Here is a 547065-nt window from a genome sequence, read left to right as displayed (position 1 = left end):
TTTCTTTCTTTTTTTCTTTCTTTCGTTTAAGCTAGAAGTGGTTTGTAAAACTCATGTAGAAATGCAAGTGCTCCGAGAGGCTGGCTAGATGAAGCAAAAGTTAAGATCACACATAAGTCTTTTAGAGGACAGCAGTTTGGTTCCCAGTACCATCATGGTGGCTCACAATCACTTGTAACTGTGGTTCTGGGACCCATCACCCTTTTCTAGCCCTTATGGGCACCAGAAATGCACATGATACACAAATATAAACACGCACTCACACATACACATAAAATACCAAAAAAATACATCTTTTAATAACAGTTTGAAATCTACGTAACTTCTAAAGCTTTAACACATATTAGAAAACCATGGCTATGTAGACTATACTGACTGGACTGGTGTTATGGTGGAGATAGAGGTCACTATGGAAGAATAGACAGTACAGAAATTACCAGCACATTCATGGCTAATGAATTTTAAACAAAGATTCAATGATTGTCAAGTGGACAAAAACATTTTTCCAAGTGGGAATATAAGAATTTAAAATTAATCTGTAATAAAATGAATAATCTGCATACATAATTATGCAATAAACTTTATACCTCATGTAAAAGTTAACTTGAAATGGAACGTAGGTTTAAAGTGCAACTCCCAATCTACTATCTACAGAAGATGACATGAGTAAAGTCATGTGGCTTGAATTGTACATGCTTAATTAGCTATTCAGTCTGTGCTGGTTAGTTTCTTGTCGTCTGACATAGTCTAGGATCATCTGGGAAGAGGAAACCTCTACTGAGAAAATGTCTTCATTAGAGTAGCTGTCTGTGGGTGTTTTCTTGAGTAGTGATTGATGAGAGAAAGCCCAGCTTAAGCTGGGAAGTTCATCCTGGGAAGGTGGTCCTGGGAGGTTTAAGTTGTTGCTAAAGCATGAGTTTGAAGCCTCAGAATTCATATGAAGCCAAACAAAGAAGCACCTACTTCTTCTACTGAGAGTTGGGGTGGGGGTGGCCATGGGGGTATAAGACAGACACAAAGTGCCAAGATCCACTGGAGTGGAGAGATGGCTCAGTGGTTAAAAGAGCTTCCTGCTTTTCCAGAGGACCTAAGTTTGACTCCTAGCCTTGTACAACCACTCTGGAAATCAATCTGGCGCTTTCTCAGACAACTAGGAATAGCGCTTCCTCAAGATCCAGCCATACCGCTCCTGGGCATATATCCAAAAGAGGCTCAAGTACACAAAAAGGACATTTGCTCAACCATGTTTGTAGCAGCTTTATTTGTAATAGCCAGAATCTGGAAACAGCTCAGATGCCCCTCAACTGAAGAATGGATGCAGAAACTGTGGTACATCTATACAATGGAGTATTACTCAGCAATGAAAAATAAGGAAATCATGAAATTTGCAGGTAAATGGTGGGACCTGGAAAGTATCATCCTGAGTGAGTTGTCCCAGAAGCAAAAAGACACACATGGTATATACTCACTCATATAGACATACAACATAGGACAAACCCACTAAAATCTGTACATCTAAAGAAACAAAGCAAGAGAGAGGACCCTAATTAAAACGGTCAATCCCCATCCTGAAAGGCAAAGAGGATGGACATCAGAAGAAGAAGAAAACAGGAAACAACCTAGGAACCTACCACAGAGGGCCTCTGAAAGCCTCTGCCCTACAGACTATCAAAGCAGATGCTGAGCCTGATGGTCAACTGCTGGGCAGAGTGAATGGAATTTTATGTAAGAAGTGGGAAATAGTAAGAGCTGGAGAGGACAGGGTCTCCACAAGGAGAGCAACAGAACAAGAAAATTTGAACACAGGGAACTTCCCAGAGACTCATACTCCAACCAAGGACTATTCATGGAGATAACCTAGAACCCCTGCACAGATGTAGCCCATGGCAGTTCAGTGTCCAAGTGGGTTACATAGTAATGGGAAGAGGGACTGCCTCTGACATAATCTGATTGGCCTGCTCTTTGATCACCTCCCCCTGAGGGGGGAGCAGCCTTACCAGGCCACAGTAGATGACAATGCAGCCACTTTTGATGTGAACTGATAGACTAAGATCAGAAAGGAGAGGAGAACCTCCCCTATCAGTGGACTTGGGGAGTGGCATGCATGCAGAAAGGGGAGGGAGGGTGGGATCGGGAGGGGAGGAGGGAGGGGCTTATGGGGGGATACAAAATGGATAAAGTGTAATTAATAAAATAAAAAAAATTTCAGGAAAAAAAAAGAAAGCCAGCTGAATGCAATCCTGCAGAATGACACAGCAAGCAGGGTTCCTGTGTGGCTTCTGCTTCCGTTCCTGCCTCCAGGTTGCTGCCTTGAGTTCCCTTCATGACTCCCCTTTCACAGTGGACTGTCAGCTGTGAGGTGAAATAATTCCTTTCATTCTCAAGTTGCTTTTGGCCATGGTGTTTATCAAAGCGAAAGAAGGTAAAGTAGAGCATCATAAAAATTGTAGCTCATAAAATAAGAATTGATAAAGATGACATCAAAATTAAGATCTGTTCAAAATATTTCATTAAGGATAGAGGGACAACAGCTACAGCTTGGCAGAAATTATTTTCACATTACTTATTTAATAAAGACTATATAAAAACTCCCTAAATCAATAAAAATAACAAACATCTCAATTCAAATAGGCAGGGGATTTAGGCAGACATTTAAGCATTAGCAACTGGCTTACTTGGTGGCCAATAAGAATACGGAAAATTCTTGGGAACATTAGTCATCAGTAAAATGCAAATTAAAGCTATAATGAGACACAACTACACACTTACAAATGGTTTAAAAATTTTGCTGTGCTCACAGGGGTGTAAAGCAGCTGGAGCTCACACATGGCTGGCCGGAAGAGAACTCACATAGAAAACAATTTAATGTGTACTTTGGAGACAAGTCCCTCTCATGTGTTTGACTCCCAGTCATCAGCTGGAGGTGATGTTTTCTGAGGCTGTGGAATCTGCAGGCTCAGGAAGCATGGCTGGCTGGTGAAGGGGGATCGCTGACAGGAGAGCCTTTGAGGGATACCACCCAGCCCTGATTTTGGTCCTGTTCTCTTTCTCCTATCTCTCCACACGCGAACAAGCCATGTCATATGCTACTGCCATGCCTTGTGCTGCTCACACCATCTCGTCTCCTTGACTACGATGAACTGTTGTAGGCCTCCCGAAGTTGGAGGCCAAAACAAGCCTCTTATCCGTTAAATTAGTTCTGTATTTTATTACAGCAACAAGAAAGGTGATCATTGGAGATACTTTTAATGCTGTATGATTCAGTCACTGCACTAAAAGTATCTACCCAAGTTAAATGAGAGTGTGTGTTCAGATGAACACACTCATGGATGTTCAGAGCAGTTTTGTAAGTAAGAGCTTTAAACTAGAGCTAATACAAATGTCCATCAAAAAAAATAATGTCATATATTCATAATAGTTAGAACAACATGGAGCAGTCTCATGGTGATAACGCTCCACTAGAGAAGTCAGTTAATCAAATGAGTGCTCCCACTCTGATTTTAGAAAGTACAAAAACTACAGGATACCACAGAAGCAAAATCTCAGGGATTATGAGTGTGTTCCTTGTTTTATTTTAGTTTCTTTGAGAATGGGTTTCTCTGGGTACCCTTGGCTGTCTTGGAATCTCTTTGTTGACCAGGCTGGCCCCAAACTCAAAGAGATCTGCCTGCCTCTGCCTCCCTGAGTGCTGGGATCACAGGTGTGCCTCACTGTACTTGGTGTGTTCATTATCTTGATTGTGACCCTATAAATTTATGAAATAAAAACAATGTAAGTGTATGTGTTGAAAGATCAAGATTGTATTTCATGCTTTAAACAACATTGTTTATTGTGTAACAACTAAATGTCAATGAAGCTCCTAAAACTTTCATCACTCCTAAAGCAGCATCGTGTGTACTTATTCAGTGATTCTTCTTTCAATGATTCTGCAGTTTTTCTGCCCCATTCTCTAAGGTTGAGTAACCTCAGTCTTCTTGGAGGAGGTAAGCATGAGCAAATGGCATGATACACAGACATTAAAATGTCATCATGGACTCATCATTTTATACTCATTGGGATTTTTTTCCTTTAAGAATTAATTAATTAATATTTTACTCATTTTTACATCCTGGTTGTACCCCATTCCGTCTCTCCTCCCAGGCCTGTCCTCCCTCTTTCCCCCTTGCCTCTTCCTCAGTTAAGGGGAGCTCTCTTTCTCACCTACCCCAGCTCATCAAGTTGCATCAGGACTGAGAATGTCCTTTTTCCCTGTGACCTGGTAAGGCAGGCCAGAAGACTCTACCCAGCAGAATAGGGCCTCACTGTACCTCAAGCTTTCCTGAAGCTCACTAAGAAGTTCAGGCTAGTATGAAATTGAGATTGAGTAAAATCTACTCTATTCTTGTCCTACTCTCAGATCTCACAGACAAATCATGTGTGGATCCAGAGATTCACAGCTAGACAGAAGGTCAGCCTCAGGGTGGGTCAGATCTCAAGTCTACTAAAAATTGGTGCTGGGATAGGTTCAGTTCCTTTGGTGATTTGGAACAGTGTGTGAATATTTATGAAAATGAAAAATATGTGATACTGGAGGAGTAAGAGGGCAGGGAGTTTATTGTGCTACTCACTGGGATTTTAAAAAGAAAACTCTACCTTGGAAAAGCAACGCTTTCTCTCTCATAGACTAGAAATGAGCCATGAGAGAGGCAGCCTTGAAATTGTACTGGCTCTTATTATTAAGATCAGCTTGATAGCACAATGTTAGTTTCTCATGACAATATTCCATATGATAAAAGCGGCATTGGAATCTACAAGGGTGAGAAGCAGAAATGGTAAGGACACTAGGAACTAGAGACAGAATTAGACTGCACATATATCCAGGGATACACACTCACTTCTTATGTATTACGCTGATTGGGAAAATGCTAAGGTTCTTCCAGCCTGCTGACACCTTCAGATACAGCAAACCCTTCTGTTACATGTACAGCCAGAACTTGGAAGCCCATATTTCTTTAAGGTACTTATTATTTTTCTGGGCTTCATTCATTCATTTCATGAATTTTTTATGTTTTGATTTGAATTCACCCTGGATCGTTCCCTTCTCCTTCTGTAGGGCTCTGTTCCCAGAGTGAAAGGGTAGAGGCTTACTAATGTTCTATTCAGTTGTTTTACTTTCTTTGAAATGTTCCTCCTGTTCCCTCTTCAGCCTGTAGAAGGTCCACACACGCACACATGCTCCCTGTTTTAGGAAACTCTGGCTGCCTAAAGACTTCTGCAAAGCTAGTGTTTATGCCCGGGTCTGAGCTGACGGAAGCTCCAAGGCTACAGACGTATGTGTTTGTCCCACCATACTTGTGCTTCTGCCTTTCAAAATAGATTGCAGGTGGTGAAATCTATTTTTTTTTCCCTTAGGAAGACAGGAGCAATGTCTATTAGTCTCAGATAGGGGACCTGCACAGACTAAAGAAACAATTTTAAATAAATCTTGCTTGGTGAGCCAGTGAGATTATCGGAGTGCCTTGATGGAGTATAGGTCACTTAGGCAGCCGAAGGTGGCTGAAAAGTACAGGGTGGCAGCCGTAAAAGCTGCATGATTGTGCCCTGCATGACTGACACAGCTCTACCAAAGAGTTTACTGTCAAAATAGTAGTCATTTACTGCTTATGAAACCTGAGGGAGGTGGACTCTTGAGTATTGTAACTTTTTGTGAGTTTCATTAGACTTTGCCCTCCCTTTTACATTGTTGCAAAAAGTAGTAATGCAAATATCAAATGTCCCAATACTCCCTTTTGTGTGTGTGTGTGTGTGTTTAGACATACCACAGTTTTTCTTTAAATTTGGATCCATAAAATAACCTTCTTAAATACACTTACATTGCCAATTACGCTAAGCACACATAGAAACCACTATGGACCTATATCAACTGAAGTGACCATAATACAAACACAATCACAAATAACTCACCTGCCTCATGTTGATGTCTGGGACACAGTGATTATAATTTGTCTTCTGTCAAAATTATATCCTGCAGAAATTTGTTTCCAATAATTATGTCTTAGCAGCAAAGAAATACAACATTGAATATTTTCAATTGGCTTAGCTTCTAAGTGCTTTACATATTTTCTATATTTAAGCATCACAGTAGTAACAGGAAACTTAAATTATTGCTTCCTATTGCTACACTGCAGATGTGAAAACCAAGGACAAGTTGAGGTGCATAAACTTGCCTAACGACATAGAGCTTGCCAGGTGAAGAATGGAAAATTTAGCATCAGTCAGCTTAATGGAAGTGCTGCTGTTGTCTAGGACTATGCTGAATTTCTTCTGAGGTTGAGTGGAATGAAGGAGGCTGAGGCTTCTAAGAGTTTTTGCTGCCACTTTGACACTTGTTTATCTTTATTTTGGACTTTGCATTTTCTCAAAGAATATTCTACTATATGATTAATAGCACACTTTCAATGTAAATTCAAAGAATACATAAATACTGTTTTTGTCTGTTCTGAATATGGCAAAAAATGTGTTTTAGGAAAATACAACTTCTTGAGGAAGTCTGGTAAGGTAATCTTACTTACATAAAAATATATGCAAAAGTGCTGAAAGTAGCCACGCAAAGAATATAGGCTGAATGAAGGGAAAACCATGTTAATTTCCTTCACAATACTTACATTTTCAGCAGCCAAAGCCATCTGTGCTTCAAGAGCCTCTTTGTTAACTTCTTTGAGCTAGTATTGGAGGGGTAAAATGTCACCTCCTTTCAACTTGTGAATTCTGGTATTGAGAAGAACATGACATAATACTCATTTGGCTATCCCAGTCAATGGCCTATCCCAGACAAGCACCCACCACTCACTTAGGTCTAGGAATGTAACTATAAATAAATGAGAACATGCAGTGATACTGTGTTTGCGATTTGTAACTTATCTTCTATTTCCTGGGAATTGAAAAGACAATGTCCATCTGGGAACTGCACTGCTCAGATTGCTTTAGGAGGCAAACCATGAGACACCTAGTTACAAGCTCCTCTGTGAAAGACAGATTAAACAATTCCATGTATATAATACTAATCAATCTGCCTTTTATTGTGTTCTATAGAAACAAAGAATCATAAAGACCTATGGCTAGTCAGCTTTTCAGACATTTTCCAATGATCAGTGCGGAACAGGAATGTTACCAATCACATCTCTGCAGTGATGGGTCAAAAGCATCACTGGAAATGCTAATTTTGAGCTAATCTTTACATACTATACATATTTGTTGGCTTTGGTGCTACTCTCTAAAGATGCAAGCCTGTGTGTTGCGTCTTCTTACTGTGACATATTCATACCAGACACAGAAGTAAACTTTTCCTTGTTTTCCTTGTTTTAATCTACTCTTCTACCTACTGCACTTCAGGCAACGGAGTGAATGAACCAAGAATAAATATTTGTATCAGGAAATAATCTTCTTTGAATACTTAAAATGTAATTTTAATTACAAATGTGAAGAGTGTAATGACAAGAACAAACTTTTCAGTTGCCCCTTCCAAGACTCAGAACAAATTGTTGAGAGAAAACAAGTCAAAGCAGAAAAATTGTGTCCTGACTCATCATAAGAAACTGTTGAAAAAAAAAAAAAACTGTTGACACAGCAACAGAAGGTTTAACAGAACAGGATAGAATTGATTTTTCTTATTTGATTTCAATTGTTTGTTTTGTTTATGATCTAATTAGAGTATATATATGATCTATCTATATATCATAGACTGATAGATATATGATAAAAGGAATTTGATGAAAACTAAATAAATAATGAGAAAAACATTCTTTATCCCAACCATTCATTGCAGAAAATGCTGCAACAGACTTGTCAGTGATGTTCTCTGCAGGTTTTGCATCACAGAGTGTGTACTCCTACAGCACTTCAGTACTATTTTCTCAGAGGGAATTCCCAGTGAACTCTAGAAATCTAATTATCAAGATCATTTCTTCATCTGCTGAAGTGAGTATCGGAAATGTGTAAAACTGGAGCCTCTGTCTTTTTGATTTTTGGATTTTCCTTTTCTGGTGTTTATTGATTATTATTATTATTGAGACAAGCTATCATGTAGCTCAGGCTGGTCTGGCCTCTGATTTGCTATGTAACCAATTTCTTACTTTTCTGCCTTCATCTTCCACATGCTAGATTACAAGCATGCATCATCAGTCCAGGGTGCTACTTTGTGTTATAATAGTGAGCATAAATCTACTGCCAAGCCTCTTGGACACAATGTGAGACTTGTGAATTGTGTCCATTCCATACACTAATCTCTCCTTGCATACATATGATGACTCATATAATTCGGTCCAATTTTTGTCCAATGCGGAATAGGAGCATATTAAATTATATTTATTCTTGGAGGCCGTGCCCTTGGGAACTTTAATGTATTTCACATGAAAATGGAGCTTGAGTATTTTGCATATTTAACTCTACAAGGCTAACCTGAGCTGAGGCATTCATTTTTACACGTAGAAACCTACCATAAGAATACTGGAGAACCACACTCTTTACTCACGACACAGTGTTTATCAAACCGCATTTCGGTAGCATTGTTGCTCTGACTCTCTCTCTCTCTCTCTCTCTCTCTCTCTCTCTCTCTCTCTCTGTCAGTTTCTGTTTTCTAATTCTAGACCTATTAGTGTATTCAAGTTAATGCTCTGGGAAGTTAATTGCCATATCTAATCTATTCATGAGCCACTTCTTGCATATTTAAGGCCCTAAAGTCCTCTTGTGCCTTTAAGATTAAACTCTCAGAAGCCAATCTATCTGTGTCAATTTCTCTGTTTTAACTGCATTTCTCCCTTATCATATGCATACGAATAAGCCAGGAGATTTAAGGATAAATGAGTCACTAAGACTCACTCATATGGCAAGAATATGACATGTGCTATAATATAACCATTGTATATTTCATAAATTTTCTTTCTATGTTTCTTTTTCAACAAGAGACTTAGGCACTTGCTATCAATGAATTCCTCCATCCGTTCATAGAACACCATGTGTATTCATGTGTATTCATTGTTCCCTCAAGCACATATAAAATTCTGTCATGTGTCAAGCAATGATGTGAGGACTGAATAAAGTAAAATAGCACTGAACTTGGTATGTCAGAAGCAGTTACTGAGGTAGGTTGTTGGAGAATTCTAACTCTTCAAGACAGTTTGGCTCAGAGTAGAGAAGCCCTCTGGTATTGCTGTCATAGCATGAAGCAATCATAGTGCTTTTTATGTATTATTATCTTTGTGTTCTCATAAAATGTGAGGACTGAATAAAGTAAAATGAAACAAGTGAATACATATAATCCATTGTTGTCGCTAAGGCTCTAATCAAACAGAAGAAAGAAAAGAAAACGTCTTCCATATTCTTCCGTTTCAATTTTTTCCTGTTACTAACATGACTTTGGTGGAAGTATGGCACCTAAAGTAAATCAAATTAATTGCCACTCCTATACAGAGTTCAACTTTCAGGATATTATAAAATTGCTATAACATTTGGCTCTCAGGTTTTCATAGTGTTTTAAAAAAATAAAAAAATAAATGCTTAAACTAAAAAAGAGTAATTGAAAGTGGAATTTTTATCTGTATCATTCAGTGTTGAGCTGCAGTTAGGTAGTAAGTACATATGTATTCGAGCAGGCTATTTAGGGCACGTAACAGCAATGCAAGGTCATAACACAGGAGATGAACCTCATCTTACAGGAAATGACAAATGCTTAAAAGAGCACAGAGTCAAAAGGTAGAAAAGCTGAATTTGAATAGGGACTTGTTTCTGTGAGGGCTACCAGTCTCCCCTACCAGTTCACCAGTGTGTCATTACCGTAGGTGCTTGCCCTTGCTGCTCTACAAGTAATTAAACAGAAAAACCCTCTTTCTTCCCTGCCAACAGACTGGAAATGCCGGTTTCACTGTCCGAGACTATTTACCCTGCTATATTAGTTTCTCCTTGCTTTTTTTTTTTATTTGGTCTTAAAATGCTACATATTTTGCAACTGAGAATGATGGTACTAACATATGGTTTCAATTGATTGATTCTAATATATCAGTCTGAACAAAGAAGAAAAACAAAAACTTAAACAACTTCTTTACTTTCATAAATGTCTTTTAATAAAAAAATCTACGATGTGAAAGGTCTGTTATTAAGTCAAGACAAATTTATATTTGTTTATTCTTTCGTTCTCTGTTGATTATGCCTAAAAGTCGGAAACTGTCAAACGCAGCTTTCATTCAGCTGCTTTTATGAGTTCTGAAGTTTGAGGTGTTTTTTGAGGCATTATTTACAGAACTCAGACTACAGCTTACACTGTCTCGCTTTGGCCTTATGATGTCTCAGGAGCTGTCAGCTTGATTTAGTTCTTCATACCAGAAAGACCGTAAGGATTTAATACACTTCTCCTTTTTTCACTGAAAGATTCTTATGTCTGTGAAGTCTTGCCTATAAAATCATTCGGCTTGGGAGTGAAGGACTTTCAGTTAGATTGTGGTTATCCTCACCAAAACCAGTGTGGTAAAACATGGTGTGGTATGTCAGAAGCAGTTACTGAGGTAGGTTGTTGGAGAATTCTAACTCTTCAAGACAGTTTGGCTCAGAGTAGAGAAGCCCTCTGGTATTGCTGTCATAGCATGAAGCAATCATAGTGCTTTTTATGTATTATTATCTTTGTGTTCTCATAATAGATATTTTGAGTTAGATACTCTCAGTAGCATTTCAACATACAGGTGTAGAATTCTTATTTTAAGGAAGCTTTGGTTTACCTTAGCCCAGACAGTTAATGTCAACATAGACCATTCATACACATAACACATAACAGTGTCTTCTTCATTTTGAGATTGGCTTCTATGACATAAAATCTTTTCTTTTGTGTGTGTGTATGTGTGTGTGTGTTTGTTTGGTTTTTTAGCTGTCACTCTCAACGGCATGTTTATAGTCATTTCTCTCTTTGTTGGCTAGCACTTTAAATACTGAGAAAAATTGTTATTAACAAAGTGAATTTTCTTTTGACCTATTTTCTTAGAGATTATCTTGTTCTCACATTCTTTAGTTTCATGAATGCTGAGTTCATCATGTCACATTCGATCATGATGAGCTATTACTTCTATTCCAGTGAAGATTAGAAAATCCTGAACTGTGCATTTTTCCACTTTCTTGTGTACAAGTCTGAAAACAAAGAAGTTCAAGATAATAGAGCTGCAAGACAGAAGACTTTGGAATACTGATGAACCACTGGAGGGAAGCAAGAAGGAAAACACAGACCTTCTTTAGACTGAGCCATAAACAGTATCAAATTTGTCAGTGTCAAGACAATGAGGTATCAGGGTTTATTGTTACTATTACATGTCTTAAATTACTGAAAAATTATTAGAGTAGATTAATGGCATATGATGAGCACCACTATGACATTTTCATACATGTGTATATTTTAATGTGGCCATTGACAAACTATTTCTGTAAACACAGGAGTCTTCCCAGAGACTCATACTCTAACCAAGTACCAGGCATGGAGATAACCTAGAACCTCTACGCAGATGTAGCCCATGGCAGTTTAGTGTCCAAGCGGGTTACATAGTAATGGGAAGAGGGACTGCCTCTGACATAATCTGATTGGCCTGCTCTTTGATCACCTCCCCCTGAGGGGGGAACAGCCTTACCAGGCCACAGAAGTTGACAATGCAGCCACTCCTGATGTGATTTGATAGACTAAGATCAGAAGGAAGGAGAGGAGGATCTCCCATATCAGTGGACTTGGGGAGGGGAATGTGTGAAGAAGGGGGAGGGAGGGTGAGACCAGGAGGGGAGGAGAGAGGGGTTTAGGGGGGATACAAAGTGAATAAAGTGTAATTAATAAAATAAATAAATAAATTTATTAAAAAAGTCAAATAGTAAATATTTTAGACTTTCAAAGAGTCAAGAGATAAAACTAAGAATATTATGGGTACTTATAACAACAGATGAAATCAAATTAGTGATGAAATTAAATATGTAGTAAGTAATAATATGCAATGATATAAAACTTACTATGTAATTACATACCCTTTATAATATAGAATCACTAAAGAGAAATATGAAATTGACAGATAATACTATATAATTTTAGTTTAAAAGTAGAGTTCACAGTTAACAGAATCATTTGCAGAGTTTCTTCTGTCAATGCTTGCCTGGTTCCACTTTAAAAAACAAAACTTTTTATTGATTCTTTGTGAGTTTCACATCATGTACCATAGCCCTGCTTATCTCCCCAGCCCCTCCTTTTGCCCTTCAGAACTCCCTTTCCCCACATAAAACAACAATAATAACAAAGCAAGGCATAAAAACATCTCATTGTGCCAGCTACAGAATGTCATAGTGTGTCCCGCAGTATGTCCCTCTGTCTGGACATCTTCACTTGCCAATGTTCATTGCAGTGAGTCATTGGTCTGGTTAGAGATCTCTGGTTTCTGTGACACCATTAATACTGGATCCTCACAACGCTCCTACTGGTTATCCTGTTGTTGCCCTGCATCATGGAGATCCCTCAAGTTTGGTCCAGCCCTCCCACACTCTTACCCTTGGGGCTGGCTTACGTGCTCCCCCTCCACCAGGGTCAACACTACCGTGGTGCTGAGGTGAGGTGCAGGGCCAGCTCACTCTCTCAAGTGCTGCATCTGGAAATGAGCAGGACCAGCTCACCCATTCTCATGAGTGGCCAACTGCCCCTGGTATTACAGGTAGTGAAAGGGGAGAGGGGGGCATCGCTTCGGCACACATGCCACCTCAAAGCAGATGAGTGGTAGGACAAGCTCTCCTGCATGCTCACTCTAAGGGCTGGCTCACCTGTGCCCCCGCCGCCTGGGGTCATCTTCATTTGCTGTCCAGGTGAGGGTGAAGGGCCAAGTGTTGCAGTTGCTGAGGGGCAGGTCTAGGTCTCCCAAGCTCATGCTCTTGTGGGCAGTTTTCCAGACTGCTGGAGATAGCAAGGGGTTGGGAGGGGCATCAACTCTATGCTCATCTCACCCCACGGCTGATGAGTAGTGGGCCAGCTCACCATCCCACTGCCACCAGGGCCAGCTAGCTCCACAATGCTTCCTGAGTGCTGCCTTTGGTGAGAAATGGGGCCTGCTCTCTAGAGCACCACATCCAGTGAGGGGCAGGGCCAGATATGCACAGCCCCTGGATATCTGTGTGATTTCCCCTGCAGCTGTCCAGGTCAGGGACATCCCCACATTTTCTAGTGGTAATATGAGTCTCCAGTTCCTTCTTTCTTCATAATGTTTAAGCTTCTCCACTTCTCTTTCTGTCCCATCTGACTATCACATACTCACGCATTGTGACTGATCCTACTGCAGTCTGGCTAAGCTGCCTGGTGGCTAATTGATGTCTATGACCCATCTATTCCTTGCGGTGGAGGGCAGCTCCTAGGGTAGTATGGCCCTTCCCCAGGTCTCTGTCCTCTTCTTCCAGCTCTGTGCTGCCTGGATTGAATTTGATTTTATTTTTATGAGTCCTAGGCACAAGACAGCTTTGGTCGCCAAAGCCAGGCCTCAAGCCAGGTTGAACATAGGACTGCCATCTGCTCTGTCCCTGATTTATACAAGGAAACCACCACTATCAAGGTGTCTCTTTGCTCATTGTCCGGGCTTTTGCCTGGTTCAATTTTGATGTTATGTATGAAAACATTGCATCATTGACAGTGTCTATTCACGTAGATTTTTTTTTTTTGCCAAATGTTGCTATTAATTCATGTTCACATAATTTTATGGTACATGTCAACTGCTAAGGAATTTTAGGATTCAATTAGATTAATCTCTTTTAACTTAAATTTAAAAAAACTACAATTCTCTCTCTCTGAATTTGTGGAATGGGTTCCTTCCTTCTACTGTACTGCTGTATTGGTCTCAAGATTTAACTCAGGTTGTCAGGTGTGGAGGCAAGTGTCTTTATTCACTGGACCATCTGGTTAGCTCTCCAAGAATTATGCCTAAATCACTGTTCTTTAATAAAGCATTATATTTCAGATTAGTTACTTTAGATTTGGATATTAGGTAGAATTTCTTAGTGTAGTTAAGTAGATTTTGAAATATGAACATCGTTTTATACATTTTTAATTTAATTTTATTTTATTAATTACACTTTATTCAGTTTGTATCCCCCCATAAGCCCCTCCCTCCTCCCCTCCCAGTCCCACCTTCCCTCCCCCTTCTTCACACATGCCTTTCCCCATGTCCACTGATAGGGGAGGTCCTCCTCTCCTTCCTTCTGATCTTAGTCTATCAGATCACATCAGGAGTGGCTGCATTGTCATCTTCTGTGGCCTGTCAAGGCTGCTCCCCCATCAGGGGGAGGTGATCAAAGAGCAGGCCAACTTTTTATGCATTTATGGTGCAGGTGAACAGAATGTTTGAAAGAATGAATTAAGTTTTGTGTGTGAATGAAGATCTGATACTTTTTTTTTTAATTTCTGATGGCACAAAAATGTATGAAACAGTTTAATGCTATTGTGATTTACATGTTGTCATTGGAAAGCCTTAATTTCACTGTAAATATTTCAAGTGTACATTGCCTTTATAATTTTAGTTGACTGTGTTAATATTAATTACAAATTTTGTGTTAAGTGTCAATTCTCAAAGTTCTTTGGTTTTTGTTGTTATGGAACAGGGATAATTATTTTCATTAAAAAAAAATCCCAGAATAGGCTATGTGCTCCAAAAAACAGAAAAAATAAATTCTTCAAATAGTTTACTGCCATGTGGCAGTACCAGTTAGGATAATTAAGCGAAGTTCACAAATTCAATTTGTTAACATTATAAAATCGGCAATGATTATGTCTTCAGAAATAAACTCTCCTGATTCTGTTGGGACAATACCACATTTTCATCATAAAGAGTCTACAAAGTATCTGTTGATGAATAATGCAATAAACAATGACAGGCTAGAAAGGAAATCTTACGTCGTGGAATCAACACTGTGCATTTGTTCAACTCAATCTTTTTTCTGATCCATGCAGTGTATATTGAGCTGTTGAAACTCAACTCTGAAGTTTCCTGACACAGACACTCAAAAACTCGTCTCCAGTCACTTCAGACCCTTCACCAAAGACATATAATCAGCACTAGTGACCTTTCTGATTTGTGGCTCACCAGGAACTTAGGGAAATACTTAAGTGATTAGCTGTAAATTGGTCATTGATATTGTTCTCTTCAGGGATTTGAGAAATGTGGGGGACAGTCACGCCTTCAGTACATAATTAACTCATCATTAACAATTTCTGCTTGTTTAGCCAACTAAAAAGAGAACCACTTTGAAATTTACTTTATTTTAATTTTTTTTATTATTATCATCATTCAGTTTGTTTCTTGGCTGTGATCCCCTCCCTCATCTCCTCTGAATCCTACTCTCCATCTCTCTTCTCCCCCATGCCCCACCCCTAGTCCACTGATAAGTGAGGTCTCCTTCACCTTTTATTTGACCCTAACCTATCATCAGGACTGGTTGTATCTTCTTTTTCTGTGGCCTGGTAAGGCTGCACCCCCAACACACATGGGAAGGTGATCAGAGAGCCTGTCACTGAGTTTACCCCAGAGAAAGCCCCTGCTCCCCTTATTAGGAAACCACTTGGAGACTGAATCTATGGGCTACATCTGAGCCCGGGTTTTAGGTCCTCTCCATGCATTTACTTTAATGATAGCTTGATCTCATTTTTTAGTATTTTTGTGAAGAAATTCGAACAAAATATCCAGTTTTAAGCTTAATTTTTGAATGGCTGTTTTCCACTGAGTTGGGAATATTGCCATTCATAGTTAACTGCATAATCTCATTACAATTTGTATTCTACAGCTACAGTGTCACAATATGGTGAACACAATATGTTGCTACACAATTTAATACCAATGTACTTTATATTCTAGTTGTACCTTAAAACAAAAATCCAAGATATACTTTTATTTTCTTGTTATATTGGTTAAAACAATGGTAGTAAAGCGTCACTAAATGACAAGGTGAGCAATACTTGAAATACTTTAAAAATATGATATTATGTTTATTTTTAAATTTGAGAATTTCATACATGACTGTTATGTAGTGTTACTTGCATATAAGTATGTGTTGAAGTCTGACCACTTAGGATTGGGTAATCTTCCAAGGAGCTCATCCTTGGAGCATGAGCGTGAGTCAAACAAGATGGCTATTTCAGTTTTCATTTTAAAAGGTTTAAAAAAATAATTTTCCAAGTTCTTTCCCAGTAATATATTCCTTGCTTCACTCAAAATTCTAACCATGTGTATTCAGTTTGGAGAGAGAGTTTGTTTCTATAACGTTACCTGTTATTTGAGATTCTCTAAATGGTAGTGAGTTGACATTTATGATGTGGCCTGAATGTTTATATGCTCACAAATTCATATGATTAAACCTAATCACCTGTGTAATATATTACTTTGGGGGGATTTGCTACGCCACCCCCATTGCTCTGAAATATCTATCTGGGTTTTCTACCCCACTTCAGATCTTTTAGTTCCTGAATAAAAGACAGAGATCTTTCAGATTTATAAAAGCTTTGAGGCATAATAACTAGGCAAATATCAACCCCCTAAGCCACACAGCTACACAGACCAAGTTACTTGCCATAATTTTTCTTGCCTGGGCTCCTTCTGTTCCACCAGGCCAGCCATCATGGCCACATGCTCATGGTCCTTACTGTCCCATGGTGATTTCCTTTTCTCCAGCTGCTTCTTCTTTGTATCTCCACCTCATGGTCTCTCTGAGATCCTAAGCCTGGGAACCGAAGCTCTGCCTATGTCTGTTCTTCCCAGCTATAAGCTGTGAGTAACTTTATTTAACCAGTCAGAGAACAAAGTTTACACAACATCACTTGGGGTATCTGAGAATATGCTTGTTTGGGCTGTAACTAGATCTTGGAGCCGAGTATTTAACAACTGAATGCATAGCACCAACCCCCAACATGATGATTCTAGGAAATGATATCTTTGAGAGTTGAGTAGTTAGATTTCAAAAGCAGAGCCCTTACAGATGACTTTTAGTCTCGAACAGAAGACCTGTCTCTTCCACCATTTGAGAACATATATAGATGGTGTCATCTATGATCAGAAAGCAGATCCCACCAAATATCGCATCTTGTTACCTTACTCTTAAAATTTCCAGCTTTTAAGAGATAAATTTACATTGTTTACAAGCTACTTAGTTTATTTTATTTTACTATTGTACCCACAAATGCCAAAATATTAATGTCTGAAATTTTTGAATTTTATAAATTAATATGATAAATAGAAATTTCAGTTTCCATGCCCTTCCCACCTGTTCTTTAACTTTAAAGGACTTTGATCTTGACTAAGGATTAGAAAATTAAAAGAATAAAAGATCAATACAATCAATATGTTATTATAAGTGGTATAGGTATAGAAGCATTTTTTAAAACAGTTGTACCTTAAAAAGCTCAACATTAAATGAAGGAGAGAGAGAAAGGTGCAGACACTTTTTTTGCCTATTAATTATTTACTGCTAGTTGCGTTTTAATATTACACCAGAACACAAACTGTAATGTAAGTTGTTTTCACAGATGATCCTGTGCTCTCTGTCTACAAAACCTACTGAGTCGATCTAGTGTTGCTCAGGGCACATAAGTTTAAGGTTGGCTGTGTGGGGCTGAGTAGGCTCAAGTTTGCAATAGAATAATTTTGTCTTTCTTAGCTGCTATTTAGTTGGCTATAGCTCTTCATCTATGGCTTGGGCCTTGTGATATTTTCCATATCTGCATTGGCAGGTCAACTGGCATTGTCATGATGAAGTCCTTGTTTAGGTGATGATGTTTTTGGGATTTCATGGGTGCAGGTTCCCTATAATATATAGAAGACACTTTCTTCTAGTAAATGTTCTGGTCCTCTGTGTCTTGCAGTCTTTCTGGCCCCGGTTCAAGAATGTTCTCTGAACCTTATGTGTAGGTGTTTTATTGTAGATGCATCAATTGGGTTGGGCACCCCATGACCTGTTGTTCTTTGCATTTTGACTAGATGTTGATTTCTGTAATTATGTCCATATGGTTCAGGAGGAAACTTCTATGATGAGGGGTGAGAAATGCATTTATCTGTGGGTATAAGCATATGTCTTTAGTATGGAATTAGATAGATTATTAGTTTCGGAAGGTGGTTGTAATAGGGTGACATGTAGAATCCATGATCTGACCAGCCATGAATAGTTGACCAGGTTTGTAGTACCAGGCATGAATAACTTGCTATTGAGCAGGCCTTAAGTTCAATCAGACAGCTGTTAACTACTCTTAAGATAGAAATCTTACTATTGTACCAGTTATTGAGCTGATTATTGTTATGATCCATAGATTTACAATTGGAAAAACCTATTGATTCCCTTTCTTCCTAAGTAGCTTGAACAGCATCTTTGGAAACTATGATGAAAGGTAGTCTTCAATTAGAATGCTTCTAGGTCAATTCCAGCTCAATTTTTCCAAATCTCATGTCTAAACTGTGTGTTGTCTTCCAGAATAGAATCTTACTTTGTCTTAATTATTGTCTTAATTATTTTTTCATTGCTGTGATGAAATACCCTGATAAAGCAACTTCAGGAAGAACAGATTTATTGCACCTTATAGTTCTAGAGGGATAGAACAGTTTATCATGACAGGAGAAGACAGGGTAGCAGTGTGGAAGCCATGGTATCAAGAAGAGGCAATATGCTCATCTTAGCACCCACACTATGTAGGCAGTGAACAATAAATTCATGGTGCTGTTTGTCCTTTTTTTCTTCGATCTTAGTCCAGGAGCCATGCTAGGGAACTATGCTGCCCAAGGTGGACAGGTCCCATCTCAACTATTCCAACACAGTTGTGCCCAAAGGCCCATCTCCCAGGTGATTCTGGACTATGTTAATTGCCAATGAACACTAGCTACTACAGCATATATTCATCCAAATAATGAATTGAGGGAAATCTAATGTCTACTAAAAGCTGAATTAAAAATCTAACCGCATCCCTTCAGTGCAAAGCTAATTTTATATCTTCGGCCAATGGATGCAGCACTTTCCTGGCTAGAGCTCTGGGATGACCTCCTTCATGTGTTTTTCACTAGCCACTGAATCTTTCCCAGAGGGAGCAGAAAGTCTGGCTGTGCTTCAGATGACACACAAATGATGTGATGTCTGGTTTCCACTAAAAGTATAAAAACAAAGGATGTAATGCCAGAATAAAAGTATAGGCAATACTGTATGTAAACTTCAGAACATTGTTAAATATCTGAAGAAAGTATTTCTGAGAGCTGCAGGGATCTGTATAACAGTGGACAGATCTACAATGCTTAAACAAGTATGGTGCAGAAATGGGAGACACTGTAAACTTCTTCCATCACAATCCCTTTGCATTTTCTTTTAAATGATCCCAGTTAATGTAAGAAATATACTAGGTACTGAGTTACAAAGTATTTTACTAGTCAGGTATCAGACATTTCTTGAGTTCAGAGTTGTGAAATGAAGTCCAACCAGATTTCTGAATTTGGGAACATACATGCTGTCTCCAGATCCATCACACATTGGAGTGGGGTTCATTCCCATATAAACTCAGGATATCAGTGTCTTTGTGTTGTCCTTTGAAATAAGTTTCAAGAGGATTCTCTATTAAAAAGAATATTTAACTATTTACACTATATGCAAATATTAACACTCTAAGCTAGCCTTTGTAAGACTTTTTGGGGAACCAAAAAGACCTAATTGGTTTTTATGTATAGGGAATATACATTCTAAATGTGGATGTATAGTTCACAGAAAATCTATGGTAATGACATACAGATAAGGCATTGGGTTTCCTGCAGGGACATATGGTGCTTGATAGATTCCAGGTGCTCACCAATAACTTTCTTTCTTTTCTGGCTTAAACACTGGGAATAATTGAAATGATATATTCACTATGGGCAGGCCATAAAGAGTGGAAGGGCTTACTGGTATATACATTTATAATAATTCTTATGTCAAGAGGAAACGAGTATATTAATATTTACTCATTAATACAGGACATATGTTCATACTACCAGCCAACTTCTAGCCTAACAACTTTGCATGTACCATTTCATTTAATCCTCTGACAATTCTTCCAGTTAAGTGTTACCATGAGAACAAGAACTTCTGGAGAAACAGGAAAAAGCCTTGTAGATTGAGGAGAAAGTGTTTTTGTTTGTTTGTTTGTTTGTTTGTTTGTTTGTGGAAAGAAGTAGTCAAAATTGAGTGGGAGATGGAAAAAGCATCTAGGGCAAGTCCTACTCTGAGGGAGTGGGTTTCTAAAATCTGAGGCATCACAGGATATTAAACATCTTAGAAGAAGCAGTTGGAAAAGAGAATGGTATGTGGGTAGAAAGAAACGGTAGTCAAATTTTACTTAAGATTGCTAGCATAACTCTGTTTAAAAATATGGCCCTTAGGAATTTCATAAATATCTTATCCACAGAATATTTTTAACAAGAAAATTCTTTCTTTCAGAAGAAAAAAATAAAATAATAGCTAACATTAATTTCAGGATGTTTGTTAAATGCATACATCATTTCATTTTACCCGTATAAAAACTGTATAAAGGCTGTAATGATCCTCATTTACAGATTGGAAAGCTGATGCATAGAGACTTATGTTTCTCCTCTGTGCTTTCCATTTCTAAGGCAGTATCTGAGCCAAACATTAAAGGAAAAGAAAAAGGTAGTCTGAGTCCTGAGCCTACAATCCTAGCCACATATTGAAGAAAGTGTTAGATTCTAACTCAAAACAAATATTTTAGTTATAGTGAAAAAACTCTGAGAAGGAAATTATAGCAAGATGTGTTCTTTCTAAATTAAAATAGGGCTGAAGCATTTAAAGATTTGTTTTCCCTTAGCTGTGAGGTCTTGCCGACCACTGATAAATGTGTGGTGTCTCTGACACAGTTTGGAAGCTATAAGCTGGAAGCTTTTAGCTGTTGTTCTGTGGTTTTCTGCAGTTGTGATTATCCATGGATAGCATTTTGGGCTTTCTTGTCTTTTAGCTTCTTGGGTCCAGAGCCCATTGAATGTTGAACTCATGGGTTAAGATTTTTATTTCATATAGACTTGACTATGCCTGAATCACCTGAAATCTTTAACAGTTGTGAGACTCTTGGCACTAAAATCTTGCTCTGAAGATATTTTTTTTTTCCTTCATAGTCCAAATGTCTCATTCTCCAATGCCATTTTCCTCTCAAGAAAGAAGTAACATACCCGTCTTTGATGATTTCTTTGATGGTTTATTGGAAGAAACTTGAAGGAATGCTATTCAAAACATTTTAAATGGCATCAAAGAGCTGGGGAGGTACGTAAATGCAATAGACAAATAGAGGGTCTATGAAGAAGGGATGTTCAGGTAACTTGGACAGAAAAGTGTTAAAGCCATTTAAAACATATCTTTGACTGTTGAGTACCCCTGCTTGTATCTTAATGTAAAACACCATTTCCACAGGAGCTCAGGCTCCCGAGGTTTTGGCAACAGACAAATGCAAAATAATTGAGGCAAAGAATAGAGCAGACATGGGCACTGAACTTAGCAGCAACCAGCCACATCTCTGACAGTCTATGCTTTGGGAATAGTGGTTGGAAAGATTAAAGATGTGCATAAAGCTGTTGGTAAAGTGGCGGCTGAAATGTTTTACAAATTAAACACTGATAAATTACTCTATAAGCATTTTCTTCTTCCACGTTGCCATTAAAAAAAAGGTGAAGCATACATATATTAAATGCTGTTTTTCCTAACTAAAATGTACCCTATTTGGAAAGTGGAAGGAAACCAGGGGAAGGAGATGGGTGGGGACAACAGAGAGAGAGAGAGAGAGAGAGAGAGAGAGAGAGAGAGAGGAGAAAGTTAATATGATCAAAATAGATTTTATGCATGTATTAAAATGTACAATTGAACTCAATATTTTTTACAATTGATACACACCAATGAAGAAAATAAAAAAAAATAAAACAAGTTTTTTTTTGTTTTTTTTTTTTAAACATGAAGTTGAAATTGTAAAGGAATCCTGGTAGATATTAGTGCAACTTCTGTAAGACATGAACACCCAGGCTTTTTTATGTCAGAAAATATAATCCTAAGAGAAATAGACTAACTGCCTAGTACAGTTATTGGTAGACTCCTCACTCTCTTTGTGATAGTTCATAATATCCTGGGAAAACTAACTTTGACTCACAGAACATTTTTTTTTCTAGCAGTTTTTACCTATTGGTTTCAGTTTAGTTCAGTTCTTCTGGGCTACCCAAGAAAACCCAGTCCTTTTTCCATATGCATCAAATATATGGAGATGTTATGAGCAAGTTACTTGACCAGACCACTCTCTCTAAGCTGGTTCTACTCAAGTGTAAGATGGGAACCAGTATTCTGTCCTTATGGTGGTTTCCTTCCTATCCAGGTGGAACAAAAGAATCCAACCCCCATAAGATTACTTTAGATTCTTTTATTTTAGATTAAATATCTCCAACTAAAACCTGCGACCCAAAATCTGACCTTGCACTTAACTTTGAAAAACTTTTTTTTTCTTTCCTTCTTTCCTTCTTTCTTTCTTTCTTTCTTTCTTTCTTTCTTCCTTCCTTCCTTCCTTCTCTTTCTCTCTTTCCCTTCCTTCCTTCCTTCCTTCCTTCCTTCCTTCCTTCCTTCCTTCCTTCCTTCCTTCCTTCCTTTCTTCCTTTTTTCTTTTTCTTTTCATATAACACACCATATCCCTCACTTCCTTAGTTTTTATATCTTCTCTCACACCACACCAAAGGTTGTTCTTAAGTAGCCTCAAGTGTTTGTCAGGGCAGACAGAAAACAGTAGCAACAAGTGATACTCTCCAGTGTTACAGTCATTATGTAGGCTTCAGGTACCAGGACCTTTAGCCTAGACAGTGGCAAGAGTAACAGATCTCAGCCTCTACTGAGATCCTTGGTCCTGAAGACTTGACTGCTCCCTGGAACGGTTCTCTGGCTGTTTTCAGGCCATTGCCATTATTTAGTCAGTTCCATTATTCTTTTCATTTGCTTATTTCTCCACTTTCAATTCCTTTCTGGTGCTGGCTGTTTTCTGTTTAGCTACTTCTTCAGCTCTCATGCTGATGCATCATTCCATAATTCATTGGCAACTGCTGGCAGGTCTTAAGTGCCTGCTTCTCTCTGGACTGCATTCAAAAGCTAGGATGCAAGTTGAGGTATCCACTCCCACTGAAGAGCCACTGTACCTAGTGGCCCACTGAGAAAATGGACACTGGCAATGGTTGAAATTACTTAGGTATGAGTATCTGTAGATGGGTGGACAGGATCCGTTGTTGGACTTCTGTTAGGCACATCTATGATACTATGTCACAGATCTCTGTCTTTGTTGCTTCTTTCTTCATGTTAGTAGCTCATCCTACACTATTGAAAGTAGGCATGGAAATGGAACCAAACAGAAGCTCTCATTGGGCCCAATGATACAGTACTACCAGCGAAACCAATGTAGGGGAGTATCTACCAGCCAACTCCTCTGAGAATGTCTCAGTGGTTTTAGAAAGTGTGTTAGCCCAGTCCCAGCTACTTGTTTGAATCCGTCACACCCTTGCCTCTTAGACCCAGGCCCAAAGGTTCACCCCAGAAGAATTGTTCCCTGCTAGTCAGGGTGGAAATGGTTCCCCGAAGCCTATGATTGTGATAAGTTTAATTTAAATTCTTTCAAACAGCCCTGGCTGGGGCAATGTCTTCAGGACCCAGGGCTATCATCTTCAGTCTTTTACATGGTTGTTTCAAGGTACAGTAGACTATTCAAGATGGCTGGTGCTAGCATTAGAGTAATACAGCTGGCTATTAGGCTGCTGGTCCTTCTACAAAAGACAGGAAGAGAATGTGCAACAGCTGCTAATTAGGGAATCAGATTGCCCTATCTTGTTGTCCTTGCTTATTAACAGGAAATTGAACATCAGAAGGAATGTTTTCAGTATGAACTCAGTGAAGAAGTTAGCATGAACACTGATACACTAAAATAGATTTGAGCAGCATTTAATGGTGCTTAATACCTATGCAGCATCCCAGGGAACAGTGAATGTCCTTCGTCTTTCTCAGTGGGATTAAAAGAATACAATTAATATAATTTTGGCAGATGTGGATTAATCAATGTTTACTCAATCTTATTTTATTTGTTTTATGTCCATCTTAACTTAATTAGCACATACAGATAGAAAGAAAGAAAGAAAGAATTCACCTGATAACAATTTAGTAAATTCTCCTGATGAATCAGATTCTAGGCTGGTTTTAGTAATTCCAAAAATAAAGATATTCAATCTTGGTTTGGGGTACAGTGAACTTTATTATGCAAAAAGTAAAAAAAAAATCAGGTTGATCAACTTTCTTACATTCAAGGGAACTGCTAAATTGCAGCAGGGATTCTCTTTATCTCCTGCTCTTGTTGCATTTGTGGTTTCAAGGATCATACTTCCTATAGTCTGTGTGGAGCAGAAGGCTATCACCTTTTGTTGTAGTCAAGATTTTTACCATGTTAACAAATGAACTTGATAAAGTAGTCAGTGAGGGCAATTCCAACTCCAGAATCAAAGGTGTAATGAAATAGTTGGTCTTCAGTATGGCTCAGGATTCCTGTAGAGGATCCTCCAAAACTTGTCTCACCATCTTCTTGGTCCCATATTTGGCTTCTTTCTTTAGGTGGCTGGTCAGATCCATGATGAACACATTGGGTATAAAAATTTAGATAGACCATTCTGGTAAGCTAACCATTAAGCTCTGGAATGACCTTGCCCACAACTTTGGCAGTGCCAGTGCATTCAAAGATTCTGTTCTGGGCAGCCCAATGGTCATCATGACAGTTTCCCAGAGGTGTCCTTCCTGATATTCTGGGTGGGAGTGATGTCATGTAGTGTGGTCATGTGTCTCTTCACAGTGCTGACAACCAGAGATTAAATAACTGGTGGTTCAGGAGGCATTGATGACAGTATTGAGTGAGTTGCCATTCTTCTCATCAGAAATATTGGACATTAAGGGACGACTCATTTGGTTTCACACCATTTCAGTGGCTTCCAGATTTCTCCAGGGTAGTTTAGACACTAGTATATTCCATAGCATACTTGTCATGAGCATCACCTTGTTTGATGTTGGTGAGGTCTCACTCCTGCAAGGTAGTGATGACTTTCCCATTGATGGCATTTGTTTTCCGTTTTCAGTCTTCACTGTGCTGTTGAAGTTGAGGTTGATGGGTGTATCACTGATAGCAACAATATCACTTTAAAAGAATTGAAGGCAACCCTGGTGAACAGAGGTAATACCAAATCTGTTCATTTTGACTGTTTACTTCATCATGTCTTGGGTATGTATTTGGCAGGGCACAGGACATTGAAGACAAGGATTATCTTCTCATTTATCATGTAGCAATAGTTCTGCAATCCAAATATTTCCATCTTGAAATTAGTTTCATTTAGACTCAGGAAGCTCTGCAGGACAAAGTTTATCTCAGAGAAAGCTGTTTAAGACTTGGGAAGTAAACAACTCACAAGTCTCAGGAAGTCTCCTAAGCTTTTTCACAAGGTCTTCCTCTAAGATTATGCAAGTAATATAGACTTCTGGGTAGAGATGAGATTCTCTGAACTCTCTAGCTTCTTGCACCACTCATGTTGTTATGTGCTTTTCAATGAGGCAGCTGCTTTTGAGTTACCTATCTTCTGCATTCCAGCCATCACTCATATTTTATCAGTAACTCCATTAAACTCATTGGTTCACCACATTGGACTTTAATAGAATCATCACTTTGACCTGTTGTTGGTTTACTACCTGTGGTGAATAGGTATTTGTTCATGTATCTCCAGGGAAACTCACTCAATTGTTTGTTCAAAGGTTTTATTAAGCATTTTGCTGTAGCAAAACCAAACATAAATGCAAACAATACATAGCAAAATAAACAAAAAACAAACAAACAAACAAACAAACAAACAAAAACCAGTGTTAGCCTAGCTCAGGTCTGCCATTCATTAACTGATGCCATTTATTTAAATATTTTCTTGGGATGGTATCTATTGAGTACTGAGTATGGAAAAAATAGAAGTATAATAAATACAAGCAAGGGTCAGAGTGGGATCTAATGAGTGAGAAGCTAAACGGATACTGCAAAAAAGGGCATGGAGGAACTGTATTTGTAAGCCTCTAGCTACTGTGATCTAAACTGATGGTGCTATAAATGAATGGACAGTCTAAAGCTTATGGATACAGGATACAGATGTGGTATCAACCAGATATGACTAACACTATTGCACAGTTGAAGGTAGGAAAAACTGTAAACTCACAGAATTTGTTGCATGATTGACTTTTGTAATATATTTGAAGTTTAAGTAATTATTTCAGCAATTCCTTTGACGTTTTAAATTTTCCATGGATTATGAAGATAGTAGGATATATATAACCTTGTGTAGTCATTTACTTTCGTTTAGCTTCTGGCTATTAATGTATTATGTGCTCAATAAGTATATATTGATTGATTTACTTGAATAAATAAATTAATTCAGCCAGGTACATTTTCCTAGAACATAGCCAGAGTTCAATTCTTGTAATAACTTTCCCAGCTATTCCCAGTGAAATAGCCTCTTCCAAGGAAGGATTCCTGTAATCCATTTGCATTTCCTTTATTCTTCTTCTAGTCTGTGGCCATTGCCAGGAAGCTGTGCCCCAAACACATAGTATAAGTGAGAATCTTGCATCACTCCCTGGGAGGAGAGTTTTCAAGTCCTGATGCTGTGCAGAGATGAGCTTCACACTCTGAGAGGTCGTCAGTGCTCTTAACACTGCCTTTGTGTTGGTTTCATATAAATATTTTTACTGGAACAACTTTTGAAAGATGAGGCCCACTTCCAGGACTGTGGAGAGCAGGAGAATTTTGTTCAACACATGCCAATGGTATGCACTTGAGTCAACCTAAGGGCCAGTGTGATTTCAATTCATGTCCTTTTCACTTCTGTCTTGATGCTTTCCCACTGACTCAGTGTCTACCCTTTATCCTTTCTTTAAATGGAAAACAGCTGTGCTAAAGTGAAATCCATGCCCAAATCCCTCACTTTACCCTCTTATCAAGGAAGCAGCTGCTTTTTTCGACACATTAATCCCAGTACAGATGTTTTGCTAATTACCAAAATGTGCAATTTGGCAGCTTATTAGTATAGCAGCCAAAACATAATCACACACTTCAGCACCGTCTGCCACTCAATTACAGTGATTTCCTTTAAGGGCTCTCATGTCATTTACTACTAGAAACTGTGAGGGGATGCCTTTTCCACAAGGTAGGAAAGTTTCTTTAAGAAAGCACAAGCAGTGACTGGTCAGGAGTGAGAGGAGAAGGGGGATGGAGCTATTTGGGTTGCCCAGACCCTGTAGGAAGGGGAATGGAACTCTCTAGGTTGCCTCAGAAAATCAGAGAATGCAAAGGAAGAGAGCAGACTGACCTCAGTGGTGAGAAAGGTAGATGCCCAGAGAGATGAGGTATACCATGTGGCAATGAAATCCAAAGTGGAACCCTGGGGGTCTGAGAGCAGGCAATCAGAAGCAAGCTACCACGTGTAGCCACAGAAGTGACAGAGTATGGATGCCTTCTTAAACGGATTGTTGTGCATTAAGAATCTCTGGAAACAGCGTTCTTAGAAACTTCAGAAAAAGTGGCCTAGAGTAGCACATGGAGAGGTAGTGCTGTAGCCCTACTGTTCTCACATCTCATCAGGAATACAAGTCAGGAACACAGTATCATCCTCTGCAGAAATCATCAGTTTTTCTTCAAAGCCTTCGTAATTATACAGAAGTTAAATTTCCTCCAATCATAAATCTGAGTGAAGACAACCCACCAGAAGAACTCACACAAAACAAAATAAAAACTGGGTCAAAGGGAGAAGAGCTACAGGAGATATCTACACGTTTTCAGATGTGTAAGACACAACAAAGAACAACAACAAAAAGAGGTAGCATTCCACTATGAAACTCCATACAGAGTAAACAAAGAATAAAGATGCTCAGGTTAGCTGACTTGGCAGAAAAAGAGTTTAGAACACTAGTCATTTCTTTTCTTTCTTTCTTTTTTCTGTGTGTGCATGCACATATATCTGTTCACCTGGAGCTGTAGTTATAAACAGGTTATGAGCCACCAAGTGGGCGTTGGGAACTGAACCTAGTTTTCTGCAAGAACAACAAAGTCTCTTAACCACTGAACCATCTATCAAGCCCCTAGATCAAAGAGCAAGAGGAGGACTCAAATAGATAAAGTATTGAGTCCAGAACACAGGAAAAGCTTACAAAGTCAATTCAGGACATAGACAATAACATTGTCAAAAGACAATGAGTGAGACAAAGAGTGAGACAAAGTTGAGAAAACAGATATGCACAAAAAAGTACTAAACAGAAAGTTTGGAAATGAGAGGCTCAGTCTGTTAAACACATAATACAACAAAAATATCAATAGGCCAAGGAAAAAATTTGAATGTTATGGATAATCGATAAGGTTAAGGCAATAACACACACATGCACACATGTGCACATATACACAGAGCAACACACACACACACACACACACACACACACACACACATATATATATATATATATCGATGTCAATGAAAATGACAAAAACCTCAAAGAAAGGTGGGCAACACTGAGGAAACCAATCCTCAGAATTTGTTGTATAGGAGAAGGTGCTGAGATAAAAGCTAATGGCCTAGAGAGGACTATCACTGAGGTTATAGCTGAGAACTTCTGAAACCTGTAGAAGGAAGTTAACATCCAAACACGGGAAACATTTGGAGGCCTGACTAGACAGGACCACAGGAGAAGTTGATTCATGACATAGCACAGACAAGATGTCAAAATTACAAAGCAAAGGAACGGCATTAAAAGCTATTCTGGGAAACCAGAACTAAGGAAAGACTGGAGTGATGTATATCCCATGCCTTTGAGCTGAAAAGTTTTCAATCAATAATGCTATTCCCGGCAAAGTTTTGAAGTTAAAAATAGGATGAGAAATAAGACTATTTAAAGATAAGTGTAAGTTAAGGCAATTCACAACCTAGCCAACAATGTATGGAATTCTTAAAGCAATACACTATGTAGAGGAAGAAGAATGTTCACATGAGAACACAGGGCAGAATACAGTCCAGGAAGGCAACATATGAACAGAATAGAGCAGTAAAAACGCCAATTATGTTGCACATGTCAAACCAGGAGCATCTATGAATACCTGGAAAGGAAAAAAAAAACAACTAAATTAAGCAACTAACAAAAACAACAAACAGTAAAACTTTAAACAATATAAGCAAATACTTCTCAGTTATAAACCTTGAATGCAAATTACCTTAACGTATCAAAAGACACAGGCCAATAGACTGGTTTAAGAAACACAACTCAGGAAACAAACTAGGAACCTGCCACAGAGGCCCTCTGAAAGCCTCTGCCCTGCAGACAATCAAAGCAGATGCTGAGCCTGATGGCCAACTGTTGGGCAGAGTGAATGGAATTTTATGTAAGAAGTGGGAAATAGTAAGAGCTGGAGAGGACAGGGTCTCCACAAGGAGAGCAACAGAACAAGAAAATTTGAACACAGGGAACTTCCCAGAGATTCATACTCCAACCAAGGACTATTCATGGAGATAACCTAGAGCCCCTGCAAAGATGTAGCCCATGGCAGGTCAGTGTCCAAGTGGGTTACATAGTAATGGGAAGAGGGACTGCCTCTGACATAATCTGATTGGCCTGCTCTTTGATCACCTCCCCCTGAGGGGGGAAGCAGCCTTACCAGGCCACAGAAGAGGACAATGCAGCCACTTTTGACAAGAACTGATAGACTAAGATCAGAAAGAAGGAGAGGAGGACCTCCCCTATCAGTGGACTTGGGGAGGGGCATGCATGCAGAAATGGGAGGGAGGGTGGGATAGGAAGGGGAGGAGGGAGAGGCTTATGGGGGGATAAAAATTAATTAAGTGTAATTAATAATAATAATAATAATAATAATAAAAGGAAAAAAAGAAACATAACTCAATTATCTTCCCTTTTCCCAAAGTACTTATAGGTAGGAAAGATATCTATAAACTGAGAGTGAGTCAAAGGTTGGAAAGCAATCTACCAAAATAAATGAAACTTCAAACTAGCTGTCACCTCAATTCTCATATTCAATAAAATAGACTTCAAGCCAAAACTAATCAGAAGAGATAAAAAGGGTCACTTCATGTTGATAAAAGAAATTCATGTAGGTGATATAACTATAGCAAATATTTATGCACCAAATCTTGGGGACTGCAACTGCATAAAACAAACACCAAATTCCATAAAAGACCACATAGGTATGTACTCAATAGTAATGAGACTTCACTAACCCACTCTAACATCTAGCTAGGTCCTCCAAATAAAAAACTCAATAAATAACTCTAAAGCTAAATTATGCCACAGATCTATTGGACCTAACAGATAGCTTTAGAACACTCCACCAGTAGATAAGAAATACACATTCCTCTCAGTAGGGAATATATCTTCTCTATAATTGATCATATTGTAGGTCACAAAGTAAGTAATCATAATTAAAAAAATTGAAATATTACTTGTACCCTGTCAGACCATAGTGATATTCAACTAGCAAACAAGAACAATCTCTAATGATACAAATAATCTACTCAGTGAAATTACAGCTAGAATTTCTCTCTAATTTACAGAGCAAATAGAGATCCAAACTCACTAAGAATTTATTTAGAACCACAAATAGGCTTGACCATAGAAGGGTTACTGCACGACATCTAGTCAAAACACCACAAATACCAAGCAAAAAAAAAAAAACAGAAGTTGTAGCAGAAAAACACTCATCTTCCAAGTCAAAGCACACCAGAACTGTGAGATCTGTCATTAGCGACCCTGAAAGATGGAACAGCATAGGAAGACATCTTTCAAAACCTGAAATTAAATGATTACCAGTAAATATGGCTAAGTTCAAACAACCATCTTTTAAAATTGACTAAGGAATAAGGAATGAAGAATGACCTTTCAAAACAAACAGAGTAAGACAATTCATGGCCATCAAGCCAGCACTGCAGAAGATGCTGAAAGGACCACTGTACACTTTAGTTCATTTCCACTCTCGCATAGGGTAAACAGCATCCATCATGTTTATTCTTTGGCTTTTCTTCAAAGTGTATGGAAAAGAACAATACTTCTTGCTTTGCCATTGTCCCCGATTGAGTCCCTATTACTCTCTTACAGTGTTATCAACTTAACCTAGACAGCTGCTTTTCTCCTACAAGCACCTAAAGTTGTCTCCTGTCTAGCCTCCCACATTCATGTTTATTTTCTTCCCATTAATTTAATTATCTTCCCAAAGCTGGGAGCATATTCTATGCCTTGCTTCATCAGTAGATTTGTTATGTCTTGGAGTGATAGCTGCTTTTTCTCCTCGCTTTCTTAGAAGTTTAAGTTTTTTTTTTTTTTTTTTTGGGAGCTCAGCCACAAAAAGGAGTTCCTGTACTGAACCACATATAGTCATACAACTAATGCCTAAAGCCCAATGCTTGTCATATAATAGGCACTAGACAAATGCTTATTTAACAAATGATTTTTATAAAAAATGTAGTTCCTTTCATTTCATTTACATCAATAAGTCTTTAGAAAGATTTGTCTTTTTTAAATTGTGCATGTGTGTGCGTGTGTGTGTGTGTGTGTGTGTGTGTGTGTGTGTGTATGTGCAAGGTGCCCTCAGAGGCTAGAAGAGGGTATTGGTTCCTAGAAGAAACCAGTTGCAGGTGCCTGTGAGCTACTCAGTGAGCTACTCAGCTACTGGGAACTGCAGGAGCAGTATGTATCCTTACCTACTGAGCTATTATTCTAAAACCCCCTCATTAAAGGCATTCTATAAGTTAGGAATGTCACTGCGGGGGATACCAGGAAATGGAATACAAGAGACATGACTCCCTAGACTTATTTTCTCACCTATGGAATGAATGTATTTGAGGGTGCTGGTTGTATGTCAGTTCATATTACTCATTTTTCTTCTTAACAAAGTCAAACCCAAGAGCTCCTGAGTTGGAGTCTAGGTCTACTTAACATGCTTAACATTTCCCAAACTGAAGGTTGACATTTTGGAAAAAAGATAAACAGCAATTGAAAAGACACTTTGGGTTATAAAGTCAGTTCATGTTATACCAGCTATGTGACCTTAAGTGAATCCTGGAATCCATGGCTCCAGTTTTTCCTTTTTACACGGAGAGTAATGGCCTAGATTGTAAACAAATGGCATTCTTTTGGCTCTTCCCTATTCCTTCCAGGTAAAAAGCAGACACTGCCAATCAGTGGCTGAAAATTTTCCCACCAAATCTAGCCATAAGATTAGAGGTCTCCCGACACAGTGCTATAATAAGCTACATCTATTCTACTGAAGTCTTTTCAGTGTCAAGATATACAAGAGTATACAAGATACTGTACACTAGATATTTTCTGGGGTCTAAGTTTTGCTGTACTTTAACAGAGCCATAGTGGACTTCAGATTGGCTTTGTGTTTCTGGTGTCTGAGTGTAGTGAGGAACCAATGCGCAATCACCAGCCTGTGAACAGTGCATAGCGTTCTATTTCCTTTCCAGCCTAATTCCAATGACTTAGTTGTATAAGTCAACAAGGGCATCTATGTTAAACGCATCTTAGCAGAGTGAAAATCAATGATAATTGGTGGCAGATGTAGATACATGACTCTTGTGTGTCCTTTTTCTTCCCAGTGGAATTCTACAAAGGAAGTGTTAACTGACTTTGGCATCTTTTCTGCCTTCCCGAGGGCCTGGTTAGCAAAGCATTTGAGCACTTGGGAAATCCCTGATTTTGGAAATCAGGCTACATCAGAGAATTCTCTTAATTAAATTTATGTTATTGTATTTTTTTCTGGCATGTTATAAGTGTAAAAGCAAATATTTGCATGGCAAGTTAATCCTCTTTAGGAGGACATTCAAGTGAAAAATTGTATGTTCTCTTTGTAGTGACCCTGTAACATTTTAACACATAGATAGAATCTCCCTCTGTTGGTTCCCTTAGTTCCTTTGACTTTGGAAACAGATGACATGGTATAATTACATACTTCTTGATGGAGAAGACTAGCTTCTAAGTCTTTCAGGAGAAAGAACACATTTGTATCTATTATGAAGCCTAATGCATGTTTAGTCAGTCTTCAATAACTAATGGATTATTAGCTATAGTCCCAGAAAGATAGCTTTTAAGATAAATATCAAGGCAACGGAGATTTTTTATTATTATATAAAGAAGAATAGGCTTAGGACATGTAATTAGAATCATAATATCAAGACATTAGTATGAGGTGGCCCCTTGATTGGTGAAGACAGCCTTTCTATTCTGCCTCTGCATCAGATTTCAGGCAAATTGGCACAGCTCAATTACATTAAAGAGAGGAAAATGGCTGACAAGTGTGTGGATCATCTTGAGGCTACTACAAAGCACATTTTGTTGAATTACAACACAAAGGTTAGTTTCTCAGAGGTAAAGAGGGAAAAAGTACAAAATCAGGGTTCCAATGTAACAGGGTTTTGGACTTGGTTCTCTGGATATGTCCTTCATTCAGCCTTTCCTTGGTGTTAAGCAAATGCAGAGCAAGCTATGGTTTCTTCACTGTGAAGGACACTGATCTCATCATAGAGGCTGCACCCTCATGACTAAATATGAAGGTGAATACCTGCTAAATGCCTTGTTTCAGGATAGGACTATTACAGGGATTTTTGATTCAACATACTGATTGAAGAACGAAAACTCACTTCATGGCAATGAGTGACTTGGAAAGCCTGTTGTACCAGACTATTATTAATGCTCTAAGGACATTTATTCACAGATAGCTTTAGCATTAACATGAGAGCTGTCAATATATGTCTGAGGGCCTGTTGCAGCAGTGTATCTTCCTAGGGCAGAATGGAAGTGAGCAAGTAGAAAATATTGGAGAGAGGTAATGCAGATTTATAAATCTACTCTGCAGCACAACTCACAGTCATCACCTGTACATCTGAAACCATAAATTCCCAAACTGTAATATGATGATCAGGATTACAGTTTTGTATTTAATCACATAAACTTTTTTTTTTTTTTGGATAAGATATATGGGAATGAGTGTTTGGCACCTATCTCCTACTTGGAAACCTTCAGGCATAAAATTAGCTTGTCATCTGGCAAACAAACATAAACAGTTATTTATTTAAATTTACTTAGTACTTAAAATGCAAACCTAAGCCATGACTTGAAGCATAAACTTTGAGATCTGGGCTCTAAAACCTAACAGATCCTTGGCATGCTCTAATAAATCTCTGAAGTGTTTTAATAATTAGAACTTAAAAAATATGTCATGTCTGATGGCAGCTTGAGATATTTCTACTATCTCTCATTTCTATAGAGGGAGAAGGTTCCTTAGGTCACAGAAATAGTTTTTCTGATTCACTAGTGGACATAAGGTTGATGGTATTGTAGACTTGCTCCAAGAGGCAGATTTCAACTTAATAAATGGGGTGGCTTTCTATAAGCTGGAGTTGTTTAAAGATAAATATACTACCTTGGCCCATGGTAAATCTTCCAAAGCAGTTCAAGCGTGAAATATAGAAATAGCCTCCTGGCATGCTATAGACGAGGATAGCAAATCCTACAGACTTTCCTTTTGAGTTGGTTCCCACCCAATTTCCATCAGACACTCTAGGGTTTACTTGGTTCTCACTTGGTGGAACTATTTGAGAAGGAATAAAAGGTATGACCTTTTGAGGTGGTTTGTCACTGGAGGTGGGCTTTGAGGTTTCATAAGCCCATGCCATTTCCAGTTAGTTTTCTCTGCCTCATGATGCTGTCTCAAGATGTGAGCTTTCAACTACTGCCTGCCTGCCTGCTGCATGTTCCCTTCCATGATACTCATGAACTCCAACTATTTGAACCAAATGAGTGTTTTCTTTTTCATGATGCCTTAATCATGGTGTCTTATCATAGCAATAGAAAAGTAATTAAGACAGTCTGGGAGGTTTCCTTCATGAGATCATACATTTCTTCCCCCAGCTCTCATAAACAGGAATACCAGTGACTTAGTCATTCCTTGGTTCACTCATCTCTTTTTAATGCAAAGTTCATTGGTTTTCCAGGTAGAGACATACAAACACCCAGGAAGGAGATACCCTCTCCTCTTACCCAACAACTTGAGATGCTGAGTCCTTCTAGCTGGGCCCAGTTCTAGGCTTTTTAAGTGTATAGAAGAGCAATTGCTAAAAATAAAATAGAACCATGTGTTCTGCTCTACCTCAACAGATGTTTCTCTAACAGAATCATGCTTTGTATCAGACATCCTAATCAAATGATACTTAACAGGATGGTGTTTGGGTTTTATAATCTTAACAAGCACAAAGCAAACTGAGCTGAAGAGAAAAAGAACTGTGTCTAGTTATTCTGAAGCTATTCCATTTACGTTCCTTTCTTAGTAAAATAGTATATTCTTAAAATTTCTGCACTAATTTGCCTTTTAAGCCTACACTAATGGCATAGAATAACATTTAAAAAAATTCACCTACTTTATAGAATATGATTGATTTTATTTCATTTTTTAATGTTTTTAAAAACATTTATTGATTCTTTGTGAGTTTAACATCATGCACTCCAGTCCCACTCATCTCTCCATCCCCTCGTATAAGCCCTCCGTCGAACACAAACACAAATAAGAGAAACAAAACAGAAAACATCTTATCTTGGAAACTGTAGTATGTCACAGTGTGTCCCACAGAACACCTCTCTGTCCACACGTCTTCACTTGCAAATTTCCATTGCAATGAGTCATTGGTCTCTTTCAAGGTCTCTGGTTCTGTGACAGCATCAATATAAGATCCTCACCCGCCTCCTCCTGGTTATTCTGTTATTGCCTCGTGTCCTGAAGATCCTCTAGTTTTGGACTGGCAGGACTGTTCCTTTCACACATCTCAACAGTTCACAGACGATGTAGATTTTGGGGTGTATCAACTCAATGCCTTGGATTTGGGCTTTGATAACAGCTGGTAATCGCGCTGGCTCTCCCTTATCCTCAGCACCAGGGCAAGCTCTCCAACGCTGCTCTATCTAGGCCACCCAATGCCACCAGGGCCAGGAGGCAGGGTCAGCTCTCTCTTGCTCGCACATCATTGGGCTGGCTAGCCTGCTCCCAGGCCTCTAGAGCCGGCTTCGTTATATTGCTCACTCTGTTAAGTGCTGTAGCTGCACGGGGCTGGTCCAGCTCTCCCACTCAGAGCGTCGAGGCTGGCTCACTTGCGTGCCTTCTCCATCATGACCAGTTCAACTCTGCTGCCCAGGTGAGGAGCAGGGACTGCTCACCTGCTTTCATGACTCCAGGGCCAGCTCTCCTGACTGTCCTAAGTGGCAAGGGATGAAAGGGAAGAGGCATCACCACCGCTTCACCTAAGCCCTCCCTCCCTTTTGTCTTCAGGGCTGGCTCACCTGTGCCCCCTCCCCCATGGCCAACTCTCCCAAGTGTTGCAGCTGGAGAGGAGGATGGCAAGCTCTTCAGCTCCAATGACCACTGGGGTCCGCTCTTCTAACTGCTTCAGGTGGTAAAGGACAAAGGGACACAGTTTTTATTTTTAAATTATATTTTATTTAGCATCATCACTATTAATTGTGTGTGTGTGTGTACATTCATGTGCATGCTTGCCATGGCATACATGAAGATGTTAAAAAACAACTTGTAGTCAGTTTTTTTTTTTTCTTTCACTCTGGGTTCCTGGGAACTAGGGACTCAACTCAGGTCCCGGGCTTCTGTGACAAGAACTTTCCCGTGCTGGGCCCTCTCACCAGCCAGGCATATTGAATTTTCAAAGCACATTTATTCCCCAGGAAAACGAGTCTTAGTTATGTTCATGCAATTAACAGACAGTCTCATTGAAATGCTTTTGAGGATAATTTTTTTTTTTTTTTGTAATTGAATATGAACTAAAAGAACATTTTTAAAATGTGTTTTACTTTGGATGGGAATCGTAACAACATTGGCCAAAATATCTGGAACCTGGATCAGGACACTGCCTCTGAAATGGAAAGATGGAACTGAAAAATGATTCAGGCATCAAGAATGGAATCAAATCTGTCTCTGAATTCATCTGAGCTATTCTTGGATGGAAGGATGATGAGAAGTTCAAAGAAACCCTGGTTTCTTTCATTCAACTGACATTGCTTAGAACAGTGCTTCTTAACCTATTACGAGGTCAGAGACTTTTTGAGAATTTGATGGAAACTTCAGATTATTACTCCTGAAAAAACTCGAGCTCAAACAAGAACTTCAGGCAAACTTTAACTTCAGGAGGTTAAAGAGTTAGGTACAGAATGTATACTAAGAGCTTATTCAATAGTTCAGTATTAAACTGGCGTGATTTTGTACATTGACGGTTCCATTATTTCAGTGTCATATTTAATAGCTTGCTAAGTGTGCCTAGAGAATAGCTATTTGCAAATTTGTTTTGCTTAATACCTCAAGCCGCAAATTGAAGTCATTTTGACTGTTTCTGCAGTGCCCCAGTAGTTAGTGAGACCATTTCAATACTTGAGGCCCTCTCCTGCTTTTACTGATTTAGCTGATCTTTGCTGATCCCTGCACTTGTCCAGTCCCCATCTTCCAATGTCATCTGTCTGTGGGTTTCTAGATGTTTCTCTCATTTACACCAATACAAAACAACTACAGTTTTGTTGTTGTTGTTGTTGTTGTATTGTTTTGTTTCTTTTGGCTCAGTGGCTCTTAGATTTCTTCACTAGTCTCAGAGATCACGCTTAAAGTGTTTAACACAATATTCAAGATTTACCACCCAAATCTTCTCTTCCAGTGTTTTGGAAAAATACTTCTCTTTACCAGGTGATTTAATGGTTTCTTTCTGAAATTAAACTCTTTCTTAAGCATCTCTTGATCACTTCTCTACCTGCCCTAGCCTTGTCCTTTTCCTTTGATGAAGAATTTTACCCCTTGTCTTGCTGAACTTCTAACATTGTAATCTACATCTATTTTCAAGCCTTTGTTGAGGTGTAGCTAATTCATTATAAATCAATGCATCTAAATGTAAAACTAAATGATTTCTTAATAAAATTACAGAATTGCACAATCATTTTTCATAATTCAGTTCTGTGCCTATTTTTAACTTAGAAAAAATTACAGTGTGTTGCTGATGTGGTTCAGTGATAGAGCCCTTTTCTCAAACCTCCAGCGCCAGACAGCATGATCAGCATGTAACTTTCATAATCATAACCATTCTAATGCACTAGCTACTTTATTAATTATAAACTAAAGGCTTAAAGATGTTAAGTAATTATCCAAGTCCTGTAACTATTATGAGGCTAAGTAAGCTTTGAAGCATAGATCTCCCTGATTGCAGAGGACACACTTTCAGGCAATACAAAAGAATAATTCTCAAAAAAAAGCCTCTCTCTAAAATCTTAATCTATTACATAAAAATGGGATTAGTTTTATGCAATTCTGTATTCAAAATGTCAGCACATACAAAAGAGGTCAGTAAACATCTGTTTAGTGATTTCATGAGTGCATACTCATGTTTTATGATGGGTTTATTTTAGGATTATTCCACCATTGTTTTCTCCAAACAATCTTAGCTGTGGCATAATTTATGCAACTATCTTATGCAACTATCTTAGCTTTGGGATAATTTATGCAACTATCCCGTTGTCACAGAAAGGAAACGAGTAAAGCCACTAATTTATACCACCTCTGAGAAAGTGATTGTTTCTCCATTATATTTCTGAATCAGTTACATAAGGCAGTGTTCTGTGTATACTCTAAAGATTAATTGGAGTGAAAAATGAGGATAAACAGAGGAGAAAATAAAGATGACAAGCAAGAAGCACATGAGGAAAGATAGAAAACAGGAAAAATTAAGAAGACATGGAAAGAGAAAGAATCACCTATCTTGGAGTCTAGATTAAGCCTCTCTCCAGAAGAAAGAGAAGAACTCCAGAATTCCAACAGGTTAAAAAAAAAACCTGCAAAGGTTGCCCATATTGTGATATTCTTTATGTAAACCTGCATCTGGCTTTTGAATATGGCAGTTTTCTTTTTTTCACTTATTAACCTGGAATTTTCTGAAAATGTCCGAATATCCATGTATATTGAAATATGTATTTTAACCCGCTGAAGGGTGTTCTTAGTTGTCAACTTGATGACTCCTAGAATTAACTAAAAGCCCAGAGGCTGAAAACACCTGTGAGGGATTTTTTTTCCTCTTAATTAAATCATTTTGACTTGGGAAGGCTCATATTTAATCTGGACATTTTGATTTGGGAAGATATACCTTGAATCTAAATTACGTGATGTCAGAAGATTCTTCTTTAATCTGGGTCATACTCTCTACTGGCAGCCAATATAAAAAACTTGGAAAAAGAGCGTTCTCTCTCTTCGCCTGCTTTCCCTCACTCTGCTGGCAAGTCCACTTCATCACTAGCATTAGCACCTACTTCTTCGGTGCTATATGGTTATATGATTCTGGCATATACTAAAGACCAGCTGGGACATCCAACCTCAGGGACTGAACAACTATTACATTCTTGGACTTTTCCATTGGTTGACAGCCATTGTTGAACTAGCTGGACCACAGTCAGCAAGCTACTCTAATAAATCCCTTTTATATATCAATTCAGTCTATCAATTCTGTTTCTGTAGAAAACCATGACTAATACAATCCAACTGTCTGAACTTTCAGTTCTATGTTTCCTTTATCAATAATCTCACCAAAGGCACCTGAGAACGTGCTATGATTTAATTTTTTGTTAATCACAGAGATGTGAGAAGGAAGAACACTGATCCAAACCATCATAGACAAATTAATTAAAAGCAAGCAATTAACTAAATCAAGCTTTTTTAAAAAATTCATGCACACAGGCTGCCTTCCTTAAGGCAGGGCTCAAGAGGTAAGCATTGGACATGGGGAAGGTAAGGGCTCTTACAGTCAGGGAGCATGGGGATTTCCAAATGAGGGATGTGGCAGGCAAATAGGCTGGTTTACAGAAGCAGAACATAAGCAAAACAAGTTGGTCATAACAACCTCCTGAAACAAAGCTATTATGGTGCTCATAACAAGGTGGTCATATAACCTTTTAAAAGAAAGGCGTGGTTGCTGTTTCTTGGAATAGGCAGTATAAGATCATGTGTAGTTAAGGTTACAGGTGGGGCATAGCCCAATCATTGAGAAACAGAGATTTAATCATAAATAAGAATGAACCTAATTTGTTTTTACTATAAGATAGCTTTCAAGCCTAAGATGGAAGCAGGCTAGTTCATTGTTATGGAACAGGAGAAAAAATAAATTACTTAGCAATTCATCAAGCTATATAGCTTTAGAAGACAACAAATTGGTAATGTTTATAAGATACTTTCTGAGCCACTCATACCCATGCTTGTACATGGACTAACCTTCCCAGGGAACATCTCTCTTTTCATTAACCCCATGTTTAAATCCATGTTAAATATTTTTGTAATAAAACTCTGATTCATAGTATCCCATCCTGAGACTGTTTTCTGTGGCATGGGCTTTGTTAGAGTGAAGGTCTCTGAAAGTACTCCTCAGGCTGCTGCAGGCAGTAGTATGGTGCCATTTCTGGACCATGTCCCATTGCCACTGACACAAATAATGCATACTGTCACATTTCTTTCTTACAGGTGTTAAGAAGTACATGTTGAGATCCTGCCACAATAATCCCCTGCTTGCAGGGTCTCTCTGGGGCCACAGCAACAGGCTGTGGTTTGTCACTTGAACTCCATTGTTGACCAAAGGCTCTGCCTGTCTTCCTGAGAAGGCAGCTAGGCTCCAAGACTATCCAGCGAATACCTCTTCCTGCCAATCCCCTGACTAAAGGGAACCCCTGGGGCCACAGCCACCAATAGTGATCTGTGTTTTCTGTCTGAGCTCCATTGTCCAGCCAACAGATCTACCTGCCTTCCCAAGGAGTCCTGCTGGCAGCCGGGACATTCACCAGGGACAACCATATGGCTAAAGGCTGGCATAGGAACACAATAAGAGCCAGGGCAATATGGTGCCACCAAAGCCCATCTTTACTACAGCAAGCTCTGGATATCCCGACCCAGCTGAAGCCCAAGAAGATGACCTTAAATCCAATCTTATAGAGATGATAAAGGCCTTTAAAAAGGAAACAAATAAGACCCTTAAAGAAATACAGGAAAATACAATCAAACAAGATGAATAAAACTGTTCAAGATCTGAAAATAGAAATAGAAGCAATAAAGAAAACACAAACTGAGGAATCCTGGAGATGGAAAAACTAGGGAGGAGAACAGGAACTGCGAACTCAAACATCATCAACAGAATACAAGAGTTAGAAGAGACAATCTCAGGCATAGAATGATACTATAAAAGAAATTGATACGTTGGTCAAAGAAAATGTTAAATCTAAAAAAGTTCCTGACACAAAACATCCAAGAAGTCTGGAGCACGATGAAATCACCAAATCTAAGACTAATAAGAATAGGAGAAGAAGAAGATTCCCCAAGACAGAGAAAATATTTTCAATACAATCATAGAAAAAAACATTTTCCACATCCTAAAAAAGAGGTGCCTATAAACATGCAAGAAGCCTATAGACTACCAAATAGATTGGACCAGAAAAGAAAATTCTCCCACCACCGAATAATAAAACACTAAAACTGCAGAACAGAGAAAGAATATTAAGAGCTACAGGAGAAAAAGGCCAAGTAACATATGAAGGCAAACCTATCAGAATTACACCTGACTTCTTAATAGAGACTCTAAAAACCAGAAGGGCCTGGGCAGATGTCCTGCAGACTCTAAGAGACAATGGGTGGGGGTGGGGGGCTCCAAGATGGCGGCGAGCAGAGCGCACTGTTTTGGAGAGGCAGAAGATATGAATCTCCGGAATTGGTGAGTGGAGAGTCAATCGAAGCTAGAATTTGGACTTTTGGGCTTTCTAAAAGAGAGGGGCCACCACAGAAGCGTGGAGTGCTTGTAGATTTAGATCGGGCGCAGACTTCTCTGGGAAGGAAATAGGACGCTTCCCTTGTCTGGGCCTCCCGCGGGGAAAACCTGCACACAGCACCAGGCAGTTGAGCGCAAAGCTCACATCTGGGGGATCAAGGCAACAGAGAAAGTGAGTGCTCTGGGCCCCTTGCCGCAGCGGTCTGCTGTAACCACCTGTTGAACACCCCCCACCTCCTTGGACACACGTCCCACCCGGGCCCACCCAGGGCGCTCAGGGCCCTCCGGACCGAGGACCGTCCCCTCCCCCATCCCGCTGACTCAATCCCGCGGCAAGACTGCAACAGGAAGTGCAGCAGAGCTCACATCCTAAGAGGCCAAAGCGCAATAACCCCAGAAACCTCCTCACAGGAGGAACGCAGGCCCAATCACAGAGCACCAAACACTGAGCGCTAACCACAGAGACTCAGATCCACAATACAATCCTTCCTGGATCCCAAAGCCACAAAGCTCAGTGTCTGGGACCCAAGATGGGCGGAGGCAGGGAGGCAGGGCTCCAGACCCCACAGCCACAGTGGAGAGCAGTAAGGACCTGCTGAAACGCCTCCACTCAGAGGAGAACACACCCCACCCAGTGCCCTTTCGCTGAGCTCTTGACCCACAGAACACACCCCCCACTACCACCACCACCCAGCTCTGCAGGAGTGCATGTAGCACCGAAACTCCACCCCGCCCACCAGAGCTCATGCCCAATACAGAGCTAGCCACAGAGACTCAGATCCACAGTACAACCCTTCCCAGATCCCAAGTCTGCAAGTGGCAGCACGGACTTCACAGGGCTGCCCAGCCAGTGGTTGTATGGACCATCCAACTCCTCAGTGGCAGAAAACCAGCTGAATAGACACCAAAGACCAGCAGACCTGTAAAATCAATATGCACATGCATTCTTTAACAGCGCTTGTGATCTTTTAGCGCCTGCAACAACTTCAGTGCCTGCAAAGCACCCCTCTCACACACTGAAGAATGAAGTTGCCTCTTCATTCTCCAACACCCTGTCCCTTAGGACACACCCACAAGCACACGCTCAAACACACGCTACCCTGCATTTGCCCTTCTGTGCCTGCGAACTTTCCTTCTACAGGTATAGCTGAATAGCCAATGCACACACACTGAAATCACTAGCCCTCACCCATTTTCCTGAAGAATTCTCCAGATACCAGAGAAAAACCAGTCTGACCTGCAGAATCCAGGAAAAGACAGTGAACACTACCGATAACCAAATGGCCAGAGGTCGGTGAAAGAACACAACCAACACAAATCAAGATCTCATGGCTTTACCAGGAACCTCCAAAATTATTGGACACTCCAACTCAGCAGAAACACAAGAAAATGATTTTAAAGCTATGATTATCCAGTTATTTGAGGCACATAAAGAGGAAACCAACAAATCTCTCAGAGAAAGTCAAAGAGATTCAAACAGTTAAAGAGGATACAAATAAATCCCTTAAAGATTTGACCTCCCAAATAGAAACAAAAAAAATGAAGTGAACGAAGAAGCTCTTAAAGAAACACATGAAAATAGAGCCAAACAGTTGGAAGCAGAAGCAGAGGCACTAAGAGAGGAAACAAACAAACAAACAAAATAGAGACCATATTGGAGATACAGGAATCCACATTCAAACAGATGAAGGAAATGTTGCAAGACATGAAAACAGAATTTGAATCAATAAAGAAAACACAAACCAAGAAAACCCTGGAACTGAAGAACTTAGAGAAAAGAGAAGGAATCACAAAGGTAAGCATCACTAATAGAATACAAGAGGTGGAAGAGAGAATCTCGGGTGCTGAAGATACACTCACAGAAATTGATACTTCTCTTAAAGCAAAAATAAAATCAGAAAAATCCCAAACACAAACCATCCAAGAAATCAAGGATGCCATGAAAAGGCAAAATCTAAGAATAATAGGAAGTGAAGAAGAAGAGGAGTCCAGACTACAAGGTCCAGAAAATATTTTCAAGAAAATTATAGAAGAAAATTTTCCCAACCTAAAGAAAGAGATGTCCACAAACATACAAGAGGCCTACCGAACACCAAATAGACTAGACCAGAGAAGAAACTCCTCATGCCACATCATAGTCAAAACACTTAATCTACAGAACAAAGAAAAGATACTAAAAGCAGCAAGGGGAAAAGGCCAAGTAACATATAAAGGCAAACCTATCAGAATCACACTGGACTTATCAGAAACTATGAAATCCAGAAGAGCCTGGGGAGATATCATGCAGGCCCTAAGGGACCACAGATGCCAATCTAGACTAATATACCCAGCAAAGCTTTCAATCAACATAGATGGAGAAAATAAAATATTCCACGACAAAACTAAAGTTAAGCAATATTTGAACAGCAAACCAGCCCTACAGAAGATACTAGAAGGAAAATTCCAATCCAATGAAAACAAATACACCCAAGAAAACATAGGCTAAAGATAATTTCCAACAAAAATCAAAAGCAAACAAGCAATGATTCATAGTAACATCGCCAACTCCACAATAATAGGAAATAACATTCAATGATCATTATTATCTATCAACATCAATGGACTCAACTCTCCAATAAAAAGACACAGACTAACAGAATTGGTGCAGAAATAGGACCCAACATTCTGCTGCTTCCAAGAAACACACCAACACAACAAAGATAAACATTACCTCAGAGTAAAAGGCTAGAAAACAGTTTTCAAGCAAATGGACCCAAAAAACAAGCAGGAGTGGCTATCCTAATATCTAATAAAATAGATTTTCAACCAAAACTAATCAAAAAAGACGTAGAGGGGCACTACATTTTCATCAAAGGAAAAATTCACCAAGACGACGTCACAATTCTAAACATCTATGCCCCAAATATAAGAGCACCTACATTCATAAATGAAACATTATTAAAGCTTAAACCACACATTGATCCCAATACCCTAATAGTGGGTGACTTCAACACCCCACTCTCACCAAGGGACAGATCAACTAGAAACCAAATAAGGAAATAAAAGCACTTACAAAGTCTCTAAATCAAATGGACCTAATAGACATCTACAGATCTTTTCACCCAAACTCAAAAGAGTATAACTTCTTTTTGGCACCTCATGGAACCTTCTCCAAAATAGACCATATAGTTGGTCACAAAGCAAGCCTCAACAGATAGAAAAAGATTGAGATAACCTCTTGTATTCTATCGGACCACCATAGACTAAAGCTGGACATCAACAACAACGGAAGTAACCAAAAACCTACACGCACATGGAAACTAAACAACTTGCTACTCAATGACAGCTGGGTTAAGGAAGAAATAAAGAAAGAAATTAAAGACTTCCTAGAACCCAATGAAAATGAAGGCACAACATACCCAAATTTATGGGACACATTGAAAGCAGTACTCAGAGGAAAATTTATAGTACTAAGTGCCTTCAAGAAGAAATTTGTAACATTACATACAAGTAACTTAATGGCCCAACTGAAAACCCTAGAAAAAAAAGAAGCAGATACATCCAAGAGGAGCAGAAGGCTGGAAATAATCAAACTCAGGGCTGAAATCAATCAATTAGAAACAAATAAAACTATTCAAAGAATCAATGAAACAAAAAGCTGGTTCTTTGAGAAAATCAACAAGATAGACAAACCCTTAGCCAAGCTAACTAAAAAGCAGAGAGAATCTATCCAAATCAGCAAAATCAGAAATGAAAAGGGGGACATAACTACAGACACTAAAGAAATCCAAACAATCATTAGGTCATACATACTACAAAAGCCTATAGCCCCAAAATTTGAAAATCTAAACGAAATGGACAATTTTCTTGATAGATTCCATCTATCAACATTAAGTCAAGATCAGGTAGAAAGACTGAATAGCCCTATATCCCCCAAGGAAAATGCAGCAGTCATTAACAGTCTCCCCTACAATAAAAGCCCTGGGCCAGATGGTTTCAGCGCAGAATTCTACCAGACCTTCAAAGAAGTGCTAATACCAATTCTCCTCAAACTATTCCACAAAATAGAAACAGAAGGAACATCACCAAACTCATTCTATGAAGCAACAGTCACCTTGATATCCAAACCACACAAAGACCCACCAAAAAAAAAAGAACTTCAGACCTATCTCTCTTATAAATATTTATGCAAAAATACACAATAAAATACTTGCAAACTGAATCCAAGAACACATCAAAGATATCATTCAACATGACCAAGTAGGCTTCATCCCAGGCATGCAAGGGTGGTTCAACATACGGAAATCCATCAATGTAATCCACCACATAAACAAACTGAAGGAGAAAAACCACATGATCATCTCCTTGGATGCCGAAAAAGCATTTGACAAAGTCCAGCACCCATTCATGTGTAAAGTATTGGAGAGAGCAGGGATACAAGGCACATACTTAAACAGAGTAAAGGCAAGATACAGCAAGCCTACAGCCAACATCAAACTCAATGGAGAGAAGCTTAAATCAATCCCACTGAAATCAGGGACAAGACAAGGCTGCCCACTCTCTCCATATTTCTTCAACATAGTACTTGAAGTCCTAGCCAGAACAATAAGACAACTAAAGGAGATCAAGGGGATACTAATTGGAAAGGAAGAGGTCAAAGTGTCACTATTCACAGATGATATGATAGAATACATGAGTGAACCCAAAAATTCAACCAGAGAACTCCTTCAGCTGATAAACACCTTCATCAAAGTGGCTGGATACAAAATCAACTCAAAAAAATCAGAAGCCCTCCTGTACACAAAAGACAAAAGGGCCGAGAAAGAAATTAGGGAAACAACACCCTTCACAATAGCCACTAATAACATTAAAGTACCTTGGGGTGACATTAACCAAACAAGTGAAAGACCTGCTTGAGAAAATCTTCAAGTCTCTGAAGAAAGAAATTGTAGAAGATCTCAGAAGATGGAAAGATCTCCCAGATCTCCTGTGCTCATGGATTAGTAGGATTAACACTGTGAAAATGGCCATCCTGCCAAAAACAATCTACAGATTCAACACAATTCCCATCAAAATACCTACCCAATTATTTTCAGACCTTGAAAAAAAGATTCTCAGCTTCATATGGAAAAACAAAAAACCCAGAATCTCCAAAACAACCCTGTACAACAACAGATCATCTGGAGGTATCTCCATCCCCAATCTCAAGCTGTACTACAGAGCAATAGTAATAAAAACTGCATGGTATTGGCATAGAAACAGAAAGGAGGATCAATGGAACCGAATAGAAGACCCAGAAATAAACTTACATACCTATGAATATTTGATTTTTGACAAAGCAGCCAAAACCATTCAATGGAAAAAAGATAGCATCTTCAACAGATGGTGCTGGTCTAATTGGATGTCTATATGCAGAAAAATGAAAATAGATCCACATTTATCACCCTGCACAAAACTAAAGTCTAAGTGGATCAAAGACCTCAACATAAAATCAGATACTCTAAATAGGTTAGAAGAAAAAGTGGGGAACAGCCTAGAACTCATTGGCACAGGAAACAACTTCCTGAACAGAACTCCAACAGCACAGGTTCTAAGAGCAACAATTAATAAGTGAGACCTCATGAAACTGAAAAGCTTCTGTAAAGCAAAGGACACCATCATCAAAACAAGACGACTGCCTACAGATTGGGAAAGAATCTTCACCAACCCTTTATCTGACAGAGGGCTAATATCCAGTATATATAAAGAACTAAAGAAGTTGAAAAGCAACAATCCAAGTAATCCAATTAAAAAATGGGGAACAGAGCTAAACAGAATTCTCGATAGAGGAATATCGAATAGTAGAGAAACACTTAAAGAAATGCTCAACCTCATTAGCCATCAGGGAAATGCAAATCAAACCACCCTGAGATTTCACCTTACACCCATCAGAATGGCCAAGTTGAAAAACTCAAGTGACAACACGTGCTGGAGAGGTTGTGGAGAAAGGGGAACCCTCCTCCATTGCTGGTGGGAATGTAAACTGGTACAGCCACTTTGGAAGTCAATCTCTTGCTTTCTCAGACAATTAGGAATAGTGCTTCCTCAAGACCCAGCTATACCACTGCTAGGCATATACCCAAAATTTGCTCAAGTACACAACAAGGACATTTGCTCAACTGTGTTTGTAGTGGCTTTATTTGTAATAGCCAGAACCTGGAAACAACCCAGATGTCCATCAACGGAGGAATGGATACAGAAATTGTGGTATCAAAAAAAGAGGAAATCATGAAATTTGCAAGCAAATGGTGGGATCTAGAAAAGATCATTCTGAGTGAAGTATCCCAAAAGGAGAAAGACAGACATGGAATATACTTGCCTATATAGACCTAAAAGATATGATAAACATAATGAAATCTATACACCTAAAGAAGATAATCAAGAAAGCGGACATGGGGTATGATGATCATTCCTCATTTAGAAAGACAAATGGGATATGCATTGAATGTATGACAGGCGTCTACTGCAGAAGGCATCTGAAAGACTCTTCCTAGCAGTGTTCCAAAGTAGATACTAAGACTCATAACCAAACCTTCCGCAGAGTGCAGGGAATCATATGAAAGGAGGGGAGTTTGATGTGGAAAGGATAGGAGCTCCACAGGGACCAAACATATCTGGGCACAGGGTCTTTTCTGAGATGGACACTCAACCAATGACCATGAGTAGATAAAACCTAGAACCGCTGCTCAGATGTGACCCGTGATAGCTCAGTAATCAATTGGTTTCCCATAGTAAGGGGAACAAGGACTATTTCTAACAGGAACTCAATGACTGGCTCTTTGACCTCCCCACCCCACAAGGGAGGAGCAGTGCTGTTAGGCCACAGAGGAGGACTTTGCAGCCAGTCCTGAAAATACCTGACAAAACGGATTCATATGAAAGGGGAGGAGGTCCTCCCCATCAGTGGACTTGGAAAGGAGCAGGGAGGAGGTGAGGTAGGGAGGGTGGGATTGGGGAGGGAATAAAGGAGTGGGATACAGCTGGGATACAGAATTAACAAAATGTAACTAATAAGAAAAATAAAATTAAAAAAAAAGAGACAACAGGTGTCAGTGCAGACTACTATACCCAGGAAAACTTTTAATCACCATAAATGGAGAAAATGAGATATTCCATGATAAAAATCAAAATTAAACAATATTTATGCACAAATCCAGCCCTACAGAAGATACTAGAATGAAAAATTCAACACAAAGAAGTTAATTATACCCAAGAAGTCACAGGAAAACTCTTCACAGAGGCAAAATCAAAAGGTAAACACACACACACAAACACACATACACTACCAACTTTATTAAAAGAATAAAAATTAACAGTCATTGGTTATTAGAATCTCGCAACCTCAATGGATTCAATTCCTCAATAAAAAGACACAGGCTAACAAAACAGATTATAAAGAGGATACATCATTTTGCTGGATACAATAAATACACCTCAGCAACAAAGATAGACATTATTTCAGATTAAAGGGCTGAAAAAAAGATTTTGTAACCAAATGGACCCAAGAAGCAATCTGGTGTAGCCATTTCAAAATCTAACACAATAGACTTTCAAACAAAATTAACCAAAAGAATGAAACTTCATAGTCATCAGAGGAAAAATCCACCAAGATGACATCTCAGTTCTGAACATCTATACCCAAAATGCAAGAACAACTAAAGCTTAAATCACACATCAAACACCACACATTAATAGTGGGAGACTTCAACACCCCACTCTCACCAATGGACAGGTCATCAAGACAGAAACTAAACAAAGTAATAATAAAATCAACTGAAGTGATGAATAGAATGGACCTAACAAATACCTACATTACATTTTGTCCAAACATAAGACAATATAGCTTTTTCTCAGCACTCCCAGAACCTTCCAAACTGATCATATAGTCAGCAATGACAAACCTCAACAGATACAAATAAATTGAAATAAACCCTTATATCTTATCAGGTAACCATAGTTAGAAGCTTCAATAGCAAAGAAAAAACAGAAAGCCTACAAACTTCTGGAAACTGAACAACTGTCTACCAAATGCTCATTGGGTCAGGGAAGAAATAAAGATCAAAATTAAAGACATTCTAGAATTCAAAGAAAATGAAGGTACAACGTACCCAAAATTATGGGACAGAATGAAAGCAATGCTAAGACCAAAATTGATAGCATTTAGTGCCTTCATAAAGAAATTGAAGAGATCTCATACTAGCAACTTAACAGCACACCAAAACACTCTAGAACAAAAGGAAGAAAACACACACAGGAGTAGATGGCAATAAATAATCAAACTCAGGGCTGAAATCAATAAATTAGAAACAAAGATAACAAAACAAAGAATCAAAGAAACCAAGAGCTGGTCCTTTGAGACAATCAACAATATAGAAAACATTTAGTCAAACTAAGTAAGGCCAAAACAATATTTACATTGTCAAAATAAAAAATAAAAAAAGGGGGGCTATAACAGACACTGAGGAAATCCATAGAATCATTAGGTTTAACTTAAAAGGCCTGTACTCCACAAAATTGGAAAATATAAATTAAATAGACAATATTTTTGATAGATTCCACTTACCAAAGTTAAATTAAGATCAGAAGTACACAATTTAAATAGCCCTATTTACCCTAAGAAAATAGAAGTAGGCATTAAAACTCTCTCAACCAAAAAAGACCAGGTTTTAGCACAGACTTCTATAGAGTTTCAAAGAAGAGCTAATACAAATACTCTTCAAACTATTCCACAAAATAGAAACAGAAAGAACATTGCCAAACTCATTCTATGAGGTCAGAGTCACCCTGATTCTTAAATCACATAAAGACTCAACAAAGAAAAAGAATTTTAGACCAGTTTCCCTTGTGAATATTGATGAAAAACTACCCAATAAAATTTTCACAAACAAAATCCAAGAACACATCAAAAACGTCAGCCACCATGATTAAATAGGCTTCATTCCAGGGATACTGGGATGGTTCAATATACAAAAATCCATCAATGTAACCTACCATATAAACAAACTAAAAAACAAAACAAAAGCCACAAAGCATCTCATTGGATGCTTAAAAAGCCTTTGAGAGAATCCAACATCCCTTCATGTTAAAAGTCTTCGAGAGATTAGGGATAAAGGTGCATACCTAAGTTACAGTAAAGGCAATATACAGCAAACCAATAGCCAATATCAAATTAATAGAGGAAAATTTAAAGCAATTCTACTAACATCAGGAACACAACAATGCTCCCTACTCCCCCTCATATCTATTCAATATTGTACTAGAAGTTTTAAATAGAGCAATAAGACAACTAAAGGAGATCAAGAGAATACAAAATGGAAAGGAAGAAGTCAAAGTATTGCTATTCACAGATGATAAGACAGTATACATAACTGACACCAAAAACTCTACCAGAGAACTCTTACAGCAAAGTGGCTGATTACAAAAAACAAAAAACAAACAAACAAACAAACAAAAACCTTCAAAATATCAGTAGCCTTCCTTTATACAAACAAAAATGGCTGAAAAAAAATAAGAGAAAACATCCAACAAAACAGCCATAAGTAATATAAAATATTTTGTTGTAACTCTAACCAAGTAAGTCAAAGATTTGTATGACAAGAACTTCAAGTATGTGAAGAAAGAAGTTGAACAAGCAATCAAAGACGGAAAGGTCTCTCATGTTCATGGGCCAGTAAAAATGGCCATATTACCAAAAGTAATCCACAGATTCAACACAATTCCCATCACAATTCCACACAATTCTTTACATACCTTGAAAGAATAATACTGAACTTCATATGGAAAACAAATAACCCAGAATAGCAAAAACAATCGCGTACAGTAAAAGAACTTCTGGAGGTATCACCATCCCTGATCTCAAGCTGTGCTACAGAGCAATAGTAATAAAAAACATATGGTATCAGCAAAACAAAGCAAAACAAATCCAGACAGGTTGGTCAATGGAATTGAACTGAAGACCCAGAAGTAGGCCCTACATGCCAATGGTATTTTTGACAGAGAAGCAAAAACTATACAATGGAAAAAAGAAAGTATCTTCAATAAATGGTACTAGAATTACTGGATGTCAACAAGTAGAAGAAAGCAAATAGGTCTATATCTATTACCCCACACAAAACTCAAGTTCAAGTGGATCAAAGGCCTTGTAATAAAACCAGATACACTAAATCTAATGGAAGAGAAAGTGGGGAACCTTGAACACTTTAGTACAGGTGACAACTTCCTGAACAGAACACCAACAGCTCAGGTACTAAGATCAGCAACTAATAAACAGGACGTCATGAAACTGATAAACTTCTGTAAGGTACAGAATACTGTCAAAGGACAAAAAGGCAGCCTACAGAAGGGGAAAGATTTTTACCAACCCTACATCCAAAAGAGGGCTAATAGCCAACATATATAACATATATAACTCAAGAAAATAAACACCAGCAAACCAAATAACCCAATTAAAAACGGGGTAGAGAGCTAAATAGATAATTCTCAATAGAGGTATCGGTAATGGCCGAGAAGCACTTGTGTGTGTTGTCTACAATGAAGTTCTTGAAGGATAGCTCTTTTGACTTAGGGATTTTCAGAGTATCAATAAGTGAATTCTTTCATATTCAGATAACTCAGGTATAACATGTTATTTCTTTGCTCACCTAATAGTATATTTTCCATGTTTGAAGAATAAAAATACAAATTCTTCCTCCTCCCTGCCCCCCCAAAAAGAAATGTTCAGCATCCTTAGTCATCAGGGAAATGCAAATCAAAATGACTATGAGATTTCATACACCCATCAGAATGGTCAAAATCTGTAACTCATGTGACAGTACATGTTGGTGAGAATATTGAGCAAGGGGAATACTCCTCTATAGCTAGTGGAGTGCAAACTTGTACAACCACTTTGGAAATGAATTCGATGGTTTATCAGAAAATTGGGAATAGATCTACAACAAGACCCACCTATACTGCTCCTGAGTATACACCCAAAAGATGTTCCTTCATACCATGAGGATACTTGCTCAACTATGTTCATAGAATCATTTATTCAGAATCAACAGAATCTGGAAACAATCTAGATGCCACTCAGGAAAAGAATGGATAAAGAAATTGTGATACATCTAAACAATGGATTACTCAGCTATTAAAAGCAATGCCATCATGATATTTGCAGACAAATGGATGGAACTAGAAAAGATCATCCTGAGTGAGGCAACTCAGACCCAGAAAGACATGCATGGTATGTATTCACTTATAAGTGAATATTAGCCATAAAGCACAAGATAACCATGCTACAATCCACAGACCTAAAGAAGCTAAGTAACAAGAAAGGCCTAAGAAGGGACCCTTGAATCTCATTGAGAAGGAAAACAAGGTGGACATCTGGCATGTATGGATGGAGGGAGTGGGGTTGGGGAGGAGTTGGGGGGAAGTAAGAGGGATCGTGTGTGGTATAGAGGGAGAGAGTTTGAGGATAAAGAACTGGAATCAGTGGTGGGGGGGTGGGAAGCATCTCTGGTATGAAATAGAAAACTTCAGACAAGGAGGCTCCTAGGAATCTATGATGGTGAGCCTGGCTGGAACTCCTAGAAATGGGGTTATCGAGCCTGAATTGGCCATATCCTGTAGATAGAAAAGACCTCCAATGGAGGCACTGGGTCACCAGTTCAGCCACAAAACCTTTTCTTGCCACAATTTCTCTTGCCAACAAGATGTGCAGGGCTAAAGTTGGAGCAGCCAGAGGGAAACCACCCCTGACACTATTAATGATATTCTGGTATACTTCCAGAAAGGGACCTGGGATGGCTGTCATCTGGGAGGCTTCGTCCATCAACTGATAGAAACAGATGCAGAGATCCACAACAGGCAAACGTTAGGAGGAGCTTGGGGAATTCTATGGAGGTGGGAGACAAAGGATTGAAGGGGCCAGAGAGGTCAAAGACACCATAAGAAAACATACAGAATCAACTAACCCTAGCCCAAAGGGGCCCATAGAGAATAAGCCACCAAACGGAGAGCATCTAGGGTGCGGACCTCCTGGGTCTTTGGTGCATATGCAACAGTCATGCATCTTGCTCTTTATGTGGGAATTCTAACAGCAGGAGCAGGAGCTGTATGTGACTCTGTTCTGGCCTTTTGATCCTTTTCCCCTAGCTGGGCTATCTATGGTGGCAGAGCAAGTAACTAGTCCTACTGCAACTTGATGTGCTTGAGCAGGTTGTTATGCGCGGGAGGCCTCCCTTTTTCTGAGTCTTTTCTGAAGAGAGGGAAAGGACAGTAGGAGTGCAGGGGTCGGGTTAGTGGGATAGTGTGGAGGGGGGACAAGGAAGAGAGGAGGGAGGAGAGGCTGTGATCCTGATGTAAAGCAAATAATTAAAAAAAAGAGATATGTGCATATTTTGTAAACACACTTCTCTTGAGCCATCCCTCCTTCCCAAACTCTCTTTTGATTGCCCTGAAATTGCAGGATATTTGAAGTAGCGTGGACCTAGAAATCTCTAAGTCAATGAAACTTTTTTATTGGTAGGGTAGCAGCTTTAAGTCTTTCTTTCTTTCTTTCTTTCTTTCTTTCTTTCTTTCTTTCTTTCTTTCTTCCTTCCTTCCTTCCTTCCTTCCTTCCTTCCTTCCTTTCTTCCTTTGTTTTCTTTTCTTTATTCTTTTGGACAATTGAACTTTCCAAATATGATAAACAGAAAGAAGGGGTAATATACATAAAGTAAAGAAGAGGAAAGAAGTGAATAAACTCATGAAAGAGAAAGAAGAAAGGAACAAAGGACACAGTGATTAAAATAAGAAACTATAGAAAAAAAAAGGGAACAGCAGAGAGCGGGAGAAAAAGAAGGGAGACCAGATGAGAAAATCTAAAGAGTAGAAAAAAAGAGAGTGTAATGTAGAAAAAATTTGGAGGGAACAAAAAGAAAAGCTTAGTTCAATTTCAGCCAAGCCTGTATATACTAAAAGAAAGCTTTAACCACAGGCTTTGAACCACAATGTGAGCTGGAAAGTGTTTTACTGCTGAAAGGTTGCTCTTGCATAGGATCTTCTGAGTCTCAGGCAATGCTTTAGGGCAAACCTGGAAACCCTGTTTCCCATTTCCATAAGGGAAGGATCCTTTTATTATCTGAGCCAGTCATGGAAGGGCTGAGTTAACAAATGCTCAGTGCCAAGTGTATGTGAGTTCTGCATTGCTTGTTTATGTCTTTCTTGATCCTAGAGCAATATGATCTCACTCATTGTGACAGGGATTCTACATTGGGCAGTTAAAAGAAGTCTTCCTTAAGTGAACACACAACTGTGTTGAGGAGCCTGTTGCCTAGATTGGGGAGGCTGCAAAGAGAAAAATTGTTGTATTCTCTTATCTAAAGTTTAAGTCCAGTTTCCAAGATAATTCATGAGTTATGCTAACCTTCTTTGAATTTTGCTTGCACATGAACAATAGGTTTTATCTGTAAAAAAATTGTATTAGTCATTTCCCCCCAACTTTTGCATTCTTCAAGATCACTTACTGTTTTAAATTAATCCCCTTAGATAGTAGTTAAGGTTGTTCATATGATATATTTGGTCTGATCTGCTTACATTTTCCAGGCAATCCTAAAACCATTATGCACAGGAACCTGTTAGTAGGAATTTGTTACCCGATGTATCTGTATTTGCTCTTGTAGATGACAGTCATCAAGGGCTCTGCTCTTTCTTGGCTGCTGTACTACCTAACCTTGCTCCTACTCAATCTTTTTGTCCATTGTCCTAAATGAAGCACAGGCTCTACTATTCTCTGAAGGCTTTGGACTCTTATTCCTGAACTTCTTATTTTCTCAGGCTTCAGTGAATAAATTAGAGAGCCACCCAGGAAGAACTCTATGTCTACAGTGGATATATATGTGTACCCACATGCATGTAAATGTGCAACCAAGCTGCGACAAGGACAACAACAGCAACAAACACACACACAAACACACATCTGTGTCTTGTGATCATGCTAAAAATCATAAATGGAAACTTCATAATTTCATCTTATTTTTAACTATCTTATTTTCTTCTGGGCAAGCGTGTGAGACGTAAATGAAAACCCATTTAATTTAATTAACAGATGTTTTGAGGCACATATTATTTGGCAGGTATTATTGTAAATACTGATGATGAATTAGCGTATGTAAGATATCTAGATTGAGATCTCAGGCTCCCAGAGGGTCAGATTCTAATCAAAGTCACAGGTTGGAATCATAGGAAAATTCACCATGATAGAGGGTTTAGGAGTCACAATCTCATGAGGACTCTTGGGATCAAAACCTGTAGAGGGAAGGGAAAGGAAGCAAACTGCTGAAATTGGAAAACAATGGTTTCAGGCATCCCCTGGGAAGATGTGGAACTAACATAGGTTTTCAGAGTTGTTCTCTGAAATGGAGAGGGCTTTACTGCCTACCTTGATTTAGCAGTGTACATGAGCTCTCTCTGGATGGGAAGGTCCTGTAATCCCTCACCAGGCAAATGGAGGGATGCTGCCTGATAAGAGAAGGGGGATTTGAAAGCACATTACAAATTCTGTCCAACCATAGACTATCTACTATACATCACATAATTCTGATTCAGATGTATTTTTAAAAAAATAAGTCTAAATTTGAAGTTCTTGAGGTCCTTAATATAGTTTTAGTTTGCTTTAGCAATGCACTGCCAAATCTATGTCTTTGGAGAAATATGAACACATCAGAATGCTGATAATTATACAAGGAAGCACAAGTAATATGGGAATGAGATGATTTCAATATCATAGAACTATATATGCATTTGAAAAAAATCAATGAATGTGGGCTGGTAAGATGGTTTACCAGGCAAACATACTTGCCATTAAATCCTGGTGACCTGAGTTCGATTCCAGGAAGCCACCTCCAAAGAGTTCTTCTCTGATGTACACATACACACATAAAATACCCTACCCACTTTATGCTTTAGGTCTCTTTTATAAAGGTGTCATGGATTATTTTCAACATTCTGTGAGAATTTTTGAAACTGGTATCTGTACAGTGTTTCTCACTGCTCCTATCTTTTGGCAGGTAAAGCTGATGATCTGCCGAAGAGACCGAAACTCCCACATGTTCCCAGCTACTGAAAAGTCAGGGTCTCTACCTTGGTTCTGGCTCTCATGACGTGTTGATGTGTTCTTATCATGTTCATCCCCATGCCTCATCTTCCACTCTCCAATAGCCGTCTCTCCTTCCCTGGTTTTCCTTCTCTTTTCTTTGTGTTTTCCTTCTCTAAGGAATGTAGATCCACAGACACATACTCTCTCACACACAAGCACTCCCATGGACGCCGTGCATTGGCTATGCTGCAGTGTGGGCCCCACAAACACTACTGAGGTGAGCTCTTAATCTGGAGGAACTTGAGACCTGCGTCATCAAGGTGAGACCAGAAATTTCGACCTTGAAACAGTCCATATCTTTAAAAAGAACATTTCCACTTAGGGAGCCAAATTCCCAAATGCTGAAGAAATTAGTCCCTCAAATCATATTGTGTTTGAATCATCTGCTGTGATGGGATGAAACCCATGACCTGGCTCCATGCCAGACATAAGAATACCGCTGAAGGATTTTTCTTGTCTTTTGTTAATCACCATCATGTTGATTGTTGGTGCAGATGAGGTAAATTCCCTGAGCAAGCTTGAGGCAATATTTTCCAAAAGAAAGTGATTTTTGTTTTGTGTTTTCTTCTCACCATTGCAAGATGCGCTCACATCCCAGCCCTGGTCTGCCTACAGATGACCATCTGGACCACAGCTGCTGTGTTCAAGTGGAAACTCCAGCAGGAACAGTCCAAGGACTCCTCTGGCTTCTTGTAAATATCAATGTCTGTGTTATAGGTTACTCCAACCCTAGAACTGGAAAGTCAACAACTGTCTTTTTCTTTTATTCCTCTTTCTACAAATGGTTGTTTACACCAGAGACACGGATATCAGGCATATGGCAGTACGAGCAGGCTTAAACTCTGAGCACGGCCAGTTGAGTTTCATCAACTCTGAGAGAAAAGAAGCATCAACATCAGAGTTGTGGAATATGGCCACATCCATAGTCATGTGGCCAGGAAAGCCTCCTACAGCACTGCAGTTTCAATCACGGAAAACAACCAACTCCTTCATTTTCCCTTCTCTTTTCCTGACAAAGCCTGGTGATACTTGGTCTCATATTATTCATAAATAGTATGCCCCTGTTTTTCTGTGTGTTTTCATTTGCAGAGTTCAAATTATGCCTGCGTATGTAGAAAGAGTTTTATATAAAAGTATTTCTATTGAGATACTTACCAGTATAGATATTTACGTGTTTACACTGTGACAGATGCTTTAACAATATCACATGAGATGAATACTCAGGGAGAAAGTCCAGCCTAGACTGAAACTATACTAATGTGTTGAATTGAGATTTTAGGAGCATCATGTAAGTCATGTATAGGCTTTCTTTGGAATCCTCTTTCTCTCTTTTTTTTTTGATGATCCCTGAAGTTCTGCTCTTGGAATTTCATTTTCTGTTAGCTTGTCTTAAACAGAGCCAAACATTTTAAATTTTGATGACCACAATATTATTCGTGAAGAGCTTTTCCTGTAGGCTTTCCAGGGACTCTTGTCATCAGACTGGCTGTGAGTTTTGCTTTGCTTTTGTACTTTATGCTTCTGTTTCAGAACTATTGTCAAAAAAATCTCACAGATGGATATTTGACCTGAGACTGATGGTCCACACAGTGTGCCCAGCAGCTGTCTCCTAAGACTTGAAGCTCCTTATGATGGAAAAGAGGACCTACAGTATTACTTTGGAAATGAAGAAAACAAGACTTAGTAGCCAAATTCCTGGCTTCAAATCATATTGCTGGATATAGAGACCTGAGGTGCTCTTAAGTGTCTAACTTTCTCATCGTGCATTTCCCATTCTTTTTTTCCATTTATTTCTTTTTGTATTAATTACATTTTATTCACTTTGTATCCCAGCTGTAGCCCCCTCCCTCATCAGCTCCCAATTCCCCCTCCCTCCCTCATCTCCTCCCATACTCCTCCCCAAAACCACTGATAGGAGAGGTCCTCCTCCCCTTCCCTCTGACCCTAGTCTATCAGGTCTCATCAGGATTGGCTGCATTGTCTTCCTCTGTGGTAAGGCTGCCCTCCCCTGATCAGGGGGAGGTGATCAAAGAGCCAAACGCTGAGTTCATGTCAGAGAGTCTCTGCTCCCCTTACTATGGACCCCACTTGGATACTGAGCTGCCATGGGTTACAGTTAGGTCTGTGCAGGGGTTCTAAGTTATCTCGATGCATGGTCCTTGGTTGGAGTATCAGTCTCAGAAAAGACCCCTGGGCCCAGAGGTTTTGGTTCTGTTGCTCTACTTGTGGGACTCTTGTCCCCTCCAGGTCTTTCTATCTCCCCCTTCTTTCATAAGATTCCCTGCACTCTGCCCAAAGTATCATTATGAGTCTCAGCATCTGCTTTGATACCCTGCTGGGTAGAGTCTTTTAGAGGCCCTCTGAGGTAGGCTCCTATCCTGTTTCCCGTTTTCTCCCTCTTCTGATGTAAACTTGTACAACTACTTTTGAAATCAATCTGGCACTTTCTCAGACAGTTAGGAATAGAGCCTCCTCAAGATCCAGCTATACCACTCTTAGGCATATATCTAAAATATGCTCAAGTATACAACAAGGACATTTGCATGACCATGTTCATAGCAGCTTTATTCATAATAGCCAGAATCTGGAAACAACCCAAATGTCCTCAGCTGAGGAATGGATACAAAAATTGTGGTACATTTACACAATGGAATATTACTCAGCAATTAAAAACAAGGAAATCATGAAAGTTGCAGGCAAATGGTAGGAACTAGAAAAGATCATCCTGAGTGTGGTATCCTAGAAGCACACACATGGTATATACTCACTTATAAGTGGATATTAGAGATATAATATAGGATAAACATACTAAAATATGTACACCTAAAGAAGCTAAGCAAGAAGGAGGACCCTGGGTAGGATGATCAATCCTCATTCAGAAAGGCTTTTCCCGTTCTTAACTTTCTCTCTGACAGTGTGGTTTACATTAGAATTACCTAGGATGCTCATAGAAAAGGCTAGTCAAAAGCATCCCCCAATGGAATCCTGATTTCAGTGGTATGAGAGGGACCTGGCCATTAGGATTATTTGCATGTGTTCCCAAATTTTAATGTGAGAAACATTGCTCTGTAGTGCTTATTTCTGTAGCCCCTGGTGAGCCATGAAGACCTCAATGAACTAAAAGCAGTATACATATTAGTGATTTTTTTCTTCTCAGCACTTGTTGAAAGCCAGGCTATTAAACTAATGAATCCTTGGAAAAGTCAACTTTCTGTGGCTACAGAAGCTTGGGCATCCAACTCTTTTGTCATTCCAGCAGACTGTTTTCCATTCAAAACTGTGTGCTGCCCCAAGCAAAACAAGAGGAGGAGGTGATCATTTCAACTGTGCAGCTCTTGATACTTATCGTTTTGTTTGTTCTTCTGCGGATAGAATATTTACAAGAGCTACCACACGCTCAATTTCATACACGGCCAGATGTTCAGAGAAAAAGAAATAGCTGGTTTGTCCTTTCTCAAAACTTGTATGACGAAAACATATTTTCCAGTGAGTAGATTCTGATTTTTCCCTCAGTTTGAAGCAATAACACTTTAGACATGATCCATGGCTCTGGCCCATAAGCTGAGTCTGTTAGCTTCTATTGAGTAAGGCCAATTTGCTAAGCACCAGCAGGAAAATGGCAGGCATCTTATGGGGCCAATTCTCTCAACCCACCTATAGTCGAAGCTCATTGTATGAAGGTGGGGTCCCTTCTCTCTCCTGGCTTCCTGGTGAACTATGGCTTTGATATGCTGGAGAAGTTATGGGGCAAATACCTTTTCTTTTTCCTGAATAATAAAACTATGATTCATCAGAAGCTTGAAATAACCAGAATGCCAATCTATTTTGACATAAAGATGTGAATTCTAATTAGGTAAATTATAAAGGCAATTTTAAATATATGACATAACCCCTCTCAGATTATGACCCAGATTTTGATGAGAACTGAAAGTCAGCAATGCTTGGTATCCTTCTGTTTGTCATTCTCAACTAAGATTTTCAGGCCACAATTTGGCAAATAAAATCACCTTGCTCTGCAAATACCATTTGTTGAGAAATTAGTTACACAGTGGACTATAATTATGTTTTCCTAGAAGAGAATTAAAATAAAAACACATACCAAAAATCTGTGGGACATAATGAAAGCAGTTCCAAGAAGAAAGTGTATAGTGCTAAATGCCTCCATCAAAATGCATATAATACAGGGAAGCCACACACATGAAATTACAGTATGACTGCCTACATAACAACAGAATAATTATGAAACCAGTGAGCATGCCAACACAGATGGCATAGTTTTATAAAAGCCCTACACCTAGATGAAGAGCTACAAGCAATCAATGACTACTGAGAGAGAGGGAATCAGAGAGGGCAAGCCTCCTGTGTCAGCCCTTAAAGCACAAATGTATGAGTAAGTCTAAATGTACTCAGCACATGGGACTTATATATTTGTACACATACATATAAATATGTTAGTAACAATATTTAAAGAGGGGTCATGGCTTTGTGGGAGAGTCAAGGGTGGTTGGATATAGAAGGAATTTCATGGATGAAAGAAAGAGGCAGAAAATTATGTAACTATAGAACACATATATGATAATTTTAAAATAAAGAAAAAAATTGAGAAGTCTGGAATTAATAACTTAATGATGTATCTTAAGGCCTTGGGAAAAACAAGAATGAACCAAAGTCCAAAAGGGTAGGCAAGAGGTAATTAAAGTCGGGGCTGAAATTAATGAAATGAAAAAAAAAATTCAAAAATTAAGTAAATGAAAAAGTGATTCTTTGTAAACATTAGCTTACAAATTCTTATCTAAATTAATTAAAAGAAATAGAGATAGGATCTAAGTTAATAAAATTATAATTGGTAAGGAGGACATTACAGATGATACCAATAAAATTCAGAAAAATCATAAGGGCATATTTTAAAAACATTTGTTCTAAACTTGCAAGCCCAATTGATATGGAAAAGTCTCTAGATAACACAAAAATATTTTTAAAAGATTAAATAATTTAAAATGGATTCATTAAACACTAATAATTTTATTCATTTTGTTTTAATTTTTCTTATTTTCTAATTTTATTTAAATTTTTTTTGGCAATTCATTCATTTTATATCCCGATTGAAGCCCCCTCCCTCATATCTTCCTGGTCTCACCCTCCCTTTTTCCTCTACTGCCCCATCTACTTCCCTAGTCCACTAAAGGGTCCCATCTGACCCTAACTTAGCAAGTCTCATCATGACTGCCTGGATCCTCTTCCTCTGTGGCCTGGTAAGGCTGCATCTCCAGGAGAAGAGATTGAAGAGCAGGCAATCAAGTTCATGACAGAGACAATCCTGCTCCCTTTACTTGGAGACCCTTATGGAGACCGAGCTGCCCATTGGCTATATCTGAGCAGGGGGTCTAGGTCCCTTCCATGCATGGTCCTTGGTTGTTGCATCAGTCTCTGTAGGTCCTCCAGGACCCATATTTTTGGCCTTGTTGTTCTCTTTGTGGAACTCCTGTATGCTTCAGGTCCTTCTATCCCACCTTCTTCCATAAGGCTCCTTGCACTCTGCCAAAAGTTTGGCTATGAGTCTCAGCATCTGCTTTGATCCTGTACTGGGTGGAGCCTTTCGGAGGACATCTATGGTAAGCTCCCGTCCTGTTCCCTCTCTTCTACTGCTTCTAGTGTCTATCCTGTTTGCCATTCTGAATGAGATTTAAGCATCCTCCCTAAGGTCCTCCTTGTTGTTTAGCTTCTTTAGGTCTGTAGATGTTGGTATGGTTATCCTATATTATATAGATAATATTTGCTTACAAGCGAATATATACCATGAGTGTCTTTCTGGTTCTGGGTTACCACCCTCAAGATGATCTTTTCTAGTTCCATCCATTTGCCTGCAAAATTCATGATTTCCATGTTTTTAATTGCTGAGTAGTATTCCGTTGTGTAAATGTACTACAATTTCTGTATCCTTTCCTCAGCTGAGGGATATCTAGGTTGTTTCCAGGTTCTGGCTAGTACAAATAAAGCCGCTATGAACATAAGTTGAGCAAATGTCCTTGTTGAATGGTGGAACATCTTTTGTGTATAACAGCAATTATTTTAAAACTGTAATTTAAAACTTGCTCAACAACAACAAAGCCAGGAACAAATGGGTACTCTGCATAATCTGTCAGAACTTCTAGGAACTAATATCAATGTTACATAAATTGTTCCATAAAACAGAAATGGAAGAAGAGCATTTAAACTCTTTCTAATTAGGTTGTATTAACCACACACCCAAACCAGATAAAGATATAAGGACGATAACAAGATTACAGACTGATCCCCCTGATTCTCATTAAGATACTGGCCAACCCAATCCAAATTATATTTAAGATATTATTCATCATGATCAAGTTAGCTTCATTCCAGAGACAGAGGGATGTTTTGGTATATGTAAATCAAGAAATATTATCTAGCACATAAACAGAAAGTACATGGAAATCCCATTAGGTACAGAAAAGGCCTTTGACAAAATCTGACATCTCTTTGTAATAAAAGCCAAGAAGAAAGCTTACCTATAGTGAAGGCCATATACAACCAACATCATGCCAACTAGAAAACAACACAAAGTTTTTTCACTAAGACCAACAACAAGACAAAAATATTCACTATTTTCACCTCTGTTCAATATAGTTCTTGAAGGATATAAACGGGGTACAATAGAAAAGAAAAAGTCAAAGTATATCCATTTGCACATGTTGTGATTTGTTATGTAAGAGACTCTAAAGATTCCACCACAAAACTTTTGTGGCTGATAAATGCTGTCAGCAAAGAGGCAGGATACAAGACTAACATACAAATCAATAGCTTTCACAGAAACCAGTGACAACTACGGACACAGAATTAGTTTTGGCTATTGCTGTGAGAAAAATACAGTTTCTGTTCATATTGTTTTTCTTTGCTGACCTCAGACAGTATTGTGCCATCAGGTGGCTTACTAGTTGTCTATTCAGTACACCACACAAAGGGTTGGCATTCAGCCGGTATGTACGAATGCAATGTAGAAGCCAATTTCCATTCTGATCGGGATGCTACAATCAAGATTCTCCTTCAGCAAAAACACATTGATTCATCCAGCTGCAGGGGAGAAGGGCCAGGCAATGCCCTCACCTGAGGTCCTTATCATTTGACCTTGAGGTTACTGTCACATTTGTCAGTGTGCCTCCTTTAGGAGGAACTTCTAACAGTGACTAAGCAAAAGATATAAAGGCCTAATTTTCTTCCTTCAGTACAACTTTCAGTGGTAAACTCAGCTGGCCACGGGAGCTCTACAGCAGATAAGTGTGACCTTTTTCTTAGTCTTGCTTGCTTACTTTTTATTCCACAGATATCAATCCAGGAACCCTCCCTAATAAACACCCTGAGTGATGACATCCTTCATACAGTAGCTTCCCTGACACAACTTGTAACAGGGCCTGTGCTATTCAGACATTGAGTGTTTTCAGTAGCAGCCTTGGCTGGGTGCTCCTGAGCCCTGGTTTGTATCAGGATGGGATCACATGTGCTGCAGTCTGTGGATAGTTCCTTAAGGAATTTGCGTTGTCATTTCCTTCCCCTTGCTTCCCTTGTTCTTCTGCATATCTTTAGCTGAGAGTTGGACTTCACTTATTGATATTTTTACTTTATTTATCAAAGTTTTGCATCTTGTGCTTACTTCTTAAGGACCTCTTTGACTCATCTGCATATTTTAATTAATTTGGTTAACCTAAGTTCATTTCCAAATGGTCCTTATTATTCTTTCTTTTTTCTACCTTTCATACCTCCCCACATTTGTCTTTTTCCCATTACTTTCTTTCAAGTCCACAGATTTAATATTTCCTATGAATAATCTTATAGTAGGTAAAACACAATATTAAAAGTAAAGCCTGTGTCTCATGAGTTTTTAGACCTAGAAGAATTTCTATTAAGCAGCCCTCAGCAATTAAATCTCATTTATTTATTTATTTATTATTTATCTATCTATTTATTTTTATTTGCATGTTGGTTTAAAAACTAGGTTGATATTTTGCATTTAGCCTGATAAGTTCTTCACATACCTGTAGGTAGTATACTTTCTACCTCTACTCTCTTTCTCCTTCAGTTTTACTTGACCAGGAAACCTTGACAGGGCAGCATGCTAACTTTTGTTTGTGTATATTTCTCTGATGTTCTGTTTCTTTAGCTTGTGACCCCTCTCATTGCCAAGAACATTATTTGGGCCCCTGGAGAAGCATCATGAAATTATAGAAATGAACATTTTAAACAAACAAAACATGTCCTAGGAGAAGGACAGAGAACTTGCCTTGCGATTTTTAAAGAGAATATTTTCAAAAAGCAATAGAATGGGGCAAAATCAATAAATTGGATGAGGTGAAACAGGATTAAAGAATCTGTTCTATCTGAGGACAGTAAAGAAACTACTTACCCTCTCTGGGTTTGTGCCCTGCTTAGATGAAAATAAATAGTAGCTTTTTATATTCAATGTAAAATAGAAAAAATAAAAACATAGATAACATGTGAGAAAGCAATCTGACATACGAAAATCAAGAGTGACAAACTCAAGGCATGCTGTTAGGATTTTCATCCTGAAATTTGGAATTTAAAGTAGTAACCTGAATAACATTGTTGAAGTTAAAGGGAGTAAGACACTTCATTATGAGGTAGTCTTCTCGTAAGAACCTAAAGACGTGATCATCTGCTTAGTAGCCCAGTAAACAGGGTAAACAGGGTACCAGTTGTTCTTCTCTTTTAGGGAGCTCTAACTTTATCAGTCAGGGAAGGCAAGGCAAAGGTTTCAGAAACACAGTTCCAGAATTTTAGTGACCTAACCCCACATAATACCTCTCCGTAATACAAAATCTCGTGGCTGTACAGCTCACTCTCCAGGGCAACTCCTAGAGCAGTGACACAGCAGGGGTCCCTCCGTCTCAGCATGAGATTTTCACCAACTTTACTGGGACAGAAGGAATGCAGGTTATAAGATCCTGTGGCTCTTCTGCAGTCTCAGCAGAACATACACTATCAAATTCCATTATTCATGAGCCACAGTTTGTGAGAATGAGACCCTTCTGTTCCCCTTAACCTACCTTAGAAATGCCTGGAATATTCAGATGGTAAATTGGGAGTAATGGGGGAAAATAATAAGCCTACTATACTAGCATACTTGCAAGCACCTTTGGACCATGGTCCTGCTTTCATGGATGAGAAACTGATGAAAAGGACAGGAAATGCAGTGCTTGTTTTTGACTCTGAGAAAAGAAAGCTCTGGCTTAATGTCCAGGTGCTGAGATGATGAGGCAAGAGGGAAGCCCCAGGAACTCTTGGATTTCCCAAAGTGCAAACAGATACTGTTCATGCACAGTTAGCTCACCAAAGACAGAGCTAAAGCATGGGGTCAACAAGCTAAACCGTGTGTTGAGTGCATAGCACACGTGTGTAGAGCCGAGAGGACATTTTGGGGCACTGCTTCTACCTTATTTGGGGACGAGGCGTCTGCCTGGGCTGAAACTTGCCAAGCAGGCTACAGTTTCTGGCCATTGAACCCCAGCACTCTATTCTGTTATTTTTGTTACCGCTGTTGCTTTATCTGTTTCTTTTCTTTCATTTCATTTCATTTCATTTTTTCTTCTTCAATTTTTTTTGAAACAGATTTTACTAGATGGAACCTTTAACAAGCTAAGCAATGGAGCCGGAACTTTGAGAGAGAGAGAGATTCTATGGCGTCCAGGTTAGTCTTGACTCACAGTTCTCCTCTCTCAGTTTCATAGGTGGTTGAGATCATATGTACGTCCCACTGTTCCTGGCACGGTTTGATTTTTATACTATGCAAAAACTAGAGTAGATAGAGATTCAACACAAATAATGTAGCAAGATGTCACAAGTGCTATTGCTGATATAACACTGATATGGGAGCTCAATACTATATGTGAGAAAAGTTTGTTCATGTAAATTGAAATTATTAAGTTTCTCACATTCTCTGTTTGGAAATAACAGTATCCTGGAACTTAATAGTAGCTCTTTCTCATTCCAGTAAGGAGGCAACTGATCCCTTCCTGCCTGATGGGAGAGTTACACAATGCTTTCATAATCTTGTTAAATAGTGCAGTAGCTCTCAATCTCCATTCCTGTCATTTGCAGATTTGACCCACCTCCCTTGTATTTTTTTCATCCAAGTTTGTAATAACAGTTTTGTTCAATCCGGTGCCATTGACCTACACACTGAACTACTCCAGTATGAAAAAAAGCTTCAAGCCACTAGAGAGTTACTTTGTTTTCAAACCGATTCCAGCCATGGAAGCTCTGAAAGAAGCAAAACTTTTCATTTCTCCAGGGGAACAGCTGCCTTCCAAAAGTCCTTCAGCAAAACTTGCTTCAGACAAGAAAACATTGTAATGGACACAGATCTTTTCTTTCTACAACCTCTTCTCCAAATGCTAATTGACATGCTCCAATGCTAGACATGGTGACAGGTGTCTTCTGGACATTCAGTTTAATCCCCACAGTAGCCTTAGAAATTAGGTTCTCCTGCTTACCTTTATAATAGACTGTGAGATAATAAGATTTTATATACTTTACCCACTAATGTACAGACAATAACTAGATAAACTGAAATGATATCTGGTTTTCATATTTTGCAGATGCAAACAATTTCCTTGGTAACCTGCTGTTGCTGGTCCCTGAATGCAAAAACATAAATTATTATATTGATATAAAATAATTGCTCTTTTTGCTTGATAGTTTTTTTAGTATTATCTCCACATAGTTCACCAGTAAACTATTAGAATGGAAGTTTTTTTTTTAGTAGACCTTTAGTATCACACTTTAGAGAATTTTAATTGCGAGGAATTTTGAGTAGGAGCTAATATTTTAAGAGCCTCACTCTATGTCAGCGTTTCTCAACCTATGGGTTATGATTCATTTGGGAGTCGAATGACCCTTTCCCAGGGATCAAATATCAGATATCCTTCATAATAGCTAGTTACATTACAATTCATAACAGTAGCAAAATTACAGTTATAAAGTATCAACAAAATAATTGTATGGTTGTGTGTCACCACAACATGAAGGACTGTATTAAAGTGTTACAGCATTAGGAAGGTTGCGAGCCACTGCTCTAAGTGAGCTGGTCACCAAGCAAGTTTTGGAACAGAGATTTACTCATTTAGTGTTAACCCTAAATGCATAATTGAAGACAGGAAGTTTGGTAAGGTTTTCCTTTCTAGAAATAGGAGAGTCACTCTTTTCATCTCCTAGGAAAGTTGTCTTTCCTCTATACACTTAATTGATTTTTCCCATTTCTCAAGCAAAAGTTCAAACAGTTGTGCCTTGTTTACATTTTTCTCTTCGTGTTCATTATGCATGCCATCATGAAAATGTACCAAATTGGATTTGCAAGGGGGCTTGTGCTGTGACATTGGCTATCTCCACACTAATACATTTAGCAGGGACAAGAACTGGCTTATATCTGCTTGCTGAACTCACTATAAAAAGAAAAGAGGAGAAAATACAGCTATTTATTTAGATAGAAGTTCCCAATACTCCCTTGCAGGGACTATATATAACCACTTCAGAGTTTTGGGATGTTTTGCATTTAGTCTTATGAGAGATATGTGACTGTGCTTATTTTAGGTGTATTTTCAAAAGCCACTCTTCTATATGATTGAATTTTTCTCATAATTAACACTATGCACCTTAAGACCAACGCTGGGAAATGGTAACAGATGTTAGTAACCAAACGTATTCTCCATACTTTTACATTATGAAAAATGGAACATTGAACAGGTGTCAACTTTTTTTTTTTTTGAAAGATCACTGTCAATTTTAAGAACTTCTGCAGTTGTGCGGATAACAAGGTAAGACTGTTTTGTAGTTTTCCTGTTTTCTGTATTAAACAGTAGACTGTGAATTTCAGATCCTATCCATGTCTGATCACATACATCAGCCTACCTGTCAAAGTAGAGATATCTGGCATTGAGTTTGTGATGTGATAGTTGTGATATTGTTCCTAAATTTAAAGGCATACTAGAGCTCAGTTTGTTAGCTATATCAAATGGGGGAAAGGAAATGTTGTTTTATCTAAACTCAGACATCACTTTTTAACCTGTGCAAGAAATCCTTCCAATAGTAGTTTTTAATTTATTGTTTTTAATTACAAAGGGTTTTGTATAAATAATTTAAACCATATATCAGACATATCAGATTTCTTTTACTCTTTGGCTAAACATGTGCCAGTGTTGCAAAAAGAAAGTTTGTCCCGAAATCTAGAGGACCCTGGTTTGGTTTCTAGAACCCACACTATGGCTGAAAACCACTTGTAACTGTAGTTCTGCGGAATCTGACACCTTCTTGTGACCTCCATTGGTACCCAGTATGAAGCTGACATACAGACAGAGAGACACGCATGCAAAAATATTTACATATAAACTTTTTTTGCACATACAAATAAATAATTCTTTCGTTAAAGAGTAATGTCAAATGCAGTCAACTTTGCTCTTGTGTTAGGGAAGGCATGAACTGTGTGCACACACCGGCTACAGACATTCTCAAGAGAAACATTCATCAGTAGCTTCAAGAGGCTGGAGGCACACGCTTTGCAGGCTGAATGCTGTATCATTTGAATTCACATTTGGTTCTGTCTTGCGAACACATGTCATCATAGCTGTACAGGTCACAGTGTCTCTTAGTGCCGTCTTTTCTTGTGCATTGACTATAGCTAAGTAGTATTTTTAAACAGCACCTTCTTTTATGCCAAATGTCTCACATGACGTTCCTCTACTAGGCTTGCTGCAACAGAATATGATACTAGCTGCTGTGAGCTTCCAGGATAAGGCCCCTGTACCTTGGCTCCAACTTGTCCCAGTTCAGCTTCTTCCAGAACAACACTGTACCAAATTGTAGAGGGTCCATAATCAGCAGAGGATTTTTGTGGCTTGGAAATATACCCCAAATTGCCAATAATGAATATTCCATAAGCAAGAAGGCTTTTTTAGTTCCAAATGGTATAAGAGAAGTACAAACTTTGTCAAAAATACTTATTTTGCTAAATGCTTTTAAACTGAGCAAATGACTTTGGAGATTCTGAAGGAAGAATCTCAGTATAAGTTCCATTTACATCCAAAGTGGGATTGTCCTGTGTGAGCTGACTTCAGAGGAAAAGTCCCCACAATCAGACTCATCTTCCAAAGGAGATTAGGGATTTGTTCATATTTTCCAAGAGCTCATTTTCTAGGTTCAATCAATCTTGCTTGTATTACTGGAATAGTTCTATTTATAAAAGATTGGAAATATTCCTGCCAGTGATTAGGGAATAATTGGGTCACTGTTTGGAAGACAATTGACTTTCTCATGTAGCCAAAGGACACTGCATGTTTTGGGACTTGCTTAAATATTAATACAACTTGATTCCATACACATATGTTTGGAACATCCCAAAAGGCCTTTCACAGATCTAGTTAAGTTATATGGTTCTAAAAGATGAGAAAACAAAGGTTTGAGAACCTAAGAATTGTCTCCAAATGTATACAGTGAGATCAGTTTGATTCTTCTGTTTTCATTTCTTTGGGCCTTCCTTAACATTAATATGTAGTTATTTTCCATCCCTCATCAGTCAGTTATTTAGAGCACACTTTGTGCTAATCACGTTGGTAGAGTCTAGAGATACAGAAATATGTGAGTTCCTGTTTTCAAGGATCTAAATAATGTAAAGGAAGAAAACAACAACAGTAAAGTCAGAATCAGATTTTAAACATTATTATGTTTTAGGCCTGGAGAGATGGCTTAAGAGCTAAGAGCGTTTTTACAGACCTTGCAGAGAAGCTGAATCAGTTCCCAGAATCCGCAGAGAGCAGCTCACAACCACCTGTACCTCTGGAAGACCCAAAATCTCTTCCCGACTTGGAGGACATCCGCAGTCTTGTGCACAACTCTCCCTTCCTCACACATACTTAAAAACAAAAACAAATTTTTAAAAAGTTACTATAGTTGAACCAATGCTTTCCAAACATTCTCTGCACAGCAAAAGTGGAACAAAAGCACAGCGACAACCTACAAAATGAGGGAGAATATTTACAAGTTGGAGAACCTGAAAACAATTTACTATCTGGAGTAGCTATGAAATACTGAAATTCTTTTTTTAATTCTTTATTAATTACACTTTATTCACTTTGTATCCCCTGTAGTTCCCCCCCTGCTCCCCTCCCAAACTTTCCCTTCCTCCCCCTTCTCCCAATATGCCCCTCCCCAAGTCCACTAGTAGGGGAGGTCTTCTTTTCCTTCCTTCTGATCCTAGTCTATTAGGTCTCATCAGGAGTGGCTGCATTGTCTTCCTCTGTGGCCTGGTAAGGCTGCTCCCCACTCAGGGGGAAGTGATTAAAGAGGTGGCCAAATAGTTCATGTCAGAGACAGTCCCTGTTCCTATTACTATGGAACCAACTTGGACACTGAACTGCCATGGGCCACCTCTGTGCAGGGGCAAATGCTGAAATCTTATTAGGAAAACAATGACTTGTTCTGTAAGACAGTAGGCCTGAACACACACACACACACACACACACACACACACTCATATATATATATATATAAAGACACACAAATGGTAAACAAGAATTTTTTTTTAAATTTTTTAAAATTTTTTAACTTTTATTATTCACACCTTATTCACTTTGTATCCCCCATAAACCCTTCCCTCCTCCCCACCTGATCCCACCTTCCCTCCCCCTTCTTCACGAATGCCCCTCCCCAAGTCCACTGATAGGGGAGGCCCCCCTCTCCTTCCTTCTGATCTTAGTTTATCAGATCTCATCAGGAGTGGCTAAACAAGCATGTTCTTTAAAAGTATTCAGCATCACTAATTGCCAGTGAACTTAAAATCTTCCCACAATTAGCTATCAACTCTGACTAATAAGAGTGGATTTTGTTTAAAGAAAAAAGTTATGTTAAAAAAAAAGTTATGCTGTGACAAACTGGAGAAAGGGCTGAAGAGATGGCTCAGCTGTTAAAGGCTAGACTCACTACCAAAAATATAAGAGAATATGGAGAAAAAGAATTCCTGCACATTTGTGGTATGATTATCAACCAGAGCATTCATTTTGGAAAATAATAACAAAGATTCTTGAACATGTGAAGATAGAACTACAGAACAGTCTGGAAATTTAGCTACTGGGAACAGATAAAGAGAAGAGAAAATCAGCATGCTGAAGATAATAATGCCTGTAGTTTCTATGCTTGTTAACAAAGTTTTCACAATAATACTTAGTTGTTCATTTAATTAATTAATTAAAAAAAACCCTATATAAATATCAGCTATAGCAGATCATTAGGCCATATCAAAATAATGAAATTCTGTCATTTGTAAAAGTACAGATGGAAATGAAGCTGATTTTATAAACCAAAATAAGCCAGGCACAGAGAGACAAGTAAGTTCCGCACAATCTACTCCTATGTGAAATCTAAAATTGTTCAACTATTAGTGCTTGGGAAGAGGAGGGGATAGATGAGAACAGCTTGATTAATGGATAAAAACCTAGACTTACAAAGGAGTTCTGATGTGCTATGACATAGTAAGAGAGATAATAATAACTAACTGAACATTTCAGAAAGTTAGAAGAGAAGGATTTAAAAGTATTTTTTCCCCCACACTGAAATCATACGTCTTCATACTCTGGTTTATCATTATGTGACATATACACGTATTGAAACAGAACCTTAACAATATATACAGAATGTGTATTTTCTGTTTCATGTGAAGATCCATCTTTTAAAAGTTTACTTGTTTTCAGCATTTTAAAAAATTATGAGTCTGTGTTAACCATTGCCCACCACAAACAGAAGCTTTTCTGTGTAAAGTGGATAGCGGCACTGATCTAATGGCACAAATTCGAACATTTTAAAAGCAGACTAACCATAGACCTCTTTAGCGTACTGTTAGTAGCAAGTTATGTCCCAGGGCCTGTGAGCTCCCCAGACATACATGATTTCTGCAGGTTTAGACTACATACTTGTTTCTGTAGAACAGGCCTCAGATTCAGTAAGAAGGTAGTTGGTTACCCTGAAAACAATCATGTCACTATTGCGCTAGTGGGATTGCCTCACCTGGCAGGTCAGAACTGCAGCTCTCAGAATCCCCAGTTGGGTAGGACCCCAGTTTCTGCCTTTCTTCCCCCAGCAGCCTGCATAGCACTCCTGTAACACTATGAATGCTAGATGGTTGGATGGAGACTTTTAGCTTATTCCCAGCTAAATTTATTTGTTTACTGCTTCCCAAGTGTGAAATGTTTCAGAAATAGAGTCTCATCATATATTTCTGGTGAGTGACCAGAGCAATGGCGATAGCTGCCATTCCTCTGAGAGCCTATGGGGGTGATAGTCCATACTTGGGACTGGGATTTTTACTTAAAGACCTATGGCTCCTGGGAGTTGTACCACCCGTTCATGAAAGGTATTTCTGTCCAAACTTTTAAAAGATTAATTAAATCTTTTCATTACCTAAAAATTTAACAGGTCTCTATATGGAAGTTTCTAATGTCCTATGTCTTTCATGATTCTGCTTTTTCTTTATTTCCCTCTACTCTTATCTAAACTTTCCCAGCATTCCTAGTACTCTTAGTATTTCTTTCTACCCATTCATATTAAGTGTTTTCTATCCATACCTCTAAGACCTTCCCATTCTCCGTCCACACACCTCTCATGGCCTCTTTCTTGCTCTTTGGATTTTATAGAACCTCCAATTTAAACACGGAACTCTAAACAGTCTAAGTTATGATCCACATATAAAAGAGAACACGAGCTTGTCTTTCTGTGCCTGGGTAACCCCACTCAGAATTTTTTTTTCTAACCCCAGCCATTTTTCCTGCAAATTTTATAATTGCATTTTTCTTTAGTGATGAACAGAATTTCATTGTGTATATGTAACACATTTTTATCACTCCTTCGTTCATTAGGCTACACCATTTTCTAGTTATTGTGAATGAAGCAACAGCAAACATGGATGTGAATGTGTTTCTATTGTAGTTTAGGGAGTCCCTTGGATATACGCCAGGAGTGGTATACATGGGTCATAGGGTAGTTCTGCTTTTACTTTTTTTAGAAATCACACTGATCTCCACAGTAGCTACACTAGTTAACACTCTCCTCAACAGTGAATAAAGAAAGGTACCCTTACCCATATACTCAACAGCATTTTTCTTTCTTCATAAGAGTTATTCTGACAGGGGTGAGATGGAATTTTAAAGTATTCAATTTATGTTTTCTGATATCTAAACATGTTAAATACTTTAAAATGCTCTTGCCTGTTTTAGTTTCCTCCCTTGAGAAATCTCTGCTTTCGATTCATGGAACATTTTTGGATTAGGTTGTTTTCTTTATTTTAGTGTTTGGAGTTCTTTGCATATTCTGAACAGTAATCTTCTGTCAGATGTATATCTGGAAAAGATTTTCCCCCATTCTGTAGGCTGCATCTTCACTTCACTGAAAATTTTCTTTGCTGTGTATAAGCTTTTCAAGTCTGTGTGGTTCTCCTTGTAAGTTTTTGACCTTATTTCCTAAATAAAGTGTGTCCTATTTAAGAAAAGATTTACTTGTGTCTATGTCTTATATAGTATCTTCCTGTTTTTCTCTACTTGCTTCAGTTTTCTATTGTGGTCTTGGTAGCTGGTAGCTGACTTTTGTTGAAGGTGATGGGGAAAAGATCTAGTGTCATTATCTACTTGTGGGTATCCACTATTCCAGGCACCATTTGTTGAAGATGCTGCCTTTGTTCCTATTTGTATAAAACCAGCTAACTGAAGTTGTGTGTGTTTTCATCTGGTCCTGTGTTCTATTTTACTGATCTAAATGACTGTTTCTGTGCCAGTAATATGATATTTTTTGTTATTATGGTTCTATAGTATACTTTCAAATCAGGTATGGTAATACTTCCAACCTTGTTCTTTTTTGTTGAGTGTTGACATATTATATAATATATATGTATATACACAACATATAGATATATATATATATGTTGTGCTTCCGTGTGAGTTTTAAGATTTATTTTTTATTTATATAAAAAAATGATGCTGTTATTTTTGTTAGAATTGTGTTGAATCTGTAGACTGCTTTTGGCATGATGAGCATTTTCACAATATTGTTTCTTTTGATCAAGTCCCTCTATTTCTAAGATCTACTTCAATATTTTTCTTTAGTGCTTTATAGTTTCCATTATATGTCTTTTACATCTTTGAGTAAATTAGTTCTGACATGGGTTTTTGTTTGTTTGTTGTTATCTTATTTGTTTTTTTTTTTTTAATTGTGCTTTGGATCATTTCCCAAATTTATTCTTTGTGTTGGTCACTGATGTGTAGGAATGATACTGACTTCTGTTAAGTTGTACCTTTCACTTTATTTTGAGACATGGTTTCTTGGTGTATCCCTGGCTGTAGACCAGGCTAGTCTCAAACTCAGAGATCTATTTGCCTCTGCGTCCCTGGGATAAAAGACATTCACCACCACCTCTGGACAATGTATCTTTCCACTTTGTTGAAAGTGTTTATCCACTCTAAGATTTTTCTGGTGGAGTTTTTAGAGTCTATCATAACATATAGAATAATGTTATTTGCAAATGACTGTTGAGTCCTTGGCTCTATGCCATTCTCTCTAACCCCTGAGGAACATCACAGAAAAAAAAAATAAAAGGAGTGCTGTAGGATTGGGAGAAGCCCTATGAAACACTGTGAATGTTTCATGGCAGAAGTAAATCCTGAACACGATGTAACTATGGCTTCCTGCACAAAAGTATCAATCATGAAAGTAGGAGTGACACAAGTTGGGAAGAAGAGCAGGTCTGTGGGAATGGAAGGGGGTAAGAGACGGTAACGAGGCAGATGTGTTTAGAATACATTGCATATATGTATGAGATCTTGAAAGATTAAGTAAATAACAGTGGTTGCCAAGTTCAATATACCATGAAAACACAAAATACAGAGCCAATACCTTAGAGAGGACGTAAGCAGGAAGAACTAATATGGAACATAAAGAACATTTGGAGATGATTCTTAAAGGCTGAGCAGAAAGAAACGCATTTTTCTGTTTAAGAAAGAAAAGCATATGTTCAGAATACAATGTGTTTAATCACAGAAAGACATATGGTATATAATAGGGTTGATAGGAGACAAAGCAAATGTGATGACAGCAATCAAATGATCAGTTTATCTGCATTAATCATTTAATTGGCTTGAATTCTATTAATATATCATAGCCAAGTTCTAAAATGTGTAATAAATCTGTGGAAGATACAATACTACGGTGATGTAGAATTACTGAGATATAAGTGCAGGGGTTTTATTAGTAAACAAAAAGATTAGAGATAGGTGAACATATTGGATGTGACTGGAGTAACAGAAGAAAACAAAGAAAGTGTAAGTTAATAGGAGCAGTGGACATGAAGATGAGGAAAACAAAGGGATAGATTTGACAGTTTTCACCGTTTGATATAAAGAGTGAATGAGAAAGAGCTTGGCTATTTACAAGATTAATCTCTCATATTTCTGATAAACTAGAATCTTTTATCAAAATGACGTGTCAAAAATATAAACACATTTGTTGTAGAAATTAGGAGTTGAGTTTGAGAAGCTGCGTGTACTCGGAGTCCAGTACATGTAGGAGTTGTGATGCCAAGAACATTCTTTAGGATATTCTATTTAGGAACAATTTCATCTTCCAAACCAACTAGTAACCTAAAAATACTATTTGATGCAGAAGAGTGTGTCCTAGTTGCTAGAGTAGTGTTTAACCTACTTGGCAAGTATGATTCCTGCCTCCTATTACTGTGAAACTTTATTTCTTGAGGATATTCCTTTTATTGTCCTATTTCCCCTGTCTTTCCCTTAAGAGAATTAGCTTGGGACTAGAGCTTTAAACTTCAGTTTGAGCAACATCTTTTTGATATATATTTTGTGTTCATAATTATGGTCAAATTAAAAAATATCATACCTTTTATCTGTAAAAAAACAATGATTTCTTAAAATGCATATATTCTAAATTGAAGTAATGAATGTGAACAAGCTTTTTTATTCTTTTTAAGATTTTCTTTCTCTCTCTTCTTCTTTCCTTCTTTCTTTCTTTCTTTCCTTCCTTCCTTCCTTCCTTCCTTCCTTCCTTCCTTCCTTCCTTTTCCTTTCTTTTTCTTTCTTTCTTTTAATTTATTCACTTTGTATCCCCTCTTCAGCCCCCTCCCTCATCTCCTTCCAGTCCTACCCATTCTCCCTCTTCTCCCAGTATGTCCTTTCCCTAGCTCCCTGATAGGGGAGGACCTTTTCCCCTTCTATCTGACCCTAGCCAATCAGGTCTCATCAAGGCTGGCTGCATCATCTTCCTCTGTGCTGTTGAAAGGCTGGAACCCCCTCCCTGGGGGAGTGTCAGAAACCTTATGGAAGAAGAGGGAGATAAAAAGATCTGGAGGAGACAGGAACGCCACAAGAAAATCAACAGAGCCAAAATACCTGGGCCCAGAGAGCCTTGCAGAGACCTATACTCCAACCAAGGACCTTGCATAGAGATGGCTTAGGGTTCAGAGGAACCCCATGGACTGCTCAGTTTCCAAGTGGGTTCCCTAGTAAGGGGTACAGGGCTGTGTCTGACATGAGCTCAGTGAACAAGTTTTTATACAAAGCACAGATGTAAGATGCACTGTATTTGGTTAACAATGATGCAAATATGACTGTTGGCTACTTTAACAAAAAAAATGAATTCACAACTTCATCCTTAATAAAAAAAAATTATGATGGGGTTAAAACTGAAAAAAAAAAACAACTTTCTATCCTGTTTGATGAGTCATGTGTCCTTTCAATGAGCAGTTACATTAAGAACCACGTCCCTGGTGGGAGTACAAACTTGTATAACACTGTGGAAATGAATCTGGAGGTTTCTCAGAATGAATAGTTCTACCTTCAGACCTAGCTATACCACTCCTGGCCATATACAGCAAGGCCACTTGCTCAACTATGTTCATAGCTGCTTTATTTGTACTAGCCAGAAACTAAAAACTACCTAGATGTCCCTCAACATAAGAATGGATTTTAAAAAATAGTATATTTATACGATGGAATACTGCTCAACTATTAAAAACAGACATCATGCAATTTGCAGGCAAATGTATGGAGCTAGAAAAGATCATTCTGAGTGAGGTAACCCAGAAAGACACGCATGGTACGTACTCATAAGTGGATATTAATCACAAAGTACAGTATAACCATGCTACAATGCACAGACATAAAGAATCCAAGGAGGGTCCAAGTGAGGATTCTGAAGAGGAAATAAAATAGACATCTGAAGTACATCGAGGGAGAAAACTGAGTAGGAGGGCTGTAGGGAGAGTAATGGGGATGGGAATCAGATATGAGGAGAGCAGGAGTGGGGGCGGGGCTGGAGGTAGGATAGGGAGAGAAAACAGGAGTCAGTGTAGTAGGGGACTGAGGAGGCTCCTGGGAAGCCATGGTTTGAACCTAGCTGAGACTTCTAACAGCTGAGGTTAAGGACCTGATGTAGCCACCTCCTGTAGCCAGGTGGGACTTCAAGTGAAGGGAGAGGGATACCAAGCATAAAATTTTAGACCCAAAATTTATCTTGCCTACAAGAAGTATAGGGATAAAGATGGAGAAGAGATTGAGGGAATGACCAACCAATGACTGGCCCAACTTGAGACCCACTCCATGGGAGAAAGCCAGCCCCTGACACTATTAATGACACTCTGCTAGGCGTACAGGCAGGAGTCTAGCATAACTGTCTTCTGAGAGGCTTCATCTAGCAGCTGATGGAAACAAGTGCTGTTTTCAACAAACAATAGGCTTAGCTCAGGGAATTCTATGGAAGAGTTGGAGGAAGGACAGAGGAAACCAGAGGGATCACAGACACCAACAGAAGACCAGTAGCATCAACTAGCCTGTGCCATGGGGCTTCATAGAGACTGAATCACCTACCAAAGAGCATGGGTTGGATCTAGACCCCCTACACATATGTAGAAGATGGTCAACATGTGGGTCCCTAACAATGGGAGTGGGCTGTCTCTGACTCTGTTGCCTGCTACTGGATCCCTTCTCCCTTGCTGGGCTGCCTTGTCAGGCCCCAGTGGGAGAAGATCTGCTTAGTTCTGCTGTGACTTGAGGTGCCTTAGAAGGGTTGATACCCCTTGGGGGTATCCCCTTATCTGAAAAAAAAAGGAGAGAGGAAAATGGAAGGAGGGAGGTGTGAGGACAGGTACTGGAAGAAGAGTAGGGAGAGTGCTGGAATCAGGCTATAAAGACATTTGATTAATAAATAAATGGAATAATAAAATAAATTAGTAACTAAAAAAATTAAAAAGGAAAGAAACAAGTCCCTGAAACATTATACACATTATATAGACTAAATGTACTATATTTAAGAATATATTTGTATATATGTATCCATATATGCATGCAAAAACAATTAATAAAAAAAGAGTTAATGAATCACACAGAGAGTAGGAAGGGGTATACGTGAATGTTTGGAGGAAGGAGAAAAGGGGGAGATGTTGTAATTATATTATAGTCTCAAAAGAAATAAAACAAACTTTCAGAGCATGAGTAAACAAATCAAAAGGAAAATAACACCTCTTTGCTTAAGTCAAGCTGGTTATGATCGTCAGTACGGGACAGCAAAGTCCTTAATATGGCTTAGTCTGTTCTGACCTGCGCCTTCTCCTCCAAACTCATGCATTCTTTGTTTTCCTCTGTTGTGGGTTCTTCTGGATACACCCTTATCACCCTTTACTTCCTTAGGGCACCATGCCGTCCTATGTTTGTTGGTTCTTGTGTTTAGAATTCACTTTCTTTGGCTTCATTCTCTCCCCAACCTTGCTCTTCTAAATCGACATGTATGTTTGCAGCAGCATGCTTTAGTGTGTTTCGTGTGTCATCACCTCCTCAGGATGACACCTTCTGAAGTTTCAGATGTCCGTAGCATCTACTGTTACTGCATCGTGTGCATGTCTCAAAATTATAATTACACATTATTTGTTATTTGTGTAATTTCCCACTGGGAAATAGTATATTTTCCTGAGCCATGTATATTTTGTGTACTATAGACAGGCTCAAGAATGCTGTCATACAGTGGATTCTCAATATGTGTATCTTATAATTAATAATAGTGTACTCAGCTATATCTAAGATTAATATTGGAAGTGTTATTTATTTGTTTCGTAACATAGGAAAAAAAACTCAATAGTTTCACATATGCAATGCAGCTATATAATTAATAAGCCATAACCTGAGGTTTTTCTGACTTTAAATAAAAATATGAAGAGGTAAAGACTGGCAAAGTTAATTTCTGAATAACTAATTCCATCTATCAATATCCATATGTACATTTTTTCATTTTCTCTATACAAGAGGAAATAAATTTACAAATCAAATTTGAATGCTTGGCAAAATACAGAGATGATCTACTGTGACTGTAAAAATAAAGACTTCCAGTCCGATTTTGAGTGATTCCAGATGTTTAAGCATGGCGTGTTTCTGTGAAAGCTTCTTCAATGTTACCACTGTCGCAAATAATTTGCTGTACTACAGCTTTAGGCTACATTACACATGAAACATACAAAAAAATGACATGGGCTCACAATGGCAAGTATGTCAGTCAAATAAAACCTATGGTTTGAGGAAATGAAAGTTTTTATTGAAATATGAACTTAATGGTAAAATACCATGCCATCTTCTCTTCAAGCCAGCTACAATGCCATGGCTTTGTCATCACTTTTATTATTTTGTGGAATTTAAGTGTATGAATATTTCTGCTCCATAACTATTTTACTTCAAATAACCCAACATCTGTTTGTAGTCTCTTCCCTGACTCGTTAAGGGCTCATACATTTAAGTGGAACAAACTAAGGCAGCGTCATGCTAAGCTGCACAATCCTTAGATTCTTTTGTGTGGGGAGAAGACGCAGAAGGTTCTTTTAATCAGATGGCAGCCTAAGAGTAAACACTAGAGATTCGGTGGTCTTATTGATTGGCAGCGCCTCTTCCAGCTCTCCTGACCCCACTGCCGACTGATGTAAAGCTGCTAGATACTTATTTTGTCTCAAGTTGCCTTGTAATTTTGTTTAAATATTGATTATGATTCTGTAGGCTTTGGGGGAAGTTAGACATCCTATTCTATATTTCTAACAAGCTCCTCAGAGTTCTTAAGGGCTTCTAGTCTGGAGATGCCATTTTGAGCCATAATGAACTGGAGAGTATTAAGACCATAGGACCTCAGAATACAGGGGCAGCACATTTTCACTAAAATAAGAACTGTTGAGCAGACAAAACATCCCTAAAGTTTTAGAGGAGAGGCGAGGTCCTAATCTCTTCATAGTCTATGAAGGTGTTTTATTTTCCTTTTCAAATCTGAATACTACTTATTGGTATCCCTTATTCTATAAATGTTTAAAGCTTTAGATTATCACTGATTCTTCATCCTACTGTTAGGCTCTCCCCTACCTTCAGTCATCTGGTACAGCACATTGCAAACCCACCCCTTTGCCTACCCCTTCTGTCTTTGTATCTTTCTCATCATAAACAATCATTACCAACGTTTATTAGTATGGTATGTTTGAATTTACACTCATTACACAATCTAAAACTTAAATTAACTGCACCAGAGCTGGAAAGAGAACTTGGTAGGTAAGAATGCATGCTTCACAAGCATAGAGACCCAAGTCCCCATAACTAGAACCCATAGAAAGCTGGACATTGCTATAGAGCCACCTGCAGCTGCAGTACTATGTTGAGGCAGAAGATCCATGGGGCTTGCTGGTTGTTAGGCATCTCTGGGTTCAGTGAGAGATTGAGTTTTGTGGTAAGAAGGAGAACGGTGACAGACATTTTCCTCTGGCCTTTATATGTATACAAATGTGTGCATCCCTCAAATGTGTGTGTGTGTGTGTGTGTGTTTGTACCACATACATGTACATCACACTCTCATGCATGTATATACTCACATATAAGCAGACACAAACACAAAAAGAAGGAAAAGAGCCCATTTTTCAGGTACATATTTTATATTTGTATTAGAGAAGAATACAAGTGGATCTTCATGTAGATAATAAGTAGTGAGGTAAAGTCTGTTTAATGCAGATTTTTCTCCTAGAGAAATTCTTTCTATACAATACAAATTGTTTGCTGTTATTTCTACTCTAACCCTAACTGAACTTTAAGCAGACTGACTACTGCTTGCAGATAGCCTTTTGTGAGTATAATGATAGTGTGTACACCTGCCCAGTTATTAAGCTTTTTACACACTGGAGCACATGAGCTTTCTGCTTCTTGCTTACTTCTGATGTCTTTATCACTCAGAAACATTTCAGTTACATTTGCGCTTCCGCATTCCATAGGCAAAACTTGTTCCCCATCACAAGCTTCCTATGTCAGCCTCTCTCTATCTCAGCATCTCAGTACTTTCTCTCCTCCCTCCTCCCCACTCTCCTCTGTCCCTCTGTCACTCTCTCCTCTGTCCCTCCCTCTTTTCCTCTCTCCATCCTCTCTTCCTCTCTCCCTCACCACTCAGTGCTGGGGATCAAACCTAGGGTCTCATACCTGGCAAGCAAATGCTTTACTGCTAAGCTATCCCAGCCCTCTTTCCCAGGCAGGTGTTGAATTTTGATCTTTCCACCTCAGCCTCCGGAGAAAACTAACATTTTAGGCATGCATCACCAAGCACAACTTGGTACTATTTTAACAGTTAAAATAGTGCTGCACATTTAAGGCTGAAATGCCACATTTCATGTTCATGAAGGTTCTCCAGCTGAAGATTAAACATATTATTTCATTTTGTGAATATAAGTACCAGTGCTTACCATGCAAGAAATAATAAAAAAAACAATCATCTATTCTAGTTCTAGATCATCCTGAGTGAGGTATCCCAAATTCAAAAAGACATGCAAGGTATGTACTCACTTATACACAAATTTTAGCCATACAGTACAGGATAATCATACTATGATTCACAGACCCAAAGAAGATAAGTAACAAGGAGGACCCAAGAGAATATACTTAAATCTCACTCAGAAGGAGAAACAGAACACACAGCAGAATCAGTTGAAGGAACAGGGTAGGAGAGAAAAATGAAGGTGGAGATGAGATCTTGGAAGACCAGAAGGGGGTGGGTAGGAGAGTAGAGTGGGGAGGGCAGCAGAGAGCTTGCAGCGAGAAGAGAAACCATGGGCAGGGGCATTTCTGTGACAAGCTGGAGAGCCACAACAGGGGAAACTCCTGGGAGGATACAGCGGTGACTCTAGGTGAGAATCTTAGGAGCCGGGGTTATGAAGACTAAAGAGGCCACCCTCTACCTAGACAGGACTCCTAGTGAACGAAAGGGAACACCAACTCACCCACAAAAACCTCACCCGCAAATTTACTCTGCCTACAAGATGAGCAGGGATACAGAGAGCAGAGATTGAGGGAATGCCCAACCAAAGCCTGGCACAACCTGGCCTCTGAGAAAAAGGTATCAGACGGGTCTGATGCTCTTTGGGTGGATGACACCTAAATGAACATCAGTACAAAGTCCCAATTTATTTCTAATATCAGAGATCAGACCTCTACTCTTGCCTGAGGCGTCTAAAACAAAAAGGGGAACTGTAGAGAGCTGCGGAATGCTATGCCTTAAAGATGGAGCTGGTTTCCGCCTTCCACCTTCCCGATGGTGAGTGCTCTCTGTCACGAACAATTCCACATTTGGCTAAGGCTGAGGATCTGGCTTGCTTCCATGTATGTGGACCTATCTGCATTGCCCACATGGCACGCCTGGGTTGGCTACCCAGAGGCTATTTAAGCTGTGGGCTGGCTTTCCCCAGGGTCAGATGATTGTTCAAGGTTCCTGAATAAACTGCATTGAAAAAAAAATATTTTAGACGCATCAGGCAAGAGTAGAGGTCTGATCTCTGATATTAGAAATAAATTGGGACTTTGTACTGATGTTCATTTAGGTGTCATCCACCCAAAGAGCATCAGACCCATCCGATACCTTTTTCTCAGAGGCAGTACCTGGGGCATCAACCCGCATGCAACCAGACATGCTCTTCTCTGGGTCCAAAGAGGCTGACCCTGAGTGCAGTGCTTAGCCTCGCATCCTAAGCGTAACATTTTAGCTTTTTATGGTATCCAACCATGCTTGGGGAGAATGTCCTGCTTCAATGGCTGTAAAGGCCTGAATGATCATGGCTGCATCACACTGTTGTGAGACTCTAATCTTGCATATATACCACAGGCAAACCAAGGAGACCAACACCAGAAGGCCTGCTAACGCTTGATGCGTCTAAAACAAAAGGGGAACTGTAGAGAGCTGCGGAATGCTATGCCTTAAAGATGGAGCTGGTTTCCGCCTTCCACCTTCCCGATGGTGAGTGCTCTCTGTCACGAACAATTCCACATTTGGCTAAGGCTGAGGATCTGGCTTGCTTCCATGTATGTGGACCTATCTGCATTGCCCACGTGGCACGCCTGGGTTGGCTACCCAGAGGCTATTTAAGCTGTGGGCTGGCTTTCCCCAGGGTCCAAGGATTGTTCAAGGTTCCTGAATAAGCTGCATTGAAAAAAATATATATTTATTATGTATACAATGTTCTGTCTGCACATACACCTGCACACCAGAAGAGGGCACTAGATCTCATTATAGATGGTTGTGAGCCACCATGTGAATGCTAGAAATTGAAATCAGGTTCTCTGGAAGAGCATTCAGTGCACTTAACCTCTGAGCCATCTCTCCAGCCCATGGGGTTACTAGTTTTTAAGATTACTGAGAATAAGCAAATGTTAGGGTAAGAGAAATGTGGTTACAGGTGTTGACCCTTAAATGCTCAAATACTTTGGCAGAAGCAATTGATGATAACGGTGATCTTTCATGATGGATCTAGACTGCCTGCTTAGACTCTGATAATCATGAATGATATGATGTCTCAATAAAGAACAGAGATTGGAAAGAAGGTCAGCCTTTCTTTTTGAATCTATGAATTGAACACATGGGCAGATAAGGCTCCATGGGATGAAGAATGGGGTGAAAAATTGAACTAGAAAGAGGTAAGTTTTTATTTTTTACCAAAAAGAGTGTGCCCTCCATTTCTAAAGTATGAGAACACAGGGTTTTCTAGCAAATGCTTCTCATACCCAAAATTGTATAACACTCTCCTGGACATCACTGATTTGGTGTGGAAACTTGAATTTTCAAGCTTTGAAAAGCAAAATTCTAGGATCCAATATCAACAGAAGAGTCCTATCAAAGGAAGAGGTTCAGGAAATTCAAGAGTTCAAGTGTAAGAATAGGAGTGGGTTGGATTGGAAAGTGAGTTAGAATGGAGAACAGGCATGAGTGTTCTCTATAGGGATGAAGCATTTGTTGGAGGGAGAAGAGAGTATAAGCAGAACAAGAGCTTGATTGTGGTTATGAGATAATAAGCCTCAAAATATTTCACTCAAAAAAGGCTGGCATAGTAAGATGCCTATAATTACAATTCTGTAAGGCTCTTTTTTTTTTCACTCTTATTCTTTTAATCACTTTCTTCCTGTGATATCACATTTAGTAGGAATTTCTTCCTGTGACATTATATTTAATAGGAAGAGAATAAAATACAATCATATTTTCAATGGAATTTTATTGTCTGTACATTTACATTCTCTATCTACACATGTCGATAGTTTTGACTTGATTTAAGGCAGAGCTTTCTTCTCTGCCAACATGTAGGACTGAATTTGATTGGGATGCATCCATTATGGTACCTAGACGCTGGATGTTATATACCCAAAACAATAATAGAATACTGGCTTTTTGTGCTGGCATCCCATATAATAATTTTTATGCACGGTAGATCCCATTATTATCATCATTTCACAGGTGGAAAATTTGGGAGAAATTTGGGGACTCACAGAACAGAAGCAGACAAAGGAGCTGTGAACTGATCTATGTAAGTTAATTCCAGAGCTCATGCACTGCACGTGCTTTAAAGGCCAGAATAACCGCTGAAGGGCAGTGTAAGTGGTGATAGGATAAAGGGAGCAAGCCAGTACAGCATTTACACAAGCTGTTAAGACTACCACATCACACAGAGGAAGAAAAGCATTCAGCAGCATCTATACTTTTATCATTTGCGAAGAAAAGACACCAGAAATGAAGAGAAAAAAGCCCTAGCTTTAGCAAATAGTTTGACTTGTTAGGAAAAAAAAAAAAAGCCAGTGGAAACAGGCCCAAGCAAGCCATTAAAGTTTTCCATTTCTATTGTGAAATCCTCTGGTTCAAGTTATAAATCTTTCTTTCAGAGGTAATAGCACTAGGTTATTGTGAGGGCAAGCTGGAAGGACAAATGATCATTTCTTCTCCAATGGGAAATCTATTAAAATTTACAGTAAAGCAATAGGAGAATTTGATCCAGTTGGTGCCAAATCAAAGTATAAGGAATGTTTTAGTATCAAAGTTTACCTGTACTTTCTCTGGCATAAAGGCCATTGTTAAGATCTATGGTCCTGGTTGTACAAGACAAAGTTCTATTGGTTCTGTAGAAATTCTGACTTCATTTTCCTGAGACCTTGGCAGAAACCAAGCGGTCTTCACAACAGCTGTGAGATCTGCATGAGATACCTCTGTGCACAGTCAAGGTCATTATGAAGGGCCAATGTGAACAAACGCTCTGGTTTAGTTAAAGCGTAGCATACTTGAGAGTTCTGCATTTTGGGCTTTGAAGAGAATGTTTGGACTCTTTAGTCCTAGAACATTTAGCTGAATTTATTGAATCTTGACTACTTAAAACATTGCTGAGTTTCTTTAAATCGTTGCCTCAAAAGAGCTGAATATAAGATTTAGCCTGGCATTGATCTTTAATTGTCTGAATTCATGCTACTATTTAGATTGTACTATCTTTTGAGGAACGTGTGACTTGCTTTTGAATCATATAACTGATTTCCTAGAGCAGAATCTCATAATATACAAATTCATTAGGAATTAATGAGAGGATTCATGGTCATGGATCAAAAAGCATTATGATTCCCCAGTACGGGGAAGAGGGATCTGTCTCTGACATGAACTCAGTGATGGGCTCTTTGACCTCCCCCCATGGGGAAGCAGCAGCTTTACCAGGCCACAGCGGAGGACAATGTAGCCAGTCCTGATGAGACCTGATAAGCTAGGGTCAGATGGAAGGGGAGGAGGACCTTCCTCCCCTATCCTTGGACTTGGAGAGGGGCATAGGAAGAGATGAAGGAGGGAGGGTGGGATTTGGAGGGGAGGAGGGAGAGGGGTACAGCTGGGACTCAAAGTGAATAAACTGTAATTAATATAAAAAATAAAAATTTAGTTAAAAAGTATTATGACAGTATTTTTTTTTTCAGAGCTGAGGATTGAACCCAAGGCCTTGTGCTGGCTAGGCAAGCGCTCTACTGCTGAGCTAAAGCCCCAACCCCTATGACAGTATTTTTTAAAGAAACAAAAACCTAAATTGAGAGATGATTACTTTAGAACACTCATTATATATACTATTGAAAGATATACTTTACATTTCTTCAAATCAGAAGGAGTGAAAAAGAATGAAATAAACAAATGATGTTCAACCTGTCTGACTTAAGTATGACAAGTTTTGGAGGTTTAGGGGCAGTGAGATCACTAATGTTCTATGGAGACTATACATTTGTACACTCTGGGTACTTTGTATAGTGACATTTGACTTTGCCTGGTGACATTAAGTATGTTTATACTGTATGATTCAAGGTTCCTGTTCCTAAACATACAACCTAGAGAGATCAAATATATGTCCAATGTAAGACACACAAAAGACAGCAAATATCTCAGTGAAAACTGGAAAAGGAACTACACACACTAAGCAGTCTACTTAAAAATTCATGGTATGTTTTTACAGTGGAATAATATGGAGCAATAAAATTAATAAACTATAGCTAACCATTATCTGCCTTAAGGAAAATAAAAACAAAATGTTGAGTTATGGCAATCAAGTCACAAGCAAATGCCTACAGTCTATTTTCATTTAAGTAAAATTTAAAAACAATCCAAACTAAACAATGTCATGGCACAGTGGAGTCCTGTGATGCTATGTTTCTCAGCCCAAGTGATAGATCCAAGAAAATTTATTTTATTTTTTCTCTTTACACCTGTATGCATATATTTTCAATTATTTTGAATGCCTATTATACTTTATAATAAGACAAGATCGATATGTGATTAATGTTTATAAACTCATTTAATTTACGACATCACTTCCTTTTTTATATTTATCATTATTTGCAGTGTATTAAACATGTATTTCTCTGGATTCCTTCCTCCCCTGGGTCTTTCTTGTTCTTTAGCTTTGATAGGTGTAGATTTTAGTATGTTTATCCTATATAATATGGCTAATATCCACTTATAAGTGAGTATTTACCGGTTGTATCTCCCCGCTTCTAGGATACCTCACTCAGGATGAACTTTTCTAGTTCCATCCATTTGCTTGAAAATTTAGTGCTTCCTTGTTTTTAATAGCTGAGTAGTATTCCATTGTGTAAATCTACCACAATTTCTGTATCCATTCCTCAGTTGAGCGACATTTAGATAGTTTCCAGTTTCTGGTAATTCTGAATAAAGCTACTATGAACATAGTTGAGCAAATGTCCTTGTTGTATGGTTGAGCATCTTTTGGATATATGCCTATGAGTTGTATAGCTGGGCCTTGAAGTAGCACTATTCCTAGTTTTCTGAGAAATCTCCAGAAAAGCTGTAAAGCAAAGACACGTCAACAGAAAAAGCCGACAACCTACAGACTGGGAAAAGATCATCACTAACTCTACATCTGACAGAGGGCTAATATCCAGAATATATAAAGAAATCAAGAATTTAAATAACAACAAATGAAATAATCCAATTTAAAAATGGAGTACAGAGCTAAACAGAGAATTCTCAGCAGAGGAATACAGAATGGTGGAGAAACACTTAAAGAAAGGGAGGTGGGAAGGGTGGGATTGGGAGGAGATGAGGGAGGGGACCACAGCTGAGATACAAAGTGAATAAACTATAATTAATAAAAAAATAAATATTGCTCAGTGTTCTTAATCGTTAGGAAAATGCAAATCAAAATGACTCTGAGATTCCCTGTCACACCTATCAGAATGGCTAATGTCAAAAACTCAGGTGACAACACATGCTGGAGAGGATGTGGAGAAAGGGGAACCCTCCTCCTTTGCTATTGGGAATGTAAACTTGTAAATCCATTTTGGAGACTGTTAAAATTTTAAATAAACTTTTATAAAACTGGTTTATGTTTCTAACAAACTGTTATCAATATATTTGGTTTCATGGCTGGAAATACGGTTTAGTGATCAGGAAGACTTTTTGCTCTTGCAGAGGACCCAGGCTCAGTCCCTAACACCCACATGGTTAGTAACTCACATGCACCAGTAACTCCAGTTCCAGGGGACTCAACATCTTTTTCTGACCTCCAACAGCATAAGACATGTACGCAGAACACATATACTCATGCAGCCAACACACACACACACACACACACACACACACACACGCACACACTTTTTTTTAAAACTTAAATTGTTGGGCTCTACTTCTAAATTACTTGGACCTTATCACTCAATGGAAAAGTACTTATCGATTATTTCTTATTTTATACTCTGAAGAACATACCTGCCTAAGGCTATCTAAAGCATAGCTATTGTGCTTGAAAAGTCCTCAGTCCTGAGGTAAAGCAATGCTTGCATAGTTTAGCGATTTTGAAAAAAAAAAAATCTGTGCTGTATATTTGTGGTTCATTTGCCAGACTTTTTAAAACAAATAGAAGGATGATATATATATATATATTTTTTTCACCATTGTGAAAGTCTAATGACAGTGCTGTAACCTGTTGTTCAGTGACCTTGGAGCACATAATTTTATCTGAATCCCTGCACATATACGTGTTTGTGTGTGTATATATATATATATATACACTATTGTTTCACAGAACATATTGGAAACAGACAAAACTGCTACTAATCAAAATTACCAGGGTAATCATCATTTCTTTGACAGCAAACACCTGTTTTACAGCAGACAGCTTACTTTTCTGAGCACCTATTAGGGAAGGTAGGGGAAAGCTTACTATTCTCTGCCTACTGTATTGAAAACAGGTAGTCAGATGTCAGGCAAATCTGAAATTAAAACACAGACTTAGTTAGGCGTCTAATTGCAGTCTCCTTATAAAAGCACTGGAAGAATACAGAGCTACTTTAATAAGTGACTTCTTCTGAAGCCTTTCTGGGATAATCATGAAGAATCTTGAAAACATTATACCTCATAAAACAAAAAAGGAATAGCTGTAAGTGCTCAGGCAAGAATTACAATGCTTGTAAATTTATCAATGTCTGCATAAAATGATTCTGGTTTCTCCACTGGTTTCTGGCAACTGGGTAGAAAAGCCTCAGAAGCAGATGGGCCATAGATGCCAGACTGATTCACATGAAAGTGCATTCATATTATGGAAAAGGCAACATGATGTAATTCTTGGCTTGTCATTATAAAGCAGTAATGTGCTTCACTTAATTCCCAATACATATCCAATTATAAGACACTTTCTGTATCAAAAGAGTCTGTGATTGTTTGTAATTATTATTAATTTTACAAAACTTGAGAACTGAGCTCAAATTGCTCAAAATCACCAAGAAAGAAAGAAAAAAAGAATTTACCATTTCTGTGAAACACATATTCAGTGTGTCTTAGAAGAACAGTCTCTCTTTTTGAGAAAAAGATGGAAAAGCATAAAACACATTACTAATGTCCTGACTTGTGTTTTAAACTATTATTACTAAGAAAATTATTACAGTGGTGATGTCCTGAGCCCAAGAAAGGGAGAAAAGGGAGAGAGGGTGTCATGAGACTATTAATGGGAAGGCTCATGGATGCTGTCTTAGGATTTCTATTATTGTGATAAAAACACCATGAAAGATTTATTTCCACCTAGAAATCACAGTTCACCAAGAACTCACAGTCCTTACCCGGAGGCAGGAATAGAAGCAGAGGCCCTGGAGGAATGCTGCTGTCTTCTGGCTTGTTGTTTCTGCTTGCTCTGTTCATTTGTTTTCTGTTCCTTTTGTTTCTTTGTTTGTTTCTTTGTTTCCTTTCTTTCTTTGTTTCTTTCTTCCTTTGTTTCTTTCTTTGTTTCTTTGTTTCTTTCCTTGTTTCTTTCTTTCTTTCTTTCTTTCTTTCTTTCTTTCTTTCTTTCTTTCTTCCTTCCTTCCTTCCTTCCTTCCTTCCTTTCTTTCTTTCTTTCTTTCTTTCTTTCTTTCTTTCTTTCTTTGGTCTTTCTTTCCTTCAACACCTGGGACCACCTGTTTCTGGCTACCAACACACACAAATACCATGGGCCCTCTCACATAATTACAAGTCAAGAAAATGCTCATAGACTCCCCTACTCTGTGATCTTTTGGTGGCATTTTCTCATTCCAGGGTCCCACTTCTCAGATGACTCTCGTTTGTCAAGTAGACAGAAAAACTACCCTGCACAGATGCTCAGTTTCTGGAAGGACTGCCATGGAATCAGGTAGCTTTGCTTTTCCCCCTCCTGTGCATTTGAGAGGAAATCAAAATCAGGTATCTTAATTTGCTTCCTTGATCCTTGACCTTAGGGACAAACCAGTTCACTCATGAATCTCATTTTCTCTCCTGTAACATGGAGAAACTATTCCAGAGGTTAAAAGGGGCATTTCATGAAAAATACAAAAGTGGATGGTATATGGCAGACATTCAATAAATGTTCACAGAAGTTTAATGAAATTTAAAAAAAAATCGTTTTTAACATTCAAGGGTTATAATATTCTCATTATTTCTGCCATCCATTACATAGTCATCAATTTGATGAGAAAACAAGTCCTTTGAAACTCTTGGAAGCAAAAGAAAATGAACGTAGAACAGCAATGTTTATAGTGACTCTCCAAACACTGGCTTCTCTTGTACATACGGGACCTCCAGATGGAGCAGCAGCAGCTTTCTGTTGTTCTACCTTTTGAGACCACCCAGGAGATCCCGCTGGAGCAGTTCGCTGGCTCATTTCTCTGGACTGGGAGACAAGATAAGTCTCTCTCACATTGTTCCTGTTCTTTGTCTTGAATAACCATGTGTTTTTCTATAGAGTTGCTCCAAGGAATGGATCCAAAAAGTGCAGTATGCGCCCTGAAGCTTGTCTGTCCTCAGGGACTTTTATTTTTCCTTTATATTCTGGCTAAGGATTCCTGAACTTTCTTAAAGAGGTAACGATATTTTTTTTAGACTTTTGCTTATAAATAATGACAATGTCTGTTTAAATATTTTTCATTAAATTGACCATTTATAAATAATCATATATATATATATATTAAAGGGAAAGTAACATCATGTATTGATATGCTGTGTATATGTTTAAATCTCTTAGGAGTGAGATTTGGATTTTTCTATTTTTAAAAAAATATTAATTAATTAGTTAATTAATTATTACAATATATTCATGTTGTATCCCAGCTGCAGCCCCCACTTGTCTCCTCCTAGTCCCACTCTCCCTCCCTCTTTTCCCTCTATGCCCCTCTCCTAGTCCACTGATAGGGGAGGACCTCCTCCCTTTCTGTTTGACCCTAGCCTATCAGGTCTTCTTATGGCTGGCTGCATCATCTTCCTCCAGTGACCTATCAAAGTTGTCACCAGGGAGAGGTGATCAAAGAGCCTGCCTCTGAGTTCATGTCAGAGAAAAATTATACTTTTTGATGATAAAAATTCACCTCCATATTTTATCTAACATATTAAAGAATAAATATATCTTGAACAAAAAAATCATATTTAGTGCAATACTGGCCAGTGGCTTTATTGAATGAAGTAAAAGCACAGTGGCAAACATTAGACCACAGTGTTACCTATCACATCAGATATGTGTGGCTTTCTTGGTTTCTAGACAGCTGCACTCAAGTTGCAGATGCACTAAGTTGGCCTTTTGACATACACAGTGTCAGTTGCCTAATCAAGAACATGTTGATAACAGTATTTTTCTTATGGTTGTTGTGAAAAGCAAAATTTTATAGTTATACAAAACAAAACCTTTCATTGCTGTCAGGTGTTATAATAATAAAAATTGGTATTATATTTCTTTTCTATTTATTATTATTATTATTATTATTATTATTATTATTATTTACATTTTTTTACTTGTATCCCTGTTCTAGACCACTTCCTCATTTCTTCCTGGTGGTCTTATCCTCCCTCCCTCTTCCTCCTCTATCCCTCTTCTCTTGTCCACTGACCTTAGCCTATCAGGTCCCATCAGGGCAGCTTGGATCCTCTTCCTCTATGGGCTGGCTAGGTTACCCCACCAGGGAGACATGATTAGGAAGAAGCAACCAAGTTCATGTCAGAGACTGTCTCTGTTCCTCTCACTAGGAAATCCACATAGATACTGAACTATGGGTTACACCTGAGTAGGGGGTCTATGTCCTCTCTATGTATGGTCTTTGGTTGATGCATCAGTCTTTACAGTCCTCCTGGGCCCTGCTTTTTTTTTTTTTTTTTTTTTTTTAATGGCTTTGCTGGTCTTCTTGTGTGGTTCTTGTCCCCTACAGGGCTTTTTATCTCCCCTTTCCTGCAATCTGCCCAAAGTTTGGCTGTGAATTCCTTCAATCTCCTGCTGGTTGGGGTCTTCGTGAAACAAATCTAATATTGCCATTGAGCAAGATAATTTTGGGGAATAGAAATGATGGAGAATAAATGCAAAATTTAAAATATACTTAGATGTAGACAGAGCTAAAATTCCAGTACTTGGGAAGCAGAAGCAAATTTGAGGCCAGCATGAGTCACATAGTGATTTTGAGGTCAAGGTTGGCTAATTAGTGAGGCTAGACAAAAAAAGAATAACAATCCCCCAAATACACGTTGTCTTGTAAAATGAGTACAAAGAATCTCGATGAGGCAGATTAGTACAACGTGAAAGATATCCTGATGTTGCCTATATTCAGTCAGTTTGCATTTAGATCCCTAATGTTTAAAAACATTTCAAGGCATAGGTTCTCTGATCTAGCTTTTAAAGGTGGGCCCGAAATCATCGAAGGATGTTTGCATTTTGTTGTGCACTTCGTTTCAGATAACCCCAGTGACTTTCTTAGAAATTATTCTTGTATCTGTGTATGGCTGTTTGACAACTTCTTTGGGAAATTTTAAGGCTTTAAGAACCTCATGAACCTGATGGGCTAGGGTCAGATGGAAGGCAAGGAGGACCTCCCCTATCAGTAGACTGGGGAAGGGGAGTGGAAGGAGAAGAGGGAGAGAAGGTGGGATTGGGAGAGGTAGAAGGAGGGGGCTACAGATGGGATACAAAGTGAATAAACTGCAATAAATAAAAAATATAAAAACCTGTTTTAATGAAAAAAAAAAAAAAACCTCATGAACTTGAAATGAGGAATCTAGTTTATCTTTTTCTAGAGTTATTGAATTTGCTAATATAATGAAACAAACATTTGACGTAACTTCTTTTCTGGTATGGTTCTTTTAGAGTATGCTGATTCTGAAGTCAAATATTAGTTCCATTGCTGGAATGAATTTACATGTTAATGTGTTTAAGATATCACTTTTATATACTTTGTTTTCCACTGCAAGTGAAAATGAAAACTTCTATACAACTTTAAATGTGTTTTTATTATATAGTTTCCTTCTTCTGGATCCATAACAATTTGGCTCTTAACTGTGATATATTTAATATAATATGTTCAAGATTTCCATGGTTAAGTTACATTGTAGACCCATGGTTTCATAAACTCTACTGTTGAACCTAATTATATAAAGACTATGGCTAGTGGAGTAGAGATCAAAATACTTTTTATACTGCTCTTTAGAAATAGACTGATATCACAGAGCTGAAACATTTCATAAAGCAAAGAAAAGTGTGTGGACATTATTTACTGATGATAAGTTTTTAATACACTTACATAACTCCAGTTAATTTCCATTCATGTTACTTTACTTCTCTATATCTATATTTACTTTTCTGTATTTGTATTTATAGCAGTGGCTCATCTCTAATTTTGCCAAAATTGTTTTTGTGTCACAACCATTGAAACATTACATCAAACTCTTAAGCTTTTAAAATGATATGTTCTTTCACTCTATGTAAAATATACTTTCTTGGATAGCACAGGCTCCATTTTCTTTTGTTTTACTTCCTTATCATATTCATATTTGCTATGAAGAAAACTAAGTAATAGAATCTGACAAACATGAACTACTCTTCTCTGATTTCAAGGATTTGAAAGTAAGGAAAATGATTAATGTACTCATAAGTATGTTACCACCTCCACAATAAATTATGACTCTAATAATAATTTGTGATTTTCTGGAGGGCTTTAATAATGGTTCATATTATCATCAGTTGGTATAACTTTATTAAGGAGGAATTTTACATACATATTTGGAACCACAAAACTGCTCCTGGGTAAACCAATTTTGTTATATTGTTAATTATTTTCTTCTAGGAAATTTATAAAAATATTAAATAACATTTGCTCAAATATTTTTATTGTGATATTATTTACATTAGCAAAACTTGGAAAAAACAAAAATTTGCAATGGTTGATAGATGATTTTGTATGATGCTTTCTTCAATATATATGTACATTTAAAAGACTAAAAATATTTGTCAAATTATTACAATACTTATATCTAAAGTAACATGCATTTACATTTATATAATAAAAATCATACCTTTTAATGTTTATAATCTTGAATATATTCATACAGAGAAGAGTACATAACAAAAAGATACATGTAAGTACAAAGGTAAGAACAGGATTATAGATAATATCATCATTTTTCTTTACCTCTATTTTTCTCCTTTCTTTTCTTTGATTGGTTATTCCCTATGACTTTATTGGGCAATGTTTGCAAAGAAACAAAAATTGCAATAAAAATGAATGTATTGAACTTCTTTATATGAATTGTATTATTAAAATGTTGCCTATTATCTGTATTATAAAAGATAAATCATTAGCAATATAACACCAAAGAGTATCAATTGTATAATTAAAACACTGACTATTGAGATGACACATAAATATTATTTTAATATTTAATAAGTTATAGTCATTGTTTGTGTCAATACATTTGGATAAAAACAAGAAAAAATCAGTCAACTATCCATATATTATGAGCTAGCATTTGATGAGACAAACTATTATTAAACAAATTATTTTAATGACTACATAACATTAAATTAAACTGAATAATACAGTAAATCCCATTAACGAAAAGCAGCTCAGACACTAATCATATTTGCAGTTGATGCATATTTTCCAGGCAAGCTATAATGTTTTCACTTTAAGGACTATTGAAAAATATTTGAAGACTAAATTCCAAACATCTGTAACATGTTTTTTGTCAAACTCTCCTAATTGCCTGTGGTTATTTTGAAATCTTGTTAGACATTCTCAATTTAACAGCAGGGATAGCACAGAATGTTTCCTTGGCAAATGAACCGAAGAAGTAAGTCTCAAAATACGTTTGATATAGTCTCTTTCATTGACTTTGGAAAACTTAATACACCTCTCTATAACATTTTTCTACCATGAAATAAGAGAGAATATGACTTTTTAGGCTTTCTTATTTCCAATACCACTCACTAGAACTTCAAAAATAAAGATCTTGGTTTGGTCCTACCATTGCCAGTGATGAAGTAAATGATTGTCTACTAAGTTTGTAAAAGAGAATCTGGCCTGAAAGGAGACTTCTTCTGGTCTCAAACATGAAAAGTACCCCCAAACCTCAGTGAATCAAGATATGCTATTTTCGTATAGGGTCCAACTTAATCCTGTCAGCCCTGTGATTTCTGGTTTTGCTTGTAGCTTATAAACTTGGAGTTCGCAATATAAACCTGAAGCATCAGGAAACTGGCTTGTGTTATTTCGGGGACTGGATTGAGAAAAAAACAGAAACAACAAAACAGTACATTTTTTCTTCCAAAATACTAACCCTCACCCAAGTTGATTTCTTTTTCAGTTTGGTTTTGTGGTAAAGTTAACAGTATTTTTTTTTTTAAATACCTTAAATAATTGTGCCAGTAAGTGGCTGATTGGCTACAAAGAACAATCATTTAGTATGAGAACTGAGCAATTTTTCTCTACTGAAGAGTTTAGCAAGAATCTTTGTACCTAAAATTATGGTATGAAAGTTATAAGATTTGGTAGAAACCTGCTATCCACATTTATACCACTACATATAACTGTTGCCCAACTACTAAATTATGAAGTAGAAAATAACCAGGAATGGTTTGTTGCAGTTAATAATCAAAGCCAGTTTAAATGATTACATTTTATTTTCAAAAAAAGTATGCAAAGTTTACAAAAAGCAAATGTTAAAGGCACTTTACACGGTGATTTCATCTTGTAAATGTACAGCCAAACAAAGAAACTGAATGATATAATGTAAAATGAGGTAATTTTAATGTTAACAATTTACTACATTTACTTGTTTAGGATTGTTTGAACATGTGTATCTGTACATGCCATCTTGTGGGAGGCAGTTCTCCATGAGAATCATATGGATTGAACTTAGGATATGGGGCTTGGCAACAAGTCATCTTATTGGCTAGACCATTTCTGTGGCCCTAATATTTTATTTTATATTATAAAAATTATACAAAATTATAACTTTTTAATAATTAAAAACTAGTAATTAAATGACCTTTTCACTCAAACATTATTATATTGGTTGTGAATTTTTGCAGCTACAATGTATTTTGTAGACTTGAGTAAGTATGTTATCCAAACTAAGCCATTAGAATAAGGACAGAATAGTAAATTTTTAATTGCAAGTCAAAATGATGATTTTTGCTTCTATAACTTTCTATCAACAGCGCCGCCAGCCGGTGCCCAAATACTTTAGCCTGTGGGGATATTTCTCATAAACCCACCACACTGTGAAGAAACCTCAGGTCAAAAGTACTTGGCAATCCTGACGCAATATACTAATCCTACTGCCGTAGTCATTGTTTATTCTCTCTTGTCCTGGACTCCAATTGCCTCATCTACTACTTTCTTTTTCACTGCTTATTTTTAAACTGCCTTAGTTCTTCCTAGAGCAAAATCTGGATATAAACAAATAGAGCAAAGCATACGGATGCGCAAGACTATGGTGAAAATAGGGCTGTTTAATTTGTCTTTGAGCAGACTCTTTTCACACGGTCTAAGCACACATCTGTCAGGAAATTCACCGCATGCCCTTTTCTCCATTAGCTGCTTAAATTTCCAGTAGAGCATCTTGAGCCATAATCACAACTTCTCAAAAGATGTCTCTGGGCTCCTCTTACCCACCTCAGAACTCTCATTCATCCAATGAGAAGTGGGATCATAGATGGCTATTACTCAGTTTAAGAAGGCGCACTGAGGTGCTAATTGTGTCCATATGCCACTTCCCACAGTCCGATAGGAAAGAAGGCACCAGCATTCCTGTTCATTAACTGAGTTCGCTTTCTTCTTCCAGCCTCTTCCGGTGCCTGGCGTCAATCAACATGCATGCACTAACCTATTCCATCATGTGTGGAGCAGGTGCAGGAAGTAGAGATATTTCAAGCTTTCATAATAGTTGTCTCTGTTCTCCTTTTCCATTTTGAAAAAGTTTTGCTTAAAACCCTGACTGGGAGGCATTCGGTCTCAAATACTTCTGCAATTAAAAAAAAATTCTAAACTTTCTAGATTATGCTTAAAAATAGTAATTATTATTATTTCTTTGGTCTTATTTTTTTTTAACAACCAATTTCCTTAGGGGTTAAGTTTGTTTTTGTCTTTGTTTTTAAATAAGGGTGTATCATTCTAATTAAAGTTGGCTCTAAGAAGAGAGGTGAGTTGAATAGTTTTATTGATTCAACTCTTTGTGACTAGATTGGAAAGAGGTTTAGAAAATTCAGCCGTATTCATAACCTTGAGCAATTTGACAGCAGCCCAGTGAGATAAATGCAGCCTGTGCTATGCTGTTTCTTCATAGAGTAGAAAAATCACTGTCTCAGGATACAGAGCTGCCCAAGATCAGGAAAATTTTGGGTGCACACTATTTTTTTTTTTTTGACGTGAAACTCAAACAAAACTCCCAGTGTGTAAGATTGGCTGAAGGAAGGCCCCATACTTAAATAATATGCAAAAGCAAAGAGCATTTATTATGCAGAATCAGCCAGCATGCAATGATGGAACATCCACACAAAACGGCGGCGACCCCCAGTCAAAGGCCGAGAAGGCATTTTAAAGGGATCTGCGTTTTCAGTCTTTATTGGGATTCCTGGGCTAAGGAGCAGTTATATGAGGCGTAGGTTGATTGGTCAGGGCCAGGAGGCCGGTCATTTCAAGCGATATTCTCCCGCCCTTTCAGCTGTCTTTGGTTGCACTTGTAGCTCAATGGTTCAGGTTTACCCGGGACCTTTCAAGTTTTTTTTTTTTTTTTTTTTTTTTTTGGTGGGGGCGGTGTGTGGCTAGGGGATGTCTGCCAGAGTCTAGAGACAAAGGGAATCTCTTAGGGCATCTCTTAGGGCATCTCATTGTTGTGACCTTATGGACTTTTCAGAGTCATTGTCTCATATCCTCAGGCCAGATTGGAGGAAGGGGCCAGGTGCTTATTGGCTGCCCTTTCTTTGTGGGTTTTTTTTTTTTTTTTTGAGAAGTTTGGTTTCTTTTCTGGGAAAACAAAATTCAGGCTCAGCATGGAGGCTCCGTTAAAATGGAGGCAATCTGGACGTCTCAGGAGGCTTACCCGTGCCACAGGTTGCATTGTCTCATTCTCGGTCTTCTATGAAAATACCAAAACCTTAGGATAAAGGTTGAACTTTTCCTTCTCTGGCGCTAACCACACTTCTTGGAAATGCTAAACCCTGTTGTCTCTGCCTCTTAAACGTCCCCGACACACGCTCCTTCGGCTTGCCACTTTGTAGTAACCAGGCTGCGATTGCCTCTTTACTTTGAACCCCAGTTGGAGTGTTACATGGTCACCTTGCTGTGAGCTTTGTAAGATTTCAACAATGATTTTACCATACGCAAAAAGATCCAATTTCTTATGTTGTGGACATGACTCGCAGTTATCGTTAATGTAACAGTATTTTCTTTTACACTGCATATTTGCAGACTATTATTTACACTGCAGCTACAACATTATACTTGCCATTTTCCAAAAGCATTATTCTGTGTTCAGCTGCTGGGTCCAAGAACTCAAGCCATTCCTAAACTCCATTCTAAAAATTTTTTAGTTCAAATATGCCTCAAGTAAGAAAAGCTCATATTTTCCTCCAACTTGAACTAGTTCCCCCATATACTCCCTTGACTTTTGTCCAGGTTCTGTTTCAATACTCACTGGACTCTGCTTTTCTCCCCTACTAGACCACAAGTTCTGCAGGTTTTGTTCGCAATTGCCATTCTTTATTTGCATTTCACTGCTCTGAAAATTAGTACTTATATAAAAATTGTCAAATTAGTCTACTTGAGGACCTGAGGACTTTGAGTTAAAATTAGTATTGCTTCCATTTTTATTAAAATGATAAATGTTATCTGAAAGGAACAATATGACCAGGTAGGTTTTTTTTTTCCTAATAATGACTAAGTTATTAAAAATAAAAGTATATAGCAATGTTCTGAGAAACTAAAAGACAAATTAAAGGTCTAGTTTGATGCTGATAGCTTTTTAGGTAGTTTAGCAAAAAACAACATAGCCTAAAAAAAAAAATCAAAATAAATGCTGTGGACATAAGAAGGATAAAAGGAACTTTGAAAAAAAAAAAAACATAGGTTTATTTTAGCATAGGTTTATAGTTACCCCTTACATCCTCAGAAATGTCCTCTCTCTCTTTCTTTCTGTCTTCAACAACAGAGTGATTACAACTCAGAGCTTTAGTGGATTTGAACTCAGGAACATCTTTACACTTTAGGCTACTGTGTTTCTGATTTATTTATTCTAATTAGATGGACAAGATATGTATTATGTGTGTGTATATATATATGTATGTGTGTATGTATGTATGCATGTATGTGTATGTATGTATATGTGCATGTGTGAAAACATCATAATGAAACCCACTTCTTTACTTGATAACTTAAAAATAAGAGAGAGAGAGAAAGAGAGAGAGAGAGGCTTAAGTTGACTAAAACGAATCAAGGAGAAATTTCTGTATTACTTAAAATTTTGCCCTCACTTATTTATTTATTTATTTATTTATTTATTTATTTATTTATTTAGAGAAAATAAGTGTACTTAAGTAGAAATACTCCTCAAATAAGATTTCACGGGCACATCCTGCAGCTTCACCTAGGTAGAAGCCAAAGAAGGCAGGTGGGTGAGGAAAGAGGAGAATTTTATATAATTACTTTATTTTAGGGACTAAATTATGATATAAAAGTTACTCTTGAATCTTTAAAACATGAATCTGAGTAGGACATTCTGTGCTGGAGAAAAACAGTAGCAATGTGCCCAGTGTTTATTGACAAATGAACGTCGTGACAGCGCTGATTACCAACAGCACTACTGAGCAAGAATCGGGGAGCAGTGGACCTGGAAGGGCACAGGGGCTGCAGATAAAGCCCACTAGATACTCAAGTTCTTCTACCTGCTCTGTCTTTAATAAGCTCTAGTTACCGTCTTTAAAATTTTCAGGGATCATCTACAGAGAAGAAATCCCTTTGGAATCATGGGAAATCCAGAGGGAACTGATCACAGCTGAGGAGACCTATGACCCCTCTGCATTTTCTCACCTCAAGCCCTGTGAAGAGTGTTGGTTTTCCAGTGCAGGTTTCCTGGGCTCCTTATTACTTAGACTTTTTCATTCAGTCATCTCTTGCGATTTCCACTGAACACATTTTATTAGGTGCAATAGCTGGATCCTGCTGTCTCTTTCTCTAGGTCTGGAGTTAGCTTATGAATGAGGGCAATTCAACCTCCGCAGCATGGCCGGGAGAAAATAAACCTAATGAATTCAGGCTGTAAGGGGAAAAGCTGTACTGGGTCATTCGCATGGGGAACAGAGAAGAAAGGAGACAGTCAGCTGCTACCTGGCAGCAGTCTGGAGCCAGGGTGTCGTCTGGGCTTGGGTTTCCTGCTGGAGTCAAGCAGGCCCTCTGTTACATAAGGCCTTGGTGACTGCTCCAAGGCAAAGCCACTGTCTGCAGCACACACCCAGGTCTGCTCTCAGGAACCCTAATTCATCTCAAAATGCCACTCCTGTTAGCAAGCCTGCTTAAAAAAAATAATAAAAATAAAAATGTCCATGCCCTTGCCTGAGGCATTCTTCTTCAAGAGAAAGTGAGACAGATCTGCTAGGAGATTTAACCGGAGCAAGGACTGCAGTGCTTTAGCAGGTGGACTGCTCAGATAAATCACAAGAGACCATTAATCAGCATTAAAAAAAAAAAAAAAGTTATGTTCACTAAAGGTCAAGGTCCAAAATTCCAGAAAAGCATCATCGACAGTCCTCTTAGGGGAACAATGTGAATGCTACTCAATATGAATTAGCTGAGACCATAAATAAGAGGTATTAATATGACATCGGACTGGAAGTGAGAGGCAAAATATTTAGTAACGGCACGCAGCACAGCTAACCAACCCAAATGAATGTTAGCAATGAGTAAGGCATTTCTCCGCTTAGTGAGTCCTCATGGGCAATCTATCTTGTAATTACGATTTAATGTACTCAGTCTTAACACTTTGTGCCCAGTGGCGTTTGCCAAATATTGACTTCGATTATATCAACTACGTGAATCTTTAAGTAACATTACAACAATTATTTGCATTTTGCAGAAGAAGGCATTACATGGAAGAACATTTTGCTTTGCATAATGGCACAAAGGAAATGTCAAGAGCAACAACTACTCACTTCTCTGCTACCTGACGGTGCTGCCTACACTGTACTCTTTTGGTTGCTAGACAAGACTACTGAAAGTTTAAGCTGGGAGAAACAGACTGTAGTTTAAAATATTTTTTTCTCCTTTGTTTTCGCCCACCTGGTGGCTTTTCCTATTTAATTTACAGCACACAGTTAAGGGCATACAAAAAAGAGAAATCCAAACCCATGTGAGCCAGAACAGTTCCAATCAGGGAGTCTCTTGCAGTCTTTATCCATTTTATATAAGGTTACCCAATGTGAGTGATGTGCTAGTCTTTCAGAGTCTAATCTTAAAGTCTCTTTCACATCTAACTGTGCTGCCCATCACTGATCTCCTTGAAGCTGTGTTTGCACATTTTTATATTTCCTTGCTTGACTGCTTCAAGCTCTTTCCCAGATACAGCCAAGAACAACATGAAGACTTTGAAGCAGGGTTTACAACCTTGTTTTTCTTTTACTAATATAGCACAATGTTCTCATCATCAGCAGGGTTTGGCTATTGACATGGTGACAAGCTGGAATGTTTGCTCAGAGATCCAACAGTAAAAGAAGGCAACAAAACAAAACAAAACAAAACAAAAAAAAGGACAAAGCGTTCAGAACAAGTAGGCTTCTTCCAGAAAAGTCTACAGAAAGGAATTGAATTCCTTCAGTGTTCTAAGAGAGAATTATTTATCACCATAGGACAAGCGTAGGTATTTTTTGAATTATTAGGAAAATGTTGGAGGCATATGTGGTTGACTCTGTCGTTCTTCCCCTTAACCTTTCAATGGTTTCTTCATTGATATCTTTCAGATAGGTAAAGCGTTTTAGTACAACACACATTTGCATTTTGATCCTTTAACTTTTTCATCAGCCAAACACTCACCCCTCCAAAGAAAGAGTTTTGTGAAATAAAATTATTACATCCTCCTCTGTATTCTTACTCAACAGTCTTCAGACTGACTTTTAGCATTGAGCCAACAGGAGATTACATAGTTTGAATGCCTGGGATTGGAATCTGACTTTACTTCCACACATAATTATCTGACTTTCAGCCGCTTACTTACTGATCTCCAGTGACATTAATAGGAAAACTGGTATTAGAATATTTATAATGATAGCGATTTGTTCGAGAAAAATCGAAATGTTTTCTCAAAATTTTAATGAGTACCTGCTATGGTAGCTGTCCCAAGAGGTCTCACATCCACCCCAGAAATTCTTGCTTTTGCAGAATTTTAAATGAAACTTAAATATATTCAACTGTATATTTAAAGGTTCATCAGCGCACAATTGCCCATATTTATAGGCTGTTTTGTGGTGATTCATGTACACAACACAAGATGATGAAATCAGAGTCATAGGTCTTTCCCATTCCATACACACTCAATCTGTATTTATGGCGAGAAGCTTCAAAGGCTCACCTCCGTGAGCAAGTCGCTCACCCACTGTCCTGTGGAACGTTAGGGGATTCTCCTTTTGTACAAATGTGTTTTATTCTATTTTATATTATTTTTGAAAGCATTCTTCATTGTAAGTATAGCAATGTAATTTTCATGGGAGGTAGCAGTAGAGTAACATAATTAATTCTAATTTTAAACAGAAGGAAAAAAATAAAAGTTTTAGGTTACGGGACCCTTCCCCATAGAACAAAAAAAAAATTTTTTTTATTCAATTTTTCTCAGTGAGCCAAGGCTACAAATTGAGTGATGAGCCATGTCAAATTTCTAGTACATTAATGGTCAAGGAAATGGAAAAGAAAGCTCAGTTTTCACAGCCATGGCCTCAAAGGAAGAACACATGTTGCACTATTTTGGATGCAAAAATGACTATTGCTACTTCAATACACTGAGAGTTGAATTCACAGATTTATCTCAAAGAAATAAAAAATTATGAAAGAGTTGAAATTCAAATTTTAAAAGTTTTATATACTCTGTTATGACTTATGTGTCCTTTCTATTGGCAATTAATACCTTAAAAATGAGTCCCTTCAAAATTTATATACAAGTAATGTTATACAGATTGAACAAATTGTATTTATGTATTTGGTAATATGTATGTATAAACATACATACATACATACATATGTATGCATGTAACAATGATTAATGAAAAAAAAGGCCATGAATTTGAAAGAGAGCAAGGAGGGGTATCTGGGAGAACTTGGAGGAAAGAAGGGGAAAGAGGAAAGAATAGAATTATAATATCAAAAATTAAAATAAATAATGTTAAAAAACAGTTCATTTTTCTCAACAGACACACACACACAAAGTCTCAAGAGGGCTTGATGTAAATTTATACTGAATAATTATTTATTTCTCATCTGAAAATCAGATTTAGTTAGGTATTCTATATATTATTTAGAATTTCTAATTTTACAAGGAGTTTCTTTTAGTTGCAACTCTTTCTTCTTTAGGTAAAAGAGATTTTCTCCTTTTCAGTCATACTTCTGCTTTTTAGTTCTGTACACACCTGAAATTTATCCTGTGCCAATAGTCAATCTTTTTAGGTACCTCCAACTATAAAAAGGAAAGAAGAACCATCTCAGACAGTGTTAAGAATGATCAGTTCATCATGTGATGGGATTATAACTAGGGAATACAAATTCACCAAACAATTGTGTTCTTCTGTGATTTAGGTTATTTCTAGAGCTAATACTGATATTTAGTTACACAGGATATTTACTAGCTCATCAATAAGACATCTTATTATTGACATCAATCCTAATTTTGCTAAGAAATTCCTACTTTGCAAATGGACTAAGTTTCACTTTTAACACATCAGCTATAAATATGTAATGATGAGCATTGTTACTATGGTAAAAGTAATAGTAGTAGTTGTCATAATAATAGCACATTAATTGATCATTTATTTAGAATAGCTGTGTTACAATCGTTTTGGGAGAGTTTTCTCTTCCAGTAAAAATGAACGTCAGAGCAAAAATTTAAGAAACTTGCCCAAGTGAGAAACAGCAGATAGATGAGAAAGCCAGTGCCCCTGGATTAAGGGTTGATGACAGTCATTGTATTCCTTGGCTCTATTTATGAACACTATCTTCCCACCGGGACAGTGACTCAAAGCATCTACTTTTCCTTATTGAAGCACAGTTCAGAAGTAACTCACATAACTCGATTAAAAGAGTAATTTTTGAGTTTACTTAGAGGTACTTTTGGTAGATTGTTAGCCTCATTTCTGTTTCTTTGCCTTTTAAGAATAATGATAATAACCATTTAATAAGCTTATTATGTAAAATGCACTGCATTTTATGTGAAGACATGATATTTAGAAGCTGACATATTAGAGATCCAATAGATAATAATTTATACTATTATTATAAATGTTTGCACCAATGCAAAGTGATATTTATGAGACTTATTTTTCCTTTTAGAAATCAAGTGGCTCATATCTGTAATCTCAGTACTCAAGCTTAGGCAAAAAAAGATATCTTAATATTCATATATAAACACAAATGGAAAAACTTCTATTCTCTATTTTATGATCTTCATATGACATTTTACATGCATTCAACACATACTTCTCTGAAAACTGTAAAGTACTAGAAATAGAAAGTTAAGCAGCCCTCAGTGCACTTTAGTTGGAAACATCATGGCATTTTCTTTTATTTGTTTTCTAATAAAAGGGTTATTTATTTTTCCTTAGAGTGTTTTAGGTGATTTTTTATTAAGCAAATTAAAGCAAAAAAAATCTGTTATTTTGTAACCACTGCATGGCTGTTTCTTAGAAAGGAGGAAAACACTTTGAAAGGAGTACTGATTTCATACATTTTGGTATTCAAATGAAGACCATGTGCAATTTTCTGTGGTTTGCCCACTCTTCCCTTTTCTGCAGATCTCTCTGTTTTCTAGTTCCTGCTTCAAGTTCTACTCAGTATATCAGAAGAACATCTTGACTCCTAGTATTTCATAGGCTTGTGTCCAAAGTCATGTAGGATTAAGTATTCATCTTTAGTTTTCTATTTTGAGACAAAGTCTCATTTACATATCCCAGGCTGATCTTTAACTTCTTCATGCGTTTGTCTCAGTTCCTTTGGTGTGGGTTTTACAGGCAAGCACCACCTTGTCCAGGTAGATTGTTGTATGAAGCCCCTACAAATAAAGGTATTTACAGAAATGAAAAGAAAAGAAAACCCAAACAAACCAGAACTCTACACTTACAATAAATTACCAAGCATTCCATTTCCAGGAAATAAAAAGGTCTGTATTATAAGTTGTTTTTATACCCATCTCGCTATTAAAACATTTCAGACATTTGATAAATGCTTACCCAATTAATGGCAGCCATCATTTAAATAACTATTATGTGGCAGCAGCTGACACAGTAGACATTCTAAATTATTATATCCTAGTTTTCATATAACTGTGATTCTCATCTACAATAGTCATGAGCTTTGACCTCAGAATAGTTTCTAGTTGTATTGGTGTAACAATCCTAGAACAGAGCTTCTAGCTAATCTAACCAGTCCTAAATTAAAAAAAAAAATGTTTCCCTATATGATACTAAAAATCTTTTATTTTTTATTTTTATTTTTTTGGAGATGTGGGTTAAGGAGAGAATGACAGGTAGTATTTGCAAAGATGCCTATCTTATCTTCTCTCCTTATCTTTACAATTAAATATTTTTGAGAATCGCATACATGAGTGCTTTATTTACATTTTCATCACTGCCACTCATCCTCCGGCTCCTCCATTATTCCCTTCACTCCCTTTCAAATATATGACCTATTTTTTAGCTATTGTTTATACATACACACACCACATATAGACATACACATATGGATGTAGTGTCTTCAGCAGTAGACTCGTTCCTTTAAGGTCTGGCAGGCAGCCACAGCCAATAAACGGCAACAGCCTCTACTGTTTTGGGAGTCCCTTCTATCTCACTGACTAATGGTTGAAGGGAGGTTTCTTATGAGTTTCATTTGGGTTTTTGTTAGACAGTTTATGACTCTTTCGGGAAGCATTATCAGCTCAAATGGCATAACTTCTTTTAAATATATACACATATATAAATACATACATACATATCTATATGTGTGTATTTTTAAGCAAATACAAAATAATATGTTTTCTGTGGCTTTTTAAAACATCCTTGGTATTATTTTCTCGGTACTGCGTTTCCTCCCTGCTTTCCATTTAAACAATCCCTTTTTCCATTTCTTTCTTTCTTCATAGAACCTGTCTAGAATTCCTTTCCTTGCTCTCCATGTTGACCATTTTAACTGCTTAAACCAGAGTGCTCACCAGAAGTGACACTGTGTTTTCCCCAGTCCATTTGACTCTCTCCTTTTTGCAACATGCACTTTAAAAGTATTATGTCAACATGAAAAACAATCCAGCTACACTCCTCTCTATATTGGAGAAAATATGTGAAGAGGCCCCATAGAAGTAGAAATGCTTAGAAGTATTCAGCTTTGCCAGATCAGGTACCAAAGCCTTAGAGCAGAGAAATCTCCTATGCAATCCCAGGCACCCTCATGTTGATACAACCTCATGACAGACCTCAAGTAAGAAGGTTCACATTGGATGGATTCTCCTAGATTGTTGACAACATAAAATTATCAGATGATAAATTACTATTTCAAGTAATTACATTAAAGGGTGATTTGTTGTGTGGCCATGCTAACAGGAAGAGGGTAGTTCGAAAATAATGTTAACCTAGTTTGGTTCAAATGGTCGAACAGATGAAACATGTATTAGAATATTCCATCCTTCTATTTAAATGACCACTGTGACGGTAGGGAAATAACACTGCCCAATTTGTGAGCTATCCATCAGTTTGTGGAGTTGTGGCAATAAAGAGGCTTAAGAGTTTTGTCCCAAATAACTTGTGGCTTTGGAAGAATAAAATACACTTTCTTCTTAATAGCTTTTCCAGCAACAAAAGGTTTATTTCTACATCATTTTCAGTAAGTGTAAAAAATGTATCAAAGTCACTCTTTATCCAAAGGCAGGCAAAGGTGGGGAGGAAGCTGAGCATGCATGTGTCCACATAAGTCTAATCACTGTCTCTCCTTGTTCATGATCATGCACCTGATCTGTGGAAGGAAGAGGAGAGTGAGGAGAACTTTAAATCTGGAGTATATCAGATCATACTCATGGTGGCTGGCAGACTGTAATTGTCCCACCAGGTTTCTTATTACTAAACATTTAGTGACATAAAAGAAATTAAAATATTAAGTTGGAATTAGGCAACAGCTATGATAGAAAGTAGACAACTCGGACTTGGTAACTTTAAAAGTTCAGCATTCACTGCTCACTATGGTATAATAAAATGTGAGGTCAACACAAGAGTCGAAAAGTGAACATGATAGTTTTACTTCTGGCTGTGAGTTTTGAGAATGAAAGCAAAGTATATATGTTGTTGTTGTTGGAGCTGTCTGCAAGTTGTGCAGGAACTCCAGGTAATAGCTTTGATGAGTTGTCATTTATGCTGGTGAGACCTCCTGGGGATGCAGTTACGTTTGAGTCATCCAAGAAAAGGAGCAAAGGTGAGTTACGGAGTTATGTACTCTTTTAGTGAGTGATAAGACATGAAATTGCAGTGGGTCCATCTGAGAGTACAGCATCTGTGGAAGCCAGGCTCTATTTTTTCCTCATGTGATATGGAATGGTGGGCCTCTGCATTGTGTCAAGAGGTATGCATCAAGACCACGTCATCTGAGATGGGAGCTTCATTGGAGGGAATCCCCTACTGTCTTTTTTTTTTTTTTAATTGTATAATGTGGCATGCTTCTTTATGATGATGGAATCTTCTCCAATTGTCCAATAGAGTAAGTAATAAACCACAGTTGAGAAGGTAGAACATACAAGGCAGGTGTGGTGCAGTTTCGTGTTTTTTGCTGTGGGCAATAGGATAAGAAGCAGATGCTACATCTGCTCAGAAATAACTCACAGGAGGGAGAAATTACAACAGGAGAGAGTAATGCAGATACTCTCTCCCCCATAAGAATCTATGCTGAGTTCATGTCAGAGACAGTCCCTGTTCCCATTACTAGGGAACCCACTTGGACACTGAGCTGCCATGGGCTACATCTTGTGCAGGTGTTCTAGGTTATCTCTATGCATGATCCTTGGTTGGAGTTTCAGTCTCAGAAAAGACCCCTGTGCCCAGAATTTTTTTGGTTCTCTTGCTCTTCTTGTGGAGCTCCTGTCCCCTCCAGGTCTTTCATCTCCCCCTTCTTTCATAAGATTCCCTGCACTCTGCCCAAAGTTTGGCTGTGAAGGGAACAGCCTTACCAGACCACAGAGGAAGAAAATGCCGACAGTTCTAATGAGACCTGATAGGCTAGAGTTAGATGGAAGGGGAGGAGGACCATCCCTATCAGTGGACTAGAAGAGGTGCAAGGGAGGAGAAGGGGGAGTAAGGGAGGGATTGGAAGAGGATAAGAGAGGGGGCTACAGTTGGAATACAAAGTGAATAAATTGCAGTTAATAAAATTTAAAAAAATAATAAAAATAATCCATGCTGGAGCAGACTTTTCATGGGGTAGCACTTGAATCACCAATGTTCCTCTAAATAACCACAGGAAACCAATTGGCCTGTTAAACTAGTCTTGGATGGAAATGTTTTTGCTAGCCCTCATTTTTCTCTGTAGATCAGAGATTTTGTCTTGCCTTCTAATGTTTCTGCTTCTGTCACATCTTGAAACTCAAGTGTCCTGATAATGACCTTTCTTAACTTTACTGTGTCTGAAAAATTAGTGTTTCTGCTTTCTTTTCTATAAGATAGTCACAAGTTATAAATTTTGTACTTGATAAGATTTTGTACTTGAGACATTACCTATAAACTCCTAATTCTACTGAGATGGCCAGAGGAAACTGTATCTTTTTTTCCCCAAATGTTATATTTTTTCCTGACTAAAGTCTGGATTATTTTAATATTTAGTTTTTAGTAGAAACACTGTTAATTTTCATTTTGTGCAAATGTTTTTCAAACAGTTTAATTTGGATATCCTTAAAATGTGTAATTAAAATAACAGTTGTATTATCATTTTTATGCAAAAGTGAGGATATTTTTGGTAAGTGTTCCCAACTTTACTCTATTTGCAATGTAGCCAAATAGATTCTCTTCATCTGTCATGGAAGGGAATATCCTCTAGGCCAGCAGAAATTTTTTTCTGTATTTTGATTACTCCCTCTTTAGAGGACTCTTCAATTAGCTTCATGGGATTTCAAGATCTGTTCATAGATGAATGAAATAACTTCCTGAACCTCCAATGTTTGTTTAAATTGGCACAAAATCCTAAAAAAAAAAAAATCAAAATCAAGGCTTCCTGTGACCATCACCCAGAAACAAAGCTCAGATTCACTGCTGGCCAATTGCCCAAAGCCTTTACTGCTAAATGGAGTGGCAGAGCTGATAGAAACTCAGGAATGAGAACATGGCTTTGTGAAGCAATTGGGTTTTTCTGCTCTTTCCTTTACGTCACCAATAATCCAGTTTAGCTTAAGTGTTCAATAGGCTAACTCTGTAAGACAAAACATCCACATTTAAGATTTGAGTCAAGACAAACAAGTCGGTGATTGTTGTGATATTAAGTGTTGGATGACTTAGTTAACTAGGACTGGTCTTCTAAGAACCCCAGTGTCTCCCTCAAATGAGTGTTTTACAGTTATTGTGAGAATTCAACAAATAACTATGCAAAGAAGACAGTGCAATTTTGAGTGTCTTAGTTTTGCCCTTCTAACTAGTGCCTTAGCTGTTCTCTATAGTATTTGTGAATCAATACTCCTTTTTTGTTCTGAAAATATTTAAAAATTAAGCATAATTCTGTACATATGGCTAGGAGTATATGTTGAAGCATATTCATGTGTTTTCCACAGCTATAATTCATTGGCACAGTCTTTTCTCAGTCTACTGCCCATAATACTAAATGCTTTTTGCAAAATGAAAATCAAACAACACAGATCCTGATTTGTCCCAGGGCAACTCATTACTCTCAGATATGCCATACGAATCTTTGCATGAACTGTGTTTCAGAGCAGACAAAAGCTCACAGCAGATTTGTTCTTTCCTGTGTGCTGGTCTACATCCTTTCATGCATAGCATGTGTGGCAAGTTTCTCCTTGACACTATTTAAAGAAGTAGACTTTCCAGAAAACTGTCTGACCCTACATGAAGACTCATCTACACATCTGTTACATGTGTGTAGGGGGCCTAGGCCATCCTATGTATGTTCTCTCTTTGACAGTTCAGTCTCTGTGAGAGCCTTTGGGCCCATGTTAATTGATTCTATAGGTTTTCTTGGTGTTCTTGACCACTCTGGCTGCTTCAATTCTTCCTCCCCGTCTTCCACAGGATTCTACAAGTTCCACTTAATGTTTGGCTCTAGGTCTGTGTATCTGTTTCCATCAGTTGCTAGGTGAAACCTCTCTCATGACATTCATGCTAAGGTCATGTCTGAAAGTACTGAAAAATATTATTAATAGTGTCAGAGCTGGGTTCCCTCTCATGACATGGGTCTAAAGTTGGGCCAGTGATTGGTTGGCTCTTTCCTCAAATTCTGCTCCATCTTTTACCCCTGTGCATTTTGTTCTGGAGCAAGGCCTGTCTCTGACTACATTGCCTGCCTTTTAATTACTTTCCTTTATGTTGGCTTGCCTAGCCTCAATAAAATATCCTCCTAATCTTACTGCAACTTGACATGCTAAGACGGGTTGGTATCTATGGGAGGCCTTCTCTTTTCTGAGGAAAAGGGGAGGAGGGCCAAATAGGGGGAAAGGTGAAATGAGAAGGAAGGATCTGGGAGGGGAAGTTGCAGTTAGAATATAAGCAAATAAATAGTTTAATTTAAAAAAAAAAGTCTGATCTTGACCTGCAATTGGGCTGATTTTGTATTTAGAATAATAAAAGTGATTTTATTGTCACAATATAAATGTAGTTATAATGGTAAGGTCATGAGCATTGTTGAATGCTTACCATGTCGTGACCCACATATATTTCTAATACATTTAAATATTTACCTTGATAGGTATTGATATTAGATGCACTTCATAGACAATAAGACCAAGGTTAAGAAAAGTTAAGTGACATGACCAAGAGAATCAAATAGAAAGCATCAGACTTTGGATTCATAGTCTATGTGTCTATGTACTGTCCTCTCTTTTTCTTCAAAAATGAGCATAATATCTTATATTCACTTACTGAAGTTATTAAGGCCTTAATATAGTGATATAATTTATAACCTAAAAAGCTATATAAGTGCTGCTTATTTTTTCTGCAATTATAGTACCCCAGCTTTGGAAGCTGTAGTTAGCTACTCTAACATTAAGGAAACGTAGGAAATTTTTGTGACTTATCATTATAGTATTTTAAATGGTTGTGAATGACATATTCATTGATTTCCTATCTGAAGGCAATTCCCAAAATTCTTCATTATACACTGTGCCCATACCTGTTGTTTTAAACAACATCTCAGTCATTTGATTTTACTAATAAAGACTCAGGAGACAGATCCTGGGGTAAAAGCCTGCTAGCTCAGAGAGGCAGAGGAAAGCACCCAGCTGACCTTCCTCCTCAGTGGATAGTCCAAAAGAAAAAAAAGGAAACTTCCTTTCCCAAGCTGTCTCAAAAACCCTCACACTGAATGTCCTTCCTTCTACTTCCTCTGTGTCTCTCTACCTATCCTCCTAACTTCCTCTTACCCTTTTGCCCCCTGTGTTCATTCTCTGTCAACTGGTTGATTGCTCCGCCTCTTGACATTTGGTTGATTTTATTTAAATCAAGCTCAAAACTCTTTGATTAAAGGGGTGTGCTAGGGCTGAGCCATACCGTAACTAGAAACAGGCTTTTCCAGTAAACAACATAATCTCATGGTTCACAGTGTGATCAAATATCCTGCAAAACATTTCTTCTATTGAGATCAAAATGTTAGATACATATTACTACTTTTGCCTATATGTATATACCGTGTCTGTCTGCATGTGAAAAGATTATTGTGTTATTTTTTCTAAGATTTCTACAGTAAATGATTACAAATGTGGTGATTTATAACAATATAATAGTCTCATAGTAAAACTCTGACCTTCTGACTCTTAGAATCTTTCTCCCCTCTTTTGGCAGTGTTCTGTGAACTTTAGGTACAGGAGTATTTTGTAAATGTATCTATTGGGACCATGCTCCACAATTCTGAATTTTGACTGGTTATGGTCAGGGAGTTTACTGTGAGATTGTGTCTACTAGTAATATCAGCAACTGTGTCCAAAAGTTGGTGAGACCAACTGCCCAAAAAACAAAATGATCAAGGATGAAGCCAATGGACATGCCAAATTTGATAGGAAAAAACCCATGACGCCTCAACCTCACAGAAAAAAGGACAAGCAACTGAAGGATTCTGGGAGCAGAAGACATAGTCTTACCCAGGGACAAGCACACCAATTACTTGTCTAGAGCCAAAGGGTCAGCTCTGAAAACATGCATACAAGTAATATTATGTTGACTGAGAAGGTTACATTTGAGAACACATACGTATATCTATCTATATATCTATATCTATCTATATATGAGTTTATATTTGTATGCACGTATATATGTATCCACTGAAACAATTAGTGATAAAAAAGCCATGAATTTCAAGATCAAGGAGAGGAATATGTGAGAGAGTTTGAAGAAATGAAAGTGAACGGAAAAATGTAATTATATTATAATCTCAAAAAATATAGAATATCTTGCATATCTAAACATACTCTTATTATATAATGTGGCAATCACTTTTTGGTATTAACCAAATTAATTAAAATATATAAAAATATTACCATATATGATTTTTTTGCAATTTTATTCATTATGGTCAAAGTTTGGAAGCAAACACTCTAACTTTAGTAAGTGAAAGATAAATGTCACTTGTAAAAGCAATGGAATAGTGCTTAGAATAAATCTGTGACGAGACAGATAAGAAATTCAAATGAATATTACTAAGCAAACAAACCAAATTTGAAAGGGCTAAATGTTGGGGTGTTTGTATTTATTACCAGCACAAGGTGTTGGGTTTACTAATGATAAAACATGTGCTGGGACCATATTCACCCTCCCAGTTACCTTTTATATCTTCCCATGCTCCTTCCACTAACTCCTTCCTCTTCACAAATAGTTCCTTTCCTACTTTCGTACTACATCATAAGTTGTGTATGTGATGTGTATTTGTTTGTGAGTGTGTAATCTTACATGTGTGTAATCCAGTTTCTACCTAGAAGAGATAAAGTGTATTCTTTTATTTTGAGTAGTATTCATTTTATGTCTATTTGACTAGGATTTCAGATTCCCAGAAACTCAAACTGTTATGGATGTATTTTATGGCAAAGTTTTGAAAAGACTGATATTTAACTTGGTATATGAATAAAGCAGCTTGCCCTTCGTGATGTAGGCCTTATCCAATACGCTGAACTTCTGAATAGGAAAAAAGAGCACTCACTCCCCTGAGAAAGAACACTTTTGCTTAAGAGCCTTTGGAGACACTTTTATATTCTTCCTTTGACCCTGAACTGAACCTGACTCTTCTCAGTTTTCCAATTAATTGACTTATTCTTCTCTTCTTGGATTTTCTAATCTCTATAAATGTAGAAAACAATGACTTAAAATAATTCTTTTATCATTCTGTAGCTTTATACCCTATTTGTTCTATTTCTCTGGAGAAGCTTATTATGATATCATGTATATATACAAAAATTATGACATTCTGGAAATCCCAAATCCTAAAGAGGCTGTAAAAGATTAGTATGCTAGGGTCATGGCACAGAGTGAGATGGCGGGCAGAGTGCAGAGAGGCTTGCAGATGGCAAATCTATTCTGTCTGGCACTATACTAGTGGGTAATGTATTCATAGATTTTAAATCACATGATGTATAACACCAAAAACACGATGAGATGGTATGGGCATTAAGTAATAGTGTCTGAAGTCATGCATTCTAACAAATACTGCAAAGCTCTAATGCAGAATATTGGTAGTTGGGAAGATTGTATGTACAGTGGCCAGGGCCTCTCTTAAACTCTATGATACCCACTCAGTTTTGCTTAAAACTTAAAACTGTTAGGAGAAGGAAGAATTTTGGAAACAACATTAGAAGGCAAATTTTGTGAAGAAAATTAGATCTGAACAATTATTTAAATTACATATAGGTAGAGGGAAAGGCACAAAGCAAGGCCAAAGCTTCAAGATCAAAGCCTTAGGAAATGCTTTAGGTATGCGCAGTGGTAAAGCTGAAAGACGAGGTGAGGGGAAAGTGATGGTTTATCATATGTCCATACTAGAGGACAATGTTTTCTCTAATCCAATGTTTTAACACAAGAATACACAAAGATGGATGAATGTTAATCCCTCTGTTTATATATAGCAGTGTGTGAAAGCTTTCAGGAAGTGCACAGAGCCTGCAAGAGCACTGCATAACTAGAGCTGGGCTTGGGACAAATCTTACCTAATAAAAAGCCAGTAGATAAGTCTTGAGTAAAAAAATGTAGGAATGGAAATATGCAAAAAATTCAGATTATAACAAAGAGAAAGTATCCAAAGGCTATAGAGGCAAGAACTCAGGTCTGTTAAAGTGAAGCCCTTGTGCAGAAAACTTCTCAAAACTTTATAGCTCTATAGTCTGTGCATGTAAATTATACTACTTATAATTCAAAGGGACACAGATATCTACAGATATAATTGAAATTTGAATTTCAGGTTCACAATATATGAGCTTAGAGTAAAGCAACAACAATATTTAATAAGATGATTGTTTCTGATTATTGCTTGATGTTTCCAAAATAAATCATGATGTTGATGCTTTCAGAAGTTATGTGAATAGAAAGGCATGTGTGCTTTAATGTTAAAACTTTAGACAAATTTAACATGTCAAGATTCAGGTTTATGAAAACATAAATCATACCATTCATGAGGTACCTATTTGTCTTGCTTCTAAATCTTAAAAATCACATGGGTGAACTGAGAGAATACTAGATTTTGTAGTAAAGACTTACATTCATCAAATGCAGAAACTCAACTGTTAATATATAGCAGTGTGTGAAAGCTTTCAGGAAGTGCACAGAGCCTGCAAGAGCACTACATAACTAGAGCTGGGCTTGGAACAAATCTTACCTAATAAAAAGCCACTCAGACTTCTTCTTCTCCAGTCATCACTGACTACATCAGCAGTAATGGAAGAGTGAGGCAGACAAGTTCTCTGACACACGGACCAAAATATAAACAGAGGGAAGCTGACAAAGATTATAAAATAACCTTCTACCATGAAGGCACAGTCACCCCCTCAACTGTGAATAAGTAAGCTCCAGTTTTGCTGGTTGTCAGATTTTACAGCTTTCAACACCTGCAGCTCCCTGGTAGACCCGAGGCAGGTCTTGGAGGAATGCTTTTTCCTCTGCCTCATTTCCCGAATAAAACTTTATTTCAAGGAAGATGTGGGAAATCTGTTCTGCTCAACAGGTCTTTGAATTAAGCAGATTAATTTATTCTGTGGTCTGGCAGCTAGGCTGTTTTATCCCTGTCCTGAAAATCTCCCCATTCTCTGCATTCCAGGGTGCCCTCCATGCTATACCCACCCCCAAGGTAAAGCAGAATACCCGGCCTACATTCTCTTAAGTTTATTATTACACAATTTCATACATGTATAGAATGTATTCTAATTATTCTTTTCCTGTGTTGTTCCTTCAAAGAACACTTTATTGATGAACTATTTGATGAACTGAGCCTTGTGTGTACTCCTTGTGTTGTAATATCCCTACGGAGTTGGCCACTCCAAGGTCATGATAGGAAGTATTACTATTTTTTAAAATTTAATTTTATTTGTATATTTATTTATTACAATTTATTCACTTTGTATCCCCACTGCAGCCCCCTCCCTCATCTCTGCCCAGTCTCACCCTCTTATTTCCCTATGCCCTTTCCCTAGTCTCCTGACAGGGGAGTACCTCCTCCCCTTCTATCTGACCCTAGTTTATCAGGTCTCATCAAGGCTGGCTGCATCATCTTCCTCTGTGGTCTGGCAAGGCTGCACCCCCAGCAGTAGGTGATCAAAAGAGTCAGTTCATATTAGAGATAGCCCCTGTACCCCTTATTAGTGAATCCATTTGGGAACTGAGCAGCCAATGGGCTTCCTTTGAACAGGAGCTCTAGATCCTTTACATGCATGGTCCTTGGTTGGAGTATGGGTTTCTGCAGGCCCCCCTGGACCCAGGTGTTTTGGCTCTGTGGTTCTCCTTGTGGAGATCCTGACTCCTTCAGGTCTTTCTATCTCCCTCTTCTTCCACAGGGATTCCGGCACTCTGGCCAAAGTTTGGCTATGAGTCTCAGTATCTTTTTGGATACCCTGGTGGGTAGAGTCTTTCAGAGATCCACTGTGGAAGGCTCCTGCCCTGTTTCTTGTCTTCTCCTACTTCCTGTTTAAAAACTCCTCTCTCCTTGTGGAGACCCTGTCCTCTCCAGCTCTTACTATTTCCCAGTTCTTACCTAAAATTCCGTTCACTCTGCCCAACAGTTGCCCATCAGGCTCAGCATCTGCTTTGATAGTCTGAAGGGCAGAGGCTTTCAGAGGCCCTCTGTGGTAGGTTCCTAGGTTGTTTCCTGTTTTCTTCTTCTTCTGATGTCCATCCTCTTTGCCTTTCTGGATGGGGTTTGGACGTTTTAGTTAGGGTCCTCTCTCTTGCTTAGTTTCTTTAGATGCGCAGGTTTTAGTGGGTTTGTCCTATGTTGTATGTCTATATGAGTGAGTATATACCATGTGTGTCTTTTTGCTTCTGAGACAACTCACTCAGGATGATCCTTTCCAGATCCCACCATTTACCTGCAAATTTCATGATTTCCTTATTTTTCATTGCTGAGTAATATTTCATTGTGTAGATGTACCACAATTTCTGCATCCATTCTTCAGTTGAGGGGCATCTGGGTTGTTTCCAGCTTCTGGCTATTACAAATAAAGCTGCTACAAACATGGTTGAGCAAATGTCCTTTTTGTGTACTTGAGCCTCTTTTGGATATATGCCCAGTAGTGGTATGGCTGGATCTTGAGGAAGCGCTATTCCTAGTTGTCTGAGAAAGGAGAGCAACAGAACAAGAAAATTTGAACATAGGGAACTTCCCAGAGACTCATACTCCAACCAAGGACTATTCATGGAGATAACCTAGAACCCCTGCACAGATGTAGCCCAGGGCAGTTCAGAGTCCAATTGGGTTACATAGTAATGTGAAGAGGGACTGCCTCTGACATAATCTGATTGGCCTGCTCTTTGATCACCTCCCTCTGGGGGGGGGGGAGCAGCCTTACCAGGCCACAGTAGAGGAAAATACAGCCACTTTTGATGTGAACTGACAGACTAAGATCAGAAAGGAGAGGAGAACCTCCCCTATTAGTGGACTTGGGGAGTGGCATGCAAGCAGAGGGAGGAGGGAGGGTGGGATTGGGATGGGAGGAGGGAGGGGCTTATGGGGGGATGCAGAATGAATAAAGTGTAATTGATGAAAAATTTAAGAAAAAAGGGAAAAAAGTAGTTTAAGAACCTTAAATGACTTTCAAAATTGGAGGAAAACATGGAGTTAGTCAATGGGCATGGAGCACGTCTCGCCCCTGGGGGCAATGGTCTCCTGAACCTACTCAGACCTCGGACACCACCACTGCTAGTTCTAGAACTGACGCAGGATGTTCCAACGAGGGGTTAAGGCTTCTCATAATATTCCCTATAAGCCCACACCTGTTTGTCTATATCCCCCATTTTTATTCATTATTAGCCAGATAGAGCCAAGTAATTGTGGTAATGATACTTGCTTTTTTGCCCAATGCTGGAATGCTAGTAAAGTTAGGTATGCCCTGGTTACTCGCATGCCTCACTGGGTGCCTATGCCCATTGATGCCCCTCACGCTATGACTCTCTTCAGACAGAAAAGGGATCTTGGAACTACAGCCGCCATTGTTACTACCATCTCATTGACGGCTGTTGGAGCTACCACCAGGGCATTAGCCATGAGTCATACTGGGCAGACTGCTCAAACCCTGAATAATCATTTAGCCAATGTAGCTCATGCCTTAGTTGTACATAAAGGAATTAATGCTCAACTAAAAGGAAGCTTGATGGGGTTCAATCAGAGGATTGACCTCTTGCAGGAGCAAATTGATACCCTATGGCAAATCGCTCAACCTGGCTGTCAATGAAAGTATGCTGGACTTTGTGTCACTAGCATACAACATGAGAATTTTTCCTGTGCTGCAAATCTGTCTAAACAATTGTCGAGCTATATTTTAGGTAATTGGACTGGAGAATTCGATACTACGATGGAGCAGCTGAGAGTGGCCATTGTCACAGTAAATTCTACCGGAGTGGACGCAGGACTAGCCACAGGATTATCAACATGGATTGCTGCAGCCATGAATCATCTGAAGGAATGGGCGGGCATGGGAGTGTTAGCAGGCCTTCTGGTGTTGGTCTCCTTGGTTTGCCTGTGGTATATATGCAAGATTAGAGTCTCACAACAGTGTGATGCAGCCATGATCATTCAGGCCTTTACAGCCATTGAAGCAGGACATTCTCCCCAAGCATGGTTGGATACCATAAAAAGCTAAAATGATACGCTCAGGATGCGAGGCTAAGCACTGCACTCAGGGTCAGCCGCTTTGGACCCAGAGAAGAGCATGTCTGATTGCATGCGGGTTGATGCCCCAGGTCCCGCCTCTGAGAAAAAGGTATCGGACGGTCTGATGCTCTTTGGGTGGATGACACCTAAATGAACATCTGTACAAAGTCCCAATTTATTTCTAATATCAGAGATCAGACCTCTACTCTTGACTGATGCGTCTAAAACAAAAAGGGGGAACTGTAGAGAGCTGCGGAATGCTATGCCTTAAAGATGGAGCTGGTTTCCGCCTTCCACCTTCCCGATGGTGAGTGCTCTCTGTCACGAACAACTCCACTAAGGCTAAGGCCGAGGATCTGGCTTGCTTCCATATATGTGGACCTATCTGCATTGCCCCCGTGGCACGCCTGGGTTGGCTACCCAGAGGCTATTTAAGCTGTGGGCTGGCTTTCCCCGGGGTCCGAGGATTGTTCAATGTTCCTGAATAAACTGCATTGAAAAAAAAAAAAAAAAACTCCTCTCTCAGCCTTTTCTGGTTTCCTGTTTGCCCTTCTGAATGAGGATTAAGCATCTTCCCTAGCTTAATTCTTGAACAGGTTGGTGTTATTCTTGAACAGTATTCACATGCTAATTTATGTTTAATAATCATGTTCAGTATTTCTGAAGGAATAAGCATTAGTTTTAAACAGGTTTTTGAAAATGTTAGTCACATATGGTGATGGCTTGCATGGGTGTCAGATGTGATCAACTTTGTTTTTTATAAACTCCTTTAAAAATTATGCCTCCCCATGTTTTATTAGAGTGAGACAGCTAGTGTGTGCTACTGCAAGGTGGATACAAGGATGTCTTGAGAATAGTTTGTTTTAAAAGGTAAAGAATTTATGTAACTATTACATGCATATGTGATACGATTATCTTGCAAAATGAATTAAGTCTAACCCTACCTACGTACACACGCACACACACACACACACACACACACACACACCACACGTAAATGTTTACATTCACTCAGCTATTAATTAAATTGTTTCTAATAAATGGGAAGCATGCCAGGCATGAACATTGGCAACGCATAGGCTTTCACAGCTAATTTATTTGGGTTATTCTTTCAAGGACCAAAGTTAGCCAAGAGATAGTACCTGAAATGAACAGGAAACCAGAAAAGGTTGAGAGAAGAGTTTATTAATATATATATATATATATGTATATATTTATATATATGTATATATGTGTGTGTACTTAGGTACATTTATACATATATATGCATATATATGTATGTGTATGCACATACACAGACACACATACAACATCACTAAGAGGATATTCTTTGTATGTTCTCAAATCTTAGGTTTACCTACAACTAAAATTTGTTTGAGTCAAGTCCTCAGTCATTTTCTCTGACTCCTGGACACTGAACTGCACTGAAACCCACAATACCTAGTGTCCCAGACACCCTGTGGTGGTTCTGTTTTTCATGATGCTAATTAATGATGCTAATGACTCAGAGCACGTTCGGGAACTAACAGGTATTAGTTTCCCTAAATTCAACATCTACCTCCTTTACTTGGGTCTTTTTGACCCCAGGCAGTAAGCATTTTTGTCATGTCACAAACCTTGGCCACTTCTCAGATGCCCCTCCTATGGGGTTTTGAGGGGGGCAGGAGTTGTACTTTTCCTGTCTTCCTTGTTCTCATGGTTACCAGCATCTGAATGAAATCAGCATCCCTTCTGAATCACATTAAAATGTTTTCATGTGTCAGATCTGGGAAGAGACATTTGAGTATAACATTTAGTACCAGCAACTGTTTTTGAAGAAACAGAACCCATTCTATTGAAAGCCTTTACATCAAAACATATTCCACACTTTTACCAATTCATTCCAAGCCCTTGAGTCACAGAGTGTTTATGGTTTGGAGACAAGTAAAATATAATCAGGAAAATGTCAGTGTTTCCATTACAGCCCTCCTTTTTCACTCTGAAGTAGCATGAGTTTATTAGTATGTCCATAAAAATTAATATTCCACTGAAGCCAAGCTGAGAACTGTAAAGTAAATGTTTACATTCACTCAGCTATTAATTCAGTTGTTTCTAGTAAATGAGAGACATGCCAGGCATGAACATTTGCAACGCATAGGCTTTCACAGCTAATTTATTTGGGTTATTCTTTCAAGGACTAAACTCAGCCGAGAAATAGCACCTGAAATGGACAGGAAACCAGAAAAGGCTGAGAGAGAAGTTTATTAATTACCTGGCAGCTTCTAGCATGAGGTCACCCTGAGAAGTGTAAACTGTTAATAAGGGGAGGGTAGCCAAGGTTGGGATGCTTGCACTAAAGTGTTCATCCCATTCCTGGTTTCTCTCAGCTTCACATCAGATGTGAGTAAGTGGCCAGAGGACAAACACACTGGTGTCTGCTTCCCAGGAAGAGTTCAAGACAGGGACCAAGTAGTGATGGAATGCCAATTTATTATGGCCAAGCCATCATTAGGGCTTCAAACTTTAGGTCAATAGTGGGAGAACTGTCAAAATTACAAAGGATCCAGTGAAGACAAGTGAGAGAAGAATGTGAACATTTAGTTAGAAATAGAAAAGAATGAGGGACTAGAGTGTCTTCTGTTATTGATATCCATGCTTGATCTGCTTATGATGAATCCATGTCCTAAGAAAGGACTCCTTGATTCCTTCTCTAAATTCCTTTCATAGTAAAAAGGATATTGGAATTAAAAGACTTATTTGACCCAAGACCTACCTCATTTCTCACTGTGATATTAAGAGACTTCATTTTCTGAATATTTATTTCTTTATCCCTAAAGTAAACATTTATTAAAATGTTCTAAATAAGTGCTTAATAGTACTGAGCACCAGTTCTCTTATAATGTTAGGGTCAAGTTGACATAAGCTGACAAATGAAACTATGTGGTTACTAACAGCAATAGTGGCTGACATTTATTTGTGCAAGAAATGGTAAAATTTAGAATTAATGCCATATATAACTTGGATAACATATGTGTAGTTCGTTATTGGCTTTGATCTTATAGATGATGAATAAGAATGAGAAAATTCCAATACAAGGAACTGGAGTGATGGCTCGGTAGTAATGAACATACTCCTCCAGAGGACAAAGGTTCAATTTCCAATACCCATATGGCAGCTCACAACTGTCATCTGTAACTCCAGTTCCAGGGGATATAAAACCTGCTCCTGGCCTCTGTGAGCAAAGCACACATACTATGCACATACAAAACACCAATGCACAGAAAATTAAATACATTTAAATAGTTAAAGGTTCTAACACTTTCTGATATTCTAATTCTTCTAAAATTAGCCATAAATTGAACAATCAGGATCTCAAATAACTTAGTATTTTTTTGGTAGATATTTTAAAGCTGATATAAAATCAATATGAAACTGTAAAGAGCCTAGAGCAAACATAAAATTTGAAAAAATAGTAACTTTTCTACAAAGGCTACAGAATCTTCTTTACAAGGGAGAAGCAAAAGTATATTTTCTTTCGTAGAGCATATAAAATTCACTATTCTGAAAGAAAAATCTGTATTATGAAAGAAAATCTGTATCGATTTCATCAAAGCTATTATTTTTACTCTATAAACAACAGTGTGAGAGTAACAAAAATGTAGGGTTCAGGTAAGAAAAATTTCTCATTCAAACATCTAACAAAGGATTTTTGCTAAAAGGCAGATAATAATCTTTGAACTAAACAATACAGTCAATGCATTATATAGCTAACTAGATGGGTTTCTAGAGCAGTTCACATTAATCTATGGCATTGAAATCAGGCCAGTTTTGCCTCAGGTTGAAGATAGGGGGAAAAAAGGAAAGAGAAGGCTTTTATGATGAAAAGAATTTACTATTCCATCAATGTGCACTCGTGATCTGAATGTGTCAGCTTCTTATAATTCACTCATGTGTCTACTAAAATATGGGAATTGTACATAAATTAAATTTTGATAAAGGCAAGTTAAGAAACTAATCAAAATGCTTAATTTTTAAGGATAATATTCTGAGACTGATGCTGTTCTACTTTGCATTCATTGGGATGAGAATTACTATGGTCAGGGGGAAAATTCCCGTTATGTTGTAATTTGATGTAAAAATGTGATCATGAAGTACAACTATTGTATGGCCCAGAATTTCCACTACCTGGTACAAACCAAGGAAAAAGAACTGTGTGACAGAGCACACAGCATGAAGATCATGTTCCAGTTGATTTTATTTTATTTTATTTTTGTCTTTCAGTTTCCATGCTGTAAAAACACAGTGAACACTTTGTATTATAGAAACTTTACCTTACAGTGGAGGCAGCCTGGCAGAGCTGTGGTGGGTAATATTTTCTAGTTTGTATTTAGGAAACTCCACGTAATGGATTCCAGACTGATTTATTTGACCCTTTTCTTAGAGAAGGATTTTTTTTAAATATTAACAATAAACAAGACTTTCCTCTACTCAGAATGGGCATATAATTATATAAGCTTATATTATTATTAGAAGAAGAATAATCTCAGAGAAAGACATGTACAAAAGATCTATTATCTCCCAAGGTCAATATTTCAAAGTTCTCTTTAATAAGAGACATATGGCTGTTCATAGCCTCTGAGTTACTGACCCTACTGTTTGATCCGATAGAGCCCACCTACATTAATTTTTATGCTAATTTTACACTCTTTCTTTAGGTATTTGTAAACTTTTTATTCTTATTATTTAGGTTCATTCAGAAAATAAATGCAGTCTAGATGAGGTAATTACTGTCTGTGTAGGTGATAACATTGTTCTCGGTTTCAATAGAATTTCCATTTGGTTAAAGTAGATGGATTAATTGTAGATTTCATTACATTTGAAGACTTGGCCATCAGGAAGTGTCAGATGAGAGAGAGAGAAAGAGCGAGAATTTCTAAAGGGACCCCTTCAACTGAACTCTATATTCTTTCTGATCATTTTAGCAAAGGGGCAGGTTAGCATCTTAACTAGTTTAAGCACTCTGTGGAAAGAATATCAGTCAGAGACTGGGAACCAATGTTCTAATCCCATTTCTTCCATTAGCTTGTTGAGTAAGCTTGGACAAGTGTATAGGACTGTAGGTAGCTAAGAATAAGAATCACTTAGCAATGAGCCAAGCCAAACACATGGAACAAGCTTTGCCAATCTTAAATCACATATCTGGCACCGACCTTCTGGTAGGGATCTTGCTTTAAAGAGTAAAACAGTTATTCTTCCTTGCAAGAAACAGAACATTTTATGTATCTCTCTTAAACAAACAACCACCCCAAAGCAAAGTATCAGAAATAGAGTGTTTATTCTAATGTTTTGTAAACTGAAATGATTAAACTTGTTCGTCCAATATATTAGACCACAACTAAAAAAAAAAAATCCTAAAATTTCATGCCCTCTGCCCAAAGTTTGGTTATGAATCTCAGACTCTGCGTTGATACCGTTGATACCTCAATCAGCAGAGTCTTTCAGAGGCCTTCTGTTCTAGGCTCCTGTCCTGTTTCCTGTCTTCTCCTGCTTCCAATGTCTATTGCATTTGTCCTTCTGAATGAGGACTGATCATCTTCCCTAGGGTCTTCCTTGTTGTTTAGCTTTTTTAGGAGTATGGATTTTAGTATGTTTATCCTATGTTATACACTTATAAGTGAATATATACCATGAGTGTCTTTCTGCTTCTGGGATACCTCACTCAGGATCATCTTTTCCAGCTTCCACCACTTGCCTGTGCATTTCATGATCTTCTTGTTTTTAATAGCTGAGGAGTATTCCATTGTATAAATGTACCACAATTTCTGTATCCATTCAAGGGGGCGATAGAAAGATCTGGGGAGAACAGGAGCTCCAAAAGGAGATCAACAGAGACAAAAAACAAGCAAACAAACAAACAAACAAAGAACAAAAAACAAAAAACTGAGCCCTGGCAGTCCTGCAGAGATGATAGCCCAACCAAGGACAATGCACGGAGAGGACATAAAACCCAGTCTCAGATGTAGTGCATACTCAGTATCTGAGTAGGGTCCTCAGTAAGTGGAACAGGGGCTTTCTCCAGCACGAATTCAGTGACAGGCTCTCTGATTATCTACCCCTGACAGGGTAGTAGCTTTGCTAGGCCAGAGAGGAAGACAAAGTAAGCAGTCCTGATGAGACCTGATAGGCTAGGGTCAAATAAAAGGGGAAGAAGACCTCCCAAATCAGTGGCTAGGGGCGGAGCACAGGGAGAGAAGAGGGAGGGAGGGTGAGATTGGGTGGAGATGAGGGAGGGGCCACAGCCGGGATATAAATTTAATAAACTGTAATAAATGATAATAATAAAAAAGAAAAACATTGCCAGTTTTTAAAAACTGTAAAAATTCTCAAACTGTGTCTTTTATAATACGTTTGAAGTTTTAAGTTCTTCCATTTTGAAAATATCTAGTTTTATCTGAGATTGGGGTCAATTTTTTTTTCATTTCTTTTGTGACCACAGTTACCATGCTATATTTGCTTAGGTGATCAAATAATCATTTTCTTTAGCTCTTAGATTTTTGCATATCTCCAACCTTATTCCTTTTTAACAAATTAATCTTGAAATTTAAACCACTAGAAGAAAATAAGTGTTAAGAATGTGTGATAGATTGAATGATAAATACTCCCCACAGTGTCAGGCATCTGAGTTCCTGGTTCCCGAATGATTCTGCTGTTTGGGAGGCTTAGGAGGTAAGGCCTTGTTGAAGGTGTTTTGTCACTGGAGGGGTCTTTGAGCATTTAAGGACTCATGTCATTTCACGTTGTTTTTCTCTGCTTCCTGCTTTCAGCTGACAACAAGCCCTCAGCTTTCTGCTCCAGTATACATGCCTCCCCACTGTCATCCTAGATACTTATCCCTTTGGAAGTGAAAACTCTAGTCCTTCTCCCATAAACTGTGTCACTCATGTCATTTTATCAAAGCAACAGAAAAGAAACTAACATAAAATTGTACTGTAAATCTTTGAATATGCATGTTGAATTCCTAATCTAAGATGACTTCCTATCTTTAATCAAAAGATGACTTCTATGAAGACAGGATTGCAGCTGGTGCCATAAGTTAGATTGGGTGATACTAGGGTGAAGTGATATCGTAATCCAGTAGAGTTGGTGGTCTTATGAAAAGGCAAAATTCTGACACAAAAGCACCTGTACAGAGAATGCCATGTGAACATCCACTAGGGGTATGATACTGTAAGACAAGCAACTACCAGGGGACGGAGAGGGACACAGAAGTGACTCAGGTACCATGGAAGCATCATGGCTTTTTGGTACATTGATCTCAGACATCTAAACTCTAGAACTGTGCTATAATAAATTTAGGTAGTTTTAGCTGCATAGTTTATGGTGTCTTTCACTGTCTGTCCAAGTGTTACTACACTCCAATTGGCTGTAGAAAAATTTGCCTTGCTCTGGCTTTTCTCTAGAGCAGCATTGTCAGAATTAGGTAGGCTTATAAATTTTTGATTGGATGGGATGTTCTGTGTTTGTTTCAAATGATGAGCACTAGCTAAATGTAACTAGAGAATATCTAATCTGTGGTTACTGTACTCAAAGAACCAACTTGTAAAATTTTATTTCATTTTATTAATATATATAATATATTAGAAATATAATATTATATATATTATATATATATGTCAAATAACTGTAAGAATCTGATGCCTACAATACACCTTAATCACAATACTTAATACAATACTTAATCACCTCAATGTAGTGTGTGTACTTATAGTTCCTAGTTCTACACAATTAACATTCAGCCTTCAAACATCTGCAGTATAATCCTTGATATACTAAAGCAAAAATTCCATGCCAGAGTATAATAAATCTTGTTGACCAGAATTTTTATTTTATTATTTATAATGTATTCACTTTATGTCCCGATTATAGTCTACCTCCTTTGTCTCCTGATAGTCTCATCCTCTCTCCCTGTTCCCCCCTCCATCTGCCTCCCCTAGACCATAGAAAGGGGAAGCCTCACTTACCACCTGATCCTAGCCTATCAAGTCTAAGACTGCCTGGATTTTCTTCCTCTGTGGCCCGAAAAGGCCACCCCACCAGGCAAAGTAACCAAAGAGCAGGCAACCTAGTCCATGTCAGAGATAACTCCTGCTCCCCTTATGAAGGAACCCACATAAGCCTGAGCTGCCTATGGGCTACATCTGAGCAGGGCATTTAAATCCTCTCCATGCATGGTCTTTGGTTAGTGCATCAGTCTCTGCCCAGATGTTGGCTTTCTTGGTCTTCTTTTGGAGCTCCTGTGCCATCTTTATCCTTCTATATTCCATAAGACTTGTGTTCTGCCCAAAGTTTGGCTGTGAGTCTCAAAATCTGCTTCCATCCCCTGCTGGGTGGAGTCTTTCAGAAGACATCTATGGTAGGCTCCAGTCCTGTTCTCTGTCTTCAACCACTTCTGGTGTCTATTCTATTTGCCCTTCTGAATGAGAATTAAGCATTCTTCATAGGGTCCTCCTTGTATTTAGCTACTTTAGATCTGTGAATTTTAGTATGGTTATCCTGTATTATAAAGCTTATTCCACTTATAAGTAACTGCATACCATACATGTGTTTCTGGTTCATACAATGACCAGAAATTCAACTAAAATGAATGAGACTATCAGAAAACAAAGGATTCTAGATTCTAATCTATTCTTCATTTCCATTTGATAATCACTGTTTCTCTTGAGCCTGCTCTCAAACTTTCACATCATCCTAGTGGTTTAATATGAATCATGACTATGAATTAAAAACTAGGCCATGAGACTAGCCACAGAGAATACTTATTACGTCAATGACCTTAACATGGAATTTAACAAGTACCGGGAATACACATGATTCAAATAGACTGTGGGAAGCATTTCAAACTTTTACTCACATTTTTCTGATTCTCATCTCTCATGATTATAGTTACTTTTGTTTTTCCTTCATTTCTTTGTTTGGAGTAAAGCTTTCCCTAACATTTTAACTTATTGGTATGTTTTTTTTTCTATTATTTGATGCACTTTATCAATTGATTTTTTTGTATTTTGTATTATAGTGTTATGTAAACATCTCAGAGATGTACCTTTCATGAACTGCATTATAATTTCAAACAAAATCAAAGTTTGGATCAATGAGACTTATAGAACCTACCAAAATCTCTCAAGAAAAAAAGTTATTCCCCAATTTTTTGCTACAATTAAAGAAATCTTTGATCTAGTTTTCTTGTATTTTATTTTATGTGTTATAATTCAGTCTTTTATTTGATCATGGGTTTTGAGACTACTCACTATTTTTCTTCAAGATACTAAGACAATTTTGAACTTTCTTAGAGAAGTAACAAAGAACTAATTATAAGGCTCTTTGTTCAAGGTAATTATCTCTGGATAACTAGAATACTGTGTATAAATTAACTATTGACTTTGGGGGTGGTCCTAGTTAGGGTTTCTATTACTGTGATGAAATATCATGACCAAAAGCTTGGAGGTGAAAGAGTTCATTTGGCTTACACTTCCACACCACTCTTCGCCATTGAAGTAAGTCAGGGCATGAACTCAAATTGGGCTGGAACCGAGGGCAGAAGCTGATGCAGAGGCCACGGAGAGACACTGCTTACTAGCTTGCTCCTCATGGCTTTCTCATCCTGCTTTCTTACAGAACCAAGGTTCACTAGTCCTGGGATGGTACCACCCACAGAAGGCTGGGCCTTTCACCATCGATCACTAATTAAGAGCACACACTACAGGCTTGCCTACAGCCCAGTCTTTTGGAGGCAATTCTCAATTGAACTTCACTCCTTTCATATGAATCTAGCCTGTGAAAAACTGACATAAAACTACCCAACACAGGAGCGCTGAAAGATGGATACATTCTGCCAGTATCCCATGATTCAAGAACACAAAGCCTTTCTTGTATAGAATGGAAGATAGATGAAACATACGAATAAGGAAGGTGAAATGACACTATGATGTTTTGCATTAACTACTCCTTAGATATTCTCCAACTTTGCTGATGTTGGAAAAAGTGAGTTATCTAAACCATGAATTAAAATAAAACATTATCCAGGAGAAGGCTAGGGATCTCAAAAAATAATCATGTGGTTCACAAGAAAGACCAATTAACAGGTGCTGTAAACCTTGCATATTTTAATTTAATCCAAAGGGATTAATTTGCATATTATCTTTCTTTAGATCAAGAGATGATATTTAAGATGTATGCCTAAACATATATGCTCACCTAAGTATATATATATTGATATGTCCTCAAATATTAACATAAAATTATGCTCCAAGTGTTACCCTCAGTAATTCTGGAGGTACATCCTTGTCACATATTCAAAGAAGGTATACTTTTTTTTTTTTTTGCAGCGAACTGCAAAAACATAAAGTGGATTCAGTATATTTTGTGCATATGTGTGCACACACCTATCACACACATAAATGTGTGTACCTAATGATTAAAGAGGTGGACAAGAATTTGAGAGGAAGTGGGGATCATGGGAGGCGTTGGAGGGAGAAGAGGGAAGAGGACATGATGTAAATATATAGTCTTTTATAAAATTCCAAATAAATTTACATTAAAAAAAGCAAAAATGAGCCAAGGATTTTGTTGGTTTTTAAAAACCTCACTGGAAATAAGATTTTGCAAGCTGTTGCATTCTTTAAGCCCCTGGAGCCTTCATACTATCCCTGGCATTTCTGGCCTCTGATTTTAGAGCAGGCAATTAAATCAATCTGTATCTCATTTTCTCATGTGACAATAAAATCTCAGGGATTCTCTGCTAATATAGAACAACGGAATATGGAATGAAGTGGCAGCATTTGGATAGGGGCTGAAGAGACATGGGGTAAGATTCTGATCTTACACCATGACCTGTGAACTTGGCGATCTCAGAGTACACACATGATCTCGCTTTTGAAATCTGTGAAATAAAAAAGACTCCATAACCAAGAAGAGAGTGTCATGAAGATGAACAGGAAGAAGGTGCTACTTTCTAGCAACAAAAAGTGATAGTTTTCATTCCACCTAAGAGGAAAAATTACTTGTCTGGATCATTTTTAATGTTTATAAACATTTCAACCTCCAGAATTTACTATAAAAAAATAGCTCTGGGATCTATCTCTAGAGACAATGATTTAGGGAGCATGAAATCCAAGGTTTGATATCTGTGAGATGTTCCCAGTTGATTCCTCTGTTATGAATCCCACTTTGATAACCTTGTTACAGAACACCATGTCTTCAGAGTTTAGGCTGCTGATTTCTTGAAGAGTGAACAGAACTCTCTTCAATTTATAGGATTCTTTATTCCAAGTAACCTAAAGTAATGGTGGCAAATGCTGTTATATGAAAACACAAACAATGATTTTTAACCATTTTAAAATGTCAGTCTCAATTTCGCCATCCTGGTTGTCTGGGAGTTTTCATTCAGTTATTTAAAAAGCAAATGAAATAACAAGGCCATCAAGAGCTCTCAAGACTTTAAAAACCACTAACCACAGCATTCATTTTTATTAAGAGATAGAAAGCCACTCAAAATTGTTTTCTTGAAAATCTAAACTGCAATAAAACAGTGGTATTTGAATGGATAAACCATCTCTTTTTGGCTGAATTCCTATGTCATTTGACAGTTCCAAGTTTCAAAAGGTGTGATTTCAATGGCTCATATTTCTTCACTAAATTATTTCTTGTTTTTCAGTTTCTTTCTTTTTTTTCATTCTAGAAGAATGACTTTCAGAGTTTCTTTTCTGACTTCACAATTATACTGACATAAACAAGAAAATCCCTAGGACTCTGAAGTCATTATATTGACCAAACACATGTAAACTATGTTTGTTTAGCATAATCTAAAGACAATATCATGAAACTCAGAAAATGGTTCAGCTTACTTTTATGACACCTTCATCTCCACCTCTCAGTAATTCACGTTGCCAAGAATTTTCCTAAAATTAGGAGAAATGACCTATGACTACAGGACACAGAAAGGAGTGTCTGGGAATGTTGGGACTGCTTAACATTGTATATGGCAGAATAATGGTATCACTCAGGAAACCACTGCTCAGGAAACCTTGAAGGATTTTTTTTTTTTTTTTTTAGTTAGCACTAGCAGACTAGAATTAGAACATAAAATCTAGGAAAATCTAGGCTACCGATTTTGTTGTCTTCTGATATTTTTGAGCATATCTCCCTAGCCCTCTCTCTTTCTCTCAGTCTCTTTCAAGACAGGGTTTCTCTTTGTAGCCCTGGTTATTCATCAACTTTTTCTGTAGACCAAACTGGCCTTGATCTCAGATCCTGCCTCTGACTTCTGAGTACCGGGATTAAAGGTTTGCACCACCACTACCAAGCCTCACTAGTTCTTTTAAAGTCTCTCACCATTCTTATCACTTATGTTATTTGAATATCCTTTATGACTGAACTCGCAGGTCACTAACACTCATATATGTCATCTACATTTACATAGATATAGAAGTGTTATATACACACATATGTAATATATTCTATATAATGTATAGAATAAATACATTATATATACATATATGAAATGAGAGTTTGTAGAGACTTACCTATATCCACACTTTTAGTTTATATTAGGAAAAAGTCTTAAATGTGTGTAGACTTTGAACTTTGTGTTTATATGTAAAAAAAAAAAAGCTATTGACAGTATGAAGCTCAGCTGACCCTATTCTCTTACTTTCTATAATTTTGTACTTGACATTTCATGTTAGTTTTTCTGCATCTTTGGCAACTTCTTACTTAATCTGATGACACAATGTTGGAATTTCTGCATTTAGTACTTCCCTGTTTTCCCACTGCACTTCACATTCTACTCAAATGGCTTCATTCACTTATATGGGATTAAATCTCAACCAAAGACCAGCGATACCACTGTGATAAAACTCTTCTGAGTTCAGTGGGTGGTGGTGGACTTGTCAGTGTGGGTATGTATATGTGCGTGTGTATCTCAGAGGCAGATGTCAGTTCATTTCTACCTTATTCTTCGAGGCAGGCTCTCTCACTGACTTCGAAGCTCATGATTTGTCTAGGTTATCAACCAATGAGCTCAAGGGATCAGCCTGCCTTTTTCTTCCAGCACCAGGATTATAGTCTAGCCAGGTCACTCCCAACTTTTCACATGAGTGCTGGAAATCTGAATTCAAGTCCTCATTCTTGTGTAGCACAAAATTTAGTGAATCATCTCTGAAAAAAAAAAAGTATCATCTCAGGAACAAGTTCTCAGAACAAAGGAGATGTATTTGCCCTAGAGGAACAGAGGGCAGGGATTAGACACAAGACAGGAGGTAGAGGGGAAGGGAAAAGGGCAAGGGAACAAAGGAGAGGAAGGAGAGAGGTTAAGGAAGAGGGATAAGAACAATTTGTCCTTGAGTGGTTCAAAGGACTGTCTTCTAACAGAGAAGAAACAGATGTAGCACATATGAAAATCATCACATGTTTATGAAAGTAAAATGGGAAACCCCATGTTAGCATGAGGTGTTTAATTTTAACTGGACATGTTAATTAGGTGAGCTAAGCAGTCTTCTAATTGCTGGACTTCAATACTTTGATAGCAGACTTTGATAGTCAGCCTCAGGAGGAGAAATTGAACAAATAAGGGAATATACCTTTGGGGATAGCTTTCGGAATGCAATCTAATGGTTTTTAGCAAGGCAGGGGAAATGGAGGAGAGGGGCTAGGTATGCTGGGGCCATGGGTACCATCCTCCAGCTGACCAGAGTCCCTTCAATCTGTTCAACCCTTTGTAATTCTCATTAGATTATAACATTTATGAGACTGGGAGTTACATTTGTTTCTGTTTTCACCTGAGCAGTAAACTGGTGTGCTTCTTGCTATTATTTATATTTAAATGAACAAGTCTATAGAGTTTAGTTATATCTAAAGTGGAGGATAAGAGCTTTGGTAGTTATTTTTGAAGGCAGCAAGTAATATGACCAACTCAGTTCTTGCTTTTTGAGGAACATGGTTTATTTATCTACACAACGAAGAAATAATCTTTATTTTCTTAGTTTCCTTTTATTTCCAAAAAGCTCAGACCTACTACACCAGTAAAGTTTAGTACAACAATCAGAATTGGAGCCTGAGTATACACTGAATAGATTTATAAATGCAGGGAAATGAGCTTATTTGGACCATGGTGACATGGTCCAAACTTTGCCTCAGCGAAGTTTGTTTCTATTTGAAAGTTAAGAAACAAATTTAGGACTTGGCTCCACTTTGTGCAGAAAAAACTTTATTGAAATAAATTCCATACACATTAATCATAAAGCAATCGGATTTTTATTTGTGTGTCAATGATTGCATCTAAACCCTCAGTTTGAAAGGAGCCTCTGTCCAATATGATAAATCTCATTCTGACAGTGACATGCATCATCTCTCTTGTCTTCTATATAGAAAACCATAAGCACTAAGTTTAGTGGCATCATAAAAACTATAAAATAACCTAAATTTTATTTATCAACTATCTGTGGTTCCAGGGAGGAGAAATCTTTCATGAGGATGTTTTGTTCATTAGAGTCTGCATAGAAAACAGTATGATAGAATTGATACCTTTGGCTTTCTAAGCGAATATTCAAGCAAGTCAACACTGCTTAAAAGAGAACACATTTCTCCAGATTACCACTGTTTATTCTCATGACATTTCCATTATTGCGTATGTTATCATGTGCCTTTCCCAAGTCTCACTTTCCTTTGCTTACAGATCACAAATGTTGGGCTGATAGTTTTATAAAGTGAGCATTACTTCTTGCTTTAAAATTGGTTCAACATTTACAAGACCTTTTTGGAACCTTGCATGAACTCAAATATTTATGATTGCTACAAACCTCAGAAACAAACAAGATCTTATCCTTAATGCATGAGAGATGAATCCTTTTCATTAGCTTCTGGAAACTTACTGGCTCTGCTACCCAAGAAGTTTGGGATCATTTATCCTACAATTATCTGGTAGTTGAGAAAACTAGATACTGGGAAGCTAGCCCTCCCACAGAAAGAACGGAACATTAGCAAGGAATGGCAGATTTCTTATTCTGTGTCCAAGCCACTTAGCTCAGCTATAAGAGTTCAAGTTAAATGCTTGCCATCTTCCCTCTCTCTTTTGCACCTAGATCCATAGCAAGGAAGATAGTGTCAGCATTGAAATTGCTTGACTAATACATTCATGGTAAGCCTTTATGGGCTATATGGAACTTCCTACACTTTGCTGCTTAGTATTTTTCCTTTGAAAAGCTTCTTAACTATTAAGATGAAGGATAAAGAGTATTTTAAAGCCATGTGGTCCAGGTTCAAACCTCAGTTTTCCTACTTTGTAACCAGCAAATATATAACCAGCAAAATATATATATATATATAAGATGGCACTATGTACCTCAGCAGTACAAGATTGAAGAAGGTGATTTTCTATAAATCATGACTTAGTTATACTAAATGTTCACCAAAGTGTTACTACCTTATCACTATGACCCCAGAATGAATATTTCCACATTCAAGATTCAGTGCTGCTCTATAGTAAGGAAAAATGCTCTTTCTTTATCAACTATAGGTATTATTTCTTTTTGTTACTAAAAGAAAGAGATGGCATGGCCTATGCTCAGTTACTTACTCAACTCAGTAATACGTCCATAATCACAAACTAGAAAGTCATAGAGACAGGAGTTAAGTAAGACTTTCTGAGTTATGATTCTATGAATTTATGACTCTAACATTAAACTTGCATACATTCTACAGATTGCATAGTCATACCTCCTTATATCACATATTAAATATTTGTTAAATAAATTAACATTTTTATAAAATAGTTATTAAAACCTGGAAAATTACTGAAACATAAAATCGTTCTCTTTTTAACTATGTCTAGAAAAAGGACCACAGAAAAAGCATGGTGGAACACTTCCATATAGGTTAGGATCACAGGATCTGATCCAAGACCATAGATGTTTATCTATATAACCAGTTAACCCTATGAACTTGCAACATGGTGTGCTGAGGATTTTATGTTTGCCAACTAAATACAAAGTGTAAGGACCAGGGCTGACTATGGGATTCTAGTTTTTGAAACAAAATGATAAAAAATATTGATTGAGAAATAGACAAAACAGTTAAAATGAGTGTATTTAGGGTGGTTGATAAATAAGCTCAAAATTGAAAATCAATGTGAGCTTCTCTGAGCCATGAGTCTAAAGACAGGTATAGCCTGACCTGTAGTATGAAATTGGGTCACTATTAGAGAACAAGGTGATTAATCCAAAACAGAATACCACAGAGGGCAGAACACTTGCAGTGTACACACTCTGAATGATGTATCTACAGGAGAGCACATACATCACACTAGGCAAGAGAAGTCACGAAGCATGGTCAGCACAAAGAAACAGGTGATCCGTGTCACGTTAATTTTTTCCCACAGCAAATTTATTTTATCTGAATATTAAAATTAATATTTACAAAGAGATAATATAGTGTAGTTATCAGCATGGAAAAAAAACCCCACAACTGGCTGAGAACTCTGACTACCACACACCAGCTAGGTCAGGAAGGGCTTCCTGTTCACATTCCTAATGGGCCTAACACTAACTACCTGAGACATGGATAGGAAGGTTGAATTTAATCCCTTATCTTTATAAATTCCTTTAAAGTCCCTGGAACATCATAAGATCATAGTCATAATTGTGGTGGGGATATGAGCAAAGCACATTGGATACTTCAGAGGACTATTTCTTCTGGATAAAATTAAGAAAGTCTTAACTTCTCTGCCTTGATCATGTTATTTACTTACCTCTTTCCATTTCTTTATCAAAAATCCCCCCAGAGGTCACCTCTTCCTATAAATCCCACATATTTTCCAGCCTCCCTTGCTTTAGTAGGACAGACTCAATCTCCCCTTTTGTTCTGTTTCTAGCTTCTGTATGATGTCATCATCTGGTGGACTCTTTCTACTTGCTGCATGCTGATGCTGTCTATGACTGAGATGGAACTTCATGAGCTCAGCTCAGCATGTTTCCAACTGTGATTTCTTCATACCCATGTGAGTGCTCAGTATAATAGCTGATCCTTTACACCACATTGAACTGTTGCAATTGCATTTGGGCTAGATTTTAAAAGCTCAAACTCTAGTGAATTTATAATTCTTAGTTACTAAAAGAATCGTGGTTGGTTGTTCCTTGGGATGGTCAGGCATGGCGCTAAGGAATATGCATGCAACATTAATTCTTTGCAAAATATCTTCCTCTTTCACTCTCACCTTTGTTGAAAATAACACTTGCACAGAGTATTAAATATTGTTCTTTAAATATGTTAAGAAATTATCTGAACTTTAAAAAGAAACACAGCAGGAAAGTAAGATATCCTAGAACTTTGCATAACAACTCTTAAAGTATATTATATTTTAAAACAAGCCACAATGCTGCCAAAACAGACAGACAGGTCATTAAAAAGAGGATAGAATGTCTAAAGAAAAAAGATAGGTTTTCAACAAATGGAGTTCAGACACTGAGATAAATTTTGGGGGTGAAATAAAACTGATCTCATATATCATCTCTCTTATAGTAAGGTCAGTGTCCAATAAAATGAAAAATGTGATATTTGTTTAAATGTATACTGTGTAGGAATATACTCTCCAGTATTTGAGAACTTTTTCTAAACTTATTACAAATAAAGGCATTGATATGATAAATTAAATATTTGAAATATAGTAGAATCCTTGGAAACAAATCTTTGAAAACTACATTAAAGATATAGCATTCAAAATATTTGAAGAAGCTATAATTATAAAAATCTTTCAAAGAAATAAGTAAATCTCATACAAAGATAATTCGTAATGCTAGAGATTTCTCAAAATCACAATTGTTACTCATTAAAATATTTAACTAAATAAAAGTTTAGTTTATTTATATCGATGTTAAATATATCAAGTTAATTTAAATTCAAATATCAATTTAGAATGTAGTTGAATACCTGTTTTCAAAAGATAAAAAGAGTAAAAGGTGCTGCCAGCATGCATGATGTGAATTGGATATTAAATGCTTTGTAAATGGTGATATAAAAGTCTGCATATTTTTGGAGAGTAGGGTATCAAGTATGTGACAAAAATTATGAATTTACCTTATTACAAAAACTTTACTTCTAGAAATAAATACTAAAGAGAAAATAAGACCCACATTGAAACACAAATTTCTGAAAATGAGATCACACTAGTCTCTATGTGATACATTGCTGGAACCAATGATGAGATTTTAGGTTGAATTTTAAAGACCCAGCTATGGGTTAGTTATTTGCTTTTAAAATAAAAGTATGAGCAAAAGGCTCAGCATTTGTTTTTTGAGCCTAATTTATTACACTTAGCCTAATGGTTCCTAGAGGCTGGGAAGGGTAAAGAAAGGAGGAAAGGGTTAGAGTAAGGGGCACCAAAATACTGTTGCACAGAAGTAATAGATTCTAGTATGTTTTATACATACACATGTGTACTTTGTAATTGGATTTCTTTTACTCTCTGTTGACAGATGCATGCATGTGCACATGTGTGTTTTGTGTACAGTAGAGTTTTTATTCATCTATAACTGCAACATGTAAGGAAAAGGACTAATAACTCATCAGCTGAGAGGGTGTTCATGAACAATGTGCTGCTGTCATTTCAAGTGACATTAGCTGGGCACTTGGAAGTGGTGGTTTGAGACCTTCCTTTTTGTAATTAGAATCACAGCTGCTGCCCCGTAGCACATGCCCATTCTAAACTGCAGATTATGTTTTCCTACTTTTCAAAACTTTCCAGAGCCCAGGGAAAACAAAACACCACGAATTATTAGCACATGGAAGAATTACCAGGGGGAAAGACCATTTTAAAACTTCAGTTTTTAAAATAAATAATTTGTTTCCTTCTCCCTTCTAAGTGTTCAAAATACCCGTGATTTACTGAGGTAAGTTCCAGATTTATTTCCCATGGAATGACAGATACGTTTTCCAGATGTGGTGTTTGTGCGCCTGGGTTATTTATCACAGGTGTCCAGCCTTTTCCTCTCTGCTTAGTTCATTAAAGAAACAGAAGTGACACAAGGAAGTTCAGTCTCGGTGAGAATGTGCTAGAACCTTCCAGGGGTTGACATGTAACACTAGCGTGGACCGTATGGGGTGGATTTTGTTTAAATAGCTTTTTATCATTGAGGATGACAAATTCTTTATTTTTAATTTTATAATTCAGGGAGAGTATGACAACAGCACAAAGAAATTAGGATAGCTGTCTGTTGATACTCAGATATTAACTTTGTAATTAGCTAAGTAGTGATCAAATCTTAATAGAACTATTGCTATATTCATTATGTCCCTCTCTTCTTCTCTTTGTTGAAAGACAAGGTTAGACATGTGCTGATCAAAGAAGAAAAGTGGCATACAGGTGACAGCTTTGTTTAATGAAGTAAAACACCACCATAGAAATAAGTGAAAACTTTCCCCTATCCTTGAGCCTTCTGCCTGTTAGTTCATACGTTTAATTTGTGTGTGTGTGTGTGTGTGTGAGAGAGAGAGAGAGAGAGAGAGAGAGAGAGAGAGAGAGAGAGAGATTACATAATCAAGTTACTGCTTCCAGCCTTACCTGGTTTTGGAAGAGCCGAACTCTCATCCTTATGCTTGTGAAATAAATGCTTTACTCAAAGTCTCATCTCCTCAGCCCTGTAACAAATTTGGTTTTGCTTCCACTTTACTTTATATTAGGGGAAGCTCACTAGAAATAAGCAAATCAACTAAAAAGATTGAATGAACAGCAAAGTTTTTGTTTAATGTTTTCTAAATATATTTAAATATGTAAAAAATCTATTGCCATGACCATTAAACAATTTGGTAACTAAAAACAAGCAGTCTACTAGTGCATTTAGTCAGTGCTTTTAGAAAGCACTAAATAATTCAGTGCTTCAAAGAGCTGTTTTGTTTTATGATCTAAATGTTAAAAATATGCAATAATTTATTGAGTAAAACACACCACGAATGGGTTAAGTTCCATTTTGTACATGTAGATCCCACAGCTGAAAGGAGTCTTTATTTGTGTGCCTTGGGGGACTTCACGGACCCTGAAAATTCCTAGATATTTACACAGAATTTTACAGTATAAGTCAACACATATGGCAGAGCTTGCTTTTTTTTTCTTGTTAAAGTTACTTTAAATGCTCTCTATTTCTAGACTGCTAGCTCCACTGTTGTTCTTGCTTGTCCTCTGTCAAAAACGGAGCTCATTTTCATGAGAAATGACAAATGACAAAAGTGTGTCTATATTGCATTTATTCTTAATGTAGAAATTATGTTGTACTGTCTTGTTTTCTCTGCTCTCTCCTTCTTTTATCCCTCATTTGACAGACAAGAGTAAACTTATATCTCTAGAAGGGTACTCTAGGAACTAACTGAGGCAGATGTTCATGAATATGTTATAGAGCAATGTAATTCTTGAAAAGCAGTTCTAGACCATAATAAAAATTTCTTTCACTTTCTAAAATACTACTTGCTTTTCACAGACTGTAAGAGACAAATTTTAGGGTGATCTCGTGTTTCATATACTGTTTGGGTTGTCGTGCTAGGTATTCCGGAAAGATAAGATATTGCAAGATGTCTTGGAATGTCAATCCTGTGGTACACTGAATGTGTACACACACACACACACACACACACACACACACACACACACACACAGTATATGTCTTATTGCTTGTGGGAGAGACTTTTGTTTTGCCTTTTTCCCTTTTGACGTCAGGAAGTTAACTCCCAGGTTCTGAGCTGCCTATTGAAGGAGCCAGGTGGTGAGACACTATAAGTACAGAACTCAAGAGACTCCTCTCTCAGCCTGTGTTGGTGCCAAGGACCATGTCTGGGTCCCTGGCCCTGCAGTAGTTGAGGTTTGTGTCATTCATTGTCCCTAGTCCATGTTACCACCAAAGCCCATGTGAATATTTCTGGTCTGTGCTGCAACCTGGAAGGCTGGGCAGGGTAGGCCCTGCCCATGATTGGCTAAGGCAGGGTGTGGGATGTGGGTGGGGCTTGCACCACCTATCCCAGGGACATTGGAGTGGGAAAGCTGACCTGGGCAACACAGTAGAGCTGGCCCTGGTGCCCTGGGCATAGTCCTGATGGGCAGCAACACTCAGAAGAGAGGCCCTGTATCTCACATGAACAGAGTGCCATGGCAGCACAGGCACAGGAGTGATGGTGGGCTGACCAACTCAACTACCACCAGGGTTTTAAGCTGGCCCACCCTAACATCTACCTAATATATGAACTGCTGGAGAGTGCAAAAGGACTGGTTCTACAGAACCAAAGCTTCAGGATCTCCATGACACAGGGCAACAACAGGATTGCCAAGAGGAGTCCCAGTAAGGATCCAGTATTGATAGTATAGCAGAAGCCAGAGGCTGCTAACCAGGCCAATGACTCATTGTGATGAACATTTGCAAGTAACACTGTTTGGGAAAGAGGCTACACTATGTGACATACCATGCCACATGCAGCTTTGATGAAAGATTCATTTTTTACTTTTTATTTTTTTATATTAATTACAGTTTATTTACTTTGTAGTTCAGCTGTAGCCCCCTCCCTCATTCCCTCCCAAATCCGCCCTCCCTCCCTCACCTCCTCCATGCCTCTCTCTAAGTCCACTGATAGGGGAGGTCTTCCTCCCCTTCCATCTGACCCACCAGGACTGGCTGCAATGTCCTCCTCTGTGGCCTGAAAGAGTCATTTTTAAATTTTTTTTCCAGGGAAGAGGAGTTGCAAAAGTGGAGGGCGTATATGAAAAAAACAAAACAGGGAGATGGGTGGGATTGTGATGCATGATGTAAAATTCACAAAGAATCAATAAAAAGTAAAAAATAAAATAATACCAAGTGTTCAACAAGGAGAGAGAGAGAGAGAGAGAGAGAGAGAGAATCCTTTAGCCATAGTCAAATGTTGGGAAGGAGGCTATGTCTCACAGCTCCAAGGAGACAAACTGTGCCAATCATTGGAGGAGCTTGGAAATGGCTCTAAGCATCACCGGGACTTCTGATTCATAGAACTGTGAGATAATGAGTGCTTTGAATAGCCTAGTTTGTGGTCATTTGTTGCACAGCATTAGAAAACCAACTGAAGCCTTGACCATGAATTAGCTCCTACTAATTCATGTTTGTAATTGGTGGGTGCAAATTCCAGGGGATAGCTTATTGATAGTAGAGGTTTCTTTAACCAGGATAATTTTCTCAGTCATTTGATTTAAAATTACAAGGAGTTTCTTGAGTCAAGGAGAGCTTCATTGAGGTTTTCTGAATAACGAGAGAGATGTCTTTCATAATTTGATTTGGGAATATAGTGATGTGCATTTGAATTTATAGTACATCCAAAGGACACTTAAGTCTTTCAAAAAAGAATTTGCAAATTCATACCGTGTAGAAAAGTCTGGTTTTGCTCTGTAAAAACAGGAATATTTTCCAGTTTTAAAACACCATTGTTGTAGGAAGCAGGGCTGGGATAGCTCTGTGTGTGTGAATGCTTGCACAGTGTGTTTGATTCCTAGAATGCAAACAGGAGAAGAAAAGAAAATTATCTGCCCCACATCATGTTATCCTTTGACCTCCACACACATACCATAGTATGCAGGCAAACACACACACACACACACACACACACACACACACACACACACACACACATAAATTGAGTAATTTTTATTTGGAATTAAAAAGAATTTGTATTTTCAACAATTCTAAAAGTATGAAAAATAAATTATTTGTATAATCTTGTATACTAATTCATAGAAGTAGAGGATCCATAACTTTTAAATTTACATTTTTTCTATGATTTTTCATATCTCAGATGTCACAGAGACACTAAAGTTTTGTCGGGGAAGAGGCAAGATGGGAAAAGTCCTGATCTAAGTTGAAGCAATGAAATTAAATTTTAGGGAAGGATTTTAATTGAACATTCCCACTATTATCACATTAGTATCATAGGTTTTTGTATTCTGTTTATCTGAAACTTAGAAACCATTTTTTCTTCCAGCCCTAATTCAATATTTCCCTTCCTCTGCTCTAAATCCTGGACATCTATTTTTCTGACTTCTTTGCTTCCTCAGATGCTCAGGTCACTCCACAATCTCCTGAAAGTGCTGCTGTAGCTTTGATCTTGTCTACTCTCTTTGGCCTCCTTTCTTTACCTTCAGTGGAATTTTCTATTATTTCCTGGTTTTTCCTCTTTGTAAAAGTCCTTGTCTCTGACATAAATCCATTCTATGGACTTCAGTAGTCTTCCTTCCATTTCATGATAAAACATTCCTTTTAAATTTAATTTTTATTAATTATAGTTTATTCATTTTGTATCTCAGCTATAGCTCCCTCCTCATCCCCTCCCAATTCCACCCTCCCTCATCTATCTCCTCCCATGCCCCTCCCTAAGTCTACTAATAGGGGAGGTCTTCCTCCTCTTCCCTCTGACCATAGCCTATCAGGTCTCATCAGGATTGGCTGCATTGTCTTCCTCTGTGGCCTGGTTAGGCTGCTCCCTCCTAAGGGGGAGGTGATCAAAGAGCTAGCCACTGAGTTTGTGTCAGAGACAGTCCCTGTTCCCATTACTAGAGAACCCTCTTGGATACTGAGCTTCCATGGGCTACTTCTGTGCAGAGATTCTAGGTTATCGCCATGCATGGTACATGGTTGGAGTATCAGCCTCAGAAAAGACCCCTTTGCCAGATTATTGGTTCTGTTGCTCTTCTTGTGGAATTCCCATCCCCTCCAGTCTTTCTGTCTCCCCCTTTTTTCATAAGATTCCCTGCACTTTGCTCAAAGTTTGGCTATGAGTCTCAGCTAAGATCAAAAACTCAAGTGACAATACGTGCTGGAGAGAATGTGGAGAAAGAGGAACCCTCCTCCATTGCTGGTGGGAATGTACACTTGTACAACCACTTTGGAAATCAATCTGGTGCTTTCTCAGACAATCAGGAATAGTGCTACCTCAAGATCCAGCCATACCACTCCTAGGCATGTATCCAATGTATGCTCAACTATACAACAAGGACATTTGCTCAGTCATGTTAGTAGCAGCTTTTTTCGTAATAGCCAGAATCTGGAAACAACCCAGATGCCCCTCAACTGAGTAATGGATACAGAAATTGTGGTACATTTATACAATGGAATACTACTCAGCAATTAAAAACAAGGAAATCATGAAATTTGCAAGCAAATGTTGGAAACTAGAAAAGATCATCCTGAGTGAGATAACCCAGAAACAGAAAGACACACATGGTATATTCTCACTTATAAGTGGATATTAGACATATAATGTAGGATAAACATACTAAAATATGTACACGTAAAGAAGCTAAGCAAGAAGGAACACCCTGGGTAAGATGATCAATCCTCACTCAGAAAAGGCAAACAGAATGGACGTCGGAAGAGGGAGAAAATAGGGAACAGGACAGGGGCCTACCAGAGAGGGCCTCTGAAAGACTCTCCCCAGCAGGGTATTAAAGCAGATAAAATATTCTTATGCTTGCTATGAAGACTCTGGGCAGCCCATTTTCTGCTGTTCTACTCACTCTCACAGTTTGTGTTCTAGGAATCTCTGTGATTTTCTTGTATGTGTCTCATTTTGCCTATCAAGTTGTATAGCCATCAAAATTGTTATAAGTGCCTATTAAAAGAATGAATGAGTCAGTTTGGAATCTAACATTGACCGAAAAAGAGCCTATATGGGCTAAGCTCACAAGTAAATGTAAATGCTGCCATGTCCCACAGATATGGTATTTATTTGTAAAATAATCACTCCAGAACTTTCACATAAGCAACACACATAACTGATCTATAAAACCAGTACGATTAAAGTTCCATTTTGGGGTTCTATTTTTAATCACTATTCCTATGCACCAAAGTCAACAGTCTATTCTTGGGGATATCTATTCTTTTCCTCTAGTCACATACTGAAAGTGCCTCTCCTGTCAAACCTCAGATCACTGAAGGTATGAGTAAAGTCATTCTCCCTCAGAGTGCAGAGTTTTGCTTAGGGTTTTCGTAAATTCTCTTTTAATTAGAGATGACATAAATAAGGATATTTGTACTGAGAATGTCTGTCTTGTATAGCAAATAAATAATGCTGGAGGCAGACCAGGCATGCCCAAAAAGCTAAATAGCAAAACATGGGAAACTCAGGGCACATGTGGATTCCACAGTCAGTCAAAACAGAGGCTCATACGACAACTGTATTTCATTACATACTGCAATCTCAGGAGTTTATTTCTCATTTTTACCCTGTAACCACCAGGTTAAAAAAAATCTTCTCTGCTAGGCTTGAACATACAGGATTTCATCATCTGGAAGGGCTAGATTTTGACCAAAAATACTCTAACCAGTTATACAAATTCTAGAGTCAATTGTTTTTGCAAAGTTTCTAGAGATGGGAAGATTGATGGTGGGGTGTTGTGGCTTGACCCCCACAGAGGATATCACAGAGATATGATAAACACATTCCCTGTGCCATTTGGAATTGTTTCAACAAGGTAGCTGACTGCAAACATGTTAATCCTCTTTTAAATAAAGGAGATTCCTATTCTTTGATGTCTGCTTTCAATTCTGAGAATAACACACAATAGGGACATACTACGCTTTCGCCTGCCCGTGTGGGGTCCTGTTTAAGTACATTTGTTCTGAAATAAGATAATTAAGTAAAAAAAAAAATCTGGCTCTCCCTTAGTTGTGTCTAATCAAGAGCAAGGAAAATATACCTAATCTGTTTGAATGCTACATTCTTTACTGTAACAGGAGAATGAAAAGTTACCTACCACGTATGATATTTTGAGGGTTAAATAAGAGCATTCATGTAAAAAAAATGCTGTTCTCAGTAACTGCTTAATATTTGTTAGCTATTTGATTATTATTTTTAAAAAGGATGCTTTTTGTCTTTATCAGTATGTAGGTGTGTTTGTGTTGAATGCCACATGTGAAGGCCAGATGAAGGCTTTAGATCCCCTGGAGCTGGAGTTACAGGTTGCTGTTAGAAACCTGATGTAGGTGCTGGAAACTAGTCTGCTCCTTTAGAAGAGCAGCAAAGCACTCTTAACTGCTGAACCATCTCTCCAGCCTCCATCATTAACATTTAAAAATAAAGGAAACAAGCATATAAAGTTTAAATAATTTATTTGAGATGGAATGTTAAGTAAAAGAACAAGTTAGCAATGGGGCTTGAACTTTGTTAGGGAATGGCCTTTATATGTTACAATATTGTTTGAATAGAAACTTCCTAACTTCCTATGGCCTATTCAAACCACACAACTTAAAAAAACAAAACAAAACAAAAAGCCCCAAACAAACAAACAAACCCAAAACAAAACAACAACAACAAAAAACCTTGCCAGTGGAGACTCAGTTTCAACTTCACAGTACTTGTTTTCCTTCCCTGAGAGAAGACGGGTGTCAAGAGTTGCATGGGAGAGAGTGAGAGAAAGGAAATACCACCATTTTCTTGTGTTTTCAGAAGACTGAGCCCAGACTGATTACTAAAAGAGACAGAGAGGGCTGTGGCATTCCCTCAGTGGATCCAGAGGCTATAACATTTAGTGATTAGTTTTCCATGGACACAAGATAATCAGAATGGATGCATTGTCCAGCCCTAGACTGAAGCCCACAGGGTTCCTAGCTGGGCAAGCTTGTGTCTTCAGTTAGATTGAGCAACAGTCTGTTGGTTGGCTTGGGACAGGTACTGGTCCAGATCCAAGAAATGTTTTCATGTTATAATTATGGTACAATCACTCATAGCACAATACACGTTCAGCCCTGGATGGATAATCCTATCCTTATCAGTTTGGCTTGTGATTATTCCTATCTTGATTATTCTTGTGATTTTTCTCCTATGATGAGTTTTAAGGTGAAGAGTATTGAGATGCATTATGTGCAAAGACATCTTCAAATATAAAATTTACTCTGAGTCTCAGACCTAAATCCCAAATTTTATGTCATCCTGTCTCAACTGAGAGGTAGTAAGACCTCGCATCTTCTATCAGAGACCTATGTTCCTGGTGGTGACAGATTTGGAACTTGAACTCAGAAATTCCCACATCAATTTGCCTCTAAAATGAAAATGGATAGGGGCACCTCTTAGACAAGCCAGAGACCTACAATAGGATGGACTCTTGGGAGGATATGGGGGTGACTCTAGCTTAAACCCCTGGTGGTGGGGGTCATAGAAATGGGACCAGACAAAACTTCTGGTGCAGACAGGGGAATACCAACCTACCAACAAAATCTTCTGCCCAGAATTTCAGATGCCTTCAGGATAAGGAGGGAGTAAGACAGAGCAGAAAGCAAGAGAATGTGCAACCTCTTCCTGGCCAAACCTGAGACCCACTCCTTGGGAGAGAGCCAACCTCTGTTACTATTGAGGACACTCTACAGTGTTTGCAGATGGGAGCCTTGCATGGCCGCTTTCTGAGAGACTTTGCCCAGCAATGGATCAAAACCGAAGCTGAAACACACAGCCAAACACTGGGCACAGCATTGGGAGCCTTGTTAAAGAGTTGGGGGAAGGGTAGAATGACCTGGGAACAGTAGCTCCACAGATCAACAGTCCTAACAAACTGGGACCAGTTGGGCTTGAGGAGACTGAAGCACCAACCAAGGACCAGGCATGGACAAGACCTAGACCCTCTACACATACATACCCAGTGGGTTTTCCAGAAAGAGGATCATGGCTGTCTCTGACATGGCTTCTGTGGCATGCCTTCTGATCACTTCATCCTTGCATGGCTGCCTTGCCAGGACACTGTGAAAGAGGAAGTACACAGTCCTTATAAGACTGTTTGTGGGAGTGTGGGTGGGGGGCTGGTCTCTGCTTCTCTGAGGGTCAGGGGAAGGGTAGAGGGGACTAAGGGAGGGGCAAAGGGGAAAGAATGGGAGGAGAGGAGGGAGTTACAACTGAGATATAAAGTGAATAACTAAATTTAAAAAAATGAAAAAGAACATTGTTTTGTTTTCTTGAAATGTTTCAGCCTCTCATCACTTCAGTCTCTTATTCAAATACAAGACTTGACTTAAAACCTTAACAAGCTGTGTCTGCAGTTCTGTAATTTTCTTGAATCTTGATAAGTTTGATCCTGGGTGATTTTCTGGAAGAAGAGAGAGAGAGAGAGAGAGAGAGAGAGAGAGAGAGAGAGAGAGAGAGAAGTTTCTGGTGAATTCATTACTTCAGGTGTCTTTAAACTGCTTCCTCAAACAATCTAAAATAATATTTTACATCCTACAGCTATAGAATGCAATACTGTATTCTTGTATCAAGACTTAATGAGTATCTTTATAAAATATATTGGCTTAACCATATACATTGACATGTTTGATGGAACAGTATCCTCTATGCCCCTTTTAACCACATGTGGGAAAGATAAAATAATACAGGTGGTGACATGTCCTTCCATTAGAAATGACATTGAAATGATCCACAAGTTCAAGATTCCAGAAGATTGTGTAGAGTTTTACAAACAAGCCAATTGGAATGTTTTTCTCTTATGTGTTTTGCTGAAGCAGCTATTTCTCCGTGGCTAACATTTCTCCATGGCTAACTACTCTTCTCACTTGATTTCCAGTTGAGTTCATGTTTCTCTAGCAGGTCATGTATTATAGTGACTGACGTGACATCTATATTTATCATATGCTTACTTCTCCACATAGCTAAGGTGTGGTCCTTAAATCAGCATCTTCATGAATAAGTCAGTGTAAAACTCTTAGCAAACTAGCTAACGTCTTTTAATTATTGATACACTTTACTATTTAAAAGTCGATTTAGAGGCTACATCATGAAAAAGAGGGACACTGCTCTCAAGCATCCCTTTAACTAATGGCGGGGAGCTTTGGAGGAAATCCCCGGAGGATTTCTCATTCTAGAAGTCATGCTACCGTACATCTCTCATTGTGCAATGTGTGCACTTCAAGTTCTGAGGAAATATAGCCAACCTGAGGATTTAAGCAGATTCTCTATAAAAGACTGTGGTGACCAGAGCTGGTAAAGCCTTATTCCTCCTGATAGACATGTTGAAAAGGAAGCTTTAACTGTTATCGACTCATTCCTTTCTGTTTTCTAGAGCTGTAACCCACACCTTGCTTTCTATGCCATTAGAACAATAGGCTCATATTCATTTTTATCACTGTAATTTTTTTTTGGGTGATACGCTCATTTTGCATTGGATTCTATGCATTGGATTCAAGTGCCCTTCATACCAGATCCCACAGCTACAACTTATCTTTTTCTGAGCATAATCAGAAGTAGGATTTTTGGTATCTGGATTTGCTTTTTATCATGCAGTAAAATCCACATACATTTTTACAACTCCATGAAAGGAATTGATTGAACCAGTGTTTCCAGAAGCAAAGAGTTGGGGAAACTTCTGGATGTCCTCCCCTCCATAATAGCTGTAATTGAGCAGAATGTAATTGATGAACTTCAATGACAGGATATTATTTAAAAGAAAATGTGTCATTGTTTTAAAAAATGGGGATTGAAATATGTTTACATGGGTTAAAATATAAATACACTTAAAATATTCTTTCGGAGGATTTGTATGTCTCTACACTCTTACTAAAGTTAGGTGTTGTAGTGAAATTACAGCAGAGTGAAGGGTGATGAAGAACATCATTTCAACATACAGGTAAAGAAAAAGGGGGGGGACCTTGTTGGAACAATCATGCAAGAGCACAATGAAGTGAGAAAGATAAATTTCTTTCCTTTTTTTTTGTACCATCTCTCCCAGAAATAATATTGCCTGAGAAATACTGCCAAGATTTATGTAATTATAAAACTGTTCTCTTAATCTTTGACATAAGCTTCTCCAGATATCGGCCTCTTACAAACTTGATCTTACCTTTATTCCAAAATATAAAATAAAATGAAACCATTTTTTTCTACATACTGGAATGTTCATATTATTTATAGATATTGTTACTATGTTTGAGAGAAACCTAAATATTGCACACACTATATTTTACCTCTTCTCACCTGTTGTATTTTCTAAGGTGCATATTTATGCATGGGCTCTAAATTTCAGATAAATTATGTAGGAAAGAAATTTCAAGTGTTTTTAACTGGCAAATGATGTTTCAAAATAAAGTATATGTAATTTAGTTCTATGTAGTTATTCTACAGTGCAGACAAAAACCAACATAACATATAACATAAATATGTATAATTTGTTAGTTTTCATATGACTCTGCTGCTGCTGCTGCTGGTGATGATGATAATGAGTATATGCAGGCGAGCAGGTATGTACATGCGAAGGGGCATGTGCAGAGGTCAAAGGACAACTTTCAGGAGTCAATTCTCTCCTTCCACCTTGGGTTCTGGGGACAAAACCCAGATTGTCGTCTATTTGAGGGAAGAGCTTTTATCTATATTCTGACAGCCCCAAATATATACAATTTTTATTTATGATTCAAAATTAAAACAATTTATGCTACTACAAACTAAATATAACTGTCTGTATGATAGGCTTCCCCCTCCCACATCAATCATCAAACAAGAACATACTCAACAGACTTGCCTACCAGAAATCTGATGGATAATGACATTTGTATTATATAAGGGTCCTCTTTCAAGATAACTCAATCGTGTATCAAGTTGGAAAAACACTGATCAGGACAGGATGGTTGTGAAGCAACATGTGAGCTCTGGGGGAAAATTCCTGGTCCTCAAAAGCAGCAATTGCTCTTAACTGTTCATCTATCTTCCAGACCTCCAAGTTTTGTATTTTTATGAAGGGACAAAGATCATGTTAAATATATCAGTTATGAGGGAGAAGGATAAGGTTTCTAAACTTTCAAATATGGATGTTTTTAAAATACAGAATGTCAACTTTGTAAAATAAGTACTACAATAGCTTGACTATCATATGGACCATCACACATTGGTAGTGGAAGATTTAAAAACCCACTTTCACCAATAGATAGGTCATTGAGACAAAAACTTATTATGGATTTTTGTTTTGTGATATGTAAGCATGTTTTTGTTAATATCCCATAATAAAGGTTTTATTTTGTTCATAAAAATAATAAAATAAATACAGGGTATGATAATTCTCATAATTCATATCGTATATAAGTTTATTAATGTTATAGAAAAGCCAATTTATTTTAAAGAGAAAGGGGGAAATGTTGTGGACTTTTGGATTCATGATATGTAAAGATGTTTTTGTTATAATTCCAAGTTGGGGTTTTAGTTTGTCCACACCTATTAGGTATCTCGTGCGGAGCATGGACTTTACCCGCTGGAATTAGTTGAATTCTGAGGACTTTGAGGGGTATAAATATGATAGAATGAAAGGTTGGCATTTTGGAGGAGGACTCCTTGCTGCTGGTTTGTCCTGCTGCTGTGTTTGCTGCTTGCTGATTTGCTGGTTACAGGAGTTCTGGATTTCCTGATGATTGATATTGGTATTGCCCCCAAAAGAATCCAATACCCTACCCAGCAGCAAAGATAACTCTGCCCCATGTCTCCACTAACCTTCTTTCTCTCCTACCAAGTGTTGGGAGGTTGGAAAGGTTGTAGAAGTGTTTAAGAACCCTAAATAAAGTAGGTTTGTTAAAAAAATAAATAAAATACAGGGTAGAAAATTATGCTTGGTAAATTAGTTAAGCATTTTTAATTATCCACTAATAAAAACTTTTCTTCAGGAACTTGGGACAGATTCTTGGATGGAAGCAGTGGCTAAAAATTATCAATTTCCTTAACCTTATTATCAGTGGTTTCAGAACAATGTCTATAGGTTATCCCAGACAATATGAACAATAATAATTAAAGTAAGAAGAAGTAACTCTAATAATGTGAAGAAAGAAAGGGATTGCTTAAAACTGACAATGGGTAAGAGGATGAGAACTTTTAAGACAAGTAGAATCATTATGACTCACTGCCATGACCTCCACTGCGTTGGGATTGACATGAGTGGTGTGACTGGGAATGAAAAATTACAAATACAAGTATAGGGGAGCTGAGGGGGGACGGGCCAAGTGCTCTGACGGAGGTGCACCAGCAGCCTGGAAACTCAGTACATTTATTACATACAGATGAAGGAGGAGGAGATAGTTGGCTAATCTCAGTGCTGGATCTCTGTAGGGGAGCAGTCTCAGGTTTCGGTCATCTGAAAGAGGGAGTTATGATAACGATTTTCTATCAGTATTTATACTTGGAGTGGGGGAAGCCATTGCTACCCTGGTAAATTGTTCTGGGTGGCATAAGAGAGCAAGCTAAGCAGGCCATGGTGAGAAAACTAGTAAATAGCACCCTTCCATGTCCTCTGCATCAGCTCCTGCCTCTGGGTTTATGCTTTGAGTTCCTCTCCTGACTTCCTTGAATCATGGACTACAAGCTATAGGATGAAATAAAACTGTTTCCTCCCCTCCTACCTCATTGAACTAAAGGAAAACTATTAAAAGTCCTTAAGTTAAATGCTACAGTAAATATCTATGCCTATACCCATGGACAAAGGCTAAGCTCAACCTTAGCCAGGGTTCCCCTCCTTTCAGTGAATGTAAATACCCATGGCTGTACAAGATGGTCAGGACAGAGCACTGGTGAGGGCTCAGCCCTCAATGAGACATTTACACCATTCCTTAAGGCACAGGGAATGTTCGAAAGGGAGGCAGAAAGTATGTGTAAGCCACAGGGTGGGAAGAGGGGCTGTGAAATACCTTCCAAGCAGTGTAAAACTATGGGAAGGAAAGATCAACAATTGTACAAAGAATCCATGGAAGTTGGGCCTTCCTAACACTCAGCTATGGAGGGGGAAGGGACCCGTGGAGGTTTTACCAAAGAGTGTTGATATGTTGGTAATCAACAGATTCTAGGAGAGTAGGGAAACATAGAATAAAATTGTGTACCTACTGGTGTCCAAGCAGGTACTGATGGTTAGTCCCAAACTCAGGATTTCCCACATGGCCCCAACTAATCTCTATAGGACACTAAGCAAAATCAAACTTAAAAAAAGGTATGTGTGTATGGGGGGGAGATTTATGGATGGAGGTGGTAGGGGCAGAAGGGAATTGGGAGAAGTTAGGTGAAGAGGGTTTACAATACATTCTATACATGTATGAACGTGAAAGAACAAAATTTGCTGGTAAACATTATGTCACAGTTTATTCCAAGGAGTTTACTGAGTTGAAATTCATGAGCTTTCTCATAGGGGAGTTTCATTTAGTTGATCTCATTTGGAGGCAGTATCATCTGAGAACTGTTCACTTGTAACTTTTTTTTGTCCTTCGACTGAGAACCAAGCCCACATGGGTGCATGTTAAATTCCCAGATCCTCTTAGCATGCTGGGATTTAGGCATCTATACTATTTATTTGACCATCTTAAGCTTATCTCTCAGCCACACTTGTTATTTATACATTGTTATTTTCAGGACTGCAGTCAAATTTTGACCTCGTAAACTGGAAAATGAAAGCATCCAGAGGAAGAAGTGGAAATACAGAAGATAATGAAGGGAGTGCTGTGAAATTGATTTTACATAGGTGGATTGATGTTGAATATATAGTTACTTGATAAGATATCTAACAGATACATGGGAAAGATAATAACTATGAAAGAGGCAGAATTATAACTGAAGATTTGAATCATTGGCACAGATACAATAATCAGAACTCTGACTATAAATATATTTTCATGAGGAAAAAGGTCATGTAAGGAAGCCAGAGATGAATGGTCAGATGGGTTCGCCGTCCACATCATCCAGCCGTAGATCCAGGCTCCTCTGAGTGTAAGGCTGTAAGTCAGGAATATGATTTATGAATCAAATTGCAGGCTGTGGAAAATCCCTAGCCCCCCCCCCCCAGTTGTTTGTGTCATGCTGACCCTGTAGATAGCTTGACCTTTGTGGTCTATCGTCCACGTGGAAGCCTGTTCTGTGATACTGACTCATTCTCTAAGCTCTGGGTTTATTCAGTTACCATTTTGCAGCAGCACTCTGCAGAAGGAAGATGATATATGACTTTCTGACTTTTGGAAAAATAAGGAAATCCCATCATTGGATGAAATAATGTGGAATGTTTCCCTTTCCTCCACACAGCTGGTGGTTAGTGTTCCACTGGGTAGCCCCACAGGAGCCTCCCGGGAGTGGGGAATGAGAGCCTATTTTCCCTGGGAACTACCACTGTCATTACTTGCTCATAGCAAGTTTCTCAAAAATGCCATCTCAGCAACAGGGACATACTTTAGAGACCACAGTGCACTATGTAATATTCACAACCACAATAAAATTGGCCTAAATAATTTATTTTGAAAAGTTCCAGATGGGAGCCTAGGTATAGAAAAATAGCTACATAATTTATAGGTCCCATTTAAGTCTTCTTCCTGTGAAAGCCAGTCAGAACCCTTTCCCTGCTACTACACGAAACAACAGTTTCCTGGCACAAAGACTGTCTGTTAAATCCCACTGAACCTGCCAACCAGATGAACATAGAGCCCGGGTTCAAAACGAATCAAGACAACCCCCACTCCATTTTCCAGATGGATGATTCCAAGGGCTGAGCATGACGGACCTAAGGGAAACCAGTTGTGGGTTATGGGGAGGGTGAAGTAGGCTTTGGAATGATGTCGTTCTATAATCTAGTTCAAAGCTGCTTCATTGCTCCATGGCTTCTGCTCTACTATCCTCTATCCACAAATCACTGTTTCCTTAACCTGGATCACTAGTGAACACTCACTCTTTTTTAAAAAAAAAAAAAAAAACATGTTATCATCTGTTTGAGTAAAGCATTCAGTTACGATATTTTTATACGTGTGTGATGTTCTTTGAGCAAAGACATCTCACAGTGCTCTTTGTTATCACTACTCCTTCTTTTCCTTCTTCCTCTAAGCCCTGAATAACCTTGCTACTTTCACAGTCTTCTTCTTTTATTCTAGGCTACACATGATTGAAAACACGTAGTGTTTGTCTGTCTGGGTCTCTCTCTCTCTCTCTCTCTCTCTCTCTCTCTCTCTCTCTTTTAAGTCTTCCCATGATACTCTTCAGTTCCATGCATTTTTCTATAAAGAGGATAACTGTTCTTTCCTGGGCAGCCTTCTATTCATCCTCTAATTATTATCACAATAGTCTTGAGTTTCTATCAGGACATTTTTTTTCTAGCTGTATTTTATTTAGGTTTATTGTAAAATTCCATGTTTCTTCTAAAAGGCAAGTTTATTTGAGGGAAGAACTGATACTATATTTGGTTTCTCTATATATGTTATATATATATATATATTACAGTTTATTCACTTTGTATCCCAGTTTTAGCTCCTTCCCCCATCCTCTCCCAATCCTGCCCTTCCTCTCTCTTCTCCTCCCATAGCCCTCCTCTAGTCCACCGATAGGGAAGATTCTCCTCCCTAGCTTATCAGGTCTCATCAGGACTGGCTGTTGTTTTAAAACCAAAAGAAATTTCAACTTTTATTTTATTATTTTAAAATGACACGATCAGCTTATTACACACTAAATCACACAATGTTTCTTTCTTCAGTTATATATATATATATTTATTAATATTTTTTATTTTTAAATAATTTTATACATTCACTTGTATCCCAGCTGTAGCTCACTCCCTCTTTTCCTCCCAATCCTCCCCTCCCTCATCTCCTCCCTGTCCCCTTCTGAGTCCACTGAGAGGGGGTGTCCTCCTCTCCTTTCATCTGGCTCTAGCTTATCAGGTATCTTCAGGATGGTTGAAATTTCCTTATCTGTGGCCTAGCAAGGCTGCTCCTCCCTCAGGGGGGAGGGGAAGCTCATGAGTTCATGTCAGAAACAGTTCCTGTCCTCCTTACTAGGGAACTCACTTGGATACTGAGCTACCATGAGCTATGTCTGAGCAGGGGTTGTAGGTTATATCCATGTATGGTCCTTGGTTCGATAAACAGTCTCATAGAAGACCCCTGTGCTCAGATGTACTTGGACATTGTGGGGCTCCCTGTCCCTTCTAGGATATACTAATTTCTCCTTCTTTCACATGATTCCCTACACTATGCCGAAGGCTTGGTTATGGGTCTCAGCATCTGCTTTAATAAGAATGTTTCTTTCTTTTTTTTTTTTTTTTAAGCTGTAAGGGTGAATTTTATTTTATTTTATTTTTTTTTCTTTCTTTTTTCTTTTTTTTTCAATGCACTTTATTCAGGAACCTTGAACAATCCTCGGACCCTGGGGAAAGCCAGCCCACAGCTTAAATAGCCTCTGGGTAGCCAACCCAGGCGTGCCATGTGGGCAATGCAGATAGGTCCACATACATGGAAGTAAGCCAGATCCTCAGCCTTAGCCAAATGTGGAATTGTTCGTGACAGAGAGCACTCACCATCGGGAAGGTGGAAGGCGGAAACCAGCTCCATCTTTAAGGCACAGCTTTCCGCAGCTCTCTACAGTTCCCCCTTTTTGTTTTAGACGCATCAGGCAAGAGTAGAGGTCTGATCTCTGATATTAGAAATAAATTGGGACTTTGTACCGATGTTCATTTAGGTGTCATCCACCCAAAGAGCATCAGACCCGTCCGATACCTTTTCCTCAGAGGCAGGACCTGGGGCATCAACCCGCATGCAACCAGACATGCTCTTCTCTGGATCCAAAGAGGCTGACCCTGAGTGCAGTGCTTAGCCTCGCATCCTGAGCGTAACATTTTAGCTTTTTATGGTATCCAACCATGCTTGGGGAGAATGTCCTGCTTCAATGGCTGTAAAGGCCTGAATGATCATGGCTGCATCACTCTGTTGTGAGACTCTAATCTTGCATATATACCACAGGCAAACCAAGGAGACCAACACCAGAAGGCCTGCTAACGCTCCCATGCCCGCCCATTCCTTCAGATGATTCATGGCTGCAGCAATCCATGATGATAATCCTGTGGCTAGTCCTGCGTCCACTCTGGTAGAATTTACTGTGACAATGGCCACTCTCAGCTGCTCCATCGTAGTATCGAATTCTCCAGTCCAATTACCTAAAATATAGCTCGACAATTGTTTAGACAGATTTGCAGCGCAGGAAAAATTCTCATGTTATATGCTAGTGACTCAAAGTCCAGCATATTTTCATTGACAGCCAAGTTGAGCGATTTGCCACAGGGTATCAATTTGCTCCTGCACGAGGTCAATCCTCTGATTGAACACCATCAAGCTTCCTTTTAGTTGAGCATTAATTCCTTTATGTACAACTAAGGCATGAGCTACATTGGCTAAATGATTGTTCAGGGTCTGAGCAGTCTGCCCAGTATGACTCATGGCTAATGCCCTGGTGGTAGCTCCAACAGCCGCCAATGAGATGGTAGTAACAATGGTGGCTGTAGTTCCAAGATCCCTTTTCTGTCTGAAGAGAGTCATAGCGTGAGGGGCATCAACGGGCACAGGCACCCAGTGAGGCATGCGAGTAACCAGGGCATACCTAAATTTACTAGCATTCCAGCATTGGGCAAAAATTCTTTTTAATCAATTTTTTTCTAAAGCATAAAAGAGCCAATTAGAGCAATGTGTGGCACTGTACATTTTTGTAACTCTCCTTAACATCTGGCTTGGTAACAGAGGACTATGCTATTAAAAAGACTTTTGTGCTGAGTTAATTTGCTGGAACATACTTTTTTTTTGTTCTTTGGTTTGTAGAGACAGCATTTCTCTGTGTAACCCTGGCTGTCCTGGAATTTACTCCATAGACCAGGCTAGTCTTGAACTCAGAGATCTCCCTTCCACTGCCTTCCAAGTGCTGGGATTAAAGGTGTGTGTCACATGTCTGGCTACTATTTTCACTGAATAGTGTGAAAAAACTGAATACTGCACACATTTTCCTTGATACTATACCAAAATTTTGACAAGCGATTTTCAGAAGAGATACCATACACCTTGTAGTTCATGATACTGTTTTACAATAGTCATATTACAAGATCAGTCTAGGTGCACATCAATAGATGAATGAAAAAGGAAAACATGGCTTTATGCATAGATGATGTGTATTTATTCCACCATGAAGAATGGGATCATGTAATTTGTAGGAAAGTGGCTGGAATAAGATATTAATATTGAATACAATAAGTAGGACTCAGAAAGGCAATACTTCTTCTCTTATGTAGATGCTGACAAAAGAAAAAGACAAAAATGAAGAGGAAATGGGAGTATTTGAGAAGGGTAAGGACACTGGCAGTGAAGGGAAGCAGTAAAGAGAGGTCAAGGGATGAATGCTATCAGAGTACATTAAATATATGAGTAAAAATTCCATTTCTACTTTAACTTCATCGTTATTTATTCACATAAAACTGCTACTTCATGAGAAATTTGTCAGCTCATCTCCCATGCCACACAAGTGCTTTTCTTCTAGAAAAGACCACACTTTATAAACAGAATGAATGATTTTATATATTCACATTATTATAGACAGAGCATTAAAAAATACAGACTGGGAAGTTGATGTTGAGATTTAATGTAGTCAATTATGGTAGTGTTTGCTTAAGGACATTGTGGTCTTTTCAGATGGTTTTAGGGCTTACTTTTATGAGACTGAACCAACTGTTTGCCTTCTGTAATTTTCTATCATTGGTACAAATATCATGTCAAAAGACATAAATAATGCTATAGTGTTTTTGAGAAAATTATGTTGAAATTGGGGATCTGAAGAACCCCCAGTCTACAAGTGTCACCTTAGGGACCTGTAGAGTACTGATTTTGAGCGTGGTTCATGACTCTAGAATGTCTAGGTTCATATATGGGCTCAGTTCTCACCATTACATTAAATGAGGTTGCTTTGCTAGGCCACAGAGGAGGACATTGCAGCCAGTCCTGATGAGACCTGATAAATTCATGTCAGATGGAAGGGGAGGAGGACATCCCCTATCAGTGGACTTAGAGAGGAGCAGGGAGGAGATGTGGGAGGAGGGTGGAATTGGAAGGGAATGAGGGAGGGGACTACAGCTGGGATCCAAAGTAAATAAACTGTAATTAATAAAAAATAAAAATTAAAAAAAATAGGTTGTTATCACCTGTTTCACTTTACTCATCTAAAAAAATGAGAGGCCAGTGATACTATCTACAACACAGAGATGTCATGAATTCAAATAGGTGAATATAGGTTTAGAATGGTGTCTGTCATATAGTTAGTATATTTTTAAATCAAGTTCAATAAGATACCTCTTCATAAACCTTATGGATATAAAACAAAGACGTGTGCAAATGTCCTCTAAGTTTCAAACCCTAGAAAACATCCCTGTCTAATTACCTATTATCTATCTTATATGTAGATAGAAGGTAAGTCAGAGTTTGCATACATTTCCAAGTTTAATAATCAATGACATTTCAAGATTTACATTTGAATTAGTTTGGGCTCTTACAAATCATCAAACCAGTTAAAGCTGCAAATGAGAGAACAAAGGAAGTGCAGCCATGACAGACAGGTATCAGACCATGTGTCTTCAAAACATCAAACCTGTGGACATAGCTGAATACTAATACAGTTTGTCATTTATTTTTCAGTTTTGCTCTCGATAGGGTTGTTTCAGGTTTGCACTCAAAGCACCGTGAAAGAATTAAGTGCAGCTTCAATTTTACATCTAAGGAAGTTCAAGACGGAATGAAAATGAAGACAACCTTTCTCCAGTAAGAGTCCTCACCATATTGCAGACATAACTTGAATGGTTGTTTACTCATTTCTTCCCAGAGTAGAGATGACTTCATCCAATAATTACTAGCTATTGGCGTATATGCATAAAGTACATACCTCTGGAAGTTGAAAGTAAGTTAATCCTATTTTGCCTCGGTGGTTTAAAAATGGAAAATCAGTACTTTCACAAGGAAGCCTGATCGTCTATTACAGAAATTGGGGAAGAATATTGCAGCAGGAAGCAGCAACAGGTGTTTCCCTATGCCCATATTGGTCATATTACCATTGTAGAATAAAGATACAAAGCATAGACTATTTTAGTATATGTGCTGCCGAAGCGAGCACAGCATAGACTATTTTAGCTACTTCTTAAAAACTCTTGTCTATTCTAGTAGGTAGCATCCTAGACAATAAGGCACATATCAGCACAATTATCTTTTATTGCCATCAATATTTTGCTTTATATTCCTCTGCTCTCCATTTCCCTTTTATTCAGCTCAGAGAACACTCTCTAGAGTTAGTAAAAACGCTTTGACTTTGCTTGTTTGTTTTTCCATTGGGTGGCGGCATGCTGTGATATTCTGGGTGTCCATGAACCCTTTCCTTACTACATCACCCACTTCAGAGGAATGCAATCTCTGTAATGGTTTTATTGGATAGAAAAGGGAAACTACACTAGTGATTTATTTAATGAGTCATTGTGTGAAAAAGCTTGGTTATAAAGCTCATAGTCTGTGTTCAGTAACAGTTCTCTTTTCTCTTATTGTTTCTCTGTAAAGATTTTCATCTGTCATTATCCTGAGTTATCACCATTCTCTGATTAAATTGCTGTTTCTAGTTCTTAGTATCTTTTATATCTATCCAGACTATCTTTATTTTCAATATGGGTTCAGAAAGAAAGATTTATGGTCATACTTACCTGTATGACAACAGCAGGTGACCAACAGAAACAACTTAAAAAGAGAAAATCAAAAGTCTTCTCTCACCATATGCTTTCTTTGGTGAAAAAATCTGTTTGGGATAATGTGCGTTATTGAATTAGTAAGCCACAGTTATGATCCTGCTTTTATAGAAAGCATCATTACTATGACAGTAATTTATAGTCAATTATAGAAAAACAAATGTTAATCAGAGCAACCTGGACAGTAGAGGGATTTTAAAGGAAAAGAAGAATGAGAATAGGACGAGAGCTTACAGTATATTTCTGGTATGGCTAGAGCCCACCTACTGTATACTATAGCAGCGGCAGGATAGGGGTGGTGAGGGAAATGGAGGCCGATTTCAGTGGGCAAGCTATACAATCATATATTTCTCCACCCATGCATTCATCCAGCAGTAGCAGACTACAAAATCCTCTCTGAGGGCGTCTTAGATAGAAGGGACACTTTGGTTGAAAAGATAGGTAAAATTTGTATTTTTCCTGATGCTCTCTCACGGTGTAGTGAGTGTGACTGACATTAAATTATGTGAAATTTCACATGAAATTTTTGCCCACATTAGGTAATAAAAATGCCTTACAATTACAAAATAAGAAACAGATGTTTGTTTGTTTTTTTATAGATAGAAATATGTCTTTCAGAGATTGCTTACAATTTTGGGCAGCATTTTGTAATCTTTGTGGATGGATCAGTATGGAATAAAAATAACATGAAAAATTAAGTTGTATGGATCAATAGCCTCAATTTTTTTAAGCGGAAAAATCTGTTGGAACCCAAATGTCTATTATTACTAATTCTAAGATTTATCCACTGGAATACAATAATATTATTGATCAGAAATAATAATTCTTTGGAAAAAATACTAGATAGTACAAATTAAATGAAACAAACCAGTTAGACTTAGGTTCCCTCCAGAAAGCACAGAAAATTCAAATTGATAGAATGTTTTCTTTTTTGTCTTTTAAAACGTTTTAATTTTTTATTATTTATTACAGTTTATACACTTTGTACACCGGCTGTGGTCCCATCCCTTGGCTCCTCCCAATCACACCCTTCCTCCCTCTTCTCTCCCTATGCCTCTTCCCTAACCTGAAATCAGTGGCAGGCTTTCTGATCACCTCCTCCTTGGGGGTGCAGCCTTGCCAGGCCATAGAGGAAGACAATGCAGCCAGTCCTGATGAGACCTGATAGACTAAGATCAGAAGGAAGGAGAGGTCCCCTATCAAATTGTTTTAAATTTATATATTCATTTTACATCTCGATCGCAGCCCCCTCCCTCCTCTCCCCAACCCAGTCTCTCCCCCCCAACTCTCACCAGCCTCCTCTGAGAAGGGGAGTCCCCGCCCACCAACACACCCCAGCTTGTCAGGGTGCATCAGGACTGAGCTCGTGCATGAATGACTGTTTGAGGCATTTGTTGCCTTTCTGTGACAAACAAGGATATTATGCATTAAATATGGTGAAGTCACAAGAGGAAAGAAGCCTGGTTCTCTGGGGAGTGGCAAGGGGAGCTCACTGGGACCCCTGCCCGTCAGCCTTCATTCTTGTCAGCCAAAGAGGTTGGGCAAAAGTGTTACCGCAGCACAATCTCTGATGCAAACAGATTAACTCCTTTTAGAATTAAAACTTCCCAAGAATTTATTTACACTGTGTTTCATTAATTCCAAGGCATACTTTTATTAGATTGAGTTAATTAATCAAGAATGAAGAAAGTCTTTTTCTTCCCTTCTTAACCTCTAGCACACTAATCTGGATATTAGTTACTGTCCTACCTAGCTTTGTCTTGCCTCCCTCGGTGTACTTTCTACCTATCACACCACATCCGGGAACACCGTAGCCCCTCAAAGGAGGGAGATTGAAAGAGTCTCAAAGGGTGATGTTTGAGATGAGGGTTTCTTTTTTCTCAGGGGCTCCTGATTCTTCTGTGGTTTCACTCAACTCATCCTCAACAAAGTGCTCTGTGGACCAGAGAACAGTGAGGGACAGCCTGGGCTTGTAATTAATAATGCGCTTTAAATATTTCCTAAAGAGCAAAGACTTGCAATCGGCAGCATGTTTATCCTGTAACTAATGAATATTCATAACATAAAAAAGTGCCTGAAAAAGTGTGTGTGTGTTTGTGTGTCCTTGTGTGGGCCTATGTGTCCTTATGTGCTCTTGAACATGCAAACATCCTCAAAAGGGAAAGTAGGCTTCCCAAAAGTTAAACTAAGGAGTACAGCACGGCTACACCTGTTTTCTTTTCTTTTCTTTTTCTTTTTTTTCTTTTCTTTTTTTTTTTGGTTTGTAAATGAACCACAAGAAGGAGAGCAAGAAAGTGTGTGTGGAGGGGGAGAGAGGTCACAGCAGCAGAAACCAAAGCATGACGTGACCCATGAGCTGTAGTGAGGTGGAAATTCAAATCCTTTTTCCACAGTGATGTTTGGTGTAGGCTCTCAGACATTGTTTCAACTCTAGGTTGATTTAAATATCCTGTTAAATTTTAGCCATGTCGTGTGAATGCAAGTAATTTTGCAAGGCTGATATGGTAAAATAGGAAAGTGGATGTTTTTGCATAGAAATCCTCCATAAATAGTTCAGAGTAATACTTCTTTCTCTGTATTCTAATTTTTCTTTATTAACCTTATAGCGCCTGTGTTGTTTTCTAAAATATTTTTAAAAAATTATTGTGTTTGTCTATGGATGGTATGAGCAATAGGAATTAAACATGTTGGTTGCAGCTAGCTGAAAGTTAAAAGACTTTTAGAATAAGGAATTTTTTTCCCCTAGGGAAGACAGAATATGAAGGAATTACAAGTTAGACAAACCTACCAGGAGTTAAATAAAAAAATCTTTTCTGTAAGAAAGAAGAGAAGGAGGGAAATTGGGGTTGCCTACAGGCAGATCAATTTCACTTAGAGATGAAAAAAGTTCTTAGCTAAGTTCAAGGACGTCCAATATTTTTTATTGTCACTGGAGATGTTGAAGGGTGTATTGTTTATATATTTCGTAGGAAAGTTAAAAATAGGTTTGTTTGTATACTACAGGAGACTCCAAACCTGTATTCATTGATCACATAAGCTCTGCACTCATGCATGGCACATCTGTATGGGTCACAGGCACCTTCCCGAGCAGCACAGCAGCCCACCACTGCAAACACTAGGTCATACCATCTTCAGCGTCAAAGCCATATGCAAAGATCAGAAAGTCTGAGTCTGTGATATTTTTCATTTGCATTAATCATCACCAAAACTCTGGAATTGAAAATACTTCAGAACTTATATGCATATGACATGACCAAAAAGTATAAATAAATGAGAAGCAAAACCAGAAAGAACATTTGGAAGGGTGTGATGTAGCCATGGTTCCTATCCAGAAGAAAGAAAAGTCACCAGGCAATGTTTTCTCCCCAGAAAAATCAGCGCTGCCTTTCTTCTTTCCTTTACTGGGGATTTTGTGGGCTTTTTACTTTTTGTCTCTGCCTGACCTTTTATTATTCTTCAATATTTTCCTTGTCATAGCTATTTGAAAGCATTCTAAAGAAATCAGTAATATGTCTGGGTGGCATTTGACTAGAGCATCTTGGGAAAATTATCTAAGTAAGAAGTTGTAGAATCAAAAACATTCAGGTTTTTGTTTTGTTTTTGGTATATACACTTCCAAGAAAAACTCTACTGATAAGATCAGAGTTCAAAGAGCAGACATTTGACCTTATATTTATATATAAAAAAAATCAGAAGCCAGAACAACATGTCATATATTTTACAACTTTGGGAAACAAAGACGGACTCATTGAAGTAGATATTAGGGAAGATAATTTCTTTGATCGAAAAAGTTGCTTCCGACTCAATTACACTATGTATTGCTGCAATAAGTTAGTTTTCCTCATTGCTATTACCACATGCTTGACAAGAAACAACTTATATGAAAAAAAGAATTTCTAAGGATTATAGTTTGGGGGACCATAGCTCATTATGGCCCAGATGGCGTGGCTGCAGGTACGTGAGTCAGTCAGGAAGCAGAAAGTAGACAGGAAGTGGGGGAAAGGCTATAAAACATTAAATCCCACACAAGTGGCACACTTTCTCTACCCAGACTTCACCTCAAGCCCCCATTCTCACACTGCCCTCAGCTGAGGACTGAGTGTTCAAGTACAGAAGCCTCAGGGGACATTTTACAACGAAACCATTAACTAAAGTTAAATATTAATTCAAAATTAACATCCCACGGTAAACCTGGGAAACTTTGCTGCAAAGAGGCAGAGAGATCCCATTTACCAGTATCAAAGAAGTGTCATTTTGGCTGTATTCTAGGTACAATAAACGATACGGTAGCATTTGGACACATGGGCCCTGGGCCTTGCGGTTGCCAGGTTTTTTCTTTTGCATTCACAGGGCATGATTGACACTCCCAAGCATATAGACATCCCTTCAAGTATGCTCCCATAAAGTTTTGTTGGAGTAGAAACAAAAATCTTTAGAACTTCCTCATGGGCAGTGACAAGAATGGCAACGATTACAGTGAAAACCTCAGTGCCCACCTTTGTGAATACAGATGTTTTGTGACCAAATCATACTCTTTTTCCCTGTAGTAATGTACAGTTTCAGGTTTTCAACATCTGCCATTGGAATTATTTTCATAATGGGTTTCTTGGCCTCCAACTTAACTCACTGTTGTAGCCAGGTAAATCATTCTAACACTTAAAAGAGAAAATACTTCCTACTTAAAACTTCTTAACAGGACTTCAGTTTGGAAGAGAGAGAGAGAGAGAGAGAGAGAGAGAGAGAGAGAGAGAGAGAGAGAGAGAGCTGTAGTTTAGGCTTCAGAGCACTTCATTTTTCTAACCTTGAAATTTATACGCATTTTATTCCCATTAACCTCACCTCCACCTTCAGCTCTGCTGTAACACTGTATTTCCATTTTCATCTTTTGTCTTTACAGTGTGTGTTTCATGTTCCTGTGCTTTTGCTCACACACTCCTCCCTCAGTTGGATTCTGCTTTCTTTCCATTTTAAAATTTTCATTAAGTCTCTAAAGAAAATCCCACATGTTTCTTAGGCCACACAGCCCCTCGGCCCTTTGGCTTCCCTATCTGTATATCACCATAGTGGTTTTGTTGTTTGTTTGTTTTCATTGTGTTATATGGCCCAATATTTATTACAAACCCTAGTTACAAATTGCTTGACATCCAGAATGAGCTTTTCTTGCTTGAGTTTCTTCACTGGTTTAGCAGAGTCTCTAAAATAGTTTCATTTCTATGATATTAGTGCATTATTGAATTAACCTTTAAATAATTCTTCTAAACAAATGTGGTGGTTATGTGAGGGGAAAGCAGGTGGTCTTCTTATTTTAGAACTTCAAAAATGTAAGAGACATTAAAAAGTGTTAATCTCTAAGGTGAGTCCTCATGACCATCTTCAAATCTTTCCCTTAGTCACATCAGTGGAACCAAGTTTCCAAATATGTTTTGTTGCATTTGAGTAGATAGGAATCCTGGTCTCTAGTGGATATTGTTAGAAAAAAATCCTTACCCTATATACTTACAAGAGTTCTGGATAAAATTTCTATTTGATTTCAAGAAAGAACATTTCCCACAGTGGAAGACACAAAATAGATTTTATATTCATAGACAGCTTAGGCTATACAATAAGCCCTTGGTTCAAAACAAACACACATAAGTATGGCTTACTATAAATTATTGACAACAAATCTACCCAGTAATTATTATTTTGCCATATATATTACAATTTTGTTATCCATGAAGGAAAAGTAAAAGTGTGACATTAGCAGAAAATGAATGGAACTGGAGATCATTCTGTCGAGTGAGCTAAGCCAGAAGCAAATGAAAGCACTTCACGTTCTTGCTCATATATGTGGAACTATGTTTAAAATTAAACAGGTGTGTTTATATGTTTGTGTGTTTGTTTGTCTGTATAGAAACCAGGAGGGGTCACAAGAAAAGAACTTGAAATCCTAAATGAAGAGAGAAGGCAACAAAGTACAAAGTACAAGGAGGCAGAAAACAGGCTTTGGTGGAGTGAAAGGGATCAGGAAGAAAGGAAAAGGTGAATTGGGAAGGGGTCAAACTGCAAGAAAGTATGCCTGAAAATGCCATAATGAAAGTCATTGCTTTGTATGTTAACTTAAAATTTAATTTAAAAAAAGATAATGGAGTGCTTCCCTTTCTTAAGCATTTTTTTTTTCTCTCACATCAGCATTTCACATGAGTGTAGCTGGGATGATTGTAGACACAGGAATCTCTTGTGTGTAGCTAACTTCGCCTCCTTATGGGAAGTACAGTCACTATTAAACTTTTAAGCAATATTATCAATGGCTCCAGAACTTTATTATCTTCTTTGAAATTCCCATGGAGACCAAGAACTGATATTTGAGGGAACTGTTACAGTGGGCCAGTCCCACCTCACTCACTTGTATTTTTGAAACATGCTTATTTGGGAAATTTAATATTTCTTTTGTTTCACTGTATCATCCCATTGCGTCGCAGAAAAGATGGTTTTCATTTTTAAATCTTCCATATTTAAAAAATTCCAATACCTTTCATTTTAATGACTCAGTCTTATGATCCACTCCATTCCCCTGTAAAGCCTCATGCTCACATCTGCAGCTGTTTGAAGTTAGGCTAAAGAGGTCTAAACGCAAACCTCATGAAATGTTTTCCTCAGTGGAGCATTCAAACACACAGTATTACGTCAGAGTCACATGGCACCAAATGAAACCTAAGACCAGAAGACCTTCTGAGGCTGCTGGAGAAAGTGTCAGTGGAGACCAAAGCCATGGCTCCTATCAGCAGCGAGCTACATGCTCTGGGGGAGTCATCCTATTCACTTCTGTTCATATCCCACCTGTATTCAGATAGCTGGGATTTTGTTGTTTTATCCATTTACTTTTATTTACTGAAGAACAATATATGGTGTAACCCTAACACTTGAGAGGCTGAGGCTGTGGGAGTCCAAAGTTCAAGCTGAGTTAGAACATAAAACACATTTGCCTCATATATTTATACATACACATATATATACATATATATATATATATATATAATAAAAAACATTGACATCGCATTCTGCCCGAAGTTTGGCTGGGAGTCTCAGCCTCTGTTTTGATACCTCCATCAGGAGAGTCTTTCAGAGGCCCTCTGTGGTAGGCTCAGTCTTCAAGTGAGTTGACATGAACTCAGAGGCTGGCTTTTTGATCACCTCCCACTGGGGGGGGGGGGGTATCAGACCACAGAGGAAGACAATGGAGCCAGTCCTGATGAGACCTGATAGGGTCAGTTAGAAGGGGAGGAGGAACTCCCCTATCAGTGGACTGGGGGAGAGGCATGGGAAAAAAAGGAGGGAGGGTGAGATTGGGAGGGGTCTACAGGTGGGATACAAAGTGAATAAATTGCAATAGATAGAAATAAATAAATAAGGAAAAAATGTCATGGGACATTTATTTTCCTCTCTTTCAGATACAGGACCATTATTTAATCAATTTTTATACCCTGAAAATAGTGACATGTTTATTTTTTCATTCACTTATCTTTTATTTCTCTATCTTTCTTTTTTGATATTTTTATAATTGTTTCATAGAAATTTACATTCATGAATTCTTTGATCTAGCATAACAACTTAAATGTGTTATTCAACTTCAAGATATAGTAAATGATGTTCTTTTGTTTTAATAATAAAAAAGTTGACATCAAATCTAGTGAAAACAATTTTTACCATATTCTTAAATCCCAGTCTAACAGCCAGTCCTAATCAACATATACCCAGACACATCACTGTGCCTGCACATACTAAATACAGCACACATGCATTTGCGTGTTACATTTTATAACTTTGCATCTGATGGTATTTCACAGGTATCATTTTGTATGATTTATTCTCAAGCTCACAGAGGGAACCAGAAATAGAAATATGGTTTTGTTGATGTTTAAGTTTTCTATAGACTCAGCCTTCTGGCTAAATTCTAAATAAAAAAAATGATATTCTTCTTTGTAACCGAGACCAGAAGATAATTTCAACATTGCTATTTGTTCTCCTTGCTCCTTTATCTCACCAATGGTGAAAATGCACTAGACGTTAAGACAAAGATCAATTCTAGTGCAGAGATAATGGTTCATGATCTGAAACTGGTTAACTGAAATGGAAAGGAATCCTCTTCTTGATGGCGGAAAGCACTGTGGCCTCTTCTTTCTCCATCTCTGTCCTCACCCAGCATCATTCACACAGCTCCTCTGTCTCTTGTCTTTCATCCTCTTCTGAACTGCATGCCCTGTTCATTTCTATCCCACGTTCATCTTTACCTGTTTGTTTTATTATAGTATTTTAAGGATCCTTCTTGTTTGAGCACTTGATTAAACAGACATGGCACATGGACACAACTGAATGCTGTAAAACTGTTTACATTTGTGTCCCAGGCTCAGTCAGGGAGCCCAAACAGACCTACACACACACACACACACACACACACACACACACACACACCAGGCACATATCACACACAAGACATAGAGAAACCCACACAAACTACACCTACGTATGTATACACAACACACAAGCCCGTATCACACACATCTGCACACACCACATAAACACATACCACACAAGCATCACACACACACACACACACACACACACACACCATACACATCACAGACACATCCACACAATGACCATCACACACAAGTCACACCACATACACAAACACACACAGTGTACACACTACATACATCCATCACAATCACACACACACACACACACACACACACACACAATGTACACACCACATACACACAGAGAACACAAACACCCCGGCAATAGATTTAAAGTAAAAATAACCAAATTGAAAAGGAAGCAAACAAAACCTTTTCATACATCTGTGGTCTTTTGAATTTCTCTTCTGCTCAATACTTTTCCAGCCTTAGAAACAAGACTCAGGGACGCTATAGGGAGTTAAGAATGAGCACACCGCCACCTCGTGGTCATTTCGTTCATGATTCAACTGTCAGCTTAGCTTGACTTATAAATTACAACTGGTCACATGCCACTTGTTTCTGACTTCAAGAGTTATGAGTACAAATCCTGTTGATGTATTAGAGCAGACTGGGGTCTTACAGGCAGTTTATGACTTTCTGAAAAGAAAGGATCATTTTATTACTGCGGTTTATTTCTGCCAGCTTTGCCACCAACGCTTTTCTGAATGATTTACTGTCTTCGGTCTGTTGGAGGCCCTTTGAGTTGAAGTTCACAAAGCACCTTACTGTATGTGTTTGCAGCATTCTGAGGACATTTCCCAAGTGAGAGAAAGCCTGGCCACATACAGGCTTTCGGGTATGTGTTATTAGTATTAAGCTAATAGAGAAAGTTTTATAAGTTTTATAAAGATGTCTTAGACTTAAATAGTATGCAAAAAAAAAAAAAAAACCCCTCAATCACACATACTCCTCTATTCATTTATTTTTCTAGCATTTGGAAAAAAAAATGTATGATGGGCTTCAGGTTTTTCTGCATCATTTTTTTCCAGTGGTGGCTGATTTCTGAGTGAAACAATCAATATGGAATTGCTAAAGCTTTGAAATTCTGAAAAAAAAAAAAAGGCTTCTTATATACCCTAACATTGTTCTCAAGGACATGAAAAATGTTGTACTCAAAATTTGTCACCAGTATTTTCAAGTTCTAGGTTCCAGAAGCAACCACAGCATCAACACAGCCCCTAAGAAGCCAGCTGGTCTGTAAAGCTGACAACCCTTTTGTCCTTCTGACTTGAGTGCCGGGAAACTCATGCTTTTCTATGCCACTCATATTCACACACCGGGCTTTCTAAATGGCCTACTTTTTTTTTTGTCTCTTCAATCATGTTTCCTTCTTTTCTTTTTATTGTTGTTAGTTCTTTCAGCAATCTCTCCTCAACCACCAAGAAAAAATAATCAGTCAAAAATCCTTCAATCCTGAAAAGTTTAGGAAAAAAAAAAAAGAAAGGAAGGAATAAAGGTGTGCTTTGTTCCCTCCTTTATTATTATTTTTTTAACTCTTTCACTTCACAGAGCCATTCTTCCTTTCTGTCTCTCTGTGGTTTTGATAATGAAGACTCTGATACAAGAACTCAACAGGATACACAGAAAACGATATCCCCAAGAGGATGACATCACTTGATGTTTTCAGAGCAGAAAAGCATTCCAAAGAATAAATCTATTTGAAAATAAAACAAAATTGAGGGTTAATGATTAAGAAGTGCTCAAACATAAGAAGTGTGCAGAGAAATCAATGTCAGTGGAAATACCTGAGACAGAAATCTGAACCAGGGTGTTGCTTTGCTTGTTTTCAGTATCTTCCAGAGAACAATAGAAAGAAGGCTGAAAATAAAAAAAAAAAGAGACATAAACAATTGAGAGAGAGGGAGAGAGAAAGAGAGAGAGAGAGAGAGAGAGGACTGAAGGATGAGAGGAACAAGGGGGTTTAGAGTCAAGGAGAACTAGAAACAGTAGCAGAAAAGATATTAAAATCAACAACACTGAAGATATTACTGTTCTCAATATTAACTTCAGATTTCTACACTTGATAAAGTAAAAGTTAAATTATTTACTAGTAAGTTTGTAGCATGTGTCCTCAGCATAGTTAATCAAGGCTCAGAAATGCACTATAGATGGACAAGATGGATGGAGGTTTGCATGCCCAGTGTATTAATACAGGGCTGTTGAACTCGCTGCTCTGCTTTTGTGTTCTCATGGCGGCTTGTTGTTTTCTTGTTTGCAAAGTGACTTTGTTTGTCCCTGGTAGTATTCAAAAAGTTTTATAAGAATAACAAAAGAAATATTTCTGATCATGTGTTTCCTCCCTTCTGAAAATGCACCAATGATCTGTCACAATGAATGCCCTAAAACAATCTACCCTCTAGTTAGGCATGGTGTTGCATGGCTTGAATCCCAGCATTCTCACAGGCAGAGTTGCTGTGAGCTCAAGGCCAGCCTGGTCTACAGAGAGAGTCTAGGAGAGTCAAGGCTATACATTGAGAAACCCTGTCTCTAAATACAAAATAAAATAATATAAATTTCTACCTTCTTTCCTACTTTATTCAAATTCTTGACTTCAACATTACAAAGCACATGTGAGAGCTATCTTGCTCCTCACCTCCACACTTCTGAACATACTCCTCTGCACATCCTTCCTTGTTTTTTATTGTCTGCTTTTATTCAGTGGGCATTGACTTCTATGTCCAGGTTGTTGTCTGGATATGACTCTTTAGGTCAAGGTTATTCAAATCCCCCCAGGAGAGATTTAATTTCTTCTAGATAGAACTAACAAAACAACTATCCTTAAATATCTTTTTGATGGATTTCTTTTGTTTCCTATCACAGTTATTTATGGCTGCGTTTTTTTCATTTCTAGAATGCCTCTGCAGCAAGGCCAAATACAATGTAATTTTTTTTGGCAACACATGACATATAGTCTAGATGATGGTGAAGGATGATGCTCAAATATCTTGTGCCATGGCTTCTGAAAATGGGCTTCTTTGTCATATTTTCTGCCTTCTGAAATTTAAAACTCTGTGACCGTGTATGAACTGTTATCAGCCTTATTTTTTGTTAAACTATATAATAAGGTATATATAATATTATATAATTATTTACATATTATTTAAATAATTATATATCATACAATATATAATATTATAATTTATAATATAATATATAATACCATAATTTATATTATATTAAAATAGGTAATCAATAGAAATATATAAATATATTTAATACTTAATATATTAATTATATTGTTAATATACATATAATTAATTATTATTAATATATTGTTAATGTATAATATATAATATATTATAGATATTGTATGTAATATAATTATGACATAATGTTATATTATATATTATTAATAACATATTTAATATATATAAATTATATTATAAATTATAATATTATATAATATGTATATATAATATATTAGAAGTTTAAGAGGTTGGTCATTGGAGAAAACTGGCTTCTAGAAAGTGAGCCTGGCATATAGTCTTTTCACCTCCTCATTCACCCAGCTATAAGCATCATCACACCCTCGTGCCATAGTCCCCAGCTTTGCCACTTTACCCTAGAGATTGACCAGATTCCTTCAAATCTCAAGCCAAAGTAAACATTGTCTCTCTTATGCTGCTTCATATCAGTTCTGATTGGTCACAGCAATGAGAAAAATAACTAACTCAGAATTATTTTTAGAAGTTATTTCAATTCAGAAAAAAAGCATATAAAGGTAGTTGAGAAGAATGTAATGGTATTTTAGTATCAGGAAAAAAAATTTGCCTTTTTGTCATGGTGTTTATTTTTTTATTTTTTAATTAAATTTTTATTTTTTATATTAATTACATTGTGTTCACTTTTTATCCTAGCTGTAGCACCCTTCCTCATTCCTTCCCAATCCCGCCCTCCCTCATCTCCTCCTATGCCCTTTCCCTAGTCCACTGATAGGGGAGGTCCTCCTCCCCTTCCATCTGACCCTAGCCTATCAGGTCTCATCAGGACTGGCTGCATTGTCCTCCTCTTTGTCCTGGCAAGGCTGCTCCCTCCTTGGTGGGGAGGGGGGTCAAAGAGCCAGCCAATGGCATCAGAAATTTTAAGAGAAAGCTGAACTCATGGTCTGTAGCTCCAAATAAATCAGATATCTAAAAGAATGAAATGGTTGCTAAGGTTGGAATTTTTCACTAAAATTTAATAATATTTTAAAAGAAAAAGTTGCCATCCAATTGATGCTCTGCTTTCCGCTGATTTGTTGGTGATCATATAATATCACATGTTTACCCTGTCAATTGAGCTGGACAGAGAAATACGATGTGTCAATTTCATTAAGCCTGACTACACAACCAGGCATTTGGTATACTCTGTAAATCTCTTTTCTCACTAGAAGGCAATACTTATCTTATTGCTTTTCAAAGGATGTTTAGGATAATTAAAAGACCCAGTTTATATAGAGTTCTTTCACCCTCCACTGATTCTCAACAAATAAGGGGTTAACTCTTCACTTGAACTTTATTACGTATTTTGTTGATGACTTATAACTCTGATAGACTATCTCAGGAATACTCTGCTCTTTGAGTCATATTTTATTGCCTGCTCATCTCATGAGAGTAAAGATGAATTTCTCTTTGATAGCCTTCGAGTATGCAATTTGGTTGAGAACATATAGATTCATGGTGAGTCTTACTAACCTTTGTCCTAATGTTTGATGAATAATATGGTCAGTATAGCAAAGGACTCAAAGGTCTTCTGTAAAATGAAATGGCATAATGACATTTGGATCCTTCAAGGGATAGAGGTAAGCTTGCATTAGAACTCAATTGCACACCTTTTGGAATCCCAAATTGCTTCTCAGATTGGATAGAAGTCACAGTCTCATGATCTGATGTTGACTTTTCTTTTCCTTGGATATAAAAATCACTGTGTCCTTTTATCATACATTTTTCTTAGTTCTGTAATGAATTCTCAAAAAGCTTGTCCTACTCCATGAATGTCATAAAATAGAACTTGAGAAAGGGAAGAATAAAACAATACAGAAAATGATAGAGGAGATTAAGCAAGTATGGGAAAGTTAAGTATATGGTAATGATCACTGAAGATCTGAGAAAACAGGAAGAGTTATGTGGAGACAGTTTATGTATGTTTTGCTTATTATTTGAGAATTTGATAGCTGTATACAATTTGAACACATCCATTCCCCTCTTCAATTCTTCTGAGATTCTTTTGCAACACATCCTACTCCAAACAGCATGTCCTAAAAAAGATGTTTTTTTTTTAAATAACTACTCATTATAATTAATGCTGCTCAATGTTCATGAACATGAGGCCATGCACTGAAACACCGGCAATCTCTGAGGGATCATATCCCCTAAAGGAAAGTGCTTTCCCTCTCCCGGTAGTTACCTGCCAATAGTGGTTTCCCAACTAGGGATGTGGTCGGGATGCTCCCTCCCACCAATGATGAAATGTTGAGCGATTTGATCTTCTGTAGGTTTTGTACAGTTGTGGTGTGTTCCTAAGTGAAATGGCCATGTCGTGATCAGAAGAAGCAGTTTTATTACAGTCTTCTCTAATCTTTCTCTGGCTTTTACAATGTTTTCACCACCTCTTCCGTGATAGTCTCTAAACTCTGGGTGAGGGTGTGTGATATCAATGTCCATCTAAGCCTGAGTACTTCGTAGTCTCTTATTCTTTGTACTTTGGCCAAATGAGAGTGTCTGTTGTTAACCTCTGCCCATTGGGGGAAAAAAGAAGCTTCTCTGAGGAGGGCAGAGAGCTGCACAAATACACTTTCAAATACTATCTACATTTAACAAAATAAGGGCTGGAAGTTCTCCCTTTGAGATTATGACCTCCTAGTTAGCTTTTATTTTCAGCACAACATTGTCTAGAATCATCTGAGAGGGAAGACCCGACTGAGGAATTTTCTAGATGAGATTGGCTCCTGCACATGTATTAAGGGCTTGTCTTGGTTATTAACTGATATAGGAGGGCTTAGTCACCTGTGGGCAGCTAAGAAGGTGGTCCTGGCTGGTGTAAGCCATGACAGCTAAGTATGAGCTGAGGAGTGAGTCACCAAAAAGCATTCCTCCATGAGTGCTGCTCCAAGATCTTACTTGAGTTCCTACCTTGATTTCTCTCAGAATGGACACTGACCTAGATTTGTAAGCTAGGTTAACCCTTTCCTTCACAGGTTGCTTTCAATCAGAGTATTTTTATTACAGCAACAGAAAGAAACTAATACTTCATAGCTATGACTTTCTGGCTGAGTTTATAACACCAAGCATACATTCCCTCCTGTGAACCAAGGTTTAAATCTGATTCGAAAGCATAATGTTCATATTACAGTCACAGTGAACGGAGTGTCCTGTATGCCATCGGTATTGTGGCTTGCAAAGCCCATAGTTAGGTAAGGCTGTTGATCATGTTTTGTTGTTGTTGTTGTTGTTTTGTTTGTTTGTTTGTTTTGTTTGTTTTTCCTAGCAGCCTACATAGTACCTACTGGCACTGATAACACCTACAGGCACTATGATAGGCGGCAAGAAGAAAATTTCTAGGTCAGTACCAGCTTTATTTCTACATGTCCTTTGGCCAAAGTGTTGTTGTCTTCAGCAGTAGGTTCTTACTGTAAGTTTTCTGTGCAACCAAAAACAATGGCATTAGCCTGTATTGTTGGGGGGTTGCCTCAGAGACCATCAACCAACAGCTCAAAGGGAGTTTTGTTTAATAGCCTGTGGCTTCTGAGAGCATCATTCCTCAGTGTTGAAACTCCTTTCGTTACATATTTAGTACGTTTGGAAGCAGTTAAGTTTCATGTGGGTTTTCCAAACACCCTAGTGTTTCTTCTCCCTCTCCTCCTCTTTCTTATCTTCTCATCTTCCTCCCAACCTAAACATCACTTCCCAGTTATTTGTCATTTCTCTCTTCATATCGCATGTGTTTTACTATCTCCATTTCTTCAGGTATCCCCCAAACTGATGGCCCCATCCTAATCTTATGCTTTCCCCATGTACTCCAAGTTAAGCACACAAATCTAAGAGCCTGAGCTAAGATGTATCTATAAGAAAGAACATGTGATTTTTGTGTTTCTGGGTTTGGGATACCTTACTTAGTACAGTTAAATGTTTTGAACATCTAACTTTCCTCAGTAACAATTGCAGTTAAAGCCTGGCGCTGCTAGAGTTCAAGCATCAGGAAACTGATGTTCATTTCATGATGACATTTGATTCTCAAATGTCAGTACAAGTATGTCTGTTACAGTTTTTGTTTCTGATGAGAACTTTCTTTTAAATGATGTCTAAAATGTACTACTTACACATCAAATTATTATAAAATTGAAATGTTCTTTAATTTATTAACAGAACTTAATATTGTTTCATCAAGTGCTAATGTTGAACGAATAGGCAGCAAACCACTAATACTATTTTGAAAAGTTAAATCAAGGTTTGGCTCTCCTGATGCTTCTTTTCTGACAAAAGTGCTCTTAGTTTTCCTTTGGCTCCAGCAAAAACACAAACCTGTTGTTATGTGTGTGTTAAATTATGATACCGGTGTATAATATATATTTATCTTGCCAGTATTACATAATAAATATTTACCGTTAAGTGGAAATTTAAAAGTGGGCAGAATGTTTCTTGCACTTTCTGTAGATTCTAAGAGAGAGCTAGAGAAACAAACTGTAACAGATTTTGCCAACTTTCTAGTGAACATTTCATGTATACAGAAGTAAAGTGGAGACAAGGGCAACTGTCCTGTTCATATAAGTGTCACGATTCTGCCATCTAAAATAGCAATGGAATAAAAAAGTTCTGGGATTATTAGAAAATAGCATGCATTTTCCTCTTCATACTACAGAGTTGAGTATTGTACATAAATTTATTTCCTCAAGGCACTTTTTTAATGTCTATGCGCATATGTCTGTATATGTTTAAGTGATGCATGTTCAGGTGACCCAGAAACCAGTCATGGCATCAGATGCCCCAGGGGTAGAATTACAGGTATAGCGAACAGTTTAGTATGGGTGCTAGGGACTTCTCCAGCTCTCTAAATACATACTTTCAACAACATATTTCTTACTTTTCTACTATCTAGATAGTGGTTTGGCAAACATTTTTGTAAAGTGAATATAAGCCCTTTAGGCTTTGCAAATCATCATAGCTAGAAGCAACCATGAATGAGTGTCTTAGTTTTTTTGTCAACACAACTTTTTATATCTAGACGGACGACTGATGAAGGCCACAGCTAGAATATCCTTGTTCTAATAACTGAATCTGGAAGTTCTAACTCACAGATCCCAAGATTCGAAAGTGTTGGCCTACTCTTTAGTGGTCTGGAAAGAGCTTCCACGACTGTATCACAAGATATCAGATGAAACATGGAAAGAGCATGTACTAAAGAGCTACATTGGAAAGAAAGGAAGACACAGAACAAACTCATGGTCAGATTGTCTTTATATTTTCTTTAAGCAAAAAAGTCATGCCACTCTTATGAAGGCCCAATAAACACTAAATTAGTTTATCTGAGGCAAACACTGATAATCGTGGATTACCTTGCACTAGTTTCTGCCTTTTAACCAACTTCATCATCAGTAATTGTGAACACAGGAGCTACATAGATATTTAACATGCATAACGTGTCAAACTATGTATGTATAGCCGTCTCTGTAGGGATGACATGCTTATTGAACCTTATTTACTAATCTAAAAGCCACATAAAATTTCTACCTAAAGAAGCTAAACACTAACGAGGACCCTAGGGAGGATGCTTAAATCTCATTCAGAATGGCAAACAGGACAGATACCAGAAGGAGTGGAAGGGAGGAAACAGGATGGGAGCCCACTATAGAGGGTTCTCTGAAAGGATTCACCCAGCAGAATAGAAGCAAATAAGGAGACTCAGAGCCAAACTTTGGGCAGAGTGCAGGGAATCTTATGGAGGAAGAGAGGGGTGGGGATAAAGGGACATGGAGAGAAGAGGAGCCCCACAAGGAGACCAACAAAACTAAAAGATCTGAGCCCAGGGGGTCCTGCAGAGACTGATGCACCAATGGAGAACCATTAATGGAGAGGACCTAGACCCCCTGCTCAGATATGGCTGAGTGGCAGCCCAGCCTCCATGTGGATCTCTGAATGAGGGGAGCAGGGCCTGCCTCTATCATGAACTCAGTTGACTGCTCTCTGATCACTCACCCCTAATAATGCAGCCTTGCCATCCCATGGAGGAAGAGGATCTAAGCAGTCCTTTTGAGACTTAACAAGCTATGGGCAGGTGGCAATAGTGGAGAACTCCCCCTTTCAGTGGACTAGGAGAATGGGATGAGGGAAAGAGAACGGGAGGGTGAGACTGGGGGAGTGAAATAGGACGCATAAGTCGGGATATATAATGACTAAATTGTGAAGAAAAAAATAAAAAAAATAAGTAATATGAAGAAATGTTCATCATTAATCATTAAAGAAATGCAAGCAAGCCACACTGGTGTATCACGTGTCTTAGATGATTTGAAAAACAAATAACAAGTATTGGTGAGGACATAGAGAAATTGGAACCCTGTTATTTATAATTATGTATAACTGCTTCATAAAATTGTATCAATGTTTGTCAAAGATTAAAACTGAGTGGTCATGTAATCTAGCAATCTCAGTTTGGACTATAGATCCAAATGAGCTCTAAATTTTCACAGAGCTATTTTACATGTATGTTCTTTGCACCGTTGCTAGCAATTGCTGGGGGTTTGGAGACACTAACAGCTGGATAAATGAATATAATGTGTTTCCCATCCTTTTAGAGGATTGTAAATGACTTTGTCTTGAAAAGAAGATTCTTTAGTTGGTCCCTCAGCAAGTGTTCAGATCCTTGTGAATATGCAGCAGGAAACCATTTTGCATTCATGGTGTTTGGCATCTTAAGAATCCTTGAGAATGTCTTCGATTTCCCCTCTAACAAGTAAATAATTCCATTTTCTCAGCCACACTCCATGATTCCATGGAATGAGCTTTAGCTTTCCTAAACACACAAAGGAAGCTCTTGTCCCGTGCACTTTGGTACAGATAAGCAGTAACATCTATCACAGGATAAAACAATAATTAACGAAAGCCAAAGTCCAAAATTAAACCTCTAACTGGGAGAAAAATTGGCTTGGCTATAGGAAAATTGCTAAAAAAGAAAAACTTTTAAAAGTTTTAGTGAGATAAAGTTCTTTATTTTTTGTTTGGAATATTTATATACTTTATATCTTCTGTTCGATTTTATACTGCTATGGCTTGCTAAGTCCTATCTGTGTCAATGTTTGTATTAGCCACTTTCAAAGCACCTCTTTCTTACTTAGTGCTCAAAATTACCTTTCATATTGCTATCACAATTTTACAGATGAAAGCAATGGGTTTTGAAGTGTAATAACTCTCCTAAGGCTGTAGATCAGAAGATCAGAATGTAACTTTGCTGAATGTAGATTCAGCAAAAGAAAACCTCCAAATTACAGGCAGAGAGAAAACACCACGACTATATCCTGCTTTCATGAAACTTGACCCTCAGCTCTTTCTCGCAAGGCCACCTATTGATTTTTAATCTATCCCATTAAGAGCATCATACAGCCAGTCCCGAAGATACCTGCTAAGCTAAGGTCAGATGGAAGGGTAGGAGGACCTCCCTTATCAGTGGACTTAGAAAGGGGCAGAGAGGACATGAGGGAGGGTGGGATTGGGAGGGAATGAGGGAGGGGGCTATGGCTGGGATTCAAGACAAATAACCTGTGATTAATATAAAAAAATAAAAATTATTTAAAAAATAAAAAAAGAGCATCATGTCAGATTTTCAAATTTAGTTGGTTGCTTATAATAAGATGTCTTTAATCAACACATAAGGTTTCTGTTTGAGGTATAAACATGGCTGAACAGTACACAGAGTGGCTTCCTAAAAGCCATATGTTTCTTATCAGAAGAAACACTGTCATCTGATACTTACAGGCAAATTACATGGAAAGCCTCATTTAGCACATGAACAGAAGGAAAGGTAGTTGTTTCTGTTGTTCTCCTAATTTAAGAAGGCCTACTTTCTCCTGTTTTATTATTATTATTTTTTTAATTTTCCTGTCAATATTGATATTGATTTTACCCAAACTGGTATGTAGTACATTTTCATTATTTAGTGACAGGAAATGAACATACCAAGAACTCTGCCATACGGACTGAAATCCAAACATCAAAGCACAGACTAACAGCAGTGTGGAGTGCTCTTCCTCCTGTGTGGGAATACTGCACGTAAGAGGGTGTGCCTCTTCTTCAGGACATTAGAGAATGGGATGTTTCTTTCGCAAATATTCCTACCATGCAAACTCAGCCAGGGAGTCGGTGCTAGAATGTGAGAACAATCTGAAAACTTCTGTGGCTACAAACACTGGCCTACGATTTATCCCAAGACAGTGGCAGTAAGTCAGACAATCCTGCCTTTCCACTGCCTGATGTGTCCGCTTGATGGTGACTTCACAAGCTGATTGCAGAAGACAGTCCTGCCCAGTGTGACTTCTCACTGTCAGCATCCACACTTTGCGCAATGAGTAGTAAGTGCCACGGCGTCTCTGCTTGCAATGACCCTTCTACAGTTCTTCTCCATACTCCTATCAAACTCTGCACAATTTGGAGAACGAACCAGGTTTATATACTTTCTCAGCACAGCACATGTTTCAGTTGGCAACCCAAGAAAGAGCAAGAACCAAGGGACAGAAAGAATTAGAAACACAGGAAACACAATTAATATTGGTTTCAATGCCAGCTAGAACTATGGTCAAACCTAACAAGGATCCAGAGGTCTTCAGAACATTCTGGTCCTTTGAAGTATGTCTTGTATCCCTAGCATTTGGCTGCAATATATTGGCAGAAAGCCATTTGTTGAGGCTTCTATCTCAGTCTATTGCCAGGACTCAAGGTTCTCTGAATTTCCCGCATCTAGGAGTTCCCATCAGTCAGCAAGGAACATGTACTGATTAGTAAGCGCTGAGCAGCTGTAAGACCAAAGAGGTTGGTTGTCCCTTACGATGGGGATTTGAGTGTTGTAATCTCACTGGCAAAGAGAAGGACAGCTGGAAACTGAAAGGATAGAACAAGATAATAATCAAATGAATCAAAACCAAGTAGGAATATGTATACTCCTATTTGATAAAGCAAATTTTATACTAAAGAAATTGAGAAAATTAAAAAAAATGTTATTGACATAAGGAACCCTCTCTCAAGAGAGTATAATAATTATATACATGCCAAATATTTGTGAATTTGATTTCACAGAACAAACATGGCTGGGCACAAAGGTTTAGATAGGCTCTCATAATCAGATATATCTTCACTTGTAAATGAAGTCAACATTTTTACACACTTTTATAGTTACATAAAAAGCCAAGTAAAATAAATGTAAATGTGAACAACAGTAGACTCTTTTCGTTTGGGGTTCAATTCCAAAATCCTATTCTTATATCTATGAGCCCAAACCTAGCAAAAATGGCCCTTTATGATCCATTTAGCAAATCAGATTCCCAATAAGCCATGCTGCAGGTTCCAGCCTTTGCTGTTCAGCCATTGAGGGGTTGGGGAGGATCCTAGGGTTGAGGATTAAAGGACCTTGCTCCTCAAGGTCAATGGTAATTTCTTTTTCTTTTTCTTTCTTTTTTAATTTTTTTAATATTAGTTACAATTTGTTAACTTTGTATCCCTGAAGTATCCCACTCCCTCTTTCCCTTCCAACCCCACCTTCCCATCCTCATCTCCTCCCTGCCTCTTTCCAAGTCCACTGATTGGGAAGGACCTCCCCCCCTTCATCTGATACTGGTTTATCAGGTGTCTTCAGGACTAGCTGCAAAGTCCTCCTCTGTGGCCTAGCAGGGCTGCTCCTCGTTGTGGGAGGGGTTGGTCAAAGAGCCCGCCATGGAGTTCATGTCAGAAACAGTCCCTGTTCCCCTTATTAGGGTACCCACTTGGATACTGAGCTGATATTAAGACTCATAACCAAACCTTCAGCCGAGTACAGGGAATTTAAAAAAGGGGGAGGGGGGACTTAATATGACCTGAAGAGGACAGGAGTTCCACAAGGACCAAATATATCTGGGCACGGGGTCTTTTATGAGATTGTTTCTCCAAACAAGGACCATGTAGGGATGCAACCTAGAGCCCCTGCTCAGATGGCGCCCTTGGTAACTCAATGGCACTTTCAATTGGATATTCTGTTTAAACATCCTATGTGTTAACCATAGGAGTCCTTTGTCATTAGTATGTTTTAATATCAAACACTGTTTTCTGTTGTCCTTAATATGTACATTCTGAAATCTGCCTTGTTAAATTGCATAATCATATCTGTTGTCACAGATGTTTGCCTTTGAGACACCTGGAGCACAGGGAGAATATATTGGGTTTTCTTCATGTCAAATTGCCACACTTCCTCCCTCTTCCCATATGAACTTTTGACATAAGGGAATACTTCTGAATCTAAGAGTTCTTTTGTTTTTTTTTCTGAAAAGTTATTAAAATATGATTCTGAGTCTTATAAACTGGATGGACCTTGCATGGAATGAATTTTAACATAGGATAGGAAAATATTATGAGGACATTAAATGCTAGAAAAAAATGAGAATTGGTAACAATATAGAAAAAACAGCAGAGCATAGCAGACTAATAGGTTGATATCATAGTTTACAACATTTACATATTAAGTGTAGCACATTCTTTTTGCTGTAGCATTCTTTACATCCTGGGCAACTACTTGCAACCCAAGATTAACGGCAATCACATAGATAATAGTTGTTTTTTTTTGTTTTGTTTTGTTTTGTTTTTGTTTTTTTTTTTTCTGGACTGAATTTAATTAAAAGTATGAGTGCCCCTTGGTTTTCCAGCTACAAGCTTGTGATACTTAACCTTGAACCTAATGGATGTAATGGCCATGTTTTGAACAAGAAGTCACTGTCTCTTACAAGGTGTTTACAAGTCTTGTAGATTGAATATTAACACATAGTAATGTTAATATTAAATGAAGAAGTCCAATCTCTCAAAGTCAAACAGGGTTCTGATTTTCTGCTGAGACCACCACAAGGAAGGGATGTAGCAATGTCAAAATAAAGGCATTCCTTGGGCATAGCAGTGCTGTAGTAAAAGACCACTGTAAAAAGTGATGAGAGCAGTAAAGGAATCTCAGTATATATCTGTAAATGTTATGTTCCTATCATACTACAGTCTGTGACTTGTACAATAACCTCTATTTTTTTTTTTTTCGAGACAGGGTTTCTCTGTGTAGCACTGGCTGTCCTGAAACTAGCGCTGTAGACCAGGCTGGCCTTGAACTTAGGAGATCCACCTGCCTCTGCTTCCTGAGTGCTGGGATTAAAGGTGTGTGCCACCACAGCTGGTTATGTACAATAACTTCTAAAATGTATGTACTTGGATTAAAAAACAAAACACCTCATTGACTGTAATAGTTAGAATTACCATTATGTATTACTGTGATGAAATTCCATGACAAAGAGCAACTTGGGGAGAGACAAGTTTATTTGGCTTACATATGCTGAATCATAGTCAATTAAGGGAAGACAAGGCAGGAACTCAAAGCAGACAGTAGGAAGCATGAAGGAATGCTGCTACCTATTGGCTTGTTCTTCTTGGCCTTTTTCATCTCTCTTCTTATAAAACCAAGGTCCACCAGCCCAGGGGTGTTCCCACCCACAATGGGCTGGGCCCTTCCCTATCAATCCCTAGATAAAATATTTGTCTCACATGTTTGCTACATACAGCCTGATCATATGGAGGCATTTTCTCAACTGAAATTCCCTCTTCTCAGATGACTTTAGCTTATATCAAGCTGAAATAAATAAAAAATAATAATAGCCAGGGCAATCGATAAAATGCTAATAGGTCATCAGAGCTGTCTGAAAATCATAAGCTTTTACTTCCGACGAACTGTCTTGTCTTTATGTTAATGGCTGTTAACAGAGACTCTTTCTAAGTGTTGTATGGCCGTGGCAACTGCTTAATATAAGAGAACAGTCTATTGTGTCTATTGTGCCAAATAGACTGAGTCCTCTTTTCATGAAAGACTTTTCTTTTGCATACCGCAATAGTATTTTACTTTTTTTTTTGGTAACACTTTCATTGATTATTTGGGAATTTCGCATCGTGAACACTGAGCACACCCTCTTCCCAGTCTTCCTAGGTCCACCACCCACTTTTGTGACTCCCCCCCCTTAATAAAAAGAAGAAAAAATTTAAAAATGAAAAGAAAATCAAACAAGTCAAATTTGCATTGCCTATATACTCACTGGAGCATGATCAAATTCCCAAAGGGAATATTTTCTCACCGGCACCCTACCAGAAGCCTTGGAGAGCTACACGCTAGCATCCTCATCACAATCTGAAGGAGTTATCTCTTCCATGGCTTTCTGTCGAGGCTGTCACTTTTTTGAGAGCATGGGGTAGGTTAGGAGTGGGGTTGTCCCTAAATCAATTGGAAAAAAAAGTGGGGAACAGCCTAGAACTCATTGGCACAGGAGACAACTTCCTGAACAGAACACCAACAGCACAGGCTCTAAGAGCAACAATCAATAAATGGGACCTCATGAAACTGAAAAGTTTCTGTAAAGCAAAGGATACCGTCATCAAAACAAAACGACTGCCTACAGATTGGGAAAGAATCTTCACTAACCCTTTATCTGACAGAGGACTAATATCCAGTATATACAAAGAACTAAAGAAGCTGAAAAGCAGCAATCCAAGTAATCCAATTAAAAAATGGGGAACAGAGCTAAACAGAGAATTCTCGACAGAGGAATATCGAATGGCAGAAAAACACTTAAAGAAATGCTCATCCTCATTAGCCATCAGGGAAATGCAAATCAAAACGACCCTGAGATATCACCTTACACCCATCAGAATGGCCAAGATGAAAAACTCAAGCGATAACACATGCTGGAGAGGTTGTGGAGAAAGGGGAACCCTGCTCCACTGCTGGTGGGAATGTAAACTGGTACAACCACTCTGGAAAGCTATCTGGCGCTTTCTAAGACAAATAGGAATAGTGCTTCCTCCAGACCCAGCTATACCACTGCTAGGTATATACCCAAAATTTGTTCAAGTACACAAAAAGGACACTTGCTCAACCATGTTTATAGCAGCTCTATTTGTAATAGCCAGAACCTGGAAACAACCCAGATGTCCATCAACGGTGGAATGGGTACAGAAATTGTGGTATTTTTATACAATGGAATACTACTCAGCAATCAAAAAGGAGGAAATCATGAAATTTGCAGGCAAATGGTGGGATCTAGAAAAGATCATTCTGAGTGAAATATCCCAGAAGGAGAAAGACAAACATGGGATATACTCACTTATATAGACCTATAAGATATGATAAACATAATGAAATCTATACACCTAAAAAAAGATAATCAATTGAGCGGACATGGGGTAAGATGATCAATCCTCGTTTAGAAAGACAGATGGGATGTGCATTGAACGTATGACAGGAGTCTACTGAGCGCATCTGAAAGACTCTAACTAGCAGTGTTTTCAAAGCAAAGACTCATGACCAAACCTTTGGCAGAGTACAGGGAATCATAAGAAAGAAGGGGAGTTAGTCTGATGGGGAAAGGATAGGAGCTCCACAAGGACCAAATATATCTGGGCACAGGGTCTTTTCTGAGACTGACATTCAACCAAGGACCATGTATGGATATAACCTAGAACCTCCACTCAGATGTAGCCTGTGGTAGCTCAGTAACCAATTGGTTTCCCAAAGTGAGGGGAACAGGGACTATTTCTAACAGGAACTCGATGACTGGCTCTTTGGTCTCCCCACCCCCGAAGGGAGGAGCAGTCCTGTTAGGCCACAGAGGAGGGCTTTGCAGCCAGTCCTGAAGATACCTGATAAAACAGGATCAGATGAATGGGGAGGAGGTCCCCCCCATCAGTGGACTTGGAAAGGGGCACGGTGGAGATGAGGGAGGGAGGGAGGGAGGGACTGGGAGGGAATGAGGGATCGGGACACGGCTGGGATACAGAGTTAATAAAATGTAACTGATAAAAAAATAAATAAATAAAGGAGTGGGGTTGTCATAGATACCTTCCATGTCCCTTTCTCGAGTCTGCAGTCTTCAGGACCATGGCTAAAGTAGCTTCCTTTTTGTCCACATAGAACTTTCAAATTTGGAGGCAACGTTTTCAAGCATCGATACAGTTGGCAACTAAGATTATACTATTATAAATCTACTATAAATACTTTTTGTAATTTGGATAATGTTAACAGCATCTTTACTGATAGCAGATTTTTACCTAAAAAGAAACAAAACAGTATATTTCTCCATGAATAAGGAGCATCTTTTTATGCATACAGATTTTTATCATGAGAGTTCAACAATCAAATCATATCCCCTAACTTTCCTTATATATTCTCAGTTTATGCCATTTCTACCATATCTGCAACTATTTTTCCATTGAAAATATGAATCACTCAAATAGTTTGGAATCAGTGTTTTCCAAACTTTTTTTAATTTCAATGTTCCAGTATTCCCAGATGTTCTTAGTAGCATTTAGGATGGTGAATCTTTTTAGAAAGTTTTCAGTTCCTTTTGTCCACATCTGCCAGAGAAACTATCATATGTGCAGGTTAGCCTTATCAAAAGTGTTTATTAAATAACTATTTAATTTTTAATTGAAATTACTCCTTGGTCCATGTGCTGAAGAATTACTGTAACATCGGCAAGCATGAAAAAAAATTGTATTTATCACTGTCATTTTCTTAGGTCACTAGGTACATTTTAAATGGTAAGTAATATTTTGAAAAGGATCATTTGTTGAGCAGTTGACTTAAATTATTCAGTGATTCATACTATAAAATAGATGTGTTGTCATCAAAGCATTATCATTCCATTTTGGATATACTTGGAGCCCTAGGGATGGTAAATGGACATTGATTTTCACTTAGTCTTCAGTTACCCTGGTCCTTAACGATAGGGTTAGCTTGTCCTTTAATGTCCAGCACTGAAGTTTATTCTCTGGCTACTAAAGTCAAGGATAGTTTCTTAATGTAATAGTAAGTTATGTATCTGCACTGAAAAATCTGTTATCTAGTGGAGCCACTTTCATACATTAACCTAGGTACATCTGGATAATCTATTGAAACATCTACATTGACATTTGCCGGGTTAACCACTATCTTTTTTTATGTTGGTGAAATGGCTTTCTTTCTTTCCTGTTTAAAATTTTTTTAATTTAGTTATTAATTTTACATCTTAATTATAGCCCCTCCCACCTCTTCCTCTGGTCCCAACCTTCTATCCCTCCCTTATCCTCCTATACCCCCTTCCCTATCCTTAGAAAAGAGGAGACAGCCTCCAGAACCCCTCCTCCCACCAACCACAAACCTGCCTGAGCAAACCAGGCTCATCAGGACTGTGTACTTCCTACTTCCGCTTTCACAGTTTCCAGGCAAGGCGGCCACCCCAGGGTGGAGTGATTAAAAGGCATGTAACAGATACCCTGCCAGGGACAGCCCTGATCCTTTTTCTAGGGTACCCATATGAAGGCTAAGCTGCTCATTGGGCATATATGTGTAGAGGGTCTAGGTCTAGTCCGTGCCCTGTACATGGTTGGTGCTTCAGTCTTCTCAAGCCCCTCTGGGCCAGGTCCCCTCTGGGTCATTCTATCCACCCATTGTTTGGCTGTGAGTCTCACTTTTTGTTTCAATCCATTGCTGGGCAAATCCTCTCAGAAAACAGCTATGTAAGGCTTCCATAAACAGTAGAGCATCAATAGTGTCAGGGCTTGGCTCTCTCCCAGTGGAGCGAGTCTGAGGTTGGGCTAGGCATTAACTGCACATTCCCTTCATCTCTACTCTACCTTAATCCTTACATATCCTGAAGGCAGGGTAAATTCTGGATGGAAGTTTTTGTAGGTGTTCCCCTCTCTCCACCAGAAGTCCTGTTTGGTCCATTTTCCATGACCACAGGAGGTTTCAGTTAGAGTCACCCTCATATCCTTATAGGAGCCCATCCTGTTTCAGGTTTTTGGCTTGTATAAGAGAGACCCCTGCCCACGGGTGCTCTTCTTTCTGAAAGCCCTCTGTCCTCTAGCCCCCAATCACCCTATATCTGCTCCCTGCCCTCATTTCTTTTAGAGTTCCCTCTTCTACCCTGTTCCCTCTCTTCAACCACTTCCAGTGAGTACTCTATTTCTACTTCTGGGTAAGATTCGAACATCCTTCCTTGGGTCATCCTTGTTTCATTAGCTGCGCATGGTGGCTTTCTTTCTTTCTTGATTTTTCTTTTTTAAATTATTTATTATTTATTACATTTTTTTTTTTACTTTGTATCTCAGGTGTAGCCTCCTCCCTCATCTCCTTCCAGTCCCACCCTCCCTCCCTCTTCTCCCCCTATGCCCAACCCTTAGTCTACTGATATAGGAGCTCCTCCTCCTCTACTATCTTACCGTAGCCTATCAGGTCTCATCAGGACTGGCTGCATCCTTTTTTTCTGTGGCCTGGCAAGGCTGCCACCCCACCCCCACCAGGGGGGAGGTGATCTAAGAACAGGCCACAGAGTTTCATGTCAGAGATAGCTTCTGCTCCCCTTACTAGGGAACCCATAGGATGACTGAGGTCTCTATGGACTACATCTGAGCAGGGGTTCTAGGTCCTCTCCATGCATGGTTCTCACTTGGTGCATCAGTCTCTGCAGGCCCAGATTTTTTGGCTCTTCTGGTCTCCTTGAGTTGTTCCTGTTCACTCCAGGTCTTTCTATCTTCCCCTTCTTCCATAAGATTCCTTGCATTCGATGTAAACTTGTATAACCACTTTGGAAATCAATCTGGCACTTTCTCAGAAAATTAGGAATAGTGTTACCTCAAGACCCAATTATACTACTCCTGGGCATATACCAGAAACATGCTCAACCATAAAAGACATTTGCTCAACCATGTTCATAGCAGGTTTATTCATAAGAGCCAGAAACTGGAAACAACCTAGATGTCCCTCAACTGAGAAATGGATACATAAATTGTGGTACATTTACATAATAGATAGTACTCAGCAATTGAAAACAAGGAAATCATGGAATCTGCAGACAAACGTATGGAACTAGAAAAGTTCATCCTGCGTGTGGTAACCCAGAAGCAGAAAAACACAAATGGTATATACTCACTTATAAGAGGAGATTAGTCAGATAATTTTTTTGAGAAAATAGTTTATTTTTTTAAAAAATTAAATGGTGTTTAACAGTCTTTATTAATGGATCAAAATTATAAATAATCACATGCTTTTCATGATATTTCTTATGTCTTAGCATGTCCTTTTTGTGTTTTTCTCCCTTTTTATAAATTTATTTTTATTATAATTTATTTATTTTGTATCCCAGCTGTAGCCCCCTCCCTGGTCCCTTCCCATCCCACCCTCCTTCTTCTCCTCCCATCCCCTTGCCCCAGTCCACTGATAAGGGAGGTCCTCCTCTCCTTCCATCTGACCCTAGCCTATCAGGTCTCATCTTAATCCTCATTCAGAAGGGCAAACAGGATAGATTTCTGAAAGGGAACAGGACAGAAGCCTACCACAGAGAGCCTCAGAAAGACTCTACCCAGCAGGATATCGAAGCAGATGCTGAGACTCATAACCAAATGGTGGCTTTCTTTCTTAAACCTTATGAAATGACTTCTACTAGGCTCAAACTTTTCTTCTTTGCCTTCTGTACCTCTCCAGACCTCACAGAATCAAGGAGAGCAGAATTTATTCTACATTAAGAATAAAGGAATACTTATATCCATACTGCTATAGCTTTCTCAGCATTAAGGCTGCTTTTATGTCTAATGTTCATCTTCATGGGACTTTTAACTTTTTTAAGAGTTTATCCTTGCAGTAATGATTTAATGTGATAGCTACATGACTCTTCCTCTCAGTCAAAAGGTATGAGCCATTATAACATACCGATACAGAGAGACAATGAAAAAAGGCAGTGACTCAATACCAGCATGCACATTTATCATGCTTACTGTTCTTGACACAAATATAATTATAGTAATAATGCAAAGCTTCCTGACCACATATCATCATGGTGGGTGTAATGATAGAATGGCTTCAAATAGTGAGTTTGCTTTAAAAATGTGACACAGATAACAAAACCAAGTACACAGTGCAAAAAAAGAAAAAAAAAGTAGTACGGAAGATTTACTAGGCAGAGGATTACCACAAACTTTCGGTTTGTAAATAGGCAATATCTGCAAAGCTGAATAAATTAAAGGAAACAAGATAAGGAATGTCTGCACTTCATGATAAAAAATTATTGAAAGTGTAGGTTAAGGGAAACATAGTAAGGATACAACATCTCTTTAATAACAATTCTATCAATTGTACAAAGTTAGGGAAGAAATTTAAATAAATGACACACGAAGAGTAATGCGGGGTGGGAGGTCTTCACCCTTCTTGTAAGCACCTTTGGAACATTCTCACACCCAACACAGGCCCATGAAGCGAATTACCAAGTGAGAATGCCCGACCTAATAATTGAAGACTTACTCATTTATTCAAAAGCAAAATTAAGAGTTTCTTCTGTTCAAGAGATAATGTTCAGTTGTTGAGCAGCATAGATAATTTAGGATTTCTCCTTTTTGTTTTTGACTACTTTCTATCAAGGGCTTGTATTTAAATAAAAGGTATAGAAAGTAGAACTTTAGCCTCTATCTCCAAGAAGTAATCTTCTGTAGGATCAGGCTTCTCGGCACACACAGTCAGGCTGGGAAGGGCAAAAATTGCTGACAATAGATTAGAAGAATTGCAAAGGATGGAGCAAGAACTAAGGGAATGCTCAAAGAATTGACCTGGGGTGGGAGACCAGAGAGGCTACAAAGCTGAGGAGGCATTACTAAATCTTGTGTACTAGAAAGGATTTGTAGAGATGAGGGCAGAGAAGAGTGACAAATGGACGATATCTCCCAAACATCCTACTAAAGATGCTTCTAGTTGTTCAAGAGTCCACAAAGTGCAGAAATTGGAATATCCCCCAACGTCTTCCTTATCCTCTAACTTGATTTGGTCCTAACTCTAATTTATCCTTTTGATACAAGTATAGTAATAAAGTAACAAAGGAGTGAAGGATACAATAATGTGGCTACAGGTGATTTACCCATTACTGGTAAACCCATTTTCTCAGTCTGAGAGTCAAGGTAGAATACTATATTTAGAAGTTTACCATTGTAAGTACAAAGATAATAAAACAAACAGGGTCAGGAAGTTTGAGATTCGAAGTCTCAGTGTCTTATCCTAGTGTTCCAAGGGAAGCTCCAGAGAGTGAAGTGCTTTATTAATAGTTACTGAGTTGTGATTGAGCCACGATATGAACAAAGGTCTCCGGATTGCTAGTTCTTTGCTCTTTACCCTCCGATCCTCTGCCTCGGCAATTGTAGGCATGAACACTCTGCACTCCCTTAGTCAGGAGGCAGATGCCACTGACAGTTGTGTTTGCATTTTCATGTTCTCCTTCAGGAATAGAAAAAATGCTGAAGTAGTCAGATTTTATCACTTCCACGTTTCCTAATAATGTTTAACTTTCATTTAAAAAAAATCTAGGAGATAAAAAAGCATGCTAGCTGGCAAATCTACTCCCTCTACCCACAGTTAGTTAACTTCAGAACACATCTGAAGTCCTTCTCTGCCATATGTTTAAGAGGCAAAACCTGAGAAAAGCTTGTGGCCAGAATCAGACCATTTTTTGTCCCCTCCTTGGTACCAGTTTTACCACCAATTATTTTTTCACAGCCAGCTTTTGAGAACTTTGAGTACAATTTGATATCTGAAAATTTACACACGCGTCGGTGATCCTCAAGCTTTTTGGAGAATCACATTCTTCTTTCCATCTGAAAAAAAAATCAGCTGCTGGAATCATCCCACTGAGACCTACTTGAAAGAGATTCTCTTGTTCCACTCCCAAGGATGGGTGTGAAGAACTTCGAAGCTTGGGATTATGTGGTGTTTGCAGGCCTCTTCGTCATTTCCTCTGGAATTGGTGTGTTCTTTGCCATAAAGGAGAGAAAAAAAGCAACATCTCGGGAATTCTTAATAGGAGGAAGGCAAATGAGCTTTGGTCCTGTAGCTTTGTCTCTGACCGCCAGCTTCATGTCAGCTGTCACTGTTCTGGGGACTCCTGCTGAAGTCTACCGCTTTGGGGCATCCTTCTTCCTTTTTCTCATTTCTTATGCATTCGTGGTCCTTTTCACGTCTGAACTCTTTCTTCCTGTGTTCTACAGATCTGGCATCACAAGCACCTATGAGGTAAGAGACCACTTTGTCCCTGTCCACAGCAAAGAGATGCCACGTTCTTTCCCCTCCACCCCGGTTTGTTGTCTTTATATTAATGCATATCATCTTGATATGTATTGGAGTGGAGCAATTTCAAGGCAATTCTATGCTGTTTAAAATTGGTATGCAGTATTGGGGGGGGGTCACTTTGTTTGGGCTGTAGACACATCTGTTTGTCACTTTGTAGAAGACAGCTAGTAGTGTCACTCTCATTGACTATTTCCATGATTTAACGAGGACCAATGTATAAAAACGGATCCACTGCTTAACTGGTGAAAGATAAATAAGATAAGAGATATAATATGATTTTTATTATCATTAACATGACCACGCTGAAAAGGCAATCAGAACACATGTTTTTAGTACTATAATTTTCCAGTGGAGAAAACTGAGATCAGGATATAGGCATGTTTTAAAAGTAGATAAAAATCTACCGAGAGGCTTATATTTGTATATGGTATTTTTTATGGCCTGTATATCAAAGAGATTTTTAATATTAGTTATTATTGGACTCCAAGTTTAAGTACCAAAAGCGATTATTTTTGAAAAGGGAGAAATATTTCAGTAGGAAGAAATTCCAAAATAATAAAATATAGAAATTATTGTAACAAGTGGGAAATATGGCCATGGAATTTTGGCCTTGAAACAATGCTCAATAAAACCAACATCTTTAAACTGAGCTTTCATGCCCAGTATTTAACTGCGATTATAAATCAGTTTTTGCAAAGAAAAAATACTGAATCTTATTGCCAATGAAAACCCTGAAAGTCACAGCAGAAGACTCCAAAACACTTTAAAAATTTTATCATAAAATGTTTCTCTAGCCTTCCAAAGCCATTTAGGCAAATAAATGCTTTCCAGAAGGTCTCAGGACATACAGTTTCATGGGTGACCATAATTATCCTGATGCTAAGAATTGATCACCATTGGGAAATTCATGAGGCGTGGTCTGAGACACAAACTCAAGAGAAAATAACTGAATTCATGCTTAGCACTACAAAATGTGCTATTAAACTGTAATGTGCTTCTGAAAATGTAAATGTGGCCTGGATTTTCCCATCCAGGGATAAAGATTTGACTGAAGAAAATACTGCTGAGTTTTCTAGTTTTGTGTTACAAGTGTCTTTATCATGTTGAATCCTTATGTCCATGTTTCCTCCTGGAATATACATTATAATTAGCCCTTCATTTAATAAATGCCCATACAACATTGACTTTGTCCTGTGCGCACACACCTGCAGACCCTGAGGACATTTATTAAACTTAATGCTCTGCCCTCATGGGTCTTACTTTCATGCAAGGAAGACAAGCAATAAACACATAAAACAATTATAACGCAGGGTTGTCTGTTCTGCATTTAGTTGTGTACTAAGTATTTTACCCATATTAACTCACGTGGTGTTTGTCAGCAGAAAAATCATAGCTTTCACCTCAGGGAATAAGAGATAGTTTACTCTGGAGCCAAATGATTGAATGATTATGGCCTTGGAAATACAGAGTTAGGTTAACAGAGGTTCTATGTTTACCTAAAAATAATTGAATAATATATTCAAGAAGAGTCATCTGCCTTTTCCTAACCTTGCAACTTCTTCTAAACTTGCAACTTGTAACTGATTTTAGCAAAGTGAGTGAGAATTTCACAGGCAATTAAGCAATTGCAAACACATAATTTGCAAGGAACCATGGACTCTAACCTGAGGAACCTATGACACACACTTCTCAAGGCCAGACCAACTCCAAAGAGATGTAAGACTCCTTTCAAATTTACATGTTCAGTTTCACATACAAACCTGTTTTTGAAGCACCATTGCCTCTGAGGATTCTTTAAAACACACAGTACTATAACAAGAGTACATGAAGATTGTGTAAAGTACTTGGAAGTTATTTGGGGATTGGACCTTACTTTACAAGATTGGCCTAGAGGTGGCAGCATGAACTCTAATGTAATCCTGCTTGGCTTTGAATGACAGTTCTGCCACATGCTAGCGCCTGATAGAAGAAACCTTTTAAGCACTCTATGTCTGGTTTTCATACTGAAAAAATATTGTTAGTAATAACCTAGTAATAACCTCTTTCTTGAAGGATTTCTACAGTGGATGAGATATTATATGGAGTTACTTATAGATCTAGGTTAGAATATTATGTCAGCACTTCTATTTTTTTTCATTGTTCCCTATTTATAACACTATGTTATATGGGATCTCTTTCCTTATACCCCATTACATAGTATATGATTTTCTGGATCTCTTCAGGTGTAAAAGACTGAAATAAGTGGATTGTATTTGATATCCACTTCTTGAACATCAACCAACTTTGCCATTTGCTTTGATGACTAAACTTTTCAAACAATTAGTGAGTTTGGATTCTAGAGCTCATTAAATTTACAGCATCTGTGTTTGTCCTTTGGAATACTGCCATCATATTGCTATGCAAGCAAGCTGTCTCGTCTGGTCTAGCTCTGGAAGAGGAGTAGTCACACACACACACACACACACACACACACACACACACACACATACCTCAAGCAATTGATTTTGCAGTTGACTAGAGCTGCTCAGGGACCAGGGGAAATAATGGAGGACTAGCTGTTACCCTCAGCATAATGAAAAATAGTCATTCTTGGGTTTTGAACCCATCACTTTTGGGATGCCTGTCCAACTTCACTTTCAGTTCTGTGATACAACACTGCCTGAAACCAAGTTAAGGAGGAAAGTGTTTATTTCATCTTACAGGTCACAATTCAGCATAGAAGGAAGCTCAAGCAGGAACTCAGGTCAGTAACAGGAGGCCATAGAAACATACTAGTTACATGGTTTTCTCAGCCTGCTTTCTTATTTAACCCTGGACCACCTTCCCAAGGGAGGCACCACTCCATTCCTCATTAATCATTAATTCAGAAAATGCCCCACAGACTTGATGAAGCTATTCTTCAATTAAAGTTTCTTCTTCCCTTGATCCTAGTTTGTTTCAATTTGACAGCACGTAACAACACAGTGGATAAAATACAGCAATAGCTAACTGGTTGATTGATTGGAAAGAAAGTGGAACTTCAAACTGAAACTATGCATCTGTGCAACTTTATCACACCTCATCCAATGTCGAGGCACAGACACTATTTTCACTCAGGTACTCAGGTGTTCTAAGTTAGGCTTAGCTCAACTTCTTCTTCTTTTTTTTTTTTTTTTTTGAGACAAGGATAGCCCTGGCCATCCTGCTACTCCATTTTTAGACCAAGCTGACCTTGATTCACAGAGATCTGCCTTCCTCTGCCTCCCAAGGGCTGGGATTAAAGGTGTACACCACCATGGCCAGCACAGCCAAATTTCAGTAGCATACATTTTCATTACCTCCAGTTTGATAGTTTATAATTAGACTTCTCATACTATTTTCATTTCAGTTTAGATTATTTCCTTTTTTCTGTTCTGTAAGTCTAAGTTTATTTTTATATTTACTATTAAACTGTTTAACATATGTTTCATAGTCTATCATTATGTCCAGCTTCTTAAACTGGCTAACCCTTAAGCTTCTTACTTCTTTCAATCTAAAGTTTTCATAACAAAAACACATATATTACAATGTCTCATACAGTGACCTCTAAATATTTGTGTATGACATTTTGTTACATTAATTTTACTTTTTCTGTGAAATTGAGTCTGTGGTATTATTTTTATAATATTTTGATAAGTAATATGCATATAATAATATTACTAATATTATTGTATTAGTAATACATATAATATATGTTATATATAATGTATATTATATATAATAAAATATTACTTTGGCAAAATTACTATAAAATATTTGTCCTAAAATAGATTTTAATATCTGATAAGATCTAACCCAATATTTTGAGAATTTTAGTTCAATCTATGGAGGAATTAGCTTTTAATATTTGTATATCAGCCATTATACTGTTTAGTTGAAGAGTGGCATGTTTTATTTGCTTTCTGTTTTAGGGACACATTCTAGCTGAATATTGAGAATGATTTTAGGATTTTGGCCACTGAAGCAATTGGGCTGAGTAGGAGGCTGTTGCCACAATATAGAGGAAAAGATAATTTTTCCAAGCTGCATCAAAAGAAATGAACCAAGCATCTTTCTTTGAAAGTATGGCGTAGGTACCAAGCTCCTTTTATGAATTGGATGTAGGCTGTGAGAGCTAAAGATGAGATGATATTAGCTTCATATTATTACTATTTCTGTGCTAGCAACCATGCAGAGCAGATTTATATGTCTTGAGTGAGACAATACTGTAGATGGGCCACGTCTAAGAAAAAAAAAACGAAACAAACAGCAAGATGAGTCTAAACATCACCTCTGGGGCTTTTAAAAACAGGCATGAAATATACAATGTTTCTGTTAGACTCAGTTTTTGCTTTCTAGTGTAGTTTAAAGCTTATATACCCATCAAAGACAACCATTCAATGAGTGAAAAATACATTGAACAATCTTTCAGGTGTAGAATTAATATGATTTTATGCATGAGACAATGACCTTAGATCATATGAGCAGGTACCAGACTCCTGGACAATGGAGTCAGGAGCAAAGGACTGCTAGCAGATACCAAGGGTGCAGAGAAGCTCAAAATGGGATAATTGTCAGACACTTCTGTGGGAATGTGGCACTGCAACAGTGATATGGCCTCGAGAAATTCATTTTGGAGGTCTGACCTTCAGGAATGGATTGTTATAAGTTTCTACTGTTTTAAGTCACCCATATCCATACAAAGCCAGACAGGGACTGATAGCCTTAAATATATTAAAAATATCTGAGTAACAGAGCTCAGAAAAGAAAATATGCATAGGATTATGGATGCCATCTGGATCAATCTTCCTGGGAGATCACTAAAATTGTTGGGAACAGTTTAAGTTTGAGGAAAATCTCTCTTTCATTTTTAATTAATGTTGGAAAAGTTAAAAAAAATAATAATAATAATTGTTGGTTGCCACAAGCACATGAGTGACAGTTATTGTACCTTTATAAATATCTTGCCATGTGATGATTGTTGTGGTTCTTAGATATTACAGCTCGGGAAGGCTGCCTCTTTCTTGGCTGTCAAATACACAGTGGTCAGCTCTAAAACCATATATGCACTAACAACAAGATAGGACTTAGTAGGTTGTATTTAGAGATATATGCACATATACATACAGACCTATTCATATCCACATACATATCTGTATGTAACAATAATAAGTAAAAAAAAAAAGAGAGACTATCAACTTGAGAGGGAAATAGAATTTAAGGGAGGGTAGGTGGATGGGGCTGGAGGGGGAAAATAGAAAAGTGGAGTGATGTAATAAAATAATAAAAACATAAAATAGAACTACCACTTTAGCAATAAATAATTATTGAATCTGGAAAATAAATTATGAGGAAGTACAGGTATAACCTAAGATATACAGGTGTGGCCAGGCAATAGTGAAGACCAAGCCAGAAAGTCATACGTCATTTTGGCAACAATAATCCCTGGATATTTTGAGAGTGGTACGAATCAAGTTGTCCTAAGAAACACAATGTGGTGGGTATATATATGCCAAAAGAACATGCTGCCAAGGCTTAGTTTTAAAGTGGCCAATGAGAGGGCTACAGAATTAGTCCAGAAAAGAACAAAGACAGGCTAACTTGTGGGCAGAAGGGACATGAAAGACAGCGGATTCAGCAGGAAGACCCCTGCTTCAATGTCGATTTTCATGCAAGCAGTCTACTTGCCTTCTATAACTACTGTGAGAAGTATGAAGAACATGTTTGACTCTTAATAGTCCATGTTCTTCTTTTTTTTCCTGTTGCTTCTAAGGATACATATCATAAAATAATATTATAAACCCAAATCCTATGTTCAAAGAAAGACTAAAAAACTGATTTTTAAAAAAGTCAGCAGCTTAGTCTCACATCCTGAGGGTAACATTTTAGCTTTTTATGGTAGCCAACCATGCTTGGGGAGACTGTCCTGCTTCAATGGCTGTAAAGGCCTGAATGATCACGGCTACATTACACTGTTGTGAGATTCACTGCACTCAGGGTCAGCCGCTTTGGACCCAGAGAAGAGCATGTCTGATTGCATGCGGGTTGATGCCCCAGGTCCCGCCTCTGAGAAAAAGTTATCGAACGGGTCTGATCCTCTTTGGGTGGATGACACCTAAATGAACATCGGTACAAAGTCCCAATTTATTTCTAATATCAGAGATCAGACCTCTACTCTTGCCTGATGCGTCTAAAACAAAAAGGGGGAACTGTAGAGAGCTACGTAATGCCGTGCCTTAAAGATGGAGCTGGTTTCTGCCTTCCACCTTCCCGATGGTGAGTGCTCTCTGTCACAAACAACTCCATATTTGGCTAAAGCTGAGGATCTGGCTTGCTTCCATGTATGTGGACCTATCTGCATTGCCCATGAGGCACGCTGGGGTTGGCTACCCAGAGGCTATTTCAAGCTATGGGCTGGCTTTCCCCAGGGTCAGAAGATTGTTCAAGGTTCCTGAATAAACTGCATTGAGAAGAACAACAACAACAAAAAAAGATCAGAAAGAAGGAGAGGAGGACCTCCCCTATCAGTGGACCTGGGGAGAGGCATGCATGCAGAAAGGGGGGGAGGGTGGGATGGGGGGAGGGAGGGGCTTATGGGGGAATACAAAAGGAATAAAGTGTAATTAATAAAAGTTAAATAAAAAATTTTAAAAAATAATAAATAAATAAATAAATTGTTGCTAATTAAAAAAAAAAAAGTCAGCAGCTTGTGATGGTCTGAATAGAATGGCCCCCCACAGGTTCTTATATTTGAATGCATAGCCATCAGAGTGCCTCGACTTAAGAATGATTAAGAGGTGTGGCCTTGTTAAAGGTTGTGCTTCACTGCCTGTAGGCTTTGAGGTTTCCAAATCCAAGCCAGGTTCAGTGGCTCTCTGTGCTGCCTGTGGATCAGGATGTAGAACTCCCAGCTGCTTCTCCAGCACCATGTCTGACTGTGTGCCAGCACGCTTCCCACTCTGAAGACATGGACTAAACCCCTGAAGCTGTAACCAGCATCTCTTTACAGCAATAGAGCAAACTGACCAAGACAACTGTCTAAAGCTCACTGACTGCGTGTCTTTCTCTGTTTTTGTTTGTTTGTTTGTTTGTTTTAGTATCTACAGCTACGGTTCAACAAACCAGTTCGCTATGCAGCAACTGTCATCTACATTGTGCAGACGGTGAGGGGCAAGGGCTTTGGTGGGACTGAAAAATGAGGGTCACAAGGTTTATTTGGGGGTAAATGACCTCAATTAAAGGACAGCTTTGATACTAAGAAGTTACTACCTTCTTCTGAAGATAGCGCTTTTAAGGTGTGTGATTATCTTGAGACGGATCCACCCAGCATAGATTTCTTATTTCTGGAATAATAACTGGCAACAAATTGTAAACTGGACATGGTAGCCCAGGCCTTTGATATCAGTATTTGTGAGGCAGATGCAGGTGCATCTCCCTGAATTTGTAGGAATTCTGGTTCACCAAATGGGTGAGGTTAACCAGAGGTACAAGTGAGACCTGTCTCAAAGCAAACACACACACAGTATATATGTATATGTATATGTATATGTATATGTATATGTATATGTATATGTATATGTATATATGTGTGTGTGTGTATATATATATATATACACATATATATGTCAAAAGAAACTGTCAGAGGCCATAGAGGAAACATTCTTATTCAAATTTATTTCATTCTTTTAACTTTTTAAAATTCAATTATGGAATAAATCTGGTAAGTTATTTTTGTTGTTGTGAGACACATTCATCCAAGGTATATCAGGCTGGAAACTCTCCTGACTCTATATCCCAAGTTCTGGGAACAGGCATGCTTATTGTTCATGGCTTAATTTTTTAAACCAGTAAGCTGAGTCACACGAGAAATGCCTGCTTCTTTGTAAGCCTCTTGCCTCTACTGTCGTAGTTTTCATTCATACACCCCCTTCTCTCTTATGGACTTCTTCCTCTAGTGGGCTTTGGGATTCTTTAAGCCGCCCAAGCTCACTGCCATGTACACAAGCTACTCTACTGCTACACTCCCAGTAGTTTTCTGCAGCAAGATAACCCCTTGCCCTTCTAAAATTCTGCCTCTGCCTGAACGATTTATCTAGGAAATAGGAGGCAAGTAATATTTTTTTTTCAGCTGCTAGCCTTATTTAATTAAATAATAAGTGCATCAAAGTACACACTATAAGGTTTCTATGCCAAACAATCTTACCTTTTTTGAGCTTATAATTTACACATAAAATTTGTCCCTTCCCAGTCTTCTCTTCAAACCCTCTCATGTACCTAATCCCGTTCTTCAATTCACGGACTCTTTTTTTTTTTTCCTAATTGTTTCTGCATGTATATGTACACATGTATAAACACACACATATATACTAAATAGAACCTGTTTGGTCCATATAACGCTACTTTTATGTATGTTTTCAGGGCTGACCACCTGACACTGAACAGCCAATTGGTAAAACACAATGCTTCTAGGCCTTTCAAGAAATATTGCTTCTTACCAAATGGTTCAGATATTTTCATTTTAAAACTATGGAATTCACATGGGATTGATATCCTCATAGTTTTAGATAATGGAATTCAGCATTAAATACAATGGAAGTTAACTAATTTACACCATTGAAACAACTGTAAGCAGGGCCTGCATGGGTTTGTATCAGGTCCTCTGTGTACATGTTATAGCTGTTAGCTTGAAGTTTTTGTGGCACTTCCAACAGGAGGAACAGGGATATCTCTGACTGGCTATTGGGTTGCATTGTCCAGCCTCCATATAAGGGCTTTCGCTTATTCTTAATTGTATCTTATTTTGTCCGGTGTGACTGTCATGTTTTGGAAGTCTGTTCTTTTCTGAAAAAAAAAAAAAAAAAAAAAAAAAAGGATCAGGGGAAGGGGAGAGGTGGTGAGAAAACTAGAAAGAAAGAAGGGAGGGGAATCTGTGATTGGAACATGAGATAAAAATTTATTTTCAATAAAAAATAAATAAAAAATAACACCTGGAACAAAAAAAAAAAAAGACTTAGCTCAAGAGAGAACTTTCTAGCCAGGCTTTCCCCTCACGCCACTTTCTCTCCGCCCCTGTGTCTATACCAGATTCTCTACACAGGAGTTGTGGTCTACGCCCCCGCTCTGGCTCTCAATCAAGGTGAGTGTCTGGGCATGTTTCACCTCAAAGTTTCTAAGTGCTCAGCTTTGAAAATACATATTCAATACTTTATACGGGAAATACTATAGAAGATAATAGACTTGGGGTGACTATATTGATCGCTGCATATGTGAAGTTGGAAAAGTGTACTTAACACGGAAAGTAGTAAAAAAAAAAAAACGATCACAGGAGTTCTGCTTTCTAAAACTGCTTGGTTCTCAACACTCAGTTCAGTCACGTGTTTTGTGTTTGGGTGTTTCAGTTTTGCTTCCCAATCTTTGAAATGATGGCAGATTTGGTATTGGACATCCATAAGAACTAAGTAAGGTCATTTGTGTTGAAGGCCACTTCATAAAGCAAAAGATCTGAACACACAAGTAAAAGCTGCTTATAACTACATTGAGATATATATCGTTGATCCTTTGGAGATAATGGAATCCTGGAAACAAAAATAAAGGAAAAATAACAAAACAGACAATATTTTCTTCAGTGATGTCTCCCATATTAAAAGAACATAGCAATGAAATTAATTTCTCTGTATAAACATATTGGGAAGCACAAGTTCTTGAAAAAAGGCCAAATATATGTTTAATATTAAAAATTAGTAGCAATATTGAAATTCATGTTCTTCCTCCATATAATGTCTACATAACCCTTTACAAACAAATGACAGAGAAAAAAATTTTCAGTATCAGTAGAGGTAGGTTCAGATTGCTCAGTAAATTAGCTAAAAAGCAACAACCAAACTGGACCTAGAATCTAAGCTACAGAATCATAGTGGGCCAAATTTGCTTTTTCACTTTTGACAGAAAAGATTGCTTTAATGCCTTTTAATGGTATTTCTTCTTTTGTAGTGACTGGCTTTAATCTCTGGGGCTCTGTATTTGCAACAGGAATCGTTTGCACATTCTACTGTAGCTTGGTATGTATAGGCCTGAAAAAAATATATTATGAACTAATTCCTAATATGGGATAAGGGTAAATCTCCAACAAGAGGGCATCAAATTATGGAGGAAAATGTTACTCCAAAACTAAGTGAAAGCACCATATTGCCTTATCTGTCATAATTTCTTGAGGAAAGCACCACTGTTTTCTATAAAAGTCTTTGTAGGGCCTACTATAAAAATAATCTGGGCTCTGAAATCACTCAGAAAAATAAAACTTTTGTTTTGTTTAGGGCTCTTGTGGGTGGCAGCTGGGTATGGGAGTATTTCACTAGCCGTTGGTCATTTCAGGGATCTGAATTGGCTTGGATTTCACAACTCACACTGATTTATGCAATGTAAAAAAGTGCAACATGTGTCTGGAGAAGAATCCAATTAAGACTATCAGATAACCCAATTAAAATCCTAAAATAATAAAACTTTATTTAGAAGAGTAAAACAACAATTGACATCAAGAAAATCAGGTCCAATGAGAAATTATTTAGTGAAAGAAATATCTCCCTGATCAGAGGATAAGTGATCAACTTGGGAATTAGAACATTTATATTTCTCCGAATAGATTATAAAAAATGACAAAATAAATATATAGGAATGGTCAAGATACTTTTCATTTAATAAATCTAAGGGTTCTGTGGCTATTTTGTCTCCTACTTATAGATTGCATTCAACATTTCAATTATAGGACTTCTCATTTCTCAAGCAAGCTCTGTTGTACTGAGAGAATGTTTATATAGTTGTGACAATTAATTGGGATCAATAAATAGTTAAGGCACACTTACTTTGTGCCCATTTCACACAGTTTAAATATTTTATTTTTCTGGATCATCATAAAATTTTCTGGTTATACTTTATTATTTATTACCAGGAATGTACATTGTCTATCTGCCGCAGCAAAGAAGAATAAAACAAATTACTTATCAAAGCAGGCTGTCCATATACTTGACATTATGCTTATATCATATACCCTTTGTAACATGTATCATAATAATATAAAACTGAAAATGCTTTTATCTTCTTTGTACATTATAGATCCCTCCATTTCTCAACATTGAAACATTTATCTTTATTTCTCTCTGTTTTTGTTCTCACAACTATAATTATTACACACTTCACACTATGCTTAAGAAGAAGAGGCTCCTCCTCTGTTCAACCTGATCATCTATGACAGGTTTGTTGCTCTAACAGAAAGAAAACTAGACCCTAGACACAACTTTTAGATGTGTGGCTGAAATTGCACAGAACACCATAGCTCCCCAAGGAAATCTCCCACCACACCCAGCCATATATAAAATAACTTAAATTTGTTATCATCAGTATTATTATTTGGAAGGTGTAAGTAGTGTTTTGGCTAGAAGAAGCAGACTCCCTGTAGGGCAAGCTAGGAAGTCTATTATTAGCTAAGAAGTATATTATCAGTTAGCTTATTGTATTAATTATCTTATTGTATTAGTGAGCTTTAGGCTCCCATGGATATCAGCTGAGTTTGATACTTATTTTTCTTCCTCCCCCATTCCAGAGATGCACCCCCACCAACTTGCATTCTCTCAACCCTCTCCCACTTTTCCAAGATCTGATCTCCACCCCATTCCATTTCCTTTCCCTTCCCCCTCTCCCACCCTGTTCCCTCCATGCATCTACTTCAGATGTCTATTTTATTTCCCCTTCTCAGTGAGATTCAAGCATCCTGCCTTGAGCTATCCTTGTTGCTTAGCTTTTTGGGTCTGTTGATTGTACCATGGTTATCCTGTAGTTTACAGATGATATTCGCTTATGAGTGAGCACATACTGTATTTGTATTTCTGGGTCTAGGTTACCTCACTTGGGTAAGCTAGTTCCATCTATTTGACTGCAAGTGTCATGATGTCCTTGTTTTTGTTAGTTGAATAGTATTCCACTGTGTAAATGTACCACAATTTCTTTATCCATTCTTCAGCTGAGGGGAATCTGGATTGTTTCCAGTTTCTGGCTATTACAAATAAAGATGCTACAAACATAGTGGAGCAAATATCCTTGTGATGTGTGGAGCATCTTTGGAGCATCATATACTCAGGAGTGGTATATCTGGGTCTTGAAGTAGAACTATTCTCAGTTTTCTGAGAAAGTATCAGATTGATTTCCAAAGTGATTGTACAGTTTGCACTTCCACCAACAGTAGAGGAGTATTCTCCTGGCTCCACATCCTCTCCAGCATGTACTGTCACTTTAGTTTTTGATCTTAGCCATTCTGATAGATGCAAGATGAAATCTCAGAGTTGTTTTGATTTGCATTTCCCTGATGACTAATAACATTGAACATTTCCTTTTTTATCTCTCTCTCTCTCTCTCTCTCTCTCTCTCTCTCTCTCTCTCTCTCTTTCAATTTATTCACTTTGTATCCTGGTTGTAGACCCCTCACTCTTCTCCCCCTATGCTCCTTCTCTAGTTTCATCAGGGCTGGCTGCATCATCTTCTTCTGTGACCTGGCAAGGCTACACCTCCCCTCAACCCCCAGGGAGAGGTAATCAAACAGCCAGCCACTGAGTTCATGTCAGAGACAGCCTCTGATCCCCTTATTAAGGAACTGTCTTGTAAACTAAATAGTCTATGGGCTACCTCTGAACAGGGGGTCTAGGTCCTTTCCATGAATGGTCTTGGTTGGAATATTGGTCTCTTCAAGTCTCCCTCGGCCCAGGTATTTTGGCTCTGTTGATCTCTTTGTGGAGTTCCTGTCCCCTCCAGATCTTTCTATCTCCATCTTCTTCTATAAAGTTTCCTGCACTCTGCCCAAAGTTTGGCTATGAGTCTCAGTATCTTCTTCTACACCCTGATGAGTGGAGTCTTTCAGAGGTCTCTGTGGATGGCTCCTGTCCTGTTCCTTTTCTTCTCCTACTTCCACTGTCTATCCTCTTTGCCATTTTGAGTGAGGTTTCAGCCTCTTCCCTGGGGTCCTCCTTGTTGTTTAGCTTCATTAGAGCTATAGATTTTAGTTTATCCTATATTATATGGTTAATATCCACTTTTATGTGAGTATATACCATATGTGTCTTTCTTCTTCTGGGATACCTCACTCAGGATGATCTTTTCTAGTTCCCACCATTTGCCTGCAAATTTCGTAATTTCCTACACCTGACAAAGGCTAATATCCAGAATATGTAAAGAACTCAAGAAGTTAAACATCAACAAACCAACTAATCCAATTAAAAATGGGGTATGGAGATAAACAGAGAATTCTCAATAGAGAGCTATTGAATGGCAAAGCATTTCTTTAAGTGCTTCTCTGCCATTAGAGTTTCCTCTATTGAGAATTCTTTGTTTAGCTCTGCACTCTAGTTTTAATTGGGTTATTTCGTTGTTGGTGTTTAATTTCTTGAATTCTCTGTATATTTTTAATATAAGCCCTCTATCAGATGTGGGGTTGGTGAAGATCTTTTCACATTCTATACACTGCCTTTTTGTCCTATTGATGGTGTCCTTTGCCTTACAGAAGCTTTTCAGTTTTATGAGGTCTCATTTATTAATTGTTTTCTATAGTGTCTGAGCTGTTGGTTTTCCGTTCAGGAAGTTGACTCCAGTATCAATGTGTTCAAGGTTATTTTCCACTCTTTCTTCTATTAGATTTAGTATATCCATTTTATGATGAGATATTTAATCCACTTGCACTTGAATTTTGTGCATGGTGATAAATATCAACATATCAGAATTCTTCAACATGCAAACATCCAGTTAGACGAGCACCATTTATTGAGTATGCTATCTTTTTCCATTGTGTGGTTCTGGCTTCTCTACCAAAAATTAAGTGTCTGTGGGTATGAGAGTTTATTCCATTGATCAGTCTGTCTGTTTTTATGCCAATACCATGTGTTTTTAAATTACTATTGCTTTGTAGGATAGCTTACAGTCAGGGATGGTGCTATTTCCAGAAGTTCTTTTATTGTCCAAGATTATTTTAGCTATCCTGGATCTTTTATTTTTCCATATTAAGTTGAGGGATTGTTCTTCCCAGGTCTATAAATAATTGTGTTGGAATTTTGATGGGAATTACATTGAATCTGTAGATTGCTTTTGGAAATATGGCCATTTTCACTATGTTAATCCTACCAATCTATGAACACGGGAGTTCCTTCCATCTTCTGATATCTTCTTCAACTTTTTTTCTTCAGAGACTTGAAGTTCTTGTCACATAAGTCTTTCACTTGTTTGGTTATAGTGACAGCAAGATATTTTATATTTTTTGTGACTATTCTGAAGGGTCTTATTTTCCTAATTTCTTTCTTAACCAATTTATCATTTGTAGGGCTACTGATTTTTTTAAAGCTAATTTTGTGTTCAGCCACTTTGTTGAAGATGTTTATCAGCTGTAGGAGTTCTCTCTGACAGAATTTTTGGAGTCACTAACATATACTATCATATCATCTTTTAATAGCAATACTTTGACTTCTTTTCAAATTTGTATCTCCTTGATCTTCTTTAGTTGTCTTATTTCTCTAGTTAGCACTAGATTTGAAGAATGTGGGCATCCTTTTCTCATCCCTGATTTTAGTGGAACTGCTTTAAGTTTCACTCCACTAAATTTGATGTTGGTTAATTACTTGGTGTATTTTGCCTTTACTATATTTAGGTTTGTGCCTTTTATCCTTGATCTTTCTAAGAAAAAAAATTTATTTAATTAATTTTATTTAATTAATTTATTTATTCACTTTACATCCCTATCACAGTCCCCTCCCTCCTCTCCTCCCAGTCCCACCTTTCTCTCCCCTTACCATATTCTTCAAAAAAGAGGAGCCCCAACCCCTCCCCAGCCCCCAGTTTATCAAGTTGTATCAGGACTGAGCCTGAGTACATCTTCTTCACCTGCAGCCTGGTCAGACAACCCTGTTAGGAGGAAATGATCAAAAAGCAAGCAGTAGAGTCCATCTCAGAGATAGCACCTGCTCCCCTTACTAGGGAGGTCACGTGACACCTGAGCTACTCATAGGCTACATCTGTTTAGGAGGCCTAGGTCCAGTCTATGCATGGTCCTTGGTTGGCACTCCAGTCTCCACAAGCTCCTCTGGGCCCTGTTTAGTTGGCTCTTTTAGTTTCCTTGTGGAGCTCCTGTTACCTCCAGATCCTTCTATCCTTCCCCCCACTTTTTACGCAAGACTCCCTATGCTCACCCAATGTTTGGTTGTGAGTCACAGCATTTATTTTAATCTGCTGCCTACAAGATGAGCAGAGATGAAGATAGAGCAGAGACTTGGGAAATGTCCAACAATGCCTGTCCCAACCTGAGACCTACTCCACAGGAGAAAGCCAACCTCTGACACTATTAAGATATTCTCCTATGCTCACAGACAGAAGCGTAACATAGCTGTCCTCTGAGAGGCTCCACCCAGCAGGAGATCAAGACAGATGCTGAGTCTCCAAGACTTTTAACATTAAGGGGTTTGAGGTTTTGCCAAAGGCTTAGGACTATAAAATAGCTCAACTGAAAACCTCAAATTATTTATCATCAGAAAGAAGATATAACAAGTTACCATGAATACCATGAGCAATAGAACTTCAAATAAGATTTAGCCTATCAGGAATACCACATACTGAATTGCAAGATGTTGTTTAAGGGACAGAAATGTATAAACTAGCTCAATAATGTTTACCACAAATGGTCAGGTTACAAGTATTAAAATAAATGTGATATATTTGGAGAGAGGGTTATTATCTTGGAAGATACAGTTAAAGAAATAACAGAATGTTTCAGAAAGATTATGGATAAAATATAAAAGAAATGAAGATACATTGATGATAAAATGAGATTTAATTTATGTTTAATTGGAGTCTGGGAGGAAAATGTAGCAATAATGGAGAAAAGACAATTGTAGAGAATTTTATCTATTTATTTATTTTTATTAATTATACTTTATTTACTTTGTATCCCCCCTGTAGTTCCCTCCCTCCACCCCTTCCAAACCCTCCCTTCCTCCTCCTTCTCCACTCATGCCCCTCCCCAAGTCCACTGGTAGGGGAAGGAAAAGAAGACTTCCCCTTCTGATCCTAGTCTATTAGGTCTCATCAGGAGTGGCTGCATTGTCTTCCTCTGTGGCCTGGTAAGGCTGCTCCCCCATCAGGGGGAGGTGATCAAAGAGCAGGCCAATCAGTTCATGTCAGAGACAGTCCCTGTTTTGATTACTATGGAACGCACTAGGAGACTGAACTGTCATGGGCTACATCTGTGTAGGAATTCTGGGTTATCTCCATGCATGCTACTTGTTTGGAGTATCAGTCTCAGGGAAGACCCCTGTGCTCAGATTTTTTTGTTCTGTTGCTCTCCTTGTAGGGCTTCTGTCCTCTCCAGATCTTACTATTTCCCACTTTCCAACAACATGGCTGTTATGGCAAGGGATCACATCAAAAGTCCTTCTAGGTCTGTATGATTTGGCTGGAATGCAGACATGCCCTGGGTTACAGTTTGATCTAGCTGGAATGCAGAAACACCAGTAGGACACACCTTTTATCCCTAACAATGAAAGTAAGGTTAGTTTGTACAAGGAAGCAGCCATGTTTGTAATAGATGTATAACTGAGGGACAAAGGGACCAATCAGGAAAATATTTGACAAAATGACTCAGAGAAGGATATGACCAACTCACGTGAGAACAGCATGGGAAAGAGGAGGAGGGAGGATTCTATAATACACTAAAGAGTCAGGTAAGACTTCATAGTTACTACAATAAGGTAAGACCTCACAGTGACTATATTTGACTTTAGAAAGACATTTTAAAGTCTATAATCTTGGATGACCAGCTGATGTTCAGGTTTGTGCAAAATCATATACAACTAATATGTACTGTCTAAAACCAGAAGCCTTTGATATTTGGACTTCATGGTTCTTAACAACTGAGGTCTGAATCGGAAATATATAACATCTTTTTATTTGTTTCTTTATTCTTTTGTCTCTTTCTTTCTTTCTTTCTTTCTTTCTTTCTTTCTTAGATGGCATTATTTTTTCTGGCTGTCCTGGAACTCACTATATAAATCAGGCTGGCCTCAACTCACAGAGATCTGCTTGCCTCTGCCTCTCAAGTGCTGGGATTGAAGGAATGCTCTATTATGCCTGGTAGTTTTAACAACTTCAAAGAAAATCAAGATAGTGCTATATGAGATGTGTATGTGGGCAGGGGGATTTATTGTTTTTCAAAACATAATTTGAAAACTACATGCAAATGCAGTGCTTTTAGCAAAGACTTCAATGTTTATTTTTAAATCGTGTTTTAATTTTAATTAAAATAAATGATGGGCAACTCTGGTGTCTTCTTTCCCCTTAAGCTAAAGATAACCGTGTCAACTTTTCATAGACGTTACTGACACTCCGGAGGAGTAATGGCATAATTCTATTTTTCAGTGTTAAAAATATAACTTCCTTTCATTTCACTGGCACTTGTTCACTTGCAAAGCACCTTTTGTATGCCACTTCATTTAATTTTTTCTTAAATGCCTTTGCCACGTTCTCGATGGTCCTAGGGGAATCCAGTCATGGAATGCTACAGCAAGCATTCATTTTCCTCCTTCTTTTCTTCCCACATGTTTGCAAAAGTTCTACATTAGAATCATTTATAGAACTTTGAAAAATTAGAAAGAGAAAGACCCAACCCTAGTCTCAATTAATTCAGGATTCCGGGGAAGGAATATGAGCAGTTTTCTCCCTGCCCCCTGCTCTACAAGGGAGGCAAGTTTGGTCTAATCACTGCTTTAACTCTTCACTAATAACTATGCTAAACTTAACTATTAGAGTAATCTTCCTAAAACTCTGGTGTATTTGTCTGTCTTTCTAACCACCATGTGGCTCCTAAAACTCATTCTTCCACATATATGTAGAAACTGGCATTTATTCTTTTGCAGTTTTTGTCTGTGTGTGTGTCTCTCTGTCTCTGCTTCTCTCTATCTTTGTGTTTCTATCTCTCTGTCTCTGTCTCTCTATGTATCTGTCTCTGTCTTATTCTCTCATTTTCCAAACAGTACTGTAACTAGTTACATGAAATGTCTAAAGTTGTCCAGATGGACAACTTTTGATGTGATTACACTCAATTCCTTCATTTCCTCCTTATCTGTATTTAATGTACTTTGACAGCCTTCTCGCTTGTCTATCTCTCAAAGCCACAGGCTTCTTTCCTTCTTTGCCCTGCCTTAAGTGATCATCTTGGTCATCAGGAACTTTTAACTTGTAACTTGTAACTTTTAATTGTCCTGCAGCCTTGCAATTCATAGTAGCTGACCAATGTCTGGTGTGAAATAAATCTCATCTTATGGCTCTCCTTGTCCTCAGGAAATCATTTAAATGCTCTTGTCTAATTCTGTGTGTTCTGACTTTATCAGCTTCCCTTTCAGTCTATCCACACCTTCCACCTGTATCTCCCAGGCTTCTCTTTTTTCCTCAGAGTTCTATACTTTTCCTTTTTCCTTCACAAGTTCTGGACTGATTCTCAATTTGGCTGCTGAGACTTTTTTATTTTTATTCATTCTTCAAAATTTACCTTAACTGTTCCTTCCTCAGACCAGGTCACAACTCTACTGTACTTCTTAAAGGACCTAGTCTTTTATTATCTTCCCACACTTTAAATGAAAGATTTGTGTTTTTCTCAATTTCCAATTCTACTGTTAATTTACAAGCCCTTGAATTACTTTGTGGGGACCTATCTTCACTTACCATTTTATTCCCATATGTAACTCAGAACTTAATACTTAAAAGATGTTCAGTAACAGGTCAGCATGAGTTTATGCATGACTCAGTAGTGGGGAGACTGTTTGGAATTGGAGGGGATGCATGTCTCATTTTCAGTAACTCATACCATCCTTCTCATTTCAGGGAGGTTTAAAAGCAGTGGTGTGGACAGATGCATTTCAGATGGTTGTCATGATTGTGGGCTTTTTATCAGTACTCATTCAAGGATCAAATCAGGCTGGTGGATTCGACAATGTATTAGAACAAGCGAGGAATGGATCTCGGCTACATGTATTTGAGTAGGTCCAATGCTATTTTTTCATGCTCTATGAGAATTATATATATATATATATATATATATATATATATATATATATAAATCTCATAAAATGATAACAGCTGGGACTCAAGGAAAAAAAACATCAGTTCCTCCCTTCTTTTCTGTCACAGCTTTGATCCAGATCCTCTTAGACGGCACACGTTTTGGACAATTACAGTAGGTGGAACTTTCACTTGGCTTGGAATCTATGGAGTTAACCAATCAACCATCCAGAGATGCATCTCTTGCAAAACAGAAAAACATGCTAAGCTGTAAGTTGTTGATTTAAAAAAAGTTCTGCGTTATGATGAGTTATTACATGAGTATGCATGCATGTGAAAAGGAGAGATAAAAGATTTATTTAACTTGCTCAAAGTCTTTGTGTGCATTTGTATGTGTGTTTGAGTGTGTAGGTAGGCATGCATTTGAGTGCTGTGCATACAGGTATGTTGGAGGTAGGGGTGAGCGCATGCATGTGGAAACTAGAGGAGGATGTTGGATTCCCTGCTTCATCATTCTCCATCTCAGGTTTCCGTTCATTTGCTTGTTTGAGACAGGGTCCCTAAACATAGCTCTAGTGGTTCTAAAGCTCACTATGCACAACAGCCTGGCCTCATATTGAGATCTGTCTGTTTCTGTCTCCTGAGTGTTGGGTTAAAGGTATATAGCATCAGGCCTCTCCAGGTTTTATTATTTTGACACAGGATCTTTCTCTGGATCTAGAAGTAGACTGGCAGTCCAGAGATCCTCTTGTCTCTCTGCTTTTCACGCCACTAGGGGGCATGCACAGCCATGCCTTGCTTTTTACATGAGCACATAATCCAATGTGCAGTTTGCATTCTTACGTAGTAATTTCTCTTATACAGTTCTTTCAACAACTATTTCAATCAAACATGACTATTTCCAGCTTAGCATACTGCCTTTGGCTTTTCTCTTAATTAACTTCTGTCTTTATTTACTGAGAAATAAATAGGTTAGATGATTAGGTGTCTGGATAGGGATGAGACTGATAGTCTCCACAATGAGATTGCCCTGGTCATTAAAATTCATTGTGTACTGTGTTCAGCGGTGGCTTATTTTTTATGTGTCAGGAGGTAAATTGAGACACATTTTGATATTTCAAATAGTTTACTTGAAAAAAAAAAGCAACTGATAAATCAGTCAGATTCAGTCAGATTCAATTCAAATGTTGCCTGTGGCACCACTCTGGGAATACAAGCACGAGGCTTTCTGAGTATGAACACAGAGGTAAAGCAAAGAATAAAGACTAGTGATGACAGCGACAGACACACCTTATTTTGGTTATCCTTATGAGAAGCTCTAGTTCTTTGAGCTGTTCCCTGTCTTCTTAGAGGTTCACCTCAAGCTTCAATTTCCCTAACTGTAGACACTTAAAAAAATGGAACAAGCTTTATTTTACGTTTGCAAATCAACTAAATCTAAATTCCCTTTACATCTCTCGCTCTGCTCCAGGATTCTTCAGGTCTGGTCTCCATTTTAAATTTACTTTAAGAGACACAGCTTGCCTTAACATGTCTAAGGAGAAATTTAAGAAGTATAAAATGTATCACAGTGTATCTCCTGCAGCTCTCACGGTTATTGTAGGATATGAGACTATCACAGTTAGGTTGTCTGGGTGCCACCAAAAGTTCCAGAAGAGCCCACTCTGTAGTGAGAAACCAACAACCTTTCTCTATTATTTTATACAACTAGCAGAGATACACAAATTTCAGTCAAAATGGCATTAGAACCCTAGAGATGCTCCCTAAGGTTCCTGGCTCCAGTCTAGTCACTATGACTGTTTCTTCACACGATTTAAAAATTGATTCAATGTAAAGTTTATCATTTTCACTGTATCATACATAGAATTTTCTTGCAATAACTCAACCATTTGTAAGTTGAATTCCAGAGTGGGAACTGAGACATCATTATATGCATATTTTATAATTCAAAATGCAGAGAGCAGATAAATAATTTAGTTAACACCGGTGATACATGAAAATCCCATCATAGTAAATCATATTAAATAAGCCTTCCACACACATGGCCACTAATTTATCAAATAGCAGAACTGCTGAAAATACAAGTGGCTTTGATTTTAAAATTCACTTAAAATTCAAATTTAAATAAAAGTCATTTTTAGATAAACTAGAGTTAATAAATCTATAAAGAGAACAGTCTTTTGGTGAAATAAATAATAACTTTCTTCTTTCATTTTAATACACTTATTTCATTCTTTCAAATAGCATCTTCATTTATTCCAGAACAGCCTCAAACTGCTAGGATATTTGCCCTGTGCCCAGATATTACTTTCTCCTGTGATATGTTGAATGTATGCCTCCTACTAAATTAATAAATGAAATAGTTAGAAACTATATCTTTCTCACCAATTTTTTCTTAAAACACCAAGAATAACATATTGAGCTTGATAAATATTAATCATTTATTAAACAATATAATGTTTAAGGAAGGTCATTCTCCTGTTTATATGCAGAAACACAGACTGGAAGAGTGTATTCTTGTGAGCATGCATACACACATACATGCATATTTTTATTTCAAAATATCACATCATGGTTGACATGAAAGAAATGTATATTCTTACATTTAAATGTCGGATCATTTTCAAACCCTGACTGTATTTTTAAAAATGGCCAGTCTGAATCTCAATACAATGTGATTTTTAAAAAAAATTAAAGTACTTGACTTTAACTTTCATCTGCCCTCTTCTCAAAAGCAACTGTAACCAATACTTATCTATTTTTATGTTATCTCATTAATATCTCTCTGGAAGAGAAGTTATAAAATGTAAGTTGTCTTCTTTTGATAGTTCTATTAATTGAGTAGGGGGGGAAATCACTTAAAGTTATGTAATAGGAATAATCAATATGTAAAATTTTATACAAGAAGATAGGTTATATGCCACACATATTACAATTCAGGGGGAAACTCATTTTCAAAGAAAAATTCATATAAATCTTAGTGTATTCAAATTTGGTAATTGTCCTAAAAAATGTAACGACTCCTTTAATGTGAAATTATAAAGTGTAATGCTTCTTGAAAGCTAAAGAGTGAGCCCTCCTGAAGCGTGGCATTCAGTCCTTGAACGTGAACTTAGCCCACCACAGTGTGGCATTCAGCTTGCCAACTGCCCTGTGTTTTCTCTTCTAGTGCCTTGTACTTTAACTTATTGGGTCTCTGGATTATTGGGGTGTGTGCCATCTTCTCTGGCTTGATCATGTACTCCTACTTCAAAGACTGTGACCCTTGGACTTCTGGTGCTGTCTCAGCACCGGACCAGGTATGTGCTTTTTCATTTCACAGCAGAGTGTCTGGAATAGTTTATATAGTAGAGGCATCGTCTTTATTCTGCCTGGATCTTCATCCACTGGTGAAGTACAGGCCTCTGGCTTCTTACTTGAACTCCTGGATGACATCACTCATTGTGCATTCTAATATGCAGACATGGGCCAACAGAAAGAGGTCACATCTCCTTGTTTATGAGGACAGAGTCTGAAGACAGGCTAAGGCTAAGTAGAACCTAAGTTTGAATCCAGGGGTTTGGCTGTTGATGATACTTTATCTTCTTTTTCTACATTGTTTGAGGTTTACTAATGATTGTTTAGTTGAAAATTGAGCAAAATGAGCATGGAGTCATGTACTTGGAATTATAGTATTTAAAAGTGAAGAAGAAGGATTAGGAGTTTAAGGCTAACATTGGTTATATAGGGAATTTGAGAGGATACTCTGGTCTATATGAGGTTATAGTAAATAATAAAATTAAACAAACAGTTCTTATTCTCAAAATGCCTATTATCAAATGTTCCTAGCATAGCACAAATATATCATGAAAGTGTAGAGCACCAAATGTGGTTTTGAAAACTTAGACTACATACACAAGAAGCATTCACTCCCCTTTTCTCTTCATGTGTATTGTATCATGCATCATGTCCTTCCCCACGAGCTGGGCTATAGCTAGTTTCCCTGAAGTACATACATTAAAGAATGGTTTTTAAGAGCTTAATTCTAAATTCAGACAAAACAGACAAGAAAAATTCACACATTGAAGACACTGGGAAATAAATTTCTCATCTCCTTTTGCTGGAATTCATATTCCAATATTTCAGATATTGCTGAGATGTCTATTAATACCATTCTCTCCCCTCCCTCCCTCCCTCCCTCTCTGTTTTTTTTTTTTTAATTTTATTTCTAGCTGATGCCATACTTTGTCATGGAGATTTTTGCCACTATGCCAGGGCTACCAGGACTCTTTGTGGCTTGTGCCTTTAGTGGAACTCTGAGGTTCGTATGTTGACAAGATGAAGGTGATGGTAGCAGTGGTAGTGATAATGAACTGACCGGAATGAAGATGGTCATAAGCAGTTGTCTACAGAGCACCTGCTAAGTGTCAGTTGGCCTACTGCAATGCTGCATTTCTGTTTGATCATTGGTATCACATAGCAGGTGCGGGAGAAGCTTTACTCACATTCTCATCAGTTTGCAGAGAAGCAAACAGATTTAACAAGGATGAGGGAGACAACTTCCCTATGAATAGTGAATAAAGTGTGGAGGCAGGATGCAGGAGTAATTTTCACATATGCTTTGAACCTTCCTAGATATTTTTTTCAACTTTGTCTATATTCATTCCATCACAAAAAGACGCAACCATTTTCATTGCCACAGCATGGACCAAAAGCCTGAGTTCTCTCCACAATGGTCAGGGAAAACTCAGCTGTAAGAACCTGAAAAACAAATAAAGTTCCATCTTTCAAATTCTTGTGGGACACACAAAAGGAGTGATGAGCCAAGGACAAGATCAGGACTCAGCACTGCAGACAATAAATCCGAAAATTCCATCCCTGAGGCATCCCACTAGAAGATGGGCTCCCTAGGATTTGAGCAGTTCCAACTCTGTGACCTTGCTGTTGCCCCAAGCTGGCTTTTCCAGCTACCTGTAGCTTATTCCAATGACCAGCGCATGCTGCCGTCTTTTCTGTCTTCATCAGGCTTATACTGAAGCTTCAACTTGACTTATATACTCCATTATATTGTCTTATAAAGGGTTGCTTCCAGGAATATGACCCTGTAAGCATGCTACCCTGCTGACACGAAATTTTTGAGATATTGACATTATAAATTATATTTGATAATGTGTTTTCTTTGGTTCATAATTTGTTCAGGAAGGAAATCTATTCTATAATTATGAATGACATATAGTATGTTTGTTATGGTATTAAGTATTAAAATTACTAAATATATGTAATATAAAAATAGAGAATGTAATATATTTTCCCTCAAAATTATCAGTCATTTGTCTTAATTATTAGTAAATAATCCATCTTTTTACCGATGACTTCAAGTATTACTTTTTATTTCATCCTATTTCTCCTATATATTTCAACCATTTTAGAAATCTTCCTTTGTATTCTTTTCATCTGCTGGTCTATAGCTGAAATGATGTCAGGGCTTTTAATGAATACAACATATAATGTAATATGTATCAGAAGCTTTTAGGTTTTTTTACATGATTTTCTGTATATTGAGGGTTTTATATCAGTTATTTCTAGTTGATTTTCTGGGATATTTTCCCTCAAATTATTAAAACCACAAATATTTTTGAAGTTTTTTCATTTCTACTAATTATATTCTTTTGTTTCCCTATATAACTACATTTTGTAAGCAATGACAAATAATAGAAGTTGAAATCATTTTATTATATTCGTTAAAGGAACCATTCTTGGGTGGTTTTTTCACCTTTTAAATTTCATTTAGTTATATATTGAACTAGCTAGAAAAATTCTTGCTCTATGTGAGGAATTAAAATAAGCTTTTAGATGATTTTGCAAAAACAAACAAACACACACCAACTTTCTGATGCTTTGACAGGTCTATTTAGACTCAGTTTAATGAAGTCAGAGAGGGACTCTGTGAGCTGGTTACAGTCTATGCTCTTTCCCAGGCTCTCCTTTCTTTCTCCTTTCCAGACTCTCTTGAAGCTTCAAGCTGTAGAAGGCAATGATGTCTCTTGCACCTCAAGGTGTATGCTCATGATTTTCTGTTTATCCTCTTAGAGCTTTCACCTACTTTTCATGAATTTTTCTCACTCTTTCAAACCATCATTATTTATTTATTTATTATTACAAATTATTCACTTTGTATCAGGCTGTAGCCCCCTCCTTTGTCTTCTCCCAGTCATACCCTCCCTTGGTCTTCTCTCCCTATGCCCCTCCCCTAGTCCACTCGTAGGGGAGGGCCTCATCCACTTCTATCTGACCCTAGCCTATAAGGTCTCATTAGGCCTGGCTGCATTGTCTTCCTCTGTGGCCTGGGAAAGCTCCATTCCTCAGGGGGAGATGATCAGAGAGCCAGCCACTGAGTTCGTGCTGGAGACAGCCCCTGCTCCCCTGACTAGGGCACTCGCTTGGAGACTTTTAAAAAGGACCATCTTCTATCAGATTTGGGATAACTTGTAACAGCCCTTCACTATAATTTCACAACTGCAAAACGTTGCAAAATTGATTGTTGGATTTTTATATTCCAAGATAGATGGTCAGGATTATGGTTTTTAACACTTACATATGCATAAACAGATACACAGATAAACAAGTTGTTAATTAATAAAAACTGCACTTACTTTTGGTTTAGAATCCTTACTACTTTGTTGCTTCCAACAGAGAGACACTCCTCTCTGGATATACACGCACTCATGCACAAACATTGGTGTATGTGTGAAAACTTCGTCTACTATTGCTTGCTATTTGTTACCATACTGTCAAGGAAAATTAATGAGAGTTATAAAAAAAAAAAAACTTAGCTTCTTTCAGAGAGTATTTGCATAGAGAGTTTGAATGATGAGTCAACAGGTCATGTAATTCACTGAGTTCTAAAACATAAACATATGTTGATATCTGTTTCACAAGGCTCTGTATTTGTTACCTGACTCTCTTAGATAATAAGGTGAACCTATAACGCATTCTTTTTAGTTCAGACCATTTTCTTGTTTGTTTGTTTGTTTGTTTTGCTTTGTTTTTCTTTCTGTAGCACAGTGGCTGCCAGCATCAATGCTTTAGCAACAGTGACCTTTGAGGATTTTGTCAAGAGCTGTTTTCCACACGTCTCCGACAAGCTGAGTACCTGGATCAGTAAAGGCTTATGTAGGTATAGCTGGTGGAAATATTTGACTACATATTATGAAAGTTAGTTGGGCCAAATATCCGAATCTTGCATTGCTGTTCAGGATTCATGACTAAACATAAATTCATACGGAGACAGAAACTTGTAGATTCTCAGGCTTCTGAAATCCTCAATAGAATGGAAGGAATGACTAGCTAGTTTACTTTGCCCTGGCCTTACTCTTTTTGATTATGTAGTGCTTTAATCTCTTCATATCAGTGTGTCTTGACAATGCTGAGTTGATCCTACCAAATGTTTCATATGAGGAGATGCTCTGTTCAGTATGACCGGCCACTTTATCTAATAATTATCTCTTGATACCAATGAATGAGTGTGCCTTGTGGTACTAAAAGTTGCATATAATTTCCTCAGCTAGAGGTGTGGGTTTATTTATTCCTCACTCATCCATGCTGGGATGTTGACTGGCATGATCTCATGCAGATCTTGTGCACAGTCAACTACAGTTCATGTGAGTTCATGAGTGCAGAGGTCCTGTCATGCCTACATGACAGTTTTGCTGTAGTTCCCGTCAACTTCTGGCTCTTATAATATTTCTGCCCCACCCCCATCCAGATATTCCCTGAGCTTGGGGGTGGGCAGGGTGTGATATCGATGACTGACAATTGATGGTTGTTTGGTGAGGGAGATTAAATTTTCTTTTGCGATGTCTCTAAACATGGTTAATCATGCAACAATGGATGCCTTCACACTCACAAGTATATTGACAGCACTAATTGGACCCAGTGAGTTACTAAAAAAATAATAAAGTGGACTTGAAATTGGGAGGGAAGTTTGGGGAGGAGCCAGGAGTAGCTGGAGGAAGAGAGTGGTAGTTTAATATAATTGAAATATATGCAGGAATGAAATTCTCATTGACATTTTTATTATTAAAACTGCATATATTAACCACTGAAGCAGTTACCATGTTGGATTATATTTTCACCAACTTTCTTGCTTTTTTTACAGCTTGATTTTTATTTTTGATTAGTATATGTATGTGTGTATGTCTGAGTATGGGTTTGTACACTTGAGAGTAGTGCCCATAAGCTGTCAGCTCCCTTGGAACAGGCAATTGTGAACTACCTGAAGTGAGTGCTGGAAACTGGACTCAAGTGCTCTGCAGGAGCAGTTTGTGCTCTGAATTAATAAGCATTTACTTCTCCAGCCTCCACATTTGCTGCTTTTAAGGTACAAATAAATTATGTAACAAATATGCTCAATATAGAAAGTACAGCTAATTTAGAGGAGTAATTCAGTTTGTAATTAAAATTATACCTAAATATAATCCTGTTTCTGGTTGTTTTCATGCAGGACTCCACATTGTGTGATTTTCCTATGTGTGCTTTAAAAATGTAGGAGTTCAATGATTATACAATATTTAATTCAATGGTTAATGATTTCATTTATATTCTTGTTACTTTCTTAGTGTATGGTTATTGTACATGGCAATGAGCGTCATAAAGACATTGTTTTCAAGTATCATATATTTTGAACACTTTCACCAACCATAACTTCTTTCTTTCTCCATTTCCATCAATTTCTCAACATGAAAAGAAATTTTCATTCTTCTTTGTGCCTGAATCCAGGGTCATCTGTTTGTCTTAGCAGTTGATCTTGGCAGAAACTCCTCTGCAGTTGTTTGCAATCATGGAACCCCTATAATGTCATGCTCACCCCTGAATATTTTCAAAGACATTTGCGTTTTCACAACTTAGAGCATTTGATGGGTGGAGTCTTGCCCTCAGGACAGGCCTTGAGGTTTCTTTTTAATTATAGTTGCTTTCTCTGCACTACCTCATATGCAGCGTCAAATTGCCTCCCTCTCACCTCTATCCTTTTTTCCTTATCTTTCTTTCTAGCCTTTCCTGTTCCTTTTCTTTTCGTTGATATTGTGAATGATATAATTTTCTCACAAAATTTTCTCCTATGCAAGTACTTACCAGGCTTCATCACGTTCATCACGCTTAGCTGCCAAGATAAGATCAGATCTTAAATTCAGAGTGGTACGGCCACAAACTACAGTTTTTAAACTGTTTTATATCAGTGTGAAATTGTTATGTATTTGTGTGTGTGTGTGTGTGTGTGTGTGTGTGTAAAGTTCATACACAGCCATTTACCCAACGCTTGCCTACTCACAAAATTTAAATTGGATTTTATAAAAGTGTGCTTATTGTATATAACGGTTTTATTATTCACTTCTTTGTTCTTATTTTAGCTGTTTGTTTCACTAATTTATAACTTTTATTTGTTGTTTTTGTCATAGTTTTTACCTCTGCATTCTTGAAATATTTCTCTCAATATTTTCTTTGAACTTGCCTCAAATGAAAATCTCTTCACAATAGTTATTTTTACTTTTGCCCTTATGTTTTGCTCCTTACACTTTATTATAAAAGATATACTGTGGCAACATATCAATACCCTCATATAAATATATGAGTCTCCATTAATTTTTTTGTAAACTTTTTTACATATTCATCCAGCTTTTTGTCAATCCATTTATCTATTATACCGTTTAGTTATTTAAAAGTAAGTTGCAAACATCACTTCATTTTCCATAATTATTTAGCTTGAATATTATGAATTATCTGTTTCAAGAAGTTTAATAAAAAAAATGACCTTAGAATGTAATGGACAACTTTTAAGTACATACGTGTTGAGTTTTGACAAATGTGTTGTCCTAAGCTGGGGTTACTGTTGTTGTGATGAAACGCCATATGACCAAAAGCAAGTTCACATTTTTACATAACAGTTCATCAGAGAAGGAAGTAAGGACCAGCACTCAAACAAGGTTGGAACCTGGAGGCAGGGGTTGATGCTGAGCAGCAGAGGGGTACTGTTTACTGACTTGCTTTCTTGAGAACCCAGGACCACCTGCTTAGAAATGGCCCCATCCACATGGTCACATTAATCGTTAATTAAGAAATCACCCTTCTAGTTGCCGATAGCCCAATCCTACAGAAATATTTTCTCAATTTAGGCTCCCTCCTCTCCAATGACTCTAACTTGCGTCATGTTGACATACATTTAGGCAGCACACACATCTACCTGTGAAACCCAATTACTTACTAAGATACATCATCATGAATGTTTTCCCATGACTTCTCTCATTATCATCCGCTCTCAGCTACCTCTAGAGGAAAGCAACAACCAGGTTTTTATTTCTACTGTAGATTTTTACTTTTCTAGAATTTCATATGAATGGAGTCCCGCTGTGACCCAGGTTTTGTAGAATCTGTGTATGTTTAGTACAAGTAACATATATATATATATATATATATATATATATATATATATATATATATACATACTTACTTACAGTTTAATACTTCAGTCATGCTTAAGTGAATGTAAGAAAAAAAGCCACGAATTTGGAATATCAACTACCGCGCATTAGTGGATGGTCCTGGGACGCTTCAGTTTGAGATAATTAGAAATAATCTTATACAATCCTTTTAAGAACCTCTACTCTTTGTTCTTCAGCAGGTGTGCTCTGCTAGCTCTCAAGGTTTCACACCTATATGAGATGCTTAGCTGTTGCATCTGGCTTTATTTTCATAAGAACATCTCGGTGTTGGCTCTTACGTGTTTGTGTTTTCGTTGAATCAATTTTTATTTCCTTTACATTTATTTTTCTTTGCTTAAATGATTCTATGTAATCTTTGTAGTAAAATGAGATTGATTGATTTTAAGTGACATTTTTCTGATTATCTGGTGAATTGTTTCCAGAAATATTCATTATATATGTTTTAATCTTTGTGGCCTCATGTAAGCATGAATGATAGGATAACTTAATTTTTTTTCTTTATTTATACTAGGACAAGGTTAGATGTATGCAATCACATATTGCTCAATAAGTGAAGTCTGTGTGTGTGGAATTTTACACTGCATTGATTAGATATCCCAGAGGGTGAATGGGCAGTGTGGCTGGTGCAATCCCCAACTATTAGTAGATATTCATGAAAAAGTATGAGTGAGGAAGATGTTATTTCTATAACTGTTTTATCTCGTCATTGGAACTGATTTAGCAATGAAGAAATGCACATGTACTATTCCTTATTTTCATTTTTTAAAAAAAATATTTTGCAATTTATTCAGTTTATATCTCGATTGTAGTCCCCTCCCTCGTCTCCTCTCAGTCCCGCCTTCTATCCCTCTTCCCACTTTCCTCTTCCCTAGTCCACTGAAAGCACGAGTTCTCCTCCCCTACTGTCTTACCCTAGTCTATCAAGTCTCATCAGCACTTCCTGTATCCTATACCTGTGTGGGCTGGCAAGATTGCCCTGAGAGGGTGGGGGGGGGTCAAATAGAAGCAACCATGTTCATGTCAGAGACAGTCCCTGCTCCCCTTACTAGGGAACCCACTTGGAGATTGAGCTGCCTATGGGCAACATCTGAGCAGGGGGTTTAGGTCCTCCCATGCATGGTCTTTGGTTAGAGCATCAGTCTCTGCAGCTGCATCCTGGGCATATTTGTTGACTTTCTTGGTGTCCTTGTGGAACCTCTGTCCCCTCCAGGTTCTTCCCACACTCTGCCCAAAGTTCGGCTGTGAGTCTCTGCATCTGTTTTGAACCTCTGCTAGGTGGAGTCTTTCAGAGGACATCTATGGTAGGCTCCTGTCCTGTTCTTTCTCTTCTGCTGCTTCTGGTGTCTGTCCTATTTGCCTTCTGAAAGAGAATTAAGCATCCCTCCTAGGGTCCTCTATGTTGTTTAGTTTCTTTAGTTCTGTAGATTTTAGTATGTTTATCCTGGCTAAATCTGCGTATAAGTGAGTATCTACCACAAGTGTCTTTCTGGTTCTGGGTTACCTCACTCAGGATGATCTTTTCTAGTTCCATTCATTTGTCTGGAAATTTTGTGATTTCCTTGTTTTTAATAGCTGAGTAGTATTCCATTGTGTAAAGGTACCACAATTTCTGTATCCATTCTTTGGTTGAGGGATATCTAGGTTTTTCCCAGTTCTGGCTATTATGAATAAAGCTGCTATCAACTTGAGAAATTAATTTTGGGTACATTTTTAGTTATCTTTAATGTAGTCCTTTTTCAGAATGTGAGCCTTCGGGCAGAGAATAAGATTTTGACTTTATAAACTCAATATATGGCAACATGCCCAACCGTTGGTGAGAATTTAACAAAGGTGAATCAATGTGGGAGCAGTATGGATCTTTAGGTGATTTGGTTTCATTTCCTCTTCTTGAATAAACTAGCATAACAAATACAACTCAGGAGAAAAAGCCTTCATTTTAGCTCACTGGTTATTGTCCTTCATTACAGGGAAGCCAAGGGGGCAGGAACAAGAAACAACTAGTTAGCCTTACAGCCAAGAGTAGAGAGAATGAGTATATACAGGCGTGTTCAGCTTCCTTTCTCCATTTTATATAGGTCAGAATGGTCTATTCAGAGAATGGAACTACCCAATGTGTGTGTGTGTGTGTGTGTGTGTGTGTGTGTGTATGTTTCCTATATCAATTAAACTAAGATAATCTGCAAGACACATGCCAAGGACCAACTTTGTCTAGACAATCCCTCTTTGAGATTCCCTTCCTAAGTGATTCTAGATATTTTTTTTTCCAAGTTGACTGTAAAAACTGGTGATCGGTGATCACACTAACTAAGAAGACCAAAAGTAAAGCTGCCACTGTACCTATTACTATCTGTGGCTCTTTCTTTCTCTTTCTCATTCTGTTGATGAGTAATTATAGGAACATGTCCTTAGAATATTTTTTAAAAATATGAATGTGTAAAAACAATGATTTTTTTTAAAAGAACAAATAATCTTTAAAAGTCACTACAAAAATGCAATGACTTAAATGTCAAGCTGTGTGACATCAGAGGAGTGTGGTACCTGAAGCTCCTTGTGGTGATGTGTAAACAAACACTGATGTTACATATGAACAAATCAACTGTTACTTGTAATAATGCTGTAGCATTACTAAGGACCATAAAGATGTAGTGAACAAAACACCAAAGGGGAAACACCAGAAAAGCTTTCAGACTTTTGAGCCTGTGGGCAGAATGTGTTAATGCTGATTTATCACATTAAAGGTGAAAATCTGGGCATATTTAAAAGAGCCTAGTAGCTTCTCCTTCAGTTTATTTCTGCTGAGTGGCTGACCTGGAACTGGCGCCCACAAAATTAGCTTAGATTTCCTTGGACCATTTCCTCATTCAAGTTGTTTCACATGACAGGCTTTTAGAACGCTAGAGGGAAGTCTTTAGGTCCATGACGACGCCAGTCCATTTGCCCTGAGGGGAGGTTACTATGACGATGCCAGTCCATTTGCCCTGAGGGGAGGTTACTAAAGTCCCGAGTGAAGGCTGTTCTGTCTGTGTATAGAAGATTTTCCTTCTATGGTTCTCCAGTAGGACTTGAGCTGGACACAGTGCAGAGTGCTCAGGGAAGCCCTCCAGGAAATGTATCATTGTACGTGTTCTTTCTTTCAGGTCTCTTTTTTGGCATAGCGTGTACCTCCATGGCTGTGGTTGCATCCTTCATGGGGAGTGTTGTACAGGTAATGAAAGAGGGAAAAGACGTTTGATTTCACAGCAGACTTTTCCCTGTTATTCCTTCTAACACTGTGTCTGTTACTCCAAGGCCCAAAGTTAGTATTGGAAGATACCAGATCCATAGGAAACATACATGAAAATTTCAACCAAAACTTACTTTCAGAAGGTGAAAGTAGCAATAGGATGACTTTTAATGGTTTTATTTTCTCAGTTCATAGAACATGTGTTCTCACATTTCCTCTAATGTCTTAAGATCGTTTGTTTTCCCTTTCTCAGTGTGATCAGTAGTTACTAAACAAATAAACATATCATCCTGTTCAGTTTGGTGAAACTATGAGTTTCTGAAATATTTTTATATAATTTACAGTTTATACACATTGTATCCCAGCTGCAGCCCCCTCCCTCATTCCCTTCCAAGCCCTCATCTCCACCTATGCCCCTCTCCAAGTCCACTGATAGGGGAGGTTCTCTTCCCCTTCCATCTGACCCTAGACTATCAGGTCTCATCAGGACTGATTGCATTATGTTCCTCAGTGGCCTGGCATGGCTGGTCCCCATTCAGGAGAAGGTAATCAAAGAGCCAGCCACTGAGTTCATGTAAAAGACAGCCCCTGTTCCCTTTACTAGGGTACCCACTTGGAGACTGAGCTGCCATGGGCTACATCTGAGCAGTGGTTCTAGGTTATCTCCATGCATGATCTTTGGTTGGAGTATCAGTCTCAGAAAAGACCTCTTTGCCCAGATTTTTTGGTTCTCTTGATGCCCTTGTGGAGCCCGTGTCCTCTCTAGGTCTTACTATCTCCTCCTTCTTGAGAGATAGGGTTTTTTTTGTTTTGTTTTGTTTTGTTTTGTTTTAGCTCATTTGTAATTAAGGTGTGGCGGGTTCTGGAGGAGGCAAAGACACCCCGAGTGACCGATGGAAAGAAATTGTACCTATAGTGAGTGAGTTATAACAGTTGTACTCATCCCTCTGTTCTTGTTCAGCTGAGTATTCTGGCCCAAGGGACTAGACTAGTTAAAATGTGTGACACACAGTTGGCACAGCATGGATGCTGGCGGGCTAGCAGTGGAAATTCCTACCTTGTCTCTCAGGAGAGGCGAGTGAGCCAAGAGAGTCACTCCAGTGATCCGCTCATTTCTCTCCCCACATCTGAGTGAATAAAGACAAGTGTTCCTTTTTCACTGTAATGTTTTGCTATTTGAATGTAGTAAATCGATATTCAGATTCTGATTTTACGTATGGAAGGCAACACAAACTCAAGTCCTACATGCCTGAATGATAGGACTGGGTTTAATAAACCACACTGCACTTACAGCATGTATTTGTGGTTGATGCTGGTGGCCACAGCTTTCAGGCCATAAGAGCACCATCAATCTTTCAGTTTCTGTTTGGTGTTTTGTTTATTCAAGTTTGGTTTTCAAGTCCTGTGGTATTGTTTTACCATAGGAATTTAAAAAGTGTGTCCTGAAAAGTTTCAATCTGTGAAACGTTCCAAGGGAGATTATTTGCATAGTCAACCCTCGTGTTGAACATCTCACAAATAAGACATTTCCTTAATAAATGAGATCAAATGTATATTAGTATTCAGAAGGCCGCATGAAATCCAATGGCAAAGAAAGCTGTTGCAATTGAAATGATGAGCATCCCCGCTGAAGGATGCAAGGAAGGATCAGATAGGAGCAGGAAGCTTTTTCCTTAATGAGGGCCTTGAAGAGCTCCCTGTGAGACACCTTTGGTTTGTAGTTCTTTGCCTTCTAGTTTCTAATCTCTTGCCGATTTCTCAGGTCCCATGTTCTGACATTTACTAAAGTCAGGTCTTCAGAAGAGGAAGATACTAAAATGAGCGAAGTGATGACAGCTTCATTATGATTAAAATTCAAAATCCTTTTAAGATTTGTGAAAGTTAAAATGCTGAAGACGTTTTTCCATATAATATGCTTTTGCCCCCAGGATTACCTGGAACTCTGCTAATGGGTAGAATAATGGTAGGATAATTTCAAGACACCTTTTTTTAAAATCTCAACTAAAGCACGTTTTCTCTAGATTTTAAGCATTCTAACACTGAGAAGCCATGCCACAGAAATCAAAGCTCCCTAGCAGGGGATAGTACTGACAAATGAAGTGAGGGCAGTGGGCATTCCAGGGACCTCTCCTAATATGTGACATTCCACTCAAACGCTTCTCTGGGTTTTCTTTAAAAATCCACATTAAATCTTCACCAGAAAAAGGTTCAGAAAGTGGGTATGATGAGATACCCTTCTGACATTTTAAGCAAGGTTACATTCCATTGCCAAGGCCTATTAGCAGCTCCATCCCTAAAGCACAAATTCCTATTCTCCACTTAGAGGAGAAGCTCAGAAAGGGTCTGGGCATGAAGTAGACACTAAGTTAAACTAGCCTTAAGCTTGCTTCCAATTAAAGATATCGACTGACAACGAAAAGAAGGTAAAAATGAAAGCCTTTGTAGACTACAGATACACAGAGAGAATATTTTGAATATATATGTATTTAAAATAGAAACTCTTAAATTGATTTTCTGTTGCTTTTTTGCTTTGAGGCACAAGACATTCCAAATTTGTCCATTTCCTCCAAACACTAACATTCATGAGGAGATAAATGTCTTTAATATTTTATTGACTTTTCAATCATGATAGCTAGTAATTATTTTCAAAATTCAGATGAATTAATCCTACCACCAACAAAGGAAATGCCACAAATACTAAATAAATAAAGACAGAAGAAAAGTAACTTAAGCTTATATGCCCCTGTCTTATTAAAGAAATAATAGGGATTAAATTCTTTGAAAATGAATCTGCAAAAAAAACCATAATAATATTGCAGCACATATATTTAGTAAAAGAACTTACATTGTGGCTGAAGTAAATGGAAAGATCTCTTGGTCTTTTACATTTTTATGCTGCAAGAAGAAGGTGAAAGTTTACTGCATATAACTTAATAATGGAAAATTCATCAAATCCTAATGATATGTGACAGGTTACAGTGAGATTCAAACATAGCACCTCTCAGAGCCATTTTCTTTTTTACATAATATAAGGAGGGCACTGTGGTGATCTGTGCTCTTGATGTATTTATTTATTTATTTATTATTTACTCAATCATCTATTATCTATCTTCTACCCATCTATCTAGCTAACTGTTTACTTTTTAGTGTTTAGTTTTTCAAGGCAATGTTTCTCAGTGACTGTTCTAGAACTAGTTCTGTAGAACAGGCTGGCCTCAAACTCACAGCCTGGTCCACAAAGAGAGTTCCAGGACAGGCAGGGAAGTTACACAGAGAAACCCTTCCTCAATGACCCCCACCCCCAAACACACACACAGATCTTGGTATTTTTTTTAAAGATACTTTGGAGTGCTTTTGGTTAAAAAAAAATGTAAAATTTTAAAGACAGACAAATCCAGATGTATATATGGCCTTTGTCCACTCTCCAAATGAAAGTAGACTTGCATGTCTTTCTATTAGCGCCAAATTTCTTTTCTACAAATTTTGGTTACTGTTAGTGAGCTGGGTAAGTGTGAGGGTTAAGCGAGTCATTGTCTAGAGTAAGCAGGTGGATCTTCTTGACTTCCTGACACATGGTGGGCATACGGCAAACAAACTTTTATACAGTCTTGGGAGCCTTCTAAGCCTTGGGCCCTGATATAAAATCCCCACAGTACTTTTACAGATATAGAAGTGCCGCAGAGAAAGTGGTTTTATGTCTGTTGTGTGTGCATGTGTCTATGTACATGATCATTTGCACAATTCAGTGCCTTTCTATTTCCCAGTTCTCGGGAGGTCTCAGACACTCTTCATCCTGAAATCATACTTTCTCTCTCTTGCCAAATTGTTATTTTTCTCTTAAGTTATCTTTACACTTACGTGGACATAGTTATAGATATTCCAGAAAATATGTTTTTACCTATGTTCATGGTAGACTATAAATTCTAAGATGGTTTATTTGGGTCTGTCATTTTGGGTGAGAGATATTGAAATTCTTTACTCAAAATGTCTTAACATCCAAAAGAGGTATTAAGATATCTTTAAGGGATGTATCCAAAAGGAATAAAAGAGAGGAGTTACAGCGTGTCTGATGGCCTCTTCATAGTTCTGTATACACTAATCAGAATCTTAGAAGCGGTATGGGTGGTCGGGCTGCATATAATTATTAGGCAAATGAGAGAAAATTTCAAACGAAATTAAAACAGCTGATCAGCCATTTAGGATATGAAAAACAAGTCATAGATGTATTGATTTAGTAAATTAACAAACAAGCAAGCAAGCCAAACACCTTCTATGGTTCTGGGAATTAGATCAGGGCTTTGAGCATTCCAGGCAAGTGAAAAGAGAAAGGAAAGCCCATTTGCCATTACAACAAAATAATAATTTCAAGTAAACTGAACTGCTATTTTATACATCTCTACATACCCATACATACACTCATGTGCACAGATATATGCCTAGCATGTGTGTTTGTAATGGCATGCATGTGGACATTTTTATTTCTTTTTTTTTATAAAATGCTTCACAATGAACTCATAATTGATTTGAAGAAAACCCATAATTAATAAATGCAGCCGAAGTTCATTCAAGGTTCAAGGAAGGGGGGTGGAGTCAGTGGAGGTTCCAGATTCTGTAGGATAGTTGAGCTGATCTGGTCTGCTTTGTTCCACAGGCTGCCCTCAGCATCCTTGGCATGTGTGGGGGACCGATGCTAGGTCTATTCACTTTGGGGCTCGTGTTTCCTTTTGTGAACTGGAAGGTAAGGATTCTATACCTCTCTTCATAAGTCCAGTTCAAATAGGCTCTTTCCATTTTCTATCTACTCTTCCTTCTGGTTGGGAAGGCTGTTTGCTTTTGCCAAACTGTACTTCTAGTTTACATACAAATAAATAAATAAATAAATAAATAAATAAATAAATAAATAAAATAAAATAAAAAATAAAAAACCCATTTTCCAAGTGGGTTCCCTAGTTAGGGGTACATGTCTCTGACATGAACTCAGTGCCAGGCTCTTTGATCACCTCCTGCTAGGGGTTGCAGCCTTGCCAGGCCACAGAGGAAGATGATGACCCAGTCCAGATGACAACTGGCAGGCTAGGGTCAGATAGAAAGGGAGGAGGTCCTACCCTATCAGGGGACTAAGGAAAGGGCATAGGGGCAGAAGAGGGAGGTTGAGCAGGACCTGGTGGAGATGAGAGAGGGGGATGCTGAGGGGATACAAAATGAGTAAACTGTAATAAATAAAAATTTTAAAAATAAAAAATAAATAAAAAAACTAACTAACCCCTAAATTTGTGTTAACTGTACTTCTATTTTTACAAACATACATATATACAAAGGTATAGAATTAAACATGACCTGGGCCCTCCTACATTAGAATATACTGAAACCTGTCTAGAAGCAAAAGGAAAATTAGAAAAGAAGTGGCCTTCAGCAGACATATGTCAAATGATTAGTACATAGAAAAAACACGCCAGAGATAATTTTACATCTAGCTCTTCCATTGTTACTAGCACATTTTCAAGTAAATATAAGTAGAGTGTATTCCAGGTATAGACCAGATGAAAACTTTTTTTAAGAGAAATAACATAGTAGTATTCAAAACCACTTATAATTTCCCAATCTAATTAGACACACACTTTCATTTTCCTCTACACAGTTACATGCACAGTTGTAGAGACTCCAGAAAGCCTGTCTGTATTCATGTATAAGTTCTGAGTTTAATGGCCCATCTGTTTTTGCGTATGCAGCTATCTGGGTTTCGTTGATACTGTTCTAGATAGCTCCTGTAGGATTAGATGGTGAGCTTGCATGGACAGTGAACATTTGGGCATTTGTAAACATTGTTCTGCAGTCTTATTAAGAGAATACTGTCAAAATCACTTCTGCAGTATTTGAGTTTATAAAAATGTTTATGTTTATTAGGTCATAATTTGAGGTAATACTTAGTTACCAGACTCAAACAATCCAAAGACATACTCAGTAAGGTAAGTTCTTACTACATGAAAGACAACAACAGGCATGCTGATGTGGACATGGGAGAGACCACAGGGCCTCAACACTACACAAAGAAAAGCAAGCAACTAAGGAATAGTGAGAGTGGGAGACATAGCCGTCCCCAGGGAAGATCATACCAAGTGGTTATCCAATACCACATAGTCAGCCCTGAAATCATACATGTTCAAGTAACATTATACACACTGATCAGGCTAAATTTAGAAATGTACTATATCTACCTAGATCTACCTCTACATCTCCCTATATACATACAATGGCTGCTATGAATAGCCATGGCAGATACTTCATAGATCACAAAGCCTAAAATATATATGTGGCTGCTTAAAGAAGTTTGTACACCTTTTTTCTAGGCCAAAGTACAAGTGTTCACTTGCACACTTGGTTTACTTTCACCAAACAATAGTGGAGAAAGCATTCTGAGCCTTTATGAAGGACTCCTTTTGTGCATAATAGGAATCTGAACAAGTTGTTTTCTTCCACAAAAGTGTCAGCTATGTAATGGCAAAGAGAAGCATCTAATGTGATCTTTCCAGAAATCCTAGTCTTTGTTAGATTTGTTCTGCTTCCTCACAGAATAAATTATTCATCGATTTTCACCTGTTTATTAAGAAACATAACCTTTAAATGGCAGGTATAAAAAAATGCACTTACTTGAGTTTAGAATCAGTGAATTAATCAATCAATCAAACAAACAAACCCAGAACCAGAAGACTCTTCTAACTTGTGAAACAAAATAGCAGCCAAACTTTCTGTATAGTATCTGTCAATAAAGATTGACTTCACTGTTTAAAGCTTTTCATAGCTTCTGAAACTCTTCTGTTGAACATAGGTATCAAGAATAGAAAGAAGAACAAATAAAATGCAGGAAAAATTCACCCAAGAAACAACTTATTCTTACTTAAAATAACCTCATTGGGCTGCGATGCTATTTATAATTCAGTGGTAGAGAGCTGGCGTAGCATGCATAAGATCCTCGAATCCACACGCAGCACTGAAAATAAATAAGTAAATAAATCTGCTTCCTGAGAGCTGAAACGGAGGCAGTTTGAGCTGTTTGCAATGCATGTGACCAAGATTTAAGATGGACAGCTAGTACGGTTTCAGCTCCTAACACCATCTGTAAATATTCCTATAAGAAAAACATTTAACACCTCATATCAATATTCTTGGCAAAAAAAAAAACAAAACAATCTTTGTCTCATCTTTTACTGTCTTCTATTTCTCTCCGTCAAGGGTGCACTAGGAGGCCTCCTCACTGGAATCACGTTGTCATTTTGGGTGGCCATTGGAGCTTTCATTTACCCTGCACCACCCTCCAAGACATTACCTTTGCCTCTATCAACAGACAAGTGCATCCAATCAAATACAACAGCAACAACAACAGGAGCCCCACAGCTTTCCAGCAGGTATATTGACTTTAAAAATTGTACTAAGTCCCAAAGTAGGTCAGCAACTCAGAGGGAGACGTTTCTCAGAGATGATTTGATGAGCTAGTTCTTCCTCATCTGGAAGTGTTCAGCAATGAAGAGTGCTGTGCAAGGCTACACAGAGTTCTGCAGACAGCTGTTCCTCTGTACTCAGGTAAACAGGAGTAAAAGTCATACATAGGACGGTTGATTAACAGGTCGGGGTTGATGAGCCAGTGTAAGGTATCTGAAGGCTGTGTTCTTTTCTGTGTAGTCTATAGTAATTTGCTCCTGCCCCATGCAAGCACTGACAAGTCCCTCTGGAGATTTCCTGTCAGTTCATAGACATAGGCAAGTGTCTGTCACAATTTTTCTCCAGTAATTTTGGAATTAATGAACAATTTAATAGTGAATAACTGAGTGAGAATAAGTGAATTAGTGAACGGAGTAGATGAATAGAATAAGTGACAAGGAATGGAAGACATGCCCTTATTGCAAAATATCTCTTTCTGTATATATACATGTCAATATATCTATATTTATAAATCAGAGATGATATAGACTGTGTATAATTAAAAGCAAAACTAGCTTGTGATTAATTATCTTTTGTTGAAGAATCAAATAACAAAAGATTAAACTTTGGAGTTTTAAAAGATGCCAGAACTTAAAGCAAACAGAGTACACCCTAAGTGATGAGTTCTTATTTCTGAGTAATGAACAGAGTTGATGACACGTGCCATTTTTCTTCACAGACCTTTCCTAGCTGACACCTGGTATTCACTCTCCTACCTTTACTACAGTGCCGTGGGCTGCCTGGCATGCATAGCTGCTGGAATAATCATCAGCTTCCTTACAGGTGTGTTATCTGGATTCCTCTTAGAGGGTTATTTCATGCCACTGTAGAGACTACCTAGCCTCACCGATTTGCTTCTGAGGCCACCACAAAATGTCCTCTTCCCAAAGAGATACGCCTACTGTCTTTAGGCTGATATCTCTTTCTCTCTCTCTCACACTTGTGTCTGTGCGTATATGTAAAACAATCAGAAAATAAGTAAGATATTTTGAAACATGCTCCTGCCATCACACCTCAGTACAAGAAATTTTCTGTAACGGCAATTTTGAAGGAAGACTAAATCCCAATTATGTTTTCCACCTGACTCCAAACACAGTCCTATCTTGTATTCACAGTTTTATAATGTAGAGCTTTGAGGCTTGTGCACAGTGCAGGGTGACGACAAAAGGGAGAAGAAAGGGATGGACTATAAGTCATGCTTTATGCTGTTTTGAGAGGGTCAGTTTCTTGGCTGTTGTTAGAGGATGGGAAGCCAAGGTTACAATAAAAGTGATATTGGGGCCTGAAGAGATGAAGTGGTGGTTGAAAACGACTGGCTGCTCTTCCAGAGGACCAGGCTCAATTCCCAGCACCAACCTTGTAGCTCACAACTGACCCTAACTTCAGCTGCTGGGAATCTAGCTTCTTTTTCTGGCCTCGGTGGGCAATGCAGGGGCACAGTACCCAGACATTAATGCAGCCAAAGTATCTATGCACATAAAATAAAAATAAGTAAAAGAAGTATTGGTTTCCTCTTCAAGTCTTGCTCTATTATTTTATAAAACACTCAGTTATCTGACATTTTTCTTACATACTATAGTCACAGATGGAAATAGTCAACTGCTTGGTCTTCAAGATCTTACTTCAAGGTCTTACATGAAATAAACCCATTATTAAGAAAAATTTTAGAGACCCCCAAGTTGAGTTTTATTCTTAAGCTTGCTGCTTGAAAAACTGAAATCCTGCCCTCGCTTCATTATTTACTATCTCCCAAACTCTTACTTTTTAGTTAAAAAAAAAAAAAACAACTTAAATAATATGAAACAGAGAACTCTTTTGAAGGGTTCTCGGTAGCTCTCGCATGGCAAACATGGGGCTGACAGGTCTTTCCTTTTTCCCTTCTTCCTCTCACTTGCTAAAAACCATTAAATTATATTCTGAAAGATATCCTTTAAAGTCTATTCACTTATTTGTCCACTGACTCATTCCTGAGGCAAAACATCAAGGTCCAACAACCAAAATCCACTGTTTGGCTAACATATCCAATCAGGACTTACCAGCTTACCCTAGCACAGCCTTCTTTTTCATGAAAATCCCACTCCTGCAAAAATAGCTGCTTGCTGCTTACTACTTTGGTGTCTGCCTTTGTCCTCTCCAGAGGCAGTCCCAACCCCTTGCTTGCCCCTTTGGGGTAATAAAAATCCTTTTTGCTGAAAATTTTGTGTCTGAATGTGTCCTGTACCAACTCTATGTGCATGGGGGGAAGGTGGAAAGGTCCCTTACATCTTTCATTTTCACAAATTTTAGACCCTGGTCTGTATCATCTGAGTTACTTATTGCAGTGTTTGATATATCATCGTCTGTTTATAGATGGCACCTTCCATGTTTGATGCTTAGGACATGGCTTGGTTCTACTTTAAATCATTTGATCCAGAAATACATTGTCATTCCTCATTATAGAAGTCTTAGAATTTTTTTTTCACATGGTTCTCTATCTCTCTCTCTCTTCCTCTCTTTCTCCCCCATCTCTCCTATGCATTAAGACCAATGTTGTACTACCATCTTTAAGATCACACATGGTTACTTCTTTGCTGCATTATTTACTAATTAATATAAACTTCTATATCAACAATACATTCCTCAAGTGTGTCTAGTCTGTACAAGACACTGACACATAGCAATTTAGTTAGAAGTCTATTATATAAAATACTTTTGACAGGCTGATGTAATAGTGTGGAACCTGTTATTTCAGCCTCAAAATATTGGACAGGCACAAAATGTTAGTTAGATATAACATCCAGTCATATAAAGAATCCGATAAATGTGTTTAACTCTTACCACACTGCTTCTTTCGGGGATCTTTAGCTGGATTGGCTTTCATAGTTGCTGGAATTTGTGTGATGGGGTATTTACACTAGTCATTGTGGCCAGAAAATTTACAAAGATTCTGAGAGGATAGCCTCATCAGCCTTTACATAAATGTCAGTCTGACTGATCCTCAGTAAGACTTACAGGGGCAGAGCACTGAACAGGTATGTTTTAAGGGTAAGAAATGAAGTGTGAGGGAAGGCAAGATCGTTGGAAGAATCCTAGAGGACTCCCTAAGATGTTGATGCTGTAGTAAAAGAAAAGAAAACAGTGAGAATGATCTTCCTAATTTTACAAATGCAAATCTAGATGATTATGTAAATATATGATATAGAAAAAAATTGGAAAGAAAGAAACCGTTTAACTTTGTAGTTCTGAACTTTCTTGACCTGACAATATGTGAAATGCTAGCTCTCACCTCTTCCAGCGGTCTTCCATGTTCTATGGATTCACCTTTAAAGCTTGTCTTCATGCTGTTAAAAGGTAACTTGTTCTTCAAATTGATGATGCCTGTACTGAAATAGAAAGCCTGGAGGCCTGATTCCATTTAATCCATCTCCCTTTTCTTAATAGGCAAGCAAAGAGCCAAAGATATTGACCCTCTTTTAATAAGACCAGTTTGCAATTTATTTTGCTTTTGGTCTAAGAAATACAAAACTCTGTGCTGGTGTGGAGTTCAGCACGACCGGGAAGCCGAACAGGTGAGCCGAAGCACAAGCTTCTTAAAGCAGGTGTTTGTTTCTCTATCTCTCCCTTCATTCTTTCATCCCTTCCTCCCTTCATCGCTTCCTGCCAGAGGAGTGGATCTAGCTGAGAACAGAGGTATGTGGGAGGGACTAGAAGGAGTGGAAGGAGGGAAAACCTCCAACAGGATGTAAGGAATAATACATTAAAAAAAAAAAGAGAGATCAAACAAATTAAAACAGGTGTTGGCTTACTAAATTCTCAACCTTCACTTGAGTTCTTATCCTTCTTAATCTTTCTATGTTGCTACCCTTTAATAAGGTTCCTCATGTTCCTCCTGTTGTGGTGACACTTTCCATAAAATTATTTTTGTTGCTATTTCATAGCTATAATTTTGCTATTATTATAAATTGTAATGTAAACATCTGTGTTTCTCAATGGTATTAGTCAGCTGTGAAAAGTTTGATAAAAGTAGGGAGAGAGGGGTGCCCACCCCTGGGAGTAATGTTCTGACCCTGGGAATGCCCTTCTGCCTCTTTGTAACAATTGCTAGGGAAAGGGCTGTAAGGATGGAAAAGTAACTCTCAGGGCTTGAAAGAATCTACACTTTGACCACCTAGCTGATGGTCTTTTAAATGTTTGTGTTGATGGGTAAATGTGCCTCATGGCTGGATTGTTGATAATGCAAGTGATCAATTTTCAAAGTCTCTTTTAACCCCTGAAAAGTGAGTTCCAAGAAAAAAAATATAAAAATAAAAATAAGTTTTAGAAAAATAACAAACTACAAGACACAGTCAAATGTGACAAGTGAGTTGATGAGTTTGAGAGCCAGATGGCTTTGGTTCTTGGCCTTATTTTCCTTTTGTCCAGCTTTTGTTATTTGAGAACTAAAGAGGATGATTATACTGAATGACATAGACACAACTTTCTAATTCACTAGGAATCACCCCTCCTGAATTCCTTATGCCTATCATCTCTTAACAAAATTTTGGACAGAAAGACATATAAGAGGCTTTGTGGGTTTGGGGGGCTTTGTTTTTTGTTTGTTTGTTGGTTTGGTGTGTGTGTGTGTATGTGTGTGTGTGTGTGTGTGTGTGTTTGGTGGTTTTGGCTCATAGTTTCTAATGGCTCACCCATGATTACTTAGCCCCGTGCACTTGAACTGATAAAGAGGTTAGTTATACCATATGAAGGAAGAGGCTGCTGACTCCTGGTGGAAGGAAAGAAAGAACAGAAGGAAAGGAAATACATGCATGGGTCAGATCAAGACATAGCCCCAAGGAAAAGCCCCAAGTGACCTATTTAATCCAGTTGGGCTTCCTGAAAACCACAGTTTCCTCCACATCACCATTTGAAGTAAAACTGTGAGAAAACATTTCAGATTCAAGCCATTATAGGTATAAAAACTGGAGAGTTACAGTCAAAGCAGCAGCAAGATACACTTAACATCCTTAGACTCTTTATCCCCAAGAAGTACATTTGTGTTAGACAAAGTGGAGACTCTTGCCAGTTGCATTCTCATCAGTAAAGACCCATAATGAGCAGCCTGAGATCTCAATTCCCCTCTCTAATGATAGAGCAAGCTGAGGAGCAGCAGAAGAGCTAGGCAATGAGGACCCTCTTCTGGAGGGAGGCAGGATAGGCTTTGCATGTTTTTAGCTCAGCTGGAAGGATTGTGAGGAAGGGAAGTAGAAGTGAATGGAAAACTGTCTCGGTCACCCTTCATAAAGGTGCAGTGGTCACATGATATCCCTTGAATTGGTTTTAAACACCTCAAGACTGGCTTTAAAAATGTGTCTTTGCACATTCCTCAGGATCACCTTGACAGTGGCAGTGCCTGGAAACAAGGGGTCGAATCTGCTCTACAGAATGGACTGAAGCAAGAAAGCCTGGCTCAGATTCCAGGCTACAACCCTAAGGACAAAAGCTACAGCAACAGCATGCAGGAGAAGACTACTCATTTCTAGGATAATCCATGCAACTGACAATATACTCACTTATACACACACATGTACTTCGTGTCACTTCTTTTTGTAGCCTTGTGCGCAAATTCTTGTCAGAAAAGAAGGATCTCCAATACCTATTTATACTTATTTATAGAAACAATGTGACTGTTTCTCTGGATATTTTTTTTGGAGGGGGAAGCCCAAAATGCAGGTGAGAAAAATCAGTTGAGGCTATAAGGGATTGATGCTACATGCCTAAAGACTGAACAGGACTGAGTTTTATAATTCTGAAAGGAGTCAAAGTCTCTTGGATTCTTTTCAGATTAAACCTCTGGGTTTGTTGGTTGTAGAATTTTGTTTTGTTTTGTTTGTGCTGAGAATTAAGCACAAGACCTTGTTCCTACAAGATACCTGTCTGACCACTCTCCCTAGTTCACATTTTGAAGTTTTAACCATCAAAATATCATGACAAGGTAAAGATTAAACATAGAGGAAACTCTACATATTCAATGCTACTCTGACAAGGCTGATAGAATAGGAATGGCATCATCTCCAACCTCATGTCTTCCATATATGTAGACATATCCATGCCTTTCTTGTGGCCACAGCTACAGTACTTAACTTCTATTAGTATCCTCAAACTGCCTTTTTTGTGTGTTCCTTTAGTCATTCCTGTTGCCAGAGCTAGTCTGACCAAAGAAGGATACCCTTACTAAGGACATGAGAAGAGAAATCAGTCTTCACAGTGGGAGCAATCACATATAAACACATTTTCACTTTGTGCTATTGAGGCAATGTTTCTTCTTGATTTCTGTTACCTTAAAATGATAAATGGGGAGCTGGAAAGATGGCTCAGCAATTAGGAGAACTGGTTGCTCTTCCAGAGGACCTGTGTTCAATTCTCAGCACCACGTTGAGTAGCTTTCAGCTGCCTATAAGCCTAGATCTTCAGGGAATCTGATGTCTTTTTGTGACCTCCATTGACATTCACATTCATGTGCGTACACACACACACACACACACACACACACACACACACACAATAAATAACTGAAACATTTGAAGTGAAAAGAAAATCTGATTATCCGGAAGTCGAGACTATAATCGACAATGCTAATAAGGGAAAAATCATACCTTACACAAAAGCTGTGAAGTCAGTCAGCATATCGTCAGTGAGCCATATGAATAGTACACTATTTATATCACAGGTCATGAGCCATAGTAGAATCTTTTCCATTATCCACAGGACTCATCCGAGTCACATGTGCAAGTTTATGGAACACCATCAGAAATAAATAATAAAGTAAGCACTAATTTATTTTAAGTCTGCAGCATAACTTCAAAGTTCTAGATCAGAGAGTTCCCTTTTACTCAAACTGAACAAGTATGCCTTTATGTAGAGAACAGAAGCAAATACAAAAAACTAAACATGTAACACAGGGATTCGAACTTTAGTAGTTGTGTGGTGAAGTGGAAGATCATAGTTAATAGCCTAAGTGATTCTAGCATTCTTTCCTTCCCGTCTTTACTCTTGAAATGGCATCTCAGAATGGTGTTACGGGGCCACATTCAGGAGAAATAGGTTAAATGTGGGGCTGATTTGCCATAGAATGTCCAGAAACTTTTCAATACATTGTGCTGTGAGTGGTGAGTTTTTAGAAGTGGAAAGTGTGTTGAACTCAATGCTAGACTTTGTGCCTCTTATGCATAATCGCAGACACTACTGAGGATAAGCATGTCTATTGCACTAAACTCATTTAGATGGCTGTCGTGCTTTTTGTCATGATTTGTAGTAAAGAGTATAGTTTGTTGAGTGACACAAGGTATCTGAATCAAATGACTTAGACTCAAACATGAGTTCTGACCAAATTATCCCGGTCATATGTGGAAAAGACTTTTAAATGTATTAGTTTATTTTCCAATTAAAAGAAATGGAAAACTATTTTTACTTAAGAGAATTATTGTGGTGACTTAACACAGTAACTAGCCCACTGTCACTGCGTAGTGCATGAAGAAAATGGTGTTCATTTTAACGGAAATTATTTCGTTGTTTCTCTTTGATGACATTGAACACACGTGCATTACTAGTGTACTGTGCAAAATAGAACAAATGAGCATGATTACAAGTCAGAACTAGCGTTCTGAGTTCCTAAATACTGCATTTTATATTAAAGTATCTATAAAACATTGTTAAGAGTTCCTACATTCCTAAAACTGAGAAGGGTCTTATCATAAAGGTCTACAAGTTCACTACTGAAAACAGCCTACTCTCTTTTGGTTTATTAAGCCACACATTTGTAAATTCCAGCCTTAAGCAAATATGTTGAATGATGTTAAAAACACAGCACACAGAAGCAAAGCGGAATCTTGAAACAACAAGGAGGGAATGAGATTTTATTTTCTTTCGTTCAAACTGTTTTCTGAGTAATTTCACTATTTTGTGACTATATAGGGGTAACAGTGTTTCAACAGGAATAGAAAAGCTCAAGAAGCTGAGACACTTTCGCAAAGTATTTAAAAGCAAGTATTACTGAAATGTCTTGATGGCATTACAATCTTTTCAGAATATCAGAAAGCACACATATTAGACAAAATGTGAGGTTTTTTTCAGCTGTTTGGTTGAAGTTCAATTATTTTTCAAAATACTTCAGATAATTTTCAGAATTTTTTTACTGTGTCCATTTGTAGATTTACAGATTCCATATGCTAAATATTATACAGTAAATTTAAAAAGGATTTAACTACCTTGCCCAATATTAGAAACTTTATAACCGGATTCCATTCTGAACAACTGTAATTTATTGAGTATCACCATGGGAGCCATTTGAAATACTAGAGCCTTAACGATTGGTTGATAGAAAAATACTATTTCTAGCTCTTGGAAAGATTGAATGCTATAATTTCAAACTCTCAAGCAAATCAATAAAGATTTGCAAACATGAATAACAAACTCTCAAAAGTATGCTTTTCCATTGAAATATGTTCTGGTGTTTGAAGAATCAAAAGTCTTCAGAATAGATTTACATTTAATTATATGTGGCTATTTAGTCAAAACATAACCTTTTTGGGCAGTTTCATGTTTTCATGGCAAATTAGAAAAACAAAACAAACAAATAAAAAATCAACCTTATTTTACAGAAGAAAATGCTCAATGATAGGAGTACTTCTGTTCAACAATTGGAAATTCCAGGAGATATTTTAGTATTTTATATTTAACACAGTTTTGTATCCATTAATTCTGGGAAACTTCTACACTCAGTGTGTCATTTATGTTACTACTTAATTTTAAAGAAAGTGTTTGGGGAATGATGTATAATTAAGGTTATTTAAATTATTTCTTTAAAAAAATAAATTCAGATTGAAAAGCATTGAAATGACCTTCGGTATATTTCTTATTAGTGAGGTGCAACATGGTATACTACTCTGAAACTTTTCTGTAAACTTTAAAAACTAAGATGGGCCTGTCATTTAAAAAGTAAACATGTTATAATAAGCTTCACCATATTATATACAAGGTCATTCTTTTCAATGTTTTGCATAAATTATGTAGTGTTTGGTTTATAAAGGACATTAAGGAGTACACACAGAAGCACAAATACACGGGATTAAAGAAAAAAAAGGTCTCATTTATTTTTTGTGTTCAAAGATGAGCTGAACTTGTTTGCTGTCTGGTTAGAAAAAAAGCAAGATATGCTCACTATTGAAGCTAAAGAAGCACCTGAAAAGGAGACTTGCTTTTGTACCTTGGTCAGACATTCCCAAGTTGGTCCTACTATGTCCAACACATAGCTTCTGCTAATATTTTGCAATTAGATTTGTTTTCCTTTCTTGTCATTCAATCCCGTGCTTCCCGTTTAGATGACTACACTAAGAAAAGTAATGTCTACTCATATTACTGCTTCAAAACACAGTGACTTTGGCCTAAGGCATTTAACTGGCAGTGCTAGGTAGGCATGAAATGATAAGACTTATCCACTAGGGCTGGGTGTTCACATCACCATTGTATTTCTGAAAAGTGTTCCAAATATAGATCTCATATTTATTTTCCAACTAGTAATTTAGAAGTTTCGATTTAAAAAAAAAATAGAGGATAGAAAGATTTTTTTAATTTTTTATTAATTACACTTTATTCACTTTGTATCCCCCCTTTAGCTCCCTCCCTCCTCCCCTCCCAGTCCCTCCCTTCCTTCCCCTTCTCCACGCATGCCCCTCACCAAGTCCACTGATAGGGGAGGTCTTCTTTTCCTTCCTTCTGATCCTAGTCTATTAGGTCTCATCAAGAGTACCTGCATTGTCTTCCTCTGTGGCCTGGTAAGGATGCTTCCCCCACTCAGGGGCAGGTGATCAAAGAGCAGGCCAATCAGTTCATGTCAGAGACAGTCCCTGTTCCCATTATTATGGAACCCACTTGGACACTGAACTGCCATGGCCTACATCTGTGCAGGGGTTCCTTGTTACCTCCATGCCTGCTACTTGGAGTATCCATCTCAGGAAGGACCCCTGTGCTCAGACATAACTAAGGGTTCCCACTGAGGGTCAAGAAATTCAAAAGCAACTTCATGAGGGACAGCTGCAGAGAAGACCTGTTTTGAAGCAGTAAGTGAATTTAGGAATCCACCAGGCCATTATTCCCTGATAATCCATCTCGATGACACCCGACATTAGATTAGTCCTGACTAAAAGACACTTTTAAATAACCTACATGCTTTAATTTTTACTTTTGAAAGGAAGGCTTACTGTGGCTAAAATAATGGTAGTCTTTAGAAAAAAGAACATAAAATATAATCACAAGCATAATTTCCACATGAACTCAGACTGCAAGCTTGATTGGAAGAAATTATCAACTCCACAAAGACAAAAGTCTCGGTTAGTAGGTACCTGGGATGATCAATAATTCAAACAAAAGCCCAATTAATTTTTATGTTAGACTATGCAAGGTTGGCACATTTTATTTTGAATGAAAATGCTTATAGGAAAACACTTAAGTTTCCAAATAAAACCAGAATTTTTGGTCTCCACAAAATGTTCTTCCTGTAGCTCTAAAAATGATAGGAGTTCCAACAGCCACCAATGAGATGGCAGTAACAATGGCGGCTGTAGTTCCAAGATCCCTTTTCTGTCTGAAGAGAGTCATAGCGTGAGGGGCATCAACGGGCACAGGCACCCAGCGAGGCATGCGAGTAACCAGGGCATACCTAAATTCACTAGCATTCCAGCATTGGGCAAAAAAGCATGTATCATTACCACAATTACTTAGCTCTATCTGGCTAATAATGAATAAAAATGGGGGATATAAGATCAGACCTCTACTCTTGCCTGATGCGTCTAAAACAAAAGGGGGGAACTGTAGAGAGCTGCGTAATGCCGTGCCTGAAAGATGGAGTTGGTTTCCGCCTTCCACCTTTCTGATAGTGAGTGCTCTCTGTCACAAACAACTCCACATTTGGCTGAGGCTGAGGATCTGGCTTGCTTCCATGTATGTGGACCTATCTGCATTGCCCACGTGGCATGCTGGGGTTGGCTACCCAGAGGCTATTTAAGCTGTGGGCTGGCTTTCCCCAGGTCCGATGATTGTTCAAGGTTCCTGAATAAACTACATTGAAAAAAAAAAATGATAGGAGTTCAATAAGATGTTAACTGACTCTTTAAAACCCAGAATGCTGTTTGGAAAACTGATACTATAATGTAAAAAAAAAAAAATAGTGTACACATGTCCAATGACATTTTTGGTTTGTTTTATTTTTAATTGCCCCCAATTGTCCAATTACCCTATCCAGCCATATCAGTTAAGTCATTCAATAAGCAGCACACATTTTTAGATTTAACCATCAAGTTTTTAAAACCAGAAACGGGCAAATTAGTGAGTCTTGTCTACGAGATAAGAGTCTGTCTCCTTCACTTGGCACAAGGAAATTTTGCTCGTTATTTCCACAGTGAATTGCCAGAAGTGTTCAAATCCCCAGCCCCTTGGCTCACACCCTTACACTCTTCTGCAAATTACTGTAGTCTGAATGAGAAATGTGTTCCACAGGCTCATGTGTTTGAACACTTAGACCCCGCTTGGTAGTACTGTTTGTGAATTATAGAGTCTGCGGGAGATAGAATGGTACAGGAGAAAGCACATTCCTGAGGCAGGTTTGGGGGGTTTATAGCCTCATCCCATTCTCAGTCCCCTGTCTCTGCTTCCTATGTATGGTTGAAAACTGTAATCAGCTTGTGTACTGTATGCACACAATACCTTTCAATAAAAAAAAAAATGTGATGGCCTATAGCTTAGAAATGAAATAGGAGGTGGGACATCAGGCAGACAGAAAGGATTCTGCAATAGAGACAGGCACTGGAGATTGGTCTGGCAAGATGTGAAGAGGACAGACACAAAGAACCTGGACACAGGTAAGCAGCCACATGGCAGAATGTAGATTAGTAGAAGTGGGTTATTTTAAGTGATGAACTAGTCAGAGAAAAGCCTAGGTATATGGCTTAGATATTTGTAAAAATATTTGAGTCTCATGAGCCATTATTCTGGGAATTTAAGGCCAGGAGGAAAAACACTCACAATACAAAACCAGTCAAGGCAGCGAGTACTAAATTTAACAGTGGCCCTTAGAATTGGGGGTAATTTGGAGGAGAGTTGTAATTTTTTTTTTTTTGTGGGGGGTGGTCATAGTTTTCTTTCTGAGTATAATCATCTATAATGATGCAATTTCTTTCTGGGTGGCTGGTAAGCACCACTTTTAGGGCTTCTAAAACATTTTCCCTAGAAGAATGGTGGTGATGTTGGCTATTAGAAGGCATGTTAGACAAGCAGCTCCATTGGGATCTTTCACTCTGGAGGCCTGCTTAGTCATAAATGCACAGGAACAGCCCCTATGCCTAAAAGCTGGGGTCCACGAATTAGCTGCCAATCTTGTAGGATCTCTTGTTGTCTTAAAATTGTCTTGTATGCCCCAGTATCAATGAGGCATTTGAATGGTTTGCCATTTATTTTTATGATGATTTTTGGATTCGATCCTTCTGGGATGCTATATACCCACAAAGCCTCTATGGGAACAGTATTCCCTCTTACTGTTGGAGTTCAGGATTGCTCCATTTTAAGTTTAAGGGCACTAATTCTTTACCATCTGTATCATAATGTGAGAGACAATTTTTCCCCAGTGGAACCTGTTGTAGAACCAGAGGCATATTATCTTAGGGGCTTTGGGAGTCCCTAATGGTGGGGTCTTTTTTGGGCACTCATTTTTCCAGTGTCCTTTTTGCCACATTTAAAGCAGATCCCTTCTGTTTTAATTGGTTCTGCAAAGGCCTGAGCTATGGAAGCAGCATGATGTGATGTTTCTATGTCTTGAGTAGCCACAACCCATCTATCATAGTGTTCATTTCTGAGACCTTGGTAGGGGAACTTGGACTTAGAAGTCATACCCTCCTAGATTATGTTCTTAAGAAGGAGGCCTTTGGCTGCATGATCAGGAATTTTTCTCTCTAAACTCATTTTAGTTCTAAGAATAAAATCAAAGAGTGCCTCCTTCATCTCTTGGTGGAGAAAAAGGAGGAGGAGGAGACAGGGTCTGGTTAGACAGTGGGTAAGGCAATTCTGTCCTAGGCTTAAAGCACACAGATCTGCATCTGGTCCTAATAACCTGCTGGCTGAGCTACTTGTTAGGCTCCCTTTGAAAAAACAAACAAACAAACAAAAACAACAAAAAAAAAACCTCCCTGGCCAAAAAGTTCATCAAATCCCCACAGGATGTCATCTAGGTCCTGATTCCATCTGACTGGTTGGAGACATTCATTCTGGAAAAGACCTTCCCACTATAAGAAGATTGAGGATGGCAGGGAAGAGTGACAGATGTCTCACCAATCCTGGGGCTTGTTTAAGGTGGCAATTTGTTTTTGGAGGAGAGATTTAGTTAAAGGAGCATGGATGATATCTTCTTTGACTGCCTTTGTCTCAGCTTTTTAACTCTGTAGCTTGGTAAGGGAGCCAATTAAGTGGTTTAAATTGCATGGGGTGAATATTGACTGGAAATGCTTAGAATTCTAAGACTGTGGGAGAGTTATAAAATTTATTGGCAGCAGGGGGAGTTGGCTGGAGGCTTAAGCTGCATTTTGTCTGCTTCCAAAACAGAATCACGGAGATGATAAAGTGTATGTGCATTGGGGGTAGAGAGACCAAGGACTTGTATAGCATTTCCTCTATTTTCTTGGCAGAGACTGAGGCATTGCTGGGTGAGGGAGAGAGAAGCAGGAGAAGTCGTGGGTTGGTGAAGCTCTCTCTCTACTTTGGTGAAGGGTGAGGAAGTTGGAAAAGCTGGAAGTTGGCATGCCTTTGTAACAGAGTCCTGGGGAGTGCAGGCTTGGTGTGTAAAGGGAAGAGTGGGAGAGGGCTGGGGAGGAGAAGTATCAAACTAGCACTGTCTGTCTTTGTAATGGAGTCTTGAGGAGTGCAGGCTTGGTGGGCAAGGGGAAGAGGGGCAGGTGGGGCTGAAGGCGTGTGCGATATTCCCTGCCAGATGCTGTAAGGGAAGATCTGGAACAGGGCAATGTTTAGAGTCCTAGCCTCAGACTCACCTGACTGAGGAAAGGCAGCATCCTAGATGGGTCCTGTTCTAAGTGGTCCAATGTATTGGAAGATTGAAGCTGTGATAGGCAGGAAATGATGAGAGGGAGTTTCTCCCTCTTGGGTGTCTCTTCAGGGTGAGGCACGCAACCTGAGTTCATGAGCCAGGGTTGTAAACATAACCTGTGGTCATACATAGTACTATTTTAAGGATCTCCTCCCAAAATGAAGAGGTTTTCTTTTTGGTGAGTCTTATTCCATGGGACTTCAAGAAAGCCCATCTTTCTTTAACATGGGGTTTCTTTGTATGTGATGAGATGTTTCTCATGTTTGAGAAGTTTTGAAATGCCCGGGTCAGAGAAGAACTTTCCCCAAATGTAAGCCTTGCTGCAGTTTTAAGAATTCTAGCTATCACTCCAGTGGCATTTACAGGTCACTGAGTTATTGTTTTAGAAAAAAGTTGGGGCATTATTGCTGATTCTCATATGGGCTTTTGGTGTTCTAACAGAGGTTTTGGGACCTTCTACCAATGCCAAGGAAAGCCCTGGCCAGAAGGTGTCACTTATCCTTTCGATGTGTCTGAACCCAATGAAAACACATTAACAGAAAACAAAGAAGGAAAAGATAGACTGACAGCACGTAGATTGGGGAGGCTTAGGGCCTTTGTGGGGGACAATCACCTTCTCACTGCTTGTACCAGAGACCCAGTCACACCCATGTTGGGTGCCAGCTGTGTTCCACTCACCCCTGCAGGATAGCCAGGCCCATTGTACACTGGGTAGAGATTAAGGAAGTGAAGCTTGGTTGGGGGCAGGTGGTTGTAAGCAGGATCTTTGTCAGCTGGGTGAGTGCAAGGCAAACAGCACATGCCGCAGAACAGCTTAGGAGAAGTGGTTCATGTATGGAGGGAAGGGGAAGGGGATGATTATGTCCCTGGGGAACTGGCTATGGTCTCTGGGCCAAAGTTTGTGTGGCCATGTATAACTGGCCCAGGACAGGGGTGTTGGAAGCTACTCCATCTGCATACTCAGTGGCTAGAGCGTGTGTGTGTGTGTGTGTGTGTGTGTGTGTGTGTGTGTGTGTGTGTTGGGGAGGGGGACCTTATAAGGTAAAGAAAAGAGTAAAGCCTGATAAGTGTCAGGCTTTCCAGGGTTGACTGTGGGGCATTCAACCTTATGGAGTCAGGTTAGGAGATGAGAGGGAGGCAACTCCTGCTGTCCTTTCATGAGGTCTCCAGGATCCAAGCTCTCCTCTACCCTGCCATAATTCTGGGCCATGAAAGTTCCACATTTCCCCTCATATGAACTAATCAAAGTTATTTTCTCACCTGCCTCTAGCACAAACATCACTAGCATTAATGTGCTATCTCACCTGCTCTTTAATATACAAATATCTATTTTCTTCTTTTTTGTGCTTTGTATTTTGTGTTTTCATCTGATCTGTGTGTTTATGTACGCATGCCTGTGTGTGTAGACTAGAAGTCAATGTCTAATATTTTCACTTTATTTCTATCATTTGTTTTTATAATTTTTATGTTTTTATATTAATTACATGTTATTTACTTTGTATCCCAGCCATAGCCCCCTCCCTCATTCCTTCCCAATCCCACCCTCCCTCCCTCATCTCCTCCCTGTCCCTTTTCAAGTCCACTGATAGGGGAGGTCTTCCTCCCCTTCCATTTAACCCTAGCTTATCAGGACTGGTTGCAATGTCCTCCTCTGTGGCCTAGCAAGGCTGCTCTTCCTTCGGGCGGTAGGGGGGTGGGAGCAAAGAGCCAGCCATTGAGCTCATGTCAGAAATAATTCCTGTTCCCCTTACTAGGGAACACACTTGGACACTGAGCTACCATGGGCTCATCTGAGCAGGGGTTTAGATTATATCCATACATGGTCCTTGGTTGGAAAAACAGTTGGATAAAAGACCCCCTGTGCCCAAATATATTTGGTCCTTGTGGAGCTCCTGGCCTCTCCAGGTCATACTAACCCCCCCCCCCCTTCTTTCATATGATTCCTTGCACTCTGCCCAAGGTTTAGTTAAGAGTCTCAGTATCTGCTTTGATACACTGCTAGGTAGAGTCTTTCAGAGGCCCTCTGTTAATAGGCTCCTGTCCTGTTAGTTGTTTTCTCCTACTTCCAATATCCATCCCATTTGTCTTTCTAAGTGAGGATTGATCATCTTACCTCGGGTCCTCTTTCTTGTTTATTTTCTTTAGGTGTACAGATTTTAGTATGTTTATCCTATCTTTTTTAAAATTTATTTTTTTCATTAATTTTTATTTTTTTATATTAATCACAGGTTATTTACTTTGTATCCCAGCCATAGCTCCTTCCCTCATTCCCTCCGAATCCCACTCTCCCTCCCTCAACTCTTCCCTTCCCCTTTCCAAGTCCACTGATCATATCTTATAGGTCTAGTACCCATTTATAAGTGAGTATATACCGTGTGTGTCTTTTACACAATGGAATACTACTCAGCAATTAAAAGCAAGGAAATCATGAAATTTGCAGGTAAATGGCAGGATCTAGAAAAGATCATCCTGAGTGAGATATCCCAGAAGCAGAAAGACACACACAGTCTATCTCATTTTTTAAGGCAGGGTTTCTCCTTAACTCTGGAGCTCAGCACTTGGCCATACTGGTTAGCCCCTGGTATCCTATCTCTGCCTCCCTAGAGTTGGGGGTCACAGACATAGTCTACCATGTTCAGCTTTTTTATGTAAGTGTTGATGATCCAGACTTAGGTCCTCATGCTTGCACAGCAAAAATTTTATCCACTGAGCCATCTTCTCAGTTCCATGAATGACTTTACTATGAGAATATTATCTATCAAAAGACAGCCTGAATGAGTTTCTCTGAGAATAATACAACTATTGCTTCAAGGAGCTAAAAAATGTGCAGTCTTTCCAGCCCATACCTATTCAGCAGAGCCCAGTTTAATATTTAAAAATACAAGCAGAATGAAAGGTAATGTGCAAATTATAGGAAAAATGATAATTTATTGAGTGAAAAAAAGTTGTATTCATTCCATTGAAACAGTAGATTATGCCAAGATTCATTTAGCATTTAGGTTGAACCTCATCATGCGGCCAGGCAGCAGTGTCTCTCCTAAAAGTGCATACAGACTCAGACAATTGAGAACTATTACAGTTAAGACTCAAAATGGTTTGCACAACTTGTCAAGGCAAACTGCATGCACATATCCATTAGTTATTAGCATTAAAAAGACAAGTGAGAATATGAAAATATATGAGCAGCATTCACAACATACAGAATTCCTGAGAATAGTGTGTGCTATAAATCTTTGAGAAATAATTTACATTCATATGAAAAACATGTATAAAACATTTCTCTCAACTTAAGCAGAGTGATCTAAAGCTAAATACTGTGAGGAGCTGTCTCTGTTTTGCTCTCACTGATGATGAAACCAGGTTTGATTGTCCTGCAGTGTTTACAATCAAACACTGCAGATCTTTCTTTTTTTTTTTTTTGGTTCTTTGTTTTCTCATGCCTGTTTCAAAAATATCAGAGAAGGCATTTTCTAAATTAACATACGACAACATTTATTAAAATATCTTCCTTTGTTCAGACCAATCAATATGATATAAACCCCAATGAACTATAGAAAAACCCTAGAAATAGAATTTTCAAGGAAAAAAAAAACCTTATTGTTTATCCTACCTAAGACACATGTCTGTCTTGCATCCCTAATTTGGAAAATATGTAAATTTTAGGTAAGCAAAATATTATGCTCTGGCATGTGCATACATTTAATTAAGAAGAGGGAACATGGATGCCCCAAAATAAAGGTGCTGAAAACTCAGTTGGGTAATTTTTAAAATTAGCCATTATGTTTGCAGTGGAAGAGTCCTACGAGCAAGGATTTGTGTGAGAATTCACTACCTATCTCATTTAATTTTTATTAATTTATTCATTTATTTTGTGGTGCTGAGAATTGAGTCTATATGTCTTGAATAATAGACACACACAGCCACTGAGCTCTATCCCTAAACCCTGTGGAAAAATTTGTAATCTCAGACTGCTTGGCTCAGAATAATAGGGAAAGTGGAAAAGTGGATGTCCTTGGCAGAAACTATAAAACAACCATATTCAGGTAAACAAAGCTTTTTAGTTTTAGAATTCGAGCAGTGCACTTCCAGTAAGTGAAACTAATTTCCTCGAGAGAAATCCACTAGTATGTGTGCAAAGTAGTTTCATTTTTGCTTGTGTGTGCCTAATCCAATATCTTGAATTTTGTAAACATCCCTGTTTTGCTTAATTGAACAAAAACAAACTGAACAAAAAGCAGAAATCACAATAATTATGTGTGTGTTTATGAGCTCTCTCTCTCTCTTTTCTTTCTCTGTGTATTTATGTGTTCTGTATTGTGTGTGTTGTATGTTTGTATATTCTCTGTGTGTGTGCATTCTCTGTCATTTCCCACATTATCAAGAGAAAAAAGCTTGGATCTTTCTGTTTTGCAACAAAAAGTGTGTTGATTTCTACCATATATCCATCTACTTTATCCCCTGCCTTTCTTTTTTATTCTGCCCCCTCAAGTTGTGCCTCCTCACAAATTCCTTTAATTGGATACACCTTTATTTGTGCTCCATGAATGTGTGAACAAAATTAACATTCAAATAAGGATTCTCCAACACATGAAATAATTACCTTAACAATTAATTTGACTTCGCTTCTAGAGAATTTTGAAATTAAATAAAATAAACTCATCAAAAACCAAACCAAACCAAACAAACAAACAAAACAGAAATCTCCCTTCCATGATTTAAAAAAAAAAAAAGTGAAACTCAGAAAGTATTTTATGCAAATAGTACACTATATGCATGCATTCTTTTCATTAGCTCATAATTGAGAGTGCATTATAGAACATCGTAAGTGCTTCGGAACATTTGGCTTCACATTTCCTGAATGAACAGATTACAGTAGCATCTTGTGCAACTGGTCTTGGAGCTCCGTAAGCTGGAACTCACATCACAAAGTGTAAAAGTGCAAACATATAAGGAAGATTGACATATTTACATGGTTTCAAAATAGTGTTCTGTGATATTTGTAATAATTCAGAGAAGGGCACGTGGAATAGAATACAGGACAGGCTTCTGCAACAAAATAAAAAGTAGTCACATTCTAAGTGACACGAGGATAGCCATTCAAACATTCCAAGTGGGACAGTTGGTATTTATTAATAAAAATGGGCAGTGCGCTTGGCTCTGAGTGACAAAGCAAACTTAAATACAGCCAGAATAATAGTTATTCCAATGGTAGTTTTTAATCTTTAATTTTTTTTTTATTTTCTGGAACTTAGATTTTTGGTTTGATTACTAGGCTGATGTGCAACTCTTCAAGTGCATAGTCACCATGGAGCAGCATAAAAATGCCATGTGCATACACCTATTGGGTCAATCAGGCAAAGACAAGTCCACTAGCCCATAAGCTAAAGGGACATGGAGTTCTGAAATCAGAGCCAACAACAGACTTAACTCGTTTCTTGTGAATATCTGAACTCACATGAAAGTCCTAGAATCTGATTAGTACTTCTAGCTTATGAACATTTTACGTGGAAGTCCATCCCCTGGAGATTTCACCACCACCTTCCTAGTTACTCTGCAGCTGATGGAACAGGGTGGCCTCAAAACACCAATCTCTTCTGAGGCCTTGCTCTGAGAACCAGAGCCTGGCTCCCTGCCATGCAGTTGCATCCCTTTGGAGGTCACAAGTCGGTTTTTTTTTTTTTTTCTTAGAAATCTGAACATTCCAAATCCCAGAGACTGCTGTGATGCATTTCCAAGTAGCATTTTATAAGAATGGTTTGCCAAGTATGCTTTCCTCTTGGATCCCATCTATATTTCAAAGGTCTCTTTCCCGCACACTAATGGTACCTCCCCTTTTGGGTAACAAGTACTGCCTAAGGCCATTCATGGTGAATAGGCTGGCCACTTTTCCTCCTCTGTTGCTGTAAATGTTCCAGTTCAGCCTCGTACATCATTTCTTGGACTAAGTATTTCTCCCGCCGTATGCGTTCACGGAGGCCCCTTGGTATGTCTGGAATCAGGTATGCAATGAACGACTTAATCCCAAACACAAGGTGCTGTAAAGGTAAGGGTAAAAAGAAGGTGTTCAACTGTTCTAGAGCACTCACTGTAAAAGAGAAAAGCCCTGAGCAACGATATATTTGCCTTAAAGTCAAGCATCAGAACTTAGCGTGAAGGATTTAGAGTATTGCTTTCAAGAGTTATTTGGAGAACACAAATGTTAATGACTGTCACCTTAGTCAGACTCCAAAAGATTGCTTCCTCTTTTTAATGCCGTATAATGACATCACTGCATAAAAAAATTTAATTCCTGTAATAAAAATCCTACACAGTATGTAATATTATTAAAATGTACACTAATAGACACAAATATGAAAGAAGATTCCAGGAAATATGTATTTTTGATAGACCAAAATACACGCTCTATAAACCCGTGAGCCATGTTATACTCAGCCTCAAAGAATGCCTTTTTTTTTTTTTTTCAGAAATTCTATTATATGAGTTCACTCTCATTGGTACTGCTATGATATATTTAATCTGTTATATGATTTTGGTATAATATGTACTATTTGTATTTTGAGAGTAAAATGGCAGTAGCGGGGATTTGCTGGTTTTGTGAGTTTGCTTTGAAAAATAATTTTGCTGTGTATTCTTGTCTGGCCTGGCCTAGACCTTTCTTGGCAGACTAACTGAAAGAAACCACCTGCCTCTATTTCTCATTTGCTAGAACTGAAGCTGTGCACCGCCACACCCAGCTTTAGTGCTGGATTTGAACAACTAAAAATGTCACTCAAAAGGCGTTACGCTTGTACGAAAAGGCTCAGTGTTTGAATCAGACCAAGTAAGTCTTCATGCTCAGTAGCTGTGTACCACTGATCAAATCAACATTCTGTGCCTACGATAGCGATATGACTAAGTCTTAAAAGAATTAAGGAAATCCATGCTTGCCTTGCTTAAAAGAGTGCTTGGTGCAGTGTAGGTCCCGCTTAAATGGCAACTTCCTACTGCTATAAATATCTTAGGAGAATGTTACGTCTTTCTGCTTCTCAGAAAGGAGAGGGAACAATTTGTGGGGTTGGCATGGCCTGTTGAAACAATACCTGTGTATAAAAAGCTTTCAGTGTACAATGGCCTCTTTATGGGAAAATGAGGGATTCATTGTACTTTTAGCTGGAATGGTTTAGGTGTCCCAAGAAATTTCATTGCAAAGTAGATAGCAGTGAGCAGTTCATATTTTCCCACACATGATCAGACTATTTTTCCCTGTCATTTAAACATATGATACTTCTAAAAAATCCAATAGTATGTCTAAAAATTATAAGAATACAAATAAAAGTATTGCTCTGATTTAGTAAAGTGTAATATATGATAATAAATATTTCATTATATTTAAAGATCGTTCTGTTTTTGTTCCTGAACATCTAGCAGGCAGGGTAAATTTTGGGTAGAAGTTTTTGGTGTGCGTTAGTATTCCTCTCCCTCCACTCAGAGTCCCATGGAGGACTCTTCACTCTTCATGATCCCTGTTATTAGGATTCTCATCTACAGTCATCCTCATATCCTCCTGGGAGCCTATCCTATATTAGGTCTCCAGCTTGTCACAGAGATGCCTCTGCCCACGGTTTCTCTTCTCTCTGCAAGCCCTCTGCCTTCCTATCCCTGCTCTTCCCATACCTGATCCTCACCTTCATTTTTATGGGAGGTCCCTCTTCTACCCTGTTCCCTCTCTTCAACAGGAATGCCCAATCAGAGACCTACTCCATGTGAGAGAGCCAAACTCTGACATTATTAATGATACTCTGCTATGCTTGCAGACATGAACCTAGCATAGCTGTCCCTTGAGAAGCCTCACCCACCTATGGATCAAAACAGAAGCTGAGACTCAAAGCCAAACATTGTTTGGAACACAGGGAGTCTTGTAAAAGAGTGGAAGGGTGGGGGAGGGGAGAATAGAAGAGAAGGGGACCAAAGGGAAAGGATAGGACCTCCACAAGAAGACCAATAGTGCTAACTAACCAGAGCACTGGGAAGGGGGGTGGGAGGGTTTATAAATATTGAAGCACCAACCAAGGACCATGCACAGACTGGACCTAGGCTCCCTACACAGAAGCAGCCTATGGGAAGCTCAGGCTTCACGTGGGTACCCTAGTAAGGAGAGCAGGGGCTGTCTCTGACACGCGCTCTGCTGCTGTTTTTCAATCACTCGCTGCTGGCAGGGCTGCCTCACCAAACCACAGGGACAGGGGATGAGGATGTGCTCAGTCATGATGTGACTTGATGCACTCAGATGGGCTGGTGGGGAGGAAAGCTCTCCTTTGCTGAGGACTAGGGGAGTGGGGATAAGAGGAAGATGGAGGGGGGACAGAGAAGAGAGGAAGGAGGGGCTACAATAAGTATGTCAAACGAATAAAAGTAAATAAATAAATGAAAATATTTAAAGACTGTGATTCATATGTTCAATAGATGTGTTCTAAACAATGGTTGAGCTCATTGACACTTCTTTGTAGATCTAAGCAAGCAAAGTAAGTAAAAGGTAAAAGACACTTTAAAACACAAAATGATTAAAGTTATTTGGAAAATAAGACACCCAAAGTGATACTGGATGTATATATTATATATAATAGCTATATATAATATATAAGCTATATATTATATAATATATAAACCACATATATTGCTTAGGAGTTGTGGGATCAGTAATGGGAATGAAGAAAGAAAAAAGAAGAGGTCTTCACATGGACCCACGAGTGATATTAGTGAGATTCTGCATTGATGTATCTGATTAACTTGTTTACTTGATGCCTAAGGAACATAGAAAATATGTATATTTTTAAACTAGATAATGAAAAATATCTCATTGAGTTGTTAGAGTGAAAATATGAGTTGAACCCTTATACTACCAGCAATGAAGTAGAAAGTCTTATTTAGTAGGTTGTATTTTCATTCACTCAGAAAGTCATTAAGTCAGAAAATTTCACTCCTGATTCAGACCTTTAGAGACAAGCATTTTTTTTAATTTTTATATTAATTACAGTTTATTCACTTTGTACCCCAGCTGTAGCCCCCTCCCTCAGACCCTCCCAGTCGTACTCTCCTTCCCTCATCTCCTCCCTGCCCCTCCCCAAGTCCACTGATAGGAGAGGCCCTTCTCCCCTTCCATCTGACCCTACCCTATCAGGTCTCATCAGGACTGGCTGCATTGTCTTCCTCTGTGGCCTGGTAAGGCTACTTCCCCCTTAAGGGGAGGTGATCAAGGAACCAGCCACTGAGTTCATGTCAGAGAGAGTCCCTGTTGCCATTACTAGGAAACCCACTTGGACACTGATCTGCCATGGGCTACATCTATGCAGGGGTTCTAGGTTATCTCCATGCATGCTACTTGGTTGGAGTATCAGTCTCAGAAAAGACCCCTGTGCCCAGATTTCTCTGTTGCTCTCCTTGTGGAGCTCCTGTCCTCTCCAGGTCTTTCTATCTCCCCCTTCTTTCCTAAGATTCCCTGCACTCTCTTCACTTTCATATATTTCATTATAAATTTTAACTTATACTGAAAATCACTTGGAATGTGTAATAGTCTTTAAAAAGTTTTTCTTCAAATTTATTAAGTAGAATATTTGCTTAGCGGTCACAAAGCTCCAGATTATATCTCCTTGTTCATTTAGAGCAAGTGTGGTAGTATGTGCTTGTATTTCTAGTACTTGGGAGGCACAGATGGGGATCAGGGGATTAGACCAACCTTGACTAAACAGAAAGTTTAAAACCAGCTGGGTATATATGAAAAAATTAAAACAAGACAGAAATTTCTTTGTTTCAGAAATTTTTGATAGGACTATATCATTTGGTCATAGAAAACCTATAAAATTATTCATTGACACAGTGTAACTAAGAGAAATTATTCAATTCACCCCAGTGCTAAATTCTTCACTGTATAATGACTTGTAAAACAAATTGAAATACTGTATGCAGTTTCTCCAAATTTACCTCAGAGTACTACAATTCAGTATTGTCATATCTGTACTAATTAAATGTCTGTCATTTTAAATAAAAGTTTCAGGCAAATTTTATGGGATGAGATCATATAATGTGTTTTAAACAAATATATGTAGAATTGGCTGCGTTTTGAGTTAATTACTCAGAAATACCAAGGGTTCTATCCTTGTGAGCAGATTTGGGCTCATTTGTCAGCCTATGAAAACCACCTCTTTCTTTTTAAGCGTGGTCCCTTGGAGCTTAAAATTAGCAGCCTCAAAATTTTCGTGCAATAGTATCTTTCTCTCTGATTTTCTTGTATAAGTACCCATTAAATTTTGGTTACATTCAGCTCTTTCTCATTATTTTTCATGTTCTTTATGATTATTTTTACCATATTCAACACTTTCCCAGGGCATACCAGTAAAGATTTGACATCAAACTGTTGTAGAAATTAACAAATCTGTTACCCACAGTAACCTCTTCTGTGACTTACCTCAAACACAATAATGAAGGCCAGTCGAGCAGCCAAGATGTGCCAGTACTGTAAGGTGAACTCATAGGGTTTGGAACTCCAAGGAGGACCTCTATAGTCTCGGTACCTGCAGTACACACACGCACATAAAGAAAGCATGGAAGATAGCAAAACATTCTTGGCTTACCCAAACTCCAAAATGACAGTTTAAATGACAATTTTGTTTTTTGTTTTGTTTTGCATGTAGAGGAGAGGAGATGAGATGCCAAAGCAGGCAGGAAAAGATAAATGCATTATAGGTAAGTACCTGCAGTAACCAGATTTTCCCATACCAAGTTCGCTCAGGTTGAAGAAGGATAAGCTATTGTTGACATATCCCTTTAGGCAACTAGAAGGAAATAACAGGACTACATGAGTCATAAATTAATACATTTCTGTAACAACTTCTTTATAAGTGACAGGATTTAATCCATGCTGTTATTCTTTCTCATCTAAATGCTCGGCTTTCTTGTTTCATTCTGTCCTCGTGTCTTCTTGTCCTGTCCATTCTTCTCAATATTATTTCCATTAATTTTTAGTTTACTTAAATCAAAGTGAAAAACACATTAAAATGTGGTTTCTATCCATAAGGCATCCTGTTACTTGTGCATTTGGACTCTGTAAGTCATTTATAAACACTCATGCATGCAACACAATTGGCCGATTATTAGTAATGCCTACTTACTATCTACTCACCTATTTAATATATTTATTGTGCACCTACATTTTATTACAAAATCCTCAATTCTTGATACTCAATAGTGAGCAAAACAAGTATTTATACACAGTGAAGCTGGTTTTCTCCATCAAGAAAGATGGTTATTAGCTAGATTTTGTGGCACATGCCTTTAATTTCAGCCCTCATGTGGCAGGGGCATGCAGAACACTGAGTTTGAGACCAGTTTGGTCTACAGAGAGAGTTCCAGGAAAGCTAGGGCTACAAAAAGAAACCCTGCCTCAAAAAAAAAAAGAAAGAAAGAAAGAAAAGGAAGGAAGGAAGATCATTATGCTGTTTGCAGGAAAATGAATGCAACTGAGAATAATCATATTGAATTACTACGCCTGACCCAGAAAGATAAATCTATGTTTTCTCTCACATGTATGTTTCCCAGATTTTAGATAGAAACATACAATTATGTATGCAACTATGAAATAAAAGTAGAAGTCAAACCTTATAGATATACAATGGGGATCATTGAGAGGGGAGCAGCACATGGAACTATGAAAGGAATACCCTCAAATGAAGCTTATAGATCACATGTTGAGACACACAATCCTAGAAATAATGGTCTTCAAAACCTGGACTCAACCAAGGACCATGCATGGATATGACCTAGAACCCCTGCTTGGATAGAGCCCATGGTAGCTCAGGATCCAAGTGGGTTCCCTAGTAAGGGAAAGAGGGACTGTCTCTGACATGTACTCAGTGGCTGGCTCTTTGACCTCCCCACCCCTGAGTGATGAGCAGCCTTGCTAGGCCACAGAGGAGGACATTGCAGCCAGTCCTGATGAGACCTGTTAGGCTAAGGTCAGATGGAAGGGGAGGAGGACCTCCCCTATCAGTAGACTTAGGGAGGGGCAAGGAGGAGATGAGGGAGGGAGGGTGGGATTGGGAAGGAATGAGGGAGGGATCTACAGCTGGGATACAAAGTAAATAAACTGTAATTAATATAAAAATGCAAATTTAATAAAAAAACTGGACTCAAGCACATGTTTATCACATCCTCAACTTTGAAATATTAGCTATTATTCATCAATGGCTTCACTCTGTTCCTTGTCCATTCTATATCTTGTAACATTGCTCACATACTTTCTTTCTTTTTTTTTTTTCGGCTTCTCAGGCATGCTTATTGTTTTTTTTTTATTTTTTATTTTTTTTATCAGTTACATTTTATTAACTCTGTATCCCAGCCGTGTCCCGATCCCTCATTCCCTCCCAGTCCCTCCCTCCCTCCCTCATCTCCACCGTGTCCCTTTCCAAGTCCACTGATAGGGGGGACCTCCTCCCCATTCATCTGATCCTGTTTTATCAGGTATCTTCAGGACTGGCTGCAAAGCCCTCCTCTGTGGCCTAACAGGACTGCTCCTCCCTTCGGGGGTGGGGAGACCAAAGAGCCAGTCATTGAGTTCCTGTTAGAAATAGTCCCTGTTCCCCTCACTTTGGGAAACCAATTGGTTACTGAGCTACCACAGGCTACATCTGAGTGGAGGTTCTAGGTTATATCCATACATGGTCCTTGGTTGAATGTCAGTCTCAGAAAAGACCCTGTGCCCAGATATATTTGGTCCTTGTGGAGCTCCTATCCTTTCCCCATCAGACTAACTCCCCTTCTTTCTTATGATTCCCTGTACTCTGCCAAAGGTTTGGTCATGAGTCTTTGCTTTGAAAACACTGCTAGTTAGAGTCTTTCAGATGCGCTCAGTAGACTCCTGTCATACGTTCAATGCACATCCCATCTGTCTTTCTAAATGAGGATTGATCATCTTACCCCATGTCCGCTTTCTTGTCAATGTTTTCTTCTCCACTATGTTTTGTCTCTTCATGACTTGATCTGAAATTTTCTAATGTGAAAAGATTTTCTTCAATTTAATTGCTAAGTGTACTTAGCAGATTATTAAGTCATTGAGTGTCCCTAGAGATATATGATGTCCAAGTCACAGAAGACCTGCATCGTTTTGCCTGAAATCGGTCTGCTCCCTTCATGACTGAATGTGGAGATGTTGGGTGCTGTCCACAGAAAAGGCAGGTTCTGAAATGTAAACTCAGCCAGTAGACTATTCGTCCACCACTAGGTGGCAATAGAGCAACTAGCAAGTACTTCATCTAAGAAAGACATCAGACACTTAGACTTTTCAAATTCTTAAATCTGCCTGCTCTTTGATCACCTCCCCCTGAGGGGGGAGCAGCCTTACCAGACCACAGAAGATGACAGTGCAGCCACTCCTGATGAGATCTGATAGACTAAGATCAGAAGGAAGAAAAGGAGGACCTCCCTTATCAGTGGACTTGGGGAGGGGCATGCGCGAAGAAGGGGAAGGGAGGGTGGGCCTGGGAGGGGAGAAGGGAGGGGCTTATGGGGGAATACAAAGTGAATAAACTGTAATTAATAAAAATAAATACATAATTTAAAAAAATCTGCTTCTAGATCTTTCTGTATTAATAAAAAGAGAACATTTTGATTTTGCACTGTTGATATTGAAACAACCTTATATTTACATTATGTGATTCTCAGATACATTCTCAGCTGTGAACACTTGCTCTTATGAATCAAGCATGTCACACAGATGGTGTACATCTTAGCAAATGACAAAATTAGAACTCGAATTGAAGGTGTCAAACTAGGAATTCCTTTAAATCCTTTAAGGACTCTGAGACCTGCTCAAAAAAAAAAAAAAAAAAAAAAAAAAAAAAAAAAAAAAAAAAGATGGTTTAATGCTTCTTTTATCAGTCCTTAAAAGAAGAGACATATTTGTTTAAGGGTTTTTCCAGGATTCTAGGGAAATACCAGTTCGGCAGTAGTTAATGAAAGGCCAATGTCACTCTAGAGTAAAGCTCCACCTGTTGGGGCTCATGACCCCTCTCCATGTTTATTGCTACTCCTGAGGAGAATTCTTTTTTTCACTCTTCTGCCTTTTCTTACAGATTTGCATCTAAGGCTGATACCCACCTACAAAGCTTTTAAACGTGATCCCAGTTCTCTATGGTCAGTTCTCAAATGCATTGTCCCCCAATACTTATCCAAAGGAAAAGCTTAAGATGACAGTACTGCTTAAAGAGATTGTCTATATGCAGTTATTTTGTCTTTCAGAGGACAGCGAGAGAGGTATAAAGATAACCATTGTTATCAGAATGTAAGGATTGAGATAACTGTCTCCATATCAACTGGTTAGAGACCACACATGCTTCTAAGCATCCTACCATGGGTAAAACAGCCCCCTTCCTGACAGAAAAGAATTATTTGAATTATAATGTCAATAGCAATACCAAACCAAACCAAACCAAACAAAAGGAGTAAATACTGCAGCAATTGAGACACTGTCCTGATTTAAAGTGTGCATTTCAGCTTTAGATGAAAAAGACATATTAGTGACATAGAGGGGATTCTGCACCAGTCAGATTTCTGCCACTATAAGGTTTTTAAAATATCTAAGTAAGAAGGTTACAGATACTGTATGCTCTGTTTCTCACTTTTTACTATCTCTGTTCCCTTTGTTATTGGCTTTACTTTCCCATTTGCACAGCAAAACTGCTATGCTGCTTCACTGGAAAAAATCTAAAGTCTATTCAGGTTCTAGACCTGGGACATTTCGGTAAGCATTAGAATGTTCTTAGCATTTTGATGCATTTTCGAGTAAAAACAAACTCTAAAATTAGTTTTTGGAGAAGACACTTTCTGTTCTTATCTCCGTTTGCTTTCATCTAATAAACACATTGTAAATACAAGGACTATAAAACTTACTTTTTAAGGGTCACAGAGCAAAACTTCCCAGTTCTTTTTATTACAACTATAATATAGATCATAAAAATATCTAAAAATCAACCTTACTTTTCATTCTGCTTTACATGATTTGCACAAGGTCCATATTTGTATTCATAGACAAAACGTGGAATGTAGTCAGACGTAATAGCAATTACAAATGCATTGGTGATCACAGCCAGTATGCCAATTCCCTCAAGTATTCCAAACCAGATACCTGGCAGAGGAAAGATTAAAGCTAGTGAATAAAAGTGAACAAGATAAAAGCACTTGGATTAAGTTTATTTTGGAAAGAATATTCTGTTTATTTTGAGCCACATTTCTGTACCCCATTTACTTTTCTTAACAATTGCTTATTACGCTGGTGCTTATGCACTTGGGTGCCTGCAGGATTGGCAGAGAACATCAGATTGCCTTGTGAGCCACCCAGTGCTCATGACGAGGACTGAACTCTGGTCTTAGGGAACAGCAGTAATTGCTCTTAACAGATGAGCCATCTCTCCTTACCTTTTTATTACAGTATATTAAACTCCAGGTATAGAGGTGTTGCGTGTACTATTCCTAAAAAGGGGAAATTGATTCTTACCAATGTCAGTTGCTCGGGCTGGCAGAGGCCTCCTCCACTGGGTCACAAATTTGTATGCATCCAATCTGATTTCTATGATATTGTTTAACAGAGCCAAAAGAGGGGCCAGGGGAAAGGCAGCAACGAAGATGGTGGTAAAACCAAATTGCAAAACTGTAAGACAGAAGCATTTCTGGAGTTACGATTATACACAGTAAAATCTACTGAGTGCCTCACTGTGCCAGTAAGGAGCATTGGATGGGCTACCTTGAATTATTGCAGTAGCTCTATCCAGTAAATGCTCATTTTCGTAGTTGCAGAAACTTTTGTTCCTATGTGATAAGTATGCTTGTTAAAGATTAGATGGCTAAAAAATGATAAATAGCTGTACTCTATCACAGATATGGGCCTATTTAATGTCTATTTCACATTCCCACTCCCTTTGTAATACAAGTAAGAAGGGGGAAGAGTTAGAGAGAAAAGGAGAAGAAAGAAGAGGGGTGGGGGAGAAGTGTAAAATAGACAGTCGATGAGGAACATTTCCTTATGGAAAACACTTGGCTCTGGCTGGGACGCAAAGGCCCATTAGACACTACCCCCTCTTCTCTTTTTATAGAGGAGGATTTTGTGGGCCAGAAAAGTAACAAAGTCAACAACTGGACTGGAAAAATTCATGTTTTCTTAATATAAATTAATGACATGTCTGCAGAAAGTAGGACTGAGACTGGATTTGAGAAGGTGGAGTAGATGGATATGGAGGAGTTTGGGAAGAAGGAGGGTTGAATATCGCCAAAATACATTACATGTAACAAAAATAATAAAAATGCTATTTAAAAGTGACTTTCTTTGAGGGGATTACTGTTTTCATTTGTAAAGAATTGAGCCAGCTCTCTTATTTCTCATCGAAATATTTGCTCAAGATCCTGGTGGTGCATGCCAGTAATCCTAGCATTGCAGACATCAAGGCAGGAGGATCGTGGGCCAGTTAGTGTTATACATCAAGTGCAAGATCAGTGTTAACTGCCCAGTGATTCCTTACCTCAAAAAGAAAAAAAAAATGCTCAAAAACTAGAGGCTTCCTTATGAGAACAATTTCATTTTGACCCAGTACCATAGCTTCTTGAATATAACATATGTGAAAGCCCCCAATGCCTCACAACCTGGGTGTTGTTAGGATAAAAGTTCACTTGTGTTTCAGAATTCTCAGGGAAGAAAACACTATTGCCATTATTATTGTTTTCCTCTTGAATCAAAACAATGTCAACAAGGCCAAGTGTCTCCGAAGGAAAGTCTCTCCTTACCCATTTCTAAATACTCATCCATCAACCCATGGATGTTCATGGGCTGAAGATTCCAGTCATTTTCCCACTGTGGTATGGAAGCATCCTGTATTCCCCGCTTGATCTTATGTCGTGACCACCAGTTTTGGATTAACCTATATCAGAGAGCAGAGCAAGGACATGGGACCTGTTACTGAAGCATCTGTGGAAAAAATGTACATGTTCACTAAGAAATAACAAATTTCAAGTACTTGTTAGTTATACCAAGTGTTCTTGGAACTGAAGATAGTCAATGGTTTTGAACTTTTGAATCAGTGAAAAATAGTCTGAACTTTACGAAGTTTTAAACCTTTAAATTATAAAGTTAAATTTTAAAAAATTAGCAAAACTTACAGATCCTACCATTCTGGAACTCTTTAAAGCCCTCCAAATATCTAGATGTTTATCAATAATTCACTACCCATAAACTGAGCCATTCCTTGATATTGATTAGGCTAACTTCATTTATTCAACCTCCACCCGTAGTAGCTTCTGTGTTGCCTGCTGTCACTAGTCTTGATCCCCTCATCGCTTATACACCATTGTGTTACGGGCTGTTCATATGAATATGTGAACATGAATAAATCATGTTCTACATGAAATAGCATAAAGTTTCAAGAGTTCTAGGTTCTGGACTCCATTCTGTCATTCATTCAATGGGGGATTTTTGTCAAATAACTTTACTTCTTTAAGCCATAAACACAAAAAGTTTGAACACTAATGATGGTATTCTGCTTCCATAGTTAAGAAGAATTGTCAGGCAGTAGATATGCTTACATAAGTTATTGTCTGGTGGCTGGAGAAGAAATGAAAATACTCCATCACTGGTCTGGGGATGACACTGTGAAGCCTAGAGACAGAGTGCTATGCTCTGCGAGGGGGTCCTATAGTGAATTACTTAAGAATGTGACAACAGGATATTCTAGGATGACATAATTTTATACAGCTCAGTGAATAGAACCCAAACCTCAATTCTAACTGATTGGAGATTGAGAGTCTGTTAGGATAAGAAGTGCTCCAGTCCTCATCCCAAGAAGGTCATCCTTGGTGTCTCATGAAGAGGTGAAAGGAGAGGCAGGTTAGAATTCACACGGCTCTGTTTATTTAAATTTTAAAGTTTTTTTCTTGTTATTTTTCATTATCATCATCATCTCCTCCTGCTATCACCCTCCCTCCATCTTCCCTGACTATGACCCTCCCATAGTCTACTGATCTACTCTCTGACCCTTGCCTATCAGGTCTCATCAGGACTGTCTGCATCTTCTTTCTCCATGGCCTAGTAAGGCAACCTCACCAGGGAGAGGTGATCAAAGAGCAGGCAAATGAGTTCATGCTAGTGACTGCCCCTGTTCCCCTTACTGGGAAGCCCACATGGAGACTGTGCTGCCTATGGGCTATATCTGAGCAAGGGGTCTGGGTCCTCTAGATGCATAGTACTTAGTTGAGTCATCAGCCCCCTCTGGGCCCCGATTTATGGTTCTGTTGGTCTCGTTGTGGAGCTCCTGTTCCCTCCAGGTCATTCTGTCACACCTTTCTTCCATAAGATTCCATGTACTCTGCCCAAAGTTTGGCTATGAGTTTCAGCATCTGCTTCAATACCCTACTAGGTAGAGTCTTACATAAGCCCTCTGTGAAAGGCTCCTGTTTTGTTCCCTAGTATCCTTCATCTGTTGCTGGTGGGAATGTAACCTAGTACAACCACAGATTGGAAATCAATCTGATGCTTACTCAGAAAATTAGGAATAGTGCTACCTCAAGATTCAGCTATACCACTCCTAGGCATACATCTAAAAGATGCTCAACCATACAACAAGGACATTTGCTCAACTATGTTCATAGCAGCTTTATTCATAATAGCCAGAATCTGGAAACAACCTGGATGTCCCTCAGTTGAAGAATGGATACAGAAATTGTGGTACATTTACACAGTGGAATACTACTCAGCAATTAAAAACAAGGAAATCATTAAAATTACAGGCAAATGAATGAAACTAGAAAAGATCATCCTGAATGAGGTAACACAGAAGCATAAAGACACACATGGTATATACTCACTTATAAGTGGTTATTAGACATATAATATAGGATAAATATACTTAAAATCTATAGCCCTAAAAGAGCTAAATAACAAGGAGGACCCTAGGGAAGATGCTTAATCCTCATTCAGAACGGCAAACAAGAGAGACGTGGAAAGTAGAAAAAGACAGGGAATTTCAAAGTTTTAATTGAATAGAGAATTGTGGTTTAAAATCTGACAATCACAGCTTTGGTGGTCCATTCATTCCAACTGTTTTCACCTACAAGTTCTTAATTTAAGTGTGAAAAACACAAATAGAATATCTCTTAATATTTTCTTTCAGTATCTGAAATGCATGGTCCAGGCTGAGCAAGGCCACCATTAAAATGAGTATCTGACATGCACACATGATGATGACCACACATAGTGATCAGGATGAACGTGTGATGATCATGATGATGCAAATAATCGTTTTCTATTCTACAGTGCTTACAATTACATTCTGTTGAAATTTATAAAGTGACACTGGAAGATCCAATCCTAGGCTACACTCTTGATGTCTAATTTCCTCAGCCTTGTTCATAGGATATGTCTCATCCCCTACATTTAAAAGTGCTAAGCACAGGGGAAAAGACACAGCAAGTACATGAGGCAAACTAGTCTTTAATTCCTCATGCAGGCTTCATTTAGAAGAGATTTCCTTGAATCTGTATATAAACTAAATATATAAATGCACATACATATATATGGATATGGATATGGATATAATACACACTATTCATAAGCGTTTGTTATTTAAAATTAAATTTAAATTATATTGGGTCATTTCCTTTTTTTTTTGCAAAGCCTTTGTTTTAAAAATAGCTAAGAAGCTGAAATATTCTATATATAGTCATTCCTTTAATCCCGACAGCTGCTCCTGAAGTTGATCTCCCCATTTATCCTTTCTTAAAGATGTGAAAAATTGAGGTTCAGAAAGCCTAAGCTTATAGGCAATCACACATTTAGTAGTGGTCGGAGCAGGACCTAACCAATCATCTCCCTGCGCGTGATCTGTAAATTGTAACTACACACAAGACACATTTAAAGATAGTATGCGCTTACGGATATCCCAGCTCCATGAAGTTGTTCCAAATTTGCTTTAAAAACATGATGACTCCCATCTGGAGGCAGAGGTCTATCAGACAGCCACTGGGATGGCACTAAAATAGAACAGGAAGCAGCGCTGTGAGAATTCCGCTCCCTCCTGCTCCCTCCTCCCAAGCTGGTTAGAGCATCTCCAACTTTGAATTGGAAAGCAAAATTTACATCTGGGTCACATTTTCTTGTGTGAAGAAATGGAAACAGGTACAGTGACGTTGGGTGAAGCTTTGAGTTATTACGGTAGAATTTGGGTAGCTTTTAGTGAGTGCTTGCTGCTCCCCACCTTCAGTCATGGTCACATAGAATGAATGCTAACAAATGTTTTATACCCACGAACTGTAAAGTATTAGAAAAATAATGCTGACCCAGTGTTTATGGTTTGTTTCTGGGAAAAATTCCTATTTATCTCCAAATAATTTTAGATTTTTTGAAAAATTCAGACATTTTAATAAGTTCCCATGTATTCCTCCCCATCTGGCTCAGAGTTAAAAAAAAAAAAAAAAAAGTAGCAGTAGTGGCCTTGCAATTAAGTCAACTGCGGTTGTCATTTTCATCCCCTCCCCCTTGTCCCCTGTCTGGGAATGTTGTATAATGCAATACTGCCTTTCATGTCTCCCCATTTTCTTCTCTTCTGGACAGGTTTTTGTTGTTGTTGTTGTTTGTTTGTTTTTGGGGTTTATTTCTGGTAACCTCACTGGAGCCTACAGGTCTCCAGGTCTGGGTTTATATGAACATTTTCTTCTCTGTGCTAATTTTTTGCTGTTGTTTATATTTCTAGTAAGTTGGCATGAAATACATACAAGCATGCGTGTGTGCACATGCGCACACACACACACACAAATATGACTTAACCAAACATTGTGACCAATATGTGCCTCTTGAAACTGTGCTAAAAAAGCAATTTGGGTGGAAAATATGGGTTGGGATCTTTAGAAATGGGATCATGTCCTGCTCATGAGGATGATTATTTCTATGGCTTTGATCCATACTTTCTATTTCTGCCAAATTGGTACTGGTGGGACTTCAAAGGGAATAAATAAAACATAAAAGAGCCTGCTTTTCCTGTTCCAGCCCAGTGGCTGAAGAATTGGAGCCAGAGAGTAGGTGTGCCCAAGGCCATGCTGACTGCCAAGCAAGATCCAGATTCTATCATCCCTGTACACCTCCTCTTTCTAGCATGAATGTATGACCCCCTGAATTCTTCCTCACTTTGCACCATCAGTGTGTTCAGTAGAAGACATGAAGCTGAATCTCTAAGATACAGGGACAATCACAGCTTAACAAGATTGTTCTTCATTCTTTACAGAGAGACTTGGTGGCAACTCAGGAAAGAACAGTCTGGGTCTCCACCCCCAAATGCATCAGGCCGATGATAAATTCTATTTATCAAATATGTCAGTTGCCTTGGAGTGTAGGCTTGACATACATATAGTATTATAAGCAAGAGGAAAAAGAAAACAGTGTGAGAGATATATGATTGAATCATTTTTGTAACAAACAATGAATTTATTAATATTGAGCCTTGAAGGATTCGTAATTTAAAAATCTTTCCTAAGAGAACAACAAAGAAAGATGGTCACTGTTAGCTTTTTCAGTTTACATAGTGATTCTTTAGACACTCTAAACTTCATTTGGTAAAACATCTCATACTCAGAACATGAAAATGGGCATGGATACATGAGGAAAAATCTAGCCATTTATGAGCAAACCAAAGTTCAGTGTTTTCATGTATTTCCTCATTTCGGTGAGAATGTGGTATAGTGAGGGTGAAAGGGAGGCTGAGTGTCTTTAGTTATACTTCCTTTGAGCAAGCCAGGGAATAGACAGGACTGCCAGACTTCATGTTCCTTTACTTTACCCACTTAAGGGTTTTTGGCTTCTAAAGCCAGCTCACTTGTCTGAGCCAGTAATTAATAATTGGCTCAGCCAAATTCATTTCCATGGCTATGCTCACATCCCAGTGGTGGCTGGGAAACAGTGTTAGAGCAAGACTTTGAAGCTGTGTTGCTTTCGTTTGAATCATAATTTCGTCACCTTTGTGACCTTAGGCAAATTATAAAACTTCTCTTTTTTTGTCCACTCATCTATAAAATTAATGTAATAATAATAATACTATGAGGATTTAAAGTAATTTTATAGAAAGAGCACTTAATAACAATTGCTGGACTGTGCCAGCACCTAGGAAGTGCTTGATAAATGTCAGCAATTTAGAACAATGTAATAATAAATTTACATCATTTTTATGAGATATCACCTAACTATCCAATATTGGTCACAAATCCAATACGGCCCCTTTATAAAACTTCTGACAAATTCTATCATATTTTTCTTTGTTCTGCTTACTGCCAATTGAGTCTTCTCTCTGAAATGTAAAAGTTAAGTTAATTTCACAACTGAGAATTCTATGTTACCTCTTCCTATTGCTGGTTAAAAATAAAAGGAGCTAAGAGTCCCTGATAAGATCTTACAGAGTGGGAAATCCTAGCACACAGATTACTAGAATCCAAGGACAAAGCATTTGTTCATTTCTGATTCCATCACACTCAACATGGTTATTAATGCTATCAAATAAAACAGTGAAATTGTCATTTGTAGAGGGAAACTGCCTTTGACAGTTTGTTCACACTTGCTTCTTATGTGAAGAAATTTAGAGTCAATACTTATCCTTAATTTTCATCCTTTCTAAATTGTGGACTTTTAATGTATATTATAAATTAAAATGCTTGATTATTTTTTCCCTAGAACATTCAGTCCATTGTGGGTCAATGTAGCCACCACACTTCTCATCTATAAAGGAACATGTACAGGAGGATTATGAGACATTTTTTTCTGACACCAGTATTATAATTTTTTTTCTGTAACTTTCAAGGATTAGTCAAGACTTCTCACAATTTAATAATAGCAATAGTAATGACAAAACAACAATAATAAATAAACATTTGAACACGATACATGGTAGTGGTAGTCCTAGAAGTTCATCAATGTGCAGCTGTATGGCTATAACTACTCTGTTCCCACCTTAGGCTTTCTAACTCATCTAGTCTAGTCCTCCTGACAAGTATTTCTTAAATTACTAAGTGGGTGACGAGGGTGGCCAGGCTCTTGTTGGAGGTGGGTATTATTCCTGGCCATAAATAACAACAAAAACAAATTGACAGACATATGGGAAAACAAACAAAAGAGAACTGGAAAACTTGAGACTTCCAGGCAATCCCATGTTTACCAGGGTTATAGAAGGTCCTAGTGTGCTCTCCACCCCCACCACCACAGTGTCTTTCTTTGTAACAGATCATGCAGGTTTGGGATTACTCTAGCTAACCTTCTTAATTTTTCAGCTTCTCAAGTGCTGGGGCATACAAGTGTATCGTGACCCTCAGGCTTTGTTTGTCTTTGGCCACAGAATACTACAACTATTGCCATGGAACCAAAACAGTGATAAGCATCAGCAGCAATCTGTGAAGATTTCCCCTTAGTCTGTCCATTGCAGACTCTCTGTTGGATGCTTGCCATTGAGTCTGTGTTCATACTTTCTTCCTAGGTGAAGTGTTGTGCTTATTTTCTTTTGTAAATTAACTCTTTTCTATAAATAACTTGCCAACTTAGTTGTTACTACTGCCAATACGGCCTCGAAAACTGGGTAGATGTGAATGATGAACTAAGGGTAAAGAACAAATTGTAAAGGCAAAAATTCATTTGAGCCCAGCCTTTTCACGGTAAAGCATGTATTCTGAGAAGGTTTTAGCCTTCATTCATGTACAGAGACAATTCCTGGAATAACCTGGAAAGACATCATTCGTGAGGTCTCCCTGTGATTTTGAGGAGCTTTCTATAGTGACTGGAACTATTTCTACCTTCACTTTTGTTTTATAATCTTTTCTTAACTCTTTCTAAATTACAGCCTCATATTAAGAACATTATGTATTCATTGGACTTTTACAATAGAATCATTACAATCACCTTGGTTGAGAGAGGAACATAATTCTGATCAGGAGACCAGAGACCAGCCATAGACACTATTATATGATATAGGTTTCAACAAAGATAGACTCTGCTTTTACTATTAAATGCAGAGCATCTGTTTGGTAGAAAATACTTGATTATTCTTCACACTAAAGTAAGTTTTGAACTGATAAATATCACATTATAAAATAATATTAATGAAACTGAATTATTTTATGTTCCTAGAATTAAGAAGAAATTTTGTTGCACAATATTAATACTGAAAACCAATAAGAATGGTGCCTTTTAATCTAGGCATATTTGTGCACTCATGTAGTGCCAGCACTTGGAAATTAGAGGCAAGGGGGTTAGGAGTTCAAGGCCTTCCTCTGCTACATAAGAAGTTCAGAGCCCACTGTAAACTACGAGAAATTCTTTTCTCAAATCCAATTAACAACGACAACAAAAAAAAACAACAAGCAAATGACAGCAACAAAATAAGAACCCTGTCATTTTCATTAGATAAATGCTAAATATTTTTGTAAAATGAGCTATTAAGGAAAATTAAAAAGAGAAAGAAATTGAGAAAATCTGAAGCAAACTTGAAATATGAAATTCAAATTTTATAGTTTACAAATTAATAAGCAGAGAAAGAGTCTTATGAAAGTGAATGGGAAGAGCACACAGAGGTAAAAATAACATAAACACAGCCATAAAGAGGATTTCTTAACTCAATTTCCATTACAAAAAACAAAAGGAAAGAAGTCAAAAGAAGTTGTTCTTTCGCTAGACAGATCTTTTCAAATGCTTCTGTTGCCAAAACTCTGACAAAGAGACACCCCATCCTAGGAAGTGCTGACTTTCTGAAGGACAATTTCTGAGTTTCAGTGAGGCCTCATGTGTTGCAGCAATCCTACCCCTTCATCTTGTTCCCCTGGGTTATATGTATTGTAAATCAATAAAGAAACAAGAGCTTTCAGTATATGTACACACATACATGGGGCTATTCCATGTTGGATATTTTAAGGATGAATTTTCATTTTATCAAAGGAAACCTAACCTTTTTACATTTGGAAATTCATTCCTCAAATGACAAAAATGAGTAAAACTGTGAGAACTATATTCTTGTGGCTTGTAAATAGAAAACAAACATACAAAAATGATTTAAAAATAAGAAAAGGCCAGTACATTGGTGTTAACCTGAAAAAGCACCATTCTTTTTTTTTATTTATTTAAATATATGTATCTGTTTCCATTTTCCCATGTTGAACACAAAAATCTCTTCTCTTCCAGACTGTGTCCCTAATACTCTGGGATATCTTCTCTCCTCAGTCCATTCCCTCCCACAGCCGCCGGCCTGTATGGTACCCATACACACACCCACTCTCCTGCGGCTACTTACTTCCTCCAGTCTCCACCGCTCAAAAAGTTTATTGTATTTTCCTGGGTGGCCGACGAATCTGCAAAGAGTGTTCGAATGCATTAACAATTAAGAGAAGTTCACCTGCTGACGAATCACACAGAGTTCTTGTGTGGGTAGACATAATTGTTCACTGGTGCAGTTTGTCCCATACTGTTGATATCTGCTATGCTTAAACAACATCAAACTAACTGGCTTTAAAAAGAGAACGTGACGCATGAACTCAGTACCAGTGAGTAGAGGAAGGGCAGCTATATCAATCTGATGACATTTAATACTTTATTCCATGTAGAATTCTAATATTGTGGGGGCCAGTTAATGGATATCATCATAATGTGAGGAATGATTTTGTTCAAAATGCTTGTACCTTCTGAATGTTCCCATGGCACCACATGGAGAGTTAACTATATAGCAAACTGGGCTTGTTAATTTATACTTTTCCCACCTCAAATGTTAGATCAGTGGAAGAAAAAAATAATTAATATTCTGGTTTCCACACCAAAAGAAATTATAAATCAGAGATATATAAAAATTCTTTTACTCTAAGCAAAATAATAATTAGTGATAAATTAGAATTTCAACATGACATTCTCTCTCTCCCTCTTTCTCTGTCTGTTGTGTGTATACACAAAATATAAGTGGTAGTGGCTGTCAGAGGTTGTCTGAGTACGAATACATAAAATCTGATTAGTACAACATTCTAAGGAAAAGGTCATAAATTCACTACTCCTGTTTCCTAATTGGCAATAGAGATGTTGTTTATGTTTTGCTTTCTCCCTGGCAATGGCATCCTGTGTAAAGTTAACTCACCTTCCCAGAAAGAATGCAATGTAGAAGATAGAACTGTTCAGGTTGACAAATTGGAAAAGGAACATCTTCAAGGCAAAGCTGTTTTCCCATTCTGATTCTGTTCGAGGATATTCTAGAAGAAGCACAGATTACTGACACAACATGAGGTGAACAAAACCTATCACTGTTCTACTTCTAAAAGTCCTTTCAGGCCTGCAGTGGAAAAAAGAAAAAGAACAAAGAACGTATATAGTCCTTGGTTGGAGTATCAGTCTCAGGAAAGACCCCTGTGCTCATAATTTTTGGTTCTGTTGCTCTCCTTGTGGAGTTCCTGTCCTCTCCAGATCTTACTGTTTCCCAAGGACTATGCATGGAGATAACCTAAGACCCCTGCACAGATATACCCATGGCAGTTCAGTATCCAAGTGGGTTCCATTGTAATAGGAACAAGTACTGTCTCTGACATGAACTGACTGGCCTGCTCTTTAATTACCTTCCCCTGAGGGGGAAGCAGCATTACCAGGCCACAGAAGAAGACAATGCAGCCACTCCTGGTGAGACCTAATTCACTAGGATCAGAAGGAAGGAAAAGAAGAGTTCCCCTATCAGTGGACTTGGGGAGGGGCATGCATGCAGAGGGTGGAGGAAGGGAGGAATTGGAACAGGAGAAGGGAGGGAACCACAGGGGAGATACAAAGTGAATAAAGTGTAATTAATAAAGAATTTTAAAAAAGAATGTATATAGATTACAAAATAGAAATGTATAAAAAAATTATACATGTAGGAACAAATAATTACAAGCCGTTATGGGAAGAGTCAGGTGTGGAAATATCTGTTTGTATCTTTTCTTTTTTGTTTGTTTTTTTTTAACTTTTTTTTAAATTTAATTTTATTTTTTTATTATTAGTTACATTTTATTAACTCTGTATCCCACTCCCTTATTCCCTCCTAATTCCACCCTCCCTCCCTCCTTCATCTCCTCCCTGTCTCTTTCCAAGTCCACTGATTAGAGAGGACCTTCTCCCCTTTCATCTGACCCTGTTTTATCAATAAAAGCTCCATATAGGTCAAATATGAAATGATCAAAAAGTCTAGATTTCTAAGTTTTAATTAGGGCAAATCATTCTGTGAAGTAATGTGGATTCAAAGTGAGTTATTCAGGTTTCTATATATTCTGACCAAGATTACAGTATTTCTGGTATGAAGGTTTCTCAGTAGGGATTTTGTACTAATCCTAAGTGAGTTATTTCTTCTAATATCTACATAAATACCTGATATAGTTGCCTCTGATGTTGACTTTGTACTTGAGCAATGAAACTCAGTCTTGCCATCAAGAGGTTAAGAAGTTGAGAGACATAGGAGCACACATTCAAGAAGGGACACAAAGAAAGATGAAGGTCATGGAAGAGATCAGGGAGAGAGCTACAGCTGAGATACAAAATGAATAAACTAATTAAAAAATTAAAACCTACCACAGAGTTCCTCTGAAAGATTCTACCCATCAGGGTATCAAAGCAGATGCTGAGACTCATAGCCAAAATTTGGGCAGAGTGCAGGAAATCTTATGAAAGAAGGGGGAGATAGAAAGACCTGGAGGGGGCTTGAGCTCCACAAGGAGAGCAACAGAACCAAAATATCTGGGCACAGGGGTTTTTTCTGAGACTGATACTCCAACCAAGGAACATGCATGGAAATAACTTAACTTAAAACACCTGCACAGATGTAGCCCATGGCAGCTCAGTGTCCAAGTGGGTTCCCTAGTAATGGGAACAGGGGCTGTCTCTGACATGAACTCAATGGCTGGCTCTTGGATCACCTCCCCCTGAGGGAGGAACAGCCTTACCAGGCCACAGAGGAAGACAATGCAGTCACGCCTAATGAGACTGATAGGCTAGGGTCAGATGGAAGGGTAGGAGTACTGCCTCTATCAATGGACTTGGGGAGGGGCAAAGGAGAAGAAGGGGAAGGGTGGGTGAGATTAGGAAAGGACAAGGGAGGGGGCTACAACTAGGATACAAAGTAAATAAATTGTTATAAGTTTTTTTTAAAAATTAAAAAAAAATTTAAAAAAAATAGCCAATATGTTCTCACCAGAGCCTACACTCCTCTTTATGGAGGAAAGAGTTAAATTAGTTGCTGTAAAGTTTCCTCTGACTTCCACACAGAGGCAGAACCATGTTTGTAACGCCTGTTGTCCACATTCATTACATACATAAGGAATGAAGGGCAAAGAACTGATAAGTCTGAGAAACAGATTCCAAAATTAATGATGACTATGTTCCCTAGCTTCTTGATGGATAGTGTCATATGACATGCTTGGCTTCCTTGTGTTGTTTAATGTAGATCAACTTCCAGCCCTACCTCTCTGATTATTTGTAAGCACTTGTATAACTGAAGACATAAAATGGTAAAATACACAAAATATCTAAAGACTAATATGCATAGAGTTATTTACTTAGCTACAACTAAAATAGGAAAAATGAACTTACCTAAGTTAGTAAGGAGGTATGCAATTTTTTCGTAAGCCTACAAATTAGAATACAGAAAAATATTATTTTATAGATAGTGCTATAATTTATATTCCTTAAAGAAGTGTTTAAAGGGTGTCTATAAGGTGGATATATTTTTTGCTAAGTGAAAAATATTTATTAGGGGCTGGAGAGATGTCTCAGTGGTTAAGAGTGCTGTCTGCTCTTCCAAAGGACCAGAGTTCAATTTCCAGCACCCACATGGCTCACAAGTATCTGTAGCGCCAGTTTCAAGGAATCTGACACCTTCATCCCAATGCACATAAAGTAAAAATTTAATAAATTGTTAAAAATATGTATTAATACAGTACGTAGTGATCTATACATGCATATGCATTCAAAATGTCTGAAATATAAATGAGCTTAGAAATACGTGTATAGGTATACATATAGAGACCTCATCCACAAAACCACACTTTGTTGCTATTTTAATTTTCATTGAATATCTACTCTCTAAACTAAGATTAAAATAACAAAATTCATTCAGGTAGTTAGAGGCTGAGATGAGATTCACAACTGTCTGAAACTACAGCCTTGGGAGATGACGTATCCATATGCCCATGACATATACACACCCAGACACATGCATGCATACAAAAAAATAGACCAGAACAAAACCAAACGATAACCATGCCCAAAGTATTTGGAATTCAAGGAGTGCAGTTGAATATTTAATGAATTGTTCATATTCTCTGACTGTTCTTTCAATAAAACCATTGCTCTTTCATCTTAGGCATGATCCAAAACTACCTCTTTTTAAGATCAAGATTATCTCGTGACAGATTTTATTAAGTCAATACTCTTCTCTCTCTAATGCATGCTTTTGACTGAATTTATTTTGATTTTATTTTATTTCTATTAATGAACTAATATTTTCTAGTTTTAAAACAAGATTACTTTGATTTTGTGAGCACATTACTCTCATTGTCCTGTGCTGTTTTCCATGCCCCACATTATTATAAAGTCAGATGCCAATAACAGGTTCTCTAAGGATTTTAACAGAGAGGACTTTATCATATGACAAGTAACATTTGACCAGCCACTGTTTTTCAACACTGAGCAGAATGTCCTCATGAGGACTGAAAGCCAATTCTGTTTAAATAGTTGCCATTTACACTATTTTGATTGTGCCGGCACTTTCCATATAGTAATTACAGAACAACAGTTTTGTCAAAGACGTATAATAACCCATTTTTACGAACAGGGAACGAAGACCGAGAATATCAGTCACATGGCCTGATGGAATACAGTACTAAGCAAGAAGTACAATTAGAATGTTCTGTCGTGAGGATTTCCACCATCTATGCACTGCCTCAGTACTTGGCACATAAAACCCATCTACAAGTCTGTGATGAAACATCTTAAGCTGGATGCAAGAGGAGACGACAATAACATCTAAAGGAAAGTTTCAATTTGTTCTTAGAACCTTATCAAAGGTATTAAGGAATAGTCTAGACCTAAATGACACAGCTCATTGGCACCAACAATATGCTTCTCCACAGTTGAACCACAAAACACCTTGTTGAGTCCAACTCTAAAGGCAGAAAACATCCATGACTTAAATGAGCTCAAATATATGACATATGGTAGCAACAGTGCTGGGAGAGCAGGCTGTCTGTGTGTGAATTTGAATATTTGAAAAGAAATGGCTGTATAACTGGGGTAGGAAAATGAGTAGGATCGTAGACAACCACTCTGATTCTAATCCCTTCATCGTGTGTATGAAACCATACTGGAGAGCTTCTAAAATTGCCCCCATTGAATAGAGCAAGCACAATATATCTTGCTCATATACTGTTACTATATTAGAAATTCATCAGTAATTTCTAGTATTTTAGATCCTGTTTGAGAAAATCAAATAATAGATAACTATGTAGATATAGTCTATGTTTTCATGATTAATTGCCAGTAGAAGGCACAAATGGCCAACATGTATGTCAAGAGGTAAAGCCAGATGGTGGTGGCACACACCTTTTTTTTTCCATAATTTTATTTTTCTCATTAGTTACATTTTGTTAATTTTGTATCCCAGCTGTATCCCTCATTCCCTCCCCAATCCCACCCTCCCTCCCTCATCTCCTCCCTGCCCCTTTCCAAGTCCAGTAATAGGGGAAGACATCCTCCCCTTTCATATGACTCCCTTTTGTCAGGTATTCTCAGGACTGGCTGCAAAGACCTCCTCTGTGGCCTAACAGTACTGCTCCTCCCTTGGGAGGTGGGGAGGTCATCCTCATTTAGAAAGACAAATGGGATATGCATTGAACGTATGACAGGAGTCTACCGCAGAAAGCATCTGAAAGACTCTACCTAGCAGTGCTCCAAAATAGATACTAAGACTCACAACCAAACCTTCGGCAGAGTGCAGGGAATCATATGAAAGAAGGGGAGTTTGATGTGGAAAGGATAGGAGCTCCACAAGGACCAAACGTATCTGGGCACAGGGTCTTTTCTGAGATGGACACTCAACCAAAGTCCATGAGAGGATAAAACCTAGAACCTCTGCTCGGATGTGACCTGTGATAGCTCAGTAATCAATTGGTTTCCCATAGTAAGGGGAACAAGGACTATTTCTAACAGGAACTCAATGACTGGCACACACCTTTAATCCCATCACTCAGGAGGCAGTGGCAGGCAGATCTCTGAGAGTATGAGGCCAGTTTGGTTTATAGAGGGAGTTCCAGAACAGCCAGGGATACACAGAGAAACCCTGTCTCAAAAAAATAGGTAAAAAATATTACTTTAAGAGGAAAGCCTCTTAAAGAATATGAGAATTCCTCCAGAAGCAAGGGATAGTGTCAACCAGAACTCTGGATTGAGTAAAAACCTTGGCAAAATGAACAAGAATGCAAAGGTCCTGAGACTGATAATCTCTTCACAATGGGCAAAAACTTAGGACAGGAGTGTCAAAAATAGGAGAGCATATTAGTAATTGATGAAATGGAGAGAAATGGGTTTTTAGGGCATTTTTGGCCTGGGCAATCATTTTAGAATTCTTTCTAAACTTCGAGGGCATCAGCTTTTCACTAATGCTTTGTTGGTGTTACATAAAAATAATCGGGGAAGAAAAGAGCAACAAATGCAGGAAGGGCAGATCAGGGAGTTTGCATTTACTTTTGTGTGTGTTCTCTCTGCGTCAGAGCATGACTGTCCAAGTTCCACTGAGATGTTCTAAACAGACATGCAGAGTCTAAGAGACTGATTTTTCTAGCATCTGTTCCTTCTTGATGTCTAGAAACTGTGAACATGGGCCCAGACAAGAACAAAATAAACAAGCACATTGTTTTAGAAAGTCAAGCCTTGTACTAAATGAATCATCCTGAATAAATTCCTTTCCTAGTTAAGGATTGGCCCAAATCTTTGACCCATCTCATTCTGTACTAACATATTTGCCATAATTAGTGAGAAGATACCTGGGCATTCAGGGAAGGCAAAGGTAGCTTTTTAAGATTTTTCAGTTACAGTGATTGGGTCCTTGAAATAAGTATAGAAATATATGCTTTGGTCTCTACAGATAGAAGTCCAAGATTGAGAGGACTATAGAACTAATGCAAGTGATTTATATCAGCTTAGAGGTCCCCTTCCATACCTGTATTATATACTCTGTACACTAAATACCTTTAAGATCACAGAAGGACTCAAAAGAGGTCCGCACTTGACCGGTCTTGCAGTCAAAGTTTAAGTGTCTCACTCCTGGAAGTTTCAAAGCACAGGAGTGCATTTGCTGAGATCTTTCTTACTTTCTTTTCAGTTTTTGTTTGTTTGCTTGTTATTTTGTTGAAAAATCACCCTATGTTTGCAATGCCAAGCAGCTGTCAATTTACTACAATGTGATAAAATCAGTTAAGGCTTAACTGTCAAGAAGCAAGAATATATAATTTTGGAACAATTTCACATTTTTGTTTTCATTGAAATGTTTTTGAGAATATCCCCATTTGTTATAGTAGCTGTGGTACTGACAACAACATGAATAGGGGAAACAAAGTCAGAAAAGGAACTAAAAACAAACTTTTTATGCAAATTCTGTTCTTCCAGATTTTTAGCTATATGTTTGGCAAATGCATATTAAAACAAGAAATTGAAATTTTAGTTATTCTTGAATTATTTGCAATTTATTCTTTGAAGATGCAGTTTCTCATCTTGGCTATGCATCAGTATTATTTTAGATCTCTCAAATTAGTGATTTTTTTTCTAATGCTATTTTATGGACTGAATCAGAATCAACAGAAAGTTCTTAAATGTTTTGTTTTAATATTATTTTTTTCTAACTCCATAAAGAAGATATTTCAGGCAACTTGATATGTAGTTTGAATGGGACACACATTTAAGATTACTTTTATGATTACTATAATGGAATTATTCCCGGATTTGATTACAGTAGGACATATTTTTCAGTGCAATTAAATATTTATTTGGAGATGTCATGATATGCCTCTTTCAATTTGTGTATTATAGAGGCAAGTACAGCCTTTGGTTCCATTTAAATTAAAATAAACACTGCAGACTTGAAAGACACTAAGAATACAATTGTAGTAACAAAAATTAACCTGGTCACATAATATGCAGGACACTAGAATATTTGGAAAGTAAAAACCTTCAAATTTGTTCAATATATGTATTTTAAATGTTATGGCAGCATTAAACCAAGACGTAGGGATCTGTATTAAAGCATACAACAAACGACAGCAGGAAAATGAAGTTGTGGCTGCATCTAAGTGAACTCAACATTTTAATACTGGGAGAAAAGTTAAGACAAGCAACAAAACAATGGTCACAAAGAGGTTATTTAATTCCTCTGCTGACTATTACAGATGAGAATAAGCAGGCAATCCAAGAACCTCATGACAAGAAAAAAAACAAAGAGATAATTCTATTCTATGTATGAGACTGACAAAAGGCTTTAAGGAGGAAATGATTCTTAACTGTTATTTTCAATGATGAGGAGATATTCTCCCAGGAGACAAAAAAAAAAAAAAAAAAAAGAAACAATTCAGACAGAGAAAGCTCCCTGAATCAAAAATGTAGGGGTGTGAATTAGGAAAGTGCAGGGCAAATTAAAAAGGAAAAAACAAAACAAAACAAACAAACAAACAAAAAACACTTGCTGATATATAAGCAGTGTCTCCTTTGCCAAGCAAGCAAATTTACAATTTATAGTGAAAGGAATGAAAATAATTTTTCTGTAAAGCAAAGGACACTGTAAACAGAACAAAATGACAGCCTAAAGACTGGGAAAAGCTCTTCACCAACCCTGTATCTGACAGGAGCTAATAACAGAATATATCAAGAACTCAATAAGTTAAAAACCAACAAACCAACTAATCCAGTTAAAAAATGGAGTATGGACTTAAACAGAGAATTCTCTGTAGAGGAATATCAAATTGCAGAGAAACACTTAAAGAAATGCTCAACATCTTTAGCCATCAGGGAAATGCAAATCAAAACAACCCTGAGATTTCACCTTACACCCATCAGAATGGCTAAGATCAAAAACTCAAGTGACAACATATGCTGGAGAGGATGAGGAGAAAGGTTAAGAGCAAATAAAAGAATCTTTTGTAAGAAACTTAGCTGAGTATAAAAGTGATTTAGAATGGGATGAGTGCATAGATGTATGTATTTTTTTTTAAAAATACAATCATGTAAAATTTTATATTATTTCTTAGTAACTATATTTTATGTCTTGATATTGAAAATATATTTAAATAGATTATGGCTTTATATAGTTTACATAATATAATTTAACATTCTTTTATGGGATTTATTTTTTTCCAAGTTTTGCTATGCTGAAAAATACCCTGATATTTATATCTTTTCCACAAACTTGGATTGCATAATTGATAATTTCCTTAAACTACAGTAACAGAAATTAGGATAAAAGTTTGTCTTTTTACTAATTTTAAATGGACTATAATGTTATTGTTGATAATCTAGAAAATTCAAAATGTCAATATCAGACAGTATTGACACAGGGAAAAATCCACAGTTTTACTTTCAGAGGATCAATTTGATAGTGTTTAGATTTTTACCAGAAGTAACCATCTACTTGAAAATACTCTTAATCTTAATTTTTGTTCTTATCTTTAACAGATATATTTTAAATCAGGTTCATTGTTATTTCTTTGATTAAATTCTACATTAATTTGTAAAATTATAAATTATCTAAGATTATGTTTTTCAGTGTTTATTGAACACTATATGATTTTATGGCCTATCTGGGAATAGTATATCTATTTATCTACATATCTATATATCTATATATCTATATCTATGTATCATTATCTTTTTGTAGATTAAACTGAAAACAAATAGCAAAATTTATTTTAAAAGTGGTAACTTTTGGTCTGGAAGTAAAGTTTGCTCATTTTTATAGTAAAATTTGCTATTTATTTTTTCTCTTAAAGTCTTTTCTGACCATCTTAAGTTTAAGAATCAATTGTCCCAGTCCCTCCTGGCAAAATATGCCATATCATTGTTAAGGAGATTTGAACACAAATGTATATTCTCTGATATAATATCATCACTAGTGTATTTATATGTTATTTATAAAAAATATCTCATGATAAAAATATATTTGCATTAACACTAAGTGTATGTGAGAGAGTGATAGAGAAACAGAGAGAGAGATCTGAGACAATTTAAAGTTGTGTGAATCCCAGTTTCTCTATTAATATACTGGACATAGCATCTACATAATGGGTTGACAAAAAATTAAAGAACAGATACTATCTTTAATTGCTCATTAGTGACTTACATTTCAGAAAAAGTTGCTTTTGATTGACAGCAGCTCTTAAGAGCTAGCCCAGGCATCATGTGTCCGTATCATACATAGACATTTCAAATATGAGCCAATACATACATGTGATTTAAGAACCAAAAGATGTTCTTTTTAGAAATTATGACATAGTAACCTGACAGGATGATCATGTAGAGCCAAAGAAGATAACTTCCTACATCTTTTAAAGACTGACCTCACTGGGGTGGAAAAGGAGTGAAGAAAAGGCAAACATTCAGTTACATGGGCAAAAAGCTGTGATCCTTTGGATTGGGCTCTTGGATGGACAAGCTACAACATCCTGGAAGCCCAGCCTGTTTATCGTGCACAGCTGAACAGGGAGACAGGGTTAGCTGATCTCAGCAGGAGCAATCTCTGTAGAAGAGCAGTCATCTGACCATAAACATCTTTGTGGACATTTTTCACTTAAATTATCAACATTTGCCTTTGGGCTAGGAGAGAATGATTTTCCATTTCCCTGAGCATAGCAGGAGAGAAGTTTTGACATTTCTGATGGGTCTAAGTCACTGGAATCTTTGACACTGCCATGCCCATGTCAGGAACACGTATTAACAAGGACTTAACTTGTTCCCTCCCATAACTTGCACATTAAAAAGTGTCACAGAGTCATACACACACAAATGGACACACACAGAGCAGGATGTAGGAAGAGAGAAAGAATGAATGAATGAATGGATGGATGAAGGAATGAATTTGTTCCAGAGAAAATGGAGAAGTTCATAACTGAGCTTTACTCTGAGGTATGTTTTCTTGAATCTTTCCAACAAATTCTCCTATTAGAGAACTGGATCCATTTGCGTGGTTCTCAATACAAACAATACGTTATTTGTTTAAAAATCCCATTTCACTGTCTCTAGCATGTGCCAAATAGTGAAACTAAAGCTACAAGTAGCCAGCATAATAATGGCACTGGCCAAGGAAGACAGTACATTTGGCCTTGGTTTTTATTCAAAAATTGCAGGGCTGGCATGCGTGGTAGCACATGCTGTCAATCTCAGCACTCAGGAGGCAGAGGCAGGTGGTTCTCTATTGGTTTAGTTTAGCCTGGTCTACAAGGGAGGTCCAGAGCTACCAGCTACCTAGTGAAGCACTGTCACAAAAACAAAACAAAACGAAACAAAAACCGGATGAACCAACAAAACAAACAAACAAAAACATCCAGTGCATAAAACAGTCTGAATGAAATACTTCTTATTAATGAGTTATTTGGAAGAGAAATACATATGTATGTATACACACACACACACACACACACTTCAGTACTAGGGAAATATAGTCCTTTCTCACTGTCTGCGCGCCTATTGAAAACTAATGCCATAAGCACTTACAAGATTCAGCAGCATGATGATTATAAAATTGATACAGACAGCAGCAGCAGATGTAGCAAACTGCCAGTGCTGTTTGATGAAATTCCACTTGAATGATGCAAACTGTTCCATGACAACCAGGCGGTACACCACAACTGCAAACACTGCTGTGATGACCAAGGAGATCTGCAGAGCGAGAGAGCAGAAAGGACACTCTCTTGGGTTACTAACAAATGGAAAGCAAAATACACACGGATACTCCATAAGTTGAAGGTATTTATCTTTTTGGGAGAGGCTATATAAATCATATTTTCTTCCTTAAAGAAGGGAGTTAAACCAGAGTTGAAAAGCATCGTAAGATGTGAGCTTAAACATATGAATGCCATGAGGTTAATATGTTTTTGGTTAGCTAGATTTAAGGACTGCTCGCAAGTATACTTCAAAACGTCATGTTACATGTGTGAAGTACACATATGCTATGTTACTTTACATGTGTACATTCTATATTACTAGCATGCGTAAGGCTCTCACTTCTATCTACAGCACCCAAAAGAGAGGAGTCAATGAATAAACAAAACCAAAATCAAAACCAAAAGAGAAAGGAGTATGAAAACACTTATCATACTAACACTCAAATTCTACCTACATTTCTCCTCTAAAGACAGTGCTTAGTTTTAAGGAGATATTTAGCTTTATACAGGCCACCTCTCAGAGTTTCCACTTTGTCTTAGTTGTTTCTTCAAATAAGTGTCTCATTCAAAGAGACGACAAGCTGGTCTGGGAAAACGTCACAGGCTGACGATTGTTTATATATTATTTACTGTGTATTTAATATATAACTATGTAATATTAAAATGATACTGAAAACAGTAATTTTCTTTTGCATTCTTAAGATGGAACAATGAGTCGGTGTGTGAGAATAACCCTTCTAAACCCCGCATCCCGCCAACATTGTGGAAGGGATGACCGTTATTTTACCATGAAGAAGATTCCTGAGACGGACACAAGAAGCCGCATGACTTTGTCAGAAGGAGGCTGTTGAGGCTCGGGTTTTCCTGTGATGGGGTTTATCACCTCCATCCTGTAATATTTTGCTTCAAACTGGGGGCGAAGCGTTTCCTGTGGGAGAAACTAAGGTTACCTAAATAGCATATCCACAAACTAACAACAACAACAAAAAGCTTTTGAGATTTTTAGCAAAAAAATCTTGATCTCAGAGCACATTTGTGTTGTTTTCTCAAAGATGCAACCTTTTAAAAAATGATGCCGCTTACACTTCAACTGAACCCTGGGGTGTACTTTAATAAGCACTTTTTTTTAAAATGGATCCACTTTAAGAAAACGTTACAGAAATGGTTTTAACAACATATGTTTCATCCTTTGCCCCTATTGCCTTCATGAAGCAAGGAATCTTGTCACTATATTGTAATGGTGGGAATCTACTCCGAGTCTGGTATTAGTGCATTGTGTAGTTCTGGGCTGTAAGTGATTCCCCAGATTCCTTAACTTCTGCTTCCCCAACAGCTTACCTCCTCTTCTTCCCATTCAATAAGATCCCAAGTGTAAGTCAGGATATTTCTTCTTCTTTTCCAAAACTCGAGAAAGACTGTGGCTATAAAATAATGGTAATAGTAATAATAACAATAATAAAGATAATACAGTGATATAATTTACCACCTCAAATACACCACATTGCTTTTCTTCAGGCTAGTATATTTTATCATTAAATTGAACAGTTTAAAGCAACTAACTTGTTATTCAATAAATATTGGAATTTGTATTGCTACCATACTTCTTTCTGGTATTCAAATAATGTTCTCTGTATGCATGCCTAAAGGAAGGCACTTTTTAACACGGAAATTGATGACACTTTTGTTGGCATGGTATATAATAAAAAATGATGCTAAGAAAAAAGTTCAAGATTAGAGCAATAAATGCTATTGTCTTTCTCATGTTTACTCAAAATTATCTCAAAACTATAAATTCTCATCTACCAATGATAATCAAAACCTGGTATTACTCAACCAAGACTTGGGAGAAGTGGTGTGAAAGAAAGAGATAAGGTTCAAGGCTGTCTTGATGGAAATATGAAAAAAAGGGAAAGTAGAGAAGATTCTGTGAAGTATACTTGGCCACATATAAGCTGAAGGAGACATGATGAAAAAATAGAAATAATGCCTCAGTTATTCTGTGGCATTTCTGCATAAAAAAGCAAGAGAAAAACTGTGGCTATACTTTATGCCTTTGAAGATTTTGGTCCTCTAGCTAAGAGCTCAACTGTACATCCTGAATGTGTACTGTGCTATTTGTATAAGTATCCTTATTTGCTGTTCTTGTATTTTGGTTAAGGCATGATAACCTCAGTGATCATCATGTCTAGCAGAAGACGACACTGGTCTTTGTAAGTATAATGTGCCTATAATGAGGAAGAATTACAATACAATCAGCAAAATACTATTTTTTATTTAATTTTATTTATGTATTTATTTATTACAATTTATTCACATTGTATTCCCACTGCAGCCTCCTCCGTTTTCTCCTTCCAGTCCCAACCACCCTTCTTTTTTTCCCCCTATGGCCTTTCCCTAGTCCCCTGATAGAGGAGGACCTCCTTCCCTTCTATCTGACCCTAGCCTATCAGGTCTCATCAAAGCTGACTGCATCATCTTCCTCTGTGGCCTGGCAAGGCTGTAACCAACACCCACCTCCCCGTGGGAGGTGATCAAAGAGCCAGCCACTGAGTTCATATCAGAGACAGCCCCTGTACCTTTTACTAAGGAACCCACTTGGAAACTGAGCAGCCAATGGGCTTCCTTGGTCAAGGATCTAGGTCCTCTCCATGCATGGTCCTTAGTTGGAGTATTGGTTTCTGCAGGCACCCCTGGGCCCAGGTTTTTTGGCTTTGTTGGTCTCCCTGTAGAGTTTTTGTCCCCTCCAAGTCTTTCCATCTCCCTCTTCTTCCATAAGCATTCTGGCACTCTGCCCAAAATTTGGCTATGAGTCTCAGTATTTCCTTCCATACCATGGGGGTGGGGAGGCGGGGAGTCTTTCAGCGGTCTTCCGTGGAAGGCTCCTGTCCTGTTCCTTGTCGTCTCTGACTTCCTATGTCTATCCTCTTTGCCTTTCTGAATGGGGGTTAAGCATCTTCCCTAGGGTCCTCCCTATTGTTTAGCTTCTTTAGGGCTAATTGATTTTAATATGTTTAGTATTATATCATATGGCTAATATCCACTTGTAAATGAGAGTATATCATTTGTGTCTTTCTGCATCTGGGTTACTTCACTCAGGATGAACTTTGCTAGTTCCCACCATTTGCCTGAAAATTTCATGATTTCCTTGTTTTTAATTGATGAGTAGTATTACATTGTGTAAATGTACCACAATTTCTGTATCTATTTCTCTTGAGGGACATCTAGGTTTTTTTCCAGATTCTGACTATTACTAATAGAGCTGCTATGAACATCGTTAAGAAAATGTCCTTATTGAATGGTGGGGCATTTTTTGGGTATGTGCCAGGAGTTGTAAAACTAGATAATGAAGTAACATTATTCCTGATTTTCTGAGAAAGTGCCATATTGATTTCCAAAGTGGTTGTACAAAGTTACATTCCCACCGGCAATGGAGTAGGGTTCCCCTTTCTCCTCATCCTCTCCAAAATACATCATCCCTTGAGTTTTTTTATCTTAGCCATTCTGATGGGTGTGAGGAGAAATCTTAGGGTCGTTTTGATTTGCATTTCCCGAATGACGTAGGATGTTGAACATTTCTTTAAGTCTTTCTCTGTCATTCGCTTTTCCTCCATTGAGAATTCTCTGTTTAGCTCTGTACCCCATTTTTTAATTGGAGTACTTGATTTTTTAGTGTTTAAAACTTCTTGGGTTCCTTGTGTTCTGGATATTAGCCCTCTGTCAGATACAGGGTTGGTGAAGATCCTTTCCCAGTTGATAGGCTGTTTTGTTTTGATGACAGCATCCTTTGCTTTACATAAGCTTTCCAATTTCATGAGGTCCCATTTAATGATTGTTGATCTTGGGGCCTGTGCAGTTGGTGTTCTGTTCACAAAGTTATCTCCTGTGCCAATAAGGTCAAGGATCTTCCCCACTCTTTCTTCTAATAGATTTAGTGTGTCTGGTTTTATATTCAGGTCTTGATGTACTTGGACTTTAATTTTGTGCACGGTGATAAATATGGGTCTAATTTCATTTTTCTACAAGTAGACCTCCAGTTAGCCCAGCACCATTTGTTGAAGATGCTGTCTTTTTTTCCATTGTATGGGTTTGGCTTTGTCAAAAATTAAGTTTCCATAGGTGTGCGGGTTTATTTTTGGGTCTTCAATTCGATTCCATTGGTCCACCAGTCTGCTTCTTTACCAGTACTATGCCATTCTTATTACTGTTGAGCAAAATACTATTTTTATAAGAAAAACTCTGGTTGATGAAGAAAAATAAGGTCTTTCCATTGATTTCATTTTTTCTTGACTTCAGTACCAAAAAATAAGAAAGGATGAGATTAAAATTTTTATTATTACTTATTTTTATATATTTTTTTATTATTAGTTATATTTTATTAACTCTGTATCCCAGCTGTATCCTGCTCCCTCATTCCCTCTCAAACCCTCCCTCCCTCCCTCCCTCATCTCCTCCCTGCCCCTTTCCAAGTTCACTGCTTAGGGAGGACCTCCTCCCCTTTCATCTGACCCTGTTTTATCAGGTATCTTCAGGACTGGTTGCAAAGTCCTCCTCTGTGGCCTAGCAAGACTGCTCCTCCCTTGGGTTGTAGGGAGGTCAAAGTACCTGCCATTGAGTTCCTGTCAGAAATAGTCCCTGTTCCCCTTACTATGGGAAACCAATTGATTACTGAGCTACCAAGGGCTTCATCCAAGCAGAGGTTCTAGGTTATATCCATACATGGTGCTTGGTGGAGTGTTAGTCTCAGAAAAGACCCCTGTGCCCAGATATATTTGGTCCTTGTAGAGCTCCTATCTTTTCTACATCATACAAACTCCCCCTTCTTTCATATGATTCCCTGCACTCTGCCTAAGGTTTGGTTATTGGTTATGAGTCTTAGTATCTGCTTTGATACACTGCTAGGTAGAGTTTTTCAGGGGCCCTCTGCAGTAGGCTCCTGTCCTGTTATTTGTTTTTCCCTATGTCCAATGCACCTCCCATTTGTCTTTCTAAGTGAGGATTGATCATCTTAACCCGGGTCCTCTTTCTTGTTTATCTTCATTAGGTGTATAGATTTCATTATGTTTATCATATCTTATAGGACTATAAGAGTGAGTATATACCATGTGTGTCTTTCTCCTTCTGGGATACCTCACTCAGAATGATATATTTTTTGATATTTAGATATATATTAGTAGTTAGATAACATATTCAGTTACTTTACAGTACATATGAATCTTATTTTAAGATTTATAAAATTTCTTTTCATTTATCAGTAGTTTTATTTAGAACATAATTCATTGTATCTTTAAAATTTTCAAGAAAATAATGAAAATTATGATGACCCACTTGGATTTGAAAACAAAGGCGCATAGTCTGTGTCTGCAGTCATAGAACAAAATGGTGGAAGATCCATGGCTGATGCTAAGCAAATACGGCTGATGCATTCTGCCAAATGGCTGCCATTTCTAGGCCTACCATAATAGTATGTACTGATTTCCTGCAAAGTCCTAATAGGTTAGAAATAGCTAAAAGAGGCAGCCTCACCAGACTTCACTGATGAAAAGATAAGCAAGGTTTTCCCAGCACTGAGTTGGCCTTTAAATTAACAGACTACAATCACTAGCAACAGAGGGATCTAAGAAAAGTGGGATGTGGGTGGAAATAAGAGGGAATGAGAAGAGGAAAAAGCAAGAGAAAGAGAGGGAGGGAGGGAGAGAGAGAAGATGAATGAGACATAGTATGGCAATGATAGTATGCCATGATTTTCAGCCAAGAACACCTAACATTTTTAATCTGGACAGTAAGACAGAATGTTCAATCATGTACTAATTAACATCTGTCTCAGTCAACGCTTGTAGTTGGACTGGATAAAATTGCCTCTTAAGGTCCTTCAATAGCATATATCTGAACAGGAGGCATCTAACACAAGATCTAAATAAAATAAGGATGATTTGAATATTGCAGTTTCAAAGCAATAACCTTCAGGAGCTGAGTCTTGGCAAGATGGCATTTTCATTGAGCTCAGTATTGAATTGGGTTGTTTGTTAAAACTTCACTCTCACTGAGATATATTCTTTTCATCCATGGCTTATTTATTTGGGCTCTTGAGGGAATACATATCCTCACTTTTTAAAAACAATTAGACTGAAAGCTTCTAGAACACTTTAGTGTGCTAGACATAGAGCAAGGATGAAATTTAGTACTTACAAATACATACCTAACTTACAAAATTAAAAAAAAAAATCTAAATTCAAAAATTTTAACAATTGTTGCTTCTGGTCATCACCCGAAGTGATTGGTATAGTAACTTCTTTCATGAAAAAATTCACAAAGTAGCCAAACTGTATTTAGTTTATGGATTTTGATGTATGTAAATTATATTTGAAAAGGTTGTTTCGGGACTGGGAATGATAGAGCAAACCTTTAATCTCAGCACCGGGAGGCAGAGCCATAGGCAGGCATATCTCTGTGAGTTCTAGGCCAGCCTTTTCTACACAGTGAATTCTAGGCTATCCAGGATTGCACAGTGAGAATCTGTCTCAAAAACAAACAAGATTTTTTGAACACTTGACTTTTCTTTGTTTTGGAGGTTTTTGTTTGTTTATTTTGTTTTGTTTTGTTCAGTGACAGACATAGCATTCACTCTAGAATTCAATCTAGAATTGCAATCAGAAGCATGTACATCTTTAACTTATTCTGAGACAGTTTCTCACTACATATGTCTGACAGTTTCTCACTATATATGTCTGGTTAGCCTAGAGATTGCTATGTTGCTTGTGCTTGCCGAGTAGCCTGCTTCAGTCTCTAGAGTGCTAATATTAGAGACATGAATTAACATACCTAGCCAAAACTAATTTTCATCAGCACTGTGAAGGGGTGGAGCCTAATCACACAGGACATTTATGATACCACATCTTTTCAAAATGCTCATTTCTTATTTTAATGTCTTATTAAAAATAGCTTGATAATGATTAAAGTTGTTGGAATAATCAGCATAAGTAAATGTGTTTAATTTTGCTAAATCAAACTCTCCCCCCAAGTATTACATTTGCATATCACAAAAGAAATATAAATATATATATATGCCATAAAAATGATAAAATGACAAACTGTATTTAAAACAACATGACTTCCCTAACAGAATACCAGGTACTTAACAACATTGTGTGTTGGGAGTATAGCATGGAGATCCTTGTGCACACAGAGCTCCAAAGAAACCAGAGATGTTAAACACAAAGGATTGTCCTTCCAATGGAAAAGATAAGAAACCCGTTCTTGCATCCACAAAACCGAGAATTAGAAGTGATTAACAGCCTGGTGGTCTGTGTTATCTGTTGGGCCAGGCCATTTCTACTTCTCACAATTAGGACTGGTGATGGAGGTAGTAATTTACGCTGAGTCCTCGAGCCAGAAGCTCCCCCAAGCTTCCACAGCCAGGACTGGAAGTAGCTAATAGCCCAAATGACATCTGCTCTGTCTGTATGACTGAGAACAGGCCAGATTCTGAGGCCCTTAAGCTAGTACAGGTAGTGTATCTCGAGAGCACATCTTCTGGAAAGAAATGACACTACCCTGAGTTGTGTTTCATTGTAATTATGCTTCCTTGTGCAACAGGGATCATATTATACCAGCAAGCTTATTTCCAAATTATATTGTTTTTAAATACATTGGAGATAAAACACCTTTCATTAAACTCTGTAAAGTCTGATCCAGGTTGACAAGTCAATCTGCACCTGGTTTTCATTCTTATCTCTTTGTGTGGCTTGCTTCTCTGTACGACACCTACAGGGACACCCTCAATTCTGCAGATTAGTTTGTAGTTAAAGACAATTGAGCTAAAAATATAAGATTCTTCACAATAGAAAGAAGGGAAGAAAAAGGAATGGAAAAGGAAGGAAGAAGAAGGAAAGAAAGAAAGAAAGAAGGAAGGAAGGAAGGAAGGAAGGAAGGAAGGAAGGAAGGAAGGAAGGGAAGAGAGAAAGTGTGATCTTGACTAGGTTTGCATTTTATGATGAATGTTTCCTAGTACAACCGTCTTATAGAGTTGGGAGTGCAGAAAATTCAGTTGTTTTTTTTTTTTCTTATAATCTTTGTGCCTATCATTTGGGCTGGTAGCTGAGTCAACACTGATTATGTAATGTGATATGGTTGTGCATGCCAAACTCTCAACTGCTAAGCATAGAACTTAAAATTACTGTGACAAATAGCCTGGCAAGAGGTGCCCAATGGATGGTGGCATGACTATTATGGGAGTTACACACTACTTTATAACTGGACATAGGGTCCACTGCATAATATTAAATCAATACCAGAGATCACTATTTGTCCAAGAACCTGTGGCTAGACATGTCACAGGCTATATGGTAAAACCTATTAATATTACTATGCTGAATGGTTATAATATTAAACCTTCTCCCAATGACTAATCATCATACCAATGAATTAGTGCGTTGGTCAGCCCTCATCAGAGAAGTTTCATGTACAGTAAACGATGATTGATATGGAGATCTACAACTGACCAAGGTGTAGAGAATAAGAAATTGCAGAATTCTCAGCTTTAAGTTGGATACCTTTCCCAGATGTACTCTTCCTAAGGCTCAAAGTCTATGGTAGAAAATGGGGCAGCAATATTGCAAGAGCCATAGATAATGGATGACTACAAGAAACAATGATTTTGGACAAAACAGGGCAGTTGCACATATGAAGTCATAGCAGTTGAGATGGGATGCACAAGACCACAGCAGGCTCAGGCCAAGACAAAAGTGCAGCATGGAGAGGAGAGGTGGGTACCTATAGAGAATGGAACAAGCCCTGAGTGAGTGAAGTCCTGAGGGAATGTATATTCTGACATCAGTAAAGCCAGTTGAGGACTCTGAGACCAACTGGCCTATTGTAAATTGACAAAGACATTACTGATAGAAGTAAGCTCAAGGGAGATGTCAAAGCTTTCCTCAGGAATCTAGGTATGAGTTTTTATAAATTATTGATCCATATGCAAAGGACTAACATTTACAGATTCCTCTTCCTGGATATCTACAGCCTGCAGTCATCACTTACAGAGAATATCTATCCTTTCCATTTGTGCTATACTTAAGAAACACGAGATTTTGAGTTAGCCAAAAGCTTGGGTTCCAAGTGTCTCTTTGTATGCCTTCTTTATTTCATAGCTAGTTCTAGCCAGTGTTGCAGGACTTAAGCCTAGAGGGATATGGCATGTACATACCCTTAACTAAGAAACTATTGGCCATTAAGTGCTGTTAGGAGAATGAGGGTCAGTTTTTGTTATGAGTATAGCTCCCGATAAGTCGAGAACCGTCCAGTGGAAGGCCACACAACAAAGACTATATGAGCATCACAAACTGGACTTAATGGGTTAAAAATATGCAAAGTTGAGTGAGTACTGAAAGGTGGTTGATCTCGGAGATATTGAGCAAGGGGGGTGAATAAAACTAAAACACAAAGCACGAAATTCTCAAAGGCCTAGTTTTTTAATCAAAAGAAAATGAATTGAGAGCAACCAGCCTCTATTCCTTCTACTGGGTTGCCTTGTCCAGCCTCAGAATGAGGGTTTTGGCCTTGTCTTAGTGTATCTTGTTTTGTCGCATTGAGTTACACTCTCTTGGAGGCTTACTCTTTTCTGAAGGGACCTGGAGGAGAAGTGAATCTGGGGGAGAGCAGACCTGGAGGGGAGCTGGGAGAAGTGGGCTGGGGAAGATTGTGATTGTATTGTTTGAGAGAAGAATCTAGTTTATAAATAACTAAATAAATAATGTCATGGATTGCTCTTTAAAAAAAAATAAAATTTGACTTAATGGTTTTCATGTTGACCAACATCATCGCAGAATAGAAAGTCAATTTCAAATAATGGGTATGGATGATGGAAGAGTAGTTAATGCTTTTCTTCTTCCAGAGTTTGTAGGATTCTTTCCCATTATTTCCACACATATCTCTGCCAGTCTCTCCTTAGGTAGCCCAGGTTAGCCAAGAACTTGGAGTCTTTGTGCCTTGACCTTCTGAATGCTGGCAATACTGATATGAATCATCACATGCTGAATGAATTTAATCCCCTTCTCAATAAAAGAAGGGCTGTGCTGTGAAGGGGGTTGAACTGGCATTTAGTTCAACTGAGTACAAACCACAGGGTGTCATGAAAGCGGGACTGTGAAAGACCCACTGGACCAATTATGAAAGTAGCAAGGGCATGTTAGTGAGCTATGGATATCCAAACTCTGCAGCAAGCAATGGATGGAGTAACACAGGAACACTGATGACAAAGGCCTGATAGGGTTTAGAAGATAAGAGTGTGGAGACATTAAGAGACATGGAAATTAGAATCTCACCTTTATTGTGCTTATTAACATCCTATAGCACACGCACAAAAAAAGACTTAATGCACAGTCTATACATTAGACCATTACTTAAATACATCTATGAACAACCACATAACATTAGCTTTTGTTCTGTGTTGTTTATGTGTTCATTTGTTTTTGTTGTTTTTGAAACTTGGTCTCACTCTGTAGCTCTGCTTATCCTGAAACTCACTATGTAGACCAGACTGGCTCGAACCCACCAGATTACCTCCCGAGTGCTGGGATTAACAGTATGTGCCACTACTACACATTAGAAATTTTTCTACAAATTAGAAATTTTTGAGAGCTCCTAAAATTTTCTGATAAGTTGACCACAGTCTCCTAGGAAAATTATTTGAACTGATCAAGATACGGAACTGAAATTAATGTCATGTTTCTTGACATAATAAAACCTTAGCACCACAGCTGTAGGCTGTGATGGAGATAATGACTATCATTTTGTATCAGTTTGTAACTATATACGAAGCATTTAAAAATCAAGTAACACATCCCTTAACAACATCTCCAGTGCTCAATATCATGACATAAACAAAAGTCTGGATGTTACCAACCTACATGATGAGTGCTACAGGACAGTGACGATTACTGACTAGATGAGAAATTTGGAATTTTCAAAGCTTGAAGTGAGCCGTGGACATCAGTCTAGTTCTCAGGTCACTACTTCCCTTAACATCACTGGGTAGAACTGAGAATTGAGATGCTGATAGTTGAGAATGGAAATCTGAGAGCGAGTTGTGACAATTGTGATACAATTGTGAAATAGATGTCCTGGAGATGTGAGGAAACAGAGAGAAAAGAAGAAATCGAATCACATGGAACTCCCTCACAGGAGGGAGCCGGGAATACAAAGACAGCGACACAGTGGCCTGACATGAACACAGCAACAAAAGAATTGGGACAGCTCAGAAAGGAAGGCGTGTACTCAGCTTATTGTTAAAATAAAAATGCCTTAAGACAAAAGAGTATGAAGTGGAAGCCATTGCTAATTTTAAGGAAAGAATAAAATGTCAATGCAGGGATAGTTTAGAAGTAGAATTCACATACGCATTTGTGTGTAGACATGTAAGTTACGGTGTTGTTGTTAATATGCAATGCTCAAACAACATGTAGCATATATTGATAGTAACTGTCTGTGGGAAGTAGATCACAGAGCTCAAGCGTGTTGTGCAGAGTATAGGCCTGTGTAAAGAAGCATGCGGTGATTACACTCTTTCTCTGCAGAGTAACACCAACAGTTCATGGTCATAAATAAGGCACAGATTGCTCATGGTTTCTTGTGTTAAAGTGATAGGCAGAGAACGGAATCATAGGGTCATATAAAGGAGCTTAGGTACTTATTGGTTTGTTTCAAGTGATTTATTTACACAGAAATTACAGGATAGAAGGCAGGCCCATACTGGTTGAAACGTCCCTTGCCCTATCTCTAAGGTCAATGAACCTGCAAAAGCATCCGCAATGCTTAGCATAGTTTATTCATTTCTTTCCTTTCATTTCAGTTTTTCCAGTTCTTAACCCATCCCTCTGTATCTGTGTATGTGTGTGTGTGTGTGTGTATGTGTGTGTGACAGAGAGAGAGAGAGAGAGAGAGAGAGAGAGAGAGAGAGAGGGAGAGAGAGAGAGAGAGAGAGAGACCTGAACTTGCACATGCAGAGGCCTGCAGAGGGTATTGGATTACTCTCTCCCTTCTGTCTTATTTCTTTGAGAAAATGTGTCCTTGAATTTGACATAGGCTGTCAGCCAGAAAATCCTGCAATCCTCCTGTCTCTGTACCCGCCCCACCACAACCCCTGCATCAACACATAGCACTAAAGTTACAGATATAAGCATGACCAAACCCAGCTTTTTACATAACTGCTTGGATCTGAACCACACCCTAACCCATGTGCAGCACACACTCTTACTAAGGTATTTCTTCAGCCCCTGACCTTGTTGGGACTTTTACTGTTTCTTGCACTAAATGAACTATAAAGGCTTGTTAAATTGATTTTAGTTATTGGATAGCAGTCAGAGGTCTGGCTGTTACCCTCCCTTATGCCATTTTCACTATTCCAGCCTTTAACATTATGCTCCATGAAATCTTACTGAGATAGGGGGCTGAAATCTGTAATTGACCAGACACACCCTCTTTCCCTGCCTGCTTCATGGCATCAGGTATCAAGTTCTATTATATTTGGAAAAACAAGTATTACTTAAAACATTCTGCAAACCACCTTATTACAATTCTAAGGAGACCTGACTTTTCGAAAGGGAGGAGAAAAAGGATGAAGTCCAAGAGCAAATCATGGTGAATACAGACATGTTCACCTGGAGAACAAAATGAAATTCTAGGTATTATGGCCACCAAGGCAGATAAAGCCTTGGAACTCTCTCATGGAAAGCACATCAGAAACCCGGTGATTCAGAGCCGCAGCCTGCCAGGTTGCCGACTGCCAGTTTGGACCTCACCCAAATGCGACTGAAGACCTTTCTTTATTCCTAGGATTTATTTTTGGTAACACCCTCAAGCATAATGTGTTTTCCCCATACAATGTTGCACCACCACCACACACACAGGGTACAATTAGAGACCTGTAGAGCAGGTTAAGGGGGAGGGAGGAGGCCATGAGCACAGAACACTTTAAATTCCCAGCCTTAGGTGCATTCCTGTCTTTTTTTTTTTTTTTTTTTTTTTTTTTTTTTTTAGCTAACATCTTACAGGAATGCAATGATGGCCTAGAGATGGCTTCTGCTCTGCAAAGTCTGTGCATGAAAAAAAAGAATGTGTGTGAAGGGGAAGATTTGAAGGTCTGACCTCAGTGCTACTTACCTCATACCTGGAACAAGTCTAGACTTGCTTGGTCTTATTTCAAGCTCTCTCTAACTTTCTCCTTACATCCACATGGCTCTTCCACCCACTCCCATATTTTTTTTTCTTTCTTTAACATTCCGTAAGAGAGAAGATGGTAAAATAGTCACTCTTGCTAAGTTCTGGGAATTTTCACAAGTTTCTGAAATCATTAACTGCTTTTTCCTCCTAGGAAAATTCACGGAGGAATAAGAAGTTACACCTAATGAACATTTCGCTGCATAAAGACACGGGGACTGTAGCTGGGCACAGTGACATTTGCCTGTTGCTCCAGGAAGCAGGGGCCTGAAGGAGGAGGGCCACTTACAGGTTTTAATACAAATCAATACCAAGCAGATATAACTGAATCAGGTCTTTGTTTTTCTAACTGCGGAAACCTTATACAGGGGTTTGTGCCAAATTAAACTTATGCAGAAGCTTACCCAGTCATCACTGTCCCATTAACAGCATTATGATCCCCCAAGTGGTTTTCTTCAGCAGTGTATTTAAGACTTTTGTCTTAAAGATGCTCAGAGAACTGATCACAGAAGCTGTTAACTTATAGAGGGAAAAGAGACATTGAAATAAGCCGTGCTTTCCATCTCTGTCTATGGTTAATATCTCGAATAGCTTTGGCCCCCAGAAAATTGCCCAAGGATTGAATTCTTCATCCTTCCTGATTGCCAGGTGTTAGCATCCTAAACATTTACTTTTTAAAACTTTAGGCTTTTATCTGGGCCTGGATGTAATAGTACCTGAGAACATACTGAGAAACCTACAAAAAATGACAGAGATTATAAAAATTATTAGCTTAATTTTCATAACAAACAAAATGTCTTCTTGATGAAATGCTTATTTTTAGAAAACCTACAAATGGAAGTGCACTGAACAAAGAGCTTAGGTTAAATAAGAGTCTTCCAGATTTAAAATACGCCTGTACTCCTACTGTGCTATGGTGGTACACACCTTTAATATCAGTTAGCACTTGGGAGGGAGAGGCAGGCAAAACTCTATGAATTCAAGGCCAGCTTGGTCCATAAAGTGAGTTCCAGGACAGCGAGTACTACACAGAGAAACCCTTTGTCAAAAACAAAAACAAACAAACAAACAAACAATGCCTGCATTTGTTTCTAAATGTATGACCTTGATAAATTAATAAATAGTAAATTTCCCGTTTTTAACTTAAAATAAAAATAGACTTCACAAGGCTTTCTGGAAAATTAACCTTAAAAGCAGCTTGCCAGTGGTGTAATTCTGTTTAATGGACTAGAAGGGTACAATAAATTTTAATTCATTTTTAAACTGTTAGTTGTTACACATAAGAGAATTTGTAGCTAAGGACTTTGGTTTCCAACCCATACCTATTTTTCATATTGTCTACTTCATGATCTAAAATTTAAGAAAACATTCAGTTTTTCATATAATACTTGATCTGTCCATTTTTTTTTCCCCCATATTTTACCGTGGCTAAAGGCTATGTCATGTAGACATAGCCCATAATCTCGACTTTCTTCCCATGCTGAACGGCGGAGCGGCCCTGAGTGTTTCTGAAAACAGACGGTGATAGTATTGACTCAGAATATGATTAGTTTGTGCTTAGGAAGGCACACATATGTGCTACATGGGGACCTTCATATGTTGCCCAACTATTTCAAACTGTGCTCAGGTAGCAGAGTACCCTGAGGAATGCTGTCGGCATTCTTATCTCGAGTCTCTCTGGAGCCAGGCCAGGTGTCCTGCATGCTGAGCACCGTGAGAGAGGAGTTCCGTGTCCAGTTACAACTTGTGTGTTAGGGCAAATATCATTGCCCCCTTTAACCCTACTCCTGTGAATTACTTCAAAAGCCCCAAGTTTTCAAACCACTTTTCAACTCTTCAATGTCCATTCTTCCAGAGTAACGAAGATTGCTTTTCAGATTCTTTCTCAGTTCTTCTTAATGCACTCTTGCTGTGCTCTAAGTGATTTCTGCCTCCTCACATTCTTGCTCTAATTGTCATCTGGTAAGCCCCTGAATTCTCACTTTCCATGCAATTCTCTCATGTGATGTCTCCAACATCAAAAATAAATGAAGATGACCTGTTGATTTTTTTTTTTAACTCCTCATTGTGACCTAGGACTATTTTATCTATTTCAAATATTCACCGGTTCCTTATCAATTCATCCTTCCCCCTGCTTATCAGTACTAGAGTCTTCTGTTCCCTGGAGACACTCATTCACATCTCTGGAGGCTTTTTAACTCTTGGCTGAATTATATTAAGTCTGATAAACCAGTCTCCCAAAATAGCTCTTATAAATTATAATACACAAAGGTGCTAGTTCCAGTGCCCTGGCTTTTTGTTTTCTTTCATTTGAAATGTCCAAGCTGTTTTATGTTCCTCATAATGTGCTATCAGAACATACTTTCGCTCAGTGATAGCAAACTCATGTAATCTTTAATCATTATATTCACCAAATGAATTTATTTTTTATGAATTTCAAGAATTTGTTTTTTTTACGATATATTCTACTTTACTTACTTATTAAATTATTATTTATTTAATGTGTGTGTGCCATGTATTTACAAGTATCTGTGAAGGCCAAAAGAGTGTCTTGGAGACTGAGTTACTGGTAGATCTGAGGCGTTTGATGGCGAAGCTGGGTGGTGACTTCCAGCCCTTAACAATTTCTTGATTTGGATTTTTACTTATTGCTCCTCTCACAGGTTTACTATACTTTCTTCCCCTTTGCCATATATTTCTTTCTCTTTTTCTCTCTATCCCCTCTCTCTTTTCTTCTTTCCTCCTTCATCTTCTTGTTCTTGTTCCTCTTCTTCCTCCTCCTTCTTTTTTTTTCCACATCTATTCGTATTTATGCACATTAATGGTACCAGAGAAAAGATAGCTTTATACTGACCGACTTAAGCTAATGGCCACTAATTGTGAGTGGTGATCACTGGCTACCATGTTATAATACCCTTTCTTTACCCTTTAATATCCATCACTATACTTCTGTCATATTGTTAAAAACATTGCTGTTGCTGTTCATCTTAATATTAAATATGAAACAATCAAAGAAAGTATTCTTCCAATCACACCTGTCTCCTTTGCTACATTTGGGCTCACCTTCTACCTTCTCAGAACAGCAGACTGATACATCCCTTACTAAGGTTGATTTCTGTGACTGTTCATTCTTTCCTGATTAACTACTATAAGAAAGAGCACAATGATCTATATGCAAATACAGATATGCCCAAGGAATGTCTTCCTTTGTTGGAGAATGGTCTCATGTCTAGGCTTGCCTTGAACTTGTAAATAACTGAGGATGACCTTGAACCTGCTCTACTTGTCTCAGCCTGGAAGTACTGGGATTGCCTGTTTGTGACACTGGATCCAAGCAAAGAATGAATTTAAATGAAAAGTGAAGTATCAGGTTTCAGGTCTGAATAAGTCAACAAGAAAAGTATTCCAGGTAGGATGCAGTGAATTTGAAGATGTTTTATGTATTCACTTGGTTTTAATTATCTCTGATGTTAAATGTGCTGTTTATTTGTGTATCGACTCACTCAATTATTCTTAATTGATAGCTTTATTGAGCATTTTCTCTGGGTCCGCCCTTTCACAATGACCCTATCCAAGCTCAAAGAAAAACCATTGAAATAGACATAAATACCTGCTTTCCTGAGTTAATTTTTTAGTGTAGTAACATATTTTAAAAACCACACAAAATAAGATGTAAAATGCTATGTACATCAATAAATGCTATATAGAAAATGTAAAGAAAGTGAAAAGATATGCTAAAAATGGAAGCCTCTAGTTTTACAAAAGGTATAATAAGAAGCCTCTCTACAGAAAAATGGAACCAATTTCAAGTCAAGAGTTTACCCAATTTTTATTCAATGAATATTATTGACCAATTCCTCTGCCAAGAGATATACATAAATTCAGAATAATTCAATACACGTGTTTGAACCCTTGGTTGGCTTCATTTTAACTTCTATTCCTGTTAATTCTAAACTTTAAGTTCTAACATCTCCAAAAAAAATCATAATCACCTTTATTAATAGCTGGGTCTACTTGATCTCTTTTTTTCCTACATTAAATTCATTGATTCCCCACAGGCATCTAAGAGGTAGGAGTAGGAGTTACTTTCCCAGTTTTACAAATGAGAAAGCAGCCTTAGAAATGTGACTAGCTACAGTTATGAAATGAGTAAGCTGTAAATTCAAGACTCAGTAAAGGAACTATGACTCAGTGGCCAAACTTGCCTTACCACGCATACAGCTGCCTCCCTGACTATGAGAACTGAGAACCCTGCCAGAATGAGCCTGGGAAGTTTTATGCTGAATGAGAAGGCAATGGGGCTGTATATACTGGAAAGTTATTCTGCTAACATATGCCGAGTAGGACCTTGTTAATGGAGGGAACACCAAGAAAGACATTATTTCTTAAGCAGCAGCCTACAACATTTTCTAATTTTTGTTTGAAGAATTTGGAGATAAATAGATACAGTGGGCAACTTATATCAGGCCTATACCAGAGAAAAAATGCCCAATAAGCTGGTTTTGAAAACATGAACACCTAAAAGCATAATTGGGGATCATTTTCTGTAATACTTTTTTAGACCTTGTTTCCCCTGAATAATATGAATTTAATAAATCCTTATTTTCTATCTAAAGTTTATTAGCTTAACTTTAAATCTATTTTCATTCTCCTCTTCTCTTAGAAAATTAATATGTATTTATATTATAATATTTATTAATTATGTTGTATTATTTCTTTAAATAAAATAAAAATATATAACTTCCACTTACACTCTTGTTGTCATTCATATCTTATTTTAAAACAATCTGAATAGAATTTGTCATATATTTAATAAAAGCAAAATATACTCTCAAATGTAATATTCAGAATAACTATATTTCCAACATTAACTATGTAACACAGATTTAATATATCTCACCAGATTACCACTGAGTACTTTGCTCTTTAGTGGCTTAGTAATCAATGACTCTCTATTGCTTCCATTACAATGAAGTGGGTTTGTTTCACCATCAACTCTATTTAACTCTTTACAACTAACCTACTGAGGATCTGAACAGTAATGGAACAGATTCTGTCACAGTGATATTACTTCTGTCGATTATGGTTTGAATAAAAAATGCCAACGATCAACAGGAAGCATATTACTTAGTTAATTCTAGTGGCTTATCAACCTTACAACTTTCCTTAGCTGTCACTTATGTCTGCATGCGAGGATGTATTACTGTATATGCACGTGGATCTAGAGGGTGCTCGCAGCTAGAACAGACTTAAGCATGGTCAGGAGCTGCAGGGGTTTGCTTTCAGTTGGTTATGGGTATAGGAATGCAATGTAAACGTTCTGAGCTCTCAGAATACACTTTCTTCAGGAAAGTGTCAGAATAGTTTCCACACTCTGGGCAATGAAAGGAGAAAGTTGGAGCCTAAGTGCTTTGCAATGCTCCTGTCTGTCATCAGCTTTAATTACTACTGTGAAGTGAAAAAGGAATAATGGTATTTCTACATATGCTTAGGAGAATGTCTAGGGATACTGTATTACCCAGGCTTAGTTCAAACTCAGTTCTCTGAGTTCAGACAATATTCAGACAAAGAATATTCCCATCCTCAGCAAATTCTTTTCCCAATAACTTGATAATTTGAAGATAACCAATTAAAGTCTATTTAGCTATTGCTCAGCAGCCAGTATTTGAATTTAACTTGTTTTTCTTCATGCCAATGTATACATAGCTTAAATATCCTTTGAGTGAATACTTTTTAGGAGTTTAATTTTTAACCAAACTCTCGGGTAGCTTTTGGGCTGCAGAAAATTTAAAACTATAGAATTACCCCATTCTTTCCTGAAACCAATTTACTAGCTTGTGTGTGTCTATTAGATGAAGTTCCATTTACCCCATTAGCATTTGGAAATCTAACTCTTTGCACAAACTCTTTGTAAACCTTGGGTATTTTGAGCGTGAGGGACCTACACCAGTCCCCAAATACTGAAGAATGTTTTACTTTCACACTTCTCCCTTTGATAAGACATGGAGGGAGGCAAAAGGAAGCATGAGAATTTGCTATTAACTCAAGCATCTAATTAAGTACGATCCAGGCACTCCAGAAATCTTCCACCTTCTACTTTGAGAGTAAAAACAAATAGAAAACAGGATGAAAACTGCTCGAAACAAGAAGTCTCCTAGGTCATTCTCACATAGGCCCTAGGGACTCTAAAGTTTGGATCATTAGCAAGAACCCCACCTTAGTACTGAAGTTCTTCTTTCTTTCTTTCTTTCTTTCTTTCTTTCTTTCTTTCTTTCTTTCTTTCTTTCTTTCTTTCTTTCTCTCTTTCTTTCTCTTTCTTTCTCCCTCCCTCCCTCCCTCCCTCCCTCCCTCCCTCCCTCCCTCCCTTCCTTCCTTCCTTCCTTCCTTCCTTCATTTTCTTTTTTTTTTCCTTTGGTTTTTTGAGACAGGATTTCTCTGTGTAGCCTTGGCTGTCCTGGACTCACTTTGTAGACCAGGCCAGCCAAGAAATCACAGAGATCTGGCTGCCTCGGCCTCCCTGAGTGCTGGGATTCCAGGCATGTGCTTCAGTGCCTGGCTCCTGGAGGTTCTAAAGTAAACCTGTACAGAGTTTTCAAGAACCCCAACAAACACCCACTGACTTTGTGTAAGTGTGACTTCCTGTAACACTAGTTTCAGTGCTCCTCAGGTGAATCCCTCAATACTACCTGTATGGATTTTTCACATTTAGGTTTAAGGTCACAGAGGGCCACTGCTGAGAAAGACTTAAGGATTTGTTTATGAGTTTGAATAGCCTTAGGCTAGCATACAGAACTAGAGGTGGAGAATGACTCACTGGGGTTTTCTAACCTGCAGAGAGTTACCCAGCATGTTTCTAGAGTTCTTAATACACCAGAAGGTGCTACCCCCCCTCTCCCGCGCAAGAAATAAACAACTCCCCTTTGCTACTGCTACAGAGAACCAGCCTATCTCAAAATCAGTCAATGCAACCTATGAAAACTAGAGGGTTGGGCTTTTTCAGGCCTGAGTGAGGAGATATCCTATTGCTTACAGCTGAGAGGCAGGTCAGTCAGGTTCTTGGCTGCTCTATTACACAAGCCAGGTACCACCCGCCCGCCCGCCAGCCAGCCCCTCCCAATTTTGTTTCTTTAACATCTGCCTGCGTCCTGCTCAGTGCCACACTGTCACACTTAAGCCACCTGCTCTTTTATGCACTGAGGACTCATTCCAGCCCAGCCAACTCTGATATTTTATTTCCCGTCGGTAAACACCTGTTAGTTCTGAAGGTAAGTGTGATCCTTGAGTTTTTCTCTCTCTGTGTGTGTGTGTGTGTCTGTGATTCTCTCTCTTTCTTCCCATTGGCCTCAAGCTTTGACAGAACAGTCACTCAAGTAGCTTCAGAGACTCTTTGGTATAAACAGCCCATTGTTTCCTTACTTAATTACTCTCTAAGTAGACATTTGTAGTGTTAAATGAGTTAACTTTAGCAAGTTCTGCCAAAGTTGCTCACTAACTAAACTGGCAGAAGAGGTTAATGAAAAAATTATTTTAAATGTTTGTCTCAAATACAGGGTTTCCTAAAGTCAGGTCTTAGTGAAGCTGTCGACGTGTTTAAAGTGGAACTGATGGCAGAAACACAAATGGAATAGCTTTAAATTATGCATTTAGGCTTAACGCTTCTTTTTTTAAGCATAATTTTTTTTTGGAAAAGTTATCTTTACCTGCAATGGATTACAATACATCCTTTTCAGTGGTGTTTTTAACTAAAAGTTGAAAACTATATCTTTCATTATTTTATCTAGCATGCTAACTACACATTCCCAGAAAATTTAGAAGGCTAAGTCAGTCACAGGAGAGCCGTCTGTGGAATGAGGATTTAGATAGGGTTTGTGAAAGTCAGCTTGCAGCCCTCTGAGCCTTTAACAACAATAAAAAAAGGATGATTTCCTGTTGACCTACTTTCTCTTTGATTCACGTAGGCTGTTTCTATCACAGTGAAATGTGAGAAAAGTCTAACACCTCATGCTTGGGAATTTGGATCCAGACCATTTCTTCTGGAGACACATTCTTTTTAAGCTTGGTAGTCATCCACCTATTTTTCACATTCGTGACAGGACCTCCCATATTAACAGGGAGGATGTCATTCTCTATTTTTTTCTAGAAGTATGTATATCCAAATCTTTTAATAGACTAATAATAAATTTAAAAAACTGGGGAATTTCTCTCAAGGAAAAAATATCACTTTCTATTTCTTTATCAAACAAATATTAAACAACAGAAAGAATGTTCTTGCATGGAAATAGAACTTTTGACTTCTCATCCTTTCAAGCCTTTATATAATAAAAGAGTTCTATAACATAATTTCTTATAGTCCCATTAATGTGGCTCTAGAGGAGGTGCTCAATACTGACCAAGATTGCAAAGGCTGCTCAGAATAAGACTAGAATATTCAAGTTCTGTCTGGGGTAATATCTACGTGGCTGATTAAGCTATTTTAATGATAAACCTAAACAAATAAATAAACCCATGTACATTGGAAAATTAAGGTTTGTGACAAGAAACAGTCAAAAGCAATTGGGCAAAGCGATGTGTACTTCCCAGGTGTTCACCACAGGGACACAACATCATATGAGTTCTCCCATATACCTGAACTGATGCTATCAGTTAAAAATTTTCTCTTGCATGAGTTTGCAGCCAGACCCAGCCACGGTGCCTCCTTATTCTTAAAGTTTGGTAGAAATAGTGTGATCAGTTACAAGGGGGAGGTTCCACAGAGTAATGACATTGTACAATCAAGAGCACTCAAAATGAAGTACATCAGGCAGGTTCGCCTCCGTGGATATGAACCACATCATGTTATTAATATATTTGTGTCCTCTCCTGCTATTTCCAAGCTCTCCGTGGAGGTCTAGCCATGGGAAGCCACCTGTCAGTGCTAACACCACAGAAAGGATGTAAACAATGTTTATTCTCCCTATTAGAAAATTATTCAGAAGCCAAAATTCACTCCCTGAAGTGTTGTTAAATTTTTAAAAAGCAGTAAAAAAAAATCAATTCTAGATGTTTAGAATCTGTACTTAAGATATTACAGATTGGCTCAGAATCTTGTTCTGAAGCATGACAATCTTATCCTTAGTTTTTCGTGTTTGTGATGATTATAAGTCTGTTTCTGTTACATTTCCTAAATTTATTTAGATGTTAACTCTCTAAGAATACTTCTACCCACCTGGAAGAAGAGGCAAAAACAGAGGATAAAATATGTTACTTAAGTTATCTTTGTTTTATTTTGTTTTGTTTTGTTTTCTCTCTCTAAACATTTCATCTTTTTCTCAATTTATCACTTCTTTCCACTATACAAGCTATCTGGCTGGTAGATGAACTTGGGTAAACTCAAGCGTGCCATTCATAACTCAGCACAATTAATTGCAGCTTAGTATATTACAGAGGTATACAACATTATTCAAATGCTTGGACCTAGACATGGGGAGAGGCTCAAAAAACAAAAGGAGAAAAAGAATGAGAATTTGATCAACTGTTTTCGGGAGGTTTATATTATCCTCATCTTTAGCTTTTACTGTTTATAGTGTACACTGTTGAATTCAGCAGGGTCCAGCTTAACCTGAATCACATTGTCTTTGCTTTTGCAAAAGGTCAGAAACCCGATGGCTTAAATTTTAGGTTTCTTCCATTCCTTTAAGATGAGACATACCTGACAAAAACACATTACATTCTTACCTTAATGCCAGGGAGGAGAAGCAAATTTATCCAACGCAAATTTGGAATTATATGCTACTCACTCTTTGCAATGTTATAGCCACATTTGTATTAATTTTTAATTAACCGTACCTTGTATCCAGACATAATATCTACTCCTGTTTTCCTTCGCTTTAAACCTTTTAAAGGAGATAAGTTATAGGTAGCAACAGCGCTTTGGCTTATTTGGGCTATTGATACCCTAGGTTTTCAGGTTACACTCGAAAGTAAGGTGAAGGAATGAGAGATGTCTTCGGTGGTTCAACGTTACAGGCAAGGTGAACCTGGCACAATAAAGCTCACTTTGATGGCTGGAGATATGAGGATTCTAATTACAAGAGGGGGTTGAGAACTTAAGGCTACATTCCTCTGGTAACACTGAAAGAAAAGTAGAACCACTGAGGGCTTTTTCCCTGTCTCTGATGACCAAATTTTTAGGACAAGAAAATAAGCAAAAATGCTTAACTAGAAAGAATGTAAACCAAGTGGCAAAAAAAATGATAAAAAGAGTGAACAAGTAAAATGCCTTAAGTAGAACACAGGTATCAGTTATAAAGAGAGACAACCATATATTCCACGAATTGTACAGATTTCACTGGGGAAAAATAACTCTGAAAGGTACACATTTCTATAACAAGCTAACCTGCATTTTAAATTTACTGACTATACAAGGTACTAACTGAGGGGATATTGATCAGCTATCGGCCCAAGGAATAATCTTTCGCTTTATGTGGATCCTACAAGACATCAGGCAAAAAGGTGTTGGAGTTCTTGATGTTAAGATAAGAGTATAGTCATCGCGTTTGAGAAATACTTAAGGTAGATAGATGAGTGTTTGCAGTGTCTTTTAGAATGGCTTAAACCCTTCAGTTTAAAAGCTGCATTTAAAACAAAAGGATGATGGGAAGGGCTCTACAAAGACAGGAAGTAGTAAGTTGAATGCTCCTTTGCAGTTGCTTTACAGAGTACAGTTGGACCTGTTTGTCCACGGGCTGTGTGTCCATGCATTAAACCAAAGGCAAGTCGATACGGGCCAGAAGAAAGTCCTGTACCGAACATGGGCAGGTGTTTTCATGTCATTATTTCTTAAACTGTCTAGAATTCCAACGATATATCTAAAGTTACATTGTATTAGGTATTCTAAATATTTTAGAAGCATTTGAAGTATATAGAAGGGTAGCAGGGTGGGATTAAGTAGTATGTAAGTATTTGAGCTTCACTACAAAAAAGACTTTAATCAGCTGCGGGTTTTCATATTCTTGGAAATCCACTTCCTTCCAGTTATTGAGTGACAGCCCCACACATTAGCGTTAAGTCAAGTATGACAAGATTTATTCTATTACTAAATGTGATTAACTAATATGAGTCCTTGAATGCATTGTTGACACTCCTTATGCCTCCACTTAATTATTTGTAGATGCAGTTACCAATATTGTTATGTCTGATGGCTTTTAAAGGATTCGATGTAAAAATGTCCAAAGACTCTAATATAGCAAATATATAATTAGCCACACAATTTTATGATTATGTTAACAATTTTAGGACTTAAAACTCTTATCACCCAAAAGGAAATAAAATATAAGGAAGCAAAATTACCACAATTATAAACACTTCAGTGATTCCTGTCTGGAAAGAGAGTATGACGAGCACATGAGAACCCTTTAAATGAACAATGCCCTCTTCCCACATGTCCTCCCACAGTCTCTGGTCTTCTAACAGAGGGTTGTGCCTGTTCTGAACTTCATATATGTGGGATTACACAATATGCCAGGATTTTTAGGCTCCGCATTATGATGATGGTACTCACATTGTTGCATAAAATCTTAAGGTGCTAGTTTTTACCATGCAAACAGGCCAGAATTTGTTGTTCAATCTGTTACTGATGGATTACAGCCAGACACTCATAAGCAATGCACCTATGAATATTTTAAGAAGACTTTTCTTAAATGATTATAGCAGGGATGAAAACTGTAGCTCCCAGTGAAACCTTTGGAACACAAAACCATGGGCTGATTCCTAAAAGTTTTTATGAATACAGTATATCGGAATATAATACAGATGTGCTTAACTTGTGACAGATCCTTGAATAGAAAGCAAGCGTGGGAACTAAAATGAAATTATAATCAGAAGGGTGTGGAGGCTCTCTATATCCTAATTTTAAAAAAAATCAGCAATGTTGACAGTATTTGTGAAATTCAGGAAAGTCCTTGAAAATCTGCAGGCAAGAGTCTGAAGCAATGGCTCAGTGTTTAAAAAGCATTGGCTGCTTTTCTAGAGAACCCGGGTTTAATTCCAGCACCACAGGACAGCTTACAACTGGCTGTTCCAGCAAACCTGATGCCCTCGTCTGACATCCACAGGTTCTAGGTACACATGTGGTACACAGACATGCATTCAGGCAAACCCTTAAGGGGAACCCTCCTCCATTTCTGGTGGGAATGTAAACTTGTACAACCATTTTGGAAATCAATCTGGCGATTTCTCAGAAAGCTACCTCAAGATCCAGCTATACCACTCTTAGGAATATCTCTGAAATATGTTCAACTATACAACAAGGACATTTGCTCAACCATGTTCGTAACAGCTCTATTTGTAATAGACAGAATCTGGACAAAAACTAGATGTTCCTCAATGGAGGAATGGATACAAAAATTAGTGTACATTTACACAATGGAATACTACTTAGCTATTAAAAACAAGGAAATCATGAAATTTGCACGCAAATGGTGGGAACTAGAAAAGATGATCTTGAGTGAGGTAACCCAGAAGCAGAAAGTCACACGTGGTATAGTGGTATATACTCACTCATAAGTGGTTATTAGACATATAATAGAATAAACATACTAAAATCTATACTCCTAAAGAAGCTAAACAACAAGGAAGACCCTAGGGAACATACACAATCCTCTTTCAGAATGGCAAATGCAATAGACATCAGAAGCAGAAGACAGAGAACAGGACAGGAGCCTACCACATAGGACCTCTGAAAAATTCTAGTGATCAAAATATCGAAGCAGAGGCTGAGACTCATAGCTAAACTTTGGGCCAAATACATTCAATTTTATGAAAGAAGGGGGAGATAGAAAGAACTGGAGGGCTCAGGAGCTCCAAAAAGAGACCAAGAAAGAAAAAAAAAAAAAAAAAAACCTGGGCCCTGAGGGCCCTTCAGAGACTGTTACCCCAACCAAGGACCATACATGGAGAGGATCTAAAACCCCTGCTTAGATGTAGCGCACAGACTCAGCCTTGAAGTACATACCCTAGTAAGGGGAACAGGGACTGTCTCTGACATGAACTCAGTGGCTGGCTCTTTGATCACCGCCCCCTTAGAGGGGAGTAGCCTTACCAGGCCACAGAGGAAGACAATGCAGCCAGTCCTGATGAGATAGGGTAGGGTCAGATGGAAGGGGAAGAGGACCTCAGCTATCAGTGGACTTGGAGAGGGGCATGGGAGGAAAAGAGGGAGGGAGACAGGGAGAGAGGGAGGGAGGCAGGGAGGGAGGGATTGGGAGGAGAGGAGGGAGGAGGCCACAGCTGGGATACAAAGTCAATAAATTGTCATAAATAATAAATTAAAAATTAAAAAAATAAATCTAAAAAATTTTAGGCAACATAGAACCTTAAAATGTTCAATTTGCTCTGTTCCCTGAGTCAAGTTGGAATCTTTTAGTGAAAAGTAAGACCCAATGTGAGTAGAATCAAATCAGTTCTCAGACTCTATTGCTGAAAAAATTGCTTGTACATGGGGTCTTATGTATTCCAGGCTGGCCTCGAACTATGTAGCTGAGAATTACTTTGAGCTTCTGATGGTGCTACTCCCTCATACTCCTCCCTCATGCTGGGAACACAGGCATGCACCAGCTTGTCTGCTCTCTGCAATGCTGGGATGGAATACAGGCTTATTGCAGGCTAAGCAAGCATTCTAGCAATTAAGCAATAGTTTCAGCTCCAGGCTAACATTTTTTTTAATATGAAAACTCAGTTAAATGTGTTGTTTAGCATCTTGTTTGGATTCCCTGCTTATTAATTTAGATTACTAGCCACTCTGAACCTCAGTTTCTTCACCTACATGAACAACATTACACAAACTCCTCTTGTCTCAAGATATCTCTGCATCAAATGCAAGGACATTGCAAACTTTGTAATCCCTAAGACACTGTGGCAGAGGTTCTCAGCTTCCTAATGCTGTGACCCTTTAATACAGTTCCTCATGTTGTAGTGACCCCAACCATAAAATTGTTTTTATTGCTACTTCATAACTGTGGTTTTGCTACTGTTATGACTCATGATGTAAATGTAAGTGTTTTCCAATGGTTTTAGGAAACCCCTATGATGGAGTCATTTGACTCTCAGAGAGATTATGACTAAGGTTGAGAAACGCTGCACTGCAGAAATATTGTGATAGTTAATTGATACCAAATGGTGGTTGTTGTGGATTAAGTGCTTATTTTATGCCACTTACTGTTCTGAAAGTTTCTTCATATATTACTTGATTTAGTTTTAAAACAATATTGTAAAACAGTTTGGTTACCTTGATAATAATGTATTCACAATTTATAACGATGATGATTCTATAGGGTATTTGTGACAGAAACCAGAATTTTAACATATACCTGCTCTCATTTTTCCCTTATCCCCTACTTAAGAGTTAGGGACCACTCAAGTAGAATGGTATATTTGGAATAGTGAGGGTACTGCCACAGTTCTATTACCTCACTGTGCCCCAATCTACATAGGTAAAATTTTGATATATACCTTCGACTTCATTCTTCATTTGTTATAACATAGCTGTTATTTCAACTTCAATGAATTAAAAGTAAATATGAATAAAGTATATTCAAGGGGCCTTTGGAAAGACTTCCTTAATAGATCTGACAATAGCACATTAAGTATCTGATCATTGTAGTTATTTTCACAACCAGCATTCAAAATAACATCTCAGTAAAGAGCGTGCATTTCATAGTTTGCAGACACCACACAGCTCTGCATGTCCTATATTTAAATTTAAAAATTATTTAGGAGCCTATGTATATGCATAAATATTAACATATATATATATTTTTTTCAAGTTGTTCCAAGCTCAGTGATCTATGAAATAGCAGTATCTAACTTGACAAGGTTGTTCCTTGGCATTTTCCTATGATTATATAGAAAATAGAACTTAGTGATACTGGTTTAAATCCACAATCCAACAAAAGCAACTTTTAAAAATAAGAAATATCAACACTATGTTTCTAGTTTTTCTCTTTAATGATGAAGATCCATAGAAAAAACTCAGAATGCTACTAATAATTCAAATAACTCCTACTTTCTTTCAGATTCTCCATATTAAAACCAATACCAGAGAAGCCTACCATGCTGACCTTTGCCAAAATTGCCTTGCTTTCAAGTCTGTTCATTTCATTACCATTTGGGAGGACCGAGAAACAAACTCCAAGAAGAAATATGACACAGCATACTATAGAAGATTTAAAAACAATGGGAAACAAATCCATCCATTTTGAAACAAGCAGAAATATAACTTCAGAGAATGAAAGCAATACCTCCAATCCTGTGATGACAGACACTTCTCTTATGGAGCTATCCACAGCCTATGAAACAATAAATTCCACCAGTATCTGGCCAACATCTAGCTCTACTGAGGGGCCAAGATCCACCTCCACATATTCTATCCCTCCCTTGGTTCATGGTTTTGTGTCCAAGTTGCCTTTGAACTCATCAACAGCAGATGGAAATCCTTTACAGGCCTCAGCACAATCCAACTCTATACATTCAACATTATCAAAAAACTTCACTTGGTCTTTGGACAACGACACCATGAGCACTCCTGACAATATTTCCAGTACAGTCAGCATCTTTCCTCCACCTCTGATGACCACAACTGTGACCCCTTTGACAGTAGAACCCACTGGATGGCTTGCCACAGAAAATGACAACTTTGCTGGTTTCACCCCATATGAAGAACAAACAACTTTACAGCCTACCTTAAAATTCACAAACAATTCAAAACTTTCCCCCAACACATCAGACCCCTCAAAAGGTATGTATAAATGAACTTAAGTTTTTGATTACGTAATGCAATGTAGAGAAGTGATATACATTAATTCTAAAGAGTGCTGTTCTAGAGGAGTGCAGTGGTACGGGTCATCCTTACTGTGAAGAGTATTGAAGTGATTGTTTTAGGACTTAATTAAACACATACTAGGTATTAGAAGGGTGGAGCATGAGAAAGCAGTGGAACAAAAGATGATGCCTGTAAGTGAAAATGCTGCCTGAGGCACCAGATAACAATTCCCATTGATACTTTAAGGACAATCTGAACTTTCAGGTGCTTACAGGAATACTATACAAATGAGCTTTAAAATATATGCATGTGAGCTTTGAAACACTGAACAAAATGAGTGCTTTTAGAGATTATCAGACTCCTTATAATGACTGGACAATGACAGAACAGTGACATTCCAAAAATCACCTAGACTAGCTTACCTAGAAGCAACAGATCCTTAACTTTTACTTTAATATCTTATGAGAATAATATAATTATAATTTTTCTGATCATGTTATTATGTAAACATTTATGAAATTCTTTTAAGCATTATGTCAAACATAAAATTAGGAAAGATATCAAAGGCTATTAATGCACTCATTAAACCTCATTTCGTTCAGGTAACTATATGTTTGTATGCCTGAATTGTTTTTAATAAAAACCTAATATTTTAAGAATCAATGTCTTCTGATGCACTTTCTTAGAGGCTAAATTAATTATAATATATAAACACATGTAAATTGGCCTTTATAACCTGTTGTCAACATATGGGAAATATTTTAAGCTCTAAAATATAAACTTTTAAAAACAACCTGATAGCAATATGTGTGCACATCTATTTCAGTTTTCTTATAATTTTTACATATTCCATAATTCATGTATACTCTTGTATTCCAATAGAAGGAATATTTAAAACATATTCTTTTTCTCTTTAAACTAAAAGAAAAAAAGGTCGTGAATACTTAGCACTGACCCATACCATACCTCTTTTATAAAAATTGCTAACTTTGCTTCTCTTTATAATAATAACTTTTGTATTCTAAATGAGTTAATTTTATTAGGAGTAGAATTGGGTATATAGCCATAGAAAGCCCAAGAAAAGCTTTGTCTACCTAAGCAGTGAGCTTCTCAAGATATTCAAACATGCGTTGGTATCTAGTACTTTGTGTTCAATGGCAGCAACACTTTAACAGTTACTTGATTTTCAGTAAAGTAGTCCACTAAAGGTCATAATACAGTGCCATTTTGCAGTTTTTCAATATTGAGCTGAGGTGCACATTGTGAACATTTTACTTTTTTTTGTTTGTTTCATTTGCTAGGTTTGTAAGTAGATGATACCAAGGTAGATTGCTTTCCCTTCCAGTGTCTTCTTGGCAGGTTGTGGATGTATTATCTATTACTCACTTATTTTTTTACTGTTTGTTATGTGTGTGTTTGTGTGTATATGTATATATACATATATATAGTGTGTGTATATATATACATATATATTGATATATCTATAAATATTACACAAAGTTAAACTTCATTTCAACTTTAAATTTCTTCATAGATTCAGGGTTTATAAAAAGGTTAATAAATACAGTATTAATTACTGAAATTGGATCATCTATAAAATATAGTGTTTCAGCACTTTTGGTGATAATAAGTAATAAGACAATTATAAATCAGACTTGGAAGAAAATCAAAGAAAGTAAAATCTAGATCTACAATCTACAATGAATTATTTTTACCACTGTATCACATATACTGGCTATACACATCGAGACAAACTGTCACCAGTATCTAATTTAAAAAACAAATCTTTTGTATTTTGTCTTTTTTCTGCATCTATAATTCTGTTTTATGAATAATCATTTTTCTATTCTTCAGTTGTAACTTTTGTTTTTGTTTTTTTCTAGAGAATAATAATACAAGAATAGTGTTTGGAGCCATTTTAGGAGCTATTTTGGGTGCTTCACTGCTTAGCCTTGTTGGCTACTTATTGTGTGGACAACGGAAAACAGACTCGTTTTCCCATCGGAGACTTTATGATGACAGAAATGAACCAGGTAAAATCTGCTTGCAGACCACTACTGGCACACAGTTGTTTTAGTTAAGTGGCAAAGCACTAGCTAGGAGAAAGTTGGGGAGTCCTCACTAGAAGAAAAAAAAATCATTACCTATGTGTGACATTTAAAAACCACTTGAAATTTTTGCTCTTTGTATCAAAACTGGGTTTAAATAGTGTTTCCAGAATCCAAATATATGTAAAACATTTAGAGATAGTGATATGAAGTTCTAAAAATGTGGTCTGAAATGTGCAGATAAGAGAAATAAGGAAAAAAAAATCAGCCTGAGTGAGGTCTCCTAGACCCAGGAAAACAAATATGATCAGTGCCTTGCTCAGCCATTATCATAGAAGCATCTTCTTGCAGTAGATGGGAACAAATAGAGACTCCCAGCCAGACATTTTGCAGAGAGTGAGAGGTGTTGGAACGCTCAGCCCAAAGTGGGGTGTTTCTATCAAATTCTTCCCTCAGAGCTCAGGGAACCTCATGAAAGAGGATGAAGATTTTAAGCCAGAGAGGATAGAGGACACCAAGAAAACAAGTCTCTGTGATCAGAGGTCGTATGAACTCACAGGGCCTGCATGGGTCTGCACCAAGTCCCTTGTATATATTTTATGGCTTCTAGTTCAGTGTTTTAATGGCATTCTTGAGCATGCAAACAGGTGTGTCTCTAATTGTTGTGCTTTATCTTGGGTTCTTTTTCTTTTCTTTGTTTTGTCTAAGTTTTTTGTCTAAGTTTGTCTTTGTTTTGTGTTAGCTTTTGTTTTATCTTTTTATGTTTTTATTATTTTCCCTAAAAATCCAAATTAATACTCCTAATAAAAAAACAGGAATGTTGCTCTGAAACACCATATCTGAAACCTTCATTTGTGCACAGATAAAAGACATGGCTTATTTCAGAACTTTCCTACTTATATAATATATTTCAAGCTAACCGTGGCTCTAGAGACAGGTCAATGAACACACTTGTTACCTAAGCATAACAACCAGAGTTTACACCCCTACAACCCATGTAGACATCTGGTAATTCAGCCTGTAATGTCAGCACTTGTCAGGTAAGGATGTGGGTCCCCTAAACAAGGTGACTAGCGACCTTGGTGAGATCTGAGTTCAACTGAGAGATCGTGTCTCAATGTATAAGGTGAAGAGCCTTTGAGGAAGATTTCTGACTTCAGCTTCCCAGTCTACACATGTATACATGTAGACACGTAAATACATATAAGCACTCTACACACACACAAATACACACTCTCTCTCTCTCTCTCTCTCTCTCTCACACACACACACATATATATATATATATGATTAAGAGGGCAACAATAATATCTTCAAGTAATAGAAATATATGTGCTAAATAAAGTAGGTAATTTGATATCTTTTATTCAAACACAAGATAAGTGAAATCACTTCCGATGCTTGACTCCTCTCTTTTATGCTCTAGGAGGAGAAGACCTGTTTTCTTGGATGCACAAGGATTTCTTCCCTCATAACAAATAGTTACCTGGCTCTAATGAGTGCACTGGTGAAGTCCTACTGTATTCTGAGTTCAGCTCATCATTGATGTATTATACATATTCAAAATCAAATCCATGAACTATAAATTCAGGAAAATCCTGTTTATGGGTTTCTACTAATCTATATTAAAAAGTAATGGTTTTCAAAGTTAAAGAGGCATCACTTTGAAAAATATGATTTTTTTTAAATAAGAAGCTTGTTTTATGTACATAATATAAACATTTCTCCTTTCAGTTTTTTTATTTTACAATAAAAGTAGTTGTGATTCATTCTTAGAGGAGCAATTCAATCAATCACAAGACCTTTTTGATCTCTTCAATAGAGCTTTGAGATGCTTCTTCAAAGTGTTCCGGGAAAGCTAGTTTGTAAGCAGATGGCTTAATGAATAAGCAGGCAACATGATATTTACAGAAGTAATTAAGCCACTAATCTAATTAGTAATTAGTCCCTTTTTACAGCAACTTAAGATGACTAATATATACCTAGGTTTTCTCTGAAAAAAAAATATATATACTCAAACTGATTTCCTTTTGTTAAAAATGAAACAAAATCTCCTAAATCATCTATCAAAATATATTGAGTGATTACTTGGATCTATCAGAAGGAGGCATAATTTCATAATTGCTTACTTCCTTTTATATTTTAATGGGGTTGACTATCAAGGTATTAAGATAAATAATGTTTTGCTAACTGTCTTCACTTAAAAAGTAATTTTGTACCAGAAGATAGAAAACAAAAAAATCTAAAACCAATTAGTTATGCTTGTATTTTTGTGTATAAGATATTGGTATACTCTGTTCAGATGCCTTGCTTTATTATTTCTATTTATTTATTTACTTTTATTATTATTTTTTACTTTTAAGATATATTTTATTTTTATTAATTATAGTTTATTCACTTTGTATCCCAGCTGTAGCTCCCTCCCTCTTTTCCTCTCAATCCCACCCTCCCTCTCTCTTCTCCACCCATGCTCCTCCCCCAGTCCACAGACAGGGGAGATCCTCCTCCCCTTCCATATGAACCTGGCCTATCAGGTCTTATGAAGACTGGCTGCATTGTTTCCTCTGTGGCCTGGTAAGGCTGTCCTCACCCCCACTCAGGGGTGATCAAAGAGTTAGCCACTGAGTTCATGTCAGAGACAGCACCTGTTTGTACCCCTTACTAGGGTACACACTTGGTGACTGAGCTGCCAGATGCCTTTCTTATTTTCTTAATTTTATGTCCAATTTAGAATGTTAGAAATACCTCTGTTCTCTTATTTACAGAAATAAATGCAATATTTAAAAATCTGCCCATCTAAAATTTCAAAAGCAGTGTCTGAAATCCCACACAGAATAAGTACCTGCTCATCAGCTGGAAAACTTCCTGAAGTCTGATAATGTAATCGGGTGGCTGAGCGCTCATCGCTTAGACTATCGTCAGAAAAACCAATTCTGTTGATTTTACTATTTTTTCTTTCAGTTCTGCGGTTAGACAATACACCAGAACCTTATGATGTCAATTTTGGAAATTCTAGTCACTACAACTCCGCTGTGAGTGACCCATCTATGACAGAAGGTGGAGAAGGTGGGCATGATGGCATTCCTATGGACGATATACCTCCGCTTCGCACTTCCATATAAAACTAGGAGAGTAACGGCTGCAGAGGGCAAGGGTTCGTCTCCATTTCGGCCTTTCGAGAAATTCATATTTCAAGAGACTTTGCAAGACCACTGCTGTGCTGTTTGCACTGGGAGGGCTGCAAAAGCTGGAGGCATGCAGCAGAGACAGAGTGGACCCATCACCTACAAGCTTTCTTTTCTTACAATCCTCAGCTGGGCTGAGGCATGTGTTATAGAACCATAATTTGTATTTTGGTTTATTTTTTTAAGGAAACCTTTGGGGAATGAGGTAAAATTAATACACATCACCATGGCAACACTGATTGAAAACTTAACAATAATTGTTCTTAACATGAAAATTGGGGATCAAAACTTCATTTTCTTTAAATATTTCGTTTTTAAACGAGAAACCAGAGTTAACTCTTCATTCCTCTTGTCTATAATTAATTTAGGACCACAAAACAAACCAAGCATTTTTGGTGGACGTAATTCGGATGATAATTTTTTCATTTGTTTCAAAGCCAGAAATATGATAGGGTAGAGTTCCTGGTCCTAAGAAATTAAGGCAATAAGAATGTAAGTCTTGTCTCCTAACGCATTTCACTTTTCTACAACAGCACACATGGTCAGTCCCTTCGGCTGGCAAGTTGACAATGAGTGCATTCAGCAGGGCCACAGGAGAAAACTGACTCTAGCCAGGAAAGTGATAGCTTCCCTGAAAGTCCTTAAAGTTTTAAGCAATTCCAGCTTGCATGAGTACACATCAGGTTTCAGTTAATTAGGCACCTTGTATTCTCAATGAGAAACACGAGGAAAAGGCTAAAGAATAAAGTTGCGCATACTTAGTATGATTTTAACTTGCTGGCTAGAAAAAAAAAATTAGTACATTACACATTTTTGTTCAGTCATATGTGAAACAGTCCAGCCTTCTAAAGGCATAAAGCACAGGGCAAAACCACAAGCAGTATCATGAAGCAAACTCCTCACCACTTGTACAAGTAATAACACAAGAGACTTAATTTTTTATTTTAGTGTACTTTAGTTTGTTTTTGATCAATACCTGTCTTTGGCAGTCTACGGCTCACAGATTAGAGGATTAAGTAAGAGTCAAATTCCCAAGGGATGAGCGAATGAAGAGGGTAAACAAAGCCAGTGACATTTTAGAGATTTTATTATTGAATCAAACATGGTATAAGTGGCACTTGCACGTGTATGTGTGAGTATGTCTCTGTGTGTGTGTGTGTGCATGTGACACAGACATATTGTTAGAAAGTCAGAGTTGGAAAATGAATAACGAAAAAAAATACTTACCCCATATTGCCATGAAAATAGCAAAGAAGACTGTCCCTCCATTATCAAACAAATATGTTACCTTAATAGAAAAAATAGAAACATTAATCATACTAATGATAGTGCTAAAATGGAAGTTATTGTTGGCATTAGGTACTGTGATTTCTCCAGACTATGTCACAATACTGTATAGTCTAGTGATCTATTGACCTCGGATCTTCAACTGTATTCCAATAGTCCATATTTTTTCTCTCTTCCCTCTGATTTCTTTGTACTCCAATTTCATTTTGGATTTTAAGTGTTTCTAGATACCCAAGAAAGCCATTTTACACTTTTGCCGAACTCACTAGTACTGTGAAATGTAAGAAGTTAGTGCATAAGTTAAAGTATAACAAGTTTGTTTCCTCTTATCAAAAGTTACCAGAACAGGGAAGTTATAAAACACAGAGCTCTGGTAGTGAGCAAGGTTCTTCAGTTGAAGGCTGTCATGTCTTTCATGTCTTTCAAAATGTGCCATGGGTCCAGTAATGAGTTACTTCATGTAATGAATTTCATCTTAAGTTGTTTTGTGAAGTTCCATAAATCATTAAGCACATTTTTTAAACAGCTGTTGCCTGATACAAAGCTCGGTAAAGGATGGAAAGTTATTCCATGTTATATAATGTAATTTTCAGAACTGTAAGAATTGATCGATTTTAATAAAATTCAGATTTAATGAAATTTCATTTACTGTTGCTTCTTTCCATTTGCACAACACTTTGACCACAAATTAGTGAAATTCAACATCTGGCAAAAGCATAAATACTATAGAAATAACAGCTGTCCTCTCATGGGAGATAGGTTGCAAGGACCACCTAGAACAGCAGACTGTGCTACATAAGCCCTGTTTTATATATAAGAGACTGAAAATAGTAGCCAAAGACAGAATGGGAAGAAATAAAACAAAGGGCAAATCATATGTGAATGTGGACTTCCTCACTCACCCACTTGTGGAGAGGATGTGAGAAGGTGTGTCTAGATGAAGGGAGGTGGCTAAGAAGGCATTGTAAAATTGAATAAGCTAACAGGCAACAGTCACTAGGCCATAAATTCTAAGAAACTAGGAATACAGAGCTGTTGCCTGAAGGCTTCTGTATAGATATGCAAAAAGATGATTCACATGCCTGGCAGTATACAATGGAACAGAATCTAAAACCTATGAATAATTTATTACTGTGTATTTTTCATTTAATATTTTCAAGGTTCAGTTTGCTGGAGGTAAATAAAAATCACAGAAAATGAAGCTGCCAATAGAGAAGGCTATAGTATAGAGAATCTGGCAGTGTTATTTCCCAAAGAGGATAAGGCAAGTTATGGGCTAAAAGACTTCTTTATAAGGGGAGTTGAGGTAAAATGGCATTCCCTTTGCTTAGCCTATAGTAAAGCTGGTTCTTTTGTGTGTGTGTGTTTATTCTTTATTAATTATACTTTATTCACTTTGTATCTCCTCCCCCTCGTGGTTCCCTTCCTCCTCCCCTCCTAATCCCCCCTTCCTCCACCTTCTGCATGCATGCCCCTCCCCAAGTCCACTGATAGGAGAGGTCTTCTTTTCCTTCCTTCTGATCCTAGTCAATTAGGTCTCATCAGGAGTGGCTGCATTGTCTTCTTCTGTGGCCTGGTAATGCTGCTTCCCTCTCAGGGGGAGGTAATTAAAGAACAGGCCAATCAGTTCATGTCAGAGACAGTCCCTGTTCCTATTACAATGGAACCCACTTGGATACTGAACTGCCATGGGCTACATATGTTCAGGGGTCTTAGGTTATTTCCATGCATAGTCCTTGGTTGGAGTATCAGTCGCAGGAAAGACCCCTGTGTTCAGATTTTTTGGTTCTGTTGCCCTCCTTGTGGAGTTCCTGTCCTCTCCAGATCTTACTGTTTGCCACTTGTAAAGCGGGTTCTTAATGGGAACATTGTGATAATACTAATGTATGTTTCTACTTTAGCCTTAAAAAACATCATGAATTGTGCTTAGCTCAGTGGAAGAGAGCTTGTCTAGAAGGCACAGTCAATCCCTGGTGCTGACCCCCAGCAGAGCACAGAAATGAAAGAACAGAGATGAATAGAGATGTGAAAGTACAAAATATCCTTCATGGTTCTGAAATTTTATTATAGTTGAGGTTGGAGATTTCTAAAAATATTATATGTTGCTTTACTGAATCATCATTTTGGAAAGCAGAGACAAGGATCATAAAAAAAAAAAAAAAATCCTCACAGAGCTTTAAAATTAGACCCAGCAGGAGAATGCAGTTCCTTTGTTTCTAGAGTTATCCTGCAGGGAGACCTGAGCTGTCCTCAAGCAGCTGAATGGTTGTCAGTTTTCTCTTTTAAACACACTTAGTCAGGAACAGCCTCTCAGAGTGCTACAGAGACTTTACATGGGAGGAATGAAAGGTCACTGAAAAATAAAGGTTACCCCTTGCTTCAGAAACAGCACGCACTTTTAGAAAACTGGAAGTAAAAGATAATAGTTAACAAAAAAACATGCTTAGTGGATGAGACTGGTCATAGTTTCTGCACTGTTTTCTTTTAAAGTGATTTCTGTTATCTTTTACAAAGTGTGCCCATAAAACTTTTAGGCATGCTGAAGCTCAAAATTGTACAATAATGCTTTAGAAACAAATGATTTAATTATAGTGGATATATATTTTAGTCATGTAATGTGCATTTAAATTGTGTTTCATTTACATGCAACAGGAGACAGAACTAAAACCAGGAGCAGAGAATACTTTAATGCAGGACTGTAACAATCTCAAAATAATTTTGTTAGATTTACAACCTATTTAGATAAGAGAGGTGTCAAAATATTAGAGATGGCAGAGATAAGCAATTAGCCTGTGACAAAAGGCTTATTACTAGTTACTGTATGATACTGGCAAAAAAGCAGCTCTGTTAAAATGGGGAATACTGAGAGAGGGTAATTATGGAGAGATCCATATTAGGTCTGAGGTAAGTAGCAGGAAAAATATGAGCATTTACCTGTCTAAAAGCAAAGAACATTAACTACATCAAAGGAAACATCAGAGTAAATTTAAAAAAATAATTTGAGGCACACAACTTTTCTAAAAACAACGGAGGCTTGCTCTTCTTAAGAATATACATTTGCAATAATTTCATTTATTGGAAAGTAGCTTGTGTTTATGACTAAAAAGGTGTATGAATACCCATTCTATTTTATGTTTCTTGTGTGTAGAAGGTCATGTAAGAAGGGGAGGCTGGACGGAGTTCCCAGCACAGATTCTCCATGGTGCTTGCTGTCTGGTTTAGCTTTGAAAGCTGACCATGGTTAGCCATTGATGAATGCGGGTATTGTTTAAGAATATCCACTCCCTATGAGACTGGAAACTTGAGTCTGTGTCTCCTCTTCTATAGCTATTCGATCTCCTCTCACACTGCTTGGTAGATTTGGAACCACATAATGTCCTGATACTGACACACATACAAAATCTCGCTCCAGTAATTGAGAGGAGTCTTCTGAGGTAATCCAGTAGTGCAGGCCAGAGTGTCACTGAATGCGTGCACGTAAGGGAATTGGGATTTTTGCCATGATGCAATTTTTTCTCTCTTCTTAATATTTCACTCTTAGTACCAGAGATAATGCATAATCGTCTATGTTCAATATACCTGGATGAAACATACACCAAACAGAAACTTGGTTTAGTATTCACTTATACAGCCATCTTAGAATGTGTTCCTCAGAATCAACCATGCAGACGGGCTCAACAGGTAGATTTCTAGGTATTATTCTTGATTAACTGACTCTAAATTATCAACTATTTGGCTTGGGGGTCTTTTTTTTTCAATAAATGTCCTCTGTAACTTTGATGGATGGTCTGATCACAGACTATTTCTTGAAATTTCTTAATGAAAAGCATATTATCTCTCCTATTTTTGGTGTACTTTTACAGTCAGTATACAGTTTGAGTCACATATAAATACTGGATATATGTTTTCTAAACAAGTAAAAGTTTAATAATCCTAAGGAAATTTATGAATGAGTTAGCTTAAAGGATTAAGTTGTTTTACAACTCCATGAAGCATTGAGTACCTCTAGCAACTTATGAGTTGAAAGTATAGTGTTGTATTTTTAAATAAATGTACAAATATCACTAAAGTACTCAGTTAAATATTTTAACTCTATAGTTTTATTATTAAGACCAAAGTAGTCAACTGAAGAAATATACATACATATATATATATATATATATATATATATATATTAAGATGATGACATCAATTTTTAGATGCAAGTACATATGCATTTTTAAAATAAAATGTAGAATTTAATTTCTTCTCCATAGTCTCAGGAATTGATGGATTCTATGAGGAACTGAGGTGACATCTTATTATTTTTATTATTATTACAATTTATTCACTTTGTATTCTGGTTGTAGAACCCTCCTTTCACCTCCCAGTCCCACCCTCTCTCCTCTTCCTCCCTTATCCCTCTCCCCTAGTCCACTGATAGGAGAAGTCCTCCCCTACTGTCTGACCCTAGTCTATCAGTTCTCATCATGATTGCCTGGATCCTTTTCCTCTGTGGGCTCACTAGGTAGCCCAACCAGGGAGAAGAGATCAAGGAGCAGGCAACTGAGTTCTTGTCAGAGACTGTCTCTTCTCCCCTTACCATATGGAGACCGAGCTGACTGTGGGCTACATCTGAACAGGGGATCTAAGTCTTCTCTATGCATGGTCTTTGGTTGATGCATCACTCTCTACAGTGCTCCCTGGGCCCTGTTTCTTTGGCTTTGTTGGTCTCCTTGTGGGGCTCTTGTCACCTTTGTCCTTCTATATACTGGCCCTCTTCCATAAGACTCCCTGTGCTCTGTCCAAAGTTTAGCTCTGGGTCTTGCATTTGCTTTGATCCCCTGCTGGGTGGAGTGTTTTAGAGGACATCTGTTGGGGGTTCCAGTCCTGTTCCCTCTCTTTTACCTTTTCTGTGTCTATCCTGTTTTTCCTTTCAGAATTCAAATTAAGCATTTTCCCGAGGATCCTCCTTGTTGTTTAGCGTCTTCATGTCTGTAGATTTTAATGTGTTTATCCTACATTATATGGCTAGCCTCCACTTCTAAGTGAGTATATACTGAGGTGACATCTTAAAATGTCTGTATTTAGTGATATAAGTCTAGACTACTTAACACATAAGATACGCTTACATTTTCTCCATCAACTATAGAATAATCATGGTACATATGGGTGTAAAGCAAGGAGCTGCACTTAATCTTAGCTAGAAAAATTCAGGGCCCTAAATATTTCATATAGGTGGGGCTTATTTCTTGCATTGTTGCATGAGACAATATTTTATTTTGCAAGTTGCCTCTTGTACATTCTTTGTAAAAGTTCAAATGAATTCTGCACTGTGTCTGTCTTGTATCTTCCATAATCATATTTAATATTTACAAAAGATCTCTAGATTTAAACTCTCTTGGGAAGATTCTCCACTTTTTAACTCTGCCACAACCACATGTTTTTAGTGTTAATGTTCTGTTGTTGTTGTTTTGTTTTTAGTGTTAATTACCATTTTTGGATTTTTTTCCAAAGAAAATTTAGAAATAATGGAAGTTATGTATATCTAGAGCTTTGATATCCTCAAGGCTATCAAATTTTGTAACTTCCTGGCATTTTGTAACTTCATAACAGACTGACTTGTATGTGTCTGTCCAGATATCTGTCTACCTATCTGCCATTTTTAAAATATCTAATCTGTATCAACTATATGTACTATACTGGAATTGTTCAAAAAGTGCTATGAAAATACAGCTGCAAAACATGATATTCAAATCTACGTCTGTATCGTCTTTGTAGAACCTTCTCAAAGAACACAAAAATAAACATGTTTATTAAGTAACCATACAGAAGTTTTTCACACTAATTATTCAAGATAATGGATTCAGAAGCTTTTATTAAAATTTGAGTTGCGATAAAGCGCTTATCTATTGATATTATACTCAACCTTGTCAAAACTAATTGTATAGGGAACTCTAATTCTAGACAAGATAGACCAATGAAGGATAAATTACTCCCTATGTTCAAAACAACCAAAATTATACAAAGTAGGTGCAAAAACAAGATAGGTTGGAAAGAAATAAGGTTTTATCATTACATGAGATTACTGTCTTAAAACAATTCTAGGTATACAAAGAACTATATGAATTAAAGCATTTTGAGTAAGTGTTTTAGCGCTATTTGTGAATCAAGTGTGCATGTAGATAAAGAAACTACCAAAGTTCAAGGACAGAACCAAGAATGGACAAGAGTTCCTCAAGCACCTACTTCCATCAGCCAGTCTAGATTTCCTCCTCATCCCTGGTACTTAGCAGAGTACACAGGAAGATCCTAATTTTGTTGTAGAGAACAATGAGATCTAGACAGAGCACCAGTGATCCAAGTTGGATATTTTGAGAGCAAGAAGCTCTACCAGCCATCAAATGACTAAACCATAATGAAATACTTCCAGCCACCTATCTACCAGAGCCATTACAATTTGCAAAGATTGACTGAGGCTTGGTGACAGTGTGGGGATCAAAATTAGGAAATGGCACCAAAATGCATGATATATATCATGTAGTTTAACCAATTTAGAAAAGGCTTCTTCAGCTCTTTTGCAAGGAGTTATTATGGATAGAGCTTGACTACCTAATTTTAAGATAATGGGTAGAAATGCCGTCTGACCTTTATATTTAGAGTTGGACTTTTGAGCAGTGATTAGGATTGTACAAGTCATCAGAGGAGTCCAGTCCTTATGCTAGAACTTTAGCTTTTATAAAAATGAGTGCATGACTAACCACAGTCTCACCCTGCCTGTCTAACTCTGTGCCTCTGTTCTGCATTACATTAGGACTCTATCAGCAAGAAGACTTTTACCAGATGGGTCCCTGGAATATCTAATCTCCATAAAATAAACCCCTTTTTCTTAAAGAGGTGACTAGCCTCAGGCAAATTATCACAATAAAATAAACTGGACTAATACAAAAGTATTAGATAACTTTATAGCTATCATATACTATGATTCTTCTACATCTAGATATTGACCAAAGAGAATTAATGATATCAGTAAGAGTATTTGGAAATGAGTGCTTTTTAGAAGCTTTGCTTAAAATTGGAAATGCATTAAAATGTAAATAAATAGCAAACTTTGATATTGAGAAAATGAAGTAGGGTTCATTAATAATGAAGAATGTTCTGTTGATAAAAGCCACATTGTAAGATGAATTTCAGAACTGTTACAGTGTAGAAAAAGAAGTCAGAAAAAAATTCATACCATTTAATGTCATATACATGAGTCAAGAAACACACGTGCTTCTCAGTGATGTCATATTGCAATTGGTTATCTAAACAGAGAAGTTGTCGGGAGGTTTCTGTGGGAGAGTTGAGGAAGAGGGAGGACATGAGGGTGTAAAGCAGGCTTTGGATGTGACAGGAATGTTCATTATCTTCATTGTGTTGATGTGTTTTACCTATACATATGCATTAGCAGATTGCACAATTTTTTATTTTTTACATGTGTCTTGTCTAGTTTACTACGTTAATTATTCTTCAATAAAATTCTTCTGAAAATAAAACTGTAAGAAATATGGTTTTATTATTTTCTTTTCTTTGTTGTTGTTGTTTATTTATTTTGTAAAGTTGTGTTCACCTAGGAACTTTTCCAACTTGTAGAATGTGATGACACCTAGATTTAGATTCTTACATAAAGGTTCTTTTTAAATTGGTCTGGGATATAGTTTGCTCTTCAAAAGTTTAAAAGTCCTTCAGGTAATCCTGACAGACAGCAATAGGAGACCTTGGGAAATGACATTGAAATTCCTCTGTGACACTAGAAGTATTTAAACTTAATAGATTAACGAAAGCTACAAACTGAACAATATCAGCCATGGAATTAATTATTCTCAAAAAAGGAGTCAGATATAATATCAACTGGAGGTGTGCACCCAAGGTGTCAGTTATCAGTCATAATAAAACAGGAAGAAAAGATATTAAAATAAAATATATTCTCTTTTGAATTGCAACAGACTGATTTTTTTTTTCGGTTGTCAACGACATAAGTGATTGTTGAAATTTTGGAAGACAATTTTGACAGAAAAAAACCTGTTTGCTGGGGAGGTTTTTACTGTCTAATTCCTAGAAAAAACGAGCTGAGCACAGAGGATATGTTGGCCCACACTCACCTTGGCATAGATGCAGCTGTCGTTGAGTCTCTGCAGTGAGCAATTCTTGTCACAGAGAGGGCACATGAAGACTTCAGTGGCTTTACAAATTTCTTGGCTTGAGAAATCAAAGGGGAAAAAAAAAGTGTGTGAACCCCTGTTTAGCCCCTGCTGAACACACTCCTGGGAGCCACAATACGGAGAGGATCAAGGAAGAAATAGGACACAATCAGGACAGAGTTAGATGATGGCTTCCACATAAATGTTTTAAGATATTTGCGATAGAAAGGTTTTTGTTTGTTTAATTTTAGAAAACTCTGTCAAACTAGTATACTAATAATAGGCGAAAATATAATAATAATAATAATAACTAAGTAAAGACATTTTGATCCATTATCTTTCATGACATGTAGAATTTTCCTAGGCAGAGCATCTCTGGAGTACTCACCAACTTTGACATGAATGGACTAAAATAGAGTCACATCTGACTACTCTGACTTTTCAAGTCTAGTGATATAAAAGTAAGGAATTATTACCAATTTCCAAAAGCTTTATCTACTCAGAGTTCACAGCAACCTCATTTTAGGATGCTTTGTGCTTTTATCTGCCATCTGTATTCATTCTCCACTTTGCATTGCCCTAGTAAACTGTTTTAAAATGAAGCTGTTTTAAAAATGTTGAAAAGAATTTAAAGGCTTTGAAAAACATGTTTTGAAATGAAACTGTTAATTTAAATTTAATTGGCAAAGTTTGCAGTAGATTTGCTGTTTTCAAAATGTATGTAGTCAAAGCTCCAAAAACATATATTTAAACGTGAGCTGTTTATAATCCCAACACAAAATGAGAACAAATACTAAGCAATGATATGATGTATTAACACTGATTCAAGTAAAAGAGGAATTGATAACCGTTGACCTTCTTAGTCCTCACAAATCTCAGGTAATGCCAATTATCTTTGCTTAGCACAGGAAACAAGAATATGTTCAGCTTCAGTGGTTTTCTCAAGGTCACATTCAAGGTCATGGAGCTAGAAAGGGCACTTCTGGGACATGAGAATTTGCTGATTGTAGATCTAGTGTTCCATTAATTACAACATAGTTGAAAGAGAAGCAAATTCATTTCGCATTCAGAAGAATCAGTTGATCACAAATAGTGGATTAGCGATGATAATTCAATGCATGTCATACACCATACTGTACTTTTTCCACTTCCATTTTTCTAGGAACTAGGATGTTTACATGACGTAGGAGAAAGTGGGTAAGTACACATTTGTAAACATCAAAAGCAAGATAACATACAGTGTCTACATTTAGTAATCCTGCAAATTTTAGAAACAGGAAAAATTTACATAGTTCTGGAAAAAAATGTAATTAAAATGGATTGATCGTAGCTGATTCAGAAATACTGAAACCTCTTTATAATAGTGAAAATCTCAAATGTGGTGCAGTTCATGGGAAACAGTGTAAAAGTGCTTCACTAACTTTAAATGTTTGCTTTCGAGTTCTCTCTCCTCCTACTGGGTAGAGCCTTGTCTAGCATTAATGTTAGAGGAGGTGCCTAATCTTGTTGTAACTTGATATGCTCTTTTTAGGTGATATTCTGGGAAGGCCTGCTCTCTTCTGAAGGGAAATGGAGGCTGAGTGGATCAGGCGGAGAGCAGAGGTGCAGGGAGGGGTTGGAAGTGCAGCAGGGAGAGGAACCTGCAGTCAGGGTGTAATATATGAGAGAAGAATAAATACAAAAAAATTAAAATGCTCTCATAAGATCCTGGAATCTCATTTCTGGATATATGATAAAAATGTAATGAAATGAGAATTTTCATTTTTTTATAATATTTTAATTTTAATATGTATTAATTGTAGTTTATACCCTTTGTATCCCAGCTATAGCCTCCTCCCTCATTCTCTCCCAATCCCACCCTCCCTTCCTCATCTCCTCCCATGCCCCTTTTGTTTCATCTGACCTTAGCCTATCAGGTCTCATCAGGAATAGCTGCAATGTCTTCCTCTGTGGCCTGGCAAGGCTGTTCCCCACTCAGGGGGAGGTGATCAAAGAGCCAGCCACTGAGTTCACGTTAGAGACAATCCTGTTTTCCTTACTAGAGTACCCACTTGGAGACTGAGCTGCCATGGGCCACATCTGAGCAGGGGTTCTAGGTTATCTCCACGCATGGTCCTTGGTTGGAGTATCAGTCTCAAAAAAGACCTCTGGGCCCAGCTTTTTTTGTTTTGTTGCTCTCCTTGTGGAGTTCCTGTCCTCTCCAGGTCTTTCTATCTTCTCCTTCTTTCATTAGATTCCCTTTATTCTGTCTAAAGTTTGACTATGAGTTTCAGCATCTGCTTTGATTCCCTGATAAGTAGAGTCTTTCAGAGGCCCTCTGTGGTAGGCTCCTGTCCTGTTTCCTGTTATGTTCCTCTTCCGATGACCTTCCCATTTACCTTTCTGAATAAGGATTCATTATCTTACCCTGGGTCCTCCTTCTTGCTTAGCTTCTTTAAGTGTACAGATTTTGTTATGTTTATCCTATATTATATGTCTAATATCTACTTTAAGTGAGTATATATGTGTATGTCTTCCTGCTTCTGGGATACCTCACTCAGGATGATCTTTTCTAGGTCTCACCATTTGCCTGCACATTTCATGATTTCCTTTTTTTAATTGCTGAGTAGTATTCCATTGTGTAAATGGTTCACAATTTCTGTACCCATTCCTCAGTTGAGGGGCATCTGGGTTGTTTCCAGGTTCTGGCTATTTTGAATAAAGCTGTTACAAACATTGTTGAGCAAATGTTCTGGTTGTGTACTTGAGCATATTTTGGATATATACCCAGGACTGGTATAGCTGGATCTTGAGGAGTAGTGAAACCAGTGATTATGTGCTGTTTTTACTAAAAAAAAAAAAAAAAAAAAAAAAAAAAAAATCAGTCCTACTTTACATTGTAATTGAAAGTCATATGCAAGGTTACCATAGCTGTTTTCATTCTGTGTCTGTATTTGTTGGAAGGCACACAGATAAATCATGGTCCTTAATCTTGTCACTTTAATTACCTTTAATTTTAGGCTGAACAAAGGTTCTCAGTACAGACCATCCCTTCAATTATCTGTGAGGGTGAGCCTGTACCCTCAGTGATTAAGCATTTAACAACTTACAGTACTATCTCTTAAAACAGGCAAACACTAGAACAATGAGAGCTCACTGATGGATGGGGCTTTGGCTAGAATTGTTTACTTGTATGTATTGCCTTTTGTCTTCTGCCTTAACCTAGAACTCACGTCAGTCCTGTGAAAATAAACTTGGTGTCACTGGATCTCTTTATCTGTTCCTCATCCTACTGTGTTCATCTTCTTTTTTCCCTTTTACCATTACTGTGTCTTTAATTGGTAGCCTGGTGAATTGGTGGGCTCCTTCAAGGGGCTGCCACAAAATTCTTCTATGCTAATGAGGTTGAGCATTTCTTTAAGTGCTTCTCTGCCATTCGATATTCCTCTATTGAGAATTCTCTGTTTAGCTCTGTTCCCCATTTTTTAAGTGGATTACTTGGTTTGCTGCTTTTCATCTTCTTTAGCTCTTTCTATATACTGGATATGAGTCCTCTGTCAGATAAAGGGTTGGTGAAGATTCTTTCCCAATCTGTAGGCAGTCGCTTTGTTTTGATGACGGTGTCTTTTGCTTTACCCATGAGAATGGCCAAGATCAAAAACTCAGTGACAACACATGCTGGAGTGATTGTGGAGAAAGGGGAACCCTTCTTCACTGCTGGTGGGAATGTAAACTTGTACAACCACTCTGGAAATCAATCTGGCACTTTCTCAGACAACTAGGAGTAGCGCTTCCTCAAGATCCAGCCATACCACTCCTAGGCATATATCCAAAAGAGGCTCAAGTACACAAAAAGGACATTTGCTCAACCATGTTTGTAGCAGCTTTATTTGTAGTAGCCAGAAGCTGGAAACAACCCAGATGCTCCTCAACTGAAGAATGGATGCAGAAATTGTGGTATATCTATACAATGGAATATTACTCAGCAATGAAAAATAAGGAAAACATGAAATTTGCAGGTAAATGGTGGGACCTGGAAAGGATCATCCTGAGTGAGTTGTCCCAGAAGCAAAAAAGACACACATGGTATATTCTCACTCATATAGACATATGACATAGGACAAACCCACTAAAATCTGTGCATCTAAAGAAACTAGGCAATAGAGAGGATCCTAACTAAAACGCTCAATCCCCATCCTGAAAGGCAAAGAGGATGGACATCAGAAGAAAAATAAAACAGGAAACAACTTAGGAACCTGCTACAGAGGGCCTCTGAAAGCCTCTGCCCTGCAGACTATCAAAGCAGATGCTGAGCCTGATGGCCAACTGTCGGGCAGAGTGAATGGAATTTTATGTAAGAAGTGGGAAATAGTAAGAGCTGGAGAGGACAGGGTCTCCACAAGGAGAGCAAAAGAACAAGAAAATTTGAACACAGGGAACTTCCCAGAGACTCATACTCCAACCAAGGACTATTCATGGAGATAACCTAGAACCCCTGCACAGATGTAGCCCATGGCAGTTCAGTAAGTGGGTTACATAGTAATGGGAAGAGGGACTGCCTCTGACATAATCTGATTGGCCTGCTCTTTGATCACCTCCCCCTGAGGGGGGAGCAGCCTTACCAGGCCACAGTAGAGGACAATGCAGCCATTTTTGATGAGAACTGATAGACTAAGATCACAAAGGAGAGAAGAACCCCCCCATCAGTGGAATTGGGGAGGGGCATGCATGCAGAAAGGGGAGGGAGGGTGGGATCGGGAGGGGAGGAGAGAGGGGCTTATGGGGGGGATACAAAATGAACAAAGTGTAATTAATAAAAAATTTTAAAAAAATGAAAAAAATTCTCCTATGCTCCCATTTTCACTGACTAATTTTTCATATCTGCCAAAGACATTTTAAAAAAATCAAATCTCTGTGTGTCAATGAGTGGGTAAAAACCACTGTATATATGATCAATGCAGTATCATTTGGCTTTAGAGAAAAACATTCTGTCATATATGACAACATGGATGAATCTGGAATTCATTTTAGATGGTAGTACAGAAGAACAAACACTGCATTATTACTCTTATCTGATGTATCTAACACAGTCAAATTCATACAACAAAGGGGAGTTTATTTGTGGCTGTCAGAGGTGACAGAGGGACAATGGTGAACATACTTGATGCTTAAAAACCATCAAGTTCCCATTGCAATGATGAGTTTCAGAGATATGTATGACAGTATGCTTACAAGTGAATACTTAATATTACAGACCTGGAAAAAGCAATTCCCATCTTCTTATAAAAATAAAAATAAAAAGCCTAGGTTACCTAAAATAAACCTGTACAATAAAAGAACTTCTGATCATCATCCCTGATTTCAAGCTGTGATACAAGGTGATAGTAATAAAAACTGCATGGTATTGGCATAAAAGCAGACAAGTAGATCAGTGGAATTGAATCACAGACCCAGAAATAAACCCACACACCTATGGACATTCAATTTTTGATAGAGAAGTCGAAACCATAAAATGAAAAAGAGAAAGCATCGTTAACGATGGTGATGGTCTAACTAGTTTTCTGTATGTAGAAGAATGCAAATCAATCTATATTTATCACTCTGCACAAAACTCAAGTCCAAATAGAGCGAAGACTTAAACATAAAATTGGATACACTAAATCTAATTGAAGAGAAATTGAAGAGAATAAGCTTGAACTCATTGGTACAGAAGATTACATCCTGAACAAAACACCAACAGCTCAGGCAGTAAGATCAACAATTAATATATAGTACTTCAAGGAACTGCAAAGCAAAGGACACCATGAGGTAAGTAAGGCAAAGGACATTGTCAATATGACCAAATGGCAGCCTAGAGAATAGGAAAAGATATTCACCAACCCTACGTCTGTTAGAGGGATGATATCCAAAATATATAAAGAACTCAAAAAATTAACAGACAAACCCAATAACCCAATTAAAAAATAGGTTACAGAGTGAAACAGAGAATTCTCTGCAGAGGAATCTCTAATAGCTAAGGTCTGCCTTAACTGTCAATCATAATAGATAGAAAAATAAGACATTCCATGATAAAACCAAATTTAAGCAATATTCATCTACAAATTCAGCATTATAGAAGACATTCCAGAAGGAAAACTCTAACCTAAAGAGGTTAACTACACCCAAGATAAAACAAGGAATAAATACTTGCAAACCAGAAAATCAAAAGAGGAGGAAATGAAGGTGTGTGTGTGTTTGTGTGTGTGTGTGTGTGTGCATACACACACCACACAATAAAACAACAGGAATCAAGAAGTACTGTTCATTGATACCTCCTAACAACAGTTGTCAATTCCCCAATAAAAAGATACTGGCAGATGGATTTGAAAACAGTACTCATCCTTCTTCTGGGTCCAATGAAAATGCCTTCATATCAAGTATAGACATTGCCTCATGATAAAAGGACAAAAAAAAGATATCATAAACAAATTGGACCTAAGAAGAAAGCTGGTGTAGCCATTTTAATATCTGATAAAATACATTTTAAACCAAAATTAATCAGAAGTGATAGAGAAGCAAGCCAAGAGGAAATTGTATTTCTTAACGTTTATGTACCAAACATATGGCTCATAAAAGAAACACTACTACAGCTTAAATCACATACTGACACTCAACACTGATAGCTAGAGACTTCCATACCCAATGTTGCCATTAGACAGGTCATACAGACAAAAACTAAACAGAAAAATGCTGGAATTAACTGATGTTAGAAGCCAAATAGACCTAACAGATATTTCTAGGACAGGACATTTCACCTAAACACAAAAGAACATACCTTCCTCCTAGCACTTCATGGAATCTTCTCCAGCACTGGCAATGTACTTAGACATAAAGCAAGTTTCAACTTATACAAGAGAATTAAAATAACACCCTGCATCCTATCAAACCACCAACAATCAAAGCTGGATAACAACGACAACAGAAACAAGAGAAAGCTTACAAACTCATGGAAAGTGAAGAACTCTCTATTGACTGAGAATTGTTTCAAGACAGAAATTAAAGAGTTGCAAGAATTGAATGAAAATGAATACACAACTTGACTTATGAGACACCCTAAAGGTAGTTCTAAGAGGAAAGTTACAGCACTAAGGCTCTACATTTAAAGAAAATAAAAGAAAAGAGAGAGATCTCATACTAATAATTTTTAATAGCACGTGAGGCCTCTAGACGAAAAAGAAGTCATACATAAAAAGAGTAGACAGAAAGAAATACAAAACTCAGGGCTGAAATTAATAAAATAGAAACAGACAAAACCAGTGCAAAGTACCAACAAAACAAAAAGATGGTCCCATGAGAAAATCAGTAATATTAACAAACCCTTATCCAAATTGGAGCAAGAAAGGTGGAGCAAGAATATTTAAATTAACAAATTAGAAATGAAAAGGGACATAACAATTTATATCAAAAAAATCCAGAGAATCATGACAATATCTTTAAATACCTGTACTCCACCAAATTGAAAAATCTAAAAGAAATGGATTATTTTCTCCATACATACCACTTACTAAAGATAAATCATGATCAGATAAGCAATTTAAACAGACTTACAACCCACAGTGAAATATAAGCAGCCATTAAATTCTCACTGCCCAACCCTCAACAGAAGCCTAGGACCAAATGGTTTTATCACAGAAATCTACCAGACTTTGAAAGAATATATACCAAACCTCCAAAAAATATTCCAAAAAATAGAAATAAAAGGAATATTGCCTAATTCATTTTACAATCAGTTACCCTGATACCCACGCTACAGGGTGGGTATCATAAATATCCAACAGAGAAACAGGATTACAGATCAATTTCCTTTATGAACACAGATGCAAATATACTCAATAAAAATGCTTGCAAACCGAATTAAAAAAAAAATCATATACCCTGATCAAATAGGTTTTATTTCACAGATGTAAAAATGGTTCAATATACATAAGCTGATAATCACAACCCACCATATAAAGAAATTCAAAGAGAGGAACCATGTAATCATCTTCTTAGATTCAGGAAAAGGCCTTTGACAAATCCAACACCTCTTCATGCAAAAAGTTTCTAGTCAGATTAGGAATACAGGGCCATATCTCCCTCAGCATAATAAAAGCAGTTTACAGCAAGCACATAACTAACATTAATATACATATATATTTATATTAGTGTTTGAATGATTTTTAAATTTTTAAAATTTATTTATTTATTTTATTAATGACAGTTTATTCACTTTGTATCATAGCTGTAGCCGCTCCCTCTTCCCCTATCAATCCCACACTCCTTCCTTCATCTTCTCCTATGTCCACTGATAGAGGAGGTCCTCCTCCCCTTCCCTGTGACCTTAGCCTACCAGGTCTCATCAAGACTGGCTGCATTGTTTTCCTCTGTGGCCTGGTAAGGTTGCTCCCCACTAAAGAGCCAGCCACTGAGTTTATGTCAGAGACAGCTCCTGTTTCCCTTACTAGGAAACCCACTTTGAGACTGAGCTGCCATGGGCTACATCTGTACAGGGGTTCTAGGTTATCTCCGTGCATGGTCCTTGGTTGGAGTGTCAGTTACAGGAAAGACTCCAGTGCCCAGATTGTTTGGTTCTGTTGCTCTCTTCACAGACAGACATTATGCCAAGAATAGGGTAGCTTAGAACGTTTAGACCTATGTGGGATATCTCCATCAAATCTCCCCCCACCCCCCACACACACCACCAGATCTCTGAGAACTATGTGGAGAGAGAGATGAAAAGATTGTAAGGGTTGAAACAGATAGAGGTCTCACCAAGAAAACAGTCTCTCTAGATCAATCCTGTGCTTTTCTTGTGTTCTTTTCCTTTTTTCTCCTGTTTGTTTGTTTGCTTTGTTTTGTGTTATTCCACTGTGTTAATTTGTGTTCTATCTTATTATATTATATCATAATATTATATTAAAATGTGTTAGTCCTTAGAAGTCTATTTATTTTCTATTGAAAGAAAGAATGTGGGCGGATCAGAGGAAGTGGAGGTGGGGACTTGGAGAAGTAACTTAATAAAGGTATGTTATGTGAGAGAAAAAATCTATTTTCCATAAAAGGCAAAAAAACTCACAGAAAAGAAATATGACTGCATTTTGATTGTTTATATATTTTCTTTCTATAATAAGCCGACCCATATCTTCAGCTGCTTATCATTTCACTACTTTGTAACAAACAAAAAAGAAGTTAATAAGATAGTAATATGAATCAGCACAAAACAAAACAGTCTCTTCCCTGCCTGCCCACCAGGATAACAGTGAGGACTCAGTCACGTCTGGCACCTTGAATGGAAAATTTCAGTCTCAAAATTTTGGAAGTCAAGATATTCAGTGCTGCTTATCTTGGTTTAGAATAGAAAGTCTGACAAGCTCGTAATTATAGTGTGACAGCAATGATGGTAATATAATACCAGAAAGAACAGAATTGAAGAGTTTGTTAATTCCTTTCAAAATACTCCTTGTACTAAAGGTTAAAGAATATTTATTCATACAAAAAAAAAAAAAAAAGCCTAGGTCTGTCCACTGCTACAAAATCAACAGAGAAAGTAAACTTATTACCTTTTGTGTACATTTCTACATTTTGTTTATTTTTAACTTCGTTTGGATCAAGGGAGTTGTCTGTATCTTAATGTAAACTATATAAAGTTTGGAAATTATGAGAATGTTCTCCATGAATCTAATCTAAGCAGTAACTATTGAAAATAGATTCTTTTTCATATAATAGAGCCTTACTATAGTTTCACATTCCTCAATGCCTCCCAGTTCTTCCCTTCATTCTCTCTCTTTCAGATCCATTTCCTTTCTGTCTCTCAAAAACAAAGAAGAGGCATCTATTTGTTAATACTTTGCAAAAGAAGAGTTTTCATTCCAAGACACTTTTGACTATAAATAACAACCTGTCCTGTAAATTCAGAGGATAACTCACAAAATAGTATGGAAGAAAAAAACCCAAAAGAAGCAGAGAAGGAGAGGGTTAAAGTTGAAGTTTATACAGGATGTGTTGCCTCTCAGGATCAGCGTGATTCTTTACATCCCCAAAACAAACCTATGTTTGGATCATATGTTTTTGCTCTTCAGTGCTTGTCTTGAAAACAAGTAAATTCAGAGATTTCAAATCAAGGAGTTTGGTTATTCAACTTCACTGCAATGGAGATACACAAGGTCTAGGCAAAAATATATATAAATGTAAATATTTTGAAGAGAAATATGGAAACTAGTATTTATGATCCTATATAATTTTATATTGGCACGAGCTTTTAGTATGTACTTCCTAGTAGCAAGGTCATTACAAAGAGCTTGACAAAATATAGAGTTTTGACGAAGGGAATCTCTTTTTTAAAAAAAGAATTGTTTAATTATTTTATGTATATGTTTGTGGCCTGACTGTATGCATATGAAGCATTGTATGTGGGTGTCTTTGGGAGCCATAAAAAGGTATCAGATTCACTGGAGCTCAAGCTACATGTGGTTGAGCCAAACTCAGGCCCTCTGCAAAGAGTAAGGCTTTTAACTGCTGAGACCCGACAGGAATTCTTTGTGTTTTGAACTTGATCATATAGGGTTAAATTCATTGTTATACTTGTGGTGAAAAATAATGCATTGTTCGTAAGAATAATTCTTTCCTATTTCTAATCTTATGTCACTCTATCCTTAAAAAGTTAATCATATTTTTGATATAATATTGATTTTTGTTAAACCCCACTTCACTGGTATTTTTAGATTATGTAACACACACTAGAAAAATAAATTTAGCAAAGAGATAAAAACTCTTGGAACATATCCAAAAGAATTTGCATGTAAAACTATCAAAGTGACATTTTAATAGAGCTTCTGGTGTAAGAAAAACAAAACAAAACACATAGAGAACAGTGCTGTATTATTTACCTCCACCATCCATAGGCATCTGCCCTTTCACCAAGAAGGTCAAATACCTGGGATAAGTCTCTTCATAGCTCACCTTACTTGACTTTCATTCATCGTAACTAATCCGTAGAAGAAAACACACAGGCCAACAACCGCTGCAGGAATCAACATTCCAGTATACCATCCCAGCCAGGCGAAGTATAGACCAATCTTCTCACCAAAGTACAGCCTGCACAAAAAGCCAGTCTTCAGTTGGATTGATGTGATATGAAGGAGCTGACCATCTCCAATGCCACACACAGTGAGGTTTTCAAATGGAAACTGAGGCTGCCAGCCTAGGTGATTGTCAGCAATACTCAGATATCTGATACCCCTGGATGTTAATAAATCCCATTATGGTAATGACGCTTTTTGTGTTTTTCCTGTAAATGTGGTCACTGGTGGTCACTGTAGAGTCAACACAAGACCAACTTTCAACAGTACCTGTTTCTACTCCAACTTTCATAAAACAGTTTTGTGACCCAATCCTTGTCCTGTTTTATCCTCCTAATAGCTTACCATTTTAGTCTGTACCTAGCAAAGCTTCTTTTTTTACGAGTATAAAAGAAAAGAAAAAAAAAATATCATTTGACCTTTTGGAGTCTCAGTTCAGGGCAAACTGGCACACCTGGCCTGACATGCTCATGCTATGGTCTGCAATGTTACATCTCGTCTTCTTCTATCAAAGCTCTATCTCGCTCTCCAAAGCACATTTCCTGTAAGTATCACTGGTCTCTAAATAAATTAAAAAAAAAAAACAAAACAAAACAAAAAAAACTCCTTCTGTAACTGGTATTTGTCTTTGTCTTCCCATGGCTTCTTCCAGGAAGCTTCTCCTGACTCACTCTCCAGCCCTTGCAAGGTGCGTCTGTGCCCTTGTTCCCACGCTGGCCTAAACCATGCCCTAATTAGTGTCATCAGTCATGATACCTTCTAATAACTCTCCTTCATTTCTCAATTCCTTTTTACCTCCAAAACATTTTAAGCTTCAAGAAGGTAGTGTTGCCTTGCTTCACGAGCAGATACTATTAGAAAAATAAAAGAAGCTAAAGGAATTAATACAGTTTATTGGTATTCAGTTGATAGAGAAGGGGCAGATTAATGAGGTAGTTCTAAGATCTACTCAATTGTTCTTCCCTCACCCACTTCAATGCTGGTTCTTATGGTCCTGTAATTTATAATGGGCTGGTAGAAATAATTTTACATTTCCCTATTTTCCTACTACCCAACCCACTCCAAATACAGGGTTAAAGACTGATGCTTCACAGTTCTTGTTGTTGGGAAGAAAACTTATTTATTATTTTTCATCAAGAAGTCTTCACTTTCTGCTTGTGAACAATGGGATACCTTCCTAATAATGAGGATAGTGGGCTTCAGAGACCAGCCTGCCCATACCACCCTAATACATTAAAAGTGCATTTTGTTGAAGCTTAATATAAGCAATATTTTTAGACTAAAATATGATTTAAATCCAATCAGATTGCAACATATGTCAGGAGATGAAGGACCTAGCTACAGACAAAGAAAGATGACCTTACCCTAGAACAGGTTTTTACAATCATCTATAATACTTAATTGTTCCTTAAGGTACACCAAAACCCTGCAGAGGAAAGAGAACAATTCCCCACTGCTGCTCAACCAGAGCATTCTTTTTGTGTCTCTTTTATTTAAAGTTCCCCTTGTGACATTTCAGTTTATGATCTGTCACCTGCTGAAATAACTTCCATCTCAAAGCAAACCTTGGCATCTTTGATCTTAGAAATAATTTAATTCAACAACTTTGTTCTCAAAATTTGAATTCCTCTGATACCTATTGTTAAAATTGTTTGAAATGTCATACCACTGTTTTTGAAACTAATGATTTTTAAAAGTACTCCATTGGATGTCAAATAGTTTCCATGGGAAATTAGATTGAAACTAAATAAGCTTTATCTTTTAAGTACTTGACTCAATTTAAAAATAATATAAATACATCTCCAGAAACGATTGCTCATTTAAAGGAAAAAATATGAATTGACAACTTTTGGCTTTCATATATCACGATAAGGCATTTCCTTACTTAATATGACAATACTAGAGTTGCATGCAGAAAACCCATTAGCTATGATCAAATGAACCAACTATCACACACCATTTCTCCTTCATTATTCAGAGGAATCAACACAAAGACCCATGCACAACTTAACTACAAACAGTTAATGCTCTGGAGCACTGTGCCTTGTACAAAATGGATGCATGAGCTCATGTGGGTTAACCGGAATATCATCTTCTACATCACTGCTTCTGTTTTAGTCACCGCTGAGTTCCTAGGAAGTACTGTCTATTGAAATATCACCTTTAACTCCTTTATTACATCCCCTTATTCTGGTGGTCCTTTCATAGTGCATCATTATTTAGTCACTTTAACTAACACATGTTTTTATTTATTTATATTTTTCAGGAAAATTCCCTTCTCTATAAGCAATCAAACAATAGGCGTTGGATAACCCTAGATGTTAGTAATGGAAACCCATTTATTCAAAATATAGTGTTTGCTGAAGCAAGAATAGCAATGTCACCTATAGACAGAAATGGCTGCTCACATTGAAATGCTAACTCAAAAACCATCATCTTAGTTCCTATAAGTATTTTTGTGAACCAGCACATCTCACTATGTAGAATCCATAAATTTCCAAAACAATAATCTTTTTACCTATATAAATTGGAATAATGGTATTTGCCATGGCTGCTAGGACATATGGCTGGTTGTGGATATACTCAGCTACTAACATTTGCTGCATATTCACACCGTGCATCTCCAAGCGCTTACTCCTCTTACCACCACGTGTCCCTAGAGTTCACCCTTATCCGCAATTTAAAACAACTCTGTCTTCCGGACAGTCTTTTTTGTTTTCAAGATGTATCTGATAGGTGGATCCCTTTATCTTGGGTCATTAGTTGTCTACAGCTGCTTTCTTCCTCAGGTCACAGCTTGTATCTGGCACCTCTTCCCATGGTTAGTCATTAGTTGCTTATGGCAAGTCCTTTCTCCTCTGCATCTTTTAAGATCAGGTTTAACAATTGCTTCTGGTTTTTACTCTTCCCTGCACATGTCATCATGTGTTGTCTCTCATGATCCTACTTTCCATTTCTATATATAATTCTTTACTGAATTCTCTTCAAGCACACCTTTAGAGTTCCTGCTGACACAGACTGAGAGTGTTTTAAGCTACTTCATATTTATATTCTATAAACAGATAAAAGTTTCAACACATATAGACTGAAAATATGAATTTGTTTTTCTTTTATTCTGTAGATATGCATCAATAGTTGATTAATCAAGATCACGTACTATATACTTTTTGTATAAACAATGTTTTCTTCACTAAAATAAAGTGCATAAATCAAACATAATATCTGAAAAATGATACTGAAGTCGGGCATGGAAATACATTACTTTCATCTCAGCAGAGGTAGGTAGAGCTGTCAGTTAGAAGCCAGTCTTATTTACACAGTGAGTTCCAGGCCACTCAAGGTTATATAGAGAAACACTGTCACCAAATAATAGATGATAGGTGTATAGATGTCAGATGATAGATAGATAGGTAGACACATAGATGATATAAGATATATAGATAGACATATAAATGATAGACAGAGATAGGTAGACAGACAGACAGACAGATGAGTTAAGAGCAACTACCAATAAGAAAGTACTTTCTTGAAAAGATAAAACACCTTTTGAAAGTCAAATGTATCCAGTCCTGTGTATCACTAACGTCTACATCTACAGATTCTGGCACCCATAGATGGAAATGGTTGTGTCCATACTAAGCATGCATGTTCTATTTTTATTGCCATTCATCCCTAAATAACACATAATATCAACCCTTTCCCTAACATTCACATGGTATTAGTTATTAGGAAAACTTTCGGCATGGTCGGAAATATGCTGAAGTATATGTAGAGGTTACGTGCAAACACTACACGATTGTATAGAAGGAATATTGACACTGTGAAGTGTGGTACTTGAGAAGAGTTCTGGAACTAACCACTTGTGAATCCTGACAGACTACCATGTACGCACAGGTTCGGTATTGGCTGTTTTCCTGTCTGCCTTCATAGCTGTTGAGTGCTTCCCTTTGTTTTGATTTTTAAGGTAGTCAATTGTTCTGGCCTCATTGTAAAAGACTTATGATGAAGTTAGACAAGGAGATACAAAGAACGTATAACCCAGGATCATTTTCCTTTTGTTGGTATTACCAACACCTGGTACCTGGAATGCATAATAGACACCATGTAATTTCCCCTTTACCCTTTAAGGTGATAGTCAATTTCTGCTGTTAACAGCCTCTGATTGGCTTAATGGTTCTTCACATCCATTGTGTAGCCAATCCCCTGCACTGAGTTCCTTCCACTGAAACGCCATGCAGTGGTTTCTTCTCTGCAGATTGTTTTCTAACTGACACAGCTGTGATAAGAGTAATTCCAAGGCCAGGGAAAATGACAAAAGAACAGTTAGCTACTTCTTACCAACCAGTCCGTCTGCAGTACCTGATTAAGTCCAGAGGCTGATGCTTGTACCACACTCCCCAGCGTGCCCAGCGCTCATACAACAGATGTCTGTTATTCTGAGGCCCGTGGGTTTTGATGGGAAGGCTACTCTTGTAGGCCCCCTGAGACAGATGCAATAACGTAGATTAGAGTACATTCTCTTACCAAAGTTTGAACTAAATAAGGACTACTATATCCCTAGCAGGGTAATTTATCAACTTAATGAAATCAATAGAGATTGAATACTCAAGCTCACCACTGGAAGGGTAGATGCCATTATCACAGGAAATACGATAGTTCTGTAACAATAATGTTTTGAATATTTTTCAAATAAGTTGGGCCTATTTTATTTAAGAAAAGAGAGTGTATATTTTATTTTCTGGAATTCAATTTCTTTTACTTAAAAAAAAACATTATTATTGACAATATCAGTTGTTCTGTATTATAATCTTCAATTGAGGAACTGAATAGCATTTTGCTTTACTAAGTGAGCTGCACACACGAGTTTTCTTTTACTTACAGATGTTACAAAAATAAATGCTAACTTAAAAGCATGGTGTTATAACCTTTAGAGCCACCTATGTGTTTAGACCCTAGGGTCCTAAAAATTTATGTCAGATATTTCAAAATTTAAGTAGTTAAAACATAACTTTTCTTTCAAAAATTTTTGTGTGGGTTTCTTGTGGTCGAGGGTTCCCCAATCACAGGGGCTGAGAGTCCTTATGAAGCTTTCTTGACAACTTGAGCCCTGGTTTTCAAGTGTCTCAAGCTTGCAAAGAGATAACATATGTGCATGTCATCTCTGACTCTTTAATAAAATAGAAAAAAAAAATAGGGCAAGAGTGACACACATTCAAAGTGCAAGACCAAGGTATCCTTCCTAAAATAGCCCAAATATTTAAGGCCTAACGATTGGAAATTAAGAGAGGAGAGAAAAAAAATCTTTATTTCAAGAGGAGCATATCCACTGGAGAAGAATACTTGCTTTTGAAACTATGTTGCTGTCTGCAAACTCACCACACTTTTGCAGTCAGTGGTGGTAAATTCAATACATGGCATTCATCCAGCCTTTGTGGTCAGACCATATAAATGTCTATGTGCTAAAGTTTAGGCTACCTGGGAAACCACTGTGCATCAGACACTTACCAACAAGAACCACACTGCTCTAGCTTGACACTGATAAGTGGTGGGCTGCAAGGGAAAACTGGCTGAAGAGATAACTGCACTCACTCAACTCATGCACTTGTGAGCCTCTCTGAAAGATCAGACAACAACAGTGTCCCTAACCAGATCCTTGCTTGACCCTGTCTCCACGATCCATCCTTAAAAACCTGCATATATTTGCCTGATGTTTTAGAAAAAAGTATTTCTCATACATATGCACCTCTGGCCCATTTTGTTTACCCTTTCCTGTCAGTTCTCACTAAAAAGATTTGTTACTTTCCTCTAGCTATTGTCAGTTTTGTAAGAGAAAAACAAAACAAAACAAAACAAAAAACAACAACAAAAAAAAAACCAACCCTCTTAACTAGGAATAAAGATTATGAGACTGGACTTAATACCCTACATCAATCAAAAAGAAAGACATAAATTTTAAAGTATCCTTATCAGACTGTAGAGTAATATTATTGACTATAATTTCTTCTTCATAATCTTGATTTTTATCCCATGAGTAAATAGTAATTCTAGTCAATAGACATTTTCTAAGCCCATTTTTATTGTTTCACAGTTATTTTCAACATATTGACAATTCACCCAATTGTACTTCTTATTCTTTTGGTGTATATGTGTTATGAATTTATATTTTAAATAATTTATATACATAAATTAAAACGATTGTCATCAACCACCCAGCTATGGCAGCCGGCAGATTTCCAATGAAAAAAAATCAAGTGAGTTGTCACTGCACAAGCTCATTTTGTAGAGAAAATGACTGTACCAAGAGAATAAACCAAATCTCCCTTTGTTAAATTAGTCCCTTAGATGTGCTTCTCTGATCACTTAGCTACTTACTATTTGCTATTTGAAATGGTGTTTAATTTTTCTAAGCTGTGTTCCTTTATATACAATGAGAGAATAACATTCCCTTCCATCTGTGTTGTCACAATCATGGGAAAATATGTGTCGGCTCACAAGATGAATCATATGAACAAATTGCTCATGATTACTGCCTGTTTTTTATTATACATGGCATTATGTGGAGATCATTAACTTTTGGCTTCCTATGATTATAACTGCCTTTGATATTTTACCTTCTTGTAACTGGATTATATATGTTTATAATGGAATTATTATTACTGTAACTAAGATAGGGTTTTTCTCAAATGAGAAATAATCCACCTGGAACATTTAACTCATTAGCAAATACATTTCCAATTCATTTTATTTATTTATTTCCAATTCATTTATTTATATAGAGCTGCAGATTTTTCATGTGATCTAACTTTTGAGCTCATGGCTAAAACTGTGAAAATAAAAGAATGATGGTTTTTGAAAGTACAGAAAAGAAAATCGTAATTTATTTTAAGATGTGAAACAAGTTTAAGAAACATAATTCAAGAATATGCTTAGTAGAGGCTAATGAGGAGTTCCACAAATGCTGTACTAGTTGGTAAGCGCCATCCACAGCAACTTGTAGCAAGGCAATAATCTGGTTATTAACAAGGGAAGTAATATATGGAGGTAATACATGACTTTCAGGAGTTCTGAAATAAGAACTACAAGCCGGAAACCTGTCTTATTTGGAATGGCTGTGCATGTCAAGCGGGTTGAAACACGATGCATTGTTTTGGAGCAGAGGGTAGCTAGAATGTTAAGCTGCCCCTGTAGAGAATGGGCTTCCTCCCATAGGGAAAGCTGTAGACATGTGTAGGAGCTGGGGCCCCTCCCTGTGCAAATAAGAGATGGTAATAGGGTATTAATCCACTGTTGTAGATATGGGCACCCAGATCTAAATGAATGAAATGGTTTAGGTGTTGTAATGGTGTGAATGAGAAATGTCTCTCATGGTCTCAGGCATTTGACCACTTGGTCCTTGGCTGGTAGAGCTGTGAGGGTTTAGGATATGTGTCCAGGAGAAGAGGTATGTCACTGTGGGTGAGGCTTGGGAGCTTACAGTCGCAGCCTGCTTCGTTCTTGTTGTTGAAGGTGGGCGCTCTCAGCTTTCTGCTTCATCCACCATCTTGCTCTTGCTGCCATGCTCCTCCCATCATGAACTCTAACCCTCTAGAAACGGAAGCCCAAATAACCTTTTCCTTCCATGAGTTACTTGTAATGGTGCTTGATCACATCAACAGAAAGTAAACAATAGAGTCCCAGAGAATGAGTTTGTTCTTTAATTAAATGGAAAATATCTTTCAAAATTACCTCATGAGGAGGGAATGCTGCTATGTATGAACCATTATTTATAAGCTTACGGATACCTAGAAAGAGAACAAAATTTTGAGTCAATTTCAATGAAGGATTTTCTTTAAAGCATATATAAACGCACATGGAACAAAAACTTATTTATTTTATTTTTATTAATTACAGTTTATTCATTTTGTATCCCAGCTGTAACCCCCTTCCTGTATCCCCTCCCAATCCCATCCTCCCTCCCTCTTCTTCTCCTATGTCCCTCCCCCAGTCCAATGATAGGGGAGATCCTCCTCTCCTTCCATCGATCCCTAGCCTATAGGTCTGATTAGGACTGGCTTCTTTGTCTTCCTGTGTGGACTGGTAAAGCTGCTCCCCACTCAGGTGGAGGTGATCAAAGAGCCAGCCCATGAATTCATGTCAGAGATGGTCTCTGTTCCTATTATTGGGGAACCCTCTTGGAGACTGAGCTGCCACCGGCTACTTCTGTGCAGGGGTTCTAAGTTATCTCCAAGCATGGTCCTTGGAGTATCAGTCTCAGAAAAGACCCCTGTGCCCAGATTTTTTTGGTTCTGTTGCTCTCCTTATGGGGCTCCTGTTCCTCCAGGTCTATTTTCCCCCTCTTTCCTAAGATTCCCTGCACTCTGCAAAAAGTATGGCTATGAATCTCAGAATATGTTTTGATACTCTGCTGGGTAGAGTCTTTCAGAAGCCCTCTGCGGAGGACCCTGATAAGATGCTCAATCTTCATTCAGAAAGGCAAACAAGATGGACATCAGAAGAGGGAGAAAACAGGGAACAGGACAGAAAGTAATTTTAAGACTCAAAGTAATTCAAATGACCTCCATCGCCCTATCAACCACAGGGACAGTGATTCTGAAAAAGAGGGTGATAGTCAGCCTAGATGTATTCTTGCCGCATTCACAAGATGCAAGGATTCATTCTGGAATATCTCAATATGATGTGCGGTGCATGGTTCATTTCCACTTGTTGGGACCACATGTACCAAGAAGAACTTTTTCAGCCTCTTCTGAATCCCACAAGTTTAGTCAAAGAATTTTCTGTTCCCAACACTTGACAGGAAAGATTGCTGCACCTAGAAACGTTTGTTTGTGCTAAGCGGAAAGGACGTAAAATGTCATAGTCAGACTTGACATCAGTGAAGGTGCCTATAGGAGGTTTTCTGTTGAGAATGAGCACCGAGACAACGTTCTAAAGAGGAATTTTTATGCATGACAGAAATATTTGTACACTTATTTGTAATATTTGTACACATATTTGTAAATATGATATCCTTTATCATAGGGTAAGCACAATTCCATTAGATGCTCAGTAAATAGAATATAATGAGTGCTTATCAGAGAGTGCTGTACAGTAATTTGCCACAGTATTTTTGTATAATATGTAAGGACTTTAGAAAGTACTTTGTAAGTTTTTTAAGCAATAAATAAATAAATAAGCACACACTTATATTTTGAAACAATATATTTTAGCTTCTTCTATAAATTTGTCACTGAAAATAAGGAATCATTTTTATTTTAGCTCTTCTGTGTTTAACATATTTTCCACAAAGGATATGTGTGATACCTTTATAATATTTTGAAACGTTATTTAAACGTATAACCACAAGTTTCCACACTGTAAGGAAAAGTTTCAACTCATATTATGGTTTCAATTATTGTATCTTCAGAGATTTTCTTATTGTTTTGAATAAAGTTTTAGCATCCAAGATAACTGTTTTGATTGCTCAGCCACAAATGAATTGTTAATCAGAAAAAAACACTAGGCCCTGAAGATTCTTCCAAACACAGTAAACATGAAATGTTATTCTTTTTACCTGTGTAGTTCTCCATCATAGCACAATCAGGAAAGCATGATGATCATTTCCACAGGTTGTAAGTTTTTGATTAAAAAGACTTTAGGACTTTTGGCTAACATTTTTTTCCTCAATGTTGCAAGTCAGCCTCACAATAAAAAGTTAACTTATGTATTAGCTTTGTTTTATTCCCAATTCTGTGTAAGGTTTGCAATCTAGTAACAAATCTTCCAGTTTTCTTTTTTACTATATATGTACTAAATAGCTAACCCTATTAAATGACACAAAATTTAATAAGTTAAAAGAAAGTGGTAATTTAATATTCCACATATAAGCTTTCATATGTTTCTTGCATACTCTTCTAGACTTTCATTTATTTCCTTATTTCTATGTATTTAGAAATACATACATTAGACTAATAGTTTTGTAATTTGCTCATCTTTACCCACTGAATTGTGAAGGTTTTTCAAATCCAATAATAAGCTAGAAACCATTTTTAACCGCTGAGTTGAAAACCTGTATCATAAACTGTTTAACATGCAGCACAAAAGAAGTTAATTATATAAGTATATATTAACAGATAGAGGCTCTTAAAATTATACTGATAAAGATAAAATACATAATTTTTAATGGGCTCAAGTATCAAAAATTGTGGATGTAGCATATTTGATGTTTCTAATTTTATATTATAAAGCCATGCTGAACCCTTTCTATGCATATTTTCATTACAAATCTATTTTTTTAGATAAATTTTGTTCTTAAGTATATGTATAGTTTACTTTTGATGTACAGGCCAAATGCCCTTCAAAATATTTTTAATGAAAGTTAGAAACAAAAAATATTTATAGAATTTTTTTCTAATATGTTAAGCATATCATACTTAATGAGGAAAGGTAAAAAAAAACTTCAATTATTATGTATAGAACTTTTTTATACTTTTAACTATGCCTGTAAAATAACGTTCTTACCCACTTTTGATATCCCATTTTCATATTTCGTGCGCTCCAGCATGTGGTAAACTATCCTGCTTCGAGTAGCATTGCTGAAGAAGGTGTCCTTATTGTTTATTATAAAGCTGTTAAGACAATGGGTCTGGTTTAAATATTTAGAGCAGAATACAAAATATAGTCATAAACATGAATTTCAGGGTGTCCACCCATTTGTCTATATAATAAAAGGTAACATATATAGGACATTCTAGGATGAGTAAGGTTATCCTTTTTAACAATATCAACTGACAGATTAAAAATGCCTATAGAAATACAGATAATTGTCAAATATTCATTTTAGCATCTTCTTTCAGTTTGTAAAGAGGTCTTGTTATTCCTGTTTATCTTGTTTATCATAGATTAGGAGAAAATTTGTCACTTACTAGGTAGTGTTTGTATTACTTCAGGCAATGTAGCTCTAAACAGATCACATTAAAAATTGGTATCATCCTCACTGCAGCATTTTCCACTCTAGCTTATCCAGTTTACAGAGTTTAGTGATACCTACAGTTCTCATTTTCCCTTGACACCCTAAAATATCCCTCTGTGGGAATGAGTAGCAAGAGGCCTTGTGAGCACGGTTGCTACAAACAGCAAACAGGGAATTTCAGGATGAGAGGATGGATCTGTTTAATAATGTCCTGGGAGTCTCCAAGCAGTAGAGTGACCTGGATTGTAACACTCTGGTTCTAGGTACTTTAGTTCTCTGAAAGATGAACCATGTCTTTGCCAAAAGTCGTAAGTCTCCGCATTTGTGCTGTGTGTCCCCTGTAACTGGAGTCACAGGCAGTCAGGAGTCTCCATGTGTCCTGTGGGTCCCCTGTGACTGGAGTCACTGGCAGTTGTGAGCCTCCTCGTGTGTGCTGGAAATTCTTCGGTGAAAGCGTCAGGTGGTTTTACTGTTGAGCCTTCTCTACATCCCACATAGTTATTACTTCTGAAGAATATCTAGGTTACCAGCCTATATATTAATATTTAATTATTATGTGCTCATATCTGAGACATGAAATTAATATAGAATCAAAGTCCACTTAGTGATGTTCCTAAGTTAAATATAAACTCTAACACAATTGTATGACCTATTTGGTGACCAATGGAAATGCCCCAGTTATTTAATCTCTATAAGCAACCTCAAGAAGACAAAAGTACAAAGCCAGAACATAAATGAAATGAAAAGGGATGAGCACTCACTGGTGAATCCTGGCTCTGCTGAAAGGGCCAGTGTAACAGGCTGACTCTTCCAGCTCTGGAAATGCTGACTTGTCAAGAACCATTGGGTTTTGGGACATCCACTTCTTGATTCTTTTGAAATAGTTTTGTACCCTGGAATAAAGTCAAATTTTAGAACTAGATAAGTCTTTTTTTTTTCCCAGAGCAATGTTAGGTTTCTGTGACAGTTTTCTTAAATATTAGGGGAAAAAAGATTCTAGATGACAGATACATACCACACACACATGCACACACAAACATGCCTCATACATACACACACCACACACATGTACACACTCATGCATACATACAAATACATATATATACACATACAAATACATAAATTCCCACATCACACACATAAACATGTATATACACATAACACACTTGCAGATGTACACATGTAAACATGTATACACACACCTGTACACAGATACACACAGATATACACAAACACATGCAACCCACACACACCACACATGTGCCCATACATACACATACACACATGTCTACACACATACACACTTGCACACATGTAAACACATACATTATACAGATGCATACACCTACACCACATACACGTTACACACACATACACAGGCACACACACTCCTGTTTTCTCACAGAAGAGATAAGTAGTGAAACAAATCCTGCATATGTTTGAACTCTCAGAGGAATAATACTTCTGTAGAAAATATTTTAAATTACCTTACATATAGGTGGAGATATGAAGGAGTATTTTAAAAAGGTAGTATAATAAACTTCTTAAAGATGTGTATATGTGTGCATCTGTAAACATGTCTTTACAAAAGTGTGAATTGGCAAGTAAATGACTATTATATATACATATATATGTGTAAATTGGAATAATTTTCATCATTTTCCTTTTACAGAGTGAAAAATAAATCAAAACAAAAGGCTGACCTCCAGTGTTTATTCTGAAAATCTAAATTCTGTTACTATAACAACAGCTGTTTTCATTTAAAAATACCTTTCAGTGTTTCCACAGTGATAATGGTGGATGCTGGGGAGTTTTGTTATCTACTGCAACAGGGAAGTCAAAGTAGGACAGAATGTCTCTAGATGTAAATATAATGTATCTTTTTGAAAAATATATAACGTATCTTAACCTGAGCTTTGTCAGTTCTTCGAACTTAAAAAAATATTAAGATCAAAAAGGGCAGGCAGCAAAGGCTGTGTCTTAATTAATTCAAGCAATTCTAATATGTAAAATCACAGTAAGGAATTTTAAATAAGAATTAGTTCCTGCCAAAAAGCTTCGGATGTAAAATCTTGATGATTTCTTACCAAGCTGGACCATCACTGGGATGCCCATCATGTTCAGCTTGGAGGGACTACAACGCTTATTTTAAACCTAAGCTAACAAGGAGTTTCTGAGGTGATTCTCATCGTAAAGAAAGCCTCTGGGTTAATAAAATATGATTGTATCTTAAGGTCAACGCAAAGACCTGTGGAAGCACTAGAATACAGGTCAATTCCTCTAGCTTTTTAAAATCCAGCCTTGCTTTTCAAAGGCAACGGAATGTGCATATTACACGACTGAGGAGCGCTCTATCTGTCAGCTTCTGAAACTAGACACAATCCTGAGCTCATGTCTTCGGCTGTAAAGAGAAACGATCCCATTTATCCTACATCAGCAAAGGGTCACAAAGAATAACCCCAAGGACGCTTGAATAACACAGATGAACTGCAGCATGTAACGGCCCATGATCTCTGGCTGAACGAAAACAACCTGTAAGTGGATGTGTAACGTTTATAGAAGGACCTTCAACCGTCACCTTTCATGGTTAACAGAAAATAAGCAAACACCATTACCAACTTAGACTTCCGCAAATAAGAGAATGGAAAAACTGTCTCAGACGATGAAAAAACATTGACCCTGGATTTGAAACCAGATTTTTAGAGCCTAATTAATTTATTTCCTTGTTCTTTGTTTAGTTTTTCCATTATTAGGTAAAACAACGTGAGAGGTAAATGGACAACAGAAACAGTGTAGTACGTGTTCAAATGGTCGAGGTAACAAGGTGAGAAATGAGTGTTGTGCCACTGTTTATTTTGTTCCAAACGGTCACACCAACGCAACTTATATCATCAAAACCCATACGTGTTTATTGTGCTGGATATCTTTGTAATGCTGGGTTTTCAGGTAAAACATGAAAATTGCTTCTAACATAGTTTTACTCTTTTACTAAAAACTAGGGGAAGGAGGAAGACTACGTAGTTTACAAATACAGATCAGAGGGCTCACAGGATCTCACTAAAGCGCAAACTGCCTCAACATCTGGGAAAGCTCTGGCTGAGACTGCCGTGGGGAACGTAAGAGAATCTGTTATTTTCTCCTGTCTGCAACACCGGCTACTTTGTGTTCTGTCTTCCTTGCAGAATACTTTCATGATGCCTTAATATCCGAACATGAAAAATTGCTTTGTAAATGAAAATTTAATTTCAATTAAAAGGTAATTATGATGCACTATTTATTTTTTCTAAAGGTGCCTAGAGATATGTTGATCTTTAGAAACAAGGTAAATACCCAGCCATTATTTATCCCTTAGTGTTTACTGGCCAGAGTTAACCATATATAAACAGGGTTTTGTTTTTTTGTTTTTTTTTTTTTTTTTGGTTTGGTTGGTTTTATTTTTACAAAACTATCTCTTGCATAGCACTATATCTTGGAGATACTCTGTATTGTCCATAAAAAAATAGTAAAATAAAAATTATTTCACTTTATTTGTGGCAAGACATGTTAAAATTGTTTCAAGAAATCAGCACAATTTTCTTTCTAAAATTTATAACTGATGAAATGTGTAATCATATGTGTTGTTCTTTATGTTTTTGTAAATTGCAAATTGGTAATAAAAATATGTATCATTCACCAACCTGCTCATTGATTTGTTTTTCTGGTCTGTGTAGTAACATTTTTTCCTAAAAAAGAAAGAAAATAAGTTGAGGAAAATAGGCCAGAAAGTGACAGTATTCAACAATATTAAGTATATGGATACTCCACTTTTATATACTTAGTAAATTAAGAAGACATTTGAAATTAAGCCTTTACATTATAACACAAGGGCCAATAAATGTATATGTCTTTAGTTTCAGAAGTATAATGACAATTCATCATATATACATATGTGTGTGTGTGTGTGTGTGTGAAATAAAAAGCCCTCTAACATGCCTTGATTATTTTGAATACATTGTTGTTGATTATCTTAAAATCTGTCTTCTGTAACTGTACATAATAAAAGCATTATTTACTTCTGTGGTACATAAAGTCCAATCTATCCATCCATCTTCTAAAAACAAATGTAAATTTTTCCTACATTGTTTTCCTGTTGCCATGATAAAACAAATAGTAACTTGGGGGAAAAGGTTCATCTCATCTTATACTTCCATGTAATATTTCATCACCGAGGAAAACTGGGTCAAGAACTCAAGGAACGAAAGCAGAGGCCAAAGAAGACACTGCTTACTGGCTTGCTTCCTATGGCTTGCTGCTTTCTTATACAAATCTAGACCACCTACTCACAAATGACACTGCCTCCTTTGGGCTCAGCCCTCCCACACCTGCCATTCATTAAGCAATACAGATTAGCTCACAGGCTAATCTGGTAGATTTGCAGTAGACAACTATGAATACAGAGCTCAGGGCAGCACATGGTGCTGGGAACAAGTGTTCAAGCCTGAACAGGACATTTATACCACCTTTTCTAGGGTTCAGGGAGCATCGTGAAAAAAAGAGGCATGAAGAATGTTAAGAATCAACTGACGGAGGGAAAGGCTGTGAAATGCTATCTTCTGGGCCTGGTGCACTCATTGAAATCATGAATGTAGCTATTGTTGCCTGAATAAGTCTTCCTAAGACTAGATCTGTCAACATCCACTCATGGATAGGGAGAGATTCATGGGGCCCTACTGGGAAACTATTGGCTATTGATTGATGCCAGAAGAGGAGGAGTCATTGTCTCCAGGTATGCACCTATTGGTGAGCCCTCAGTGAGATTTTTATATCTGTGGCCATGTGCACAGGCTTGGTTGAGTTCAGTAGCCCACAACACAAAAAGTCCTAAGTGTGGGAAAGATTTGTAAAGAGGAAGTGTAACACCTTGGTTTCAGGTAAAAAGGTTATATTGTGAATAATTTACTCTATAGCCTCTTTTTTCTTCATTTTTAATTAATTCAATTTATGTCTTGGTCATAGGCCCCTCCTTCCTCTACTCCCAGTCCCACCCTCCCTCCAAAACCCCCTCTGTCCTATTCTTCAGGATAGGGGAGTCCCCCACCCATCCAGACACTGAAACTCAGGAATTTGATATTTTGGACCTTCCAAAATGTCCCTCTATCTTTACCATTAAAACTTCAGAAGCTCAGTCAGCCCCATGGTGGCATAATTAGTAATTAGACATCAGTTATGATGGAGTCATGAATGTTCTAGAAATTCCCTGAGATGCCACGTTTAACTTCAGTCACAGGCTGTGACATTCCATCTCACCTGTCAACTTGACAGGATCTGGAGTCAACTAAGGCAGCCTCTGTGTGCTCCTGGGAGGAGGTTTCTTTATCAGGTTGCTGGACCTGGCCAGACCCACCTTAAATGTAGGTGACCCTTTGGCTGGCAGCACAAGTAAAGCAGGAGGAAGAAGCTTTGCTTTTGCCTGTCTGCCTTAACCTCATGGCTGCCAAGTTCATCTGTGCAGTTAATACTGCTGCTGCTATCCTCTACCAACGTCAGATCATAGCTTCTTCAGGCTGCCAACATGCACTGAAGACCAGCTGTTCTCCAGGAATCTTCCAAGCCTTAAGGATCAGACCGGGACTGCTGTGTACCCTTGCCCTGTGGGTTGATGGTCTGCCAGGTTTCCAGCCTCTTCAGTGTGAAGTAGTCATTTATTCGACTGCCCACACTGAATCATGGAAGTCAATTTAGTAAATACCCTTTATGTATATTCAGTAACTGGGTTTGTTTTATCTAGAGTGAAACACAGGCCACAGTCGTTGGAAAGATTTAAAATGTTCTTGCCATATTCCAATACTAAATTCAGATAGAAAATTTTATGGCTTTTTTGCATACACTAAATTTGCATTTTAAATATTTTTTTCAAACAGAAGAGTTTACATGCATATATTAGTACTGATTTGAAATTTGCAGGCTTTTCTTTTTCTCTTTCAAATGAAACACTATTTATTTACATTTTTATTATCTATCTGCCTGCCTGTATCTATCTGTCTATCTATCTATCTATCTATCTATCTATCTATTATTTATTTACTTATTGGTGTGTGTGTAAGCACATAGGTGTTACGACACTCATGTGGAGGTCAGAAGGAATTTTTTTTCTTTACCCATGTGGGAAATAGGGCTCAAATTCATATTCTCAGATTCAGCAACTAGTGTCTTTATCTGCTGAGCTATCTTACTGACTCAATTTATGGCTTTTCTTTGTGAAATGTAATAGATTTCACAAATAAATATTTTTATGGATAATTTAGAACATTTAATTAATGCAATAATAAAAATTGTTCTTTAAAACATTAAACGCTTTTGCTAACGAAGATGATGGTGATAATAAGTGATGATTTTATACAGGGACTTCTCCATTTTCTAAGAGAATTAGTTCAACTATACACTACATATATAGTAGTGTATGAATATACACAGTTATAAAAATGTCATAGTTTTGTACTAATCTACAGATATCCTAATGCAATTTTAGATCATTTCTAGGTAGCTTAAACACCTAATATAGCGTGAATTGAGTGTAAATAATACCCAGTTGCTTATTTCTGCACAATGATAGATGTTACATATTTCAAGGCTTGAGATGTTTCAGATGTCTGAAGAAACTTATATCAGCATCTTCTTTTTCTTGAACACACTTGAGACTTGACATAAGTCTTTTCAGTGTGTTACAGGGTTTGTTTCCTGCATGCTACCAACTCAGAAAACTTTCATCAAGCTTTTTAATTGAGCTCAGTGTTCCCTTACATGTACATTTTCTCTGAATATTTTACTCCTTTTTAGCCTCTGATGGGATCTGTTGAACTCCATGTTCAAGGAAACACACCTATTGTCAATATGAGTGAACATTCTGCATATAGTGTGTATACAATGAATGCTACATGATTAAGGACATGGGACACAATAGAGGGATTGGATCCTTCTATACTGAACACCAGATACCCCAGCTAGGCCACACATTTCTTTGTCCAAAAGGACTTAGAAGAAGGTGATCTATTTTCATCCCTTAATGATTGATATTGAGAACAGAGCTCAGAAACTGTCCTAGATGACCTGATCTGAAAAACAATTCTTGTTAACCATTATCAGAGTTTTAATAAAATCCCATGAGATAAGCACAGGGAATGATCTTGGGAGTTTCTTAAAGTTAAAATCTGAAAATAACTATTTTACCTCATCTCTAGGCAAGTATGTCTGGAAATGACTTTGCATGTCCAGGGAATCAAAAGGTTCACCACATTAGCCAACAATTTCAGGGGAAAACTGTCTAATGTAGCCCAAAATTTAAAAATGAAATAATTTTCTCTGAATAAAGGCTCACATTTATTGCTGTTAGATGTTACAAAAGACTGACTCATCCTAATAATATTGGGAGAAAATGAAGTAATATATAAAAGTACCTGAAGGGCACTCTGATGTTCAGCCTCTCTGCATACTTGCATAGGGTGTCCCATGGGATGTGAATTTTAATAAACATGATGTCAGGGTTTGCAATTGCTGGCTGAAAAAGGGATAGAGAAGCACCATTATTTAGAATCAGAACTGATGACATTCTATCCTAACTATATTTCAAAGGAAGAAACGTTATCTCTGTGGCTATGCAGGGATCACTGTCACTTATATAAAGGAACATATGGTTGAAAAAATTTTATAAAATATATTTAAAAAATTAAATGCCATCAATAATTATAAACATATATACATCCATAAAGAACCTTCTGAATACAAAATTTTCCTGAAGATGTTGTAAAATAAATAGTTTCAGAGCCCATTCAATATTGGATTGAAGCCTGATGGACATCCATATAAGAAAGCTACTCATCTCAAACATGGCCTTTTGCTAACAGAACCTAAGAATTCCCACTCAGGACATAATAACTCCCCTGGAAAGAAACATATATGTCCCATATATATATAAAATATACAGTATATATGGTATATATATTATGTATAGTAAGCCTGGGCTTATCTCTGCCTGCACGAAATAACCTTAGTGCTTTGTTTTCTCATGGTCAAATCAACAAATTGGCTTCTACTTCCCCCTTTTCTATTGATTCCCCAATTCCTGTCAATTGAAAGGACCGGTTTGATATCTTCTTGATGGAAGATCGTCAATAAAATCTTTCCTTTTGGGCTGAAGAGATGGCTCAGAGGTTAAGAGCACTGGCTGCTCTTCCAGAGAACCTGAGTTCAATTCCCTGCAACCACTTGGTGGCTCAGGCCATCTATAATGAGATTTTCTGCCCTCTTCTGGAGAGCGGGCGTACATGCAGGCAGAACTGTGTATACATAATAAATAAATAAATATTTTTAAAAAATCTTTCCTTAAAAAAATAAGTGATGTCATAGTTGCTTACCAAGTACAAGAGCTAATGAGTCCTTGCTCATTGTATAAGGAAATAGGCATCATTATCTATTAATATTGTATTGATCATTCTTATTGATCATATATTGACTTACCATTCAGAGCAGTTAAAACTACAAGTTTCAAGTTATTCTTAATGGACAGATAATTGAAACCCTCATTTTCACTCAGACAGTGCATAAACCACTGGAAATCATCAGGAATCTTAGCTAATTAATCTGTTTATTCATCTCCCACATTTTTGAAGTAGCTGTCAAATCTTCCCACTATTTGCTAGGTCCAGTGATTCTGTTCTGAGAAAAATGGACTGTTTAAATGATAAGTCGACCTTGACATGATAGACTGTCACATTTATGAACGTAGTGAGGGGCTAGCATTGTGCAAATCACCACAGGGGAAAAAAAAACAATAAAAGACACTCTCATGCCAGCATAATTAAGAAGAATTCTTTCTGCTTAAAATGTTTGTTTCTATCTAAAGGTAAACATGTGAAAATTGTAACTGACAATGCCAGATGTTAACTTTCTATAGGTCTTTAAATTTAGTCCAGCATAAACATATAAAAATTGACTATAACTTTAAGTTATTTTTTGATAATTTCACACATTTATAAAATTTGCAGCCCTTATCTCCACATCCAAACCCCATGTTGCCTTCATCCTCTAAAATTCATGACTTTTTCATCTAATTTCTACATATTTTATTTTAATTATATCATTACACAAAAATGGTAACTCTATTAGTGTTGCATAATAATTTTATAAGCACTACTTATTCATTTAAATAACAATATAAACATATTTATAATTTATCTAGATATTTGTCACTTATCAAAGTAAAAGATAAAACTATAATGCTGATATTATTAGGCTCTTTGTAATGACTGCTCCATAATTAATGGAAAGGTTTCTATATAGGCATGATAAAAATAAGATCTTTTGTGGCTACAAAAGACTAGTAAGGGGCCAGATAAGCATGTTTCAGGTCTGTATTTGAGTTTCAGAACCATGCAACAAAATAAAAATAAATAAGTAAATGAAAATTTAAAACAGATAATTTAAGCCCTCTACTAAAATGATTCTTCCATCTAAAACAACTAAAGACACATTTTATATTCTGTTATACCTTCTGACGGTATCTATAGAAGTGATTTTCAACTGTAAATAAAACAAAAAGGGGGAACTGTAGAGAGCTGCGGAATGCTATGCCTTAAAGATGGAGCTGGTTTCTGCCTTCCACCTTCCCGATGGTGAGTGCTCTCTGTCACGAACAACTCCACATTTGGCTAAGGCTGAGGATCTGGCTTGCTTCCATGTATGTGGACCTATCTGCATTGCCCCCGTGGCACACCTGGATTGGCTACCCAGAGGCTATTTAAGCTGTGGGCTGGCTTTCCCCGGGGTCTGAGGATTGTTCAATGTTCCTGAATAAACTGCATTGAAAAAAAAAAAAAAAAAAAGTCCTGATATTGAAATTAAGATGCTCACTATTGCAATTACATCACCCAGTCTTTTACTTAGAGAACACACCTTGCATTCCTTTATTCCTGACTACCTATTTAAAATTACAGTGCATTGTAAAACAAACAAACAAAAACCATGCTGTTTAGATCCTAGATACTCAAGGACAAATTCCATCTCTACCATTTACTATCTCCATGGCATTTGAATAATTAGTTGGCCCCCTGATTTTTACATTTTTATTTATTTATTTGTTTATTTGCTGAGAACTGAAGAGTCTCTGAGTTGAAGGATTTCACACTGGCTGTGTGAAGTACCTGCTCCCGATGGGGTCTGGCTGTCGGGGGAGAGTATGCTTCTCAAATCAGCATTTAAAACAAAGGTGAATTTTAGGTAAGAACTGGGAAATAGTAAGAGCTGGAGAGGACAGGGTCTCCACAAGGAGAGCAACAGAACAAGAAAATTTGAACATAGGGAACTTCCCAGAGACTCATACTCCAACCAAGGACTATTCATGGAGATAACCTAGAACCCCTGCACAGATGTAGCCCAGGGCAGTTCAGAGACCAATTGGGTTACATAGTAATGTGAAGAGGGACTGCCTCTGACATAATCTGATTAGCCTGCTCTTTGATCACCTCCCTTGGGGGGGGGGAGCAGCCTTACCAGGCCATAGTAGAGGACAATGCAGCCACTTTTGATGTGAACTGACAGACTAAGATCAGAAAGGAGAGGAGAACCTCCCCTATTAGTGGACTTGGGGAGTGGCATGCAAGCAGAGGGAGGAGGGAGGGTGGGATTGGGAGGAGAGGAGGGAGGGGCTTATGGGGGGATGCAGAATGAATAAAGTGTAATTGATGAAAAATTTAAGAAATAAATAAATAAATAAATAAATAAATAAATAAATAAATAAATAAAAAACAAAGGTGAATTATAAACCATCCCTTGGATAGATTTCTTGTTTTGATCTCCTTTAAGTAGCTAGCTCCACTGTGATGGAGCTTGTACCTTGGTTTTGAACACCTTTCATTCTAGGACTTGTGGTAATATAAGCATAAATCCAGCAGTAATTTATGATTTGCAAACAAACAGAGGCCAAACGAAAAGCAAAACAAAACAAAAGCACCCCAAGGCTTCTGATGTACAGTGATTTGAATCAAGATATAAGTCAAACAGTTAAATATTCTCCTCTGATAATATAAACTGAATGTTATCTATAAAAAATGTACTTGTGTAGATGTTAGTTTGGGAGAGAGATGTATCTTTGTTACCAGCCACTACTTAAAATAGTCCCATGATACACAGCTTGCCACCACTGCCTCACTCTATCACACTCTCTGCTGCCTCCTGTTTGTCTAAGTCTCCTTATGTCAGTTTGCTCTCTTTCCTGTGGTGTTTCCTCCTTGCTTTGTGCTAGAAGTGAATACATATGTGCCTGAGTCTAATTTCATTGTCACACTCACTGACCATGCACTGAAAAGATGAATGAATGAGTTAACTTTTATTTTATTTACTATTATTACTATTACTATTATTGTTGTTATTATTATTATTATTATTATTATTATTATTATTTTCAGATAGGATATTACTATGTAGCCTGGGCTTGTTGAGAACTAATTGTATAGACCCAGCTGTTTTTTAACTCATGATCTTTCTGCCACATTTTCTTTAGAGCTGAGGCTACAAATGTATTCCATCATGCCTGGTGAGCTAACTTCTTTTGACTTACATTCTGCCTAACTTATACCTGAGCAAGAAATAAGGACATCTGTTAAGCCTGGTTATTCTGAAGTGGGGCACTATGTCAGGATCCAAAACAGCCACTGTGGATAGCTTGCATCTTGCAGGTTATTAATTCATTGCTGTCAAGCTCTTGATGTGAAATAATCTCATCACCTAAAATAAGAGGCTCTGTTGGAAGGAGGGATCTTGCATTACAGTGACGATCATCCCTGGGTAAAATGTCAGCTAAGTGCACACAGCTGGCATGTGTCTCATTTTCAGGCCTTAGCTTTAAATGCATACACACTGAAAGATCATTTTAATCAGTATAAAATGATGCTTTTTTTATAGCATTCCCAACTGAATGTCTCTTTTGTTTAACTTCATTTGAAATCACGAATGAACTAGTTTCATTCTCTGCAGGTAGCAGATGAGGCGATGGTATTGGTGACACAGTGGTGCTGTCAAGGAAAAAGATCACCTTCTGCTTTAGAAGCACAAGCTGCCAATCTGGGTCTCTTCTGCTCACCTCTGCTGAAAGCAGGCTTTTCAGAGGAACAAGCCCCCGACAACCACCACTCTTCTCATTATAATCTAATTATTCCACCTAAAATTTCCAAGAGGAAGAACATTTACTCCCAGGAAAGGAGGAAAGTTAGAAACTATGTTTTCGCAAAGCCATTTCGCAAGATTTGGATACAAAACAAGGAAAAGTGTATGTGGTCTCTCAAGGCATCTGCCATCTCTAAAAGCAAGGTAAACTGCTGCTATAAACTGTATTACAAGACACAAATCTCACAGTGACATATCACCTTGCTCTGTACAAAAATGGTCCTCAAGTATGCACTGACTTTTGATGATGCTTTCCTTTAGAAACTGCTTACACGGACACGCAATTCAGTGATAAATTGTGATCTTCTTTCTGCCAGATTCAGTGCTCAGCTTTGATGCATATTTATTTATAAAGCATGGGAGAATTTTCTGACCTCCATATTTCAGCTGAGGGCCCATGATCTGCAATATTTTCATAAAGCTGTTTTTCCTTCCATCTACAAAAGCCATAAATCTTTTAAACATAAAACAAAATTGCATCTAAAGTTCCTAGCATTCACTAGCAAAAACTATGAAAACTGGTTGCTGTCCTAGAGCTTCATAATAATGAAAATGGTTTTAGTTGTTGATGTTTAGGCTTTTGTTTTTCTTTTTTCTCTTTAGGGGCTGAGGACCGGTCACTAAACTGACATCCTTGAACACTGAGGGTATGTAAGAGATCTACCTCTATTCTGTATTACTAACCTTAAAAAACTAGGTTTGATACTTAGAGATCTATAAGTACTTGCATACTAGTGATTCCTAAATTAGCATAACATTTTATTTAAAAATACACTTATTTTATAATCTATCGTGTAAGCCTCTTGCTTATATGAAGGATGAAGGGTGCTGGTGTTTTTACAGAAGTGTTGTGGGCAGCGCTTTGAGAATCTCTGTTCTTCATTGTTCTTGCCCAGTATAATCCCTGGGATATGTGAATATGCTATATGACACTCTACAGTTAGATTACTATGCTCCATGTAACAGTTAATGTTTTTAAATAAGAGCACAGATTATTCTCTATGGTATATGAGCTCATAAAAAGGCCAGGCGCCTTCCACAGGGTCCTTTGAAAGACTCTACCCACCAGGGTAGTAAAGCAGAGGCTGAGACTCATAGACAAACTTTGGGCAGAGTGCAGGGAATCTTATGGAAGAATGGGGAGACAGAAAGACCTGGAGGGGGCAGGAGCTCCACAAAGAGACCAACAGAGTCAGAAAATCTGGATCCGAGGAGCCTGCAGTGACTGACAAATCAACTAAGGACCATAACTGCAGAGGACCTAGACTCCCTGCTCAGATGTAGCCCATGGGCAACTCAGCATCCATATGAATTTCCTAGTAAGGGGAACAGAGACAGTAACTGGCATGAACTCAGTTGTCTGCCATTTGATCACCCCCCCCTGACAGGTGTCCTTACTAGGCCACAAGGAAATAGGATGCAGACAGACCTGATAGGCTAGGGTCGAATAGTAGGGGAGGAGGACCACCCATATCAGTGGACTAGGGAAGGGACATAGGAAGGAAAGTGGGAGGGAGGATGGGATCCAGAGAAAATGAGGGAGGGGGCTACAGCACAAACACAAAGTGAATAAATTTTAATTAATAATAATAATAATGAAAATTCAAACAAACAAATAAAAAAGACTGTTCTTTCCCTGGCGAGCTACATTAAAAAAAAAATAGCACAATGTTGCAGGCAAAATACCTTACTGGTAGTTTTGCAAAGAGAGTGGATATGTAGCAAAAAAATGAGTGATACCCGCTAAGGGCTGAAATTTAACTGAGCAATAGGCAACCGGTACTCAGGAAATGAATTGTGCCACAAACTTGAAAGTTTCAGTGTTCCATGTCCAGGCATCCTGGAAACGTGCTGGTTTATGCCGATTCATGTCCCATACAGAAACTGAGCAAACAGTTCAACCACTTTATGTCAAACTTCTCGCCTACAAAATTCTGATTGAGCAGAATGAGTTTTATTTTAGAATGCCAAATTTGTGATAATTTGTTAATCAGCATTAGAAGACTAAAACAAGGAATTTCAAGAAGTCTTGACTACCTTGAAACAACATGTTTTTTTTGTGAAATAATGCTAGAACACTTGTTTTAGAAAATTATTTTTGTTTATGTATAATCCATTTCTCATGACAGGTTGATTTAATACATGAAACCATAAATAATGAATCAAATCCTAAGTAAGTAAATGTGAAAACTCTTAACACTATAAAAGTTAGGATCATAGGTCTATTACTAAAATTAAATTAAAAACATAAATTAAGGGGCTGGCAAGACGGTTTAGTGTGTAAAGGTGCTTTTAGCCAACCCTTGTGAAATGAGTTTGAGCCCAGAAAGTTAAAAGAGAAAACTTATTTCTCCAAGTTTCCTTTGATCTCTACATGTGCTGAAGCACATTTGTGGTATAAACACACAGAGGCATAATTGACCATACACACACACACACAAACAAACAAACAAATAAATGATATACAAAAATATAATTTAGGAATTTTAAGTTTCCTGAATATTGTATAATCTTTCCTTTAACTCTTTCCTAAAGACAATCTTATTTTTGAGATTTTAATATAATTACATCATTTTCCCCTTTCTTTTCCTCCTTACAAACATTCCCACACATCCCTCTTTGCTCTTTTGCAAAATCATGGCCTTTTTAAAATTAATTGTTATTAATGCATATTCTTAAATATAACCTGCTCACTCAGTATAATGTTACTTACAAGCATGTTTTCAAGGCTGCTTATTTGGTATTGGATGAACTAATACATATTTTTACTCTCCTTTGTCCTCTGTTTCTCCAGTTCCTCTTTTTGTTCTTGTCTCCTTTCTCTGACATCTTCCTTTGTATTTTTTCTTCTGTGATTCCCTCCTACTTCTCTTAAATCTTATTCATAACCATTTAAACATCCTGTCTAAAAGAGTAAGTGAAAAGCTGAAGAGAAAACATGAGAGACACTCTCACTGGAGTCCATTTTCTTCCCTGGTGGTTTTCTCACCTCTCACACAGACAAGCAGGTAAATGATAATGTGTTCGTTTTCCATTATCTACTCTCGCTTGTCTACTTCGTCATCTATTGTTTGCTTGGATGGAGTGTACATCTGTCTTCTCAGAGAAGGCATTCTTACTGCTTTTCCTGAGGTCTTCCACATCCTCCAATGAACCAGTATCTTTCTGGTCTTAGTCTTCCCCCCAGTATGTTTTCCTATAACCAGATATTACCTGGCTCCCAAGTTTATCCCTGATAATTTCATGTTTGTTCTCTTCTCCTACTATTTTGTAGGATTATCCCTGTTCTTTTTTTTCCCCATTATCCTATTGCTTTTTTTCCAGTGCATATTTCATGCATAATTTATATTCTAAAGACTAGAGACAAGATTTATTTTCAAGTCATAATCTTCATTTACTTTATAAGCTTCAAACATTTCTGCTTGTATTTCTCAGAATTACAATTATTAACTTTCTCTCCTTCATACTCCCTTCAAAAAAACTAGTTCTTTCTAGACAACAGTAAGTTTTGTTGCAGCTTCTTTCTGTGGGTAGACATCTGCCTCTGACTTTCTAAGATGGACTCTGTGACTATTAATGGATTGGTTGTCAATCTGATGAGACCTGGAATGAACTAAGACAGTCAGCTCTGAGTGGGTCTGTGAAAGTTTTTTTTTTTTTTTTTTCCTGGAAACGTAACAGAGGGAGCCATCCCGCAGAGTGGGAAGCAGCTTCTGGTGACTGTGCAGATATAAAAAGGCCTAAGGAAAAGCAGTGCTGCATCCAGCAGCCTTAGACCCTTACTGTTGAGTCCACGTCTATGCTGGTGCTGCCGTCATCATTCAATGACATCAGAAACCTTTGGCTTTCCAATCTAATTTGAGAACCAGTGGCTCTCCCGTTATCCATCTCCTGGACCTGCAGATTCAGATCATGACTGCTGAGGCGCCCTCCTTGTTGACTCTGCAGCTACTGGGTTTCTCTGCTTCTCCAGTGTGCAAATATCCATCATTGGACTATCTGCTGTACAAGCCAATCTAATACACACATTTTAAAATATAGGCTCATTCTAGTTCTCTTTCTCTAGAGAACCCTGACTGATAGCAATTCCTTTACAGTCAGGTTTGGTTCTTTCAGTTTACACATAGTGCCCAGGCACATCCCTTATATAACATTGCTTTATAAAATTCTTATATAGGTATGACTGCATCATAATAAATTATACTATTTGTAGTTAATATCTACTCAAAATTTACAAGCTCTCTCTACATATCATCTCTACCTATTCCTCTTCTTCCTTTCCCCCCATCCCCTGCTACTTCTCTCCCCTCTTTGAATAATAACTGTTACTTAATGTTATTCAGATCAAATTTAATGCGGCATTTTAGAAAAAAATATATTAAAAAACTAATTTTTAATATGAAATCTGAAGGAAGGTTCCCCCTAATTTTTCCACTTACATTTTCATCATCATCATCAACAACAGCAACAACAAAACATTTGTTATAACATGGGGACACTGAAGAGGGGATGACAGTGACTACCGTACACAGTGGTAGCAGATCCTCTAGGCAGGAACTTTGAATTCACCCACTGACTTAGTTGCCCTACATCTTTACTGTGTAGATTAAAATCTTAGGAAACTGAAGGCAGGTTGGGAAAATTATAATTATGCAACCTAAAGTGGGACATTCTTGTGTCCAGGAATAACAAGAATCAGAAGGTTCTGTCTTGCTGTGTGCCAGTCTGAAAACAAAACAACAATAACGAAACACAGAGACCACAAAAATGAAGAAACATCCTTTAGCAGATGCTGAGCCTGATGGCCAACTGACGGGCAGAGTGAATGGAATTTTATGTAAGAAGTAGGAAATAGTAAGAGCTGGAGAGGACAGGAACTCCACAAGGAGAGCAACAGAACAAGAAAATTTGAACACAGGGAACTTCCCAGAGACTTATACTCCAACCAAGGACTATTCATGGAGATAACCTAGAACCCTGACAATGCAGCCACTTCTGATGAGAACTGATAGACTAAGATCAGAAAGAAGGAGAGGAGGACCTCCCCTATCAGTGGACATGGGGAGAAGCATGCATGCAGAAAGGGGGGGAGGGGGAGACCGGGAGGGGAGGAGGGAGGAGCTTATGGGGGAATACAAAATGAATAAAGTGTAATTAATAAAAGTTAAATAAAAAAAGTGAAAACAACTGGTTTGGGATGTAGCGTGGAGGTAGTACTATATATACATATAGTAGTTCAGAGAAGCAAGGAAAAAGATTGCACCAAGAAGACTCAGTGTAGTAGATGAAAGCCGTGATCATGTCTGTTACAAATTCATAGTGTGCATGACTGTACTCTGCATAAGGCAGAGAGCTCAGTACACACAGAGATTTCACATAGTTTAAACATTGTGTTCCTTAGAAGCCTGCTGGGTGCAATTATTTAGTGAGTGAATAAATAGGTGAGGATAGGTGAGCACCGTGACTACCAGTATTAATCTGGGTATAAACTTCTCTGCTGCAGATAGCAAGTATTCATTGTAACTTGTGTGAAGCGGAAATCACAAGGAAATCAAATGAATAAAATATTTGCTATGAGATGTTCTCAATAAATACTTTTTTGTTGTGATTAGTAAGGTGGGGTAGGGATATTCTGAGTTAACAGTCTCAAGAAGCATATCAAAAACAAACAAACAAAAAACAAAAAATTGAAATCAGAGTTTTACTTTTCTGGTTCCGTGTCATTTGACAGGGCACAAATATGTTTTACTCATTGTGAAATCATTGTGGTTCTTAATCCCTATTTTCTAGGGATTAGGAGAATTTTAATGCCATAATTTCTATATCCATTCTTCAGTTGAGGGACATCTGGGTTGTTTCCAGCTTCTGGCTATTACGAATAAAGCTGCTACAAACATGGTTGAGCAAATATCCTTGTTGTGTACTTGAGCATCTTTTGGATATATGCCTAGGAGTGGTATAATTGGATCTTGAGGAAGCACTATTCCTAATTGTCTGAGAAAGCACCAGATTGATTTCCAAAGTGGTTGTACAAGTTTACATTCCCACCATCGATGGAGGAGGGTTCTTCTTTCTCCACATCCTCTCCAGAATGTATTGTCACTTGAGTTTCTGATCTTAGCCATTCTAATGAGTGTAAGGTGAAATCTCAGGGTCGTTTTGATTTGCATTTCCCTGATGATTAAGGAAGTTGAACATTTATTTAAGTGTTTCTCTGCCATTCGATATTTCTAGGAATGGTATAGTTGGATCTTGAGGTAGCACTATTCCTAATTTTCTGAGAAAGCACCAGATTGATTTCCAAAGTGCTTGTACAAGTTTACATTCCCACCATCAGTGGAAGAGGGCTCTCCTTTCTCCACATCCTCTCCAGCATGTGTTGTCACTTGAGATTTTGATCTTAGCCATTCTGATGGATATAAGGTGAAATCTCAGGGTATTTTTGATTTGTATTTCCCTAATGACTAAGGACATTGAGCATTTCTTTAAGATTTTGTCTGCCATTTGGTATTTCTCATTTGAGAATTCTCTGTTTTGCTCTGTACCCCATTTTTTAATTGGATTACTTCATTTGTTGATGTTTAACTTCTTGGAGGGAACAGGAACACCACAAGGAGAGCAACAGAACTAAAAATTTCTGAGCCAAGGGGTCTGTTCGGAGACTGATACTCCAACCAAGGACCATGCATGGAGATAACCTAGAACCCCTGCACAGATGCAGCCCATGCCAGTTCAGTTGCATTGTGGGTTCCCTAGTAAGGGGAACAGGGACTGACTCTGACATGAACTCAGTGGCTGGCTCTTTGACCACCTACCCCTGAGTGGGGAGCAGCCTTAAGAAGCCACAGAGTAAGATGATGCAGCCTGTCCTGATGAGAATTGATAGGTTAGGTTCAGATGAAATGGGAGGAGGACCTCCTCTATCAGTGGACTGGGGATGGGCAGGGGAGAAGAATAGGGAGGGAGGGCGGGATTGGGAGGACTCAAGGGAGGGGGCTACAGCTGGGATATAATTTGAATAAATTGCAATAAATTAAAAAAATTAAAAAAGAAGAAAAAGAATAATTTAATAAGTACAAATAAATTCAGTTATTTAGGGACACACTGTATAATGTTTAGTACTCTTTAATATGTGTTACTCAAAAACTTCTAAGACATAGTTTGAGAATACATATATTAATGGAATAGGTACAGAGAATCATAACTCAGAGGGCCCAGTAACACTTGGCTAAATCTTATTTCTCAATATTTAATCTAAAATGTCATTGTGGTTTTGTTTTTTCACTTTAGCAGTTTTTATAAATTAAGTAAAAACCCAGAAGCTACAAGTCCAAATTAAATTTTTGCTCAATTAAAAATAATGGCCAACTAAATCCCCAGGTTATGATATTCTTCAGAATCAAAGAACAAAGTTGTTTGTAGATGTTAATGGTAATTTGGTTATGCTCATAAAATATTGAGAGGCAAGTAGCAGGAAGCCAGTTGTTAGGATGTTCTGAAAAATGGGAAGAAATTTATCTGGGTAGCAATGTGGACTCTGGCTCTGATTTTTCATTTTTTTTTCTTGGCTTTTCATTTGTTTTTGTTGTTTTATTTATTTATTTTACATTAGGGGTTTTTCTTTCTCTAATGTGATAAAATGTGATTCAGGGAAGAGCTGCCAATTAGTTATCTAGTACCCAGTGATTTGCCCCAAGAATATATATAAGTGTGTGTGTGTGTGTGTGTAGCAATAATTAAAGAAAAAGAGGCCATGGAGCTGAGACAGTGCAAGGGGGTGGATAGGAGGGGCTGGAGGGAGAAAAGAGAAGAGGAGATATGATGTAATATATTATACTTTTAAGAAATAAAAATATTATTTAAAAAAGAATTATGGCACAAGTTCACTGAGAAATGAAAAGTTCATTTATAAATACCACTGTCTCTGATAACTGTCTTTAAGAAATTTGGGAATATACCTCAAACTCCATTTTTTTTAAATACTGTTTTAAGATCTCCTAGTGTTTGTCATGCACTCATTTCAAAATTCTTTGGCTCAAGCTGAAGAGATGGCTCAGTGATTAAGAAAGGTTACTGCTCTTGCAGGAGACCAGAACTTAGTTCCAAGCACCAATGTTGGGAGTCTTACAGCAGTGTATAATTCCAGGTTGGAGGGACCCAATGTCTCTGACCTCCGAGAACACTTGCATGCATGTGTACATGCACAAACACCACATATTCATAATTTAAAATCAACAAAATAGATGTTTCAAAACAAATCAAATCATAGAATTTTCAAGTAAAATAAGGAAACTTGCAATTTTAGCAACATGGGACTATGAAAAATGTGTTTTTCTTCATTTCTATGTTTTCTTTTACAGAGGCCTTGATCTTTTTATTGTTTTTCTAGAAGAATAAAATAGTTCTTTCAAAAGGTTCTTATAAAAACACAAAAGAAAGGGAGTGGTGACAGCCAATGCCCACACTTCCAGCCATTAAACTTGCTTTCAGCAGTCTAGCAAACACTATCCCTTCAACATTTTAGTTTTCCTAACACAGAATTTCCTACTTTTCATGGGCACAATCATTACATATTCAGTTTTCAAAACTGCAAAAAATAGCCATATCCTTTGAGAAATATTTAAAATGTACCGAAAAATATAGTGTAAAAAGTAAATACAAATTTAATGGGTTAGTATTCCCATATGTATTCATTTTACAATTGGGAAAATGAGTACATTTTATTAAGTTCAATGGCATAGGCCATATATATTAAAATATGACTGACAATATCTAGTCCGGAATTTTAGTCTACAAAAATGATAAAGGAAAAATGTTACCTCCTTCTCCAGCATCAAGCCTTCTGCTCTCAGGTTTTTTTCAAATGTGTTTCTTTTGTCATACTGTATGCTTGTCTTTCGATAAACCAGAATGTAATCAATTCGCTTTTTGCCATCTTTGAATAAGAGTCCACTGGATGCTATGTAATTCATGTCATTCTGTGAGGGCGGGGGGGAAAGAAGAACATTGGTTAATAGTGTAAGGTAGATAATCATGCATGCTGGTTATGGACACTAGTCAACCGACACCAGAAAAAAAAAACCAAAACTGTGTGTTTTATATGCCTACTGAGTTGTATGGAAATATAAATCAAGCGAGTCTTCAACCTAAGTTAGGAAACAGGCGAGCAAGTTTGTCATTAGGTTTGTGATTTGATGGCTGATCCCTGAGTTGGTATATGTATTATTCAGCAAGGCCCTGTAAAAAAATGCCAGCTATTAACTTCTATATCGACGAAACCACGTCCAGATGTATTTGTACTCTATCATGTTGACTCACAATTTACATTTCAAAGAGAAGGACACTATGGCTGAAAGAAACGAAGCCAATATAACACCATGTGTTATTTAAAACTTACACAAATCACCGCTTTTCTAAACCTTTGTCAATAATGCTGAGACCAAACAATCCCGGTGCTACAAGCCTCTGAAAATGTTTACTCTTGGGATCTGACTGCAAAGTGATGGAAATAGTGCACTCATTAAAACTCATAGCTAGATCATCAAAACTGGTTGAAGATGCTGAGGAGGTGGCTCAACCTGTAAAAAGTGCTTGCTGAGCAACCGTCAGGAACTGCTTATGGATCTTCAGAATTCATGTAAAAGCCAGCCACAAAAATGTATTTGTCAGTGATCCCAACATGCTTCAGGATAGAAATGGAAGGAGGAGACTGGGTGGTCTTCTGGCCTTCTGAGGCCAGCTAGTCTGACTAATGCAGCAACAAAGACAAAGACAGTCTTTCAAACAAGGTGGAAACAGCAGACCTGAACTTTGTCCTTTTTAAAATTTCATTTTTTACAGTTTATTCATTTTTAGATCCAGATAGTAGCCCCCTCCCTCAACTCCTCTGGTCCCACCTTCCCTCCTTCTTCCTCCTTATCCCCTTCTAGTACACTGAAAGGGGAGTTCTCCAACCCTGCCATTTGTCCCTAGCTTATCCACTCTCATCAGGACTGCCTGGATCCTCTTTCTCTGTGGCCTGGCAAGGCTTCCCCCCCCCCTCGGAGTGGGGGAAAGTTATTAAAGAGCCATCCACTAAGTTCATGTCAGAGACAGTCCCTGTTCCCCTTACTAACGTACCCACTTGGATACTAAGCAGGAGTTCTAGGTCATATACATGAATGGTCCTTGGTTGGAGTATCAGTCTCAGAAAAGACCCCTGCACCCTGATGTTTTGGTCCTGTTGCTCTCCTTGTGGAGCTTCTGTCCCCTCCAGGTCTTTCTATCTCCCCCTTCTTTCATAAGATTTCCTGCACTGTGCCCAAGGTTTGGCTATGAGTCTCAGCATCTGCTTTGATCACTGCTGGATAAAGTCTTTCAGAGGACCTCTGTGGGACGATCCTGTCCTGTTTCCCATTTTCTCCTTCTTCCAGTGTCCACCCCATTTGTCTTTTTGAGTAAGGATTGATCATCTTATCCAGGCTCCTCCTTCTTGCTTAGCTTCTTTAGGTGTAAAGATTTTGCTATTTTTATCTTATATCATATATCGAGTATCCACTTATAAGTAAGTTTATACCCAATGCCCTATAATGCTCTGAAAACTCCTCTCCAACATTCCTTTAAAAATACTACTAGGACAATTTAGGTTGTATCATTATCTTCTTTTTAATTATAGTGTTATAATTTAAGATAATTTTTAATTTAAATAGTTTTGATCAGAATCTTCCCCTCCCCTAAATTATTCCAGATCCTCCCCTATTCCTACCCACTCAAATTTAAGTTCTTTCTCAAAAAACAAACCTTAATTCAACAACAAAATCTCCCAACCAAACCAAATCAAATCAAACAAAATGTACCTCCTCAAAAAAGAAAAAATCAAAAACAAAATACCCTCAGCAAAAGTGTAACCAAATAAGAGTACACAGAATCTATAATGTTCAATTATATGTTATATGCTATAATCCTGAGCACGAGTACTGTCTTTTGTGGCCAATATACCCAGTATCAACTAAGTAAAGTGGATTCTTCTCTCTCTGAGAAGTAATAAATGAACATTCAGTTGCTAAATCTGTACCCCAATGACTTAGTTTTCATCCAACCATCTATCCATCCATCCATTCATTCATCCGTCCATTGATTTCATTCTTATTTGTAAAAAAATTAATAAAATAAAATAAGATAAAACAAAAACTATCACATTGAATTGGGACAAGACAAACAAAACGTTACTTAAACAAAACCACATTTACAGATTAAGACATTTTCTGATGACTTTCTAAAGGGTGCTATAGCATTCTAATTTCCAAGATCACTTAGAAAATTAAGGCCTTGAATGAAGGCCCACTGACCTCCATTCTCAACTCCCCTCTCAGCTATTTGGATGACTGTGTTAGCTTGTTATTCCATATTTCCTATATAAGCATTCTTGAGATCCAAACAAACTGCATGACACGGGGGCTAGCATAATTTTAGACAAAGGTGTATCAGACTACTATGAAGAGCCTGGTTAGGACAAATGAACAGTTCCAGAGACCCGAGGACCCAAGAAAGTGGTGTTTATGGACCTAAAGAGTAAAAATTCATTCAGCTGACAGATGCAAAAGAATGTCACCACAAAATGGGGTATGTTTCTCAGGAGTCCAGGTACACTTGCTCTGCTCTGCGATTGCGTAGTCCATTGTGTGAGTGTGTCGCCTAGAGAGTACCTTCTTCCTCTCCCCAATCCCCCCAACCCCAGCTCAAAAACAAGAACGTGTGGTACATGGATTTGTGTGTGTGTGTGTGTGTGTGTGTGTGAACAGAAAATTGACAAGAATTTTTAAGGACTATTTTATTAAGTAGGGTGGTTTTATTGTCAACTTCCAACACATTGGAATCTCACCTGCTTAGGGAGCCTCCACTGAGGCATTGTTCTGATTTCCTTAATTGATGTGGGAACAGCCACTCCAAATGTGGGTGGTAACTTCTTGTAGCAGTCCAGTTTAAAAAAAAAATAGCCATGGCAGAAGAGAGGTCATTTGCTTGTTGCTTCCTTAGCGTCCTTACTGCAGCTGCTGATTCCTTTGGTGATATCAGAGTTAGTATTTTCTGCCTCCTTTATCACTGACTGAGAGTCAGTGGTTCTTCTGTAGCCTCCAGGCTTTCTGCTCCAGACTGGTACTACTTTAAGCATCCAGCCTTAGGACCCAAGCAACTATTAGGTTCCCAGCTTTGCAAGTACTACCCAGATGTTGCTACTATTTCTATGTAAGCTGATTTAATAAATTATAGAGAGAGCAGTAGAATATATATATATACATATATATGTATACATACACATATTAATTTTATCTTTTTCATTCCTCTAGAGAATCCTACCAGATACAAAAAATAGGTCACCAACACTAGCACACACAACAAGGCCTTACATAATAGTGACAATAAAAGCTATCACTCATTTACTTTGGATCACACATGTAACTAAGTGTTTTACTAAGTGTTTACTAAATGCTTTAGAACACTCTATTTATAATAAACTACATGTAGTAAGAACAGTTATGAAACAATCAAGAAATCCATATGTAAAAGTTACATTCAAAATATTCAGCTCATTTGTATTTGGCAACCTTGAAGAAAATAGTATCTATTCTATATAAGTGAGTCTAAAGTTATATTTAAAGCTTTCACTATTATATCGTGTATTTATCAAGTTAAAAAAAAAAAAACATCTTTCTAGACCTTAAAACATTTTCTTGAATCCTAAACAACCTAAGTCTAACTGTGAAACTGTACAGTTGTTTAGGCACATTTTGATCTGAATACACAGAAGCATAACGGGCCACCAGATATCACAAAAAGGAAGCAATAAAACCGAAGGACGACTTAATTAAGCATCTTATCTGGGGTTTTAACAACCATGTTTAAACAGAATCTGTTCCCTCTTTCTCAACATTTGTCACACCCTCATGCACTATGTAACTGTGATAACCTTTTTATCAAATTATTTTAATATCGTGACTTATCTAGGAGGGATGAGCACCGAGTGAACCCCAGCACTGTGGATGAGGTCAGGTGACTCCCTTCTTTTGGGTCCGCCAAATGTTGTCTACCGTGTTCCTTACGTTCTCTAATGTTCTCTTCCTTAGTGTCTCATAACATTTAGGTTACCTGTGATAACCCTTTGTTTAATTATTAGTAAGAATCTGACTTGTCTACTTGCTCCCCTCTATTCCATTCTCAACATGAAGGATGAGGTACTGAGTGATCCCCTGTACTGTGGGTGAGGTCAGGTGACACCTCCCTTTCAGGTACTTCAAGGGTTTTCTGTGGCGATCCCACTTTCTCTAATATTATTTTCCATTGCACTTGATAATGTCTATCATGGTACTTAACTATTTACATTTTTTACTGACTGTTTCATGATGGTACAATTAGAATTTTATGAAGGTAGGTGGTCTAGTTTGCTTTTCTCCTGCTCCTATAAGACAGTAATCAAAAGTAGCTTGTGTAAGACTCTTAGCCTCTGTTTCGATACCTGGATAAATAGAGTCTTTCAGATGCCTTTTGTGTGGTAAGCTCCTGTCCTTTTCCCTGTCTTCTCCTGCTTCCGATGTCTATCTAGTTTGCCCTTTTGAATGAGGATTAGCATCTTCCCGAGAGTCCTCCTTGTTGTTTAGCTTCTTTAGGAGTATAGATTTTATTATGTTTATCCTATATTATATGTCTTATAATCTATTATGAGTGAGTATATACCATGTGTGTCTTTCTGCATGGAATTTTATGAAAGAATGGGGAGATAGAAAAACCTGGAGGGGACAGGAGCTCCAAAAGGAGAGCAACAGAGCCAAAAAAAAAAAATACTGGTCCAGCAGAGACTGATACCCCAATCAAGGAACATGCATGGAGAGGACCTAAAACTAGTCCTGCTCAGATGTAGCCCATACACTCAGTCTCCAAGTGGGTTCCCCAGTAAGGGGAGCAGGGACTGTCTCTGGCATGAACTCAGTGGCAAGCTCCCTTATCATCTCCCCCTGGGGGTGCAGCCTTACCAGGCCACAGAAGAAGACAATGCAGACAGTCCTGAGGACACCAGATAAGCTAGAGTCAGATAGAAGGGGAGGAGGACATCCCCTGTCAGTGGACTCGGGGAGGGGAATAGGGGGAGAAGAGGGAAAGGAGGGAGGGAGAAAGAGAGGGTACTATTGGGAGCAGACCACATCTGGAATACAAAGCGAATAACTTGTAATAAATAATAAACTTTAAAAATCCTGGAAAAAATAGTTGCTTGTGGGAGAAAGGTTTGATTTGGTTTACAGGTTACAGTTCACCACGGTGGGGAAGCTATGATATGAACTCATGGAAGGAGATTAAGTTAGAAAATATGAAGGCATACTGCTGGCCACCCTCTTTCCCTTCTTCTGCTCTGCTACTTTATTTCACATTCATAATCTCTCTGCCCTGTTGTTGCATTGACCACAGTGGGTGTGTTCTTTAACAATTAGCAGTCAAAAACCCATCCCACAGGCATAGGCCCGTAGGCCAATTTGATGAAGGCAATTCTTCACAGTGGGTTTTCTGCTGCTCCTTTTTCCTATTATGTTCAATAAGTAATTCAAATATATAACTTTTTGACTAAACACACAGTAAATAAGTCAATAAATACTTGTAGAAAGAAGGAAAAAGACAGAGAGAGGGAAACAGGAAGATATCAAATGAGTGATCAGGAATACCCATACATAGCCTGGAAGGACTAACTTAAAAAGACTATGAGGTTTGGAAAAAATATCCATTTATCATTTTCTTCCCTTTAATATTTATAGAAAATCAATGTTATGATCCCGAGTGAACATTCACACCAACACAATAGTTCGGTGTTAACAGCTTGCCTGCTACTTTACACCCAAGACCCAATGCCCTCTGTATTTTTTTTTCTTCGTATGCAGCCCTCTTCAGTTCAGTTAAAAAAAACAAAACAAAACAAAACAAAAAAAAACAGCAGTTGAGATTTGCAGTACCAGCAGTATATTAGGTGGAGAAAAACGTCACTCAGTTCTAAGACCTATGAATGAAGATAGAGGGTGATTGCTACAGTAACTAATACAAGACAGAACATTTTTTAAAAAGGGACTTAATTGTTTTGATATTAACATAAATTGAAAATGAAACTTTGGTTGTTATAGATACATATATTTTTCTATATTTACCCAAGTGGGTGTTAAACTTACTCGAAGAAATGTCTGCCTTATTAAAAAATTGATACCTCATTGATAATAAGTGACATCCACTAGTATGTCCGCATGCCATCTCTGTTTGTGTAAACAGTCAAAAACTGTATTAATCAGTGTTGCAGTTTCTTATCCAATCGTTCTGTCAAATCTAAATTATAAATAATGATTTTTTTCAGTTTTCCTACACATACATAATACAGCAAAGACATCAAAATACAAAAGAAAAGCAAGATAGTATTTAGAGATCTTTTCTAAATTATCTGAAAGAAACTTAATATAGGTTCTACACAGTTAGTTTAAGTGCACTCTTTTTTGAAATAGGACAAGCATTTGCTGCACTGTTACCTAGCCCGTGCTGGTGTGTTTTGCTTAAATGAAGAACTGACAGAAAATTTGTCATAAATATCATTAAAAGATACAAAAAGTAAAACTTCAGGTACTTTCCAATAAAAATATTTGACAAATAAAAAAATCAGATCTCATTTCTGTAAGGATTTAGTGATGTACTTTCCAAACTGTATGGGGTATGTTAAATTTATATTTAAGATTTTCATATCTATTAATTCCAGGACATAGAATAAAATTTCCTTTTCGCAGAGAACCTGCGTTGCAGAAAATTTGTCATCTGCCTGTTTGTGGTGGTTAGTCTTGTCAACTTAATACACCTGGCTGTAGTGGGAGCCTCAGATGGAGAATGGCCTCATTCGGATTGGCCCCTGGCCAAGTCTGTGCAGAAATGCCTTGACTGATGATTGATGAGAATGGCAAGCCCGTTGTGAGCAGTGCCATTCCTAGGCAAGTAGACCTGTCCTGTGTACAAACGCTGACTGAGAATGAGCCAGGATACAACCATAAAGCAACATTCTTCATGGCGCTCTATGGTTGATGAGGTCTAAAAGCACTGTGACCTGTGGACAGAGTGAAGTTCTCCCCTCTCCAGCGTAAATCTTAGGAATTTGCCTATTTTCCCACTCTCTGATGTACTGGAGTAATACAACATGGCTTTATTAATAACTTTTTCCCTATCTTTGGAATGTGAATCACATGCCAAGGAAATACTGGAAATAGAGTGTAGGGGAATGATTTCAAGGAATTGAATAACAGGATACAGTCATCAGGGGACTGTCATCAGGGAACTGTTTAATGGGCTCCAGTAGCCAGTAGGGGTCACATTATTTGGATTTAATAAAATCAGTAAAGATTAGAACATAATATTAGATCATGTCATCAGTCTATGGCTAATTTCTGATTATCAGTGGACCAAGCTTTCAAACAAGTAAAATTCAACATGATACATTGGATAAGGTATTTAAATTTTATTAAAATAATTAGGCTCCAGTTAATGTGTCTCTTGTTTATTTAGTTTAACAGTGCTCAGTCTCCATTTTTAAATGCAGTAATTTGTGAGCTTTTAAATCAGAATAATATTGATACCAACTATGAAGGAATGTAACTATGCCTAAATGAAATAATGCATGAGGAATATTTACTGACTGACTCATTCTAAAAGATCATAAAAAGGTAATGTTTGTATAGAAAAAAACAAGTTGGAAAATTATATGGGACCAAGAAGATGGTTCAGCATATTAAGCTTTTTGCTGACAAACATGAGAACATGAGCTCCATCCCTGCAACCCACGTGGTGGTAGAAGTAGGTGGAAGGAGAGAATCAGCTTCTGTAAGTGGTCTCTTGAATTCCACCTACATTCTATGGCAAGAACACACACACATATTTGCACATGCGCACACACTGCACACACGGTAAATTCACACTTAAATGAAACAAACACATAAATATAAAACTTGTATACTACTCAGCAATTAAAAACAAGGAAATCATGAAATTTTCAGGCAAATGGTGGGAACTAGAAAAGATCATCCTGAGTGAGATAACCCAGAAGCAGAAAGACACACATGGTTTATACTCACTTATAAGTGGATACCAGACATATAATATAGGATAAACATACTAAAATCTGTACACCTAAAGAAGCTAAGCAAGAAGGAGGACCTTGGGTAAGATGACCAATACTCATTCAGAAAGGCAAAAGGGATGGACATCAGAACAGGGAGAAAACAGGGAACAGGACAGGAGCCTACCACAGACGGCCTCTAAAAAACTCTACCCTGCAGGGTATTAAAGCAGATGCTGAGACTCATAACCAAACTTTGGGCAGAGTTCAGGGTATCTTTTGAAAGAAGTGGGAGATGAAAGACCTGGAGGGGACAGCATCTCCACACTGAGAGCAACAGAAGCAAAATATCTGGGTCCAGGGGTCTTTTCTGAGACTGATACTCCAACCAAGAACTATTCATGGAGGTAACCTATAACTCCTGCACAGATATAACCCATGATATAACAGCTCAGTGTGCAAGTGGGTTCCCTAGTAAAGGGAACAGGGACTGTCTCTGACATCAACTCAGTGGCTGGCTCTTTGATCACCTCCCCCTGAGGGGGAACAGCCTTACCAAACCACAGAGGAAGACAATGCAACCAGTCCTGCTGAGACCTGATAGGATAGGGTCAGATGGAAGGGGAGGACCGCATCTCTCAATGGACTGGAGTAGCTGCAGGAAGGAGAAGAGGGAGGAAGGGGGGATTGAGAGGGGCTGAGGGAAGGGGCTACAGCTGGGATACAAAATAAATAAATTTTAATTAATAAAAATTAAATTAATCAAAAAAACTTGTATCTAACCAATTTATATTCTTTTTGCTTAGTTTTTAGTGATTCAATACCCCTTAAGCTTGTAGGAAAATAGACTTTCTCCGGACAAAGAGCTGAACAAATAGATAAGTAATATACAAGATACAGATATGAACAATTTTGAGTCTAGAAACAGCAAAGGTAAAGCAGATATTTGTTACATATATGATATATCTCACATATCACAATTCACTAGAAATATCAGTATAATTCAGTTTAATGAAAAATTACAAAATAACTATTTATGCAAGTAATAATTTTAGAAATATAACCTCAAAAACTCTTATAGAAATCCCACTGAGCTCCTCCTCTGAGTCATGATGTCCTCCATACTCAAAATATTATAATTTTTTTCTTTTATGGTTCTGATAGTCTTACTTTCCTTTACTTTTATCAACAAAGGGTATGTCATTAAGTGTTTAGTTTATACCAATATAAACATAAAATTATTTTCATGTCTAGTTACTTTCATGAAAAATTATAGCTGTAAAATCCATTTCTTTTTTTTTGTCTTTTATTTATTTATTTATTTATTTATTTATTTATTTATTTATTTTTCAATGCAGTTTATTCAGGAACCTTGAACAATCATCTGACCCTGGGGAAAGCCAGCCCACAGCTTAAATAGCCTCTGGTTAGCCAACCCCAGCGTGCCACGTGGGCAATGCAGATAGGTCCACATACATGGAAGCAAGCCAGATCCTCAGCCTTAGCCAAATGTGGAGCTGTTTGTGACAGAGAGCACTCGCCATCGGGAAGGTGGAAGGCGGAAACCAGCTCCATCTTTAAGGCACGGCATTACGCAGCTCTCTACAGTTCCCCCTTTTTGTTTTAGACCCATCAGGCAAGAGTAGAGGTCTGATCTCTGATATTAGAAATAAATTAGGACTTTGTGCTGATGTTCATTTAGGTGACATCCACCCAAAGAGCATCAGACCCGTCTGATACCTTTTTCTCAGAGGCGGGACCTGGGGCATCAACCCGCATGCAATCAGACATGCTCTTCTCTGGGTCCAAAGCGGCTGACCCTGAGTGCAGTGCTTAGCCTCGCATCCTGAGTGTAACATTTTAGCTTTTTATGGTAAAATCCATTTCTAATTTACATTCATTTGCATTTCTTTTCTGGTCATGTATTATCATAACGTATGGATACATCAGAAATTCTGTCTCCTAATGTTGACAGACATTTGGGCTGCATCCTCTCTTGATTACTGCAAAGCTATTATGAACATCCACCTATATATCTTGCAGTACTTACTTGGGAGTCTTTCTATTAGGTGTGCCTGTGAGAAAATAATTGACTCATAATGTTTACTTTCAACTTCAATGTGTAGTTATAATCAACATTGTAAGTTGATTTGTGTCCTTGCCAGTAGTACTTATGTGCCTTGTGGTTCCTGACTGCTCTCCAATCATTCAAAATTGTGGAGATAGATAATAGTCATTTATTGATATTTAAACTTTTTATTTATTTATTTTTATTAATTACAGCTTATTCACTTTATATCTCCCCTGTGCCTCCCTCAGTCCTATGCTCCCAATCCCACCCTCTCTCTTCCCCACCCATGTCCCTCTCCCAGTCCACTGAAAAGGGAGGTCCTCCTCCCCTTCCCTCTGATCCTAGTCTATCAGGTCTCATCAGTAGTGGATGCATTGTCTTCTTCTGTGTCCTGGTAAGGCTGCTCACTGCTCAGGGGGAGGTGATCAATGAGCAGGCCAATCAGTTCATGTCAGAGACAGTCCATATTCCCATTACTATGAAGGCCACTTGGGTACTGAACTGCCATAGGCTACCTCTGTGCAGGGGTTCTAGGCCATCTCCATGAGTGGTCCTTGGCTGGAGTATCAGTTTTAGAAAAGACGCTTGTGCCCAGACTTTTTGGATATGTTGCTGTCCTTATGGAACTCCTGTCCTCTCCAGGTCTTACTATCTCCCACTTCTTTCATAAGATTCCCTGTACTCTGCCCGAAGTTTGGCTATGAGTCTCAACATCTGCCTCCATACCCTGCAGGGTAGAGCCTTTCAGAGATCCTCTGTGGTAAGCTCCTTTCCTGTTCCCTGTTTTCTCCCTCCTCCGATGTCCATCTTCTTTGCCTTTCTGAATGGGGATTGAGGATCTTAGCCAGAATCCTCCTTCCTGCTTAGCTTCCTTGGACATCTGCTCAACCATGTTTGTAGCAGCTTTATTTCCAGCCAGAAGCTGGAAACAGCCCAGATGCTCCTCAGTTGAGGAATGGATACAGAAATTGTGATACATCTACACAATGGAATATTACTTAGCTATAAAAAAAAACAAGGAAATCATGAAATTTGCAGATATTTTAATTTTTATTCCCATTTCTAATGAGTTTCTGTTCTACAAGTATTCTAGATAACATGCCCTTTGAATTTTATATGTTAAAATCTACAGTGTCTGTCTTCAGATGAAATTTCACTATTTAAATGAGACTTACTCTAAAGGTGTTCTGTTCCTGTTTATGAAAGGCATTTCTTATCCCTAGGTTGTAAGGATTTCTTCCTCAATTGTGTAGAACAAGATCCTTCCTCCTCATAAGACTGAGATCCGAGGGCTGGTAGGTGGCTCTGTGGTTAAGAACACTGGCTGTTTTTCTAGAAAATGCAAATTTGATTCCCAGTACCTACATGGTGGCTCACAACTGTGTAACTTCAGGTTCAAAGGATTTGATGCCCTTTCTTTGCATCTGTTGGAAGCAGGCACAAAAATGGTATACAGACTTGCACACAGGCAGAACACTAATACATGTAATGTAATACATACATTCATACATACATATATAATTAAATAAAAGAGAAAATAAGGTAGATAACCAGTGCCTACTGCATTAAACTGTAGGATAAAATATGCAGCAAAGATCAACTTTTATTCTTACCATGTTCTGGGGTCCTACAGAAAAATATCCTTTTCCTCATTACCTTCCAGCACTGCTTTTGTCCCAACTCTAGTTTCCATCCATGAAAACATTGGTTGTAATGAAGGTAATCATAGTTCGCTTGCTGACTTTTGCATTGGAGAGAATGTATCTCTGTTGTCAATGTTGATATTTAGCATATATTATTTTACACAGGTCCTAGCCCAATTGATAGAGTCTTACCAGGATTTATGTAACATGAGAAGCCTGCATAGATCAATCAAATCTTCTTGTTTACTGAGTTTTGTTCTAGGCTAAAGATTTTATTTTATCAGAACATTCCCTGTATGCATGATTTTTAACTGTAGCCCATATCTGCTCCCAACCACATAAACTTTATTTTGCAAAGTTTGGTAATCAATTATAATTACTCCCATTTTATGAATTTATGTCTTTTTTTTTCCTAATTGGATTCAATGAGTGAAACAGACATTCACTGAAAGTCAAATGGACAGTATGTCTCAGGATTTCTTAGCACTGCACCTGTTATGCATGGCAATGGCTGTTTACTTTCCCTGGATATGTGGCTCCTTTAGATCATTGTTGAATATACACAGTGGACAGATTAACTCAACTTTCCTTTACAAGGTGGATAGCCATCTGGATGGTTAGAGCCCACAAGGTCACTGTCCTGCTGTGAGATTGTTTCTTAATCCTATCCTAGAGGCTTTTAAATGACTTTTAAATATGCAACACATTTTTATAGTTTTAAATAGTGATATTAATTTTTGACTTTTTAGTATCTTTGTAGTAAGTTTTAATTCTGAGTTAGGGGATGACAGTCTAGATATTAGTCTGAAGCCATATTTCACCTGTAATTTCATGCTTCCGACTTCTTAATCAGAAAAAAGAAAAAGACATGGCATGTAATTAAAATTTATTTCAGAATACAACCATCTCCAACAAGTAGCTCATTATAGCCCTTATTTTTATAATGATCAATATATTCATATACTTACAATGAATCATATACTTATAATGATCAATATATTCATATACTTATTAAAATAAACTAAGAAAAAACCCTATTATGAAATTCAGAAGAAATTTTTTATACAGTGGAAATTAATTAAGTGTTGCTCAAATTGTTAAAATTCTGCTTCCTCTTCTGGATTTCTTTTTCATTTTAAAAATAGTACTTATAAGGAAAGTACATTTTGATTTTCAAACTGTTCTTGGGATTAAAGTATATATTACCATATATGTATTTTAATGCTCCCTTCTTAACTCTAAACACTCCAGAAATGTAATGATGAATCTCATGTTTGAATAATCTTTAATTATGAGTTTTAGGAATGCCAACACTCTGACCTCAATACTGATCAGAGGCTCAGTGCTGGAGGGCCCCTGGCCGGGATCATGACCTCCAGATTACGGCGCCTGCTCCTCCGCCTTTCCATATGGTATAGTCGGAAGCACAACTCATCTCTAATGCTGTAACTGAAATGCTCACACTGCACAGAGGAAGGCTAAGGCGTGTTTCAGAACCTGCCACAGCTGAGCAGAGAAAAAACAATGTTGTTTAAGAAGATACACCTAAAAGTATATTAGATAATAAATCAGAAGTATAATTTCAATGTATTTTTTGCTATTATTAATGCCATACTCTCCCTTAAGAAATTCACAGAAGAAATCATATGCTGATTTCTAATATATAATATACTTAGAAATACTTAAAAGAGTAGTAGTCTCATAGGTACAATTACAAACATTTGCAGGAAACTACTGAATTTCTATTTTAGGTTATTTGCATCAATTGTTCTAACGAAGAAAGCAAAAAATTATGCAAAGTAAAATATTTTGAAACAATGAGTATTTGACAATCATTCTATCAAGTTAAAGCCAAAACATAATTCATGGCTAAGCACCTTGCCTGAGGACTCGATTCACTTTCAGCCCTGAGGACATTGCGAAATTTGCAAATGTGGGCTTTGTTTTTGAAAATTTCTAGGTGCCAGGGCTAAATGGTGAGTCAGATATCCCAGGCTTTAGATATTTTTAGGACATGTATAGTAGGTGAACTTGAAGCTACATTTGCTATACATAACAGGCAAGAACTATCTAAAGGAAAGGGTCTATCAGCTAAGAATGGTCAATTATACACAGCCAATACACGGATTTATTTTCAGTTTTGCAATGCAAAATCAAGATGTGCAACAAATTATAGTACAACAACAATTTATGAAACATGGGGATGGTTCCCGTATATTACTCAGTCAGACGCTATCATTTCCCTGGAATATTTAATGACACCCCAAACCTCCAGATTACAATATCAAAGCCTCAGGCACAATTCTTGCTAAATATCATTAAGAGCATTCTTGATTATGACACAATCACAGTAATAAAAGTACAGATGTTTCAAGGCAAGTTATTCTCAAAAGTTACATGTTTTTAATGTTCAAATATTCTGCAAGGTCAAAGAAGTTCCTCTCGCAATCTTTATATTAAGATGATTTCTATCTGATGAGAATGTAACAGCTTGTGCAGAAAAGGCAAGTATCGGGACAGATGAATTCCTACATCTAAAGAAAAGCACCTTCACAATCCAGTGATCTTTGTTTTGTTTTCATTCAATAATTTACTCTTTTATTAAAAGTCTGGGAGTTTTTGGTCACTAACGTGATGGGTACTTATTTCAGAAAGTATGGAAAATACCAAATGTATAAGAAAGTCACTCATAATTCTGATACTGACCACTAAGCACTGAAAGCTCACAGAACCTCAGCCTGCTAGCACTTCCAGCCACACACACACACCAGCCCCAAAGACTCCATATGTTTTCGCATAGGAAATAACAAATATATATTTAAAACACTGGAACGATATTTTTAAAGGTTTCTTTGCAAAGTAGCTTCCTACAAAATCCATTTTCAGAATTCCTCTGAGACAGACAGACTACAGGTCACTGATTAAAACAGCCTGTGACAGAGGAGAACAGAGCAGAAGAAAAGGCTGAGCCTTGTCTCCAGATGCCTCCCCATTCCGCATGCTGCCTGAGGTAGGATGCCCACTTTTCTTCCGTGCAGGCTTTTCAGTCTTAGGAGCTGAAGCAAGGAGTTCTGGGACATCATGGGAAGGGATCTTTTTTCAGGGGTTCTGACCCAAAAAAAAGTCTGTATTTCTTCTGGGACAAGCTCTCCTTGGCCATCAGTACCGCCATGCTCCAGCCTCTTCAGGAACAGTAGCACATCCTTGGCAGGCAGAGGGCCCCAACCCTGAGCCTGGCATAGGCTTAACAGCTCAGACATTTTCATCAGATTCCTTGGGGAGCTGAACCCTTCTGTACCTCTCCCTGGGGCGCCAGTGCTGAGATGAGGGAAGCTCAGGGACTCTGAAAAGACTAGAAGCCATGGCTAAGGGAACTTTAGTTTTATGGACAGGAGTTGTAACTTGAGGAGCTTCTTCCCAAGATGAGACAGTCTGAGAGCCAGACTTAGGGGGCAACAGGTCAACAGGTGAGTTTTCATTGTTCTGAGATGCTCTGGCCAGCAGTTTCTTCAAAACATTCTTAAGGTCTTCGAGCTGAGAAGCAGGTGGCAGCCCTGGTTTTAAGGAGCCATCACCATCAGATTCAGGATCTTCCTCCGGAAATGGTCGTTCTGCCATACGTACAGTGAAGGCCTCCAGGGCAGAGAAGTGTCAAGCTGTGCATGGAGCCTCATCAGGTTTGGACTCCAAGGGCTGGAAGGAGTTCTTGTTCTGGAATGGCGGGTCTCAGCAGCAGGCTGAGATCTGGAGAAGTGCTCCCGAAAATAGGAGGTGCTCCAGGTTCACTTCTCGGCTTTGCCGCAGCACAGGATTCAGGGCCATAGCCATCAGAAGCATGGTCCACATCCTCCTCTCCCCCTTCCCTGGCTGCAGAGACCCAGGGCTAGAGAGCTCAGCAGGGGGAGCCTGAGGGTTGGGAGACAGAAGCAGGGTACTGAGCAGCTGTTTGGCCTCTAACAGCTCCACCTGCTGCTCCTCCAGCTGTTGTTTGCCACTCTTCATTCAGCTCACATCCCGAGACACCTGCTGCTGCCTCTCCTCTCGCTCCTCTCATTCAGCCGTTTCTACCTTGACCTGAGCCAGCGTGGGGGTCAGTTCCTGCTGGAGCTGTCCACTGAGTTACTGTAGCTGCTTCCTGGGATGGTCCATCAGGGAGGCAGCCTGCAGCAGACTGTTCTCTTGCGCGTCTGCCAGTGGCTCAGTCACCCGCTGCTGCAGCTGTATGGCCAGCCCTGGCTCTATCTAGATCCTCTGGCTCTAGTATCCTGCTCATCTAGTATCAAGCTCATCTCCAGCTGCAGTGCATTCCTCTCCCTCCTGACTGTGTCCAGCTCTCCTTCTAACCTCTGAGCCTCAGAAGGCAGCAGTACCAGCTGCTGCTGGACCTCCCGGTCTGCCTGGGCTGCTCTCTGGCTGTCCCCCTTCTCTCTTTTCAGCTGAGCCTGACCTTCCTTCTCTAGTGACTGATGGTGTTCCTTCAGCTGGTCTCCCTACTGAGTCCAAGCCCCGCCTTTCTTCTCTAGAGCAACTTAAAGGACCTCCAGCTTCAGGCACTCACTGAGCAGCCCAGTCCTGGCATCATCCCGCTCTTCCTGGAGGGCCAGGCACCGCTACCGCGTTCCTGCTCAAGATTCAGGGCTTCCATGGCCTCAGAAACGCTTGTTCCAGGAGGGTTCCTGTCTTCTGCTGCTTGCTTTTGCTGAGTTCTGCTGCCTGGCACGCCTCTTGAAGTGCCCTTAGCACCTCTGTCTGCTCAGCCTCACGCCTATTCCAGCCCTATATCACTGGAGCCAGGGGTTTTTCTAGTTGTTCGGTCGTGGTATCTTTCTTGCGGTCAGCCGCAACAGCCACACCTAGCTGTTGTAACTCTAGCACTGGAGTCGGTAGACTCTGAACGTGTTTCTCACAGTGCTTTTGGCACGTAGATTTCAGGCCAGCGCATCTCTCAGGCCCTGAAAAATCTAGCTGGAGGCCTGGCCCAAGGCTGGTATAACAGGGAAACAACTCTTCCAGCGCCTGGGCTGAGCTGGACGGAGACAGGTCTTACAGAGGTCTGGTGTTGAGCATGATAGCTGTGCTGTCACTGTCAAAGGAGTCCTCTTCCTGTTTCTCTGACCTGACAGCTGGAATGAGGGGATCCCCTGGAGAGGCAGTTTCACACGAGCTATGGAACATGAACTGTAGCTGACCCCAAACACTTTCCATCTCAAAGATATGCTTAGACTCATCCTCTCTCTCACCCTTTTCTTCAAGTTGTTCTCCAATCCAACTGACAAGCTGAGACTCAGGTCTTGAGCCAAGCGGTCTAAGCCCTCCTTAGGAGGTGAGGAGGTAAATAGTAAATCTAGCTGAGCTCGGGTTGTGACCTTCGCTTGATGGGCTGAGATGCAAAGAAGTATAGAACTTGGAAGTCACTTCTGAGGACACCTGGTTCAACCTAGGAGGCTCTGACAATCTCCCCGAAGGTCCTCTGGCCAGATGTGAACTGGGGCTGGTAGTGGCTGTAGCCATGCGCAGTGAAGAGACAACTGGACACAGCAGAAGACTGGGAACTAACTCCTGACTCAGTCTTGAGAGGTTCCAACCTTGTGGGTAAGTTCCCCAAGAAAAAAAGATTTGGAAGGGAAGAAGGCACTTTGTTGGATTCTCAGGAAATTAGCGTATCAGGGTTTTCTGGACGGAGTGAGTGTCCGCTGGCTCCAGAGGCCATGGATACGGCAAAGATAATTCTTCTTCTCGCTCCTAGGAACTGTGAATGTTTAAAATCGGATGTGCCATGCAGACAAGGTAATGGACAGACCCAATCTAGTGGTCTTAAGTTCCTCATTTCTCCTGTGACTTCTTTTCTTTCTTTCTTTTTAGATTTGAGACTAATCAGTAACTTTATTGATAATAACACTGGTCTATGCACTTGAAAATGCACATGCAGTAAACAGGATTTATTCAGACTATGACTATGTTTGGAGCTCTTCTTTATTCACAAAGCTCCTATAACCGGTTCCAGAAAGCAGAACCGAGAAAGGGATCTGACCACCAAGTATCTTCACCAACAAACTCATGTATTCGAAGGAAAATTTCAGTATGCTACTCTCCCCAAAAGAAAGCCAAGACATTTGTCTTCAGATAAGGAGACAAAGGTGGATAGTGTTGGTGCCTGGCCAGTGGGCCAACCACCTAGCTTCTAATAACTTCACCATTAGCTCCATAGCCTATCTTTCAAAGTCCTCTAAAATGTAAATGAGAAGGACAATTGTAAATTGAATGTTCATCTCAATAGAAAATAGAAAAATTAGAATGGGGTATGGTGGTGGCAGTAAAAGGCTTTTTATCCCCAAAGGCCAATGCTCTCAATTTAATGAAAATCTAAGAGCTTACTCTGAATTGGCAAAATTAAGGGACCTACTATGGCTAGGTCTGGGTAAACACACACACACACACACACACACACACACACACTCACTCACTCTTAACACTTCCAGCTCTGAGCCAATTTCTCTGAGGTATTTGTATTAGTCAGAACAGAATTTGTTCTCAAGGAACAGAATTTGTAGAAATAAATATTTATATGAGCATATATATTCATAAACATATGCCTTACATGCTGGGGTTCAGCTAGTACAACAATAGTTATCTACCAATGGAAGGTCCAAGAATCCATTAGTTCAGTCAAGGCTGGATGTCTCAGCTGGTCTTTAGTATATGCCAGAATGCCAAATAAGTAGGTCCTAATGCCTGTCAAGAAATATACTTGCCAGCAGTAGCAAGCAGGCAAAGAGCAAGCTTCTTCTTTGCATGTTCTTAATGGAAGCTACACAGGTGTGGTCCAGATTAAAGGTTGGTTTTCCCACCTCAGAAGATATCGATTAACAGTGGTTCTTCTCACTTCATTTTTTTTTTTTTAAGAAAAAAAAAATTTCCTCACAGGTATGCCTAGCCACTTGGGTTTTAGTCAGGCTGACAACCAAGAGCAGCTGCCACAGTAACTATAACTAAGAACAAATTTGGAGAAAGAGTCCTCAAAACATACTAGTCCATGGTGTCTTCACATACATCAAACGGACAAGGCACCCACCACCCCAGCCTTGAAAGCAATTAGAAAAGCAGAGATATAAAAATTGCTTGCATATGCTGCTGTGTTTGTACTTCTTGCTGTCTTTCTTTTGTGCCTTGGACACAGGTTTCTTGTGAACCTTCTTGGGAGCTAGGGCATATTTGGCCAGCTCAGGCATAAATAGTGAATGACAGACTAAGCAGAAAATCCCACCTGTAAGTTCTACCACAAGAACAAAGATCTCTTAATACACAGAAAAGTTAAAGAAGAGTCATTAAAAGCAGCTCTGGTTTGTTAATATTATAATGCAGATGACCATGTGCTGGTTATGGATAATCTACTCAGATATTCAAGACATTTCAGGAAGTTGGAAAGCTGGTATTGAGCGTGTACCACAGCCTGTTAATGACTACTTTTATAAATATTCTAGATCCAGTTACTTTTGTAGTTAAATTTAGGCATTTATAAGAAGACAAAGGTAAACTCTGAACATGTAGATTATGGCTCTGGAGACTTCTGTTTTATGGAGCCTATGCTCTTTCATTATAGAAAACAACTGAACACAAACCAGTGACTTTTATCTATTCTTTGGCACTAGGGAATATATTTAGACAAGTAATCGTACATACAAAATTGACATAATTATTGATAGAGCTTCAAGGGGATAATAGACTCCTGTGAGATTATTTGTGGGCACTCTAAGAAATCCACAGGCTGCGAAACTCTGGCTTTAGTAATTTCTCCTGATCTTGTTTGTTCCCTCAATCAAGCACTAACCAAGCCTGACCGTACTTAGCTTTCCAGATATGATGAGATCCAGCTGGTTTAGGGAAATATGGCAATAGAAAAATGCATCTGCTTGTAAAGTTTGGTAGAAATCATTAATGTTCATTCTTCACTTTCCCTCTCCTTTCTAGTCTTTCTCATTCATCTCTGGCCCTAAGTGAAGACTTATGTACTTTGTGTGATTATGCACAAATGCACATGTGTGAATATATGTGTGTGTGTTTCTGTGTACTTGGAAAAATTGTGATGATAGGCTTAATGCAAATAAGGAACTGCAAAACTTAAAAGACCCCTCGGGAAATCCAAATAATAAACAGGCCAAGAAAACAAAAAGTTCTGAAGAGAAGAAATAAAAATGGCCAATAAATATTTTTAAACTGCTTAGAATCCTTAACCAACACCATAAAGCACATTAAAACTAGTTTGTGACTCCTTATCACACTAGTAGGAAAGGCTATTATTTTAAAAATGTGGTAAATATATGAAGAAAAAGAAACTTTTATACCCCTGGGGCAGACACTGTGGAAATCAATGTGGAAACTTCCCAGAACACTAAACATAGAACCGTATGGTTCAGCTGCATCCCCAAGTATACAATCAAAGGACTCTGTCTATCCCATCACAGATGTACTTGCTCATTCATGCTTGTTTTTGCAATGAAAATGAAATAGACCAAGCCTGGAGGTCATAATCAGATGAGTGGAATACTGAGAATGTGGTCTACTCAACAATGGAATTATACCTATTTGTAAAGAAAAGTGAAATTTGTAGTCAATATGTGAAACTGGAAAATATATCAAATGAGACAGCCCAGGCTCACAAAGACAAACACTCCATGGTATCTGTCAAATGTAAACTCTGGCTTACAGCTGATAAATATGTGCTTTTAGTTGGGATTGATTGTAGGTGAAGGCCTGGAAACTAGAAAAGAATCCTTAAGAGGAGACAAAGGGAAAAAAAAACTGTAAGGGGTGGAGAAGGTATTAGGATGCATAGACTTTTGGGGCTGCAAAGATATAAGAGGTCTGGGGACAGGAGTGGATTTGGAGATAAGAGAGGAGAAACAGGATACAGGAATGAGAGGAAAATAAAGCGAACCATGTAAATATAAAAATGCCATAAATAAACCAACTGTTTTGTAGGATAATATTAAAAAAGAAAGACTAGAAATAACTTAGGTGTCTGTAGGGTACTGTTAAAATGATTATGTAGGTTTCTGCAGAGAAATCCAATAAGCAATAAAAAAAAAGACTCTGTTTACAAACTTGTTTTGAACAAATTGCAAGATAAAAATCTTAGATTTAAAAAAAGCAACAAAAAGTCAACAAAGAACTAACATGAGTGGCAGACATCTGGGGTGTTAAGATAAGTGGGAAATGCAATCATCTGGGAAGTTATTAGACAAAACACAATATGGCACTGTCCTCACTATTTTCTCCCTTTGTATAATTCTGCCATTCCATAATATATAGTATTATAATATGTTCAAAGCCATGGGATATTGTTTAGTAATTTTTCTTGAGATTTTAGTTTAAAAAATGTAGAGTTTTATAAAGGTTTAATTAAAAAATAATGAGAATTAAGTAGTAAGTCATTTTCTAATTCACATTAAAATTAAATCATTTCATTAAAGTACTTAAGGGGTTACTGTGCAACTTGGAAATTATTTAAAGACTATGCTTTGACAAACATGGAACCATAGCAACTCATTAACTTTTTAGCCTCAATAAAACTTCATCCGGGTTTAATATTTTTTTTTGTTACGAAAGAGCAATAAATGAAAGAAAGCAGTTGAAAATTTTGAAATTTCACAATTTAAACAAAAGGGAAATACCAAGAGGAGGGGGTCAGGTGAAGGTAATCTGAGCATCTGAAGTTTAGGCAAGGAGATCTGTCCGCTGGGCGGTACAAAGAAGCAGAAGAAAGACCATGAAATAAGTTATATGAGTCTTAAATACTGATGTTAGTAAACCAGTCCAGAGATGTCCTAGGACAGGCTATCATCTCTATTTAATATCTATGATGTGTTCAATGGGGATACCAGCAAGGAAAGCAGAGTAGTGTTCTCTTTGTTACTGATTGGCTGATTTGAATCTTTTGTAATGTGTCCTTGTGTAAAATCCCCCTAAAATTTTAATTCTGCAAAGAACTTTATAGATCAGCAAATTTTGTCCTTTCTTTAGACACTACACCTTGCCTAAACTGTCTGCAGAAGTTCTTTCTGGAAAATTCCTGAGTAAGGGGAGAAGAGACAGTCTCTGACATGAACTCGTGTTGCCTGCTCCTTGATCACTTCTCTCTGGAAATGTAGCCAGCCCAGAGAGGAAGAGGATCAAGACAGTAGTAATAGGACCTGATAGGCTAGGGTCAGACTGTAGTGAAGGAAGACTTCCCCTATCAGTGGACTAGGGGAGAGAGACTGGGAAGGAAGAAGGAGGGAGGGTGAGACCAAGATGAGACAAGGGAGGGAGCTACAACTGGGATACAAAGTGAACACATTGAAAATAATAACAAAAATAAAAAAAATAAAAGTAAACTTAATAAAAAATCTGTCAGCCCATGAGAAGAGAACAATCAAATACAAAAAACAGGCCAGAGCCTAAAACTCCTGTAAGTAACCTTTAACTTAAAAAGCAAAATCATATACATGCACAAATCTAAAGTCCTCAGCAATACTGAGTACTGTATAAAATAAAGTGATATCTTATCACTCCTGTGTTGAATGCCTAATTCCATCACAGGTGATTTGTTTAAGTAGTTAGACATAGTTAAATGGCAATGAGAGTAATAAAGTAGATATGAATATAAAACCCTTAACACCCCTTTGAATAAGAAATATTTATTAAGTATCTAATTTATATTGAGAACTATCCATTTTTCCATTTTCTTTACCCTGGTTGGTCCTACCGTATCATGCCAGAGTATTGAAAGGGTATGTTTTGGAGGCAGAGAGACTTAGGTTTGAGATTTTATCTTAATTACAACATTTCTCCATTCCCCTTTGTCAATCTAAACATTTTCACACACCACTCCTAATTTTCTTCTAGTTCAACGCCTTTTTATTTCTTCAATTGTCACTTCATGCATATATATTTATATATGTTTTTGCTTCTGGAGTGAAGTATGCAGTTTCCATACCAATGTTTATGGAAACGATGAGTCTGATTTCTCATATAGTTTTGTATTGTTCTTTGTTTTCTGTTTGTTTGTTTGTTTGTTTTGTTTGTGTGTGTCCTTGTAATGTATTTACCTGTTTCTTGATCAGTGGAATTTAACCCTTTGAAAAGACTACCTTTGACAAATGAAAATTACCATGAAATTTCTAATGTGTAACTTCAAGAACTTTCAGGAAGTTTCTTCTCCAAACAAAGCGATTTGACATTAAATAACTGCATTTATTATAATAGAATACTCTTCTTTAAATATTATACACCACGTGAGAAAATGCAGGATGAAAAGGGAAATTTGACAGTAGCTCTGCACATACAGCCTAGAGCCCCGTCCAGGATTATCAGTGGGCAAGTTTCATGCAGGGAAACAGAACACTTTCCACACCTATAAAGCTATAGTTTTGCTCCTGTGTCTTATTCTCTTGTTATAAAAAAAAAAACCACATGGTGTGGCTATAAAGAACACAATCATGTTTTGGTAAAATGTACTGTAAGTGATTTCTTGGAACTTTGCAAACCAGACACGCAATCTCCTAAAGGCCCGTGTGAATGAGCTTGATGTCTGCAGAGCAGTGACAACTGCATTCAATAGTGGCAGCTAAGACTACAGCAGTGGGAATAATGGGAATGAGTCTTTGATGAGACCTGATAAGGAAGGGTCAGATAGAAGGGCGGAAGTCCTCCCCTGTCGGAGACTAGGGAAAGGGCATAGGGGGACAAGTGGGAGAGTGGGTGGGACTGGGAGAAGGTGAAGGAGGGGGCTACAGTAGGGCTACAGTGGGGATAAAGAAAGAAAGAAAGAAAGAAAGAAAGAAAGAAAGAAAGAAAGAAAGAAAGATTATGTGTTGTTTTGTTTTGTTCTAATAAAAGTCTTCTTTTCTGCTCACCTGTTTTGACCCAGTATCACTGATAGAGCTTATCAGAGAGTGATGATAAATCGAATATCAACACTAACAGCTTATCTGGGTTTCTTTTGCTTATAGCAATTCTCATTTGTTAATGAAAACATTCTACTTTAGCGTTGAACATGCTGATACTATCTGCAGAATTTTAAGATGCTACCAGAAGGCTGAGTTTATGAAGGCAACGCTCTGAAGCTCTCATTACTAAATGAAGATGTGCTCACGTAACAGATACTAAGAAGAACATGTCTGCCTAAAATGATGCAAATGAATATAGAATAGCAGAGAAACACTTAAAAAGATGCTCAACATCCTTAGCCATCAGAGAGATGCAAATCAAAACGACCCTGAGATTTCACCTTACACCTATCAGAATGGCTAAAATCAAAAACTCAAGTGACAACACATGCTGGAGAGGTTGTGGAGAAAGGGGAACCCTCCTCCATTGCTGGTGGGAATGTGAACTGGTACAACCACTTTGGAAATCAATCTGGTACTTTCTCAGACAACTAGGAATAACGCTTCCTCAAGATCCAGCCATACCACTCCTAGGCATATGCCCAAAAGATGCTCAAGTACACAACAAGGACATTTGCTCAACCATGTTTATAGCAGCTTTATTTGTAATAGCCAGAACCTGGAAACAACCCAGATGTCCATCAACGGAGGAATGGATACAGAAATTACGGTACTTTTACACAACGGAATACTACTCAGCAATTAAAAACAAGGAAATCATGAAATTTGCAGGCAAATGGTGGGACCTAGAAAAGATCATTCTGAGTGAGGTATCCCAGAAGGAGAAAGGCACACACGGTATATACTCACAGACATATAAATAAGATAAACACACTAAAATCTGTACACCTAAAGAAGCTAGGCAAGAAGGAGGACCCTGGGTAAGATCATCAATCCTCACTCAGAAAGAAAAACGGCATGCACATTGGAAGAAGGAGAAAACAGGAGCCTACCACAGAGGACTCTGAAAGACTCTACCCTGAAGTGTATCAAAGCAGATATTGAGACTCATAACCAAACCTTGGGCACGGTGCAGGGAATCATATGAAAGAAGGGGGAATTAGTATGACCTGGAGAGGACAGGAGCTCCACAAGGACAAAATATATCTGGGCACAGGTGTCGTTTCTGAGACTGTTTCTCCAACCAAGGACCATGTATGGATATAACCTAGAGACCCTGCTCAGATGTAGCCCATGGTAGCTCAGTTTCCAAGTGGGTACCCTAGTAAGGGGAACAGGGACTATTTCTGACATGAACTCAATGACTGGCTCTTTGACCTCCCCGGAGGGAGGAACAGCTCTGCTAGGCCACACAGGAGGACTTTACAGCTAGTCCTGAAGATACGTGATAAAAAAGGGTCAGATGGAAGGAGAGGAGGTCCTCCCCTATCAGTGGACTTGGAAAGGGGCAGAGAGAAGATGAGGGAGGGAAGGTGGGATTGGGAGCAAATGAGGGAGGGGGATACATCTGGGATACAAAGTTAATAAACTGTAACTAATATTAAAAATAAAAAAGAAAGGAAAAAGTATAAAAAATAAAATAACACAAATGTTTTGAGTACTCCAATATGTACCTACAACTTTTGAAAACTTCAAAAATATCACCAAGTGCAGTGACAACACAAGAAAGTAACCACAGCCACAAATGCCAGTCTACAATTCTCTCATCCAGGAATCTTAACCATATCTAGTAGACATATTTATCTCCCCTGTGATATTTTTAATAAATATATTTTGAAGAATGTTTTCTTTATCAGAATTTAGGAAAACACGTCAGGAGATGTGTGGAGACAATAGTTTTCTGAGTAGAACTCTAATGGCTCAGAAAGTAATACAAAGAGTTGACAAGTATAACTGAATCAAAGTCAAGGGCTCTTGAACATAAGAGAAATAGTCACCAAAAAGAAGAGACAAATTACATACCTGGAAACAGAGTCTACCACCTATTCATCTGAGAGATGCCTCATATGCAGGATATTCGAGGAACTCGGAGCGTTAAGTACCAAATGGACGTGTGATTCAATCAAAATCAGATGAATGAACATAACAACCCCCCTCACAAGATGTACAATGAATTAATACATGGGTTTTGCGATATCCTCAGCCACCAGGAAAATGCAAAAGAATACTACATTGAGATTCTGTTTTCTCCTGGTTAAGATGGCTGATGGCTGCCTTTAAAATAAAAAAGAACAAAGTGTTAAGATGCATAGGTAAGAGTAGGTTGTATGTACCACATGTGGGGTGTGAATTAGTCCAGGCCCTGTGGAACCAAGGCTCCTATCTGTTTCATATCCATAACACTAAGTGAGTTTTCAAACAGTACTTTCTCAATGGATCTTTAAAGTAATTGAATTTTTAACGTTTTACTTACTACTACAGTTGTCAGATATATAAAGACCTCAACCTGACACTTGGTGTTTCATAAAAAACAGGTCCTCTGCCTTGATGTTTGTTTTTAAGAATCAACCCAATGGGTTACCTAACCTAGAGTCCATTTTTATCATTTATGTAAGCAGTTTCTATAGAAACAGAATCAAGTGGAATGTGGCTGGGTAGATTTCAGTGGTGCCTTGTTCAGAGCAGCATGGGGTCATCTGACTGGATGTAGCTCAGAGATGAGAGAAATTGGTGAACTGTGAGGAATGCTCCAAGTCTGTGCCTGTGGGTGTGAGGCAGTGTACATTCCCAAACATAACGTGTTACTCCACCCTACACTTTCCTCATACCTACACTCTTATTCCAGCTCACTTCTCTTCATGGCGTGTGCTATAGCAAGAAAAGCCTCATGCACAATCGAACTAAGGACCTTGTTGCATACTATGCCTCCAGAGTCAAATCGTTTTCTATGCTCTAGCAATGTCACTCTAAATTTTTTATTATTCACAACTATGCTTTTGTTCTTCCCATATGTATATGGTAGAATATGTGCATAGTATGCAAAGACCCTGGGCTCAGTCCTTAGCATCAAAGAGGGAGAGATTGGCCAACAGAGAGAAGAGGAAGGAAGGGAGAAAAGAAGAGCCGGAGAAAAGAAGAGGTGTGAGAAAAACAATCTCAGAAGTAATCACAATGATAAGACCACAGTTGTCTTGTTTCTTTTCAAGAATCAACTGCATGTATATGCATATACACTGTATGTGATATGCAATCTACAATGCATAATAAAGATTGTATACAGTGGTTATGGAGTCTGCTGATACTGTACAGAATAGCACAGATTTCTGTTAGGACTCTTTCTCTTCTAAGAGAAAGTTATCAAATTTAAAGGCTGTGCTTTCCTAATTTCAAAGATTGTCCTTGTGGCAAATGTCTTCAATGCTTTACCACACCAATATCTGAAAGAAGTTTCTGTGAACTTCTGGGGATATGGATGTAGCTGTCAAAATTCTTTATTTGTTTAGTGTCTGTGCAAGTAGACTGATGTGCTTGCAGGAGCCTACAGAGTCCAAGAAGATGTCTTCAGGACCCCTGGCTATGGTTGTAAACCTCATGGTTTTCTGGAATACAGGATGTACCCTTACTGGCTGAGCCACCTTCTGGCATTAAGGATGGAAAAATCTGATTGTCTGGCACAGAGTATAATGAGAGAGCCAATTAAGAAATGTTGCTGGAGTAAAACAAGATGAAACAGCCATATTAATCTCGTAATCTATTGTTTTATCAAATTTCATCTGAGGGGCCAGTTAATTTCTCAAAAGATGTCTCACTGCCCTTGGTATGGCATTTCCCAAGAGTACAGAATACAACAATGTTATATATTTATATTTTCTCTATTGTACCATCTGATTGTTTGAGGGACAGGATGACCATGTCCCATTGCAATTTTAATTAGCTGAACAGTTTTATGGCTACATACATGCATGCATACACACACAGACAGACAGGTTTGTATAATTGGATACATATCTATCATGATTTATTTATTTCCAAACAAATGGTGACTAAGATGTGTTTTGCTAAATTATTTACTGTTCTGTTCTACAGTGATGATAAGGATACATTGTTGTTACATTCTTCTTGATTTCTCTAGTCATGTAACTAATACATGTTCAGTAGAAAAATGAATTTAAACAATGTGTATTTTTTATAAGCAAGGTTTTTAATTATACTCTTGAAGTCCACACTAGTGGCTTGCATTACCTCAAGCTACAGTGTTTTCCAAATGCCTTTGTTTAGTAATGCGCTCATTTAGCAAGTTCTTCCTGTTGTGATTCAGTTCTGTCTGTGCAAGGCGTTCAGATAATTACAATGAAAAATGCTCCATCGAACTGCTCCTTTAAGAGAATAATTTAGTCAAGGAAGAAGAAAGCAGAACATATTATAATTTGATGAGATTTATTCAACTGTGAGGGTGAGAAAGAGAGCGTAAGTGCTCTGGCAGCAATGGTGAAATGACTGTCTTGAGACAGAAAACTTTGTTCAGAAGTGATATGTGTGTCTAGAGTCCTAAAGAAGTGAATACCAGGGAGATCAGAGTATGGGTGAACATTCAGTCACTGGAAACTCTATTTAAAGCACCAGGGAACAGGTTAGGCTAGCTGTACTCAGGGCCTGTGAGCAGGCTGGGTATGTTTGGAGCAATTCTCATCTGAAAGGACTTGGAAAAATAGAAATTGTAACAATTATTTACGCTAACATTTAAGTGCTATTCCTTAAAGCACCATGTTTTTAGTTAGTTAGTTAGTTTTTGTCTCCAATAAATTATAAAAACCTTTTGAGGACAGCTACCATATTATATACATTTTATATCCATTATACCACACACACACACACACACACACACACACACACACACAAGCCAGCTAATAATTTAACTTGATATTTTCATCTCAAAGTCTATGAAAGACTTAGATCTGTAGCTTTGTAAATTTATACTTTCTCTTGCTGCTAAAAGCAAAAAAGAAAGTCCCCATTTTCTCATTACTACTACTGATCTTTCTCACACAAATGGTCTTTTTTTCTTCATAAAATGCATTTATTAAAATTATCAATAAATAACACCTGATATATCTCAAATGTTAAGAGTACTTTTTAAATTTTTTTTCTTACAATTTATTCATTATATATCCAGATTGTGGCCCCTCCCTAAACTTCTCCCAGTCCCACCCTCCCTCTTTCGTCACCACTATCTCCTTCCCTTAGTCCACTGAAAGGGGGAGTTCTCTGCCATCTTCCCATAGCTTATCAAGTCTCATCAGCACTGCCTGGATCCTCGCCTTCTGTGGCCTGGTAAGGTCACATCACCAGCCAACATCAAAATAAACAAAGAGAAACATAAATCAGTTCTATACAAATGATCTTAATCTTGCTTTCTAACCTTTTCTTCACTACTTATTCCTTTAGCAGAAAACAATCAGCACGCTTTTTAAATACTGTCACCTCAGTGTTAATACTTCAAATTCTACCTCTTAGTGCTACAAACTGCTACGTTCACCCACTCACCTCTTCTTGGTCAAACCACTGTCTCCTTCCACCCATACCGATCGTCAAGGGCAGTCTCACATGAACACACATCTCTTCAAAACTGTTATCCTCGAAAGAACATCTCAGTCCCATCATAGGGCCTGGAAGCACTGAGTCTGAGGGCCAGCGCTGCTCTCCTCTTGGGCTGTCCACGCTCACGTCAGTGTTCTCATTGCACGGGCCAATACTGAACCCATGCAAGGCCTCATGGAGGCTCTTCTACTGCTTTGATACCAGTTGCTCCTTTTCTCCCCCGTGTTGATTTCTCACCTTGCAGTCCTTACGCACAGTATCTATCCTTTGATAAGCTGCTTAAGCAGGGAGGGTGTCCTACATGCCTGCGCTAACTTAAGACGACCTGTAAACGTGCTGATGCAGTGGCTTGCCTGTTTATTTGGTTAATCATTCGTTGTGCGAGAAACTTTCCAAGTGAAGGGATTTTGCCAGTACTTTTTTTTTTCTCTTATCAATGAACTGCCAGGTAAAATTTGGACGCACGCTAGGCTGGAGCTTTTAAAGGTAGATGCAAGGTAATGCCTCTCAAATAAGATACTTGAACCAACACCTTCAGCATCACTGGGCACCTGTTAAAGCTGCAAATTCTTGGTCCTCAGTAGAACCTAATGCTACAAAAAGCTGTATTTTTTTCCCCAAACAATTCCTACATGTAATTCTGAGACCCACAAGTTTTCCAACCTCTGCTATAAGGTATCTATTAAAAAAAAAAAAAAAGAAGAAGAAGCATGAATGTTTTAAAGCTCATTGTAGCCCAAATTTCTTAGAATGTGAGAAACGAGTCTGAAATAACATCAAATCTAATCGCACTTTTTCTGAGAAAGAAATGTCAAAAGAAAAAAAAAAATTATAGTCGAATCTGAAATTAGTGTTATTTCTGTTTTTAAGAAAATGAAACTTTTCTTAGGCATACCAACCATACTAATTATGCAATTTACTCTTTTATCTGAAAAATATCCTCGGATACAAACCTATTTTTTTTTTTTTTACTGATAGCTGATATTAGTTAAATGAAGAATGAGAATTAAAAATCTGCACTGCTTATTGTTTTGAGTGCGATTCAAACAATGAATTCTTAGACTTTATTAGTCTTCTAGGTATGTTCTTCCCATAGTAACATAGTTTGTTTAAATAGAAATCAATGTCTACTCACACTCAGGGGTCCATATGTGCATGTCACTGAGCCTTACTCTAGTACAGAACTACAGAGAAGACTGCAAAATAATAATTGATGCTATAGAGGGAAAGCAAATGCCTAAATTGTGTGACTTGCATCCTCTGAACACCATGTAATAAAACATATCCTTAAAGGAATAATATTATTAAACCATATAAATAGTTTCCAAAGAGAGGAAAAATAAAAGTATGGACAAGAAAGAAGAAAATACATTTTGAAATTGCACACTGTAGCAGACATTAGTCTAAGTGCTGTATTGAAAATAGTTTTTCCTCATACATAAGGTCTCTGTTTTATCTAACGTAGAACCAAAGCCAAGCATTTTCAGTATAACATGATGGAGCACAGACTATGGCTTTCTGTTAGAATCTTAATTCAATAAATCCATTTAGCACATGAATATTCCCTTTGCAGAATTAGTTTACAGAATACGCTCACACATACCTTTCCTTGTCACTGATTGTTTTAAATGGTTTTTGCTGTTGTTGTTGTTTGTATTTAATGAACACTTACTTCCGTGACAGTGACTATCGATTTTAAGTGATCTGTCCTTGATTGAAGATATTTACTTTGACTTTCTGATTTTCAAATGGAATTGTTTCATATTTTTTTAAAAAGAAATAAAATCAGAGACTGAGGAAATGGTAGTACTTTAAAAATCTCCTTTATAATCATGAAAAATAAAGACAGCAGGTTGAAGAAATATCACTTGCTGTCTGGCTTATGAAATTCATAGTCAGATAATTTATGTAGTTTTAAGTTTAATTCTCAGTTTTCCTTACAGCACTTCTCAGACTTTGCACTTTTGACATTAATAAAGATGTCATTATGAAATTATACCTTAAGAATGATCAGAAAATATGTATCTTTAAATATGCTTTACATAATTCCAAATCGAGACCTATGTTAGAATTACTGAATACATATATATATATATATATATATATATATATATATATATATATATGAAATAAATAGCACAGACAAAACTTCACAAAGAGGCAACAATTATTTTCATGCAAGATAAACACTGGTGATTATCAAATACACATTTAGATCACACTATTTCGCTTTAACCCGTACATTCCTAGCATCACAACATTTTAAGAAGTCTCCACTCTCAATTTTGAAAATCACTGTCTGTAATTCTTAATTGGCATCCCTACGAATGCCTAAGCAAATTGAAAAATCAATATAAAACTCCTACATTGAAGCATCTTTAAACATACCACAGTCAGAATTCCGGGTTCAACTGCACTTGGAATTCCTCATTGCCGACAACAGTCTCCAGTGACAGCCTTCCTTAAATCACTCTTCAGCATGACAGCTGAAAGTTCTGCCTTCCACTGCCTGCTCGATCCATTAGCTGGAGTCTTATATCGTGAATGCTGCACGAAGCGTGTGACTGGAGGATTTTAAGGCAACCCTTTAAATGCCTGAACATGAATAATGACTTTAAAAGAAGAGACAATGAATCTCTTTATAAGAACTTCTGAGCCACTTTCTAATAATTTATTTTAGGGGGTTGCTAAAGTACAGTACAGGGCTGCCTCATGTGTCACTGGTTGATACTGTAGATGTATGATTCACCTAAGTGACATTTAGTCATATAATGCCAGTGACATTTAATGATTTTGACTGTCAATTTTTAATAATCCAAGTTATATGGTATTTGAATGAATTGAATAGGCTGACACAAAATGTGGGAGGTATTTTTATTTAAATAATAGAGGTCTGGCAATGGGACTCCCTTTTTTGGTGATATTAGCCATATTTTTGGTAAGTTAATGGATTTAACAGAATTTTCATTTTTTTCAGCATTGATAGGAAATATCCTTGTACTTTTAGTCCATTAAGGAAAGTACAAGAGAAACTTTATGGTTTCTGAAAAAATCTTGTACCTATGAAACTTCACAATGTATTGTATTATGAGTTGATGTGTAATAGAATTAACTGTTACTTAAAAATAAAAAAAAATAAGCAAGTCACCAAATTTGCCCTACTGATTAGCATTTATTTGATGAGATGAAGTGGAAGATTCCATTTAATTTTGTCAAAAACACCCTTGGTCAAGATTGGAATTGGGAGTGATGAGACATTGAATCTGAGAAGTAAGTAACCAGTTACTGGATATAGCCTTAAATGATCATGTTTATAAACTGATTATCTTGCAGGTTGGTGAAAAAGGAAATTTTACTTTATACAAGAGATTGAGGCTACTTAAGTACAGATAACATGTAACTAAAATCAATGTATGTAAAATTTCTACCGACAAGTTTTGCAGCTGTCGTTTTATAGTTTAAATTCCCTTTAACTTAGGCTCAGGCAGGAGAATGGCCTGCGAGATGAACGCTGATACACTCATAGAGGAAAAAATCAACTGATCAGTGACATATTCCTGGGAGGATAGTAATGCCCTATACTGTGCATCTATTAAACAAACAAACAAACAAACAAAAACTATGGCTGGAGAATTCATGAGCCTTTGTGGGAAATCGACCACTGTTGTTTTGCTAAATAGGCGCATAGTCACATTGTCTTCTGACTACTCATGTTTACACTTGTACACTAGTGTTGCACTCAGCCCTGGACAAATATATACATTTGCAGTAGATGGAGATTAATCCAGACCTAGGACTGGTCAAAGTGATTATCGATTGCTTATCTTTCCCAAGGCTGGGGACATCATGGAAGAGGACGTGGAAAAACTTTCATATATCGAGGACTGGGAAAAGTAGTGTGGACAAAGTTTATGTTTGACATGGTATTAGTCATGAACAGACAGCAGCTGTTGGTACCTGTATAAGACCTGCACAGTCCTGGGCCCTTCAGCCTGCTATCATGGATTGAGGAGGAGCTCAAGAGGCCCACCCCTCTCTGAGGACCTAGTGGCAGTTATTTGTTTCCTGTAGAGGGATGTCATTTTTTTCCCACTGGTGCAGACAATGGTAAGTTACCCAAAATTTAGAATAAATAATAAACTCCTACCAATGCTGATACAAGCAACCCTAATTAAAAGTTCTGAGGGGAATGGGGAAAGAGAAGGAAATGAAAAAAGAGAAAGACATGAAAGCAGTTGGGAAATAGAATAGAGTCAATGGGAGCCTCAGGGCGGGGCAAGAGAAGAAAGTGCGGATAGATAGGATCAACACATACATGCATGTGAACATACACACACACACACGCACACACACACACACACAAAGTTGTTTAAAAAATGTTCAATTCAACCAAATGTATTTTCATGAAAAGATAATATAATAAGAGTAATTAAAGTGGGCGATTTAAAGCTTGCTGTCTGCCTACCTACCAAACATTGCTGCTGGGAGAGAGGAAAATAGTATTAGCTTCTTGCCCTACCATTAACTATTGTACTACGAGCACAAAAGTCCAGGATGTGGAGTCAAGGAGACATGTACCATTGAATATTACTCTTGCCTGTTCAGAGAGTTGAGCAGCAAACTCCTGCTCAGATATTATTTCTTTATTGCTATAATGACAGTACAACTGCTTACTGCACTGTGAGAGTTGAGATGTCACACATAAAATGATGACTGCACACCAAAGGAATATATGAAAAAATTCCTTCCAAAATTACTGGCTAAAAAGTTCTGTACTCTTATCAACTTTCCAGTGTTGTACAATGGAAAATCAGGTTCTAGCTTTTTGGAAACAGAATTATAGTTTCATTTTGTTTTGTCTTTCTCCATGATTTGCCACTTCAATTATTTAGCAGCTGAATAAGATTCATAAATGACGACAGGAATATGATAATACATTTGCTTGAATATAAAGGTATGTGTAGTAAGCTTTAGGTCAGGAATAAAATTAAAAAGCAGAATAGTTTTACATTATTGGCCTCATGCTACATGTGTTGGCTTTAAACCTACATTTTATTATAGAATCATAATTACAATCAATTCCTATAATCACTGATTATTCTGCAGGCTTTTATTATCTATTTTTTCCTGGTTTATTTTTTTTTTTGAGTTACATTTTATTAACTTTGTATCCCAGCTGTATCCCACTTCCTCATTCCCTCCCAATCCCACCTTCCCTCCCTCATCGCCTCCCTGCTCCTTTCCAAGTCCACTGATAGGGGAGGACCTCATTCCCTTTCATCTGACCCTGTTTTATCAGGTATTTTCAGGACTGGCTGCATAGTTCTCCTCTGTGGCCTAGCAGGGCTGCTCTTCCCTTGGGGGGTGGAGAGGCCAAAGAGCCTGCCATTGAGTTCCTGTCATAAATAGTCCCTGTTTCCCTTACCAGGGAAACCCACTTGGATACTGAGCTACCATAGGCTACATCCGAGCAGATATCCATACATGGTCCTTGGTTGGAGAAACAGTCTCATATAAGACCCCTGTGCCCAGATATATTTGGTCTTTGTGGGGCTCCTGTCCTCTCCAGGTCATAGTAACTCCCTGGTGGCTTTTATAACAACAGTAGTTTTGACTGAATGCATTACTGTGACATTGTTAACTCTGAGTGTTAACAAAGTGTCCTCTCATTTACAGGAAAACAAAAAACAAAAAAACAACAACAAAAAAAACAACTTAAACATAATTATTTGGGCAAACACCTAATTATTCTAAAGAACTCAAAATGCAAGATTACTTTAAGGCATTTACTTGTTACCTTAAACCCCCTATCATCATCAACTCCTTTCCCAGAAAATTTTGCACAACAAACAAATCTCATAAGCAAGAATGAAACTGGCAAATTTGAATATGTACTGTTAAAAATAATTTTGTCGTGCTCCGAGATCTTGTTTAATTAATTAATTAATTGAAGTTATTTTTACTTTCATATTTATACTTTATGTATTTGAAGATGATGAATGCAGCCATTGATCAGGCATGTGTATTCCAGCATGTTAGCTCATCCCTAGATCATAAGTTCATTTATATCACCCCATCATAATTTTAATGTTACTGTGTTTAGTATTTAAACAATTAAGCCCGCCTTTTGTTTCATGACAAAAACCTATTTCTCTACTTAATTATTAAAAAACACTACTGCTTTTCTTTATTGTATTAATCCTGAGTTTACTAATTATTTAGTCCTTCTGTGACTTATTTTAAGTCATGAGAGGAAGATGTCTAAAAAGATCTGACTGCCTCCCAGTGATGAGCCAGCTGATGCTAATATACCACACCATATTTAGAAAAACAAATATTCTATTACTGACTCAAAATGCTACTTTTATTTTTATATATACATACTAAGATACAACACACTTACACACACACATATACAGAGAGAGAGAGAGAGAGAGAGAGAGAGAGATGGAGCAAGCCCTTAAACTACTCATTCCCTTGGGTTTAAGCTATCCAAAGCATATGTAGAGAGAACACAGACTAGCTTACAGTAGATCTGGCAAATCTACACTAGTAATAAGTTACTCTAGAATAAGACTTTACTGCTTATTAGGGAAGGTTCCAAGGTTAATGAATTAAATGGTACAAAACAGAAGCTATTTCCAATGGTTGTATGGGGATAAAGTCGTTCTTAGTCTTAGATGGAGATCCTCAGTGTAACAGGAGGTATCTTTTATGCTGTTGGAAAAGGGGTTTATTAACATAAGCAAAAAAGCTATGTTTAACACCCTGGGCAAAAAAAAAAAAAAAACAAAAACAAAAACAATGATTTCATGTGTGTGTTCCATACATAATATAAAAATTAAGTGTTACGAATACTATTTATCACAGTGATGTTATTAAATGTAACAGCTACTTCAAGAGTAAAGTTGAAGGAATTTTAAGTACATCTCTTAGAAAATGATTACTCAGTAATGTAAACAGAATCTTTCCTCTTAGTATAACCACTTCTCAGTATTAAACGGGACTAGCTTGAATACTGCTAGGGTCTAGCATATTAACCTCTGTTCAGATCCTTTTATAACAGTGGTGATTTTTAAAAGTGAGTATCCATGTAACTTATGCATACTTCCCGCATGCTTTAAGTTGCCAAAGTAATGCAGCACTGACTAGAATATAAATGCTAAAAACAGTTGTGATACTATAGTAGACAGGAAATATAATAGCAAGAAAAGAAAACCTAGGGATTGGAAATTGGCTCAGAGAACCTGGGTTTTGTTTCATTTTCAGCATCCATGTAGTGGCTACAAGAAACTGTACTGCCATTCTCAAAGGATCCAACGCCCTCTGCGGGCAACCACCTCCCATGGGGTACGCAGAAACACATGCAAGTAAATACTAATACTCATAAGAAGAAATAAACCTATTAAAAAGGAAAGAAACTTTTCATATGTTCACGAAAACTGCAATTTTCTTTACTGAAAATTATTTGTGTATCTGAATCCATGGCTGTAAAACCCACCCAACACAAGTACTGCAGCATTTTTTGTCATGTATAATGTTGCCCATTAAAGCATCTACATACATAAGACAGAGAGAGCAAGCCTGTGGTCATAGTTACTTGGAAAACTGATGCAGGACAATCAAAATGTAAGGGCTGCTAAGAATACACGGTGTATTAAAGACTAGCCTTATCACGTTAGTGAGACCCTGTCTCAAGGCAAACATGGGAAAGTTTAGGGTATATAGGCTAATGGTAGAAAGCTTCCATAGCAAAATGAAGGGGTAAATCTTTTTTATCAATAAATAAGTAAGTAAATAGGAAGGAAAGAAAGAACTAGAGACAATGAAAATAAAGAAAGACAAGAAAGGAAGGAAGAAAAATGAAAAGTTAAAAAGAAAGAAAGAAGCCACATGAAACCAAGTGATTATTCATCTTGTAGTTTAAATCACACATTATGTTAGAATTTTGGAAAAGTTTTAGTGTTCATAATATGTAGCATTGTATAGTATTTCTATAACAGTAGTAGATTCAAAAAATTAAGACTAGTACACAATTTATAAGCCATGAGTCATCTGTGAAAATGAAAATTTTAGCAGTTTCCACATGAAAGGCACAGTTTAGAAATCTACAGAAGCTGTATCTTTCTTACCTCTTCCGTCAAATGATCAGTGTCTCCATTCATACAGAAAACTACCCACGTTAGCAGTTGAGTAAATGATGAATACCATCTGCCCATGGCACTTGATCTAGTCAAACTGAATGACCCTGTGATCTAATTTTAATGAGCTGTTAAAATATTCATGCCAAGATTTTCCTGTCTATAACCCCTTTCCAGTTTGGTTTGATACTAAACATCCTTTCAAATGAGAAGGCATATTTAGAGAACAGAATCATAACTGGCAACATCATTAATCATTTTTTGCATCCCCAGTGACAGTTAAGAACAAGACTTCAATAGTGCGCTTGAAAAGAGCCATGGCTTCTACAACATGGATTTGACTTAAAAAATATATTATTATATTATTTATTATAATTTAATTCACTTTGTATCCTGTCTGTAACCCCCTCCCTCATCTGCTCCTGGTCCCACCCTTCCTCCTTCTTCCCCTCCTCCATGTCTTTCCCATAGTCCACTGATAGGGGAGGTATTCCTCCCCTACTATCTGACCCTAGCCTATCAGGTCTTATCAGGACTATCTGGATCCTCTTTCTCTGTGGCCTACTAAGGCTACCTCTCCAGAGGAAGGTGATCAAAGAGCAGGCAACCTAGTTCATGTCAGTGACTGCCCTTGCTCCCCTTACTAGGGAAACATGGAGACTGAGCTGATCATAGGCTCCATCTGAACTGGGGAGTCTAGGTCCTCTCCATGCATGATCCTAAAGAAGTTAGCAAGGAGGATCCTAGAGATGAGGCTTAATCCTCTTTCAGAAAAGCAAACAGGATAGACATTGGAAGTAGAAGACAGGGAACAGGACAGGAGCCTTCCACAGAGAGCCTCTGAAAGACTCTACCCAGCAGGGTATGGAAGCAGATGCTGAGACTCATAGCCAAACTTTGGGAAGAGTGCAGGGAATCTTATGGAAGAAGGGGGATATGAAAGACCTGGAGGGGACAGGAGCTCCACAAAGAGACCAACAGAACCAAAAAATCTGGGCCCAGAGGGTCCTGCAGAGACTGAAGAATCAACCAAAGACCATGGATGTAGAGGGCTTGAATTTTTAAATATAATCTAGCTGTAGATGTTTTCTAACTATTTTCTTCTCATAGAAGCCTTGGTTGGTACATAGCATGGCTACTTGAAAGAAAAATGAATTCTAGTATCTTATTTCAAATGTGACTCAATACTCTTTACCCTAATAAATCAGGAAAAGACAATCTTTTCCCAAATGATTGTAAAAGTTCTCTCCCTTACTCTAGAATTTCTTTTTCAGTCGGTCAAATTAATTCCTTTCACCAATTGAATTATAAGAATATTTTTTGTTCGTGCTACTAAATTGTTTCCTAAAATTTCTCAGACACACATGTGTGTAAAGACAATAAAATTTATCTTCCATTAAGTAAAATTAATTTCTTCCACTGACTGAGTTGCGAGAATATTTTTTTTGCTACTAAATTATTTCCTAAATTTTCTCAAGCATACAAATGTGGCAAAGACAATAAAATTGCACTTTTTTTCCTTTGCTAATCTTAATGATTATGACTGCTGCTAATATAAATGTATAATTCAACTAATGAAAATATTGAATTTTTGCCTAAATTTAATTACACTATTATTATGTTACTATTATTATTATTATGTCTCTGTGGTATGTGTGTGTATGTGTGAGTGAGTGTATGTGTGTGTGTGTGTGTTTGTGTGTGTGTGTGTGCATGCTTGCCTGCCTCTGCCTAGATAGAGGCGTCAGATCACCTGAAGGTGGAGTTATGGAGTTATAGTTGGTTATTAGATGTCCAGTGTGAGCTGTAACGGAACCATGGTCCTCTGAAAAATCAGCAAGTATCCTTCTTAAACCTAAAACTTCAAAGGTCAAGAACCCGGGACTAAAAATATTACGGGCCTAGAGAAAAACCTATTATTATGAAACATAGCAATAAAATGGCTCCTAATGACAAATTGCTGTGGCCATAGGTCAGTGTCTAAACCAGTCCTCATCAGGGAAGCTTCTTCTTGAAATAAGTGGGAATTAGTACAGAGAGTCACAACTGGGAAGTGTTCAAAGTGAAACATGTTGGAGCACTAAGTCCTAAATGAGGTATTGGCTTTAAATTCCTTCCCTCAACATTCATGGATCTATGGAAAAGTGGAAGCAAAAAAAAAAAAAAAATTGTAGGAATAGAAGGCGGGATTGCTGACTCCAAGGAACCAGGGTCTTTCTGACGACACCCACATGAAGTCATAAAGAGTATGACAGCACACACAAGAACTTCGTAGGTTCGAGCCAGATGAGGGCCCAAAGATAAAAGTACATGAAGGATTCAACCCCTAAGAAACTCTTTATAATTGATTCCTGCTGGGAAACAGACCTTCAGTTCTCTTCAATGGAATGTCAGAGGATATATTAACAACGCTCTAAGGCAGGCCCCATGCCCAGCAGTAGCTAGCCAATGCAAAATCAACTCCATGCTTTTTGTTTGGTGGTTTGTTGCTTTGTTTGTTTTGTGGGATATTGTTTCCTTTTGCTTTGTTTCGGCATTTGATTTTATCTTATTATTTTTGCTTTGTTTGTTTTGATTTGCATTTTTTTTTGTTGTTTTTCAGGTTTTGAAAGAAAAGAGAACATAAAATTGTGTGGATAGGGAAGTTAGAAGTATTTTTGAGAAATTTGGGGACAGAAAAACTTGATCAAAATACATTACATGAAAAAATTAGATAATGCAAAAGGAGCAGCAAATATGCTTAACTGCCAAACAATCTCTCTGGTCCAAAACTTTTATAAATAAAATATTGAAAAGCTTAACTGTTTTGGAGGGTTTAAGCAAATACACGAGGGATCAAAAAACAAAAACAAAAACATACAAAAAAACAATAGGAGCAGAGAAGTCCAAGATGGCAGCAACCAGCCCGCATGGTATCTGAGAGGCAGAGGATCTGAAACTCTGAAATTCGTGAGTGGAGGGGCAGCTGATGCCAGAACACCAACATTGAGGCTTCCTGGGCAAGAGGGGACAACCCATGAGCTGGGACAGTTTGGATCCAGGTAACCCATGGACGTCTCCAAGGACTGAGAGCGGCGAATATTCAATCCTCCCGACACTTCCCCTTGCCCCAAGCACAGGCCTCCCTGCTCAGTGACTGAAATGGCAGAGGTGGCTGCCCCAGGTATGGGTCTCCCTGCTCAGCCACCAAACAGGGGACACCGCTGAGCTGACAGATCTCCTATATTGTCACTTGCCCCTGTGGGCCCATATCTGAGAGGAGAGAACAGGGGGAAACCCTGTGCTTCCCTATGAGGCCTGCAAGTGAGTGAGTGTGCCTTCAAATGAGTGCATGCAGAGCCCCAGATCCAGGGTCCTTCTCAGCTAGCAACCAGACACCAGATCCCTCCCACCTACACCCCCATGGTGGACAACACAGGGTCCTTAGGACAGCGGTTCTCAACATTGAAGGCCCTTTTCTGTGGGTCTCCCAGTGGAGTCTAGGCAAACAATTCCTAGAGCCCAGACAGATCTGAATACCAGGAGGAAAGTACAACAGGCCTGTAGGCCACGGAGGTATTCAGGTACCTGTGCGTGTGCATTGTGCCTGCAAACAGCACCAGCAACCCCTCCTGTGCTTAAGGTTCACCCTTCCAGGTATCTACATGCCCTAGCACCCTGTCCTTCAAGGCACACTTCCACACACATACACCTGCTCTTGTGCACATGTGCCTGCCATCTTACTCCCTTAGTTACAGCTGAAACACCAGCATCCACTCTTGAACTGATGGACTGCTCTCATCCTCCTGAAGAATACTCCAGACACCAGATGGACCCAGTCTGAAATACAGACTCCAGGAACAAACAGCAAAGGTTATGGATAAGCAGATGGCTAGAGGTCGGCATAAAGACACAATCAACAAAAATCAAGACATCATGGCTTTACCAGCAACCCCCAAAATCAATGGACATTCTAATTCATTGGAAATATAGGAAAATGATCTCAAATCTATGCTTATCCAGTTATTAGAGACACTTAAAGAGGAAAAAACAAAACTCTTAAAGAAATACAGGCAAATACAGCCAAACAACTAGAGACACAGGTAGAGGCACAAGTAGAGGCATACAGAGAGGAAAGGAATAACAACAACAACAAATAGAGGTCATTGTTGAGAGTCTCTGCTCTGCCAGGCTCCTTTGTTATTTAGATCTCAGCAGAAAGATTGCTTTCACCCTGTCCTTAACTAGAGTCAGTGATAAGCTACCTAGTCTATCTCCTTTTGTTTGAGACAGCAGGTGGGATGTCTTGACTTCCTTGTGAATTCATTCGTTATGCAGCAGTGCTTTCACTTTGACTTAAAAAGAATTTACTGTAATAAACCAGGCCACTAGTGCTTACTAGAGCCCTCTCTGAAAGATCCCATGTGTTGTGTGTTGGTTTATTAATTTTTCTTTCAATCCTTACTCCTGACGTAGGAGCTGCTTGACTCTGCCAGCAGGTTCCAGCAGGCTATCATGGAAAGAAAAGAATCCACATTCAAACAGATGAAGGAAATGGTGCAAGACATGAAAACGGAATTAGAATCAATGAAGAAAACACAAACAGAAAACCCTGGAGGTGGAGAACTTTTCCAGAAAGCAGGAGGAGGAGCTGGTGAATTGAAACAAGACCCCACCCCTTGCAAAGGAATGTGAAAGGTCTCCACCTCAATGCACTGCAGAGGAATGTCCAGAACTGCAGTATGAGATAATGTTGCTTAGTGACTAGTCAAGACATCACAGCTCCCCCACCCACATCGGAGTGGGACCAGATGGATTTGGCACCTAAAATGATCCAATCATTTTAAAAGTTAACTACTGTACCCAATCCAGTGTCGCCAAGCTTGCACCATCTGAGATTCCCTGCTCTTCTTCCTTTAAAAACCTCAACCTTCTCTGTCTCTCCTGCTGTTCCTCTCTGGTTTGCCATGGGGATGGGGGGGGGGGGAGGAGAGACACATCACAAGATGGCTCGAATAAACCTCTTTCAAATTGCATCTATTCGGCCTCCCGAGTTCTCTTCATCTCTCTTTTAGAAATTAGGCTCCCCTTGGGCCTAACACTAGAACCCCTGCACAGATGTAGCCATGGCATCTCAGTCTCCAAGTGGGTTCCCTAGTAATGAGAACAAGGGCTGTCTCTGACATAAACTCAGTGGCTGGTTCTTTGATCACCTCCCGCTGAGGGGGGAGCATCCTTACCAGGCCACAGAGGAGGACAATGCAACCAGTCCTGATGAGACCTAATAGGCCAGGGTCAGAGGGAAGGGGAGGAGGACCTCCCTTTTCAGTGGAAATGGGGAGTGGCATTGGAGGAGATAAGGGAGGGATGGAGGGATTGGGAGGAAATGAGGGAGGTGGCTACAACTGGGATACAAAGTGAGTAAACTGTAAATAATAAAAAATAAATTAATTAAAAACAATAAGAGCAATTAAAATAAGTGATATATTTTACCCTTTTTTTTCTATCCTCTCTGCACTATTTCTCTTTTATACAATTGAATTCTTTTATCAAATAGAATTTGTGCTTCATTCTCGCCTATGTAAGGGATAAAAGTGGACATCCTTTCATGGTAGTTGGAGATCTAAGTTGGCCAGGAATCAGGGGAAGGGGTGATTTTCATAAAAAGGTAAGAGTTAGAGTTGGGTAATCACACAGATTCAGTTACTATATTTAAATAATACTTATTGGAACTACTATGTATCTCCTATTATATTTTCTTGTCTAATACTCAAAGATATTCACTCAATACTATGTAACCCACTTGGACACTGAACTGCCATGGGCTACATCTGTGCAGGGGTTCTAGGTTATCTCGATGCATGGTACTTGGTTGGAGTATGAGTCTCTGGAAAGATCCCTGTGTTCAAATTTTTTGGTTCTGTTGCTCTCCTTGTGGAGTTCCTGTCCTCTCCAGATCTTACTATTTCCCACTTCTTTCATAAGATTCCATGCACTCTGCCCAACAGTCGGCCGTAAGTCTCAGCATTGAAAGTCTGCAGGGCAGAGCCTTTCACATAATAATGTGAAGAGGGATTGCCTCTGACATAATCTGATTGGCCTGCTCTTTGATCACCTCCCCCTGAGGGGGGAGCAGCCTTACCAAGCCACAGAAGATGACATTGCAGCCAGTCATGATGAGGTCTGATAGACTAAGATCAGAAGGAAGGAGAGAGGGATCTCCCCTATCAGTGGACTTGTGGAGGGGCATGTGTGAAGAAGGGAGAGGGAAGGGGGGTTTAGGAGGGGAGGAGAGAGGGATTTATGGGGCATACAGGGTGAATAAAGTGTAATTAATACAAGTTAAAAAATTAAAAAATGGGTAATTTAAGAATTTATTTATTTATATATTCATTCTTAGGTTCTATTAACTTGGCACAAAATTAGCTTCCACCAATCAAAGAGCTAAAAATGTTAGCAGATAGCACCTTGGATTGTAAAAGTTTCCTTCATCTCTATGTACCTGCCCCTCTGGTATACCCAGTAATGGATTTTAAACCTGCCTTGATTTATGACTTTTTGTCGTTCTGTAAAACTATAGAAACACTGTGAGACTGCTTCCACATTAAACATGGAATTCTGAGTTTTAAAAAAAAAGAGATATTCACTCAAGGTTTAGATATTCACTAATTAACTATAACATTCGAAAGTTAAAGTCTAATGAAAAATGATAGTTAGGATATGACTAGTATAAGCAAACTATATGATGATGTAACTATTAGCCTTGTGGTAAATCGTAGAGAAGCAGACAACAGATTTGAATCTTAAATTATATTCATTTTAAAATAAATTATCATTTATTACAATTTATTCAATTTGTATCCTTGCTGTGTCTCCCTGCCTTGTCTCCAATCCCACCCTCCCTCCCGCTTCTCCCTGTATGCTCCTCCCCTAGTCCACTGATAGGTGAGGTCTTCCTACCCTTCTATTTGACCCTAACCTATCAGGTCTCATCAGAACTGGTTGCATTGTCTTCCTCTGTGGCCTGGCAAGGCTGCATCCCCAGGGGAAAGTGCTTAGAGAACCTGTCACTGAGTTCATGCCAGAGAAAGCCCATGCTCCCCTTATTAAGGAAACCACTTGGAGACTCAGTCTATGAACTACATCTGTGCTGGGGTTTCGGGTCTTCTCCATGCACTGTCCTAAAGAGAATATTGTATCATTCTTTTTAGGGTCCCTAGGGATCAGCTTTTACAGGTGTTGGTTTCCTTTTGGAGCTCCTGTGCCCTCCGGGTCTTTCTCTTTCCCTCTTCTTTCATAAGATTACCTGCATTTTGCCCAAAGTTTGGCTATAAGTCTCAACCTCTGCTCTAGTACCTCCATTAGCAGAGTCTTTCAGAGGCTATCTGTGGTAGGCTTCTATCCTGTTCCCTGTCTTCTGCTTCCAATATCTATCACTTTTTTTCCTTCTGAATGAGGATTGTGCATCTTCCCTAGTGTCTTCCTTGTTTAGCTTCTTTAAGATTCTAAATTTTAGTATGCTTATCCTATATTATATGGTTATCGTTCACTTATGAGTGAGTATATACCATATGTGTCTTTCTCACTCAAGATGATCTTTTTTAGTTCCCACCATTTGCTTGCAAATAATAGCCAGCATCTAGCAACAACCTAAATGTCCTCAGTGGAGGAATAGATACAGAAATTATGGCACATACACACAATGTAATATTGCTCAGCTATTAAAAACAAGGAAATCATGAAATTTGCAGGCAAATGGTAGAAATTAAATTACTTTCTAATTACTCAATGTATACTGTTTTTTTTTTTCCTTCCAATAGATGACATGAGGAACATCTGGATTTCTCTTATAACTCCGGTTAAAAGTTACTTCAAACATTATTTATCTGACACAAGGAAGCACACAAGCCATGCAGTGAAGAAATCATGATTGGCAAACTAATTCTAGAAAAGAATGCTAACAAAACCATACAAATATTAATGAAAAAAATTTACAGAAGGAATTAACTCAGAGTATATTTATTAAAGTTTGGTCACACTCCTGATATGAGTGACATTTAAATTTTATTCTATGTCTTTACAAGTGCTTTAGCAGTGACTAATAAAGAGAAATTAATTTAGTCCAAACAAATTAAGTATCATAGATAATAATATATTCAAGGATATGAGTAATATTTATGCAGGAGGTATTGAAACTTAAGTCATTTCCTTGGGTTAAATTAAATACCCATATTCCTTCCTTCCTTTCTCTTCTCTCCCTCGCTTCATCCCTCCTTTTTCCCCTCCTTCCCTCCATTCCTCTTTCTCTCCTTTCCTTTCATTTTTCCCCTCTTTCTAAAAGAAGTTTCTCATTAGCAAGAAAATGGGGTGAACTTTTTCTGGGCTAATATTTGTCTTAGCACCAAGGAGGGTATATGCATCAGATACAGTTACAATAATGAAAATATCAGCAATATATTTGGATGGTCTCATTCAGATGTCTTGATACCTGTGCAAGTACTGGATTTGAGAAATGGTGGGACCAGTGAATTAAAGAGGGTTAAAGCTGAATTATATGTTATTTTGGGCTGTTGTGAAGGTGTTGTTTCCCTATTTTCTTTCTCAGCCTGTTTGTCTATTGTATACAGGAGGGCTTCAAATTTGTTTGTGTGTGTGTGTTAATTTTGTATCCAGGGACATTGATAAAGGTGTTTATCAGCTGAAGGAGTTCTCTGGTAGAATTTTTGGGGCCATTCATGTATACTATCATATCATCTGCTAATAGTGACACTTTTACTTCTTCCTTTCTGATTTGTATCCCGTTGATCTCCTTTAGTTGTCTAATTGCTCTAGCTAGTACTTCCAGTACTATGTTGGAGAAATACAGAGAGAGGGCAGCCTAGCTTTGTCCCTGATTTCAGTGTGATTGACTTAATTTTCTCTTCATTTAATTTGATGTTTGCAATAGGCATGCAGTATATTGCATTTACTGTGTTTAAGAAGTACCTTGCTGTGATTCTAACTAAACAAGTGAAAGACTGGTATTAAAAACAAAAAACAAAAACACTTCAATTATCTGAAGAAATAAATTGAAGAAGATATCAAAAGATGGAAAGATCTCCCATGCTCATGGATCTGGAAGGTTAACATAGAGAAAATGACCATCCTACCAAAGGCAATCTACAGATTTCATGAAATTCCCATCAAAATACCAACAAAATTCCTTATAGACTTGAAAGATCAATCTCAATTTTTTATAGAAAAGCAAAAAAAATCCCAGAATTGCCAAAACAACCTTTTACAATAAAAGATTTTCTGGAGGTATCTCCATCTGATCTCAAGCTGTAGTATAGAGCAACAGTAATAATAACAATAATAATAATGATTGTTATTATTATTATTATAATAAACAAACAAACAAAACATGGCATTGGCATAGAAACAGACTGATGGATCAGTGAAATCTAATAAGGGACCCAGAAATAAACCCTCACATCTACGTATACTTGATTTTAAAGATATCATCTTCAACAAATGGTGCTGGTATACCTGGATATCTACACTCAGAAAAATGCAAATAGATGCATATTTATCACCTTGCACAAAAGTAAAGTCCAAGTGGATCAAAGACTGAAACATAAAACCAGATACACTAAACCTATTAGAAAAAAAGTGGGGGAGAGCCTTGAACTCATTGGCACAAGAGACAACTTCCTAAACAGAACACCAACTGCACAGACTCTAAGATCAGCAATTAGTAAATGGGACCTCATGAAATTGAAAATCTTCTGTAAAGCAAAGGACACTGTCATCAGAAGAAAATGACAACCTACAGACTGGGGAAGGGTCTTTACCAACCCTATATCTGACAGAGGGCTGATATCCAGAATATATAAAGAAATTAAGAAGTTAAACACTAACAAAGCAAGTAATCCAATTAAAAAATGGGTACAGAGCTAAACAGAGAATTCTCAATGGAGGAATATCGAATCGCAGAGAAATACTTAAAGAAATGTTCAACGTCCTTAGTCATTAGGGAAAAGCAAATCAAAATGACCTTGAGATTTCACCTTACACCCATCAGGATGGCTAAGATCAAAACCTCAAGTGACAGCATATGCTGGAGAAAGAGGAACCCTCCTTCACTGCTGTACAACCACTTTGGAAATCAATCTAGTGCTTTCTCAGAAAATTAGGAATTGTGCTACCTCAAGATCCAGCTATACCACTCCTAGGCATCTATCTGAAATATGCTCAGGTATACAACAAGGACATTTGCTCAACCATGTTAGTAGCAGCTTTATTCATAATAGCCTGAAGCTGGAAACAACAGAAGATGGCCCTCAACAGAGAAATGGATACAGAAATTGTGGTATGTTTATACAATGGAATACTACTCAGCAATTAAAAACATGAAAATTTCAGGGAAATGGATAGAAATAGAAAAGATCATCCTGAGTGAGGTAACCCAGAGGCAGAAATACACAAATGATATATACTCACTTATATGTGGATATTAGCCATATAATATAGGATAAACAGACTGAAATATATAGTCCTAAAGAAGTTAAACAACAAGGAGAACTTTAGAGAGATACTTAATCCTCATTCAGTAGGAGCCTATCTCAGAGGACCTCTGAAAGACTCTACCCAGCAGGATATCAAAGCAGATGCTAAGGCTCATAGCCAAACTTTGAGCAGAGTGCAGGGAATCTCATGAAAGAAGGGGGAGATAGAAAGATCTAGAGAGGACAGGAGCTCCATAAGGAGAGCAATAGAACCAAGAATTCTGAGTCCAAGGGTCTTTTCTGAGACTGATTCTCTAACCAAGGACCATGCATGGAGATAACTTAGAACCCCTGCCCAGATGTAGCCTCTGACATTTCAGTTTCCAAGTGGGTACCCTAGTAAGGGGAACAGGGACTGTCTCTGACATGAACTCAGTGGCTGGTTCTTTGATCACCTCCCGCTAAGGGGAGAGCAGACTTACCATGCCACAGAGGATAATGCAACCAGTCCTAATGAGACCTGATAGGCTAGGGTCAGATGGAAGGGGAGGAGGACTTCCCCTATCACTGGACTGGGAGAGGGGCATGGAAGGAGAAGACGGAAGGAAGGTAGGTTTGGGAGGAGATAAGAGAGAGGGCTACAGCTGGGATACAAAGTAAATAAATTGCAATAAATAAAGAAGGAGGACCCCGGGTAAGATGATCAATCCTCACTTAGAAAGACAAACGGAGTGGACATTGCAAGAAGGAGAAAATGAAACAGGACAGGAGCCTACCACAGAGGGTCTCTGAAAGGCTCTCTCCAGCAGTGTATCAAAGCAGATGGTGAGACTCAAAACCAAACTTCGGGCAGAGTGCAAGGAATCTTGTGGAAGAACGGGGAGATAGAAAGACCTGGAGGGGACAGGAGCTCCACAAAACGACCAAAAATCTGGGCCCAGGGGAGCCTGCAGAAACAGATGCTCCAACCAAAGTCCATGTGTGGAGAGGACCTTGACAACCTGCTCAAACATAACTGATAGGCAGCTCAGTCTCCAACTGGGTTCCCTCGTAAAGACAGCAGGGGCTGTCTCTGACATAAACTCTGTGTCAGATTCTTTGATGACCACCTCCTGAAGGGGGTTGTGTGCAGACTTGCCAGGCCACAGAAGTTGATATAGCCAGTCCTGATGAGACCTGATAGCATAGGATTAGTTAGTATCAGAGAAAGATCTCCCCTATCAGTGGACTAGGGAAGGGGCATAGAGGAAGAAGAAAGAGGGTAGATGGGACTAAAAGGAGATGAGGGAGGGGCTACCAAGCCGGGATACAAAGTGAATAAATTATAATGAATAATAAATAAAGAAATAATTTAAAATCCGAATTATAACACATTATTTTATTTGTTGGTAAAATATGATTTAAACACTGTATTCTCAACTTTCAAGTTGCTATATAATCCTGGTATGTACTGAGTCTTTGCTATGTCCTAGATATTCTCACATAATCATCTCATGTTGTTTTGAAAGATATGTCAAGAAAACACCATTAATTGTTTAGGAGAACAAGGTCATTCAGTATAATTAATATGTCCAAGTCACTATATGTAACAATGAATAGAATTTGAATTCAAATAATATTGTTTTATAGCATAAAACCATATTCATATGTTAATTTTGGATTGAAAAACGTTAAAGGTGAAGGGCCAATTCCAAGAAAAGAATTATTAATTAACATCTTCATGGTTTATATTTGGTATTTTAATAATTATATCTGAAAGGAACTATGATACAATTTGATAGAATTAAGTGCAGTTTTCCATTGCACTGTAAGGTAACCATAAAAAATAATAATGTATTAAATATGTCAGAATAATTATTAAAAAATATTTTTTTGGGGGGGAGAGGTTGAGACAGGGTTTTTCTGTGTAGCCTTGGCTGTCCTGGACTCACTTTGTAGACCAGTCCAGTTCAAAATCACAGATTTCTGCCTGCCTTTGCATTCCCGTGTGCTGAGATTACAGAACTTTGAATTCTTTCCCCATAAACAAATAAATGTTTATTCACACTGATATTCAAATTATTATATTATCATTGCAATATTTAGAGGCATTGAAATGTCACATTATGTCCCGTAAATATGTTCAATTAACGGATCGCAGAAAAGAGCATACAACTGTGAATTTGAAAGGCAGTGTCATTCCTAGCTTCATCCCTTGTAAGCTTCCTTACACCCACATCTAAATGTAGCTCTCATCCCCTGTCAAAAAAATTCTTCTCTTTAGCATACAGACACCATTACAAAAAGTCACAGCTCAACAAAGTGTCGAGGAAAAACTGACCATGGGATGCACAGTCCAGATTCATATATACCTAAGACTCAGAGAACATCACAGAAGAGGGCACAGAAAAATTATGAAAGGTAAGGACCAGGAAGTCTGGTGGAAGAGTCTATCTTCCTCATTATGAAGAGAAGCTTCACCCATAACAGTTCAACAGCACAGCTGCCTAACGAATACTTAAACAAAGAACACTAATTGGCATACTAGTGTGGATGGGGGAAGTCTCACGGGACCCTACCCCAAGATGAAGAGCTACAAGCAGTTATGACAATTTTGAGAGGGATATTCAGTTTTCTTAAGAATGAGGCCTTTATTTGGTTATCTAATACAAAGTGGTCAGCCTTAAAAACTTTTACCTATAAGCAACAGTAAATATACTCAAAAAGTTGTCTCTCTCCATATATACACATATGTACACATACATATACATATGTGTGTATATACATAAATTACATGTAATTATATATAATATAACTACAGTTTTATTAAGAGTAAAATATAAGGCAGGTAGTGGTGGTGGTGGTGGTGTCCAACTTTAATCCCAGGACTCAGGAGGCAGAAGCAGGCAGATCTTTATGAATTTGAGGCCACCCTGGTCAATATAGTAAGTTCCAGGGGAGCCAGGGCTACACACACACACACACACACACACAAAAAAAAAAAAAAAAAAAAAAAGACCCTGTCAAACAAACAAAATAAATAAATAAAATATATTTTAAAATTAAAGAATAATTTTTTTAAAAGGGACACTTTTTGATCTGTTAAATAATAAAATAATTGTTTAATAGAACAAATAGATATACCGATAAATAGCTTTTCATGCTTGAGTACTTTAAGGTACATATTAACCTATATATTGTATTTAGATTTTCCGACACAAATCCAACCTAATAGAGGAATGATAAAATGTTTTAGAAATCACATTACAAAATTATGCATTGATAATTCAGTTTGAATTACCTTAGATAGCTTTGTCTTGGACTCAGGCTTATCTTTAACAACAAAGTCATTAAGGAGACGAGATCGGTCATAGTTGGCATGTTCAGATTCATCCATGAAATCCTTATCTTTTCCCAGAGCTAAAAAGAAAATAGAGAAAGTTACATTTATTTTTGTTTGCCCATTTTACTTAGTAAATACCTTATTTAAAAATCTGTATTTTCTGTCTAGTGCCATGATTCCCAATACTCATTGGCAGGGCGTGGTTTCTAAACCAGTGGGATAGAGCAGGCAAGCTACGTATTCTGACCTCTGGTCCTACCTCATTCAGGTGGATCAGAAAAGGCTCAGACTTGAATGGCATAGCAGGGTGCCTGCTCCTGGGGCTTCAGACCATGGGCATGGCAGTGAAGCTGCTTACTGGCTGCCAAGAGTATGGCCATTGGCATATGGCATCATGAATCTATGTTCACCTTGGAAGACAATCACTGAGACATAATCTCTTTTCACATTGGAGGCATGAAGCAGGACCCTATCCCAGTCAAAGGCCTTTACTTCAGGATCATCTGATTCCAGCACCCTGTTTTACTAGGAATGAGTGCTGCTGTCCATTGTCAACGAGGTGCTCAAGAGTGTGCTAGCCAAGTTCAGTGTCTTGCCAGCAGCTGAGTACCCAGTAGGCTCACTAGTCCCTGTTGATCCAGAGACCACAGCTTGTACCCAAGACTTCAGCCTCATCTTGAGTTACATAACTATCACAGATCTCAGGTTTAGTCAAGAATACTCAGTTGCTCTAGAAGTCAAATAAGTGGCCCCACAAGAAGCTCACCAGATCTATTTTTGGTGGAAAACACAAAGCAGGACCAGAAACCAGATAGTGCAGGCTGAGCAGGAGGCTAAGGCTGCCAATAGCTTGTGAAGCACTAAGCAAGAATCTTGTCTACATCCGAGGCCAGGGCCACCCAGAACAAACATCTCTAAGAGGATCAGCATGTGAAAGAACAACATCTATGTCGCAGCTGACAACCTAGTGCTGAATCTACAGGATGAAATATTTGCTCCAGGAAGTGACAGCCTCTTTAAGTGTAAGAAATGAGTGTGGACATCCGGAGCTAACTGCCAAAGATGTGAAAAACGTTCGTTCTCAAGTTTAGAGGACACAGCTAGAGAATCACTCAGACTCAAGCATCATGTGATGGGTTCTTCTGTACCAGCCCTCCCTGATGAAGGAAGACTGAAGACCATCCCTTCCCAGAGGGCTTTCCTCCTCCCTGTCCCGGCCCAGGGCAGAGGTGAGGCAGTTGGTGATTCTCAGTGAGTTCCTACACTGTTGTCCCTCCCATATAATGGGGAGACAGAACGACCATCCCAGGAATTCTCTATTTTTATTGCTTAAAATTTTTCTGCATTTTAAATGTTTCTCAAGTTTAATTAAGCAAAATATATAAACAATTGTCTATCCAAAGGATAAACTCAAAACCAATCACACAAATGGCAGCCATATTGCTGCCTTAAAGCTGAGTCTGGGAATGCTTCCATGTGAACTCAGCTCTTCTGTGCTTCTTAACTTATTCAAGCCTTTAAATATGCCATGAAACCAGATTTGGACATTGACATATCTTTTTTGTTGTTTTGTTTTGTTTTGTTTTTTCAAAACAGGATTTCTCTGTGTAACCTTGGCTGTCCAGGACTTGCTTTATAGCTCTGTAGACCAGGCTGGCCTCTATCTCTGCCTCCTTGGGATTACAGGCATGAGCTACTGTGCCTGGCTTGGACATATCATTTGATTTGAAATTGTAGGTAGATATATTGCTAATGATTCAGTTGATTTTTAACCACATTTTTGATATTAAAAGTACATTAATTTGGGGTTCATTTTTTTTTTAATTTGAGAAGTATTAGAAATCTGAGTTTGGCTAAAGGATTAAAGAAGTCCATGAAAACAAACCATAAATGAAATGCTAACTAATATTATGAAGAATATAAAAATTAGGTGATTGAAAAAATATAATTGCCAAAAAGTAGAAAATTTCAAATGATTAGAATAATAAAACTATACAAGACATTGTAAGTTCATCTACATAAGAAGTTGTTTATAAGTAATAATTAACATGAAATTATTAAACAAGAAATATATGATGGTTGTTATCATAAAAAATGTTGATTAATTTTATAAAATTCATGTTTCATATGATCAAATATCTCATAAAATGTTATATATTTAACCTTTTCAAAGAAATAATAGTCTTAGAGACAGTTCTTCCATTAAATATGTTGATGGTACTCAAACATGAAGGACTCTCAACAATACTTTTAGGAATTTAGTCAATTGACTTGCTGTAGGGAAAAAAAGCAACATTACTCAAGAAGACATTAATTTCTTTAATTCTTAACTTTTAAAATACATTATGTTATTATATTTATGAACCTATTTTAACATCAGCATTAGTATAAGTTGATTATGAATCTTATTTTCTTACATACAATTAAAAAATGCTCTGATTATTTAGTGATTAAAGTTACTTAACTTATTCACAAAAAAACAGCCAGAGAAATGATCCTTTCATTCACGGTCACTATATGCTCATAGACAGAAATTTATATCCATTATTTTTAACTTAATATCTTTATGAAGTTTATTATTTTTGTTTGTACTTAATAATGAAATAAACAACCTGAGAATTAACTGTCATATAGAATTTTACTGTTAAAGTAAGTTGTATGAAATGAAACATACCTAGATATAACTTTAAAATTGATATATGTGAATATTAAATAATATTTTCCATAGATTATAGCAAACTACCTGTTATTTATTTAACAATTAGTTGTTAAAATCCTTCTCTAAGTATAAGACTTAAAATAATAGTAATAAGAACAACCTTTTCTTCATAAATATACTGAAAGAAAAATTCTAATTAAGAAAACTATGTCTTATGACTATATAATAAGAGGGAAAAAGAAACAGGTGATAAAAATGTGTTGGTGTTAATTTAATGAAAAGGACAATAAGGACTTTTGAGTACAGATATGAAGAGGAAGAACAGAGAGTTACACACAAAAACTGGAAGAAGGATTAACCCAGTGACAATAAATGGTTCAAATTGTTACCTTATCTTTGCCTGTTACATAAAATAGAAGAAAGGTGACATTTTGCACTTTATTTGAGAGGTTTCCAAATCCCTGATGCTTACAACTTGCCTTCCTGTTTGTATGGGATGGAAAGGTTTCTGTTTCTTCCTTGCCTTCCTGACCCCATCCTCTTCTTTATTCCTATGTGAGAGAGCAAGCAGGATGCCCCTACGTGGCTGAACAGGGGAAGGTAAATGATAGCTAACATTGGGGAACATGCACTGGCCGCTGGGTCAAAAAGACGTTAGGAGACACTTGTATATTTCACTTCCAATTCTTGTGACATTTTCTCTTCTCAATGAATAATTATACATTTAGCTCTGCGGTGTACTTGAGATGATCCTAGCTGGGATATAGTGCACAATAAAATATATTTCCTACTTTAATTAACTTGATAATGGTAAAGCAAAACAAAGCACATGTGCTGATAAAGACAATTAAAAATTGTAACAGGAGAAGAGGGTGGAGAAGAAGTATTGGATAAATAAAGACTGCATTGTTATAAACGAAGTTGTCGAAGAATGCCACCCGGAGCTAACCCTGGATTAAAAATGTCTTTGAGGTAATTTCTGTGGAAGCAGGATGCAGGCAAAAGATGCCTCTAAGGCTAGGTTCATGCCATCCTGTATGTTCACAGGCAAGGATAATGAGGCTGTTGGGGAGGGAGAGGAGAAAGGAATGGCCTGGTATCGTGTTAGAGTGGCAGTGAGGGAGGAGGGAAGATTCTGTGGAGTGCTGAACCATTGGAAAGCTTTTATCTTAAAGAGGTGACACAGGAATACATTTGAACACTACATTTGCCATCGTCTCTATTTTAACAAAACAAAATCTGCTTAAAAAAATAAAAAAATAAAAGCATAGACTGGGCTGCCAAGGGCAGAGAAAAAGAGGCTAATTAAGCCTTTAAAAGACTGGGAATTAAAAATGGAAAACACAGTATGCAAAAACCATTAAATCATTTATTTTAGATTTGGTATAGTATTTCATTACTGCCCCAAATCTAGATCTTTTCTGTTATTCTTACAGAGGACTGTTTGTAGCAAAACTGTCAGAATTTTAAAATTGTTTGAAGTTGGTATTTCTACCAACCTACATCTGTGGCAACAATGGAGAGGACCATATTGTGTTTTGATTCATGAGGCTAATCACCCCTTTCCTACTGGATCTTCTGAAATATAAATGAAATTCTCCAATGTGTTTTGGTTCTTACTAAAAACATGTTTATTTGTATTTCATCCACCTCTTTGGATAACACATTGCTGAGAATGTGTAATAAAATGGTTATAATGGATTAAAGCAATTTTCATAATTTAGATATCTTATGAATTACATATTATCCCCAACACACATTCTCTTACTTGATTCTCACGGAAAATCTTATATTCTGCCTGGTATTCATAGTTTAAGAAGGGATTAAACAACGTCTCTATTTCACAACTCAAAAAGCTGAAAGCACAGATGGAACGGGACCCAGGAAGATGACATTCCATTTTTATTATTATTATCCATATGGAAGTTTCCTGGAGAAAAAGAAATCCATGCATATTCCCGATAAATTTTTTTTCAGAGATTCAATAGTGTAATAATGAAGTCTTGGGAATTAATAATGTATTTTTTGTTTTCATATTTTTTATTTGTCTCCAACCACATCGGATTTTTATACTTCTGTTGTGAAATAGTTCCATTAAGGTTATTAATAGTGCTCAGAGAATCCTACTATGCCTGTGTGTCAGCCTATACTCCACAACCATCATTGATGTATCAGTCTGTCACTACACATATATCATATTCTCATCAGCAATATAAATAAAAAATTACAATAGAAATGGCTATCAACTTGTAAGCTGGATATAAAAGGAATCATATCTAGAGTTTCATCATTATAGATAGAAAAATGTTCCTACAGAGGGGATACAAAGTGAATAAACTGTTTATAAAAATTAATTAATTAAAAATGAAAAATGTTCTTAAATATTTGTGTTTCAGGTGAAGTTAAACACTGAGTAATTTTAGAAAAGCAATTCTGTAACTTAAGCACGATGACTTTTAGGTCTCTAAATGTTCTACATACATTCCTGTGAATGAAAAAGATTATCACAGTCAGGGCAAAAATTAACAAAGTGTTTATTGCTAACAGATCATTGCTCATTTTCCTTGTGACAAATGGCGTCTGGAAGGGCAAAGTAGCGAGTGGCTGGAACAGCAGACTCTCTGAAAGTGTATATAAAAGTCAATATGCCGTGACTTATTCCTCACTAATACTAAAATATTTCTGAACATAAAATATGTACCATGTACTATTCTTGATTATAGGGCTACAGATGCGACCATAATTCACAAGGTCTCTGCATTTTTATCTCAATTGGGGACCCTTAAATAAATCACATAATTACAAGCAACAGTACTCATTATGAAGAAAAGAAATCAGTGTTGGGATAAAACGGGGAGCTGGTGTGGATCTTGTTCAATGTAATGTTAGGACCTGAGATGAGAGCAAGCTTGTGAAGAGCACAGGAGTAATTTGGAGGCAGCACTGTGATTGAAGGTAGGCATTAGAAACCGGCCTTTAGAGGATAGACCCAGATTTCACAAGGCCTCTGAAGGCCAAAGTAAGTTTATATTTTAAATGGAATGGAAAAACCTTGGAGAGACTGGAGCATAGATAATGACAGTTTATTTTTCTTTCATTAAAGCAGTATAGAAAACAGACTATGAAGATGATATTGTTTGTACAGAGTCCCTTTAGATAGCTATTTCACAAGTCTAGACATGAAATCATAGACTAGACTGTGTAAAGGTATGAATGGGGTAAACAGTGGTAGTATTATGAATGTGTTTTGAGCTTTGAACCAAGAATAGCTATTAATTGAACAAGTTTGACAAACAATCTAAAATGCAATGGGTTCAGTTGCCTCAGGCACTGGCCTCCACAGTTTCTCTGCTATAATGAATTACAACCTTGAACTATGAGACTAAATGGATGCTCCTTGCTTCAGTTGTTTTCATGAGGATATTTGTCATAGCACCTGGGGAAATAACTAAATATCAGTTCTGGTTCAAACTTAAGCTCTAAAGCAATAAAAATACTTCAGAGCTATTGCTTTGAACAATGGGAAATATCAGTCCTCAATGGGAACGTGACTGCATTTAGTCAGTTTAACCACAATGTTAATATTCTTTTGGGCAGTTTCAAGTGGTTCATGGTGAAAAGGATAGTCAGTAACCAGATGCACTTTTCTGGTTCTCAGTTCATGGAGATTCCAGCTCAACACCTTCAGATGCAGGAGTGCTCTGCACTCAGAAGCAAGTGTAACAGTAAGACTGCTTGATAAACATGCGTTGCTGACAGGCTCACGTTTACTTAATTATACTCTTGATGTTTCTTCCATTCATTTCACCCCTTTTGCAAATATGAAAACTCCATATTGCTTTATTTTCCTCTGCTAATACTAATTTGTGCTGTTCAAACACCCTTGGACATGTGAACTTCTAGTAGGAAGCAGTTGTTGGGGGCTACACTCATAGAGAAAACGGTCTCTTCCTCTCCCAGAAGAATGGGCAGTATCTCCATGGCTAGAGGTTGATTTTCATGCTCAACTCCAATCTCCATGTTGGAATTTGGTCTGGTTTGGGATTGAGTCTCACGAGCCTTTATTCCATGAAGTTAGGGCAGGAAGGAAAAATCACTACAACAAATTAACTTTACTATTTTCTTTCCTCTTAATGTCAGTCTTACTATGAGCTTAGACTAGCCTAAAAGCTGCAATCTGTTTCAGCATTCTGAATATGGGAATTACAGGGTTAGAATACAGACTCAAGTAACTCTCTCCCCTCGCCCGTCTCTCTGTCTTTTCTCTCTCTCCCCTCGCCCCTCTTTCTTTGTCTGTGTGTGTGTGTCTGTGTGTATGTGTTTAATTTTACAGAACCTTCGTTATCTTTTTAACATGAATGGTTAATGAAAGACTGACAAATTAAAAAATATCAAGTGTAAGGTTGGACAATAGGATGGATGTCAATAAATATCAGATGGGTTGAAACCCACCAAAATGATGAAACATACAATTTCTGTCATTATGCTGTGGTTAGAAAAATTCATTTAAAATGGAAAGAACAAATTTACAAAAATAAGATCATTGGAACTGAAATGAAAGCATTCCGTTTCTAAAGTAACTGTTAAAGTATTATTAGTGAGCATATTCTCATCCCCTGAAGCCAGGCAAGGCAGCCCTGCAAAGGGGAGGTGATCCAATAGCAAGCAATAGAGTCCATGATAGAAACAGTGCTGGGAGATACAGGGGGATGGGGAGGTCCCCTTTTTTGGGGAGAAGGGAGAGGAGAAGGGGGAGGAGTGGAAGAAGAGGAGGGAAGGGCACCCTTGGGATGTAAAGTAAATTAAAAGGAAGAAAAGAAAAAAGTATTGTTAGTGAAAAATTAATGGAAACTTTACTACTGGTGTTGATGTGTTAAAGACCAAGCATTTTCATGTTCTTTTGTTTTCAGAAGAGTGACTGAAGAGCCTGATACAAAATTTCTTTTGTTCTGATGAAATGTTCCCTTTGATGTTTTATGTGAAATGAACCAGATAATGTTTAATTAAGAAATTAATAAGCTAGCTTTGTTTCTATGTCACTCAGCTTAAAGGGTGTTATAAAAACATGATTACACTGTAGTTTTCAGAAGGCTGTTACAAATAACACTGTTCAAGGGTTTGAGATTGCTGAACTGTCTTAACATAAGTAATAAAATAAGATAACAGTTTAGGCATAGGCATTCTAAATCTTAGACACAGTTATCTTTATCCAGGAAATAACAAAAATTATGGATATTCATATCATCTCCTAAACAAACAAAACCTGATTGTAAGTTAATAAAAATCAGAGAATTTTTAAATCGCTCAGTCTTCTATATGTTTATATTTAATATGTGGCTAAAACAAACACACCAACAATGTTTTCATTAAAACAACCCTCATGATCAATTTCTTTTAGTTATAAATATATTCACTGAATTTTATAGGAACATATGGAAATGTTCCTATAAAATGTATATTATCTACTAACAGAGAGCTAAGACACATCTTTTAACTATTACTAGCAGGAAAAATATTGAGTGGTAAAATTTGGTACATCTCATCATACCAGTGTAAATGAACTTATTTGTATAGAATAGAAGGAAATTCATAAGAAGATAAAAGTAAAATTCACTGACATTTAGTTATAGGATTATTTTTACAGTCTTCTTATATTATTTAAATGTTAAATTGTATAACAAATCAACTTATAGTTATAAACCTCAGATTTTTATATTTATGGCTCAAATTTTAAAGCTGAAACAAATATTTTAATGCAAAATTTGTTCTAGGTTTGGTGAATATACTTTATTCTTGGAAAAAGGGAAAGAGAATAAAATACTGGAAATTAACTTACCCAAACAAAACTCACTGAGGTCAGCAAAGGAACATTTGAGGGTAGAGTCTTTTTTACTCTCCTCAGAAGCAACTGGAAAAACAAAAAGACACTTTGTAATTTGTAGAAATAAATGTGTAGCTAGAAAATGACTATGATGCTTGATGTCTAAGTGAAACTCAATTAAGAAATGTTTTATTTATTTTAATTTTTTAAAATTAATTGCAGTTTATTTACTTTGTATCCCAACTGTAGCACCCTCCCTCATTTCCTCCCAATCCCACCCTCCCTCTCTCCTTTCTATCCTTGCCCCTCTCCAAGTCCACTGATAGGGGAGATCCTCCTCCCCTTCTCTCTGACCCTAGCCTCTCAGGTCTCATCCAGGAATGGCTGCATTGTCTTCCTCTGTGGCCTGGTAAAGCTGTCCCTCCCAAGGGGGAGGTGATCAAAGAGCTAGCCACTGAGTTCATGTCAGAGATAGTCCCTGTTTTAAGCTAATGCATTGAAGTTCAAATTTTATTTATGCAACAGTTAAAATATAACTTTCAACAAAACACTACCTATATTACATGTTTCCCTGTTCATTATCTTTAATGATTAACATTTTTTTTGCACATGACTGTTAGTTCACTAAAATGCATAGCATTGCTAGATTATTGAAAGAAAATGATAGTACTTTCACATGACCCAGGAGAAGGAACTAAAGAGACTATAGGGCATTTCCATAGAAAAAACATCAAGAGAAGAAAGGGAAAATATGAACATATACAGAATGAGAGAGTATGGTTAGATTTCATGAACAGGAGTTGTCAAAAGGCATACAGTGTGTCTTAGATGAGTGGATGTGTGAACAAGAGTACTTCAGTTAGGTCCTAATTTTCTCCAATATGGCATCTTTTTCATATATACATAAATTTCCACTTTGTTCTGCTGCTAACATTACCTCATTCTCAGGAGTCAACTCTTCACTGTTTTGTCATCACTATACATTAAAATAGTTGGTGTTTCTTATTTTTAAATATATTAATTCCATAGCAACTGGACTCATTGGAAAGTTTTCTTACATTCTGATATGTTTCTATCATGCCCCCATTTTCCTCTCTTTCCCCCATCCTCCTCTTCCTGATCTGTCTATTATTCTCCAATAGTCTTACTCTGACTTTACATTGCTGACGTTCTCCTGCGGGATCCAAAGCTTATTCTATTTGTCTTTCTGAGTCTGAACTTGCTTCATTTAATATGATTGTCTCCAGTTCAGTTTTTATTTTTCTGAGGTCACAAGCTCTCTTTCTTTCTGTCTTGACGGATAATATTCCATTGTGAATATTGGTCACATTTGTTTATCCATGTATGCATTGATAGCCATTAGATGGCTCTGCAAATCCTATTATGAGTGAGACACTGATAAACACTGGTATGTATGTATCCTTATTATAGGTAGTATTTGGTTCGTTTGGTAGCATACAAATGTATTTCCATAATAAATTTACAAACTAAGTTTTATTCTCAATAGTGCATAGGATTTTTTATGTGTATTCTTTACAAAATTCCTTAGTGCGTGTGTTTTGTTTGTTTGTTTTATCTTTCTCTCCTTTGGCTGATAGCCATTACAAACAGAATGAGATGGAAGTATAATATTGTAGATTTTTGCTGTTCTTATTTTTCTGTTTGTTTTTGTTTGTTTTGTTTTGTTTTTGTTTGTTTGTTTAGATAGATTCACTTATATAACCTAGTTTAGCTTTGAAAAAATTACATATACGGCCATCCTGGCCACAAATAAATATCTTCCAGTCTCTGTGTGCAAAGTGTTAGGTTTCAATCACACCCTACCAAGCCTGCATTCCTGTGGCTTTAAACTGCACTTCTATGATGAGTCCAATTGTCAGATATTCTACGTGTGTTTGTTGTCCATTTACTCCTCTGTGTATAAAATATACATTTTATACTCAGCTTCTTAGATCATTCTGATTCTTTGTTCCATAAGATTTTTTTTTCCGTTTTAATTCTTTATTCTTAAAATTAACAAACTGTCAGATGAATAGCTGGCAAAGACTTTCTCCCATTCTGAAAGCTGTCTCTTCCCTTTGTTTCCTTTGCTATACACAAGCACTTCAATTCGATGCAATTCTATTGTCAGTTATATTTTCTGAGCCACTGAAGCCCTATTCAAGAAGTCTTTAGAATACTTTAAGTGTTATTGTTATTTTTCCCTATTAGATTCGAGATTTCCAGTCTATGCCAAGGTCTTTGATATATTCTGATTTCCTTTTTGTGGATGGTGAGACAGAAGTATGCTGTTCCTTCTGCATGTGGATACAGTTTTTCCAAGGGTTTTCTAAAGATTCTGCCATGTCTCCAACATATATTTTGGCGACATTGTCAATAATAAGATGACTGTCACTACAAAGACTCATTAGTCTATATGTCTAATACTGTGCCAGTGTAATGTTGATTTTATCACCATGGAATTGTACGGTGACTTTGCGTCTCTAAGGAAGAAAGTGTCTATAAAGGACAGAGTAGCCTGGAACTCACATTGTGGTCTAGTTTAGCCTCAATATCATGATCCTCTCTCTCATCCTGTTGAGTGCTGTGACTAAAAGCACTGCATTGAGTAAGAGTTAACAAAAACGGATGCCCATCTTATTCTAATTACATAGAAATGCTTTGACTTTTGACAAGTTCAGTAAAATGTTATTGATAGCTTTGCTGACTATAACCTTTCTTATATAAAGCTATATTCCTTCTATTGCTAATTTCTTCAAGAGTTTTTATGATGAAAGGACGGTAAATTTGTCAGTGGTCTTTATTGCTTCTAAATATTTTGATATTCACATCCTTCTGTGTCTTCTCTTGATACACTGCAATTATTGATTTGCATATGTTGAACCATCCATCCTTTCAGCACTAGAATGAATTCAAATCTAAATCATTTAAATATAGTCTAAAATAATGTTCAGACTTATTTTTGAGAATTTAATACATATTGTTTTTATTTCCCTTCCTCAATGCCTTCCAGCTCCCCTCCCACCTGCCTACCCAACCAAATCCATGTTCTCTTAACACACACACACACACACATACACACACACAAAGAGAGAGAAGAGAGAGAGAGAGAGAGAGAGAGAGAGGAGAGAGAGAATATCATTCATGTTGGTGAACAACTGATTAAAAGACCTGGAGTATGGCTGATACACTGATTGTCAAGAAAACTTTTTTTTTCTCTCAGCAGTTATCAGTTGTGAATGGCATACTGGCTAGGGTGAGACTCCATGCTTACGTTCATTCCTTTAGGCTAAGATTTTGTGTGGGTTGAGTTTCTGCAGGCCTTGTCCATGCCATCTATCTTTTTCACTCTCACTATGTGTTCATATGACATTGGTGTGAGTTTCCTAAGGACAGGAGGAACTAGATCCTATTTTGTATTCCAGTGAGTCTTCTAGTCCATGCCATTATTTCCAAATTAAGACCATTTGTATATAGGATTATAATGTAAAGGTATTTAGTAATTGACAGTATTTGGGGGACTATTTTCCCTCGTTGTTGAAAATAATATGTATAACTTTCTCCTTTATGTATGTAGGAGAATTGATAATTCCTAAGCTTCTGTATGTATTTCTTCATTTTTGTGTAAGATTCCTTTGAGTGTCTTTGGATAGTGCTTCTTTATAAGGAAATAGAATTCTTAATTACTTGAATATGGTCTGTAAATTACTACCAGGGATATCTTAACAACAAACATATAAAATATGGGCCGTATTAGCTAGTGATTCAGAAGTTGGGATTGCCTTCCCCTCAAAAACCCAATTTAAGGTTTAGACTCCTTTGGGATTGGCAACCTGCAAAGCAAGACAGGAATAAATACAGCTAGCCAACAAGCTGCTTTTCCCATGACTCATATACTGTACTATTCTATTTTTTGGCAAACTCATTCTTAAAGAGCTCAATAAATACTAGAGAGATGTAGCAAAGCAGGAAGAAAGCAACTGTTAAAATGACTCACTCTTTGTTAACTTAACAAAAAGAGTAACTGACACTCACCATGCTCAGATTTACCAGCAGAAAGAAAGGTTAGGGAAGTTGGAGCCTGCGATTCACTCTCAGTTGACTGGAACAGTGAAGCAGATTGGCTCAAGCTCTTTGAGTGAGCGTAGCTCTGGGCTAGGCAAGGCAGGGATCTCCGAGATGGTTTTAATGAAGCTTCGGTTGTTATCTCACTTTTGCTTACATTCATACCTTTAAATCAAAAAATAGAGAGTATGACCAATGTATCAGATACCAATTAAAAGAATTATAATGGGTGTCCCAGGAATATACCCTTAAAATAAAATATCTAGATTTTAGAAATAGATTTATTTTGTCAAGAGACAAGTCATAGAGATATGCCAATATATAGCTTCTCATCGAGTTGAGCTTTCATCGTTTTAAGGATTCTTCAACAAAAGAACCTGGACAAAAAGTTGTGTAATTGTGATGGTTATGATTAGGACTGTCAATGTGTAAACCTGACTGTTTAGGTAAGCAGAAAAATAAGCAAAATCTAATTCATTCAGAAATAGTGTTATTGAAAAGATCTCATATTTGTATTCCATTTAAAAACATATATGATGACTTAAACAGACATCTAGAAGCTGGAAAAAATAACACGGAATATTACAAAAAATCACCATTGAGTGAGAGTAAAAGAGAGCATCATTGTGTCTCTATAATAGTCTCTCCTTTAGTGGAGAGAGCCTGATCTATTAACAAGAAAATTAACCAGTAATAGTACTCTTATTTTTAAAATTTGCATTTTCCTGATAGGTCCGTTGAACATTTAAATAAAATTCATTTAAAATTTCTTGTATACAATATAATTTAGCCATACCCCACCATTCCTCCCAGATCCCGCCCACATCTTTACTCACCCTCACCCAAATCCATATTATCTCTGTCCTTCCCTCTCTCTTTCTCAATCTCTTTCTTTCTCTCTCTGTCTCTCTCTCTGTCTCAAAAGGCATGTACACACTACAAGTAGAGGTTTTATGTAATTATGCCTTCAATCCTTATTTACGCAAATAAAACATGAAAAGAAATCTATAGGAGGAACAATTCTGGATTGATTGTAAGAACTTGCATCCAATCTTTTCGCTTTCCAAGACTTTGTAATGACAATGAAACATTACTCTAAGCCACCATTAAAAATATCACAAATTCCTTCCAATTGAGGATAAAAGTGATGTTTTAAGTACTTCAATCAAGAGATAACAGAAAAAAAAAAACCTTCTTCAAGTAATTTTGGTTTCAATGAACCTACATTCTTTTGCTTAGAATCTCCATTATAAAGCACTAAACATGTAATTCTTGTCCCAGATGATTTGTTGATAACTGCATATTAGAAATAACAGAAACTATATGTAATAAAATAAACGTCCCTTGAGGAAATGTAAGGGAGATGCAAGATGATCTTATCTGAGAGTCAGAATGCTTGAATCAAAGTTTAGTGCTTTTAAAATTCATTAGTTCCTCCATCCTGCTCCCTTTAGGTTTCCATCCTGTTTGTCCTTCTGAATGAGAATTAAGCATCTTCCCTGGGATCCTCTTTGTTGTTTAGCTTCTTTAGGTCTGTCGATTTTAGTATGTTTATCCTATATCATATGGCTAATATCCACTTATAAGTGAGTATATACCATATGTGTCTTTCTTCCGCTTGTGGTTTACCTCACTCAGGATGATCTCTTCCAGTTCCATCCATTTGCCTGGTAATTTAACGATTTCCTTGTTTTTAATATCTGACTAGTATTCCATTGTGTAAATGTATGACAATTTCTGTATCCATTCTTTGGTTGAGTGACATCTAGGTTGTTTCCAAATTCTGGCTATTACAAATAAAGCTGCTATGAATACAGCTGTGCAAATGTCATTGTTGTATGTCCTCTAGAAGACTTCACTCAGCAGGGATAGAAGCAGATGCAGAGACTCACAGCCAAACTTTGTGCAGAGCACAGGAAGTCTTATGGAAGAAGGGGAATATAGAAGAACCCAGAGGGGACAGGAGCCCCACAAGGAGGCCAACAAAGCCAAAAATTCTGGGCACAGGGGGAACTGTAGAGACTGATACATCAACCAAAGACCATGCATAGAGAGGACAAAGACCCCATGATCAGAGGTAGCACATTCATAGCTCAGTCTTCATGTGGGTTCCCTAGTAAGGGGAGAAGAGACAGTCTCTGACATGAACTCAGTTACCTGCTCCTTGGTCACTTCTTCCTGTATGGGCAACCTAGCCAGCCCACAGAGGAAGAGGATCCAGGCAATCTTAATGGGACCTGATAGAGTAGGGTCAGACAGTAGAGGAGGAGAACTTCCCCAATCAGTGGAATAAGGGAGAGAGAGAGGGAAGGAAGAGGTAGGACAGGTGGGACAAAGAGGAGATGAGGGAGGGAGCTACAATTGAGATACAAAGTGAATAAATTGTAAATAATAATAATAATTTAAAAATTCAGTAGTCTTTGGGTCTCCTGAGAAGCAGTCTTGACAGCTTCTATGTAATAATACTATTTGCACTAACCCAATTACGTTCACACAGTCTTACATAAGTATAAATTCTGTAGTTCCTTTTCTCATAATATTTACACACAAGAGAAGTTCCACCTGCTCTTTGAGGCATTGATTACTATATTTATGAAGTTGTTTTATAAATTAATCAGGCTGAGAATGACTTAATTTTGAAAACCAGGAAAGTTAATAGTTTGTTATTTGACTTGATCTTTTTGTTCTTTGTTATTTACATTATTTATGTTATTTATGTTGTTCTTTATATTATTTGACTTGTTCATCCATTTAGCAGATGTCACTTAGGCACTTGTCCTCCACAGGTTCTCTGCTAAGCATACAGTGTTAGGCAAAGCCAACATAGAATTCATTGTTTCATATGGTAGATATTCTGTAGACTCAGGTATTTGTCAATCAGTAAGTATATGCATATATACTGTCTGAAATACCGTGAGAAGGGAAGCAATGATGCATGATTGAGAACAATGCAAAGTTGTAACAATGCTAAAAACAAATCCGATTCCATTTGATTGGTCTATATTTTTCTTTTTTCTGTATCTTCAATATGCTATTTTACCATTTCCCAAACTACTGGATGCTCTCAAAGCTATTAAAGAGAAGCCAGTATGAGTTAGTCAACATTATATATTTAATATTGAGAGTCATAAATTCCACTGTTCTCAGGTTTATAATACCTTTCTTTGAATGTTTTGCAGCCCATCTATAACATTTTCAATTATCATTGTTGTTAACTTCTGTTCTTTACCTATTGAATAAGATTTACCTACAGCAAATCAGATGTTTCTTCCTTCATTTTTTCCAATATCCACTAGCTATTTTTTATAAATCTCCTAGGTACCCATAAATAATATCTATACCAATCTAAAGCTTATAGCCAGTAAAACACCATTTTTCATGAGCACATGAACTTTTAGATATCAGTGATGAAACTGAATAATGATGTTATATGTTATTTATTATATTGTACCCAAATTTTATAGAGCAACATTTAGTAAAACTCCAAGATATGTGAAGACTACATTAAAATTGCTCCCATATTTAAGAGTGTGATGAAATAAATACTAAGAAGTGTGCAGGAGCAAATTGATACCCTATGGCAAATCGCTCAACTTGGCTGTCAATGAAAATATGCTGGACTTTGAGTCACTAGCATATAACATGAGAATTTTTCCTGTGCTGCAAATCTGTCTAAACAATTGTCGAGCTATATTTTAGGTAATTGGACTGGAGAATTCGATACTACGATGGAGCAGCTGAGACTGGCCATTGTCACAGTAAATTCTACCAGAGTGGACGCAGGACTAGCCACAGAATTATCATCATGGATTGCTGCAGCCATAAATCATCTGAAGGAATGGGCGGGCATGGGAGCGTTAGCAGGCCTTCTGGTGTTGGTCTCCTTGGTTTGCCTGTGGTATGTATGCAAGATTAGAGTCTCACAACAGCGTAATGCAGCCATGACCATTCAGGCCTTTACAGCCATTGAAGCAGGACAGTCTCCCCAAGCATGGTTGGCTACCATAAAAAGCTAAAAAGTTACGCTCAGGATGCTAGGCTAAGCACTGCACTCAGGGTCAGCTGCTTTGGACCCAGAGAAGAGCATGTCTGATTGCATGCGGGTTGATGCCCCAGGTCCTGCCTCTGAGAAAAAGGTATCAGACGGGTCTGATGCTCTTTGGGTGGATGACACCTAAATGAACATCAGTACAAAGTCCCAATTTATTTCTAATATCAGAGATCAGACCTCTACTCTTGCCTGATGCGTCTAAAACAAAAAGGGGGAACTGTAGAGAGCTGCGGAATGCTGCGTCTTAAAGATGGAGCTGGTTTCTGCCTTCCACCTTCCCGATGGTGAGTGCTCTCTGTCACGAACAATTCCACATTTGGCTAAGGCTGAGGATCTGGCTTTTGCTTCCATGTATGTGGACCTATCTGCATTGCCCACGTGGCACGCCGGGGTTGGCTACCCAGAGGCTATTTAAGCTGTGGGCTGGCTTTCCCCAGGGTCAGATGATTGTTCAAGGTTCCTGAATAAACTGCATTGAAAAAAAAAAAAGTGTTGGTGCCTATATAGTTTAATACGACTTCATAGATCTATGAAAAATAGGCTGAAAATGGTGATAATCAAGGAACTTAATTTATAGACTACAAATCATTTTTGTTAGTAGATACAATTAAATCATATTATCAATAGAATAAATACTACTAAATAAAATAGTGTAAAAGCATGAATTCATAAAATTCCTATTTACAGAGAGCCTCGGAAAGGCTCCAGCAGTGTATCAAAGCAAATGCTGAGACTCATAACCAAATTTTGGGCAGAGTGCAGGGAACCTTATGAAGGAGGGGATAATAAGACATAGAGGTGTTAGGAGCTCCAAAAGGAGAGCAACAAAACCAAAAAATCTGGGCACAGGGGTCTTTTCTGAGACTGATACTCCAACCAAGGACCATTAATGAATATAACCCGGAACCCCTGCTCAGATGTAACATATGGCAGGTTACTATCCAACTGGGTACCCTAGTAAGTGGAATAGGGACTGTCTCCAACATGAACTTGATGGCAGGCTCTTTGATCACCTCTCCCTAAGGGGGGAGCAGCCTTGCCAGACCACAGAGAAGACAATGCAGCCACTCCTGATGAGACCTGATATGTTAGGGTCAGATGGAAGGTGAGGAGGACCTTCCCTATCAGTGAACTTGGAGAGGTGATTGAAAGGAGATGAGAGAGGGAGTGTGGAATTGGGAGGGAATGAAGGAGGGGGCTACAGCTAGGATACAAAGTGAATAAACTATAATTAATATAAAAAATAGAATATCCTATTTACTTTTCTATTAAATTTGTTGCAGATGTGCCTTATTTAGTAGAATACTAATGATTTATTCATTAAATGTACCTTTTGTGGTAGAAGCTGTTTAAACCAATAAAATCATCAGGTTTGGAATCCCTAGTAAGTGTGATGTGCACCTTAATTTTAAGGAAAATTTCTCATAACAGCCTTATTAGGTATGAAAAGGTTAGGATATAAGCCTAAGGTATTCGTATCAAATATTACTGGAAGTGATAAACCAGGGGTGGGTGATGTTCATTTGATATAATAACTTAAGTTTCTTGCAATGTAATGTCATTGCTTTCTGTTGATTAAGACTATTATAAAAGTTTGTTCACTTTTTTAGTTCCCACCATTTGCCTACAAATTTCATGATTTCCTTGATTTTAATTGCTGACTAATATTCCATTGTATAAATGTACTACATGTTCTGTATCCATTCCTCAGTTGAAGGACATCTGTTTTTTTTGTTGTTTGTTTGTTTGTTTGTTTTTGTTTTGTTTTGTTTTGTTTTGTTTTTCCAGATTCTGGCAATTTCAAATAAAGCTGCTATGAACATGGTTGGCAAATGCCCTTGTTGTATACCTGAGCATCTTTTGGATATATGCCTAGGAGTGGTATAGCTGGATGTTGAGGTAGCAACATTCCTAATTGTCTGAGAAAGTGACAGATTGTTTTCTAAAATGGTTGTATAAGTTTACATTCTCACCAGAAATTGGGGAGGGTTCCACTTTCTCCACATCCTCTCCAGCATGAATTGTCGCTTGAGTTTCTGATATTAGCTATTCTGATGAGTGTATGATGAAATCTCATGGTTGTTTTGGTTTGCACTTCCCTGATGACTAAGGACGTTTAACATTTCTTTTATCATTTCTCTGCCATTCGACATTCCTTTATTGAAAATTCTGTATAGTTCTGTACCCCATTTTTTTAAATTGGATTGCTTGATTTGCTGCTGTTTAATTTATTGAGTTCTTTATACATTCTGGATATTAGCATTCTTTCAGATAGTGTTGTTGAAGAGTGTTTCCCAGTCTGTAGGCTGTCGTTTTGTTCTGATGACAGTGTCCTTTGCTTTACAGAAGCTTTTCAGTTTAATGAGGTCTCATTTGTTGATTGTTGATGTTCTGTTCAGAAAGTTGTCTCCTGTGCCTGGGTGAGGTATCCCAAAAGCAGAAATACACACATGGAATATATTCACTTATAAGTCGATATTAGACATATAATGTAGGATAAACATACTAAAATCTGTATACCTAAAGAAGCTAAGCAAGAAGGAGGACTCTGGGTAAGATGCTCAATCCTCATTCAGAAAGACAAACAGGATAGACATTGGAAGACGCAGAAAACAGGGAACAGGACAGGAGCCTACCACAGAAAGCTTCTTAAAGACTCTACCCGGCAGGGTATTAAAGCATATGCTGAGGCTCATAGCTAAACTTTGAACAGAGTATAGGGAATCTTACGAAAAATGGGTGAGATAGAAAGACCTGGAGGGGACAAGAGTTCCACAAGGAGAGCAAAATAACCAAAAAATCTGGGCACAGGGGTCTTTTCTGAGACTGATACTCCAACTAAGGACCATGTATGGCTATAACCTAGAACCCCTACTCATTTGTAGCCCATGGCAGTTCAGTCTCCAAGTGGGTACCTAGTAAGGGGAACAGGGACTATTTCTGACATGAACTCAGTGGCTGGCTCTTTGATCAGCTGCCCCTGAAGGGAGTGGGAGCATTTCTACCAGGCCACAAAGGAGAATATTGTAGCCAGTCCTCATAAGACCTGACAGACTAGGGTCAAATGGACATGGGGAGGATCTCCCCTATCAGTGGACTCTGGGAGGGGGAAGGGAGGAGAAGAGGGAGGGAGGACATAATTGGGAGGGGATGTTGGAAGGGGCTACAGCTGGGATACAAAGTGAATTCATTATAAGAAATAAATTAATTAAAAGAAAAAGAAACTCAAAAAATAAAATCTGAAAAATAAAAGTTTGTTCACTCTTTAATTTTGATTTTCATCAAGAGAGTAAATGTATATTATACCAAACTCCTAGCAGGATGACGGTGGGTACTTCAGAGTATAGAAGAAAGTTCAGGGAAGGGGGTGTTATATGGGTCTGGCATACATTCAGAAGGTTAGAAACTCCCTATGATTAAATGGGTCAGAAAAGTTTATGCTTCTTTGGCATCATGGAATAAATTATAGGAACTTGGAGACAGCTATAGCTGTAAGAAAGAAAATCTAGAAGTGTGTGCTAAGGTTGAGGCGCACAGCTGCAACCCAAAACACAGACTGGCAAGATCAAGCTAGGAAGTCACATATCTACCTGTCTATTGCTGGTGCCTAATCAATACATAATGGAAACTCCTGATCAAACAAAAACATCACTAGAGACCAGGTGAAACTCAAGGTTTTGCACTTTTCAGATATTTATCCTTAGAGCACTTAGCATAGTGATAGAAAAACACAGGGTGGTATGACAAACGGACATTAAACACCACCTGGGTACAGATGCATAACTGCAAAGAAACCTCTAATTTAATTTTAATCAACCAAAAAGCCACATAGGTATTTCTCCCATTAGAACGTAAAATTTAAAATAAATATCATAAACATTATAAATAATGGTTTGATTACTATACCTTAGAATGCATAACAAAAACTCTGTAGCATGTTTAATTTAAAGAAGAATAACAATAGAAAGATTTGAAGCTATAGAGTACTTTGTATGTCAACCGAGTTGACATACAAGTTTCACAAGTCCCCAAAGTGAAATGAGTGTCCTTAATTTTAATTTCATCTCTGCTTACTATTTTTTAACTTGTAGTCATTTTTTATAGTCAAGTCTTTTTAAAGAATGCTTTGCTCACCGGCCCCAGGGGTGTGATCAAGGAAGAGGTAGCCTCACCACTTTTATGCCATGCAGTGGCATAGGAGAGGGAAGATCCCCCTCATCCGTTGCCACCTATGGCAGGTGGGAAAAATGGCCCCCAAGATCATGAGAGCAGGAGAGCTGGCCTTGCCCCTCATCTGCTGTAGCACTTAGGATAGTTGGCCCTGTACCTTACCTGAACAGAACAATAGAACTGTCCTTGGTGGTGAAGGACATGGCATAGAGCTGGTTCTGTCCCTTGCAAATGGCATTGGATTGGCTAGCCTGGACTGAGCTGAAGAGCTCACCCTGCTGGTGTGGGTGCAGGCAAGCTGGCAAATTGACCAGCTCAGATAGCACCCAGGCTCAGGTCCAGGACTTTGAGAGTTTGGCTCACTTTGAACATCGACCCCTTCTATGAACTGCTGGAATTTATGAAGGGGCCAGTCCTACAGACCCCAAACTGCAGAGTTTCCACGACAAAGGACAACAACAGGATATACAAGAGGATTCTCAGTGATCCTGTATTTATAGGGTGGCAGAAGCCAGAGGCCTCGAACCAGACCATTTACTCATTGCAATGAACATTTGAAAGCAAAAACAGTGTGTACAAAAGGGCATATTGTCAGACACACTGTGACATAATGTAGTTCCCATAGCAAGTTTATTTTTCTTGTTAGGGGGAGTTTGCAAGTGCAGAGGCTGGGTATGGGGGTACCAGGAGATGAGTGGATTGGGGTGCTTGGTGTGAAGTTCACAAAGAATCAATAAAAAGTTAATGAAAAAAATCTTTACTCTTTGGAAACATAGGGCTTACAGTGGTCCTTATCAGGTTCAGTTTAGTATCTTTATGGCATTTTGAGTGTGTGAATTAGTAAGTCTCTGATTCTTTGGTCTGCTTGTTGGTGCTTTTTCTTTTGATTTGCCTTGTCTAACTTTAAAATGATGGTTTTTGTTTTTTCTTATTATATTTTCTTTTGTTTAAAAAATGCTTTGTTCTTTTCCCCTGTAGCTAAATTACGTATAACTATTATTTTATATTGTTTCTCTTGCCATAGAACTCATTCCACTACAAATCAGACACCCTAAAGAGACTAATTTTTCTTGCTGTATTCTCTTAGCAGCATGTGCTTTGCTTTGATAGACCTTATTCCATCTGCATTTTTAAGTGAGTTTATTGTTTAGCATACTCTTCTCAAGTATACTGCAGGACAATAGAGTTAATGTTTGTTTAGTTATTACACTTGCAGTTTTAGTGTCTGGCACTATGTCTCCATATTATGAGACATCTTATATATAACATACATAATATCCAAATAAATAGTTATTCATACAACAGTGGACAAGGCATAGAAAGCTTCAAGACACTATAAAAACCAAACCTCAAATGAACATGACTCATCCACTCTGCACTATTCTGAAACCTGAATAAACTTTAATCTCTCTTCTATAACTGTGCTTTTACTTTAAAAGCTACTTTAGATTAAATATTAATTTCACATTTTAAGTAAGATGTTATCTTATGTTTAGGTTATATTTACAAGAACACTGAACTAGAGAGTGATTTAAATTACTTAGTCTGTTCACAATGAACTAGCTCTTAGGATTGTTGATTCTTTTTATTGTTTCCTTTGTTTCTATTTCATTAATTTCTGCGTGGGTTTTATGTGTGTGATAGCCTCCACCCCTGTGACCATCATTAATTTCCTAGTATTGGTGGATTTATCTGAGAAATTACAGGGATCCCATTGTTTGTAAAAGTTGCTGTGACTCACAGGCTCTCATTATATATCACAGAAATCTAATAAAACACAGAAGTCAGAGAAAAATCAATAGTACATATTTTTCCATTAAGTTTTAATTTAATCAAGTTGTAAGTACATTAGATGTAGCTCATAATCAGGCTCCGATTTCATTTAAAAATGTAATAATTTGTCTAGCTGCATTTGCCCCCTTGTTTTCACTATCTAACAGATAATTGCAGAACTTTCCACCCAAACACAAAAGAATATACCTTATTCTCAGCATCTCCTAGAATCTTCTCCAAAACTGACCACAAAGCAAGCCTCGATATATACAAGACTGAAATTACAACTTATATTCTAGCAGAACATCATGGGTTAAAGCTGAACTTCAACAACAACAGAAACAACAGAAAGCCTACAATCTCATAGAAACTGAACAACCCTCTACTCAATCACCACTGAATCAGGAAGGAAATAAAGATCTTAAAGACTTTATAGAAGTCAATGAAAATGAAGGCACAACATACCCAAATTTATGGGACACAATGAAAGTAGTGCTAAACGGAAAGTTTATATTACTAAGCATCTTCATAACAAAACTGGAGAGACTTCATACTAGCAATTTAGAAGCACACTGGAAAGCTCTAGAACAAAAAGAAGCAAACACATCCTAAAGGAGTTGAGAGCAGAAATAATCAACCTAGGTCTGATATCAATAAATTAGAAACAAAGATAAAAATAGAAAGAATCAACAGAAACAAAAGCTGGTTCTTTGAGAAAATAAGATAGACAAAGCCTTAGCCAAATGAACGAAAAGTCAGAGAGAGGATAACCAATTTAACAAAATTAGAAATGAAAAGTGGGCATAACAACAGACACTGAGGAAATTCAAAGAATTATTGTATTGTTTTTTCTTCTTCTTATTATTATTATTTATTACAATTTTTTTCAAAGTGTATTCCTGTTGTGGCCCCCTCCCTCATCTCTTCCCAATCCCACCCTCCCTCCCTCTTCTTCCCCTATGCTCCTCCCTTAGTCCACTGATAGAGAAGGTCCTCCTCCCCTTCTATCAGATCTTATGTCAAAAACTTGTATGCTACAAGATTGGACGATGTAAAGAAAATGGACGATTTTTAAAAAAATTTTGACTATTTACCAACGTTAGATCAAGATTAGGTAATCAATTTAAATAGACCTATATCTCCCCAAGAAAATATAAGTAGTCATTAAAAGTTTCTCATACGAAACAAAACAAAACAAACAACAACAAATAAGCTCAGGGCCACATGGTTTCAGTGCATATTTCTAACATATTTTCAAAGAACCAACACCAATACTCTTCAAATTATTCCACAAAATGGACACAAAAGGAACATTGCTAAACTCATTCTGTGAGACCATGGTCACCCTGATACCTAAATTACACAAAGACCCAACAAAGAGTACTTCAGACCAATTTCCCTTATGAACATTGATGTAAAAATGTCCAATAAAATACTTGCAAGCCTAATCCAGGAATACATCAATAATATCAGTGTCTATGATCAAGTAGGCTTCATTCCAGGAATGCAGGGATGGTTCAATGTATGAAAATTCATTAGTGAAATCCACCATATAAACAAACTGAAAGAAATAATACTACATGATAATATCAGTAGATGCTGAAAATGCCCTTGACAAAGTCCAACACTCCTTCACGTTAAAAGTCTTGGCGACATCAGGGAGACAAGACACATATCTAAAGACAACAAAGGCAATATAAAGCAAGCCAATAGCCAACATCAAATTAAATAGATAAAAACTAAAATAAGGGGTAAGACAAGGCTGCCCACTCTTTCTGTAGCTATTCAATACGGTAATTGAAGTTCTAGCTAGAGGAAGAAGGCAACAAAAACAAAAACAAGGGAATACAAATTGGAAAGGAAAAAGCCGTGGTATTTCTATTCACAGATGATATCATGGTATGTATAAGTGACCCCAAAATTCTACCAGAGAATGCCTACAGCTGATAAACACCTTCAGTAAAGTGGCTGGATACAAAATTAACTAAAAAACTCAGTAGCCTTTCATTATACAAGTGATAAGTGGGCTGAGAAAGAAATTAGAGAAACAACACCCTTCACAATAGCCACATATAAAATATCTTAGCATAACTTTAATCAAGCAAGTGAAAGACCCGTAAGATGATAACTTCAGGTCTTTGAAGAAAGAAATCAAAGAAGATTTCATAAAATGGAAAGATCTCCCACACTCACAGATCAGTAGGATTAACAGTAAAACTGATCATCTATAGATTCAATGCAATTCCCATCAAAATTCCAAAACAAATTCTTTAAAAACCTTGGAAGACCACCCAAAAACTTCATGTGTAAAAATTAAAACACCTGAGAGAGCTAAATGAATTTTGTTCAATTAAAAAAAAATCCTTTTGAAGATATCACTATCCCTGATTTCAGGTTGTACTACAGAAAAATAGTAATAAAAACCACATGGGAGTGGCATTAAAAACAGGCAGGTCAAATATTGCAATTGAATCAAAGACCCAGAGATAAACTCAGAAAACTACAGATCCCTGATTATTGACAAAGAAGCCAAAACCATAAAACAGAAAAAAGAAAGCACCTTCAACAAATGGCATTGTTCTGGATGTCTGCATGTGGAAGAATGCAAATAGATTCATATTTATCCTCTGCACAAGATTCAAGTGGATCAAAGACCATAGAATAAAACTAGATGTACTAAATCTATTAGAAGAAAAAGCGGGGGAAAGCCTTAAACATTTTGGCGCACGAGACAATTTTATGAACTAAACACCAAGAGCTCAGGCTCAAAGTCCACAATTAATAAATGGACCTCATGAAACTGGAAAGCTCTGTACAGCAAATAACACTGTGAGTAAGACAGAATGGCAGCCTACAGGATGAGAAAAGACCTTCATCAACCCTACATCTGACAGAGGGCTAATATCCAAAGCATAAAGAATCAAGAAATTAAACACCAGTTAACAAAATAATCAAATTTAAATATAGGAAACAGAGTTTAACCAAGAATTCTCAACAGAGGAATCTCTAATGACAGAGAAGTATGTTCAATGTCCTTGGTCATCAGGGAAATGCAAATCAAAACAACTTTGCAATTTCATCTTACACCAGTCAGAATGACTAAGATAAAAAACTCAAAAGATAACACATAATGGCAAGAACGTAGAAGGACATGGAACAAGGGGAGAATGTCTACATTGCTGGTGGGAATGCAAACACATACAACCACTTTGGAAATCAGTCTAGAGGTTTCTCAGAAAACTGGGAATAGATCTACCTCAAGATCCAGCTTTACCACTCTTGGGCATATACACAAAAGAGGTTCCACCACGCCACAAGGACACTTGCTTAACTGTGTTCATAACAGCTTTATTCAAAATAGCCAAAAACTAGAAACAACCTAGATGTCTCTCAACCAAAGAATGGGTAGGAAAAATGTGGTACATTTACAGAATGAAATACTATTCAGCTATTAAAAACAAAGACATCATGCAGTTTGTAGGCAAATGAATGGAACTAGAAAAGATCATCCGGAGTGACATAGCCCATACCCAGGAAAACACACAAGTATGTACTCACTTATAACTGGACATTAGCCATAATGTGCAAGATAATCAGGCTGCAATCTACATATCTAGGAAAGCCAAAGAGAGCCCTTCACTCAAAGTAAAATAGACATCTGAAGTAGATGGAGGGAGGGAGCTGTGTGGGAGAGTGAGAGGGGAGGGCAACGGGGATGGGGATCAGGTGTGGTGAGAGTGAGGGGGTGAAGCAAGGGGAGAAAATGAAAATAGCTTGGGGTGCATCACTGGTACAGTGGAGGCTCCCAGGGTCAATGGGGTTGACCCTAACTGAGAGTAGGGGCCATATGGAGTCTGAAGTTGCCACCTATTGTAGCCATTCAGGACTTCCAGTAGAAGGAGGGGGACTCCAACCCACCCATATAACCTTCACCCCAAACTCTGCCCTGCCTACAAGAAATGTGGAGATAAAGATGAAGCAGAGATTGAAAGAATGGCAAACCAATGACTAGCCTAAATTGAGTCCCAACCATTGGGAGAGAGCCAACTGCTGACGCCATTAATGACCCTATGCTTTGCCTGCAGACAAGAACTTAACGTATCTGTCTTTTGAGAGGCTTCATATAGCAGCTGATAGAAATAGAAGCAGAATCCCATAGCCAAAAAAACAAGGGAGCTCGGGAGTTTTTTGAAGTAGTGGAAGGGTTGAGAGGTGCGGGGTGGGGTCAAAGACCCCACAAGAAGACCGACAGAATAAACTAGCATGGGCCCATGGAGGCTCGCAGAGACTGAACCACCAATCAAAGAGCTTACATGGACCAGGCATATACCCCTACATATATGTAGCAAATGAGTAGCACTGTCATCATGTGAGGCCCCTCATACTGGGTATAGGAGAAGTCTATGACTCTGTTGCCTGCCTTTGGACCACTCGACTATCTGGGCTGCCTCGTCTGGCTTCAGAGGGAGAGATGCACTAAGTCACACGGTGACCTGAGGTTCCAGGGTGGTTTACTATACCTTAGGGATCCCCTTCTCTGAAAAGAAGTAGAGGAAGGATTAGGGGAGAGAGCATTAAGAGCAGGACTGGGTGGAGGGGGAGGATAGTCTGGTATCAGGCTGTAAAAATGATTAAATAAATAAATGATAAATAAATAAAAAACTTTCATCTTTGAAAAATAATATGACATATCTGATATGCATTAGAAGATATACAGCAAACAGTAAATGTTAATACCATGAGGATAACAGAGAAATATATTCACACCATCACTGTATATCAGTAACTTAAGAATAAACATACAATGACAGTTGCCTGAAAGCTATTTGCACCACAGTTTTGAGGCTCCTTGCCTTTAATGTTAAATCTTTCCTATACTCAGTGATTGAGAAATTGGTCTTTACTTGATGCTGCTATTTTGGAAGGTTGTAGAACCTTTAGGAGCTGGAGCTTTGCTGGAGTTCCAGTTGGATATCCCCAACCATCATAAAGCCACCTGCCACCAAGCTATTCAATACACAGTGGACTATATTCTCTCTAATTGTAAGCCAAAACCAATGTTTTCTCCGTTAAGTTGCTTCTTGTCAGGTATTTAAAAGCAACCAAACATGGTAAAATCACTGATCACTAAAGATAATGATATACATTTTTCAATTGGAAAATAAATCAGCTGCAATTACTTACTTACACATGACTTTAGTACAAATCAGACAAGATACTGTGAAGGCTTGATATGCACTGGTGGTGAATAACAAGTACCAGGCATAAAGTTTATATTTAAATTACTTATTTGAATCATGTGATGATCAGTTTTAGATATCATCCTCCCTGGGCTCAGAGTTACTTCCCTGGTAAAGCATTATTTTTACACACACACACACACACACACACACACACACACACACTGAGAGAGAGAGAGAGAATCAGAGAGAGAGAAACAGAGAAGGAGAGATCTTCTAGGGGAAGATAGAATTCCAAAGTTTTTGCCTGCTTTTATTCCATTCTATTCTCCTTTCCTATCCCATCCCATCCCATCCCACCCTATCCTATTTTCTCCTCTCATCTATCTCTTTCCTCCCCACTCTGACTACTACAGATTCAAAAATTATCAATAGTTATTTCAGTAAGAAGATCTTTAAAATGGTAGTTTTAAAACATAAAATAGAGGCCGGATCCATGATGGCAATGACCAGCGCACACCGTTTCTGAGAGGCAGAGGATTTGAAACCCCGAAATTGGTGAGTGGAGGGGCAACTGAAGCCAGAAAATCGACATTGTGGCTTCCTGAAAGAGAAGGGACATCACAGGAGCCAAGAACATTTAGTTTCAAGTCAGGCATGGATTTCTCTAGGAATGGAGAGGGGCACTTCCCTTGTTCGGGCCTCCCTCCTCTTCCTCGAGGGAGCAGACACACAGTCCCAGTGACACTGTGCACAGAACTCACTGCCTGGGGACTGAGACAGCTGAAGCAGGGCTTCTAGCTCCTCAGCCTTGACTACCAGCTGTACCCTCCTGCTGAGTATCCACCTGTTGAGTGCCTGCCTCCTGAGTACCACCTGCCGAGTCCCAGATCAGTGGTACAATCCTTCCCTGGTCCCACATCTGTGAGCAGCCATACAGACTCCACAGGGCCTCCCAGCCAGTGACTGTACAGGCCACCCAATCCTTCAGTGGCAGATAGCCAGCTGCACAGCCACCAAAGTCCAGTAGACCTGCAAAACCACCCAGGTACACCTTGTGCCAGGCTGCCTAGGTCTGTGGACCACTTTTGTGGCTCCCCAGGACTTCCCAGCAGGCACCTGGACACTCTAGTTCTGCAACCACAGCTAGACTCACTAATTCAGCGGCTGCAGCATCACTGAACTGACTGAGCTCAACCTGCCACATTTGACTCAGCAGGTCCAATCAGGACAGTAGAGAACAGGAGGAACCCTTGTGCTTTACGATTTGATCTGCTAGAGAGTGAGTGTGCCCACAAGTGCCTACAAAGCCCCAGATCCAGGATGCTTCTAAGCTAGTAGCCAGACATCAGATCCCTTTCACCCACACATCCACTGTGAGAAACAGAGAGTTTCGTGAGACATTGAAGCCCCTGTTCTGGGGATCTATCTACCAGTGGAGTATAGGCAAATAACTCCTGGAACTCAGAGTCAAATAACAGTAGCCTGTAGGCCACTGACATACTCAGGGAATTTGCACTCATGATCATCACCAGTGCTTGTGATACCTATAGCTCCTGCGAATCTTTGGTGCCTGTAAGGTGCCCCTCCGTCACACTGAAGGCCTTTACACTCTCTAGCACCCTGTCCCTCAGGGCACACTTGCATGCACACACATGCGCACACGCTTGCACGCGTTTGTCCCTCTGTGCCCATGGACTTTCCTCCCACAGGTACAGCTGAAACACCAACGCACACACTGAAACCACTGAACCTCTCTCATCTTCCTGAAGAATTCTCCAGACACCAGAGAAAGATGGTACCAGTCTGAACTGCAGAATCCAAGAATAAAGAGTTAAGGTTACAGATAAGCAAATGGCCAGAGGATGGCGAAAGAACACACCCAACAAAAATCAGGAAATCATGGCTTCACCAGCAACTCCCCAAATCAATGGATACTCTAGTTCAGCGGAAACACAGGAAAATGACTTTAAAGATATGCTTATCCAGTTGTTAGAGACACATAAAGAAGAAACAAACAAATGTCTCAAAGAAATTTCCACACAGATGGAAGCAAATAAAGAGGAAATGAACAAAGCTCTCAAAGAAACACAGGCAAATATAGCCAAACAAATAGAGACACAAGTAGAGGCATAATTAGTGGCATATAGAGAAGAAATGAACAAGAAAATATAGGTCATCATACAGGAAACCACATTCAAACAGATGAAGGAAATGGTGCAAGGCATAAAAATAGAATTAGAATCAATAAAGAAAACACAAACAAAGAAAACCCTGGAGCTGGAGAATTTAGAGAAAAGATCAGGAACCACAAAGGTAAGCATCACCAACAGAATACAAGAGATGGAAGAGAGAATCTCTGGTGCTGAAGATATACTTGCGATAATTGACACTTCTCTCAAAGAAAAAGTAAAATCGGAAAAGTCCAAAACACAAAACATACAAGAAATCAAGGAAGCCACAAAAGGGCAAAATCTAAGAATAATAAGAATTGATGCAAAAGAAGATTCCAGGATCCAAGATCCAGAAAATATTTTCAAGAAAATAATGGAAGAAAACTTTCCCAACCTAAAGAAAGAGATGTCCATAAACGTACAGAACACCAAATAGAATAGACCAGAAAAGAAACTCCTCACGCCACATCATAGTCAAAACACTAAATCTACAGAACAAAGAAAGGATATTAAAAGCAGCAAGGGAAAAAGGCCAAGTAGCATATAAAGGTAGACCTATCAGAATCATACCGGACTTTTCATCAGAAACTATGAAAGCCAGAAGGGCCTGGGCAGAGGTCATGCAGACTTTAAAGGACCACAGATGCCAACCCAGACTATGCTACTCAAAAAAGCTTCCAATCAACATAAATGGAGAAAACAAAATATTCCATGAAAAAAACTAAATTTAAGCAATTTCTACACAGCAAACCAGCCCTACAAAAGATACTAGAAGAAAAACCCTAATCCAGCGAAAACAACTATACCCCCAAAAATAGGATACGGATAATATCCCAAAAAAATAAAAAAAGCAATGAATCATAGTAAGACCACCAACTCCACAAAAAAAGGAACAAACAGTCATTGGTCACTATTATCTATCGACATAAATGGACTCAACTCTTCAATAAAAAGGCACAGACTAGCAGAATGGGTGTGGAAACAGGATCCAACATTATGCTGCATCCAAGAAACACACCTCTGCAACAATGAAAAACACTAATTCAGAGTAAAGGGCTGGAAAAAAAAATGTGTTTCAAGCAAATGGACCCAGAAAACAAGCTGGGGTAGCTATCCTAATATCTAATAAAATAGACTTTCAACCAAAATTAATAAAAAAAGATGAGGAGGGCACTACATTCTCATCAAAGGAAAAATCCACCAAGAAGACATCACAATTCTGAACATCTATGCCCCAAATACAAGAGCGCCTACATTCATAAATGAAACATTACTAAAACACACATTACTAAATCACACATCGATCCCAACACCTTAATAGTGGGAGACTTCAACACCCCACTATCACTAAGAGACAGATCATCTAGACAGAAGCCAAATAGGGAAATAAAAATAAAGGCACCTACAGAGGTCTTAATTCAAATGGACCTAATAGATGTCTACAGAACTTTTCACCCAAACTCAAAAAAATATAGCTTCTTTTCAGCACCTTGTGGTCACAAAGCCAGCCTCAACAGATACAAGGAGATTGAAATAATCCCCTGTATTCTATCTGACCACGATGGACTAAAACTGGACCTCAACAACAATGGAAAAAACAAAAAGCCTACATGCACATGGAAACTGAACAACTTGCTACTCAATGACAGCTGGGTTAAGGAAGAAATAAAGAAATTAAAGACTTCCTAGAATTCAATGAAAATGAAGGTACAACATACCCTAATTTATGGGACACAATGAAAGCAGTGCTCAGAGGAAAACTCATAGCACTGAGTGCCTTCAAGAAAAAAAATTGTAACATCTCATACAAGCAATTTAATGGCCCAACTGAAAACCCTAGGGAAAAAAAAAAAGAAGAAGAAGAAGAAGAAGCAGATACACCCAAGAGGAGCAGACGGCTGGAAATAATCAAATTTAGGGCTAAAATCAATCAATTAGAAAGAAATAAAACTATTCATAGAATCAATGAAACCAAGAGCTGGTTCTTTGAAAAAATCAACAAGATAGACAAACCCTTACCCAAACTAACTAAAAGGCAGAGAGAAACTATCCAAATCACCAAAATCAGAAATGAAAAAGGGGACATAACTACAGACACTGAGGAAATCCAAACAACCATTAGGTCATACTACAAAAGCCTATATGCCAGAAATTTTGAAAATTTAAAAGAAATGGACAATTTTCTAGATAGAGTCCGTCTACCAAAATTGTCAAGATCAGGTAGAAAGACTGAATAGTCCTATATCTCCCAAGGAAATTGAAGCAGTCATCAACAGTCTCCCTTCCAAAAAAATCGCTGGGCCAGATGGTTTCAGCACAGAATTCTACCAGACCTTCAGAGAAGTGCTAACTCCAATTCTTTTCAAACTATTTCACAAAATAGAAACAGAAAGAACATTATCAAACTCATTTTATGAAACCACAGTCACCTTGATACCTAAACCACACAAAGACCCAACATAAAAAGAGAACTTTAGACCTATCTTATGAACATTGATGCAAAAATACTTGCAAACGGGATCAAAGAACACATAACCTGTGATTAATAAAAAAATTATTTAAAAAAACCATAAACTAAGTGTTAAGCTTCAAATCAAGACTCCAACACTCACAGTAAAAGATTTATGTAAAGCAAGATCTCTAAAACCTAAACTGTCAATTTATTAGTGATTCTTTTTTGTTTGTTTGTTTGTTTTAAAGTTTTTAATTACCACTTATTACAATTTAGTCACTTTGTATCCCTATTGTGCTCCCCTCCCTTGTCTCCTCCCAATCCCTTTCTCCCTCCCTCTTCTCCTCCTATGCCCCTCTCCTAGTCCACTGATTCTTACAGAGCATATTTTCCCTAGTGAATGTTATTCATCTATCCAACATTAGCAGCATTTTGTGGTCATGTATTTCAATTGTTCTTTATTTTTAACTACATAACTCAATTTAGTTTTTTGTTTTGTTTTGTCTCTAACCTAGATCTTCCTTTTGTTTAGATATCCTAGAAATAAAACCACTTAAGCAGTGATGTTTGATTAATGTCTCTTTTCTATGTAATGAACAGCTAAGGTTTTTATGGTTTAAAATACAAAGTTTATATATTTATTATTTCAAAGCTTCAATAACTCAAAAGATATTTTCAGTAGCAGCCTATGTATGAATAACACAATAAAATAGTTGAAGGATCCCTAAAAGAAATCCTTAAGGGACAGTGTTCTATGTTCAAAGTATGTAGCAGCTGATGTTGTCTGTGAATAAGAGGTGAGAAATCTGAAAATCAGTGAATCTCTACAAACTGGTTCCTAAAGACATCAGTGAACACTGTCTACACTTCATGGGAAATTTCAAGAGCACTGAAAATTATTTTGATTGTGGGCAATAAATGGTAATAAATATTCATCCTGAACTGCCTGGATCAGCCTTACATATAAGAAGACTGGCTTAAGAATAAAGACGCATATTTTAAAAATATGCCAGCTAACTCTTGTTTGGAAATTATGGGAACACCAACAAGAGACAGTGTGGTTATTCCTGGCATCACAAATTATATTGAGAAAGATAGATATCCTCAGTTTTTCTCCACTCTAGTTCCTGAAACCACAAACGTTTTCTACTAGTTAATGTAATGAATGCTGTCCTCATGCAGAATGGGTCAGGCAAATGAGTGTGAGAAAGAATGATAATACTTTTAATGGATTACTATGTAATTATCTTGAAGGAATTTCAGAAAATGACACATCATCATCTTACCACAGTTGCCTAAAATGTACAGCCTTCAATGGACAAGATACCCTTAGAAATTTGCTTTCAAACTGACCCTGTATGAGGTTAGCTAACAATAGGACATTTTAAAAGTAACTCATTATCAATTTCTCATTCACAGTGGCTGCTTATCACATTTAGCAAATATTTATGTATATATATATATATATATATATATATATATATATATATATATTGCTAGCACCATTGTGGCTACCAGCAGATATGAGAAGTACATATATCTACTCCTCAACACTTTGACCCAAGTCATGCTAATAAAATCTTTATCTTGCAAATATCACTAATAAAACTATATTTGTCTCTACCACATCCCATTCAGTATGCTTTTATTTCGCACATATGTTGTTACAGGGATTTCTCCACTCCTTATGGAAATGGATACCAATAAGAACACAGCTTGGGTTCAGACTAGGATACAACAGTAAAATCTTGTGTTTCTGGCAAGCTCCAAAGTTACAAAGTTTGTGCTATTGCCAAGAGGAATGTAGCAGCACAGACTGTTCCATTGCAAAGACTTTGGGAAAAGCATTTGTGTTCTGTTTGAGTTACTTGGACCCAATAAGGAAACCCATACCATACTTTGCTAAAGAAGTGGGGATTTCTCAAGACCCATGATAATCTCAAATACGACTATTTGAAACAGTAGAAATCTGAGTCAATCTTGTTCATATACACCTACTATTGGTAAAAAGCAGTAATTTAGAAGCAATTTTGTTGGTGTGTAGAATATGAACCCAAACATATTGAGGCCAGTGTAAGCAGTGCTGTATTGGGACACAACCTGTTCTCTATTTTAGCCTCCCTCGAACATTTGTAGTCACGGAACTTCCCACTTCTTGCCACCTGCTGCTGTTATTCTTCTGTGTGGGCTTTGCCGTGCTGCACCAAAGGCTGGAAATTTATACATCTGCTCTAGAACACAGCTTGATATCTCATAACTGAAAACTAATTTTAAGTCTCATACATGGGGAAACTTATTCTACTAATGCTAAAAGAAAATGTCTCAATTATTTTTCAGCTAGTCCAGAGTGCAAAAATCTCAAGTGCTGCTGCTTCATGTTATTTTTAAAATATCCAAATCAGTTTTTTAAAGAAGGATATACAACAAAGGCAAATATTATCATTGTCATTGTTCAATTATTATCATGAGTATTAATAGTGAATGTATTGCCCAAGTCCTTTTAATCTGGAAAATTTTGCAGAATGTCATTTTTTTTTGCTATAATTTTATTTGAGCCTTCGTTTTTGAACCATATTTTAAGCAATTTAGCTTGTGCTTGTCAGACATTTTATACAGTTTTCAAGTTTTTGAGATCTCTTAACTTAAAACTGATTTTTTTTTCTAAGCGTATTCTAGTCTCATTAAAATCTACATGAATTTCGTGGGATACTTACTTAATTATTTTTATTTACATAAAGTAAAATTCACAGGTAAGTGAGTTTTGACGTTGTTGTGTAAAGTCTTCCTGGGAGATGTGCATAAGTGTCTACTCGCCCTACATAGGGTAACAAGCCTAGAATAAAGCCAAGTGCAGCTTGCTGACGCATGATGTGGGATTACATACATGATGTGGGAAGTTAAAGTAGTCCCATCACCAAAAAGTTACACACCAGGATGGATGGTGACTTCACTATAGCCACATAAATGGAGTTCTCTCTTCAGGTAACTACCTATAATCCATCACCCTCAGAGCCAGCATACTGTTCTGACAAAAGGATGTGCAGCTGTGAGTAACGCAAAGGAGCGAGTGTTTAGAATCTCAGGCGAGGGTCTAAAGATCCTTGTTATATCATCGTATGATATGTTATTTCGTTTAATAGTAGGGGTCATTTGCATGAAGTCACAGATGTTATGATTAAGGGTGTGATGGCTATTGAGCTAAAGATATGTCTCAGCCAAGTGCTCACAGATCTTGATGTGCAATCATGAGAAACTGATCCCAGATTCCTTCACCCACATAAAAGCGCCCTGTGGATCTGTAACCATGGTGGCAGGCTGAGGGGTGGGGTGAATAAAGGTGGATCTCCTCTGGCCGCTGGCCAGCGGCAATGGTGATTTCCTACTTTGTGTTCCCACCGGCATCTTGTCAGGGTCCCTTTTACCTTATGGTCAGCATTGACTTCAGCATTGACTGCAATTTCTTTTCTTGATGTTGCTGTTTTGGCAGGAGTGAGACAGAATATTCCTGTACTTTCGATTTGCATTTCTCTAATAGCCATGCATTAGCCATTTTTATTTTTTATAGTATAATATTTTATTTTTATTAATTACAGTTTATTCCCTTTCTATCCCACTTGTAGATCCCTCCTTTCCCCCCTCCCAATCCTACCCTCCCTCTCTTTTCTCCACCCATGTCCCTTCCCAAGTTCACTGATAGGAGAGGTCCTCTTCCCCTTTCATTTGATCCTAATCTATCCAGTCTCATCAGGAGTGGTTGCATTGTCTTCCTCTGTGGCCTGGCAAGGCTGCAACCCCATGGGGAGGAGATCAAAGAGCAGGCCAATCAGTTTATGTCAGAGACAGCCCCTGTTCACACTACTAGGGTACCCACATGGACACTGAGCTGCCATGGGCTACATCTGTGCAGGGGTTCTAGGTTATCTCCATGCATGGTCCTTAGTTGGAGTACCAGTCTCAGAAAAGATCCCTGAGCCTAGATTTTTTGGTTCTGTTGCTCTCCTTGTGGACCTCCTGTCCCCTCCAGATCTTTCTGTTTTCCCTTTCTTTGACAAGATTCCCTGTACTCTGCCCAAATTTTGGCTATGAGTCTCAGCATCTGCTTTGATACTCTTCAGGGTAGAGTCTTTTAGAGGCCCTCTGTGGTAGGCTCCTGTCCTGTTCCCTGCTTCCCCGCTCTTCTGATGTCCATCCTCTTTGCCTTACTGAATGAGGATTGAGCATCTTACCTAGAGTCCTCCTTCTTGATTAGCTTATTTAGCTGTACAGATTTTAGCATGTTTACTCTGTAATATATGTCTAATATCCACTTATGAGTAAGTATATACCCTGTGTGTCTTTCTGCCTTTGGAATACCTCACTCAGGATGATCTTTTCTAGGTTTTGTTATTATTGTGCTAAGTGGTCAATGGCAGGGTCTTGCTATGTGGTCCAAGTTGGTATCCACCTACTGATCCTGTGGCCTCAGTTTCTTAAGGGCCGAGATTAAAGCATGCACTACACTTACACTTGCGTTTTGTTTCAGATCTTATAATAATGTTTTTGTCTGATTTTGAATCGATTTTTTTTTTAAATTCTTACTTTTTATATTCTGTACCTATTCCACTGTGTAGAAAGACCTAAATCCATGGAAGCCTCAGCTATATTGTTACCATGACTTTGATCCAGCATGAAGTTGTAGAATTCATGGCCTGAAGGTAACTACAAAACTCCTCCCTTTTTAGAGCACAGCTACAGTGCAGAGGCTGTAGGGAACAGCTCAGAAAAAGACGTTCTTACTTCAGACTTTTTGGGAATGAGGTCCAAATGTACCCTGTTCCAGCATGCATAGTCTTTTCTGATCATTCTATTCTGCGATTATCTTTTATCTACTAGAACCAGTGAAGTCTAAAATATTTTTAAAAGGTGTTTTACAAAGATTTGGATTGGGAAGAGTTCTTTGGAATTTTGAAGAAACAAAACGTGTGTGTGTGTGTGTGTGTGTGTGTGTGTGTGTGTGTATAAAGTCTTTGTCAGTAGGGGTTGAGTAAGTTAACAATGATCATATGAACACTAGAGAAGCTGAGAACCTGGTAACTGTTCTTTTTAAAAGGCTGATACCTCGGCAGAACAAATATGGAGCAAAGGGCCTAGAATATTTTTGGAGAATCTTCAGTACCTGTGGATCTTGCTTCAGTCTTGCTGTTCTTCAGTGCACAGTGGAAAAGAATAACCAGGGATCTGATGTCAGCAAAGAAGAACAGCAACATTAATAGGAACCAGCAAGAAGCAAAGTCACTTGTTTCTTTTTGGGCTTCTTTATATATAGCTTAGCCATTGGAAAGTACACCTCACTCAGGTGAGGATACTGTTTTTCTTCCTTTAGTCCTTTCTGGAAATGGATCATGGACATTGAAAGTCCTGTTCAAAGTGAAAAAAAAAAAAAAAAGAACATATGCCATATGGTTTTCAAGACCTCATTGAATATTGATAGGGTCTCATGTAAACTATCTCAAAAAATATTTTGCATTCTCAACTATTTTTTTAAAAAGTGGAATAGAAATTGCTCATTTTTAACAATAAAAAGATGAAGTGTAATGGAATGCAAAGTGAAAGCAATTCAATCGGCATTATATTGCAAGCTGTTTTAGTTCTTGTATTTATTTATTTGTTTATTTATTACAATTTATTCAGTCTGTATCCCAGCTGTAGCTCCTCCCTCTTCCCCTCCCAATCCTGCCCTCCCTCCCTCTTCTCCTCCCATGCCCCTTCCCCAGTCCACAAATAGGGGACAGATTTTAGTATGTTTATCCTATATTATATGGCTAATATCCACTTATATGTGAGTATATACCGTTTGTGTTTTTCTCCTTTTGGGTTACCCTACTCAGGATGATCTTTCTTAGTTTCATCATTTGCCTGCAAATTTCATGATTTCCTTGTTTTTAATTACTGAGTAATATTCCATTGTGTAAGTGTACCACAATTTCTATACCGATTTCTCAGTTGTGGGGCATCTGGGTTGTTTCCAGATCCTAGCTATTATGAATAAGACTGCAATGAATATGGCTGAGCAAATAGACTTGTTGTACACTTGAGCATATTTTGGCTATATGCCGAGGAGTGGTATTGCTGGATCATGAGATAGCACCCTTCTTAATTTTCTAGGAAAGGATCTTCACAAAACTTATGTCTGACAGAGGGTTAATATCCAGAATATATAAAGAACTCAAGAAGGAAAACAGCAACAAATCAAGTAATCCAATTAAAAAATGGGGTACAGTGCTAAACAGAGAATTGTCAATAGAGGAATATCAAATAACAGAGAAACACTTAAAGAAATGTTCATTGTCCTTATTCATCAGGGAAATGGGAATCAAAACAACCCTGAGATTTCATCTTACACCTATCAGAATGGCTGGAGAGGATGTGAAGAAAGGGAAACCCTCCTCCATTTCTGGTGTATAATATAACCTTGTATACCCACTTTGGAAATCAGTCTAGTGCTTTTTCCAAAAATTAGGACTAGTGATACCTCAAGAACCAGCTGTTTTAGTTCTTTTTTTAATTAATTATTTTTTTATAAATTAGTTTATTCACTTTGTATCCCAGCTGTAGTCCCTCCCTCATGATCTTCCAATCCCACCTTCCCTCATCTCTTCCCATGCCCCTCCCCACAGAAGCTGCAACCATAATTCCCAAGTCAAACTTGCATTTACCTTGTTACCCATGTCTTCTTTTCTTTTTTCTTTTCTTTTCTTTTCTTTTCTTTTCTTTTCTTTTATGAATTACACTTTATTCACTTTGTATCCCCCCCATAAACCCCTTCCTCCTCCCTTCTCATTCCAACCCCCTCCTCCCCCTTCTTCATGCATGCCCCTTCCCAAGTCCACTGATAGCTGAGGTCCTCCTCTCCTTCCTTCTGATCTTAGTCTATCAGATCCCATCAGGAGTGGCTGCATTGTCATCTTCTGTAGCCTGGTAAGGCTCCTCCCCCCTCAGGGGGAGGTGATCAAAGAGCAGGCCAATCAGATTATGTCAGGGGCAGTCCCTCTTCCCATTACTATGTAACCCTCTTGGACACTAAACTACCATGGGGTACATCTGTGCAGGGGTTCTAGGTTATTTCCATGCCCAGTACTTGGTTGGAGTATGAGTCTCTTACCCACGTCTTCTTAACTTACTGAATTGGTTAGAATCTCTGCCGACCCTTTGTCAAAGAGCAGGAGTGATAAACAGATTTTATTGGACTCAGTGCAAGCATGAGAATAACACTGAAACTCTGGATGTGGCATCTTCATTCATGCTTGAACAGACATTTTTGAAAGCATGAGGTGCTTGGTTAGGTATAGATGATACTCTCATTTCAAACCACCACAACAAAACTGAAATTTCTAATAGTTCTATCATATTTCTTTTCTTGATTGCCAAATGGAAATTTTGCTTCAGGGTGAGGATAGGGCAACAGAGGAACTTACAGAATCTGCACAGACCTAATAATAGGACAGCTTTAAACTAGAAAACACACATACCATCACCACCACCCCTCTCCTCTGAGGTGATTTTTTGGCTACTTTGCATTGGCCATGGTTGTATAGCTGTGTTGTCATGGCCATATATATGCAATTACAGAATAAAATAATTTCAGTCCTTTAAATATTTTTTCATCTTTATTATTATTACTAATATTATTTACAATTTATTCATTGTGTATCCCACTTGTAGCCCCCTCTTTCATCACCTCCCTGTTTTATCCTCCCTCCCTCTTTTTCCCCTATGCCTCTACTCTACTCCCCTTATAGGGGAAATCCTCCAACCCTACTGTCTGACTGTAGCCTATCAAGTTCCATCAGAACTGCCTGGATCCTCTGTGAACTGGATAGGTAGCCACATGAGGAAGAAGTGATCAAGAAGCAGGCAACCAAGTTCATCTCAGAGACTGTTTCTTCTCCTATTTCTAGGGAACCTACATGGACACTGAGCTGTATATGTGTTCGATCTGATCATGGAGTCTTGGTCCTCTCTATGCCTGGTCTTTGTTGATGCATCAGTCTCTGCAGTCCCCTAAGGGCCCTGCTTTATCTATATCCACCTTACATAAGACTCCCTGTGCTCTGTCCAATGTTTGACTGTGAGTCTCTGTATCTGCTTCGATTGCCAACTGGTTGGAGTCTTTTTGAGGACAACTGTGGTAGGCTCCAGTTCTGTTCCCTCTTTTCTACTGCTTCACATGTCTATTCTGTTTTCCCTTCTGATTGAGAGTTAAGCAATTTTCCTGAGAAAAGATCTTCACCAGTCCTATATCTGACAGAGGGTTAATATTCAAAAGTATATAAATAACTCAAGAAATTGAATAACAAAAACCCCAAATAATCCAATTTAAAAATGGGGCACAGAGCTAAACAGAGAATTCTCAACAGTGTATGGCAGAGAAACACTTACAGAAATTTTCAATTTCCTTAGTCATCAGATAAATGCAAATCAAAACAACTGAAATTCCATCTCATGCCCATAGAAATGGCTAAGATCAAAACTCAGGTGAGAACACATGCTGGAAAGGATGTGAAGAAAGTGAACCCTCCTCCATTGCTGGTAGGAGTGCAACATTGCACAACCACTTTGGAAATCAATCTGGCACTTTCTCAGAAAAAAAAATGGGAATAGTGCTGCCTCAAGACCCAGCTATACCACTCTGACCTTTAAATCTTAAAACGGTTTCTTTGAACCCAAAACAACAACAAAAAATTGGCCAGAGAACATTGAACACAAAAAATTACATGCTAATATAAAACATTAATAATATCTCTAATTGAGATCACTCAATCATTGAGAAAATTCACAATCTATGCGATTTTAAGACTGAAGTATTTTGTGATATTCAGTGGTTAAATTCTATTACCAGTGACTAAAACAATGTTTTAAAGAATTTATTTTATAGTCACCTCTTCTGGTTATTTCATATGTACTTGATTTAGCACTGAGAAAGTGTTAATAAGTGGAAGGAAGATATAGACCCAGTTGCTATATTCATATTTATAAACTTGGGAAAGAGCCGCTTTGCCTAAATTATCTCTAAAGCAAAATCTATTTCCTAAAGGCATATTTTACTTTTAAGTGTAGGTATGTACAGGCTAATGCTGGTGCCTGGAAGAGCCAGGAGTTTTGAGGTCTCCTTCAAAGTGATCACTCTAATATAGCTGCTAGGAATGGAATCCTGGTCTTCTCCAAGAACAGTACAGGCTCTTAGCAGCTTGTCCATCTTTTCTAGCTTCTTTTCTAGCCAGTTCTCCTATCTTGTTTTCAATAGAAATATTAAGAGAACCCAAAGATGAAAATAACAAATAAATAAATATCTTTTATTTCATTGGTGTTTTAGGGTTAAATTAGAACACCCATTCTCAAGTAAGGCATTGATTTCTCATTATTTAGCAAATTAAATTTAAATGTCTATAGCAAGTAAAGACAGACTGAATTTTAAAATAATAAAAAAATTCTATGCATCTTGGAAGAGTACACTGAAATTTAAAGCACAGAGACTTCCACAGAGATGCATCTAAATTAAGTTCAGAGAAGGGTTTTCTCCAAGAATGCAAGATTCACTTAGCTTGGTACTCTTATTTTAAGGAAGTATATCATACAGATAATATAATTATTACCTCCGGTTAAAACAAGATGGAAAAATCTTCAGTGAAACACCTCTAAGGAATGTACTTGGGAGGAAAGTGAATGAGCTGATGAGCTATGGAATGGAAATGGTTGGTACCCTCTTATCACATCTCAAAGCATCATGGTAGCCATGAACTATATTCTATCATGATAATATTTTTTTGTCCTGATAATGTGAGATATGTGATCTTATAACACACATATTAGTATTTAAATGTATAAGGCACACTGGTTAACATATGTTATTTATACTTTACATACACATGTACATACTATATAAATAATAGCTATATTTTCTAACTGAAATTGGTCCCCTGGTACTAGAAAAGCCTGAATCCAACTCTCAGGATTTAATGTTTTTAATATTTTTTATATGCATTACCATCCATGAAGTCTTTTCTAAAAATCAACTGCAGGGAACAGGACAAGAGCCTACCACAGATGACCTCTGAAAGACTCTACTGATTGAGGTATTAAAGTAGAGGCTGAGACTCATAGCCAAACTTTGCACAGAGTGCAGGTCATCTTAGGAAAGAAGGGAGAGATAGAAAGACCTAGAAGAGACAGGAGTTCCACAAGGAGACCAACAGAGCCATAAACTGATCCCTGGGGGCCCTGCAGAATGATAGCATAATCAAGGACAATGCATGGAGGGGACCTAAAACCCTGGCTCAGATGTAGCCCATAGACTCAGCTCCAAGTGGTTTCCCTAGTAAAGGAAGCAGGGACTTTCTCTGGCAATAACTCAGTGGTAGGCTCTCTGGTCAGAGACCCCTGGAAGGTGCAGCCTTTCCAGTCAATAGAGGAAGACAAAGCAACCAGTCCTGATGAAACCTGATAGGGTAGGGTCAAATAGAAGGGGAGGAGGACCTCCTATATGAGTGGACTAGGGGAGGGGCATAGGGAGAGAACAGGGAAGGAGGGTGGGCTTGGGAGGAGATGAGGGAGGAGGCCACAGCTGGGATATAAATTGAATAAACTGTAATAAATTATAATAATAATAATAATAATAAATCATCACAGCAGAAACGTTTCCATTACTTAAATTATTGGTATCTAAAGTGGCCCAGTTTTTAAAGTCTTACTAAACTGAATGTCTTAAGAACAAAGTCTTAGTTGAGTGACAGCAGTTGTTCTTACTGTTCTTGCTGTTACTTGCCACAGAGTTGTCAGACATTCTTGGGCATCAGCAAAATTTAGGGACTGTTGTACTCATCAGTTCCAATCTTTAAAATGTACCTTTTCATAAACTTTTACAGCACCTTTACTTAGAATCAGGAACACAAATCTAATGAGTAAAGAAGCAGAACTATTCTATAAACAGATAAAGACTATTTCAGAAAACCACAACTCATATAACTGCAAAGGGCTAGTAATCATTTGATGTCCAGTCCAAACTTGGTTGTACAACACAAATCTTGAACCTAAGGCTCAGGGATCATAGCTTTTGAAGGGGCTGAAAGATTATAAGAGTCAGAGGAACAGGGGTATTTTTTTTAATGAGACTGTATCTTCTACTACTGTCACAAAAGCTATAACCATACAATCTTATTAACATTGTAATATATAAATGATAGGCCTGAAATTACACCATAGACATGCAAAAATGGAAGAGAAGCTCTGAATCTTAGATGAGAACTATAGGCAACCAAAAAATGATATGGGTTGAAGAAATAGTCTTCGTCAAGGAAAAAACACACTGATTGGGTATACAATACCGAGTTGTCAGCCCTAATATTATAAATCTAAAACATACAAATAGAGGAAGTTGTATTTACATATGTGTGTGTGTGCATGCGTGTGTAAAAGAGGCATAACTTCAAGACAGAACAAGGACGGTAGATGTGAGGTGTTGCAGGGAGAAAAGGGAAGCAGGAAATGATATGATTGATTACATTTTATTTAAAAATAATTTATTAAAGAAAGATTTGGTAAAATTTTGATGAATCAGTTTTCACATAGATAGACTTAAATAGATCTTTTGTAATGGAATGATTTATGGCACAGAACAAAAGTAGATGATTTGGCAAGTTACAATACTAAAAACCTGAACTTCCAATATCACAACAAAATGGTGGGAGATAAGCTGGAGAAACAGCAAGACGAGCAAAAACAATTGGCCCAGTGCACAGGAGGATTGTGTAGAAGGGCATGTCATTATACAAAATCAAGAAGTATTTGCCTATCCCAATTACTAAGTGGGACTGGCAAGAAGGAAATAAATACAAATGTACTCAATTCAAATGGAACTGCACTGCATATTCCAGGGATGTCTTACAAGATTGCATATCATGCCATGTAAGAATGCAAGGATATGAAAAGAGGATTCTTCCAGGAAGCAGAAACAGGAGAATGGAAGAAACACCTGAAGGAAACCCCTTTACAAAGCAGAATCAGATGCAGTCTGATATTTGTTTGAGCACACTCACTGAGTTCCATGACTGAGCATCTGAACCTGACTACACAGAACCTGATCATGATAGATGTACATTAACGTTCAGACTCACTGAATAATAGGTTTTGCTTCCCCAATTTATGTGTAATCTTATCAAGGGTATATACTAGTGGCTAACTTTTATACAGTTATAATAAAAACTGATTACAATTTCTGTCGACACACCAGTAGAATTCTGAATAGGAAAATAATCTTGAAATTTAAATAGAACCAGAAACACACAAAACACAAGTACTTGCAAACAAAACAAAACAATATAAAAACTGAAAAAGGCAAAACAAACAAAAACAAACACAAAAAAGCATTATACTGCCAAATATAAAACTATGCTACTCCAAATTTCCTCTTAACTAAGGTGTTCATGCAAAAACAGATGTATAGACAAATAAAACAGAATAGAAAAGATAGGATAAATCATGTTCCCATGAAGCCATTGTCTATACAATCTATAGAATAGGAGAGAAAATGGACTCTACACATATGATAGAATTCATAGATAAAATACATTATAAACTCCAAAAGCTCTCCAGTAATAAATATGTCAAGTAACAATTTGTGAAGAGATATGAACAGACATTCCTATAGCCATGTATATGAAAATATATTCAACCTCCTTGATAGAGAAATCCAAATAAAAAACACAACAGTGAATCATATCACCCCAGTAAGCTTACATGTTATAAAATTAACTAAAGATACTATGTGGTAGAAACAATTTAGAGAAATGAAAAATTTTGTACACTACTGATGTACATATACATTGAGACAAACAAGGAAAAGAGAATGGAGACTCCTCCAAAAAATAATCTCACCACTAGGCACAAATCCAAAGGAAAATAAAACCAGTTCATCAAAAAGGAATCTGCTTTTCCCTGCTAGTTGACATAATAGCTAAGGAAAGAAAACAATACAACTGACTATTGAAACATAAGTGTCTAAACATGTGTAATTATAAAATACTATTGTCATAAAAATTACAAAATTTAGCCATTTACAGCAAAGATACATCTAAAATCCTTGTTAAGTGAAATAAACCAACCACATGAAGTTACACATATGTTGAAGCTTACAAGAGTCCATCTCATGGAATGTGGGATAGAACAAAAAACAAAACAACAACAACAAAAACCAAAGCAAAACATAATACCAGGGACTGAAGAGTCAGGGAGAGGGCAAAATGGGGAAAGCATGATTAGTGAGTTCTAAGTCACAGTTAAGAACAAAAAACAGTTCTGGTAAATTCTTACAATAATACTAGGTGTACATTATTATATAAATTAGATCATTGATAACTAGAATTTCCAAGAAAGAAAACACCATATAAAAATGGATCCATTGGTATATTATACAGACACTAAAGGGTTAAATTGTACCAACTCTCTAGTCTTTTCCAGAAGACAGAAGCAAAAGAAACACTTTCTACTTAGCCATCACCATTCTAATACCAAACTTCAATAAAATTGTTATCACAAGGGATAATTAGAGATGGATACCTCTCATAAGAGTTCCAAAATCTGCAATAAAATTTTAGCCAACCAAATTCAACAATATATGAAAATATTTTAATATCATATCAGTCATATTTTGACAGGGTGCAATACTGGTTCAGCATTTGAAAATCAATTCATGTAATTCACCATACCAATGTCTAAGAAGGAAAACAAATTTATGAGTGAGTAAAAGAAGAAAAAGCATTTTAGAAGATTTAATATCCACTATTGATAAAATTATCAGCAATTAAAAACTAGAATGGATATATCTCTAGATGATCAGTTGTTGCACAGGATTGTTTTAGCAATTCTGGGTTTTTAGGTTTTCCATATAAAATTGAGAATTGTTCTTTCAAGGTCTGTAAAGAATTGTGTTGATATTTTGATGGGAATTGCATTGAATCTGTAGATTGCTTTTGGAAGAATGACCATTTTCACTGCTTATCTTACAGATTCATGAGCACAGGAGATCTTTCCATCTTCTAATATCTTCTTCAGTTTCTTTCTTCAAATACTTGAAGTTTTTTTGTTTGTTTGTTTGTTTTTTTCAAACAGGTATTTCACTTGCGTGGTTAGAGTCACACCAAGGTACTTTATGTTATCAGTGGCTATTTTAAAGAATGCTGTTTCCATAATTTCTTTCTCAGTTTTTTTGTCTTTCATATACAGCAAAGCTACTGATTTTTTTTTGAGTTAATTTTGTATCCAGTCACTTTTCTTAAAGTGTTTAGCAGCTGAAGGAGCTCTCTGGTTGAAAATTTGAGGTCACTCATGTATACTATCATATTATGTACAACAGAGTAATAATAATATAAACTACATGGTACTGGCATAGAACCAAAATGGTAGATCAATGGAATCAAATAGAAGACCCAGAAATAAACTCACACACTTACAGATACACACTTACAGATTTTTGACAAAGAAGCCAAAACCATACAAGGGGAAAAAAACAAAAAACAAACAACAACAACAACAACAAAAAACAGCACCTTCAACAAATGATTCTGATCTAACTGGATGTATACATGTAGAAAGAAATGCAAATAGATCCATATTTATCACCTTGCATAAAAGTGAAGTCCAGTCCAAGTGGATCAAAGACCTCAACATAAAACCAGACACACTAAACTTGTTAGAAGAAAAAGTGGGGAAGAGCCTTGAACTCATTGGTACAGGAGACATCTTCCTGAATAGAACGCCAACAGCACAGGCTAAGAGATAAACAATCAATAAATGGGACCTCATGAACCTGAAAATCTTCTGTAAAGCAAAGGACACTTTGTTCTGACACTATTGTCAGAACAAAAGGACAGCCTACAGATTGGGAAAGGAGCTTCACCAATCCTATAACTGACAGAGGGCTAATATCCAGAATATATAAAGAATTAAAGAAGTTAAACACAAACAAACCAGGTAATCCAAATTAAAAATGTGGCACAGAGCTAAACAGAGAATTCTCAATAGAGGAATATCGAATGGCAGAGAAAAACTTAAAGAAATGCTCAAAAACCTTAATCATCAGAAAATGCAAATCAAAATGATCCTGAGATTTCACCTTACATCCATCAAAATGGCTAAGATAAAAAACTCAATTGACAACACATGCTGGAGAGGATGTGGAGAAAGGGGAACCCTCCTCAATTGCTGGTGTGTTGGTATAATGTTCTTTTAAAATGTATATACCTTACCCTTGTTAATTCAAATGCTGATTTCCCCACCCCCAACTCTCTGGTTTCAATCTGGATATTGCATTGTGATACTCACTATAAGCATCCTGTCTCAACTTTTGTGTAAACAGGACATGAATAAAGCAACTAGATACAATGTTGTGCAATGGGAAGAGCCAGAGGACAGGAAAGAGGGGAGGAGCTAGAGAACAGGAAGGGGCTCGAGGAGAGGGGTGCAGGAGGAGCGCAGAGCGGGAGGAGAGAGCTTGGAGGACTTGGAGCATGAACCAGACCTAAGATTTCACAAAAAGCAAGTATAATGTGGGAAATCTAAATGTTAGGAAACTGAGGGCTTGGAGGCTTAGGAGGGAGTAAATATTGCCCAGCATTGTGTTCTAGGTTAACTAAAAACCCAGTCTCTGTATGGTGATTTGGTTTTACAGCTGCTGAGGATTAACAGCAGCGTTACCAGAAGTTAAATAACTTTCTACAACACTAGTGGTAATGTAAAATTGTACAACCATTTTGAAAATCAATCTGGTGCTTTCTAAGACAATTTTGAATAGGGCTTCCTCATGATCCAGCTATATCACTCCTAGGCATATATCCAAAATATGCTCAACTATACAACAAGGACATTTGCTCAACCATGTTCGTAGCAGCTTTATTTGTAATAGCCAGAATCTGGAAACAACCCAGATGTCTCTCAACTGAGGAATGGATATAGAAATTGTGGTACATATACACAATGGAATACTACTCAGCAATTAAAAACAAGGAAATCATGAAATTTTCAGGCAAATGGTGGGATCTAGAACAAATCATCCTGAGTGAAGTTATTTCAGAAGCAGAAAGACACACATGGTATATACTCACTTACAAGTGGATATTAGACATACAATATAAGATAAACATACTAAAATCTGTATACCTAAAGAAGCAAGGCAAGGAGAACTCTGGGTAAAATGCTCAGTCCTCACTCAGAAATGCAAATGGGATAGACATCAGAAGAGGGAGAAAAGAGGGAACAGGTCAGGAGCCTACCACATAGGGCCTTTCAAAAACTCTACCCAACAAGGTATCAAAGCAGATGTTCAGACTCATAGCCACATTTTGTGTAGAGGGCAGGGAATCTTATGAAAGACGGTAGAGAGAGAAAGACCTGGAGGAGAGAGGAGCTCTACAAGGAGAGCAACAGAAAAAAAAATTCTGGGTACAGGTGTTCCTGAGACCGATTTCCAACCAAGGACCATGCATAGAGATAACCTAGAATCCCTGCACAGATGCAGCTCATGGCAGTTCAGTGTCCAAGTGGGTTTCCTAGTAATGGGAACAGTTTCTGTCTCTGACATGAAGTCAGTGGCTGGCTCTTTGAACACCTCCCCTTGATGGGGGAGCAGCCTTACCATGCCACAGAGGAAGTCAATGCAGCCAGTCCTGATGAGACCCGATAGGCTAAGGTCAGAGGAAAGGGAAGGAGGACTTCCTCTACGTGTAGACTTGGGAGGGGCATGGGAGGAAATGAAGGAAGGAGGGTGGGATTGGAAGGAAGTAAGGGGGTGACAGCTGAGATACAAAGTGAATAAACTCTAATTTACTTAAAAAAATAAATAAATTTAAAAAAGAAAGAAAACTAGGAGTGATCTTCAACTGGAAAATGAATATATAAAAATAGCCCATGCTGTACTAAAAAAGATGAGGCTCTTAGAATCATTCTTGGTAAAATCATAAGAGTGCCCTGCCTCATGACTTTTTCTGAACACATTTCTAGGAGGTTATACATATAGACATATTAAAAACACACAAATACAAGTGGTTTTACAGATGATGTAATTGTATTTGTAGAATTATATAAAATAAAAAACCTGAAATTCCTAAAATAAACAATTTGCTCCAAGTTCGCACAATATAAGGTTTATATCTGAAAGTCAACCCTTTTCTTATGTACAAGAAATGAACTCATAAAATTATAAATTAATGGTTTTAAAGGCATCAAAGCTCCCATTTATTATTATTATTATTATTATTATTATTATTTTATTTATTCACTTTGTATCCCAATTATTGCATAGTATGTGACCCCAGGTAAAACGACTTTATATTTCCAAAAGTTAGAAGAAATTATGTTAGAAGATTTTCCATAAAAAAACAGTAACTGACTGTACAGTTATGTTATACCGTAAGCATGTGGACTTGAGTAACATGTTGCCCATCACCATATTCAATTTCTATGTTTTAGTCATCAGTTTAAAATAAATATAAATCAAATAAAAATACTGACAAATTAAGATAGCAGCACTATTAAAACATACTTGACCAGTAAATAGTTCATATGAACAAATTTGTATTTTTCTTTAGGGTACAATGTGTGATGGATCTCTAAAACCAAGGGAATGTATATATATAACCAATACTCCATAATAGAAATTATTAATTTATAATTAGAAAATTCATTCTCCTTCCTCCGAGCTAACACAAACTTCATTTTCTTCACACAGTTAATATAAACATACACACATTTGTGTACATGTTGCATGATTCAATTTGATAATACATACATTATTCACCATTCCATGTTCAATATCTACAATAAGACTTAGCATAAAGCAAATATTTTAATGAAAGAAACAGGAAATATTAGAAGTACATATAATGAGGACACATTTATAAGGTCAAAGATGGAATAGTGATCTAAAAAAATATAAAATAAAAAAATACCCTAAAATGTTGTATGTCATTTTTTAATCTTAATTTTATTTTTAATACTGCTTAAATTTATTTTAAAATAGTTTATTTTCAGTGAATGAAATTACAATTTAGGAGTTGTTGAATATGATCTCTTTTTATTGGTATAGTATGCCCCCCCATGGCTTACACACAGAGGCCTTGTCATGTGTCTGTGTTAACTAAGAGCCAGTTACATATTTTCTGGAATTAAGATTTGATTATGAAAATGGACTAGCAATTCACTGTAGGCCAATTACCAGTAATGATCAGAAACCCTTTCTCTTGATAACCCCTAACACTGAAGTTTTGTTGTTGATATTGTTTGTTTGCTTGTTTATTAATGTTCAAGGTCAGAAGAGAAAAAGCAAAAGCATTTCTTTGTTAAAAAATCCCGACATGTAGTTATGTGGCTCTTTGGATGATGCTCTTACATGCCAGCCTGAGGAACCTATCCAGTCTCTATGCAGCTAACAGAATTGTGTGCATTTCTGAAGCCTTGAAGAAAAACTGATTTCTCACAATATCTAGTTTTTGTATTGTGAACAGCAAATAAACCAGTAGATTTGAGGAAGATAATTGAAACCATGAAGGGGAAATGCAAAAAAGTCTTATTATTCATTGTGGTAGGGGTAAGATAAATATATAAGACTAAACTAGCTTCGAGAGTGTTGTTAGTAGAAATACAACACACACACACACACACACACACTATATTCAAACAATGACAAAAGCAAAGGTCTGCATTTATGGGCAAAGTGGGAACTAAGGATACTGTAGACTAATGTTAGAAAGTCCCTTAATCTGTTTATATTTCTTTCTTTCATTCAAAACTTACAGATACTCTGCAAATTAAATGCTTTCATCCCGCTTACAGAGGAAGGCTCCATACTCCTGAGGAATAACACGCTCAGAGAAAACAGTTGGCGAATGGTATAACAGAGTACCAACAGCATTCGATGCCAAGGCTGCCTGCCATTCCTAGCCATATGGGCCTCTAGGGGAGAGAGAAGAAGGTCCAGGTGCAAGCAAGCGGCTGAGGCACAGAAAACAAGGAAGCAAAAGAAGCTTAAACGCAGATCCTCGAGGTCCTGAAAGTCATGCCGAGGAGTGTTTACTTAAAGGCCTGTGGGTTTAAATGGGAGCAATTGAAGCGTCTCAAATGCTTTATTTTCAGAAAGCGCTGTTTGCAGAAAAGCTGTTAAGGCAAAGGTTCTACAAATCTGCTAGCTCCATCCATCCTCCAGTGGTCTACTTTTAGAAACTGCATGCCCCAGAGAGGTGACTCATGCAGCTTAGGATTTCACTGTTGGGGCATGCATTTGGGGAACTCTAAAGACTGATGGATAAAGAAAAAGTAGACTACCAGGCTGGGGGAGGGAGGAAAAGACTGGAATTTATGTTATCTCCACGTATTTTAAGGCCTTTTAAGTCTTGTCGGGAATCTGTGGTGGACAAGGATAGGGATGAAATTCTGGACAAGAGAATGTGCATGTAACAGATCCCTTTCTCTGTGACTTTACACTGGCTGTTCTCTTGGGCTGGACTGATCTGTATGCACTTTATTACCTCATTTCTCTATAAATTATACTCCTTTAGACTGGACTGAAGAGTTAGCACATTTGTGAAAATGGGTCTGCCGGTTTAGTTTGATTCTATTTCTTTCTTATTTATAATACTTTTATTGATTATTTGGAAAATTTGCATCAGGAACCCCAGGCATATCTACCTCCAAGTCCTCTGAGGACACACCCCTGTGACTCCCTCCCCAAAAAAAAAGAGAAAGAGAGAGAGAGAGAGAGAGAGAGAGAGAGAGAGAGACATATACACGCTGGAGTATGGCATTGGTCAAATACTTGGTGGCCAGCACCTTAAATAAAGCTGAGTCCTTTCCCACCAGCACCATTGCCATAAGCTATCAGTTGTGGAGAGGTAATCTTTGGCATACTTATAACAAATTTTAGGAGTCCTCTTCCACGACATTTTGTGTATGTTGTTACCTTTTTTTTTCTTTTTTTAATTATTGGTTGGGGAAGTAAAGGTGGTGACGGGGATGTCACAGAAGCCTTCTATGTCCCTCTTTCTCAAGTATGAATCTGTCGTCATCATTATCACAGCAGAAGTAGCTTCCTTGCCCTTTGCGGTCGTCGGGAACACGGACCATGAGCTTATAGTCCCCAGCACAGCCTCCAGTGGCAGTATAGAAAGAAGTACAGACCAAGGACTCCAATAGCAACCTCTGCTGTTGCATGTGTAACAGACACTGTCATAGCCCTCAGCGGCAGCACAAGCCAAGGCCAGAAATAGGGCCTCAGGTGGTAGTACAGGCTACTCACACCCACAGGGCCCTGGCAGCAGCACAGCCCAGGACCTCAACATGGCCTCAGGCTGCAGCACAGACGCTGAATGTCTGCAAGGACTTTGGTAGTAACACGGGCCAGAGACATCAAGACAGACTTGGGCTGCAGTGGAACCTAGACTTTCTGTGACAGCATGGACTCGGACGTCTTCGTTCTATTTCTAAATGACATTATTCTTCATGGTTCTCTTATTTTTCCTTTTCTGGGCTCTGTCCTGCACTAATAGGAGAGGCAGAAATCTTCTACACAAATAACATCACTGTTTTTCTTTTCTTTTCCTTTTTTGGTTGTTTGTTTGTTTTCTTTTGTTCCTGCTCCCATCCTCCACAGGGTGCATCCTGCTTGGCTTTTTGAGGAAACCTTTCATCTGCTTACTGTCATTCATCTTTGTAATTTCCAAAGTACCTGTCACATTAAATCCTAATCCTAATCTCACATGTGATTATGGTATGAGATACCATGTGACAATTTTAAAATACAAAATTTCATAATAGTCCACATATAAAGAGGCAATATAATAACATTAGATAATCACCCTTTTAATTGTATTTGACCAAAAAGAGAATTTTAGTACAATTGTACAGGGTTTTGCTTTTTGAGTAGTAGAACACTGCCTCTTCACATGAAATTTACTTTTTACCATTCCCACACAGTTTTCCTCCATTCCTTCCAAAGATAAAACCATACTCCTGGGAATCTCTTGCAAATTCACAGAATACATGCAATGATTATATACTAGCTGAGTGTCTATTTCATTTCCTGCAAACATCGACTACCTTAAAAATCACCTGTGTTACCTACTGCTTTACAAACTTTAAGAATATAGCCAGCATATTGGGCAGAGAGCATGATGCTGGGTTCACTCCCCTTAATGGGCTGTAAGCCAAAGCTGTCACTTGGCATTACCTGGTTATTTTTAGAGTGCTCTTCTCTTAAATATTTAGTGAGCTTTGAAGATTTTAGCCACACATTTGTTATGTAACACGGTACTATTGTATGTACAGAGCCTTTATTTTCTAACTTGTTTTCTTACTTATCCTTTTAAAAATTGAAAAGTTGAAGATAACCGTATCTCCTATTTGAATTTGAACATGGGAACTGAGAATGTCAGAGATAAGATAAAAGTATCACAATCTTTAAGAAACTGGACCCCCTCCGATAAATCATCCAGGAGCTCTTTTCATTTTTTCCTAAAGTTATACACAAGATAGTAATATCTTGCAAAGATATACCCTAATTGAAAGCCTTAGGTATATTTGCATAGGTTCATTATTATTGTGAGTTCTAAGTTGTCTCATAGACATCAGTCTCTTTATCAAACTGTCTGCCTGGAGTACAAGGCAAAAATCTTGGTTCTAGGAGAGTGGTTGGTCATTTCTGGGCACAGTCATCTTTTCTCCTTACATATCTTATGTCTATGGCAACCCATTTCACATTTCACATAGGAGTAAAATAATATGAGACGTATTTCTATGAATCTCTTATGTTTCTTTGATATGACGTCTTCTAGGTTCATCCTCACTGATTCTAATGTCAATGTTCTTGACATTTTTAGAGATTGATAATAGAATGGCCATTACTCAAGACACGCGATTGGGTGGTTAAGAAAAGGAGCTGGGAGTTAAGTGATCCCCGAGGTCACACCTTGCCAAGGTCTTTGTGGTCCCCGCTCTTGCCCCCTCCGTCCTGCCTCAGCCTTCCTGCTGCATGCACCGTGGGCCTCAACTCTGACTCCGCTTGCGAGTTGAGAGGATTGCCACCTTGGTATTTGCTGGCACTGCTGCTCTTGGGTTACCCGGCTTACAAAAAAGTTCTACGTTAAAGATAATAACCCCAAAGCTACAGTGAGCCTTCAGGTCCAAAAAGACAACCCAGAGATGGTGCATGCCTTCGACACGGAGGAGCTGGGAGATAAGGCCATGCTGCTGGAGGTTCAAAAAGTTCCGCTGGAGAGATGGCTTAGAGGTTAAGAACACTAGCTGTCAAAGGTCCTGAGTTCGATTTCCAGCAACCACATGGTGGCTTATAACTGTTTGTAGTGAGATCTGGTGCACAGGTATTTTTTATGAACTATAAATAAATATTTTAGAAGTTCCCATTCTGTGATGGGGTTCAATGAAGGGAGACAGCATGGGACCTCTGATCATCAAGACAAAAGAAACTTAATGGACATTTACGAGGATGCACCCCAGTGTGCTGTGATATCACCTGATCATTTAATTAGAATGGCATCCACTCGGTTTGATTGGCCTCTCTGGGGTCTAGACGTGGTTGGTAACTTGCAAATCAAAACTTTCATATTCAGGGCATCAGCCTTGCTATTGAAACTCCATGGTTCACATTTGTTGAAAGATGAAGAAAAGCCTAAACCAACCTCATGGTATATGTGTTATTTTGGTCTTTTAAGGATCCGTTCCTTTAAAATAAGGGTCTTAGAATACAGTTGTATCCCGAGGTTAACATATTAAATTAATCTCAAAAATAAAAAAAAGAATAAAAGAATTTTCGTTCAGGGACCTCTGGAAACTGAGATGTCTTTAGAAAAAATATTGGATCCAGGTTTGGTTATATATTGACGCTAGTTGTGACTTTCTGCAGAAAATTGTGAAAATATATAGAAACCAATATAAAATGTTTAATCTTTTTTTGATATTGATGAGACATTTCATATTACTGCTTTTTCATAAGATAAAGTTTGATTGGTTTTGCCATTTGATATATGTTCCAACTAAGAGCATTTAAATTTTTTCATATGTTTATTGATTTTAATTCTCTCAATACACTTATATAAAATATTAAAATCATTTTTCAGATGGAAGATAATTCACTTTAAAGAAAGTGTGACAGTCCACACAAGCTCAAGCCGGACTGAGATAGAAGCTGACCATGAAATCCCAACCCTAGCTTTGAATATATTGTTAGCTATCTGCTAAAGAGAGACAGAACAAGAGAGAGAGAGAGTTTTCTCTAAGAGTGTAGCTTCCGCTTAGTTGACTAAACTCTAGTAGAACACAATATATTCAAGAATATTTGGGCAACACAAATAGGTCTTGATGGGTTTTGTTTTGTTTTGTTTTAGGTCAGTTGGGAAGTAGGAGTGGATCTGGAAAAAGCTGGGGGATGAATATCATCAAAATGCATAAGGAACTCTCAATGAACTTGCAGATTATTTTTAATAGAGTATTTAAAAAATATGTAAGGATATGCCATCCATAGTGGCAAAGTTGGAGTAGTTTATGATGAAACAAATGACTCTGATCTGTAGGGCTATGTCCTTACTTATGAGGGTTTAAATAGATAGTGTGATTTCATTAAGCCTCAGTTTCCTGATGATTATAATACAGAGTAAGATAATCATGAAAGTTCTATGACTTGATGGCTTTGTGAATGTCACAGGTACTATTTTGAAACCATTTACTCTGACTAGATTTAGAGATCATTATGAAAAATCAGTTATCATATTGTATAAAATATCATAATGTTGACCATGTATTAAAATTTATATACTATAAAAGAAGCAGGAAAAAAACAAAAAAACAAGTGATTTATGGAGATTTCTTTGCAACAAAATTGTGGAGCCTTGGTAATTGTGATTACTTTTCAGTATTCCAGAATTTAAATCAGCTTTCTCTGCCAGTTGGTGAAAATAATCCCTTATTTGTAATTGTCTTTTAAATAAATGTTAAAATGCTGACAGTAGATTAACTGAAAGTAAGTTCCCTTTTAATAGCTTTAGGGCAGAAGTTTTCCTCTAAATGTCAAAATAATCTCTTTCGTCCCACCAAGTAACAAAAGCATAATAGTATGTTTAAGCATTTATTCATGTAAAGTTCTGAAAGTGCCTTTTCAGGTCAAAGACAACTCTGAAATTATATCTTTGTCTTTTAAAGAAAATGAGATTGATACATTTACTGTATGAATACTGTTTTATTCTGATTTATTTCCAACATCAAATACCTTCTGATCATTCAAAGCTATAATACCAACTGTTACTATGGTTACATAATGCAATTTTAACCACTATGCCTCTCTTAGAACTTTAAACAAATAGATTCTAGACACCTTCAGACATCTGTTTCTACTGTGGAATAGAACAAAGAGCTCTTTACTGTATTTTGTTAGAGGGACTGTTTATCTTTTCTTCTAGACACTCTCTCCATAAGTGTGTGTGTGTGTGTGTTAATAATACATATAATGATAGAGATATTGCTGTTTTTTTCTTTCATTGATCTTGATCTTTTTTCCCAGTGAAGACATGATTCAGTACTGTTGAGTTGTGCTGTTTTTCAGAAGCAAAGCCAGGAAATATTTGCCTTCCCCCACTCCGAATTATGTAGGATTGTGCTTTGTAATGTGGTTCAGAATCAGTTGAGGGTAGCACTGGGTAAAAACACAGCCATAAACAGTGGTCAATGCCAGAGAGAAGTTGAAACAAAGTGATCTGGAAAGATCAGAGAAACACAAACATCTAGCTGTCCTGTCATTAATAATTACCTAGAATAAGAAAATGTTTTCAAAACTATTTAATTTAATCCTTGCCAAAGGCTTTTCTTCATATTAACAGCTGCACCAGAGTCCCTAAGACATGGAAGGGAAACTAAATTTAGCTATATAGTTTTAGAATTTATACATTCTTTTATATGGTTATGTATCGAACAAGAATTTGTTCACATGACATTATCTCTAATTTGAAAATTAAGGAGTGTTATTTTTCAGGATAAAATAACAGCTAGTGAGTAAGAAAGCTAGGCTTGCAACTAGCCTAAAAGAATTAAATCACCTCAAAGCTTTTCAGTTTATAATGCCATTATTATAATATTACAATATTATACTAATAATGGTAAGCATTATTGTTATTATTATTATTATTATTATTTTACCTTTTTCTTTCTACAGCTTATTTTTTTTTTCAGGAAAGAAAGAAAAAGAATGTAGTGTCAGGTCATAGCTGATCATTTTAGCTACAAATTGAGGTTTAAAAAAAATCTTCCATGATCAAGGATAAACTGATAGGAAAACCAGGAGAAAACTTAGCAATTCATAACATATGACTACAAATACATAACCCATAGATTCATGTCCCAATACTATAGCTGATATACATAAGGCACAAAATAAATGTCAACAGGAAAATTGAATGAATGAGTAATATTCCTTGGTAAGGCTAGGTAGTACAAATTGTCACTACAGTGTAGTAATCATTCCTACTTATATGATTAACTATTTTTCTGATTATAAATACAGTTCACAGAAGTTTGTTCATGTTATTTTTCTGCCATGAGTCCATTAATGTTCAATTAAGTGGAATTACAGTAACGTAGAATTAAAATTAGAGTAATCTGTTCTCCACGCTGAGGGTATCTTGGTTTCATGTATATGGTTATATTGAAAGTTAGAAAGAAAGTCCAGTCACTTCCTTTATATCTCCTGGACCATTTCTCAATCAACAGTGACTTCTCCCTAATTTCTGGGATACTACAGGAGATACTTACTTATTACCTACAATAGTTTGAATGAGAATGATTCCCATAAGCTCATATATTTGATGCTTAATAACCAGAGAGTGGTACTATCTGAAAAGATTAGGAGGTTTGGCTTTGTTGGAAGAAGTATGTCACTGGAAGAGGGCTTTGCGATTTTCAAAAGCCCAAGACAGGCTCAATGATTCTTTTTCTTCCTGCTGATTCAGATGTAGAACTCTCAGCTACTTCTCCATTACCAGGTCTGCCTGTGTGCCACCGTGCTTCTCACCCTTACAATAATGAACTAAATCTCTGAAATTGCAATCAAGTCCCAATGAAATGTTTTACATTTAAGAGTTTCCATGGCCATAGTGTCTCTTCACACCAATAGAACACTGATTAAGACAGAAGTCTTTGATACCCAGAGTCGGGTGTTGGGGTGGCAGGCATGATCATATTGCTTGTTGACAGACATATATATGCATATGTGTGTATATATGTATGTATGTATGTGTATGTGTTTATGTAGACATGATTATACTTATATTATCAGGGTAAGTCCTCAAATCCTGGGCTCAAATAATGTTTTTGTCACAGTTTTTCAAGATTTGAGACATCACTTACACACCCGTGTCCAGCTTAAAACTAAATAATTATTAATTACTATGAACTGCTGCTCCTGTCAATCTGTCAAACATAATTAGATAGTACATTGATGGTCTAGTGTTCTGTAAATGCAAGATTTTTCAGTAAAACAAAATTTCCCAAATATTGTGGTGGGCATTGATGATGCTATAAAAACAGAAATGGTTATGGTGGGATTGGTTATTTAGTTTTGTCATAGTATGTGAAAGGTGGTAAAATGAAAAAAAAAATGCAGAGGAATGAAAAGGTATTTGAGAAAATGAAATAGAGGAAATCAATATCAGAGAGTAAATGCGAGATGATTTCTCTTTTTACTCACGGTTTAACATCCATTCAATACAAAGAAAACACGAGTGCCACTGAAATCTCACAGAACGCTACTACTGGAAATATTCTATGCTTAGCATTAAAATTGTCTGCCAGCTAAAATATTAGTTCCTATGGGCTCCATAATTTTGAAAACACTTAATAAAAGACAAGCCTAGCTGTCTTATTTTTTTTTTCTTCAGGTTGTGCTAAAACTACCTTCACAGAAGCAACTTCAGAGGGAAATGCTGTCCTTTATCTCACAGCTCAAAGTACAGTCCATCATGACAGGAAAGTCAAGGGAGTAGGAAACTGAAGCATCCATTACATTGTGTCAAGAAGCAGAGAGCAATGAGCATATCTAGTGATTGCTTTCTCCACTTATACAGTCCACATTTCCCAGGCCACAGACTAGTCCTAGTCAAAATCCTAGTCTCAGATCAGTACAGAATAGAGATAATCCCTAATCCAGACATTTGTCTCTAGGATGTTTTCATTTCTATCTAGTCAACAGTTACCTCTAAATATCAAACTACTCTAATGCCAAAACAGTGAATAGTTTCTTGATGTCTTATTTTTTTCCTTTCTTTTGAACTCTTGTGACTATTTTGAATAATTATATCCCAAGTCAATTCACTCAGCCCGCACTGAAATTTTGGCAAGGATATCAGAGACAGGGACGACAAGTTCACAGGCTTTTTAATGATGATATGTGAAAAGTACGTCATTTATATTAAACCTCTTTGAAATTCTAGAATTTTAAAGAGTATATACAAAATTAGAATTTCAATATTCCTTAGTCCTTTATTCATGAATAAAACAATACCTCTTCTAAAGCTACAAAAAAAGAAAAGATAAAGCACAATAAAATGTAATTGAGATATTCAACTTTCAGACAAAATCAGCAAACATGTGGTATTTCATGCATATTCATAATTAGAATGTAAGACTTTTTCTTAGGAATCAAAAATTCTTTATAAATGTTAATCAAGGCTTAGGAAGTCTGTAAGACTATCCATAGTAACCCATTTGCAAAGTGTTTTTAAATAAGGAGCATCTATTGACCACAAGTAGAGAAGGATATAGCACCTATGACATGGTAACATGTGGCCGGGATTGTAAATTGTTTATTGCCCGTTCTTTTTTTTTTTCTTCTCCCCCTTCTCTCTGTTGTACTTGCTCTCATGCTCTCCCTGCCTTCTCTTCAGCTTCGCTTTCTCACTCTATGCCTTCTATCTGAGACCCTAAAACTATACCCATGAACCTGCAACAACACAGTCACCTAAAGAATATTTGTAGAATTCCAACAAAAGTTGAAACAGATAGGGAAACCTCTCAGAGACCCAGCCCTGGAGGAACAGCTACAGGGTTAAGCAGTATTTGGCCAGCTCTGTCTCAGCTGACTGCTCATTTCACAATTGTTCAGCTCTAGAAATGTATTCATTCAGGCAACACTGACCTGATTCAGCAGACTGTATTTATGTATTTATTTGTTTGTATGCATATGTAACAGCAATGGTTAAAGAGGAGGAGGCTCATGAATTTAGAAGAGAGTGTGGCAGGTACATTGGAGGAGCAAGAGGGAGAAAAGAATTGGGGTATAAAGTCATTACATTTTAATTATTTTGGTTATTTAACCAAGAAACAAAATAAGTAAATTTATTAACATAATAAACAAAATTATTCCAGATTTCATTGTCTCAGAAAAAAAAACTATAGGATTTATTTCAAAGCAGTAATTTATACATTGTAAAAACAAAACCAGTGACAATCTCATTGCCTCAGTCTCCCTAGTGGCTGCATAACAGATATGTTCCATCTTGCCAGGTCTTAATTGAATCTTAAAGATTTCAGTAGAAATTGACAAAATTTACCATCGAACCTCTCAACAAAACAAAACAAAATAAAAAAAAATTGTTCTCTATCATTTCTGATTGGTTAATAAAAAAGTTGAACAGCCAACAGCTGGGCAGGAGAGTTGGGTTTGCACTTCCAATCCCAGGGAGTTGTGGATGGAGTAAGAAGTTGGAGGAAGCGGGAGAAAGAGAAGGACTCAGGGACAGAAGGACATCACCCTGAGAAGGAGCAATGAAGAGGTCACAATGAGGGAGCTGCCATGAGGACAAAGATGAGGCAGAAGCCGTTTATTTTACACTGCACTATTTTGTAAATAAAAAAAGGAGAAAATTTCAAATCCTTTCTTTTAAAACACCACTAGACCCTTATTTTTTTAATCTCTGTGTTCATAATGAATAATGGAAATTGCTAAAACAGATTCATACACATACAACATATTCATAAGCAAATTATATAAACCATTATTTGAAATGACACATTTTTTACTTAAGTAGATGTAATCACTCCTAATGATTATATAGAAAGCATACCATTGTGTGATGGAATGCATGCAGTGTTGTGTTTCAAGTAAAACAAAAACAAAGAAAAATAAATCAAGCCTGCAATAAGCAAACAGAAAGTGAAGGGTAAGCATAGCAATTTGACCCACTCCAATTTAAAATGCTGAAATGCCTCAGAGTATTATTTTAGAGATGAAATGCTAGTGGTTTCAGACACACTGACCCATGACAGACAGGACAACTGTATTCTTTTTACTTACAATTGATATGGTTGCAAGTCAAAACCTCCCTCATCTCCTCCCAATCCCACCTTCCCTTCCTCTTCTCCCCCTATGGGCCTCCCCTAGTCCACTAATAAGTGAGGCCCTCCTCCCCTTCTATTTGACCCTAGCCTATTAGATGTAGCTCATAGAGGCAATCTCCAAGCAGGGCCCCTAGTAAAGGGAACACTGGCTGTCTCTGATATGGACTCAGTGCCTGGCTCTCTGATCACCACCCCCTGGGGGGTGCAGCCTTGCCAGGGCACAGAGGAGGACAATGCAACCAGTTCTGATGAGACCAGTACAAGAATGTAAATGAATGAAGAGGCAGGAAAAGGAGTAATCAATGAGAAAAGCATTGGATTAGAAGTTCTGAGAGAATTTTACTCATATTCATTACTCGCTACTACTTCATAGTGATTCACCTCTCTATGTGGTTTGTTTGTTTGTTCACAGCCTATGTAATGACGTAGAGTAGCTGGGCTAATTTACATTCCCACCGGCAGTATGTAAGAATTTACTTTTGTCCATATGCTTGCCAACCTTTGTTATTTGTTTTCTTAATGATCATCAACCTGACTAGGGTTCCTTCTTTAGTTTTAGAAGTTTAGAAATAACTTTTCTTTCGTTTTAATTTGTAGTTCTGATGGGTAATGCAGTTGGGTATGGCACTGTGTTTATTTGGACATTTGTATTTCACTTTTTGTGTCATTGTTGTTTTTTTTTCATTAATTCTTTTATGTGTGTGTGTGTGTGTGTGTGTGTGCATGTGTGTGTACGTTTATATCCTAAATACAAAAATACAGCCCTGTATAATGTTATGTATGTTTTACTTTTCATTCAATTGTTTTGGTTCCTCCTTTATTTTTTCAGGAATTATTCATTATTCCACAGCGCTTTGTGTTACTCTATAAAGATGCTTATATTGGAGTGTCTCTTTGCTGTTGACTTATAATATTATTGATAGAATATTGTTATGACGGTGTTGACGATATGCTGTCCTTTTACATTTATGCTGTGTGTTTTATGAGGCTGTGTACACGCTACTTCAGTGTGCACATGTTCAGAATTGTAATATCCTCTTGATGGATTGTTTCTGACTGATTATGATTTAAAGTCTATTTTATCAGACAGTACAGAGAATGACGACTGTTTTATTTTATTATTTGTTATCTTTTGCTGTCTTCCCAGCTTTCACTTGATTGTATTAACTGATATACACATTTAATTAGAACTATGAATGCTTTATTCTTCTCTACTCTTATTCCAAGTTGAATTCTGGTTCTTGATTCAGTATAATTTCTGATTTTTTCTTTGCTTGTTTGCTTGTTTGTTTTCTTTTCCGATTTAGCTCTTCTCTTAAATAACTTGAGAATGCTTTAAAAATATATTGCCTGACATGTTACAGATCAAATTTTCACAGTCTAAGTTCAGCTAAGCCAGACAGAGCCATCATATAAAACAGTTAATCAAAAGCATTTACTAGTCCTAGAGAGCCACAACAAAAAAATGGAGTGATTTAGGTGTCATCCACATCTGAACATCTGTACAAAGTCCCAATTTATTTCTAATATCAGAGATCAGACCTCTACTCTTGCCTGATGCGTCTAAAACAAAAAGGGGGAACTGTAGAGAGCTGCGGAATGCTATGCCTTAAAGATGAAGCTGGTTTCCGCCTTCCACCTTCCCGATGGTGAGTGCTCTCTGTCACGAACAACTCCACATTTGGCTAAGGCCGAGGATCTGGCTTGCTTCCATGTATGTGGACCTATCTGCATTGCCCACATGGCACGCCTGGGTTGGCTACCCAGAGGCTATTTAAGCTGTGGGCTGGCTTTCCCAGGGGTCCGAGGATTGTTCACTGTTCCTGAATAAACTGCATTGAAAAAAAAATTAATAGTTAACTAAAAGTCTAATGACAAAAAAAAAATGGAGTGAATGAGCAAGTAAGATGGCTCAGCAGGTATAGACCTTGGGTTTGCAAGCTCAATGTCCTGGATTCAATCTCTAGGATCTCAGTGTGAAAGAAGAAGATGGCATCCTACCAGCTGTCTTCTGACTTCCACATGTGTGCCGTGGCATACATGTACACACACACACACACACACACAGAGAGACAGACAGACAGACAGACATTTTTGTGTATTTTTCTATTTTATTGCTTCAAGGAAGTAATCTTTGGAAAAATTATAGGAGGTTTCACCTCCACTATTTCTCCAATTTCTACCATCATCTCCTCTTCCACCCAACGTTGAGCTGTTTTAATTTTTCTCCACCCAGGCAAGTCTGTGTTGCCCTACTACTCTTGAGAGTGATGACGGAACTTGACTATATTTGACTTACCAAGTGTCATATCATTAAAGTAAACTGACACGCCCTCATTTAACAAGTACAAATGGTGTAAGTTAAGATTCTCAAATATAAGCTCTTGCTTCACATGACAGATATAATACTTTACTCCGACATTTTTTTCTGAGTATTTATGTGGTACTTTTTAGAATGTTAGAAAATCTTGGTGAAGATAAATTAAGTTCAAACAAAGATGTTTGAGCATATCTTGAATATGAAAATTAATTTTAATGTGCTAATTTTTATTATTAATGCCCATCCCAGGCATGATTTGGCAATGGTAAATATTATTAAAAACTTTCTTAGTTTGAACATTGACCTGTTTTGGCTTAGAATATATAATTGGATTTTTTGTATTACACTTTGGAAAATAAATCTTATATTAACATTTCCCTAAACAAAACTCAAGCTTTTTGAAAATTACATTTATAGGTATATGACCTCAGGCACCTGTACATTCAGAGATGGAGACATCAAAGATGAAAGGCAAATTCTCTTTCATTATTACAAAATGCTATAATGACTCAGAATTGCTTATACTTAGGGAGGAACTGTAATTCTCCAACTGCTTCCTAGTTAATGCCATTGATTTCATAACTAAAAAGGCTACTTTCCCAGCTTGAGTAATATATACATCTAATTATATAAGCAGTGTAATTTTTGCACATCATTGGAGCACTCTCAAGGTGACAGATAATACAGTTCAAAACTGTTTAGGTTCATAACTGCTATTGCTTTCTTCAGATGAAAAGATGATTTCTTAAACTGGTGACTAATTTCACATCCAAGAAATGTTTAGGGACAACAGTCTGTTTCAATAACTTGCTTCATCATCTTTTCTGTTTCTTATTATCTTATTTAACTGATTTTAAAAATTGTCTCAGGAGCCAGCCACTGAGTTTATATCAGAGACAGCCCCTGTTCCCTAGGGGAGGGAATGGCAAGGGGCAGCCTTACCAGGCCACAGAGGAAGACAATGAAGCCAGTACTGATGAGACCTGATAGGCTAGGGTCAGATGGAAGGGGAGGAGGTCCTCTCCTATCAGTGGAGTGGGGGAGGGGTATGTGAGGAGAAGAGGGAGGAAGGATGGGATTGGGAGGAGACAGATGGGGCTAAGGCTGGATTACAAAGTGAATAAATTGTAATAAATAAAAATAAACAAATAAAAGGAAAAAAAACAATTAAAATGTTTCAAGAAAGAAGTCTTACAGTCATTTTGATCTGAGATGGCTTTAGAACAGAAAGGACCACTGTGATGTAAAGATGCTCTTGCCAACTAATTTCTGAAAAATACAGCAAAGTGAAGAGAGGTTCAAGATGACTGTTAGTTAAAAACAAAACAAAAAAGAAACAGCCACTGCTTCAAAAGTTATCATGCTGTGTGTTCATTGTTTGGATACTGTTCTTAGAAGATCAATATAACTCAAATTACTGTACCAGCACTAACTTGGAAAACAAACAAACAAACAAAAAACCAGATACATTCTGTATTTTTGCTGTAAATTAAATTAACAAACTGTTTTGTTTCTAATTATACCGGTGACATATTTGTATAAAAATACATATATTTTTGTAATAATTAACCTCCTGATTTCTCAAATTTAGGAAGATTCAAAAGAGAATGTATGTTTTTATAAGTTAGAAATGGTAACCCAATTTTACCTTTAAGATGTGACTTCAAAAACAAATAATTTACAATCAAAAGTTTTCTTATAGAAAAGGTATACACATTTTACATTTACATTTAAAAGTAGCATGCCTAGTGACCCCTCTACTAGAGACTCATACGTTCTTTGTCAATATTGAAAGCTGCTCGGTGTATTACTGATGAGACAGTCCAAAGAATAAGAGCACTGGCTGCTCTTCCAAGGACCTGGGTTTAATTTCCAGCAATCACTTGGTGGCTCGTAACTGTGTAATCCCAGTTACAGGGGAATGTGTCACCCTTTATTGGCCTACATGGCACCAGACATGCATGTGGTATACAAACATACATGCAAGTAAAACAATCATACATATAAAAAAAATTTGCCTTGTTGAAAATGCCTCTGTCTGTTATTTTGAAATGAAAAGTTAGGTACCAGGACTTTGTTTTTGAGACTATTCTAGATGAGACACACAAGAATTAAGGCCTAGACAGCAATGTAAGAGCCAGGTGCTACTGACTATTAAATGACAGGAAATGTAATCACTATTTCATGAAATATTTATTATCCTCCATTATGGGTCAAGTATTGTGATGTGCCCTAACGAACAAGGCAGTCATATTTCTTTTCCAGTGGGATGAAACAGATAACACAAAGTCAATAACTACATAAATAATTCCATATGTCATAAATAAAACAAAATGTAATGATGGGATTGGATCTGAAGTGCAATGATATGAATGCTATTTAAAAAGATTAGTCATGCTAGGAAAAATACTATTCAACGTGTGATATTGAACTGATATGTGAATATGAAAGGAGTTAACTATTTGGTTAACTAATTGGTGTGTTCTTCCCTGGGTAAAACTATTTCTTTGACTTTCAGTATCCCTTAGTTGCCTGTAATTTTTGGTGTAGTTTTTTGTTTGTTTGTTTTTTTTCACTTTAGCATGTCTACTGTGTTTGTCCTTGTTCAGCTTATGTACCGGTCAACCCTGAAAACATCCATATAAATAACATTATACAGATTCAGTAGTTTTCACTTATGCAGTTATTAATATGTATGTCTATACACGTACACTTTATGTAGCAAAAATTATAAAAAACTGAGGTCATGAATTTGAGATATAAAGCAAAGAGGATTATGCTGGAGGCTTTGAAAGGAGAAAAGGGAAAGTGAAAACTATTTAATTATAATATCAAAAATAATAGAAAAATTTTAAAGGAAAACAACTATTGATTCAATCTTGGAATTCAACTATTCACCTTTACATGCTAGTTTTAACCATTAATTTAATTTGTCAACATCAATTGACTTAGAAGCACCACAGAAACTCATCTCTGGGTTTGTCTGTGAGAGTGTTTCCAGAAAGGTTTAACTGAAGAAGAAAGACTAACGCCAAATGTTAGTAGAAGTATTCATATTCAGAGGCACCAGCCTAGAGAAAAGAACCTGATCAGAAGGAAGGAGAGGGGGACCTCCTCTATCAGTGGACTTGGGGAAGGGCATACATGAAGAAGGGGAAGGGAAGGTAGGATTGGGAGGGGAGGAGGGAAGGGCTTATGGTAATAAAGTGTAATTAATAAAAGTTAAAAAAAAGATTATAAAAAATTTTTTAAAAGTTTATAAAATTCATATTGAGAGTCTGATTAAAATAAATGCCTTTATTTACCTATTGAGAAAAAAAGAAAAAAGAAAAAGAAAAGAACCTGAGGAGAGGTACCAGCTGCATCAAGCTTCTACTAACTTGTGTTTCTCTGAAAACAAGCCATTTCTTCCTTAAGTCACTTTTGTCAGGTATCTGGTCCCTGCAATTAGAAAAGTAACTAAATATATTCTTATTTGTTGGCCTATATTAATTTTTTCCTAAGATTATTTTTCTTTATTTGTATGTGTATGAGTCTATGATCATGTGCCATGTATATGCTGGTGCCCTGGGAGTCCAGATAGAGGGCATCATCACATCTCCAGGATCTGGGTTTACAGGTGATTGTGATAATCTTGACATAGGTGCTAAGAACTGAACTCAGGCCTCTGGAAGAACAGCAAGCACTCTTAACCACTGAGTCATCGCTCCAGCCCTGTTTCCCTTTATAACAACAGTAAACTTGCACTACTTTCCATTGAAACATTACAAGTACAAACATTTTCTTGCCTTCTCATGGGGAAAGTGATTTTCCTAGTTCATTTTTTCAATCATACTACATATGGTACTTATATGATCACATGATTCCAATAAGGCTAAATATTAATTACTACTGCTTAAAAATATTATCTTCCAACATGATAATTGAACATCATCTAACATGATCTGTCATCTGTCAATAGTTAACTAATGTACAAATTCTATTCTTAGTCCACAAATCATTACAGTAATAACAATTGTACAGGAAGATCAGTTACCAATCATGTAACATTTCAAAAAATATTTGAGACTGACCACTAAAAACTTCTTGGTTTACATGACCACACACAGAAAAGTATATAGTTGTATAACCTCTGAGGCTCAAAATGACCTACCCAGAGGGCCTTTCACAAAGGTGGTTAATCAAAAGAGATACTAAAAATAAATATAATTGTTGGTTCTATAGAAATGGTTCAGAAGGAGGTTGGAATTGATCAAAGAATATTATATCCTTACACAAAATTCTGAAACAATAAAAAAGATACTGATAACAGAGATAAAATTTCAACTTGATATGATTCCCTGCACTCTGCTCAAAGTTTGGTTATGAGTCTCAGCATCTGTTTTGATACACTGTAGGTAGAGTCTTTCAGAGGCCCTCTGTGGTAGGCTCCTGTCCTGTTTCTTGTTTTCTCCTTTCTAAGACCTGGAGAGTATAGGAGCTCCAAAAGAAGAGCAACAGAACCAAAATATCTGGGCTCGGGAGTATTTTCTGAGACTGATACTGCACTCAAGATACATTCATGGATATAACCTAGAACTCCTGCTCAGATGTAGTCCATGGCAGCTCAGTATCCAAGCGGGTTCCTGAGTAAAGGGAAGAGAGACTGTCTCTGACAGGAAAGAAAGTCAATAGCTACTAGGAATGTGGACCTTTTTAGAAATAGTTCTCTGATATGAACTCAGTGGCTAGCTCTTTGACACCCGCCCCCCCCGCCCCCCCCCCCGCCCCGAGGGAGGAGCAGCCTTGCCAGGCAACAGAGGAGGACATTGCAGCCAGTCCTGATGATACCTGATAAACTAGGATCAGATGGAAGGGAAGGTGGACCTCCCCTTTCAATGGACTTGGAGAAGGGAATGGGAGTAGATGAGAGAAGGAGGGTGGGATTGGGATGGTATAGGGATACAGCTGGGATACAAAGCAAATAAAATGTAATTAATCTAAAAAAATAAAAATTTAATTAAAAATATTGCAACTTGAAAACAGTGTCTTAGTTCTTGATGTAAAACTCAATTTTAAAACACAAAATTATGAGATAATGTAGCTAGGAATCATTATAAAAGATTCAACTATCTATCAAATATTAAATATTTATTGGGAACTTGTTTTTGTGGATGAATAAATTTCTGGAGATTTGCATGCATATATACATAAAATATGTGAATAGAAATTTAATAGGTGCACATAAACTTAGAAAATGGAATATGTTTTCACCATGATCAAATTGCAGCATGGAGTATAAATGGGTAAGACACTCTAATGAAATTATATTTATGTATTTCCTAACCTCAGGGGAATTTATTATTAGGTAATTTCATCCCTTTAGAAGCCTCAGTGTACATACTCAGAATGAGATGATAATACCCTTTCTAAACAATTAATCCCAAGAGCCCACCGTTATGTAAGCAATTTCTCATTAACCAAAATATTACTATGCAGGTCATGATACTAAGTGATTAAAACTGAAAATTATTATTGTTCCCCATCTATAATGTTTTTATCTAATGTTTTCCCTGATGTCCAAACTCTTTACAGGAGCAATCGGCAAAAGGCTTGAACAAACACGGATCTTCAATAGTTTCCCACATATTTCTGCTGTGAGATTTTTACTTCTAAGATCTACCTTGAATCAAAACCATCACTGACTTCCACAGCCATTGTTAATCTCTAATATCTTTTTATTCTTATTCTTCTCTCCTACATCTCAAATGTAGCCTCCTTCCCCTCACTTCTCCTAGCCCGCAATGCCTTCACTCTCCACCAAATCCAATATGCCTGCATTTCTTTTCAGACAAGAGCGGGCTTCCCAGAGATATCAGTAGACACAGTATAACAAGGTGCAGTAAAGCTAGGAACAAATCCTCGGTTCAAGTGTCAATGAGGCAACCCGGTAGGAGGACAAAAAGTAAATCTTTAGTATTAAATATATTCTAACAACTGCACTTGATACTTATCACTAGACTAATACTCAAGGCTTAAAATTATTTTTGCTGAGCACATAAAAGTGAGAAATAATAACTTTTATTTGAATGGATGGGTACTTTTATTTAAACCTAATGAAGTGTTTCTGTAACTCAAAACAGAAAAAAAATTAATATATTTGTTGGTAGATGCTCTATAACCACATACTCACAAATATTCGCGTGTATCCGTTTGGTTCTGTCAATGAAAGTGTGCTTAAATAAAGGGGAGGAGGACCTCTCCTATCAGTGAAGTAGGGGAGGGGCATAGGAGGAAAAGGGGGAGGTAGTGATTAGGAGAAGACCAGGCAGGGGACACAACAAAGATACAAAGTGAATAAATTGTAACAAATAGTTAATGAAAAATTTAACAAAATAATTTCATGAATGCTTGTGTGTTTACAAATCTTTAAAGTTAGAGAAATAGAGGGCATAAAAACGAAGCTTCTAGTTAGTAAAAACCAATTTATAATTGATTTCATGTCACATTTGATTTTTTTTAATTATTTGAAGAAGTCTATAGTACAGTGGCCCTCAGTCTTCCTAATGCTGCAACCCTTTACTACAGTTCCTCACGTTGCTGTGACTCCAGTGGTAGAATAATTTTCATTGCCACTTCATAACTATAATTTTGCTACCGTTACGAATCATAATATAAATATTTGTTTTCCAGTGGTATTAGGCAACCCCTGTAAAAAGGTCGTTCCACCTGCAAAGAGGTCACTGAGAACCACTGCTATAGTAAATAAAGCATAACAAAAAATGTGTCCATGGAAACACGTTTGAGAATGCAAAGTTTATAAATATAAATTTTGAAGTCAGAGTGGCTATTCTGTGTATATCATTGGTTGGCATTCTGTGATCCATTTAACTTACTTGATGTTATCTCTGACACCAAATATGTGATGCAATGCAGATTTTCTTCCTCTCTAGCAAGTTGAAAAATAAGGCCCAGAAAATCCATAATTCTGTTTTGTTCACAGGTGTACTGAAAACAATGCCTAGTACTTATAAAAAGCTTTCCTTTAATAAAACGTTACTGAAATAAAGCAAAATAGAACAAAAACAACATTTATTTGAAGATCCTGTCTTTGGTGAAATGGAAAATACACCTTCTAAATATACATGAAGGTGTATAGTGACATCAATAAAAGGTTCATTTACCTTGGTCTTCATCATGAGGAACACAAAAAGGCTAATACATTGTGTGGAAGATATTCAATCATTCCTGGTACTTGATGGTATTTTAAAAAAAGACAATGTAATTTTTTTGTTCAAGAAGATATTTAATCTTAACATCAAGAGTATTTCTTGACTAGATAGAGGGAGAGAAGAGAAAATTCATGCTCCTAATTTCATTTTGGCTTTAGGAAATCACCAGCATCCAAGAAAGGTACCTGCTGCTGTTCACTACTTCAAACACTGTGAGTATCCACAGCTAACGCCCACAGCATGACTCAGCAATGCACCCAACTGGGGACACATTCCAATTTAGAAAAATTACAGAAGCCAAGTGAATCCTCAGTGTCGTTTGATGTAGCAATGAATGATGCTGTTGTACATGAAGCAATGCAATAGATAAAAAGAAAATAAAACTACATAGCAAAAGGTTGCGTTAAAATCTTAATTTCTTCGATAACGTTAAAAAAATATCAGGCACTATTGAAAATAACTGTTCAGTTGTGATGTTATGCAGTGGTCCCCATCTGCAGAAAAAGGAAGTTCTTTGATGAGTCATAAGAGCTACACTTATTTGTGGGTCTGAAAATTTGTATTTAGAGTGAAATTTGAAATTATATTGACTTAGGAAAATGATAGTAGTAAGTTCTCCTCTGGAGTTTCTTTGTATAATGTTCTTGTGGAATGTAGACAATTTACCCTTGTTCATTCACGTGCTGATTTTTCTACCCCACTATCTGGTTTCAATCCAGATACTGCATTGTGTAAACATACCACCATTTGTTCTCTGTATTGTCAATAAAACAACCAGCCCATGCTGAGCAATGGAAAGAATAGGGTGGGATATCCTGGTCCAGAGGGGAGGAGATAGAAGTGAATGGGAGAGGATCTGAGAAAGAGAGAGATAGGCAGGAGAGGATTTGGAACCACCAGGAGAGATGAACTGATCCTAAGATACCACTAAAAGCAAATACAATATTGGAAATTCTGAATGGGAGGAAACTATGTGGTCTTGGAGGTTTAGGATGGAGTAAGTATTGGCCAGCAGTGTGCTCTAGGTTAATTAAATATATCCTAGTCTCTGTGTAGCGATTTGGATATACAGCTGGTTTAGGAATAACTGCTGTTTAAGTAAAACATAAATAATGAATATTAATAACTAACAACAGGAGTCACTAAACATGAGTAGATGGCTGGGTTTTCATAGATACCGCCATGAATTTACTCATATTGGGAAGTCATAAGTCCAATTAGATGACTGTTGATTGCTCCCTAGGTATAAGTGCCCCTGTGTTTGCGTTATGGATAGCGTGCTAGGATAGTGATTGGTAGTCCATACATTTTACAGTTGTGTAAGAGTACTGATTGATCTTCTTCTGTGACAACTTGCACATCATCTTCTGATACTGTGAGAGCCAGTCCAAACAAGGCCTTCACAATAAAACTCCAGTTGAGCTATCAACATGTATATGAGATATCTCACAATGCCCTGCTCTAAATGAAGAGTAAAAGGCAGTTAAAGGGTAATTAGAGTGAGAATGATTCTTCTCCAGAAGTGAGACATATTGATAGATTATTCAGTGCCAATCTGTCAGCATTAAATACATACAAATATGAGCAGCAATAAACTGACTCAATGCTAATGTTTTGTCATAAATTTGAAAGGGGGTACACAAAAGTTGGAGGTGTGGATAAGGGATGAACATGATGTAAATATGTTCAAAACATCAAATTCAAAACAGAGTTTAAACAGACAATATGAAACTGGTAAGTATTCTCAGTACCTCTAGGAGGGAAAGTTAATAAAGCTAAATGTGAGATGAAATAAACAAGAAAGGAAGGAAAAAGAGGCAGAGAGAGAGAGAGAGTCAGATTGGTAAATATTCAAAAACTAGTAAAGGGTATTAGAACAAAGGTAAAGAAAAATCGACAAAACATTTGTACTTAACACAAACAAACAAAAACACAAATTCACTAGCTCTGCAGCTCTCATACTGAAGTAAAGACCATTTTAAAAGTCAATGCTCAATCCCCATCCCGAAAGGCAAAGAGGATGGACATCTGAAGAAGAACACCAAGAAAACCGGAAACACGTTAGGAACCTGCCACAGAGAGCCTCTGAAAGGCTCTGCCCTGCAGACTATCAAAGCAGATGCTGAGACTGTCTGCAGATGGCCAAGTGTTGGGCAGAGTGCATGTAATCTTATGAAAGAAGTGGGAAACAGTAAGATCTGGAGAAGACAGGAGCTACACGAAGAGAGCAACAGAACCAAAAAATTTGAACACAGGGGTCTTCCCAGAGGCTCATACGCCAACCAAGTACCATGCATGGAGATAACCTAGAACAGGTTACCTAGTACAGGTGTAGCCCTTGGCAGTTTAGTGTCCAAGTGGGTTCCATAGTAATGGGAAGAGGGACTGCCTCTGACATGAACTGATTGGCCTGTTCTTTGATCACCTCCCCCTGATGAGGGAACAGTCTTACCAGGCCACAGAAGATGACAATGCAGCCACTCCTGATGATATCTGATAGACTAGGATCAGAAGGAGAGGGGGACCTCCCTTATCAGTGGACTTGGGGAGGGGCATGCTTGGAGAAGGGGGAGGAAGGTGGGATTAGGAGGAGAGGACGGAGGGGCTTATGGGGGGATACAAAGTGAATAAAGTGTAATTAATAAAAATTAAAGTAAAAAAAGAAAACGTTAGTGCCAAGGATGGTTCATGGGGTAGGACGGGAGTGAACTATGAGAAAGAGGAGGTAGACAAGGCAGAGAATTAGAAGGCTTACATGAAGAGAAGTGAAAATAAGAAAAGTTGGAATGACGGGATGAAGCTTACCAGTTAGAGGGGTAGAGAACACCAGGAGAAGAGAGCCCACAGCCATCATCTAAGCAGAACTCCTAGGGCCCCACAGAGACTGAAGGAGGAGCCATGGAGCTAGTGTGGGTCTGTGCTAGGTCCTCTGAAAATATGTTCCAGTTCTTTAGCTTGGGGGTTTTGTAAGACTCCTAACAGTGGGAGTGGGGGTGTCTCTGACTCTTTTGCTTGTCCTTGGGACACTTTCCCTCCTACTGGTTTGCCTACCCAGCATTGATATAAGGTTTTGAGCCTTGTCTTACTTCATCTTGTTAAGTGGTGTTCACTTGATATCCCTAGGAGCCTGCACTTTCCTGAAGGAACACTGAGGAGGAGGAGTGGCTTTGGAGGAAACAGGAGGTGGTGGGGGTGAAGACTGAAAGGAGTGGAGGGGAGAAAAACTGCTGCTGGGATATATATATATCCAACTATATATAATATATAAATGTCATATGTAATATATTTAAAAAAAATCTGAATAGTTTCTCTGACCTTAAAATGTTTCTATGTGGACTTTATTTTGAAATATTTCATTCATATTTCTATTTTGAAATAGATTCATTTTTAGAATTTGAATAATATGATCTGCTTTGGGTTTTATTTATTTATTTATTTATTTATTTTTTGCCTCATTTCTGTCATTTCATGCCTTTCCCTTCCCCAGTTTACTGTGTTCAACTTACTCTGATTTATGAATTTCAACTATTTAAGAGTTCCCTTGATTCAGTCAAATCCATCTCCTTTGGAATAGACAAACAAACGAGATCACATTTTCCAGCGTGGAGGTGTACTCTGCATCTTTTGAATGGGGACAAAACCACCTGTACTATGATTGTAAAACCTTAACAATGCTTTCAAGTTTCCTTCTTTCATTTCTCCCGCTAGTCCTTCCTTCCTTTCTTTCCTTCCTATCCTCCTCCTTTTTCTTGATTACTTTTTTTTTCTGTTTCATATTTTCAGACAATTCTCACCATATAGCCACAGGCTAGCTTTTCTTTAAATCCAGCTTTCTGAATGCTAATTTTAAAGTGATACACGACTATCCTGGCTTTTTTGTGCTATTTTCATCCTCAATGCATCACATGAAAATGTACTTTCCCAACCTCCATTTTTCTTTTCTTCCTTTTTTTTTTCTGGAAAATGCATAATTTTACTTTTGATGTAATTCCTAAAGCATAGGATGGACACTGTGCAATATTATAATTCTTAAACAGAAAGGTTTTTTTTTCTTCATCCACATATCAAATTAATTCGTGAGGTAAATTAATACTACGAGCATATACAAGCTGCACATGCATTCATTTATTTATACTGGTTGCAAAATAACTCTAATGAAGAGCCAACTCTTATTGGGATGATTTTGTAATTGCCACCAGGCCATCTGCTTAAAAATCATCAACTTTTGTTTTTAGTTACTGTACTAAGATGAATTGGCTTAGTCCATAAAATGAGGGGATTCAAGGTCAGGCATAGAAGTATTGAGTTACCATCAGGAGCATCCTGAGCTTCATCAGATTACCTATTCTTTGCAATCCATCAAGTTACCTGCTCTTTCAAATTCATCTTGTTGCCTTTTCTTTCAAATCTTCGGTTTTCATCGGAAACCGTATCTATTTTATGTAGTTACTGAGGATTAGAGATAAAACACATAGAACTTCAAACTGGATATTTGACCCTGTCAGCATACAGAGTTGACATTAGTTTGTTGCAAAAATAAAGATTTTTCAAGTTGGTAGGGACTGACTGTAGCTTTCTGGTACATTCTCTTGAGAACATATGAATCTGATTTGAGTGGAGAACCACAGCAGTGGTCAATGAAAAGGTGACGATATTGTAATCAGAAAGAAAAGTTGAGGTTGCAGAATCATTTAATTGTAAACATGAGAAAATGAGAAAACAGTAAGTGCAGAGTCTACCAAATAATGTAATATAAGTCTACCAAACCTGTGAATCCAATGCTGAGTACGGTGAAAGAATTGGTAGCATTGAAGCGACATTAAGATATGTTTTTGAGTCAAGAAAAAATAAGAACAAAAAGGCAGTTTTGAAAAATTATTAGATTTAAAAATCTCCAAGTACAGCCAGAATAAAACTAAATGAATAGATTAATCAATTGTAGAGAAATTGGATGGTTGTTGAAAAAACAACACAAAGCAAAAATAATAATAATAATAATAATATTTTCACCTGGAATGGAAAAATAAAAAGGTAAAGATGGCAGTATGCTGACAATTTTTCAGGGGTTTCCATTATCCTACCTGGGACCTAAGCAAAGTTCTCAGAAATATTTTGGAAATATAAGCTTGTAAATCATCAGACCAGCAAGCGGCCCTGGCAACTGGCATTAGAAGCCTGAAAATCAGCAGTGTTTTTACCCTTGCCATAAGTATATTAAGTGCAAATGTCCTCTAGTCTTTCTACCTGGCACTCAGAACAGAGAAGCATAAACACTTCCACAATCATTATAATTGCACCATCAATCATTTCACATAATGCAGGGAGAACACATTTCTGTATTGAATGCAATGATGTTTTATTATAAATATTACAATGAAGATTTGACTGATTCAGTACAGTTCTGATTATGTTCACAGCTAGAGTTTAGGAGAAAGCTTGGAACAGGAAATTGTCATATATTGAAATGAAAAATACCTCTCATATTCTCTCAGAGTTCTCTTCACATACAGGAACCTTGGGTGCCTTTGTCTCCTCCCCCAGACATTGGAATTCCTAACAAATGGTCCTTAGGAATCTGTATAGACCTTGTTTCCAACAATAGCTATTACCCAGGCTATAAAAACTAAAGACTTCTTCAGATGAAAGAAAGAAAGAGAAAGAGAGAGAAATCAAGAATGAAAGAAAGAAAGAAAGAAAAAAATCACAATCAAATTAGTTCTAAAACTTAGCCTGTCTTTTTCTAGCCTCTAGCAAACAAATTTATAAAATTCTCTCATATTTTGAGTGTAGATTTAGGATTAAAAATAAAAGGTGTGCACTTGGATTTGTAGAATAATAATTCAGGACAGTAATTGAGGATGCTACAAGGTCTAGGTCTGATAGAAAAATTGTCACAGCAAGAAAGCTGTCCAAAGGTATCAGATAATTCACATAGAGAGAACAGATTTGTCAAATTCATTTACTGTTTGTTCATCTACACAGAATATTGGGCCAAAATGAGACTGAGAGAAAAGAAATACAATAAAATAATGCTAACAAATATAAGATGTAGAAAGACTTTATGGTTACCAAAAGGCAACTTCATCTACTAGAAATTGACAACAGAACCATGCTGCTAAAGTTTTGAGACGAAATGATTCTCAATTAGAATTGTTTTTATCTTGTTTTGAAATTTATTTATTCATTTACTTTTACTTTGTCTTTTTTTTTTTTTCTTTTCCAGAGCTGAGGACCTAACCCAGGGCCTTGAACTTGCTAGGTAAGCACTCTACTACTGAGCTAAATCCCCAACCCTTTCACTTACTTTGAATTAGAAATTCTACTTTAGAGAATTTTATATGTAAGTGAGTGGTGCATATACATTATTTATGCTCCCCCATTCCCTCCTCCAATTATCCCTGTGTCTCCCACACAATTAAAATATTAATCTACCATATTGTTTCTGAAATGAGCTTGCTTGTAAGCATCTTTTGCTTGATTTTTTTAATTTTTTTATTATTTTTTTATTTTTTTTTATCAGTTACATTTTATTAACTCTGTATCCTAGCCGTGTCCCGATCCCTCATTCCTTCCCAGTCCCTCCCTCCCTCTCTCATCTCCACCGTGCCCCTTTCCAAGTCCACTGATAGGGGGGACCTCCTCCCCATTCATCTGATCCTGTTTTATCAGGTATCTTCAGGACTGGCTGCAAAGCCCTCCTCTGTGGCATAACAGGACTGCTCCTCCCTTCGGGGGTGGGGAGTTGCTTGATTGTTAAAATTATAAACTCTCAGTCTTTATCCATGACGCTTAAATACAATGAACAGAAAGACCTGAAATTTTTCATTGAAATCAAGATGTTTCTTAGATAATGTAACTTAAGAAGTTTAGAGGACATAAATCTAGATAAATGAACAAAAGTAAATCAAATAAATTGTTCAAGATACCAGGAAGGAATGAACTCTTTTAATTTATATCTGTGCGTATAATCAATAGCTAAACACCACGACCACCATTCTGAAAAAATAATTCTTGCTGGTAGTGTTTGTTTCAAAGCCAACCATAATTTATACATACTTCTATGAGATAGATAGATACACACATACACACACACACACACACACACACACACAAGTTCTTATCAACCCAGTAAGTTTATAGAAACTGATCAGTATCCACAATTACTAAAGAATATTTTTAAAATATTTTCAGACACATATTTTTCATATTCTCCCACAAAGAAGAGCTTTGATTCATGGACCAAATATATTTCAGCTTTGGAGATAACGGGAGACTCATATTCTACTGTATTCTGAGGCATGTCCAGACTTTTTACTTGTCTAACTGTTGCATCAACATTACAATTTAGTAGTTTTTATTTGCAGTGTCATTTAGGAGGAAAGACAACAGCTGAGGAGACAGCAAGGTTGATTGTACTAATGTACTGCCAACTTTACGATATAATTTCACACTTCTGTAGTTCCTGATGAAGTATAGCAAGAGCTGGGAATTTGACTCTTAATGTCCCACATTCTTTTGTTTTAGATACAAAGTGACTGACCTCAGAAAGGACAGTTGTAAGCATAGGTTATTGTATAATTCAAATGCTGATTCTGTACGCCATCCCTTCCCCCTTATCTGTTTGCAATCCTTGTTCTGAGACTCTCCTGTCTCAATGTTGTGTAAACACTGCTCGCCATTCGTCCGTCCCCCTAACACGCCAAAAAGCAGGAGAAGGAATAGGGTTGAATTTCCTGCCAGCTGGGGGTGGAGGAGTTAATGGAGGGAGTCAGAAATTCAGCCATCAGCAGATGTTCAGGAGAGAGCAGGAGAGAGTTCAATAAAGAAAGCTGCAAATTATCTCTGAGATGCAGGCTGGGAGAAAGTCAAGTTAGCTTAGAGGGTTCATAACAGAGTTAAAACTGCTCAGTTACTGTGTTGTGAAGCTTATTGTTAAGCAAATATAAAAGATTCTCAATTATTTGTGTGATATCCAGGTTAAGAGAGAAACTGAGAAACACAGATTTGTAAAAAATATATATGTCTATATTTATCTACTATGTATCTATCTATCTATCTGAAAGTGGTCCATTAGAGTCATACTTAACCTTGAATATAGTAAAATTCTTCCTGAATCAGTACTACTATTGGTAAGAAAAGTAGCTAGACCAAGGGGATTAGCTATAAACAGGTATGTTAGAAATTGAAGGAACTCAGATACTGCTTAGCTGTTCAAAAGATGTATAAAAATTATATTTTTTTCCTGAGCTTTTGAGTCTTTGGTGATGTGGGCTCTTACATCATGTAGAATTCGGTTCAACCCTCCTACTAACAGGCAGTAATAGGTTTAGAAGGGGCCACTCATATAGAGCTTCCCCTTCTGCAAAGCTTACTGTCCAGTGCCAGGCTCCTCTACCCATAGACCAGCTTTCCAGACTCCATCAGTAGCTACCAGCAGAGATACTCATTCTTGCATTAGCTTCCAGGCTGGAGCTCTGTTCTTCAAGACTTGCCAAGGATAGGAGACATGCTTCTGGTACCCCCTTCCCCATTGACTCCATTATTGCAGGGAGAGTGGGCAAGAACACCAGTCAAAGATAGAAAGACTCCAGCCACTAATTACTTTATTTTGGATCATGGGCCTGAGAAATTATACAGAAGCTGTTAGGAGTATCCAAAATCAACTAAACCTCCAAAAAGGGGGAGGAGGAATGGGCGTCCTTCCAGTTGCTTCTACTTTTTATCACTTCTGTGCTCTCCTGTAACATCACACAAACACCGAGGTTAGGTCAGCTAGAACAGCAAATGAAGTCATCTATTAAAATCTCAGGGGTCAGGCTCACTGAAGTGGATTAAATCAATTCAACCAGCACCCATCGCGCAGGAGGGGAATGTTGGTTTTGTTCCACAGCAGTTTTCTTTTACATAACTCTCCCTGTCTTCAGAGGCTGAGATAAGACCGTAAAACAACTGAGTTTTTGGTTAGGATGACTTCTAAATGATGTAGGGAGGATATTTGACTGAATTGGGTTCCTAGTCACCAATTAGACTATTGGATGGAGACCTGAACTGTGTCTTCTTGTCAATATATCTTCTGTTTTCCAATGGAGGTTGGCTAAAGAGCCTGTTTTATGCTGTCTCTCTTAGGATACTCCACCTTCAGGTTTCTGGATCTATGCCACAACCAGTGGGACACACTAAGAATTCTAAGAGTTATTGTGCTGTGTCCTGCCTCTTAACAGTGTGTTGAGGCTGCACAATGTGGAAGACAGTGGGGAGTTTTCTGAGCCAAGAGGGTTTCACCTTGGTATCTGGGATTTTACAGAAAGACATCAGCCTCTGGCCATCTTAAGACAGCGTTTTGCTGCAGGATTAGTGACGCGGCACAGACCGGAGATGCAAGGCTTTCCTATTCTCTTAAGGGAAATATGAGGGACTGTAAAGCTATTCTGTTAGCCCTGCATAAGGCTAGGGGAGTAATGAATTATGGGGATTGGTAGATATATCTTCCTGGGTGCCTCTAACAGAGACGAAAGTCATTGCTATACCTAATACTCTTTTATTCCATCGTGAGGATGGTTTGGTCTGAGACCTTAAAGTTGCCATACTGAAATTTTTCAAATGGCAGTAGCATCCTTTATTGCTGAACTCAGGTTCCATGTTTACAAGGCTTAAGTTTTGGCATTAACATGTGGTTTGTTTTGTTTAGTTGACTCTTGTTACAACGTCATGATATTTTGCTGTGATATTTTCTCTAGAAATGTGTGTTGCTAGACAGTTGTTCAGGATCTAGTCTGTGCATGCTTTGAAATAAGATCTGACTGTAGCCCTAGTTGTCATTAAGAACTGTGGTGTATTACGGAGGCTTTCTGGAAGATGTCTTTTCCTGTGCAGGGCAATGGAAACAAATCCTACTGATATTCATTTTTATCACCACTGCTCACACCTCAGGAGACAGATGTCTCCTAATCCTTTCTTCTAAGATATAAGGTACACCCGAAAACACATGACAATCTGACAGAAGTTTAAATTTTTTTTTTCTAATGTAAGCCCTATGTTTTGATGGTGTCAAGTGGGTCTATTATCTAGATTCTGTTATGACAGAAAAGAGAATGAGAAGCACAAACAGGACAATCGTTTGAGACATACAAGGTATGTATGTCTCAGCCATGTTGCTGATCTCTAACTCTGGGGCACATAGAAATGGAATGAGTTCTTTGTAAGATAAAGTTGGGAAATCAGACAAGCATTCTAACTTAGGTAAGAAAAACTAAAGGTGAAAAAAAGGAAATGTGCATACTGAGGAATTCAACAATGATGGGCAAGTGAAGATGTACTTATTAATGGAATCCCTTTGAGAGTACAAAGGTAATGGAATAATATAGGCAAAAGAATAGAAATTGGTGGTAGAGAATACAAAACCATCCTAATTGATAACAAGTTTTAAAATATGATGCACGCAGTATCTCCCTGGTATTGTCCAGTTCTCAGACCCTTGAGGGAAAATGAAAAAGAATCATTATTAAAAATCCAAGCAGATAGGGTATCTCAATTTATGGTATATTGTGAGTACAATTTGGATCTAACTCTCTTATATTGGAATTGCAAATTAAAGGATGCTAGATTTTAAAGCACATGGGAAGTTATATATCATTTTTGGTTTTGTAATATACTTTTCCTATTTTTTGAGGAATTAACATACAAACATCATATTTTGATCATATTCACTCCCTACTTACTCCTCCATCCCCCCAACTCCTCCAGATCCAGCCCATCTCTCTCCAAAATCCATGTCCTTTTTTTTTTTTTTTAAATAGCTCACTGATATTCTAGTTTGTCATGCTCCCTTTCTCGTGAAAGTGGACCTGCCCTCTAGAGCGTGGCTGGCCTAACAGGGCCATACCCATAAAGAAATTCACTCTTTGTCACAGAATGCACATAGTGCCCACAGATCCTTAGTGATGCTCGCTGATCCAGGCTGAAATGCTCTCTGGCTTTTTTAGTGCGGGTCTTATGCAGGCATCCACAGCTGTTCTTCGCTCACCAATTCAGTGAGCCTGTAATGTCCAGAAGACACTGTCTCAGTCTCGTTTCTCTCCAACCTCTGGCTACTAAAACATTTCTGCTCCCTACTCCACTATTGTCCCTGAGCCGTAAAAAGTCAGGGGAGCACTATATAGATGTCCCATTTGTGGCTAAGCACTCCACTGATACCTATTCTCTACCCTTTGACCGGTTATGAGTTTCTATGGTTAACTTCAGTAAAATACATGAAGAAATATATTTTTTTTGATGAGGTCAGAGAGCTTCGTTAATCTCTTGGCAAAGAGAAAAATTATGCAGCAGTTTGACCTTATGTATATTCAGCAAAATAGAATTAGGGCCCCGTGGTTCTCAGCCACATTTAAAGACACCATTCATTCATATGGAGAAATCAAGTTGGTACTGATCAGAACACCTCTTCCTTCCTATTGACTGTCTGTCATTATATCTGAAGGTGCTCTGTGGCAATGGTGGTGTGTCTGTCATCAATAGTCTCACCCAGCTGTGAATCTAGTGAGCTAACATAATGGCCAGCATGGCCATGAGTGCAGCGGAATGAATGCTACGGAGCTAACCAACTACTTTCTCATTTGATTAAAGGTACATTGTAGGGCAAAATGAATGTTCAGAGTATATAATTAGAAGTTAAAGTATTACAAAGGAAGGCCGGTGACCTATATAAACATTTCTCCCTAGAATAACTCAATACTAACCCTAAAATTAAGAGACTGTGGTTTAATAATAACCTCTTAGGACATTAACTGAATGATTTCTTGCAAACACCAAGGTAAATACTGTGATAGACGGGGCCTTAAGAAAATATTGTCTTTTGTGATAACACTCTTGCTGAACACATACATCTTGCAGCTTACAGGAAGTTATTTAATAGCTTTTTAATTTGTATTAATATTATTATTATTACAATTTATTCACTTTGTATCCCACTGTAGCCCCCTCCCCCTCCCTTATGTCCTCCCAGTCCCACCCTCCCTCCCTCTTTCCACCTATGTCCCTCCCCTAGTCCACCGATAAGGGAGGTCCTCCTACCCTACACTCTGACCCTAGCCTATCAGGTCTCACCAGGACTATCTGGATCCTCTTTTTTTGTGCCCTAGTAAGGTTGCCTCGCCAGGAGTTGGTGATCAAAGTGCTGTCAACCGTGTTCATGCCAGTGACTGTGCCTGCTCCCCTTACTAGGGAATCCACAATGAGAAGGAGTTGCCCATGGACTACATCTGAACAGGGGGTCTAGGTCCCCTCCATGCATGGTCCTTGGTTGATTCTTCATTCTCTGCAGGTCCCCTGGGCCCAGATGTTTTAGCTCTGTTTGTCTTCTTGTAGAGCCCCACTCCAGGTCTTTCTTTTTCCTCCTTTTTTCATAAGATCTCCTGCACTCTGCCCAAAGTCTGGCTATGAATCTCAGCATCTGCTTCATCTGCTTCAATACAATGCTGGGTAGAGTCTTTCAGAGGCCCTCTGTGGAAGGCTCCTGTTCTTTCCCCTGTCTTCTCCAGCTTCTGATGTCTATCCTGTTTGCCCTTCTGAATGAGGATTAAGCCTGTTCCTAAAGATCCTCCTTGCTGTTTAACTTATTCAGAACTATAGATTTTAGTATAAGACATTTAACGTTAAGAGTATGGTCCTTATTGCTATTACCATGGTATTATTTATTAATAATTCTATGTTGGCTTTTAAGTGTTCTCTGGGTGCACTTGGTAACTAATCAAATTTCAGTTCCTACAATGGCACCCCAGGTCTGTTAATCTGATCATGAATGCAATTTCAGTCAGTTTATGCTATTCATGTCAATCCTTGGCTAGAAAGTAGTACTGTAAATCAAGACAAAACCAGTGACATGACACCATATAATACAATGGGGTGACCACTATATGTACGACTGACTGCCAGAACACAGGTTCTCAACACAGTTGTCACCATCATCACTAGAGGAGTGATAAAGGTATCCCATATAGACACAAAACCCATAGTAAATTATGTTCTAGTCTATATCAAAGTATTTCATATTATAGATCTAGTCCAATGTCAGGGACCTTAGTTCTTAATACTACAGTGCATAGACTGAAGTCTTTACTGAAAATCAAATCAGTCATACCAGAATTTACAGTTCAACCTTTTTTCCTATGCCTCAGGTAACTTAGAATTACTTTTATGAGAGACAGTTTCTTTTTATTTCCTTATTCATAAATAAAAGGATAGTACAGAAATACTGAGGCGAATTAATGCACAAAGGAGAATGGATTTCTGTCGTTATATACATACCTTCGGATTTTTTTTTCTTTTTTCTAAAGGCTACAGTAAGATTTTGATACTAAACATATTATACAAGAGAAAAAGAAGCTTAAGTATCAGAGATTTGGAGAGCAGGTATGATTCTTCAGAACCATTCTTTCATCTGTGTGTCATGAAATGGGAAGTGAGCACAAAGTTGAATTTGGAGAAGATTTGCAGATGGGCACTTGCAGTAACAATTCATTTAGAGAAAAAGAAAATGGATGTGATTTTCAGCCAGCAAATCTCTGTATAAACGTTAAGGATCGTTATGGTTAAACAGTTAGTCTGAGAACAAAAATGTTTTGTTCTGGAGAATTGCTAAAAAATACTATTTTTATGTTTAACCAAATGTTATTTAAGGTTGTTAATGAAACCCTCACAGCTCTAACTGATATTAAGCCCAAAATGATTGAGACAGCCTGTGTTTGATGTCTCCTATGACCTCCCTGAAAACTAGGTAGCTATTTTACTAAACAAACAGCCATAAGAAGCCAGAACCATCATTGTTCTTTTTTTCATTCACGCTTGTATGACATATGAATCTTTTATGATTTCAGTGAATCACAGAATACATACCAGTCTAGGGAGAAAATTTAGACTTTAAGCAGACAGACATCAGCTCTAATTTGCCAGCTCATGTTTCCTCCCAGGTGTGCTAGAGTAATAGCAAGTGTATCCTCCTATTTGTCTGCAATCATAAACACTACAGTTGTACCCTCAGAACACCAGACATAAGGAAATTAGTTGGGTTCCTCATTGTTGTTGAAGATTCCTGCTTTCAAAATTTTGTAACCTATTAAAACTTTTCATAAGAGAATGTAGTATTTAAAGCAGAATAAAAATGAAAATACACATTGTTGATCTCTTTAGAAATAAAGATGGCATTATCAAAAGACTGAATGTCAACATTTTCCTTCAAAAATAAAATTTGTCAATGATTCTCATAAAGACTCTGCAGCTCTCTTGGATTTCCTACTGTATCAACAGTTCTCAGAAGAGAATGTTTTTGTTTGTTTGTTTGTTTTGGTTTTTGGTAAGATATTCAGGAATGTAAATGTTCTGAATACTATCACAAAGCAAATGGTAGCCGCATGAATGCGTGTTGAGTTTAGAAGAGATACCATTCCACTGTATATTAAGACTAAAATGTGTGAAGTGAGTATAAAACTGAATTTTTTTTTCAATGCAGTTTATTCAGGAACCTTGAACAATCATCTGACCCTGGGGAAAGCCAGCCCACAGCTTAAATAGCCTCTGGGTAGCCAACCCAGGCGTGCCACGTGGGCAATGCAGATAGGTCCACATACATGGAAGCAAGCCAGATCCTCAGCCTTAGCCAAATGTGGAATTGTAAAACTGAATTTTTTTATGACAACTTTTAAGAGTTCTCTGGGGATGGTGCATTAATTAGGTATAAAGTGAGTGTAACTGATATTATCATAAAGAAAAATTGTTATAATGTTCAGAGCCAACCATCTCTGTAAGATAGGGTCCAAAGCAAAACTGTAAGTGTGTGTGTGTGAGTGTGTGTTTGTGTATGTGTGTGTCTTGCTGAGGGCAAGACATTAACATATTTCTAATATGTTAATAAAAAAATAGATAAGCCTGGAAATGATACTAATGAGTATTTTATCAATCACCAAAGCTTTAAGTACCAAATATATGTCACAGAAATTTGTAGTTCTATTATAACTCTGTACATTAGATATTATTTTCACTTCATACAGTTACTAACAGACTTAACAACATTAAACTACAGGTAGAAAATTCAGGATTAACATGCAGGACAAAAATTGAAAGCTATAGATCAAATAACACAACTGATTTTTGCTTACTTTTATAGATAGATAGCTATTCTGGTTTTCTTAAGTAGAATGAACACACTATCAGTGATTGGAATTGAGTCACAATGTATTATTACATACTTCTTCAATAACAGAGAATATTTAGGTCTAAATTTATGGTAATACTGTTTTCTGAGTTTCCTAGACAAAATTTTACAAGCAACTAATGACTGATTGGAGAAGAAGAATTATCCTTTCCCAGGAATAATACTCCTTATTGGCTCTTCAATTCATAGTGGTCAGTACTGCTTTTTAAAGGATATTGAATTAACTTGAATAAAACAAAAAAAAATAATGGCACAGTTGGCTCAGTAAACTAAATAATTTCCAAACAAAAGTAGAGCATTCTTCATTCAGGACAGAAGCAAAAATATCTTTGCCTTCGCATTACTAACTACTTATTCTGTCCAACACGACAGAAGAGAAATAGAGTAAACCACAGGGGACTCAGTATGGATGTTTTACAAGCAGAACTTCCATATGATTCTGACAAACCACTTCTATCCCAAAGGACAGCTGAATGTAGAGCTACCTGCATACCCACTCTTACTGTGCCATTTCACAATAACCAAGCCATAGGATCTGTCTACATGCCTAACTGTGGAAGAGTGAAATTATGTTTTGTTTTTGTTTTTTGTTTTTGTTTTTTTTTTCAGAAAATGAATGAAATTAGAAATCATGTTAAGTTTAATAATCCATCTGACGAAAACAAATACTGTGTGTTTTCTATGATGTGTGGAAGCTGATAGTGGGGGGTAGGAGAATACGAAACTAAAGTGGAAATACAATACACTGGAAAGAAGAAGAGGAAGAGGAAAGAGCCATAAAATGTGTAAAGATGATGACATGATCAAAACACGTTATAAGCGTTGTGGAAATATGACAAAATCCCTAAGTTTCTACATTTAATATATACTAATTAAAAGGGAGGAGCGGGAACAGAAGCTCAGAAATGGAGTCTTAATACTATTATATAAATCAACAGTAAAATAGACAAACATCTTCTAAAGTTCCTTTTCTATCTAGTGCCAAAGGCAAGCCTAAAATATTAAACTCTAGAGCTTCAGTGCAGAACTCCCACTACTTTAATGTGGCCTGTTACAGCGACCAGCACTGGAAAACACTTTCAGGTCAGAGGTCATGCAGAATGCCATCATCCTTCTTCCTATTTGAAAAATTAACATAGCTGATCCTTAAGTGGGTTATCTTTTCCTTGCAGTGTCTTACTCCAGAAAAACAGAACCATAAGAGGTAAATGACTGTTTGGAAGAGAATTAGCCTCTCTCAGGGATGAACCCCTTAATGGTTGTCCAATTCAGAATGGTCAGCCCTGGGACCATATGCATACAAACAACAAAAACAGACACAACAGGCTGTGTGTGTGTGCGCGCGCGTGCGCGCACACACACACACACACACACACACTGGGTCTGTATGTAACAATAACAATCAAAGAAAAACAGGGTATCAACTTGAGAGTAGGCAAGGGACATAGGAGGGTTAGGTAGGAGGGAAACTGGAAGGACTTGAGGGAAGAAAAAGATGAGAGAAAGGATTTTTTTTTTTTTTTTTTTAAAGACACAACTAACTAGAACCATTTAGTTAAAAGACAACATTACTTCCTTTTGTTTTTGGCCTTCCTTTTCCTCATGCTTACTTTTTTTGCTAAAGATTATTTTTGTGCCAAAAAATGAGATTTGAGAATAACTGGTCCATTATGCATCATAGAAAGGACACTATGAAATTCCATGCCTTGTACAAGTTTATCACTCCTTTGAGCACTGACAGCCTGTCTCAAAGTTGATGGTTCTTTGCTCCACACATAGTCAGATATTCTGGGGGACAGTCCAAGATAACCGGTTCCCCAGGGCATAGGGACACAAGAGGATGAAACAGCTTCCGGTGCTCCATATCTTTTCCTTTCCAGAATGCTTATATGTTTTTAATGATGCAAGAAAATGGAACCGTTTCATTTTCTTTGGAACACTTTAAGCTTAAATAGAACTGCATAGGAACCCAAATCTCAGTCTCCTCCCACAGTCTCTCACTTCATGCCCAATTCCAACATACATTCAAAAGACACTAGAGCACTTGGATTTGTGCAGACTACAGTTCCCGAAGGGTAGCTCTTTCAGCACAATATTCTCCATAAAGAAAGATTTCCTCCTAAGTTTTTCAGGGGGTTCCAAGATTTTGGTTTAAAAGCAAAGCCAAAGATCTACCTTAAAACAATTATATGGAGAAGAAATATTACAATTGTCAGAAAGGGAGGGTAATAAGATTTCAATAAATATTTGTTTTAAATGAAAAATGTAATATCTCCAAATTCCACATTTTAATTTCTACATTAACAAACATGACCTAATTATCATTATTCACTCAGTAACTGACATTAATGACAAATAAATGCATCAGACAATAAAATTCCCAGAATCTGTGTCAAAGAAATGTGTGCCTTATGGAAAGCCGTTTAAATAAGCGAGAAAGCAAAACAACGAGTGATTAAAAAAAAAAAAATCTTGATCTGACCATGCAACTAGTGAAAATTTTGTAAAAGCTTAACGGTGGGCTGGGAACTTCCTAGAAGAAAAACCCAATAAACATAAAAACTGGAAACCCATAATAGACGTGAGATCAAAATAAATAAATAAATAAATAATTTCCAAGAAAATTATAGTTTCTTCATCTGGGACCAAACAACTTCTGGGATTTTCCACGAACGCATTTATCCTGCAATTTAACAAGCTCAGCCACAAGTAATAAATTGTGCCCTTATGAATCTTACGAGGCATTAAAAGTGCACAACTGAAGCAAATATCGCCTACATTTTCACTCCTTAAACCCCCCGGGGTGCTGCAAGGACCTTCTCTGCTGAAAGAGTTCACTGCAATGAACTGAAGGAGACTTAAAGAGACACATACAAACAAGTCCTGACATGAAGGATTCTATCCCTCTTGGGAGCTGTGCTGCTTGGGATATCAGACTCATCTCCGCTGCAGGATGAAACATTTCTAAAATGGGGTCTTAACTTTGCAGAGTTCCCCAGCTCTTCAACAGGACAAACGGGTGGAGGGGAAGCTTCTGCAGAACTGCAAGGAAATACAGTGCGGGATGTGGCGCCCACAGGGAGGAGGAAGAGAATTCTCACTGACCTTTTTGCTGTTTAAAGGACTGAATGGAGCCTGAGTGGTGGACCATTTTCGCGCTGCGTGTTCCGAAGGAGTTAAGGAGCTGTCCGAGACGGATGCGGAGGAATCGTAGCCACACTTTCCAGAGACACACTCCCGGGGCTCTGAGAAATCCCAGAGCCACCTAGCTCATCGCAATCTGACACCTGCTCTAGCCAGTCCTTAGGTCTGGAGGCAGTGTGCCCGCCAGTCTCATCGTCATAGCAACGTGGGAGCGCAGTCCACAGCCGGCTCCCCTCAGTGGCTACTTCTGTAATAACCCCACATCCCCGCTGTTTCTCCGTGCTGCAGTGAGGGTGGGTGTTGCGAGGGGTTTGGTGCACGTGGGAGAGAAAGAAATTTCTTAAGGACAACACATAAATCCAAGCACTCCTCTAGAGCTGTCACGAATGCGCTCATTTTCAAGCTCCTAGCCTCCTTATCACACCCAGACACCAGTATTAATTTCCTAGAAGTTGGTCTGCAAAAAGAAAAAAAGAAGGATAAAGTTGGCACCTGTCCTGACAGGAGGATACTAACAGATGCAATGCTGTTTTCATCTTTCCTTTAATTGTTGGGAGGCCACTACAGCACCCATGATCTGTCCCAGTAGATAAGCACTTAAGGGCTAGCATGTAGGATTTAGCTTTTCTTCTGCTTCTGCTACTTCAACTTTGAATGTGTGTGTGTGTGTGTTACTGAAAGGTTTAATTCTTCCTAACAGAGGCTGAAGATGTTAAAGCCATAAAAATAGTATATTATAAAAGAAACTGAGGCTTACAGCAACACACAAGTCTCGTCACACAAATGGTAACCGTATTTGAAATGAAGGCATCTAATAGCCAAAGAAATGAAACAATTTTGGGAGCACCACACTGCAGTGGCAAAATGAGGGTAAGAACCAGCTGTACAATTTTCTACTGCAATCCACCCCCTTTTTTGTCTTCCTAACCCCAACTCCCAAATTCCTCTGCTAACAAAATAAATAAGGTATTATGTAACAGACATACAACAAAAGGTCTGTTGGTTCCTGAATTTGAAAATGTGTGAAACCAATTAACTTAGAATGAAGTTATGGTCTAATAATAGCAGATTTTAAAATGATAATGAAATTTTACAATTTTAAAAACCTCAAATCGGTAGAGTAACGGATAAATTTTCTTTCTCTTCATACTTGTTGCATGACTCAAAGACCATAAAGGTAAATAATATAAGCATTAAAGAAAGAGACATTGCCATGATACAACAGGTATACAGAACCCAGACGCTCATAACTGTACTTGATTACTATGTATAAAGGTTACTTATAAGGTGAATAGATTCAATCAGGCAGTACTCTGGGTGTTTTTTATATCATCAGTATGAGGATGTGATGTAATCTGAAACAAGAAATGGAACAAGAAGGAGGAAGTTAGAGACTGAGCAGGTGTTACTGGAATCCACCCTGAGCAGAAGAAATATCAAAGAATATGCTATGACACTGAGCAATGAACAATAGCTACACACATACACACACACACACACACACACACACACACACTGAAAAAAGGCTGTAACAGATAATGAACTCAGCATGTCTATTGTGAAATGGATATCTAGCAAAAAACTTATCCATTGTCTCCAAAAAGACATGTTAGGTCAGTGAACAGATGGCAAAGAAGTTAAAAAGCACTAATTGCTCTTTCAGGTGGGCTAGTTTTGGCTTTAGCACCCTGTTGGAAGGGCACAGTCTTCTTTAACTTTAGTATCTGGGTATCATTCTAGTCTTTGAGGACACTATACATATGTGGTACATATATATGCATGTAGGCAAAACACTATACACATAAGATAAATAAAACATGTTTAAAAGGAGTTCAAATCCAATGGATGAATCTGCCAAATAAAACAATTTCCACACCTCTGGCTCAGAAAACATTGTTGAGAAAAAGGAAGAGAGATTCTAAGAAGAAACAGAGGATCGGGGAGTTTGTTGTGAGGTTGTGTCTCCCAGTAATGTCAGAAGTTACAGCCATAAAGTGTCATGAACATGACTGGCAGAGCATGAGCAAATAAGGACATCACCAATGCCATGCCAAAGTGGACTGGGGAAACCAAAAGAAGTCAACCCTACAGGCAATTAAGAAATGTTGAGAAATAATATTTCTCTGGGAAGACAACACTTGTTTATCCAAAACCAAATAGCCCTGAAAATATATACTAGTAACATTATAGAGGCTGAACAGGTTATATTTAGAATGTAAATATATATATGTATGTATGTATATAAACAAGCATGCATGAACATCAATATTTGAAGAAGCCATGAATAGGAAAGAGTGCAAGGAGGGGTGTATGGAAGGTTTTCAAAAGGAAAAAAGGAAGGGAAAATGATGTAATATATTATAATTTCAAAATAAAAGTAAGTAAACAGAAAGATTTTTTTTTATACAGCCACTTTTCAAGGCAATTACACCAAATTCAGGAGCAACAAATGACCGTCTTGAAACAGAATTTATTTTTCTCTGTTTATACCATCTGAAGTTAAAATGATGATAAACTGAGCTCATAGTTCATTCCGATGCCCTCTAATTAATTAGGCTAACTAAGACAACCCCACCCTCATAGGCGAGATTAAATCCAGGCAGTACATTTTAGAGCTAACTTATAGAAGGAACCAAGACCCAATAAATCGTGACGGTGATGTGCTTAGAGGCCTGTGTTTCTTTTAATAGTTTCAAACTACTAAAAACAAGGAGTAACTTCAGGATGTAATCACCTAATTCAGTTAATTAGCATGAGGCTCAGAGAAAGGAATTAAAAGTGTCTGTTTCTAGAAGATACTTCTAGGCATACGTATAGCACCTTATCCTAGAACTTCTCCTGATGATCACTGACTGTCCTGATCCCAGCAGGAGGAAAGAAATGACACAGCGATTTGAAGTGGAGAGGATCTGAGAGTTTTCAAATTGATTTGATTATTTTTTAAGCAACAAAGTTTTATATAGTATTGACTCCATCACCTATGCAGTACAGCTATGATTAAATATTTCTTCATATACACTTGGTTACATTGCTGTTTAAGGAAAAAAAAAAAGAGTTTGTACTGCCAGATTGATTAGCAGGGGATTTAAAGAACATTTTTGCTTGTTTTGAAATCAGGCTTTTAGGGAAGGTTGCTAGAGAAACAGCTTTGTGAAGGGCTGGGGAAATTTTAAGCTCCATCTGCTTGATAGGAAAGATGTTGCAAAGGAGAAGAAAAGTGTGTGTGTGTGTGTGTGTGTGTGTGTGTGTGTGTGTGTGTGTGTAGTAAATGGAGTATTTATGTTTTAGGGGCAAAGAATGAACAAAGAGAAATTGGAGCATGAAGCAAAGATCTTACTTTAAAAAATTCTTTCTGTGATCTAGTGAAGTATTTTTAGACTGTTATCTCCATTGTAAAACATTTAACAGTGTGTCTTGATAAGCAGGATAAATTGTGTTAGATTGTTTTTCTCTTGCTACTTGGCTTCCAACATTGTTCAAATTTTAATTCTTTAAGAAAATGTTTATTTTATGTTGGGATAACCTCTTGTGCACTGTGTAAAAGTTGCCTTCGTATTGTTCAGATGCTGATTTCTGTACCAGCAGAGAGCTGAGCACAGGCGGGACTTTGGTGTTGTTAGTTTATGAAGCGTCACTTATCTTGGTGTTTTAAAAACAGTCTTCTCCATGACCTTCTGATTGGTTTAATAAAGATCTGAATAGCCTATAGCAAAGCAGGTGAACATAGGCAAGGCATCCAACAGAGATAGGAACTCTGGGAAACGATCAGGCAGGGGAAATTCGCCAGTCAGACTCAGAGGAAGAAACAGTTGCCGGAACAGAGAAGTAAGGAGCCACCTGGCAGAACTTTTAAGTACATACAATGATTAGTATGATACACAGTGAGATTTTCAATATGTTCTTTTAAAAAAAAGTAACTAAAGAAACAGGCCAAAATGTCCAGAGTGATTACTTTAGCAGATCATGCTTAGAACTTATATTTTCAATATATCCCTGTATTTTTCTGATATTTGTACCAATAATATTCATAATACATCTTCCCCATCCCCCAAACCTTATATGTTTATCTTAATTTAATTCCAGTCTTACTTTTTCTATAGTCAATGACCAAGGGAACTTTTACTTCAGCTTTTGCCCTTGAAAACTCTCCACCTGTTTCTGCCCTTAAGTAATCTATCATTTCCTTTGATACCTCTTGCCTCCTAGAATGTCAATGAATTCTATTCTTTACAAAACTAGCAGGAGCTTGTTCCTTTTAATTTTGCAACATGGTTGCTATAGATAGAGGGTGTTCTCTTTATCCTAGGCTCCATAAGGTGAATCAAAAGAAATCTGACTATCTGTTTAGGTCTTGATTAATATTAATCAAGACTTAATTAATATTAAATTAGCCTTCTGATTCTCATTGCCTAAAGAGTCACGGAACTAACTTCTGCATTTGCAGTGTTTCCCTTATAGATCCAAGTTACTTAAGGTATGAATGAATGAATGAATGAAGCCACAGATGAATTTTGTAAAGCTTCATCCACAAGCAGCAAGGAATAAGGAGCAAAATCTCTCTCCAGGAAATATTAGAGAGAAATATGGTCTTCTTGAAGGCATATTGAATATGGATTAGTAAACTATCTCTTTATTCATAGACCAACCTGTGTAGTTCCTTTTCCTTGGATTCATAGATGCTTGTAAAAGTACAGAGAAATAAATTTTAAAATGGTAAAAGCGCTTCAGAAATGTATTTATTTAGTGACACTAAGAGCTACTGTTTTGGTCTTTAAGCTAAGACAAAGGTAATATATCAAAAATTTGTTATATATATTTAATGTATCAAGTACATTTTTATTCTCATTTTCCTTCATATTTTATTAGAGACACAGAAAGGATAAGTAATCAAAACAAAAAGAATAAAGTATAATTTAACAGTCACTTCCTCCAAAGCCTATTGTACTAGATTCAGATACAGTATAACAATGGAATTAATAAGGCCAGTTCTGCTGACACCCAGACTAGTGCTCAGAGCATCATTCAAAAGTGACAAGCCTAATAGATGTGACCAAGAGAATGCAGTAGAGGAAAATCAATAACTCCAACCTTGTCTGAGGTTAGTCTCATAAGGTTTAAGCAATTTTGAGATAAGAACGCAAATGATTTGTTTGAGACAATTACATAAAGACAAGGTAGAGAGTTAGAAAAAAAGAATATAATAATTTATTTTATAATCATTTGTATTTCACGCTTCTGCTCAATGCTTTTTTTTTAAGGCACCTGTAGAATTAATACCCCTTTTAGTCTGTCAACACTGATTTCATCTACAACCTCATTTATGGGATGCTATTATAAGTTTTACACATTTTCAAAAAAACTGTAGCTACATACAGATAAGATCTACATTTATAAAAATGTTTGAATAAAGTTCACTTAATTGAGTAAAATTAAATGATAGTTGAGTTTTATGTCCATTCATTTACCATGCAAGGAGCTGTACCTGTGATCTTGAGTCTTTCTCTATTGTTGTTTCTTAAAGTATGTTATGATAATTGCTTTCTTCTTTAGAGATTTCTCTGTGCTTGTGGCTGTATTTCTTCCCTTTAGAATGATTTTATTTAACCTTTTTTTTTTTAGTTTTCTTCAACTCTTATTCATCCTTAATACATCATAGTATGCCATTCTTTGCCTGAAAATGCCCTTCATCCATATGAATTCACAATAAAGTGCATTATTCCCATCAATATTATTACTTTATGGCATTTGTCATGTTACTACAATGATTTGCCTATATCAGATTTTGTATATAAGTTCTAAGCAAACATGTGCTTTATAGTCTATTTCAGAATCAATCATCAAAAATACACTTAGCATTGACTTGATATTGTTTCACTTTGTCTAAAAAAAGTATTGACGTGTCAAACTTTATTGTAAATAATAGAATATTTTTCTCTGATCTTTAAAGTTTGTTATTTTGTCAAAAGACTCGGACAACATGCTTTTAAAATATAAGCATAGTTTATGGATTGCCCTTTGAAATTTGCAGACGATATGAGGCTTTTCATGGTTTTACCAAGTTTTGGCCAGCTTCACGATATCATTCCCTCTAGATGCGGTTATTTTATGCAAACCTGATAGTGTTGTAGCTGTAAATTCATTTGTTATGATTGTGTATCTTCATCAGTGTTTAAATTAAAACTCTCATCATGGCAGCAAATCTAATACAATTTGGTCAGTTTCCATGGTTTGAGCAAAATTAGGACCTGGCAGTTTCCTGAGGATTAGCAGATGCTTGTGCCTAATACTTTTTTTATATAACAGCTTTGTCTCTGCTAGGCTGGTTTAAAACCATGTTTTACTGTTGCCTTAACAAGTTAGGGATGAAAAATAAAAAAATAAAGTATTCAAAAACAAACAAAGAAACAAAAAGATCAAGGCTGATGAGACCTGATAGACTAGGGTCAGAGGGAAGGGGAGGATGATATCCCTTATCAGTGGACTGGGAGAGGGACATGGGTGGGGAAGAGGGAGGATGGGATTGGGAGGGGAGGAGGTAAGGAGGTGGGGTTGATACAAAGTTAATAAACTGTAAAAAAAAATAAAAATAATTTAAAAAAAGAAAAAAAAAGTTAGGAATGAGAACAAGCCCCGAGTCCAGGAGAAGTTGGACAGCATAGAACAAACTCAGTGCTTTTAGTGGGTTCTCTTTATTAAATGTTTGGGAAATTTTAGACTTATTGGTTTTGTGGGTTTCTTTTCTTTCTCTTTTTCTGAGAGTGAAGAAAGTGAGTGGAGGAGGACATAAAGTTGGAGGCAGGGAGGCTATGGGAATGATGGGAGAAAGTAAAACATCATCAAAATATTGTATGAAAAAATATTTTTAAAAGTTGACAGAATTTAACTGAAAAAAGAAAGTAGCATTTATAAATAAATCTTTACTTTTCAAGAATAATATATGGTTATCTCTGAAAAGGATATACTTACTGTAGTCTCTATTTAAACATGACCAACCAGTCATAAGAATAATACCGAAATAGTAACCAATCACTCAAAACGTTATGATTTACTGAGAAAATATTCCAGATACTTATTGCAGACAGCAAAAATACATAATTTTTACATAAGGTTTGTGTATATCTATCTGTAATAATTACTAAATATAGCTAAGTCTGCCTGAAGGTAATATGGAATAAATGATCTTATCTTCTGTTGTGTAGTGGTATTTTAATCTTATTTTCCACAGGTAATACAGTGAAATATACTAGGTTGCCTTTATTCTAGCATAATTATTGAAAGTCTCAAACTTTTAAAAATAAAGTTTGTTTGAAAAATAATTTATATGGACATTATTTTTCATCAAGATGTAAGCTCTCTGCCACTTCTCCAGCACCACACCTGCCTGCCTTCTGCCACGCGCTCTACCGTGAACTGTACTCCTCTGAAACGGTAAAACCCAAATAGCCCTTTTTTGTTTTCTTTTTTGGATAAGTTGCTTTGCTCATGGTGTCTTCACAGCAATGGAAAAGTAACTATGTCACTTGCTTTAACTATTCCTTGAAGCAGCATTGAAATGGGGAGGGAAGGCGTTGATTTAGGATTCTGACTGTAAACCAACACATTATCTAACTGTTGGAAAAACCAAATTGCTTCTTTGCACTTAAATATTTTACCTGTAAGAAGACTGAGAGTGCACGTTCCATTCCTTCACATTTAATAATTCTGGTAAGCTCAAATGAATTTCATACCAACTGACTGCAAAATTGCAATGCTGCGGCCACTTTGCCCCATCTCATGTCTATTTCAGATCTATAGAAGTCTAGTAGAGGTAATAAACAGGCAGATCTCTCGGTAATCTTAGTCTGTTAATGGATCCTGGAGGCATTCCAAATTCACTTGAGATATGCATTTAAATATTGTGCTGTGATGAAAAGAGTTAAAAACAGTGTCACAGAATAAAGAGGTTGTTGAAGAACTTCATTTAGTAAAGTATTGGTGATTTGAAATCACTTAAGTATCAATAGCAATGTTCCAATTTTAGATAAAGAAACTAGGTTTAACATCACTGACTATTTTTTCTACTTTGAAAAATAACCTGCAAATCATACTGTATATCAAATATACTTCCTTATGTGCTATAATTTCTATAGGAGGTGAACACATATAATTCATTTTGTTACATTTACATGGCACTGCATTTCTTGTTCCAAATCCATTCATAAAATTCAATTTTATTTTTTTGCAAGCTTTAAGCTGAAAAGGACATTGAAAAATTGCAATTTCCTCAAGAAGAGATGGCATAAGGTTGCATAAGCCAGGTGTCTTTAAAGCTCCAAAGGTTCCAAGGGCCTGGGGTAGAAATGGTTTCCACTGCAGACATCCCTGCCCCTATGCCTTGTTTTTCATCAAGTGTGGGAGTCTCTGGCAAGTGGAGAATCTGAAACTCAAGACGTAGGGGGCTCATAAAGAAAACAAATCCTCCATCAGTGGTGGCTGCACAAGAACCCCACAGCTTTGGCCAGACAGAGCCTCTAGCGAGATTAGGTGGAAAAATCAAGACAGGCTTTCAAAGACCACTGTAGACACTGATAACATTTCTGTGATTGGATGCATATAGTCAAGCATCCAGCCAATCAGGGCCCAGCAAGTTCTCAACGAATTTGGCCTAAGGAACTTAGGTGACAAAGACATGATGCTTTTGGAGTGAACTAGCTTCATGGTGAGACTGACTTAACATATTCTCATGTCTGAGGCATCTTCAAAGGGACCCAATTTACTTAATCAGAAAAAAAGTTCATTTGTATGCAAAGGAGTCATTCCTGCTTCAACCACTGGAGAACTGAGGTCTTTAAGAAATAGGCCACAGAGAAAGATGATGCAGCCGGCCCTGATGAGACCTGATAGGCTAGGGTCAGATAGAAGGGGAGGAGGTCCTGCCCTATCAGTGGACTAGGGGAGGAGCATAGGGTGAGAAGAAGGAGGATGGGTGGGACTGAGAGCAGATGAGGGTTACAGCTGGATACAAAGTGAATACATTGTAATGATAAATAGAGAGATGAATAAATCAATCAATCAATCATTCAGATAGGAAGCCTCTACTCTTGTTACCTCTCAAACTGACCTGCAGACTTGCCGAACAATGAAGTTCTCGAAGACTGTACCTCAAAGCTCCTGGTGGCTTTGAGCTGTAGTATTTTCCTGATACTATAAATGTAGTAATTTTCCTGATACTATAAATGTAGTAATTTTCCTGATACTATACTACAAACTATAATGGCTTGCAGTTAACATGCTATTGCTACCCATAGTTAAGACTTGCTCCATTTAAATCCCTCATGGTAGTCAGTTTCAGGTTGTCTTACTCCCTTAAAGGTTAACACTAAAGTACTTCTTATGTATATTCTTTGATGTGATCCTGCTCCATTCATGGAGGAAAGCCAGGCAAGAACTTAGTTAGACAGCTGGGACACAGAGTTAACAAAATGTAACTAATAAGAAAAATAAAATTAAAATAAATAAATAAATAAATAAAACAAAAGTAAAAAAAAAAAAGAACTTAGTTAGAGATAGATCATCTTCATTCGTCCCAAATCAAGAAGACATCATCACCATCGTGGCAATCAAAGGAATCTCTTTAGAACGGTGAATAGAATCAACCTTCTTCCACTTGCTTCTATATTTCAGAGCCAATATGATCCAGTATAATATTCCCAACAACACTGAGGCTCTCTGACCTAGCTAAAATGATTGGCATGACTATTTGTCTTAAAATCTCAGTAGTCAGGCTTGCTGAGGTGGGCAGTTCCTCACCACCTATGGTTATAGGAATTTTCCTATTTCTTTTCAGTTTCCTTTTCCAGAAATCTGTCTGTCAGAGAAGCTGAGGTAAGGTCTTTAAGTAATTGAAGGTTTCAAGCTGTGGCAACACCCACTGCTACAGAAAGGCTTTTTAACTGAACCTGATACCTCATTGCCAGCTAGGATGACGGTGGAAATCTGCATTCTATATACTCATGTACAGTCACTCTGTCCCTGAAATGACATTTTACCAAGGACCCTGTCTTAATGTATTCCCTCTTTCTTGGACCAATTTTCATTTGGACTACTGGCTGCCATAAGCATTGGGCCATGCCAAGAGCTTTGCATGTTGATAGGAGTGGGTATGCTGTGGTCATTTGATGTAGAAGGTGATAGAGTGTGTGTGTAGGGGGGGGGGATTCTGCACACCATAGGTAGCATCACATTGAAAGCAGATTCTGCAGGGGGGCAGCTGCCTTTGGCAGCCAAATGATAGAGTTTTACTCCAATATTGGTGATAATCTGCAAAGTAATAAGAAAATGCTCTGTCCTCTTGAGGGGAGTAAGAGGCTGTTCCCATTGTAGGCTGAGAATGTTCTCAGAGCAGTGCACTTCATGGTTCTGGACAAGGAAGAAAGGAAAGAAGGAGGCTTGGGGGGATATATGGCCCTATGTGGCTCTAATAGGCACCAGAATCATTACTGTTCCCAATGCACCTTTATCCCACTGTGGGGATGAATTGGTTTAGGACCATGACAGTTGCCAAATAAAAAAATTCCAAATGATGAGATATCCTTCCTTGCTCTCCTTGGTTTCGTGTTTATGAGATTTAAGTTTTGGTGTTAATATGCAGGATTTGCTTTGTTTAGTTGAGGCTGGTAAACAACACAATATGTTCTCATGAAATTTTCTCTGGAAATATGTGTTGTTGGGATGTTGTTCAGGAGCCGTCAAGTCTGAGTGTCAAAATGGGTCTGTCAGTTATCTTGGGGACAATTATAACAGATCCTATAGTAATTTTATAGTTTATAGTTCTTGTAGTAGTTTTAAAAGATATTTCTGAATTAAGATATTTTTCCCTTGGGTAGGAGAATGAGAAACATCCCTTGGTCTTCTTTCTCCTGGAGATGACTAGATAGCCCTCCCTTAACCTTCACTACTAATAGACAGGGGACAGTTCCTCAATAGGCTATTTCATTCATGACAGTCTAGTAGATATTTTTGTTTTTATAATTTTTTCAGTATTAAGTGGTAATTGGGGCTTGCTTACAGTTTCAGGGGTCTCGTTCCTTATCATCATGGTGGGAAGAATGGAGGCAGGTAGATATCATGCTAGAAAAGTAGCTGAAAGTCTAGAGCCAAATCATTAGATAGCAGGAAGAGAGAGAAAGCCACTGTACCTGGCTTGGGCATTTGAAACCTCAAATCCCACCCCCTGCAACATACTTCTTCCAGAAAGGCCACACCTCCTCCAAAAAGGCCACACCTCCTCCAACAAGGCCATGCCTCTTAATCTTTCTTAAGCAGGCTCACTCTCTGATGACTAAGCATTCAAATATATTACCCTGTGGGGGCATTATTATTCAAACCACCACATACTAAATGAGTCTATACATTGTGTACAGTTTTGATAGTTAAGGGGAATGGGAATGTAAGGCTAAGCAAACAAACAGGACAGCTGAGTCAAGGCAAGTGGAATAATGTTACTGAGGTACATTGATTACCTCTGGTCCAGGGATGATCAGAAATTAAGTGGGTCTGAATTCATAAAACATTCTAAGTAAGTATGTAAGACAAACAAAAGCTGAGGCATGCATGGTAGAAGCCATGGAGGAGACATCTTTTTAAAGAAACCTCTTGACAGGAAAAAAAAAAAAAGAAGAAAGGTAAAAAGAAAGAAGGAAGGAAGGAAAGAAGGAAGGAAGGAAGGAAGGAAGGAAGGAAGGAAGGAAGGAAGGAACGGAAAAATGAATGGACAGGGAGCCTCTTAGGAGGATGAGCGGGACAGACTATAGCATATCTTTGGCAAAGAAGAGACTTGATATGTTAAAGTTTTTTCCACTTAGGAAAGCTGGGTTTGCCCACAATGAAAAGGAATGATAGGGATAGTGCTGGAAAAACTTAAGCATGTTACAGAAAGATAGAGCATATTGTAGAAGGTCTGTGATGATGGAACTTGGAGATGGTGAAAGTGGAAGATGATGGAACCAGCTCTCATGAGACATGATAAGCTGAGGTCAGATAGAAGGGGAGGAGGTCCTCCCCTATCAGTGGGCTAGGGAAGGGGCATAGGAGGAGAAGAGGGAGAGTGGGTTGAATTGAGAGTGAGCAGCCAGGATACAAACTGAATTAATTGTAATAATCAAATAAATAAAATAAATTAAAAAAGAATATTAGTAAGGGAAAGAAAACTTCATTACTAAGAAAAACCCTCCTGAGAATAGGCTGTTAGTATAATGGGGGAAAATAGCTAGATAATGGAATACAGGAACTGACAGATCTCAGACCGACCTCAGCCAATGAGATAGAAGGTATTAGTGCTAGAACTTAAGGTCAGAGCACTCAGGGTTCATGATATTTTCTGAAGTTTTTAGGGAAGATGAGAAAACAGGCAAGCAGGATTTCAAGTCAGACTCAGGTGAGGAGCAGCTAAATTCTGTTGGCTCAGGCAGAAATTCTGACTGCCAAGAACAATGAGGCATTAATTCTAAAGGATCGGGTATGCCCTGAGCCAAGGAATAAAAGAGGGAAAAAAATTGAAAAATATGCATGTCCCTCCCCCGATCTATTTGGTACCCATTTATTATTTGACGGTCCACAAACCGTGAGCTCAGCTATATTATACAAACTGAATCCCTGCTTACATTATACACAGAAAAGACATGCTACACAAAACACAGAAGAAGTGCTTAAGAAGCAGAAATTTTAATTTTCTCTCTTTATAAAATGTGTATAATTCTAGCTTTTTATGGTATCCAACCATGCTTGGGGAAAATGTCCTGCTTCAATGGCTGTAAAGGCCTGAATGATCATGGCTGCATCACACTGTTGTGAGACTCTAATCTTGCATATATACCACAGGCAAACCAAGGAGACCAACACCAGAAGGCCTGCTAACACTCCCATGCCCACCCATTCCTTCAGATGATTCATGGCTGCAGCAATCCATGTTGATAATCCTGTGGCTAGTCCTGCGTTCACTCCGGTAGAATTTACTGTGACAATGGCCACTCTCAGCTGCTCCATCGTAATATCGAATTCTCCAGTCCAATTACCTAAAATATAGCTCAACAATTGTTTAGACAGATTTGCAGCGCAGGAGAAATTCTCATGTTGTATGCTAGTGACACAAAGTCCAGCATACTTTCATTGACAGCCAGGTTGAGCGATTTGCTAAAATGATACGCTCAGGATGCGAGGCTAAGCACTGCACTCAGGGTCAGCCGCTTTGGACCCAGAGAAGAGCATGTCTGATTGCATGCGGGTTGATGCCCCAGGTCCCGCCTCTGAGAAAAAGGTATCGGACGGGTCTGATGCTCTTTGGGTGGATGACACCTAAATGAACATCTGTACAAAGTCCCAATTTATTTCTAATATCAGAGATCAGACCTCTACTCTTGCCTGATGCATCTAAAACAAAAAGGGGGAACTGTAGAGAGCTGCGGAATGCTATGCCTTAAAGATGGAGCTGGTTTCCGCCTTCCACCTTCCCGATGGTGAGTGCTCTCTGTCACGAACAACTCCACATTTGGCTAAGGCCGAGGATCTGGCTTGCTTCTATGTATGTGGACCTATCTGCATTGCCCCCGTGGCACGCCTGGGTTGGCTACCCAGAGGCTATTTAAGCTATGGGCTGGCTTTCCCCGGGGTCCGAGGATTGTTCAATGTTCCTGAATAAACTGCATTGAAAAAAAAATGTGTATAATTCATCTATAACCCCTGCTTGGACATAGCCCATGATAGCTCAGTATCCAAGTGGGTTCCCTAGTAAGGGGGATAAGAATTATTTCTGACATGAACCCAATGACTGGCTCATTGAGCTTCCCCTCCCCGCCAAGAGAGGAGCAGCCTTGCTAGGCCACAGGTAAGGACATTGCAGCCAGTCCTCAAGATACCTGATAAGCTAGGGTCAGATGGAAGGAGAGGAGAACCCCCCATCAGTAGACTCGGAAGGGGGCAGGGAGGAGATAAAGAAGGGAGGGTAAGATTGGGAGGGGAAAAGGGAGGGGGCTACAGCTGGGATACAAGTGAATGACCTGTGATTAAAATAAAAAAAAATAAATTAAAAAAAAATAAAGTGTGTATGTGGGACCCTACAGCTTATTGAAAAAAGAAAGAAAGAAAGAAAGAAAGAAAGAAAGAAAGAAAGAAAGAAAGAAAGAAAGAAGAGAAAAGAAAAATACATCTCTGCCTTCTCTTTCCAAATGGATCTCAGACCCTTCACAGCACACTCTTTGCTTGAATGCATCTTTGAATCCTGGAAGATTTGATTCTCTCACCTTCCAGGACAATACCTAATATTTTCCTGCACCACAATTTGGCCTGACTCCAATTGAAAACTAGGAAAGCTAGCCTTCTGACAGAAATATCATTCATACTATACTCCAGTTGTTAGATGGTTTCTGCAGTGGAGAAGTAGTCAGGCATCTTGTTTGTGTAGATTTCTAAACTCTCTGAAGGACCTGGTAAGTTTTGTCAGTTACACAAAATTGACCCAGCCCTATTATCAGTGGTGGCCTGAGAAACTGTCATTGAGCCCACCATGACCCAGACTCTTTCTACAGAAAAGAGACCAGCAGCCCATGCTCCACCATGGTATGTTCTCTTCCCTATTCAGACCCTTTTCTGGGTGCGCTGTCTTCTGATAAGTCCCCACTGAAACAGGCTTTTGTGTCATTTCCTCCTGTAGAGAAGATGCCAAGTACATATGTTCCCAAGAAATGTACAGGTCTTCTGTTTATGAGACTTGAAGCAGATAATGGGGTATTCAGAAAAAATTTCAGCTATTTCAGACTAGAATGCTGAGCCTTTTAAGATTCTAAATCTAGTGACTGATGTAGCCTCTGATGTTATTTTCCAACATTTTTCAACACCAGAAACTAACTGCAAGAACCCATGGTGTCAGCACAGTGGTCCTTATCATTGGAGAAGTGATAATGCTAATTAAAGGGGCAAGTAGCCAGCTTAAGAAGAGACCTTAAAACCAGAATAGAGATCCCTTTGTTTATTCAGTAGTATTTTGGGTGGCTCTGGAAATACTAATTCAGGCCAGATGACCTGTCCAATAGCCCAAAGGGGAAGTTCAGAGCCAGCCTACCAAAGGATAGCCAGCTTGCCTATGAGCAATAGTTATATGACCCCCTTGACCCTAAAATCCACAAATTAACTGCAAAAATTAGAATAACAGATTTATCAACCTGTTTCAGGCCACAGATGATTTTCTTTCCTTATGCCCTATGATCAGCATAGCTCATAACAGCTAACCCTGAACTGCTCTGTGATTTACTGTTGGATGTCCCGGCTGCTTTCCAGAGAAGGGAAACTTTGTAAATTGTAAAATACTAAAGGAAAACAGATACTATTCACAAATGTGATATAATATCACATCCCATGTTTAAGTATGAAACCATGTAATTTTCAACATAAAAATCAACACAGTAGGTAATCAAACTATAATAATTGCTAATATAATAGGGGCAATGGCCAAAGTGCCAGATTGCTTTCCATATTATAGCTATGATACATGTGATCTATGATTACTCTGCATGTACTTTATGACTCCTGATCTGTGTCCATTCCAGTATACATTCTACATTCTTTCTTTTTTAATTAAATTTTTATTTTTTTATATTACTACAGTTTATTAACTTTGTATCCCAGATGTAGCCCCTCCCTCACTCCCTCCCAATCCTACCCTCCCTTCCTCATCTCCTCCCTGCCCCTCTCTAAACCCACTGATGGGAGAGGTTCTCCTTCCCTTCCATCTGATCCTAGCTTATCAGTCCTCTTCAGGACTGGTTGCAATGTCCTATTCTTTGGCCTAGCAAGGCTGCTCTTCCCTTAGGTGGGGGGGGGGAGGGAGGTCAAAGAACCAGGCGTTGACACTGAGATTTCACCTTACACCCATCAGAATGGCTAAGATCAAAACCTCTAGTGACAACACATGCTGGAGAGGTTGCAGAGAAAGGGGAACCCTCTTCCATTGCTGGTGGTAATGTAAACTTGTACAACCACTATGGAAATCAATCTGGTACTTTCTCAGACAATTTGGAATAGTGCTTCCCCAAGATCCAGTTATAGCACTCCTAGGCAAATATTCAAAAGATGCTCAAGTACACAACAAGGACATTTGCTCAACCATGTTCGTAGCAGCTTTATTCATAATATCCAGAACCTGAAACCAACCCAGATGTCCCTCAACAGAGGAATAGATACAGAAATTGTGGTACATACACACAATGGAATACTTACTACTCAGCAATTAAAAACAACGAAATCATGAAATTTGCAGGCAAATGGTGGGATCTAGAAAAGATCATCCTGAGTGAGGTATCTCAGAAGCAGAAAGACACACATGGTATATACTCACTTATAAGTGGATACTAGACCTATAAAATAGGATAAACACGCTAAAATCTGAACACCTAAAGAAGATAAACAAGAAAGAGGACACAGGGTAAGATGATCAATCTTCACTTAGAAAAACAAATGGGATGGACATTGGAAAAAGGAGAAAACAAGTAACAGGACAGGAGCCTACCACAGAGGGCCCCTGAAAGACAGTCTATCTTTTTTAATAGCTTACTGAGCACAGTGTTAGCAGAGAGTTGAATAATAATAGAGTGTCACCTGTAGCCTACTGGGTTTTCTAGAACATCATTTCTTTCATGGTTTCAAGTTGGAGAAGAATGAAAAATTAGTGAAATCCTTGAAAAGCAGAAGAGAAACAGAAGCCACCACAGTGTAGAAGCATCATGTTTAGAGGTAGTGAATGACACAGCTGCAGACAGACCCTGACTTTTTCTTTTCTTCCTCTGACTTATCTAGCTCCTAGTCCTGAAGATGCAGGCCACTGGAAAGAGGCCACAACCTTTCTGGTGACTGCTCCCTCTGTCAGAGCTCCACCTCAGAAACACAGCGAGCTCAGATACACCTATACTTCAAAAGCCCTTCATGTGACCTTGTTCTGATGAACTTCTCGCTTCCCCTTTGAGGCTCCTTTTCTCCCACTAATCTTACAACTGAATGACTTTTAATTTGCTCTTTTCCATAATGCTTTAAGTATTTACCATTCTGTTCCGTTGATTGAGAAGAAAGGAACAACTAGAAAGAAAAGAACAGAATTTTATAAACTACATTCTCAGACTCTAACCTACCCAAAGAAAATTATTTTAAAAAGAGAAAAACATATTTTAAAAATATACAGTAAAATAAAAGTTGTGATTTGGAAATCCTGAATAGGAACAAAGTAGAAAGGAGCCACTGTATTTATTGCTTTTACAGATAATAAGGAAAGTATCCTTTAAGCATTAATTGTAATAGAGATGAAGATGTGTGCTTTAACCAAGACTGTCCAGGAAGACAATTTTTTCAAACAAAACAGACAACAAATAATGATTCATATGCCAGGGTGTTGGTTTCATCATTGACTGTTCTTACAAAACATTGAAAATATTGATGCCCAGCAATGTGGTAATTTATCCCACTTTCCTTGTACCATGAAATAAATTCAGCTATTCAAATCAGAACATATATGAAAATGCATTCTTGTTAACATAAATGGGTATATAAATACCTTTCTGAAGAGAAAACTATATGGAGAGATGAAGCCAAAAATAAAAAATAGAAATGAATGCACATGCAAAAGAATATGAAATACCAAAATTATGATTTCTGTAAAGTTATGGATATATATGTATGAAATAATCCTAACATTAAAGATATCTCATAATCCATCCTAATGATTTATTAACCAGCTGTACCTGTTTGCCAGTATAGATACTTGCCTTGAACATTCATACAAACACTATATATATATCCATATATGTATATATTACATATTCACATCTATGTATGTATAATATATAATAAATAGACACAGTGTCACAATCCTTTTTATCTTTAAAAAGATTTATATTGAAAACTGACATATAATTACATAATTTTCTCTCTTTTCTTTTACTAATTTTAATCCCATTTGTATATTCACTTAATATATATATATTATGTATACATAATCATAATATACATATCTATCTATCTCTCTCTATATATAATATTTTAGGTTGCTCTCATCTTCTGCTCACTAGTCAAGTTCTCCGAGGCCTTTCCTTGTCTGAATAAACTAGCGCACAGGAGGCATCTTCTGAACATTGTTATCCTCACTAAGAAAGTTAACACTTAATTAAATCAAACCATGGGTTGTTCCGACTCCATCGTGCCAGTTAGTCACGTCCCCTTAAATGCTAACCATGTGCTAAGTTTTCTAATTCTCCTAAGAGATGTGTCACGAAATTGTACCTTTAGTGTGGTTAAATATAGCAAAATGCTTAGTCTCTGGCTTCCAAACACAGAAACAGCTGAGAACATAGGCAGCTTTGACCTTAAATGATCTCAGGAAATTTTCTGCTGTGACTTTCAAGGGTATTCACACGACTAGAACATATTTATCTGAAATTTTGTCTCAGTGTCTGTAAAATTAGAAACTTGAAGCTTAAAAAAAATGTTTAATTATTGAAATTGTTCTAATTTTGAAGTGGGCTCGTCTGTCCTGGGCCTAGCTAGGTTATTTCATATAGCGTCTCACAATTATTTACACAAAAGTTACATCCATGTAATTTCAATGTCAATAGCTAAGACATGTTACCCACCACTAACGTCACCACATAACTTATCATTACTTACTTTTTTTCATTTATATTTTACTGTATATCAAACCTAAATGTTTGTTTTGGCTAAACATATGCTATGTCACTGAGCTACATCCCCAGGACACGAAAGGGGTCACTATCAATAATTCTTCTCCAGGAGACCCACAGGTGTGAAATGAGAAGCAGTTTCTGGTGAGTTTTGTCGTCTTCCTCTACAGTTCACACTCAGACACAAGCATCTTACTCTGAGTAGCAGTAGATTGATTTATTCTCAGTTTGGGCCTGTTTTTATACCCTTTTCCTGAGTCAAGATATGACAAATTTGGTAAACCGTGAAGAATAGCCACGAGGTTTTCAATGGCAGTAAAGCATGTAAACACCACAGAGACACACAGTTGATGAAAATCTTAGCTTGCAGTTGTTTTATCGGGTCTAACAATGTTTTATCTTATTAGAGGGTTGAAGGGTGTGTCAGCATACTCAAGTCTTTCTGTAAAAATGGGGATATCTGTTTAAAACCTCATAAAATATCAAGTGGAACAGAACAGCCAATGCCTTCTTGCCACACAGTCTCCAACTCACCACACTTCTAGAGGAAAGTGTAGGTTGAACTTTATAATTTTTCTTTTGTGATAGCAGGGACTGTCTGTCCATATCACCCACACATCCAGCCAATTCTTTGAAGGGATTGGATATTCTGAGCTTCCAATCGATGTATGGTCTGGGAACTTCAAGAATGAAAAGCCTCCAAATACATTAAAATTAGAAACATGTAAAGTAAAGGAAGTGCTAATTAACTTGATTAGATCATGACATGTTGGACACTCGTACAGTAATATATGCCACATATACCTTAAATGTGTGTAATAATTGCTCATGTATATTATCATATCATCTGCGAATAGTGATACTTTGACTTCTTCCTTTCCAATTTATATCCCCTTGATCTCTTTTAGTTGTCTTATTGCTCTAGCTAGGACTTCAAGTACTATGTTGAAAAGATAAGGAGAGAGTGGACTGCCTTGCCTTGTTCCTGATTTCATTGAAATTGATGTCAGTGTCCGTTTAGTTTGATGTCGTCTATAGGCTTGCTGTATATTGCCTTTACTATGTTTAGATATGTGCCTTCCTTCCCTGATCTCTCCAAGACTTTAAACAGGAATGGGTGTGGCAACCAAGGACCATGCATGCAGCGGGACCATAGACCGCCTGCTCAGATGTAGCCCTTGGGCACCTCAGTCTCTAAGTGAGCCCTCTAATAAGGAGAGCAGGGGCAGTCTCTGATATGGGTTGGTTACCCGCTCTTAGATCACTTTCTCCTGGTGGTGTGGCCTTACCAGCCACAGAGGAAGAAGATCCAGGAAGTCCTGATGGGACTTGATAAGCTAGGGTCAGATGGCTGGGGAGGAGGACTCCCCATTTCAGTGGACTAGGGAAAGGGGATAGGAGTGAAGAGTTGTAAGGAAGATGAGACTGGGAGTAGATGAGGGGGGATTATAATCAGAATATAAAATGGATAAATTGTAAAATATTTAAAAAATAAATTAAAAAATATAAAAACATGATAAGCTAGGCTCAAATGGAAGGGGAGGAGTACCTGCCCTATCAGTGGACTTGGAGAGCGGCTTGGGAGGAGGAGAGGGAGGGAGGGTGGGATTGGTAGGGAATGAATGAGGGGGCTAAAGCTGGGATACAAAATGAATAAACTGTAATTAATATAAAAAATTAAAAAGGAAAAGGAAACCACAATGCAAATAAATTATTTCCAAAGCTCCGTATTTATGAAAACTTTTGTTTCTGGGCAGTGGTAGTGCATGCCTTTAATCACAGCACTCAGGAGGCAGAGACTGGGACTTAATTAGTCTACAGAGACAATTCCAGGACAGGCTGTGCTATGCAGAAAACCCTGTCTCTAAAAACAAACAAACAAGACTTTTGTCAAGTCCAGAATAAAGGCAAGTTATCTATGTGCCACAAAGAGTTGACAACATTTGGCTACTGTCAAACGTATCCGTCTTGGTTTGCTCATTAAATAGAGAATGTTCTTGGATGAGAGTATATCCTTCTGTGAAATATTTTATTGCCAAAAAATGTCAGTGCTTGCTTTTTTTGCTTATCTTTTTCTTATTTGACCTCTATAACTTTAAAAAGTAAAAAAAAAAGATCTATTTATTTTTTGTTTTATATACATGAGATTTTATCTGCATGTATGTATGTGAAAAGGGCATTGGATTCCCTGGAACTGTAGTTACAGGTAGTTGTGATCCACCATGTGGTGTTGATTACTAAACTTGGGTCCTCTGTAAGAGCAGCAAGTGCTCCTAACAACCGAGCCACTTCTCCAAGTCCCTGAACTCTAACATTTGAATAGTATGTTTAGTATTTAATATACTTAGTCCTAATAATAACCAATAACTTTGTTAACTTTTAGAATTGGATTTTCTCATTAAAAAGGTTGTTGACAATTACATATGTTTTAAATAATGTTATTTTAGTTTCCATTAGTTTGTTTATATTTAACTTTAAAATATGGGAAATTAGATCTTCTATAGATAGATAGTATGTAGTCATACATATAAATTGTTCCAGGGACCTTAATATACTTTATATAGTGTTATATTAAAGTCTATAAACATACATATATCACATGATTTGTATAGTATTCTTTGTTATTTAGTAATTGCTTTAGAGATTATGATATTATTTTAGGATATAAGTATCTTCTAACAATGAATATCCAAATAATGTGTGTATAAAAACAGTGTTAAAAGTTTATAGCTCAAGAAATTACATTAGACATTTAGGCTATGGTGAAATAATCAGACAGTGTCAATTTGTTTTTAAAAACTACCCTATAAGCTATAGCATTATATATATAATGTGAAAAGAATGTTGTTTTAGAATTTCACACAGAATAAAACTTCTCAAATTACTACCACATTTTATTGGAGCTTTGAGTTGGTGGCAACACCCAAATCTTGAACTCCAAATCTTACCTTCATTGTATTCACCTTGGGCTGCCCACATACTCTTCTCAAGCCCATGACAAGATGAGTACAACTTTTCCACATCTGTGAGAGGGAACAAAAGAACAAGATAAAAATTTCTCCAAAATCTGTTAGACCAGAAGAACAGAAAATTACCATGATAAAAAGGGAGCTTTTGTATTTACTGTAGCTGCAGTAAAACTACTATCTGGAATAAGGTGATGTTACTCTGAAGGAGTGTGTAGGAAGACACAACTTTCAGTAAATTGCATTAAAAACTAAGCAGGTGGGTAGGTTCTTCTTTGCTGTTATATAAGCTGATTTAGCTGTCATCTTTGAGAAAGCATAGGATGGCCAGATTTTTCCAATTTTATTCTCCCAGTGTGAGTAACATGCTCTTTTTGTATCCTGTACACACGACCTCAAAGTCTGTATCATTTTTTATGCAAAACTCCTTTTCTCAGCCATATTAAACAATCAAAATTCCATGACTATAGCCTGTGCTTCCTTAACTCCAACTTCTCCTGATTCACTCATCTATACTAGAATGTACTGTAAAGGTCAATGAAAAATCTACTCTTTATAGCAACTCTAAGTGATCCTTAAAAGTCAATTTCCCAATTTAAATTGGTATTTAGTAATAATCACAGATTTTAGAAAAAGATTTTCTGTGTTGGTAGATAATTCAGCTCAGTAAAGTGTTTGCTTTGCAAGCATGAGGGTCTGAGTTCACTCTTCAGCACCAATATAAAAACTCAGGTTTGTGGGGAGGTGAGTTGGCTCAGCCAGTGAAGTCTGGTGACCTGAATTTGAAAACCTGGAAGAAAGAACTGACTTCCACAAGTTGTCCTCTGATATCCTTACACTGGCTGGTGCACAGGCATCCACACACAAAAAAAGGAAGAAAGAAAGAAAGAAAGAAAGAAAGAAAGAAAGAAAGGAAGGAAGGAAGGAAGGAAGGAAGGAAGGAAGGAAGGAAAGGATAGAGAGAGAGAGGAAGAGAGGGAGGGGATAAAGGGAGGGGGGAAAGAAGGTCATGGTGGCAAGCATTTATAATCCAAGAAGCGGGAGGCAGAAAGATTCTTGGGAGTTGCTGGCTACCCACCCTATTTGAATCAGTGAGCATCAGTTCTTCATGAGAATCCTCTTTTAAAAATAACTGGATTTATGTCTCTTGTGGAATGATATCTAAAGTTAATCTCTGGCCTACACACACACACACACACACACAGACACACACACACAAAGTAAAAGAAAGACAGAGAGAGAGAGAGAGAGAGAGAGAGAGAGAGAGAGAGAGAGAGTTCTTTCACAAAGGTTTGCGGTATTATGTAAGGGAGAACATATTAACAACAATGTAGCCATATAAGTTTGGGAAGGTTGAGCTCTCTGAACACAATTAATCCTTTTTGAAATTAGGAATAGAAACTACATGGAAATGTTGTTGCAAAAATTAGAGTTGGTACAAATGTATGAATACCTTATATAAAGAGAGCACATGGTATAGATCTTATCTCACAGCAAATATTCAGTAATTTGATAATAACCAGCAACTGTGAATGTCTATATTTTACCAATTCCTGTGTTTCTGTAATTTTTTGAATATTTTATAAATGATTGACACTATAATTTTTAGGCATCAGGTTCTTAAAATTATGTCAATAAAATGCCTGTTTTCTTTCTAATTTTTTCTTTTTATTTTTTTTTACAATTTATTAATTTTATATCCTAATTGTAGCCCCCTTCCTCATTTCCACCCGGTCCAAATTTTCATCTAATATTTTTAGAAGTTATCCTGCAGGAGAAAAAAAAAAACATTCTGTATACATTATTTTGATTCTGGCATTAAAATGGTCTCATATGAGCATTCACTTGAAGGAGATAATGTTCGCTAGATAAATATTAATACACTAGGCTTCCTCATCACAAAGAACCATTTTTTGGTACCAATAAAGTGTGTTCTATACTGAGATGCACTTATATTTCAGCCAATGAGAGCATAACTCAAAGGAGACATGCTGATTCAGCCTATCTTATTTCACAGATTACCAAACTACAACATTTAGACTTAACATTTGCCAAAGATAATCATGAGATATACAACTTGAGAGATATTGAGCTGAATCTTGAATCTTGGTATCTTCATCATTCTTTCTTGCCCAGTACTTCTGTGTCTTTGCAAAAAAAAAAACTATTTAGATAAATTATTTTAGAGAGACAAAAACTAAATATTCAAAATCAGTAAAATAATTAATAATCATCCATCATCAGATAATAGATAAAATTTATACTAATTTTATACATAAACAAAATTTGGAAAAAAACAAGCAGATTTAAATATTATTTCAACTGTTAGAAATAAAGAATGAAAAATTAAGAATCAGAATAGGACTGCTTCTGACATGAACTGCTTGGCCTGCTCTTTGATCACCTCCCCCTGAGGGGAGCAGCCTTACCAGGCCACAGAGGAAGACAATGCAGCCACTCCTGATGAGACCTAACAGACTAGGATCAGAAGAAAGAAAAAGAAACCCTCCCCTACTGGTAGGCTTGGGAGGGGGGGAGGGAGGAAACTAGAGGGGGAATACAAAGTAAATAAAGTGTAATTAAAAATAAAATTAAATTAAAAATTTAAAAAAGAATCAGAATAATTTTTTTTTTCAGAGAGGAAAGCCTGCACAATGGGGTTGAACAAGTCTGTTGATGAAATTCCAAGCAAGTGCAGAGGACTGTACAATTATAAAAAAGTTTAAGAACAGGCATAGGTCAAACCAATAATGTGATGTCTGACAAAATTTTATTGCATTTCTTTTCTGTCATATATTCACTACCTTAACAAATATTTATGAATGGGATCTATTTATTGAAAATAGATTATAGGAAGATTATCTGTCACAGAATAGGGAGAAGTAGCATAAAAGGCTGCCCTCTGGACATGGCATGGCTGCTACATTTATGAATTCATAACAGCTGTGGTTAACTGCACAAGACCAAAGTGTCAGAATAGCAAGATGCAGAATATGTGAATGGGGAAATAGGAAAAGCAGAGAGTCTTTATTTCGGGAGTGGGCACAGTACAGAAAGATGTAGGCCATGGTAACTCAGTATCCAAGTTGATACCTTAGTAAGAGGAACAGGGACTATTTCTGACATGAACTCAATGGCTGTCTCCTTGACCTCCCTCCCCCCACCCGAGGGGGGAGTAGCCCTGCTAGGCCACAGAGGAGGACTTTGCAGCCAGGCCTGAAGATACCTGATAAGCTAGGGTTAGACTCCTCCCCCGGCAGCAGACTTAAGGAGAAGATGAGGGAGGGACAGTGGGATTAGGAGGGAATGCGGGAAAGGGATACAGCTGGGACATAAAGTTAATAAACTGTAACTAAAAAATTTAATTTTAAAAAATTAAAAATTTAATTAAAAAAATTCAAGTGACAGCACCTACTGACAAGGTTGTGGAGAAAGGGGAAGCCTTCTCTGTTGCTGGTAGGAGTGCAAACTTTTGCAACCATTTTGTAAATAACTCTGGAGATTTCTCAGAAAACTGGGAATCACACTACCTCAAGACCCAACTATACCACTCCTGGGTATATACCCAAAAGATCCTAATCCATAGAACAAGGACACTTGTTCAACTATGTTCAACTTTAAAATCAATCTGGTACTTTCTCAGTAAATTGATAACAGCTCTACCTCAAGACCCAGCTATATCACTCCTAGGGATATACCCAAAAGATTGTCTTCCATATAACAAGGACACTTGTTGAATTATGTTCATAGCAACTTTATTCATAATAGCCAGAAGCTAGAAACAACCTAGATGTCCCTCAAAGGAGGAATGGATACAGAAATTGTGGTACAGTTATACAATGGAATACTACTTAGCTATTAAAAACTAGGAACTCATGAAATTTTCAGGCAAATGATGGAACTAGAAAATGTTATGCAGAGTGAGGTAACCCAGACCCACCCAGAATGACACACATGGTATAAACTCACTTATAAGTGGTTATTAGCCATATAGTACAGGATAAGCATAAGACAATTCACAGACACAAAGAAATTAAGTAACAAGGAAGGCCCAAGAGAGGATGCTTGAATGCCATTCAGAAGGGAAATAGAATAGACAAAGGAAGTGGATGAAGAGAGGGAACTGGGTAGGAGAAAAAGTGAGGAAGGAAATGGGGGGGGTAATCAGACGTGGAGAGGATTGTGGTCATCGGGAGACCAGAGGGCTTGGAGAGGGAACAGACGCTGAGGGCAGGGGCATCTCTGAGACAAGCCTGAAACTTACCTAAGACAGAGTAAGCTTCCAAGTCATAAAGAGTGAAGAGGCCACATTCCAGCTAGACAGGATTTCTAGTGGAGGAAAGGGAACACCAACCAACCCACGGAAACTTAGACTCAAACTTACCCTGCCTACACAAGATGTGTAGGAACAAAGATAGAGCAAAGATTGAGGGACTGTCCAACCAATGCCTGCCTCAACCTGAGGCATACCCATCACAGAGAGATAACCCCCTGACACTAATAACAATACTTAGCTGTGCTTGCAGATGGAAGCTTTCTTCTGAGAGGCTACACCCAGCAGTGGATCGAAACAGATGCTGAGAACTCAAGGTCAAACAAACATTAAACAGTGTGCAGGGAGCCTTGTGGAAGAATGAGGGGAAGGATGGAAGGACCCAGAGGGGACAAGATCAACAAAGTCCACTAACCTGGGTCCAGGGGTGCTTCTTGAGAATGAAGCACCAACCAAGGATCATGCATGGACAGGACCTTGGTCCACTATGCATATGTAGCTGATGGGCAGCTTAGTCTTGATGTAGGTTCCCTAGTAAAGGGAGCAGGGCTCCTCTGACCTCACCTCTGTTGGCTGTTTCTCTATCACTTCCTCCTGGCAAGGTTGCCTGGCAGGCCTCAATGGAAGAGGATGAGCTCAGTCCTCAGGTGACTTGATGTGCTGGGATGGCTTGGTGTGGGGGAGGGTCCCTTTTCTGAGGAGTAGAGGAGGGAAAATACAGGAAAGAGGGAGGGAGTGTGGGACCAGTAGGAGAGGAGGGAGGGGACTATCATCAGGATGTAAAGTGAACAGAGAGACAGAGAGAGAGAGAGAGAGAGAGAGAGAGAGAGAGAGAGAGAGAGAACAGGAGGTTGGACCAAATTCAAGGACTGTGACAGATTTCTTTTTAGCTGTTTGGAAGAAAAAAAAGAAACCAGTGATAAAGTGACAGTTATAGATGGACAGCCATAGATTATCTGGGTGTGAAGCAATAGTATCTTTAACTGTATGAGGCAGAAAATTAGAAACTAAATGCAGTTATGAAGGGTGTCTTCAACATCTATGAACATCAGTTTCAAAATGCAAGCTCCTGTGTATACCTGATAAAACATTCAGGCTAATATAAAAATAGTAAATAAAGTTTGTTAAAGAACTTTAAATTAATGAGTTCTCTATGATAAAAACACAAAAATAATTTTAAATATTTTATTAAAATACGGGCTTCTAAGCGTCTCCAGACTACGAATTGAATATTATCAAACTTGCTATTTCTATTAAAAAAACTGATCATTTATGATTTTACAAGGACAAAATTAGGTTATTGTCTGTCTCAGTATTAAAGACTAGGTTGGTCTAGTGAAGTTCTGTAAATATGTTATTGGGTCTATAATCAAGTCCGTCTTCACTGGAGGTAGTGCGAAACCATAACGCAGTTGAAAAGGAAGTTCAGTATTAGAAGATGTTAAATGAGACACTGAAACTTTTCAATATTGCCTGAAACCACTCACTGACTCGGTGAAGGATGATCTTCAAAACAGATTGAGTCACACATTATTGATGACAATACACGTCGTAGCCCACAATGGTTTTTCATGATTAAGGCCAGAACTGTAGGAGTGTAATATTGTTTTTGTCTCCAAAAGTCTAATGAGTCAGCTCAGACTGTAAGTGAGTCATCGCTAAACTCATTGGATAACCTTGAGGAATTTATCTTCTTTTAATTTCTGTTTCTGAAAAAAAATGAATGATTTAACTTTATTATATAAGAACTCTTTTTTTTCTAATTAAACAGGTATTGAGTTGGAACATTGGACCACAGAATTTTTTTAAAACTGATACTTCACTATTTTTATTAGCATTTATTACAATTTATTCAAGTTGTATCCTGGCTGTAGTCCTCTCCCTCATTTCCAAATCCTGCCTTTCCTCCCTCTTCTCCCCCTACGCCCCTACCCTAGTCCACTGAGAGAGGAAGTCCTCCTCCCCTTCTATCTGACCCTAGACTATCAGGTCTCATCAGGACTGGGTGCATTGTCTTCCTCTGTGGCCTGGTAAGGCTGCTCAGAGGGAGGCGATCAGGGAGCCTGCCACGGAGTTCATGCTAAAGAAAGCTCTTGCTTTCCTTACTAGGAAACCCACTTGGAGACTGAGTCTATGCGCTACATCTGAGCAGGGTTTTTAGGTCCTCTCCATGCATTGTCCTTGGTTGAAGTATCATTTTCTTCAGAGCCCCCTAAAGAAAAATAAACAACAAGGAAGTCCCTAGGGAAGATGCTCAATCCTCATTCAAAAGGGCAAAAGCAATAGACATCGGAAGCAGGAGAAGACAGGGAACAGGACAGCAGCCTGCCCCAGAGGGCCTCTGAAAGGCTCTACTGATCAAGGTATTGAAGCAGAGGCCGAGACCCATAACCAAACTTTGGGCAGAGTGCAGAGAATCTTATAAAAGAAAGGGGAGATGGAAAGACCTGGAGGGGACAGGAGCTCCAAAAGGAGACCAACAGAGCAGGTTGTTTTGTTTTGTTTAGGTTTTTTTTTTTTTTTTTTTTTTTTTTTTGGTTTCTTTGTTTTGTTTTGTGTGGAGATTTTTTTTTTTGTATTTTTTATTTTGATTTTTTTGTTTTGTTTTGTTTTTCCTTTTAATCCAAACTCTACTACCCATGTTTACAGGTCTGTAATATAAATGAGTATCTATCCCTAGCCTATCAAGTCTCATCAGGACTGGCTGCATCATCTTCCTCTGGGGCCTGGCATGACTGCATCCCACAGGGTGAGGTGATTGGAATATTAAATCTTAATATAAGAAAAATCAAAATACAATTACATTGACATTACACTTCGGCATATTGAAAGTTTGTTGAAGAAAAGGGGTATTAACTAATTTTTTGTTTTGTTTTGTTTTGTTTTGTTTTGTTTGAGACAGGGTTTCTCTGTGTAGCCCTGGATGTCCTGGACTCACTTCATAGACCAGGCCAATCTTGAACTCACAGAAATCTGCTTGCCACTGCCTCCCAGAGTGCTGGAATTACAGGCCTGTGCCACTACTGCCTGGCTTGTATATCAACATTTACTAGCAAATAAAGGGTTAAAATATGTCATTTATTCAACAAGTTGTTGACATTTCTAAAACCACAATTAATAGGCAAAATTGATAACAACAAGAAATGGAGTATATCTTACATTATTATCAGAAAATTGGCATCACCTCAATCTCAAGTGTTTATTTCTTTTAACTCAAAAAAATTGTTGCTACAACCTCTTTAAGAAAGCACCCCCACAAACCAAATAATCAAAGGAAAATGTTCTTTATTGGTACTCTATGTGCAATACTGAAACACTGAACATAAATCCTAAAATAATTTTATGTACAAATGTAGACATATGAAAATGAATGTTATGGTGTTATAGTGTAGATGGATAAAGATATCACTACATGTTACATGAAAATGAATGCTTCAGAAAAATAAATGACCATTTGTAGCTTGTTTTTACTTATCTATGCTTCACTAATCATAACATGAAAGTTGAACTGTAAGAATAGTTGTGATTAGAATTTAATAGAACCTACATTTTATTAAATAAAAGTAAGCATTTCATAATCGGTGTTTATAGTTTGATAATGTCAGGTTTTAATTTTTACTTTTGAGATTATAATATATTACAACATTTCTCCCTTTCTTTTCCTCCTTCCAAACCCTCAATATATTGTGCTCCATTGTCCTTTAAATTCACGGCCTTTAAAAAAAAAAAACAAGTTGTTATTGCATGCACGTTTATGCACTAATATATTCCTAAATGTAATCTGCTCAGTCCATACATATAATGTTGCTTTCATGTATTTTTTGACGGTTATATGGTACCAGATTATCAACTGATGAGTTCTTTCTGAGGAAGATCACCACTTCTCCCCATGGCATTCCTTAGTCGCTAATAGCTCTTTGTGTTTTTTGAGGCCTTATGAACTTTTTTCCATGTCCCATTGGTGTCATCATTTTTCAGCTCACATTAGGGCAGTCTTGTTGGTAAGGCTTTGAGGAGGTAGCTTCTGATGTTACTAAGAGATATGGTCTCATGGCAGTCTCTCTTATCCTCCATTTTACTAACAGCACGGAGACCTATGATTCATATCAATAACAACCGTAGCCCATAAAGTTAGGTTTAAGCCACAAAATACCATATTAATAAAAAAATACAGTACAGCATTAGTGTAGCTCACTAAGAAACTTCACACACGAATCATCAACACTCTAAGCCTTCATACCTTAAGTGAAACTAGACATCATTACTATATATGTACTTTCGCAAAATGGCTGATTAAAATTATTATTAAACGGTAAATAGTAAGTTTGATGTATTCTAAATGAAATAAGCTGAGTGATGACCAGGTAGGTACATGGTTAGAACTGCATGGAATCTGTCAGAGTTTTGACTGGTATCTCTCTTCTGATCCTGTTTCACTGTGTGTATGGAATGGAGTGATTTCTAAAGTGAATTTTAACATATATATATTTACTTATATTGATTGGGTAACCATGTTCTTGTTTTTATTTGCTTTATAATTAGGAACAATTTTTTGTTTTAATGCCAAAGGAAGAGAGGGGATGGAGTTAAAGAAATAGAGAGAAGGGGAGGTAGAGGAATGGGCAGAGAAGGAAAGAGTATAGAAAAGCCTGTAATTATTTATTGTATCAATTCTCTATGGTCTTATTTTTTAAAAGTTCTCAACTACTACTGTTATATGAATATGGCAATAATCAAAGATGTCTTGAAGACTCTACAAAAGATATGAAATCCTTTTTTTTTCAATATGAGGAATGAGATGTGTGTGTATCTGTGTCTGTGGGCATTTGCTCATGTCTGAGCAGCTAATTCACAAATTCATGAGAAGAAAAGCCACAATTAAGTAAATTCAGATTCATAAAGAAGACTTCAAATATGCTGGGAAGGCTGCCCAGCAGAGAAAATATATCCCGCCCCCCACACACTTTTTCTCTCACATACCTTGAAGACAATTTTGTCTTCTCTTTAACTTTCAAACACTGTCTTTCAACACCTCCTCTTCAAATCTCACTCTCAGACGATGGTTTTGCTTCCTGTCTCACTTAAGTGATGTAAAGAAACATCCACAGTCCCCACACACCTACTTACATCTGTGGTGATATACCTCACCTTCCCACTGCTACTTGAGACCAAACAACTGTATTACTTACTAAGGTCAAATCTTCTGCTTGTGCAGACATCTCCACCTCACTCACCAAACCCCAAATATCCTATTTCAGCCATTATATATATATATATATATATATATATATATATATATATATATATATGTGTGTGTGTGTGTGTGTGTGTGTGTGTGTATGTGTGTATTACATATAATACATATTTATAAATATATAAAAATTATATAAATATCTATTTATATATAAACTAAAACAAAACTAATTCATTCCCCCCTTTCTCTTTAGTCCTTTCATCTCCTCCTATGTCCTCTCTCTTATCAAATTCATGGTCTTTGACCTCTTATGTTAGCAAGTTTACACATACACACACACACACACACACACACACACACTTGTCACTTGTATGTATATAATTTTTAAGCTGCATCCTTTACATTTTATTTTGTTTTAATTTTTCCAATGCAGTATACAGAGCAACAGGTTTCATTGACATTTTGATAAACAGTTTTGGGTTTTTTTGTTTGTTTTGTTTTGTTTTAATTTTTGCCTCTGCTCCAGTTCCTAATCAGCTCCACTTCTGCTGGTTTCTTTCCTTTTCTTATAAACTCCTTATACTTTCATGTCAGATGAGTTCTGGTGCCTGCTTTCTTTTTCTCCTAGTCTATCTTTGAGAACTATTTCTCCTACTAAGGACACTTTCTAAGTTTATACATTACTCTGTGTGTGTGTGTGTGTGTGTGTGTGTGTGTGTGTGTGTGTGTGTATGTATGTATGTACTAGTCCTAATATACTAGTACATATATACATACATATATGGAGTCAATGAATTGTATTTACATACAGTCAAATTCTACACAACCCCTACATTAGAGCAAGTTCTACCAATGTATCACCTCCCTCTCAAAATCTTTTTTGATATTTCAAATATAAAAACACAGGTTTTTCAGCCACAGTTCTTTAGGCCTCTCATGTTTTCATGTGGAATGGCTTAATATAGACAAATCTCTGGCCTCGTTTTCCTCAGAGGAAAGCCTCTTTTCTATGGATTGCATAATTTTTTAGTCTGCAATAAGAAAATAAGATCAAATGAAAACAAAGGAAGACTTTGGAATTCTGGATTTGGTTATTTTCTTATGCTCTATTTTTTTTCTATTTTTCTCTAGATATGTGTTATGAGGAATGCCCTGTGTATATTACCTGGAGTTTCCTGGATGTGTGTTAGTTATAGGTGGGCAGTTCTTATCAGATTCAGAAGGAGGAAGAAAAGTAGGTAAGGTCATTGACCCATATATTTTAAACTCACCTCATGTAGTCCTCATCAATTACACAAGAGGCTTTTAAATAACCATCCCTAATTCTCTTGTATTATATTTCAAAACTTTTCAGAATAAGAGACACCATCTATTAAAAATGTTAAAAATCCAAACACATTCAGAAAATAAAATATTGATTTCTAAGTCATGCTATACGTAGAGTTAACTTACTTGATTTCTTGTACCCTTTCTCCCCAGATCCAGTCAAAGGCACAAATGAGCACTTCACTGCTTGGTTAGAGACGGAAGGGGACTGATGTCCATAGAGTTCATACCAGGAAGCCTAGTGCAAATGTGCCCAGGAAGAATTATTGCCCCTCCTTTGTGTCAATAATTCCCAGAGAAAATAACTTAAATCATCGAGAATAATGATATTTAGGAACCATACAATATTGAAAAGTGGAAACAACATTTTTAAACCAGTGGCCAGTTTTAAATTTTCAGAGGAAAACAACATAAATTATCTTCTTTTGGAACTGAAGTTGACAAGCGGAGATGAAAAGATGCCAATCAATCTGTCCAGCCTGTCTACAGTAGCTGATGTGGGCGTATTAAGGGGACCCTGGATTCTTCCAGCCCACTGCTTATGTTCTGTTTAATTACAACTTCCTCTTCCTTCCACAAGCTGCCTCTGGACTCTTGGGTAAGCCAGATGTACTCTGTGTTGGAACACTGACACCCACTGGTTATTCCTAATAGTGGCCAATACTCTCTTAAAACTAAAATTCCTCACACATATCTACAAGGCAAAGGAAGGATTATAAGAAGTACATATTGAAAAGAGAGGAGAAAATTAACGTGCATGCTCAAGAAAAAGAGCTAGTGAAATAGGGATGTTTGACAAGTTATTTCTACCTTCAATCCGTACACAGTAACCTCACACGTTATCTTTAAAATATACCTTTTATGTATTTAAAACACTTACTTAAAATACCTAAAACAATAAAACAAATAAACAAAGTTATCTTGGTGATGGCTCCCTATCTCTATAGACACCCAATGGAAGTTGCAGGTGATGAGTGGAAACATTACAGTTTACAGTTCTAAGTTCAGCAAGAGCTCATAGACAACCTGAGATTATGTGGCCGAGAAGATGATATCTCTCATAAGGAAAGCTTGCTCCACTATTTCACAGATTATGGAAATTCATCTTTAATTTGAAAGATTCAACTGGGTTTAGAAATGTGGTGTTTTCCAAACCAGAGCCTTTGCTACCACCTGTCAATGCTAATTACTCACTACAAGAGATTATTAGAAGTATCTGTCGATTTCCAGGTATGACACAACCCTTTCTCATAATTCCTGACCTTTTTAGAAACTTCACGTTTCATGGTAAGACTAATATTGGTTGTGGAGCTGATCAATCCACATGGCTAGTAGAACCTCATTCTGAGGTCATGTTATTTCGGGGAGGGGGGAGAGGAAGCCAGTTCTCTGCTGACACCACTTGGGGCCAGGGATACACTCAGGTTAAGTGTCTTTACCTGCTGAGCCATCTTGCCAACTATGTTAGCTGTTACTTTGCGTGTTAAATGATGGAATATAAGCATGTTTTGGGTGCCGGTGACTTAGAAATGTTGCCCCATTGTTAATTAAGCAACTGTCAAAGCACTAACTGGAGGGAAAGATTTTCTAAGGCCAAGAGTTACCATAGCATCTCACGCAGAGATTTTACCACTTCCATTTTTTAAATAGCTTCATTCTGGAACTCATAAAGCAACTGCCAACTTGCCAGAGCAGCAGGTTTTTAATAAGCTCATATTGTAATGAGAACACATTTACCTCAGGTACCTGGACTAATTTTGTTCGTAAATCAGTGCACATAAAATCAGTTGTCAACAAAAAAAGAAAAACATCCTTTCTATTTGATGCAAATCATTAAAGATAATAGCTTAATTATATTCATTTTGTGTGTGAGTGAGTGTGTGTGTTTGTGTGTTGGAAGATTAGGCAAGCAAGTTATATGTGCATATGGAAGCCAAGGGACAGCTTTAAGAATTTATTTCTTTCCTTGCACTGTGATGGTTCCAAAAATTGAACTCAGACTTGATGGCAGGCTTCTTTATCTAATGAGTCATCTTGATGATGCCATAAAGAATGTTACACTATCTTGTCTGCATATCTTTGCTTGAAAAATATATAGAATAACAACTCAGGCAACAAACAATGACGGTGACTGCATTTATGTAGGGTGTTCCAACCATCTCCCTTTCATTTCACACTGGAACTTACCTATCTCATGAGAATTTCCAAGGCCATGAATAAAAGCAGAATGATTTTGAGGTAGCCATTTTGTGCTAGTCAGTCAGAACACAAAATATTAAAAAGTGGAGGACCTGAGAAGAATTTGTCTCAAAGACTTTCTCAGATATACTTTCAAACAAAAATGTCTTCAGGAATAAATCACAGAGATAAATTACTAAGCACCTTTCAAAACATCTCAGTATGATCTCTTAGTTAATATTGATGTTAGGTATTTATTTTCTACCTAGATTTTTACAGAAATATGTAACTTCAATTGTCTTATAGAAATAGTAGTAATATTTTACTGTATGATATCATTAAGCATTGTAAAAGTTAGTAGCTTAATTATTGGTGTGTGTATATATGTGCCATTTTCTATTAAATAGCTACTACATATCAGATCAAGGGACCATTTAACATTCTCAATTTAAAAATTGTGCTGGCTCATGTGGTATATGCAGTTGGTAAAGCGGTATTTGTCTCTCCAATCCTGCTGCTTTCTGGGTAGTGGCACAGAAATAAAGATATGTCTACTATATGAATTTTTCCCTTTTTGTTCCAGACACACATTGACAGTGAAACTGGTCTGAAATTGAGAAGAGGAAAGGCAGAGGG

At 37.7% G+C, this 547065-nt stretch overlaps 3 protein-coding genes and 1 pseudogene across 4 annotated transcripts; 2 read left to right on the top strand and 2 right to left on the bottom strand.

The window, feature by feature from the left end:
* Window positions 1–192005: 192005 nt before the first annotated feature.
* Window positions 192006–241878, top strand: Slc5a12 (solute carrier family 5 member 12). Its single transcript, XM_060371444.1, has 15 exons — window positions 192006–192731; window positions 199883–199948; window positions 201870–201921; window positions 202776–202843; window positions 211683–211837; window positions 211989–212129; window positions 215029–215158; window positions 216071–216159; window positions 218899–219011; window positions 225472–225539; window positions 230209–230295; window positions 232788–232960; window positions 233713–233816; window positions 236454–236581; window positions 238379–241878. The coding sequence occupies exons 1-15, from the start codon at window positions 192393–192395 to the stop codon at window positions 238529–238531; spliced, it is 1866 nt and encodes a 621-aa protein (XP_060227427.1). The 5' UTR covers window positions 192006–192392; the 3' UTR covers window positions 238532–241878.
* Window positions 241879–250031: 8153 nt separating this feature from the next.
* On the bottom strand, window positions 250032–512030 carry Ano3 (anoctamin 3). 2 transcript variants are annotated; one of them, XM_060371385.1, is made up of 27 exons: window positions 511759–512030; window positions 434673–434867; window positions 430653–430724; window positions 422116–422234; window positions 370810–370968; window positions 357229–357329; window positions 353473–353517; window positions 350557–350688; window positions 349345–349451; window positions 346573–346628; window positions 343207–343328; window positions 338729–338863; window positions 327734–327830; window positions 319551–319611; window positions 285421–285503; window positions 284870–285010; window positions 283913–284077; window positions 275753–275789; window positions 273285–273396; window positions 272457–272514; window positions 267077–267174; window positions 263938–264071; window positions 262658–262810; window positions 262141–262288; window positions 257862–257942; window positions 257576–257681; window positions 250032–253169 (listed from the first exon to the last, which is right to left on the bottom strand). In XM_060371385.1, the coding sequence occupies exons 1-27, from the start codon at window positions 511802–511804 to the stop codon at window positions 252987–252989; spliced, it is 2946 nt and encodes a 981-aa protein (XP_060227368.1). In that variant the 5' UTR covers window positions 511805–512030; the 3' UTR covers window positions 250032–252986. The 2 variants fall into 2 exon arrangements, with proteins under 2 accessions (XP_060227368.1, XP_060227369.1); XM_060371386.1 differs by lacking the exons at window positions 422116–422234; window positions 430653–430724; window positions 434673–434867; window positions 511759–512030 and adding an exon at window positions 402617–402798.
* On the top strand, window positions 304413–320195 carry Muc15 (mucin 15, cell surface associated). The gene is made up of 4 exons (XM_021627666.2): window positions 304413–304559; window positions 312345–313066; window positions 314974–315123; window positions 318100–320195. The coding sequence occupies exons 2-4, from the start codon at window positions 312382–312384 to the stop codon at window positions 318258–318260; spliced, it is 996 nt and encodes a 331-aa protein (XP_021483341.1). The 5' UTR covers window positions 304413–304559; window positions 312345–312381; the 3' UTR covers window positions 318261–320195.
* LOC110541747 (centrobin-like) lies at window positions 385724–388313 on the bottom strand (annotated as a pseudogene).
* Window positions 512031–547065: the final 35035 nt, after the last annotated feature.

This window comes from Meriones unguiculatus, chromosome 18 (assembly GCF_030254825.1).
Source record: "Meriones unguiculatus strain TT.TT164.6M chromosome 18, Bangor_MerUng_6.1, whole genome shotgun sequence".
In the NCBI taxonomy this organism is placed as follows: Eukaryota; Metazoa; Chordata; class Mammalia; order Rodentia; family Muridae; genus Meriones; species Meriones unguiculatus.
Note: the sequence above shows the minus strand (reverse complement) of the source record. Positions and strands in the feature narration are given on the sequence as shown.

Coding starts and splice junctions, on each gene's coding strand:
- Ano3 (XM_060371385.1), bottom strand. CDS start 511,804: ATGGTCCACCACTCAGGCTCCATTCAGTCCTTTAAACAGCAAAAAG. Junction 275,790..283,912: donor TCATCATGCTGCTGAATCTT/GTAAGTGCTTAT, acceptor TCTAATTTGTAG/GCTTACGAAAAAATTGCATA. Junction 253,170..257,575: donor CCTTCATTATTGTGTTTGAG/GTAAGTCACAGA, acceptor TTACCTTTACAG/CACCTTGTGTTTGGGATTAA.
- Slc5a12 (XM_060371444.1), top strand. CDS start 192,393: ATGGGTGTGAAGAACTTCGAAGCTTGGGATTATGTGGTGTTTGCAGGC. Junction 215,159..216,070: donor CTGTCTCAGCACCGGACCAG/GTATGTGCTTTT, acceptor TTTTATTTCTAG/CTGATGCCATACTTTGTCAT. Junction 232,961..233,712: donor GCCCCACAGCTTTCCAGCAG/GTATATTGACTT, acceptor TTTTCTTCACAG/ACCTTTCCTAGCTGACACCT.
- Muc15 (XM_021627666.2), top strand. CDS start 312,382: ATGCTGACCTTTGCCAAAATTGCCTTGCTTTCAAGTCTGTTCATTTCA. Junction 313,067..314,973: donor CACATCAGACCCCTCAAAAG/GTATGTATAAAT, acceptor GTTTTTTTCTAG/AGAATAATAATACAAGAATA. Junction 315,124..318,099: donor TGATGACAGAAATGAACCAG/GTAAAATCTGCT, acceptor TTTTTCTTTCAG/TTCTGCGGTTAGACAATACA.